General features: G+C 34.6%; 4 protein-coding genes across 7 annotated transcripts; all 4 read right to left on the bottom strand.

Annotated features, from left to right (window-relative positions):
* Positions 1-29,218: 29,218 nt before the first annotated feature.
* LOC141483214 (uncharacterized) lies at positions 29,219-30,600 on the bottom strand. The gene is made up of 3 exons (XM_074177676.1): positions 30,223-30,600; positions 29,942-30,163; positions 29,219-29,884 (listed from the first exon to the last, which is right to left on the bottom strand). Exons 1-3 carry the CDS (start codon positions 30,391-30,393, stop codon positions 29,237-29,239), a joined length of 1,041 nt encoding a protein of 346 aa, XP_074033777.1. The 5' UTR covers positions 30,394-30,600; the 3' UTR covers positions 29,219-29,236.
* Positions 30,601-162,397: 131,797 nt separating this feature from the next.
* Positions 162,398-513,413, bottom strand: Lar (tyrosine-protein phosphatase Lar). Of its 4 annotated transcripts, XM_074177677.1 has the most exons (17): positions 513,293-513,413; positions 339,173-339,369; positions 290,047-290,157; positions 270,501-270,776; positions 263,005-263,289; positions 248,997-249,097; positions 241,341-241,533; positions 235,022-235,309; positions 223,249-223,545; positions 195,250-195,389; positions 185,234-185,436; positions 184,819-184,952; positions 179,567-182,002; positions 172,379-172,950; positions 166,080-166,360; positions 165,639-165,774; positions 162,398-163,039 (listed from the first exon to the last, which is right to left on the bottom strand). In XM_074177677.1, exons 2-17 carry the CDS (start codon positions 339,231-339,233, stop codon positions 162,971-162,973), a joined length of 5,583 nt encoding a protein of 1,860 aa, XP_074033778.1. In that variant the 5' UTR covers positions 339,234-339,369; positions 513,293-513,413; the 3' UTR covers positions 162,398-162,970. The 4 variants fall into 4 exon arrangements, with proteins under 4 accessions (XP_074033778.1, XP_074033779.1, XP_074033780.1 ...); XM_074177678.1 differs by lacking the exon at positions 223,249-223,545; XM_074177679.1 differs by lacking the exons at positions 270,501-270,776; positions 290,047-290,157; positions 339,173-339,369; positions 513,293-513,413 and adding an exon at positions 263,961-264,239.
* LOC141483181 (uncharacterized) lies at positions 485,986-487,219 on the bottom strand. The gene is made up of 3 exons (XM_074177655.1): positions 486,972-487,219; positions 486,691-486,912; positions 485,986-486,633 (listed from the first exon to the last, which is right to left on the bottom strand). Exons 1-3 carry the CDS (start codon positions 487,140-487,142, stop codon positions 485,986-485,988), a joined length of 1,041 nt encoding a protein of 346 aa, XP_074033756.1. The 5' UTR covers positions 487,143-487,219.
* On the bottom strand, positions 513,285-539,572 carry LOC141483180 (tyrosine-protein phosphatase Lar-like). Its single transcript, XM_074177654.1, has 3 exons — positions 539,566-539,572; positions 535,986-536,117; positions 513,285-513,454 (listed from the first exon to the last, which is right to left on the bottom strand). The coding sequence occupies exons 1-3, from the start codon at positions 539,570-539,572 to the stop codon at positions 513,285-513,287; spliced, it is 309 nt and encodes a 102-aa protein (XP_074033755.1).
* Between the last annotated feature and the right edge of the window lie 37,144 nt (positions 539,573-576,716).

Here is a 576,716-nt window from a genome sequence, read left to right as displayed (position 1 = left end):
TGAAACTATACGAAATACGCCGGGAATATTTGAACGGGTGCGTAATTCCATGCGTAGAAGGGCGGAAGCCACTTCCAACAATTTTTATAATCAGTTTTGGTATTATTACTAATTAACAAATTTGTGCTATTCGTTTAGACTTACTGTCACAAAATAAAATAAAACTCGTTTTTGTGAAAAATTTATTTTTTTGCAGATTATGTTTTCAAATATTATTAGGGAATTGGTAATGCGTTATGAAGCAATTTTCAGATTCTTATTCATTTTAGAATTGATCTAATTTCTTAATTTGCTTTCTGTCGATTTTTATTTTTTTGAGTGAAAATCATGCGTCGGACAAAGAAATACCAAGAGATCCAATTTTCTCAAAAATAAATGAGGATTTCAAAAATGATTTTATTTTGAAAAGAAAGCATTGGCGTAGTACTTTTTCCCCAAAAATATTCAATGCGAAACCCGTAGGGATGCCACTGTTTGAAAAAATACAAATTTGTGTACATCAGAAAATGCGCCTTGAGGCATTGAACATATGTACCAAATATGCCAAAGATGTCTACAAAATTATCTCAGTTATTATTAAAAAACTGATTATTTTTGAAAACTTTGCCACCCTGTATCTCAAAAGTTAAGGCGTTTAGGACATACGTCCATAGGAAGTTTTTTTCTTAAAATGGGTCTAAGAATTACCTCCTTAAATATTAGCATGTGTTTAAGGAACACCCTGTATATTCCTAACGAACGCTCGTCGTGAAAGACCCTGTATAGTCTTTAAACCAAAAGTTTCCATTAACAAACAAAGAGCAATAGTTGAAGAATGAGATTATCCAAATATAATTGTAGTCAGATGGTTGACTCGATCTTCAAGGATTTCTTCTCAAACAACTCCATAAAATATTCCTTGACAATTATTACGAAACAAAACACTCGTAATTTTCAACAAGGCTCAATCAATTTATGGCAGTTGTGAAGTATACCTCTGATAGTTTTTTTACGATCCAGGTGGGTAGCACTAAACAAACAATAAATAATAATGCAAATGCAATTCAATTTATAAAAATATGTGGTAGGGCACAATTGAGGGACATTAATTTCCCATATATTTAAGAACGAAGATCTTTATTACTTTCCATCGATGGAAGTACATATTATACTGGTATAATAATTACATATAATCAATTGAAAGTATAAGGCGGAGTAAAGTTTTTGTAGAGACGAGACACACAGCATTTGTTCTTCCATTTAACCTTCATGGTCCTAAGAATAAACATTTATTATAAGACCAATTATATTACGGAATGCAAATGGATGAAAAATGATTTGCTCTTTTGAAAATGAAAGCTTCAGTTTTTTTTAATAAAAGAAATGATTCATTCAATTTATGTGTTACTAGTAATTTCCCGCGGCTTCGCGGGCAATTACTAGTAACACATAAACTTAGTAACAACTCATTTCAAACAAATACAACAATTTTTTTATCAATCCAAACCTTAAGGTTTCCAACTTCAAAGCTGGCGAAATTCAATACAATCTCTGAACCCCTATTTTTTCCCTTTGGGCGCGGACATTCCTGATTCCCTTTCTTGACGCTTATTTACGCTTTACAAAGAACCTACCTGCATATTTCAAGATTGTAGGTTCAGTAACTTCGGTTGTACGTTTATATAAGAGCGGGCAAAAGCTAGTTATTTATGTTTTTACTATAAAAATACAGTAACTGAAAAAATATAAGAACTGCACCAAGTAATGGATAGTTTCAAGAATGAAATTATGTTACTTACATTACTTAGACCACCCCTCCACCTCCGCCTATCGCCCCCCGTTGTCTTACAGTAGACGCAACGCGTAATGGCTTACTGCCTTGCGTCAACTTAATCTTATCGAGATAACTTTTAAACGATTTATCCAAATTACTTAGTGTAAACGACAAAATCTATAATGAATACTTGAAACACAATTGTATGAATTTTCATGAAAAATTGAGAGATATTCTTAAATGTGCATTGTTAAGAAAGTATCCAATTTAATTGAATTTATGGCTCAGTATTTTGCATGTAGTGGTTACCACGTAAGAGGTAACTACCCGGGAGAACTACTTCAGGTAAACAATCCTAAGGTACATTATCGGCATGTAAATCCAATGATAGCTCTTAATACATATCGTTATACTGCGACCGGAAAAACCGAAGAAACAATGCAGGAATGCATGTCATGATTATTTGAATTTAATTGATTTAAAGGGACCAAAAATCAATATCTTGACCCACAATAATGACAGTTTTATTAGTATCTCTGACAATTTCTTTCGAGGTCTTGATTATGTCAGCATAAGCATCTTCGACACATTTACAGAAAAACCCTTGTGACTGTTTCATTGAAGTTTTAATTATTTTTTTCTTGTTTTTCTCGTTACATAAAAATGTTTCTTGCCTAAATGGTATTTTCGTATGGCTTTCTGATTTTATTCCTTCTCCATATGCTTCGTGGAAATTTACAGAATTACGGCTAATACTTCCAGAAAATATTGACATAATGTTATCAGTCTGTACCTGTTGAAAATTTTTTGTAATATTTGTAAATCAGCTACATCTCTTTTTATTCGATATTCCCTTGAATCAATGTGTTGCTCTGTAGTTGCAAAAGAAACATTACAAAAATCTTCCGTTTCATTGCAAACTTCGACAAATATAGTCATTGTTGATACGAATTTTGTTAAATCACTTTCAGACAATCTACGACCATGTGTAAGTCCACCCTGAGTTTTTATGGATTTCATCAAAAATTCAATTTCAAACACCACGTATCTTCGAAACGAAGCATTTTCGAACACAAGTTCATATAGACTTTTTTTCTTAAAATTGTCTCAGGAATACGTTACTTGAATATTTTAACGTACTTATGTTACACCTTGTATATTGGGCAAAAAAACTAAAATTACATACATACAAGCAACAATTGGAAATTGAACTGTTAACAAGAAATGAAAATAAAAAGATTTCAAGCCAAGTTACTTCACGACCTTTCGATTGTTGGTATCCACACTCGTCTTCTGTTGATGATATCACCTGAAGTTATTTTGCTTAATATAATTGTTATTTTCTAGCTTATCTTTTTAATTTTCATAGATTCTTTCAGGGATTTTAAATCAATTCATATAATATTAGACAATGTCGTGCAAACTAATGAAATGCATGGATATACAGGATTTCTAGTTAATATGTATACCGGATTGTTAAAGTGAGACACCCGTCGTAGTCAGAAAAAGTTGTTTGTCATGCAAATATATCATCTCTGTGAAAACTTACAGATTTTGCATCACTTGGAATGATTTTTATGTTTTGCTTCTCATGAAAATACATCAGTTTTGTGGAGAGTTACAGTTTTGACAGTTGGTACACTGCAAAACCTACAGAACAACTTTTTTCACTTGGAATAACTTTCGTGTTTCTGTATAAAGTGGTTGATTATCTCCAATGAATTGCACTGAAAGAATTCCTCATGCCATTCCTGCTTCATCGAAGTTGTTGACGCTCTAAATAGTCCAGTCATTATAGTAAGTTCATCTCGGAATTCGAGATACCCAGCTGTAAGTCTGTAAATACTTGTATATTGACATCCTAAAAGTTGTCTCAAAACCTACATATGGTAGGATGTAAGCAACTATTAAATTTCAAGGTCAAAGGTCACAAAAATCGGTTTTTTGCGATTTTTTTGGAAATATCTCATTTCCTATGGGTTTTTTGCTATTTTTATTTATTATCAATATTGTAGAATACAAAATTCTCTACAAATTTTGTTAAAGAAAATTTTTTATACGGTGAACCGTTTTCGAGATAGAGGGCGGAGAGCACGCGGTCACAGCATCACTTCAGGTCAACCGGTGCCTCCGGTCGAAAACGCGCCATATATAGTTGATAAACTATCGATGAATCAATGATTATAAATATTTGTCAATTTTTATCAACTATTATATTATATTTTATCATTTTTTCTTAACTTTTCCACTTTTTATTCAGTATTAATTTATTTAACAACACTTACCTGCCCATGTAATTGCAGAATTGTTAATGAAAATATAGGAATTATATTTGAATTTTAACTTAATTAATATTTATAACTTCTTACATGATGAAAAAAAAAACAAATAAATTATGAATTAATATTTTTATTAAAAAATATCATTGAATACATTTATTTTTATTGAAAGTAAAGAAATGGAATAAAGGGTACAAAAACTACAATTTATAATTTTAATCATCTTCTTCCTCTTCATCGTCGTCTTCTGGCTGCTGGTAAATTTCAAACTGATCTTCATTTTCGTCTTCAACGACATTTGTCTCAAGTTCTTCCATGATTTCGGGGTCAAAGGTTCCATCTTCGTTAATGTCGCTCTGATATGGTAGAGCATTGAGACAAGCTTGCCCATTACATTGGCCACAAGCTAAAGAGCATTGCAAGCCCGCTTTGCTGCATCCGCATCGCGAACCACAACCACTCTTGCAGTTGCAGAAAATTGTATTTAGCAAATCTTCTGGAGCAGGTGGTAAAATTGTCATGATAGGCTCCAAAAAATCGTTTCGCATTGCCCATCAAATTTGAACTTGATAATATACACGGTTGAAATGTTGATGAGCAGCTGCACTTGTTGGTGGAATATTTGAAAGCTGCACAGGTTTATTAAGTTTTGTAGACTTGACGTAATGCATATAACGAAGATGATCAAGACTTTTCACAGATTTCGGAGCATTATAGACTGCCAATAAGGTTTGAGTTCCACTCTTTAATAATCTCTGGGCCGAACAATTTTCTTCCTCAAATGCTGCAGCTAGTCCATCCAAATTCGTCAGTTTCTCAAAAACTTTTAAAAATGATTTTTTTTCCTTTTTAAAAAGCGCAGAAGTTGTGTCACAGCCACTTAATGCGTGCAGAAATAAAATATGTTTTTTAGAATGAGGATAATTATCAAAACTTTCAGTCGAGTATATCTCCGTTTTTACATTACCTTTCCTAACTTTTTTAAAGAAAATTTCTTGTTCGTAAGACAGTGTACGCCCAATTAAAATGACAAGTAAATCAATATCTTGTCCTATTATAACTGCAGTTTTTTTAGACTTTGATTCTTCAATTGCAGTTTCAACAATAAGAACATCCGCATCATCTCTGGCTTGTTTAGTAGTAATATTTGCAGCTTGTAATTTTTCAATTAACATATTAATGAACTTATCTTTGTTATTTCGATTTGATAAGAATTTTTCTTGAGTAACTAGTACAACCATTGTTTCATCGAAACAAACTTCATACGTTTTTGAAAGTGCAGCAGGTCTTCTCTGCTGCTCCATAGCTTTTACGTTCTTACTCTAGTCTGAATATCCGTCAAATACAACAATTATTTTGGAACTGTAATGCCTTTGTAAATAATTCATGTATTTATCAAAAATAATAGAAAAAGTATCTTCTCTGCTCCATACAATATGAATAGATATAGATTTAATGCATAAAGAAAATGATAAAATATAATATAATAGTTAATAAAAATTGACAAATATTTATAATCATTGATTTATCGATAGTTCATCAACTATATATGGCGCGTTTTCGACCGGAGGCACCGGTTGACCTGAAGTGATGCTGTGACCGCGCGCTCTCCGCCCTCTATCTCGAAAACGGTTCACTGTATAAAAAATTTTTTCAAACAAAATTTGTAGAGAATTTTGTATTCTACAATACTGATAATAAATACAAATAGCAAAAAACCTATAGGAAATGAGATATTTCCAAAAAAAGCGCAAAAAAACGATTTTTGTGAACTTTGACCTTGAAATTTAATAGTTGCTTATACCCTACCATATGTAGGCTTTGAGACAACTTTTAGGGTGTCAATATACAAGTATTTACAGACTTACAGCTGAGTATCTCGAATTCCGAGATTCTTACCTAATTTAAGCTTAAATGACTGGATTAAAAACTCACAACTCCTGAGCGCCGCCATTTTACCAAGGTGGCTGACGACTTTCTGGTAATTTCCTGCGTTCGCGCACCGTTATTAAAATACACCCGCACTTTTTCACCCTCCCCGTTCACTAACTAAAACTCGACCCCGTCGATACCCATTGGGCAGGGACGACCCACCCACCCACCCTCGAAACCATGTGACAAAAGTATACCAAGAGCTCGGATGTAGGACACGGGCCGATGTCGCGAAAGAACTGTCGGGCTTGGACCTCAACGGCTTCTTCTAACATCACCTTGTTTTTGTTAAGTTTTTTTGTTCTTACCTACATATGGTGCTCGCAGCGGGGTGGAGCACAGGGACAATGAGGACCCTAATTGTATTGTGTGTGCCTGTGCATACATTATGCAAATCGGCGAACCAGTTTTCTTTCGCGAGGATCGCAGATCTTCAAGATGTACGTGTCGGTTTATCAAAGTATCATTGTTTATTTATTTTTTTTCTAATTGATTCGGACGTTACTTTATGAAGATCAATAGTAATTTCAAAAACTACACGGTACGATTTGATCTCCACAAACTTCATTTTTGAAACTCCCGAACTCTAAAATTATATTCACTGACAAAACTGCACAAACATAGTTATCCTATTAGACCGGTGAATTTTTCGTCACTGCACCGCTAGTGAAACTATCAGGACTATTCATATGATGCCTGGACAAAATTATTTTATTGTGAACCCTATTTTACTTGCATTCTATCTAGACCTACAATTTATTTTTCTACACCCGTACTCTAACAATACACTTATATGACCATAATCCGTTTCATAATGATATCCATTATGATACAGATTTTTCATAACGATACAGATTATCAACCAATAGAAACCCATAATTTTTCAATCAAGAATCCTGTTCCTTTGTCCTAGATTCTAACCTAAGTAACTAATTGCTTTATTTGTCAAAATCAATTTTCATATTACCTACCTAAATTATCAAAATGTCTGAAAACAGCGATATAGAAGGAATACCATCGACTCCAATATTTTTAAAAGATCAGATTAATTACAGTTGTTATATTCAATATAAATATAGTTAGAATCTTTATAGTTTTCATATATCCATGATAATACCATTAAGTTTGTGTTTTTTTAAAAATATGAGTTAATTACTGTAAATGTGTTCAATACAAATATAATATTTATAGTTTTTCATTATTTATCGGGTTTAGAAAAAATAGCGTATGCAACTCTCATGTAATGGGTATTAATACACTCGCATATACCATACAAAACTCGCCTTCGGCTCGTTTCGTATCCCGGTTAATGCTCGTTTCTTAATCACCATCATAACATGATCGTTGCATAATATACTATTGTATGTTTGTTTATACCTTTGTGAGTTTATTTGTATGCGTGTATATAATTCAACTACAATTATGACTTATAGTCTAATCAACTAGTTCCAAATCATTAAAAATAGAGATAAAGGTCCTGATAATATGAGCGATAGCTCATTCGATTCGGAATCACCTCTAGAAAAATGTTTTTGGAGGATTTTGGTGCAGGTAAAAAATTACAATTGTTATTAACAAAATAAGATTAAAAAAAAATAGTATTTAGTTTTTCGTTAATAACTCAAAAAATAATAGTATTTGAGCAATTTTCAAAGAAGCTCGTTAAAGAGAAGGAAATTTCCGATATAAAAGTCCACACTTCCGAAACTCTATCTCCATTATTTATAATTTTAATTTGACGTTGAAAATAGGGTTCCGCGCGGCTGTTATGGTCAACAAATGTATCATACAATTTTTTTTGTATAACGTTACTGTTGATAATAAAAAAAATTATAGGGTCCATAGGATTTGAACACACGATCTTTGGATTACAAGGTATATGTTACAACTACATACGCCAACTCACGTTATTTTAAGGAGGATTATTGGTTAGTCATGAAGGACTTTCTACAGTTGGACTGAATACTACTTCGTCATCGTCAGTAACTTCACAGGGATTTAATATTACCAATAGCACGAACTGAATGCGTGAACTCTTCTAAATGATTTTTTGGTAGGTGTTCTGAATGAAGTGTTTCTATCAAAGAGATTTTCAATAACGGTTGTACAAAAAATAATTTTTAAAGAATTTGATTTCTAGGTAGCCGTGGAAATACCAAGCTTATGACATTTTGGTGACTTTTATAAGTAATTGATAAATGGTTATTGACGGTGTTTCAAAAAATCGCCAAAAATGAATGCAAATATTGATTATTCAAACGAAGTTCTTATGAAATTATTTATTATACACGGACAGTGTGATCAAATCATTGCCAGAACTTGTAGAAAATTCAACCAAAAGTATCCTGAATTAACACCGATGAACGAGAGGAAGTTTGTAAGATTACAAAATAATTTCCTTAACTATGGCTCCATGTTAAAAGCGCCTTCAACATTACCAAAATCTGTAACTTCAAATGAGGACAATACTGTTAACGTTTTGGCATATTTTTATGCATATCCAGAAGCTTTCATTCGCAGTGCAGAAAAAGATTTAGGTGTATCACATGCTTCAGTACAACGAATTTTGAAAAATCACGGAATGCATCCGTATAAATTTACCAAAGTTCAAGCTCTAAAAGCAGAAGACTTCGAACGTAGAATGCATTTTTGTGAATCCCTTTTGATTCATACACAGGAAGATCGGGAATTTTTGTCAAAAATAATTTGGAGCGACGAATCAAAATTTACGAGGGATGGTATTTTCAATAGAAGGAATAAACATTTTTGTGCTGATCATAATCCTCATGTTAAAAAAGAAATGGGTTTTCAAGAAAAATTTGACCTGAATGTTTTCTGTATTCTGAAGAACAATAAAATTAGTTTTTTCATTTATGAAGACACACTGAATGCGGAGAGATATCTCCAAATATTAAGGTCGACTGTAACCGATTTTCTTGAAAATTTGCCTTTAGAGGAATATAGGAATTCGTGGTTTCAACTGGACGGAGCGCCAGCTCATTCCACCCAGGAAGTTTCCAGGAAACTTGGCGAACTCTTCGACGATCGTTGGTTTAGGCGTTTAGGGCCGTGGGATTGGCCACCAAGATCACCCAATCTCAAGCCACTTGACTTTTTTATGGGGTGTTTTAGTATAAAGGATATACAGTACTCCAGTTCCTACCAAACAAAAATTGCGACGGCGAATAGTGCGTAGGAAATTGAAAAAGCAACCACAAGTCGCGTACAAAAAAAACATTTTGAAGTGTTTAAAATGTAATGGACAACATTTTCAGCATTTATTGTGAAAATATGATATTTTGTTTAAAACTTTGTTATTTTGAATCATCCTATTCTGTTATTGTCTATACTTTCACATGTTTTAGCCCACAAAATCTTACTTTTTACCTAGAAATGACTGATTTTTAGTACAGTTGTTCCCTGGAAACTTTGAGCCATAGTTAAGGAAATTATTTTGTAACCTTACAAACTTCCTCTCGTTCATTAGTGTTGATTCAGGATACATTTGGTTGAATTTTTTACACGTTCTGACAATGATTTGATCACTTTGTTCATGTGTATAATAAATAATTTCATAAGAACTTCGTTTGAATAATCGATATTTGCATTCATTTTGGAAGATGATTCGAAACACCGTCGATAACTCTTTGTAAATTACTTATAAAAGTAACAGAACTGCTATAAGCTTGATAATTCCACTGCTACCTAAATCCAAATTCTAAAAAAAAATAATGTTTCTAGAAGAAGCGACTTTATTGAGAAAACTTGACGATTTAGGTATAGGGACATGATATATCATCTTGAAGCATTTTTCACCATCTTTCAATTTACCGTGTAATATACAGGGGGTTTCATTTGAAATAATTAACTTTTGACTACTTTTATGCACAATGGAAATAATAGTAATTTTAGCACGGCCTGTATGATATGGAGTCGATTTCTTGGTGTTATTTGAATATTTCGAGTTTGTCCGAACTATCATCAAAATATCAACTTTACATGAATTGAGAGTACTGATGTACTTAATTTCAATTAAGGCTATGTTTTGGACCATATTTAGCACAATTTATTTTTTATCTCGAAAACAGATAGAGATAGGTATAGGATATTATTAATAAAAAAGTATTAAAACACCAGAGCGATTCCAAAAATGTATTAATATACGGGGTGTTCAATGAAAAAAATAAAGTTGCTAGGACTTTTTGATGGAAGTGGCAACGCCGCAATGCTGAAAATATTTTATATCGATAGAACAGGTAAGGAAATGTGAGAGGTGGAATTTTCAGAAAAATCATGCTTTGCGTTTTCCAGAAACGTCCAACCTACCATCGACCGTGAGTCACGCTATATAGTGCATTTTTTTAACGTCCCCCCTTTTTGTGTTTTGAACGGATCAACTCAAAAAATTAAATATGGAATAATGAAATTAATGCATGAATACTTTATTTTACCGTGAAATTGACAGATGAAACTTTCAAGATGCCGACTGGGCGCCATCTGTGGACAAAAATTGAATGGAAAAAGGGATATTGTGATACATCATTTTGAAGCTCCTGACGAATACTTCACAACCCTAGAATATGAAGTCAATATCTTCAACTACTACAAAATGTGGGAGGGCTGTTCTTTCTTCAATGAAAAAATTGCAAAATTTTTATTTTCCGGTTTTTTTATGAACAACTTTCCTAAGCTGTATCGTTTTCTCGATGAAAGATAGATGGATATTTTTCAACCTTTCATTTATTGAATATCTCTATTATTTCTAATCAATATCGCAACTAATGTTTTTCTAGAAAAAAAATCGTCTCCCAATGCATAAAAACGTACTTATTAATTAACTACCCAACCACCAAAATTGTTTTATAATTTCATGGTGCTTCAACAGTTTTATTTTGTTGGTATTTTATAATCACTTCCAAAATGCTAATTGATTATATTACACGAGCCGTATATATAATACAGTTGTAGGCAATGAAAGTGTTTTATAAATTTGTCATAGAAACGTTTATAAAATAAAATTATAAATATGTTATAAAATAGTCACAGAAACTTTTTTACAACTAACTTATAAAACATATTCTCCTATAAAATCGAATTGTTTTGTAGAAGATTTACCTCACTTTTCTGTGAGGTTTTTATGCTCTTCATAAAACTATTTCAAGATTATTTTATAACTGCTTCCTGAAGTTTTAATTAAATTATTTTATTGGAATGCTTTCAAATACAATTTTGTTTTCATTGCCATATTGTCACTTTGATGATAATTTCCCAAGTATTTCATAGTATGGTGTATTTACTACAATTCCAAAACAATAAAATAACTGTTATAAAATCAAATTGCTTTCTCTAATATATATTTGCTATCGCTAAGAATAAAATGCATCACTTTAGAAGAACCAGCTGACATTGATTTTAGAGGTCGTGTAATGAAGTATAATTTGTCAAGTTTAATTTGACTAGCGTCCCAATAACTATAGGTCTAATAACGTCGTGTAATATTGGTCACTGGAAAAAAAATAAGAAAAGTGGTTCGTTTTAGACGAAGACCCACGTAACCTAGTGTTTCAGATTTGTTCTTGCTAAAAACAGGATTATTAATGATTAAGTGTTTCTTAATAGTTTTATAGGGGTAACATAGGAGCTAAAAGCCATTAAAATTCTTGCTATTGATACCAAATTATTTTATAGAACGACGCCATTTTAAAATGATAACGATTCGGAATACTGGCATTAGATGAGTTGAAAATATGAAATACTGCACATATAGTAATATTTGCAGATGAAAAGTACATAGATATTATAAGATTATATTATTTAGAACAAACTGAGTTGGTTTACAACAAAAAAATGAATACGTCAACAGAGTGAATTTTTGTATAATTGATGATTTTTTACAAAAATTTCAGCGAGTGGCGCGCTTGAATTTTACTAATAATAGGCTATATATTTGTCAATTAAATTTAATTCGCAGTTGAAATATCAATCTTTGAAAAAGCATAAACAATGTCTTCACCGGTATTATACGTACAAAAGATATGTGGCCCCAACCTTTCAGTTGGTGACATATCTATTATATTTTTCTAGTATCCAATACAAAGTCACTTCTTGCGCCTTCATTATATTTTATAACCCATTGAATAATTATTGAAAAAACTTTTGTAAAATTGTATTTCAAATATTTTATAATATTCTTTACGAAACTGTTGTTCAAGAGTGTTAGAAAAATTTTATAGTGACTGCCGAAATGTTTATAAAACTGTTTTGTAGTGTTTGCAAAAGGCGTTACAAAAAGACTATAATGTTTTATAGCTGTTTTATAAACACATTGAAACCATTTCTGGGAGAAATACAGTTTTATAATTTGTTTCTCCGAAACGTTTTCACAACCATTATAAAATATGAAATTGCTAGTTGGGTATTTATTTTTATGGACAATTTTTGGCATGCTGATGAATTATAAGTCTTCTCTAGTGACTCATCTCTCCAATAATGATGCAGTTCTCTTTATTGCCGTAACGGTCAATGTACATACCCCACATCAATCTCGAAAAGGTCGAAGTTATCTTTACGCAAAAAACCACCCTTCTAGAATCACACAAGAGTACAGCTGGTAGGACTAATTTATTTTTCGGTTGCAACAATAGGCTCCCAAATATAATTAAAAAAGTTTGCATATCAATCTTGAAAGAATAGTTGTTTCAGTTCAATGAAAAGGGGAGTAGCAAAAAAAAGACAAAGGCAGCCAGGCAGGTAAGGTTCTTGTCAGTTTCCCATCAGCATCCTTTCCGTATGCAGATTTCGATAAATGTTCTCTTGTAATTGATACCTTTGCAGTTCCGTGTATGCAAATAAGTTGCTATTGTATTAGTTGAGGATGTGATAGCTGAATTATACGAGGAAGTATTCCTGACGTATTTGTCAACGTTGCCTGGATCTTGTCTGGGAAAACGGTGTTTCAATTCCCTCCGATTATTCTGAATGATTACATTAGCTAAACAAAGGTAGCTTTCATTCTTGAAATGACTCAAACCAGTCGTGGATGAATGAAGAAAGAATAAATGATAACAAGTCCCTCCGGCGTGGTGGGAAATACGTATAAACTGATAGGCTTCAAAAATTACGAAACATGTGGTTTTTGACTTATGAATCGACCAATAGAAAATGGAATTGACAGCACCCTTCTCTCGTCGTTTCATTTGGATTCCAGGACATCGAATATGGAGGCACATTGTTAGCCTTTTTAAACTGTTCAGGGAATAGTTAGAAAATATGGAGCAACTAATAGATTCACCCCTGAATTTGGCTTGATGTTACGGCCTGAGATTTATTTGATGTTTCAAATCTCAAAAGTTGTTGGTCACAGAAAATAAGTGTTTTAAGTGCCCAGTTTGAAACCGTAGAAACTAGACACTGGTAGCTCAGTGGGACAGATGGATGGGTGGGTACGTTAAGCTCAGTGAAAAGACTAAGTTCAAACAAGGATAACTAATTAACATCCAGGTGGTTACAACTGAACCTCTGACTACGAACCCTATAGAAGATAGATCACTGTATTTTATTCCTTTTTCTTTATTCAAAAAGATGTAATGCCTGTGTTGTTGTGCGGGTTTTCTATGAGAATTTACAGTGTCAGCTACGTGATTTTCAGCCACTTTTAATCCCTCAGAAGAGGCAGGATACCAATCCAAAAATAGAAGAACATCTTCTCCTATTCCCAACACTAGTGAAAAACGAAATCTCAAACTATGTACAATGAGAAAAAGATCTCTGGCTTACTTTTGCCACCGAGCTGGACCTCTGCTGCTTTCCACAAAGTGGAAAAAGTCTTAGTGGGCAGCACAGCCGAAATCTCACCGGAAGATCCTCTTTTTTTGCATACTCTCCCATACAGCATAAATCACAGATCACCTCCTATATTGCGGGAGCCATTCGAACATACACTCAGTATATGATGTTAAACATCCCAAAATTATGAAAACAGCACCCAATATCGATGCAATACGATATTAATTGGATTTCTAACAAGAGTTTATTCCACATAATTCATGACAGTTCGAAATCGTTGTTTTGATTTGAAACTTCAATTCTTTGAATTTTGACATGCGTAGATTGAGCTACCGGAAGTAACCCTGATATTTCTGGAAAAGGGCACAACATAGCATAATGAGGAAGAAGTATCAACAATGTCATCGCAACGAAGAGGATAATTTTTAGCGACCTTAACACACATAAACCTCACCTATGATCAGTATATCAAAACAAAAAAAATATCTTGTCGACCCACAGTGAACTACGGTAACAATCGAGGAAAATGAACAAAAAGAAAAAAAAACTCAAGTAAATTGACAACATAAAACATCAATGATGAATGGCCCAATGAAACAATTCACTAAAGTACGTTGTCGCCGCGGTACTACCCAAAATTGTATTTTCTTGTTGTATTTTCCTAACGTCGAAAACGAACTGTAACAACATCTTCACCGGCAGCAGGATGTTGAATATCTTAATGAGGATCTAGAGGTGATTTCGAATTGCGGTGAAAGTAACCAGATTCAATTCAAAGCCACAAAAACTTAGGCATCAGTTTTCTCCAAAACTAAACCGAACCGGATACGAAAATGTCAGATCAAACAATTTCACTTTCTGCTTCGATAAGTTTGTTGGGGGTCAAAATGGACACCGATATGTCTTGGTACAATCATGTTGCTGGAATTGCAAAGGCTGCTTCTCAAAAGCTTGGAACACTGTTCTGATCCAGAAAACTGTTCATATCTCAGCAACTTTATGCTTTATAAACCTCAGTATTCCCACACTAGAATCCACAATGCCGGAAATTACTTTTCGACAGCGTCTAATCAGGCGAATTTTGAAACAGCTCAATATCAACAAGGCATGTGGTCCTAATGAAGTGCACCAGTCCCAATCAGCAAAGTTGTTTTATAATTCCATGGTGTTGCAACAGTTTTATTTTATTAGTATTTTATAGTTACTTCCAAAATGCTAATTGATTATATTAGATGATCGGTGAACACAATACAGTTGTAGACAATAAAAGTGTTTGAATTTAGGAATTTTAGGATACATCCAATAGTTGGTAATCGTGACATATTGTAATATTGGTAACGTGTTAGGTAAGGTACATGTCCACACTATTTAAAACGCAACTTGTCAATTTGTGGTAGTTACTTGAAAATGGCCTTATGAGCCGAAACCGGTCGTAACGAATAAATAAACACAGTAGAAACTAGACAAAAGTATTTTCTTTATTCTGTATTCAATAAAAGTGTTTTATAAATTTGTCATAGAAACGTTCATGAAATAAAATTAAAAAACTATTATGAAATAGTCAGGAAATTATTACAGGAACGTTTTTGCAACTAACTTGTAAAACTTATTTTCCTATAAAAGTAAATTGTTATGTAGCAGTTTCATAACATTTTTCTGCAAGATTTTTATGATAGTTATAAAACTATTTCAAGCTTATTTTATAACTGTTTCCTGTAGCTTTAATGAAATTATTTTATTGGAATGCTTTCAGATACTATTTTATTTTCATTACCATATTGTCACTTCAATGTTAGTTTCCCTACTATTTTATAGTATGGTATATTAACTACAATTCAAAAACACTAATATAACTGTTATAAAATCAAATTGCTTTTACTAATATATATATTTGCTGCCACCAAGAATAAAATGCAGCATTTAAGAACAACCAGCTGACATCGGTTCCTAATCACGACTTTGAAAAATTTTTCAAAATTTTAGTTATGTTTAGTAAGAATATTTTTGTTTAGTTATTCAAATGGGAGACCATCGATATCGAGGTGGAAATTAGTTCTCTAGCAACTTCTAAATACTTGATTTTTATTGAGTATAGGTACCCCATGAGTAAATTCAATATTTTTAATTCATCCTTAATTTTAGACAATATGGTATGCATATATATGTGTATATATATGTTATACTTTCAATTTGATAATAATTCCATTGTGTGAATACTGTAGTGGATTTTTCTGTTTGTATCCCGAATATATTAATAAAAATAAATAATAACTCAATGGCGGCCATTTTGAACATTTATTGGGGGGTATATAATAGTTTTAGATTCAGTTCGAAGTGCTTCAAATAGACGAAGAAATGGCTTGGTGTTTCATAAAAAAAACTTTCTGGAAGCTTCGAGTCACCCTGTATATTGGAAATACTAAAAAAACACTTAAAACAATCCCCCCTAACCTAGTGCTTCAATTTTTTTTGCGAAAAACAGGAAAAGGTTATTGTAATGGTTAAAACCCGTCGTTTAACCTTTATAATCGATGAAACTTTTTAGCCAAAACATCCCGACAGATAATATTTATCCAAACTGTGAGATATCCTTTATTCATACAAACACTTTTGTAGAAACCTACAGCTTTAAAAGTAGTCCGATCTGCCGCAATACCATCACTCCTAGAACTAAGTGTTTCTTAACAGTTTTATAGGGGTAACATAGTAGCTAAAATACGTTGAAATGCTTGCTACTGATACCAATTTATTTTATAGAACGACGCCTTTTTAAATGATAGCGATCCGGGATACTGAAATTAGATGAGTTGAAAATATGAAATACCGCACATATAGTGATATCTACAGCTGAAAAGTACATAAATATCATAACATTATATTATTTATAATAAAGTGAGTTAAGTTTCAGCTTCACATCCACCTGCAGTACCGAAACCAAACTGTAGTGGACGTAACATCGATCCTAGTTCGTCTTTAATCCTCATACAACCAAGTTTAGCTACCAATCGACGATAAAAGGTATCGACGGCAATCGGCCTTACTCCTCCATCCTTTTTCCGAAGAGCACACAGTGAAGCGCCAAAAAGTATAGGACAAATTTCTGAAGAAACCCTACCAGTAAAAATGAAGTTACATAATTTTGTAACAGAAGAAAGAAGTTTCTGTCCTGAATTTCCAGAGTTGTGATTAATGAGGTCTTGCATATGACTAGGGCGGAAAGAATCCAAACCACCAGCAGAACCAGAACGAAAAGATCTAATTGCCTCCGATACTTCATGTTCTGCAAATTGGAACACCGGAAACTCTGAAAAATCGTGTGGTAGTTGCGAATCCAGAGAATGTGTGGAGGAATCTGATCGAGGGTGTTTTGATCGGAGAACTGAAAGTGTGGATTCATCGTATTCGGCCAACGTATCACAACGTTTAAAAATTCAAATTTCACATCGATAATTTTCTGACTTTAACATATTGTAATAATATGTTTTTTTCAATATTAAATCGTTGTTTTTCCCGTCACAGAAAAAATTGTGTACTATATACGGGAAAAATATTAGATTTTAGCTCTCGGTTAATACTTTTTTCCCTTGTATGATAAATAACTACTTCCTTTCATTTTTATCATATTTCCTTCCTTTTCCAATGGGTTTCATCCTACAGTTTTTTTTTTGGTTTCAAAAATTATGGACCCTGTTCTATTGTACGTTGGGTTTACACCTGTCTTTGTGTAGCCAGCCATATAGGTACAATAATAATAATAATTTAAATGTATTTTGAATTCGAACTAGGAACGTCAATTTTTCACGACAAAAAATGTCTAGCCCTTCGTAGGAAACATCGCGCCGACAAGATCCTACCTCCACCGACCCGTCCGCGACCCAGCGTCCCATTCGCGACCCATATCAACCGAAAATCCTTTATGCTAATAACAAAAGTGTCATACTTACAAATGAGTTACTGTTCGCATTTCCGGCCAAGGACAATTCCTGATGAACGAGTCAAGGAAAAGAAAAGGCCATAATGCGGGATCGCCGTGTGAGCGCGCATAAATTAAAAGGTAACGTATGCAAATAGGGTTAATGTCTTGCGCGACGGGAGGCGCATGTGGATATGCAGATTAGGGTAATGCGCGCCCCTTGAGGGATGCTAAGGCCTGGATCGAGGTGTTCGCGGTCGGTGCGAAATGTTGCGATTTATTTCGGGTGTTAGAGGTGCGAGTACGGAATATTGTATAAGGAATTGTAATACATTCAAAATTGTCCTTGAGTAAGAATCTCAACTTAGTCTAATCAACAAGTTCAAGAACATGAAAAATAGAGATAAAGGTTCTAAAAATATGAACGATAGCTCATTCGATTCGGAATCACCTCTAGGAAAATGTTTTTGAAGGATTTTGGTGCAGGTAAAAAATTGCAATTGTTATGACCAAAATAAGATTAAAAAACAATGGTATTTAGTTTTTCGTTAATAACTCAAAAAATATTAATATTTAAGCAATTTTGGAAAGAGCTCGTTGAAGAGGAGGAAATTTACGATAAAAAAGTCTCGACTTCCGAAACTCTATCTCCATTATTTATAATTTTAATTTGACGCTGAAAATAGGGTTCCGCGCGGCTGTTACGGCACATGCGCGCTGTCGTCAAGAAGAGTTTATCAAAAAAATAATTTTTTTATAGCATAAAATGTCATTTTAAAAATTTGAAAAAAATCTAGTATCTTCTTAACACTTGAATGAATCGAGTCCCGTAGAAAAAAAGTTTTATCACCATTTTTCAAAAAGTTATTAAATTGTTAACTAACAAAATGTTTCCCAATCTCCGTTGGCATAAATAATGGGATGAAAGGTATAAATAATTGGCCTATAAATTTTAAACATCGTGGAGTACTTTTGATATATATACTCCATACGATCCTGTGATGAAAATTCATAAAAATTTATTAATTTGTTAATTTTGATTTTTTTCAACTATTGCGAAATGAAATCTCTGAAAATTGTTGATAATTTTTTTGTTTAATTGATATTGATGTTTTCACACTTAACAATGGCAGTTATTAACATAGAATATGAATTTTTACGTAATTTGTTTATTAATGTTTCTAGCAGAATATCTATTTTGTTGTCTAGAAATAATTATGATTTTATTTTCAATTTTTCCTAATTTCAATTTTTAATTGTTTGAAATCGATTTTTTTAAATTTTGATTGTTTAATCAATTAGTTAAGAAATAATTTTGGTTATAAAAATCATAATTTACAATTTTAATTAGTTTGTCAAAAAAATGTTTCATTCATTATTTAATTGTTTATTACTTTAACAATTCGTTATAAACAAATATTGACCAACGTTATATTTTTTCTGAAGTTTTCAAAAATATTGAATTTCTCTATTTGTTTAAAACAATGTAATAAACAAATTACATAAAAAAGTCATATCCTTTGTTAATAACTGCCATTGTTTAATGTTTAAAATCTGTTTTAAAAAAATGTGTTTTTCCGTTAATCAGACCGAAAACAGACATATCAATTGAAAAAAAAATTATCAACAATTTTCAGATATTTCATTTTGCAATAGTTATAAAAATCATAATTAACAAATTATTAAATTTTTATGAACTTTCATCGCAGAATCGTATGAAGTATATTAATTACATAATTATTATTATTATGACTAATGAACATTAATATGGAAAGTAAAATTAGAATAACTGCTGATATTGAAATGTTGAAGAGATTTTCAATATATTTGAAGTATCTGAGCTGACATTAACATTTAATTCTTGAAGTGAAGAGGACGATGCTGTATCGCTGGAGCTAGCTGCTGGGATTATTCTTTCAGCAATAACCTTTTTATAAGAAATAGATTGATCGATGTAACCCCCAGCAACTGTTACAGACTTCCATCCTTCGTGTTTCTTAATATCCGTTATATTTGCTCCTGATTCTGCTATACTATAACAATTTTCAATTGAAGGTGATTCATTAGCAACGTCGCACTTGAAGTGACCAACGGATAATCATCTTACCAACTCTGGTAAGGTAATTATGTAAAAATTGTTATAGTAGGTGACGCTACCTGGTGTCAATGGTAAAACTGAATACATTTTCTTATTATGCCTAATACAGTACTTCAAAAAAAAATTACAAAATAATTATTATGTTCCTTTTATATAGAAAGAGAACCACAAAGCAAAGAAATAATTACCTATGTTATGCTTATGAAGTTTCAGAATCCATTGACTCGTCCGAAGAGGACGAGTCAATGGATGGTTGAAAACAGTGTCTACCATCCCATTCAATCTCCACATTTTCTCTCCTTCCTTGATCACATGGGCTACAGCATTAGCCCAATCTTCTTTCCGTATCCGTTCCATTGCGAGTTCTAATAAACGTTGGATATCAGAAATTTTATGTCACGTTTTCACGAGCTACGTAACCCTTAATTTGAGCCCAGATTAATTATATCGGGTTTAACTCGCAATGGTAAGGAGGAAGTCTCAAAATGGTGATGCCTTCAGCACGAGCTATTGTATCCACCACATGCTGGCGATATCTGTCACGATGCTGTTTAATGACACCCATAAGCTCGGCCTTAACCATGTCATCGGAAAATGGAATTCCTTTTTGTCCTAACCAACTCTGCACGTCTGCTTTTCTAGTGGTCATAGTGGGCAGCTGTTCTACTAATCGGCTGTGATAAGAAGCGTTATCCATTACTATTACCGAATTTGGCTCGACTCGTGAAAGAAGGGATTCAAACCATTCTTCAAAGCGTTGGGCGACCATGTCTTCGTGATAATCCCCCGTTTTTTTGGATAAAAAATTAGTGCAGTATCGTCTAAAAAGCCACTCTAACTACCTATATGGGCGACAATTACTCGTAGCCCTTTGGTCCGCGTAACCCTATTGATACACCGTCCACAAATGCTTGACGATAACTAGTTACAGTAGTATCTTGCCATATCTTAGATACTGTGTGACCAGTATTCAGCCACGTTTCGTCCAGATTATAAATATTTTTGTGAGCTGAACGCATTTTTGTAATAGAGCGAAGATATCTTCGTTGCCTTGAGACTATATCTTCTCTTTCTATTGAAACAGATTCACGAGATCGTTTGGCATACCTATATAAATTTAAAATCTTTTTTCATTATTTTCCTTAACTTCTCTTAGCTCATTTTTGGATCATTAGATCATTATCCATTACCTTTGTCCTAATGGATTCCAGAGTCGGCGCTTTATTGTCAAAAAAGAAAGAATGAATGGTATAGCGTACTAAATTTTTCTGGAACTCGTCCAATTAAATTTTTTTTCTACCACGGCAATGTACTTTTGGAGCTTGCACAATCCCAGTCACATTTTTTTCACGTACAATGCGTTCAATTGTCGACACGGATGTTCCCGTTCAAAATGAACACTGGGCTACAGCTTCCACTGTACGGAATGTATTTTTTAAATTTTCATACACTCTACAAACAATCTGTTTTTCTTCTAACGACATAAACTTCCGCTTTCTTTGTACATTACTTGGACCTGCTACGGCATCCATCTTAATACTATAAAAATAATAAAATTCAATCATATTATTCAGCTATTTGTCAGTTGTTTACTTACCTCAAAAACTATTTTAAAGTTGATGTATCCGCAACACGTGTTTCGCTGCACAGTAGCTTTTTCGAGCGTGTTCACTAACAAACTACATACATTGTGATTTATATATACTCATTGAAATATTACTATCTATCTAGGAACTAATTAATGACAGTTATACCTGAGTTTAATGATTATGTTAACTAATTATCTCACAATGAAGTGTGATGAAAATCTATGCTAATGTATTTTGAAAAACAAGTATCGGCCAACTCTATCTTATATTTTAAAGTTAATAAATATAACAGTCTATTTGATGAGTATAATAAAATATATTTAATAAATACAAAACAAAGTCACCTTCACAAGAAACAGAACACACTACGCCTATGCAGCTAAGGACGCTTGATAATGAGGAAACCGAATGACTAGTTATGGCATTTTAAGGACGCAAATATAACAGACCTGCGAAGTGTTGATCAGTTTACCGATGTTTCAAAGTATTTAACGAACTGGTTCACCTATTCGCTCGTACATCCTGTCGATGTGCAGAAGCTATCTTGTTACGGGGGGCGAATTTTACGAAATCATCTTACTTTTCAATTATTCACAATGGCGATGCATAGACAATAAAAATGACCCCGGTAAGAATTTAGTTCTAACATTTAACATTGTTGCCGTTAGCTCTCAGAACAATTTGTATATGAGTTAACTTCAATTGAAAATTGTTATTTGATTATATTTTCAGATGACTGGTCATTAGTGAGGTACATGTGGGGATGTCCATTGGTCTGAGAACACCAAGTATCATAAGAAAAACAAATGAAATCTATAAAGTGATGGATGTAGCTGTTACTACGTGATAGGAGATCATCATGAGAAATGAAACTCTCTAGGTTTTTTCACCACTTGTATTTGTAACTAACGTTCCTGCAGTTTCGTCCTTTAGGGACATTTTCAAACTAATAAAATAAACTCGTCTGTCCAATTGATGACATAATCATTCCGTAAAAATTTATATTGAATATAGGATAAATAAAATAGATTTTTTATACAACTATCATCAAGAGTATTAAAAGATGATGTTTACAAAGTAGCGTGTGGAAAATATTTTTAACCCTAGTGTTGAAAGTATTTTCACACGCTCTTCTCGAACAAATAGCAATAAACAAAAAATACCTATTCACTTTTTCAAGAAGTTTAATTAGTAATAATGAATATAGATACACTTAAATTATGTTAGAAATATATTATATACATTAATTACATTATTATTATTCATGAACATTAATATGGAAAGTACAATTAGAACAACTGCTGATATTAACACCTTGCAATGTTGAAGAGCCTTGAAATATATTTGAACTATCTCAGTTAACAATTTCATAGGCATTAAAATTTAATTCTTGACGTGGGGAGGACGATGCTGTAACGCTGGGGCTAGCTGTTGAGATTATTCTTTCAGCAATAGCATTTTTACAAGAAATAAATTGATCGATGTAACCCTCAGCTACTGTTGTAGACTTCTCTCCCCCGTGCTTCTTAATATCTGTGCTCCTGATTCTGCTAGCAAAGAAGCAGAAGACCTTCTGAAACAGTGACCTGTATATTCCTTTGGTTCCGGGAGGTTCAGAAACCCAGCAACGGTAGAGGGTATTTTCCTAAAGGTGTTTATACCAACTGGGTTGGCACTGCATTTATAATTTGAGTATTTTAGAAAAAAAAACGTTGATGATTGCAACGTATTCATCAAAGTAGTCATAGTTTTCTTCCAACAATGCAAAAAGAACGACATATTTTCGTTTTAGTATTTGGAATTTGAACAATTAATGATTTATCCATTAATTTATTGTCTTCAATTAATAAATGGCACACCGGCAGGCTCCGAAAATATTCCGAAAATAGTAACAACTTTTATCATCAACAGAACAACAGAAATAAGTTCAAAAATCATCAACATGAATATGATACCCGAATCAAAGCGAGTATACCGAAAATGAACAAAGCTATTGGACAAAAGATCAATTACATATATTGGACCCAAATTATTCAATCTTGCTCCAGATCATGTAAAAACGGAATACCTATGTGTTTAAGTTATTCAAAATTTCATTGATCAAATGGCTCAAAAATGAAAATATAACATTACTATGAACAAATTCTACTGAATTAATGACTCAATTTTCATATATATTTTTCATCCCTACCTAGCATTTTGACTTTTATCGATTCGGAGTCACCTCTAGAAAAATGTCCGTATAAGTGAAAATGTATCAGAAAAGTTAAACTCCATGATGGGTTTGTTATGGATACATGAATTGATGACAATTAACCGAACTTGTTTTTTAAAATAAAGGGGATATCTGTCAAAAATAAGCAAATGGTTAAATTTATTCTAGTTGCATAAAATTTAGCATATGGATATAAAATTGCCGTAGACACAACTTTTTCAAGTAACTTTTTGTTAAATTCGATCTAGAAATGCACTTTTTCAATTTTTTTCAAAAAAAAAGTTGAATTTGACAAACACTGAACGTCAGTGGGTCGCAGTTGGCCGCATCATTTTAAGTTAAATTTAAAGCACAAACAAGTGCCGAAGTTAAACTTCATTGAAACTTTTCCCATATGGTGCGCACATCAATGGTGACACTGTATATAATACATTAGTAGCAGAATTCAATTATATCTATATTTCTTGTTCATAACAAAACATCCTTGAAAATTGAATAATTATGTATTGTTTATTGCGATTTGTTTTAACACTACTGTTAAAAACCTTTCTAACACACTACTTTGTAAACATCATCGTTTAATACTCTTGACAACCATTAAAAATGTCACTTTCAATTTATCCTATATTCAATATAAATTTTTACAAAATATTTTGGTCATCAATCGAACAAAAGAGTTTATTGTATTAGTTTGAAAATGTCCCTATAGGACGAAACTGCAGTAACGTTACTCACAAATACAAGTGGTGAAAAAACCTAGAGAGTTTCATTTCTCATTTTTCATGTTGATCTCCAAAAACGTAGGAATTTACAGGTTTTTTTGTTTTTCCCGTGATACTTGGACCAATGGACATACCCACATGTACCTCACTAATGACCAGTCATCTGCAAATATAATCAAACTACTAATAACCTATTATTACGTTCACCTCAAATACGCACTTCTGAAATGTAAAAGAAACGCCGACGAAAACAACGAACCGGTGCATTTTTTGACTTCTATAAATCCTCCGTTCAAAATATTATTCATTAGACTCCGAGGCAACCAAGTCTCTGGACGGCAGGTTCGTCTATTATAATGGGTGTTTCCGATAGATCAATTCTGTTTGTATTGACAGGCAGATGAATGCCCTTTAAACTACCTGTATTTTTTGTAAAGATTAATAGTGCCCATTATGTGCTACGAACGTACAGGTTATTGTGGCGTGAGGCCAACTTTTCTGCGATTTTAACACCAATCTTTTGTAAATCACACTTTCGAGTGTATTACCTGCTTTGTTGATCCTTATCCAATTTGTTACTGGGTGGGTATTATTCGGTTTATTGATTCTGAAAGTGCTATTGAATTCATAGGAGATGTAGGAACGGGACTGCTGTCAGGGAATTGATAGAACATGAAAACAAATTTAACCCGTAACCGCTATTCTCGGGTCCTGTGGACCAATGGGCAGGTTGATTCTTGTAAAAAAGTACTATTAGTCCAATCAACAAGTTCAAAAACATGAAATATAGAGATGAAGGTCCTAAAAATATGAGCGACAGCTCATTCGATTCGGAATCACCTCTATAGTCCGTTCATAATTTGTCGATAGCACAAAATGAGGGCCCAAGTCATAAAACGGTCGTAAAACTCGTAAAATCATAGGCGGAGGTTCCTGAGGTGTTTATTCATTAAATATAAAGCTTCAGTTTATATTCGAAACTTGCCTTGAAAGGGTGAAGTTGTTATGAACGAAAATAATTTTTGGTTTAGTACATTTTTTAATCGCATTTAATTTACGGCTCGTTGGTGTTTCGGCGTCTACGGCAGTAATTAACGTCTCTAATATTTATTTTGCGAATTTTGTGCAGTGCGTGAGTAACTTTTTTCATATTTCTACAAACATATACGTACCTTTCGTTCCTGCTTGTTTTGTTTGATTGCTTGCGATGGCTTCGTCATCATCATCAACATCATCAAGTTTTACACCGGTACTGTTGCGTACAGTCAGTAAGTCTGTCTATTCACCAAGAGAGAAGACTATTGTTTTGAACGTTCACGATGCTCTGGTTTCTCAGAATCCCACAAACACTGTTCAGAACATAATCAAGAGTTGTGCCAACATGACGGGCGTAGGGGAGTCAACAATATATAGGTTCCTATCAGAAAGAAAAAAAAAGGTATAGCTAACCCAAATACAAACGAATACTTGAAGAGGGGAGAAAACCTATTGAAATTGATGAATTTGCCAAAAATGGTATTCGAAGGAAAATTCACGAATTTTTTTACAAAAAAGAAATACCCAACTCAAACAAAATTTTACAAGAAGTTAGAGACGACCCGGATTCGCCTCATGTCGGACGAACCAAATTGTGGCAAGTTTTAAAAGAATTAAATTTCCGGTGGGAGAAATCAGACCGAAAATCACTTTTGATTGACCGGGAAGAGATAATATATTGGAGAAGAAAGTATATCTAAGATCTATACGAAAATTTCGGGCTGAAGGAAGGCCAATTTACTATCAGGACGAAACGTGGGTAAACGCAGGTCATACTCTCACAAAAATTTGGACAGATAAAAATATATCAAGCTCCAGGCAAGCCTTTATGGAAGATTGGTCTACTGGTATTTCCCCACCCTCTGGTAAAGGCAGTAGATTAATAGTTTCTCACATTGGCAGTGAAAAAGGATTTGCTAAGCATGGTTTGTTGGAATTTGAGTCCAAAAGCACAAAAGACTATCACGAGGAGATGACAGCTGATGTTTTCGAAGAGTATTTTGAGCAGATGATTGAACATATACCACCAAACTCAATTATAGTATTAGATAATGCACCTTATCATCCACGACTAGTTGAAAGACTTCCAACGACTGCGTGGAAGAAACAGGATATCATTGACTGGCTGCGGAATAAGTCCCTGCCTTACGAAGATGGAATGGTTAAAGCAGAACTTTTAAAAATTGCCCGGCAACACAAATCTAAGTTCAAGAAATACGTAGTTGACAAAATGGCGGAAAGACGAAACATCACAGTCCTTAGACTTCCACCCTACCACAGCGAATTAAATTCAATTGAACTCATTTGGGCACAAATGAAAAGCTATGTGGCTAGAAAAAATACGTCATATAAAATACAAGCTGTACGTGAATTGTTATATGAGTCTTTACAACATATTACAGAACAAAATTGGCGAGATGCAGTAAGACATGCAATAGAAGAAGAACAAAAAATGTGGGATCTTGACAATATAATTGATGCGACTGTAGAGACACAACCGCTAATTATCAACCTGCAAGACCACTCGGATTCCGAAGATGATCCTGTTTATTTTGAATTTGAATAGTTTTGTAAGTAATCGTAGTTTATATCATTTAAAAATAGGTATTAATTAAATAAATGTATCTTTTACAAATTGCAAGTAACTTATTATTTTTGAATAAAAAAAAGAATTTTTTTTAAAATAAAAATACAGTTTACAGTACCTACAGTTCAAGAATATTAATATATTCATTTATTTAAAGTAACTAATGTTTTAATCATATACTCTACGACACTGGTCACTCATTTCCACACAAAATACCTACATAATCGGATTAAAAGTTTTATAGCTGTATTGTATTTCTTCAGATACAAGGTGGGTTAGTCGAAAACATCTTAAACTGCCAGTTTTAGTTTGGTTTTTGTTATTATATCATATTAGCTGTCCTCTCTGTATTTCAGTTCTCTAATGAGGGTCAAACTTGCAGTGAGCTATCAACAAATTATGAACGGACTATAGAAAAATGTTTTTGAAGGTTTTTGGTGCAGGTAAATAATTGCAATTGTTATTAACAAAATAAGATTTTAAAAAAATAATATTTAGTTTTTCGTTAATAACTCAAGAAATATTATTATTTGAGCAATTTTGGAAAGAGCTCGTTAAAGAGGAGGAAATTTCCGATAAAAAAGTCCCAACTCCCGAAAAACTCTATCTCCATAGATGATGAAAATCGGATCACCGGGAAGTCTCTTCAGCTTTGCGGATGATACAGCCATTATGTACAAGGGAGAATCTTGGTCCGACCTGAAAATTGAGGCCCAAATTGACTTTCAAAAAATATGTGATTGGTTTAAATACAACAAATCAACATTAAATAGCGAAAAAACGTATTACTTACCGTTCACAATTTACTCCAACCATTTACCTAATCTAGGACCTTTGGAAATAGACAAAGATACGGTGATAGTGGAAAAAAATGAAACGAAATATCTCGGAATCATCATAGATAGGCACATGAGATGGGACTTGCATATTACCAGCGTAAATAATGAATTGAGAGGATTGCTAAGCAAATTCAGATATCTGGTCGGCTATTTGAACATGGAAAACCTCAAAATATTGTATTTTGCACTGGTCCAGGCTCAGCATCCTACGGCATCCTGAGATGGTTTGGAGTGGCAGAAAATAACTTGAGTAGTTTGAGTGTAATACAAAGGTGGATATTCAGAATAATATTTAAAAAAAACATGAGGTATTCATCGGATCTACTTTATTCCGAAAACTATATATTTGATATCAGACAAATAGTCTGCCAAAGAATATTAACTTCTATAAATAAAACCGAATTTCTCTCCAATCCATTGAGCATGCATATAATAAAAGAACTAAGATGAATTTTAAAAATGTTCCGTGCCGTGAAAAGCAACGTTCCGTAGAATTATTGGCTCCGAAAATATTTAATTTGCTACCAGATGAAATAGAAGTTATTAAAAATTATTTTTCTTTCAAGCGTCATGTAAAAACATGGATAAACAGAACTGGTAGAATAATATTCAACAATGTTATCAACCTGAAATTTTTGAAATAGCTTATGATTGCTTTTGCTGAATCGTTCCGATATTGTCACACTTATCCAATATAGACTTAGAAACACGGAATTGATACATTTACACTAATTTGACGCATTTACCTTATTGTGGCCCTTTACTCCATATGGACTTCCCACCTAGATTATGTTACAAATGTACTTCTCTGTATTTATATATATTTTCTTATACTTTCATGTATCACGCACAAGCATTTTTGCTTCAGTGATTAGTATGTTTGTTTTCAAAAATTGTTTTAATTCATAAACGTGTTGTAATTTGTGTTTTATCGAAAATAAACATTATTATTATTATTATTATTTATAATTTTGATTTGACGTTGAAAAGGGGGTTCCGCGCGGCTGTTACGGCATGCGCGTGCTGCCGCTAAAGAGAGTTTATCAAAAGAAATAATTTTTTTGTAACAAAATGTCATTTTGAAAATTTGAAAAAATGTAGTATCTTTTTAACACTTGAATGAATCGAGTCCCGTAGAAAAAAAAGTTTTATCACCATTTTTCAAAAAGTTATTCAATTTTTAACTAAGAAATTTTTTCCCAATCTCCGTTGGCATAAATAATAGGGTAAAAGGTATAAATAATTGGCTTATAAATTTTTAACTTCGTGAAGCCCATATATACTTCATACGATCCTGTGATAAAAGTTCATAAAAATTCATTAATTTGTTAATTATGATTTTTATTTCTGACCGGGATATTATAAGCTTATATCGTCATAGTTACGCTATCAATAAAGAGTCATAACTCCCTTGGGACATTATAGATTTTATAATTCCCTCTACCTTTCACAAGTAAAAATAAATAGAAATGAAAACTGAACCATATTTTATTTATTCACGTCATTACAAATAATAAATGTACAATTTTGAAATGTTCCCTGAAAATTACTTCCGCCACTGGAAACAATTTCTTCTTTTGTATGGCTGGAGCTTCTGTTCACTACAGTCGAGGTACCTGCCTCTTCTGATGACAAAGTAGACAACATACGCGCCGTTTTATTTCTCAATTCGATGCTATCCTCCAAATACCCCTCCGCCACCGTGGAACTTTTCCAACCTCCGTGTCTTTTTAAGTTAGTCATAGTTGCTCCTGCATTGGCTAGAGCAGTAGCAGAAGTGCGACGAAGGCAATGTCCCGTATAGGAAGATGAGTTTGGCAATCCTAAATACATTGCGATTTTGCTGGGGATTTTCCCAAACATGTTTTTTCCAATTGGCTGAGATGTACATTTATTTTGTCGGAAGCTCAAAAAAAATCGTTCAACACCTTTAGGACGCAAAGACATATAAAGTCTTAATAAAGTCAAAGCGGAGAACTCTTTTTCATCCACAACTATAAATTTCTTCGATACACCAGTTTTACTTTCCGGTACGTTCACTACCATAACGGAATCCCGGTCCTCTATATCCGATATCTTCATATTCAAAAGTTCCTGACTTCTGCATCCTCCAAAATAACCCATAATCAAAACAACCTATAACAAAAAAAAGGAAATAAATACACACAAAAAGGAAAATAAGAAAAAAATTACCTTATGCAATAAATGAATATCATTAGGAGCGTCCTTTAGGAATCTGATAACATCATTAGGAGATAAAACAGCAGACTTTTTCGGCTTATAACTCTTACTCTTCCGTTTCAAAAAAGCCTGTAGTTCATTGAACTTGGTGATATCTCGTTTCTCATGTATAGTCACCATCGATTTTAGCATTGACCATTTAGTCCATAAAGAATTCGGATTATACGTTTCTGACTGAAACGAATAAACACAATTACTACCAAATCTACCGAAAAACATAGAAAATTCCTTACCAGTTCTTGAAAATATGCCAGAAATACAGTTTCAGTGACATCTTTTGGCATAACATTTTTCCGTGTCAGCCAGTCCAGATATATCTTGTATTCTTTTTGGTATACGGCTTCACTTTTCGATGGAATTAATGATTCTCTTGCTTGTTCAGCTTTTTTCAAAATATCCTCCATTATATTTGGGGTAGAAAACACGTTTTCACCACAAACACAGCTTGATAACAAAGTTCTGTTTATAAACAAGTAACATAGCAACAACCTAGCAACAAGAAAACTCTACTATAATCAACGGTACCTGATTCAAATATACCGGGAAGGTAATGAATTGGTACATTTTTCCGTTTCAAAAATGAACAAAATTTTATTGAAATCGGTCAGAAATAAAATTATCTATGTACCACGGGAATTAATGAGCCTTAATAACCTCAGGTAATTAAGGCCCTCCTAATTCCCTTGATACATAAATAACTATTTTAACTATTGCAAAATGAAATATCTAAAAATTATTGATAATTTTTTTTTCAATTAATATTTAGCTATGTCTGTTTCCACATTAAACAATAGCAGTTATTAACATAGGATATGAATTTTTTACGTAATTTGTTTATTAAATTGTTTCAAACAAATAGAGAAATTCAATATTTTTGGTAAATTGTTTTGCTATTTTGTTGTGTAGAGATAGGTTATTATGATTTTTTTAAATTTTTCTAAATTTCAATTTTCAATTGTTTAAAATCGATTTTTTCATGATTCGATTTGTTACAAATAAATAATGACCAATGTTATATTTTTTTCTGATGCAGAAAAAAATTATAAAAATAGCTATATATAAAAAAGTGCCATGAATTTTTTTTATTTATTATAATACTTTTTTATGGCATTTAAAAAATATACTCTGTACAGTGGAAGCTGTAGCCCAGTGTTCATTTTTAACGGGAATATCCGTGTCGACAATTAAACCCATTGTACGTGAAAAAAGGTGACTGGGATTGTACAAGTTCCAAAAGTACATTGCCGTGGTAGAAAAAAAATTGAATTGGACGAGTACCAGAAAAATTTTGTACGCTATACCATTCATTCCTTCTTTTTTGAGAATAAAGCGCCAACCCTCGATTCCATTAGGACAAAGGTAATGGATAATGATGTCATTCCAAAAATGAGCAAAGAGAAGTTAAGGAAAATAGTGAAAGAAGATTTGAAATTTATATATGCCAAACGATCCCGTAAATCTGTCTCAATAAAAAGAGAAGATATAGTCTCATAGCGACGGAGATATCTTCGCTCTATTGGAGAAATGCGTTCTGCTCACAAAAAGATTCATTATCTGGACGAAACGTGGGTGAATGCTGGTCACACAGTATCTAAGATCTTGCAAGATACTACTGTAACTAGTTATCGTCAAACATTTGTGTACGGTTTATCAACAGGGTTACGCGGACCAAAGCATAAAGGGCAACGACTTATTGTCGCCCATATAGGTAGCGAGAGTGGCTTTTTAGACGATAGTGCACTACTTTTTTATCAAAAAAAACGGGGGATTATCACGAAGACATGGACGCTCAACGCTTTGAAGGATGGTTTAAATCCCTTCTTTCACGAGTCGAGCCAAATTCAGTAATAGTAATGGATAACGCTTCTTATCACAGCCGATTAGTAGAACACCTGCCAATTATGACCACCAGAAAAGCAAACATGCAGCGTTAGTTAGGACAAAAAGGAATTCCATTTTCCGAGGACATAGTTAAGGCCGAGCTTATGAGTGTCATTAAACAGCATCGTGACAGATATCGCCAGCATGTGGTGGATACAACAGCTCGTGCTGAAAGCATCACCATTTTGAGACTTCCTCCTCATCATTGCGAGTTGAACCCGATAGAATTAATCTGGGCTCAAATTAAGGGTTACGTAGCTCGTGAAAACGTGACATGAAAAATGTCTGATGTCCAACGTTTATTAGAACTCGCAATGGAACGGATATGGAAAGAAGATTGGGCTAATGCTGTAGCCCATGTGATCATGGAAAAAAAGAAAATATGGAGATTGGACGGTATGGTAGACACTGTTTTCGAACAAATAATAATAGATTCAAGTGTGACTGGGTATTCCTTTTCGGACGAGTCAATGGATTTTGAAACTTCATAAGCATAACATAGGTATTTATTTATTTGCTTTGTAGTTCTCTTTCTATATAAAAGGAACATAATAGTTATTTTGTAAATTTTTCTGTTTTTTTTGAAGTACTGTATTAGGCATAATAAGAAAGTGTAATCAGTTTTACCATTGACACCAGGTAGCGCCACCTACTATAACAATTTTTACATAATTACCTATGTGTTTAAATAAATAAAACTATTATTTTGGTACGCCTCTGCAGAGTTGGTAAGAGGCTTATTCGTTGGTCACTTCAAGTGCGACGTTGCTAATGAATCACCTTCAATTGAAAATTGTTATAGTATACAAGTGATTTCAAATTGTGGTGAAAATAACCGGGTCCAATTCAATTCCACAAAACTCCAGGCGTCGGTTTTCTCCAAAAAGATAAGTCTCCAAACTGGATATAATAATGTGAGGACGGACAATTCCGCTTTCAGCTTCGATACGTTTGTTGGTGATTGAAATGGAAACCAATATATCTTGGCACAACCATGTCGCTGGAATTACAAAGGCTGCTTCTCCAAAGCTTGGAACACTGTTCCGAACCAGAAATCTGTTGTCATCTCAGCAACTTTTGATGCTTCTCTGTATCTGTATCTGTAGAGTAGGGAGGGTGTGTGTAAGCCCACGCACTTAGGCCACATGTGACCCATTGTACATCCTCCCGAAGAGTTGTCCTCCTAGGTCATCGTCCATCCTGTCCTTTCTATGAAGGTGGACAGGTCTCTGGGAGACATCTCCTTTATATCGCCAGATGTAGGCCAAGACTCGCCGAACACACACTCTCTTATTGACGATAACTCCGGGCACTCGCACAGGACATGCCTGACAGCCTCAGCTTCCTGTTCACACATCCTGCATAGAGGTGTGTCCAGCAGCCTCATATTATGGAGGTTTTTCCTTAGTTGACAGTGACCAGTCTGAAATCCTACTGTTAGGCGTAGATTTTTCCAGGTCATTGCCAGATATTTCTTCGGCGCCAGCTTTCCAGGGTCACTCAAGGTGATCCTGGCAAGATTACATCCTTTGGTTTCGGTTTAAGGATTGAGCATGGGTGTAACACTTGACTAGTTCCGCAATTGTCGAAGTCATCAGGCCGCAGGTCCTAAAATTCTTAGTCCAGCCGTTTCCTTGCCTAAAAAGTAGGCAATGCGATTACCTTTACTCCTGTCGTGCCCTTTAACCCACCTCAGGATAATGTTATTATCTACCGAGGCTTTGGCTAAATCTTGGTGACCATCTAGTACTAGCCCTGAGGTTATACGTTGTCTGTTCAAGGCTAATAGGGCTTGTCTGCTGTCAGTGCAGATTGTTATGTATTTGCCAGAAATTCCTTTCTTGGTTAATTCTTTTGTGGCAATTGAGATATCAGCCAGTTCTGTTTGGACCACGCTGATATTTCTTTCCATTCCCCACTTCATTCTTATTTAGTGATCTGGAGTACACTTGGTTTTTGAGCCGTCTGTGTAAATCCGTATTGCATTTGTATCATCTGACTCTATGTTCTGCTTCATTAGTATTTTGTAGGGTTTATTAAACACAAATCTGGGTTCAATTGCAACGCTTGTTGCCTGCAGCAGAGGTTGCGCAGTAAGCGCTTCCCGTCACAGGCCCAGCCGTGCACAATCGTACCATGGCCATCAAGGCAACCTCCTCAACGTACAGATCCTGTGATGTTTAAACAAGCCATTCGCTGTATTTGGTATAATTTTTGGCTCCATACGTTAACACAGTGCAGTGCAGTGTAGATCCAGGTAACCACACGGGGTGAAAGACCCCATGCGCGTCCCACTGTCCTCCGACATTGCTCATAAGCCACGTATGCTCTTTTTGCTCTACTCTGTAGATGAGAATTCTATGTTAGCTTCCTGTTGAGGATAGTACCAAGGTATTTTACCTCTTCAGAGGAGTTGTTTGCTTTTGAAGATTTCGAGAGGTTTTAAACCCGTTAAACTTCTTTTTCTGGTGAAAAGGACCATGTCAGTCTTCTTGGGATTGATCGATAGTGAGTGCGCTTTATCGCACAGTGTGTTTACAAATTTGCCGGTAGGCAAGATAACTATGTCATCTGCGTATGCAATTGTGTAGAATACATTTTTGTTAAGGTGATTAATGAGGGTATCCTCCCTGTGGACATCCCCCCATGACCACTCCTTTCACTGTGATGTCTTCTACATTGATACTTATTGCTCTACTAGAGAGCATCTTGAGTATCCATTCTCCTACTACCAGGGGTACATTCCTGGAGTGTAGTTGCTGGGTAATTGTTGGAAAGGTTGTTTTATCAAACGTTCCCACGATATCTATGAAAATACCCAGAGTGGATTCTTTATTGTCCAATGATTTCTCGATTCTGCCAACCACATGGTGAAGGGCAGAATCAGTAGACCTTCCCGGAGTATATGCATGCTGATTTAGATGAAGTAGGTTGTGAACAAGTACTTCATCTCTTATGTACCGCTCACATAGCCTCTCCATGGCTTTTAAGAAAAACGATATGAGACTAATTGGTCAGAATGCTTTTGGTAGGGTGTAGTCCATCCTACCTGGTTTGGGTATAAATACTTCTCTCCACTTACTGGGAATATACCTCAGAACTAGAGAGACTCTGAATATTCCAACCAGGTGCGGCATAAGCGTGTCCAGTCCCCACTGAAGTAGAGCTGGTCTTATACCGTCAGGTCCTGGTGACTTGAAGGAGGAAAAGCCTGATATAGCCCATCTTATTTTGTCCTCATCAATTACTGTACTAGCATATTGCCAGTCATATTGTGAGGGTGTTATTGGTACATCCGTCCAGTTCCCCGTTCCAGGAAAGACAGAACCTGGGAAGTGAGTTTCCATAAGAATCTCAGCACTCTCCTGGAGATTGGCGGCTTTGTCGCCATTTTTCCTCGTCAGGATGCCGATACTCTTATGGTGGTCATTTGAGAGTGCCTTCTGTAGCCTAGAAGCTAGTGGGAAGCCTTCGGCTGCCTCACAATAGGCTCTCCAGGCTTCTCTTTGCTTTCGTCTGCAGATTTTTTTGAACTCTCTGAGGTTGGCTTGATATATACCCCAGTCCCCATTCTCGCTGTCTTCCTGAGGTGTTCCAATTCAGGGCACCACCATGTGTTGGTTGTGCCATCTGTTTGAACCATCCTCATCGGACAGGATTCCTTGTAGGCAGTGTCTATTTTGTTGTGGACAGATACCGTGTACCTTTCCAGTTCTTCATTGTTGCCAGGAGTCAGGACCTCTGTTTCCCGCAGAGCTCTTAAGAGCCGATTGTAGAGAGCTACATCCGTCCTCTTCGGGTCACAGGATTTTATAGTGATCCTGAGATCCTGGTTTACCGAATAGGTCAGCCAGCGGTTGTCTGACATTGAGATATGGTCCGAGCCTTGCCAGTCTTGGATTTTGTTTGATATTTTGGCTGTAGTAAGCGTGATATCTATTAATGTTCGGCTACGGGCGTTACTAAATGTCGGCTTCGTGCCTCTGTTCAAGATTGTTAGATCTCTCTGTATTATACAGTGTGTCCAAGATAAGGATCCTAAGCATGGGAATCTCAGTACCTGTTGGAGATAGAGCTTAGGTTGAATTAGGAAAAAGTTGTGTTCTTTAAAGCTTATTTACATGCCGTTTAGAAACTTGAAGAATTTTCATGGCCTGCTGAGATATTTGGGAAAAACGAGAATTTGACAATATCAATTTTATTTTTTTCTGACTGTATTTGAAAAGATATCAAAAAACGAATAACACTATTTCATTGGCACTTTTAAGGTACTACACGATGGTATTTTTAAATCTTATATCCGACGTTTCGTTTTCAATAAATCATCATCAACTTTATTTTTTTATATGACCCGAAACAAAAGTGCACCCTGTATCTGATTCCATTTTTTATTACGAATTCAACGATGTATCACATGCCATTGTTTTCTTCTTAGTTTAAAGAAAAATTACATTTTTTCCATTTTTAAAAAAAATTTTAAGTAGGCGTTGCAAACAAATGCTTTGACGTAAATACCTGTCACCGAGCCTATCAAATATTATTTAATTACACGATAAAATAGTAATTGTCGTGTTGTTAGCCTGTTTGTCTAGTTGTTGTTTTTAGAATTATTGTTACAGTTGTCGTTATTATTGTTTATTGTTGAATAGATAATATTGTGTTATTATCGTCGAATATGCCGGGTGAGCATTATAGCCATGAAGAAAAGTTTGACATGCTAACGTGCTACATTTTGTGCCACAAAAATACTGTAAATACAGCAGCAATGTATCTTAATACATATCCAGAAAGAAAGCAGCCATGTAAGTCCATTTTCTTAGAGCTGGCTCGAAATTTAAAAGAATATGGTTCATTTAAAAAGCCTGTTTTATCTCGAAAAAAGGAATCTTCAGAAGAAGCCCAAAATAATGTTTTACAAGCAGTTGTTGAGAACCCTGAAATATCAACTAGGCAAATCGAAAATAATGTAGAAGTAACCAAATCCACAGCTCAATTTATTTTGCGTAAAAATAGATATCACCCCTATAAATTTAGGATTTGCCAAGGACTTAAACCAGGGGATTTCGAACGGCGCCGAAATTTTTGCGAATGGTATACACGCGCGTGTGAAGAAGATTATAATTTCCCTTCAAAAATAATATGGTCCGACGAAAGTATGGTCACTAATAATGGTATCTTCAACCGCCGCAATACGCATTACTGGGCTCAGCAAAATCCGCGTGTTAAGAAAATATCAAGACATCAAGAACGTTTTGGGTTTAATATGTGGTGTGCAATTTTAGGAACTAAAATACTAGGTCCGTTTTTTTACTATAATTCTTTGACCGCCGAACGATACCATCATTTATTGCAAAACTATGTAGAAGACTGTTTAGATAATTTACCTCTGGCACAGGTAAATAACTGTTGGTTTCAACAAGACGGTGCTCCTGCACATAATTCTAGACAAGTTCGAGAGTATCTTTCGCAGCGATTTCCTGGAAGGTGGATTGGAACCTTTAGTGAAGTGTGTTGGCCAGCGCGATCCCCTGACTTTACTCCTCTGGACTTCTTCATATGGGGTTTTGTTAAAAACCGGGTTTACCAACATTCTTTTGAAACTGAACAGCAGTTACGAGAATATGTAACTGTCGCATTTAACAGTATTACACCAGATATGTTACGTGATGTTTTAAGTTCTACAGTTAGATCATACTTATGTTTGGAAAATAACGGAAACCTGTTTGAACACCTTCTTTAAATTAAATAAAAAATGCGTTAATTTCTTTGTTGTTTTCATTACTTTAAAAAAAATATTATTAACCTACTTAAAAATACATTTTAAAAATAGAAAAAATGCAATTTTCCCTTAAATTAAAAAGAAAACAATGGCATGTGATACATCGTTGAATTCGTAATAAAAAATGGAATCAGATACAGGGTGTACTTTTTTTTCGGGCTATTTAAAAAAATAAAGTTGATGATGGTTTTTTGAAAACGAAACGTCGGATATAAAAACTAAAAATACCATCGTGTAGTACCTTGAAAGTGCCAATGAAAAAGTGTTATTCGTTTTTTGATATCTTTTCAAATGAAGTCAGAAAAAAATAAAATTGATATTGTCAAAATCTCGTTTTTCCCAAATATCTCAGCAGGCCATGAAAATTCTTCAAGTTTCTAAACGGCATGTAAATAAGCTTTAAAGAACACAACTTTTTCCTAATTTAACCTAAGCTGTATCTCCAACAGGTACTGAGATTCCCATGCTTAGGATCCTTATCTTGGACACACTGTATATTCATATAGGGACTTACCTCGAGCGTTGATATCCTTGCTGCCCCAGCTCAAGTGGTGAGAGTTTGAGTCGCAACCCAATATGAGCTCCACTCTCTGGTTGAGACAGTGATCCACTTGTACCTCCATTTCTCTGGTCGGTGGTAGGGTGGCTGCATCTGAATGGTTCACCGATGCGAGTATCAACGCCAACGTTCCTAGGAACGTAGACAGCTGTCCTAGGTTGCTGATTGCTTGGTAAGCTGAATTTTGATGCTTCATAAACTCAGATCAGATCTTCTTGCCACCTTGATAGTCTGGAACATCGAAGGACGGTTGGAGATTAGTCTCTCTTTTATAGATACTCTCACTGCGGCTGCTCATCGATCAGATGTTCATCTAGCACCCCTCGAACTTCACTGTTTAAAAACTCTTTCATTTGGAGAACTGCCTTTTCGTGAAGTAAACTTCCTGGAAACGTCATTCCAAATGAATTTAATCTCCAGCGTGAATCGCTACTTTCACATAGGCACCGTTCTTAGAGCGCCTTAAAGATTTTCATGTAGTGCTTCTGTTTTGTCATCATATTTTGCCTAGCCTTTTGTTTATCATCGGTTTGAAAGAAATAGTCGTGCTCAAAATGTCAGTTATATCAAATTTAACAGGAAGTTATTTCAATTTTTTTCTGCTTTCATTTATATAAGTCGCTATAATTTTTCTGATTCAATTCAGTTTGTGTTCCTACAAAAGGAGTTCAACATAAAGTCAATTCGAATGATTCTATATATAGTACCTTACCAAGATCATCTAATTGAACCTTCGACGATCATACCATGAACTATAATTCAAAAACCGAATTACAGGACATCAAAAAAATCCAACAAGAAGTCCGACCCTCTCTTATACAAATTTCCGGTTTGGAGATTTAGTTTCAACTGCCTGCCCGTTTGGTGTCTTCTCACGGTATGTGCCATAATATAATAAGGACAGAACTATAATAGCTCTGCTTTTAATCATATGCAAGGACGTGCATACATTAACCATGCATTAACAGGAAGACAGTGGGACAACCCTTTCATGAAAACAAAAAAAAAATATAATTTTTTTGGTCTTGAATAAATAGTTCGGTATTTTGTTCCCATCGCAGCGAGCTTTGTAGTTGTCTAGTCGGAAAAAATACGTTTTTTGTGACGCAAGCGTTATTTATATCTGTAAAGTGGTTGATTTTTATCTCTACCCTCGATTGTATTTCACTCTTTAAATAAATTGTATATGCGTGTGTAAAAAAACCTCGTTGCCATCGAGACACGCAGGAAAGGGAAAGTTGGTTTTGGTATACGGGGTGAGTCGAAGTGAGATACCAGAAGTCATACTTTGAACTTTTTGTTATTACATTTGTGATTCTAAGTTCCTGATAGCTTGCTGGAGCTAGAAATGGAAAAAATTTGGCTGTTTTTATCAAAATGGACAAAATCGAGTATCGAGCTGTCATTATACACGAACACACTATTGCTGCTTTATGTGATCTAACAAAAGCATTCGATTGCGTCTCCCATTCTATTCTACTGAAAAAATTAGATGACTATGGCATAAGAGGAACCCCCCTGCCTCTTTTTTCTTCATATCTGACAAACAGATACCAATATGTATCCATTGACTCGAACAATGTATCCGACTTAAAACCAGTTACATGTGGAGTTCCCCAAGGCTCGGTTCTGGTGCCTCTTTTATTCATAATCTATATAAATGATCTCTTTTCCTTTATGTCACCCCATAATTGTTTTGCTTTCGCCGATGATACTACTCTTACGACATTAAACTGTCGAAATACACATTTCTTCTTTGTAAATTGAAAGATATAATCTCTCAACAGGCGCTATTATCTGCTTACTACGCTTTCTCCATTCCCACATATCATATGGAACAATTCTCTGGGGAAATAGTACTAACGCAAATAGGATATTTATGGTCCAAAAAAAGGACGTGAGGATATTATCTGGGGCTGGTTTCTTAGACTCCTGTAGACCTCATTTCTTTTCGATGAAAATAATGACAGTACCTTCTATTTATCTATATCAACTTTTGATAGATATTCATAAAAATCAATCAACATTAAACAGAAATTGTTATTTCCACGATCATGAGACTAGAGGATGTGATTTGTTGAGGGCCAGTAGATTCAGACTGAAAAAGTCTAGTAGAAACTCTATCGATGTCAACTTAGACAATATTCTACCTCCCCATGTCGAAAAGTTAAATCAATACTTGTTCAAAAAGTATCTGAATTTTTTTTTTGGGAAAGAAAGTTTTTGGCTTTCTACTACTCCATCTGATACAAAAAAAAGGGATGAGAGAATCTTCCAAAGAAAGGAAGGAAGTAATCAATTTGAAACTCTATAGATGAATGTGTAGATCATGCAAAGAAGTAACTTTCAGATACAAACTGAAAGAAAGTCCTCCTGAAACAGCTACTTTCATATGAACATTGAATTACACGAAAGAAAATATATCTTTCGAAACAAATACTTCTATATGAATACTGAATTATACAGAAGATACTTTTCTCTACTCAGTTTGTATTTCAAACATTTGTTGTAGAATAAGAATCAGATATCATTCACATGAGTTCTACTTTGAATGAATGATAACAAATTGCACTTACATGGAACACTGCCATCCTCACTGGTATACACCGATGTTTCGCCTTGAGACACTTGCCCTAAGGCTCTTCAGTACCAAATTGGATAACATTATAGAAAATACACACACTTCATTCATGAATTACGATTTTGAATGTCACGGAATTAGCTTGATCTGCTTATGTCATCGATGACATCGTAATGACATTCATTCACCTATTTGATTCAATCCCAGCCAAGAGGAATCTCATTTGAATTGAAGGGGTTATATTTTTAGGAGTGATCAATTTTTTGGGAAAGAAAGTTTTTGGCTTTCTACTACTCCATCTGATACAAAAAAAGGGATGAGAGAATCTTCCAAAGAAAGGAAGGAAGTAATCAATTTGAAACTCTATACATGAATGTGTAGATCATGCAAAGAAGTAACTTTCAGAAACAAACTGAAAGAAAGTCCTCCTGAAACAGCTACTCTCATATAAACATTGAATTACACGAAAGATATCTGAAATATCTATTGATTTTGAATTGTGTTTATTCTACTGACGAATATATAGCTGTCCTATCCGCAGAAACACAAATAAACGACGAAAAAGTATAATATTTATTCTTGGGTAATAATGTATGTGTACATGTGACTTTAAATTAAATCCTAAATCTTAAAATAAATCTTGAAATCTTAAAATCTTAAAATCTTAAAATCCATGACAACCGCGTAATTTCAATTGAAAATAGGCTTTTTCTCTGTTTTAATTGCCGATGAAGTCAAATTTCTGAGTTGCTAATAATATGCCATTTGGACAAGTGACTTTGTTTCTTTATATTTATTTTATGCTCTATCTCTCAATTTCCGCATAACTTTGATATTTTTCGTTATCCATGGTTGTTTTTTGTTTATGAAATTGAAAGATTTCGTTGGTGCATAGGCATCTACTGAACAAACAATGTGAGGTAATGGCATTTTTGAAGCGGAAAAATGAAAGTTATAGGCCCAAAAAATCATGAACTTTTACGTTCGAACGAGTTTGAATGAGGCGCCAGATGAAAAATATTTATTGATAAAAGTTGCTACTTTTTTTGGAATAAATGGAGCCTGCCAGCTGTGCCATTTATCAATAGAAGACATTAAATTACTGAATAAACCATTGATTGTTCAAATTCCAAATACAAAAACAAAAATGGGTCGTTCTTTTTGCATTGTTGGAAAAACATTGACTATTTCAATAAATACGTTGAAAATAATAGATGAATCAGAATTCTCCCACATGAAATATTGCCTGGATAAGAAACTACTGACGGTGAATATTAACAAAACGCATTACCTACCATTCTGTTTTAATGCAGCTGGAGCACCCCTGTTCGACCAATTAACAATAAAAACTGATACTCCTTTCCTGACAAGGAAATAAAATATTTAGGAATAATTCTAGACACCAATTTGAAATGGGACCTCCATATTAAATATACCGTCAATAAATTGAGAATCGTTCTATTCAAAACTTAAAACTTAGAGAACTCCTACCTCTAAAATATCTCAAAACTTCATACTACTCGCTTGTGGAAAGTCATATCCGCTATGGAATAGTAGTTTGGGGAGAAGCATTAAATAGTCTTATTTCTCAATTTGAAATTATGCAAAGGCGTTTTTTTGAATTAATATTCTCTAAAAATACAACTGTCGTATGTCTCTATTAGACATACGACAGTTGTATTTTTTGTGCTCAAGCACTAAATATCATACAAATAGACATACGACATCGCTTCTTTCACATTAGTACCACACCCGCCAAAGAGATCAATATACTACACCCCTAATGTTTAGGGTCGTTACACAAAGATCATTTATTTACTTTGCGCCTAAACTCTACAACCGAATTCCTGAAAATATAAAATCTATCTCAAATAGCATTCGCTTCAAAAAATAAATGAAAGAGTATATTCTTTGAAGTCAGAAACTTGAACTTCTACGTTTATTTGAGCAGATGGAAAAAAAACCATACGTACCTTTGCTGTATTGTCCACTTACAATTCTGTAATTCATATGTGCTCATATATGTATGTATATATGTGTATATATGGGCACTATCGTTTTGTTAATATATATCACATCTATTTTCAACAACATCCATATCGATTTCAACATGTTTTTATATATCATTACTAGTACGCGTATTTTACAATTGTGATTTTATACTTAATTGTCAATTTAGTTTTATGTTTGTATGATTTTATATTTAAATAATATTATATGTCAAAACTGACAATGTTTTATATTTATTCTGATATTTGTGATTTTATATTATTTTATGTGTTTTTAATTTCATATATTAAGTAGTTTATTTTCACATGCAAATCCCCTTTATATACAGGGTGTCCCTGGACTTCCTCTTTTCCTCTCGGGAATGTATAGATGGGGTCAAAATATCACCAGTACTTCATATAACTTTTTTTCCTAAAATCCTTCGTTACCAAGTAACGGGCCCTCGAATTTACAAAATGAAAAATGTTTTTCTTTGATAACTTTTCAAGTGAATATTCAAAATCATCCAAATTTTGGTAATTGACTAAACAAATGAATTTCTTCGATGAGCTATCATGCAGGAGTCAGTTATTTTGCTACAAAGTCAGGAACGGACTACCCCCGATGGTCCACACCCCAAAACTTTGAAATGACAGATATTTTTCAATATTTTTCAACAAATCAAGGTTACTTGGACAATTTTATGAATAAAAGTACTCGTGTGGAAAGTCGATCGGAGCAACGAGTCTTGATAAAAATGTAGTTTCACTCGACGACATCAAACCCGCTCGTCCACCATTATTTAAAATGAATAATTATCAAAGCAGAAATAATAATGATAACGTTAATTCAACAACATTTATCTTGAGATGTCTACCATTATTCGAAAATATTAGTTTTTAAGGAAAATGGAAATGATAGGTAAAATGTTCATAACGAATTTTTATAATGCAAACACGTTTAACTAACGAAACTCAAGAGCCTCAAGAGCATGGCTTCACAATGTAATGTTATTCTATTCAACAATGCATCTCTTGTGTGAATAGGTGTAGCGTAAACAAGGCTTTTTAGATGCCCCCACAGAAAGAAATCCAATGGATTTAAATCCGGAGACCGCGATGGCCATGAATATGGCCCACCTCTACCAATCCATCTATTGTGGAAAATATGGTTCAGATGGTCACGCACAATCAAACTAAAATGAGGAGGAGCGCCATCATGCATAAACCACATATCTCTTCGGGTTTGCAATGGAACATGTTCCAAAAGTCCATTCAAATCGTTCTGAATGAACTCCAAATAACGTTCTCCATTCAATCGGTCCTGTAGAACGAATGGTCCTATAAAATGTTTTCCTATGATACCAGCCCAAACATTCACGTTGAATTTCCGTTGGTGTTTGGTTTGCAATTTCCCATGGGAATTTTCTTCGGCCCATATATGGAGATTATGAGAGTTGATAACTCCATCTCTACTGAAACCTGCTTCATCAGTGAATAAAACTCGATTGATAAAAGTCATATCCTCTCTTTGCCTATCCATGAACCAATTGGCATATTCCAGTCGTGCTGGAAAATCTTGAGGTGTCATGGCATGTACCTTCTGGATGTGAAATGGGTGGAGCAGTTGTTCCCTAATTATTCTATGAATAGTGGACTTGGATGTATGGAACTGTTCTGATAGATTTCTGATGCTCATTGAAGGATCATCAGCGACGGCTTCCAAAATATTTTCCTCCAATACAACGGTACGTACAGTCCTAGGAGCGCCCTCACCACCTCGTTTTGGCAAAACTGTACCTACAATAATATCGAAATAAAACAACGTGCTCAAATTAATTATCAGTCATTACATACCTGTCTCCCTCAAGCTGCGATCGACACGCTCGAATGTTTCTCTTGACGGTACCGTTCGATTGGGAAAATGCTCGGAATACAGACGACGAGCTTCTGCAGCATTACAAAATGCTCGTCCATAAAATACATGCATATCTGCATATTCATTGAATGTAAACTGTTCGGCCATATCAAAAAAAATCAAAATATCCTATAGAATATTGACAATACAATGATAGTCATATGACAACGCACCACTCAACAAAACAAAATCGCATTCCAGTTTCTCATTTTTTATCAAAACTTTCTAAAAGGTTTTTTTGTCAACATCTGTGAAAGAAATGGAACATAATTATTCCCTGGATATTTTTCACCTGATCATGTGCAGCCGTTTTTGTAGTTCATTCGTTTGCTTTTTATTAGTATAGTAAATATTTTTTCCGATGTGCGTTTTTCAGCTAAATTTAGATTTGTGTTAAAGAATTTCTCCCATAAAATTATAATTATCAGTGAAACTCCTCAACAGTTTAGCTGTGAAGAAGAATTTGAAACATTCGAATGTTGAGTTTCATGAGATTCAGATAACTGATCAACACGAAACGTGATTATTCCACACGTATTATGTACATACAAAATATGGAATGAATTCGATATTTCATAGTAGAGTAGCTTGTTAGTTTAAAAACACCACGAATCTACAGAACTTGATATTTCTTTTGAAGAAATATCTGCTATCACAATTGTGACTTAAACTTCCATATAGATACTGTACTTTTTGTTTACGACTTCATTTCAGCATACTTTGTATTATTCCTGTTATAAATGTTGTTGAATTAACGTTATCATTATTATTTCTGCTTTGATAATTATTCATTTCAAATAATGGTGGACGAGCGGGTTTGATGTCGTCGAGTAGAACTACATTTTTATCAAGACTCGTTGCTCCGATCAACTTTCCACACGAGTACTTTCATTCATAAAATTGTCCAAGTAACCTTAATTTGTTGAAAAATATTGAAAAATATCTGTCATTTCAAAGTTTTGGGGTGTGGACCATCGGGGGTAGTCCGTTCCTGACTTTGTAGCAAAACAACTGACTCCTGCATGAAAGCTCATCGAAGGAATTCATTTGTTTAGTCAATTACCAAAATTTGGATGATTTTGAATATTCACTTGAAAAGTTATCAAAGAAAAACATTTTTCATTTTGTAACTTCGAGGGCCCGTAACTTGGTTACGAAGACTTTTAGGAAAAAAAGTTATATGAAGTACTGGTGATATTTTGACCCCATCTATACATTCCCGAGAGGAAAAGAGGAAGTCCAGGGACACCCTGTATAATTCATTCTCATACTTTAATATTTATCATATATTCATTTTTTTCCTTTTGATCTCCTTTTATACAAGTAACATTTGATGCTCCTGTGGTTCTTACAATGTTTATTCAACTGTATGTATTATTTCTTTTTGTGATTTGAATCTGAATAAACATTATTATTATTATTACGCCCTTCTGTTATCAATCATCTACGTTTTTTTCTGAAATATTCAAATTATCAATACAGTGCCAACCCAGTTGGTATATATGCGTTTGGGAAAATGCCCTCTACCATTGCTGAACTCTCTGAACCAATGGAATATACAGGTCACTGTTTCAGAAGGTCTTCTGCTTCTTTGCTAGCAGAATCAGGAGCAATTATAACAGATATTAAGAAGCACGGAGGATGGAAGTCTTCAACAGTAGCTGAGCGCTACATCAATAAATCTATTTCTTAAGAAAAGGCTATTGCTCCAGCGTTACAGCATAGTCCTCTTCACTTCATCAATTAAATATTAATGCCCATGAAACTGTCAACTTAGGTAGTTCAAATATACAGGGTGTTCCTTAAACACATGCTAATATTTGAGGAGGTAATTCTTAGACCCATTTTAAGGAAAAAACGTCCTATGGACGTATGTCCTAAACGCCTTAACTTTTGAGATACAGGGTGGCAAAGTTTTCAAAAATGATCAGTTTTTTAATAATAACTGAGATAATTTTGTAGACATCTTAGGCATATTTGGTACCTATGTTCCATGCCTCAAGGCGCATTTTCTGATGTACAATTTTCTCAATTTTCTCTGCCAGTGGGGTACGTACGAGTTTTGAAATGTATATTTTTGGCAAAAAAAATACTACGCCACTGCTTTATCTTGAATTAAAAATTATTTTTAAAATCTCCATACATTTTTGAACACATTTGATTTGCTGGGTTTTCTTTGTCCGACGCATGGTTTCCGCTCAAAAAATTAAAAATCGCTTTACTTAAGGATAAATCCCTTAAAAATCTGATGCGGTATCGTGCATCGACTGAAAGCAAACTAAGAGATCAGATTTGTTGCAAAATAATTGAGGATCTAAAAGGTATTTGTTTGTTTAAAGATTAAAAGCAGAAAAAACAGCGTACCCACCATAGCAATAAAAAACGAATTCTCTGTATGTATTCTGTATGTAGCTAATATTGATGTTGGTTTAAAGTAAGGTGTTGGTGTTAAAAACTGTCACAGCGCGTTTTGATTGATTTTGAAGTGTTATTGAAGTTATTTCGGTAGTCCGCTGTTTTTCTGAATATCAGTAAATATGGTAAATTATACGAATGCGGAAATGGCGCAAATGCATTACGTATATGGCCTAGCCGATGGTAAAGCAACAGAAGCCAGGCGCATTTATCAGGAAAGATATCCTAATCGTGCCTTACCAGATAGCCGAACCTTTTCAAATATTCATCGTCGACTTGGGGAAACTGGTAGTTTCAAGAAAGGGAATCCGGAAGGTAGACCTCGTGTAGTAAGAACTCCTGAAATTGAGGAAGCGGTGCTGCAAGAAATTGAGGAACATCCTGAGACGAGTACGAGGAAGATCGCTAGAACTCTGGATATTTGTCATCAAATTGTTTGGCGTATTTTGGTTGATTTTTTGTTATACCCATACCATATTTCAAGAGTGCAGGCATTACTTCCCAGAGATTTTCCACAGCGTGTGAACTTCAGTCAGTTGTATCTACAAAGTATTGCACTGAATCCGCAGTTTGAGACACAAATTTTGTTCACAGACGAAGCAATTTTTTCTCGGAATGCCATTCAAAATTTCCATAACAATCATGTGTGGGCTGAAAAAAATCCCCATGCAATAACCGAAACCCATTTCCAACACCAATTTTCGGTTAATGTATGGGCAGGAATTATAGGTGATCATCTAATAGGCCCATTTTTTCTACCAGGACGCCTTGATGGTCGTTCTTATTTACACTTTCTCGAAGAAGACTCACCTGGGTTATTGGAAGATGTGCCACTTGCGTTAAGGAATCGAATATGGTACATGAATATGTACAAACAATATACATTTCAAAACTCGTACGTACGCCACTGGCAGAGAAAATTGAGAAAATTGTACATCAGAAAATGCGCCTTGAGGCATGGAACATATGTACCAAATATGCCAAAGATGTCTACAAAATTATCTCAGTTATTATTAAAAAACTGATTATTTTTGAAAACTTTGCCACCCTGTATCTCAAAAGTTAAGGCGTTTAGGACATACGTCCATAGGAAGTTTTTTTCTTAAAATGGGTCTAAGAATTACCTCCTTGAATATTAGCATGTGTGTTAAGGAACACCCTGTATATCAAGGCTCTTCAACATTACAAGGTTTTGATATCTATCTATATATGTTCATAATAAAACTTCCTGGAACAACATTGACAACCATAAAAAATGTCACGTATAATGACAGTTGTACAAAAAAATATTTTTCCAAAAATTAAAATTCACCTTATTTTTTCAACAGACCCCGTATAATATGAAACACGTTTCAGAAAATATAAGCAAAAGATACTGATAACTAAGGAAAAATAATGGTAATAAAAACAGTAAATTGGACACCTACAAATCATTTGAAAAAAAAAGGATGTCAAAATAATCAACCTAGATCTTCAAGCTTTTCTAAAAAAGTTATCAACTAACATCAAATAATAATCAATCAAATGAAAAAGAACTTTGTGAGTGAACGTTTTATTTCAACTCTCTGTTATCCGTTCGCTCAAAATAGTTTATTTTTTAAATATAAACCAATTCATGTCAGTACTAATTTATATTTCGTACAGTATAGTCAAATTATTGGTTTTACACGAAGTAACTCCATAACGCGATGAGCGAGACATCTGTGAGGTGGCAGAGTTACCTTTGCAATAGTTTTGGATACTATTCCACAGATGGCGCGCCTAAAAAACAAATCTACCGTTTAATGATTACGGTACTAAAGCTTGCCATACACGGAATAATCAGAAAAGAAGACTTTGAATCACCTCTTACAGTGTAATTGTTTTCCAAGCAAAAAAACATTCATCGAAACTGTAGGAGTAAGAATATTGAAATCAACCAATCATGAGATTATTTCCACTAATAGAAATTTCAAACGGATTTTGAAAATTAAGGATTTCCGTGGAGATAATTGAGTCAAGACAACTTGAAGTAAGAAATTTTGTAAAAGGACTTGGTATGTATATTGACTAGGTTTGTTGTTTATGAAATATTCAGTGAATATTTATATATGACATATGGAAAGCACCGTATCGCACCTACATCGTAAATATTCAAACAAAACCAATTGTCACTATCATTTCATAGCAATTTGAATGCCAAATGAAAGAAGATTATGATTTACGACATACGTGATTACCAAATGGGGAATGTTATATTACCATTTCCCATTGTTTTCCATTTGATTATAGTTATTATGACTCCTGTCTCGATAGCTGTCCCAGTGAGGTAATTGATAAACATTAACTGCACCTTTCGCATTTACTCGGTAGTGACATCTATGGAGTGAAGGCGCAACTGTGCCTTTAGCTCCATTTATTTTCTCTTCGAAGGGTAATAATCGATATGAGGAGGTACCCTTTTTGTTATCTTTCTCTTGAATGACACTTCGGTTCGGAGGGTGAGGGCAAAATGGGGTTGAGGGAGGTCCGCGAGGGTTGGCCTATGACTCTCAAGAGTTTTATCAGTTCATTTTCAGAGCGTTCCTGAGGATGTTGGAGACAGAAAATAACATGTAGTTTTGAAGGGTCCTCGAGAAATGTCAGATAATTAACAGTAACAAGTCACAGTTTCCATTCGAAAGGAAAAGTTTTTGATTCTGAATTCTGAATTGTTGAACCTCAAAATGAAACCGAAGAATAAATTGAAAGGGGTATATTTTCAGGAGACATGAATTTTTGGGAAAGCCATAACCTTTCTTTTGCAGAAACCAAAGAAGTTTAGGACTAATTTTTACATATTAATAATCAAATCATTTCAATATCAATTTATTTTCAGGGTAAAATAGAATTTGTTGTATGAAATGAATGATTATTCTCAGTACAGTCTGAATGTCTAATTATAGGACAAATTCAGTGATGAAAACTGAATATTTTAATATATCATCGTTTCCGAGTTACAGTATATTATCCAAAGGGTCCATTTTTGAAAAGTTGCTGTAACTTTTTTCTGCCAAAAATTTCTGGTTTCTTTGAAAAAATTTCTGAAGCACTTTTTACGTAAAAGTCAATAGTATAAAAAACGTATTTTTTCTAATAATAATAATTTATTTATTTGTTTACAGCAATGCCTATTTTTTACTAAATAATTAACAGGTTCACACATATGTATTCAACAGTAATCCAAGCTAGGTTCAAGGAAATAATATATAAAATAAATAACAAAAATATCGTAAAAATGAGTTAATGAATTAAAATCTTTTAACAGTCTTTTTAAATGTTTCTAAAGAAGAATTAAAAAATTCTAAATCTACATTGTATGTATTTGCAAGTCTCAAAATTCTACCTACAGGTTTATTCCGGCCATAGTTGGTGCGACAAAAGTAAAGGTACTTTGAAGATTTCCGAATTTCTTCTTCTCCTTGAATTCACATTTGAAGTTATGAATTCGACCAGTTCCGGGGAATTGATGCTACCATTGATTATTTTATGAATTAGTGAAAGATCTGCTTCTAATCTTCTATGAGCCAGAGTATTCAAGTTAAGAATATCCAATATAATTTTATAGTCATATTCACCAATATGATATTCCAGATATCAAGAGCACCAAATTGTGGAATTGTATTCGATTATTGAATAATATATGATATTTATTGAAGTCAGAGATAATTTATCTGCAGATCTAAGAATGAAATCTAACATTTTTAGTGCTTTAGAAGTAATATTTGCAATATGGGGTTTAAATGACATTTTTCGGTCAAGAGTCATTCCTAAATCTCTGTTTGTGTTTGTTGTTTGCAGTTCTGATTGATTTATTTTATATGGCCGGTTAATGGGAAGTGAATTTTTGACATCTGTCTATTTTTAATTGTAGTCGATTTATGTTACATCAGCGAACAAAGTTAGATAAATCGTACTGCAATAATTCTGTATCAATTAAGTTATGAATAACTTTAAACATCATTAGGTCATCAGCAAACAAAAGAAATTCAGTATAAAGAATAACATCTTTCAAATCATTTACAAATAGGTTGAAAAGAAATGATTATATCATTTATTCATAAAGAGAGGGAGAGAGAGAATGTATAAGTACAGCAAATACATTTCTTTTTGCCTACATGATACCTACTCGATAAGTCAGCAAACACTTGTTTCGAGATAAAATTACCTTATTTAACTACATAAAAAAACATATTCAATCCAATACAAGAACATTACGAAAACAAGCATCACACTTGAAAAATATATATGGAAATCACAGTTTTATACAAAAAGCAAAGACAATAAAGAGAACTTCTAGACAGTGATTTTTTTTGCATAGATGATACATACTCGATAAGTGAGCAAACACCTGTTTCGAGATGTATAAGTACAGAATGTATAAGTACAGCAAATACATTTCTTTTTGCCTACATGATACCTACTCGATAAGTCAGCAAACACTTGTTTCGAGATAAAATTACCTTATTTAACTACATAAAAAAACATATTCAATCCAATACAAGAACATTACGAAAACAAGCATCACACTTGAAAAATATATATGGAAATCACAGTTTTATACAAAAAGCAAAGACAATAAAGAGAACTTCTATACAGTGATTTTTTTTGCATAGATGATACATACTCGATAAGTGAGCAAACACCTGTTTGGAGATAAAAGTACATTACTTAACTACCTAAGAAATATTCAGTCCAATACAAGATCACCACAAAAAACGCAATATGCTTAAAAATATATTTGGGAATAACAGAGTACTTAAAAAAAGCAAACACATCAATAAGAACATTTTAAAAGTACAAATATTTTGGAATAAGTAGTAGTAATCTGTTCAAAATCTGTTTTTCCGTTAACCAGCTGTCGCCCCCATACGAACGACAACTCTTAGAAGTTGAGAAACTTGTACGAGCTAAGGACTACCTAGGTCTTACCTTTTAACGTGTGATTCCAAACACGGTTGCAGAATCATCCCAGCTTCAACCAGATAAATTCTCTCGGGAAAAATATCTGATCTAGGCGGGAATCGAACCCACGGCCTTCCGATCGTGAGTCGGGCGCACTACCACCGCGGCCAATTCCACAACAAATGTAATAAAAATAAAAATTAAACCCGTGCATGAAGAATTGAAAAGGCGAGTATAAATAAAATTAAATGAACCAGTTTAAGAAATTTGGTTCGACGATCTCATTATATTTGGCTCTTCGTGTTTCTTATATGAATAGTTTTACCTTATTTTTAAACACGTTGAGGTTCATTATTTCTTTAACCTTCCCGGGTGGGGTACACCTGTACCACAGATACATATTTTTTGTTATAATTTCAAAATTAGCGCCGTCCTGTTTGGCTAATTTTATTTTGTGTCGTTTGGGGTACTGCAAATAGTATACGGTTCATGAAATCGGCAACGATTTGTCAAATTAACAATAAATAATTTATATTCGACTTGGGTACATTGGTAGAGTTGTCCTCGACATTATTGAAACACTTGGCTCTGGGTATGGCATAACTACAGATAATTTTTTAACAAGCTTACCACTGGCCGAAAAACAATTACAAAAAGGACTAAGCCTTTGTGGTATTTTGCGAAAAAATAAAGCATGTATTCCGAACGAGTTGTTACCGAAATCGCCCAAGCCCGTATATTCCAGCATGTTTGCTTTTACAAAAAACCATACTATGGTTTCTTATATTCCCAATAAAGGTAAATCGGTTATTCTACTATCAACTGAACATCATGATGTTGCTGTCGATATTTCTATCCTTAACACTTACATCTTATGGAGTATCAAGTACCCGGAAACAACTAGAGGAAAAGACGATAGACATTACTTTTTACTAGATCTAGGAGAAGCTTTAGTAAAAGGAAAAAATATCAGGCGATATAATGAGGGAGTACGATTAAGTAAGACATTGAAGCAGTACACGCAAGATGTCGTACCAGAGTTAGCGCCGTTGAAGATGCAAATAGAGGCAGCCTATGAAAGACCTTCAAGTGGACGTTGCTATTTATGTTGTCGAAATGAATATAGTAAATCAAGGCAATCAAGACTAGTTTTCGGTCCAAGAATGTATTTTTTATTTTTATTTTGTTTGATTTAATGACAAACATTATATTTATGTTCGATATACTTTTTAATGTAGTAAAATTGTGTGAATTTAAGATTTCAATTAATTTTCTTATAGTAAAAATTAAAAACACCAATTTGTTTCTCTGGGATACAAATGGACCCCACATGGGACTTCACGTAATTTTACCGACGTGGGAACACAAAGGTTAATATGGTCAGGAATAAAATTGAATGCCTGGGGTGCTATATAAGAAAATGATCGCTGACAAACAGATTTTCTCATCTGTGGAACAACATAATGGTTGGTGTCTGTGTCGGGTACCATAGTTATGCGTAGATGAATTGACGTGATTTTTTATATATTCTTTACATGCATCTTTCTTATAAAAAACATTGGCCAAATTTGACAAATTTTCAACGTCTAATAACGAATTTACTATACTTTTTTCCTGTTTCGGAAAATTCAGATGTTGTATCGCAACCGGAAAAACAATGCAGAAATGCAACAATATTTTTGAAGGATTCATGTTCAAAAGTATTAGACGTGAAAAATAGATCCTTTACTACATTTCCAGAAGCTGGTATTTCAAAACAGCAATTATTAGGCATCTACAAATATTATTTGAAGAAGAAAATTCTAAAATACCGATCATGAAATTATAAAACAACAACCAAAATTATTTGGCGCTCCGGGGCGACTTCATTGATTCCAGTGGTGCATTTGCTTTTTCAGCTGCAGGAAAACCCGGAAAAACCTGCAGAACCACATCAAACCAAAGTTTGATCTTTCTCTTGAAGATGATCTCTTGGAATACGTGTCTAGGTGTTAAAATAACGATTTGGTGTTGGGAAAAAATTCCAGTAATATTCATTAACTTATTTGTTTGTTAATTATAGTAGTATATTTCGATTTGCGATTTTTTCGTTTATCAATGTAACATGGAATCTTATGTTTTAGAGTAAATAAAGTGTAAATTTTGATAAGTAGCTCGAAATTGTACACAAAAAAATTGAATTCAAGTTTTTGTCGATTTTTGCATTTTCTGAGAACATTTAAAATAGTAATGTATATTTTTTACGCCATCAGAAAGTGGAGATTTCAACAAACAAAAAGCACACCGACTTTTTTAAAAAAGTGGAAATTTTGACGCGAGAATTATCGATTGAAAGTTGGGGGGCTTTTTTTGATATTAAGTGAAAATAAGGTGAAAAATCAAATATTTCAAATCAAATAAATTACAGTGTATTTGGAACATACAATGGTAAGTTTTCACCAAATTTCGCAGATAAGTTTTTTTTTTCAAAAGATAAAAATCAAAATCAAAAACTTGATTATTTTAATCGTTCATATATACAGTGTCACACACAAAGTCCGCATCAAATGGGATTTTTTTTGTTCATCTCTTTAGCCAAACCTCAACAAAGTTAGTGCTTTATGGCTAACTCATCTTTCCAACGCATTTTTATTACCAATTGCAATTCTAAATACAACTTATTTCGCAAAAATTTAAAACACCAGAAAAAATTATGCCAAAAATGATGCAAAGTTGATACAGTTTTTAAAAACAGATAAATATTTCACTTTATTTCTACTTTTTGCGAAATAGCTTGATACATAAGCATAATCAAAAAACAATATCAATGAAAAGTCAATAATTTATTCTTTACTGCACTTTTCAAACAGTTGAACTTTGATTTACTAATTACGAAAAATTACAACGCAATTAAACTAAGGGAAGGAATTATACGAAAGTAATTTCACATTTACTAAATATCTTTTATGAGGTATGAATGAACAAAATTACTTCAGAAATCAATTTAGATTTTGTTGCCTAGAAAACTAAACCGTAAAAAATTCTAACAAACATCTGTTGAAATAAAGTTATAATTTAATTTAAGAACACTAAATCTAATCGAAACATATGCCAAAACCATGTAAATACCAATAGAAATACAAAATAAAAAGTCACATTTCGGTGTGCCTTCCACCACGTTCAATGCAATCAATTGTCCTTTTCAAAACATCTTTAACTGCATTCTTTATACTACGGGGTTTCGTGCTTACAACACATTCTCGAATAACTGCCTCTAAATGGTTTATATCTCGAAAAGGTCTTTGCTTATACACCTTTTGTTTTAAGTAACCCCACAAGAAGAAATCTAGTGGGGTTATATCAGGAGATCTAGGCGGCCAAAAGTATTCCATATTGCGACTGATTACTTTGCCCCTAAATATTTCCAAAAGACGCTCTTTAACCACCCTTGTAGTATGAATAGGTGCATCATCACACTGATACCACACAACATTTCTTACTTGAAGGGGCATATTATCCAAAATTTCAGTTTGGTATTCACAAAGTGTAGGTAGTCCGCAGAATTTAAATTATGTCTAAAAAAGTATGGTCCTATAATTTGATCGTTCAATATGCCACACCATACATTCGTCTCAAACGAATATTGATCTCGACATTCGATTACGAAATGTAGGTTTTCTTTTGCCCACCACCTGCAGTTTTGCGAGCTCACAACGCCATTTGAAGAGAAGGTCGCTTCATCTGTCCATAAAATTCGATAAGGAAAATGATAATTTTCTTCTTTTTCCCCTTGAAACCAAAAAGAAAAATACAAGCGCATATCGAAGTCCCTTTCTTTTAATGTATTGATAAATTTCGGTTTATTAGGCGTAAATTTATTTTTGTGTAAAATACGTCGTACACTCTCTCGGTTAACATCTGTTCTATCTGCAATATCTTGAATACTTGTTTTTTTATGTTCTACGACATCCAAACATATTTCAAATTTCACTTCTTCAGTATGTCTAGAAGGCTGATGTGCTTTTCTAAAATTACTCTCAACCGAGCCAGTAGATTTAAACTTAGCTCTATTATTCTACTAACTGTTGACTGATGAATATTTCTTGCAGGATGTCTGGCATTGAAAATATCAGCTACTTGTCGGTGACCGGTATTCTCGCCGCATATTGAAACGATTTCAATTTTCTCTTGAAGATTCAGCATTTTTAACAACACACTAGACAACTAATAAACTATTTTAAATCTAAAACTGATAAACACTATTTTGAGTTATTCAACAAATGTCATATGACAATAAAATATTTTGCTTATTCAGTTCAGTTCAATTGTTTCCACAGTACCCTTAGTTTAATTTCGTTGTAATTTTTCGTAATTAGTAAATCAAAGTTTAACTGTTTGAAAAGTGCAGTAAAGAATAAATTATTGACTTTTCATTTGTATTGTTTTTTAATTATGCTTATGTATCAAGCTATTTCGCAAAAAGTAGAAATAAAGTGAAATATTTATCTGTTTTTAAAAACTGTATCAACTTTGCATCATTTTTGGCATAATTTTTTCTGGTGTTTTAAATTTTTGCGAAATAAGTTGTATTTAGAATTGCAATTGGTAATAAAAATGCGTTGGAAAGATAAGTTAGGCATAAAGCACTACCTTTGTTGAGGTTTGGCTAAATTTGAGAAATCGGCAAATGTCAAATTTTCGAAAAACTGTAAAAAAACTAAATTTGTACTAGAGAGCTAAAAATTGGTAGATGGGTAAAAAATGGAAAAACAATCATCTTTTCTCTTTACCGATTTTCGAAATTTCGAGCAATAACTGCTTTCCTGAACATTTTTTGGAAAAAATGTCAAATTTGACAGGGAAGAAAAATCACTTGATCGGTCATATGCATGTCATTTGGCATCATTTCTAAAGCACAACCTAATGGAGATATCAAAAGTTACTTGAAGAGATGAACAAAAAAAATCCCATTTGATGCGGACTTTATGTGTGACACTGTATCTTGAGGTTATGTAAAAAAATTGCAAATACAAAAGTTGTAGATCTTTTTCTTACCTACAACTTTGCCATTTAACTTTTTTCCATAGGATTTGTAGTTTTGCCGGAAATCGGGATGAATCATTAAAAACTCACCCTCTCCCATTTCTCGAACCCAGATCGCGCGTTATTATTTTATTTTTATCTCAAAAATGATCGACCCAAGTCTACTTGAGAACTTACAGTGTTGAAACAGCCCAGAATGGAAGGTTCTTCTTCGAGTACTATTTATTAGGGTTACTAGCGCCTTTTGTCTCAACTCAGAAGTGCGCAGCAGGCATCGAACCCCATCGGCAAAGGTGTGTGAAACGCAACTATTCTAATTAAATATTTTCCTAATCTGCATACCCGGGATCCCGTTTACCGTTATAAAAACAGTGGAAGGACGGTTATTGGTACATAGGTCGGGGCATCAGCATATGCAGATTCGTTCCGGGGATCATAGGCGGCAATGAACGCACGAGGAAACAACGGCCTTATTGTGCCTAGTTCCGAAACATCTGAACTACCTGCGTCGTATGCAAATCGAATTAACGTGAGCGCATACAGCGAGAATAATTACTAGCGTCCTTTTAAGGTTCCGTTTGTTCTTTGCTGGGTTATAGGGTGTTTCTCGCACTGCTGCGGAGGTCGGTGTACAGGGAAGGATCGACGGGACATTTTCAGAAGCATTTTTTCACCGAGAGTAATTCTGCAGAGAATCATTCAACTTTCATACTTAGTCCAGTCATTATAGTAAGTTCACCTCGGAATTCGAGATACCCAGCTGTAAGTCTGTAAATACTTGTATATTGACACCCTAAAAGTTGTCTCAAAACCTACATATGGTAGGGTGTAAGCAACTACTAAATTTCAAGGTCAAAGGTCACAAAAATCGGTTTTTTGCGCTTTTTTTGGAAATATCTCATTTCCTATGGGTTTTTTGCTATTTGTATTTATTATCAATATTGTAGAATACAAAATTCTCTACAAATTTTGTTTGAAAAAATTTTTTATACGGTGAACCGTTTTCGAGATAGAGGGCGGAGAGCGCGCGGTCACAGCATCACTTCAGGTCAACCGGTGCCTCCGGTCGAAAACGCGCCATATATAGTTGATGAACTATCGATAAATCAATGATTATAAATATTTGTCAATTTTTATAAACTATTATATTATATTTTATCATTTTTTTCCTAACTTATCCACTTTTTATTCAGTATTAATTTATTTAACAACACTAACCTGCCCATGTAATTGCAGAATTGTTAATGAAAATATAGGAATTATATTTGAATTTTAACCTAATTAATATTTATAACTTCTTACATGATGAAAAAAAACAAATAAATTATGAATTAATCTTTTTATTAAAAAATATCATTGAATACATTTATTTTTATTGAAAGTAAAGAAATAGAATAAAGGGTACAAAAACTACAATTTATAATTTGAATCATCTTCTTCCTCTTCATCGTCGTCTTCTGGCTGCTGGTAAATTTCAAACTGGTCTTCATTATCGTCTTCAACGACATTTGTCTCAAGTTCTTCCATGATTTCGGGGTCAAAGGTTCCATCTTCGTTAATGTCGCTCTGATATGGTAGAGCATTGAGACAAGCTTGCCCATTACATTGGCCACAAGCTAAAGAGCATTGCAAGCCCGCTTTCCTGCATTCGCATCGCGAACCACAACCACTCTTGCAGTTGCAGAAAATTGTATTTAGCAAATATTCTGGAGCAGGTGGTAAAATTGTCATGATAGGCTCCAGAAAATCGTTTCGCATTGCCCAACCCCATACCTGGGGTTCCAAATCATGTTCTAATCAAGTTTGAACTTGATAATATACACGGTTGAAATGTTGATGAGCAGCTGCACTTGTTGGTGGAATATTTGAAAGTGCACAGGTTTATTGAGTTTTGTAGACTTGACGTAATGCATATAACGAAGATGATCGAGACTTTTCCCAGATTTCGGAGCATTATAGACTGCCAATAAGGTTTGAGTTCCACTCTCTAATAATCTCTGGGCCGAACAATTTTCTTCTTCAAATGCTGCAGCTAGTTCATCCAAATTTGTCAGTTTCTCAAAAACTTTTAAAAATGATTTTTCCCCTTTTTAAAAAGCGCAGAAGTTGTGTCACAGCCACTTAATGCGTGCAGAAATAAAATATGTTTTTTAGAATGAGGATAATTATCAAAACTTTTAGTCGAGTATATCTCCGTTTTTACATTACCTTTCCCAACTTTTTTAAAGAAAATTTCTTGTTCGTAAGACAGTGTACGCCCAATTAAAATGACAAGTAAATCAATATCTCGTCCTATTATAACTGCAGTTTTATTAGACTTTGATTCTTCAATTGCAGTTTCAACAATAAGAACATCCGCATCATCTCTAGCTTGTTTAGTAGTAATATTTGCAGCTTGTAATTTTTCAATTAACATATTAATGAACTTATCTTTGTTATTTCGATTTGATAAGAATTTTTCTTGAGTAACTGGTACAACCATTGTTTCATCGAAACAAACTTCATACGTTTTTGAAAGTGCAGCAGGTCTTCTCTGCTGCTCCATAGCTTTTACGTTCTTACTGTAGTCTGAATATCCATCAAATACAACAATTATTTTGGAACTGTAATGCCTTTGTAAATAATTCATGTATTTATCAAAAATAATAGAAAAAGTATCTTCTCTGCTCCATACAATATGAATAGATATAGATTTAATGCATGAAGAAAATGATAAAATATAATACTAATAGTTAATAAAAATTGACAAATATTTATAATCATTGATTTATCGATAGTTCATCAACTACATATGGCGCGTTTTCGACCGGAGGCACCTGTTGACCTGAAGTGATGCTGTGACCGCGCGCTCTCCGCCCTCTATCTCGAAAACGGTTCACCGTATAAAAAATTTTTTCAAACAAAATTTGTAGAGAATTTTAATACAATATTGATAATAAATACAAATAGCAAAAAACCCATAGGAAATGAGATATTTCCAAAAAAAGCGCAAAAATCCGATTTTTGTGAACTTTGACCCTGAAATTTAATAGTTGCTTACACCCTACCATATGTAGGTTTTGAGACAACTTTTAGGGTGTCAATATACAAGTATTTACAGACTTACAGCTGGGTGTCTCGAATTCCGAGATTCTTACCTAATTTAAGCTTAAATGACTGGATTAACTCTCCTCAAATTCATCGCCAAAGCAGCTGGATAGTTGTTCAAACAACCGAGCTTTCCGTGCAAAGCCAAGGAGTTTTATATGGGAAAAGCTGTCAAATCCCTTTGAGTGATCAGTTGTATTTGTACCTGTACTTGAACTTGGAACTTTAACAATCTTCGCTTTACGAAGCCTGAAAGTTAGGCAGCAAGCCATGATGGTTAAACCTCTGAAGAAACTAGCCACTAGCGCCAGCGAAACGTCAGGAAGAAATTCCAAAAATCCACGGCTTTCCAACTCAAAAAACAATGACACTGAAAACCTCAGCGGCGAAAGTCTAAACCATTTTGTCAAATCCCTTTGAGATATAACAAAACAATCCACTACATTTCGTTCTTCATTGTGGGACTAGCAAAAATTCGGCGATGACATATGCATATCTTTGAAGGATAGTTCACTTGTTCCCATTTTGAGGTATCTCACAATTTTTTAGGGATATAACCTTCCATAATCTGAGAAATCAACGTAGTTAAATATATAGAGGATCTGCAGTAGTGTAATAAAGAGCAAACATGAAAGTTAATTCAGTTAACTAGTTTAGTGATCTAATCATTTTTCTAAAGACAGGTTGGTTGGATAACAGGATAAATTTTTCCTTAGAAAAAAACAATTGTTCTCCTGCCGGTGTTTTGAATTCAATTGAATTCTTCTTCAGGGCTCGAAAAATAGTTTTTTCGTGTTGATAATATTACTATTTTGAAAACCATCAGACATATCAGATACATATTAAAAAAAAATAAAAACATTGCAAAACAAACAAATTTCCGAGACAACAACAAAACATAACGACATGTAAGTTGATAATAATAATGATAACAATAATAATAATAATGACAACGTGTATAGCGTCATCCAATCGCTTTCTGAATCGGAATGAATGAATGAATGTTAGAATTATGTTGTATATTTTTTCATTGAGTGTAATTGAAAGGACTGTTATTATGGTTGGAAACGAAACATTTGTGAAAAGCAGATTAGTTAAGAAATCCGGCCGGTACAGTTCAAAGTTGGGACATGTGAATAAGATGTGATTTATATCCGCTAAAAAAAATTGTCGCATGAGCATAATGGACTCACATCAATGCCTATTTTGCCAGATCAATCTCTTTTTGAAGTTGTTGTATCTATACGAAAAAACTCTGATAGCACAAAATATAATGAAAAATCTGAATGTCTGGATGTTGATGTGGATGTCCCACAAGGTTCCGTCTTGGGACCCGTGTTGTTTATTTTGTACATCAATCAGATTGATTGCATTTTGAAAAGTTGTCATCACTCTGCCTATGCAGATGATTTATTTTTGGTATTGTCTTCACCTGACACTAATTTACTAAATGCTAATTGTAGTGATGTGATGAATAATATATCAAATTTTTTCAATAAACTTTCGTCATTTTTCAATACGGAGAAAACAGAGATGGTACGTTTCCACAATCGTCGCCAGCCAATACAAAATCTTGATTTTAGAGTAGATTAGACAATTTTGACGAACACTCAAGATTCTGTCAGATTTCTTGAGGTATATTTTTTCCTGAATTTTCCTGTTTTGAATCTTCGAAATGTTCTCAATGAGGCACAGCTACTAGCAATTTACTACACCCAAAGGCTTAGGTATGCTATATGTCTCTGGGGAAATTCCACCTCAGCATCGGATGTCTTCATCTGTCAAAAACGTATATTTCGATTGCGATTGGAATTGTATTATTTTCTTACTGAAGGATTTGATATTGGTGTATAAATCAGGGAGAAGCTGATTTTCTCCTTGCAATCTCAAATTCAGTTCGTTCATATGATTTGTCAAATCGACATAGAAGGCTAACTTCCACATCCATTCACTATTTTCTAAATCGGCAAAAGGGCGCTGCTTCTCATTTAAAAGAATTTCGATCTCTGCTCGAAGTTCCAAAAAGCGCTTAAGGACTTTTCCGCAACTAAGCCAGCGTACGGCAGTATAATATGGTAAATCATTTTCTCCAGTCTGTTGAATAAACTCGCGGAATTTTCGGTCATTCAGCCCAGTGGATCTGATGAAGTTAACAACTGATATGACTGGTTTTAGAACTTCAGACATATCCAAACATTTTCCGCACAAGGACTGTTGATGGATGATACAATGTGAGACTAATGGTTTTGAACCACCATCATTTTCTACAGCCTTTGACACAAGTGCAACCACTCCTTTATTTTTACCATACATATTTTTGCCTCCATCAGTTGTTATAGATTTCAAATTTCTCCATCGAATGTTCTTTTTATTAATGGCATTTTCAACTCCCTTAAAAATATCTGCCCCAGTTGTCGTGTCGTGAATACTATCAATATCAAGAAGTTCTTCATACACTTTATAGCTTTCATCTACTCCGCGAATAAAAATCAACACCTGAGCAGTATCTGACAGATCCGTTGACTCATCCAATGCTAGAGAAAACCATTTATGATGTCCATTTTTGTCAGACAGTTGAGATGATATATTTTCTGCGATGTCTTGCACCCTCCAAGCCACGGTGTTTGCTGACAAACTGACACTTTTAAATAAATTTACCTTTTCGGGGCATATTTCTTCGGCTACTGCAATCAAGCATTCTTTTATCATTTCTCTATCGGTGAATGGTTTGCCACGTTTTCCGATTTCAAGAGCCACACGAAAGCTGGCGCGAGTTGCAGACTCTTGTTCAGTATTCGCTTTGGTAAACAAAGATTGCTGCGATTTGAGTCTGCGTTTCAAAGCTTCAAATTTTTCCTTTCGCAAACTTCCTGTAAATCTGGAGTAACTTTGAAGATGTTTCGATTCATAGTGTCGTTTAATGTTATAGTCTTTGAGAACAGCTATGGTTTCATTACAAATTAAACATAGCGCCTTATTACTGGACTCAATCACAAAATACTGAAAGTTCCATTTTTCTTGGAACGTTCTGCATTCACTGTCGATTTTTCGCTTCTTTTCCATACTAACAAATCACACATAAAAACAATAAGTCAAATCAAAATACTTTTATTGACGGCTGTTACTTTATTTCACAATAGACAGTTTCGCTTCCTCCGCCTTTCATACGCAGACTAACTCGCAGTTGCGCCGCTAGCCTTTTTATATGCAATTATTACTGCCATCTCGAGATGATCGGAATACACTAGCTAGAACCAGAACTTTCTCGAACCAACGCGGTAATTCCAAATATTTAATTACGCCTAATGCCACCTAGCGGGTAGCTGAAAAAGATAGTACATAGTACCACTACTCGCCACTAGATGTCGTTAAGTGTCACAATACACAATAATATTTGAAATGCAAAAAAAGCGTAAGTTTGCTTAGGTCACGCACTTTGCGACTATCCTAGTCTAGAAATATAGTTAAGGGCAGAAATTGGCCCTTGGAACAAACTGAAAAAATCATTATGGCCCGAAGGCTTCAAAGTTTGGAGACATCCGAGTTAAACCGAGAACATAAGTTGAGATATTATTCGTGAGGTATGTGTATTGTTGTTGGGTTTGTGGTGATTGTGAAATTTGAATTGGTCCTTCGATTTTACCACATTCTGAGCCGTTTCTACAAAATGTTCAGGATAGGCGATTTCCTCCAAAACTGTTTTTATAATGGTTATATTATATTAATGATTTCAAACCATTTTCCGACTTAACCTAATATTTTTTATTTTTCTCCGGTTCAAAATGGACAGTATGTATCGAGGGCATTCCAACCCTGTTTGTCGCGTACCTCCAGGAAGGATTTTTAATTCGTCCTTGCACACATTTGCATATTAAATAGCGAAATTTGTGTAGCAACACTTTCCCAGGGAAGAGACCCTAGACGATAATAATATGCAAAATATGGATCGGGCCGTCGCATCATACTCAGATTCATATTAATGTTATGAATTTATATAAACAGAAGGGTAAAGGTGTGACTGACAAGATTTTCCGAAAGAATAGGTCCGGGATGTGTGTTTGTTTTTGCAGACAGTTTCAGCTTGAGTGTCGTTGTGGTGATGTGTGTGTGTGTGTGTGTGTGTGTTGAAAATTAACAACTCAGCATACCCAACTGGTGAGTATTCGTAGAAAAATTATACTACTCATTAATTTATTGCACGATCAGGGATACAAACTGAATAAAAAGAGTGCATTTCTTTACTATCCCCCCTTTTATTTTTTGAGCGGGTCAACTCAAAAAATTGAAATTTGGGATAATGAAATTAATGCATAAATACTTTATTTTGAAGTGAAATTGACAAATGAAACTTTCAAGATGGCGACTGGGCGCCATCTGGGAAAATCAAATTAAATGGAAAGGGGGGTCTTGTGAAACATCTTGAAGCTCCTGACAAATGCTTCACAACTCTAGAATATAATGTCAATATCTTCAACTACTACAAAATGGCGGAACTTTATTTAATTGCCTGAATATTTTGGCATTTAACTACATAATATAAGGTAATAAGTTTGAGGTCAGTTCAGAAGATACTCGAAATGGTTGCCTTAACATATAAACAACGTATCCGATATTTCACGCTGAACATTTTCGAAAACAGTAACGTCAATATCTCTATAAATATTTATTATTCTCTGCCGTATATCCAATATTGGAGCAGTTTCAGTTTCGAACACCTTCTGCCATGAAAAAAGTTCAAAGGTGTCAAATCTGGCGAGCGGACTGGCCATTCTGTAGAACATCGACGGCCAATCTAATGACCAAGAAAAGTACCCAACTAGCAATTTCGTATTTTATAATAGTTGCGGAAACGTTTCGGAGAAACAAATTATAAAACGACATTTCTCCCAGAAATGTTTTCAATGTGTTTATAAAACTGCTATAAATAGGAAATTGGCACCGTTTTATAAAACTTTATAGTTATTATCAATATTTTGTGTGGCCTTTTACAAACACTACAAAACAGTTTCATAAACATTTTGGCAGTTACTATAAAATTTATCTAACACTCTTAAAAAGTAGTTTTGTAAAGACTTCTATTACTGCACTTTTGCAACATATTTAAGCGATAATTATAATATAATCAGAAGACAGTTTTATAAAAGTTTTTTAGTAGTTCCAAGTAGGCGTTATGAAATATAATACAGCCGAAAACGATAACAATAAAATAAAAAAGTGTTAAAAATGTTTTCTTGAAGACGCAAGAAGTAATTTTGTATTGGACATTAGGAAAATATAATAGATATGTCAACAACTGAAAAGTAACAAATAGAAAGGTTGAAGTCATTTTAAAATTTCACTTTTGCACTCATAAAACTGTTAAAGACATTGTTTGTGTTTCGAAGATTGATATTTTTACTGCAAATGAAATTTCATTGACAAATATATAGCCTATTAATAACAAAATTTAAGCGCGCCACTCATTTATAAATGTTTTCGGTAAAATTATCAATTATACAAAAATTCACTCTGTCGACGTATTAATTTTCCAGTCGCAAACTCAACTCACTTTATTCTAAATACACACATCGGAAAAGTCTAGGGATATTTTTAAAAATGGCAATAATTTTTTTTAGATCACTTTAGGGAAAAAAGTGATTATTAAACGAATGTAACTTAAAACAAAATTTATTAAATGGTCAAAAATACTGAGTGCGTATATAAGCAAAACTAAAAAAAAATATGGCTCTTCTTTGGCACCCCGAAAAAAAATCATAATACAAAAAAAATTGGAATCAGTACAAATTATGGCCTCCACGCTGGTTTATTACGGCCCTACATCTATTGTGCATCGACAAAATGAGATTGTCAATGTCTTGTTGAGGTACATTTGCCCATTCAGCGATTAAAAGCTCTCTCAATTGAAACGTTGTGTGAATGTTCCTCATATGCGGAGTAATTCTTCGTTGAAGCATGTCCCACACATGCTCGATGGGATTCAGGTCCGGTGATTGTACTGGCCATGGCAATACATCAACTCCTTCGTTAGTGAGTCAGTCAGTCACTAGACGCGCGACATGTGGACGAGCAGTATCGTGCATTAGGTAGAAGTTTTCACCAACAGCACCAGCAAACGGACGGACGATAGGTAGAAGAATGGTGTCGAGGTACTGTCGAGTTGTGAGGGAGCGATTTGGAAAAACGAGATCGGTTCTGCCGCCTATCATGATTCCGCCCCATAGCATTACTGTACCACCTTTGTATGTGTGGACTTCCTGGACGTGTCTCAAACGTTCATTATTTCCAGGTCGTCTCCACAGTCTTACTCGACGAGAATCTGGATGAAATCCAAATCGGATTCGTCTGTAAACAAAACTGTGGCCCAATCATTTGCATCCCAGTTTTGATGTTCTTGACACCACTCTAATCTTCTACCGCGATTGCCTCTCGACAAAGGTGGACATCTAAGTGGTCTTCTTTTGTGGAGATCTGCTTCATGCAGTCGATTTCTGACAGTATCACGACCAATGGTTACCCGGTGCGTCTGCTGCAACACGTTAACCAACTCGGGTGCTGTGATTGTCGGTTGTCTTCTTGCGGTTAAGACCAAAAATCGGTCTTGAACTGCAGTTGTAGCGCGTCCTCGCCCTGCATGTTGTTCGTCTGGACTGCCAGTTTCACGGAAACGCCGCCACAATCGACTGATAACACTTTGGGAGACCCCCAAACGAAGAGCTACATCATTTTGTCGCATGCCACCTTGAAGAAGCCCTACAGCTCTATTCATCTCAGCCAATGGTAAGTGATGGCGTTCCATGTTAAAGCACAATATTTCCAGTTTAATTGCTGAGCAAGAACTGCATAGAATGTACAAACTCGACACTTTCAGATTATTCATTTTAGCCGAAAACCTACAGTTTGTAAAAAACTGGATAAAAGATTAGTTACCGTTTTTGCAGGCTTTGTTCAACCCATAGAAATCTACAGGGTGGTCGAGTGTACCAATTTAATCGAAATTAAACGACCTCATACATTTATTTTTATGATATTTAGTATGTTATAAAAATATCCCTAGACTTTTCCGATGTGTGTAATATAATGTTTAATATTTATGTACTTTTCAGCTGTAAATATCACTATATGTGCGGTATTTCAAATTTTCAACTCATCTAATTTCAGTATCCCGGATCGCTATCATTTAAAATGGCGTCGTTCTATAAAATAAATTGGTATCAGTAACAAGCATTTCAATGTATTTTAGCTACTATGTTACCCCTATAAAACTGTTAAGAAACACTTAGTTCTGGGAGTGATGATATTGCGGCAGGGTCAGACTACTTTTAAAGCTGTAGGTTTCTACAAAAGTGCTTGTATGAATAAAAGATTTCTCACATATAGTTTGGATAAATTATATCTGTCTGGATGTTTGGCTAAAAAGTTTCTTTCATCGATTATAAAGGCTAAACGACGGGTTTTAACAATTATAATAACCTTTTCCTGTTTTTCGCAAAAAAAATTGAAGCACTAGGTTAGGTGGGAAAAATCGCCGTTTATTGTAATCTTTCATCTGAACATTCATAGTTCAAGAAACAAAATAAGTGAACTTGATTCCTTATTACAGTCCCTTGAATATCCTGATGTAGTTTGTTTAACAAAAACTTGGTGTCAAGAAAATGAAATATTAGCTGTCAATGTCAATTGTTATACTCTTTCCGATTATTTTTGCCGTAACGATAAAGTTGGTGGAGGGGTAGCTATCTTTGTTAAAAATATTCACGATTATACAGTCTTAAACACTACCGTCGAAAAATCTCAAGGTACGTTTGAATATGCTGCTGTCGAAATAACCGCTCACAACTCCAAAATCCGCGGTAACTGTTTACAGACCTCCATTTTCCAATAGTCTATCATTCATACATAATATGGAACTATTTCTTGATACTCTGTTTGAAAAAAATGTTCAAACCTCTTGTATCATTTGTGGTGATTTTAATTTCAACTTCCATAAGAATTCCACTGATGGAAATACAAGTTATCTGCGTAATTTATTTGCCTTTTACGGATTGAATCAATGCATTTTCGACTACATCCAATATCTACATCCAATTTTTCTCAGATCATGCACTTCAATATATAGTTTTACCAATCACCTCTCCTACTGTAAAGATAACCAATTATTTTCTTAAAAGATCCTTCTGTGATCAAAACATTCACTTTTTGAATGCTCCATTGGCTCGTGAGGATTGGCTATCTATATACTCCAGCAACGGTAATGCTGATGAAAAATTCTCAATTTTTTATGACTCATTTCTCAACCTATTCGATAAAGCCTTTCCTCAGGAATTACATCCTGGACTATAATCAAACAGAGTACCGCATGTGATAAAAAAAAGCAAATTCTTGCCAAAATATGTTATTGATGAAAATGAATTTTCTGTAAACGAGTGTTTTGATATCTCCCAAACATTCAGCGATAATTTCTTGAATTCTGTCCAAAAATTAGTCAAAGAAACATCTCCTATTTTAATAAATAACTGTGACATCAACTCCAACTCACTTTTTTATATCTTCTGGATGAAACAGAACTACTCGAGATAGTGAAGTCGACTTCTAGTGACGTGGATGAAGTACCTTGCAACCTCTTGTTCAAGGTGGTTGAACATCTGATCGAACCCCTCGTTTACCTCAGTAATATCTCCTAAGTCGAAGGGATATTCCCTACTCGACTCAAACATGCAATAATAGTGCCTATCCATAAGAAACATGGCAGGCATTCGGTTTCCGATTAGAGAGGAATTGCGTTACTATCTGCATTTTCCAAAATATTCGAGAAAACTTATCAAAGAAGACTACTTTCTTTTTGCAAGAAGTATAAAATCATCCCACACTGTTAATATGGCTTCCAAATTGGCAAGTCCACTCAGGATGCCACGATGAATTTAGTCAAATGTCATTAAAATCAAAAAATAAATAGATAAGTACCTTTTGATCATTCCCATATTGATTTCAATTGAAGAGCCACCGGTAGACAGCTGTTTCAGCTGATTTTCATGGAATTATTTTCCAGCAGCTTGACTGCATTAACCTTTCTAGATTTCATATTATTTCTAGAAACATGTGGATTCGTTTTCCGATGGCATTTCAGGTTAGCTTCCCAAATTTCTGCTACCGCAGTTGTCGGTTGATTGTTCAAACCACCAACACTGACATAAAAACTTGGCAAGTTGACTTGGGTGTCACACCAATAGGTGGTTCCACTTATGTTTCGCTTACGTTTACGCAGCTATTTTTATCAAGTACTTTCTAGGTTTGTCATCATCTGGCACTCCTAAAACTGAACTGGTCATCCTGTTGTCTGTCTCTTTATACGGTCAGAGCGTCTTAACTCAGGTATTTCAGGTACTTTAAGTGAATTTGCCTGTATTTGTTCTGTATTGTGGAGCTTGTTTGTGTAGGCTCCACCATACCCGCAAGTTCAAACCATCCACCATCACACAAAATGGCTGCCTATAACGCATTCATATACAGGCTGATTCACGGTGGATGGCACATTAGACGTTTCTGGTGAACCAGACAACGGATCACTTTGGAAATTTAATGGAGGGCATATTCGGACATTCTCTAGCCAACTAAAATATTTTCGACAATGCGGTGTTGCCGATTCTATTAGAAAGCAGTAGCAACTTTGATTTTTCAAATGGAACACTCTGTATATAATATTATTTTTGGAATCTCCAACAATTGCTTGACAACTTTTCTCGATATTTCCCTATACCTATCTGTTACCGTTTTCGAAATAAAAATTAATTTCAATTTTTTTCTTCGAAAATCATTACTTCTAAAAATGCCGATATCTTTTAGTTAAGAAGTACTATGATATCGAAATTTGGTTTGGAGTTAGGTGATACTTGGACACTTCCCACACGTCAGCCTAATCTCCGTTACTTCAATACAGGGTGGTAAAAAAATACAGTTTTTTTGTTTGCTTGAAAAAGTTGCTGAAATTTGATTATTTTAAATGGAACACCCTGTATATTATTGAAAATTCGGAAAGCTGCTGAAATTTGCTTTCTTTCTATGTGTATCATACCTATACCTAACTAGTCAAGTTTCGGACTTATGAACATTTATTTGTGAAAATGTCCCTTCAGAATGGTATTTCCATTCGGTATTTGGTAAGCAGGCCATGATTACTATTTGACAGTAGCGTTGTGACATTCTCCTAATAATCATGGCCTGCTTACCAAATACCGAATGGAAATACCATTCTGAAGGGACATTTTCACAAATAAATGTTCATAAGTCCGAAACTTGACTAGTTAGGTATAGGTAAGATACACATTGAAAGAAAGCAAATTTCAGCAGCTTTCCGAATTTTCAATAATATACAGGGTGTTCCATTTAAAATAATCAAATTTCAGCAACTTTTTCAAGCAAACGAAAAAACTGTATTTTTTACCACCCTGTATTGAAGTAACGGAGATTAGGCTGACGTGTGGGAAGTCTCCAAGTATCACCTAACTCCAAACCAAATTTCGATATCATAGTACTTCTTAACTAAAAGATATCGGCATTTTTAGAAGTAATGATTTTCGAAGAAAAAAATTGAAATTAATTTTTATTTCGAAAACGGTAACATATAGGTATAGAGAAATATCAAGAAAAGTTATCGGGCAATTGTTGGAGATTCCAAAAATAATATTATATACAGAGTGTTCCATTTGAAAAATCAAAGTTGCTACTGCTTTCTAATAGAAGCGGCAACACCGCATTGTCGAAAATATTTTAGTTGGCTAGAGAATGTCCGAATATGCCCTCCATTAAATTTTCAAAGTGATCCGTTGTCTGGTTCACCAGAAACGTCTAATGTGCCATCCACCGTGAATCAGCCTGTATAGAAAGTTAAGGTTACCACTCAGCAATGAAGCCCGAAACAAAGAACGGAAAATCATATACCAAATAGCGAACGAAAACGGATACACCCAAAAGACAATAGATAAACTAGAAAACAGAATCAAACGAAAAATACAGAACAAGGATCAAGCCACCCCAACAGACAAAACAACACAACGATGGACAGCATTTACGTACGTAGGACACCAAACCAAAAAACTAACAAACATCTTCAAACCACTGAACATCAACATCACATACAAGCTGAACACGAAGATAACACGAAAAATAAACAACTATGAAAAAGAAGAAGACAAAGACCAAAACGGGATATACAGTATACAATGCTCGGACTGCAACAAGTTCTATATCGGCCAAACCAAGAAAAAACTGATCCAAAGGTACAATGAGCACAAAAAGGCATACATGAATCCAACAGTATATGAATCAAACCTTGCAACACACGCCATACAAAACAAACATAATTTCCTCCCACCAGAGAACATAAAACTAATAAAACAAATCAACAAGGGAAACCGCATGGGCATTTGGGAAAACTTGAACATCCATAAATTTAACAGTCATAAATCGCTTATCGAGGAACAAGTACAAATCAAAACACAACAAGACCTCACATTCAATATATTAAACAAAACACACAAAGAAGAGTACCTGATGCAGTGCAAATACAGGCAAATTTACCTAAAGTAGCTGAAATACCTGAGTTGAGACGCTCTGACCGTATAAAGAGGCAGACGACAGGATGACAAGTTCAGTTTGAGGAGTGCCTAGAAGATGACGGTACTACCAACTGTCGAAAGCGCTCGCAGATAATTAATAGAAGATATAAAGCTTCAAATCCTTTTTGTGAAATTCAATATTAAAATACTGAAAATAAAGGAAAATTAGTTGCATCATTCAATATATATATATATATATATATATATATATATATATATATATATATATATATATATATATATATATAAGAATATACTAAAAGAATATTTTTGGAAATGATACATATTAATAACGAAGACCATTCAATGAATAAACGAACTGATATTGATAGTCTTAGCAAAATTTACACGTACCTACTGAAATATGATAAAGAAAATAAAAAATCTAGTAATTCGAGTATCATTCAGAATTTTCCACTTGACATTGTCAGCCAAAATTTTTATCAAGTGTCATTATTTAATGTTTTTCTATCTGTTTTTGAACCATTTTATATTTTATTCTCACGTTAGTAAGTTCTCCATATTTATATATTTTTTACAAGATATATAATCTTATTATTGTAGTTGTCCTGACGAATATATATATATATATATATATATTCGTCAGGACAACTACAATAATAAGATTATATATCTTGTAAAAAATATATAAATATGGAGAACTTACTAACGTGAGAATAAAATATAAAATGGTTCAAAAACAGATAGAAAAACATTAAATAATGACACTTGATAAAAATTTTGGCTGACAATGTCAAGTGGGAAAATTCTGAATGATACTCGAATTACTAGATTTTTTATTTTCTTTATCATATTTCAGTAGGTACGTGTAAATTTTGCTAAGACTATCAATATCAGTTCGTTTATTCATTGAATGGTCTTCGTTATTAATATGTATCATTTCCAAAAATATTCTTTTAGTTGTATTGGTTTCTCTATCTAAAATATTTGGATTTTCAAAATTCATTTTATGATCCTCCGAATTAACATGTTCTGTTAATGCACAAGAATTAACATTTCGTCTACACTCGCTCTTATGGGAAGTGATGCGACTACTTAGAGGTCTAGGTGTTTGTCCTATATATGTTTTAGAACAATCCATACAAGAAATTTTGTATACTAAATTGGATTTTTATTTATTTGAAATTGGAGCTTTTAGTTTACTGTATAATTTAGATATAGAAGTGACATTTGTTTTAGATATTTTGAGGTTATTATTTCGGAATACATTAATTAATTTTGGTGTCAATTCTTGAATATATGGGAGTGATTTATATATGAATGAAGGTATAACGTTGTTATGTTCAACTTCTTCATTATTATTTTGAAAGTTTGTTCTTTCACAAAATAAAATTCTGTTTACTAAAGATGTTGTTTCACTTTTCACAAACCTACCGTTAAAAGTAGTGAAACAAACTTTGAACAAAAATTGGTCTAACATTGAAGAACATTGTGAATTAGACAAAATTACATTCATGAATATTTTAGATTTTATTTTTGATTCAACATATTTTATATTTGAAGACAAATTTTATAAACACATATTTGACGCACCTATGGGTTCCACCATTTCACCAATTTTATCGAGTTTTGTTTTAGATGAGCTTATTGATGAATGTATTCAAAAATTATCTTTCCGTATTCCATTCATCAAACGTTTTGTAGATGATTTGATTCTGACCATACCTGCAGATGGAAAAGAAGAAATTTTGAATGTATTTAATTCATATGATCTCAATATCCAATTCACTATTGAAGAGGAAATAAACAACTCAATTCCTTTCCTCGATATGAAGTTATTGAGATCAGAACAAAATATTATCATCACTGAATGGTACAGAAAACCAACATCAAGTAATAGATTTATTAATTACTTTTCCTATCATCCGAATGAAATGAAAATCAATTTAATAAAATCATTAAAAAACAGAATCATCAAAATTACCCATCCCGATTTACGAAACCAAAGTTTGTCTAATTTCAGTAAAATTCTGATCCAAAATTCTTATCCTAAATCTTTAGTAAACATAATTTTATTTTGTGAAAGAACAAACTTTCAAAATAATAATGAAGAAGTTGAACATAACAACGTTATACCTTCATTCATATATAAATCACTCCCATATATTCAAGAATTGACACCAAAATTAATTAATGTATTCCGAAATAATAACCTCAAAATATCTAAAACAAATGTCACTTCTATATCTAAATTATACAGTAAAGTAAAAGATCCAATTTCAAATAAACAAAAATCCAATTTAGTATACAAAATGTCTTGTATGGATTGTTCTAAAACATATATAGGACAAACTTCTAGACCTCTAAGTAGTCGCATCACTTCCCATAAGAGCGACTGTAGACGAAATGTTAATTCTTGTGCATTAACAGAACATGTTAATTCGGAGGATCATAAAATGAATTTTCAAAATCCAAATATTTTAGATAGAGAAACCAATAAAACTAAAAGAATATTTTTGGAAATGATACATATTAATAACGAAGAACATTCAATGAATAAACGAACTGATATTGATAGTCTTAGCAAAATTTACACGTACCTACTGAAATATGATAAAGAAAATAAAAGATCTAGTAATTCGAGTATCATTCAGAATTTTCCCACTTGACAGCCAAAATTTTTATCAACTGTCATTTATTAATGTTTTTCTATCTGTTTTTGAACCATTTTATATTTTATTCTCACGTTAGTAAGTTCTCCATATTTATATATTTTTTACAAGATATATAATCTTATTATTGTAGTTGTCCTGACGAAGGTGTGAAATATACCGAAAGCTTGACATATAACAAAGAGTTTTTTTTGTAACAGCCCAGCTATTGACTGCAACCTCACGAATTAAATCGATTTATAGTTAATCCAGTCACTAATTATTCTGTTATATATATATATATATATATATATATATATATATATATATATATATATATATATATATATATATATATATATATATATATATATATATTATATCGATTTGCGATTTTCATCATTGAGTTTGTCATAAAATGTGACCCTCAGACTCTGCCATCAGTTTTCTATCTAGTTCGAAATCAGGACTTTCTCATTAAAACTGTCCAATTTGGCCCACACTGTACAATTTATGTGAGAAATAAAGGCGATTATGATTATAATTGAAATAGTCAACCCTTCTACAAAGAATATCCCCAAAACATTGGTGTGATATCTAAAAATCTAACAATATTATTCAGTTCTCAAACTCTGTATATCTGCAATCAGAGACAGTACGCGATAAGGAAAGAAATATGATGTTATGCACCTTCTTATGAATATTATTACACCAGGTAAAAAATGATCCTTCCTACGATTATAAAAGACACAGAATAAGTGAAACAAACATTTACATAAGTCTTGTGTCGTGTTGCAGAAGCTTCAGACGGTGTTATGCAAATGCATTCAAAGAAATCATTGATGTGTGCCTGATGAGTATGAGATTATATTTTGTTTGGCTATGATAATGCGAAATGATTTCTCACGGAAAGGTGCTTGCAGTACAGTCGTTGGTTTCTTTCATTTGCATATACAAATGGTTGAGTTGGTTAGGCAAGTTTGCCTATCCCTTGAAAATGGGTTGTCACCTGAGAATTCCGTTTGCGTAAAAGATGAATTCTAATGTGACGAACAGAATAACTGAAAATGATGACATTGTTTGATCACGTCGAACAAGGAAACAGAATAATATTCTAGTTACATAAATAGTCCAGTCAACAATATCCAAAAAAAAGAAGTTTTGTAAAAGATGTTATTTATCTATGAACTATGCAGGTAGGTTCTTTGTAAAGCGTGAATAAGCATCACGAAAGAGAATCAGGAATTCCCAAGGGCGAAGAAAAAGGTTCAAAGTTTTGAAGTTGAAAACCTAAAGATTTGGGTGGATTAAAACATATTCAGTCATGGAACTTAATGTGACAAAAGAAATTCTACGCGAACGAAGCCACGGGCAATAACTAGTAGCCCAAAAACTGAAGTTATACGATCCATATTCCGGTAAACAACTTCGAAAAAATAAATGAAGGTTCAGTTGTTTACAGATATCTCAAAAATCGTAAAAACGTGATCCAAACACCTGGAAGAATGAAATCTGTTTAAAATCGGTTTAAAATCTGTTTAAAATCTGTTTTTCCGTTAATCAGCTGTCGCCCCCATACGAACGACAACTCTCAGAAGTTGAGAAACTTGTGCGAGCTAAGGACTAACGAGGTCTTATCTTTTAACGTGTGATTCCTAACACGATACTGAAAAACTTTTTTTTATTTTTCAACAGTTGGAAAAGATAAAATAGGACTTGCGCAATTTTCGTTTGGCATAATTTTTCAACAGAGATTACTGGAGTTATTTCTGAACATATACTTTGAAAGAATGTGTTGTTACAAGTATTTATAAAATTATTACAATGTGTTAAAACAACGATAAAAATAAAATAAATACAACAATAAAAATTAATTGGCGCTCCGGGGCGACTTCATTGATTCCAGTGGCGCATTTGCTTTTTCAGCTCCAGGAAAACCCGGAAAAACCTGCAGCACCACATCATCTGAAGATCTTGATCTAACAATGTCCTCTCTCTCAGAAAACAAAATGTAGGGTGTCTCCAGAGGCTCCAATAAATTCAATGCATCGCTAGAACACTTCGTTACACGACTATCGTCAAACTTAAACCACTCCGTTTATTCTTTGGCCAAGGCGTAATAATGACCACATTCAACGCCAGAACCACAGTGAACAATGACTGCATGAATATTATAACAGTGGTCTGCTAGGTTGAAATGTTCATCTATTTCGAACCTTCCAAAGAGTTTCTTGCTTCCGTTAGAGGTTGAGTCTTGTTTGAAAATCATCAGTGTTATTATTAGATTGACTGGTGCCTCAGCTATACTTGTTTCCTTATAACAGTCAGTTAGTTTGGCGCATGTGTGGCCCCTGTTGTTACAACCTTTTAAATGAATTATGAAATTTTCATTTTTTTTTTTTGGCTAAAAAAAATATCCTTTCAATTTCTTCATCACTCAGTACCTCAATATTTTTCAAACCAACAAATTATTAGGATCTCAATGACCACAGTATTTGTTAGTTTTTTGACACCTTAAAAGTTTTTGGCCCTTTGGTTGATTGTTTAGAACAAATATATCCAATAATGATACGTTTTAATGATTTAAGACAATGAATATCATCAAACTAAAACAAATTTTCAACAAATCGTGCATGAACCATTCCAAATGTTGCAAATGTAGTTGTAAACAATTCAATTATAGTCTATCCCTTCCCAATTGGAACGGCAATAAAAATAAGAGGACAGTCATAAACATTTCTTGGCTGTGGCCCTTAGTCGCTCAGATAACTAGTAAACGTGCTGTCAAATGTAGTTGAGGAATAAAGGCTTGGCTAGCTGGACTGGCTGAATACTAATTTTTTGTCCGTTTCACAATATTTCTTTATCAGTGCCGTGTGTTCGTGGGGTTAGGTGAGGTAGTGAATGGTTTTGCAAACTGATTTTTGAAAAAATTTTCTAGAGATTAATTACCCTAACACCAAACTGATATTTTTGAACTCAACGCGCGTTTCGCTAACAAGTTTGGCATTTTCAGGAGACGCAAATTGATACTGAATCAAAAAGACAAGGGTTAGCTGTTTATATACCTGAAGTTTTTTGGTCCGATGTGGACTTTGTTTGTTAAATGATGATTATCCTAATTGATTTTTCGGTAATTAATTATGATCATGGGGTGATCATTTGCTATGATTGTAAGAATAAGTAACTGAAAAACTACCACTAAAAAATAATCTGCCGACGCCTATGTCGAGGCGGGAATTCGGTCTCTGTGCTGTTCCAATTGGTATTGGAAATACTATACCTACTATTTGTTTAAAATGGTCTGTCACGAAACAATACAACAAACCAAATTCTACGCAGACGAAGCGGCGGGCAACAACTAGTAACTAATAATTCTTTTCTGTCAAAGCTAGTTTTTGAGTTTTTTTGCCGTGGTCTGCAGATTTTTTGTTTCGAACAAATTATCCAATAATAATATTTTTCAATGATTCGAACTAAAACAAATTCACAACAAATCATAAATGAAATTTTCCAAATGTGAAGAATGGGAACGAGCGGTGCTGGAAAATCTCAATACAGATGAGAATATCTTGGTATTACCTGCTGAAAAATGAAATGCCACCGTTGTGATAAGGAAATTAGCCTTATCACTCGATCCAGGGATATACAAAAAGCTCATTCAATACCCAACCTTCAAGATTTAAAAAAAAAATATTTTTTGTGAAATTATTTACATTTCATTAAGTATATTGTGTAGAAATCCTGTGAATGATATCTGATTCCATTCCACAACGAATGTGTGGAATACAAACTGAGTAGAGAAAAGTATTTTTTGTAATTCAGTGTTCATATAAAAGTATTTGTTTCGAAATAATTTTTCTTTCGTGTAATGTTTATATGAAAGTAGCTGTTTCAGGAAGGCTTTTTATTTCAGTTTGTGTCTGAAAGTTACTTCTTTGCATGATCTACACATCTATGTATAGAGTTAGGTACTTTTTTTGAAATTGATTACTTCCTTCCTTTCTTTAGAAGATTCCCACATACTTTTGTATAAAGATGGAGTAAGAGAAAGCCAAAAACTTTCACAAAAAGTTAATCACCCCCAAAAATATCACCCTTTCTATTTAAGGTAATTTTTGTGTATTGTAGATACAGTGGTATAGAAAATGGAATACTTTTTCATTGACAAAGTTTCTCATTGTCATTTTTTTCTCAGATATATACAGAGTCCATCTGTTTATTCATAACATCTGGAATTGTTTATAAGTCATGCGTCATTTTTACAACTTTTGCAAAATTTAGAGACTAAAAAATTGAAAATCTAGAAATATGTATGAATTCCTAAACCTAATTTGTACGATCATGATTGATTTAGAGATTGTCCTATATGGATACTGAGATAAATATTCAAATAGAATAAGTGTCATTTGTTTATAACTCTAAAAATGAATGCTGGTCAAGTCGAACCTCGTGTATCGAGAATCGAGATACATGCATTTGAAAAGTGAACTAGATGAAAGACACATATACAGGCTGATTCACGGTGGATGGCACATTAGACGTTTCTGGTGAACCAGACAACGGATTACTTTGAAAATTTAATGGAGGGCATATTCGGACATTCTCTAGCCAACTAAAATATTCTCGACAATGCGGTGTTGCCGCTTCTATTAGAAAGCAGTAGCAACTTTGATTTTTCAAATGGAACACTCTGTATATAATATTATTTTTGGAATCTCCAACAATTGCCCGACAACTTTTCTTGATATTTCCCTATACCTATCTGTTACCGTTTTCGAAATAAAAATTAATTTCAATTTTTTTCTTCGAAAATCATGACTTCTAAAAATGCCGATATCTTTTAGATAAGAAGTACTATGATATCGAAATTTGGTTTGGAGTAAGGTGATACTTGGACACTTCCCACACGTCAGCCTAATCTCCGTTACTTCAATACAGGGTGGTAAAAAAATACAGTTTGTTCGTTTGCTTGAAAAAGTTGCTGAAATTTGATTATTTTAAATGGAACACCCTGTATATTATTGAAAATTCGGAAAGCTGCTGAAATTTGCTTTCTTTCTATACCTATACCTAACTAGTCAAGTTTCGGACTTATGAACATTTATTTGTGAAAATGTCCCTTCAGAATGGTATTTCCATTCGGTATTTGGTAAGCAGGCCATGATTACTATTTGACAGTAGCGTTGTGACATTCTCCTAATAATATCGACATTTTCGTCACTTCAGAAGTTGCAAATACCTTCAAAACGATGGAACAAAACTATTCAAACGAAGTTCTTATGAATTTGTTTATTATTTTTGGACAGTGTGACAAAATTATCAGCAGAACATGTAGAAAGTTCAATGAAATGTATCCGAATCTACCGCCAATGAACCTCAAGAAATTTATACGAATTCAGAACAATTTCAATATGTTTGGATAAACTTTAAAAAAGCATCAAGAAACTTGAAATTGGAAATATTGATATGAATAATTATAAAAAAGTAAAACAATCATGTGGAATATTTCAAAATATGTTCGAATCGCTGGCCGTTCACTTCCAAGCACTTTAAAATGCGGGTGTTGACTGCTTTCGTGGTGGCAGATCTGATTTCATTGGGATCCAAATCTTCAAATGTTTGGGCAATCCTTTCTAACAATTCATCTCTCGAACGCACGGGTATTTTGTAAACTTTTTCTTTAAACATTCCCCACAAATAAAAATCTAATGGATTAAGATCGGGTGATCTCGCTGGCCAATTCCATGGTCCCAAGCGCCTCATCCACCGATCGTCAAATAGTCTATCCAGTTCTGCGCTCACTTCTGTTGTGCAATGTGCAGGAGCTCCGTCTAGTTGGTACCAACAGTTTCGATAATCTTCGAGTGGCAGATTATCCACGAAACTGTCTACAGTATTCTCCAAAATATTCAGGTAGCTTCTGGATGTTAATGACTCCTCGTATATCACGTACCTCAATTTGTTGTCCATCAACATGCAGAAGACATTAAAACTAAATTTTTCTTGAAATCCGGCTTCTTTTGTGACGTGAGGATTTTCACTGGACCAATAATGACGATTTTTTCTATTGAAAATCCCTTCTCTCGAAAATTTCGATTCATCAGTCCAAATAATTTCATTTAAAAAAAGTGGATCTTCTTGAATGCGTGTCAACAATATTTCACAAAATTCTACTCTCTGTTGAGGATCTTGAGGCTTCATTGCTTGAATTTTGGTGAATTTATAATCATGCATTTTATGTCTTCGCAAGATTTGGGTATTTTATACCCAAATCTTCTTCAGCACTTCTTATCGATGACTCGGGAAATGCGTGAAAATATGCTAAGACATTAATCTGGTTGTCTTCGAAAGTTACGGGTCGAGGCAAGTTTCTTGGTGCTTCTAAAGTTGATCCAAATGCATTGAAATTGTTCTGAATTCGTATAAATTTCTTGAGGTTCATTGGCGGTAGATTCGGATACATTTCATTGAACTTTCTACATGTTCTGCTGATAATTTTGTCACACTGTCCAAAAATAATAAACAAATTCATAAGAACTTCGTTTGAATAGTTTTGTTCCATCGTTTTGAAGGTATTTGCAACTTCTGAAGTGACGAAAATGTCGATATTATTAGGAGAATGTCACAACGCTACTGTCAAATAGTAATCATGGCCTGCTTACCAAATACCGAATGGAAATACCATTCTGAAGGGACATTTTCACAAATAAATGTTCATAAGTCCGAAACTTGACTAGTTAGGTATAGGTATGATATACATAGAAAGAAAGCAAATTTCAGCAGCTTTCCGAATTTTCAATAATTTACAGGGTGTTCCATTTAAAATAATCAAATTTCAGCAACTTTTTCAAGCAACCGAAAAAACTGTATTTTTTTACCACCCTGTATTGAAGTAACGGAGATTAGGATGACGTGTGGGAAGTGTCCAAGTATCACCTAACTCCAAACCAAATTTCGATATCATAGTACTTCTTAACTAAAAGATATCGGCATTTATAGAAGTCATGATTTTCGAAGAAAAAAATTGAAATTAATTTTTATTTCGAAAACGGTAACAGATAGGTATAGGGAAATATCAAGAAAAGTTGTCGGGCAATTGTTGGAGATTCCAAAAATAATATTATATACAGAGTATTCCATTTGAAAAATCAAAGTTGCTACTGCTTTCTAATAGAAGCGGCAACACCGCATTGTCGAAAATATTTTAGTTGGCTAGAGAATGTCCGAATATGCCCTCCATTAAATTTTCAAAGTGATTCGTTGTCTGGTTCACCAGAAACGTCTAATGTGCCATCCACCGTGTATCAGCCTGTATAACAGAAATCAGCATGGAAACTATTTCAAATTTTTCATCATATGCTTGTGTTAAAAAAACCTCGAAAAGTTCAAGTACTGAGAACCATATTCGAAATAAAAACAATCATGGCAATGGAATAGTGACTTGGGGTGGGTAAATTTGCAGGCACGGAGTGGACGTCATCCATTTTTCTATTGTTTGAAAAGCTACTAGGGGTGTATTCAGTATGCCATGAAACAACATGTTAAATCGATCATGATTACAGATGAGATACGTATTCCCGTGCTTCTGTTTGTTACAAAATGAAAGCTTATTATGCCGAAACCTATTTTAGACTTATATGTATGTTGACGATGATAATTGTGGAAAATATTCAACGAGTTGGTTTGAATATATTCATCTGTAGCATCCTCTATTAGGACTTCATTCTTTTGTAGGCATATTGAGGTCTTCAGTTGGGTTTCATGGAGTAAATTTAGGTATTTTTAGGTATGTCATGAACGCTTAAACTTTTAAAGTATCGGTAGACAAGTTAGGGAAGCATAAAATGAAAAAATTGAAAGTAATGAGAAAGAACGGAAAATTACAAGAAAAAAAAATGTTATTTAAACAATGTTTGCAAAATTTGAAGTATAGAAAAATCACAAAGTTTAGACCGTCATTGATTTAAAAATCAACATGGAGACTATATTGTTTTCCAGAATGATGCTTTACTATATCGTGTATCGAAAAAAGTATATTTCCAAGTGAGTCCATGGTGAACCTAGTTTTCCCAATCTTTGAGAAAGGCAGTGAAGATTCAATTGAAAATTACCGACCAATATCGATCGTCCCAATTTTCGGCAAACTATTCGAATTCATCATTCAACACTAATCAATTCGGATTTAGGAAATCATCTTCCACAATAAGTGTGGTAAAGAAAGTAATAGAAAACATAATAACTTGCTTCGAAAAAGAAGAACACACTATTGCTGCTTTATGTGATCTAACGAAAGCATTCCATTGAGTCTCTCATTCTATTCTATTGAAAAAATCAGATGACTATGGCATAAGAGGAACACCTCTGTCTCTTTGTTCTTCATATCTGACAAACAGATACCAATATATGTCAATTGACTCGAACAATGTGTCCGATTTAAAACCAGTTACATGTGGAGTTCCCCAAGGCTTGGTTCTGGGTCCTCTTTTATTCATAATCTACATGAATGATGTCATATCCATCATGTCACCTCATGATTGTTTTGCTTTCGCCATGTTACTACTCTTACGACACCCGGAAAAATCAAGGGTAATTTGGTGCGCGATATAAATCAAATTCAAAAAAATGCTGACATATGGTTCAAAACAGCTTACTACAATCTTTTCCATTCTCACATTTCATATGGAACAATTCTCTGGGGAAATAGTACTAAGGCAAATAGAATATTCATGTTGCAAAACAAGGCCGTATATATTATTCCAAAATTCATATTTTCAGTTGATTTTGAAAATTTAGAAACTATTTTCTTCACAGCGCCTGAAGGAAGTAAGTGATTAATTTTTCAGCAAGATTGTTTCTAGAAAAGACGACGAATTTATTGAAAATTTACTCATCCACTAAGCAAAATTCACTGAAAGAGTAGTTTTTTCCTATATTTGCCATGAAAGTAATGAAATAAAATCTTGAATGGTTTCAGTATTTTTCTCAAAATCACTTTTATATTTTTCCCACAATTTTTTTTATTTCAAAATAAGTAGGTATCCATATTTCACGCCATTTATTTATTCATTTACGGCATTGCCTACTTTTACAAAATAATTACCAAATTTACACATATACAGTGTGTCCAAGATAAGGATCCTAAGCATGGGAATCTCAGTACCTGTTGGAGATACAGCTTAGGTTAAATTAGGAACAAGTTGTGTTCTTTAAAGCTTATTTACATGCCGTTTAGAAACTTGGAGAATTTTCATGGCCTGCTGAGATATTTGGGAAAAACGAGAATTTGACAATATCAATTTTATTTTTTTCTGACTTTATTTGAAAATATATTAAAAAACGAATAACACTTTTTCATTGGCACTTTCAAGGTACTACACGATGGTATTTCTAGTTTTTATATCCGACGTTTCGTTTTCAAAAATCATCATCAACTTTATTTTTTTAAATAGCCCGAAAAAAAAGTACACCCTGTATCTGATTCCATTTTTTATTACGAATTCAACGATGTAACACATGCCATTGTTTTCTTTTTAGTTAAGGGGAAAATTGCATTTTTTCTATTTTCAAAATGTATTTTTAAGTAGGTTAATAATGATTATTTTTAAGAGATTAACGCATTTTTTATTTAATTCAAAGGAGGTGTTCAAACAGGTTTCCGTTATTTTCCAAACATAAGTATGATCTTCTAACTGTAGAACTTAAAACATCACGTAACATCTCTGGTGTAATACTGTTAAATGCGACAGTTACACATTCTCGTAACTGCTGTTCAGTTTCAAAAGAATGTTGGTAAACCCGGTTTTTAACAAAACCCCATATGAAGAAGTCCAGAGGAGTTAAGTCAGGGGATCGCGCTGGCCAAGACACTTCACTAAAGGTTCCAATCCACCTTCCAGGAAATCGCTGCGAAAGATACTCTCGAACTTGTCTAGAATTATGTGCAGGAGCACCGTCTTGTTGAAACCAACAGTTATTGACCTGTGCCAGAGGTAAATTATCTAAACAGTCTTCTACATAGTTTTGCAATAAATGATGGTATCGTTCGGCGGTTAAAGAATTATAGTAAAAAAACGGACCTAGTATTTTAGTTCCTGAAATTGCACACCACATATTGAACCCAAAACGTTCTTGATGTCTTGATATTTTCTTAACACGCGGATTTTGCTGAGCCCAGTAATGCGTATTGCGGCGGTTGAAGATACCATTATTAGTGACCATACTTTCGTCGGACCATATTATTTTTGAAGGGAAATTATAATCTTCTTCACACGCGCGTGTATACCATTCGCAAAAATTTCGGCGCCGTTCGAAATCCCCTGGTTTAAGTCCTTGTCAAATCCTAAATTTATAGGGGTGATATCTATTTTTACGCAAAATAAATTGAGCTGTGGATTTGGCTACTCCTACATTATTTTCGATTTGCCTAGTTGATATTTCAGGGTTCTCAACAACTGCTTGTAAAACATTATTTTGGGCTTTTTCTGAAGATTCCTTTTTTCGAGATAAAACAGGCTTTTTAAATGAACCATATTCTTTTAAATTTCGAACCAGCTCTAAGAAAATGGACTTACATGGCTGCTTCCTTTCTGGATATGTATTAAGATACATTGCTGCTGTATTTACAGTATTTTTGTGGCACGAAATGTAGCACGTTAGAATGTCACACTTTTCTTCATGGCTATAATGCTCACCCGGCATATTCGACGATAATAACACAATATTATCTATTCAACAATAAACAATAATAACGACAACAGTAACAATAACTCTAAAAACAACAACTCGACAAACAGGCTAACAACAACGACAATTACTATTTTATCGTGTAATTAAATAATATTTGACAGGCTCGGTGACAGGTATTTACGTCAAAGCATTTGTTTGCAACGACTACTTAAAGATTTTTTTTAAAATAGAAAAAATGTAATTTTCCTTTAAACTAAAAAGAAAACAATGGCATGTGATACATCGTTGAATTCGTAATAAAAAATGGAATCAGATACAGTGTGTACTTTTGTTTCGGGTCATATAAAAAAATAAAGTTGATGATGGTTTCTTGAAAACGAAACGTCGGATATAAAATCTAAAAATACCATCGTGTAGTACCTTAAAAGTGCCAATGAAAAAGTGTTATTCGTTTTTTGATATCTTTTCAAATAAAGTCAGAAAAAAATAAAATTAATATTGTCAAATTCTCGTTTTTCCCAAATATCTCAGCAGGCCATGAAAATTCTTCAAGTTTCTAAACATCATGTAAATAAGCTTTAAAGAACACAACTTTTTCCTGATTTAACCTAAGCTGTATCTCCAACAGGTACTGAGATTCCCATGCTTAGGATCCTTATCTTGGACACACTGTATACTATAACTATCAGCTAGATATAAGAAAAAATATAAAAAAAGAAAGTTAAAGATAAGACAATCAATCGTAATCTTTTCAGTCTTTCAAATGATTCCAAAGAAGTATTGAAAAGTTCTAAATCCAGATTGTAAATGTAAGTTTGTTTATATTTAAAGAAAAGTGTTTGCAAGTCTCAAAATTCTACCTAATAATTCATTCTGATCATAATTGGTATGATGAAAGGGTACTTTGCAGAGTTCTTTATTCCTTGTTCACTTTGGATTACCAGTTAAAGTTATAAGATCAACAAGTTCCAAGGAATTGATACTATAGTTCAAGTAAACAATATAGTGGAACCTACCTTCCAACAGCTCCCTTTAATAAGATAGTTAGGGAGCTAACTGATTTCGTTATTCAATAATCATTTCAGTTGTCAAGAACTATAATACTATTCGCATCCAAACTTGGGATCAATATGTTTTCAAATCATTTCTCAAAATTATTAGCTTCCATGTTTTTATTGTAGTCAACATTGCTGTCCTCAACTTTTTCCCACATGCTTTCAAAGAATTCGGAAACCATCCTTTACTTCCTCCGCAATGGACAATGATTAGTCGCGATCCTTTGTTTGCAGGCATGTTAGGCGTATACATACTCGAACCATCAGTCCACCCTTTCGTAACTGTGTCGTGAGTGTCATACCAAGTTTCGTCCAAATAGAAAATTTGCCGTTGTTCTTGTCTGTATTTAGTTATTTGTTCTAAGTATTTGTTACGCAATTCCACTATTCTTCTGCTTTCCATAACCGCTTGACGTTTGTTTATTATTTCAAATCTAAATCCTAGTTTCTTTATACAATTCTGAAGAGTTTTTTCACAGCAGCTCACGTTATGGCCGGAAGTATTCAATTTTTTCCTTATGATTTCAGTTGTAGGAATCTCATTGCTTTTGTAACAGTCCTATATTGATTTTTTCAGTGATTTTATTACATAAATATCTGAAGGTTTTGGTAATCCCTTATCAAATCGCATCTTGCGTTCATAAGGTTTCTTTTTGACTAGTTTACGTACAGCTGAGAAAGGAATTTCGGTCAAATCTAATCTTGCTTGTAATAGTTTGTCATCACCGTAACTGCCAATTCTTCGGTCCACGTGGAATAGTTCGCTGCCGGTTCATTTCTATGTATTGGTTTTTTTGTCCTTTGGGAGCGCCGACACCTTTAAGTATGCACAAGTCCGTTTACTTCGACTATACCATTGATTATTTGATGAATTGGTGTAGAAGAATGCACAATATAATTTTATAGTTATATTCACCAATATGATATCCCATTTTATATGCAGTATTGTTTTCAACACTCTCAATATCCACATTATATTAAGGGCACCAAATTGTGATGTTTTATTCCATTATTGATCTAATAATTGAGCAATATATGATTTTTAAGGAAGAGAGAGATAAATACTTTGCAGATTTAAAAGTGAAACCTAACATTTTTAGTGCTCCAGAGAGTAATATTTGCAATATTGGTTTTGAATAACAGTTTTGGTTCAAGAGTGATTTCTTTGATTGTATTTGTTGTATCCAGTTCCTTCTACGTCAGCTTCATGACTTTAGTTTCTTAAATTTTGTATAAAAATTAACTTCTTCCTCAACTCTTTTTGAATAGTGAACATAAATTCCCCAACTGATACTATCACTGCCCAATTCCTTTATGAAAATGGCCCCACCCTAAAGAACGCTGCTATTTTTCAACCTGGCTCAAGATAATCATCATTTCCTCCAGTTGCTACGGTTCCCAAATTAACGCTCCACAAAGACACTGTATAACTAATTAATAAAGATTGAAAAAAATGTTCCAACAATTTTCCAGACGCCTTCAGTTGTCTCATTACGTACAAAAAATCTTTGTCATTTTTTAGTGCACTTCAGTCACATATACAAAACCTTCGCGATCATCTAGCAAGGCGATATTTCTTTCTTTTACGCCTCATGGATCAGTTCGCAAATTGAAGGGGGAAACAACCCTCAAATATTATCGTTCCAAACTGAGAGCATTTATAAAATTTCTGGAGGAGAGACTTGTGCTATTAGAAATGGCTCTTCCGGTAAATTTGATCTACTAAGTTGAAATAAATCAAACAAACGACTTTTGATTAAGAAATTGAAATTCTCTGAATGAAACAAGTGGAAGGTTTTGCGTTCTCATTGGAATCATTTAAAATGTATTAATTTTCACAAATTATCATAGGTATGAGTATATTTTCAAAAAGTACGAATGTAACATTTTTCTCTGTCTGTTACATGATAAAATTTTAATAATATTGAATCAATATTTTGGAAAAAAACCTGTGTCGCGGTTTTTTTTATTGGTAAAGGGGATTATGCCAATTGCTATAGTACAGGGTCTTTCACGACGAGCGTTCGTTAGGAATATATGGAGAACGATTCAAAATAAAAACTTGAAATTTTGTGGCTGCGGTTTCACAGAACGGCCTTCTCAACTAAGAGATTTTCAACTTTCTGTCTCTTTACGTTATACCGGAAATTGAGGGCAACTTCCTTATTTCAAATGGAACACCCTGTATTTTATTACATTTTCGAATTTCTCAGCACATTTTAGGCCCACTTTGTATGATAATACCCAAATTTGTTAGTTTTCGAGATATTAGTTTTTTTCTGAAAAATTTGACAGTTACAGCACCACTCCATAAAAATCATAACTCATAGACAGTAACAGTTGAAAATGTGAAATTTCACAGGATCACACCTCAAGCATCAAGTCATGAACAAGTCCATCGAATTTTCGAAAATAATTTACAGGGTGGTTGAAATTTCCACCTTAAACATAATACCGAGAAAACTGATGAAACACGATTTTTTCAAATGGAAACCATACACTATTCTATTATTCTGAATACAAGAAATTGAAATTCTCTGAATGAAACAAGTGAAAGGTTTTGCGTTCTCATTGGAATCATTTAAAATGTATTAATTTTCACAAATTATCATAGGTATGAGTATTTTTTCAAAAAGTACGAATGTAACATTTTTCTCTGTCTGTTACATGATAAAATTTTAATAATATTGAATCAATATTTTGGAAAAAAACCTGTGTCGCGGTTTTTCTTATTGGTAAAGGGGATTATGCCAATTGCTATAGTACAGGGTCTTTCACGACGAGCGTTCGTTAGGAATATATGGAGAACGATTCAAAATAAAAACTTGAAATTTCGTGGCTGCGGTTTCACAGAACGGCCTTCTCAACTAAGAGATTTTCAACTTTCTGTCTCTTTACGTTATACCGGAAATTGAGGGCAACTTCCTTATTTCAAATGGAACACCCTGTATTTTATTACATTTTCGAATTTCTCAGCACATTTTAGGCCCACTTTGTATAACAGTGCCTTTACCCAAATGTGTCAGTTTTCGGGATATTAATTTTTTTTTGAAAAATTTGACAGTTATAGCACCACTCCATAAAAATCATAACTCATAGACAGTAACAGTTGAAAATGTGAAATTTCACAGGATCACACCTCAAGCATCAAGTCATGAACAAGTCCATCGAATTTTCGAAAATAATTTACAGGGTGGTTGAAATTTCCACCTTAAACATAATACCGAGAAAACTGATGAAACACGATTTTTTCAAATGGAAACCATACACTATTCTATTATTTCTGGATACTACGAAAAAAAAAGATATCAAATTCATGAAGAATGTCTTATACCTAAAATACACCTCTGGCAAGATTTTGGGAAATATTTGAAATGTAAATCATTCCAAGCAATACCCAACCAAGAAAGCTTCGAAAACAAATGAAGTTACAACAAATACGTCAAAATTTGATGCGATATGATTGACGTGTATTTCGTAGTTTTCTATTTGTGTGTAAAATATATCGTTTGGGATATTCTAATGAAGATACCCTGAATTTAATAATCATTTATTATTCTTATTTCTGGGAGATATAGTTTCATAATTTATTTCTTTCTTCAGCTATTTTGAAATATGAAGTTTCTAGTTGGGCAGCGTCTACCACCAAACAATCCAATCAGATTACACACCGGAAAATTCTTCATCCGATCCTAGCACCGTAATCCCACATTCTTCCCGAAAAGAAACCCCACTTCCTTTGTCCTCGCACACACGCATAAGCCATTATTCCGATATTGTTCCGTATAGCGAAAGTAAATTTAATCACGAAGACATTTCCATCAATCCATCTTTGCTGCTTCTTTCCTCCCTGATGGCTTTCTTTGCCATTTTCTCTCGTGTGAGAGCGCCAGGCCCGCACATCCATCTCTGCCTCCCCTTCCGCCCTCCGCGCGACGCTGCCGACGCCACCGACGTTGACTTAGGGGTCGAGAAGACGCGTGTATATATTGCGAATCCGCTGGGGCGTCACATGTGCCGTTGAAAGCTGCCATTATTTCTGGAACGAACGCAAATGGTGGAATCCGTTCGGAAGTGAGTTTGGTGTTATTTGTTTTTTCTTCGCATAATTCTGGAATGGGTTTTGAGTCTGGATTTTATTCAGTATCGCAGGGCGAAGGCGTAGCAACAACTCCTGCTAATGTTTATATTATGAGGAATGTTGCAGGATCATCAAAGAAAGACTTGGTGGCGAATACTCTGCATATTTGCAAAATATTGAACACAAATTAATAGATGACCCCTCAAAGTTCTGGGCATTTCTTCTCATTGATATGTTTATTGTTGAAGAACGGAATGCATAACTTCAGTAGAAGAAGAAGAATATATTTTTTGGGGAAGAAAGTTTTTGGCTTTCTACTACTCCATCTTGATACAAAAAAAAAGAAGGATGAGGGACTCTTCCAAAGAAAGGAAGGAAGTGACCCTATACATGGATGTGTAGATCATGCAAAGAAGTAACTTTCAGACACAAACTGAAAGAAAGTCCTCCTGAAACAGCTACTTTCATATAAACATTGAATTACACGAAAGAAAAAATTCTTTCGAAACAAATACTTCTATATGAACACTGAATTATACAGAAGATACTTTTCTCTACTCAGTTCGTATTTTAAACATTCTTTGTGGAATAAAAATCAGATATCATTCACATGAGTTCTACTTTAAATGAATGATAACAAATTGCACTTACATGGAACACTGCCATCCTCACTGATATACACCGATGTTTCGCCTTGAGACACTTGCCCTAAGGCTCTTCAGTGCCAAATTGGATAACATTATAGAAAATACACACACTTCATTCATGAATTACGATTTTTTAATGTCACGGAAGAGGCTTGATCTGCTTATGTCATCGATGGCATCGTAATGTCATTCATTCACCAATTTGATTTAATTCCAGCCAAGATGAATCTTATTTGAATTGAAATGGTTATATTTTTAGGAGTGATTCATTTTTGGGAAAGAAAGTTTTTGGCTTTCTACTACTCCATCTTGATACAAAAAAAAAGGATGAGAGAGTCTTCCAAAAATTAATTAATAAAAAATATAACCCCTTCAATTCAAGAATATATTATTATTGAAATAGGTTATTCTGATACACAATATTATATAAAACATATTACCTACATAGAAATTGAAAATAATTATATAAAATAACTTAAAATGTAGATATAGTTCAAAATTGAAAATAAAAATTTTTAGTTTGAAAAATCAAGACATATGCTATTAAAAATACATTACAATGTAGATGCAGCTTCAATTCAATGATAAAAAGCAGAAAACAACATACAAATACCATATTTATTAATATTATCTTACCAAGTATTATTCTATCTAGCATTATGGACGGATTTCAATAACTGTTTTTAAAAAATACTTAATGATGGACTAGATTTAGTTCAATTTGGTAACTCATTGTATGCATAAAACCCTTTGAAAAATAAAGAATTCATAGCACTTCTCCTATGTGTTCTGCATAAATGCAAATTATTATGATTTCTTGTGGCATATTTGTGCACTTCTGAATTCAAACTAACAAATTCAGAAAAATATGAAGGTGATAAGTTATTCAGAATTTTATATATAAATATCATAGTTAATTAATAAAACCGTAAAGAAACTGGTAGCCACCGCAAAGTTTGTAACTAATTCCAATTTCAGTGAATCTATTCACCAAGATATTTGATACATGACACAATTTCAATGTTTTCATTATCGATTTGTAGATTTATTTCATTTAAATCAAGGTTGTTCCATTTATATTTTGTTGCAATAATCATTCCTTTAGTTTTCATTATATTCAGTTTTAATTTATTACTCATTTACATACATTAAAGCGGCATTCATTTTATCAATAGCTTTATCTAAGCGTTTATAAACAAGTTTATGTCATTTGACTAGAAGATAAAAAGCAGAGGTCCTAAAATGCTTTCCTGAGGCATATCTATATGTATATCCAATTCCTATTTGACTTGAACTCTGACTTTTTGCTTTCTATGGGATGAATAGTCATTTACTCATTAGTAGGTTTCCAAAAGTAAATCATAAGACACAAAAAACACTAAAAATAAGAAACACGTAACAAGTAACAGAAGCATAAGTTCATCTTTGATGAAGTAAATGAGTTTATTTGATTTATACAAATAGAAGCGTTTCAATGAAAAATGCTTCTCTTCAAAGGAAAACAATTTATTTCTCCTACGGAGATATTTGAATACTATTCCAAGTTAACATATCATTCTTTCAAGAACCATAAAGAGTTTTGCTTCGAGATTAACTATGCTCAAACTAAAGAATGCATACTTACTTCTCTTGAGCTTATGTGATTATTTCTATTGAAATGTATGCAAAATCTTAGTGGAATATTTTTCTTTTTACTTGAAATAAGTGTTTATTCAGTCCATTTGAATTAATGATTCAAATTCAACTTGAGAGAATATATTTTTTAGTTTATGAAAATATCTCTTCATTCTTCAAGATTTCTTTATATCGAGATTATGTTCTTTACTTTGAGATTTTTATTTTTACTGTGTATGTACGCTCGAAGTCAGTAGTTGATGTCAACGTAACAAACTGATTTTAAATAAATCTTAGTTAGTGCTGATGAACACATTTGTTAGAAGGTATTTCTGTTGTAATTTAGTCACTTTTAATGACATTAAAATATCAAAAGAAGTTGATTTTCTTGGAACTATTTTAGATGAGAATCTCACCTGGAGAAGTCACATACAAAAAGTGTGCAGTAAACTCAATTCCGCTTATTATTCGATCAAACAGTTGAAACATTGTTTAGATAGGTTTGGTTTACTAAATGTTTATTTCGCGAATGCATACTCCCACACATCAGTTTCAACATAATGGCTTGGGGATGTGCGAAGGAATTTTTTAGAGTTTTCATCTCTCAGAAACGACTGATAAGATTGATATTCAACCTGGGGTACCAGGAAAGTTGTAGATCCGTTTTCAAAAGAGAACGCTTGTTGACTGCACACGCAATTTATATAATGAAATGTGTCATTTTGGTGCACAGGAACCTTGACACGGTCGTAATATTCGCCATGCTACTGATCTGATGATCCCCTCACATAATAGTGGTCATTTCAAAAAATCTTCATTATACAGGGTGTCCCTGGACTTCCTCTTTTCCTCTCGGAAATATATAGATGGGGTCAAAATATCACCAGTACTTCATATAACTTTTTTTCCTGAAATCCTTCGTTACCAAGTAACGGGCCCTCGAAGTTACAAAATGAAAAATGTTTTTCTTTGATAACTTTTCAAGTGAATATTCAAAATCATCCAAATTTTGGTAATTGACTAAACAAATGAATTCCTTCGATGAGCTTTCATGCAGGAGTCAGTTGTTTTGCTACAAAGTCAGGAACGGACTACCCCCGATGGTCCACACCCCAAAACTTTGAAATGTTATTCCCTGGATATTTTTCACCTGATCATGTGCAGCCGTTTTTGTAGTTCATTCGTTTGCTTTTTATTAGTATAGTAAATATTTTTTCCGATGTGCGTTTTTTCAGCTAAATTTAGATTCGTGTTAAAGAATTTCTCCCATAAAATTATAATTATCAGTGAAACTCCTCAACAGTTTAGCTGTGAAGAAGAATTTGAAACATTCGAATGTTGAGTTTCATGAGATTCAGATAACTGATCAACACGAAACGTGATTATTCCACACGTATTATGTACATACAAAATATGGAATGAATTCGATATTTCATAGTAGAGTAGCTTGTTAGTTTAAAAACACCACGAATCTACAGAACTTGATATTTCTTTTGAAAAAATATCTGCTATCACAATTGTGACTTAAACTTCCATATAGGTACTGTACTTTTTGTTTACGACTTCATTTTAGCATACTTTGTATTATTCCTGTTATAAATGTTGTTGAATTAACGTTATCATTATTATTTCTGCTTTGATAATTATTCATTTCAAATAATGGTGGACGAGCGGGTTTGATGTCGTCGAGTAGAACTACATTTTTATCAAGACTCGTTGCTCCGATCGACTTTCCACACGAGTACTTTTATTCATAAAATTGTCCAAGTAACCTTAATTTGTTGAAAAATATTGAAAAATATCTGTCATTTCAAAGTTTTGGGGTGTGGACCATCGGGGGTAGTCCGTTCCTGACTTTGAAGCAAAACAACTGACTCCTGCATAAAAGCTCATCGACGGAATTCATTTGTTTAGTCAATTACCAAAATTTGGATGATTTTGAATATTCACTTGAAAAGTTATCAAAGAAAAACATTTTTCATTTTGTAACTTCGAGGGCCCGTAACTTGGTTACGAAGACTTTTAGGAAAAAAAGTTATATGAAGTACTGGTGATATTTTGACCCCATCTATACATTCCCGAGAGGAAAAGAGGAAGTCCAGGGACACCCTGTATAATGCCATAAATTTTCATATCAGACTACCACTTTCTATAAAGAGGTTGAATTCTGCAAATTTGTTCAGTAAGAAAGTTAAAAACTTATTACTGGACAAATGTTACTACAGTCATAAGGAATATTTGGGGGATTCTTTTACAGTGGGAGTTGGCCATTTTTCGCTTGATGAAGGGTTTCCATATGTTGCGTAATTCTACGCTGGCTTGGCTGAATACGTTGTTAGACAACATGTAAGCGGCTTCTTTGAATTTTCTCCTAAACCAGTGTTTCTCCCTGTGTATGATCTCCGTTTGGAACCACTCGATGTTGTGTTGATGGATATGTTGCGTAGAAATACGCAACATATGGAAACCCATCATCAAGCGAAAAATGGCCAACTCCCGCCAAAACGGTCATCTCCCACGGAACCAGTGAAGCGGAAAATGGAAAGCGGAGATAAGTGAAAGTACTCGAACGACCTATAAATAGTCATCTCTCGGAGGAATCAGTCCAGTCATCACCCGAAGACGATTGTAGATACTAACAATCTAAACGTCGTGAACTAACATGACTTGAAATCTCTTCACTTTTTTATTTTTATTTTCTTTTTTTTTCTTTTTTCATTTCTTTATTTTTATTTATTCAATTGTTCTATTTTTACTTGTATTTTACTTCACTATTATTTCATTTCAGGTTTATTTTGGTTAATATAATTATTATTTTCAGCTATTCATTTTCAATTCTTCTTTTTTAGTTGTTTCAGGGATTTCAAATCATTTTATATAGTAGACAATGGAAGTCCGAACTAGTGAAATTCATCATGAAACATTGTCAATCACCTTCAAACAAATAAGATATATAATCCTTCTAATTTTTCACTTGCTGTTTTGCTTTAGTTTCAAAGTTCTGACTGGCGATTTTATCGTTTTTTGTATATGTGTATGAGAATATTTATTTGACTGCGGCAAGCAAAATTTTATTTATTTTTTTATTAGTATTTTATATGTCTATATGTACCTACACCTTTGTATATGCAAATATTAATTTTTATTTAAGCTTTGATTTCATAAGTTCATTCATAAGTGACATACTGTTCTTTGTAATTAATCATTGACCTACCATATATACGCTATGTATCACAAATGGTGAATAAATATTATTATTATTATTATTATTATAGGTCACCGTGAGACACCTCGAGGTTGCCACAGAGAGAGTGTGTTCGACGAGTCTTGGCCTAAATCAAATCAAAATGTACTTTATTGTCGAAGATGAAATCTCATTGACAAGGTGTTACTATTCTATTGTCGAAGATAAAATATTATTGTCAAAAGTGTTATTATTTTAAAGAATATAAATTATAATTGAATTGAAAGTAATATTTGAACATTTTGGGGTGAATAAGTAGTCATAAAGTAATAATATATATGTTACATATTGAAATAAATAATAATAATAATGAATATTCTCATGCAACACGTAAATGTAGGTATGAGAATATAAAAATTAAAAAAGCATATAAATATAAAAGTGAATGCATAGAAAATAACAGTAAGAAGTATCAACTTCGTAAACATTTTCAAGTATACAAAAAGTCACATAGTTTAAATACCAGTAGGTACTGAAACACAATAATTAAAATTAATTGTTTATATAATTTAATTTTCTGTATGAATAGAATTCGTCTATAGAATAAAAAGCCTTTAAAATCAGAAGCTTTTTTACAGACTTTCTAAATTTAGTGGTACATGCCTTTGATCTCAATTGGCAAGTGGTTAAACTTTTTTTTTCATTATACATATTTCTAATTCCTCTTTTTTGTGGTACAAACACCCTATCAAACATGTATTGGCAACACGTTCCCCAAAAACAGATACCGTACCTCAGATGGGAATCGATGAGAGCAAAGTACACATTTTTTGCCATATTAGTGCCCAATTAATTTGCTGATACTTTGACTGCAAAGCATCCTGATGAAATGTTTCTACATAGGTTATTTATGTGACCTTCAAAATCCAAATTTTTATCAATTTGTAATCCCAGGAATTTTGCTGACATTTTGTATTCTATCAATTGAGTACCCAGGTAGATATCTAGTGTGGAGCACTTGAGGGTGATGATGCTAGTTTTTGAGATATTAAATGACAAGAGATTAGGATCACACCAGTCTTTTATTTTTATAATATCCATGCTGATGAAATCATGCAGTTCCCTTTCATTCTTGCAATGCCAAAATAATGTAGTGTCATCAGCGAATTGGGTTATTTCGGCGGCCATATTAATGCGGGCTAGGTCGTTAATATATAACAAGAAGAGAATTGGGCCTAGAACCGATCTATGTGGAACGCCATAAGTAACTTTCCGGAGATGCAATATGTTGTCCGAGAGTTTGACTTTCTGAGTGAGTTCTGACAGGTATGATCTGAACCATTTCAAAGATATATTCCTAAAGCCATACACTTCTAGTTTTTGCAGCAGAATTTCATGATCCACGCAATCGAAAGCTTTTGAAAGTCGCAAAAAACTGTCGATGCCATTTCACGATTATTTAAATTGAGATACACGTTTTCCAGTATATGAAACATAGCATCTTCCGTGTTTTCGAAACTCTGAAACCCAAACTGACTACCACTTATAATATTATGTATTTTCACAAACATCATAATTCTTTGTTCAACAAGGTTTTCTATGATTTTATCAAGGGTAGGTAGCATAGAAGTAGGCCTAAAGTTGGCAGGATCGTTAGTGTCGCCTCCTTTGTGCAAAGTAATAACAATTGCTGTTTTTAAACATACCGGAAATACACCTAGATCTGCCGATATAAAGAAGATGTTTCCCAGTGACCTGTCCATCTTTTTGGAAAGGATAGGATGGACGATGACCAAGGAGGACAACTCCTCGGGAGGATGTACAATGGATTACATATGGCCTAAGTGCTGTGGATCTAGACTCACCCTCCCTCGAGATCTTGCTAATTTTTCGGCTCGCAAAAACGAGATCTCGCGAGATCGAGATTGAATTCCCTGCAGCCAATGTATCAGTTTGAAATTAAACATTCAATACTACAATGATCAATACTGAAGAGGGTAGATATGAACAATTCAAGTAATCGTTCGTTACGGATCACATGTCAATATTTGTAAATTTTCAAATCAATAATGACATTGCTCTTGATCGACACACATACATCAAGATCAAAACTTAGATGCTACATTAACAACGACACTGATTTATTGTGCAAAATCTGCGAATCTCTACGTATGCTCGCATTTTTCAATACCCTTTGTCCTTTGAAAGAGCAGCCAATACAGGCGCAGGCTGGAAAAGGCAGATTGATGGAACGTCTTCGTGATTAAATTTGTTTTTCGTTGTAGATGTCTCATTTTGCGGAGCCCTCAATCTCCGAGGATTTTTCAAACTGTTCAGTATTCAGCGGACCAACGTACTTTGAATGTGCTTTTCAGGTCAGGAAAACTGTCGTCTCACCTCTCTTTCTCCACATCGCTGTCAGTTATAGTCGCGTTGGTGTGATTTCTTGACAAATCAGTCATCATTCGTTATAGAAAACCGTCGCTCTAGTTTCAATCATGTTAATATTCGATAACATTATAGATATAGATATCACACTAGACGCTCTAGCTTCTTGTGAGATATATTGTCGATATCCATTTGTACGTGTCCTATAATTGCAACTTCAGCACCGTCATATCTCGATAATAGGTTACAACAATTTCTATTCTTTCTTCAGTAGAATAAACAGTGTTGGAACACAGTAAACAAGGATGACTGAATAATAATTCGTGAAGAACTGGCAGTGGCCAACTATCTACTTTTTGAACTGCGACAACTAGATTCAACAAAAACTATCAGTGCAGAAAAAACCAACATTGTCGTCCATTTCAAAACGTTCACTACTAATTTAATAAATTCTACAAATCTAGAAGACCTGCGACAAAGAATTGTTCGATTTCTGGTTCCGGACAAAGTCAATAATGTAAGGAAAGCTTTCGAAAGTAGACTGTATTATTATATGGAACTAGATGGAGGCTATTTTGAACACTTCATCCGTTGATTGTGTTGCCATTTATATTACTTTTGTTGATTTCCTCAATAAAATGAGCGACAGAGAATTTTCTGTTTTCTCTTAAATAAAACGTTCAATATTTAATTTGTCAATAACAAATGAATCAATTTCGAAAAAAAATACAGAAGTAATAGAGGTACAAAATACCTTTCAAGTGATATATCACTGGACCCCCCATGGCGTTAAAATAAATAGGGGGGGGAGTTTGCTGACCGCAGAGGGATGAAGTTTTGGGTATGATTTGCTCATCAGAATTACTCCCCCTAGAAATAAAAATTGACGTGTCCTTCGAAATTTTTCATTACACGTCCTTTTCTGACTTACAGGGGGGTCACGTTTTCGTGTGAACGCCCTGTATATGTTTCCTAGATTGACCAGAATAAACACAAATCATTATCATATGAATCAGTTGAGATCAGTTGAGACTGCTATTGCTAGACAATTCGAGTTTATTTACAATGAAATCGATAAGGGAAAGTACGTAGTTTCAATATTATTTGACTTGGCTAAGGCGTTTGATTCAGTAAATAGTGACATAATGGTTAGTAAGTTATATAACATTGGCATTAGAGGGTTCCTTCTGGAATGGATGAATTTTATGGAAGATAGGAAAATGGTAGTGACTGTGATTAATGCAGTATCTGATATTCAAGATATTATCCTTGGGGTACCACAGCGGTCCATTTTAGGCCCACTGCTTTTCTCTATCTATATAAATGATCTTCCGAAGTATATAGAACAAGGTTTCATTATCCTATTCGCAGATGACACTACCATAACAGTTTCCGGAAATACTGCGGAGGAGCTAGAAAACAACATTAATTCAGTCATGGATGACATGATTTCTTGGTGTGATAGAAATCAACTGAAACTGAACGAAAGTAAAACAGTACATTTAAGCTTCGCGTTAAGGAAAACAGTGAAACTCAACAGCATCCAACTCTCGGAAACAGACAAACTCCTTGGTATGTTTATAGATAAAACCTTGTCTTGGGAGCCCCATATCGATTATGTCTGCAAAAAATTGAATCAAGCGTTATTTGCAATACGACAGATCAAAGACGTGCTTAGTTTAGATGGTATCAGGACTGTTTACTATTCATTGACGTACTCACATATGGCTCAAAATGTATTAATGTGGGGTTCTTCTGTGGGGGCAAAACGTGTTTTTATTGTTCAAAAAAGAATAATTAGAATTATCTTTAATATTGCACCCAGGGATAGCTGTAGACCTGCTTTCTGCAAGAACAAGATTTTAACGTTACCTTGTATCTATATATATAAAGCTCTGCTCCATGTGAAAAATAATGTACCCAATCTGAGAGATGAATCAATAGTTCATAACTATGCACCACGAAATAGACATTTATTAACTATCCCAAAACATAAAACATCGACATTCAAGGAATCAATTGCATATAATGCCATAATATTATTCAATACTTTGCCTCAAGATATTAAAGATTTGTATATTATACCATTTGAAAAACAAATAAAGGAGCTATTAACTTAATAAGGGATATTATAGTGTAGAAGAATTCTTAGAACGGGATACACTGTTATCATGATTATTGCTTTCACTGCATTTCTTTCATCCTAGTTGAAGATAATATTACTTTATGTATATTTATGTAAGAGTATACATATATGTGTGTATGTGTGTTTGTGTTATTTTTTATATATGTATATAGTTAAGTACCTGTTTCAAGTGTCCGAGCTATGTTATACTGTGGACCGTTATTATTGTTTTATATAATTTTCATATTTTTATTTATGACATGTCTTATATCATGTATATGATCGAAAAGACGAATAAAGTTATTATTATTATTATAATCTCAAAAACGAAAACATTTTCAAAATTATTTATCTATCAATCTATTATGCAGTGTTCTCTGTAGGACTTCCCCATCTCTCTAGTTTCAAACATTCTCACACATAAAATATTACAGTCCCACAACACATTTACATTTGTCCATTAACATTCGTAATAATGTAACGCATGTTTACATACATTTTGATTCTCTCACTTCAATAGCCTGTCATCTGGAATTATCACTGAAAAATTCAAAAGGGTTATGACCATATTTTATCGAACGATTCTTACCTGAACGGTAAATAGAAGAGCGTCAAGCAATTATACCATCCCGACCCAACAATAACTTGGAAGTGGTTCAGTACTCGTAAGGGATGAGTAGGTTAGTCATTGATTTACAGTCGTTTTATGGTAATTTGCTGACTGACGCAATCCTCTGATGACTTATGTTTCCTCTTCCCAAGACAAAATATGCAGATCGATAGATGTGTGAAGGATTTCGCGCTACACTCTCCCTTCGCTTTCAATCTTCGATAGGAAATATGGGGATGTTGCCACCCTTTAAAGTGTGTTCAGCTGAAATATCAGTCTATCACACTTTCTCTGGAGGTTTGTGACCTGAAAATGGCAGTGGAGGTTTTCCAGTTTCAATTCTATATCTGGAAATATATTCAACAACATCAATTTAATGAACGGACTTTATGAAAATCAATTATAATATCCGTTGTGATGATTGAACTATTTTTACAAACATTATTTTTTAGAGTCGAGTTTCGCAAACACTGTAGCTTCCTACGTAGAAACTTATATGTCTTCACAGTAAAAAGAAAAATGTAAAATCACATCCATAATTATACTATGTACTACATGGATCAATAAGTCCCGAGACTAACCCAGAGATGGCGCTCTTAGTAAACCAGTAACCAAGTCGTTCTAGAGTACTAACCTTTGCTTGAAACGTGTCGAAATTTTAAGTCGATCGGACAGCTGAGTTATCGAGGTTAGAGTAAAGTCGTTTTGTAGTTTGTTTAAAAAATGGAAAAAACCGAGTTTCGTGTTCTGATAAAACATTGTTTTTTAATGGGTAAAAACACCGTGCAAGCGAAAGAATGGATTGAAAAATGTTACCCGGACTCTTGTCCATCAAAAGCAACGATTTGTCGGTGGTTTGCCGAGTTTAAACGTGGTCGTACCGACACAAATGACGCAGAACGCTCGGGTAGACCTGTGGAAGCTGTTACACCGGAAAATGTGAGTGAAGTGACAAAAATTGTAATGAAAGATCGTAAAGTGAAGCTCCGTGAGATTGCTGAGATGACACAGATATCATATGGAAGTGTATTTACTATCCTTCATGAAAAATTGAGCATGAAAAAGGTTTTTTCTAAGTGGGTGCCGCGATTGCTTTCGATGGAACAAAAACAGCAACGAGTCGATGATTCAGAAAGCTGTTTATCGCTATTTACTCGCAACAAAAAAGATTTCTTGCGTCGTTACGTGACCATGGACGAAACATGGATACATCACTACACTCCAGAGTCAAAGCGGCAGTCATCTGAGTGGCGCACAGCTGGCGAAAGCCGTCCGAAACGTCCGAAAACGCAGCAGTCAGCTGGCAAAGTGATGGCGTCAGTTTTTTGGGATGCGCATGGCGTGATTTTCATTGACTACCTCGAAAAAGGTAAATCGATCAACAGTGATTATTATATTGACTTACTGGTACGTTTGAAGGAGGAAATCGCAAAAAACCGACCGCACATGCAGAGAAAAAAAATTCTTTTTCACCAAGACAATGCACCTTGCCACAGGTCGATGAAAACAATGGCAAAATTAAACGAATTGGGCTTTGATCTGCTTCCCCACCCCCCATACTCACCAGATTTAGCCCCCAGTGACTACTGGCTCTTTGCTGATCTTAAAAAAATGCTCCAGGGAAAAAGATTTGGCTCAAATGAGGAGGTCATCGCTGAAACTGAAACTTATTTTGAAGCGAAAGATACATTTTTTTATAAACATGGTATTGAAAAATTGGAAAAGCGTTGGAACCATTGTATCACCCTAAAAGGAGATTATGTTGATGAATAAAAAAAAATTTTGTAAAAAAAATGTTGTTTTCATTGTTAGTCTCGGGACTTATTGATCCATGTGTTACTTTTACATAATACACACTTGATGTAAACTACATTACATGATAGTTTATGTGAATATAATCATTAAATTTGTAACACTTGTCGTGAAATTATTGAAATTTCAATGATGTGTGAATTTCACTGTATGAAAATACACAAAAAATGTAAATTTACTAATAAGATTTCATTGTATACTATAACAATTTTCAATTGAAGGTGATTCATTAGCAACGTCGCACTTGAAGTGACGAATAAGCCGCTTACCAACTCTGCAGAGGCGTACCAAAATAATATTTTTATTTATTCAAACACAGGTAATTACGTAAAAATTGTTATAGTAGGTAGCGCTACCTGTTGTCAATGGTAAAACTGATTACATTTTCTTATTATGCCTAATACAGTACTTCAAAAAAAATTACAAAATAATTAGTATGTTTCTTTTATATAGAAAGAGAACTACAAAGCAAAGAAATAATTACCTATGTTATGCTTATGAAGTTTCAGAATCCATTGAGTCGTCCTAAGAGGAATCCCCAGTCACACTTAAATCTATTATTATTTGGTCAAAAACAGTGAACACCGTTCCCTCCAATCTCCACACTTCCTTGATCACATGGGCTACAGTATTAGCCCAATTTTCTTTCCGTATCCGTTTTTTGACAGTAAACTTTTGGTACTTTTCATGAAAAAACCTAATTCCCACACCTTTTCCAAGTAAAAATGGTACCCCTCAACAACGCTGAAGGTGATCGTTTTCCAGATATTTACAATTTTCTAGATCGATGCATATTACTTAGTTTCTAGGGCGCTAAGTGAAGTTGTTGAGAACATTACAAAAACTAAGTATGTGGTGAATCTCGTCAGAATAAACAACTTCTTCCCATGTCAATCCAAATTAAAAAAATGTGTCAGGTTTAATTATTCAATTAGAAAGTGCTACATTTCGGAGTTTGTAAAAAAAAACAATTCGGGGAAGTTCTATGTTATTTATTAGGGAAATGAACATATAAACATTGAACGAAACAACTATTACAACAACTGTTCAAAGTGACGACCCCCAACGGTAATACAAGCTTCTGCTCTCCTCTTCAAAGAATTCTGCACCCGTTGAAAAATACCCGGAGTGTTTTTTATCGTTTCGCAGCAAGCTATGATGCGATCCCTCAACATTTCCTCGTTTCCAATGGGACTAACATGAACCAGTGATTTTAGGTGTCCCCAAAAGAAAAAATCGACGAGATTGAGGTCCGGTGACCTCGGGGGCCAATGCTCAGTGCCTCCTTTTCCTCTCCATCGTCGGGGATATGTTACGTCTAAAAAATGTAGTGCTATCACACTGAAATGAGCAGGAGCTCCATCGTGTATAAACCAAGAGTGATTTCGGAGACCAATAGGAACATCTTCCATAAGTTGGGGAAGCTCGTGTTCCAAAAAAAGTAGGTGAGCATCTCCATTCAAACGTAAGGGGAGAAAATAGGGTCCAATTAAATAATCCCCAATTATGCCTACCCATACATTAAAAAAGAATCAGTCTTGGAAATGAGTTTGCGTTATCGCATATGGGTTATCTTCTGCCCAGAAGTGTTTGTTATGGAAGTTCATGATACCATTTCTTGAAAAATTAGCCTCAATTGTGAAGAGGATTTTTGATAAAATTTCTGGATGTTGTTCGACTTTTCTTTGAAGTCATTGAGCAAATTCGATACGTGGTTGGAAAGCACGTAGCGTAAGTGCCTTGACACGCTGAATATGTTAGGAATGTAATTGCTGTTCCTTTAAAATTCTGTAAACTGTCATGTGACTCACATTTGAAGTTTGACTAAATTTTCTTGTACTTGTCTCTGGACGTTCAATAATTTCTTCGAGAACCGCCTCCTCCAATTTTACAGTTCTTGTAGTCCGTGGTCGTCCTACTGCCGAATCTGTTTCAAAGCTTCCTGATTCGGAAAGTCGCTGGAAAAGATTCGCAAATGTCGCTGCATAAGGAGTCACGCATTGGGGATACCTTTTCTGACAGATGCGTCTGACCTCGCTTGAATTTCCGTCAGCCAAGCCATATACAAAAACCATATCAGTCATTTCAGCATCCGTAAAGTCGGGCATGGTACCAAAAAATCACTTTATAAACTCCGAACTGTGAATTTGTCAATTAATAGTTAACAATTTGACAGCGAACTTCTATTTTTATAAACAAACTTTCATAGCCTACTCGATTTAATTAACTCAATTTGCAAGCGGCGAGTGACAAAAATTATTGAAATCAAATTTGGCTATAAAGTAATATGCATCGATATAGAAAATTGTACATATCTCCAAAAACAATCACCTCCAGCGTTGTTGAGGAGGTGTACCTTTTCTACTTGGAAAAGGTGTGGGAATTAGATTTTTTCATGAAAAGTACCAAGAGTTTACTGTTAAAAGAGTTAGGGCAATTTGAAATAAATAATGACAGCGTACGCAGCGTACGCAGACTCTAGATGTTACATGAAAATCAATACGAAATTATGATTTTCCACGTCAAGAAAACCCCGGGTACCGAATTTCGTGCAAATAACTTATTTTTTGCTGGAGTCATTTTCAAAAAGCGAAAAAAATATCAATTTCAACACCCCGTATCACCGAAACGAAGCATTTTCGGACACAAGTTCATATAGACTTTTTTTCTTAAAATTGTCTCAGGAATACGGCACTTGAATATTTCAACGTAATTATGTTACACCCTGTATAATACTCGACAAGGAGATAGCCACCTCGCAGTGCCTGTCGTCTCTAAAACAATATCCCAACGTTCATCATATTTCCTTAAACCCAGAGTGTACAATGCAGTTCCCAGTGAACTAAAAACAATCAACTCGCTAAGCCTATGCAAGAAAGAACTGAAAAATTGGATTTCAAATCTTCCTAGATCATTCTCCCATCAACTGATCGATATAAAGAATAATTTCATTTCCATTGTAGACTAAATTTTCTTCGATGGAGAAGTATCGATACTATAAATCTCAAATAGCTTCATTTATATATGTGTATGTGAGTATATGTATGTATGTTTATGTATACGGAAAAAGAGTTATTACAGACAAAAAATTTAAAATAATAAAAATAGTAGTCAAGCATTATGGAACACAATAAAAACATTGAATAAAAATCAAAATAATAAAGGAATAGATCAAATCATTGATGAAAACGGACATCTCACTGTTGATAAGGAAGAAATTTCTGACATTTTCAACAATTATTACATCAATGTCGGTGAAAATCTGGCTAGGCAGGTAATATTTCCAGAAAATTCTCCTCTGAGTAGATATTCTTCCCGTCATTCTATGTTTTTTCATCCAACAGATGAAAATGAAGTAATAAATCTCATCGATTCCCTCAAATCCAACAAAGCACCAGGAATTGATGGAATCAAATCAGAAACACTGAAGGAAATCAAAAATGAAATCGCAAGTCCGCTGACACAACTTATAAATAAAGTATTAATAGAGGGTCATTTTCCATCAATTTTCAAAGACAGCATTGTCCAGCCTCTCTTTAAAAAAGGCTGTAAAAAGAACCCAGGTAACTATCGCCCAATTTCTCTTATTAGTAATTTAGCAAAAATACTAGAAAAAGTCATAAAAATAAGAATGATGAAGTATATAGAAAAATATGATTTTATTTCAAATAGACAATTTGGGTTCCGAGATGGTAAATCTACGGAAGATGCAATCCACTTAGTTACAACCAAAATCTATGAAGAGTTGGATAAAGGCCATCCATCCCTATGTGTTTTTTAGATCTTGCAAAAGCTTTCGACACGGTCAATCATACGCAGTTGTTAGAAGTATTGCAAGATCTAGGATTTAGAGGAAAACCTTTTGAATTACTGAAAACTTACCTTCTAAATAGAAAACAATGTGTTAGAATAAACGAAACATTGAGTAAAAAATTAAAAATAAGATGTGGAGTACCACAAGGAACCGTACTCGGTCAAATACTTTTTATAATTTACATAAACTCTATACTCACCTTCAATAGCTTAGGTACGGTTTCCAGTTTCGCAGACGACACTGTCGTTATGTATGAGGATGATACTTGGGACGGGTTGAAAGAAAAAGCAGAAAAAGATATGGCAAATTTAATTAAATGTTTTGGACAAAAAGTACTTTCAATAAACTATGAAAAAACCTGTTTCGTTCCATTTTCTTGTTACGTCAGTGGCCTCCCGGACTACGATAAGTTACAAATTGATATAAGCTCGGATGAAACTATTACGATTAAAAGAGCCAATAATGCGAAATATCTGGGCATAATAGTGGATTGTCATCTTAGATGGGATAAACACCTGGTGCAAGTCTGTAAAACTCTACGTTCTCTCCTATACAGGTTCAAATTCTTTCAGCAAATACTGGATTTCAAATATCTCAAAATTCTTTATCAATCATTAGTGGAAACACGACTTACTTACGGTATTCTAGCTTGGGGGGCAGCAACGAATGCTCACTTGCAGAATCTTGAAGTAATACAAAAAAGATTTTTGAAAATTATATCATCCAAACCAATGAGGTATTCCTCCGACCTACTATTTGCAGAAACGGAAGTCTTTGATTTGCGTCAGCTTTATTACTATAAAATTGTGATAAGACAATTCAAAAACAGATTTAATCTCCCACTCATCAGCCATAACTACCAAACTCGTCTGAAAGCGAATAATTCTCTGAAAACGAAACCAGTCAGAAAGAAAATAGGACAGAGAAATCATTCTTTTTTATCTAGTAAATTTTATAACTTTTTGCCGACGGAAAACAAAGAAGTCTCAAACATATACTCCTTCAAAAAAAAGACTAAACATTATATTCTTTCTTAAGAACGTAAGGCTATCCATTCATTGTTTGAATATTAGAATATTCCATATATTTTATTTTGTTGATTATTGATGTTCGTTACCTATGTTATGATATTTATGTTTCAATAATTGTGTGTAAGGCTCATTAGCCTAATTTTATTAAATTGACTACAATTTTATTATGTCACAAACATTTTAGTGAATTATACATGATTTTATACATATAACTCTCATATAGAAATGCAACTGAGCCCTATTTTGAAGTGTACTAATTATTGTCAATATTTGGAATAAGTAAATCACCCACGCACAGGCACTGCCTTAGTGGATACTTGTTTATTCGAAATATCTCTGAATGAAAGTGCACTATTATTATATTATTGTATTTTATTTTAAGAAACTTATTATTATTTTGAGAATTTATTGAGAATAAACTTATTATTATTATTATTATTGATAGTTCGTCAACACGTATGCAACTTCATCTTTTATTATTTACTATCATTATTTTCTTTCACGACAAGCATATGTTTTTGCGGATTGTCACTTATATTTATTCATTTATATTTCATTTCAAGATAGAATACTATTTAAATTATGTACAAAAATATCATCAAAACCTTTTATCTACTTGCTCAAATTATTATGTATTACATAATCAACTCTGTCATTTGTTCTAGTGAATAAATATATTATTATTATTCTTATGATAGATTCTAATTGTTCAGATAGATTTTCAAAAAAAAAATGTCTTTTAGATATAGGACATCGTTTATACTATGTAGTTATTGTATAGATCTGTTTATCTGTTTAAAATCTGTTTTTCCGTTAACCAGTTGTCACACCCCTACGAACGACAACCCTCAGAAGTCGAAACTTGTGCGAGCTAAGGATTAACGAGGTCTTACCTTTTAACGTATGATTCCTAACACAAATAAATAAAGAGTTTTTTGTGGTGGAAAAAAACTTCTCTACTCTGATTAATTTCTCACGATGAAAGATTCCGATTGAAAACATAGGCTAGGGCAACCGTACTTTCCATTCGAAACGAAAGTTTTCCACACACAATCCAGGTGCAGTATTTGTTGTGTAGACTGTACAGCAACATCTCATTTTATTATAATATATTTTCTCCGGTGATTTGTGTGTTCGTTCCCGGCCCCTCGACTTAAGCCTCCCTCGCATTCTAGTTTGAATCGGGAATAATTTCTCATACATTTTCTCGGTTCCGCGTATACCCGTTCGACTTTATATTTCTTTTCGCTTCGTATATAGTCCAATGGAAATAGAAAATACTCCGGGAGGCTGGGAATGTATTAGCTTGGAAATAAATTTACTTCCAGCATGAGTTTTGTCTCGGTTCGTACACGGTACTCGCGAAGTAAGTAATATTTATTCAAAATCAAGAAAATGATCCTCAAACAGTCAATCAAGCGATGGATTCATCATAAGAAATATACAAAATGAATAGTCCAAATAAAAATAGAAATATCTATTGATAAATTAATACAGAATACCCCAAAAAAAGGTTACCCTCAAGTTTCATTAATTTTCAAACAGACATATTCCAACTTTTTCGAATACAACACCCTGTATTTTTTTAATTGTATGAAATGTTTCAACATTTCACTACATTTTTTATTAGAGGTATGCCATACGAAACACAGATGTTTTACAAATTATACCAAGTTTTAGTAACTGTAACCACACAAAGTGTATTTTCTTACGTTCACTTACTCAAATTTGTTTATCGAATATTCAAACTAATAATAATAATAATAATAAATTATTTCCCAAGAGGTAAAACATCAAATTGGAGTAGTCAAGTCTATAAAAAAAATACAAGGTAGATTCAACAATATCACATTCAGAGCTTTGGAATACAAAAGATTTGCTATAAAAAATATATAAAAACATATAAAAATAATTATACATATAAAAATGTAGGCAAAATATAACAGAAACATTAATGACAATATTCTTATGAGATATTTTCTGAAAAGAATTCATCTGTTGAATAAAAACATTTTGCAACAAGTAATTTTTTGAGTTTCTTTTTGAAAGTCAATAAAGAAGAACAGTTTTTCAAGTCATTTGGTAAATAATTTATTAAATGCACGTAAGCCATTATTAGCAGGAGAGCAGAAATGTACTCTATTTTTACAAATTGGTACATGGAAGTGATTTTGAGAACGATTATTTACTTTATGTATATCAGAATTCTTCACAAAAATATCTCTATTCTTGAAAATATAAAGACGTAATTCAAAAATATATAACGATGGAAGTGTTAAGATTTCATATTTGCTAAAAAAACTTTCACAGCTCTCGTTCATGATGCACCTGATGATTTTTTTGTGCAATTAAAATTTCCGTTCTCAAATTTTTCAGAAGATAGCACTGCGAGAATAAAGCGCTGATATCGCTGACTCGAACAATGTACTTTCCAATCGAGATGTTCATCAATGCATATTCCTAAAAACGTGACATGGGTGGCAGATTTCGAAACTGGTCATTTACAGTGAGATAGGGTTTTGTACCCGAATTCTCGTCAAACATATATTTACAAAATAATAGAGGCCAACAAAATTGCTAGAAAAATCAAAATTCTTCGTCGCTATATTCGGATGAGGTGGAATCATTATCGGGTTGAATAACGATCGGATTTATGGAAGTTTGCACATAATATTTGTTCTCTTCTTTTATAACGTGTTCTTCCACACATCACTATTACCTAGTTCATTCACCACTCGCCTTATATTGTCAAGCACTACAGCATTCAAAGTCGGTGACTGATTACATTTCCGCAAGCTTTCTTTCGTTGTGGCCCAAACCATTTCAATTGGATTGAACACACAATAGTATGGAGGCAAACGTAAGATAATATGACCACGTGTTTCACACTTCGAATCAATAATATATTCTTTTTTAAAATGACGTTGTTTTATGGTCACCAGTAATACCTTTTTCGTTGGAATCTTCTCAGGTATTTCCATGAAATCAACAATATCTGCTTTTTTGTGTATTGTAGTCAATAACCGAAAAGGACACGAAGCATTATCCATAACAATAATCGAGTTTGGAGGAATATTTGGGAGAAGCTGCTCACTGAACCAGGTTTCGAATAAAGCCGCAGTCATATCTTCGTGGTAATCAGCAGACGAATCTTTTATATTTTTGGCCGACAGAAGCAAAGCGTTAGGTACGAAACCGCTTTCATTCCCGGCATGCGTTTTCCCTTTGAAGAAGGTGTGTTTGGTTTCGTCAACCCAACCATATTTGACAACATCATGGGTGTCAAACCAAGTTTCGTCCAGGTAGATTATATGTCTGCTGGATTCTCGGTAGCGTTTCATTCGCCTGAAATATTCTTGTCGGAGTTGAACTATGCGTGTCGATTCCATTATGACCATCCGATTGTTCAATTTTTTATGTTTGAAACCACAAGACAATAAAACACCTCGTAGAGTTTCTAAAGATTTGTAATTGTAATCGGGATAGTCGAGTAATTTATACCAAATCATTTCCAAGGTTGGTACTTCATTTATTTGGTATATACCACACCTTTTGTAGCACCATCAACGTTTGCGAATTTTTCATTCCTTTGTTTTCATTTCATTGCATGGTCAACGACATTCCCTATTTCAATGACTCGAAGAACTGTCGAACGAGATAGTTTCGTTAACTCGCATATTCTATTCACAATAGCATTCTGTGAAGTGTGACAGTTTTCCTTCTTCAAGCAGTCACGAATATTTAAAATTACTTGCTCAACTTGAACATGTAAGTCCTTATTTTCAAATTCCGAATCCCTGTCGATTGACACAGATTCCTCACACGTAATATTATCATTTGTTTCAAAATGTCTCCAGAAAGCCATATTGATGAAAGTGCCCAAAAACACTAAGATTTTCACAAAAATCGGTTTAAACGATGACATTGGACCCTTTGGTGTAAAAGTTGAAAACTTTTTCTAGAGATCAATTTCCCTAACACCAAACTGATATTTTTGCACTCGACGCGTGTTTCGCTAACAAGGTTAGCATCTTCAGGAGAAGCGAATTGATACTGAATCTAAAGACAAGGGTTAGCTGTTTATACACCTAAAGTTTTTGGACCGATGTGGACTTTGTTTATTAAATGATGATTATCCTAATTGATTTTTCGGTAATTAACTAGTGGAACCACTACCTGCAAATTAATTTGTCCGCTTTTTAATCTATTGTTTTCAAATTAACTTGCAACGGAAAATCACCAGTTTGTTCGTTGCCTGAACCATCAACAGCGTTGGTCACTGAATGTTTGGGGTGGAATTCTCGGAAAAAGAGTCATCAGTCCGTATTTTTTGGATGGGCATTCCACTAGAAGAAAATATGTAAGATTTCGGCATGAGTTTTCGAATTTATTGGAGGAGGTTCCATAATGGAATAGACTTAGAATGTGGCTACAACAAGACGGTTCACCTATACATCATTTCAATGAAAAATGGATAGGTATATCAAATGGATTGTCTACCAAACTCCTCCAACATCTATAGAAGAAAAAAAATCAATCAATACAGTTTATTGTATGATTTTCACTCTAAAGGGTTTCACAAAAAACCGCGACACGTGTTTCGCTCTACAACAGCTTCCTCAAGCATAAACTGAGAGTTACTTATAAATTACAACCATTTCATATTCTAACCTATTACCTACTCGTCTGCCTAGGTAATGAATATACCTGAGATCAGGTATGAATTCATTTACTATATCAATGAATTTTTCGAAAGTATACCTGTAAATATACCTATTTTTTCCTGAAAATGAACAGATTCAATAATGGCGATTTACTCAATTCAGTTTGGATTGAATAAGATGTTGAGCGTTTTTGAATTTGTTCATTTCCTTACTCTCCAACAGGTTAAGTTTTGAACCTTTCTTAGTTTCAAACCTTGGAGGGGTTTGTATTCATGGTTGAACTCCTGTCCCTCTGAGATTAAATGACTGGCATATGTGGAATTTATTTTTCCATTCTGGAAACTATTTCCGTGTTCCTTCATGCGGGTTTTGAACGTTCTTCCAGTTTGACCTATATAAAACATCGGACATGACCCACATAATAATTTATAGACTCTCGATTTTCTGAAACTGAGCTTTTATCTTTATTATTGTTAATGAGCATGCCTAAGTTGTTGTTGGTTTTGAAAGCAATATTTATACCCCTGTTATGCAGAAAATCTGAAATATTTGTAGTGGATTGACCTAAGTAGTGTTACGTGCCGGTTTCCCGCCAAGTAACATTAGGTTATTTTATTCTATGTAAATACACTATCAGTTCAGATAGGCAGCCCACACTACAACTGCCATGTAGGGTTGGTTGTCTACCTTTGATAAGGAACATTTTATAGGAATTTATTATTATAAACAAATTTGGTACTCCAGAAAAGGAAGAAAAGTCAAAATACCTTCATTCATTTATATGAAGAGATGAAAATTATGAGTGTAGAGGGAAGGCCAATATGTTACAATTGTCAATACTTACTTGGCATTCCTGTTTTGATATTCAATTGGCGCATTTGGAAAAGTGAACAAAACCTAGATGTTGCCTTTGTCATAGGTGTCATTTGCTGCCGTTGTAGTTCGCAAGCCGGTCGAGAAAGATCCACTACCGAACTAGTCAGGTTTACTTCCTGGCGGTAAAATTTGATTCAGGCGAATTATAAAATAGCTGCAGCTGTGTTACGTAAAAGGTGACCGTTATGAACATCCAAACAATCACCTTGATCAATTATAGGAAGTCTAAAGGCAAGAAAGAGTGTTATATGAGGAATTTCAATGAATAGGCGGAAATAGATTATGACGAGAGGGGATAAAAAAGAAAAAGAGGAGGTTGGTTCGAGGAGACGAGGAAGAAACAAGAGGTCTTTCTTAATTTTGTTAACAATTTGGAGAATTTGTTGCATTCCAAAGTTTTTGGGTTTCGTAAGGGAAAGACTCGATAGTTCCGAGTACGAGTACAAGGAGTTTGCTGGTACGGGATCCCGACAAGAGGTCGGATTTGGTGTTTTGTCCTAGCCTCTCGAAACGGCCGCTTCAGACCACCAGCCGCCATTGTTAGATGTTGCATTTAAGTTGGACATCACGGAGACGCATGATAAGTTGCAGTAGCATTAATCATTTGATTTATTCTGGTGAGTCTGCTTCCTTTTGCTATGGTCAACTGTCTGTTCGTTCCTGTGAAACATATCAGGATAACAATCCACATATCTATACCAATACACGCTACTTGTTATCAGTGGTATACTGTTTATTTTTCTCTCTAAATCGTCCATGAAAATCTCTGCCAGAATAGGACATTCGGAGGAATACTGGGAAACATATTCTTTACATCGAATGAAATCAGTTTGGCATTATCAGGGGGTGTAATATCTTGAATTTCATTGATCAAATGGTATGAATTCCTCAAATTGAATTTTGATTTGAAATTGGTGTGGTTTTGAATAATTGCAATGAGTTTTTAGGAGCTGTGACGGAAGAAACTACCGGTCTTATCGAGTAGTTTGTGTAAGAATTTTTCCGTTTCATCCATGACACAATGAGTATTTTTCAAAATTTCCTTGAATTCTTTCTGATATAAATGGGTGGGGTCGTTTTTGAGGTAGCTGAGGTAGTAGCTTTCAACAGTATGATCCACAGACTGATAAATGTGTCCTTGTCAGAGGCAAATTTCAATAAAGAACTGACCATAATAAAATAAATAGCCGTCAACAATGATTACGATAGCAGTCTAATGTATTCCATATTATGAAAAAAGTTATATCAAATCAAATCAAAATGTACTTTATTGTCGAAAATGAAATCTCATTGACAAAGTGTTACTATTCTAAGAAATATAAGATACACAACTTGAAAGATATTGTCCGATGTTTTATATAGGTCAAACTGGAAGAACGTTCAAAGCCCGCATAAAGGAACACAAATATAGTTTTCAGAATGGATAAATAAATTCCACATATGCCAGTCAGTTAATCTCAGAGGGACATGAGTTCAAACATGGGCACAAAGCGCCCACGCTTTTTTCACAATAATACTAGTATTTTTTGTTCTTTATTGTTTCAATCTTATTTTCAAAAAAAAATATTTTCAACCAGTTCGATGTTTCTTGGTTTTTTTAAACTATATTTATATTTCATTTTTTTAGTTTCGTATGCCATAAAAGCGTGTTTTCCAATGAAGAAATACATGTAAAGTGAGTTCGAAAACAAATAAACAAACATACATACATGTAAGTGAAGCTAATAAAAGCGTGTTGAAATATTTTCTCAGGTAAATGCACCGCTCTCAAAGTGTCCCAATTCCTTTTTTTTTTCTCATATAAATTCAAACACGTGTCGCCCATTATTATGGAAAATGAAGCTTCTAAGAATTCGTTCATTAATGCATCAAAATATCTTCAAAATATAAAAATAATCGCACATCCCAATGGGGCGAATATCATCCCAATTAAAAGTAATTCCGATGAAAACCAAGTCGGCTCCAATCAGAAGGCGAACCTCTTCCCGAATTTTTCCCGGACTATTCCGCATTCTTGATCCTTTTCTCCGGAGAGCCGAGACTTATTGCCCCCGACCGAAACATCTTCACATCCGGCATCCGCATGCCTCTTTTATTCCACCCCCAACCCCTAACCCCCAACCCCAGCGAGCTTCTTATACGAGCACACATTACCATTTCCACTTTGATCTTAATAGAAGTGGTTCTGTTGGCGTGCATAACAACTCATATTCCACAACATGTTTGCTGGAAAATTGAAAATCCTCCAATTTCTTTTCTTCGCCGAGTCTCGCGGGAGGCCGGATGATATGATTTGAGGAGTCATGATAATTACTTTCGCGAAATACGACCCATATTTTGGGATTCAGAGGGAGTGACGCCTTCGGAAAATGCTCGGGAAAGTTTTGGAACGGATCCAAACTTCGGGTGTAATTGATATACACTGATTTGTGTTTGTTGATCGAACGGTCTGTGATATATACGATTTTTTTTTCAATCAATAGTGACCTATGGACTAGGATCCTATGATTTTCATGGGGGAAAATCCTTATAGTCAAGGATCTGAATTGGAAACGGCTTTCAACCATATGTTCAATCGGTGGAAAGTTAGTTGGGTAACAGGATCAACTTTTCTTGAAAAAACAATTGTTTTCTTTCTTATTAGTCAGTGCGATATGCTTGAAGATTGGCAGTAAACAAATCTATAGAAACGAACTTTAAACGTTCAAGCCGGTCTCGATATACCTACACAGTAGGTTTAATAGACTGACGCCTATCAGAAAACAACTAAACCCCTGACTAATTATTATTACCACAAAAGGCGTTGGATTATTTCCGACAGGCGTCAGTGCAGGAATCTTCACGGAAAATTTCCAGCATAATAATAATATTTATTTCCCATTTGTGATACATAGCGTATATATAGTAGATCAATGATTAATTACAGAGAATTCGTCACTTATTAGTACCTATGTATTATGTATGTATGTACTTTTTTTTCGAGAAGTTTCAATGAAGTTCAACTTTGGCACTTGGTTGTGCTTTGAATTTAACTTGAAATGATGCGGCCAACTGCGACCCACTGACGTTCAGTGTTTGTCAAATTCAAGTTTTTTTTAAAAAATTGAAAAAGTGCATTTCTAGATCGCATTTAACAAAAAGTTACTTGAAAAAGTTGTGTCTACGGCAATTTTATATCCATATGCCAAATTTTATGCAACTAGGATAAAGTTAACGCTTTGCTTATTTTTGACAGATATCTCGTTTATTTTAAAAAACAAGTTCGGTTAATTGTCATCAATTCGTGTACACATAACAAACTCATCATGGAGTTTAACTTTTCTGATATATTTTTACTTATACGGACATTTTTAGAGAGAAATTAAAAATTTGCTATAAAAATTTCAACATGACTGGTGCAAAGTTTCAATCACTCGGCTATTTTTTTGAACGAACCTTTGATTTCGAAAAAGTAGAGGCAACTAAAAAAGAAATGCAAATAATTTCGATAGAACTATTATTATTATTATAAATTTCAAACAACAATAATATTATAGAAAAAAAATTGGTACAAAAAATTACTTATTGATCTAAATAAGATTGTCAAACACTTATAACCTATGATGTGAAACTAGGTGTTCCACAAAGATCTATTCTGGGTCCATTGTTATTCTTGACTTTTATCAATGACTTGCCTGAATTCATATTAGATTGTCACATAATTATGTACGCTGACGATACTACAATCACTGTTTCTGGAAAAAACGAGAATGAATTATCAATGAAAATTAGTTTAGTTATTGACGAATTCAGTAGTTGGTGTCAACGTAACAAACTGATTTTAAATAAATCTAAGTCAGTGCTGATGAAAACATTTGTTAAGAGGGATTTCTGTTGTAGTTTATTCACTGTGAATGACATAAAAATATCAAAAGAAGTTGATTTTCTTGAAACTATTTTAGATGAGAATCTCACCTGAAGAAGTCACATACAAAAAGTGTGCAGTAAACTCAATTCCGCGTATTATTCGATCAAACAGTTGAAACATTGTTTAGATAGGTTTGGTTTACTAAATGTTTACTTTGCGAATGCATACTCCCACATTAGTTTCAACATAATGGCTTGGGGATGTGCAAAGGAATTTTCTAGAGTTTTCATCTCTCAAAAACGACTGATAAGATTGATATTCAACCTGAGGTACCAAGAAAGTTGTAGACCCGTTTTCAAAAGAGAACGCTTGTTGACTGCACCCGCAATTTATATAATGAAATGTGTCATTTTTGTGCACTGGAACCTTCACTTGTATATAACGAACTTGAGCATTCACGGTCGTGATACTCGCCATGCTACTGCTCTGAGGGTCCCTTCACATAAGAGTGATCATTTCAAAAAATCTCCATTATATAATGCCATAAATTTTTATAACAGACTGCCACTTTCCAAAAAGAGGCTGAATTCTTCAACTTTGTTCAGTAAGAAAGTTAAAAACTTATTACTGGACAAATGTTACTACAGTCATAAGGAATATTTAGAGGATTCTTTCACAGAAGAATAATAAGATATTTAATCGTTCTAATTTTTCACTTGCTGTTTTGCTTTAGTTTCAGTGTTCTGACTGGCGATTTTATCGTTTTTTTATATATGTGTATGTATGTATGTAAATATATAAATATAATATATATATATATATATATATATATATATATAACACAAGTTGCAAACTATTGGATATCAATTTCCGTAAAGGGTGAAACAACAAACTGCGCTACTGAAGCCATTTCATTGAAATCCTTAAAACGATTTTTTAAGTTATTCTTCAGGGTAGAAATTATTTCTACATGATATTTGTTGTCATAGGGTTCTAATGGATTTTGAGATATTTTTTCTGAAAGAATAGGAAAATGCTTGGCATAGCTGTTAATTGGGTTTTGTTCCCAAAACTCCAGCTTTTTGATAATTGCTTTTATATCAGAAATCATTTCCGCTAGTTCTTTGTCTCTCCCCTGAAGTTGCAAATTAAGTTCGTTTAATTTCTCCGTAATGTCCACGAGAAAACCAAAATCTCTAAGCCAGATTGAATTTTCTAGTTCCGGAGTCGGTTCATCGCGTTGTTTGAAAAATTGAACTATGCCAGATAGGACATCATTAAAACGTTACAGCACCCGTCCTCTACTTAACCATCGGACTTCAGAGTGAAGGAGTAGGTCCCCGTATTGACAGTCAACTTCATCGGCCAAGGTTCTGAATAATCTTCTTTGTAACGCTTGAGCTCTAATCTTGTTCACGATTTTTACCACCAGTTGCAGAAAGTTGCATAGATTTTATAGCTGAAACTATCTCGTCTTCATTTCTAAAGTTGGCAAATAACGAATCAGCAGCTTCTAAAAACGCCTGTTTTATCATTTCCCCGTCTTCATAAGGTTTCTTTTTTTGTGCAATTATCTGGGACACACGGTACGATGCTTCAGTTGCAGCCTTATTTTTGTCGACTGTTCTTAAAAATATTGATTGTTGTCCAATTAACTGCTTTTTTAACTGTTTCAGTTTCTCCTTTCTGGCGGCAGAATGTAGTAGGAATGATTTTTCAAAATTAGAATGTACAGTTTTATGATGTCTCTCAATATTTCCTTTTTCAGCAACGGACACCGAAGTATTACATAACAAACACACATTTTTATCTTTAACTTCTGTAAAAAAGTATTGTTCTTCCCATTCCGAATGAAAGTGGTATGTCTTTACCTTCTTACAACTGCTTGCCATAATATTATTTTTGTTGTTCTCTACTAACCCAACCGCTGGACGTTGGTTACGCGTTCAGTTTTAAACTAAGCGCAATGTCGCCGCGCCGTGCGTATTTATCCCGTTCAAAGCAATCCAGATCGTGCTCGAACCCTAACGCGCTGGTCCGGCTGGTCGGTTCTAGCCGATTCTAGCTTGATGGCGTCAGCGGCAGATCGCTCACCGCAACGTTGCCGCTGCTTATGTTTAATATTATGACAATTAGATTTTTTTGTGGAATTTTCGGAAGCTTCTCTGATTTTTGCAGTTTGTATTTTTTAAATTAAAATCGTTGAATTGCCTCCGCGAGCTACCGGTAGCTCGCGATCGACAGGTTGGCGACAACTGGCTTAGGTAGTTTAGCCTGGACTCACAATTTCCAGTTTTAGTTAGTTCTTTCCTTTTTTTTTCTAGTTTCTCTCTAGTTTTAATATTGAATTCATATGGTATATTATGCTTACCTGAATGCTTACAATTTCAATGAGAGGAGTCTACTGTAAAAGTCATTTACAATTTCATATTCAAATCGTTTTGAAAAACCTGATTTTAAAATTATCCTGTGACCGTTGGTTTATTTCCTCAAATCACAAATTATCCCCGACGGCGCATTTCCATTTTCTACGATCAAATCATCCTGGGTACGGAGCCGACGTGATTCAATCATCCATTTCCATTCATTAAATGGTAGAATTAGAAAAAACGAGCCTCCAGCTTGCGGTAATTGGAAACAAACAGACTGTCTTTCAATTAATGAACTGCTAACTGTCGCCGCTCTTCTAAAAGGCGATTTATCCAAACATTGTGACATCATCCCGTCGCGGAGATGAATCAAGATTGTAAAGCGGTGTTTTTTGTGGGTGGCCGTGCATATACCCGGCGATGCAGGGGTTGAAAAGCGGAGGAAAAGCGAGGACGATCGATAAAACACATCTCCGCCAAGATGGTGGAAACAAACAGTACAATACCTTTCTGAACTCATGCATATAAAAAATAATCTTTTTCAGACATTCGCTGCGAAGGAAAACGGTATTGGAGCGATGAAAGGTGGAATTACGTTTACCCAAGTGAAACTCGTTTTTTTTTCGATATTCAAGTCAGATTTTCAATTAATGGTTCCGAATAAGAAACTACAGAAATGATAGAGCTGTCAAAATTGAAAATTAATATTTCATCAAATGTATATTAATCGAATTCAGATTCCTTTACTAGCCTGTCTCCAATTTTGAGGAATGTTTCAATTTCCCGTTGAATATGATTGGTTGCGAATTTGCTAATTTTGGGTGGAAAAATGTCATTCTCAATATTTCAAAGGAGTCCCTTATTTTGTGTTTCAACAGTTTTCAATTTGGGCTAGAGAGTATACCCCAAGTTTAAATTTGAAAGTAAATGCGTCTAAAACAGTAACAAAATGCCCGTTGGACGTCTTCATTTACGAGAAAATGGAAATAATTAGGTTATTTGGTAATGGTGCTCTAAGTCACAGGCTCAAGAATTCAACAGAAGATATCCGCAACGGAATCGTATTCGATATGGAGCAGCAACCTCCGTGAATAAACTTTTTACTGAAACCGCAAGTGTATTGAAGAATCGTCCAGTTATTGACAATCCACATCGAAATCGAAGGTACAGTCGACGTATTGTGAACATTTAAAGTTAGTGGCACTCTCAAAAGCCAAAAAAACCAATACATAGAAATGAACAGGCTGAGAAATTGTTCACTGCAGAATTAGCGATTCGTATTGGATGAATTTTACTAACCGAGTTTTATGATTGGCTGAAGAGTCATAAAATGAAATTTGGAGTCTTGTTACGGTGACGAATAGAAATTGGGGAATGCTGGGATTGTTATCGCTGTCGTGTTAAGTTCAGGAACTGATCGCGATTTGAGTGTTGAAATTCGATATTGGTGCAGTTATGATTACTTGAAATTTCTGTTTGAAATATGGCGTCCTTGGACAAGTACTAATAATAATAACTAGTGTGACAACAACGCAGACTTTTTCCAGTGTAGTGATTCCAATAACAATAGTGAACAATGTGAAAAAGAGATACCAGTGAATAAGATTCGGATGCATTTGAATATTGAAACTCAGAGAGTATGTTTCAATGTATATAAGAATGCTTATAAGCATATAAACAGTAAGTTTGAGACCTTTCATGATAATTTTTATATTGTATCACCATTATACAAAGTTTTGTAGCTTTTCCTTGAAGATGATAATAAATTTTATCGAAATATTGGAATAACTTGTGTTATAAGAGTACACTTCCGTTCTGCTGATCACCCAAAGATATTTTCCAAGTTTTGGACTCGTGGTTCTTGCTCAAAATTTCAATTAGCCAATCTGAAAACAACACAAGTATTTTTTTCACATCTGAGAAAAACCTTCCACGCCGTTATTCACCAAAAATTTTTGGAAAAAATCATATAGGTACGATAAAAGTCGAGTAGTACAGATTGATGACCTGCACATATGAAGTAGGTATCTCAAGAGTAAGTTTTGGGACTAGTACTTTTCAATCTGTACAACAGTTTACTAGGTCTAGGTAAAAATCACAAAGAATTAGTTTGGTAAATGATACAGGAATTAATGAAGAAAAGAGAAATGGAACTTTCTATGTTTTTTACCACTTTTATTTATAAAAGTGGTAAAAAACAGAGAAAGTTCCAAATCATCTAAAAGAACAATTCGTTCAGGCCAGTCTCAAAACCCTACACCAGTGGACGCCAACCTGTCGATCGCGAGCTACCGATAACTCGCAGAGGCAATTCTGGTAGCTCTCACAACGATTTTGATTTAAAAAATACAAACTGCAAAAATCAGAGAAGCTTCCGAAAATTCCACAAAAAATCTAATTGTCATAATATTAAACATAAACAGCGGCAACGTTGCGGTGAGCGATCTGTCGCTGACGCCATCAAGCTAGAATCGGCTAGAACCGACCAGCCGGACCAGCGCGTTAGGGTTCGAGAACGATCTGGATTGCTTTGAACGGGATAAATACGCACGGCGCGGCGACACTGCGCTTAGTTTAAAACTGAACGCGTAACCAACGTCCAGCGGTTGGGTTAGTAGAGAACAACAAAAATAATATAATGGCAAGCAGTTGTAAGAAGGTAAAGACATACCACTTTCATTCGGAATGGGAAGAACAATACTTTTTTACAGAAGTTAAAGATAAAAATGTGTGTTTGTTATGTAATTCTTTGGTCTCCGTTGCTAAAAAATGAAATATTGAGTGATATCATAAAACTGTACATTCTAATTTTGAAAAATCATTCCCACTACATTCTGCCGCCAGAAAGGAGAAACTGAAACAGTTAAAAAAGCAGTTAATTGGACAACAATCAATATTTTTAAGAACAGTCGACAAAAATAAGGCTGCAACTGAAGCATCGTACCGTGTGTCCCAGATAATTGCACAAAAAAAGAAACTCTATGAAGACGGAGAAATGATAAAATAGGCGTTTTTAGAAGCTGCTGATTCGTTATTTTCCAACTTTAGAAATAAAGACGAGATACTTTCAGCTATAAAATCTAAGCAACTTTCTGCTAATACAGTGATGAGACGTGTAGAAGTAATGAGCAATGATATTTTTTTACAGTTAAGAACTGACTTGGATAACTGTGTTTATTTTTCACTTCAACTCGATGAATCAACAGATGTCGTTGACACTGCCCAGATGGCCGTGTTCGTCAGGATGGTTTTTAGTGATTTTACGATTAAAGAAGATCTTTTGAAGATCATTCCACTGAAAGGACACACTACTGGACATGAGTTGTTTTCTCATTTAAAAAATATTATTTCTTCCGAAAAAATTTCAATATCGAAAATGGTAGGCTTGACAACCGATGGCGCTCCAGCTATGGTGGGTTGTGATAAGGGTCTGGTGGCGTTATGTCGTAAAGATGAAACTATTCTGCAATTTCTCTGTTATCACTGCATTATAAATCAGCAAGCATTATGTGGAAATTTCCTGAAACTAAACAACGTTATGAAACTGGTGGTAAAAATTGTGAACAAGATTAGAGCTCAAGCGTTACAAAAAAGATTATTCAGAACCTCGGCCGATGAAGTTGACTGTCAATACGGGGACCTACTTCTTCACTCTGAAGTCCGATGGTTAAGTAGAGGACGGGTGCTGAAACGTTTTAATGATGTCCTATCTGGCATAGTTCAATTTTTCAAACAACGCGATGAACCGACTCCGGAACTAGAAAATTCAATATTGCTTAGAGATTTTGGTTTTCTCGTGGACATACAGAGAAATTAAACGAACTTAATTTGCAGCTTCAGGGGAGAGACAAAGAACTAGCGAAAATGATTTCTGATATAAAAGCATTTATCAAAAAGCTGGAGTTTAGAACCCTATGACAACAAATATCATGTAGAAATAATTTCTACCCTGAAGAATAACTTCAAAAATCGTTTTAAGGATTTCAATGAAATGGCTTTAGTAGCGCAGTTTGTTGTTTCACCCTTTATGGAAATTGATATCCAACAGTTTGCAACTTGTGTTATGCAGAACTTTGGCGAAGACATCGCTGCAACAGAAATGGAAGTCATTGAGTTTCAAAATGATTTAGCCTTAAAATCGTTATTCTCAAGTATTGAATGTATCTGGCCTATTGTAAGTAAAGACAAATATTCAGTTCTATGCCGTGTTGCCTTGAAAGTGAAAGCATTATTCAGTTCAACCTATTTGTGTGAATCTTCTTTTTCCAATATGAAGTTTATTAAGAACAAATATCACAATCGACTTACAGATGAACATTTGGATAATTGTATTCGAATGGCTGCATCAAATTATACTGCAAACATTAAAAAAATTATCGATGAGTCTGAGTGTCAGCCTTCTCATTGAACGTGCTTTTTTATTTTTCAATGTTCATGTTCATGATAGTGCGTTACTTTTTTGTTGTTATTATCAACTATTTTTAAATCATACGTGACATACCGTTGTGGCTGGATAAAAGTTTGTGTTTATTTTTCAAACACCTTCGTTTGATAGGAAGGAATGTAGCTATGAACAAGTACGTGCTAGTAATATTAGTTATTTTGTTATTAGTTTATTATTAGTACCTATGTATTATGTATTACCAGTTGAATAGTGAAATAAATACATATAATGATAAATTAACTGTGGATTATTTCATTTACGTTGCGTTACGTGGCTTCCGTGTGGGTAGCTCGCTGTTTATTCCAAAATTAACAAAGTAGCTCAACACATTGAAGAGGTTGGCGACCACTGCCCTACACAGTAGGTTAATGGACTGACACCTATCAGAAAACAACTACTCCCCTGGCTAATACCACGAAGGGCGTTGAATTATATCCGACAGGTGTCAGTGCAGGATTCTTCACAGAAGTTATTCCTGCATATGCTGTTGGCGATACAACTGCCGCAATAGATTTTCACCTATTGGAACACACTTGCAGACCGGTTTCGGGCTGTTTGGCCACTCGTCAGTGCAAGGTAGTGCAACATAAAGTCGATGATTTGAGATAATTGAAAATCAAATTCCGTCAGAGTATCATTCCTCGAACTAAGCTGAAGCATACAACAAACAACAGGTTTGTCGTCGCCCCATCTGTCTGTGAACGAGGTAACCAACTGCATATCCGAAATTTGCCCAATTCCTCGTATAATATTGCGGCAGTTGTATCGCCAACAGCATATGCAGGAATAACTTCTGTGAGGAATCCTGCACTGACACCTGTCGGATATAATCCAACGCCCTTCGTGGTATTAGCCAGGGAAGTAGTTGTTTTCTGATAGGCGTCAGTCCACTCAACCTACTGTGTAGGGTGTTGAGACTGGCTTGAACGAATTGTTCTTTTAGATGATTTGATTTATAGCCAGTCTTCAAGTATGCCCACTGACTATACGTGATAGAAAGTTCCATTTATCTTTTCTTCAATATGATTTCCTACCACGTAGTAACGGCTAGATCTATCAATTTATTGAAACAAGCAAGTACAGCTAGACAAGCCACGTACTACTTTAAACTAAAAATGAAGTACCATCAAGCATCGCAGAATTTATGGTTCAACCAAGAGTGCCTGAGAAGAAAAATTAACATCAGATAAAAGTGGTAAAAAACAAGTTTCATTTCTCTTTTCTTCATTATGATTTCCTACCACGTAGTAACGGCTATTTCCATCAATTTATTGATATAGGAATTCTCAATTTGAATTAAACAAATTATGTACATCTGCTCATAAAATCTATGTCGCCTCAACTGGGAAAAATCGATATAGAATTGGCATGTAAAATACCCAAGACAAAATCAATGAAATATATTAAGATAATCATCTTAATATGTATCCACAAATGAAATTTTCAACAGCAAAAATAAAAGGCATCCTTCCGAAATTTCACTTTCACTGAGACTGTCTATACAAGAGATTCATGAAAAACTTTATTTTTCTTTGATGCAAACTCTATCAGCCTATGGTATTTTAGGATGGGGTTGAAAAGCGGAGGAAAAGCAAGACTGATCGATAGAACACATCTCCGCCAAGATGGTGGAAACAAACAGTGCAATACCTATCTGAACTCATGCATACAAAAAATAATCTTTTTCCGACATTCGCTACAAAAGGGAACGGCATTAACGGGAGATAATGGCTGGAGTTACGTTTGCCCAAGTGAATATCTCTCCCTGCTTTCCCGTGGAGATAACTGGCACTGCGTGAGTCTATGAATATTACGGAAATGTACCGGGTGATCAACGGAATCCTTGTCTACACGACAACCAGACCCATTGTGATTTTCTGAAAAAGACGATTGGTTTAGTTGGTATAAATGTGAGGAGTTCAATTAACTTGAACTGTTCAAAAAATAGGATGACTGTTTAAATTTCGCGGGCTATGTAGGTACATTCGATAGGTGATTTTTGAAAGCACTGTTCTATAACACTGCGCACACATAAGTTCGTTGATTCTGAGTCTGTTAAAACATTGGAACAGCAGCGATACAGCAACATAGTACTAATAAAATATAAAACATATGGCTTCCAAGTACTCCATGTATATGGTGTATGAATGATGAATGTTATGACAGATAAGTGTAGTTTGTAATGTTGTTTGTTCGTTGATTCATGTTCATGATATTTTATTCATTTTTCCATTTCAATTGACATCACACACAGTTCATTGTTTCAGATTTTTCTGTCATACACAAGCTCTATGAACTTCAGTGGCTTGTCATGTTTATTTTTGCATTTCTTCTTGTTTATATGTATATGTATTCAATCTTGTGAAATAAACATTGTCATTATTATTATTATACTCCACATATATGCCAAAAAATCATAATTCAAAAACAGAAATCGACCTGTTTCAGAGTTTGTCTCCAAAATCGTCTATTCCCGAAAAAATTAATTTATTACATTTTGCCCCCCACTGTATACAGGGCTTTTCATGGAAAAGCTGGAAAACTATTCAACGGATCAACCTGAAAATTCCACAGTATGCATAAGTCAATATGACCTACACGCCTGAAATACTTCAGACGAAGCGGCGTTGTCGCTTCCACTATAAAGTAGCGGCTTCTTCGATTTTTCAAATGGAACACCCCGTATATAATATCATATTATTATTCATTATCACTTTGTCAACAAATTCATATACTATTTCCCTATACCTATCTATTACTGTTTAGAAGATATAAATTAATTTCGATATTTTTTTTACCAAACATGAACTTTTATAAATGCTGATAATCTTGAACTCTCTTGCACTAAAACGATCAAATTTGAAATGGAGTGGAGTGATACTATGAGGATCTTCACTCCGAGTCATATTTTCATTTGCCTCATACAGGGTCTTCAAAAAATGCAGATACTTTGATCTCATGAAAAAATGAGTGGAACTCAATTTTTTCAAATGGAACACCCTGTATATTTCAACATTTTTGAGATCTACATCCAATTTTAGATTAACTTTGGTTAGATAATACTATTTATATTTTGAACCGTTTTCGAGATAAACTGTTTCAAACGGAAATTGACATGGTTTCCTTGTTCATCACTCATTTTTGTAAAACAGATTTCGTTTGATGTTTCTCAATTAGTCACAGATAATACAATGAAAAGATAATTATTAAAATACTCCTCAACCATCGAATGAAACTTCTCTTCAAACAATAGTTTTATTAACGCTGAAACACGAACTGAAAATAATAAACCCATAAATTAATGACTTAATTTAATCGACAGTGTATTTCAGAATATGTTCAAAAACATCTCCACCTCTACTTAAACAAACATGTAATCTCGTCAAAAGATTGTCATGTGTAGCGCTTCTGATCAAGTCTGGAGTCAAACTATTGAAAGCAGTTGTAACTCTCGATTTCATATCTTCCATTGTTGTTATTGGAGTAGAGTAAACCATATTTTTAATGAAACCCCACACGAAATAATCTAATGGATTGCCATCTGGTGTTCTAGGAGGCCAACGAAAAGGTCCATTATTATCAATCCATATGTCTTCGAAGATTTCGGTTAAAGCTTCGCTGACTGAATGAGAATTATGGGGTGGAGCACCATCCATTTGGTACCATACACGTTGTCTTCCTGGTCTATTATTTAAAATCATTTGAATTCTATTCCTCAGTAAACCTTCATATTTTGATGCATTCACATTATCATCATAAAACTCGATATAAAAAATTGATTCATTCTTTATGGCACAAAATACATTGAATTGCCATCTTTCTTGAAAACCCCTTTGGCGGACAACATGGGGATTTTCTGGCGCCCAATAACGACTGTTGTGTCTATTGAAAACTCCATTTTTTGTGAACTTGGCCTCATCTGTCCATATGATATTGTCAAGGAAATGTTCATCCTCTTGAGTCTTGACAAGTAACCATTCAAAGAATTCCACTCTACGAGGTAAATCAGTCTCTTTAAAATGTTGGACACAGTAGAACTTATAGGGATGCCATTTATGCTTATTAAGAATTCGACAAATTGTCACGTAGGGTATACCTATGTCTCTTTCAGCCTAGTGCAGAGAAGCTTTTGGAAATGCATGAAAGTATCCCAAAACTGTTATACCATTGTCATCATCATCCACTTTAGTCTTTTTACGAATGATTTTAGGACGGAAGGTTCCATTCAACCTACAGTTTTTTAGTAGTCGATTTATCACATTATTATTCGGTTTCGGAAGTTGTGGATATCTTTCATGAAATACTCGGCATGTTCTACTTGCAATTCTATTGCACTCACCATAAATTATTAATAAATTCAAGAAATATTCATTACTGTAACCTAATCTTGACATTATTCTATTATAATTGGTAGCTATCACAATCAGTCAAAACCACCAACGAAAGTATGACGTTAAATAATTGGTTTATTTATTTTTCCAAAGCACATTATTAAAAAATATTAATGTGTACTGTTGTACGTTAGAGACCAATACCTGAATGTATACAAATTGTAACTTTTTCTAAGGTAGGTACATACCAATTTCGAATTGACTGATCTGAGACAGTTAAAAAACTGAATCAAAAAGAAATATTACTAAGTATAAAAAAAATGTTGAATATCCAAAATAAGTGATGAATTCAAAAAACGAGCAAGAAAACCACGTCAGTTTCCGTTTGAAACAGCTAATTAACGCTCATCATGGAAAGCCCTGTATACACTGACTAACTGAAAATTTAGTCATCCCTCTCATGATCCCATTCAATATGTTTTATATTACTACTACCATAGATTGAGAAAATATTCGTAGATGCTTATAACGATGAATTGTTTACTGCATTCCTTTTTTATAACGTTTATACTATTTAAAATTGTCGCCAAAAGTTTTTCTCGTAACTTTCATCAAGAAAACATAGTTGTATCCCGCTGTTGTAGCAGCAGTTGACAGTTCATGGAAGCAACGAACCAGGATAGACTCTGTTCGTTTCCAATTACTTGAAGCGACAAAATCCAAGATCCCGTTCCTCCTAATTTATTTCTAATTTGAATCGTATTTCTCATGTTGATGAATTAAAATGAATTGCTCGTGGAAATTGAGTTTTCTCAGAATTGCGGAAACATAGTGTTGGTCTTTGTGGATTCTTTGGGGACCTAGTATTACAAGTTACAAGAAGTGGAGTTACCGTTACAGTGTTGAAGTAACTGGGAGTCTAGTTGAGGTTACAGGTGTCGAATTGCAGTTACAGTTTTAGAGTTGGCAGATCAAGTTACAGTCACAAGTAAGTCATTTGAGTAACAGTTACAAGAAGGGACAACTTTTTATAATGTTACCTGGTACCTATCTTTATTGGCACAATTATAGTGTACGAACTGTCATAGTTACAGTGTTACCGTTACTGGAGATTGAGTTGCATTCACATGGGGCCAAGTTACAGTTACGGTGTTTGATTTACAGGAAGGTCAAGTTGAAGACACTGGAAGTCAAGTTAGAGGAAGCCAAGTTTTCATTCTAGATACGACTCCAGCAGTTACGGCATTGAGTTAAATCGAGACAGTTACAGGGGCTCACGTAACAGTTACAATGGAGTCGAAGTACATTTAGACGAGATCACGTTACAGTCACAAAAAAGTCAATTGAGTAACAGTTACAGGGAGGGGCAACTCATTATTATATCGCTTGGTAGATATCTTTATTGCCACAATTGTAATGTGCGAAGTGTCATAGTTACAGTTTTACCGTTACTGGGGGATTGAGTTACACTCACAGGGGTCCGAGTAATAGTTACTGTGTTAAAATTACAGAGGGTCAAGTTGAAGATACAGGAGGTCAAGTTATAGGGAACCAAGTTTTCGTTCTAGATAAGACTCCGGAAGTTACAGCAGTTAGTTGAATCAAGACAGTTACAGGAGCTCACGTCACAGTTACAGGGGGTTGAAGTACATTTAGAGGAGAGCTAGTTATAGTCACAAGTGAATAAATTGAGTAACAGTTACAGGGAGTGGCCTCTCTTCGTTATATCGCATGCTACATATTTTTGTTAGCAGTCTACAAATTGTTATAGTTAAAGTGTAACCGTTACAGGGGATTGAGTTACAAAGGGGCAAGTTACAGTTACTGTGTTGAAATTACAGGGGTGTCAAGTTGAAGACACACGAGGTCAAGTTATAGGGAACCAAGTGTTCATTCTAGACAAGACTCCAGCAGTTACAGCAGTTAGTTGAATCGAGACAGTTACAGGGACTCACGTCGCAGTTGCAGGGGGTTGAAAGTAGACCTAGTTACAGTCACAAGTGAATCAATTGAGTAACAGTTACAGGGAGTGACCACTCTTCCTTATATCGCATGGTACATATTTTTGTTAGCACCATTGTAGTGTACAAATTGTTATAGTTAAAGTGTAACCGTTACAGGGGATTGAGTTACAAAGGGGCAAGTTACAGTTACTGGGTTGAAATTACAGGGGTGTCAAGTTGAAGACACACGAGGTCAAGTTATAGGGAACCAAGTTTTCATTCTAGATAAGACTCCAGCAGTTACAGCAGTTAGTTCAATCGAGACAGTTACAGGGGCTCACGTCGCAGTTGCAGGGGGTTGAAAGTAGACCTAGTTACAGTCACAAGTGAATCAATTGAGTAACAGTTACAGGGAGTGACCACTCTTCCTTATATCGCATGGTACATATTTTTGTTAGCACCATTGTAGTGTACAAATTGTTATAGTTAAAGTGTAACCGTTACAGGGGATTGAGTTACAAAGGGGCAAGTTACAGTTACTGGGTTGAAATTACAGGGGTGTCAAGTTGAAGACACACGAGGTCAAGTTATAGGGAACCAAGTTTTCATTCTAGATAAGACTCCAGCAGTTACAGCAGTTAGTTCAATCGAGACAGTTACAGGGGCTCACGTCGCAGTTGCAGGGGGTTGAAAGTAGACCTAGTTACAGTCACAAGTGAATCAATTGAGTAACAGTTACAGGGAGTGACCACTCTTCCTTATATCGCATGGTACATATTTTTGTTAGCACCATTGTAGTGTACAAATTGTTATAGTTAAAGTGTAACCGTTACAGGGGATTGAGTTACAAAGGGGCAAGTTACAGTTACTGGGTTGAAATTACAGGGGTGTCAAGTTGAAGACACACGAGGTCAAGTTATAGGGAACCAAGTTTTCATTCTAGACAAGACTCCAGCAGTTACAGCAGTTAGTTAAATCGAGACAGTTACAGGGGCTCACGTAACAGTTGCAGGGGGTTGAAAGGAGACCTAGTTACAGTCACAAGTGAATCAATTGAGTAACAGTTACAGGGAGTGGCCACTCTTCGTTATATCGCATGGTACATATTTTTGTTAGCACCATTGTAGTGTACAAATTGTTATAGTTAAAGTGTAACCGTTACAGGGGATTGAGTTACAAAGGGGCAAGTTACAGTTACTGTATTGAAATTACAGGGGTGTCAAGTTGAAGACACACGAGGTCAAGTTATAGGGAACCAAGTTTTCATTCTAGACAAGACTCCAGCAGTTAGAGCAGTTAGTTCAATCGAGACAGTTACAGGGGCTCACGTAACAGTTGCAGGGGGTTGAAAAGAGATCTAGTTACAGTCATAAGTAAATCAATTGAGTAACAGTTACAGGGAGTGGCCACTCTTCGTTATATCGCATGGTACATATTTTTGTTAGCACCATTGTAGTGTACAAATTGTTATAGTTAAAGTGTAACCGTTACAGGGGATTGAGTTACAAAGGGGCAAGTTACAGTTACTGTGTTGAATTACAGGGGTGTCAAGTTGAAGACACACGAGGTCAAGTTATAGGGAACCAAGTTTTCATTCTAGACAAGACTCCAGCAGTTACAGCAGTTAGTTAAATCGAGACAGTTACAGGGGCTCACGTAACAGTTGCAGGGGGTTGAAAGGAGACCTAGTTACAGTCACAAGTGAATCAATTGAGTAACAGTTACAGGGAGTGACCACTCTTCCTTGTATCGCATGGTACATATTTTTGTTAGCACCATTGTAGTGTACAAATTGTTATAGTTAAAGTGTAACCGTTACAGGGGATTGAGTTACAAAGGGGCAAGTTACAGTTACTGTATTGAAATTACAGGGGTGTCAAGTTGAAGACACACGAGGTCAAGTTATAGGGAACCAAGTTTTCATTCTAGACAAGACTCCAGCAGTTAGAGCAGTTAGTTCAATCGAGACAGTTACAGGGGCTCACGTAACAGTTGCAGGGGGTTGAAAAGAGATCTAGTTACAGTCATAAGTAAATCAATTGAGTAACAGTTACAGGGAGTGGCCACTCTTCGTTATATCGCATGGTACATATTTTTGTTAGCACCATTGTAGTGTACAAATTGTTATAGTTAAAGTGTAACCGTTACAGGGGATTGAGTTACAAAGGGGCAAGTTACAGTTACTGTGTTGAATTACAGGGGTGTCAAGTTGAAGACACACGAGGTCAAGTTATAGGGAACCAAGTTTTCATTCTAGACAAGACTCCAGCAGTTACAGCAGTTAGTTCAATCAAGACAGTTACAGGGGCTCACGTCACAGTTGCAGGGGTTTGAAAGGAGACCTAGTTACAGTCACAAGTGAATCAATTGAGTAACAGTTACAGGGAGTGGCCACTCTTCCTTATATCGCATGGTACATATTTTTGTTAGCACCATTGTAGTGTACAAATTGTTATAGTTAAAGTGTAACCGTTACAGGGGATTGAGTTACAAAGGGGCAAGTTACAGTTACTGTGTTAAAATTACAAGGGTGTCAAGTTGGAGACACACGAGATCAAGTTACAGGGAACCAAGTTTTCATTCTAGACAAGACTCCAGCAGTTACAGCAGTTAGTTCAATCGAGACAGTTACAGGGGCTCACGTCACGGTTGCAGGGGATTGAAGTACATTCAAAGGAGAGCTAGTTACAGTCACAAGTGAATCAATTGAGTAATAGTTACAGGAAGGGGCCACTCTTCGTTATATCACTTTATACATATCTTTGTTAGCACCATTGTAGTGTACAAACTGTTACAGTTACAGAGTTATCGTTAGTGGGGATTGAGTTACATTCACAGGGGGCCAAGTTACAGTTACAGTGTTAGAATTGCAGAGGGTCAAGTTGAAGATACAGGAGGTCAAATTACAGGGAACCTAGTTTTCGTGCTAGATAAAACGCCAGCAGTTACATCAGTTATTTAAATGGAGACGGTTACTGGGGCTCAAGTCACAGTTACAGGGGGTCGAAGTTCATTTAGAGGAGAGCAAGTTAAAGTCACAAGTAGGTCAATTGGGTAAGAGTTACAGGGAAGGCAACTCATCAGTATATTACTTGGTACATATCTTTGTTGACACCAATGTAGTGTATGAACTGTCGTAGTTACAGTATTACGGTTACTGGGGTTTGAGTTACACTCACATGGAACCAAGTTACAGTTACAGTGTTATAATTACAGGAGGGTCAAGTTGATGATGCAGGAGGTCAAATTACAGGGTGCCAAGTTTTCGTTGTAGATAAAACTCCAGCAGTCACAGCAGTTACTTGACAGTTACAGAGGATCAAGTTACAGTTACAGGGGTCAAGGTACACTCAAGAAGGGAACATGTTACAGTTTCAAGTCAGGTGAGTAACAGTTACAGAGAAGGACAACCCTGTTTATATAAAAATCGTCACCGTTATAATTCAATTCAAATTAAGACGTTGACACGCTCATTGCGGCAATAGTAGTAGAATGATGAGAAAGAATAAAGTCTGTCGGGACAGGGGATAGATGAATTATTATTCAGACGGACACAGCGTTTGCAAAGAATAAAGTTTATTAATAACTCCAACAAAAAACATGGTTACGTTCTAAATATTGATCTGTTTTTCGGCAATGAACTCTCGTTTCAAGAGAAGAGGGCATTCCAATTATATGCGATGAGAAAATATAAAAATAAAAGAATTGAAATGAAAACCCAAGCAGATAAATATTTTGAACGCCTGCGCGATAAAAGAGTTATGAAAAGTTCATTTTGTAATAAAAATTCATGATACAAAATAAAAATCAATAACGAAATAAAATGTTTCTAAACTGAATAGTTGTAGAAAAAACCCTATACAAGTCAGTTAATCATGTCTCTCAAGGAAAAGCATTCACAGTCTGTATCTTCCAGCATTCTCATGGTATGTTTCAGGGAAGGATTCTCCCAGGAGCTTGTTACATTGAGAATTTCCAACAATAATCCTCTTAATGCCCTCACCCTTTCAATCAAACTTTTCCAAGCTGGATAAGCCAGACGGACTAGTGTAAGAAAAAATGTTTCCTGAAACAGCAAATTTCTTCGACCCAATACACTCTTTTCTAATTTGATTCCATTCAGGCTGTGCTCTCCTCAGATTGCTTTATTACTCGCCCATTAATAGAAGCGTCTTCCGCTTCTCTCCGGAGATGTACGTCTTGATTCTACAAATTTGGTTAATTACGCCTGCATCCACGGTCTTCAACAGGTGGTAATAAAACTTTTAACAGCCGATTGGGCTGAATGAATTTGGCCCTAATCAGTATTGATGTAGGAAGGGATTCGAATTGATTTATTTTTCGATGATTGCTTTGGTAAAGAAAACACGTCTCTCAGGAGCGTACTGTTGGAAATTAATTAGACCACGAACATGGTGCAAATATTCAATTATTTAAATATTAAAAAATTCATACTGGTGGTTGTAACCAAAAAATGATCTGATCAGTTTTGACATGATTCGAAAACAGCAACATTTAGATTGGCGCAATTTTATTTTTAGATATTTCTTTGATCATTCTATAAGTTATTTTTCTCAATGAAATAGAGAAACATTACATAATCTCAAAATGTGACAACAATTTACCCTTAAGTTTTGAAGAGGAAGGTAAACCCTTTGATTGCATTCACTTAGAAACTTGAGGACCTAAGTTTTTCTTAATCTTCCTCCACTTAAAGGTGGAAAAAGTGTCAAGTCCTTCTCATGGTTCGATAAAACTCCAAACGGCTTGTAAGCTCAGCTCGGGCGCGAATAAATGCGGCTCGGTTTGTGAAAGTCTCTGTGGTCAGCTCGTAATCCGGTCAATCTAGACATAGGAAGGTACATAAATTTACAACGAGCTGCAAACGCGTGTAATTGTTCAAAACATAGTTAAAAATGAGATTTTAAAATTCCGAATGATTGCGATGCCTGGAAAAAAATTTATTCGAGGTCAAAGTCAAAATTCTCGACGAAAATTGGTTTTTCGCGGTTTTCAGGAAAACGGTAAGTTTTATCGTAAAATAACTTCAGATAAAAATTGTAGATCATAAAATTTTCTACAAAAAAAGTTTCAATACTTTTTTTTCTTAGAGCCACCGTTTCTAAGATACGATGAGTCAAAAAGTTGTAAAAGTTGTAATCGTCATTATATGCACACGTTTCCACGCCACCTATGAGGTAATGTACTTAGCGCGTTTTTTTAACGTGGTTTCCCCAGTAGGCTTATTCCACATGTCTGTTGTGATTCTGTCAAATTGAAAACTTGCATAATAAAATTTATTAGGAAAAATTGGAAATTATAGAAGCGATTGAAATTAAAAACATGTAAAAATGTATTCATCTGAGTCATAACCTTCAAATACTTCTTCTTGTCGCTCTTTTTCTTGGTCTTCTTCTTCTTGATCTTCTTCTTCTTCTTGATGTTCATCCTGGGTGTAGGTAAACTTCGTCAAGAGTTATGTATCGCATGTTTTCTCGTTGGTATCAAATAAATCCTCCACTATTGGTGATTCAGCATTAGAGCATGACTGACCTTGATAATGTGCACATGCCAGAGAACACAACAGTCCAACTTTTCAACAACCACATTTAACGCTGCATCCCTTTTTACAGTTGCAAAAAATGGTGTTCAGCACTTTTTCCGGCGCAGGTGGAAGTAAAGCCTGTATAGGATCTAATGCATTCTCGACCAACTTCCAACCCCAGTCTTTTGGGTCTAGCTGATAACCAAGCCACACTTGAACTTGGTAATATAGCCGGAAAAAATGTTGATGAGCAGCAACTGAGATTAGAGGAAGACAAGCTAATTGCATCTGTTTCTTATTTTTAGTGTATTTTACGAAACATGCATATGGATACTTACCTAAGCAGGTGGTCAGATGAATGTAATAATAAAATATCATTTTAACAAGCTATATACTATACTATTAGGTATTGGTCCACCATCGTTATTCATAATATTATTATGTTTACTTATTTCTACACTCTCATAGGCATCTAGTTTCCTGTTGTTGTTAACTTGTCTAACTATTCTTAATAAACTGAAATCTATGGAATGGTTTTGTTGCAAAATATGATGGGCGACTGCTGATTTTTCAGGTCTTCCATATTTTAAGTGTGCTAAGTGTTTCTTATATCTTATTTAAATAGATCTTTTTGTCTGTCCATAATATTTTGCATCGCAGTCCTTACATTAAATATCGTAAATTCCAGACTCTTCCGAATTCTCGACTTTGTCTTTTGGATTTCCTAAAATGCTCTGTAGTGTATAACTTGTTTCAAAAACCACCTTCATACCTAGTTTCTTTAAAATCTTCCCAAAGTTCATCTTATATTGGTGGTATGGAACTAAGGTATATTTATCTTGGTTTTTGTCCTTTCTAAAAGTCGAGATTTCGTTCATTCTCAACCTAAACTTTTTTTTCCTTATTATGTCATCTACAATACCCCTCGAGAGACCGTTAGTGGTTGCTATTTCCTGTATTATGATAGTCGTATAGCCAGCTTACATTGTTGTATGCATGAGCATCTGTGATAAACTGAGATGAATCATTTACATAAAGATCAAAGTAAAGTGGTCCCAAAACCGACCCGTGTGGTATCCCCATTTGGATTCCATATGACTTGGATTTCATGTCACTGCACCACATCTAATTTCCTTCCTTTCGGTCTCATTGTTACTTTAAATTCATAATCAATAGAATTTGTAAACCAACCAGCTTTGATCAATAGTATATTCTGCAGTATGATTTTGAAAATTATTCCACATGAAAATTATTTTGTCTGCATGAAAAATAAATTTGTATGGATTTAATGTTCCACAGAATAGGATTTTAAATTATACTTATTAGAAGTAAGCTCTCCGTTTGTGTTTATTAACGCCTAATTAACGCCTAATTTTACCATGAGAATGGTAAAAATCTTAGATGTCGAGACCTAATAGAATGAGCAGCATAGCTCAACGTCACCCTGTACATAACAGAAATTATAGGCAGCCCAGCGGCATCTGTTCGACCTCTTTTAGACTTTCCAGTTTCGCCATCTACACATACTTTGTGAAAACTTCAATTGAAAAGAACACTGTAGTATTGATGTTGTGGGAGTAAAAAACTGGTGGCCATATTTGGTTTAGTATTTCTCAAAGCGGTCGTAATTACGGTTTGTTACCGAAGACTGTTTCAGCTAAACCTCACTATTTCAATAACTAGCCTTGGAGAGAGAGACTGCAACACTATCAGGGATCCTACGTTTTGAAAATCAAGTGAATATCGATACAAAAACAGTTTACCTCCTTCGTTATTGATAAAACATGTGTTTTTGTTAGAATTGAGTACCTAATTTCTATCTGTCCTCAATATTTCTTTCTCTTCCGGGAGAAATAATTATTAAGAGTATATAGTTGCTGGTTTACAGATGGATCAAAAACACCTTCAGGTTCTGGTGCAGGTGTTTTCAGTTGCAGACCCAGGACAGAGAAGCAACCTGCTTTGGAATCTATGCGACTGTATTTCAAGCGTAAATTTACGTTTTTGCGTAGAGATTGGAAGAAATCAACCTCATACAAATCAAATCAGTTTATTTCCAGAGACTCTGCAGCATGGAAAAAGTCAATCAAACTAAAATATAGAAATTCACAGTATAAATAATTATATATATATATATATATATATATATATATATATATATATATATATATATATATATATATATATATATATATATATATATATAGTGTGACCCAATTTTAATGGAAACACCCCCCTAAAATTTGAAGTTATAAACCGATTTAAATTTTTTTTTTGAAATGTCAAGTACTAAAAGGTCTACCTTGGGACAAAGTTTGAAATGTTTATTAAAGTTTCAGGGCAAACTACGATATTTTTTCTTAGTCGAAAATCGGGATTTTTCATTAGCGATTTTTTTATTGAAAAATCACTACGCCACTGGCTTCAGAGTGCCTCTAAACAGGTGTGACCAAAATTTCATGAAAAAATATTCATTATTAACAAAGCTATGACAACTCAAAAATTCGAAAACTCACACAGCTAACATTCACAAAAAACACCCTATATCAACAGATTAGACATGAGAATATTTTTTTTATGATTTCAACAATAAAGTGCCGCCAGATGAAAAAAAACAAATAGCGTAAATATTTTTAATGAAAATAACGGGATTACATTCAAGTTTTCACGCAAATTAACTAAAACTAAGAACTAATATTTCAATTTAAAACTTAGTTGCCATGGAAATGATATTACAGTTTGACACTTGTGAAAGATTTAAGTGTACTATTGTTAACAATATTCACCTTACAGTTCTTCGAATTATTTTGTGTCATGGCTGCAAGATTGAGCGTAAGAGAGAAAATTGAAATTGTACGCCTTTCGGGAGATGACGTTAGAAGTGCTATAGAGGTTTGTAGAGTATTTAATGAGAGACATCCAGATCGTCCTCGTATTAGCTGCGGTACGGTAAATAAAATAAATAAAATAAATATTCAAAGAAACTGGTGCAGTATCAAAAATGATGTTAAAAAGTAATCCTGTACAAAGACGAAACAGGAATGACAGGAATGATCAAATCATTTTAGATTATTTCGGAAATAATCCTTATGCCAGTATAAGGAATGCCACTTCAGATTTGAATATTTCTCGAGAAACTATTCGGAGATGTCTCAAGGCGAATAATATTAAACCTTTCAAGCCAACATTTTAGCACACACTTCAAGAAGGCGACGAAGCAAGACGCCTGGAATATTGTTTATGGGCCCAAGGGGAATATTTAAACAATAGAAATTTCCTAAAAAATATTTTATATACCGACGAAGCCACTTTCACTACAAATGGAGTAGTGTCATCACAGAATTGTCGCCATTGGGCAGCGGATAATCCTAACTGGGTAATGAACTGTAAAAGCCAGTATTCCCAAAAAATCAACGTCTGGTGTGGAATATTGAACGAATGAATTATTGGTCCTTTCTTTTTTGAGGAAAACATTAATGCGCAGAGGTTTCTAGAATTTTTAAACCCAGAGTTTTGGGATGCTATTCACGAGCTGCCAATCAATAAACGATCAAATTTAATTACCCAGTTAGATGGGTGTTCAGTTCATTATGCCAGAGCTGTGAGGCAATGGCCTAACGAACATTTTCCAAACCGATGGATAGGCCGTGGTAGTCCGTTTATAGAGTGGCCACCCAGATCTCCAGACCTCACAGTTTTGGACTTTTTTCTCTGGGGACTTCTCACACAAAAGGTTTACAAAAACCACTCAAGAGATAGAAATGAACTTTGTGCAAGAATTCGACAAGTATGTGCAGATATTAGCCCTCAAGAACTAAGGAACGTAATCAGAAACATTCGTAAGCGCTACGACACATGTATCGAAATACGTGGTGGATCAGTAGAGGCTACTAGAATATGAGTTAGAATTAATTGTTGCACTGAATCGAAACATTTCAATAATTAGTTATGTACGAATAAAAGGGAGAGAATAGGTCCTAGGACGCTACCCTGGGGAACACCGGTGGGAACGACACAGGTTCTAGAGTGGAAGGTCCCAGCCTCCAGTTTAACCCTCACAGTTTGCGTTCTGCAATCCAGATAAGATCTCAACCAATCCACGTTATAAAAACTACAATGAAAAAATGGAATAGAATCTAAGTTGATACTAAACGAATTCTAAATTAGTTCTGACTATGACTTGACCTCGCAGGGTCGTCCATTTATAATGTATAGACAGCGGTGTCAGCAGGAGACGATGGGAAATAACAAAAGTATCACGTTCTACTGACTCTGCTGACTCCAAAGTCTTGGAAGTCGTTATCTTTGGTAATCTGTTACCGGTGAGATCGTCCTACTCACGATATAACAAGTATGAAGGAATATAGAAGTATAGTGATTTGAGGTGCATATTGAGCAATAACATAGTATCATCTAATTGTGCCACTTTTTACAGAATCCACAGACATGTAACTACATTTCCTGTTTTCCACCTTGTGCAGTACGCCTTAAGTGTATCACAAATATTGCTTGAAAGTAGTTTTGCTCAGTGAATTTCGTCTGGGGGCACGAGAAGATAGACACACCTAATACTTCCACCAAGTTTCCAGAACTTTTCGCATATGAGTTACCGTCTTTTAACTTTGTACGAATACAGTTGAAGTAGGCGTGGGATTAAACTCCAGAAAAGAGTGTGGATATATATAGTTTCGAACAAATATATTCCTTTTGCTTCCTCAGCGATTTCAACGTGCGATTCCGAACATTAATCAATAAAAATTATTCAATGTACAGAGTGGACTAAATTGAACATTTATAAATGGAAAGTCCTGATTTCAAACTAGATAGATGTAAAGTGATGGCTGTGTCTAAGGATCAAATTGTATGACAAACAATGGTGAAAACAGAATATAGATATCTGTCATCGTTTTTGCGTTTGTGACAAATCACATCTATACTAAAACCAATAATGATTGAGAGTAGAAGTAAGCCCAGTTGACAGCAGATCGGGGGCGTGCTTATTAATTTTTGAGAGGGTTAAGAATTAAAGAAAAATTCTTAGTACAATTAGTTAAAATATTCATACACATTTTTTATTTATTTCATTAAAACTTTGCAATATCGTAATTTACCTAATCGTTGTAGTCATTAGGTGGGCCTTATGAAAACGGAGTAATAATCGTGGTAATTATAGTAGGTACCAAATAAATTAGCAATATTGATAAAAAACACAATATATATATATATATATATATATATATATATATATTTCACTATTGGGTTGCAGCAATTGATAAGTGAACTCTTTATAACTATTCTCAAGCTTTCGAGTAACTTAAACTCATCGTCAGGGGTACTAGAAAATACAAATTACAAATTTTTGATAATAGATTATAATATAAATGTAAATCTACAAATTTTCGTCTAATCTTCAACCTCAGATTCGTCACTGTTGCTACCGCTATCATCAAAGTGAATTATGATTGGTTCAATATTGTGTTCCGGTCGGTTGTCTACATCCCACATTTTTTGCTCCTCTTTTAAAACATGCTGCACGCATTTCTTCCAGTCTTCTGCAGAAACAGTTCGAATAGCTTCTTGTAGGTGATGTTGCACGTCCACTAATTTAAATGTTCTGTTTTCTCGTGCCACATATCATTTTACTTGCGCCCAGATTAATTCTATTGGGTTTAATTCGCAGTGGTATGGTGGTAACCTTAAAACTGTAATTCCACGACTTAACGCCATTTCATTCACTGCGAATTTTTTATATTTGTCTGTGTGTAATTTTGTTAGCTGAAGTAGTTCTGCCTTTAAACTATCTTTGTTATATTGGATGTTCTAATCAATTAACCATTCTTGAATTGCTGCTTTTTTCCTTGATTGTTTCGGTAATGGTTCTAAATGTCGACTATGGTATGGGACATTGTCCATGACGATGACAGACTCAGGTTCTACAAGTTGAATGATGCCTTCAAACCATTTTTCAAACACATCCGCATTCATCTCTTCATGATAGTCGCCTGTTTTCTTAGATTTAAATATTAATTCACCATTTGGTAAAAATCCACTGTCGCTTCCTATATGCGTAACTATCGGACGACTACCTTTTCCAGATGGCTGTTTTAACCCAACTGACAAACCTTCAATAAAGGCTTGTCGTGCACTGGTTATATTACCATCCTGCCATACTTTTTTGACCGTATGTCCTTGGTTAACCCATGTCTCGTCCATGAAGTACAATTTTTTTTTTGAGCTTCCGAAATTCGTCAATTTTTCTTAAATAGTTTCTTCTCCATGCTATTATTTCTTGACATTCAATGAGAATGATTTTCCTGTCAACTTTTCCGTACGTAAATTTCATTTCCTGTACAAGTTTCCTAAAAGTTTCTTTACCCATTTTTGGGACCAATTCATGATCGCTAAGTGCCTCCAGAACTGTTTGTAGTGTGGGCAGCTCATTTCTGAAAAAGAAACTGAATAGTTCTGCGTATACTGGTTTTGGCTTCTTCATCAACTGTGATTTTTTTTCGTCCGCTACTAGTTTTTGGCGTTTGTACGTCCCCATGAATTTCTGCTTTTCTTAGTATTTTGTAAATCGATGATTTTGGTACACCGGTATAATCAGAGCACATATCAACTAATTTATCTTTTGTAATTGTGGAACTTAATGATGTAGAAATGCCCGGTTGGTTATTCGGAGGTACACACGTAGAATTACAGCACATATGCACAAAGTCATCTTTTGGTGGCTGATGATCTCTTTCAAGACAGTGAATTACTCGCACAACAATTTGTTTTACTCTTACTGACCGAGACTCCGACCGTTTTACCTTTTTCGACGTGGAAGTCCCGACCATGTCTCCCATTTTTTGAGTAGTTTGAGAACGGTGTAGAAATATAATTATGTAACGCTTAAACACTTATTAGCAATATTATTTTCACCAATTGTTATCACAACACGTCGATTGCTGACTAACTTAACTGTAAAACGTACAATTCACGCTGTATAATTCACAAACCAATGATACGTTCATGGCTGCAAGTACATTAGTGAGGACTGCAACGATGAGATGGAAGTTACGGTAAAGTGACAAAGACAGAAATATCGTTGCGTACAGCGTTGCCACTAGTTGTAATAAATATCTAACACTATACAGAAAATAATGAATTTTAACTGATCAGTAAACAGGAAATGTATAAGTATTACTCATTACTAGCTCATTACTGATTTTTGTCATAAATAATACCTTTTAATCGTACTAGTATTGTGTATTATCTATAATTTTCCACAACCTACAACTCTACTGCTTACTATATTTTGATTCTGCTATAAACTGGTAACGTAAAATTTAGATATGACAACGCGCTTTACTCTCAATCATTATTGGTTTTACTATATTTCATTTATTTCCATTTTTGACTAGTATCGTTCCGCCATCTGGTGAATTTTCTCGGTAACTTAACCGCCGCAGTGAAGGCCGATTCCAGTTGTTTACCAGTTTTCTACCGTCCTCAATCATAAGTAGAGATGTCCCTCATGACCTCCGAGATACGCAACCAATATTTCATTTTGACGGGTTTTTTGCATTGGCAAAGTATTTCCAGGGTCAGGTTTTTCATGAACGACTGTCGAGATTCTTTTTCGTCTCTAGAGACCTGAGTGAGAACGGTTTTTGATGCGCCATATTTGCTCGACTGTTCGAAGATTCTTCTTGTTTGCTCTTTAAAGTGAACTTCGTTCTAAATTACCTTACTGTGGTCCTTAAGGACAAGATTCACCGTCGAGTCCCGTGCCTGTAATTTTTTTAGGTGGGTAATGGTTTTTAGTACTATAAACGATGTAACACGTGTGTGAAATTTTTATTAACTACTTTTAACTATTTTATTAAAACATTTGTAATTATTTTAGAACTAAGTCAACAACCAAATAAGTACTCTGTCTCCCCCTCGAACTGAAAATAGATTGTTTCGCACCTTATCCTGTGTCTCATTGGATCAGCAGCAACCCCTTTCAAAAAACCCTGAGATTGAACCCTTACACGTTACAGCATGTTTTTCGAAAATGTGCTTTTTGGAAAAGTCGCTTTAACTTTTTCCCTGTCAAAAATTTCTCATTTCTATGGACACATTTCCAAAGCACTTTTTTACCTAGAATTCAATGGTGTAAAAAACCTTTTTTTTTTCAAATGAGATATCAATAGTTACTGATGGAAAACTCTTTCAAAAATGTAGCACACTTGATGTTTTGCTGAACTGTCGCTTCCAATTCCTATGTAGAATTGGTTGGCGGTTCAAAAATGAGATCTTTCAACCTTCCCCAGAGGTAAAAGTCCGTAGGGGTTAGATCCGGTGGCCTGGCCAGCCAAGCGAAGCACCGTCTTGTTGTAAATATATTTTTCTGAGCTCTGTTAGAAGCAATTCATCAACAAGGGGTTCACTATTTTGCCTCAACATTTCTAAATACCTCTGAGATGTGAAAGGGCCGATAATACCACCCCTGAAAACACCTGCCCACATTCTTCATTCGAGCGAAATTCCTTACCGGTGAGCATTTTTTTGAGGTCTGCGAATAACCAGTAGTCGCTGGGAGGCAAATCTGGCGAATACGGTGGATGTGGGAGAATACACAAATAAAACAAACTATGCAAATGAAGTACCTTGGTGTTCATGTTGACAATAAATTGAAATAGGATACACATATCGACGAACAATTTGCCATTGAAACCGGAAATTGCGAAAAAAAAATTAGGACTCACATATTCTTAGCCGGATTGAATATTTAATAAATATATGGGGAACACGCTGTAAAACACATTTTCTTCAGAAGAACATTTCATAATAGACAGACTCAAAATTGCTTGTTTAGTGATCAATAAAAAAATTTAATCTAACCTCATGTTGATAAAAAATAAGGCAACATATTCTGTTTCGTCTTGATGCTGCAAGCTCTATAATGGGTAAAAAAGTAATAATCATGATTCTCTTTCTACCTTCAATAAAGTGCCCGATCAAATAAAAAACTGTGAAAATATCGTTAAATCCAAAAATTCCTTAAAAGAATTTATATTTGAGGAGAGAAACTATAGTCCGTTCATAATTTGTTGATAGCTCACTGCAAGTTTGACCCTCATTAGAGAACTGAAATACAGAGAGGACAGCTAATATGATATAATAACAAAAACCAAACTAAAACTGGCAGTTTAAGATGTTTTCGGACTAACCCACCTTGTATCTGAAGAAATACAATACAGCTATAAAACTTTTAATCCGATTATGTAGGTATTTTGAGTGGAAATGAGTGACCAGTGTCGTAGAGTATATGATAAAAACATTAGTTACTTTAAATAAATGAATATACTAATATTCTTAAACTGTAGGTACTGTAAACTGTATTTTTATTTTAAAAAAATTTCTTTATTTTATTCAAAAATAATAAGTTACTTGCAATTTGTAAAAGATACATTTATTTAATTAATACCTATTTTTAAATGATATAAACTACGATTACTTACAAAACTATTCAAATTCAAAATAAACAGGATCATCTTCGGAATCCGAGTCGTCTTGCAGGTTAATAATTAGCGGTTGTGTCTCTACAGTCGCATCAATTATATTGTCAAGATCCCACATTTTTTGTTCTTCTTCTATTGCATGTCTTACTGCATCTCGCCAATTTTGTTCTGTAATATGTTGTAAAGACTCATATAACAATTCACGTACAGCTTGTATTTTATATGACGTATTTTTTCTAGCCACATAGCTTTTCATTTGTGCCCAAATGAGTTCAATTGGATTTAATTCGCAGTGGTAGGGTGGAAGTCTAAGGACTGTGATGTTTCGTCTTTCCGCCATTTTGTCAACTACGTATTTCTTGAACTTAGATTTGTGTTGCCGGGCAATTTTTAAAAGTTCTGCTTTAACCATTCCATCTTCGTAAGGCAGGGACTTATTCCGCAGCCAGTCAATGATATCCTGTTTCTTCCACGCAGTCGTTGGAAGTCTTTCAACTAGTCGTGAATGATAAGGTGCATTATCTAATACTATAATTGAGTTTGGTGGTATATGTTCAATCATCTGCTCAAAATACTCTTCGAAAACATCAGCTGTCATCTCCTCGTGATAGTCTTTTGTGCTTTTGGATTCAAATTCCAACAAACCATGCTTAGCAAATCATTTTTCACTGCCAATGTGAGAAACTATTAATCTACTGCCTTTACCAGAGGGTGGGGAAATACCAGTAGACCAACCTTCCATAAAGGCTTGCCTGGAGCTTGATATATTTTTATCTGTCCAAATTTTTGTGAGAGTATGACCTGCGTTTACCCACGTTTCGTCCTGATAGTAAATTGGCCTTCCTTCAGCCCGAAATTTTCGTATAGATCTTAGATACTTTCTTCTCCAACATATTATCTCTTCTCGGTCAATCAAAAGTGATTTTCGGTCTGATTTCTCCCACCGGAAATTTAATTCTTTTAAAACTTGCCACAATTTGGTTTGTCCGACATGAGGCAAATCCGGGTCGTCTCTAACTTCTTGTAAAATTTTGTTTAAGTTGGGTATTTCTTTTTTGTAAAAAAATTCGTGAATTTTCCTTCGAATACCATTTTTGGCAAATTCATCAATTTCAATAGGTTTTCTCCCCCTCTTTAAGTATTCGTTTGTATTTGGGTTAGCTATACCTTTTTTTTCTTTCTGATAGGAACCTATATATTGTTGACTCCCCTACGCCCGTCATGTTGGCACAACTCTTGATTATGTTCTGAACAGTGTTTGTGGGATTCTGAGAAACCAGAGCATCGTGAACGTTCAAAACAATAGTCTTCTCTCTTGGTGAATAGACAGACTTACTGACTGTACGCAACAGTACCGGTGTAAAACTTGATGATGTTGATGATGATGACGAAGCCATCGCAAGCAATCAAACAAAACAAGCAGGAACGAAAGGTACGTATATGTTTGTAGGAATATGAAAAAAAGTTACTCACGCACTGCACAAAATTCGCAAAATAAATATTAGAGACGTTAATTACTGCCGTAGACGCCGAAACACCAACGAGCCGTAAATTAAATGCGATTAAAAAATGTACTAAACCAAAAATTATTTTCGTTCGTAACAACTTCACCCTTTCAAGGCAAGATTCGAATATAAACTGAAGCTTTATATTTAATGAATAAACACCTCAGGAACCTCCGCCTATGATTTTACGAGTTTTACGACCGTTTTATGACTTGGGCCCTCATTTTGTGCTATCGAAAAATTATGAACGGACTATAGGATAAATTAAGTACATTATTACCTATTGTGAAAAACCAATTTAATTTTTTTGTTTACTGATTTCTCAGTGTAAATGTCCTGAATTTGTATGACAAGATTTGTGAATAGATTTTCAACAAGAATAAGTCTGTCTGACTTGTTTACAGGGTGTTTCAAATTCGATCCTCACCATTGGGATTTCGGAAACTATGAGAGATACGAAGTTGGCTAAAAAAGTGAAGCATTGAGAGTTTATGACTTTATAGTTCGCAATTGTAGATCTTTATCAAACATATCTGCTCTATTTACTCTTTATGAAGCCTATGTAAGGTCAAAACTAGAATATAGCTCTGTTCTATGGTCTTCATTCTACAATTGCTTTGATACATCAATTGAAAAAGTTCAACGTCATTTCCTAAAGTTTATTTACTTCAATTCTTATGGTATCTACCCTGATAGAGGTATTCCATATGAATCTCTTACCATAACATTCAATATTGAAACTCTTGAATTACGCAGAAAACTTGCTGGAATAATTTTTCTGTATGAAATACTGCACAACAATGAGGATGCTATGGAGGTGTTATCTCTTATAAATTTCTGTGTGCCTCATTTTAGAACTGGAAGTACAAAAACTTTTTACAGCCGACTGGCCAGAACCAATTTGTATCTCAAATTATCTATCTTTAGCATTTGCAATGATTTCAATTTGATTTCGAATTTGTGTGATATCAATTTTGATTCCCTAGAATATATTGTTAACACTGCATCTCAGTATTTCATGGAGAATTTGTAATTTTCTGGTATATTTTTTTTATTTTATTTTATTATATTATAATTTTGTTTTTCATTTTCTCAAATTGTAACTTTGTAATTATAGAATCTATGTTGAGTAATAAAGGCTATTAGGCTTCAGACGGTGTCTCTACGACCACGTCTGAAGTCAGAAAACCAACGTTTAATTATTGTTTCTGATAATAATCCAGTCATTTAAGCTTAAATTAGTTAAGAATCACGGAATTCGAGATACCCAGCTGTGAGTCTGTAAATACTTGTATATTGACACCCTAAAAGTTGTCTCAAAACCTACATATGGTAGGGTGTAAGCAACTATTAAATTTCAAGGTCAAAGTTCACAAAAATCGTTTTTTTTGCGCTTTTTTTGGAAATATCTCATTTCCTATGGGTTTTTTGCTATTTGTATCTATTATCAATATTTTAGAATACAAAGTTCTCTACAAATTTTGTTTGAAAAAAAATTTTTATACGGTGAACCGTTTTCGAGATAGAGGGCGGAGAGCACGCGGTCACAGCATCACTTCAGGTCAACCGGTGCCTCCGGTCGAAAACGCGCCATATATAGTTGATAAACTATCGATGAAACAATGATTATAAATATTTGTCAATGTTTATTAACTATTATATTATATTTTATCATTTTCTTCATGCATTAAATCTATATCTATTCAATAATACTGATAACCGTTTACTAAAACGTTCATTATTGATGGCGGATTTCTTCTTCATCATGTTGTATGGAGCAGAGAAGATACTTTTTCTATTATTTTTGATAAATACATGAATTATTTACAAAGGCATTACAGTTCCAAAATAATTGTTGTATTTGACGGATATTCAGACTACAGTAAGAACGTAAAAGCTATGGAGCAGCAGAGAAGACCTGCTGCACTTTCAAAAACGTATGAAGTTTGTTTCGATGAAACAATGGTTGTACCAGTTACTGAAGAAAAATTCTTATCAAATCGAAATAACAAAGATAAGTTCATTAATATGTTAATTGAAAAATTACAAGCTACAAATATTACTACTAAACAAGCCAGAGATGATGCGGATGTTCTTATTGTTGAAACTGCAATTGAAGAATCAAAGTCTAAAAAAACTGCAGTTATAATAGGACAAGATATTGATTTACTTGTCATTTTAATTGGGCGTACACTGTCTTACGAACAAGAAATTTTCTTTAAAAAAGTTGGAAAAGGTAATGTAAAAACGGAGATATACTCGACTAAAAGTTTTGATAATTATCCTCATTCTAAAAAACATATTTTATTTCTGCACGCATTAAGTGGCTGTGACACAACTTCTGCGCTTTTTAAGAAGGGAAAAAATCATTTTTAAAAGTTTTTGAGAAACTGACAAATTTGGATGAACTAGCTGCAGCATTTGAGAAAGAAAATTGTTCGGCCCAGAGATTATTAGAGAGTGGAACTCAAACCTTATTGGCAGTCTATAATGCTCCGAAATCTGTGAAAAGTCTCGATCATCTTCGTTATATGCATTACGTCAAGTATACAAAACTTAATAAACCTGTGCAGCTTTCAAATATTCCACCAACAAGTGCAGCTGCTCATCAACATTTCAACCGTGTATATTATCAAGTTCAAACTTGGTTAGGACATGATTTGGAAGCCCAGGTATGGGGTTGGGCAATGCGAAACGATTTTCTGGAGCCTATCATGACAATTTTATCACCTGCTCCAGAAGATTTGCTAAATACAATTTTCTGCAACTGCAAGAGTGGTTGCGGTTCGCGATGCGGATGCAGGAAAGCGGACTTGCAATGCTCTTTAGCTTGTGGCCAATGTAATGGGCAAGCTTGTCTCAATGCTCTACCATATCAGAGCGACATCAACGAAGATGGAACCTTTGACCCCGAAATCATGGAAGAACTTGAGACAAATGTCGTTGAAGACGATAATGAAGACCAGTTTGAAATTTACCAGCAGCCAGAAGACGACGATGAAGAGGAAGAAGATGATTAAAATTATAAATTGTAGTTTTTGCACCCTTTATTCTATTTCTTTACTTTCAATAAAAATAAATGTATTCAATGATATTTTTTAATAAAAAGATTAATTCATAATTTATTTTTTTTTTCATCATGTAAGAAGTTATAAATATTAATTAGGTTGAAATTCGAATATAATTCCTATATTTTCATTAACAATTCTGCAATTACATGGGCAGGTAAGTGTTGTTAAATAAATTAATACTGAATAAAAAGTGGATAAGTTAGGAAAAAAATGATAAAATATAATATAATAGTTAATAAAAATTGACAAATATTTATAATCATTGATTTATCGATAGTTCATCAACTATACAGGCTGATTCACGGTGGATGGCACATTAGACGTTTCTGGTGAACCAGACAACGGATCACTTTGAAAATTTAATGGAGGGCATATTCGGACATTCTCTAGCCAACTAAAATATTTTCGACAATGCGGTGTTGCCGCTTCTATTAGAAAGCAGTAGCAACTTTGATTTTTCAAATGGAACACTCTTTATATAATATTATTTTTGGAATCTCCAACAATTGCCCGACAACTTTTCTTGATATTTCTCTATACCTATCTGTTACCGTTTTCGAAATAAAAATTAATTTCAATTTTTTTCTTCGAAAATCATGACTTCTAAAAATGCCGATATCTTTTAGTTAAGAAGTACTATGATATCGAAATTTGGTTTGGAGTTAGGTGATACTTGGACACTTCCCACACGTCAGCCTAATCTCCGTTACTTCAATACAGGGTGGTAAAAAAATACAGTTTTTTCGTTTGCTTGAAAAAGTTGCTGAAATTTGATTTTAAATGGAACACCCTGTATATTATTGAAAATTCGGAAAGCTGCTGAAATTTGCTTTCTTTCTATGTATATCATACCTATACCTAACTAGTCAAGTTTCGGACACTGATAACTACCCATGGATAGTTTTCACGGGTAGTTTTCACTTATGTCATGACATTGCTAAGCAACCAACACAATAAAGTTGTTTGACATTTCAGCAATTCAATTTATTTCGAAAATGTCACTTCCTCGCTTTGGTGTTCAAAATGATGCGGCAATTGACAAAATCATTGAAGAAAATACACCAAAAAATACTGTCAATAGTAAAAAATACACTTGGAAAATATTTATGGAGTTATATCATTATACGAATTGTTCTTTTAATAACTGTGTGTTCAATAAATAATTTTGTTCGAATTGCAAAAAATTTTCTCACGGAATATCCCTCGAACATTGATAAATAACTCATAATTTTATCACAACTTCCTCAAGCACGTTATTTTAGGTAACATCCCTCCGCCTTCGGCGTCGGGATGTTACCAAATAACGTGCTTTCGAAAACTGTGATAAAATTATTTCGTTAGTTATCAATGTCCTTGGGATATTATAGCTGAAAATGTCCCTTCAGAATGGTATTTCCATTCGGTATTTGGTAAGCAGGCCATGATTACTATTTGACAGTAGCGTTGTGACATTCTCCTAATAATATCGACATTTTCGTCACTTCAGAAGTTGCAAATACATTCAAAACGATGGAACAAAACTATTCAAACGAAGTTCTTATGAATTTGTTTATTATTTTTGGACAGTGTGACAAAATTATCAGCAGAACATGTAGAAAGTTCAATGAAATGTATCCGAATCTACCGCCAATGAACCTCAAGAAATTTATACGAATTCAGAACAATTTCAATGCATTTGGATCAACTTTAAAAGCACCAAGAAACTTGCCTCGACCCGTAACTTTCGAAGACAACCAGATTAATGTCTTAGCATATTTTCACGCATTTCCTGAGTCATCGATAAGAAGTGCTGAAGAAGATTTGGGTATAAAATATTCATCGGTTCAAAGAATCTTGCGAAGACATAAAATGCATGATTATAAATTCACCAAAATTCAAGCAATGAAGCCTCAAGATCCTCAACAGAGAGTAGAATTTTGTGAAATGTTGTTGACACGCATTCAAGAAGATCCACTTTTTTTAAATAAAATTATTTGGACTGATGAATCGAAATTTTCGAGAGAAGGGATTTTCAATAGAAAAAATCATCATTATTGGTCCAGTGAAAATCCTCACGTCACAAAAGAAGCCGGATTTCAAGAAAAATTTAGTTTTAATGTCTTCTGCATGTTGATGGACAACAAATTGAGGTACGTGATATACGAGGAGTCATTAACATCCAGAAGCTACCTGAATATTTTGGAGAATACTGTAGACAGTTTCGTGGATAATCTGCCACTCGAAGATTATCGAAACTGTTGGTACCAACTAGACGGAGCTCCTGCACATTGCACAAGAGAAGTGAGCGCAGAACTGGATAGATTATTTGACGATCGGTGGATGAGGCGCTTGGGACCATGGAATTGGCCAGCGAGATCACCCGATCTTAATCCATTAGATTTTTATTTGTGGGGAATGTTTAAAGAAAAAGTTTACAAAATACCCGTGCGTTCGAGAGATGAATTGTTAGAAAGGATTGCCCAAACATTTGAAGATTTGGATCCCAATGAAATCAAATCTGCCACCACGAAAGCAGTCAACACCCGCATTTTAAAGTGCTTGGAAGTGAACGGCCAGCGATTCGAACATATTTTGAAATATTCCACATGATTGTTTTACTTTTTTATAATTATTCATATCAATATTTCCAATTTCAAGTTTCTTGGTGCTTTTTTAAAGTTTATCCAAACATATTGAAATTGTTCTGAATTCGTATAAATTTCTTGAGGTTCATTGGCGGTAGATTCGGATACATTTCATTGAACTTTCTACATGTTCTGCTGATAATTTTGTCACACTGTCCAAAAATAATAAACAAATTCATAAGAACTTCGTTTGAATAGTTTTGTTCCATCGTTTTGAAGGTATTTGCAACTTCTGAAGTGACGAAAATGTCGATATTATTAGGAGAATGTCACAACGCTACTGTCAAATAGTAATCATGGCCTGCTTACCAAATACCGAATGGAAATACCATTCTGAAGGGACATTTTCACAAATAAATGTTCATAAGTCCGAAACTTGACTAGTTAGGTATAGGTATGATATACATAGAAAGAAAGCAAATTTCAGCTGCTTTCTGAATTTTCAATAATATACAGGATGTTCCATTTAAAATAATCAAATTTCAGCAACTTTTTCAAGCAAACGAAAAAACTGTATTTTTTTACCACCCTGTATTGAAGTAACGGAGATTAGGCTGACGTGTGGGAAGTGTCCAAGTATCACCTAACTCCAAACCAAATTTCGATATCATAGTACTTCTTAACTAAAAGATATCGGCATTTTTAGAAGTCATGATTTTCGAAGAAAAAAATTGAAATTAATTTTTATTTCGAAAACGGTAACAGATAGGTATAGGGAAATATCAAGAAAAGTTGTCGGGCAATTGTTGGAGATTCCAAAAATAATATTATATACAGAGTGTTCCATTTGAAAAATCAAAGTTGCTACTGCTTTCTAATAGAAGCGGCAACACCGCATTGTCGAAAATATTTTAGTTGGCTAGAGAATGTCCGAATATGCCCTCCATTAAATTTTCAAAGTGATCCGTTGTCTGGTTCACCAGAAACGTCTAATGTGCCATCCACCGTGAATCAGCCTGTATATGGCGCGTTTTCGACCGGAGGCACCGGTTGACCTGAAGTGATGCTGTGACCGCGCGCTCTCCGCCCTCTATCTCGAAAACGGTTCACCGTATAAAATTTTTTTCAACAAAATTTGTAGAGAATTTTGTATTCTACAATATTGATGATGAATACAAATAGCAAAAAACCCATAGGAAATGAGATATTTCCAAAAAAAGCGCAAAAAACCGATTTTTGTGACCTTTGACCTTGAAAGTTAATAGTTGCTCACACCCTACCATATGTAGGTTTTGAGACAACTTTTAGGGTGTCAATATACAAGTATTTACAGACTAACAGCTGGGTATCTCGAATTCCGAGATGAACTTACTATAATGACTGGACTATACGGAATTTCATGCAAATAACTTATTTTTTGGCAGAGTTATTTTCAAAAAGCGAACAAAAAAAATCAATTTCAACACCCCGTATCTCGGAAACGAATCATTTTCCGACACAAGTTCATGTAGACTTTTTTTCTCAAAACTGTCTCAGGAATACGTCACTTGAATATTTTAACGTACTTATGTTACGCCCTGTATGTTACATCAGTATCTTTCTCTCAAACCCAACAAAAAATACTGATGTAATACACTATTTGTCATCAACTAACAAAAGCTGAAATTACTCCATGCGTTTTTTGGGAAAAGGAAGGTCAAGAAATAATACATTCTGGAGTAGTAATAAAACAAAAGGGTATATTGACACAAAAAAATCATCCATTATAAAATCAAAATAGAAAAATACATCAAAATTACAGATTACATAAAGTCAATAGAAATCAAAATATCACAAATGATACAGTGTGTTTGCATTTCATTAATTGCAAAACAAAACTACTTTGTTCATTCATGTTGCCAACGGCTCAGCATTGAACAGACAAAAAAACTTTCTCATATCATAGACTGGTCTTAGCTCCGAGTCTGTTGCTATAAGGATTGTGCTACCTTCAAAATTGTATTGGACTATAAAATTTCACTACCAAAAAATCAATAATACACGAATACATTCCCTATTATGGTGTCATTCCTTTTCTTTGTTCCAGGGTCACCAACTGACAACAATTCAACATTCATGACCGACAACAAAGAACCTTACATCAACAGACTTCATCGGAAGATATAATATAGCTGAAGTCGGATTTTGTAGCTGCAGATTGTTAGGGCCTCAATTTGTTCAAAAACTTGGAAGGATGAAGACTTTGGAAATACAGAGATTCATTTAATTTGGTGTTTATTATATTTTTACTTTCTGACTCAATTTAGATAGTTAATCTATTGAAATAATAGGAATCTTTCAAAAAAAACTAGAAGCAAATAAAAATATTGAATTGAATTTTAATAAAATTTAATTTGGTATTTATTGTATTTTTACTTTCTGGCACAATTTTAACTATCTTTCGAAATAATAGAAATCTTTACAAAAAACTGGTAGCAAATAAAAATTATTAAATTGAATTTGAATAAAATTTAATTTGGTATTTATTATATCTTTACTTTCAGAATCAATTTTAACTTTCTTTTGAAATAATAGGAATATTTCCAAAAAAACTAGAAGCGAAAAAAATTATTAAATTGAATTTGAATAAAATTTGATTTGATATTTATTATATTTTTAATTTTTGACTCATTTATAACTATCTATTGAAATAATAGCAATCTTTCAAAAAAAACTAGAAGCAAATAAAAATATTGAATTAAATTTTATTAAAATTTAATTTGATATTTATTGTATTTTTACTTTCTGGCCCAATTTTAACTATCTTTTGAAATAATAGGATTCTTTACAAAAAGCTAGTAGCAAATAAAAATTATTAAATTAAATTTGAATAAAATTTAATTTGGTATTTATTATATCTTTACTTTCAGAATCAATTTTAACTTTCTTTTGAAATAATAGGAATATTTCCAAAAAAACTAGAAGCGAAAAAAATTATTAAATTGAATTTGAATAAAATTTGATTTGATATTTATTATATTTTTAATTTTTGACTCATTTATAACTATCTATTGAAATAATAGCAATCTTTCAAAAAAAACTAGAAGCAAATAAAAATATTGAATTAAATTTTATTAAAATTTAATTTGATATTTATTGTATTTTTACTTTCTGGCCCAATTTTAACTATCTTTTGAAATAATAGGATTCTTTACAAAAAGCTAGTAGCAAATAAAAATTATTAAATTAAATTTGAATAAAATTTAATTTGGTATTTATTATATCTTTACTTTCAGAATCAATTTTAACTTTCTTTTGAAATAATAGGAATATTTCCAAAAAAACTAGAAGCAAAAAAATTATTAAATTAAATTTGAATAAAATTTAATTTGATATTTACTATATTTTTAATTTTTGACTCATTTTTAACTATCTTTTGAAAGAATAGGAATCTTTTCCAAAGAAAAAAATAGAAGCAAATAAAAATTACTGAATTCAATTTTGATACAATTCAATTTGGTATTTATTATATTTTTACTTTCTGACTTAATTTTAACTATTTTTTGAAATAATAGGAATTTTTACAAAAAACTGGTAACAAATAAAAAAATTTTAAATTGAATTTTAATAAAATTTAATGTGGTATTTATTATATCTTTACTTTCAGAATCAATTTTAACTTTCTCTTCAAATGATAGGAATATTTCCAAGAAAACTAGAAGCGAAAAAAATTGTTGAATCAAATTTGAATAAAATTTAATTTGATTTTTAATTTTTGACTGATTTTTAAGTATCTTTTGAAAGAATAGGAATCTTTACAAAAAATAAATAAAATTACAAATAAAAATGATTAAATTTGCCCAAGCATACTAGTATATTTGAATAAAATTCAATTTGGTCTTTATTTATTTTTACTTTCTGACTCAATTTTAACTATATATTGAAATAATAGAAATCTTTAAAAAAAAACTAGAAGCAAATAAAAATTACTGAATTAAATTTTAATGCAATTCAATTTGGCATTTATTATATTTTTACTTTCTGACTTAATTTTAACTATCCTTTGAAATAATAGGAATCTTTACAAAAAACTGGTAGCAAATAAAAATTATTAAAATAAATTTGAATAAAATTGAATTTGATATTTATTATGTATATTTTTAATTTTTGACTGATTTTTAAGTATCTTTTGAAAGAATAGGAATCTTTACAAAAAATAAATAAAATTCAATTTGGTCTTTATTATATTTTTACTTTCTGACTCAATTTTAACTATCTATTGAAATAATAGGAATCTTTTCAAAAAAAAATTTAGAAGCAAATAAAAATTACTGAATTAAATTTTAATGCCATTCAATTTGGCATTTATTATATTTTTACTTTCCGACTTAATTTTAACTATCTTTTGAAATAATAGGAATCTTTACAAAAAAACTGGTAGCAAATAAAAATTATTAAAATAAATTTGAATAAAATTTAATTCGGTATTTATTATATTTTTACATTCAGAATCAATTTTAACTTTCTTTATAAATAATAGGAATATTTCCAAAAAAACTAGAAGCGAAAAAAATCATTAAATTAAATTTGAATAAAATTTAATTTGATATTTATTATATTTTTAATTTTTGACTCATTTTTAACTATCTTTTGAAAGAATAGGAATCTTTTCCAAAGAAAAAAATAGAAGCAAATAAAAATTACTGAATTCAATTTTAATACAATTCAATTTGGTATTTATTATATTTTTACTTTCTGACTTAATTTTAACTATTTTTTGAAATAATAGGAATTTTTACAAAAAACTGGTAACAAATAAAAAATTTTTAAATTGAATTTTAATAAAATTTAATGTGGTATTCATTATATCTTTACTTTCAGAATCAATTTTAACTTTCTCTTCAAATGATAGGAATATTTCCAAGAAAACTAGAAGCGAAAAAAATTGTTGAATCAAATTTGAATAAAATTTAATTTGATTTTTAATTTTTGACTGATTTTTAAGTATCTTTTGAAAGAATAGGAATCTTTACAAAAAATAAATAAAATTACAAATAAAAATGATTAAATTTGCCCAAGCATACTAGTATATTTGAATAAAATTCAATTTGGTCTTTATTTATTTTTACTTTCTGACTCAATTTTAACTATATATTGAAATAATAGGAATCTTTTCAAAAAAAAATTTAGAAGCAAATAAAAATTACTGAATTAAATTTTAATGCCATTCAATTTGGCATTTATTATATTTTTACTTTCCGACTTAATTTTAACTATCTTTTGAAATAATAGGAATCTTTACAAAAAAACTGGTAGCAAATAAAAATTATTAAAATAAATTTGAATAAAATTTAATTCGGTATTTATTATATTTTTACATTCAGAATCAATTTTAACTTTCTTTATAAATAATAGGAATATTTCCAAAAAAACTAGAAGCGAAAAAAATCATTAAATTAAATTTGAATAAAATTTAATTTGATATTTATTATATTTTTAATTTTTGACTCATTTTTAACTATCTTTTGAAAGAATAGGAATCTTTTCCAAAGAAAAAAATAGAAGCAAATAAAAATTACTGAATTCAATTTTAATACAATTCAATTTGGTATTTATTATATTTTTACTTTCTGACTTAATTTTAACTATTTTTTGAAATAATAGGAATTTTTACAAAAAACTGGTAACAAATAAAAAATTTTTAAATTGAATTTTAATAAAATTTAATGTGGTATTCATTATATCTTTACTTTCAGAATCAATTTTAACTTTCTCTTCAAATGATAGGAATATTTCCAAGAAAACTAGAAGCGAAAAAAATTGTTGAATCAAATTTGAATAAAATTTAATTTGATTTTTAATTTTTGACTGATTTTTAAGTATCTTTTGAAAGAATAGGAATCTTTACAAAAAATAAATAAAATTACAAATAAAAATGATTAAATTTGCCCAAGCATACTAGTATATTTGAATAAAATTCAATTTGGTCTTTATTTATTTTTACTTTCTGACTCAATTTTAACTATCTATTGAAATAATAGGAATCTTTTCAAAAAAAAATTTAGAAGCAAATAAAAATTACTGAATTAAATTTTAATGCAATTCAATTTGGCATTTATTATATTTTTACTTTCTGACTTAATTTTAACTATCTTTTGAAATAATAGGAATCTTTACAAAAAACTGGTAGCAAATAAAAATTATTAAAATAAATTTGAATAAAATTGAATTTGATATTTATTATAATTTTAATTTTTGACTGATTTTTAAGTATATTTTGAAAGAATAGGAATCTTTACAAAAAACAAATAAAATTACAAATAAAAATGATTAAATTTGCCCAAGAATACTAGTATATTCGAATAAAATTCAATTTGGTCTTTATTATATTTTTACTTTCTGACTCAATTTTAACTATCTATTGAAATAATAGGAATCTTTAAAAAAAAAAATAGAAGCAAATAAAAATTACTGAATTAAATTTTAATGCAATTCAATTTGGCATTTATTATCTCCAAAAAAATTTTTCTAGAGGTGATTCCGAATCGAATGAGCTATCGCTCTTATTTTTAGGACCTTTATCTCTATTTTTCATGTTTTTGAACTTGTTGATTAGACTCAACACAGAATTTCAAAGCGAGACCCGACACAAATCCATCAAAAGTTGTGAATTTTTCAAATTGTTCAGTAAGAAATAATCCAAAAGGCTGTATTTTCGTTGAACAATGATGTCTGAATCAAGTGTGAATAGCGTATATACTGACGGAACTTGGAGTTAATATATTGTAATTTTGGGCATTGTCATATCAGTCAAATTAATTAATTTTCTAGTCTTCACCGTCTTCGAATCAAGATCTGAGCTGAAAATACAAAATAAAATTGAACCGTATCAGTGGCACTGTACTTCAAGAGTTTGAAACCCAAGCAAGCAATATTTTTTCACCAAGTCGTTCGGTTCAACGGAAAATTTTACATTTCAACAGGCAAGGTACCACTATAATATATACATGTGTATTTATGTTTATTTTATTCTCATTTACTACAACTAAATAAAGTTTGGGAAAGTAGAAAACTAATATAATGATTTTTACAAGAAATGGCAGAAATGGAGTGAAAGAAATGAAGTGGAAGTGAAGAATTAGTTTGTTCGATAGGCAGAGGCTGTCTTCGGGATCAAAACGGCAGAGATAGGCGCAGAGATTCATCAAAAAGTGCATTATTTATAGAGCCCTTGGCACAGATATAATTACTTATTCTGTATTATGAAACCTCAAATAGTTCGGACTTCCATTTTATAATATGATTTTGAAATGATTCAAAATCTATGAGAGAATAAATAAGCAATGAAACGTGAAATGAAATTACAATAAAACGAATAAAATGATCAAGATGAAAGTGAGCAAAAAAAATTCAAAAATCAAAACAATTTAAACCATTTTCATCTTTTATCTTGATTATTTTGTTTTATTGATTTTATTGTATTTTCATTTCATTTTTTATTGCTTTTATTTCATTGATATTTTAGCTACTCATTATAATTTTATTCGTTCTTTCATGAATCTTGAATTATATTAGACAATAGAAGTCAGAACGTAAAGTTTGAAATATTTTAATTTTTTTTAGTTTTCAATTTTAATTATTTGCTCATTTTCATCTTTCATCTTGATAATTTTATTTTATTAATTTTATTGTATTTTCATTTCATTTTTTATTGCTTATATTTCATTGATATTTCAGCTACTCATTATAATTTTATTTGTTCTTTCATAAATTTTGAATTATATTAGACAATGGAAGTCAGAACGTAAAGTTTGAAACATTATTTTTTTAGTTTTCAATTTTAATTATTTGCTCATTTTGATCTTTCATCTTGATAATTTTATTGGAGCCTCTGGAGACACCCTACATTTTGTTTTGTAGGAGAGAGGACATTGTTAGATCAAGATCTTCAGATGATGTGGTGCTGCAGGTTTTTCCGGGTTTTTCTGCAGCTGAAAAAGCAAATGCGCCACTGGAATTGATGAAGTCGCCCCGGAGCGCCAATTAATTTTTATTGTTGTTTTTATTTAATTCTTATAGTTGTTTCAATAAAAGTTTTAATTTTATTTTATTTCCATTTCATTTTTAATTGCTCATATTTTATTGATATTTCAGCTCCTCATTATAATTCTATTTGATCTTTCATAGATTTCGAATTATATTAGACCATAGAATACCTAACATAGAGTTTGAAATATTTCAATTTTTTTTATTCTTTTAATTTTTTCATTTAATTTTTAAATTTTATTTATTTACTTATTTTTATCTTTTATTATTTTCCTTTCTTTTTACTTTGTGGTCATTTTCATCTTTTATCTTGATTTTTGTTCATTTAAGTTCCATTGCTAATATATTATTGATATTTTGACTATTTCAGTGGATAATTATTTGTAATTTGATTCAAATTGTTACTCATATTATTTTTATTATTATGAAACCTACTACAAAAAAATTTAATTATTACCGAAAAAAACATTGAAATCAATATTGTTTTGTTAAAATATAGAATTATAAATATAACAATAGTGATTTATCAGCCTGTTATTGAAAAACATTGAACATGAGAAATTATTATTTTTATTATGGAAACTGCAAAAAAATCAATTTATTACTGAAAAAAATTTAAAATTAATATTGTAGTGCCAGTATATAATAGAGAAGTTATGATTTTAATTGTTATTAAAAATGCAAAAAAAATAAAATTATTATTAAAAAAAAGATATAGAATTATGAACATAATAATAGTGAATTATTAGCCTACTATTGAAAAATGTTCAACGAAAGAAATTATTATTTTTATTATGGAAACTGAAAAAAAAATTTATTACTGAAAAAAGTTAAAAATTAATATTGTAGTGTCAATATATAAAATTATGAATATAATAATAGTGATTTATTAACCTACTATTGAATAACATTCAACAAGAGGAATTATTATTTTTATTATGGAAACTGCAAAAAAATTAATTTATTACTGAAAAAAATTTAAAATTAATATAGTTGTGTCAATATATAAAATTATTAATATAATAAAAGTAATGTATTGGCCTACTATTGCAAAACTCTCAATAAGAGAAGTTATGATTTTTATTGTTATTGAAAATGCAAAAAATTTAAATTATTATAAAAAAAAATTATTGGATACTGTCCTGTCAAGATATAAAATTATGAATATAATAATAGTGAATTATTAGCCTACTATTGAAAAACATTCAACAAGAGAAATTATTATTTTTATTATGGAAACTGCAAAAAAAAATTAATTTATTACTGAAAAAAATTTAAAATTTATATAGTAGTATCAATATATAAAATTATTGATATATTAAAAGTAATTTATTGGCCTACTATTGCAAAACTCTCAATAAGAGAAGTTATGATTTTTATTGTTATTGAAAATGCAAAAAAAATTAAAATTATTATTAAAAAAAAAATTTATTGGATACTGTCCTGTCAAGATATAAAATTATGAATATAATAATAGTGATTTATTAGCCTACTATTGAAAAACATTCAACAGGAGAAATTATTATTTTTATTATGGAAACTGCAAAAAAATTTAATTTATTACTAAAAAAAAATTTTAAATTTATATAGTAGTATCAATATATAAGATTATTAATATATTAAAAGTAATTTATTGGCCTACTATTGCAAAACTCTCAATAAGAGAAGTTATGATTTTTATTGTTATTGAAAATGCAAAAAAATTTAAATTATTATAAAAAAAAAATTTAATGGATACTGCCCTGTCAAGATATAAAATTATGAATATAATAATAGTGATTTATTAGCCCACTATTGAAAAATATTCAACAAGAGAAATTATTATTTTTATTATGGAAACTGCAAAAAAATTTAATTTATTGCTGGAAAAAAATTTAAAATTTATATAGTAGTATCAATATATAAAATTATTAATATAATAAAAGTAATTTATTGGCCTACTATAGCAAAACTCTCAAAAAGAGAAGTCATGATTTTTATTGTTATTGAAAATGCAAAAAAATTTAAATTATTATAAAAAAAAATTTAATGGATACTGTCCTGTCAAGATATAAAATTATGAATATAATAATAGTGATTTATTAGCCCACTATTGAAAAATATTCAACAAGAGAAATTATTATTTTTATTACTGAATCTGAAACAGTAAAACAAAAATGAATATTATTACCGAAAAAAAAAAAATCAACACTGTTGTGTCAAGACAAACTATAAATATAAAAATTGTAATTCATTACCCTAATATTTAAAATGGAAAACCTTGTGTTAAAAATACAAAGAAAATATCTTTTTGTCCAAGCGAAAAAAAAAAAAATCAAAGATGAAAGATGAAGTTTTCAAAGAAATTTTTTGTTACAACACTGGGATTCATTCTCTTTGAAAACAGGTTTATGACTTTTTGAAAACTTCTAACGATAAATCTAGTACCGGAATTGATCCCGAAGACGATCTAAAAAATGTCAACTAAACGAAGACGAAATTTCAAATTAGATTTTTCTTTTCGATGCGAAAGGATTCAATTTCAACATGGACTCCGAATACATATTAACCATTCATCTAGAACGAAAGACGTGAATCATATCTTTTTGTACAGGGAATTGCTAGTCGTTCGTCTGGTGTTCAAAATAAATATAAATTCTGACATTTCTTTTCCACATATACATTAGGCACATATTTTACACACATTTGCACACTAGATCTATGATTCACTATTCACTTGTTATGTTAATTCAATATAGCGCTAATATCCATTTTGGCAGTAAAAATATGCAATATGCATAAACGAGTTAGCTTATATTTTATGATACGCTTACGCTAACAATATCATGGTGGGCAGTTATTGTCTGCTCGTTTTCCCAAATGGAACATTACGCCATTTAATTAGTATAATGATCGAAGGATCCCAGGTATTCCAAAGCGGCACGGTAGCAGAACTGGTACTGATCCTGAAATTAAATATTCAAGTTAGTTAAAACAGTCATAAACAAGTCAATGAAAATATTCTCGGACAGTCAAGCATCTACATTGGTAGCAGATTGCCAAAAACGACCCTCCTCGACAGCAAGACTTAACAGATTGTGTCTCTGGTCTGGACTCCTGGCCATACTGACCTGGAACCATCGGACCAGAACCTGTCATTGGCATCGCTTCAGGCTTTGCCAAACAAAGATTGAACACCTGGATGGCAAGGAGATTCATGGACTTCTGGCAGAATCTTCCAGGATTGGCCCACCCCAGAGCGTTAATTCACCCTCTGAAGCTTGATAACAAACAGTTGTTGGACTGTAGTCTGACAATTTTCAACTGAAGGTAACTCTATACAAATTGAACTGAGAGCTAACAGCAACAATGTTAAATGTTACCGGGGTCATTTTTATTGTCTATGCATCGCCATTGTGAATAATTGAAAAGTAAGATGATTTCGTAAAATTCGCCCCCCGTAACAAGATAGCTTCTGCATATCGACAGGATGTACGAGCGAATAGGTGAACCAGTTCGTTAAATACTTTGAAACATCGGTAAACTGAACACTTCGCAGGTCTATTATATTTGCGTCCTTAAAATGCCATAACTAGTCATTCGGTTTCTTCATTATCAAGCGTCCTCATCTGCATAGGCGTAGTGTGTTCTGTTTCTTGTGAAGGTGACTTTGTTCTGTATTTATTAAATATATTTTATTATATTTATTAAATAGACTGTTATATTTATTAACTTTAAAATATGAGATAGAGTTGGCGGATACTTGTTTTCCAAAATACATTATCATAGATTTTCATCACATTCACACTTTATTGTGAGATAATTAGTTGCCTTGTCATTAAACTCAGGTATAAATGTTGGTTAAACTCAGGTATAACTGTCATTAATTAGTTCCTAGAATATTATTAGTTTCTAGGTAGACAGTAATATTTCAAAAAGTATATATAAATCACAATGTATGTAGAATTCAGTAACAAAAAAAAAAAAAAAAAAACTTTTTTTCCCAAAAGTTAAGGAAAATAATATATGCCAAACGACACCGTAAATCCGTCTTAATAGAAAGAGAAGATATAGTCTCATGGCGACGGAGATATATTCGCTCTATTGGAGGAATGCGTTCTGCTCACAAAAAGATTTATTATCTGGAAGAAACGTGGGTGAATGCTGGTCACACAGTATCTAAGATCTGGCAAGATACTACTGTAACTAGTTATCGTCAAGCATTTGTGGACGGTTTATCAACAGGGTTACGCGGACCGACGGGTAAAGAGCAACGACTAATTGTCGCCCATATAGGTAGCAAGGGTGGCTTTTTAGACGATAGTGCACTACTTCTTTATCCAAAAAAACGGGGGATTATCACGAAGACATGGACGCCCAACGCTTTGAAGGATGATTTGAATCCCTTCTTTCACAAGTCAAGCCAAATTCTGTAATAGTAATGGATAACGCTTCTTATCACAGCCGATTAGTAGAACAGCTGCCAATTATGACCACTAGAAAAGCAGATGTGCAGAGTTGGTTAGGACAAAAAGGAATTCCATTTTTCGAGGACATGGTTAAGGCCGAGCTTATGAGTGTCATTAAACAGCATCGTGACGGATATGGCCAGCATATGGTGGATACAATATCTCGTACTGAAGGCATCACCATTTTGAGACTTCCTCCTTACCATTGCGAGTTAAACCCGATAGAAATAATCGGGGCTCAAATTAAGGGTTACGTTGCTCTTGAAAACGTGACATAAAAAATGTCTGATGTCCAACGTTTATTAGAACTCGCAATGTTGATAGCATCAATGTCCTACGTATTTTTAATAATGTTGGTATGTTAATCTGATCGTTTGCATGATGTGGCATGATGTAAAGGTTGAAAGTGAAAAGAAAAAAAATGTAATCGAGCGCGTCAGATTTTCTAAGGGGGTGTTAAGTGCAACAATAAAAGCTCTCAATCAATAATCTGATGATTTCGATCTGACGCAAACTCGCGGCCATTATTATAATGTGCAAAAAAAAATTCGCCATTTTGGAATACTCAAGCGCGTCAGATTGAGATATATATGGTTCATCTTTATGTTTTAGATGTGCTGTCTCATAATCTGACGATTATCTAGAGGGATTCGCTTAATCTGACAAAAACAATATTTTTTTAAATTTTTTTTAATTCATTGAAATTAATTAATTGAAAAGCTCAGGGGATAGCATGCAAATAAATAAGTGTATGTTTTTTAAGTAGAATACTTGTATTTATATGAAAAATTTTTTTTAAATGCTCAAAAAAATTTAATGTTTTATAATCAATCGATTAATTAATGAAGAAAAGAGAAATTAAACTTTCTATGTTTTAACCACTTTTATTTGTAACTGACGTTACTGCAGTTTCGTCCTTTAAGGACATTTTCAAACTTATATATTGTATGAGTTTGTTGGGCTGTACTTCAGGAACCACCCTCATACAATAACTATGAAAATGATAAATAACGACCATTATTGTTATCAGAAGCAAATTGGGTTTATTTTCTAAAAGAGAAAGTGAGCTACTAAATTTCAGGCAACATAAACTCACCTCGGTTTGTACCATTGCCGGGCGCTGAGTTCGCAAAATTCTTGCTGTCTGGAACACATCTACAACACCTTCATACTGCATCCTCTCCAGTACTATACTCAAAGTGATGAATACACCAGTCCTTCCTACCCCAGCACTGCGAAAACATGGTAAAAACAATCAATAATCATTCTATTCCAAAATATATTAATATTGACTATGGAGTGCCACAAGGATCGGTTTTAGGACCCACTTTTTTCTTGTATGTATGAATAATTTACCGAGTGTGCACACTTTTGGAAAAATTACTTTATTTGCAGACGACACCACCATTTTATGGCATGCTAAAACTGTTGACGATTTGAATAATAAGATATTCATAGGCATAAATCAAATCTTGGGGCGATAATAATTAGTATGGGGTGTATGAAATAAATGCAATACAAAAACTTCTTCACTAACCTGCAGTGTACAGTGATGGGGCCATCCTGTCCAAACTGTTCCTTGGTCTTATGTACTTGGCCGATAAAGTCTATGAACCCTTCTCCGGATTTCGGTACTCCCTGTTCTGGCCAATCGGTAAACTGAAATTGCCTGATCGTTCGTGAGGATCCATCTCTGGCGTCGGTTACTTTGAACTCGCGTAGAATATACTGCGGCATATTGTACTCGGCGATGGGATCAACGACGAAACACTGGTATCTAACAGATCTCTCGCTCGGCCAATATTGATGGCACTTCTCCTTAAAAATAATTTCAGTCAAAATTGATAAACTTATGAAAAATTACGTTAATGTGAAGGTACGACTTCTTTTGTCGAACAAAAAAATTTCACACATATATTTTATTTACTGTTTTGTTTGCCGATTTAAATGTTCAATTTATTGTTATACACTGATTTTACTGCCCTGAATAAGCTCATCAGTGAGAAGCGGGAGCAGAGTTTTTATTTTTGTACTGAGAGACCTCGTTAATCCATTTTCCTGTACAATGTTTCAGTCGGTAACACAATATATGAGATTATTTATATTTATTTTTAAATATCAGAGAGATTTTTCAGAAGTCAATATCTCTAACTTCAAAACCTTCTTGGAAAATGAAGATTGGCATGATCTTTTAACTGAAACATGTCCCAATCCAGCATATGATATTTTTTACAGAACTATCTTGTACTATACTGAATTATCTTTTCCTGTGAGACGCATTGAATCGGGGGTCAATTTATGGCAAAATCATAGTACCGGATGAAATTATCAAACTGAAAGATTTGGTTACATTATATTCTCAATTAGCGAACGTTGACGCATCATATAGAGATATCAGCCAGCAATTAACAGAAAGATAAAGCAACAGTTGCAAGAAAATAGAAAAAAAAACAATCGATCTGAAGATTGCCAACTCAACTAATAAAACAAAAACCACATGGTAGTTGTTTAACCAAATAAAAAAGAAACCCAACCAAGTAACAGAAATTTCCTTGAAAGAGAACGGAACGGAATTATCCACTAGTGAAATGGTACTTATCTATTCATATACAGTGTCACACATAAAGTCCGCATCAAATGGGATTTTTTTTGTTCATCTCTTCAAGCAACTTTTGATATCTCCATTAGGTTGTGCTTTAAAAATGATGCCAAATGACATGCATATGACCGATCAAGTGATTTTTCTTCCCTGTCAAATTTGACATTTTTTCCAAAAAATGTTCAGAAAAGCAGTTATTGCTCGAAATTTCGAAAATCAGTAGAGAGAAAAGATGATTGTTTTTTCATACCAATTTTTAGCTCTCTAGTACAATTTTTTTTTTTTTACAGTTTTTCGAAAATTTAACATTTGCCGATTTCTCAAATTTAGCCAAACCTCAACAAAGTTAGTGCTTTATGCCTAACTTATCTTTCCAACGCATTTTTATTACCGATTGCAATTCTAAATACAACTTATTTCGCAAAAATTCAAAACACCAGAAAAAATTATGTCAAAAATGATGCAAAGTTGATACAGTTTTTAAAAACAGATAAATATTTCACTTTATTTCTACTTTTTGCGAAATAGCTTGATACATAAGCATAATTAAAAAACAATATCAATGAAAAGTCAATAATTTATTCTTTACTGCACTTTTCAAACAGTTAAACTTTGATTTACTAATTACGAAAAATTACAACGAAATTAAACTAAGGGTACTGTGGAAACAATTGAACTGAACTGAATAAGTAAAATATTTTATTGTCACATGACATTTGTTGAATAACTCAAAATAGTGTTTATCAGTTTCAGATTTGAAATTGTTTATTCGTTGTCTAGTGTGTTGTTAAAAATGCTGAATCTTCAAGAGAAAATTGAAATCGTTTTAATATGCGGCGAGAATACCGGTCACCGACAAGTAGCTGATATTTTCAATGCCAGACATCCTGCATGAAATATTCATCAGTCAACAGTTAGTAGGATAATAGCTAAGTTTAAATCTACTGGCTCGGTTGAGAGTAATTTTAGAAAAGCACATCAGCCTTCTAGAAGTGGAATTTGAAATATGTTTGGATGTCGTAGAACATAAAAAACAAGTATTCAAGATATTGCAGATAGAACAGATGTTAACCGAGAGAGTGTACGACGTATTTTACACAAAAATAAATTTACGCCTCATAAACCGAAATTTATCAATACATTAAAAGAAAGGGACTTCGATATGCGCTTGTATTTTTCTTTTTGGTTTCAAGGGGAAAAAGAAGAAAATTATCATTTTCCTTATCAAATTTTATGAACAGATGAAGCGACCTTCTCTTCAAATGGCGTTGTGAGCTCGCAAAACTGCAGGTGGTGGGCAAAAGAAAACCCACATTTCGCAATCGAATGTTGAGATCAATATTCGTTCAAGACGAATGTATGGTGTGGCATATTAAACGATCAAATTATAGGACCATACTTTTTTAGACATAATTTAAATTCTGCGGACTACCTACACTTTGTGAATACCGAACTATCTGAAGTTTTGGATAATATGCCCCTTCAAGTAAGAAATGTTGTGTGGTATCAGTGTGATGGTGCACCTATTCATACTACAATGTTGGTTAAAGAGCGTCTTTTGGAAATATTTAGGGGCGAAGTAATCAGTCGCACTATGGAACACTTTTGGCCGCCTAGATCTCCTGATATAACCCCACTAGATTTCTTCTTGTGGGGTTACTTAAAACAAAAGGTGTATAAGCAAAGACCTTTTCGAGATATAAACCATTCAGAGGCAGTTAATCGAGAATGTTTTGTAAGCACGAAACCCCATAGTATAAAGAATGCAGTTAAAGATGTTTTAAAAAGAACAATTGATTGCATTGAACGTGGTGGAAGGCACACCGAAATGTGACTTTTTATTTTGTATTTCTATTGGTATTTACATGGTTTAGGCATATGTTTCGATTTGATTTAGTGTTCTTAATTTAAATCATAACTTTATTTTAACAGATGTTTGTTAGAATTTTTTACGGTTTAGTTTTCTAGGCAACAAAATCTAAATTGATTTCTGAAGTAATTTTGTTCATTCATACCTCATAAAAGATATTTAGTAAATGTGAAATTACTTTCGTATAATTCCTCCCCTTAGTTTAATTGCGTTGTAATTTTTCGTAATTAATAAATCAAAGTTTAACTGTTTGAAAAGTGCAGTAAAGAATAAATTATTAACTTTTCATTGATATTGTTTTTTAATTATGCTTATGTATCAAACTATTTCGCAAAAAGTAGAAAAAAAGTGAAATATTCATCTGTTTTTAAAAACTGTATCAACTTTGCATAATTTTTGGCATAATTTTTTCTGGTGTTTTAAATTTTTGCGAAATAAGTTGTATTTAAAATTGCAATTGGTAATAAAAATGCGTTGAAAAGATAAGTTAGGCATAAAGCACTAACTTTGTTAAGGTTTGGCTAAATTTGAGAAATCGGCAAATGTCAAATTTTCGAAAAACTGTAAAAAAACTAAATTTGTACTAGAGAGCTAAAAATTGGTATATGGGTAAAAAAACCATCATCTTTTCTCTCTACCGATTTTCGAAATTTCGAGCAATAACTGCTTTTCTGAACATTTTTTGGAAAAAATGTCAAATTTGACAGGGAAGAAAAATCACTTGATCGGTCATATGCATGTCATTTGGCATCATTTTTAAAGCACAACCTAATGGAGATATCAAAAGTTGCTTGAAGAGACGAACAAAAAAAAATCACATTTGATGCGGACTTTATGTGTGACACTGTATCTTGAGGTTATGTAAAAAAATTGCAAATACAAAAGTTGTAGACTGACACTGTATATATATATATATATATATATATATATATATATATATATATATATATATATATATATATATATATGTTCTGTCCACGAATTTCCTCCTTTTGATTTATATCATACACACTCGTTAATATTTATATCTCTATATCTATATATATATATATATCAAAAATGGAACAATTCGTGGACACAACACTCCAAAAAAGGGGGCAAACCGCGGACACGTGTTTCTGTCCGCGGTTTGCGGAGTGTTGTGTCCACGAATTGTTCCATTTTTGATTTGTATCATGCACACTCGATAAAATCTCTCTCTCTCTCTCTCTCTCTCTCTCTCTATATATATATATATATATATATATATATATATATATATATATATATATATATATATATATAAATAGATAAGTATTCTTTAATCATTCCCATATCGATTTCAATTTAAGAGCCACCGGTATTATAAAACACGGTAATGGTTGACAACAGACCGACTTTTAATTTTCATAGATAATGAAAGTAGGTACATAAGTTTAAAATCATATATAATAGATGGCGTTACTCGGATGATATTTTGTTATAAGCAGATTTATTTATAACACTTTTTATAGTGTTCGGAGACATTGGTACCATGCAATATCTATATAATGGATTTTTTTCTTCTTCCATGATTATTACGCGATATTTAAACTGAAACACCTTGTTAACTATCAAACTAACTCTCAATGTAAACAATAAACTGACAGGACGTGCCCTATGACGTCACGCCTCAAGCGCGCGAGAAATAGGAGCGTTTGAACATGTCAAATTAAACCAATATTTTTAAGATTTTATGAAAAAATAGTTACTACTCTCACAGCTATGTTTTTTTTTTCTATATCAAAATGAAGTGAATATTGAATAAAAAAAAATAAAAAATTGTCTGCCTATTCCTTATTATACCTATTAATTTTACATGCTTCCGTGAGGTTACCCTATTATCTGAAGAAATAACACATGGATCAATAAGTCCCGAGACTAACAATGAAAACATTTTTTTTACAAATTTTTTTTTTATTCATCAACATAATCTCCTTTTAGGGTGATAGAATGGTTCCAACGCTTTTCCAATTTTTCAATACCATGTTTATAAAAAAATGTATCTTTCGCTTCAAAATAAGTTTCAGTTTCAGCGATGACCTCCTCATTTGAGCCAAATCTTTTTCCCTGGAGCATTTTTTAAGATCAGCAAAGAGCCAGTAGTCACTGGGGGCTAAATCTGGTGAGTATGGGGGGTGGGGAAGCAGATCAAAGCCCAATTCGTTTAATTTTGCCATTGTTTTCATCGACCTGTGGCAAGGTGCATTGTCTTGGTGAAAAAGGATTTTTTTTCTCTGCATGTGCGGTCGTTTTTTTGCGATTTCCTCCTTCAAACGTACCAGTAAGTCAATATAATAATCACTGTTGATCGATTTACCTTTTTCGAGGTAGTCAATGAAAATCACGCCATGCGCATCCCAAAAAACTGACGCCATCACTTTGCCAGCTGACTGCTGCGTTTTCGGACGTTTCGGACGGCTTTCGCCAGCTGTGCGCCACTCAGATGACTGCCGCTTTGACTCTGGAGTGTAGTGATGTATCCATGTTTCGTCCATGGTCACGTAACGACGCAAGAAATCTTTTTTGTTGCGAGTAAATAGCGATAAACAGCTTTCTGAATCATCGACTCGTTGCTGTTTTTGTTCCATCGAAAGCAATCGCGGCACCCACTTAGAAAAAACCTTTTTCATGCTCAATTTTTCATGAAGGATAGTAAATACACTTCCATATGATATCTGTGTCATCTCAGCAATCTCACGGAGCTTCACTTTACGATCTTTCATTACAATTTTTGTCACTTCACTCACATTTTCCGGTGTAACAGCTTCCACAGGTCTACCCGAGCGTTCTGCGTCATTTGTGTCGGTACGACCACGTTTAAACTCGGCAAACCACCGACAAATCGTTGCTTTTGATGGACAAGAGTCCGGGTAACATTTTTCAATCCATTCTTTCGCTTGCACGGTGTTTTTACCCATTAAAAAACAATGTTTTATCAGAACACGAAACTCGGTTTTTTCCATTTTTTAAACAAACTACAAAACGACTTTACTCTAACCTCGATAACTCAGCTGTTTCTGGTCCGATCGACTTAAAATTTCGACACGTTTCAAGCAAAGGTTAGTACTCTAGAAAGACGTGGTTACTGGTTTACTAAGAGCGCCATCTCTGGGTTAGTCTCGGGACTTATTGATCCATGTAGTAGCTATTTGTTGAGTTTTGTGCCTATTCAATTTCAAAGCATATTGAATGTGCTACATTCTTAAAAAAGGACAGAACATTTCAAAAATTTTGAATCAGAAATGGAGTTTATAGAGCCATGTCTCGCAATAGCTCACGTTGAAATAAAAAAGATGCACTTCAATGGCGGTCCAATCAGTATATGTAAAAAAAAAAAGGTACTCACCCTGCCCATCTCCTTGAGCTTGGTCAACATAACGACGATCGTCGAATTGTGCTCCCACAGCATCCTCCACAAGTCATCCGTAGTGTCCGACATGGGGCCTTGCGTGGCGATATAAGCCTTACGGTACCGATAGCCGTCGATAAAGCTGGCGTTGATATAATCCGACCCTTCGATGTTCCTCAAAGGAGTCAAACAGACTCTAGTGCTCTCAAAAGGCAAGATATGTACCAATCTATTCTTATGCTTATTACAAGGCAAATTTGCCGTAGCAAAACGTGAAGAATCAGTCTTAATGTTACTCAGTTTCTTGAATTCGTGCTCCATGCCCGATACGTTCTCGCCGGGCTCGAGCTGCATCAACTTCTGGATATGTGAGTGTAAGTTTCTAGCCGGTACTTGGGTCTGTCCGCAAATGAACGCCTCTAGCAGAGCGTCGTGGATGAATATGTACTGATCCTCGGTCTGAACCATGTAGTTTCTCTGCGCACGTAAACAGGTTACGTGGCCATATATGTCGACAGTCTTTTCGTGGCGAATCCTTTCCAGCATGGAGTCAATCACAATGAAGCAACCTAGAATCAGACGGCATGAAGAATATCTTGTGGGAAAGTTTGCCCATCCAACCATTATCAATCAATCAATCAAAATATGCTTTAATGTCGAAAAAACTCTTGTTTTGTTGAAAAAGTAGAAGAAACCATATACAGGGTGTTCCTTAAACACATGCTAATATTTAAGGAGGTAATTCTTAGACCCGTTTTAAGAAAAAAACTTCCTATGGACGTATGTCCTAGAAGCCTTAACTTTTGAGATAAAGGGTGGCAAAGTTTTCAAAAATAATCAGTTTTTTAATAATAACTGAGATAATTTTGTAGACATCTTTAGCATATTTGGTACATATTTTCCATGCCTCAAGGCGCATTTTCTGATGTACACAAATTTATATTTTTTCAAACAGTGGCATCCCTACGGGTTTCGCATTGGATATTTTTGGGGAAAAAGTACTACGCCAATGCTTTCTTTTCAAAATGAAATCATTTTTAAAATCCTCATTTATTTTTGAGAAAATTTGATCTCCTGGTATTTCTTTGTCCGACGCGTGATTTTCACTCAAAAAAATAAAAATCGACAGAAAGCAAATTAACAAATTAGATCAATTCTAAAATGAATGAGAATCTGAAAATTGCTTCATAACGCATTATCAATTCCCTAATAACATTTGAAAACATAATCTGCAAAAAAATAAATTTTTCACAAAAACGAGTTTTATTTTATTTTGTGACAGTAAGTCTAAACGAATAGCACAAATTTGTTCATTAGTAATAATACCAAAACTGATTATAAAAATTGTTGGAAGTGGCCACCTGCACTTAGTACGCATGCTTCCGCCCTTCTACGCATGGAATTACGCACCCGTTCAAATATTCCCGGCGTATTTCGTATAGTTTCACACGAGGCAACTATTCGCTCTCTTAAATCTTCTAAAGTATTAACGGGAGTTTTATACACAAGAGTTTTAAGGTGACCCCATAAAAAAAAATCTAAACTGTTGAGATCGGGAGATCTTGCTGGCCATTGCTGAGGTCCTCCGCGACCTATCCAACGATTAGGATAAACTGTATTTAAATGGTTTCGGACAATTACACTGAAATGAGCAGGGGCGCCATCGTGCATGTACCATATTCAATTCCTTAACGCAAGTGGCACATCTTCCAATAACCCAGGTAAGTCTTCTTCGAGAAAGTGTAAATAAGAACGACCATAAAGGCGTCCTGGTAGAAAAAATGGGCCTATTAGATGATCACCTATAATTCCTGCCCATACATTAACCGAAAATTGGTGTTGGAAATGGGTTTCGGTTATTGCATGGGAATTTTCTTCAGCCCACACAGGATTGTTATGGAAATTTTGAATGGCATTCCGAGAAAAATTTGCTTCGTCTGTGAACAAAATTTGTGTCTCAAACTGCGGATTCAGTGCAATACTTTGTAGATACAACTGACTGAAGTTCACACGCTGTGGAAAATCTCTGGGGAGTAATGCCTGCACTCTTGAAATATGGTATGGGTATAACAAAAAATCAACCAAAATACGCCAAACAATTTGATGACAAATATCCAGAGTTCTAGCGATCTTCCTCGTACTCGTCTCAGGATGTCCCTTTCTTGAAACTACCAGTTTCCCCAAGTCAACGATGAATATTTGAAAAGGTTCGGCTATCTGGTAAGGCACGATTAGGATATCTTTCCTGATAAATGCGCCTGGCTTCTGTTGCATTACCATCGGCAAGGCCATATACGTAATGCATTTGCGCCATTTCCGCATTCGTATAATTTACCATATTTACTGATATTCAGAAAAACAGCGGACTACCAAAATGACTTCAATAACACTTCAAAATCAATCAAAACGCGCTGTGACAGTTTTTAACACCAACACCTTACTTTAAACCAACATCAATATTAGCTACTGACGTTTGTACATACAGAGAATTCGTTTTTTATTGCTTTTAATCTTTAAAAGAAATCACATATCGACAAACTCCATATTTCCAAGAGGTGCAGTAAATAAATTCTGCTACACGTCATTTATTCCAGGATAACTAAATTTATGTTTTCAAAAATTATTAAGCGGTGCTGCGTTATGACGTAATTTTAATTGAGAACAGTGCATCTGACAACAAACAAATACCTTTTAGATCCTCAATTATTTTGCAACAAATCTGATCTCTTAGTTTGCTTTCAGTCGATGCACGATACCGCATCAGATTTTTAAGGAATTTATCCTTAAGTAAAGCGATTTTTAATTTTTTGAGCGAAAACCATGCGTCGGACAAAGAAAACCCAGCAAATCAAATGTGCTGAAAAATGTATGGAGATTTTAAAAATAATTTTTAATTCAAGATAAAACAGTGGCGTAGTATTTTTTTCGCCAAAAATATACATTTCAAAACTCGTACGTACGCCACTGGCAGAGAAAATTAAGAAAATTGTACATCAGGAAATGCGCCTTGAGGCATGGAACATATGTACCAAACATGCCAAAGATGTCTACAGAATTATCTCAGTTATTATTAAAAAACTTAATTATTTTTGAAAACTTTGCCACCCTGTATCTCAAAAATTAAGGCGTTTAGGACATACGTCCATAAGACGTTTTTTCCTTAAAATGGGTCTAAGAATTACTTCCTTAAATATTAGCATGTGTTTAAGGAACACCCTGTATAATACACTGGACAAATTTTGTAATGAGAAAGAAATTTCACTGAAGAATATTATATCAGCTGCTACGGATGACACGACGTCAAAAAGGCTTCATTCTAGATGTGCTCGCTGCGAAAAATTTGAGTGAGCGCCTCTCTCAATCACTGCAATATATCATCAAAGTAGTCAATAAAATCCGAAACAGCTCTTGTAATGACAGATTATTTAATCAGCTTTTTGTTGCTAATGATGAAGATTTCAACCGATTGCTATTTCACACGGAAGTGCGTTGGTTATCAAGAGGTTATCAAGATCTATTTGACTCTGTAATAGAGTTCTTGGAAAACAAAGACGAAGAATTGCACGACAACCTCATCACTTAAAGAATGATATTGCATAATTGACAGACCTGTATAAATTATTTAATGAAGTCAATCTCCAACTTCAAGTTGACTACTTTTAATTTGATTAAAATAAAAAATGTCATTGCTGCTTTTGTAGTCAAATTGCTCTTATACAAGAATAATATCGGCAGACGTGAGTTTCGCAATTTCCCTTACTTGTCAGCAGTATCCTTCAACAACGACGACTTGCTCGTTTACTGCCAACATTTGGAGAACCTCCACAGTGATGTCGCAGTACGATTCCAGGACATTTTGAAATTGGAAATACTGGACTGGGTGTTAGATCCTTTTTCAAATACCAACACAGTAGGATCAACCCAGCTGGAAGAAGAACTCATAAAACTGACGAACGAGGAAATCAAAATAAAATTGAAAAATTGATACCAAGAATTTTGGCTACAAAAGGCAATCCCGCAATTGTACCCTGGATTGTGGTCCATCGTTCAACGATTTTTTATAGCATTCCCATCATCGTATTTGTGTGAATGTGGTTTAGTGCTAACGTTGCTAACTAAAAAGAGAAATCGGTTGCAGATTACCGAACGCGGAGACTTACGGCCGTTTTTTAACAAACTTGTTGAAAATCATAAAATTCATCCTTCACAATAGATTAGTTTTAAAACTCAAATTGAAATGTTCGTTTTATTAACATGAATAAAAGTTTTCCTAATATTACAAAATGGTGTTTTACATTACCTTCACCAGAAAGTCTTATTTTCACATGACACACATAATTTATTAAAATAATGACTGCGATTGTGATTCTTGAGATGTAGTAAAGTAAAAAAAAATGGGGGGCGCTGGAAAATAGTCAATTCTAGAAGTGAGCGGTAGACAAAATAAGTTTGAGAACCTCTGGGTCTAGGATCTTTTTCTTGATCCTCTTGGTGAATGTTAATAAAGTCCATTGGGATGGGTTCATGTTAAGCTTTCACCCTTGGTCCATTATAATATTGCTGCATTGGCCTCTATCATATTTGCTCTGGACTAGGATGACTTGAGTCGTCTGATTATGGTCCAGGAGACATAGTAACTCGTCCAATCCAAAGTTCGTAACAGTGTGAATAAGATCTCTTGCTGAGAACAACCTTATGGTGCCTCTAGCTACAGAAGGGTAGGTAGATAGGTAAAATTGAAACCTCTGGTTTAAAATGAATCTAACGAAAACACTATAGCACCGTCTCTCGACGGAAAAACCTTAACCAATTTATCAGTCGCCAACACTTTCCCAGCCAAAAAAGCAGTTTTTGCTTTTTTTGAGCTGATTCCTCTTTTGCAGTCCACTGTTTGGACTTTATTTTTGTTTCGGGCATTCGGTGGTGTATCCAAGTTTCATCTACAGCAGGGGTCTCCAAACTTTGAAGCCTTCGGGCCATAATGATTTTTTCAGTTTGTTCCAAGGGCCAATTTCTGGCATTAGGCGTAATTAAATATTTGGAATTACCGCGTTGGTTCGAGAAAGTTCTGGTTCTAGCTAGTGTATTCCGATCACCTCGAGATGGCAGTAATAATTGCATATAAAAAGGCTAGCGGCGCAACTGCGAGTTAGTCTGCGTAGGAAAGGCGAAGGAAGCGAAACTGTCTATTGTGAAATAAAGTAACACCCGTCAATAAAAGTATTTTGATTTGACTTATTGTTTTTATGTGTGATTTGTTAGTATGGAAAAGAAGCGAAAAATCGACAGTGAATGCAGAACGTTACAAGAAAAATGGAACTTTCAGTACTGAACAAGAGTCTGCAACTCGCGCCTGCTTTAGTGTGGCTCCTGAAATCGAGAAACGTGGCAATCCATTCACCGACGGAGAAATGATAAAAGAATGCTTGATTGCAGTAGCCGAAGAAATATGCCCCGAAAAGGTAAATTTATTTAAAAGTGTCAGTTTGTCAGCAAACACCGTGGCTCGGAGGGTGCAAGACATCGCAGAAAATATATCATCTCAACTGTCTGACAAAAATGGACACCATGAGTGGTTGAGTCAACGGATGTGTCAGATACTGCTCAGGTGTTGATTTTTATTCGCGGAGTAGTTAAAAGCTATGAAGTGTATGAAGAACTTCTTGATATTGATAACTGGGGCAGATATTTTTAAGGGAGTTGAAAATGCCATTAATAAAAAGAACCTTCGATGGAGAAATTTGAAATCTATAACAACTGATGGAGACAAAAATATGTATGGTAAAAATAAAGGAGTGGTTGCACTTGTGTCAAAGGCTGTAGAAAATGATGGTGATTCAAAACCATTAGTCTTACACTGTATCATTCATCAACAGTCCTTGTGCGGAAAATGTTTGGATATGTCTGAGGTTCTAAAACCAGTCATATCAGTTGTTAACTTCATCAGATCCACTGGGCTGAATCACCGACAATTCTGCGAGTTTATTCAACAGATTGGAGCAAATGATTTACCATATCATACTGCTGTACGCTGGCTTAGTTGCGATAAAGTCCTTAAGCGCTTTTTTGAACTTCGAGCAGAGATCGAAATTTTTTTATTTAAATGAGAAGCAGCGCCTTTTTGCCGATTTAGAAAATAGTGAATGGATATGGAAGTTAGCTTTCTATGTCAATATGACAAATCATATGAACGAACTGAATTTGAGATTGCATGGAGAAAATCAGCTTCTCCCTGATTTATACACCAATATCAAATCCTTCAGGCAGAAAATAATACTATTTCAATCGCAATTACGTGAAAAATGTTTCACATATTTTGAAACATGTGAAATATTCAGCCACACTACAGACTGAATTTCCCGTCAATTTTGCAATCGAAACTTTGAGTGCTTTGAAGATAAATTTTGATACTCGTTTTTCAGATTTTGATGTCATTGCAAATGAAATTAAGCTATTTCAAAATCCTGCTGATTCTGACATTGAAACCCTGGCTCCGGAAGCCCAAATGGAAATTATTGATTTACGGTGCAGTGATATGCTCAAGAACAAATATCAAAATTCATCTTTGTTGGAATTTTATAAGAGTCTTCCACTGGAACAATTTGATAACTTGCATAAATTTGCTCGTTGGTTGTTTTCTGTTTTTGGTACTACTTACTTGTGTGAGAAATCGTTTTCCAAGATGAAGTACACAAAGAATGTTTACAGATCTCAATTAACCGATGAGCATCTTAAATCTCTTTTGATAATTAGTACAAGTAAAATTGATCCACAACTACAAAGTATTGTCGGTGGAAAATCACAATTACATAAATCTCATTAGTGTTTTTTTTACTGTGATTCATTTCAATTATTTGTTAGTTATTAATATGCTTAAACTTAGGTGTTTTAGTTAAGTTTTCTTTGTCATCATTTCTGTCGTTAAGTTTTACCTTGCAAGTAAATAAAACCAAGTAATTATCATTCTGTGTTTTCTTCTTCAAGTTATCACAGCAATAGTAACAACAATTAGGTAATAATTGGCTGTCGCGGGCCAGATTGATGACACTGGCGGGCCGGATTTGGCCCGCGGGCCGTAGTTTGGAGACCCCTGATCTACAGCAATTAATCGGCGCCAAAACTTTGATTTATTGCGTCTAAACTACGTCAACTTGACAAAAATGAAATTATTCGTGAAAAACTCACCTGTTCTTCCAACGCCCGCCGAACAATGTACAATGATCGGTCCAGCATCCAAAGGATTCAAGCTGCGCACCCTCTTGAGGAACTGCAAAAACGGCGCGGGATGATCCGGGACTCCGTGGTCCGGCCACGCCGTGAACTGCAACTGCTTCAACTCCCTCTTCTCGGAATAACCCTCCTTCTGGAGCTGGAAAGTCCTTATGCAGTAAGTGGCCAGCTCCTGAACCTCCGAAATCGTAACCGACATGCTGCCGTACGTCTCCGTCCCGCGCGTTGGCCAGTACTGGTCGCACTTTATCCGGGTTCGTTCCTCCAGCTTCGTCATCATCACCAAAGTGTACGACCGCAGCTCCCAGCACATCCGCCAGAAGTCCGCGAAGGTTTCCTGGAGAGGGCCTTGCGTCGCGACGTACGCGTTGTGCTTCCGATACCCGTCGCAGTAGTTGGCGTTGATGTAGTCCGTCCCTAAGATCCCGCCCTCGCTAGGCAGGATCACCCTACTGTGGTCGTAGGCGATGACGTTAGCGTACCGGTTCTTCGGCTTGTTGACATCCATGTTCGAATGATCCCACGTGAACTGCTGACCAGGCTCGATACTCTCGTACTCCTGGGAAAACTTCAAGTTGTCGTTCGCCTTCAACCGCTCTATGTGGTTGGCCAGCTCGGATATGGGAATGGGAGGGTGCGATATCATAGCGGGAGTTTGGAAATTCAACCTCCGCATTTCCACGGGATCGCTGGGAGCGATACTAGCGTTGAGATCAGGCTGAATCAGGGGCCTGGTGACGGCGGTTTGGTCCGGGGTTTTGCAGGGCTGCCTGCGCTTCCTCAAAATGAACAGTATCACGAGAATCACGGAGAGGAGTAGCGCCGCGATGATGGGGCCGATTATCCACAACACTCCGGCTTCCTTCTTCTGAGAGCTAACCTTCACGTCGTTGTCGGATGTCGTGTTAGGGTTGGGTCTTAGTGGCGGATCTCCCGGAGGAACCTCCCGCATGTCCAGAGACAAGAACTCCGAGAAGGGACTGCTCGTGTAGAGATGCTTCTGAGGCGTGTCTACGACGGCCCTGACGAAAATCCTGTAACGCTTCCCGTGCTCCAACTTGTAGTTGACGTACCCGTCGTTGCTCTCCCCGGTCCCCAGGTGATAAGTGTAGGGAATGTTTCTCTGGGGAAACTTGGCCGCGATGTAGGGCAAACCGGGGTTCTCGGGTATCTTATCCACGTTCGAAATCAACTCGTCCGTCAAGAGCTGATCCGGGTTACGCTGCGTCGACATCTTGTTCTCGGGGACGACCACCAGGTAGTAGTGGCTGATGGGCCCGTACTCCTCCGAAGCTTGCGGCAGAATCACGTGGATTTCCTCGCCGTTCACTACCCCGTAGAAGTCCGGTTTGACCATCGGTTGGGGAGCCGCCATCTGAGTAGTCACGGTGATTTTGGTGGGAGGCCTGTAGGAACTGTCTGTCGGGATGGCGCTGACGTTCACGTTGTACGTAGTGAAAGGCGAGAGCTCGTTGATTGTGTGGGATCTCGCGGCGGAGTCCAGCCTGATCTCCACTTTGGGGATGATTTGGGTTTGGGTGATTCCCTGCGAATCGACGAACTCCTTCACCGCGTCGAAGGATATTTTGTATTTGATTGGATTCAGCCTTATGGGCGGGGACCACGACAAGGTCATCGAGTGTGTGGTAACCTCGTGCGCTCTTAAGTTCAGGGGAACGTCCTCCGGCTTGACTTTGACGGTTTCTTTCTCGGACAGCCTTCCGAGGCCATTCTTCATCCTAGCTGCCACGGCTATGGCGTATTGAGCATACTTTTCTAAGTTAACCAGGTCCGCAGATTCGGTCAGTCCTACGGTTTTCTGCTGCCACTCGTCCAAGTCTTCAACAGCTGTCATCGTGTAGAAAATCTTATAACCTATAACCTTCCCTCTGGACGGTACCGGCTCCCACCACACTTCCACACTGGAATCCGAGGTCGCGACCGCTTTAACCGACATGGGGGCTCTTCCTATGTCCCTTTCAGTCTGTATAGTGAACTTCTCGCTGGTTGGCCCTTCTCCTTGACTCGTGAAGGCTCTCACGTGGAAGACGTACTCGGTGTTTTCTTCCAAGTTAACGAACACCGCTTTCGTATGTGACACATTACGGACAGTGTTGCTGTGGTCGGACTTTTTGTGGAACTGGATTTCGTATTTGATTATTTGGCCGTTTCGGTGTTCGCGAAGTGGCGGACTCCAAGAAACGCACACGACGTCGGGTGTTTGGAAATGGTATGTTATGTTGGTCGGGGGGCCGGTAGGTTTACCTTCCGGTGTTGTCATGTATTTTATGGCTTCCTGACCGACTCCGATGTGATTCTGACCGGCGACCCTGAACTCGTAGTCGACTCCTCTTTCCAAATCGTTTATTCTATAACTTGTTACTTGCGTCCCTAAGATAAAATTGGGTTAGTAATATTATAGTACATCCAAAACAAGTATTAGTATCACCGGTTGCTGGGAAACGGGATAAATCTTTTCTTAAAAAAAAAATAATTGTGTTCTTGCCAACGTTTCAAATTTATTAGAAAAATACAGGGGTGAAACCCAAATATCATAAATTTCCATTTGTAGAAAGTTTATCTGATAAACTTAGAATGATACACAGCACCGAAGAAATTGAAGTGGCCATTTCAAATGAAAATACAGTTGAAAAGCATTTTTTTCCCGAAACAAAAAACAAAAATTCCACGAGAAATACAATCCAGTATAGTGTACAAATTGAACTGTGGAATCTATCACAAATGATATGTTGGTCAAACCGGACGGTATCTTAAAACACGAGTTTCAGAACACATGCGAGACTAACAAACTGAATTTAAAAACCCCACAGCTCTCGTTTAACATGAAAAACAATATGGACACATTGTTGATTTTGATCATCCGAATATTCTAGATGTTCAACCATATTTATCCAAAAGACTTTTGAGCAAAATGATACATATCCTCAAATGCGATAGTGTTATAGTATTTCCAATACCAATTGGAACAGCACAGCGAAGGAATTCCCGCCTCGACATAGGCGTCGGCATATTATTTTTCAGTGGTTGTTTTTCAGTTACTTATTCTTACAATCATAGCAATTGATCACCCCATGAAAAAGTTATCCCAACTGATTTTTTCCACCATGGGTAATTATGAAAAACTTCGAAATTTAAGGTAGTTGATTTCCGAGTCGAAAACTCTGAAATACAATGAAAACACAAATAATCACACCGAATTCTCCTCAAACATATATTTACAAAATAATAGAGGCCAACAAAATTGCTAGAAAAATCAAAATTCTTCTTCGCTATATTCGGATGAGGTGGAATCATCATCGGGTTGAATAACGATCGGATTTATGGAACTTTGCACATAATATTTGTTCTCTTCTTTCATAACGTGGACCACACAGTTCTTCCACACATCACTATTACCTACTTCCTTCACCACTCGCCTTATATTGCCAAGCAGTTAGCATTCAAAGTCGGTGACTGATTACATTTCCGCAAGCTTTCTTTTATTGTGGCCCAAACCATTTCAATTGGATTGAACACACAATAGTATGGAGGCAAACGTAAGAGAATGACCACGTGTCCACTTTTCAATCTATTGTTGACAAATTAATTTGCAGGTAGTGGTTCCACTAGTTAATTACCGAAAAATCGATTAGGATAATCATTATTCAACAAACAAAGTCCACATCGGACCAAAAAACTTCAGGTATATAAACAGCTAACCCTTGTCTTTAGATTCAGTATCAATTTGCTACTCCTGAAGATGCTAAACTTGTTAGCGAAACGCGCGTCGAGTGCAAAAATATCAGTTTGGTGTTAGGGTGATTGATCTCTAGAAAAAGTTTTCAAAAATCGGTTTGCAAAACCACTCACTACCTCACCTAACCCCACGAACACACGGCACTGATGAAGAAATATTGTGAAACGGACAAAAAATTAGTATTCAGCCAGTCCAGCTAGCCGAGCCTTCATTCCTCAACTACATTCGATAGCACGTGTACTAACTATCTGGGCGACTGGGGGCCACAGGCCAGAAATGTTTATGACTGTACCAGGGACGCTTTGAACATAGAAGCACTGGTAGTATATACATTTCCCGTTTGCCAGGCAGTGATTATGAACGCCCCTCGTAGCGCTCTTATTTTTATTGCCGTTCCAATTGGGAATGGATAGACTATACCATGACATTGACTGTATACATATAATCGGGTGTAAACCTGTTTGGAATGCAGTTTAAATAAAATCTATCTATCTATCTATTTCAGAATTCATTTCCGACTGTCAATGAACAGTGTACTGTGTATAACCTACTTTCAGTGTAGCTTGTTTTGAAAATGTCTTCAAAGTGTTTTATTGTTTTATTATTTCAACATTGTTCTGTTTTTGACTTATCAATCCAATGTTAATCGGTGTATGATCGATAAATGTCTACCTATCTAAAGTCTATCCAAATCCAAGATAGAGTAAAACAAAACAAAACCGAAGCGTGATGTTCACGTGATCGCCCAGTGTCAGATGGAAAGGGCAGCGTTCATTGGTGAATTCGCCTTCTTGGTGAAGAGTTCGGTACCAGCACAGGGTTGTAATCAGTCGTTTGCGTGTTTGTGTGGCGAGCGTTATAGTATATTGTTTAAAATTGTTTTCCAAGATGTCCAGTACAGACACTACTGATGAAGAGACAAATTCATCCAGTTGAATAATTTTGATTAATATTCCTTTTGATTTTACATAAAATAAAAATTATCAATAAAGAAATAATTACGTCTCTTTTCATATAATGCTTGAGTGCGCTGTGAAAAATCCAATGAAAATATTTTTATATTACACATATCATCTGCATTTTTGCATCTGCAAAACTTGCGCATTTCACTCGTTATTATAAAAAAGTTTTCCTAAGTATGATATAGCATTTGCGATCAACAAGACGTTGGTTCTGAATACGACCCTGGCCAATTCTTGGGATTTTCAATATCACGTGCGTAGGGCATGTCAATGTTTACATCCACTCTATCTTGGATTTGAATTTGCTTTATCTATCTCTCATTTGTTTGTTGAACAAGGAACACCCAGTGTATTTCTATTTCCAGCTAGTTTCAAAACACCCCGTACAAGTATTTTCCACTCTGCCACTCTCACTATGAAGAACATGCTACCTACATTTTTGTTAGGTTATGAAAAGAGGTGTGTCGGTATTAAGATGTGAATATTACCTTTGAGAGGAACGTCCTTCAGTAACTGGTCCTTCACTCCATACCTCAAACGATAACCCTTGAGTTCCCCGTATGTCTGAGAAGGTCTCGACCACTCCAATTCAATTGTTATTATTGGTTCTCGTTCAATGACCCTAAAAAAACGTAACATTTCGATTCGACTTTCTTATTAGTCAGTGGACTATACTTGAACACTGGTAGTAAACAAATCTAAAGAAATCAACTTTAAACGTTCGGATATAATCCAACGTCCTTCGTGGTATTAGCCAGGGGAGTAGCTGTTTTCTGGTAGGCGTCAGTCCATTCAACCTACTGTGTACGTATATCCGAGACTAGCTTGAACGTTTAGAGGTTATTTCTTTAGATTTATTTCGAATCGATGTTCAGTTGGACCTTTGCTTCGTTGGATGCTCACTTTAAATTTAACGAGGGTCTATTAGGAACACCCCCCGGTGTTCTAACATTAACAGGCGCGCTCCTATCTCCATCTCCTTTTCTGGTAAGGGCCGCAACTTGTACAGAATACAGGGTATCAGGTTGTAGACTCGAAACATTGAGTTCCAAAAGCGAGTCGCCGAGAATGTCGTATTTCATGGGTTCGTTGAAGAAGCTCTTGCCCTGCAAATACAGACTATCGTGATAAACATTTCATCAACTACATTTCTGAATAATTTTATTTGATTCATTTATGAAAGGAAATATAATGATCTACCAAAATACATATAAAAAAAAAATCTATTTAATAACACCTCAATTTATAGTACACTTACTCCCTTTCCCTTTCCACACCTTCCCTATACCTTACACAAAATTCTATTATTTTCAATAGCAATAAGTTATTTATTCAACCACCTTCCCATTAATTTAAGGCGAATATATATTGAAGAGAAATTCAGAAAGAAAGTAAAAGAATTCCTTGCTGGGAGGCCTATTATAGTGTGGAAGAATTCTACCAAGGCTCTATAGAATAATTGGCATGTAGCTTTGTGTAAACAAGTTATTGAAACCAACACGAAATGGCTATCAATATCGAAATGGCTATCAATATCGAAATGGCCAATAAGATGTTCAGATCTTGAGTAATAAAGCATATTTTGATTGGTTTGAAATTAAAAAACAACAACAACAAAAATTAATTGGCGCTCCGGGGTAACTCGATTGATTCCAGTGACACATTTGCTTTTTCAGCTGCAGGAAAATCCGGAAAAACCTGCAGCACCACATCATCTGAAGATCTTGATCTGCCGATGTCCTCTCTTTCATAAAACAAAATGTAGGGTATCTCCAGAGGCTCCAATAAATTCAATACATCGCCAGAACACTTAGTAACACGACTATCGTCAAACTTAAAACCAATCCGTTTCGCCTTTGACCAATACGTAATAAAATAATGATAAAAAACTTTTAATAAAACAAGCTTTCATTTAATTGCCCTAAAAAGATCATAATAAAATTTTAAATCACATTAACCACCTTCATTTATGGCTTTACAGAATTGAAATTATAATCTCTACATATTCAGTCAGATAAAATTTAAATCAAGAAACATTCTGACAGATCAACTAGGTACTGCAATAAATTTCAAACCCGATAAATCCTATGTGTGCAAATTAAAAAAGAACACTTTGAAGGTACCCAATTAATAAACTAAACACACATACAATTTCAATTTCACTCAGAAATGCCACAATTTTTAAACACCAAATTACACAAGTCATGGTATGCCTCTTGTATCTGTTGGTCACATTGCATGATGGACCCTCTTACTCTGGGAACTTAAAGGGTGGTACATAATATTTTTTTACAATGCAAATAAATATGAGTTCTAACAACCTACCACACCATTTAATGTCTTCTTTTCAGAGTCGGCAAGTAGGTATTTAAAGGTAAAAGCTCGATTTTTTTTAGAAATATATTTTTTATTGAAGCCAACCCTGGATGTGGCATCTATTTCATGGTGGGCCTACCAACTGTCCATCATAAGCGAATGCGAATACAAAATTTCGTGTACCTACTATTTACCGCTGAGAAGATCTCTCGCACGGAGCCGATCCTGGCAGCAGCATCAGTTCACGTTTATGATTAACATGCATTGTCATCGGTTCTGGACCAGCATGCAAAATTTCAGGTCAATCGGATACCGGAAAGTGGGTCAAATCAAACTTGCAAGATTTGTTAACATATACAGGCTGATTCACGGTGGATGGCACATTAGACGTTTCTGGTGAACCAGACAACGGATCACTTTGAAAATTTAATGGAGGGCATATTCGGACATTCTCTAGCCAACTAAAATATTTTCGACAATGCGGTGTTGCCGCTTCTATTAGAAAGCAGTAGCAACTTTGATTTTTCAAACGGAACACTCTGTATATAATATTATTTTTGGAATCTCCAACAATTGCCCGACAACTTTTCTTGATATTTCCCTATACCTATCTGTTACCGTTTTCGAAATAAAAATAAATTTCAATTTTTTTCTTCGAAAATCATGACTTCTAAAAATGCCGATATCATTTAGTTAAGAAGTACTATGATATCGAAATTTGGTTTGGAGTTAGGTGATACTTGGACACTTCCCACACGTCAGCCTAATCTCCGTTACTTCAATACAGGGTGGTAAAAAAATACAGTTTTTTCGTTTGCTTGAAAAAGTTGCTGAAATTTGATTATTTTAAATGGAACACCCTGTATATTATTGAAAATTCGGAAAGCTGCTGAAATTTGCTTTCTTTCTATGTATATCATACCTATACCTAACTAGTCAAGTTTCGGACTTATGAACATTTATTTGTGAAAATGTCCCTTCAGAATGGTATTTCCATTCGGTATTTGGTAAGCAGGCCATGATTACTATTTGACAGTAGCGTTGTGACATTCTCCTAATAATATCGACATTTTCGTCACTTCAGAAGTTGCAAATACCTTCAAAACGATGGAACAAAACTATTCAAACGAAGTTCTTATGAATTTGTTTATTATTTTTGGACAGTGTGACAAAATCATCGGCAGAACATGTAGAAAGTTCAATGAAATGTATCCGAATCTACCGCCAATGAACCTCAAGAAATTTATACGAATTCAGAACAATTTCAATGCATTTGGAACAACTTTAAAAGCACCAAGAAACTTGCCTCGACCCGTAACTATCGAAGACAACCAGATTTATGTCTTAGCATATTTTCACGCATTTCCCGAGTCATCGATAAGAAGTGCTGAAGAAGATTTGGGTATAAAATATTCATCGGTTCAAAGAATCTTGCGAAGACATAAAATGCATGATTATAAATTCACCAAAATTCAAGCAATGAAGCCTCAAGATCCTCAACAGAGAGTAGAATTTTGTGAAATGTTGTTGACACGCATTCAAGAAGATCCGCTTTTTTTAAATAAAATTATTTGGACTGTTGAATCGAAATTTTCGAGAGAAGGGATTTTCAATAGAAAAAATCGTCATTATTGGTCCAGTGAAAATCCTCACGTCACAAAAGAAGCCGGATTTCAAGAAAAATTTAGTTTTAATGTCTTCTGCATGTTGATGGACAACAAATTGAGGTACGTGATATACGAGGAGTCATTAACATCCAGAAGCTACCTGAATATTTTGGAGAATACTGTAGACAGTTTCGTGGATAATCTGCCACTCGAAGATTATCGAAACTGTTGGTACCAACTAGACGGAGCTCCTGCACATTGCACAAGAGAAGTGAGCGCAGAACTGGATAGACTATTTGACGATCGGTGGATGAGGCGCTTGGGACCATGGAATTGGCCAGCGAGATCACCCGATCTTAATCCATTAGATTTTTATTTGTGGGGAATGTTTAAAGAAATAGTTTACAAAATACCCGTGCGTTCGAGAGATGAATTGTTAGAAAGGATTGCCCAAACATTTGAAGATTTGGATCCCAATGAAATCAGATCTGCCACCACGAAAGCAGTCAACACCCGCATTTTAAAGTGCTTGGAAGTGAACGGCCAGCGATTCGAACATATTTTGAAATATTCCACATGATTGTTTTACTTTTTTATAATTATTCATATCAATATTTCCAATTTCAAGTTTCTTGGTCCTTTTTTAAAGTTTATCCAAACATATTGAAATTGTTCTGAATTCGTATAAATTTCTTGAGGTTCATTGGCGGTAGATTCGGATACATTTCATTGAACTTTCTACATGTTCTGCTGATAATTTTGTCACACTGTCCAAAAATAATAAACAAATTCATAAGAACTGAATAGTTTTGTTCCATCGTTTTGAAGGTATTTGCAACTTCTGAAGTGACGAAAATGTCGATATTATTAGGAGAATGTCACAACGCTACTGTCAAATAGTAATCATGGCCTGCTTACCAAATACCGAATGGAAATACCATTCTGAAGGGACATTTTCACAAATAAATGTTCATAAGTCCGAAACTTGACTAGTTAGGTATAGGTATGATATACATAGAAAGAAAGCAAATTTCAGCAGCTTTCCGAATTTTCAATAATATACAGGGTGTTCCATTTAAAATAATCAAATTTCAGCAACTTTTTCAAGCAAACGAAAAAAACTGTATTTTTTTACCACCCTGTATTGAAGTAACGGAGATTAGGCTGACGTGTGGGAAGTGCCCAAGTATCACCTAACTCCAAACCAAATTTCGATATCATAGTACTTCTTAACTAAAAGATATCGGCATTTTTAGAAGTCATGATTTTCAAAGAAAAAAATTGAAATTAATTTTTATTTCGAAAACGGTAACAGATAGGTATAGGGAAATATCAAGAAAAGTTGTCAGGCAATTGTTGGAGATTCCAAAAATGATATTATATACTGAGTGTTCCATTTGAAAAATCAAAGTTGCTACTGCTTTCTAATAGAAGCGGCAACACCGCATTGTCGAAAATATTTTAGTTGGCTAGAGAATGTCCGAATATGCCCTCCATTAAATTTTCAAAGTGATCCGTTGTCTGGTTCACCAGAAACGTCTAATGTGCCATCCACCGTGAATCAGCCTGTATACAAGTCAAGTTAAATAAAAGATTTTAATAATGACCAGATTCAAAGCCAGAACCACAGTGAACAATGACTGCATGAAGATTATCATAGTGGTCTGCTAGATTGAAGTGTTCATCTATTCCTTCTTAAGAGTTTGGTGCTTCTGTCAAAGGTTGAGTCATGTTTGATGATCATCAGTGTTATTATTAGATTGACTGGTGCCTCCGCTATACTTGTTTTCTTATAACAGTCAGTTAGTTTGGCGCATGTTTGGCAATACAGCTTTGCACGGACTGGTTTTGCAACCTGGCCAGTTTATTGGTCCATTGTTTCCAATCCATTTTCTTGGGAATATTGTGTATTATAGGGAGGAGCGCCGTCCTGTTGAAAATGTTGTATTTCATGGCGGATATTTAGCGGCAATTCCTCTAAGTAGCCATCGAATTCAATGAATAGAAAATGAAGATATATTTCACTATTAAAATGATCATCGTAAAGGAAAGGGCCAAGAGCTATTTATATGTCTTAACCACTTCGCAAATCGTACTCTCCTTCCGTAATCCCTTTCATTGAGGTGATGAACTTTGCGTATCCTGCAGCATTTATTTGTTTTTTCAAAATAGTTCTGGTGGATTTTACAGAAATCGCCATTTCGTGGGTAATTTCTCGTAAAAAACAATCTTGATTAGCATAATTATGCAACAATCGAATTTTGACCAAAAACGTGATATTTTCGTTACTTCCAGGATAACGGCAATACAAAAATTTCCAAATCGAAAAAGTACGAATTTTCATTGTGTTAAGGTATCTACAAGTCGAATTTATTGTGTTTTCTGAATTATATTTTGAAGAAATTGAAACAATTTACAAAAGAAGTAACGACAGGACCGCAATTTAATATTGTTGTCACTGATGATGGTAGTTCTTTCAAATGAGACGTTAAAAATATCAAATTTGATATACCCTTTTTGTTTTCCCCGTATAATTCGAGAAGGGCGAGAGTCCCCGTAAATTTTCTTCGACCATTGTAACGTTCCCGATGAGAGTTACCTCCTTTATCATTTAATCGTCTTCGTATCTGTTACGGTTTAGAATATAGCAATGTTACTACATGATAAAAGAAACATCCTGTATATTATATTGAGCCAAAGAGGATTTGGATATCTCCCCCACTGAATACTGCTGATTTATCTGTTTGTTTTTATCTAAAATGTCTTGGATGTTTCTTTTTTTCACTACCCATCGACCTCTTTGTGGTTCCTATGTAAACTCTGGAAACATGGAAGAGGCAAACTGAAACAGTTATTGCAGAATCATTTAGTTCACCCTGGAGATGGAAAAAGACGAAGGAATAGCTTTCTTGAAGTACTGGCAGTAGCGGAACAAGCGCTCAGTAAGGGAAACCCATCAAATCATCTTCGGAGGAATTGAGTTGTTAGCATCAGCCGAGAGATATCAAAGTCGATAGAAATTTTAGCCAGAATGAAGATAGCAACAGCCCAGGCCCCTCTACCCTCATCATTTTCTACTGAGTCTCCCACCAACTTGTTCAGAATATAAATATAACTTTTGATTGAGGACACAACAGTCCGCTTTTAACATCCGAAATGGATGCTCCTCTGAAGAAACTAGCCATGCGTGCTAGCAAAACGTTAGGAAGAAATTCCGCTTCAAGACGGTCCTAAAAAAACCCGACAGCTAGCTTATTCAAATGTGTTCTCGATTAGATATTATATTCCTATTCTGCACAAGGTGGTTGGGGCGAAGCGACGACGTAGTAGATAATGACGGTGGTCGGAGCACCTGAGAGGGGGGCCGTGGTGCTATCTTCTTTCTGGTTAGAATTGGGTTCCATATTGGGTTGAACTTTGGTGGTTCTTCCTTCCTATTAAAATGCTCTGTCTGATTATATCGCCTCCCGTACTAACCGACCATAATATCCTTTTCTGGTGCTAGTATCTCAACTCATCCAAAAAGGATTTGATGGTCTTCCTTACTAAGTGCTTGTTTCGCTATTACCAATACTCGTCCTTATTGAGATGTTCACGATAGCTATTCTCCAGGGTGGATTGAATGACGTTCCACTTATTCAGGTAGTTTCTTCCACGTTTCCAGAGTATACAGGGTTTCCCTGGACTTCCTCTTTTCCTCTCGGGAATGTATAGATGGGGTCAAAATATCACCAGTACTTCATATAACTTTTTTTCCTAAAAGTCTTCGTAACCAAGTTACGGGCCCTCGAAGTTACAAAATGAAAAATGTTTTTCTTTGATAACTTTTCAAATGAATATTCAAAATCATCCAAATTTTGGTAATTGACTAAACAAATGAATTCCGTCGATGAGCTTTCATGCAGGAGTCAGTTGTTTTGCTACAAAGTCAGGAACGGACTACCCCCGATGGTCCACACCCCAAAACTTTGAAATGACAGATATTTTTCAATATTTTTCAACAAAATAAGGTTACTTGGACAATTTTATGAATAAAAGTACTCGTGTGGAAAGTCGATCGGAGCAACGAGTCTTGATAAAAATGTAGTTTCACTCGACGACATCAAACCCGCTCGTCCACCATTATTTGAAATGAATAATTATCAAAGCAGAAATAATAATGATAACGTTAATTCAACAACATTTATCCTGAGATGTCTACCATTATTCGAAAATATTAGTTTTTAAGGAAAATGGAAATGATAGGTAAAATGTTCATAACGAATTTTTATAATGCAAACACGTTTAACTAACGAAACTCAAGAGCCTCAAGAGCAAACAGAAATGAAAAATCCGCTACAGAAACTGCTCGATATGACCACCTTCTCTCTCTATACATTTTCTTAGTCTGCGAAGACACCCTCTCTTTACTTGAAATAGCATGCCAGGGTCGTTTCGTATGGCTTCACAATGTAATGTTATTCTATTCAACAATGCATCTCTTGTGTGAATAGGTGTAGCGTAAACAAGGCTTTTTAGATGCCCCCACAGAAAGAAATCCAATGGATTTAAATCCGGAGACCGCGATGGCCATGAATATGGCCCATCTCTACCAATCCATCTATTGTGGAAAATATGGTTCAGATGGTCACGCACAATCAAACTAAAATGAGGAGGAGCGCCATCATGCATAAACTACATATCTCTTCGGGTTTGCAATGGAACATGTTCCAAAAGTCCATTCAAATCGTTCTGAATGAACTCCAAATAACGTTCTCCATTCAATCGGTCCTGTAGAACGAATGGTCCTATAAGATGGTTTCCTATGATACCAGCCCAAACATTCACGTTGAATTTCCGTTGGTGTTTGGTTTGCAATATCCCATGGGGATTTTCTTCGGCCCATATATAGAGATTATGAGAGTTGATAACTCCATCTCTACTGAAACCTGCTTCATCAGTGAATAAAACTCGATTAATAAAAGTCATATCCTCTCTTTGCCTATCCATGAACCAATTGGCATATTCCAGTCGTGCTGGAAAATCTTGAGGTGTCATGGCATGTACCTTCTGGATGTGAAATGGGTGGAGCAGTTGTTCCCTAATTATTCTATGAATAGTGGACTTGGATGTATGGAACTGTTCTGATAGATTTCTGATGCTCATTGAAGGATCATCAGCGACGGCTTCCAAAATATTTTCCTCCAATACAACGGTTACAGTCCTAGGAGCGCCCTCACCACCTCGTTTTGGCAAAACTGTACCTACAATAATATCGAAATAAAACAACGTGCTCAAATTAATTATCAATTATTACATACCTGTCTCCCTCAAGCTGCGATCGACACGCTCGAATGTTTCTCTTGACGGTACCGTTCGATTGGGAAAATGCTCGGAATACAGACGACGAGCTTCTGCAGCATTACAAAATGCTCGTCCATAAAATACATGCATATCTGCATATTCATTGAATGTAAACTGTTCGGCCATATCAAAAAAATTCAAAATATCCTATAGAATATTGACAATACAATGATAGTTATATGACAACGCACCACTCAACAAAACAAAATCGCATTCCAGTTTCTCATTTTTTATCAAAACTTTCTAAAAGGTTTTTTTGTCAACATCTGTGAAAGAAATGGAACATAATTATTCCCTGGATATTTTTCACCTGATCATGTGCAGCCGTTTTTGTAGTTCATTCGTTTGCTTTTTATTAGTATAGTAAATATTTTTTCCGATGTGCGTTTTTTCAGCTAAATTTAGATTCGTGTTAAAGAATTTCTCCCCTAAAATTATAATTATCAGTGAAACTCCTCAACAGTTTAGCTGTGAAGAAGAATTTGAAACATTCGAATGTTGAGTTTCATGAGATTCAGATAACTGATCAACACGAAACGTGATTATTCCACACGTATTATGTACATACAAAATATGGAATGAATTCGATATTTCATGGTAGAGTATCTTGTTAGTTTAAAAATACCACGAATCTACAGAACTTGATATTTCTTTTGAAAAAATATCTGCTATCACAATTGTGACTTAAACTTCCATATAGGTACTGTACTTTTTGTTTACGACTTCATTTTAGCATACTTTGTATTATTCCTGTTATAAATGTTGTTGAATTAACGTTATCATTATTATTTCTGCTTTGATAATTATTCATTTCAAATAATGGTGGACGAGCGGGTTTGATGTCGTCGAGTAGAACTACATTTTTATCAAGACTCGTTGCTCCGATCGACTTTCCACACGAGTACTTTTATTCATAAAATTGTCCAAGTAACCTTATTTTGTTGAAAAATATTGAAAAATATCTGTCATTTCAAAGTTTTGGGGTGTGGACCATCGGGGGTAGTCCGTTCCTGACTTTGTAGCAAAACAACTGACTCCTGCATGAAAGCTCATCGACGGAATTCATTTGTTTAGTCAATTACCAAAATTTGGATGATTTTGAATATTCACTTGAAAAGTTATCAAAGAAAAACATTTTTCATTTTGTAACTTCGAGGGCCCGTAACTTGGTTACGAAAACTTTTAGGAAAAAAAGTTATATGAAGTACTGGTGATATTTTGACCCCATCTATACATTCCCGAGAGGAAAAGAGGAAGTCCAGGGACACCCTGTATATAGGAATTACAAAGAATCGTCAGAGGAATTTCAGATTGAGACAAACAGACAAGTCAGCAGCAGCAGCACATGCAATTAGCAAGGAAGATTATCAAATTCTGTTTGGCGAAGTTTAGTTACTAGCCCCAGCCGAAGGAACATTAGATATTTCCAATAGGAAAGAAAAAATGCTAAATAAAATTCGACCCAAAATGGAATCCAATCTCCGCCAGAACGAAGATTGCACACAGCATAGATCTCCATACCACCGTCAAAACTTACTGTAGATCTAAGACCAACATACAAACATGATTATCAAACTCTATTTTGGACTGTACAGTTAATTGTAAAGACAATCTAGTTGTGCGACAAAGGCAAAGAACAAAAAATGTACTAACCTCTTCTTTCGTTTCCTGCACATGGACATGATAACCAAGAATAATTCCGTTACGATCCCTGGCTAGCGGGGGTTTCCAATTGACCTTGATTGTCGTAGAATTTATAGGAGTCACTTTAACGTCTTGCGGATCTCCAGGTACTGTACCAAGAGAAAAACAAAATCAATGAATGGTACTGCTGTATAATTGTTTCATGCAAGCACATCACACGTTTGTTCAATTTTTTAATTGTGTTTTTGTAAAAAACCAATGGAAAACCTGAAACATTTGAATACCAACACACGAAAAATCGTCATATAGTTACCTCATCCCTCTTTGAAAACAGGAAAAGGACAATTTAGTAAAACCTAGGTAAAAAAATCTAGCTACTGGTTCACCACAAAAATATGTACTTCCACAGCTGCTTTATCAATAAAACTCGTTGACAAATGAGCATTCCAATTTCCATAATGTGATGACAGTAATGTTCATTTACCAAAAAAGCACAAAACCGTCTAAGAAAATGCCTATAAGTACTACTACCACAAAACAAAGACAAAATAGTACTCACTTCGTACAACTGAAGGACCATGTACAGCAAACATATTAGAGAAAAATTGTTGATGTAATAATTGCTATTGCTGACAAAATTCAAAAATATACTCCACTACAAAAATGCTTGGAGGTTCAAAAATATTTTCAAAAAAAAAAACTCACACACATGTACTGATTCAAAATCGTAAAATTTGAGGATAAAAACAAAAAAATCTTTGTCTGGTAATAAAAAATAAATACCGCTTATATTCCTTACCAAGAAAATTATAGTCATCGGATTTATAAGCCACAATTGAAGTTGAAATGCATTTTCATTATTGAATTTGAGGTTATGATGTGCGTTTTGAAAAATAATATAATTTTTCACATAAGAGGTGGATGTTATATTCAACATTTTATGGAAAACTCACTTCTGAACTGATGTATTGATTCCCGAGACAATTCAGTTATTATGAGCACGTACGCGATTGATCAGAAAACATGCACAATATCATATTATACAGTGCGTTTCTTTAATGTCCCCCCCCCTTTCATTTTTTTGAACGGATCAACTCAAAAAATTGAAATTTGGGTTAATGAAATGAATGCATGATGAAATTGACAGATGAAACTTTCAAGATGGCGTGACACATCTTTTTGGAACTCCTGACAAATGCTTCACAACCCTAGAATATAATGTCAATATCTTCAGCTACTACAAAATGGCGGAACTTTCAATAATTGCCTGAATAAATTGGACATTTAACTACATAATATGAGGTGATAAGCTTGAGGTCAGTTCAGAAGATGCTCGAAATGGTTGCCTTGAACTTCTTATCACATGAACAGCATATCCGATATTTCACGCCGAACATTTTCGAGCACAGTAACGTTAATATGTCTATCAATATTTATTATTCTCTGCCGTATATCCAATATTGAAGCAGGTTCAGTTTCATACACCTTTTGCTTCAAATAGCCTCATAAAAAAAGTTCATAGGTGTCAAATCTGGCGAGCAGGCTGGCCATTCTGTAGGACCTCGACGGCCAATCCAACGACCGGGAAAAGTAGTATACAAATAGTTTCTTACTTATCTGGAGTAATGTGGTGGTGCTCCATCTTGTTGGAATACAATATCCATATCGAATTCATTAGGATTCGCTTCGACGATTTCAGTGATGAGAGGGTCAACAGTAGTTTCCAGCATATTCAAATACAGTTCCCCTGTTGAATTCTGGTCAATAAATAGAGGTCCTACAATATGGTTTTCCAATATTCCTGCCCAAACGTTAATTTTTTCTGCATATTGGGTATGTGTTTCCCGGAAAACGTGAGGGTTGGTGTCACTCCAATAGCGGCTATTTTGTCTGTGAACATTGCCGTTAAAAAAAAATGCATTCGTCACATAAACAAATATTGTGGAGATAGGTAGGATGCCTTGCAATGGTTTCCATCATGATTTTGCAGAATTCTGTTCTTCGCTCAGGGTCATCTTCAGGGTCATCTTAATTTTGTATGGATAATACCTTTTCCTCTTCAAAAGTATCCACACAGTAGAGGGAGACACCTCACAAACATTCGCGACGGAATAAGTAGACTGTTCAGGATTTACTACCATCTCACTAATTATAATCGTAAACTACATTTTTCTTATTAGGGTCTCGTGTAGGCCAGTTCATTTTTTTATAGTGAGATTTTCTATCCCGACTGTCCCACAGACACAAAAAACAACAGTACTTGGTGAACCCTAATTGCATTCCTAGGAGTATAGCAATGACTTTCAGATCACCACAGATGTGCCACTTGTGTTGTTCATATTTGATTGATTGGAGAAGTGTTTTCATATTTATATACGTTTCCTTCATGTGAACTGCATGACCTATAGGAATAGAGGGTACCTGATTTCCATTATGCAGAAGTACAGCTTTTAAGCTTAGTTTTGAAGAGTCTATAAACAGTCTCCATTCAGATGGAGTGTGATCCAAATTCAAGCAGTCCATCAAACCATTAACATCAGAACAAACTACGAGGTTTTCTTTTTTCTCAAAAAAAGGAAGCAAATCTTTTTGACGCTGTCTGTACTGAGATATTTTCACATCATGTTTTAGAAGATTCCACTGTTGTAGTCTTGACCCTAACAGCTCAGCCTTTTCCTTAGACAAGCGAAGATCTCTTATAAGGTCACTCAACTCTGCTTGACTAATTCTGTGCGGATCACTAGACCTATCGCTTACCTCAAAATCAGGGTCATAGGATGTAGAAGGATGGGTTGCTCCTTCTAAACAGTCTTCATCACCTTCCTCTAAAATTTCATAGTTTTGGGGTGGAGAAAGGACTGGCAAATTGTCTGTGTGTGGTACAGGCCGAAGAGCAGATGGGAGATTAGGGTATTTAACCGTTCCTCTTTTCTTCATAGATAAACCTTGCTTAATGGGAGGAGTTAAGCAGAAATAACAGTCGTCTGTATGATTGGTAGGCTCACGCCAAACCATAGGTACTGCAAATGCCATTGCCCGGTTTTTATTTTTCAGCCACTCTCGCAATATGACGGAACAAGAATTACAACATATATGAGGAGCCCATGATTTATCTTGGTCCCCAACTTTCACACCAAAATAATGTTCATAGGCTGTCTTAACGATAGGTGTCATTTTACGTTTCTGAGCCTTAAATGTTATTTCACCACATATATAGCAAAAGCTATCGACAGAATTCACACACTTTCGAGGCATTTCAGATCAGCACTTAAATTAATTTAAAAATCAACTTCACACGATAATTTCAATAGCAACCACGTGCGTACAATTGACAAACTCACATAGGTTATGTTTACTACTTATGAACAGCTGATGAGAGGGGTGTTATGTAAACAAACATGTGTACCAACTGTTGGTGATGAAATATTTCATTTGTTGAAAACTCAATATACATATATATAATATAATGATACTATATCTTGAAAACAAGAGCTAATATATAATTTTTATGGTCACTTTCGGTTTTAACACGTGGAAATGCATTAAAATCATCTAATTTCAACCCCGAAACAAAAACTTTGTTGTGTTGTGTTATTTGCACTTGCTCTTCTTCCGGAATGGACGAATGATCTCAGGGCTTTTTTTATGTACACTACCGGTAGTTGTGAATTTGGATACAAGTTTCCTTGAATATTTTGTACAGATAGGACGATTCGGAAAACTTTCATTGAAAATCCTTTCGGTCTCGTGAAAGTTACGCGTCGCACCGTAAATAAAAATTGCTTCAAATTTTTCTTCCAATGGACGAGAAGTGACCATTTTAGAGATTTTGTCGTAGTACTAGTAAAACCGAAAACTAAATGAGAATATTCTAACTGAACAATGATGTTCATTGCCGTACTGACATTTTTTGTCCATTTTATAAAGAAAAAATAACTTGACAAACCTTATCGGGTTGTTGGAATTGCCATATGGCAGATAAAATAGAATATTTCTAGAAATATCGATAATAATGTGTTGGTCTTCAGGAAATCATTAAATGTTCCGCCATTTTGTAGTAGGTGAAGATATTGACTTAATATTCTAGACTTGTGAAGTATTCGTCAGGAGCTTCAAATTGATGTGTCACAAGACCCCCCTTTCCATTCAATTTTTTTTCCCAGATGGCGCCCAGTCGCCATCTTGAAAGTTTCATTTGTCAGTTTCACTTTAAAATAAAGTATTCATGCATTGATTTCATTACCCCAAATTTCAATTTTTTGAGTTGACCCGTTCAAAAAATAAAAGGGGGGAGCATTAAAGAAATGCACTGTATATTCCTTTACACGCTGAAGACAATGGTTAGATAATAATTATGCTAATCAATGGATTGAAAGAAGAGATCCTATTGAATGGCCTCCTAGATCCCCGGACCTATCTCCTCTGATTTCTTGTTCTAGGGCCATCTAAAATCTGTTGTTTTTAACACGCAACGTGACTCAATAGAGCAACTGAAGAAAAAAATAGTCCAATGTAGTTTAGAAGTTTGAAAATAGACTCTATCATTGTCTTGGATAGAATGGAAGTCATTTTGCACATTTTTTAAATTAATAACAGAAAATAAAATTTTACATTAAATGAATGGTGTTTTATTTAATAAATGAAAAACTACTACATCGAATGTAGCTTTGTAGAGTACCACTGAAGAGCATTTCGTAAGAGCTTTTAGATAAAGTATCACAAATAGTGGGTTGCCATTTAAGACTATAAAGTTGGGGTGGCGGGGAGGAGGGGGTAAGTGAAAACAAATTAGCTATTACATCATTTTGTTTGTGATTTTTGCAAAATCCTAGATAATGGTCATATGCAACTCATATTCACTAGATGAAAATCAGGGATTCAATTCTAACTGTCTAACTGGACTTATAAACCCCAATAATGTTTGATGTTCACAGAAATGCCGTCAACTTTTGTTGAATATAACATCCAGATTGTGATAACATGCTTTACAAGCTGTATCAACGACAGGTGGGTGGATGAAAGCTGCTTCCCGATCGGAGAAACAAAAAAATGTTTTGGGAAAAATTTGTAGAGATTATTTGAAGCTATGATTCAATAATTAATACTTATGTTTTTTCAAATAGAACCCACGGGATATTTTCACTCGATTGAAATTCTTGGGCAAGGTGCTTCTTAAAAATATAGGGTTGTTTGGGTTTATACCGGCTTGTTCAGAAGTTGTAGTGAAATTTATGCCAAATGGTATGAGGAAACTTTTAAAACAATGTCCAAATGTCTATTCCGTCTTCATAAGTTTACCGAACAGCGTCTTTTATATATCGGGGTAAACAAAACTCGGGAAACTTTGTTCTCAGTTTTTTCAAATGGAACATTTTGTACATGTGGCCATCCCAGAATAGTTCACACTATGAGGTTTCAGAAAATATAGGAAGGAAAGTATGAGGAAGTCGTTAAATAGAAGCAATAAGACAATAGGACAATGGACAAAACAAGCAACAAAACGGAAACAAACAATTTTAAAACGCACAACTTTACAATAGACGTTTCAACAATCTTCCATTTTGAGCTATACATAATTCCACCACCAAGATTTAGACAAAGCCTCGATAGATAATAACGTTATCCTGAGGTGGGTTAAAGGGCACGACAGGAGTAAAGGTACTCGCATTGTCGACTCATTAGCCAAGGAAGCGGCTGGACTAAGAATTTTAGGACCCGGTGCACCTTCTCCAATCCTATTTTTCACGTCTTCTGGTGTCGCTGATTTCTCTCGATAGACCTCTCCTTCAACATATCCCCTTAGATAAAATTCTAGGTCTGGGGATCGTGTTGGCCAGTGAACGGGCCCATTTTTTTCAATCCATTTATTCCTTACCCGATTTTTGGGGTAGGCACGCCATCATGTTGGTAATATAGCATATACCTTGTGTCAATCGGTACATCCTCCAACGAATTTAGTGATTCATTTCGGAGAAAATCTCTATAAAATCGTTCATGCTCGGTCGTGGGAGATTGTTACCGCACACCAACATTTTGATGCCGCTGGATCTGAAGATCGTTTCCAACATGCTTCTCTGAAATTTCCAGTCCAGCCTGTCAAGCCCAGAGGCTAATCTCGGGATTGCTAAGTCTACGAGATTCTGGTCGAGCATCGTGTCCCCCAGTCTGCTAAGACTCCTCCAGACATCTTTATAGGACGGTTTCTTCCGAGAATGCTTTTTGATCACCAAGTAGGAACTGTTTCTCTGACCGTAGCACCGTAGCACTTCGCCGACTTCCGGAGATTCTGTTCTCGTAATGTCTGGAGCTGACCGATTTTCTTGTTGAATACCACAGCGATACCCCTGGACATTTGGAGATCCTTTGCTCTGGCTCTGTTGCAGGATTGTTTTGCAGCCTCAAACTCCAGGGCGCTTGCTAGTGCATCCACGAGATGTTTGGAATGAGCTAGTGTCAAGACCTGCCTCGTTTCTTGGTCGCGCGAAGTCCGCCCAAGAATACCCGAACTGCTAACCGCACTATTACATTTTCAGGTGTAGCAGGATATGCCAGACGAACAAATGAAGCAATGTCGGCTTTAAATTCCTGTAGAGCTTCTCCTGATTTCTGGCAGCTGTTCTTCAGCTGTGAATGGTGAACGTGCTCTAGGTGGGCCTGTCCATACCGTAGCTCAAGATGGTTTATAAGTTGGTCATAGTCTTCCTGTTCTTGGGCCGTGAGGGTTTGGAAAATAGTCATTGCTTCTCCATGCAACGCCAGTGTTAATACTACCGCCTTTTCTTCTGCATTCCCTCTCTGGCCGCAGCTTCGAATTGTCGGCGGTAATTTGCCCAGGGAGTTTTTCCGTCGAACTGGAGAGCTTTCCTGGTTCAGAACTGACTTTGACATCTTTCAGTTCCGGAATTGAGTTTTCGGTAACAGTTTCTGTGGTGTGGACAGAATTAACGATTTAGTTTTGCAACTTGCTAATTGTTTCCTTCATCTTGCTGATTTCTGCCTCGAATCCGCCTTTGATTTCATCGTCTATTTTTTTTTCATTCTCTTAATTTCTGCCCCGATTTCATCTTTGATCCCCTCTTTGATTTCCTCATTTCCTTCCTGATTTTGTATTATCTCTGTCTCGATGGTTCCTATCCTTTTTTCGAGTAGACTCGCCACACAACAAAGTTCTTTCTTTAAGCCTTCTGCATTTTCTAGAAGTTCTTCCTTCAAACTATTCGAATTCTCTAGAAATTTATCTTCCTAGCGTTTCGAATTTTCCAGAAGCTTCTCTTCCAGGCACTTCGAATTTTCCAGAAGTTCATCTTTCAGCGATTTGGTATTCTCATCGAGTTTGCTCATTATTGAACTCAAATCACCCCCCAGAAACTTCGAATAAATGTTTCGGGATCTTCTCCTGACTCGGTCAAGTTATCCCACAGTCTGATTCCTTTCCAGAACAATCTAGCTCCCTCTCTTCCAATTCTCGCTTGAATTCGGCGACTTTCAAGTCCACTAGGCGCACTTTCTTCGAACACATTTTCCATGAAACGGTATATGTCCACTTATTTCAATCGAGTAGACTTTCACAAGTCTACTTTTCGCGAGAATGGTCTATCAGTTCCGTAGCCCGGCACTGTCAACTTCGCGAAACACAACGAATCATTTGTCCACCAAGCGCTCACAGATTAATTTTACAAATCCACTTCTGATCACCACTTGTGACGAATTAAAGAATTAACTGTCTAAAACAAATTTATTTCCAACAATATTTCACTAATCATAAACTAATTTATTTATTACAACACAACTAATGCTTAATTTATTTCCACCATTTGAATTTCTTGTTTAGCCGCTCGATTCACTTTCTGCACTGCCCTCTTGGGTCGGAAAGACGGGCTTATATCGGTAACGGTCTTTTCAAGAATTCTGTAGTCGGTTCGGCACTAGAATTTTACCGGCGACTACCGACTGCGTTCTTTCGCATTGATGTCATGTGTTTGTTCCATGAGTCGGCCGGCGTACTGGTCAGGGGCGGCTTCAGAATGAATATGTGAACGAAGAAAATTGTCAAATTTAGAACGATACCATGATATCTTTTCAAAAAATCATGCTATCGTAAAAATGTACCCCTTTCAATTTAAACCAGATTCCTATGGCTGGGATTAAGTCAAATGAATGTCATCGATGACATGAGTAGATTCCACCACTCTGAGGATGACGGTGTTCCACATAAGTGAAATTTTATCTCTTATAAACTGTGTACCGATTCTGTGAAAGTTACTTCTTTGAGAGATCTACACAATAATTCATTATTGAATCGGCAAATAAGTGAACAAATTTCATTGTGGAATATTGAGTCGTAAATTATTTGTACAGTTTGTCAATAATAGGAAAAAGTTTCAAAATCACAATTTGAGACCGACTTAGCTGTGCGCAGAAGACAGGAGCCCAGTCAGTCGAATTTGTCTGTTGTGAAGTGAGCATCGCGGGTTAACCGAGTGTACAGTCCAAGCAGAAATAAAGCGTAAAGGGTACAATTGGAGTATTGTAACTTAACCAGGATGGAGTTTAAATCAAACCTAAATCGTAAAGTGCTGATAAGTCAAATGAGGGAAGTTATAGCCAATGTAATTTTTTATGCAACGAGACGCGGCAGAAAATAAACCTATAAAGGACTTATAACTATGCTGGTTCCTACGGAAGCTTGAGAAAAGTTATGCGTGACATGGGATTTCGTTGGAGGAAAACGAAAAATAGTCGAAAATTATTAATGGAAAAGCGAGAAGCGAGAAGAAAGGCCATAATTTTCATGGACGAAACCTATATTCATTCCTCGCATACCCACATAAAAACCTGGAATGACAACGCTAGTGAAGGTTCACATACACCAGTATCAAAAGGGCAAAGACTAATAATAGGCAGTGAAAATGGTTTTGTGAAAAATGCTAATTTGAGATTTAGATCAAATACGAAGTCAGCTGATTATCATAACGAGATGAACTTCGCGAATTATATAAAATGGCTACAGGAGATGCTTATTCAGAGTATACCACCAAAGGGTGTCTTAGTGAAAGACAATGCGCAGGTAAATAAGTCTCCTACTTCATGTAATAGAAAGATTGAAATGATGGAATGGCTAAGGCAACGAAAAATACCTTTTAAAGAAGATATGTTAAAAATGTATTTGTATAGTCTAATTAAAATTCATAAACCGCGATATAAAATGTACAAAACTGATGAAATTATGAGCGTCTACGGGCATACCACCCTGATTTAAATCCTATAGAGTTAGTGTGGGCGTCTTTAAAGCAATATGTTGCACAAAGAAATGTAGATTTTTAGCTTAAAGACCGTGGAAAGATTATGCGATGAATTTTTTAGTACGTTTTCTGAAACTGAGTGGAAAAAACGATGTGAGCATGCTCAAAGTTTTGAACAGTTTTTCATGGAAAAGGAACCAACATTAGATTTCATGGTAGACGACATGATAATCAACTTGCAAGAAGATAGTAACACTGAACCAGATTAATATCAGTTCAGACCTTAGCGAAGATTCATCCTTCGAAGAATAAGATGAAATTTTTTTTTATTTAAATTTTTGCGTTTTTATAATTTTATAATTTTTTGCTTTGTATTGTTAGAAATTTTTCGCCGTATTTTGCGTTTAATTCAAGTATGAAAAATATACATATTTAAAAGTAAAATGAAAGCAACCTTCTAATTCAAAGCAAGTTTTATTTATAGTCCGGTCAAATTCGACTAAAAAATAAGAGTGAAGGTACATAAATTTACAACAAGTTGCAAATGCGTGTAATTGTTTAAAACATAGTTAAAAATAGGATGTTGAAATTCCGAATGATTGCGATGCCTGGAAAAAAAATTATTCGAGGTCAAAGGTGAAAAATCTCGAAAAAAATTGTTTTTTCGCGATTTTCAGGAAAACGGTGAGTTTTATCATAAAATAACCTCAGATAAAAATTGTAGATCATAGAATTCTCTACAAAAAATATATCAGTACTTTTTTTTCTTAGAGCCACCGTTTCTGAGATACGACGAGTCAAAAAGTTGTAAAAGTTGTAATCGTCATTATATGCACACGTTTCCACGCCACCTAATTGGCCCCCCACCCTTTATCGTTGTTTGATGACCTCGGGTTGCGTAAAACACAGAAGTCTGCCATTTACGATTGTTTCCAACAGGTCAATATTGAAATTAACAATACTAATACGACAAACATCATTGGCGGTGGATACTTACTACCACGTGTTGTGTGGCATAGTGAAGAAACATTTAGCATTATTTTAGATAAATACGTTCAGTATGTACGTAGCCATTTTGGTACCAGAATTACGGTCGTATTTGATGGCTATGATGATTGCACGAGAAATATTAAAGCTGCAGAATAACGTCGTCGAACTTTAGCAACATCTTCATCTTCCGATATTCTATTTGATGAACTTATGACAGTTCCTACCAGTCAACAGAAATTTCTTGCAAATACTCACAACAAATCTCGGTTCATTTCAATATTGAAAGATGAGTTTATTGGCGAAAATATATTGGTTAAACAGGCTAATAACGATGCCGACGTACTGATTATTGAAACAGCTATAGATCAATTTGATTTGACAAATACAACTATTGTTGTTGGTGAAGATGTAGACTTACTCGTACTTCTTACTGTTCTAACTCCACCTGAAAAAACTATTTTCTTTCTAAAGCCAGGAAAAGCTCAAAGTCTCATCGAAATATATTCGTCAAAAAGTTTATCTACTTTTGCAAAGAGTCAAAATCATGTACTATTTTTACACACAATAACTGGCTGTGATACGACGTCTGCATTTTACAGGAGGGGTAAAGCAACAGTCTTTAAAATGTTTGAAAAACAAGATTTAGTTCAATGTGCTGAAGTTTTTAAAAAAAGTAATTCGACTCAACAAGAAATTATCACCAACGGGATTCAGTTTCTTCTTTCTATGTACAAAGCTCCGAAAAAAACCACCTACTTAGATAAGTATCGATATGCATGTTTCGTAAGAACACTAAAAATGAGAAACAGGTGCAATTAGCTTGTCTTCCTCCAACCTCAGTTGCTGCTCATCAACATCTTTTCCGGGTATATTACCAAGTTCAAGTGTGGCTTGGTTATCAGCTAGACCCAAAAGACTGGGGTTGGAAGTTGGTCGACAATGCATTAGATCCTATTCAGGCTTTACTTTCACCTGCGCCGGAAAAACTGCTGAACACAATTTTTTGCAACTGTAAAAAGGGATGCAGCGCTAAATGTGGTTGTAAAAAAGTTAGACTGTTGTGTTCTCTGGCATGGACACATTGTCAAGGCCAGTCATGTTCTAATGCTGAATCACCAATAGTAGGCTTGTCAACCCAGGATGCCATCCTTTCTCTACATAATCATGTATTATCAAACTTCGACAACGGTGAAAAATCACTTAGTGTTCTTTTCGACTTGACAAGGGCGTTTGATACCATACATCATGGTCTTCTTCTTGATAAACTGTTTGACGTGGGCGTCCGTGGTCCAAGTCTGAAATGGATTGAAACCTATTTAACTGGTCGTACACAGGTTGTTAAAGTTAGGCTTCAGACTGGGTCATTTGTCTCTGAATCTCGAAACGTTGTTACAGGTGTGCCCCAAGGTAGTGTTTTGGGGCCTACACTATTTATTTTATTTGTTAATGACCTTTCAAAAATTAATCATCCACAGTGCTCTATACAATTTGCTGATGACACATCTTTTACTGTCAGTGGTTCGGAATGTGAAACATTGTCAGTAAGAGCAAATGATGCTGTATCCAACATGCAAAATTATTGTTTTAAAAATGGCTTGATTCTAAATAATCTTAAAACCAACACCATTCTCTTTACAATTCAGGAAACTGATTGTAGTGTATTGGTTAGGTCTGAGATTAAAAGTTTTTATTGATTCCCAACTCAATTGGAATCATCATGTTGATTTCATACTGAAGAAATTAGCGACACACTGTTTCGTTATATGGAATCTGCGTAATTTTGTGTCTATTGAAATTCTTAAAAGTTACTATTATGCATATGTTTACTCTGCCCTCAATTACTGTATTATTTGTTTTGGCAACTGCAATAGAATCAGTGACTTATTAATTTTCCAGAAAAAGATTATTAGAACAATTTGTTTTAAAAAACCACTCGATTCCTGTAAACCACTTTTTGCAAAGTTGAATATATTAACTGTTACTTGCATGTATATTCTTAATTGCGTAATCTACGTTAAATCAAATTGCTCCAAGTTTCAGAACAGAGATGATACATGTCTTCTTTCAAGCTTCACCCTGAGAAAAAACTATAACATTTTAATTCCTAGTCATAAGTTAGCCAAGGTCACTAATGGACCTCATATCATGTCAATAAAACTGTACAATAAGCTCCCAATATCCATTAAAAAAATAACTAGTGTAAAGCTCTTTAAACAAAAAGTTCGGAAACTATTATGTGAAAAGGTATTTTATTCGCTTGATGAATTTTTTCAGTCTGATTTGGAATTTTAAATTTTAATTTTTGTATCCCTTTTATGGTCTAAATGTTATATAGTATATCTTATAATTATGTTGTTTTATGATTGTGACCTCATTGTAATTGTACTGAGTAATGTGACTTTTTCCATGCCTTCCCTAGGTCTACGGAAATAAAGATTTTTTGATTTTGAATAGTGGAGGATTCATTCGATACCAACGAGGAAACATGCGATACATCACTCTTGACGCAGTTTACCTACACCCAGGATGAACATCAAGAAGAAGAAGAAGAAGACCAAGAAGAAGAACGACAAGAAGAAGTATTTGAAGGTTATGACTCAGATGAATAAATTTTTACATTTTTTTAATTTCAATCGCTTTTATAATTTCCAACACTTCCTAATATATTTTATTATGCAAGTTTTCAATTTGACAGAATCACAACAGACATGTGGAATAGGCCTACTGGGGAAACCACGTAAAAAAAAATGCGCTAAATACACTACCTCATAGATGGCGTGAAAACGTGTGCATATAATGACGATTACAACTTTTACAACTTTTTGACTCGTCGTATCTCAGAAATGGTGGCTCTAAGAAAAAAAAGTATCGATACATTTTTTGTAGAGAATTTCATGATCTACAATTTTTATCAGAGGTTATTTTATGATAAAACTTGCCGTTTTCCTGAAAATCGAGAAAAACCAATTTTTTTTGAGATTTTTGACCTTTGACCTTGAATAAATTTTTTTCCAGGCATCGCAATCATTCGGAATTTCAAAATCTTATTTTTTACCATGTTTTGAACAATTAAACGCATTTGCAGCTTGTTGTAAATTTATGTACCTTCCAATGTCTAGATGGACCGGATCACTATTAATTCCAAACATTTCTCCGATTGATGGTCCAACCATTATTCATAATTTTCTAACTCAAAAGAATACTAATTCCATAATTAAACAAGTTAGCTTCATAGCCCTCATTTCCTGATGACCAAAATTATTTTGAATTCAATAATGAGAAGGACCAAGAGTGGGGACTTTGTACGTAGGTTTCACAGTTTATTCAGGGGACTGTACATCTACAATAAACAGAGACAACTTTAATCGCAAATATGTGCATCTTTGTTCCTCAGAATGCTTTCTTGCTCTTCGTCACGCGCAGGCCTATTCTTGACAAACTGTAACTTGTAATTTATACATTTCAAGTATCAAATGAGACAGTATTATAGAGCGCCCCCTACAATTTGCTAACAGGAATTTGTTAATAACACGTACGCTGGCCTGGTATATTATTGTGAAGGTTGTTTTTGTCCACATTTCATTAAAACGTTCAAAATGATTCTGAACACATAAGAATGGGGCAAACAATTGATACTCTTTAGGAGAACAGGAATAAATAGGTTTCACCAAGTTTTTGAATAAAGAAGGCATGCAGCAACGACCCGAAGTAAACCTGATCTCTTTTCCCTATGCATATCAACTTTAGATGGCATCATTTTCAAATCGCAACATGCTGAAACAACAACGTGTCCAACGTACTACATAAACTACATATTATTAGTATTGGTATTCAAATGTAATTGAGACCTATAAATGCCAAATGTTTACTGTAGGCTTCTTCAACAATTCTAAAAACTAATAACTATTTTGTCGTCAGAAATGTGGTGAAAGCAACTGCTAATCACTATAAAACGTTGATTGCAGTAACATTCTCGTTTGTTGATTGAATGATGTAGTTTTGGTGAATTGAAAACTTTGCTAACTTTGCTTTGTTGAAGTAGTTCATTAAAATTTGAAGAGGTTACCGGTGTGTTGCACAAAAAATGAGTTAGTGACGACCAGTGATGGTGTACATCGAAACATTTCATTCAAAAAAGTTCGGTAGATATCTCAATTGATCGATAGTTTCAAAAACACCATCGTTAATTTATATTTCACCACTTTGTTCTTTCGTTTGATCACCGAAAGCCCGACAGTTTTGGAAATCGTAAAAACCTCCACAATCTCACACGTCCACACTCAAAATTGTGCAAGTGTAGCATCATACACAATAAAAATGTGATATAAATGTGCCATATCGATTGTGCATTTCACCTACTGTGAGTGAGGTGTTCGGTTACAGATACAAGGGTATTGGGTAATGGAAATCGGGAATCAGAAACGTGGATGACGGTTCATAACCCTACTTTTTTCAGTATTACCGGATGGACGGTATAACTAAAAAAAAAGCAGTTACTTCTTTGTCGACGATTTGAGAGGAACTGAAGCTGTTAAATTGGTTGAGAACGTCTTTTGGACTGGCAGTTTGCCTACTTAAAGACCAATTTTATGAATAGAAACCGTCTAGTACTCGTTAAATGAATGCGTCTGTAGGTTTGCTCTGGTTTTAATATCCGAAAATGTTTGGAAACTGCGCAAGACTTGATGCGTTAGAACAGGGGTCTCCAAACTTTGAAGCCTTCGGGCCATAATGATTTTTTCAGTTTGTTCCAAGGGCCAATTTCTGCCCTTAACTATATTTTAGACTAGGATAGTCGCAAAGTGCGTGACCTAAGCAAACTCACGCTTTTTTTGCATTTCAATTATTATTGTTTATTGTGACACTTAACGACATCGAGTGGCGAGTAGTGGTACTACGTACTATCTTTTTCAGCTACCCGCTAGGTGGCATTAGGCGTAATTAAATATTTGGAATTACCGCGTTAGTTCGAGAAAGTTCTGGTTCTAGCTAGTGTATTCCGATCACCTCGAGATGGCAGTAATAATTGCATATAAAAAGGCTAGCGGCGCAACTGCGAGTTAGTCTGCGTAGGAAAGGCGAAGGAAGCGAAACTGTCTATTGTGAAATAAAGTAACACCCGTCAGTAAAAGTATTTTGATTTGACTTATTGTTTTTACGTGTGATTTGTTAGTATGGAAAAGAAGCGAAAAATCGACAGTGAATGCAGAACGTTCCAAGAAAAATGGAACTTTCAGTATTTTGTGATTGAGTCCAGTAATAAGGCGCTTTGTTTAATTTGTAATGACACCATAGCTGTTCTTAAAGACTATGACATTAAACGACACTATGAATCGAAACATTTTCAAAGTTACTCCAAGTATACAGGAAGTTTGCAGAAGTAAAAATTTGAAGCTTTGAAACGCGGACTCAAATCGCAGCAATCTTTGTTTACCAAAGCGAATACTGAACAAGAGTCTGCAACTCGCGCCAGCTTTCGTGTGGCTCTTGAAATCGGAAAACGTGGCAAACCATTCGCCGATGGAGAAATGATAAAAGAATGCTTGATTGCAGTAGCCGAAGAAATATGCCCTGAAAAGGTAAATTTATTTAAAAGTGTCAGTTTTTCAGCAAACACCGTGGCTCGGAGGGTGCAAGACATCGCAGAAAATATATAATCTCAACTGTCTGACAAAAATGGACATTATGAGTGGTTTTCTGTAGCATTGGATGAGTCAACTGATGTGTCAGATACTGCTCAGGTGTTGATTTTTATTCGCGGAGTAGATAAAAGCTATGAAGTATATGAAGAACTTCTTGATATTGAAAGTATTCACGGCACGACAACTGGGGCAGATATTTTTAAGGGAGTTGAAAATGCCATTAATAAAAAGAACCTTCGATGGAGAAATTTCAAATCTATAACAACTGATGGAGGCAAAAATATGTATGGTAAAAATAAAGGAGTGGTTGCACTTGTGTCAAAGGCTGTAGAAAATGATGGTGGTTCAAAACCATTAGTCTTACATTGTATCATTCATCAACAGTCCTTGTGCGGAAAATGTTTGGATATGTCTGAAGTTCTAAAACCAGTCATATCAGATGTTAACTTCATCAGACCCACTGGGCTGAATCACCGACAATTCCGCGAGTTTATTCAACAGATTGGAGAAAATGATTTAACATATCATACTGCCGTACGCTGGCTTAGTTGCGGAAAAGTCCTTAAGCGCTTTTTTGAACTTCGAACAGAGATCGAAATTTTTTTAAATGAGAAGCAGCGCCCTTTTGCCGATTTAGAAAATAGTGAATGGATGTGGAAGTTAGCCTTCTATGTCGATTTGACAAATCATATGAACGAACTGAATTTGAGATTGCAAGAAGAAAATCAGCTTCTCCCTGATTTATACACCAATATCAAATCCTCCAGGCAGAAAATAATACTATTTCACTCGCAATTACGTAAAAAATGTTTCACACATTTTGAAACATGTAAAATATTCAGCCACACTACAGAGACTGAATTTCCCGTCAATTTTGCAATTGAAACTTTGAGTGCTTTGAAGATAAATTTTGATACTCGTTTTTCAAATTTTGATGTCATTGCGAATGAAATTGAGCTTTTTCAAAATCCTTTTGATTCTGACTTCGAAACCCTGGCTCCGGAAGTCCAAATGGAAATTATTGATTTACGGTGCAGTGATATGCTTAAGAACAAATATCAAAATTCATCTCTGTTGGAATTCTATAAGAGTCTTCCACTGGAACAGTTTGATGATTTGCATAAATTTGCTCGTGGGTTGTTTTCTGTTTTTGGTACTACTTACTTGTGTGAGAAAACGTTTTCCAAGAATGAAGTACACAAAGAATGTTTACAGATCTCAATCAACAGATGAGCATCTTAAATCTCTTTTGATAATTGGTAAAAGTAAAATAGATCCACAACTACAAAGTATTGTCGGTGGAAAATCACAATTACATAAATCTCACTAGTGTTTTTGTTTTACTGTGATTCATTTCAATTATTTGTTAGTTATTAATATGCTTGAACTTTGATACTCAAGTCAAGTTTTCTTTGTCATCATTTCTGTCGTTAAGTTTTACCTTGCAAGTAAATAAAACCGAGTAATTATCATTCTGTGTTTTCTTCTTCAACTTATCACAGCAATAGTAACAACAATTAGGTAATCATTGGCTGTCGCGGGCCAGATTGATGACAGTAAATCATTGGCTGTCGCGAGCCGGATTGATGACACTGGCGGGCCGGATTTGGCCCGCGGGCCGTAGTTTGGAGACCCCTGCGTTAAAACAAAAAATCTCAAACCGTCCAAAATAGTCTCGGACACTTGGTTAAACCAGAACGCATTTTGAGGGAATCACTGTGCCTCCTATCGTATATACAGTGCATTTCTTTAATGCCCCCTCCACCTTTTAGTTTTTGAACGGGTCAACTCAAAAAATTTAAATTTCGGATTGATTTTATATATATATATATATATATATATATATATATATATATATATATATATATATATATATATATAATCTAGAAAGGTTAATGCAGTCAAGCTGCTGGAAAATAATTCCATGAAAATCAAAAAATAAATAGATAAGTACTCTTTGATCATTCCCATATTGATTTCAATTTAAGAGCCACCGGTATACAGCTGTTTCAGCCTATTGGGCATCGGCAGTACCGGACAGGCGGTCCTCGATTGAAGACAAAATGAGAAAAAGCCAAGAAAGTACTTGATCAAGTACTTGATCGCCTGCCCGGTACTGACGATGCCCAATAGGCTGAAACAGCTGTATACCGGTGGCTCTTAAATTGAAATCAATATGGGAATGATCAAAGAGTACTTATCTATTTATTATATATATATATATATATATATATATATATATATATATATATATATATATATATATATATATATATATATATATATATATATATATATATATATATTACAATGTAGGTTTTCACGGATGGTAGAATATGATGTGTTGTTTTTCCGGGTGTTCATCCGTTATGTACTATTCGATAGTCGACGTTTCGCCATCATCTCAGATGGCATTATCAAGACGAGTTACTGCTTCGCTTCGAGAGGTGTAACTGATGTCAGGTTCTTCTTGTGGTGTTTTTATATGGTTTCGCTTGCGTAAGTTGTATGGATTTGTTACCTGTTTTTCTACCTGAGGGTTGTTGATGGTTTTTGGTAGTTCTCCTACCTGTTTTTTTTATCTGAGGGTTGTTAATGGCTTCTGGCGGTTCTCCTACCTGCGATGGTTCATTATCAATTTGTGGTTGTCTTTGGTGGTTGTTTTTAATTATTGTTTTCCAAATCCTTGGGATGTTTAGTGAGTCATCCCTTTTGTTGATGAGGCCTTGCTTTTCAATTTCGATAGCTTCCCTGATTTGTCGTATTCTTGGGTTTTGCACCTGTGCTATCTGTTTTGTGGACTCAAAATTAATCTTGTGACCTGTTTGTAGATGGTGTTGAAAGAGGGCAGAGGAGGTTTGTTTTGTTCTTATCGAGTTTTTGTGCTCCTGGGTTCTGGCAGATATACGTCTGTTGGTCTGACCGATATATTGTTGTCCACAGTCCTCGCATGTGATGCTGTATACTCCTTGGTTTTCTGGGGAAATTCTCTCTTTCGGTCTGGGCAGCCAACTGGATATCGTTTTGTGTGGTTTGTAGGTTGTCCGAATGTTTTTACGTCTTAGTATTCTCCCGATTTTGTCGGTCACACCTTTGATATAAGGTAGTGTCGCAGATTGTCTGTCGTGTGGAGAGTCTTCTGTCGATCTAGTGGATGTTTTGTTGGTTCTTCTTTGTCTGTCGATGGCCTTTTGAATGATCTTTGGTCCGTAGCCATTTTGTCGCAGAGCCTTTGTTGTCTCCCCCAATTCTGTTGCCCTGTTTGTTGGTTCTGTGTATATATATATATATATATATATATATATATATATATATATATATATATATATATATATATATATATATATATATATATATATATATATATATATATATTAATTTCGGGTAATGAAATTATTGCATGAATAGTTTATTTTGAAGTGAAACTGACAGATGAAGTTTCCAAGATGGCGACTGGGAAAAGAAATTAATTTTTTTCCCAGATTGCGCCCAGTCACCATCTTGAAAGTTTTATCTGTCAATTTCACTTCAAAATGAAGTATTCATTTTGAAATGAAATTTTCGAGCTGACCCGTTCAAAAATAAAAGGGGGGGACATTAAAGAAATGAAATGCACTTTATTTAACTTACGTACCATATTATATCCTTGATGTATCCAAAATAGTGAGTGAATTATTAATATTATTATTATTACTGACAATTCATATCGGATGATAATGATTTTTTTTACAGGGAGATACTTCAATTCTCATCAATTTTGTCATGATGCTAGTAATATATAGGACGGTCATGACTGTTATATCTCTATGATGAATCCTAAAGGATAGATTGATGATAATGATAATTGTTTCAATTTTCAAGTGGAATATCTCATCAAAGACTAAAGAAACAAAATAAAATGTATACATTTACCACAAACTAAAAGTAAATATCAAATATCAATCTCAATCCGCATAAATATAGCTTCAAAACATTCAAAACGGCGACAGCAAGTAATTCCAGCTTTCTGTCAAGTCCATCCAAACTGTAATACCAAAAAATAATACGTAGGGCACTGGAAGAAAATAAAATTATTCATTGTTGGATGGACACGGAAGGTAAACATGCCGGTGTTCTCTAAAATACCAGAATAGGTGCTCAAAAAACTAAAATATAGAAAAATGGTGCCGGTTGTGACTTAAAAAAATGTGCCATTGCAATGCAACTTGTGCGAGTGGAAATTAAAAAGCAATCATTACATGTGAACGTGAGTAGCTAAACAGTAACAACAATAAACAAAATAATACACAACTATTAAATTTTAAAGATACCGAAAAAACATTTAAAAAATTTCAAAACCTTTATACTGCTCCTGCAAACGCTTTTGTAATGGTAAAATCATGGATGAACCAGTCTAAATACCGAAGGAACTCAGTTAAAAAAAATATACAATATCATACCTGACTAATATTAGATAAAAATCCATTATTACGTATTCAAAAAACACACTTCAATGTGAAACTTCCACTTCGCTATACGATATCATCTTTGGGCGTCCCAAAATGCTATACAATAGTATATTTGGGTGTCCCAAGATGCTAATGTATAGCAGCACGTGTTTCACTACACAATAGCATACTTGGGTGTCCGAAAATGCTATACAATACTACTTTGTATAGCGGTATGTGTTACGCAATACAATAGCATATTTGGGCGCCCGAGAATAATATTGTATAGCGGCACGTCTTTCACTATACATTAACATCTTTGAGCATCCTGAAATGCTATACAATAGCATATCAAGGTTTCCGAAGATGCTACTGAATGTAGGCACGTGTTTTGCTATACGTTTTCTCTTTGAGCGTCCGAAAATGCTAAACAATAGCATCTTTGGATGTCCCAAGATGCTACTGTATAGCAGCACGTGTTTCACTATACAATAGCATATTTGGGCGTCCGAAAATGCTATACAATATCACTTTGGGTACCCGAAGATGCTACTGTATGGCGGTATGTGTTTCGCTATACAGTAGCATATTTGGGCGCCAAAAAACGGTAAACAATATCACTTTGGGTACCCGAAGATGCTACTATATGGCGGTATGTTTCGCTATACAATAGCATATTTGGGCGCCAAAAGTTGCTATTGTATAGTGGTACGTGTTTCACTATACATTAACATCGTTGGGCGGCCGAAAATACTATACAATAGCATATCAGGGCGTCTCTACTCTATAGAGGCAAGTGTTTCGCTATACAAGCTTATTTGGGCGTCCGACGATGCTATTGTATAAAGGTACGTATTTCACTATACATTAACATTATATTTAGGCGGCCGAAAATGCTATACAATAGCATATAGAGGCACGTGTTTCACTATACAATAGCATCTTTGTACGCCCGGCCATGCTATACAATAGCATCTTTGGATGTCCCAAGATGCTACTGTATATCAGCACGTATTTCACTATACAATAGCATATTTGGGCGCCCGGAAATGCTATATGGGTGTCCGAAGATGCTACTGTTTGGCAGTATGTGTTTCGCTATGCAATAGCATATTTGGGCCCCTGAAGATGCTTTTGTATAGAGGCACGTGTTTTGCTATACAATTGCATATTTAGTCGTCCGAGGGTGTTATTGTATAGTAGTATGTGTTTCACTATACATTATAATGTATACATCAACATGTATAAATACTATACAAAATCATATCAGATCCTCTGAAGATGCTACTGTATAGAGGAACGTGTTTCGCTATACAATAACATCTTTAGGCGTCAGAAAATACTATAACAATAGCATCTTTGGTTGTCCCAAGGTTATACTATACAATAGCATATTTGGGCGCCCGAAGATGCTATTGTATAGACTTACGTGTTTCGCTATACAATAGTATCTTTGGTCGTCCAAGAGTGTTATTGTATAGTAGCACGTGTTTCACTATACATTAACATCTTTGAGCGGCCGAAAATACTATACAATAGCATATCAGGACCTGTGAAGATGCTACTGTATAGAGGCACGTGTTTCGCTATACAATAACATCTTTGGGCGTCAGAAAATACTATAGCAATAGCATCTTTGGGTGTCCCAATGTTTCACTATACAATAGCAAATTTGGACGTGAGAAAATGCTATACAATAACACATTAGGTGTCCGAAGTTGCTACTGAATAGCGGTATGCGTTTCGTTATACAATAGCATATTTGGGCGCCCGAAGATACTATTGTATAGAGGCACGTGTTTCACTATACATCAACATCTTTGGGCGGCCGAAAATGCTATATAATAGCATATTAGGGCGTCCAAAATCCTACTGTATATAGGCACGTGTTTCGCTATACAATAGCATCTTTGGACGTCCGAAGATGCTATTGTATAGAGGCTATAAAATATAATCTTTGTCGAAACACGTGTCGAGGTTTTGTAAACTTTCAAGTGGAAATCCCACATCAAAATGTGTTTTTTGAATATGTGATATAATAACTATTTTTGAGGAATTCTCTTAGCGAATTTGGACTGGTTCAAACCGAATATGTGAGGAAACTCCTCCAAAAAATGTTGGGAGAGCTGCAAAAACCACAAAAAATGTATTCAAAAAACTTATCCATTCTTGGTAAGCTGCAATGGTTAAAAAATGTATATAAGTCACACATACCACTGTGGATATGTCAAAAAGGTTCTACGAGAAAATAAATAAACAAACCAAACGCTTAACAGACAAATTCCATTGGTAAATGAATCAAAATAACAGGAATAAAAAAGGGACACAAGGAAACATAATATAATTCGAATTTAAAAAACTATTTTGGACGAAATATTAACGATAACATGCAATAAATATCATTACAATATAGAGCTTGTTGTTTCAACACATTTATCCTGACAGAAGGTATATAAACATGAAATATGAAAGAGGCCTATAAAATTCAAATACATAAATTGTCTCAAATGTCGATATGTTGTAAACCAGAGTCAAATTGATTGTATGGAAATAAACAAAGTCGATGGTAGCAAGTTCCAACGGATCAATTTTTATCGAGTTCATCTTAATAATATTAATGAGTGATACATACATTTTTAAGATGACAGCACGGGTTTTCTAATTAAAAATATAACAACAAACTTTGGGTCTTTAAATGTAATTTGAAAGTTACTTCATACTAATAAACCAAACCCGATCGTAACAAATAATGAACTTAGTGGAAATTATTCTATATTCAATATGAATTATAGTTATTATAGCTAACTGACAGTTCTGTTTTTATTTTATTTTTCATATATAGATTCACAAATTATATTATGTAAGTACATATTTATAAATGCCACTGTTACTCCCTATTCTGTGATTGGGTTCATCATGTAGAATAGTGTATGAAATAAACAAATAAATAAACATTTCACCGTTTCACAATCACCAGCGAAATTTTATGGAGCTCAAAAAATGCCCCCTCTCGGCGTAGCATCGCCTTGTCACGGTAATGCGGGGCACTGCAGTGATTGACCTCCTTTCTCTAGCTACTCGTGGGACTCTTATGGACAGAATAAACCTAAAATGATTTCTACAGAGGAGGTGGATGTCGAGATTACGACTCCAACTGACCTCCCTGTAAATTTAGATCAAGAGCGAGAGCTTCTCAAGCTTCTCAAGAGGAAGATTAATCTTCCTCTTGAAGATGACCACTTGGTGATCGAAACGTGTGTCGAGGTGTTGAAATAACGGTTTGGTGTGATATTCATTAATAAACAGTGCCTCACAAGTACACATTAGCTGTTTCAAAGAAACATGAACAAAAAACAGAGTTTGAGGTTATCAATAACACTCAACGTCCTATCTTGTTGGTTCTGGGAGCTTCTTGAGGTTTAGAGACCTCGAAAAACGTCATAGAAGCCCCAAAGATGTTGATACCCATAAAGATATAATTTATCTATCCTACAAGTGCCTTGTAATCATGAGATAAATTGACCCATGACATGATGTAGCTGAATTATGAACTATGAAAGCATGATAAGCACCTAATCAAATTTGAGTGTTGGCGAACTTTTTCAATTGTCACAATAGACGATCTTTGATAGCTTTCAACACAAGTTTTCTACCTGATCACTTCAGGTTTTGAGTCGATTAGCTGAGAAACCATCAGTTGATGTTAGAGTTAGGTTTTTGAGTATTGTTTTGATTGGGGCTTAGTCTTGTATATATAGTGGAACTCCACTGAAGTCTAGGTCAATTGTAGACGTGGGTTTGCTTGCTCAGAATTGTTACCAACTAACTGACACTTATTGGTAAGATGAGAAGCAAATAGTTGAAGTGGTAAATCCCTGATACTTTGGTGCTCAAATTTTTGGAACACCATCAAAAGCTTTCAACAATGTTTTTTCAATGTGGACAAAGGAAATGACCTGCAATAACTTTAATGAGACCAAGAGAAAAAAATACTCCCTTAGTCAATGTGGACAAAGGAAATGATTTGCAATAACTTTAATATAAATAAATACCAAGAGAAAAAAGAGAACCTCTATAGTCAATGTGGACAAAGGAAATGACCTGCAATAACTTTGATGAGACCAAGAGGAAAAATAGCCCCTTAGTCAATGTGAACAAAGGAAATGATTTGCAATAACTTTAATATAAATAGATACCAAGAGAAAAAAGAGAACCTCTATAGTCAATGTGGACAAAGGAAATGACCTGCAATAACTTTGATGATACCAAGAGGAAAAATAGCCCTTAGTCAATGTGGACAAAGGAAATGATTTGCAATAACTTTAATATAAATAAATACCAAGAGAAAAAAGAGAACCTCTATAGTCAATGTGGACAAAGGAAATGACCTGCAATAACTTTGATGAGACCAAGAGGAAAAATAGCCCCTTAGTCAATGTGAACAAAGGAAATGATTTGCAATAACTTTAATATAAATAGATACCAAGAGAAAAAAGAGAACCTCTATAGTCAATGTGGACAAAGGAAATGACCTGCAATAACTTTGATGAGACCAAGAGGAAAAATAGCCCCTTAGTCAATGTGAACAAAGGAAATGATTTGCAATAACTTTAATATAAATAAATACCAAGAGAAAAAAGAGAACCTCTATAGTCAATGTGGACAAAGGAAATGACCTGCAATAACTTTGATGAGACCAAGAGGAAAAATAGCCCCTTAGTCAATGTGAACAAAGGAAATGATTTGCAATAACTTTAATATAAATAGATACCAAGAGAAAAAAGAGAACCTCTATAGTCAATGTGGACAAAGGAAATGACCTGCAATAACTTTGATGAGACCAAGAGGAAAAATAGCCCCTTAGTCAATGTGAACAAAGGAAATGATTTGCAATAACTTCAATATAAATAGATACCAAGAGAAAAAAGAGAACCTCTATAGTCAATGTGGACAAAGGAAATGACCTGCAATAACTTTGATGAAACCAAGAGGAAAAATAGCCCCTTAGTCAATGTGAACAAAGGAAATGATTTGCAATAGCTTCAATATAAATAGATACCAAGAGAAAAAAAAAAACCTCTATAGTCAATGTGGACAAAGGAAATGACCTGCAATAACTTTGATGAGACCAAGAGGAAAAATAGCCCCTTAGTCAATGTGAACAAAGGAAATGATTTGCAATAACTTTAATATAAATAAATACCAAGAGAAAAAAGAGAACCTCTATAGTCAATGTGGACAAAGGAAATGATTTGCAATAACTTTAATATAAATAAATACCAAGAGAAAAAAGAGAACCTCTATAGTCAATGTGGACAAAGGAAATGACCTGCAATAACTTTGATGAGACCAAGAGGAAAAATAGCCCCTTAGTCAATGTGGACAAAGGAAATGATTTGCAATAACTTTAATATAAATAGATACCAAGAGAAAAAAAGAGAACCTCTATAGTCAATGTGGACAAAAGAAATGACCTGCAATAACTTTGATGAGACCAAGAGGAAAAATAGCCCCTTAGTCAATGTGGACAAAGGAAATGATTTGCAATAACTTTAATATAAATAAATACCAAGAGAAAAAAGAGAACCTCTATAGTCAATGTGGACAAAGGAAATGACCTGCAATAACTTTGATGAGACCAAGAGGAAAAATAGCCCCTTAGTCAATGTGAACAAAGGAAATGATTTGCAATAACTTTAATATAAATAGATACCAAGAGAAAAAAGAGAACCTCTATAGTCAATGTGGACAAAGGAAATGACCTGCAATAACTTTGATGAGACCAAGAGGAAAAATAGCCCCTTAGTCAATGTGAACAAAGGAAATGATTTGCAATAACTTCAATATAAATAGATACCAAGAGAAAAAAGAGAACCTCTATAGTCAATGTGGACAAAGGAAATGACCTGCAATAACTTTGATGAAACCAAGAGGAAAAATAGCCCCTTAGTCAATGTGAACAAAGGAAATGATTTGCAATAACTTCAATATAAATAGATACCAAGAGAAAAAAGAGAACCTCTATAGTCAATGTGGACAAAGGAAATGACCTGCAATAACTTTGATGAGACCAAGAGGAAAAATAGCCCCTTAGTCAATGTGGACAAAGGAAATGATTTGCAATAACTTTAATATAAATAAATACCAAGAGAAAAAAGAGAACCTCTATAGTCAATGTGGACAAAGGAAATGACCTGCAATAACTTTGATGAGACCAAGAGGAAAAATAGCCCCTTAGTCAATGTGAACAAAGGAAATGATTTGCAATAACTTTAATATAAATAGATACCAAGAGAAAAAAGAGAACCTCTATAGTCAATGTGGACAAAGGAAATGACCTGCAATAACTTTGATGAGACCAAGAGGAAAAAGAGAACCTCTATAGTCAATGTGGACAAAGGAAATGACCTGCAATAACTTTGATGAGACCAAGAGGAAAAATAGCCCCTTAGTCAATGTGAACAAAGGAAATGATTTGCAATAACTTTAATATAAATAGATACCAAGAGAAAAAAGAGAACCTCTATAGTCAATGTGGACAAAGGAAATGACCTGCAATAACTTTGATGAGACCAAGAGGAAAAATAGCCCCTTAGTCAATGTGGACAAAGGAAATGATTTGCAATAACTTTAATATAAATAAATACCAAGAGAAAAAAGAGAACTTCTATAGTCAATGTGGACAAAGGAAATGACCTGCAATAACTTTGGTGAGACCAAGAGGAAAAATAGCCCCTTAGTCAATGTGAACAAAGGAAATGATTTGCAATAACTTTAATATAAATAAATACCAAGAGAAAAAAGAGAACCTCTATAGTCAATGTGGACAAAGGAAATGACCTGCAATAACTTTGATGAGACCAAGAGGAAAAATAGCCCCTTAGTCAATGTGAACAAAGGAAATGATTTGCAATAACATTAATATAAATAGACACCAAGAGAAAAAAGAGAACCTCTATAGTCAATGTGGACAAAGGAAATGACCTGCAATAACTTTGATGAGACCAAGAGGAAAAATAGCCCCTTAGTCAATGTGAACAAAGGAAATGATTTGCAATAACTTTAATATAAATAGATACCAAGAGAAAAAAGAGAACCTCTTTAGTCAATGTGGACAAAAGAAATTATCTGCTATAATTTTAATATAAATAAAGACAAAGATAAAAAGAAATACCTCTTTAGTCCAATGTGGACAACGGAAATTATCTGTAATAATTTTAATATAGAGACCAAAATAGTATATATAAATAACCTAATGTTGGTACGGGCTGCTAGAGACTTCTGATATCAGTGAATTGAACTCGTTTCTGGACAGAAAGTTGTCTTCGAATTTGAACTGTTTCTTCCATCGTCAGAAAACTTTTTCCATACACAATAATCAAGTATAGAGGGTTATTTTTCGTGCCACAAATTATCTAAATATAGCATATTGTTATCAATAAATTAGTTATCGGTATGACAATTTACCAAACTGAAATATACCTCAATTTTGGGTTTACAACATATCGATCTTGAAAAATGCGTTTAAATTAGGGACATCTTATCATTTACTATTTTGTCCAAAACTTTTCTACACTGAGTGAATTTACGTTCGACTTTCACTTCCAGTTATCCCGGCAGCTGATCGAAAATGAACAACAGTTAAAATATATTGTTCATCCATAATTATTTTCACTTAAATAATGACGGTAATAAATGACAACGTACCATCTTCGTGAGTTCGCACCGTGATGGGATAAGAGCTCGGACCATCTCCGACTGAAGTGCCAGCCAAGACCCATATTCTATAAGTCGTCCATCTTTTAAGTTCATCGAGTACTAATTCTGTACCATTAAATTTGACGACAGAAGCCTCGCTGTCTGATCTATCTGATTCCACAAATTGCAGCTTGTAGTAAATAATATTTCCGTTGCTGCGATTTGCCGGCGGGGGATCCCACGTCACTCGGATGGCAGTTGGACTTACCGCCTCGCCAATAACGTTGCTGGGCGGACCATTCGGTACTACGGTGGCGTTTAGCGTTAAAATAAGCCAAGCTTACACTTCGAGTGGATATTAAACATTACACTACTACCTCATCGGTAAAATAAAAAAGTTAAAGGAACGTATAACGAAAGGTGCTCTGATGTCTTGCAATTGGTTGGGGGGTGCTGCTTCCCGATCGTCTTTTCAAGAATGTTCCATATAAATTCATTTCGAAATCAAAATAGAGTCAAAAAATTATCGTATGTCAGTAGATCACCAACACCGATTCTGGGACACCGGCCAATGAGAGCGCGGTATAGTTTGGTGTTGCGCAGTTACGCTTTGCGCAGTTACGCTTTGCGCAGTATTGCTTGGTTCGGCGTACTATCTACCATTATCCGGTCAAATTAGACTAAAAAATAAGCATGAAGGTACATAAATTTACAACAAGCTGCAAATGCGTGTAATTGTTCAAAACATAGTTAAAAATAAGATTTTAAAATTCCGAATGATTGCGATGCCTGGAAAAAAATTTATTCGAGGTCAAAGGTCAAAAATCTCGAAAAAATTGGTTTTTCGCGATTTTCAGGAAAACGGTGAGTTTGATCATAAAAGAACCTCTGATAAAAATTGTAGATCATTAAATTCTCTACAAGAAATGTATCAATACTTTTTTTTCTTAGAGCCACCGTTTCTGAGATACGACGAGTCAAAAAGTTGTAAAACTTGTAATCGTCATTATATGCCACGAACTTATGACAGTTCCTACCAGTCAACAGAAATTTCTTGCAAATACTGACAACGAATCTCGGTTCATTTCAATGTTGAAGGATAAGTTTATTGGCGAAAATATATTGGTTAAACAGGCTAATAACGATGCCGACGTACTGATTACACAACACAACAAAAAAATATTTTTTGAATGTTTCCTACACTAAATTAGTCAATTTGTACTAATTTTGGGGTGATAAAAACGAAAATAACAATGAAAAATTTTTATTAGCTCTGGTTTTTGAGATACACAGTACTTAATCTTAAAGAGTAGTTATACTATAGGTGAAAAGTGAAAGTACATAAAACAATATTGTTATGTTTCTTTTAGAATATTTTAAGTACAAAATTAATAAAAAAACATTATTCTTAGTGTTATTTGTCAAATAAAAGAAGTTTGTACCACCAAATTTCAATTAAGTCCATCCGATTCATTGTAAGATCGCTGTCGTTTAGCTTGTCTTTTATAAAACACTTCTGGAGCATCCCTACACACAGACCAGCAGTAGTCTGCAAGCATTGCTTCATTCCAACGGCCCTGATATCTCTGTTCCATTAAGGCAATGTCTTGATGGAATCTTTCTCCATGTTCGTCACTCACAGCTCCACAGTTTTGTGGGAAGAAATTAAGATGAGAGTGAAGAAAATGAATTTTTAAGGACATGTTGCATCCAAGTTGGTGGTAAGCTTGAAGAAGCTCTTTAACCAATGCGTTGAAATTATCATCTCTTTTGTTACCTAAAAACCCATGTACAACCCCCTTAAAGGCTTCCCAGGCTCTTTTTTCATTTCCTGTTAAAATCATGTCAAAAGCAGGATCATTTACGATTTCACGGATTTGAGGCCCAATAAAGATGCCTTCCTTGACTTTAGCATCACTCAACCTGGGAAACTTTGCTCTCAAGTACTTAAAAGCTTGTCCTTCCTGGTCCATGGCCTTCACAAAGTTTTTCATTAGTCCCAACTTAATATGTAATGGGGGAAGGAGAACATCCTTAGGATCTACAAGAGGCTCGTAAACTACATTTTTCTCATTAGGGTTTAGGTCTCGTGTAGGCCAGTTCATTTTTTTATAGTGAGATTTTCTATCCCGACTGTCCCACAGACACAAAAAACAACAGTACTTGGTGAACCCTAATTGCATTCCTAGGAGTATAGCAATGACTTTCAGATCACCACAGATGTGCCACTTGTGTTGTTCATATTTGATTGATTGGAGAAGTGTTTTCATATTTATATACGTTTCCTTCATGTGAACTGCATGACCTATAGGAATAGAGGGTAGCTGATTTCCATTATGCAGAAGTACAGCTTTTAAGCTTAGTTTTGAAGAGTCTATAAACAGTCTCCATTCAGATGGAGTGTGATCCAAATTCAAGCAATCCATCAAACCATTAACATCAGAACAAACTACGAGGTTTTCTTTTTTCTCAAAAAAAGGAAGCAAATCTTTTTGACGCTGTCTGTACTGAGATATTTTCACATCATGTTTTAGAAGATTCCACTGTTGTAGTCTTGACCCTAACAGCTCAGCCTTTTCCTTAGACAAGCGAAGATCTCTTATAAGGTCACTCAACTCTGCTTGACTAATTCTGTGCGGATCACTAGACCTATCGCTTACCTCAAAATCAGGGTCATAGGATGTAGAAGGATGGGTTGCTCCTTCTAAACAGTCTTCATCACCTTCCTCTAAAATTTCATAGTTTTGGGGTGGAGAAGGGACTGGCAAATTGTCTGAGTGTGGTACAGGCCGAAGAGCAGATGGGAGATTAGGGTATTTAACCGTTCCTCTTTTCTTCATAGATAAACCTTGCTTAATGGGAGAAGTTAAGCAGAAATAACAGTCGTCTGTATGATTGGTAGGCTCACGCCAAACCATAGGTACTGCAAAAGCCATTGCCCGGTTTTTATTTTTCAGCCACTCTCGCAATATGACGGAACAAGAATTACAACATATATGAGGAGCCCATGATTTATCTTGGTCCCCAACTTTCACACCAAAATAATGTTCATAGGCTGTCTTAACGATAGGTGTCATTTTACGTTTCTGAGCCTCAATAATTATTGAAACAGCTATAGAGCAATTTAATTTGACAAATACAACTATTGTTGTTGGTGAAGATGTAGACTTACTCGTACTTCTTACTGCTCGAACTCCACCTAAAAAAGCTATTTTCTTTCTAAAGCCAGGAAAAGCTCAAAGTCAAACCGAAATATATTCGTCAAAAAGTTTATCTACTTTTGCAAAGAGTCAAAATCATTTACTATTTTTACACGCAATAACTGGCTGTGATACGACGTCTGCATTTTACAGGAGGGGTAAAGCATCAGTCTGTAAAATGTTCCAAAAACAAAATTTAGTTCAATGTGCTGAAGTTTTCAAAAAAACTAATTCGACTCAACAAGAAATTATCACCAACAGGATTCAGTTTCTTCTTTCTATGTACAAAGCTCCGAAAAAAACCACCTGCTTAGATAAGTATCGATATGCATGTTTCGTAAAAAACACTAAAAATAAGAAACAGGTGCAATTAGCTTGTCTTCCTCCAACCTCAGTTGCTGCTCATCAACATCTTTTTCGGGTATATTACCAAGTTCAAGTGTGGCTTGGTTATCAGCTAGACCCAAAAGACTGGGGTTGGAAGTTGGTCGACAATGCATTAGATCCTATTCAGGCTTTACTTCCACCTGCGCCGGAAAAACTGCTGAACACAATTCAACTGTAAAAAGGGATGCAGCGCTAATGCTGAATCACCAATAGTGGAGGATTCATTTGATACCAACGAGGAAACATGCGAAACATCACTCTTGACGCAGTTTACGTACACCCAAGATGAACATCAAGAAGAAGACGATCAAGAAGAAGAAGACCAAGAAGAAGAACGACAAGCAGAAGTATTCGAAGGTTATGACTCAGATGAATACATTTTTACATTTTTTTAATTTAAACCCTTCCTAATATATTTTATTGTGCAAGTTTTCAATTTGACAGAATCACAACAGACATGTGGAATAGGCCTACTGGGGAAACCATGTTAAAAAAAAACGCGCTAAGTACATTACCTCATAGGTGACGTGGAAACGTGTGCATGTAATGACGATTACAACTTTTACTCATCCTTCTTTTTTTGTATCAAGATGGAGTAGTAGAAAGCCAAAAACTTTCTTAACCAAAAACTTTTACAACTTTATGACTCGTCTTATCTCAGAAACGGTGGCTCTAAGAAAAAAAAGTATTTTTACATTTTTTGTAGAGAATTGTATGATCTACAATTTTTATCCGAGGTTATTTTATGATAAAACTTACCGTTTTCTTGAAAATCGCCAATTTTTTTCGAGATTTTTGACCGTTGACCTCGAATAATTTTTTTTTCAGGCATCGCAATCACTCGGAATTTTAAAATCTTATTTTTAACTATGTTTTGAACAATTACACGCGTTTGCAGTAAATTTATGTACCTTCCAATGTCTAGATTGACCGGATTATCAGTTTCGTTTCAGACAACGATTCGAGGGAAACTGATACATAATATGCCGAATCAAGCCATAGTGCGCAAACCGTAACTGCGCAACACCAAACTATACCGCGTTCTCATTGGCTGGTGTCACAGAATCGGTGTTGGTGGTCTACTTATACTATCACCACATGTTAAAAATTATAGAATTCAACTAAACTGTTTCAATAATGCAGGACTCTTAGACAAGAGAGATAGAATTTCCTACTGGATCTTTGACTTATGCTGGAGAACAACCCCGGAAAAATTCTAACAAATCTGGGTAAAGCTTTTGCCATACTCCTCGGAAACGACTTGACCTATTTTTATGAAATTTTATATGTATACTAGGTAGGTTTGAAAATAAGTTGTGATCTATTTTTTACACCCCTAAGTGATAAGGGTGCCTTATCACTTAGATATGTATATACGTGGCATACATATGCATATAATGACAATTACAACTTTTACAACTTTTTGACTCGTCGTATCTCAGAAACGGTGGCTCTAAGAAAAAAAAGTATTGATACATTTTTTGTAGAGAATTTTATGATCTACAAATTTTATCTGAGGTTATTTTATGATAAAACGTACCGTTTTCCTGAAAATCGCGAAAAAACAAATTTTTTTCGAGATTTTTGACCTTTGGCCTCGAATAAATTTTTTTCCAGGCATCGCAATCATTCGTAATTTTAAAATCTTATTTTCAACTATGTTTTGAACAATTACACGCGTTTGCAGCTTGTTGTAAATTTATGCACCTTCCAATGTCTAGATTGACCGGATTAGAAGCAACTATGAAAACTGATAAAATTGAGAAATTTCAAAGTACTTCTCAAAATATTTTGATAATAATATCATTGAATTTGCATAATCTCATTACTCCATATAGGTACGTTGATAAATTCTCTCTATTTATATTGCTTCAATGAGGATTATCCGGCGAGTTGACATCAGACGAATATTAAGTTGACAAAAACCTGACGTAATGACATGATTTGATCGTTATATATCAGAAGCACCCCCCACATCAATTGCAATATATTTGTGCAGTGCTCTCAACGAATTAATATCCACTGACAACTAATTCAACATGCAAAAATGCAAAAATTACATTAATATTTCACACACACACTCGCAAATACTCGGCACACATTCCAAAACATGGTTAGTTTAAAAACTTACACACTTCTTTGACAGGTGACGGTTGTTCATTTAGAAAACTTGTAATTCATAAGAGTGAAACGATTTTTTATTGATATTTGGCACCTCAACCGCTTAGCATAAATAAACTAGTTGAAAGTTTTTTCGGGTTCTTCTGAAACGGGTGAAATATCATTGATTCTGAAAATATACAACTCGGAAAGAATATTTCGTAATCAGATTTAGTAACACATCTTTAATAGAACAGTAAAAATAATATAAACGTTGAACATCGGAAATCTGAAAAAGTAGGATTTAGAACAATAATCAGATCGTACTGATTTTTGAAGTTCTACTCCTTTTTGGCGCGTTAGGGAAAATAATGAGAGTGAATATTAACGATGCGCGCGCACGCCGTCACGAAAAACCGACACCCTAAAGTTGGGTTCTTCTTCTTCTTTAATTTATATGGCCGTTGTTTCTCAGTCGAGCACATTTGGCCAGACTCCTCCTGTCCATAGTGAACAGAAGCTTCGACAGAGGGCGCAGCTATCTTGCTCAAAGTTGGTTTCCATAAATCAGCAGTAGTTTTCATTAAATCCTACTTACTTCAACGCGAACAGTTTGTATTTTATAACGGCTATGATTCCTTTTATTACAATTCTTCATCTGGAATACCTCAGGGGTCGATTCTCGGACCACTTCTGTTCTTATTATTTATTAATGACCTCAGTAATTATGTCGATTGTAATAAGTTATTTTTTGCAAATGATTTGAAAACATATTTACCTGTCGAAACTATCAAAGACTGTAATACATTGCAATGACAGTTAGAAAATAAACAGACTTGGTGTAAAGTTATGGTCTCCATTCTACAATTGCTAATACATCAATTGAAAAAGTTTAACATCGTTTCCTAAAGTTTATTTACTTCAAATCTTATGGTATCTACCCTGATAGAGGTATTCCATATGAATCTCTTACCATAACATTCAATATTGAAAGTCTTGAATTACGCAGAAAACTTGCTGGAATAATTTTTCTGTATGAAATACTGCACAACAATGAGGATGCTATGGAGGTGTTATCTTTCATAAATTTGTGTGCCTCATTTTAGAACTAGAATTACAAAAACTTTTTACAGACGACTAGCCAGAACCAATTTGTATCTTAAGTCACCTGTCTTTAGCATTTGCAATAATCTCAATTTAATATCAAATTTGTATGATATCAATTTTGATTCCCTAGAATATATTGTTGACCCTGCATCTCAGTATTTCATGGACAATTTTTATTTTTCTGGTATATTTTTTTTTATTTTATTTTATTTTATTATATTATAATTTGAATTGAAGGGGTTATATTTTTAGGAGTGATTAATTTTTGGGAAAGAAAGTTTTTGGCTTTCTACTACTCCATCTTGATACAAAAAAAAGGATGAGGGAATCTTCCAAAGAAAAGAAGGAAGTAATCTCATTCGAAACAAATACTTCTATATGAACACTTTTTTTTTTTTGGAGTAGTAGAAAGCCAAAAACTTAGGAAGAGGAATGAAATACTCTGAAAGAATTCCGATTTTCAATTATGGAATATCATTGACTTTAGATCGATGATGGCCACGCTTTTTTTTTTTTTTATTGAGTAGTAGACAGCCAAAAACTTTCTCTCCCAAAAAAATATATTATAATATTCATTAATTTTTTCAAATTGTAACTTTGTAATTATAAGGATTGATATTACTTTTTTTCAACATACTTAGCTAACCCTGTAACTGGTTTTAACTGTTGAGTAATAAAGGCTATTATTATTGTTATTATTATTATTATTCAAAGCAACGCTGCCATCCTAAGTTTTCAACGATTATTCGAATTTTCTTTAATTACTATTAACCGCAGTATCAAACTTGTGAATCCCCCAGTTTCGGACTTCAGCCCACCTGACCTTAGTAGAGCAAAGGTCAGTTGTCTAAACAAATGAACTTTAAATGTTCAAGCCCGTCTCGAATATACCTACACAGTAGGTTGAATGGACTGACGCCTATCAGAAAACAACTACTCCCCTGGCTAATACCACGAAGGGCGTTGGATTATATTCGACAGGCGTCAGCGCAGGAATCTTCACAAAAAATTTCCTGCATATGCAATGGGGAATGTTCCTCAATTTGGGTTATTACAGCAAATGCAAGTTTGAACAAAATAAAGTTGAGTTTATTTCACGAGTTTAAATTTTTAAAGGGTTATGTTTCTAATTCACATATTGGCAACATCACCTATATCATGATGAAATAATTTATACGTACCTAGATATTCTACTTTGAAAAAGGAAAATTTTCTTTATAAATCAACAATTAAGGCAAAATATAAATTATAGTTCAATAACACCTCCACAAGCCACATAAACAACAGTTGTTTTGTTATTTATTTATATAGAGGAAGATAGGTTAGGTGCACAACATGTCATATGTCACAGAATGTCTTGGAACTTGCAACATAAGTAAACAGAACAGGCAGACTGGCAGTAAACAGTAATAAGAAAGTTTTTTTCCTTATTCAGAAGAATCGGGCACATTTCGAATATGCAGTTGGTTAGTACCTTGTTCACTAGATGGAGTGACATTTTGTTGTTCGCTCCAACTTAGGAAGAGGAATGAAATACTCTGAAAGAATTCCTATTTTCAATTATGGAATATCATTGACTTTAGATCGATCATGGCCACTTCTTTGTGAGTGTTCCTTCTTTTGTGATTGAAATTTTCAGACGTTCGTCTGAATATTTGATTTTTTTCCTTCCCTTTATACGATTCAATTCTGGAATAGGTAATTTTCAGTGAGGAATGCATTCGCAATGAGTAACTAAAATGTTACATCAAATCAGAACACATCTCTGTTTTTGGGTTACGTGGAAGAATATTTTTGAGGGTGTTCAACACTTTACAAAAATAAACTTCGCCCTTTATTTTCATTGATATTTAGGATAGTTATCAGTATTTTTGATATATTTTTTTTGTATATATTCATTTGAAAGTAATGAAGACGATTATTATTATTATTATCTTGCACTGATGAGTGGCTAATGAGCCCGAAACCATTATGCAAGTGTGCCCATTCCAAAATTGAAGGTCAACTCATTCAGTTGTATTGCCAATTGCATATGCAGGACATTTTCTGTGAAGATTCCTGCACTGACGCCTGTTGGATATAATCCAACGCCCTTCGTGGTATTAGCCAGGGGAGTAGTTGTTTTCTGATAGGCGTCAGTCCATTCAACCTACTGTGTTCATTACTTTAGATTTGTTTATTGCCAGTCTTTAAGCATAACCCACTGACTAATAAGAAATAAATATAGTTTAAAAAAACTAAAAAACACGCTTTTGAAGAACATCGAACTAAAAAGTTGAAAATATTTTTTTTTAATAAGCTTAAAACAATAACGAACGAAAAATACTAGTATTATTTTTAAAAAAGCGACGGGCGCTTGATATATCTACAAAAATATGGCCTGAGAAAACTATTTAAAAAAATTATTCTGATTCAGGGTATTTCATAGACCCTACCCACTCTTTAAGGAGATCACTCGCAAATTGTGCCTCAGGGGTCAACTAAAAAAATTGAAATTTGGGATGATACTTTATTTTCAAGTGAAGTTGACAGATGAAACTTTCAAGTTGGCGACTGGGCTATTAATGATGAGAGGCATCACTAAAATCGTCGAAGCGAATCCTAATCAATTCGATATGGATATTGTATTCCAACAAGATGGAGCACCACCACATTACTCCAGATTATTTGGATATTACTTTTCCCCGTCGTTGGGTTGGTTGTCGAGATCCTACAGAATGGCCTGCTTGCTCGCCAGATTTGACACCTTTGGACTTTTTTATGGGACTATTTGGAGCAAAAGGTGTACGAAACTGAACCTGCTTCAATATTGGATATGCTGCAGAGAATAATGAATATTTGTGGAGATATTGACGTTACCGTGTTCGAAAATGTTATGCGTGAAATATCGGATAGGCTGTTCATATGTCAAGAAGTTCAAGGCAACCATTTCGAGCATCTTCTGAACTGACCTCAAGCTCATTACTTCATATTATGTAGGTAAATGTCAATGTTAATGAATTGAAGAGGTTTTTGTATTGAAGTGTATAATTTTTAAAATTCTTGCAAAGCGCTTTCGACTTTCGTCATCATCAGTGCTCACCTGAAAGTAAGTGATCTAGTTGAAATGGGAATTTAGTGATAATTGAAGTTGTAAAATTTTGTAGGGTTAAGGTTGTTAAGGTTAAAGTTCAGTCAATGTTTTTTTTTTTTTTTTTTTTTTTTTTTTTAATTAAAAGTTCCGCCATTTTGTAGTAGTTGAAGATATTGACATTATATTCTAGGGTTGTGAAGCATTTGTCAGGAGCGTCAAAATGATGTGTCACAAGACCCCCCTTTCCATTTAATTTTTTTCCCAGATGGCGCCCAGTCGCCATCTTGAAAGTTTAATCCGTCAATTTCACCTCAAAATAAAGTATTCTCAATTTCATTATCCCACATTTCAATTTTTTGAGTTGACCCATTCAAAAAATAAAAGGGGTGGGGACATTAAAGAAATGCACTGTATGGGGGGGGGGCGTCCATAAATTACGTGAGGTGTTTAAGGGGGGGAGGGGGTCGAGTCAAATCTCATCTAACCTTACTTTGGAGAGAGGGGGGTCCCGGCGAATATCACGCAATTTTTTTTCTGATTGAAACAAAAAAAATTATACTAATTTGGTCCATTTAATCCAGATTGTACATGCTTGAGATTGGCTAGATCAGAACGAAGTTGAAGGAGCAGATGATTTTACTGAAAATCATATGGACATGTTGGTTCCAATAGTCTCCTTTGAGACCGCGCATGATTCTCCATCGACTGAATAAGAGTAGATATTCTTTTTTTAACCACAGTAGTTACGATTTGAATTGAAGGGGTAATATTTTTTAGGAGTGATTAATTTTTGGGAAAGAAAGTTTTTGGCTTTCTACTACTCCATCTTGAAAAAAAAAAAACCGGATGAGCGAGTTTTCCAAAGAAAGGAAGGAAGTAACTCCATACATGGATGTGTAGATCATGCAAAGAAGTAACTTTCAGACACAAACTGGAAGAAAGTCCTCCTGAAACAGCTACTTTCATATAAACATTGAATTATACGAAAGAAAAAATTCTTTCGAAACAAATACTTCTATATGAACACTGAATTATACAGAAGATACTTTTCTCTACTCAGTTTGTATATCATTCACATGAGTTCTACTTTAAATGAATGGTAACAAATTGCACTTACATGGAACACTGTCATCCTCACTGGTATACACCGATATATTACGATTCAAGTATTCTATTCTTAAATATTTATTACACTTATAATTAAATTCTCAGCAATATTGATTACTAGCACTACTACAAATAAAAGCACGAAGCAATTTTTTTTTTTTTACAATAACCATCCAACGTGTTTACGTAAGAAACCCAAATTTTGAAAAATCTCACGTGAGATTGGGGAGGGGGTTGAGAAAAATCTCACGACATCTCACCAGGGGGGGAGAGAGGGACAGAAAATTAAAAAAACACCTCACATAATTTATGGACGCCCCCATATGAATAGCGCAGATTAAATTTTGTTTTCATGATTATTAACGAAATATTCACACACGAGCACTGCATGCATAACATTTAGGTTAAGTTGTTAAACAGTGCAGGCTGAACTCCAGTCTTTCATCGTCTATTGCTTTTTTTCACATAATTTTGTCTTTGTTCTTGTACGTGTATTATCGAATAATACAGTCCACTTATCGTTTTCATTACGAGAGACGTCTTAGGCATAACTACGTTTCATGTATCAAATTTTATGAAAACATGGCTTCTCACAATTATTTATGAATAGACAGTTTTCACAGCCAAAACCCTCAATGATATTTCACAAGCACTCAGTAGAACCCTTGCTCAAAAATTTATTTCTAGACATCGTCGCAATATTTTCCATTGTTTCACATGATCCACTAGACCCTACCTACATGTTAGTATAAAACGTGTATGTGATATATCTCACAGATACCGCCAATCGAGACCTGATGAGTCTTACCATATTGCTTGGTCCTGACCGGTATGGGGGGCGTCGTGGCTCCTTCGCCTCTCTGCGACCTGGCGGCCAACCAGACGTAGTAAAGAGTGTTCGGGTAGAGACCCGTCAAGGTGTAGCTTTCAGATATTGGGATACGCCTGTGGTGCTTCTCCTTGGCGTAGGTGTCGTTCCAGTAAAGTTCGTAGCTCACTATGTTCTCACCCGAATGGGTGGGTTTGGTCCACTGTAGCGTTACTGAACTTTCGCCAATATCTGATGTTCGTAAGTTACTCGGTTGGCTAGGCACACCTGCAAATTGGAATAATGATTATCAAAATATTTATTCACATTGTAATATCCACCAAGATTGTAGTTCGCTTTTATTGCAAGGGCATCTTTAGCAAGATTTCTGTCCTTTTTATACCGGGTGTCAACGAATCTATTAGACAAGTCATAACTTCTAGACTATTAGGTGTATCAAAACGAGATTTGGTACAGATAAATGGTATGTGGAGAGGAGAGTTTTCACTTTCCGGTCACTTCCGGTTTCAGCGGAAATGGCTTCGGTTCTGAATTTTTAAATGGAACACCCTGTATATTGTAACATTTTTGGATTTCTGAGACAATTCTGGATCAGAAACTGACATTTCCGGAAGTTTTTCAGCCTACTTGATTTTTTCAGAGTCACTTTTAAAATTGCATCTAGGTGGCCATGATCGGACGTAAACTAATCTATGGACCTCAGGTGATATCAGAAAATTGCAATAGCGGAGTTTTAGTGACTAGTGTGTTGAATATGAATGAGACAAGTTTACAAAATAACATTTTCGTGTCTAACTATTATTTTTCAAATGGCGACCATTTTTTGACAAGCACTTTCCGAAAAAAGGATTTTTTGACAAATCTAACGATACTAATTTATTTGCGATTGGATTACAAATAAGAACATAAATTAAATATTACTGAGGAAAATACTCGATACAAATTCATTTACTTTTGTCAAGGGTGCCATGGATAGGAATGATGCATAATATTTTGCGGTTATTTCCATCAAGTCCACTTTGGAGAACAAAACGCTCACCTAGGTTATGACAGTGACATAAGCTTTATGAGCAGAAAGTAGAAGTTTCTCTCGATTTTCGTTAATTTTAGTTTAATTTTTCGTCGAAATAATGTATACTCAAAGTGAAAAAGTGGATATGTTGTTATTGTTTGGAGAATGCCACAGAAATTCAAGGAAAGCTGCTGAGTTGTATGCTCAGAGATATCCCAATCGGCAACACCCATCTCATCAGTATTTTCCCTATGTTGAGAGTCGTTTTAGGCAAGAGGGAAATCGAGACGCAGAACAGAGGTTTGTCATAAATGAGGAGACTGAGATTAACGTTCTTGCTATGGTAGAAGTTGACAAAACGGTTTCTTTAAGAGAAATTAGTAGAGAAATGCAGATAAGTCACGAATCAGCAAGAAAAATACTGAAAAAGCACGGATATCGAGCATTTAAATATCAGTTACATCAACATTTGTATGCTGACGACGGCAATAGAAGAGTAGTATTTTGTGATTGGTTGCTTCAAAATCATAGAGTTAACCCAAATTTTATCAACTACATTCTATTTTCCGACGAATCACGGTTTACAAATAATGGCATGTTTAATAAGCAGAATTGTCGGTACTGGGCCCAACAAAATCAACATGCAATGAGAGAGGGCAATTTTCAAGAAAGGTTTGGCGTCAATGTCTGGGCTGGTATCGTTGGAAACAGAATAATTGGTCCAATATTGTTTCAAGGTCAGTTAACAGGGGTTAGATACTTGGGTTTTCTTCAAAATGAAATCGAGGATCATCTTAATGATATGCCTTTAGAAGTTTTACGGCAAATTTACTTCCAGCAAGATGGAGCACCACCCCATAATAGCAGAGACGTACTTGATTTTTTAATAGAGCATTTTAATAATAGAGTTATTGCAACCAACGGTCCAGTACGGTGGCCTGCCCGCTCACCGGATCTGACTGTGTTAGATTTCTTCATTTGGGGATATGTAAAAGAAAGGGTCTACTATGCAACAGCCCCAGCCACTCTCGAAATCTTAGAAGAAAGGATTCAACAGGCATTTAGAAGTATATCGCCTCAAATGTTACAAAACGTGTTGAGAGAAACAATTGAACGAGCTGAAATGTGTCTTGAACAAGGAGGGATGCACTTCGAAAATTTACTATAGTGGAATTTTCAAGAACTTAGGATATTGCAAAAAATCTAAGTGCATCGCTGAAATTATTAGTTGAATTTGTTAAATTTGTTGATCCAATCGCAAATAAATTAGTAACGTTAGATTCGTCAAAAAATCCTTTTTTCGGAAATTGCTTGTCAAAAAATGGTCGCCATTTGAAAAATAATAGTTAGACACGAAAATGTTATTTTGTAAACTTGTCTCATTCATATTCAACACACTAGTCACTAAAACTCCGCTATTGCAATTTTCTGATATCACCTGAGGTCCATAGATTAGTTTACGTCCGATCATGGCCACCTAGATGCAATTTTAAAAGTGACTCTGAAAAAATCAAGTAGGCTGAAAAACTTCCGGAAATGTCAGTTTCTGATCCAGAATTGTCTCAGAAATCCAAAAATGTTACAATATACAGGGTGTTCCATTTAAAAATTCAGAACCGGAGCCATTTCCGCTGAAACCGGAAGTGACCGGAAAGTGAAAAATATGTGAAAACATTCCTCTCCACATACCATTCAACTATACCAAATCTCATTTCAATTCTCCTAATAGTCTAGAAATTATGACTTGTCTAATAGATTCGTTGACACCCGGTAGATTTTTTCCTTCCTAATTTCGTAAGGTAAGCGATTATACAACTTTTTACTTTCATAAATTAAAGAATACTTTGTCTGACTTGTTTTTGGAACAGAAAGATGTATTTTATTTTTTGTTACTTGCCGGGCAGCGGCGGCTCGTCAGAGGAGGCAAGGGAGGCTTGGCCTCCCCATAAAATTTGAGGCTATTCATCGTAATACATTAAAAGAAATTGACAAATAATTATGATAATTTTTGTTCCTAAAAATGCTTGGGTATCATTACTTTACCAATAATTCTCAATATAAATACATAATGTGCCCGAAAAAACACTATCACTCACTACATAGTACGTACTACACTGTAACCTGCATCAACAAACCTCAAACGCACCGCCCACGAATGAATAACGAAGAAACCATCAACCCGAAATAATAAATGCCATACGTTGATACGTTGCAAGCGAGCCAAGCCTCCGGCCGCTTTAAAAAACACAAGCGCCGCGAGACCGATCCAGCCAGCGACATACGCCCCGATTTCTAATTTTAGTTGCAGAAATTATAGCGTTAGAGGAGGCTAGCCTCCAGTTGGTCTTCGTTAGTGTACGACTGCGTTTGTTTTTGATTTAATTATTCGGATGGGATGCCGTGACGGACCGGGACTGAAAAATATTTCGGTAAATCGTTTTAGTGTTTCTTGATAATATTTGTTATTTGTGTATAAAACAGGCAGTATTGTATTATAGCAGTGCTTTTTGGTAATATTTTTAATGAGTTTTTAAAGTGTTTGCTTTCAATTTCAAGATGTTTTCAGGTTTTCACTTTTAGGTAAGTTTTTTTTTCCATTTATTCTGGAGTTCCAACCATATTATGTTTTTTGTAAATCAGGCAAACAGTTTCCAGTATGAAAATACAAGTAACAGTGAGAATTTTCTCTCTCAAAAATAATGGTCTGCATGACTCACGCACTCCCACCTTGCATAAGTATCTAACCGCTCACTTTTGCAAAACAAACACTGAATGAAAAAGTTGTTTACTGCAAAATCCCCAAAAGGCAACTCCATATCCCAGGTGGGACTCAATCAGTGAATGATATACCATTTTTGTTGTGGATCAACTCGGGTCATTTGAAACTATTTGACCATTCAAGTATAAATTGTTAAAATTGCAGCTGAAGGTGAGTAGGTTTGTTTTTTTACTATTAAAGCACAAGTAGTTTGCGTCACATCATTCTTTCAAAACTTATAAATCACTAGAGATAGTTTCTTTCATATTAGAAGTATTTTTTCCATGCCAAAGGAGCGTGTTGTCATCCGCAAAGATCGTGAAAATTCCTTGAATTGGGAGAGTAACAAGATCATTTACATAAATGAGGAAAAGAACCGGGCCCAGTACTGATCCTTGTGGAACGCCCCGTAAAATATCCTTAGTGTGTGATAGTTTTTCGTTTGATCTTACCAACTATTTTCTATCACTTAAGTAAGACCTGAACCAGTCATTACACACTCCTCTCAAGCCATAGTAGTTCAACTTTTGCTAAAGAAGTTCATGAATTACACAATCAAAAGCTTTGGAGAAGTCGCAGGCTACTGCAGGTACGACCTCACCATTGTTGAGATGTGTGTAGATATGTTCAAGAAAGGAAAAGATTGCATCATTTGTGCCTTGTCTTCTGAAAGCCAAATTTACAGTTGGTTAATATATTGTATTTATAAAGAAAATCCCTTTTTTTCACCAAGTTTTCTATGATTTTTGAGAGTGCAGAATGCACAGTTGAAACAGTTTTAATCTTCCTCTTTGAAGATGATCACTTGGTGATCGAAACACGTGTCGAGATGTTAAAAATAACGATTTCAAAGAGGAAGATGATCACTTGGTGATCGAAACACGTGTCGAGGTGTTAAAAATAACGATTTCAAAGAGGAAGATTAAAACAGTTGAAACAGTTTTAATATTCCTCTTTGAAGATGATCACTTGGTGATCGAAACACGTGTCGAGGTGTTAAAAATAACGATTTCAAAGAGGACGATCAAAACAGTTGAAACAGTTTTAATCTTTCTCTTTGAAGATGATCACTTGGTGATCGAAACACGTGTCGAGGTGTTAAAAATAACGATTTCAAAGAGGAAGATCAAAACAGTTGAAACAGTTTTAATCTTCCTCTTTGAAGATGATCACTTGGTGATCGAAACACGTGTCGAGGTGTTAAAAATAACGATTTCAAAGAGGAAGATCAAAACAGTTGAAACAGTTTTAATCTTCCTCTTTGAAGATGATCACTTGGTGATCGAAACACGTGTCAAGGTGTTAAAAATAACGATTTCAAAGAGGAAGATCAAAACAGTTGAAACAGTTTTAATCTTCCTCTTTGAAGATGATCACTTGGTGATCGAAACACGTGTCGAGGTGTTAAAAATAACGATTTCAAAGAGGAAGATCAAAACAGTTGAAACAGTTTTAATCTTCCTCTTTGAAGATGATCACTTGGTGATCGAAACACGTGTCGAGGTGTTAAAAATAACGATTTCAAAGAGGACGATCAAAACAGTTGAAACAGTTTTAATCTTTCTCTTTGAAGATGATCACTTGGTGATCGAAACACGTGTCGAGGTGTTAAAAATAACGATTTCAAAGAGGAAGATCAAAACAGTTGAAACAGTTTTAATCTTCCTCTTTGAAGATGATCACTTGGTGATCGAAACACGTGTCGAGGTGTTAAAAATAACGATTTCAAAGAGGAAGATTAAAACAGTTGAAACAGTTTTAATCTTCCTCTTTGAAGATGATCACTTGGTGATCGAAACACGTGTCGAGGTGTTAAAAATAACGATTTCAAAGAGGAAGATCAAAACAGTTGAAACAGTTTTAATATTCCTCTTTGAAGATGATCACTTGGTGATCGAAACACGTGTCGAGGTGTTAAAAATAACGATTTCAAAGAGGAAGATCAAAACAGTTGAAACAGTTTTAATCTTCCTCTTTGAAGATGATCACTTGGTGATCGAAACACGTGTCGAGGTGTTAAAAATAACGATTTCAAAGAGGAAGATCAAAACAGTTGAAACAGTTTTAATATTCCTCTTTGAAGATGATCACTTGGTGATCGAAACACGTGTCGAGGTGTTAAAAATAACGATTTCAAAGAGGAAGATCAAAACAGTTGAAACAGTTTTAATCTTCCTCTTTGAAGATGATCACTTGGTGATCGAAACACGTGTCGGGGTGTTAAAAATAACGATTTGGTGTTGGGAAAAAACTCCAGTAATATTCATTACTACACCAAAGGTTCCAAACAGTGCATCATAAAAATTAAAATTACTATAAAAGCATGACACAGAATTTCTTAAGTCAGTATTTTGACGTCTGAAGATGCTATCTTATAGCGAAACACGTGTTGCAGTTTTGTAAATTTTCAAGTGAAAATCACACATTGAAGTGTATTTTTTAAATATGATATTATTTCAGATTTCAATATATTAAACATGGGGTTACTGCTAGATAATAAACACACAATCAAATGAATAAATACAAACCTTGTTGAGTTTTAACGTGAACCGGGGCACTCAAAGGGCCAGGGCCAACAGAGGTATAAGCCTGAACACGAATCGTGTAGATAGTGTGAGGTGTCAGCTCACTGATTGTTGTCAACTGATTGTTATCAACCACTTGGGATTCCCACTGAGCCATTGGTTGCTGAGCATTCGTAGTATAATACACTTTGTATCCCTGAAACCAAAAATAAAATTACCAAATCTTAGCAAGGTTATATAAAGTGTGCACCATATGGGAAACTTTTTTTTCGAGAAATTTCAATGAAGTTTAACTTCGGCACTTGTTTGTGCTTCAAATTTAACTTGAAATGATGCGGCCAACTGCGACCCACTGACGTTCAGTGTTTGTCAAATTCAACTTTTTTTTTTTTAATTGAAAAAGTGCATTTCTAGATCGAATTTAACAAAAAGTTACGTGAAAAAGTTGTGTCTACGGCAATTTTATATCCATATGCCAAATTTCATCATGGAGTTCAACTTTTCTGATGAATTTTTACTTATACGGACATTTTTAGAGAGAAATTAAAAATTTGCTATAAAAATTTTAACATGACTGGTGCAAAGTTTCAATCACTTGGCTATTTTCTTAAACAAACCTTTGATTTCGAAAAAGCAGAGGCAACTAAAAAAAAATGTAAATAATTTCGATAGAACTATTATTATTATTATAAATTTAAAACAACAATAAAATTATAGAAAACACAAATGGGTACAAAAAATTACTTATTGATCTAAATGAGGTTGTCAAACACTTATAGCCTACATTTCAGTACGTCGTCCTCCACGTTCAATACAAATTATGCTCCTTCTACTGACATCTGTAACTGCATTTTTAATGAATCGTGAATTTATATTTGCACAGCACTCGCGAATGGTATTTTCCAGATGTTGTATGTCAGTGAATGGTCTACTTCGGTACACTTTTTGTTTCAAGTAACCCCACAAGAAAAAGTCTAAAGGCGTCAAGTTGGGTGATCTGGGTGGCCAATAATGTTCCCAGTTACGTCCAATAACTTTGCCTCTGAACATTTGTTGGAGGGACTGTTTTACAGCAACCGTGTGATGTATTGGTGCGCCATCAAGCTGATACCATAGGTCGTATTTAATATTCAAAGGCATATTATCTAAAACTTCACTAACCTCATTAAAAATTAAAAAGGTTGAGATAACCGACGGATGATAAATTTTCCCTAACGAAAAATGGCCCAATTATTTGGTCGTTAAGTATCCCACACCATACATTAGTTTTAAAGGAATACTGATCACCACATTCAATTGTGAAATTGGGATTTTCTTGGGCCGACCATCGGCAATTTTGAGAACTTAACGTTCCATTTGAAGAGAGCGTTGCCTCATCTGTCCATAAAATTTTATAAGGAAACTTTACATTTTTTTCTCTCTTTCCTTGAAACCAGAATGAAAACCCAAAACGGACATCAAAATCTCGTTCTTTTAATGTGTTGATACATTTTGGCTTGTAAGGCCAAAATTTATTCTTTAATAAAAATCTTTTAACACTTCTCTCCTGTAATCGGTATTTTTTATAATATCGGTTATGCTCATTTGCCCGTTTTCAATAACTTTTAAACAAATGTTAAGTTGGGCCTCCTCATCATATTTACTTGGAGTGTGCTTTTTCTTAAATTGATTTGCTACGGATCCTGTTTCTCTGAATTTCGACATTATCCTTGACACAGTAGCATGTTGAACATTTTTTCCTGGATGCCGTTCATTAAAAATATTAGCTACTTGCCGGTATGGTGTATTCTCAGCACATATTAAAACTATTTCTATTCTTTCCTGAAGAGACAACATTATTGCAACAGTAACTGTTAAAAATTTGACAAGTAAATCAACAACTTGACACTACCATAGCATGCATTTTGTTTGTCAAGACCTACTTAAAAATTTTATTCAACGTGATTAAGCATCCTTACCGCCCTAGTTTGTGTTTATAAATAATATGTAAATACTGAGTATTGAAATTTTAATGTAATTTCAACTCTAGTAATTTTATTAATACTCATTGCAGTTTTTGAGTTGTGTCTGCTTTTTCAAAATTGAAGGTACTGACGTTTGTTTAAGAAAATAGACAAGTGATTGAAACTTTGCACCAGTCATGTTAAAATTTTTATAGCAAAATTTTAATTTCTCTCTAAAAATGTCCGTATAAGTAAAAATGTATCAGAAAAGTTAAACTCCATGATGAGTTTGTTATGTATACATGAATTTATGACAATTAACCGAACTTGTTTTTTAAAATAAAGGGGACATTTATTGAAAATAAGCAAAACGTTAACTTTATCCTAGTTGCATAAGATTTGTCATATGGAAATAAAATTGCCGTAGACACAACTTTTTCAAGTAACTTTTTGTTAAATTCGATCTAGAACTGCACTTCTTCAATTTTTTTCATAAAAAAAAAAGTTGAATTTGACAAACACTGAACGTCAGTGGGTCGCAGTTGGCCGCATCATTTTAAGTTGAATTTAAAGCACAAACAATTGCCGAAGTTGAACTTCTTTGAAACTTTTCGAAAAAAATGCACTAGAAATGCACTTTTCAATAAAAAAAAAAGTTGAATTTGACAAACACTGAACGTCAGTGGGTCGCAGTTGGCCGCATCATTTTAGGTTAAATTTAAAGCACAAACAATTGCCGAAGTTAAACTTCTTTGAAACTTTTCGAAAAAAATGCACTAGAAATGCACTTTTCAATAAAAAAAAAGTTGAATTTGACAAACACTGAACGTCAGTGGGTCGCAGTTGGCCGCATCATTTTAAGTTAAATTTAAAGCACAAACAATTGCCGAAGTTAAACTTCTTTGAAACTTTTCGAAAAAAATACACTAGAAATGCACTTTTTCAATAAAAAAAAAGTTGAATTTGACAAACACTGAACGTCAGTGGGTCGCAGTTGGCCGCATCATTTTAAGTTAAATTTAAAGCACAAACAAGTGCCGAAGTTAAACTTCATTGAAACTTTTCGAAAAAAATACACTAGAAATGCACTTTTTCAATAAAAAAAAAAAGTTGAATTTGACAAACACTGAACGTCAGTGGGTCGCAGTTGGCCGCATCATTTTAAGTTAAATTTAAAGCACAAACAATTGCCGAAGTTAGACTTCATTGAAACTTTTCGAAAAAAATGCACTAGAAATGCACTTTTTCAATAAAAAAAAAAGTTGAATTTGACAAACTCTGAACGTCAGTGGGTCGCAGTTGGCCGCATCATTTTAAGTTAAATTTAAAGCACAAACAAGTGCCGAAGTTAAACCTCATTGAAACTTTTCGAAAAAAATGCACTAGAAATGCACTAGAAATGCACTTTTTCAATAAAAAAAAAGTTAAATTTGACAAACACTGAACGTCAGTGGGTCGCAGTTGGCCGCATCATTTTAAGTTAAATTTAAAGCACAAACAATTGCCGAAGTTAAACTTCTTTGAAACTTTTCGAAAAAAATGCACTAGAAATGCACTTTTCAATAAAAAAAAAAGTTGAATTTGACAAACACTGAACGTCAGTGGGTCGCAGTTGGCCGCATCATTTTAAGTTAAATTTAAAGCACAAACAAGTGCCGAAGTTAAACTTCATTGCAACTTTTCGAAAAAAATGCACTAGAAATGCACTAGAAATGCACTTTTTCAATAAAAAAAAAGTTAAATTTGACAAACACTGAACGTCAGTGGGTCGCAGTTGGCCGCATCATTTTAAGTTAAATTTAAAGCACAAACAAGTGCCGAAGTTAAACCTCATTGAAACTTTTCGAAAAAAATGCACTAGAAATGCACTTTTTCAATAAAAAAAAAGTTAAATTTGACAAACACTGAACGTCAGTGGGTCGCAGTTGGCCGCATCATTTTAAGTTAAATTTAAAGCACAAACAATTGCCGAAGTTAAACTTCTTTGAAACTTTTCGAAAAAAATGCACTAGAAATGCACTTTTCAATAAAAAAAAAAGTTGAATTTGACAAACACTGAACGTCAGTGGGTCGCAGTTGGCCGCATCATTTTAAGTTAAATTTAAAGCACAAACAATTGCCGAAGTTAGACTTCATTGAAACTTTTCGAAAAAAATGCACTAGAAATGCACTTTTTCAATAAAAAAAAAAGTTGAATTTGACAAACTCTGAACGTCAGTGGGTCGCAGTTGGCCGCATCATTTTAAGTTAAATTTAAAGCACAAACAAGTGCCGAAGTTAAACCTCATTGAAACTTTTCGAAAAAAATGCACTAGAAATGCACTAGAAATGCACTTTTTCAATAAAAAAAAAGTTAAATTTGACAAACACTGAACGTCAGTGGGTCGCAGTTGGCCGCATCATTTTAAGTTAAATTTAAAGCACAAACAATTGCCGAAGTTAAACTTCTTTGAAACTTTTCGAAAAAAATGCACTAGAAATGCACTTTTCAATAAAAAAAAAAGTTGAATTTGACAAACACTGAACGTCAGTGGGTCGCAGTTGGCCGCATCATTTTAAGTTAAATTTAAAGCACAAACAAGTGCCGAAGTTAAACTTCATTGCAACTTTTCGAAAAAAATGCACTAGAAATGCACTAGAAATGCACTTTTTCAATAAAAAAAAAGTTAAATTTGACAAACACTGAACGTCAGTGGGTCGCAGTTGGCCGCATCATTTTAAGTTAAATTTAAAGCACAAACAAGTGCCGAAGTTAAACCTCATTGAAACTTTTCGAAAAAAATGCACTAGAAATGCACTAGAAATGCACTTTTTCAATAAAAAAAAAGTTAAATTTGACAAACACTGAACGTCAGTGGGTCGCAGTTGGCCGCATCATTTTAAGTTAAATTTAAAGCACAAACAATTGCCGAAGTTAAACTTCTTTGAAACTTTTCGAAAAAATGCACTACAAATGCACTTTTCAATAAAAAAAAAAGTTGAATTTGACAAACACTGAACGTCAGTGGGTCGCAGTTGGCCGCATCATTTTAAGTTAAATTTAAAGCACAAACAAGTGCCGAAGTTAAACTTCATTGCAACTTTTCGAAAAAAATACACTAGAAATGCACTTTTTCAATAAAAAAAAAAAGTTGAATTTGACAAACACTGAACGTCAGTGAGTCGCAGTTGGCCGCATCATTTTAAGTTAAATTTAAAGCACAAACAAGTGCCGAAGTTAAACTTCATTGAAACTTTTCGAAAAAAATGCACTAGAAATGCACTTTTTCAATAAAAAAAAAAAAAGTTGAATTTGACAAACACTGAACGTCAGTGGGTCGCAGTTGGCCGCATCATTTTAAGTTAAATTTAAAGCACAAACAAGTGCCGAAGTTAAACCTCATTGAAACTTTTCGAAAAAAATGCACTAGAAATGCACTAGAAATGCACTTTTTCAATAAAAAAAAAGTTAAATTTGACAAACACTGAACGTCAGTGGGTCGCAGTTGGCCGCATCATTTTAAGTTAAATTTAAAGCACAAACAATTGCCGAAGTTAAACTTCTTTGAAACTTTTCGAAAAAAATGCACTAGAAATGCACTTTTCAATAAAAAAAAAAGTTGAATTTGACAAACACTGAACGTCAGTGGGTCGCAGTTGGCCGCATCATTTTAAGTTAAATTTAAAGCACAAACAAGTGCCGAAGTTAAACTTCATTGCAACTTTTCGAAAAAAATACACTAGAAATGCACTTTTTCAATAAAAAAAAAAAAGTTGAATTTGACAAACACTGAACGTCAGTGAGTCGCAGTTGGCCGCATCATTTTAAGTTAAATTTAAAGCACAAACAAGTGCCGAAGTTAAACTTCATTGAAACTTTTCGAAAAAAATGCACTAGAAATGCACTTTTTCAATAAAAAAAAAAAAAGTTGAATTTGACAAACACTGAACGTCAGTGGGTCGCAGTTGGCCGCATCATTTTAAGTTAAATTTAAAGCACAAACAAGTGCCGAAGTTAAACCTCATTGAAACTTTTCGAAAAAAATGCACTAGAAATGCACTAGAAATGCACTTTTTCAATAAAAAAAAAGTTAAATTTGACAAACACTGAACGTCAGTGGGTCGCAGTTGGCCGCATCATTTTAAGTTAAATTTAAAGCACAAACAATTGCCGAAGTTAAACTTCTTTGAAACTTTTCGAAAAAAATGCACTAGAAATGCACTTTTCAATAAAAAAAAAAGTTGAATTTGACAAACACTGAACGTCAGTGGGTCGCAGTTGGCCGCATCATTTTAAGTTAAATTTAAAGCACAAACAAGTGCCGAAGTTAAACTTCATTGCAACTTTTCGAAAAAAATACACTAGAAATGCACTTTTTCAATAAAAAAAAAAAAGTTGAATTTGACAAACACTGAACGTCAGTGAGTCGCAGTTGGCCGCATCATTTTAAGTTAAATTTAAAGCACAAACAAGTGCCGAAGTTAAACTTCATTGAAACTTTTCGAAAAAAATGCACCAGAAATGCACTTTTTCAATAAAAAAAAAAAAGTTGAATTTGACAAACACTGAACGTCAGTGGGTCGCAGTTGGCCGCATCATTTTAAGTTAAATTTAAAGCACAAACAAGTGCCGAAGTTAAACCTCATTGAAACTTTTCGAAAAAAATGCACTAGAAATGCACTTTTTCAATAAAAAAAAAAGTTGAATTTGACAAACTCTGAACGTCAGTGGGTCGCAGTTGGCCGCGCCATTTTAAGTTGAATTTAAAGCACAAACAAGTGCCGAAGTTAAACTTCATTGAAACTTTTCGAAAAAAATGCACTAGAAATGCACTTTTTCTTAAAAAAAAAAAGTTGAATTTGACAAACACTGAACGTCAGTGGGTCGCAGTTGGCCGCATCATTTTAAGTTAAATTTAAAGCACAAACAAGTGCCGAAGTTAAACTTCTTTGAAACTTTTCGAAAAAAATGCACTAGAAATGTACTTTTTCAATAAAAAAAAAAGTTGAATTTGACAAACACTGAACGTCAGTGGGTCGCAGTTGGCCGCATCATTTTAAGTTAAATTTAAAGCACAAACAAGTGCCGAAGTTAAACTTCATTGAAACTTTTCGAAAAAAATGCACTAGAAATGCACTTTTTCAATAAAAAAAAAAGTTGAATTTGACAAACTCTGAACGTCCGTGGGTCGCAGTTGGCCGCATCATTTTAAGTTAAATTTAAAGCACAAACAATTGCCGAAGTTAAACTTCATTGAAACTTTTCGAAGAAAATGCACTAGAAATGCACTTTTTCAATAAAAAAAAAAAAGTTGAATTTGACAAACTCTGAACGTCAGTGGGTCGCAGTTGGCCGCATTATTTCAAGTTAAATTTAAAGCACAAACAATTGCCGAAGTTAAACTTCATTGAGAGTTTTCGAAAAAAAGTTTCCTATATGGTGCGCACTTTAATGGTGACACTGTATACATATCTTTTATATCCTCCATTTTAACATAGTTTGTGCCCATGCACCATTTTTATTTTTATTCAATTTGGTAGGTATTGCATCTTTTAAAGTATTTACCACTCAAGCTTTGTCTACAAGATTATGTCTTATGATAATAAAGTATATTATCATTATTATTATTAGAACATCTGTCAGGTCAATTGCCTCACTCTTATTCAATAATAACGATAACCATCACTTTAGTAAATACTAAACTTTCTGATATTTTTTTCAAAATGATATACTCACAGTTACTTGTCCGTTTGGAGTTTCCGGCTCGTCCCATTGTATAACCATAGTACTTGAACTCAAGGGTCTAACTTGAACATTTCTAGGAGCCGTTCCAGGTTCTGCAGAAAAATAATAAATGTTATCATTTCAGATACTCATCATGCATTCTGATAACATTCAATTACATTGAGGTACGCAAAAATGAGTTTCAAGTCAAATTAAGTTCATCCAAAATAGTCAGAATAACTTATTTGTTGAATATTGAAATATTCTTGGCTTTACAGAAAATAATTTAGTACTTATTCATTTCTACTATGAGTAAGAAACTAAAAAAGCGCTTATGGAGTAATCTCATGAGCACAGCAGTAAATATGAAGAAGAGCCCTCACTCTCAAGCACTTGTTGACTCATTCATCTTTAACTTTCTTAAATTATTAAAAATGAAGAACTTTGGCTGAACCACCCAACAATATTTTGTTGTTGATTACTTAGTAAATTTACTTTCAATATGTTAGTCTGCCTGACTTAGATTTTGTCAGTCAAAATTTCACATCTATACAAAACTAAATGTTCAACTTACTGGCACCTCCATAATATAAGTAGGCTGGAAATTAAATTGGGAGTTACTTCGATTATTCCTGCTTATATGGCAAATATTTGTGCAAGATATACATTCATGGAAAAAGAACAAAAAAAAAAAATTACTAAACATACCAAAAGAAAGAAAAAATAAGTAATCATCTCTGAAATTATTACACAATGGAATAAAGATTGCTTTACTTATTGTACAGTTTCAGCTGTTTAGCATGTTAGGTTTGTTGTTTAGAGGCATAAAGGTGTTTTGCGCGAGAACGACCTTCAACAAGGCAAACCGTACAAAACTACCATTAAGAGAGTCATAGTTACGACCGCACCGGGGGGCCTGGGGGGCCGGTTAGGCCCCCCAGACGCACCCTGGCGTTGGATGCGATCGGGTGTGGAGGGGTGGATTTTCGGGAAATCCTTGCGGGTACCGCCCCTCACCCCACACCAACAGGATTTCGCAGGGCTTCCTCCCGCTCACCGAACCCGGAGTTGCCTCCTTACATCTACTTAGTGTGGCTAACCAAGAGACAGGACCATCGGCAGCGTTCGACCGAACGTTCGTACAAGTTAACTAAGCTCTTCTTTCGCCAGAGAGTGCTCGCGTCGCACACCTGCCCCCGCCAACCATGCCAAATCAATTGAGAATATGGTCCCGGAAGTGGCCGGTCGGGGTCCTAAGCTCGGATACTAGTAGCTCCGTCCAACCGGGGTCCGACACCTCAAGCGTCTGCCTTGGTGCCCTCCAAGACTAGACTCGGATACTAGAGCCCGGAAGGACCGCCAGCCCCGACACCTCGAACGCTCGGATCCGTACAGAAGCAGGCGAGGATCACGGAACAGCATAAGCCGTCCAGTGCCTCAATATGGGGCTGCAATGCACCCATGAATGGATTACCGCAACCCTGTATCCCTTTACCCGCTAGCGGAGCCGCTGCCCCTAAGAGGCCAACGCCAGTTGGAGATGAGGCTCACTAGCCTCCAGCCGCGAGCGGGCACTCACCTCCTCCCTAGAACTCATCATGTTTCCAACGTTTGATGAGTAACCGTCGAGGACTCTCTCGAGCATCCTCTACCACACATCATATGTCGAAGATGTCGCGCCCATTACCCGTGTAGGTGCGGGATAGGGCGGTTCATCAACAACTTTTGGGTGTACGCCGTGTGGTCTGCACCGCATACCCTTACGTTACCCCGAGGGGCACTCATGTTAGGAAAGTTAGCTTTCCAGCGTTGGATGAGTAACCGCCGAGGGCTCTTGCGAGACACCTCTCCCACACATCTAGCTTGAAACCGGCCAACGCCTGTTACCCGCAGGTGCAGGATTGGGTGGTTGACCGATAACTTTACTGGGTGAGTGCCGTGTGGTCTGCACCGGGGGACTGTCAAACACCCATAGGAGAGAGACAGTGATCCCCCGCCACTCACCCCGTTTAGCATGTTAGGTTTGTTGTTTAGAGGCATAAAGGTGTTTTGCGCGAGAACGACCTTTAACAAGGCAAACCGTACACTACAAGGAGACTGGGGTATATATCAAACCAACCTCAGAGAGTTCAAAGAAGTGTGCAGACAAAAACAAAGAGAAGCCTGGAAAACCTACTGTGAGGCAGTCGAAGACTTCCCACTAGCTTCTCAAATGACCACCATAAGAGTATCGGCATCCTGACGAGGGATAATGGCGACAAAGCCGCCAACTTCCAAGAGAGTGCTGAGAGTCTTATGGAAACTCACTTCCCAGGTTCTGTCTTTCCTGGAACGACGAACTGGACGAAAGTTCCAATAACACCCTCACAATACGACTGGCAATCTGCTAGTGCAGTAATTGACGAGGACAAGATAACGTTTGTTTGAAGGTGATTGACAATTCCTCTGAGAGATGACTATTTATAGGTCGTTCGAGTACTTTCACTTATCCCCGCTTTCCATTTTCCGCTTCACTGGTTCCGTGGGAGATGACCGTTTTGGCGAGAGTTGGCCATTTTTCGCTTGATGATGGGTTTCTATATGTTGCGTATTTCTACGCTAGCTTGGCTGAATACGTTGTTGGACAACATGTATGCGGCTTCCTTGAATTTTCACCTAAACCAATGTTCCTCTCTGTGCAAGATATCGGCTTGGAACCACTCGATGTTGTGTTGATGGGTCCAAACATGGTCTGCTATTCCTGATTTGCTGGTTTCCCCTCGCTGTGTGTGCTCGGCAATACGAACATTCAATGGCCTGTTAGTTTCACCAATATAGGATTTTCCGCACTCACAGGGGATCCGGTAAATGCAACTCTTGGAATCGCAGTCCGCGTTTGTTGGCCTGGTTTTCGTGAGGCTGCTACGGATAGTGTTACCGGATCTGAAGCAGGTTCTGATGTTGTACTTGGAACCAATTTTTCTCATCCTCTCCGATAATCCTCTGATGTGCAAGCAATGGTTGTGACGGCTTCTCTTCCTTGCTAGGCTCCTGCTGTCTTCTAGCCAAAGTCTTTTCTACCATCGCCTTTGAAGTAGCCATTCCGTTGAAGATCATTTTTGATGATGTCTAGTTCCTTCTCTAGACCTTCCTTCGTATTACAAAGCCCAAAAGCACGGTCTAATAGAGTCTTAATGATTCCTCTTTTACTCGATTGATGGTGGTTGGATTCTTGGTTCAGATACTGTCCCGTATGAGTGGTATACAGATGTTTCCCACTTAGTGTCGGTCCTCTTCACCAAGGGACCGAGGACCGACTCTAAGTGGGAAACATCTGTATACCGAAAACCCACTCATACGGGACAGTATCTGAACCACGAATCCAACCACCATCAATCGACTAAAAGAGGAATCACCAAGACTCTATTAGACCGTGCTTTTGGACTCTGTAATACAAAGGAAGGTCTCGAGAAGGAACTAGACATCATCAAAAATGATCTTCAACGGAATGGCTACTCCAAAGCGATGGTAGAAAAGACTTTGGCTAGAAGACAGCAGGAGCCTCGCAAGGAAGAGAAGCCGTCACAACCAGTGCTTGCACTTCCCTACATAAGAGGATTATCGGAGAGGATAAGAAGAATTGGTTCCAAGTACAATATCAGAACCTGCTTCAGATCCGGTAACACTATCCGTAGCAGCCTCAAGAAAACCAGGCCACCAAACGCGGACTGCGATTCCAAGAATTGCACCTGTGAGTGCGGAAAATCCTATATTGGTGAAACTAAGAGGCCATTGAATGTTCGTATTGCCGAGCACAAGAAACACACACAGCGAGGGGAAACCAGCAAATCAGGAATAGCAGACCATGTTTGGACCCATCACAACAACATCGAGTAGTTCCAAGCCGAGATCTTGCACAGAGAGGAACATTGGTTTAGGAGAAAATTCAAGGAAACCGCATACATGTTGTCCAACAACGTATTCAGCCAAGCTAGCGTAGAGATACGCAACATATGGAAACCCATCATCAAGCGAAAAATGGCCAACTCTCGCAAAACGGTCATCTCCCACGGAATCAGTGAAGCGGAAAATGGAAAGCGGGGATAAGTGAAAGTACTCGAACGATCTATTAATAGTCGTCTCTCGGAGGAATCAGTCCAGTCATCACCCGAAGACGATTGTAGATACTAACAATCGAAACGTCGTGAACTAACGTGACTTGGAATCTCTACACTTTTTATTTTTATTTTCTTTTTTCATTTCTTTATTTTTATTTATTCAATTGTTCTATTTTAACTTGTATTTTATTTCACTATTATTTCATTTCAGGTTTATTTTGGTTAATATAATTGTTATTTTCAGCTATTCATTTTTGATTATTCTTTTTTAGTTGTTTCAGGGATTTCAAATCGTTTTATATAGTAGACAATGGAAGTCCGAACTAGTGAAATTCATCATGAAACATTGTCAATCACCTTCAAACAAACCAAGAAGGTAGTTATCGTAAGCTATTTTTTAGTTATAATTAGCTGATTTGCATAGCATTTTTTGAAATTCCTGTAGACTTTCATGTCTAGCGGATCTTTAGTGCTGTCACTTATTATTTTGATGCTCCTTAGTATGTTCCTAAGCTCTCTAAGCTTGTTGTTAAACCAGACTACTGGCTGTGCCTTGTTAAAAGCACCGGCTTTCTTGGGTGGGAGGGTAGTTTCTATGAGATTTTGAAAGGAAGTTATTATATAGGAAGCAAGGAATTCAGTATCGAAACAGTGTCCAAAAATGCCCCAGTTTAGTTGAGATAGTCTGTCTTTAAAGACAGTCAGTCCGGAATCTGTAATTTTCCTGTAGGTGTTTATTACTTCGTGCTTGAATTTGCTATCAATAACAATAAATTGACCAGTATAATCTGAGAGGCATGGTTCCAGTATGCCCGTAGTGAGTGGTGAGTAGACAGAAGAAAATTCATTAAATTCATTGTTAGGGAGAGAGAGAGAATATGGTTGCTTATCGTATTTTGTATTTCTTATTATTATTCGAGTTCCTATAAAGTTTTCAGTTTGTTATACTTCCCAGAGCTCTCGATAACCAACTAACATCTTTTCAAGCACTTCGATGGCTTTCCCATCAGGAATTGAATTGAATTGAATAAGTCATCACTGAGATATTACAGTTTGAAGTACACTCGCCAAACAGGGCCAAACTTTTAAAACTACCCACTAGCATGAAATTTCATTTGATTAATTTTCACAAAAATAATTTCAAATCTGGAAGTAACTAGAAATATACATCTTCCCCAGAGATGATTTATGGTTTAGAAATATGTCACAAGATAGTCGAATTGTAAATGAATAAATGAATAGAACTTTATATAATTGATACTTACGTTAAAGCATCAGTCCATGTGATTTAGTTTTGTGTTTCCGAGTTAGTGTAGAAAAAAGAAAAAATAATTAGTAAGAAAGATTACCCAAAACTCCTTTTGATGAATAATTTTAAAATACAATACAATATATTGGTGGAACAATGATTGATTATTAAAATTTTCTTTATAGTCTAATCAACAAGTTTAAAAACATGAAAATGAACTCTATTTTTTTCATGTTTTTGAACTTGTTTATTAGACTAAAATATGCAATTATGAAATGTAGACTTTAAAATGTTGCAGTTTTATGTTTTAGTATTTCTAATATAGAACTCCTTGATGGTTAGTTATGTTAGGTTAGATCCAAAGTGAGTGGGTCCATTCTACCCTCCACCGCAACCCGCAAGGGTTTATTGTGGCTCACACCTATTTCACACTCGACCAAATAAACCCAGCTTCTCAACGAAGCTGATTAGTTTGTATAGTGAGTGGTCTTTCGGGTCAGATGGCAAGAGTAAGCTCTGCTGAACACTGAAAACCTGATTCGGTCCCCAGCGGGGCAGGCACAAAGTATGTGCTCTGCTGTTTCATCATTTTACAGACAGAGGCGACACACACATCCAGGTGTTCAATGTTTGTGTGGCAGAGCCTTAGACGATGCCAAAGACAGGCTGGTGCGGTGAAGCTGCTTGCAGCACCCTCCTTTGCAAGGGAGTCAGCAACCTCATTGCCTTCCACGCCAGTATAACAAGGAATCCAAACCAGATACAGTAGAATAGAATAGGAGAGGAGGAGAGTCGTTTTTACCGATTTGCTACCAATTTAGACGTTGCTTAAAGAAAAATCTAGTGGCGTAAGATCTGGAGATTTTGGGGGGCACTCTATCATTCTGCGTCTACCAATCCACCTCATAGAGAAACAGTTAATTAGGAAGTCGAGAACATCTCGTGCATATTGCCTGTTGCAACCATATGCTTTAATGATAATATGCTTTATTGCCCAAAGAACCTTCAAGAACCAGCAAATCTTGTTCAGTCACTATACAACTATACAGCGTGACTCACGGTCGATGGTAGGTTAGACGTTTCTGGAAAACGCAAAGCATGATTTTTCTGAACCTTTCACCTCTCACATTTCCTTACCTGTTCTATCGATCTAAAATATTTTCAGCATTGCGGCGTTGCCACTTCCATCAAAAATTCCTAGTAACTTTATTTTTTTTTAATGGAACACCCCGTATATTAATACATTTTTAGAATCGCTCTGATATTTTAATACTTTTTTGTTGATAATGACCTATACCTATCTCTATCTGTTTTAAATATAAAAATTAAATTGTGCTAAATATGGTCTAAAACATAGCCTTAATTGAAATTAAGTACATCAGTACTCTCAATTCATGAAAAGTTGATATTTTGATGATAGTTTGGACAAACTCGAAATATTCAAATAACACCAAGAAATCGATTCCATATCATACAGGGAGTGCTAAAATTACTATTATTTCCATTGTGCATAAAAGTGGTCAAAAGTTCATTTTTCAAATGAAACCCCCTGTATATTACTCGGTAAATTGAAAGATGGTGAAAAATGCTTCAAGATGATATATCATGTCCCTATACCTAAATCGTCAAGTTTTCTCAATAAAGTCGCTTCTTCTGGAAACACTATTTTTTTTTAGAATTTAGATTCAGGTAGCAGTGAATTTATCAAGCTTATAGCAGTTTGGTTACTTTTATAAGTAATCGATAAATGATTATTGACGGTGTTTCAAAAAATTGCCAAAAATGAATGCAAATATTGATTATTCAAACAAAGTTCTTATGAAATTATTTATTATACACGGACAGTGTGATCAAATCATTGCCAGAACTTGTAGAAAATTCAACCAAATGTATCCTGAATTAACACCAATGAACGAGAGGAAGTTTGTAAGATTACAAAATAATTTCCTTAACTATGGCTCCATGTTAAAAGCGCCTTCAACATTACCAAAACCTGTTACTTCAAATGAGGACAATACTGTTAACGTTTTGGCATATTTTTATGCATATCCAGAAGCTTCCATTAGCAGTGCAGAAAAAAGATTTAGGTGTATCACATGCTTCAGTATGACGAATTTTGAAAAATCATGGAATGCATCCGTATAAATTTACCAAAGTTCAAGCTCTAAAAGCAGAAGACTTCGAACGTAGAATGCATTTTTGTGAATCCCTTTTGATTCATACACAGGAAGATCGGGAATTTTTGTCAAAAATAATTTGGAGCGACGAATCAAAATTTACGAGAGATGGTTACCAAAGAAATGGGTTTTCAAGAAAAATTTGACCTGAATGTTTTCTGTATTCTGAAGAACAATAAAATTAGCTTTTTTATTTATGAAGACACACTGAATGCAGAGAGATATTTCCAAATAATAAGGACGACTGTAGCCGATTTTCTTGAAAATTTGCCTTTGGAGGAATATAGGAATTCGTGGTTTCAACTGGACGGAGCGCCAGCTCATTCCACCCAGGAAGTTTCCAGGAAACTTGACGAACTCTTCGACGATCGTTGGTTTAGGCGTTTAGGGCCGTGGGATTGGCCACTGAGATTACCCGATCTCACGCCACTTGACTTTTTTTATGAGGTGTGTTAAAAGAAAGGGTATACAGTACTCCAGTGCCTACCAAAGAAGAATTGCGACGGCGAATAGTGCGGAGTATTGAAGATCTGGATCCCCAGGAAATTGAAAAAGCAACCACAAGTCGCGTACAAAAAACATTTTCAGCATTTATTGTGAAAATGTGATATTTTGTTTACAATTTTGTTATTTTGAATCATCCTATTCTGTTATTGTCTGTACTTTCACATGTTTTAGCCTACAAAATCTTACTTTTTACCTAGAAATGACTGATTTTTGGTACAGTTGTTCCCTGGAAACTTTGAGCCATAGTTAAGGAAATTATTTTGTAACCTTACAAACTTCCTCTCGTTCATTGGTGTTAATTCAGGATACATTTGGTTGAATTTTTTACACGTTCTGACGATGATTTGATCACTTTGTTCATGTGTATAATAAATAATTTCACAAGAACTTCGTTTGAATAATCGATATTTGCATTCATTTTGGAAGATGATTCGAAACACCGTCGATAACTTTTTGTAAATTACTTATAAACGTAACCGAACTGCTATAAGCTTGATAATTCCACTGCAACCTAAATAAAATTCTAAAAAAAAACTAATGTTTCTAGAAGAAGCGACTTTATTGAGGAAACTTGACGATTTAGGTAAAGGGACATGATATATCATCTTGAAGCATTTTTCACCATCTTTCAATTTACCGAGTAATATACAGGGGGTTTCATTTGAAAAAATGAACTTTTGACTACTTTTATGCACAATGGAAATAATAGTAATTTTAGCACGCCCTGTATGATATGGAGTCGATTTGTTGGTGTTATTTGAATATTTCGAGTTTGTCCAAACTATCATCAAAATATCAACTTTTCATGAATTGAGAGTACTGATGTACTTAATTTCAATAAAGGCTATGTTTTGGACCATATTTAGCACAATTTATTTTTTATCTCGAAAACAGATAGAGATAGGAATAGGACATTATTAACAAAAGAGTATTAAAATACTAGAGCGATTCCAAAAATGTATTAATATACAGGGTGTTCCATTTAAAAAAATAAAGTTGCTAGGACTTTTTGATGGAAACGCAACGCCGCAATGCTGAAAATATTTTAGATCGATAGAACAGGTAAGGAAATGTGAGAGGTGAAATTTTCAGAAAAATCATGCTTGGTGTTTTCCAGAAACGTCTAACCTACCATCGACCGTGAGTCACGCTGTATACACACACATATATATATATATATACACATCGGAAAAGTCTAGGAATATTTTTTAAATGGCAATAATTTTTTTTTAGATCGCTTTAGGGAAAAAAAAGTTGACGGGTGATTATTAAACGAATGTAACTTACAACAAAATTTATTAAATGGTCAAAAATACTGAGTGCGCATATAAGCAAAACTAAAAAAAACATGGCTCTTCTTTGGCACCCCGAAAACAAATCATAATACAAAAAAAATTGGAATCAGTACAAAGTATGGCCTCCACGCTAGTTTATTACGGCCCTACATCTATCGTTCATCGACAAAATGAGATTGTCAATGTCTTGTTGAGGTACATTTGCCCATTCAGCGATTAAAAGCTCTCTCAACTGAAACGTTGTGTGAATGTTCCCCATATGCGGAGTAATTCTTCGTTGAAGCATATCCCACACATGCTCGATGGGATTCAGGTCCGGTGATTGTGCTGGCCATGGCAATACATCAACTCCTTCGTTGGTGAGCCAGTCAGTCACTAGACGCGCGACATGTGGACGAGCATTATCGTGCATTAGGTGAAAGTTTTCACCAACAGCACCAGCAAACGGACGGACTATAGGTAGAATGGTGTCGAGGTACTGTCGAGCTGTGAGGGAGCGATTTGGAAAAACGAGATCGGTTCTGCCGCCGATCATGATTCCGCCCCATAGCATTACTGTACCACCTCTGTATGTGTGGACTTCCTGGACGTGTCTCAAACGTTCATTATTTCCAGGTCGTCTCCACAGTCTCACTCGACGAGAATCTGGATGAAATCCAAATCTGGATTCGTCTGTAAACAAAACTGTGGCCCAATCATTCGCATCCCAGTTTTGATGTTCTTGACACCACTCTAATCTTCTACCGCGATTGCCTCTCGACAAAGGTGAACATCTAAGTGGCCTTTTTTGTGGAGATCTGCTTCATGCAGTCGATTTTTGACAGAATCACGACCAATGGTTACCTGGTGCGTCTGCTGCAGCACGTTAACCAACTCAGGTGCTGTGATTGTCGGTTGTCTTCTTGCGGTTAAGACCAAAAATCGGTCTTAAACTGCAGTTGTAGCGCGTCCTCGCCCTGGATGTTGTTCGGCTGGACTGCCAGTTTCACGGAAATGCCACCACAATCGACTGATAACACTTTGGGAGACCCCCAAACGAAGAGCTACATCATTTTGTCGCATGCCACCTTGAAGAAGCCCTACAGCTCTATTCATCTCAGCGAATGGTAAGTGATGGCGTTCCATGTTAAAGCACAATATTTCCAGTTTAATTGCTGAGCAAGAACTGCATAGAATGTACAAACTCAACACTTTCAGATTATTCATTGTAGCCGAAAACCTACAGTTTGTAAAAAACTTGATAAAAGATTAGTTACCGTTTTTGCAGGCTTTGTTCAACCCATAGAAATCTACAGGGTGGTCGAGTGTACCAATTTAATCGAAATTAAACGACCTCATGCATTTATTTTTATGATATTTAGTATGTTATAAAAATATCCCTAGACTTTTCCGATGTGTATATATATATATATATACAGAGTGACCCATTTGAAAGCGGGCCACCTCTCTAAAACTGTTATTTATTATCCGATTCAGAAGTTTTTTTTTTCAATAGATAGAGCGTCAATAGTTCTATTAGAGTGCTGTGAAGTCGAAATATAAATAAAATTTTCAAGGCCTACTTCGAATTTTTTTCAAGGTCAAAAATCCAAAAAACATACTAGCGATTTTTTTATATGAAATTTGACGACGCCACTGGATTTTTGATGCTTTCAAATGGTTGTGACTGAAATTTCAAGATAAAATAATGTTTTTTAACAGAAATATGGCATAAGTAAAATATACCAATCACTGTCAAAATAATTCAAATAGTTGTATATTAAATAACAATTTTGTAAATAATATGGTTTGAAATACTTCTTCAGAACATAACAACTTTATGTGCGATATAGTTATCTTTATTAGCACACTGCAGTTTGTTGTCAAAGAATAGAAATACACATCTTTATATCATAATATAATTATCAATATTAAAACCATAAATGAACCACTACAAAAGAATGTATTAACATGACAATGCCCACACATTAAATTTTGGACTGTTCCACCAAATCTCCATTCAATTCGATACATTTATCATATCGTTTTCTAATGTTAACCAAAACATTCAATAATTGATTTGGGGTGATATCTCTGCAAGCCTGTCTTATTCTTTCACGCAGTTCCTCTTTGCTCGTTGGGCGAGTTTTGTATACTTTTTCCTTAACGGTGCCCCATAAAAAAAATCAAGTGGAGTCAAGTCCGGGGATCTGGGGGAAACTCAATCAGTGAACTATTTCGCCCTATCCACCGATTAGGAAAATTTTCTTCCAGCCAATCTCTAACAATCCTGCTATTGTGGATGGAACAGCCATCTAATTGAAATAGAATATGGGCCTCTTCTGCTAGTGGAAGTTCATCCATAGCGTTGGAAAACTCGTTTTTCAAAAAATTCAAAAAAATTTGACCATTCAAATTGTTTTCAAAAAAAAAGGGGCCAATTATTCTGGTATGTAATATTCCGCACCAAACATTTATTTTTTGGGAGTACTGTCTTCTGCAATTTATTATCCAATGTGGATTTTCTTCCGTCCAGTACCTTGAATTTTGAGAATTAACTGTTCCATTGGTTGTGAATGTTGCCTCGTCACTGAACAAAATTTTTTTCAGAAAATTCCTGTTATTTAGATATTCTCCTTGAGCCCATAAACTATACTCCATCCTCTTTTCATTATCGCCTTCTTCTAAGGTGTGAAGAAACTTTGGTTTAAAGGGCTTCATATTATTATATTTCCTAAGATTTCTCCTTATTGTTTCACGCGGTAAGTTGATGTCCAAACTTGCAATTCTCACACTTGTTTTCGGATTATTATTAAAATAATTTCGAATTCGTTCAGAATTATTTCGTCTCTGCCTTTGTACAGTATTAATATTCTTCAGGATATGTTTACTAACAGCTCCATACTGATTGAAAATTTTGTTTACTCTTCCAACTGTAGCTCTGCTAATATTTCGACGCTCCGGATGCATGTTATTGAAAATTCTACATACTTCCCTTTCGGATCTGTCGTTGTTACCACGAAGTTTTACTATTTCAATTTTCTCCTGCAAAGTCAAATTATCTGCCATACTTCTTTATTAGTGTAGGTACTTGAAGAGTTATAAACTTCACTATTAATACTGACAAATTTGTGTCTTTTCGTCTTTTATTTTAATGACTTGTCATCTCCACGGCAACTTAACTTTCAAAGCCTTCTAATAAAAATAATATTTTCGAAATGTGGCATCCCAAACATGTTTGAATGAAACCAAGATATGTAGATATTCGGAATAACTGACAACCACCAAAGAGGAACTGCGTGAAAGAATAAGACCAGGCTTGCATAAATGTTACCCCAAACCAATGATCGAATTTTGATCGAATCTTATGATTAGTTAGCATTAGAAAATGGTAGAATAAACTTATCGAATTAAATCGGAAATTAGTTACAAAGTACGGATATTAATGTCTGGGCACTCTCATCTCAATCCATTTTTTTGTTGTAGTTCATTTATTTCATCAGTATTGGTTATTATTGATTATTGAATATTGATTACTATTTGATGTAAAGATGTATATTTCATTTCTCTGATGACAAAAAAACTGCAGTGTTTTGATGGACATAACTATCTTCTATACTTTATGGAGTTCTGTTTGAAAGAAACATAATTTGACACCATTTTGAATAACTGCTGTTTACAAGCTCGACTGCTAACGACGTGAAAGAGCATTTTAAACGATATTATTAATAATATTGTGATTTAATATGACGACAATTCGAAATATTTAGATAAAGTGATAAAAATTTTACTTATGCTATATTTCTGTTAAAAAAACATATTTTATCTTGAAATTTCAGTCACAACCATTTGAAAGCATCACAAATCCAGTGGCGTCGTCAAATTTCATATAAAAAAATCGCTAGTATGTTTTTTGGATTTTTGACCTTGAAAAAAATTCGAAGTAGGCCTTGAAAATTTTATTTATATTTCGACTTCACAGCACTCTAATAGAACTATTGACGCTCTATCTATTGAAAAAAAAAACTTCTGAATCGGATAATAAATAACAGTTTTAGAGAGGTGGCCCGCTTTCAAATGGGTCACTCTGTATATATATATATATATATATATATATATATATATATATATATATATATATATATATATATGCCATCCAGGTGTTCAATCTTTGTTTGGCAGAGTCTAAAGCGATGCCACTGACAGGTTCCTGGTCCGATGAAGCCGTTTGCAGCACCCTCTTTTGCAAGAGAGTCAACAGCCCCACCTTCCACGCCAGTATGGCTAAAAATCCAGACCAGAGAAAGTCTGCTAGGTCTTTCTATCTGCTACTACAACTATCTGCTATTAATATTTCCTTCAACTGGAGGATCCAGTCCTCTCTACCCGGGAACAGTACTTCATAAGGCAGTTCGTAGTTGACAGTTGGAGATGTAAAAGTCCCGGTTACAGGAGACGAAAATCAAACTTTTCATCTCAGTGTGTGGAAAGCTATTTTTTTTAAGATTTTTTTTGTCGAATCCGGCGAATACTTATCTGAAATTGCGTATCATACACTGATTACTTATTTAGAACTTTGATGGCGGCAACGAACATGGCCCCCATTCACAACTTCTACAAACTCAACTTGACGTCAAGGAATCCTATTTTCTTTGACTCATCTGCATTATGTGACATTAATAAAAGGTAGTGAATAAAAAACCATACACGACCTACCTGTTTCACCAGTGGTAACTGCCGCGGGGGCACTCGGAGGACCCCTTCCAATGTTATTGACCGCGATGACATACATTTCATATTCTGTGTAAGGGCTGAGATTCCTAACGGAGTAGTACATGGTGATGATGCCACTGATTTCACTGTAAGCCTGGTTGGCGTATTTCGGCTTGAACTGGATAACATAGTACTGCAACTCTTCTGGCCCATTGTACGACCACGTTAGTCGGACCGAAGTTGCGGTTATCTCGGAGATCTTGACGTTAGTTGGTGGCCCCGGTAAAGCTGAAAAATATCAGATGAAATTTATATTTTAGCAAAAATACTCACATTTTGAGTTGTGTCTGCTTTATCTCAAATGGAATCACACGTTAAAAAGTAAGACCTCGTTAGTCCTGTGCTCGCACAAGTTTCAACTTATTCACTTTCATTGATATAATCAGTACCCCTGTACAGTTCAAAATTATGCAGCAGAACTCTTTGGGAATTTAGTTGGCAAATATAAAGTTTTGAACAAGAACCACAAGTCAATTTATATTCAAATTGAAAGGAGGCTTTAGGAGGAACTGTTTTCTGAGGAAGAAATACTTTTTGCTTTCTACTTCTCTATTTTCATCTAGAAGTAACTTTCAGATACAAACTGGAAATACTTTTGAAACAACAACAAATCACTGTTTTCCAAACATTTTTTACGGAATTGAGTCTGATATAATTTATAAGAATGCTACACAATATATGTATATAAAAGAGTTATGCCATGAAATTTCACTTACATGGAACACCTGAATATGTTTTTTCGACCTATATTTAATTTTAAAAAATAGTACTGTGGAATACTAGAAAGATTAGTCTCAAATACCCACAATTTATACTTCTCTGAAATTAGGACAAAAATAATGCTGCAAACAGTAAAACCGCTTAATTTCATTCTATAGACATCAAATTTCATAACATACTTAAGCCAAATATCAACGGTAGTTGGAATATGATGATGAGAAGTAACATGATGGTATCTGCTGAAAGTTCGACTACCCCAATCCAGAACGGAGGATGATAAACTCACATCACCAGAAAGTTTCGTACTATTCGGAACTTCAATGTAATTTAACATTATAACTCATTACAGAAAAAACTAAGACCAAAACTGTTTTGGTCAGTCACTCATTGTTTATTGTTTATTTCTTTTGGGAAACTATTTTTAGGGTTTGGCAACAAGTATCAAAAATCAAAATAACAGGCGGTGTTGTCAAGTTGACAATAGAATAATAGATAACTGAGGCTGACGTTTCCACAGAACTCTCAATTACATCTTAGTGTCTAGAACGAGCTATGAGTTCAGTGGGTGCCTTTATTTTGAGGAACTTTGATCCAAATTTGAGCAGTAAGGACTGATCAATGCTTTAGATTCATGCAGCATCAACTTTCATCTTTCCTATCACTAAGATAGGTGAACTATTGGACAGCTCCAAGCCACAAAACAGGTTGGCGTTCTGTGACGAATACTTCAATTTTCATTTTGACTCTGGAAAGTCAACTATTATTAGTGAAAGTGTAAATTGATTTTTCATTATTGCTTCTTCTGAGGGCGAACAATTCAAAATTATATATCAATTTCACAGGCACTTAAATAGCTGTTTAATTGTTACACTGTCGTCTTGATCTCTCGCCCTCCAGCGCCCTCTGACAACCTCGTCGATTCACCCCTTAGAGTAATAATAAGACATAAAGTTGCCATGCCTATACCAATACAATACATGTATTTTAAAATGGCTATCGTACTATCCTTTTCTGTACAACTTATGATCGTGGGGGGGTGGCGGGAAATGATAGGTTATGGAGAGTTTGTGAAGTAAGTTGGACCATAAAACAGTGGCGGTTGGTTTAGTTGATAATCGGAGGGATATTATATATTTATGAAATAAATCATTTCAGGTGAAAATGTATTCTGTTCAAATAGCTTCTACAGGAAATCTGATTTATTATTAATCATTATGGAAATGAGGCCAGTTTTTCTACCACCTTCTAGATTTTCATTTATGTATAGCTTTATAATGAAGCGCGTGGTTTACTGGGGTAAATTAAATTAGAAATCATAAATATTTATAATTACGATTGAGGTTTGATATTATTATAAGTCACACAAAGAATATGATTTCCGTTTTGGTTTTCTTCCTTTGAACGAGGCTCTCAAGTTGCATATATAGACAATATTCAATAAGAAATGACGGTTGTCATTTTTCTAACCTTTTTTTGGTTGTGGAAGGCAAATAATGAAATAATATAAACTTAGTTTCAAAAACTTTATTTATAAGAATAAGATCAAAAAAATGATCATTAAAAACATCAAAAATATCCCCTTTCATATTGTCGGTCCACAAAGACCCCTAGCTATCAATTTTGAATGAAATCACATAATAATATCGAACCTCAATCATAATTATGAATATTCATGATTTCTAATTGAAAATTCTTTATATCGAACCTTACAAACCGTACCGCTTTTGTTTGTCAAATATGAGAATGAATCACAAATTTCTTGATCTGATTTTATGAAGTGAAGTTCATTACTTTTGAAATTAACATTCATCATTGTTATGAATTTAGTTCATTTGAAATAATTTAATTTCAACCCAGTAAACCATGCGCTTTATTATTAAGCCATACATGAATAAAAATATAGTAGGTGGTAGAAAAACTGGCCCCATTTCCATAATCATTAACAATAAATTAGATTTTCTGTAGGAACTATTTGAACAGAATACATTTTCACCTGAAATGATTTATTTTATAAATATACAATATTCCTCGGATTATCAACTAAACCAACCGCCACTGTTTTATGATCCAACTTACTTCTCGTAAACAAACAAAGTTATGCTGCCTTCAATGTAAGGATGGAAAAGGCCCCTCTATTGTCTTTTGTTACTCTGAGGAAAATACTGTTTGTAAACCATGATTCGGTGCCATATTCTGAATTATGTTTACTCCTGTTGAAACGTATAACGTTGCATAAAGTCCCCAAGGAGAAGACAATTTGTGAAATATTCAAAAAACAAAATGAACCATGAAGAAACTTACAATAAAAAGAAAAATGTGCGTTTCAGTATTGATCAAAGGCTAATTTGAGTTTGTGAATCAAAATATGAAAATAAAATATGTACGTATGATTTCTCAAAAAATGAAACGAAGTTTCTGTCTTACTATGGGCCGATCTATATTGGCCAATCTATCTATGATGATAGGCGCGTTTGGTTCCCACTAATAAGCGAACTTTCATGCTTAAGTCAGATGTCAGTGTGATCACAATTCACATCTGCACCACGAACAGCGATATTAACGGTACCTAGCGTTCTTTTTGAAAAGCAGTAAACGAGTAAGCCGTATCGACGGATAGATTCGCATGGAAATTCTAAACGATTGGGTCGCTACACTAGTGTATAAGCATTTTACGCATAAATTATAGACTTATTTCTCGCAACTAGAAAAATCATTCTATAAAGTTCTATGACAAAATACGTCACTGAAGAAATAGTCATCACGATATACATTTACCTCTTTCATTTTCACAGGTTATGATCGGTGATCTGAAAATTTCTTTAAGATATTGAAATATTCATTGTTTGAATTATTCATTATGATATTCATTTTCTTAAATATAAAAAGTAACTCTTCGTAATGACTAGTAGATCTGAAAATCATGGTGTTTTGAACCAGTGCTTCGCAAAATGCTATCCTGAAGAGACATTTGACCAGTGCCTCAGTTCTGGCAAATCCAAAAGAAAAGGGCTAGTTTATACTTGGCATGGATGCATATCGACATGGAATATCTGTAGAACTGTCTGCGTCATTAGTAAAGAGCTCCTCGCTGCGGTTGGTCACTACCACTCCTTTGTATATGACCGTAAAATCTTTACCAGGTCAGACCACTAAGCACTTCGCTGGCGCTTCCAGAAGGACACGTAGCCAGGTGCGGCTCAAAAAGTTACCTTCTAATTTTAAAATTCGCCAACGGAAAGCAATGAGTCACAGAAACGCAGATAGCCTCTCAGGGATAGTATGCTTGAAATCCGCTTTCCAACTTTGTCAATGCTAGGAGGAAGAGAATACCCACTTGAAGTTGAATGATTTTATGGTATCCTGAAGATGATAAAAGTGCAGTAATTATACTTGTTTTTTTTACATAAATATGTAATGAGGCACTTGCTTTTACCGAAGGTTAGCCGTGAGAAAGACAGATCAAAAGGGAGAGAACTCCTGTTCCTTCAATCTGACAGATGACAGATCAAACCAAATGACAATTATGAAGAAGAGATGATAAAATCTCATAAAATAACGGGTGATTTTTTAAGAGGTATAGGATTTGATTTTCAAAACAACACAAAAAATTTGAAAAAATGTGTGAAATATTTATTAGAATCGACAGAACTATCATGTTTGAAGATTATTTTATGCAAATGTTGTCCGTGGCTTCGCTTTAGATGGCCCATGCGTAAGGTCCATTTTGGCACACTCTCTCTAACATATCGACCGGTATTTCACGTATAAATTCTTCAATATTGGCTTCCACAGCGTCAGTCGTTGCTGGTTTATCCCTGTAGACTTGAGCCTTAACATGACCCCACAATAAATAATCCAAAGGCGTTAAATCACACGATCTAGGCGGCCAATTGACGGGCCTCAAACGTTCTTCATTCGTAAGTCGATTCATGGTTACATTATAGACCAAATTGAACAAGTTTGACAATGACACAAGACACGATTCACGGCCTGATCTGTCGAACACAGTGTTGCCAAAACAATACCAGCAAAAAATCACCCATTACGTTGTGAGGAGAGTTCAGATAGGTTGATATTATGAATAATTTGACGTTCAGAGGGATCGAACACTCATAATCATACAGGGTCTGAGATATTTTTCAATTATTTTCGATGAGTGGAGATAATATTGGAGTTTTTCTTTTCAAGTTATGAAGTTAAATAGGACAGTTGAAACGCATTTGTCAACCAATTCGTTTTATTCGGCTCTTCTACAATAAACAACGATAAAAACCAAAAGAAACTTATCAAACGATTGAAAGACAAGGACGGTTTTTATTTGAAAGCCGACAAAGGTAACAAAGTAGTAATTCTGGATAAATCGGACTACTACGAAAGGGTCAATACTCTCATTACTAACGGACCGTATGCGAAATTGTCCAGGAACCCGTTACCAAAGATGAGTGTCGAAGTAAAAGACGTCCTCAAGAAATGCGGCAACATACTTACGCCTCAACTGAAACGGAAGTTACAAGTTTCCAACCCAACGGTGTCGAAACTATATTGCCTCCCAATATTCACAAACCGGGAAAATCAATGCGCCCCATCGTGTCAGCTATTGGAGCTCCTATCTACTAAATAGCAAAGTGGTTCACTAAGGAATTTGAAACCTTGTGTATTGCGGAACTAGGTTTTAGTATAAAAAACTCTTTAGAGTTCATACAACATACAAAAAAACATTGTTCTGCAAGAAGGTGAGATTTTGGTTTCTTTTGACGTTAGTTCCTTATTTCCTAGCGTCCCAATTCCACAGACCTTGGAATACCTCAGGGAATTACTAGAGAAAAATAATTTCAATAATAACAAAATCGATGAATTCGTTTCTTTAACTAATTTGTGTTTGAAACAAAATCGGTTCCAGGGTAGAAGGTTGCTTTTATGAACAACAGGAAGGAACGGCCATGGGAAATCCCTTGTCCCCCTACCTGGCAGACCTGTTCATGAGCAGATTCGAAATGGAAACCAAAGAAAAGTCAAAGTATTTTCCTAGGATTTGGCTAAGGTATGTGGATGATATTTTCGCGATATTCGATATCAAAAAACCGAATATTGACGACTTTGTTTCCTTTTTAAATAATATATGTCCATCAACAAAATTCACGTATGAGTTAGAAAATAAGAGAAAACTACCATTTCTTGACGTTTTGGTAATGAGGAGCCAATATGGAGAGTTATAATACGATATGTTTAGGAAAGAAACAAGCACGTACATGTATATTTCTGATAGTTCACATCACTGTGGACAGCACAAACGTGCTGGGTTGAATTTTTTGGAGCATCGTCTTTTGACTGACCCTCTAACAAATGATAGGCTCACTAAAGAAAAACGTACAATGCAGGAAATAGCAGCCACTAACGGTTTTTCGAGGGGTATTGTAGATGACATAATAAGGAAGAAGAAGTTTAGGTTAAGAATGAACGAAATCTCGACTTTCAGAAAGGACAAAAACTAAGATAAATACATCTCAGTTCCATACCATCAATATACAAGGAACTTTGGAAAGATTTTCAAGAAACTAGGTATGAAGGTGGTTTTTAAAACAAGCCATACACTACAGAGCCTTTTGGGAAGTCCAAAAGACAAAGTCGAGAATTCGGAAAAGTCTGGAATTTACGAAATTGAATGTAAGGACTGCGATGCAAAATATTGTAGACAGAAAAAAAGATCTATTGAAGTGAGATATAAGGAACACATAGCACACTTAAAATATGGAAGACCTGAAAAATCAGCAGTCGCCCATCATATTTTGTAACAAAACCATTCCATAGACTTCAGTTCATTAAGATTAGTTAGACAAGTTAACAACAACAGGCAACTAGATACCTATAAGAGTGTAGAAATAAGTAAACATAATAATAATATGAATAACGATGACGGACCAATACCAAATATCATATTATATAGTATATAGCTTGTTAAAATAATATTGTTGGGTTTATTTATTACTACATAAGGACACATTGTAAATATATTTAGGTAGGCAATATTAAGAAATTGATTTTTATATGGCTGAAAATTGTTTTATATATACCTAAAACATTTACCCATTACGTAAGAACATATTGTAAAATAATAGATAAGGCTAATTGCACTACTCACAACGGACATTACACAGCATATTGCAGACACCTATAAAGTGGCACGTGTCATGAATACAACGATTCACACGTGTTCCCAATTTCGCCAAAATCACTTGTGAGCAATGAGGCATATGTCCTCTTTTTTGAACAGGAGGGAACGAAGCAGCACCTTTGATGTGATTTTTTTTTCTTATTTCCTTTTTTTTATAATCTTAGTCCTTTGAATTGATTTGTATTTCATGATTGTTCCAAATTTCATTATTTATTGTTGAAAAAAAAATAGGGTTGTATACCTGTATGGTTTACCCGTATGATATATCTGTATAGCATAAATAACTTTAGTTTCGCGAAGTTTCCAGTTTTATCTTCCTCTTGAAGATGATCACTTGGTGCTCGAAACACGTGTCGAGGTGTTAAAAATAACGATTTGGTGTTGGGAAAAAACTCCAGTAATATTCACTTCTACAATGATTACCAAACTGAAAATATGAGCGCTCTAACATACTGTATCTTGGAATGAATAGCGTTGAAAGTATATTATTCCATTTCCGAATTTCGAGAAAATTTTCTTATCGACCCTGAAAGCAAATGGTACTTACATTGCACTTTGACCCTGGCAGGTGCCTCGATAACCCCCAGGGCGCTGGCGGCGATACAAGTATAGTTGGCGGATTCCTGAATGTTGGTCAACTCCAAGGTGTTTTTGCCGATGGGGAGTTTATCTTCGGGGGTGAGTTCCTGTGTTAACCCTTTACGCCACTTGACGAAAGGCATCGGGGATCCGACCGCAACGCACGTGAGATTCAAATCGTCTCCAAGTTTTACCTCGTTCACTGTTGGTGGTGGTATCGAGAACTGTGGCGGAACACGGCGAACTGAAATGAAAGTGGATTTTAGACAGTGTGTAGATATGAAAACATTTTTGATAAACAGTGGTATATTGCTTCAATTTGTAAAATTATGATTTTCTTTTGGTCCCTTGGAAGCTGTCTGACTCGTCCAAAAACACTGCAGCCTCTTCGGCTTATTGCATTTTATTCTCCCATCTTTTCATGACACCGATTCCATCAGTCTCTTTTCCTGTAATAGTTTGTACAGGTTCCGTGTTGAATGTTCGTCATATTCTTCTGGACGTTATTTTGTACGTCCATATACAGAGCTTTTCATGATGAGCGTTAATTAGTTTCTGACAAACTATTTAACGGATCAACCTGAAAATTTCACAGTATGCATAAATCAATATGACCTACACGCCTAAAATATTTCAAACGAAGCGGCGTTGTCGCTTCTACTATAAAGTAGCGGCTTCTTTGATTTTTCAAATGGAACACCCCGTATATAATATCATATTATGATTCATTATCACTTTGTCAACAAATTCATATACTATTTCCCTATACCTATCTATTACCGTTTAGAAGATATAAATTAATTTCGATATTTTTTTTTACCAAACATGAACTTTTATAAATGCTGATAATCTTGAACTCTCTCGCACTAAAACGATCAAATAGTGGAGTGATACTATGAGGATCTTCACTCCGAGTCATATTTTCATTTGCCTCAAACAGGGTCTTCAAAAAATGCAGATACTTTGATCTCACGAAAAAATGAGTGAAACTCAACTTTCTTAAATGGAATACCCTGTATATTTCAACATTTTTGAGCTCTACATCCAATTTTAGATTAACTTTGTTCAGATAATACTATTTCTATTTTGAACCGTTTTCGAGATAAACTGTTTCAAACGGAAACTGACGTGGTTTTCTTGCTCGTTTTTTGAATTCATCACTTATTTTGGATATTCAACATTTTTTTTATACTTAGTAATATTTCTTTTTGATCCAGTTTTTTAACTGTCTCAGATCAGTCAATTCGAAATTGGTATGTACCTACCTTAGAAAAAGTTACAATTTGTTTACATTGAGGTATTGGTCTCTAACGTACAACAGTACACATTAATATTTTTTAATAACGTCATACTTTCGTTGGTGGTTTTGACTGATTGTGATTTAATGATAGATATCCACAACTTCCGAAGCCGAATAATAATGTGATAAATCGACTACTAAAAACTGTAGGTTGAATGGAACCTTCCGTCCAAAAATCATTGGTAAGAAGACTAAAATGGATGATGATGACAATGGTATAACAGTTTTGGGATACTTTCATGTATTTCCAAATGCTTCTCTGCACGAGGCTGAAAGGGAGATAGGTATACCCTACGTGACAATTTGTCGAATTCTTAATGAGCATAAATGACATCCCTATAAGTTCTACTGTGTCCAACATTTGAAAGAGACTGATTCACCTCGTAGAGTGGAATTCTTTGAATGGTTACTTGTCAAGACTCAAGAGGATGAACATTTTCTTGACAATTTCATATGGACAGATGACGCCAAGTTCACAAAAAATGGAGTTTTCAATAGACACAACAATCATTATTGGGCGCCAGAAAATCCCCAGGTTGTCCGCCAAAAGGGTTTTCAAGAAAGATGGCAAATCAATGTATTTTGTGTCATAAAGAATGAGTCAATTTTTTATATCGAGTTTTATGATGATAATTTGAATGCATCAAAATATGAAGATTTACTGAGGAATTGAATTCAAATGATTTTAAATAATAGACCAGGAATAGAACGTGTATGGTACCAAATGGATGCTGCTCCACCCCATAATTCTCATTCAGTCAGCGAAGCTTTAACCGAAATCTTCGAAGACAGATGGATTGGTAATAATGGATCTTTTCGTTGGCCTCCTAGAACACCAGATGGCAATCCATTAGATTATTTCGTGTGGGGTTTTATTAAAAATATGGTTTACACTACTCCAATAACAACAATGGAAGATATGAAATCGAGAGTTACAACTGCTTTCAATAGTTTGACTCCAGACTTGATCAGAAGCGCTACACATGACAATCTTTTGAAGAGATTATATGTTTGTTTAAGTAGAGGTGGAGATGTGTTTGAACATATTCTGAAATACACTGACGATTAAATTAACTCATTAATTTATGGATTTATTATTTTCAGTTCGTGTTTCAGCGTTAATAAAACTATTGTTTGAAGAGAAGTTTCATTCCATGGTTGAGGAGTATTTTAATAATTATCTTTTCATTGTATTATCTGTGACTAATTGAGAAACATCAAACGAAATCTGTTTTACAAAAATGAGTGATGAACAAGGAAACCAAGTCAATTTCCGTTTGAAACAGTTTATCTGTTCAAAACGGTTCAAAATAGAAATAGTACTACCTAAACAAAGGTAATCTTAAATTGAATGGAGAGCTCAAAAATATTGAAATATACAGGGTGTTTTATTTGAAAAAATTGAGTTCCACTCATTTTTTCATGAGATCAAAGTATCTGCTTTTTTTGAAGACCCTGTATGAGGCAAATAAAAATATAACTCGGAGTGAAGATCCTCATAGTATCACTCCACTCCATTTCAAATTTGATCGTTTTAGTGAAAGAGAGTTCAAGATTATCAGCATTTAAAAAAATTCATGTTTGGTAAAAAAAATATCGAAATTAATTTATATCTTCTAAACGGTAATAGATAGGTATAGGGAAATAGTATATGAATTTGTTGACAAAGTGATAATGAATCATAATATGATATTATATATGGGGTGTTCCATTTGAAAAATCAAAGAAGCCGCTACTTTATAGTAGAAGCGACAACGCCGCTTCGTTTGAAATATTTTAGGCGTGTAGGTCGTATCGACTTATGCATACTGTGAAATTTTCAGGTTGATCCGTTAAATAGTTTGTCAGAAACGGCTCATTAACGCTCATCATGAAAAGCCCTCTATAAGTAATCAGAAATGATTATTGAATAACGAAATTAGTTAGCTCCCTAACTATATTATTAAAGGGGAACTGTTATGTTGTACTATATTGCACTTACTTGAACTCTAAATACTATGACATGCGAATAGTGGTGAAGAAACTACACGATAATATAAAAAACCACACCATAATAACAGTCACCTACATACATGTTTTTTTAATGCAATGTTCTGTAACCGTTAGCATTCGTGTCCATATTCGGTAAATAAATATCAGATATCATAAAGATCGACCGAGTATGACAATAAATTAATTCCAGCTCTCTGGATCGAATCATGTATTCCGGACGGCAGATATCAAAAGATTTATAACGTAAATCTGAGAAAGATAACCTTATGAATTATTCCGCCGGTGTACGGCCGGATCTCGGGAAAATATTGACAGAAGTAGATGCGAAAGTAATTGTTTATCGACTTGCGGTATCGAAGATGATGAATGGGGAGCGATTCTTGACGCAAATATCTGGAAAGTTGGACGAGAACTTCTCGAATCATCGGTGCAAATGTGATTACCTACATTCTTGGTTTCGTCAAAAAAAAGAGTGTGTGTTTGTGTTTACTTTTGTACGCACGTAAGAAATTATACTTAGTTTTTTGCAAATTATTCCTCGCTGTGATTGATTCGATTATTCCTTTGAGTTTATTCGTGTATTGATACGCTTTTCGTCTACGAGTGATGTCTGAAAAATGCTGCTGGATCTCTATATAGCTGTGTATGGGGAATTGTATAGTCGAAGTAAACGATATTGTGCACATTTAAAGTTTTATGATTGGCTGAAGGGCCATAAAATTGAATTTTGATTTATGTTACGGCGACGAATAGAAATCGGGAATGCGGGGATGGTTATTGCCGTCGTGTTCAGTTCAGGAACTGATCGCGATTTGAGTGTTGAGTGTTGAGTGAAGTTTCGAATTACTTAATCGGCGTTTTTTTGCAATATTTCATCGTCGATTAAAGAACAATGAAAAAGTTTTTGAGAAGAGGAGAACTAAAAAACTGAAGATACAGAAGTTGGCGTTTCAGCTACTTTGAGGTAAATCCAAATAATTCCATCAGAGATTTATCTAGAGAAATAGCTGTTAAATCATTTATTATTAAACGAATTCTGGAGAAACATAAGATTTCTCCTTATAAGTTAAGACCAGTGCAAACACTGGTTTATAAATGAAGGCACAAAAGATCCAAAGTTCTATAGAAATATTATATGGAGCGATGAGGCTAATTTTTCAAATTGTGCGATGTATAATAGAAATAATTTTCATTACTGGAGTGGACATACTCCATTTCCAGTGTGTTCAATTTAGAGACAAAATTATCGGTCCATTTTTCTACAATGGTTCTTTGAACGGACCCCGTTACATTGATTTATTAACAAAAGTGTTGAAAGAATTTTTTGATGATCTTGATCAGATGATCTATTTTCAGCAGGATGGAACATTAGCACACAATTTCAGTGGCGTAAAAAGAATGTTGCGAGACTTTTTCGGAAACAGATGGATTCCTACAAATAGTCCTGTTAAGTGGCCCCCCTCGTTCACAAGACATGACACCTCTAGATTTTTTTTGTGGATTTCTGAAAAATGAGGTGTACAAAATTGAACATGATAATGAAGATGAATGGATCTATAATTGATAGAATTGATGGCTGAATTGTGTTGAAAGCGACACGTAGGATCAAGAGAAGGGCCCAAATATGTGTTCGACAAGAAGGCGGTGTTTTTAAATATTTACTCGATATTTTATAGCTCTTTATTCGTCAAAACAAAGACATTATTAATTTGTACTAGTGAAAGAAATAAATATTTCCACATTTTCACCTTCGGGAAGAAATGTGATATGAGCTTTGTTGTTAGGAATGTTATTACGAATCGAAATGCATGATAAAATTTTGGGTAAAAAAATATCATTTTATGAAATATTTTGAAAACGTGACTGTCAATTTTCTGTTTGTTTTCGGCATCGAGAAGGCCATGAAAAACGCTACTTGTTTGCTCATTTAACCGAAATCATAGCATCAATAATAACGGAGTTTGCAATGGTGCAACTCAATTTGGAACACCCTGTACATACTAAATTTCAAGAACGAATAAATATAGTTTTGGAAAACTAAAAAGCACGCTTTTAAAGAACATCGAACTGAAAAAAACAATTCAGTCTTGATGTTTTGATTTGAAGTTTCATTCTGAATATTAATGGACTTGGAATATTTTTTCAGTGAATAATTATTTTTCAAATCAATCTTTTGATTTGATATGTATGTCAAGCACCTTAATTATAATTTTTCGATTTTTTGAAATATTTAAGTAACTGAATTTTTCAGGAGTACAATTTACGATAACGTTTTCATTGTTGAAATCCATATTCTGGTTTGCTTCCAAATAATCGAATTAGATTTTAAAATGTATCTTTCGTTTCGTTCAAAACTTCTTTCCGTACTACATCAGGGGTAATTGAAAATATTCAATTATCTAACTATTTCATCTGTAGTACAGAATTTCGCTAACACACAAGGAGCTGACGTACAGCGCCATCTGCCCGCGTATAGATAAAGCAATAATGTCGATAGTTAAGTACAGCGCCATCTGCCCGCGAATAGATCAAGAAATATCAAGAAGGTTACCTACAGCGCCACCTGCCCGCGAATAGATTAAGAAATTTTTGTTTGAAGGTGGTTGACAATGTTTCGTGGTGTATTTCATCAGTTCGGACTTCCATTGTTCAATATAATATAAATTGGTTTGATAAACCTGAAAAAAATCAGAAAGATCAAACGAAAACGAATAACTGAAATTACAAGATTTCAAACCAAGTTATGTCACGTTTCAATTATTAGTATCCACAATCGTCTTCAAGTGATAACTGATATCACTTGGTTTGAAATCTTTTAATTTTAATTTTTTCATTTTTTGTTAATAATATTTTTCATTTTTTCAATTTTTTTCAGCTTTTATTAATATTTCAATTTTTATTTGTTTGGTTGGTGTTGTATGTTATTTCTTTGTAATTTCAGTTTTTTGTTTAATAAAATTGTTATTTTCGGTTAATTTTTTTGATTTTTTTCAGGGTTATCAAGTTAATTCATATTAAATTAGACAATGGAAGTTCGAACTGATGAAATATAGATCAAGCAATAATGTCGATAATTCTGTTAATACATATCTCGAGATTGGGAGTTTCAAATAAACAAACATACATACAAAATAAATACCTACAGGTGAAGCTAATACAAAGCGTGTAATAAAAATGGAATATGTCAAAATAATAATTTTGTAGAAAATATGAAGTGATTTATTACCATCAAGTAAGGTAGAAAGTATCACTCTAGGACAACACCATATTCGTGAAAGCATATTGATTTAATATATCATTTTGGGACTCGTTTCATATCTGCCGGTATATATTTCGAGGAATTCATTCAAATTAAGTTCAGTGGGGACACATAAACATAAACTGATTATTTCATGAACAAAGTTGATATACAGAAGGAACCTCCCGTGGTGAGAAAGTTAACGCTGTAGAGATAATGTGATATATAGTCGCCGTGATACTACATAAATCCATTAAAATAACAACTGAAGGGACATTCTGCAATGTTTGCCCATCCATTGTTATTATCAGCATTAGCTTGATTCGATAAATCCATATACAGCGTACAGTGGAAACAATGTCATAACAGAACATACATCTAAATGTGGCTGTGGCAGAAACAGATCATTATGTAGTCCATCAGTGAATCGATCGTCGATGTACAGGTGTGTAGAATTATACCGTAACGAATTCATAGATTACATCAATCTCATCTTTTGCTGATTGAATCAACTTTCATTATAAACTGAAAAACCTAGATGTCTCAAAGGGAGCGGGTCCTGACGGAATTTCGCCAGTATTGTTAAGGAATTGATGTCACAGTTTTTGACTTCCCTTTAAAATACTCTTTCAAAGATCATTTGATACAGAGATGTTTCTAGGTGTTTGGAAAAAATCTTTCCTTTCTCCAGTATTCAAAAGTGGAAACAGAAATGATATTCAGAATTACAGGGGTATCTCGAAAATTTCTTGTATTCCCAAAGTATTTGAATCTTTAATTACGGATGAAATATTTAATAATTTCAAACACGTCATAATAGACAAACAACATCGAAAAGCATATCAAAATGTTGATAAAGCGTGCATACTCTAACATGAAGTTGATTTACGGAAACCGACATCTTTTTCCAATGAACATAAAAAAATACTCTGTGAAACACTAGTTTTGTCATTATTCAATTACGTGGATGCTCTGTATGGACCTAATTTAATTGTTCAATTTAAAAGCAAAATACAGAAAGTTCAGAATTCATGTCTACGTCTGATTTTTTGAGTACGAAGACGGCAAAGAATTTCGCATAAACTAGAGGAAATTAGATGGCTCAATATGGAGAACAGAAGGAAGCTACATTTTGCTAATATATGTCATAGCGTTATTGTCAAAAGCCAGGGTATCTTTATCGCACTAGTATACACAACATAAATATTAGAAGTAGAGGATTATTGAGTGTTCCTTCTTTTGTGGCTGAAATTTTCAGACGCTCGTTTAGTTATCAAGTATATAGCCTCTACAACTCAATTCCTTCAGAACTTAAAAGCCATAGCGTTAAAAAATTCAAAGATCAATTTCTTCATTGTCAGAAATAAATACTTCATTTATGAAACTTCACATAAAATAATTCATTACGTACGTTGAAATAATATTAAATTTTTGTTTCTCCTTCCTTTTCTACGATTCAATTCTGGAAAAGATAATCTTCAGTGAGGAATGCATTCGCAATGAGTAACTAAAATGTTACATTAAATTAGAACACATCTCTGTTTTTGGGTTAAGTGGAAGAATATTTTTGATGGTGTTCAACACTTTACAAAAATAAACTTCGCCCTTTATTTTCATTGATATTTAGGATAGTTGTCTGTATTTTTTATCTATTTTTTTGTATATATTTATTTGAAAGTCATAAAGACGATTAGTATTATTATTATTATTCTACTGCCACCAATTTGGCTGTCTACCGAAACTTCATCACAAATAAGCTTGAGCAAGGGCTCCAAGTTGATGTTATCTACACGGACCTTGCTAAAGCCTTCGATTCAGTTTGTCATGAACTATTAATTTTAAAACTAAATAATCTTGGAATAACGGGCAGATACTCCGGTAGAAAGCAGAATGTGAGGATAGCTGACAGTGTGTCAGAAACAATTCATGTGACTTCAGGGATTCCGCAAGGTACGCACATTAGGTCTATATTATTTCTACTCTTTATTAATTATGTTAAATCAGTGTTCAAACACTGAGATATCTCTCTGTATTCAGAAGACCTTAAGTTTTTCAAAACAGTGCGATCTACCAATGATATTGAATGTATTCAGAATGACCTGGATAGGTTTTGTACCTACTGTGAAACTAATTGTTCAAAAGGTAACGTTAAGAAATGTAATGTGCTGAGATTTTATAGAATAAGGCAGCCTGTCATTGGAAACTACTCCATTATTAATGTACCTCTTCAAACTGTCAAAAACTTATGCCATTTGGGAATTAATTTCGATAATGATCTAAGCTTTATTGATCATGCCAATAATATATGTAATAAAGCATTCAGAATGCTCGGATTCATCAAAAGGAATATCCGCCATATTACAGAATATGATGTTATAAATTTATTATACTTTTCACTGGTTCGGAGTATTTTGGAATATAATAGTTTTATTTGATGTCCTCTTATGCTTGTCATAGATACTTGAAAAAGTGCAAAATCGCTTCACTAAATATATAATTTGGAAACTTGGCCTACCCTACTTTGGATTCAACTCGCAAATGAGGTTGCCTGTATTAGATTTATTATCACATGAGGATAGACGTAAACTTGCAATGATTCTATTCCTTCATAAAATAATAAACTTCCACTACATTTGTTCAGCTGTTTTAGATGACCTTTGCCTTTCTGTTAATTCAAGAACCTTAAGAAGTAATCACATTTTTTCATTTGGGTTGCGATTCTACAAGACTAACTATGGTTCGTTGGCAATAAGTTGTAGGCTTTAGAAAAAATTCAATACATACTTTTCAGAACTTAATCTTTTTTATTTGTCACATTTAAAATTCAAAAAAATGGCAGCGATTGTTCATTAAACTTCTGAATAGTGGTTTATTATTTCTTTTAATGTTCATAACTTATTTTAGTGTTTGTACATGTCTTATTTTTCAATTTGAACTTCCTTGGCTTGCCATTTTGATTTTATTACAATTATATAATGTATGGAAGAGAAAGTTTTTGGCTTTCTACTATTTCATCCTGATACGAAAAAAGAGATGAGGGAATCTTCCAAAAAAAGGAAGGAAGTAATCAATTTGAAAATAAGTAACTCTATACATGGATGTGTAGATCATGCAAAGAAGTAACATTCAGACACTAACTGAAAGAAAGTCCTCCTGAAACAGCTACTTTCATATAAACATTGAATTACCTTTGACAACCGCATTGAATTATGTTCAAGTTATTGGATAAAAATCTCACCGAGTTTGGTTCGTTTGAAAAGCCAATGAAAAAAAAAGGAGACAGAATCAACAATTGAAATTTGGTAAATGAGGTGTAGATGAGGTAAATTAGACATTTTGTCGTTTTCAATGAAAATAGAACTTTGAACAAATAGCTAACTGAAATGTAAAGACAAAAGTAAATCACAGCAAATGCTCAAAATAATGGCTTTGTTTATGATAACACAACTGTGCCCTTCTTCAATCTTCCAAACTCTCTTACAATTCTGTGTTTAAGGTCCTCAATATTTCAATATTCTCTCCGACCATAAACTCTATTTTTCAGTGTACCCCATAAAAATGTATCCATAACACTTAAGCCTGGAGACCTTGCTGGCCACATCATCAACTCCTTAATATTATTTCGGAGTAAATTTGACTGTAGATTTCTCCGAGTTCATGTTTATATGCAAATTATTCATTTTTTTTGCAAAGGATACAATGTTTAACATACCTCATTTAGCAAATTTTCTTTAGTTTCCTGGTCAACTCTGTCTCCTAATTTTTTCCTCGGCTTTTCAAATGAACCAAACTCGATGAGATTTTTGATCCAATAACTTGAACATAGTTCGATGTGGTTGTCTTCTTTCGGGATACAAGTTTAAATACATTTCCGATGTTCTAACACTGTTCACATCGTATTTGTAATAAATTTGTATAAGTGTACCGAATTGAAAGTCAAATTTAGAAACATCAAAGTCAAAGCCTATTATGATAAAAATATTTTTTTTTCAATACCTCCAATTTTTCGAAAAAAAAAATGATAACTTATGATACATCATTGAAAAGGTAAAATCTGGTTCTATTCAAAACAGAAAGAATCCAATGTGGCGTCGGAGAAAACACCATTATGTAACAGGGAAGAAGTAGCAATTCATTTTCGAATTCTTCGAAAAATAAAGCCAGAAAAAATATGAAACTATTTTCAGAAATTTCTGTTTTTTCCGGATATCTCCGGAAGTTTCAGAACTTCCTCAACGGCATATTGTTAGTCCGGTAAATGCGTAACTTTTATCCCATTTAACCCTGTATAATTGTTATTTTCAGTCATTAATAATTTCATTTTCAATTGTATTGTATTTCATCTTTATATCATCTTTATATCTTGTTAGACAATGGAAGTCCGAACTAATGAAACTATCACTCAGCTCATGAGTACATTTGAAGCTGTCGATGTCATCATTATGAAAACCTGCAGACCACGATCAAAAAACCAAAAAAGTAGCTTTGACGTATTCTTTGATTCGATGGCTTTTTTATGTACATGTCCTGGAGTCTGAAACAAGCAGTGCTCGTCAATATCGTTAATGATCGATGAAACGACAATATCACTACTACAGGACAATTCAACAGAAACGAGTTTAGAAATATGTTCTAGAAAGCTAGGAACGGAAGTACTTAGCAAACTGAAAAATAACACGAAATAAAAAAAGAGATTATTGAGAAGTAGACCGGTTAACTTGCACTCGTTTTTCATCAGGATAACGTTGAAATCCAATTCAATCCGACCTAATTCCGTTTCCATGGCGCACTAGCTAGTACTTCAGAACGAAATCATCCGCCAAAACTTCGTATAAAGCCAATTATGAACTTGTTCTGCAATTGCTCCATAACGACAATGACGGGCGGATGTATATAGAAATGGAACGGACACGAATATGGTTTGCTACAGGTTCGATTTTTTGTGTAATTAGTCAGGAAAATGATTTTTTGGAAGAACGTTGAAAATGTTTTATAATGACTTTTTTTCGGATTGTGAAAATTCATATGATATTGTTATAAAAATTCGTAAAACAGCACCTACCCGCTGAAGAATACGTATCGAAAAGGATATAAATGGAATAAACTATTCATAACGACTAATAACTTCTCGGAAAATGCAGAAGATCTGAAAAAACTTTTGATCTGACAATTCTTGTTTGAAAATCTGACAAATCATATTTAATTTTTTTTAAATCAAAACAGCCAATACTGGGTGCTCCAAACTACGAAACTTCAATACACCCCCACCTTTTGAGTCAAAATGGAACAAGGCTCAAAACTCGAATTTGAAAATATGAATAGGTCAGTCTGCTGGGTGGATGAACTATTCTACCAGATCTTGTTTGGGTTTCTGCAGGTTCAACTTTCCTCTGAACTTTCTTTTCCCTTCTCCCTTATTTTCTGTCACTTCTGAATTTAAGATTCAATATGTATGATTATACAACAAAAGTAGAATGAACTGTTTTGTGTGTGCTCCTAAAAAAGTGTAGAAATTCGGTAAAACAAGTGCAACAACATATATGAAAGTTATAGCACAGCTGTATACGAATACAAAATGCACCCTGAGATGAAAACTGTTTGTATTACATTCGTCATTCAGTAGTAATTAGAGTTTGAATCATCTGGACTTGCTGATATATTGGACAGGTACACTGAAAACAATACTTTTTTTGTTACTCATCCGCCGATAAAAATTTACTCCTGTTGAGGAGATCTCACACGGTGAAAATTAAACTCGAATGTCAATGATGAATGAAGCAATAAAAAAGGCTATAGAGGAGAGTTCTAGACGAATACTGGAAGAAATTCAATCAGCCAGAAATGATATGGAGGGCGCTATAGATTCCATCGAGAAGAAATGAATGAATAAGATTTATGAGCAGACTTTGAAGATTAAACAGCTCGAACAAGAGAATAAAAAGCTCGAGACTGAAATCGAAAATCTGGACAGAACATGACGCAAACGAAATATAGTCATCTTAGGAATGAAAAAAACCTTCAACAGAGATCTCTACAGACTTCATCTGTTCGGAAATTGGAAAGCTGATTGAGGTGAATATAGAAAGAAGAGACGTTCCTGATTTCTATCTTCTCGGAAAATCAAGATCAGCTTCATTGAAAATAGAACTAATCTCGTATGCAAAAAAAAACATAAATTCTCGGCAACGGAAATAAACTAAAAGAAATCCCAATTGTCGTTTCTGAGGATTCAACCCCAGCACAGCGAAACGAATACAAAAATCTCAGAAATTATCGATTGAAATTGGAGAAGTCAGGAAAGTACAATAGCTGCGTTATTAAAGGAAACAAATTAGTAATCGATGGAAAAAAGTTTCCTCTCGAAGAAGCTTTGAATTTTGAGGACGACGAGGAAGAATGAAAATTAACACAAGAAGGAAAAGAAGAAGCGACTTCAAACAGAAAACCGTATAAATAAAGAAAAGTAAAAAATACTTTTGATTGTATATCTCGATCTGGATAGCACTTTATAAAATCTATTTTCTTGTATTCTTCAATTCATCTAATATAATAATAAACTTTGTTATCTCTTGATTTGCTCATTGAAATTTCATTGACAATGTTTGATTGCGGACATATTGACGTGATATCCTAGTAGATTCCTAGTACTGGTAGTAGGTTGTTTTTCAATCAAATTAAGTACTGCTTCCTTAAGCTGTGGTGTCGTGATTCTCGATGGCGACCACAATCCTGCGTTCTTTTGTCGAATGAACCATACTCTCGTAATCGCTGATGAAGTCGAGCAAATCTTCTATGTGAAGGATGCTATCCATTAGTATTAATTCAATTTCGAAAATTCACAAACTGACAGCGACATACCAATTTAATTGTCACTATCACTAATAGCGACCTACTAGGCCGGTCGATAGCCAAGCGGTTCGGCATGGGTGCTTTGTTCACTCACTCGAATTGACTGCCGTGTTGGTCGGTGGTTCAAGCCCTAGTCTGAACGATCGATCTTCACTTGCTATCGTCCAACCCGTGTTAGGAATCACACGTTAAAAGGTAAGACCTCGTTAATCCTTAGCTCGCACAAGTTTCGACTTCTGAGGGTTGTCGTTCGTAGAGGTGCGACAGCTGGTTAACGGAAAAACAGATTTTAAACAGACAGATAGATTAGTTTCGTATTTTCGAATTAGGGACGATGTATTTCTGTAGTTGTTCGTAAAATAATATTTTGCTGCGAACTGGTTTATTTTGGACAAAAAACACAAGATACATTTTTTGTTTAGAATGAAACAGGCTATAGGAAATACATTTTTTTATGGTAAACACATAATTAGACAAAAAGTTACATAGGAAATATTGTATATTGTATAGTTTTTTGGAAGATTCTTGCAAATATGCTGGAACGGGGAGAAGGCAACAAGAAAAAAAACCTTTTCCTTTTAAGACAAGTTGAAGAGTTTATTGGCGCACTTTTTCAGTATGACGACGTGCACTTCATCAGGGCCAGACGCCTTATTGATATTGTGTTTCAAAATTCGCTTGACTAGACCCTATCGTTAAGTGATTTGATAACGCAAATTGTTCGGCCTAGTAGATTATCTTTTACCATGGCTGTTGTTGCAATTAAACCATCCGCTTGTGTTAGTGGTGGAATTGTGGATTTTGTGACATTTTGATCAACAGATTCAGCTACCGAACAGAAAGATCTAGACCTTCGTGGTATCAGTCAAAGAAGTAGTTGTTTTCTGATAGGTATCAGTCCGTTAACCTACAGTGTAGGTAATTTTAGACTGATCTGGACGAATTATTCTTTTGAATAATTTATTAGTTTCCGTACAGTAAAAATATATGAACTGTAACCATTGGATCCAAACTGAATCGTTACTAATTAATTTTGGCAACGAAGCATATATTTGAAATAATGTGCGAATGAGTATAGCCATACAATTTCGACGAAGGAACAACATGCTAATAATTGGTGAAGGCGCGCCAATGCATTTTGGCGAAAGAATCGACATACGAATTAATGGCGAAAGAACTAGCTGTTATAATTTTGGCGAAGGAGCCACCATTACAGAAAATGGCGAAAGAACTCGCTGTTATAATTTTGGCGAAGGAGCCAATATTACAGAAAATGGCGAAAGAACTCACCGTTACAATTTTGGCGAAGGAACCCGCAGTTTAAATATTGGCGAAAGAACTCGTTGTTATAATTTTGGCGAAGGAGCATTTATTTTAAATATTGGCGAAAGAACTCGTTGGTATAATTTTGGCGAAGGAGCATTTATTTTAAATAATGGCGAAAGAACTTGTTTATGTAAGACTACTCAAATAATCGAATTTCGTCAGAATAAATAGTTTCAAAATAATAAAGGATTGCACGAGTATATTGGAGTGAAATGAAGGAAAAAAAGAATTGAAAAAATAGATTGGGATATTTATGCATTATTCATCAATATGCAAAAAACTGATGAGTAAAATCATGTATCAATTTTTTTCGAAAAAATGAAATTTCAGTACTTTCAAGTGATTGAAAGTTGCATAATTATAAAATAAACAGTCCAGAAGTTCTGCTAGATTTTTGTCAAAGACATCTATTCAAGCAACTCAGTTTAATAAAAACATTACGAATTGGTTTTTCATTCTTTATTTCATTTGATTTTTGAATTCCTCTATGGGTAGAATTGGAAATTCTAGAGTGAAATGAATGAAATGAAAACAGCTCTCTCACAACAGAACAAAAATACTGTCACTCGACGCGTGTTTCACTAATTCAGTTGCATCATCAAGAAACGAGCAAAATTACGCCATTTTCTTATGTAGGCCATTGTTTCAGAAGTTGTCTATAATAAAGAAGTTGAAAATAATTAAAGAATGGCTTTCACATCTGGCGTCAACGATTTGGTTGATTTCCGGGTTTTGCCATGGTTTTCTTCCGTTATTTTCACCAAACGTTTCAATTGCAACTATGGCAGTCATCTTCAGTGGCGTGGTCGAAGCACTCTTCTTGACGTTTCAACTGAGTTTCAGTTAACCACGTCACTGAAGATGACTGCCGTAGTTGTAGTCGAAACGTTTGGAGATCATAACAGGAGAAGACCACGGCAAAATCCGGAAGCTAATCAAAACAATAACAAATAATGTTGAAATTTCGAGTGAATGGAGACGATCCAAATAACGCTTCCGCCGTTATTTGGATTGCGTACGCCTTCGCCAAAATTTGAAACAACGAGAGGTTTCGCAATTATTTGGATCGTACACTCCTTCGCCAAAATTACGACAACCGGCGTGTTCGCAATTATTCGAACAGTAGCCGCCTTCGCCAAAATTGCGACAACATTCGCGTTCGCCATTAATTGAATCGTGTGCGCCTTCACCAAAATTCTGTCGGTACGGTCTTTCGCCATTATTTCAAATATATAATCTTTCTTTTTCTGATTGATTCGGCCGTTACTTGAAGAAGATCTGTAGTAATTTCAAAACCTCACCATTTAATCTTCACAAACTTTATTTTGAAAAATATATCACATGTTTCGCTAGCACAGTAGCTCTTTCAAATGATAAATCACTTGAAACATGTGATATATTATATTTTTCAAAATAAAGTTTGTGAAGATCAAATCGTGAGGTGTAGTTTTTCAAAAAAATACAACCTCTCGCCAAAAATACATCAACATGCTCTTTCGCCATTATTTTAAATATATACCCCTTCCTCTAAATTGATTAGAAACGATAACATTTTTGATTCAATGGTCAGGATTCAAGTACCTACATTAAGAAGATTACAATCATGATCGAAAGGAACTAGACTCTCAATTGCATATTCTATTTTGTAATGAATTTTGTGATAGTAAGGAATCACACGTTAAAAGGTGAGACCTCGTTAGTCCTTAGCTCGCACAAGTTTCAACTTTTGAGAGTTGTCGTTCGTAGGGATGCGGGTGCGACAGCTGGTTAACGAAAAAACAGATTTAAAACAGATTTTTATTTCACATAGTTGCTTCCAAAAATTTTCATTTCATATTAAGATGAAATTAAAATACGTAATACATTTTAATTTTGGTAGATTCCATGCGAATATAATTTTTGTATTTTTCTCTAAGACGCAACTTGAAAAATTTTCTTAATTATTCTGACTCAGTTCGTTGAGCTGAATTATAAAATACGTATAGCTCGAAAGTTTACATCTGTGGCTTTTGCACCTCTGATTTTTTTTAAATTTTTCATCTTTCAGTATTTTCTGTTCATAGAAAGATAGATAGATAATGATAGATAATTTACTTCACCACGTTACATAATAAAATGTTTGTAGCAAGTCAGAAAATAGCATGAAAGTGAATCGTTAAACAATCAAACTATAATGAAAATAAACGAGAAACACAAATACAAAAATATAAAAATAAAAATTGAGTATGTATGTTGACATTAACGGAAAAACATATTTTAAGACAGATTTTTAAAACAGATTATAAATATTTAAAATGATTCACGTCCATAACTATGGAAAATAGACCAAATTGTACATTTATATATTTCATACATTCATAGTTTTTATTTTTGAATGCTATAAAATATGTCAAAAATGTTTCTAAAATCTTTAGAAAATACTCGACTTTTAGTATAAATTGATGATTTGCTCAAAACACATAATGTACTCGAGAAATATATAGATACAATTAGATTCTGTTACGAATGTATTATATAAATTAATTGAATTATCAACCAATGGCAACTCCCCACACCGTGGGGTAAGTGATCATTGGGTCCGAGAATCATGTGTCCTGAGCAAGCGCAGTGAGCCAAGAATGACAGCCTTCATTCCACCAAGGACTCCAATAATCAGAACAACCATCTTCACAGAGTGATCTGGATAGAGTCTGCGGAGGTCGAAGAGAAAATCTCAATATTTTATCCGTTTTTCCTCCTTTTTTCTGACGATATTTGTCTCGCCAGGAGCTGAAAACTCCACGACAAATATCGTTTTGGTCTGGTGGTCGAGAAGGACCACATCAGGCTTATTAGCTTGTATGAGCCTGAGGGTGGGGAATAGTTCCAATAAATTCGGGACTTCTCGTTCCCCGCAACGGATTCAATATCTCCCGGAGCAAGAACTTCAAATAAGACTTTAAAAGAGAATGTGTGAGCTGTAAACAATACTGTTTGTAGGTAACCAGGTTATTTACAGTGGACGTGTCAGGTGACACGGCCATAAAATAGTTAACTGACAAGAGATGTCAAAATGTGTTCTTACAGAAATATTAAATTTATCTATTTAATCATAAAAACAGAACAGTTGTAAAAAAATCTTGTATGACATTTGTATTGAAAGTAAGTTTTATTTTGTTCGTGAAATCGCTACGCTTGTTTCGCAAACTTTTTCACTCACAAAATAAAACCTTACTTTCAACACTCATATCATGAATAGCTATTCTCTTCATTCTGGGATATATTATACAGGGGTGCGTAAAAGTCCGGAATAAAATTAATGTCTTTTTAACCAGTATTTTAGGAAAAAACCGCTGAAACACGTCAGTTGATTTCACGTTGTACGCATTTTTTGGCAATAAAATGATTTTTTTTCAACCCCTTAGCTACAACCCTCCCCAACTTTTTTTTCAAATGCAAACCTATGTCGTGTATGGGCTCATTGGAAAGCTTGTAAAAATGGATTCTGACCATACCCTTTTTTTTGTGGTTACAACGAAATGAGTAAATACTTTTTTTGAAAAGTTACAAATACCTAACTTAGTGATATCTACGGGCGAATTAACGTAACAGATGCTGAAATTGGCCTCCACCCTCCACTTGGAAGGCTCTTAAGCGATGGTAAAACCCGTCTACGGAGTTCCGAATGGCCTCAGCCGCTATGTTATGTGATTCCACTCTAATTCTGCTTTTTAGATCTTCAATATTAGCCGGCCTATTTTGATAAACCTTGTCTCTCATATATCCCCAATAAAAATAATCTAATGGCGTTAAGTCTGGGGATCTTGGCGGCCATTCAATTGTACCACGTCGTCCAATCCAGCGTCCGGCAAATATGTCATCGAGATATTCTCTGACATTGATACCAAAATGTGGGGGAGCGCCGTCCTGTTGGAACCAAAGTGTTACAGTGGGGATATCTGGATCTGCTTTGTTGGGAAACATAACAGCTAAAGCAGGGACTAATTCAAAGCGTAAGCAGTCTGAGTAGCGTGCAGCTGTAAGGTTTTCCTCAAAAAAGTATGGCCCTAATATTCTGTTGTTGATGATGCCTGCCCATATATTTACTTTCTGCGTACGAGCTTCGCATATCCAGTGTGGGTTTTCCTGAATCCAGAATCGATAGTTGTGCCTGTTAATTACTCCATGTAAATAAAAAGTAGCTTCGTCACATCGCCTCATTTTTTCCTCACAAAATTGCAAACGCATGTCATAGTCATCTTCCAAGAGCTCTTGGACAAGACATATCTTATATGGGTGGTATTTTTCTCCCAATCGTACGTCTAGACACAGGATTGTTTTGGACTAATGAAACCGTTGACAAATGTGGACATTCCTGCAGAGATACGGCAATGTCCAATTTTTGATCTACGTCTAAAACATGTGGCCGGCCACTTCTGGGCAAGTCCTTCACTGTTCCATGCACATACGTGCAATTTAAGTGCAATTCAATATTGCACATGAACAATTGATCTTTCGAAAGTTTGTCAAAGGAAAGTTCAAATTTTTGGGTGATGAAGCATATTTTAATTTGATGTGAATTGAATCAGGTATATTCTGAAAATGAATTTGTGGTTTTCCAAATGAAATATTTAGATGGTACTAGATAAGAAAAAAAAAATCAACCTTTCAAAACGAGGATCTATCAAAAGTAATCCAAATAAGAAACTATTCGCTACCTCACCGTATCGATCTGATTGTGTCCTACAATTTGGAATGTCGATACAAATAAACTCGTGTACACGGTTTCGTGTAATTGAAAGTGAATCAAGGAAATTAAGATACGCTTACCTTTAACATAGAGAAGTGAGTGTTTTGAATAATCAGTTCCAATCGAATTTTCCGCCACGCACTCGTACTTGCCGTGGTCTTTTTCTTCGCTGGAGAGAATCTGAAGATCACCTGAAAAAAATATATTCAATGTTACTGAAAATCGTCGAAATTGGTTGATAATGGCGGTTCATTGGTGAAATTTGTAGAAGAGGTCATGGATGACTTCTTTTACATATCGACCCTTTCAAAAATTATTGAAAGATTGGTGAGAAAAAACTAATGTCCTTCTTATCGATGAATAATGTGCTATCTAGCCTCAAGTTCGGCTTTCAAAGTTCGAAAAATACCACAGATGCCATTTTCTCCTTTCTAGAAAATGTATACTCTAGCACAGTGGTCGCCAACCTCTTCAATGTGTTGAGCTACTTTGTTAATTTTGGAATAAACAGCGAGCTACTTACACGGAAGCCACGTAACGCAACGTAAATGAAATAATCCACAGTTAATTTATCATTATATGTATTTATTTAACTATTTAACTGGTAATACATAATACATAGGCACTAATAATAAACTAATAACAAAATAACTAATATTACTAGTACGTACTTGTTCATAGCTACATTCCTACCTAACAAACGAAGGTGTTTGAAAAATAAATACAAACTTTTATCCAGCCACAACGGCATGTCACGTATGATTTAAAAATAGTTAATGATAACAACAAAAAAGTAACGCGGGCTTGATATAAATATCTATCGCTATCAGTCTCAGATTTGAACGAAAAACCAAATTAACTTGATAAAAATAGTGAGTGAAAGTATACTGAAACCATTCAGCTGATAATTCCAATACTGTAAGTCGAAATTCTTATTCTGTGGAATTGAAACATCACCTAACTCGCAACATAACCTATATCCACCTCACCGTCAAATACGAACCGAGATCGAAAACCGCTTGCTCGCTTCTTATAGGCGACAGGGCCGGACTAAGAACTCGATGAAGTTCGTGTCGAACCAACGATAACATGAGCAATTTTAGAGAGGAGGTTTCTGACTACAGGAACCTCCAACAACAATCTAACTCAGAGAACACACTACCAAGACCCTCCTACTCATCAGCAGTGACCCTACAACAAATAAATAAATTTCCAAAACGAGAGCAGGCAATTATTTTCACCGCAACGGAAGGCGCTAAAATTCAGGAATATATTCTCGCCCTTGGGCAACGGATTAGTCCAAAAAATATCTTATTTGCCTCGAAAATATCAAACAACCGAATATGTATTTACCTGGCAAATACCTCTATAGTTGATGATTTCTTAAACACCAATGGATACATAATAGTACAAGAAGAAATTCTCAGAGCTAGAAGACTTATAACCCCGTCAGAACGAATTATCATCTCAAATGTTTGCCCTAGTATTCCCCACAATGCTCTAGAACAAAAACTCACACAAGCAGGACTTAAATTAGTTTCTCCCATAACCTTCCTAAGAATTAATATGTCTGACCCCCAATATTCCCATGTATTTAGTTTTCGGCGACAGGTATACATTTCCCCACCTGAAGATGTCACAATACCTGAAACCCTGATAATAGAAAATGATGATACATCCTACCGTATATTTTTATCAAAAGATAATATAACTTGCTATAACTGCAAACGAGACGGCCATATTGCCTCCCAATGCCCGGAACTACAAACTTCAAGTGAGCATGGCCCCCAAACCACATCCTCATCTGAAGCCCCACAAACTGAACCAGAAACCGAAACAAGTACGTCGCAACCTTATCAACCTAACCCTCCAGAAGTGCCTCAACCAAGTAAAACATCTAAGAAAACCACAAAAACTCTACCAGAAACAATATCTCACAAAAGAAATATTTCAGAAACACTGAGCCCACCAGTCGATCTCAAACAAAATGAAGAAATTTCATTTGATAGTTTCCGTACACCTGAAAATAAAACGTTAAAAAAACATAGACTCAGCGCTTCAAGGGAACACTTAGCATCATCAATTGAAGAACAACTGCTACCATCCAAAGGACTTATTGAAAACGGCACAGATAAATTTGTATTGAATTACAACCAGTTGAAAGACTTCCTAGAAAATGTTTATGGAAATAGCGACCCACTGAGTGTCGCCAAAGAATACACAGAAGACATACACGGTCTAATAATTATGCTATCTAAAGTTTATCCATTTTTCACCGAACGCGGAATCAAAACTAGATGTTCAAAATTACAAAAAAAACTTCTGAAACAACTAGCAGAAGAAACACCAAAATCAGCCGCGTCTGACACGGAAAGCGAGGAATCATCTCTAGGAAACTAATCCAAATAATCCTTTTTAATAAGCGCACAAATGTTCTCTATTCTGCAATGGAATCTAAACGGGCTCTACACTCAATTAGAAATGCTAAAAATCTTATTAGCAGAACACAACCCATCAATACTGTGCCTTCAAGAAACTCATTTAAAGAATGAAAACTCATACTCAATTAATAATTACAATGTGTACACCAAAAATCGTGAACACGGGGAAAGAGCAAGCGGAGGAGTTGCAATATATACAAAAAAGTCACTGAATGTAGAACAAATCCCTCTTACATCGGATATTGAAGCTATAGCAGTAAAAATACGGGGAAGAAAAGATCTCAACATCTGTAATATCTACCTACCGCCAAGCAAAGAAATTGAAAACACAAATTTAGTAGAACTTTTACAACAAATTCCAAAACCTAGAATTATCATCGGAGACTTCAATGCTCACAACATTCTATGGGGGTGCACTTCAACAAACACCAAAGGCCGCATATTGAAGAAAGTCATAGAAGATGAAAACTTAATAATTCTCAATAATGGTGAAATAACGAGATTGAACCCCTCAGGAAATTCAAGCGTATTGGATCTTAGTATTTGTGATCCTCAATTGATATCACAATACGCTTTTGAAGTCCTATCCTTTTCCTATGGAAGTGATCACTTTCCCATTAAAATAACTGACATAGACGGCAACCATGAAGCTCAGATAGTAACTCCTAAATGGCGTTTGAAAACCGCGAACTGGGACCTTTTTTCAGCCACCATTGAAGAGAAAATAAAAAATTTTCAAATATCAGAAAATATCGACGAGTCTGTAAAAACTTTCACTAGCATCATCACAGAGGCAGCATATAAGTCAATTGGGAAAACGAAAACATTGAGAAACAAGATAGCAGTACCATGGTGGAACCAGGAATGTGATATCGCTATAAAAACAACTAAAAATGCTCTGAGTAGATTCAAAAGACACAAATCTACAGAAAACTGGATTAAATTTAAAGAACTGAGGGCAAAGTCTAGATGGGTAACAAAGAAAAGTAAAAGAGAGTCCTGGACTAAATACGTTTCGTCTATAAATAGCCAAACTCCAATTACCAGTATATGGAATAAAATTAATCGCATCAAGGGAACAAACTATAACTACGGAATAAATGCACTCGAATATGAAGGCAGATACATTTTAGATCCAGTAGAAATTACAGAGATTATGGCAGAAACTTACAAGAATAACTCAAGCAATACTCATTTCACTGAAACATTTCTAAGCAGAAAAAAAGAAGAGGAATCTTCGTTTCACTTCAATGAATCAAGTGAAACACAAAAAGATCCCCTCGACGAAGAAATAAAAATGGAAGAACTTGAGGACGCTCTGAACAACACCAAGAATTCCAGCCCTGGACCTGATGACATACCTTTCATATTTCTCTGTAAGCTTCCTTCTACAGCAAAGCAAACCCTTCTGGCAATATTTAACAGAATATGGACTAAAAGATGTTTTCCAGCAAAATGGAAAGAGGCTATAGTAATACCAATTCCTAAACCAGGGAAAACAAAAACCTTAGCAAAATCATATAGACCGATATCTCTAACATGCACAATGTGCAAACTTATTGAAAAAATCATAAACAAGAGACTGTTATGGCATCTGGAAAGTAACGGACACCTATCATGCTATCAAAGCGGATTTCGTCAGGGCAGATCGACATTAGATAACCTTGTAGGCCTAGAGAGCTACGTACATGAAGGTATGGCAAACAAACAGAAGTGTATTGCAGTATTTTTCGACATCAAAAGAGCTTATGACATGGTATGGAAACACTATATAATTCGACAGCTTATATCGAAAGGAGTGAATGGACATCTACTTAGCTTTATTAAAAATTTCTTGGCGGATAGATGTTTCAGAGTGAGAAACAAAGGAGAATTATCACAACTGAAAATACAAGAAAACGGAGTCCCACAAGGATCAGTAATTAGCGTAACATTATTCCTTCTGGCCATAAACGAGGTGACAACACACATAAGCCAACCTATAAAAGTGAGTCTCTTTGCTGATGATCTAGTAATTTATTTGAAAGGAAACGATGTAACAACCATTCAATCTAGCTTACAGAAGACCATAAACGAAATAGAAAACTGGTTATTTATCACTGGATTTCAAATAAATACAGATAAAACTAAATGTATAGTTTTTACAAAGAAAAAAACAACGAAACCTACATTACAATTGCTGGGAAATAGCATAGAGACAGTGGAAAAAATAAGGTATTTAGGAATGAATATTGATGATAGGCTCACCTGGGAATATCACATCAAAGAACTCATAACAAAGTCTCAAAATGGTCTTAACCTCCTGAAAGTACTTTCAAACCATCATTGGGGTTCCGACAATAAGCTTTTACTCCTACTATACAGGGCTCTTGTGAGATCGAGGATAGATTACGGCTCTGTAGCATATGATTCGGCAAGTAAGAGATTGTTAAAACTACTTGATTCAATCCACAATTCAGCGCTCCGTACCGTACTAGGAGCACATCGCACCTCCCCAATCCCAAGTATTTACTGTGAGGTAGGAGAACCCCCATTGCAGTTGAGACGTCAATACCTTAGCCTTTCGTTTGCAGCAACTATTGCCTCGCACAAACAACATCCTACAGAGAAATATGTATTTTCGAATAGATACAAAACCCTTTTTTCGAGTCGAAACAAAATAGCTATTCCATTCTATGAACGCCTAAATAACCTCCCAATAACCCATAAAATCAACTTTTCAAAAATTTGTCAAACACACCTCTCAATCAGTCCTCCTTGGTTAATATCTAAGCCAAACCTCGACTTATCTCTGCAGAGGTTTCAAAAAACCAACACTCCTGCCAATATTATCTCCCAGACATTCCAGATTCTTCTCTCCCGCTTTCCTGATCATAATAAATTCTATACCGACGCATCTAAGACAAAAGACAAAGTTGGAGCGGCCTTCGTTCATCGAAACGAATCCCAGAAATTTTTCCTGCCAAAAAATTCCAGCATTTTCAGTGGCGAAACTCTCGCTATACTTCAAACTGTCAAACATATATCCACTCTAGAAACAGAAAAATCTCTCATCATCACCGACTCACTAAGTGCCATCAAAGGCATTCAACAAATATACAGTAAAAACCCAACCATACTAGATATTAAAGAAATTCTACACCAACTTACAATATCAAACAAAGAAGTCGTCATAGTATGGGTGCCGTCACATGTGGGTATCTCAGGGAACGAAAATGCAGATAGAGCGGCTAGAGAAGCAGTAAATGAGTGGGTCAAACCAGTCGAGCATCGCTTGTGGATTGGAGATGTGAAATCCAATATCAAAGCTCAAATGAAAGAGCAATGGCAAAATGAGTGGCAACGTAAATTATCGAAACTCAAAGAAATAAAAAATTCTGTGGAACCGTGGAGGAATCTTCCGGCGAAAAGAAGCCATCAAGTAATTATATCAAGATTAAGAATAGGGCATACTAGATATACTCACGACCATATTTTCAAAAAAGAACCAGAAAAAATGTGCGTAAACTGTACGGTGCCAGTAAGCGTTAGGCACATACTAGTAGAGTGTCCCGCATATGATGACATCCGTAGAAAATATAAATTGGAGCCCAACCTGAAAACCCTATTAGAAAACCGTTCGGATATTTCTGACTTAATAGCATTTCTGACTGAAACTCATCTAATAGACAAAATATGAAAATGGAATTATTGTTACGTAGCGTTAAAACAATCACTATATGTAAATTGAAATTGTAATGTTGATTGCTAATGACCCTGCGTGGTCGATGCAATATTTTTCTTTAAATAAAAAAAAAAAAAAAAAAGTAACGCACTATCATGAACATAAACATTGAAAAATAAAAAAGCACGTTCAATGAGAAGGCTGACACTCAGACTCATCGATAATTTTTTTAATGTTTGCAGTATAATTTGATGCAGCCATTCGAAAACAATTATCCAAACACTCATCTGTAAGTCGATTGCGATTTTTGTTCTTAATAAACTTCATATTGAAAAAAGAAGATTCACACAAATAGGTTGAACTGAATAATGCTTTCACTTTCAAGACAACACGGCATAGAACTGAATATTTGTCTTTACTTACAATAGGCCAGATACATTCAGTACTTGAGACTAACGATTTTAAGGCTAAATCATTTTGAAACTCAATGACTTCCATTTCTGTTGCAGCGATGTCTTCGCCAAAGTTCTGCATAACACAAGTTGCAAACTGTTGGATATCAATTTCCATAAAAGGTGAAACAACAAACTGCGCTACTAAAGCGATTTCATTGAAACCCTTAAAACGATTTTTGAAGTTATTCTTCAGGGTAGAAATTATTTCTACATGATATTTGTTGTCATAGGGTTCTAATGGATTTTGAGATATTTTTTCTGAAAGAATAGGAAAATGCTTGGCATCGCTGTTAATTCGGTTTTGTTCCCAAAATTTCAGCTCTTTAATAAATGCTTTTATATCAGAAATAATTTCCGCTAGTTCTTTGTCTCTCCCCTGAAGCTGCAAATTAAGTTCGTTTAATTTCTCTGTAATGTCCACGAGAAAACCAAAATCTCTAAGCCAGATTGAATTTTTTAGTTCCGGAGTCGGTTCATCGCGTTGTTTGAAAAATTGAACTATGCCAGATAGGACATCATTAAAACGTTTCAGCACCCGTCCTCTACTTAACCATCGGACTTCAGAGTGAAGGAGTAGGTCCCCGTATTGACAGTCAACTTCATCGGCCAAGGTTCTGAATAATCTTCTTTGTAACGCTTGTCTAATCTTGTTCACAATTTTTACCACCAGTTTCATAACGTTGTTTAGTTTCAGGAAATTTCCACATAATGCTTGCTGATGGATAATGCAGTGGTAACAGAGAAATTGCGGAAAAGTTTCATCTTTACGACATAAAGCCACCAGACCCTTATCACAACCCACCATAGCTGGAGCGCCATCGGTTGTCAAGCCTACCATTTTTGATATTGGAATTTTCTCGGAAGAAATAATATTTTTTAAATGAGAAAACAACTCATGTCCAGTAGTGTGTCCTTTCAGTGGAATGAACTTCAAAAGATCTTCTTTGATCGTAAAATCACTAAAAACCATCCTGACGAACACGGTCATCTGGGCAGTGTCAACGACATCTGTTGATTCATCCAGTTGAAGTGAAAAATAAACACAGTTATCTAAGTTAGTTCTTAACTGTAAAAAAATATCATTGCTCATTACTTCTACACGTCTCATCACTGTATTAGCAGAAAGTTGCATAGATTTTATAGCTGAAACTATCTCGTCTTTATTTCTAAAGTTGGCAAATAACGAATCAGCAGCTTCTAAAAACGCCTGTTTCATCATTTCCCCGTCTTCATAAGGTTTCTTTTTTTGGGCAATTATCTTTGACACACGGTACGATGCTTCAGTTGCAGCCTTATTTTTGTCGACTGTTCTTAAAAATATTGATTGTTGTCCAATTAACTGCTTTTTTAACTGTTTCAGTTTCTCCTTTCTGGCGGCAGGATGTAGTGGGAATGATTTTTCAAAATTAGAATGTACAGTTTCATGATGTCTCTCAATATTTCCTTTTTTAGCAACGGAGACCGAAGTATTACATAACAAACACACATTTTTAACTTTAACTTCTGTAAAAAAGTATTGTTCTTTCCATTCCGAATGAAAGTGGTATGTCTTTACGTTCTTACAACTGCTTGCCATAATATTATTTTTGTTGTTCTCTACTAACCCAACCTCTGGACGTTGGTTACGCGTTCAGTTTTAAACTAAGCGCAATGTCGCCGCGCCGTGCGTATTTATCCCGTTCAAAGCGATCCAGATCGTTCTCGAACACTAACGCGCTGGTCCGGCTGGTCGGTTCTAACCGATTCTAGCTTGATGGCGTCAGCGGCAGATCGCTCACCGCAACGTTGCCGCTGTTTATATTCAATATTATGACAATTAGATTTTTTGTGGAATTTTCGGAAGCTTCTCTGATTTTTGCAGTTTGTATTTTTTAAATTAACATCGTTGTGAGAGCTACCAGAATTGCCTCCGCGAGCTACCGGTAGCTCACGATCGACAGGTTGGCGACCACTGATTTACAGTGAGATCGGGTTTTGTATAAATTTTTTGACGATTGTGAAACCTAAGATATTATGTCCTTTCAAACGATAGATCACAAGCCTATACTTCCTATTTAAAAAATTGGGGGTTGTTACTGTCATTCGACGAGGGTTGAAGGTAGCAGTAGCATTTTTCCGTTGAAGTATGCCAAATTATAATTTTGACGTGTTTCGGGATTTTATTCAAATATGTACCGTACCCGAAGTAATGAATTTATTCCATTTGACTTTTACACACTGTAAATCTATCTATCTATCTTTTTATCGGATCCATTCACCACCCCTGGGACCGATCTGAAATCTAATCTCCGTACAACCGACGCTAATCCAGGACAACCGACGTATATTCTCACCTTCGCATTACCCAAAAAGAAAACAACGAGATTAGCGCATTAACAAATTCCGGCTTCGTATCGCACATTCAACGTGAAACGCGTGGCAATAACGATAGTCATACGGAGGAGGGAAAACCTCAACTGCCGGCGACTCCGAACCGCAAAGGACCCGAGGGAGCCGCAAAGAGGCCTTCTTACATCACCTGAAAATGTGAAGAAGAGCTCTCGGAGACCCGACTCTCGATGATGGGATGTGCGGACCGAGGTGTGCATATGAAATTCTCTGATTTCCAGGGGTTGCCTTTGGATTGATTTTCTTGAAGGAAGAAGGTTTCTGTGACAACTGGAACATTTGAAGAATTTGTACTGATCTTAGTTACTATTTTGCGGAACAATTGCGGAAAAATACTTCGAATACTCCACTTGCCAGTTTCGAGAATAGTTGGAATGAATATTGTTTCAATAATGATAGTAATAATGACGTCTATTTGACAAGTAACACGTCAGCCAAACTTTGGCGATGAACTCACGAGTGACAGAAACTCCACAGTAGACGTGTAACTTAGTGTAAAAGACAAAGTTTATCTATATTGAATACTTTGAACGGTAATTGTATCAATTTTTATACGAATTTGACAGATACTATAACGTGTTCAAATTACAAATTCGGCTATCGTCCACCAGATGGCCTACCCTTCATTAACAAGACTTCTTTTGTGGTAGAACTCTGTTGTTTAGCATGTACCTCAATTATCTTGGCCTAATGATCGATCGACAAATGAAATGAGATTCACACGTATTACATCTAACTGAAAAATTACGAGAATCTTTGTTTCGTTTCAAACTATTGAAACAATGGCTCGAAATTCCCTATATTACTACTGTATATTATGGTTTGGTTCAATCGCAACTCTATTATGGTATTATAGGTTGGGGAGGTATTACGGATACCCACGTAAAGAAAAAAATACATTTTTAGCTCCTAGATGCCAAAAATTGGTTGGTCAAAGACACTGTAATTATCTTGGCCCAAAGATCTACTAATTAATCAATAAAATAAATTCAAATTCAGAAAGAACTGAAAAATTAGCTCAGAAATTCTGATCGAACTCTTGTTTCATCAAATTATTAACCAGCACACTTTCTAAAAAATGAAACCCCCTGTAGAATGAACTCAATAAAAAATACTTAATTTCAATACCATCATGTCCTTATGTGTTTCATATTATGTATACAGAGTGGTCCAACGAAAAGTATGCACCTTGCTTTTCTCCTTTTTTTGTAACTTAACGCAAAAATGCTTAGACAGGTCAATTTTGCTTTTGAGGGGGACACATTTTAAATGTACTTTTCTACCTGTGCCTTCAACCCCCTAGCGAGGGTGAGTAACAACCCTAAAATTTTAAATGGAAAGTGGGGTCGAGCGATATATCATTTGAAAGGGCACAAAATTATCTTTCCAATGATACCTAATTTGTTGTATTTTACTCAAACATGTAGGTATTATGAAGAAAAACAACTAAAACCCAGTACTTTGAAATGTGTAATTGACTTAGTAGAATCCTACTTCAGCAAGTGCTGAAAATGTGACACATTTGTTTCCATACAATAATACAGATTAATACATTTTGTGTTACACTTCTGTACTCTGCTGTAATTCGTTGGCGAAGATCTTCTATGGACTCGGGCTGCGTAGCAAAACATTTATTTTTCAAGTGTCCCCGAAGGAAAAAGTCTAAAGGCGATAAATCAGGTGACCTGGCAGGCCATTTGATGGGGCTTCTCCTTCCAATCCACCGTCCAGAAAACCGGTCATCTAAAAACTCTCTTACCGGAGCAACATGTGAGGAGGTGCTCCATCTTGCTGGAAATGAAGCCGATCATCATTATGATTTTGGTCATTTTCAATTATTTCTGTTATGAGAGGATCAATTGTATCTTCAAGCATGTTCAAGTAGACCTCAACAGTTAAATTTCCAGGAATAAAAAGTGGCCCTACGATATGACTACCTAATATGCCACACCAGACATTGATTTTTTGAGGGTACTGGGTATGGACCTCTCGGAATGAGTGTGGGTTACTGTCATCCCAGTAACGGCAATTATACCTATTCACAGCTCCATTCAAAAAAAATGTACTCTCATCGGAAAAGCACGTGTTGAATGATAGGTGCGGTTCATCGATTAGTAGCTGGCTCAGTTGTTCACAAAATTGCAGCCTTCTATCAGGATCATCTTCATTGAGTTCCTGTACTGATTTAATTTGGTACAGATGAAATTTATAGGCTTTTAATATCCGTATTATGGACGAACGGGAGACACCTGAGGCTGCAGCAAGCTGACGGGTACTTTGAGTATGATCCAATTCAACATGTCCCAAAACAGCGACTTCCACTGCTTCATTTCTGATCGGTTTCCGTGGCTGGTGTTTCACATTACAGACAGATCCGGTATCGACAAACTTTTGGACTAACTTGGCAACGTACGAATCATTCACATTTTTCCCGGGATGACTGTTATTAAAGAGGCAAGCAGTAAGTCTAGCATAACTATTATGTTTTTTTTTATTCCGCATCAACCCTTTGGGTCATTAGCGGTGGAGTTGATAAATAACATTTATAACTTCCTAATTAAATATGAAGTGTGTAAAAATGGAATGATTTTTTTACTATTACTATAGTCTAACATTTCTTTCAAATTAGGAATAAAGTTTAACAATTTCAACTCGTTCAGGAATGGAATAAACCATTTTTACAGTAAACTTGAAATAATTTCAAAAGCAACCGAACTGAATCAATGAACGTTTGCCTAAATTCTTTTTGAACACTTATTCGCCGTTGTTATTTGCACCAAAAAACGCAAGAGAGAAATTGAGGAATGTAGTAGTGATAAAAATGCCGGTTTTTCTGCATTTTCATCAACACCAAAAATATCGACTAAATGTTCTTGCTTTTTTTATAACTATTCAAGTAAATACAACAAATTAGGTGTCATTGGAAAGAGAATATTGTGCCCTTTCAAATGATATATCACTCGACCCCACTTTCCATTTAAAATTTTAGGGTTGTTACTCACCCTCGCTAGGGGGTTGAAGGCACAGGTAGAAAAATACATCTGAAATGTGTCCCCCTTAAAAGCAAAATTGACCTATCCGAGCATTTTTGCGTTAAGTTACAAAAAAAGGAGAAAAGCAAGGTGCATACTTTTCGTTGGACCACTCGATATAGTTTTTCAATTCATTATGCTAATTCATTTTCATCAGTATCTATTCATTGTATTGTAATCAATTCATTATAGTTAACAGTTTATATCTATTCATTGTATAGAATACTCTTGCATACATATTTTTTAATTTAGTTATACTTTAGAATTTGGCAATATCACGCACAAGAAACATTTTTTCGAAAACGTTGCTTCTGTGTTGCTATTATTATTATACCGTAGTTTGCGCTGGTTAGGCCGTATCTCCCGAAGCCCCGATACATTCGGGAGGGCGCGCCAGCATTATCAACCAACGACCACTCCCCACACCGTGGGGTAAGTGCTCATTGTGACCGAGAATCATGTGCCCTGAGCAAGCGCAGTGAGCCAAGAATGACGGCCTTCTGCATCTGTCCGGCTAAGATTTCTGCCTTAGTGCGGCAGGCCGGTATGATTTTAAGATTCGAGAGTAGAGAGGACATTATTCCACCAAGGACTTCAATAATCAGAACAACCATCTGCAGAGTTCGAAGAGAAAATCTTGGTATTTTACCCGTTACTCCTCCTCTTTTCGGACGATATTCGTCTCGCCAGGAACTGAAAACTCCACGACAAATATCGTCTTGCTCTGGTGGTCGAGAAGGACTACATCAGGCTTATTAGCTTGTATGAGCCTGAGGGTGGGAAACGAATAATAATGATAATAACTTTTCACAACGTATACAGATTAGAGTACAATTAAAACAAAATTTGTGAACAAAGTAGTTTGGCGATAAGAGCAAAGCTCTTGTTTCGCAAGAAGTTATAAAGAATATGTAAGTACATAAATATTTGTATAAAAATATGTATGGCCTTCATGGAGTAGAAACTACAAAACATTTCATTGAATTTTGTGAATTTGGTGTTATAGTTGAGCAAATTATATTTCGGCTTGAGGTAAAATAGGCCGATTAAATACTAGACAAACAGAAAGTAAGAAAAATAGATAAAACCTTGGACAAATATTACACGTTCAATAAAAATGAAATATTAATGTACGAATAGATAAAATCTTAGGCAATGTGGATAAAATTATGCTACTTAAAATACAGTATGATACAACTTAGGGATAAATTTGACAGAGACTAACTTATTTCACTCTAACAGACTTTTTTAAAAGTGTCTATCTTTTTTGAGAATGTGTTTTCTTATTTGTTTTTTGAATATTGGTTTGTAATAAGAATTTTTTATTTTGTGAGGTACGGTGTTATATAATTTAGTTGCCATGAAAGAATATGCTCTTTGTGAAATTGACCTTTTAACAGTAGGATATGTTGGTTGGTCGCGATGTCGTGTGTTATAGTCGTGGTTTCGTGATGATGCTTTATTTTTGCTGAAATGATACTTAACGTTTGTACAATAGTAATATAATTTTCTCATATCCATAACTTCACCCTCTTTATACAAGAGATCTGACGAGAAACGTGAATGTCTAGACATGATCCACTTCATGAATCTCCTTTGTAATACCTCTAACGGATTCAGGTGTACACGCAGAGCTGATCCCCTTGCTGTTATACCATATCTCAAATAGCTCTCTACTAGGGAACTATATAATTAATTAAGTTTTATGTGAGTTAATTAATTTTTCAAGGAACGGAGGTTGTGAAGCATTGTTTGCAGTTTTTTCATTGTATATTTTATATGAGAGTCCCACCTTAAGTTTCTATCTATGTAGACGCCCAAGTATTTGATTTCTTTCAGGGAATCTATTTTTATTGTTTTTCCTTGTTCGCAGACATCAAGAGTTTCAAATGGACAATCATTGGATAGATTGCAGCTAAAAGAAAGAAAATTAGTTTTTTCCAGATTCACTGTCAGGAGCCTTTGATCAAACCATTTTTTGAGCAAGTGGAAATCTGTTTCTACGTTTTTTTTTCAAATCAAGCCAAGTGTCTGCCTCATAGAATATCGCAGTATCGTCTGCGTATCCAATTATTTTCCCAACGCTGTCCAAATTGAAAAATTCTTTTAGATATTAATTGAAAAGCAGAGGACCCAGTACTGTACCTTGTGGGACTCCACATTCTATTTGTTTTTGATTGCTAATTATATCTGCAATTCGCACAACTTGCATTCTATTTCGAAGATAGCTTTGGCAGTTCCCTCTGATACCATTATTTTCTAAAGTTTGTAGGAGTAGTTGATGATCGACAGTATCGAAAGCCTTCGTTAGGTCTATAAATAGACATAAAGAAGGTTTTCCTTTCTCCAAGGATTTATGTATCAATTTTGTCAGTTCAAGAATCGTGTCTTCGGTTGAGGTTTTTTCTTATAAGAGCATTTTCTCTAAATAAAATTTTATTTTCTCCTAGACCGAATTCATTTTTTATTGAAAGATAGAGATAATTATAGTTTCCACAATAAATTATAATATAAAAAATACCAAAATAGGCACCAGTAGGTATTAAAAGCTTCTATAAGTGACAGCCACTTTCTGATTTCAACAATTGTTGAATTCCGAAACGTCTTTGCTTTCTGTAATCACTTCAGAAATGTTTTCATGTTATTCATTGGGAACAAATTGAATATACCCTATTCAGCTTGAAATTATTTGACAGATTTCCTTTAGGAATGTAAGAAATAGGTAGAAATATTACCAAACTCACTAGAGATGGAATATGAATTTCCAAAAACGTGAAAACAGTGAATGCTGTTATTGAAATAGCGAATCATATTCCTTTAAGTATGTTTGTATGATCATGAGTTACATTTTGTCAATGAAACATTTTATATTTTCCTTTGATCCTCTAATAATACTAACACGATACTTTGAATTCCTATAACGGTTCCAAAATTATTATTTTGAAAGGCAATTTTTCTGTATAGACTTCTGTCCACTTCAAAGGAATTTCAGATATGTCTTTTGAATCGATTATTTATTTCTGATCAAACAATGTTTAAGCACATGTTAACTTGCTAGGAATCGTATGTTGAATAATAAGACCTTAGACAACTTAAAAATTTTGAAGGTTGTGATTCGTATGCAAACAACAATTGGGTTCGTTAACGGAATAAACCCACTTAAACAATGTTTTATTCAACATTTTTTTTGGATTAAGTAGCTGCTGTTTTCATATTTTTACCTTTGTATATATTTGAAATAGTGGCTAAGGATGATGTGCTGATTTCTTCTTTCGTTTCAGAATCAAAGTGATGTTCCGGCAATTGTGGATAAACAAAAGCAGAATGCAGAACTTGATCGACGATAGTGATTTGTGTAAAATTACTAATAAATTAATTCATTTTCTTGTCTGAGTTGTAATGTTGTTTATAGGCTTCGATTTCATTTTATTTGTTAATTTGCAATTTGTCAAGAATATGTCCCTTTTTTATATATGTTTTCTGATTGAATATTTATTTATGTTATTTAATAACTCTATAATATAACTCTATAGCTCTATAGTATAACTCTCAAAAGTGTGCGGTTGGAATATGATATTTAAGCAAAGATTAGCAAAGAAAATTTAGTTCTCTACTACGTTTTGTTGTTTATTTTTTTCAGGATAATATTTATGCTTTGCAATTGCTTCAAATAAACCAATCATAATATGTAATGTATTATTTAGTTTATTTCCTTACCACTTACAGCTGTTCATATTACAGATGAGATACTTTGGATTCAAGTAACTGAATACATCCAAATGAGAGGGACAGTTTATAAACAGAAGCATAAGTTCATCTTCGATGAAGTAAATGAGTTTATTTGATTTATGCAAATAGAAGCGTTTCAATGAAAAATGCTTCCCTTCAAAGGAAAACAATTGATTTCTCGTACGGAGACATTTAAATAATGTTCCAAGTAAACATATCATTCTTTCGAAAACCAAAAAGAGTTTTGCTTCGAGATTAATTTTGCACAGACTAAAGAATGTATACTTACTTCTCATGAGCTGATGTGATTATTTCTATCGAAATGTATGCACAATCTTGGTGGAATATTTTTTTTACTTCAAAGAAGCGCTTATTCAAATTCAACTTGAGAGAATATGTTTCTCAGTTTATAAAAATATTTCTTCATGAATATAGGAGAGCAAGATTTCTTTAAATCGAGATAATGTTCTTCGCTTTGAGATTTTTATTTTTACTGTGTAGTTGTGAAAAAAGCCTGGGCGCTTTGTGCCATATTTTTTGTATATCATGTGCCCACGCTTTTTTCACAATGATATTAGTTCTTCAAAAGGTTGTTTCTTTAGTTTTTTAAACTATATTCATTCTTGATCCATTGTTTTGAAAATAACAAAAGTAGTGTCACCTTCAGCATAATAACTCACAAACTCATGAGTAGAATATTTATAATATTAGTAATTTACAGAATTAAATAAAAACAACAATAAAAATTAATTGGCACTCCGGGGCGACTTCATTGATTCCAGTGGCGTATTTGCTTTTTTAGCTGCAGGAAAACCCGGAAAAACCTGCAGCACCACATCATCTGAAGATCTTGCTCTAACAATGTCCTCTCTCATAAAACAAAATGTAGGGTGTCTCCAGAGGCTCCAATAAATTCAATGCATCACCAGAACACTTCGTGACACGACTATCGCCAAACTTAAACCAGTCCGTTTCTTCTTTGACCAAGGCGTAATAATGACTAAATTCAACGCCAGAACCACAGTGAACAATGACTGCATGAATATTATAATAGTGGTCTGCTAGGTTGAAATGTTCATCTATTTCGAACCTTCTAAAGAGTTTCTAGTTTCCGTTAGAGGTTGAGGTTTGAAAATCATCAGTGTTATTATTAGATTGACTGGAGCCTCAGCTAGACTTGTTTCCTTATAACAGTCAGTTAGTTTGGCGCATGTTTGCCAATACAGTCGATCATCACTTGTTAAAAATTCCATTTTCAGATGATTTAACAATGAGCTTTGCACGGACTGGTTATTAGTCGTATTAGGAAAAGCTAGATGAAGTTCCAGAAATTCACATAAGTTTTCAGTACTTCTTGAACATTTACCACAAAGTAAACCAGTGAGGATTTTTCCAGCAAAAGATTTAAAAACACAACACGAAATGGGTTGTACGGAATCATTCAGTCCAGAGCGGTCAGGAATATTGATTTTGCTATTGTTTTGCTCACGAAGATTATTCAACAAGAACCCCAATAATTCGGAACAATCCTCTGGTTGTCCTAACGAGTATCTAGTGGACTTCAAAGACCCCAGGAAATCGGTTGGAGGGAAAGATGATACCTTCTTACGAAACTGCAGCTGCATGAACAGTTGTTTGAGTTTGATGAATAAGCAGGAAACATTCCCGTTCTCGTTCATCATTAAAACTTCGTTCTCGAAATTCTTCGTCATGGACAACACTTGTGAAATGCTATTCATGTAGCAAGTGTTTCCTAAATTATCCAATCCAATTTTCTTCTCTAGATTTTCAGGACAACTATCTACTGATTCGTAAGGAAGAACATGTTTCACAGAATCTCCATAAGAACCATTTCTCAAGCTGCGATCGATCCTTCCAAGTGAAGAAGGGTTTCGTAGAGGGATCGATTCGGCTCTTGCTTCAAGAAGCTCTGCCACTGAAAGGGAAGTAGAATATCATGAAATCTCAACGACTTTCTTTTGAAGGCGGTGAATGCCATAAATCTAGGCCCCAGACCATTCAGCCCATCTTCTTCCCATCTTCTTCCCAGCTATACGTCACTGGTTATATCCTCCAAGGCTTGTGTATATTCCAGGACCGGAAGAGTATTCCCGAACGGGGTCATGATAGTGAAATTTTCACCCAACCATAATGGCTCTGTCATTTTTCCTTTCAATATTTCGCTGTACTTGCCCGTAAAGTGCTTGTTTGTGAGAAATCCCAAAGTGGCCAAGTTTCCGAGTGCCGACGTGTTCCTGCTGAAGTTCCCTCGGGATCATTAGGTTGGTGTCGGGACTATCAGGTTTCCTCCAGTGTCTGACAATCGTTATTATCACGCGGTCTACATTATGCATGCGATACGGCGACGGAATTTGTTAATGCGGTAACAGTGTTAACTTTTGTCTTCTTAATCTTTCGGGAAAGTCGGGAAATCCAAGTGAAATGTACCTCGGAGCGTGAAATGGAAACAGCCGTCGCTTCGGTTCATACGAGTGAGATTTGCAAACAGGATGTGGGGGAGAATTTCCTCTGGTGAAGTGACGTTCTTGAATGCAAGTTATTAAATAATGTTTCTCCTCAGTTTGTACGTTCTTGAATCTCATTATTTACCTCATTATATTTTGGAAAAAGAACGGAGATAATTGCGGGTTTCTTCAGAAAAACAATGTGGAAATGGCATTCATACCACATGCCAGGTTATCTAATTTCCTCCTCAATAATTATAAAAATAATAATTTTATTAGTCTCAAGAAACACACAGTTTTCAGACACGTCAATACAATTTCTAAAATAGGTTTGAGAGGATAAGATTCGTCAATATAGTTTCTTAAAAATGCTTGTAGATAAATTAGAGTTACAAAAAAATACAAGTTGACAAGATAAAATTCCAATCGTATAAAAATCGACTTAAATGTAAAGCCATGAGCTTTACAAATTATAAATCACATATCTATAGTCCGTTCATAATTTGTAGATAGCACAAAATGAGGGCCCAAGTCATAAAACGGTCGTAAAACTCGTAAAATCATAGGCGGAGGTTCCCGAGGTGTTTATTCATTAAATATAAAGCTTCAGTTTATATTCGAAACTTGCCTTGAAAGGGTGAAGTTGTTACGAACGAAAATAATTTTTGGTTTAGTACATTTTTTAATCGCATTTAATTTACGGCTCGTTGGTGTTTCGGCGTCTACGGCAGTAATTAACGTCTCTAATATTTATTTTGCGAATTTTGTGCAGTGCGTGAGTAACTTTTTTTCATATTCCTACAAACATATACGTACCTTTCGTTCCTGCTTGTTTTGTTTGATTGCTTGCGATGGCTTCGTCATCATCATCAACATCATCAAGTTTTACACCGGTACTGTTGCGTACAGTCAGTAAGTCTGTCTATTCACCAAGAGAGAAGACTATTGTTTTGAACGTTCACGATGCTCTGGTTTCTCAGAATCCCACAAACACTGTTCAGAACATAATCAAGAGTTGTGCCAACATGACGGGCGTAGGGGAGTCAACAATATATAGGTTCCTATCAGAAAGAAAAAAAAGGTATAGCTAACCCAAATACAAACGAATACTTAAAGAGGGGGAGAAAACCTATTGAAATTGATGAATTTGCCAAAAATGGTATTCGAAGGAAAATTCACGAATTTTTTTACAAAAAAGAAATACCCAACTTAAACAAAATTTTACAAGAAGTTAGAGACGACCCGGATTTGCCTCATGTCGGACGAACCAAATTGTGGCAAGTTTTAAAAGAATTAAATTTCCGGTGGGAGAAATCAGACCGAAAATCACTTTTGATTGACCGGGAAGAGATAATATGTTGGAGAAGAAAGTATCTAAGATCTATACGAAAATTTCGGGCTGAAGGAAGGCCAATTTACTATCAGGACAAAACGTGGGTAAACGCAGGTCATACTCTCACAAAAATTTGGACAGATAAAAATATATCAAGCTCCAGGCAAGCCTTTATGGAAGGTTGGTCTACTGGTATTTCCCCACCCTCTGGTAAAGGCAGTAGATTAATAGTTTCTCACATTGGCAGTGAAAAAGGATTTGCTAAGCATGGTTTGTTGGAATTTGAATCCAAAAGCACAAAAGACTATCACGAGGAGATGACAGCTGATGTTTTCGAAGAGTATTTTGAGCAGATGATTGAACATATACCACCAAACTCAATTATAGTATTAGATAATGCACCTTATCATTCACGACTAGTTGAAAGACTTCCAACGACTGCGTGGAAGAAACAGGATATCATTGACTGGCTGCGGAATAAGTCCCTGCCTTACGAAGATGGAATGGTTAAAGCAGAACTTTTAAAAATTGCCCGGCAACACAAATCTAAGTTCAAGAAATACGTAGTTGACAAAATGGCGGAAAGACGAAACATCACAGCCCTAGACTTCCACCCTACCACTGCGAATTAAATCCAATTGAACTCATTTGGGCACAAATGAAAAGCTATGTGGCTAGAAAAAATACGTCATATAAAATACAAGCTGTACGTGAATTGTTATATGAGTCTTTACAACATATTACAGAACAAAATTGGCGAGATGCAGTAAGACATGCAATATAAGAAGAAGAACAAAAAATGTGGGATCTTGACAATATAATTGATGCGACTGTAGAGACACAAATTATTAACCTGCAAGACGACTCGGATTCCGAAGATGATCCTGTTTATTTTGAATTTGAATAGTTTTGTAAGTAATCGTAGTTTATATCATTTAAAAATAGGTATTAATTAAATAAATGTATCTTTTACAAATTGCAAGTAACTTATTATTTTTGAATAAAATAAAGAATTTTTTTTTAAATAAAAATACAGTTTATAGTACCTTCAGTTTGAGAATATTAATATATTTATTTATTTAAAGTAACTAATGTTTTAATCATATACTCTCCGACACTGGTCACTCATTTCCACTCAAAATACCTACATAATCGGATTAAAAGTTTTATAGCTGTATTGTATTTCTTCAGATACAAGGTGGGTTAGTCGAAAACATCTTAAACTGCCAGTTATAGTTTGGTTTTTGTTATTATATCATATTAGCTGTCCTCTCTGTATTTCAGTTCTCTAATGAGGGTCAAACTTGCAGTGAGCTATCAACAAATTATGAACGGACTATAACATATTATATATACATATATATTCAAAGTTGAGTAAAAATTCGGGAGGTGACCACAAAAGTGTCTCTTTCTTCTTGAATAACTTTGAAAAATTTATCAATTTCATATAAACGATGTTTGGTTAATATTTACTTCAATAAGTTTTTGAATCTTCTGAATGGCAAGTTACCAAATTCGACGGATAAAGCATTGTATAGCGTAATTCCTATATTATCTGTTCTTTTCAACCTATTAGCAGTAGGAACAAGGTTAGATTTATTTCTTGTATCATGTTGGTGTATATCCTTGTGAGCAACTTTATTCATCAAGTTTTGTTGAACAAGGAGCAAATTTTCATAGACCATAACGGAGTATAGGGTCATTATTTTAAGTTTGGCAAATATTGGTCGACACTTTCCATCATAACTGGCAGAGATTATGCTTCTCACTGCAGATTTTTGAATGACAAATATTCTATTAAGATGTACCTTTGATGCATTATTCCAATTGAGTATACCATACCTAAGGACTGAATGAAAAAGTGAATGATATGTTGCAAGTGCCATACTTTGATTTACTATTTTTTTTAATTATTCTGATAGCAAAAACTGTCTTGCTGAGTTTACTACACATGCTCTTTATATGATCTATCCATTTCAGGTTTGAATCTATTTGTACTCCCAAAAATTTGATAGAATTTTTCTTATCTCGATTTAAGCAAATTGTTTCAAAAGTTAGAGTTTCTGTTTTTTGTTCATTGAGAAGCAAGTCATTTGGTGTGAACCATGATCGTGCTTTCTCTATTATGCCAGTATGGATCATATGAGGATCATCTATTTTATCTATTTTCATACCAATCAGCGCTAGCAAAAAATCTAACTTGCTTCGAGTGTTTGGTGAGCCGGTGTAGCAGCAATATAAGGATTATCGTTCAAAAATCTCCTAGGGTTCCTTACCCAACTGCCGTATAAATTGATTTTTTCCCTGTTGTTACAAGGAAATTGATAATGCAGCTCTGCAGGATATTGTCAAATATGGAAAATAATCATGAAATAACTCAAATTCATTCAAGCGAGTACATAAATTGAAAGATCTTCCAACCTCAACTTCAATATTCTGAAACAAAACACTCAGTATTCAAAATTCCATCTTTTAATATTCCAAGTTCATAGACATCGAAATTGATACGATCACAGGTTATAGAAATATAAAACAATCTCCAAATACACAAACTATCTAGTGATCTTCTCTTTGATCCTGCTTGGTGGCAGCATAATATAAATTTTTCGTGATTTATTGCATTTTTGATTAACATTTGAGTGTGACTTTATTCCTAAGGTATTTCTCCCGTTTCGTTACAATAAATATCTAATTAATTTTTTTTTTATTTCAAAAATAACCGCATCAACCGCGAAGGGTTATTAGCGGAGGAACAATTAGGTATAATTATATTTTATGTAATATGTGAATAGATTTCAAAAACGTTACTGAAGAGTTCTAGTTACCTACGTCTAGGGCAGAATTGGGATCACTGGAAAGTCTTGCTTCTTGTCTTTCATATTCAAAAACTGGGCCCTCCAGGATAACGTGTTTCACACTGTTGATTACACCACAAATATTACACTCCGCAGCATATTAGTTTTTAAATGAGTTGTATTATCATTTGGATGAACGATGAATGGGTGAAACAGCGAATAAAATCCTCTTGTTAATATGCCAAGCGAGTACTGAGTTGCGATAATATGATCTTCGATGAGCAGTAGTTTCGAATGATCCCATTGACCTTGGAACAAAGTGGAACAAAGTTGATTTGTTCATCAATATTTCAAATAATCACTACTACTGAACTATTTGGTTCAAACCCTCAAATAACGAATCATACATGTAGATGTATAACACTTTGTATCCACTACATTCTTCATGCTGATAAAAACAATTATTGTCGACTGGAAATCGCATTGTGCTCTCTTAAGACACTGTTGTAACATGTGTATCCTCAAAGCGTATCATCCCGGCGTGTGTTGCAGCCAAATGAACATGAGTCGGTGTTAATTAAGGAGCTCTTTACTGTAAAGCCTTCTCAAATGTTGAGTGAAGCGCAATCAATTTAATTTGAGAGAACGGAGCTATGGGCAGGCCTGCCACAGGGTAGTGCTCTACATGACTAGGAGTCGATAGAGCGGTGTGGGTAGAGGATTGAACATTTTGAGGTCCTCCTTTGTCCGTCGAGTGACCAGGAAGAGGCCGTTGTACAGGGTGTTGTCTGTGTATATCGCTGAGAAACAATTTAATTTCAATAAAGTGATGGATGTAGTCGTTACTACGTGGTAGGAAATTATAATGAAGAAAAGAGAAATGGAACTTTCTATGTTTTTTACCGCTTTTATTTGTAACTAACTTTACTGCAGTTTTGTCCTATACGGACATTTTCAAACTTATACAATAAAGTTTATTGCAGTAACGTTACTGCAATAAACAAATAAAAGTGGTAAAAAACATAGAAAAGTTCCATTTCTTTTTTCTTCAATTTAATGTCAGTTGCTAAAATTTTTATGCTGTAGCAATTGAAAAGAACTCTAACTTCTTTGCCATAAATGAATCACTAACCAATCACTCGTGAACACTATTTATTAGTAAACTTTGTGACATTTCATTTTACCTCTTGTCATTTTACGTTATTTGCGGGACAATCTGAACACAAAAGCACCCTTTTTGCCAATTCTGAATCGTAGAAAAAGTTTGTTAACAACTATCTCTCTGCCCTCATTACCGGCAGCTGATTAACGGAAAAACAGATTTTATGTATTTATGGTCCGGAGGTTCTGTTATTCGTTTATGAACTCGGAAGGAGAATAGGCCAAGCAACGAAAGATCACCGTTCTACCTATTCTTTGATAGAAATAATCAGTATTGCTCTTCAACGTGATAATGCTGCTTCGATCCTTGAAACTATTCCTCTTCCACATATTTTTGATGAGATCATGCATTGCCCTCATTTCAGTACGAAACTAAGATCTCTTCTAAACAAGCTGAGATATGTGTATATTCATCAGTCTCCTATAAAAGTTAATTCGCAAGTGATTGATCCAATTTCTTCTTTTTGAGTGAGTTTTCAGTGAGTGACATTTCTATCTTCATCTCAGCACTAGATGTCGAAATATTGAAAGACAAATGTGCTTCTGCAGTTGAACAAATATCAGATTTTTTCAATTAGCATGATTCATTTTTTAATTCGATTAAAACAAATATTATGCGTTTCCATAATAAACGAAAAAGACAGAAGACTTCAGTTTCAGTGCTGATAATGTGACATACTCAAAATCGAATGAAAGTGTTGAATTCCTGGGTATTTTTGGGAAAGAAAGTTTTTGGCTTTCTACTACTCCATCTGATACAAAAAAATGGATGAGAGAATCTTCCAAAGAAAGGGAGGATTAATCACTCATGTGAATGATATCTGATTCTTATTCCTCCACAAATGTTCGATATACAAACTGAATAGAGAAAAGTATCTTCTGTATAATTCAGTGTTCATATAGAAGTATTTGTTTCGAAAGAATTTTTTTCTTTCGTGTAATTCAATGTTTATATGAAAGTAGCTGTTTCAGGAGGACTTTCTTTCAGTTTGTGTCTGAAAGTTACTTCTTTGCATGATCTACACATCCATGTATAGAGTTACTTATTTTTAAATTGATTAATCCTTCCTTTCTTTGGAAGATTCTCTCATCCATTTTTTTGTATCAGATGGAGTAGTAGAAAGCCAAAAACTTTCTTTCCCAAAAACATTAATCACTCCTAAAATTATAACCCTTCCAAATCCTGGGTATTCTTCTTGACGAAAACTTGAACTGGAATGCTCATTGCCAACATCTAATTTCTAAGGTTAACTCAATAAAATTTCAATTCATGAATCTGCTGACAGTTTTAACTACCACTCAACTAATGAGCATTGCAAGTGTCTAAAGGAGAGAATCTTGCAGACAAATTTTCAAAAATCATCACATCTTGACACTTATATCAGTTTATACAGGGTGATTCAAAAGTACTTTGACAAACTTCAGGAGGTGATTCCTCACAATATTCTAATATGAATTGTCCAAATAAATAAATGTCCGGAAACGATTCGTTTCCAAGATACAGGATGTTGGAGTTTTATTTTTATTTTCGTTTTTTTCAAATAACTTTTGAAATACTGAACTTAATTGAACGAAACTTGGTAATAGGAGGTTTTTGAGGTGTCGAATTCGAACTTGATGTTCTTATTGCTCTTACTCGTAGGGGGCGCCACCTACACGTCTTTCTCTTTTTTAAAGATTCATAACTTTTTTGGGCGTATTTCTAGCACATTTTTCAGTAAAAAAATCGATTCCTCTATCGTATCTACGTAAATAAGCTACCCTTGTTACTAGTCGCTGTAAGCAACCGTTTTCTAAATATTTAGACTTGAAAACTTCAAGTCGATTATTTGATAATCGATGCATGTTGAAGTTATTACGAATATTTTGCATTTTTCACAAGAATGATTTGGAAATAAATTTGACGTTTGTGAGTAGTTTTGGTAATTACATATTGTGTGACAGTTAGACGTTTTGTTGAAGTTTCCGTAAGTAGAAGTAGAAAACATTTATTTTGAAAAATGGATTATTTAAACAATAATGCTCATTTAGCCGATATGCATTTCGTTTATGACCTTGCGGATGGCAATGAGCGCGAAGCAAGACGTATTTACCAGGAGCGATTTCCTAATCGAGTACTGCCTTCAGCTCCAACATTTGCTAGTCTCCACCGTCGTTTGGCAGAAACAGGTAGCTTCAAGAGGGCAACTGATATTATTGGAAGACCACGAGCAGTCCGAACCCCAGAATTGGAAGAAGCTTTTTTGAACGCTCTCGAGGAGAATTCAGAAACAAGCACAAGAGTAATTGCTGAAGCTGTCAATTCTACTCAGTCCACAGTTTGGAGAATTATCCACGATCAACAGTTTTATCCATACCATATTCAAAGGGTACAAGCTCATTTGCCACGAGACTTTCCCCAACGCATTACTATATGTCAATGGTTGTTGAGAAAATTGGCTGGAAATCCTCAATATTTAAGATATGTACTCTTCACGGACGAGGCAAACTTCTCCCGAAATGCTATCACAAACTTTCATAACAACCATGTTTGGGCTCTCGAAAATCCGCACGCAGTTAGTGAAAGGCATTATCAGTATCAATTTTCTGTAAATGTATGGGCGGCAATAATTGATAATTACTTGATAGGTCCTTTCTTTCTTCCGCTCCGACTGAATGGCGCAACTTACAGACACTTTTTAGAAAATGAATTGCCGGGACTACTTCTGAATGTACCATTAGAAATTCGTATCCGCATGTGGTTTATGCATGATGGGGCTCCGGCCCATTTTGGCGTTGTAGCCAGGGAATTCCTCAACACAGTCTATCCAAATCGATGGATCGGTAGGGGTGTAGAAGAACCTAACCAGGCGTAGGCACCAAGGTTCCCAGATCTAAACCCGATAGATTTTTATTTTTGGGAACATTTGAATTCACTAGTTTATAAGACTCCAGTAGTGAACGAGGAAGATCTAAGAAACCGAATAGTAGACGCCTGTGAAACAATAAGAAACACAGCAATAATTTTTGAGCGGGTACGAGATTCAATGACTAGACGACTGACTGCCTGTATCTTCGCTGAAAGTGGACACTTCCAACAATTTATTTGAATACAATTTACTTTCGTTTATTTCAGTTTATTCTACATTTTCAAAATTTCCTGACATAAAATGTTGACATTTCTTGCAAATTTTATTAAAACAAATACTGATTATGCACCCTTGATACAAAAATAACTATTTCGCTTAAGGATGTCATAAAGGAACGTACCCAACAGTAATGACCTCTTCAAACGAGTAAAACGTCAAAATTCATTTCCAAAGCATTCTTGTGAAAAAAGCAAAATATTCGTAATAACTTCAACATGCATCGATTATCAAATGATCGACTTGAAGTTTTCAAGTCCAAATATTTAGAAAACGGTTGCTTACAGCGACTAGTAACAAGGGTAGCTTATTTACGTAGATATGATAGAAAAATCGATTTTTCTACTGAAAAATGTGCTAGAAGTACGCCCAAAAAAGTTATGAATCTTTAGAAAAGAAAAAGACGTGTAGGTGGCGCCCCCTAAGAGTAAGAGCAATAAGAACATCAGGTTCGAAGTCGACACCTCAAAAACCTCCTATTACCAAGTTTCGTTCGATTAAGTTCAGTATTTCGAAAGTTATTTGAAAAAAACGAAAATAAAAATAAAACTTCAACACCCTGTATCTTGGAAACGAAGCGTTTCCGGAAATTTATTTATTTGGACAATTCATATTAGAATATTGTGAGGAATCGCCTCCTGAAGTTTGTCAAAGCACTTTTGAATCACCCTGTATATCTGAAATATGCATTTACATATTCAAAAACAAAACACATTCTAAAATGTATTAAAATGTTCATCAGCCTGACACTAGAACAAAAAATAGATTTCATGTGCCATGCAAGACTAAGAGTGACTTCATTTGCACCAGAATACATTGGAATACAAATATTCGACAAACTGCCCGATCATTTAAGGGAAGAACATAATTTTGTGATGAAGAGTTTTTTAATTGAACAATGTTTTCAAAATCAAAATCAAAATCAAAAAATCTTTATTTCCGTAGACCTAGGGAAGGCATGGAAAAAGTCACATTACTCAGTACAATTACAATGAGGTCACAATCATAAAACAACATAATTATAAGATATACTATATAACATTTAGACCATAAAAGGGATACAAAAATTAAAATTTAAAATTCCAAATCAGACTGAAAAAATTCATCAAGCGAATAAAATACCTTTTCACATAATAGTTTCCGAACTTTTTGTTTAAAGAGCTTTACACTAGTTATTTTTTTAATGGATATTGGGAGCTTGTTGTACAGTTTTATTGACATGATATGAGGTCCATTAGTGACCTTGGCTAACTTATGACTAGGAATTAAAATGTTATAGTTTTTTCTCAGGGTGAAGCTCGAAAGAAGACATGTATCATCTCTGTTCTGAAACTTGGAGCAATTTGATTTAACGTAGATTACGCAATTAAGAATATACATGCAAGTAACAGTTAATATATTCAACTTTGCAAAAAGTGGTTCACAGGAATCGAGTGGTTTTTTAAAACGAATTGTTCTAATAATCTTTTTCTGGAAAATTAATAAGTCACTGGTTCTATTGCAGTTGCCAAAACAAATAATACAGTAATTGAGGGCAGAGTAAATAAATGCATAATAGTAACTTTTAAGAATTTCAATAGACACAAAATTACGCAGATTCCATATAACGAAACAGTGTGTCGCTAATTTCTTCAGTATGAAATCAACATGATGATTCCAATTGAGTTGGGAATCAATAAAAACTCCTAAAAAATTTTTATAGCTTACCTGTTCAATACTTTTAATCTCAGACCTAACCAATACACTACAATCAGTTTCCTGAATTGTAAAGAGAATGGTGTTGGTTTTAAGATTATTTAGAATCAAGCCATTTTTAGAACAATAATTTTGCATGTTGGATACAGCATCATTTGCTCTTACTGACAATGTTTCACATTCCGAACCACTGACAGTAAAAGATGTGTCATCAGCAAATTGTATAGAGCACTGTGGATGATTAATTTTTGAAAGGTCATTAACAAATAAACTTGGACCACGGACGCCCATGTCAAACAGTTTATCAAGAAGAAGACCATGATGTATGGTATCAAACGCCCGTGTCAAGTCGAAAAGAACACTAAGTGATTTTTCACCTTTGTCGAAGTTTGATAATACATGATTATGTAGAGAAAGGATGGCATCCTGGGTTGACAAGCCTACTTGAAACCCATATTGGGTTTCAAGGGTTTCAATATTGTATTTATTTGAAAAGGACACAAGTCTGTTTTGATATGATTTTTCAAATATTTTCGAAAATGGAGATAGTAAAGCAATACCTCTATAGTTCGACATTACATGCTTATCGCTTTTTTTATGGACTGGGACGACCATTGCTTGCTTAAGCCGAGAAGGAAAAATACCTTCAGAGAAAGATAAATTGATTAGATAAATCAGAGGTTCCATTATTTTTATTCATTGAATGAATTTTCAGATTAGATAAGTAGGATATTTTAGTTTGAAGGTGATGTTTTCTACTTGTATGTTTCTTATTCTCTCACTTTATTTTTACTTCTTTTATTGACTATTCCTATACAATGTACATTGTCTACATGGAAAAAAAGTATTATACAACACAACAAAGTTTTTGTTTCGGGGTTGAAATTAGATGATTTTAATGTATTTCCACGTGTTAAAACCAAAAGTGACCATAAAAATTATATATTAGCTCTTGTTTTCAAGATATAGTATCATTATATTATATATATGTATATTGAGTTTTCAACAAATGAAATATTTCATCACCAACAGTTGGTACACATGTTTGTTTACATAACACCCCTCTCATCAGCTGTTCTTAAGTAGTAAACATAACCTATGTGAGTTTGTCAATTGTACGCACGTGGTTGCTATTGAAATTATTGTGTGAAGTAGATTTTTAAATTAATTTAAGTGCTGATCTGAAATGCCTCGAAAGTGTGTGAATTATGTCGATAGCTTTTGCTATATATGTGGTGAAATAACATTTAAGGCTCAGAAACGTAAAATGACACCTATCGTTAAGACAGCCTATGAACATTATTTTGGTGTGAAAGTTGGGGACCAAGATAAATCATGGGCTCCTCATATATGTTGTAATTCTTGTTCCGTCATATTGCGAGAGTGGCTGAAAAATAAAAACCGGGCAATGGCTTTTGCAGTACCTATGGTTTGGCGTGAGCCTACCAATCATACAGACGACTGTTATTTCTGCTTAACTCCTCCCATTAAGCAAGGTTTATCTATGAAGAAAAGAGGAACGGTTAAATACCCTAATCTCCCATCTGCTTTTCGGCCTGTACCCTTCTCCACCCCAAAACTATGAAATTTTAGAGGAAGGTGATGAAGACTGTTTAGAAGGAGCAACCCATCCTTCTACATCCTATGACCCTGATTTTGAGGTAAGCGATAGGTCTAGTGATCCGCACAGAATTAGTCAAGCAGAGTTGAGTGACCTTATAAGAGATCTTCGCTTGTCTAAGGAAAAGGCTGAGCTGTTAGGGTCAAGACTACAACAGTGGAATCTTCTAAAACATGATGTGTAAATATCTCAGTACAGACAGCGTCAAAAAGATTTGCTTCCTTTTTTTGAGACAAAAGAAAACCTCGTAGTTTGTTCTGATGTTAATGGTTTGATGGACTGCTTGAATTTGGATCACACTCCATCTGAATGGAGACTGTTTATAGACTCTTCAAAACTAAGCTTAAAAGCTGTACTTCTGCATAATGGAAATCAGCTACCCTCTATTCCTATAGGTCATGCAGTTCACATGAAGGAAACGTATATAAATATGAAAACACTTCTCCAATCAATCAAATATGAACAACACAAGTGGCACATCTGTGGTGATCTGAAAGTCATTGCTATACTCCTAGGAATGCAATTAGGGTTCACCAAGTATTGTTGTTTTTTGTGTCTGTGGGACAGTCGGGATAGAAAATCTCACTATAAAAAAATGAACTGGCCTACACGAGACCTAAACCCTAATGAGAAAAATGTAGTTTACGAGCCTCTTGTAGATCCTAAGGATGTTCTCCTTCCCCCATTACTTATTAAGTTGGGACTAATGAAATACTTTGTGAAGGCCATGGACCAGGAAAGACAAGCTTTTAAGTACTTGAGAGCAAAGTTTCCCAGGTTGAGTGATGCTAAAGTCAAGGAAGGCATCTTTATTGGGCCTCAAATCCGTGAAATCGTAAATGATCCTGCTTTTGACATGATTTTAACAGGAAATGAAAAAAGAGCCTGGAAAGCCTTTAAGGGGGTTGTACATGGGTTTTTAGGTAACAAAAGAGATGATAACTTCACAGCATTGGTAAAAGAGCTTCTTCAAGCTTACCACCAACTTGGATGCAACATGTCCTTAAAAATTCATTTTCTTCATTCTCATCTTAATTTCTTCCCACAAAACTGTGGAGCTGTGAGTGACGAACATGGAGAAAGATTCCATCAAGACATTGCCTTAATGGAACAGAGATATCAGGGCCGTTGGAATGAAGCAATGCTTGCAGACTACTGCTGGTCTGTGTGTAGGGATGCTCCAGAAGTGTTTTATAAAAGACAAGCTAAACGACAGCGATCTTACAATGAATCGGATGGACTTAATTGAAATTTGGTGGTACAAACTTCTTTCATTTGTCAAAACACTAAGAATAATGTTTTTTTTTTATTAATTTTGTACTTGAAATATTCTAAAAAAAAACATAACAATATTGTTTTATGTACTTTCACTTTTCACGTATAGTGTAACTACTCTTTAAGATTAAGTACTGTGTATCTCAAAAACCAGAGCTAATAAAAATTTTTCATTGTTATTTTCGTTTTTATCACCCCAAAATTAGTAGAAATTGACTAATTTAGTGTAGGAAACATTCAAAAAATATTTTTTTGTTGTGTTGTGATAATTATCAGATGAAAATGTGAACCACCGCTTGATAAAGTTGATGCAATTCTATTTTCTTTTTAGATAACTGGTAATGAAGGCGAGAAAATAATATTCAGCACCGTTAAAATAATAGACTCTCGACAAACTCTCAAATTTTCGAGGATTCCTCTAACCGCTCAGTATTATCTGTGTGCTGCTCCACAACTCCACTAATAACAAACCATAAGTGTTATTGGACGCCATCATGGAAGTGATCAATAAAAATGTTTACACAATTTTGTTATTTCCGTGCGTTCGGACAGTTTTAGAGTAAGATAACATCGAGTAAACAAGCCTGTATGTGTAGGTTGCGGAATAGATAACATGGAAGGTGATGGGATCAGGCCCTATATTTCGGGTTTTGTAATTTGAAATCCCGGCTATCCAGAACGGATATTGGTGCTAAATTTTGTGATGGTGGCATCTGATTGTTCGCTGTAATGTTCAACAGGATTTAACGTTCGACTCCATTTCTTTTTGTACGTCTGTCCATTTGAAAGTAAATGCACTGGGTGTATAAATAAAGTGTTCGTGGTCCACGGAGTGGAACTTTCTGTACAGGGTGAATCTCAAATGGAGTCATCAACAATTTGGTGATTACTTGTCATATTTTATGGAAAAAAGTTTATATGAACAAGTGCTGAGTTGCTTCGTTACCGAGTGAGAGGGAGTCATAGTTTCACTGAAAATGTTGTTCTTTCATTGAAAACTCAGCAGTCAGAAACGGACGTTTAGTCGAAAATTTCAAAGAATACGTCAATTTTCATTTCTAGGGGGACTGATTCTGATATGGAAATCATACCTGAAACATGGGGGCTTGAGTGGTACATCATTTGAAAGGTCTTTTGTCCCTCTAATACTTTTGTGATTATTTTTCGAACTTGGTAATTCATTGTTGGGAAATTAAATGTTGAACGTTTTATCTAAGAAAAAAAATTCGCTGTCGTTCATTTTAATTACGAAATCAACAACAAATAATATCAGTGGTAACAAAATCAACGGATAAATTGTTCAAAGTGACCTCCACCTACTCGAAAGCGTTCCGTACATCATTCAAGATGTCCGGAGTCAGTAATCAGCATTCCTGAACAATTTTCAGGCGCAGGTCTTCTAGATTTGTAGGCTTAGTAGAGTGCACTTGCGACTTCAGGTGTCCCCACAGGAAAAGTCCATCGGTGTGAGATCAGGTGATCTAGCTGGCCACTACACTGGACCCCTTTTGCAAGCGCAATGAAAAATGTTCGTCCAAAAACTGTCCCACCCGAAAATCAAAATGTAGTGGTGCAACATCCTGCTGGAATGTTATTTAATTTTCTACTAAATTGTCATCACTTTCTTAAATTTGTGTAATCATAGGATCTACATAATCTTGTAATATATTTAAGTATGTGTCTCCATTGAGATTACTTTCAATAAAGAATGGTCCAACAATATGATTAGCAAGAATGCCGGCCCAGACATTCAATTTTTGTGGAGTTTGTGGATGTGTCACCAAACGAAGATTTACATCGCCCGAGTAACGATAATTATGTCTATTCACTTCACCATTCAAAATGAAAGAACTTTCGTCTGGAAAACATGTATTGTATAATAGGTTTGGGTTATTAGTTTTCATTTTATTTAGTTTCAATTTATTTGCTATGAGGTACTCATTTACATCTTTTAATGTGGTATTCATTTCATCAATAGCTTTATCTAAGCTTGTATCGTAGCATGCAAATAGTGTATCGTCTGCAAATAAATTCATAAAATCAACATTTATAAACAAGTTTATGTCATTTAAGTACAAGATAAAAAGCAGAGGTCCTAAAACGCTACCCTGAGGCACACCTATATCCAATTCCTGTGAGATATTATTTTAAACTCTGACTTTTTGCTTTCTATGGGATAAATAGTCAGATAACCATTGGTAAACATCACCATCAATGCCATAACCTCTTAATTTTATTAGAAGAATATTACGATCAATTGTTTCAAACGCCCTGTTCAGATCAAGAAAAACAGCTACTACAAATTTATTGTTATCAACTTCTTTTTTGAATTTAGATAAAGTTAGTTGTAATGCTTATTCACATGAATACTTTTTACGAAATCCAGATTGATTATTTATTAAAATTTCATTTTTTTCAACATGATCAAGTATCTGCTTATAAACAACTAGTTGAAAAACTTATTCTATTGATGGTAATGTATTTATAGGTCTATATTCACTGGCCTTGATTGTATTGAATCTAAGATCTCATGAACATTGTTTTCGTTGTCTAAGGAGTTAATAATTAGGCGTAATTCATTCATTGTTAATATGTGAATATGCGAATTTCCAATCTTGAACATCATCTATACTATCAACAATTTGCTGAATACTAGTAGTGAAGTAGTAGTTGAATTCGTTTACTATTTCAGTTTTATTATTTACAATATACACCTGGTTTGTTAAGTTAAATTCTGTACAGCTCGGAAATGTTTGGCAATTCATGTTTTTTAGCTTTTTTAATGTTTTCCACATCAGTTGAGAGTTATTTTTATACATAGGTATCTACTCTATCGAAGAAGTATTGTTTTTTTCTTTTTTAATAAATTCACTACTTCATTTCTCTGTTTCTTTAATTCTTTCCATTTGACATTTTTATTCACCCCTATGGTTTCTATAAAATCCTTATATATTTGATCACGTTGTTTTATTTTATTATGAATTTCGTTGTCAAACCATGGAATGTTACTTTTATAGTGGCAGACTTGAATTGGTGCAACTTTATCGATAACTGATTGACAGTTATTAAGTAAATTGGAATATATGGCACTAACATCTGTTGAATTCAAATCCCAATCACATGAAATTAAATCTAGTTTTATTTTATCCAAATTTCGCTCACTAAGTTTCTATAATTTTTGATAAAAGTGCTTCCAGTTCATTTGTTATTTTTGAGACAAATAGATATCAACGATTGGTCACTTATTTTGGGAGTAGGATGGACAAAACAGTTTGCACAATTATTATTAGTTAGTACATAATCAATAAGAGTTTCACTGTTATTAGTAATTCTGGTAGGATTCAGTACTAGTTGATCAATTCCATATTGCAAAAACATAGATTGGATTTTTTTCGCATAAAAACTGTTATTCAAAAAATCTAAATTAAAATCTCCTACAAAAATGCAACGCACAGTAATACTTTACAACTATCACATGCAAATAACTGACCATTATGAATTTTTTTATTGCACTTTTTACTATATACACTAATAATGCTTGATAGTACACTTGAAAGTAAACTTCTACAGTTTATTAACACACTTTCATTGTTCTAACTAGGAGCGCGTGAGAGACGTCTGTTCTCTTCGGCGGCCATTGGTATTCAACATTTAATTTCTCAATAACGAATGTACCAATTTCAGGAAAAATCACAGAGGTGATAGAGGAACAACAGACCTTCTAAATGATTTATCACTCGACCCCCCATGCCATTGAAAAACATAGGAGGGGTAGTTGCTGACCGCAGGGGAGTGACATTTCGGGTATGGTTTCCATATCATAATTAGTCCTCTAGAAATGAAAATTGATGTGTTTTTTGAAATTTTCGATTACACGACCGTTTCTAACTTACAGGGGGGGTCAAGTATTCGTTGGAACTCCCTGTATGTACCTGACTACCTGTGTTGTGGAAAGTCCATAGCGTTAGTCTACATATGAACCTTGTCAGGGTTATGAAACGAGTTACATAATTACTCCCCAGAAAGAGAACAGTGGACGAGAGCCATTATAATGCACTGCACGACCATTATCACAGGCATTGTTAGCATGTGCATGTGTTTATCATAAATTCAAAACGAGCGTGTCCAAGACACTAATATATCACATTAAATATTGATTATGCTAGATAATTGAATCCCAGGAAAATTCTCCAGGTTTGAACCTACTTTCTTTGAACCCTGAACATCACTCAATATTCTTCAGACTCAGTTTCTTATCGATCCTCTAGATGGCGACTTCGTAAGGAAAAATGTCCTCAGTAAATATTTCTAATCACGTTCTTTTTTTTTTCGAATCAAGTACGACTTAGTCTTTACAAATTGATTATGTACAAAAAATATCATGTTTTCAAATTTCACTTGACCTTACAACCGAATTGACTTGAGCAATATTGAAGAACCTATTGGAAAGGCATATTAGGGACGTACTTTTGACGTCTAAAAATCTTGAAACTTTCATCCTTTTGAAGTTGTCCCAAAAATCAACCTCGGAAACTCGATCCAAATAGTTTTTGGGAAGGTTTTGGCTTGCAACTTCTTCATCTTTATACACTAGAATCCACAATGACGGAAATTAAAAATTAACTAAAAATTAGCGTAAGAAACAAATGAAAGAGTTCCGAATACATTCTAACTGAGCAGTGACGTACAACAATTTGTTACTATTAACAATATTACTTATTACAATTACAATTACTTATTACAATGATTACTTAATTGTTGTAACTTTTGCTGTGATAAGTTGAAGAAGAAAACACAGAATGATAATCACTCGGTTTTATTTACTTGCAAGGTAAAACTTAACGACAGAAATAATGACAAAGGAAACTCAACTTAAGTATCTAAGTTTAAGCATATTAATAACTAACAAATAATTGAAATGAATCACAGTAAAACAAAAACACTATTGAGATTTATGTAATTGTGATTTTCCACCGACAATACTTTGTAGTTGTGGATCAATTTTACTTGTACCAATTATCAAAAGAGATTTAAGATGCTCATGAGATCTGTAAACATTCTTTGTGTACTTCATCTTGAAAAACGTTTTTCAACACAAGTAAGTAGTACCAAAAACAGAAAACAACCCACGAGCAAATTTATGCAAATTATCAAATTGTTCCAGTGGAAGACTCTTATAAAAGTCCAACAAAGATGAATTTTGATATTTGTTCTCAAGTATATCACTGCACCGTAAATCAAAAATTTCCATTTGGACTTCCGGAGTCAGGGTTTCAATGTCAGAATCAAAAGGATTTTGAAAAAGCTTAATTTCATTCGCAATGACATCAAAATCTGAAAAACGACTATCAAAATTTATCTTCAAAGCACTCAAAGTTTCGATTGCAAAATTGACGGGAAATTCAGTCTCTGTAGTGTTGCTGAATATTTCACATGTTTGGAAATGTGTGAAACATTTTTTACGTAATTGCGATTGAAATAATATTATTTTCTGCCTGATGGATTTGATATTGGTGTATAAATCGGGGAGAAGCTGATTTTCTCCTTGCAATCTCAAATTCAGTTCGTTCATATGATTTGTCAAATTGACAGAGACCATTTTTTAGATAGGCAAAAAGGCGCTGCTTCTCATTTACAAAAAAATCAATTTTTGCTCCAAGTTCAAAAAAGCGCTTAAGGACTTTTCCTCAACTGAGCCGGCGTACGGCAGTATGATATGATAAATAATTTTCTCCAATCTGTTGAATAAACTCGCGGAATTGTCGGTAATTCAGCCCAGTGGATCTGATGAAGTTAACAAATGATATGACTGGTTTTAGAACTTCAGACATATCCAAACATTTTCCGCACAAGGACTGTTGATGAATGATACAATGTAAGACTGATGGTTTTGAACCACCATCATTTTTTACAGCCTTTGACACAAGTGCAACCACCCCTTTATTTTTACTATACATATTTTTGCCTCCATCAGTTGTTATAGATTTCAAATTTCTCCATCGAAGGTTCTTTTTATTAATGGCAGTTTCAACTCCCTTAAAAATATCTGCCCCAGTTGTCGTACCGTGAATACTATCAATATCAAGAAGTTCTTCATACACTTCATACCTTTCATCTACTCCGCGAATAAAAATCAACACCTGAGCAGTATCTAACACATCCGTTGACTCATCCATTGCTAGAGAAAACCACTCATGATGTCCATTTTTGTTAGACAGTTGAGATGATATATTTTCTGCGATGTCTTGCACCCTCCGAGCCACGGTGTTTGCTGACAAACTGACACTTTTAAATAAATTTACCTTTTCGGGGCATATTTCTTCGGCTACTGCAATCAAGCATTCTTTTATCATTTCTCCATCGGCGAATGGTTTGCCACGTTTTCCGATTTCAAGAGCCACACGAAAGCTGGCGCGTGTTGCAGACTCTTGTTCAGTATTCGCTTTGGTAAACAAAGATTGCTGCGATTTCAGTCCGCGTTTCAAAGCTTCAAATTTTTCCTTCCGCAAACTTCCTGTATACTTGGAGTAACTTTGAAGATGTTTCGATTCATAGTGTCGTTTAATGTTATAGTCTTCATTATGTCACTATGGTTTCATTACGAATTAAACATAGCGCCTTATTACTGGACTCAATCTCAAAATACTGAAAGAACCATTTTTCTTGGAACGTTCTGCATTCACTGTCGATTTTTCGCTTCTATTCCATACTAACAAATCACACATAAAAACAATAAGTCAAATCAAAATACTTTTATTGACGGGTGTTACTTTATTTCACAATAGACAGTTTCGCTTCCCTCGCCTTTCCTACGCAGACTAACTCGCAGTTGCGCCGCTAGCCTTTTTATATGCAATTATTACTGCCATCTCGAGGTGATCGGAATACACTAGCTAGAACCAGAACTTTCTCGAACCAACGCGGTAATTCCAAATATTTAATTACGCCTAATGCCACCTAGCGGGTAGCTGGAAAAGATAGTACATAGTACCACTACTCACCACTAGATATCGTTAAGTGTCACAATACACAATAATCATTGAAATGCAAAAAAAGCGTAAGTTTGCTTAGGTCACGCACTTTGCGACTATCCTAGTCTAGAAATATAGTTGAGGGCAGAAATTGGCCCTTGGAACAAACTGAAAAAATCATTATGGCCCGAAGGCTTCAAAGTTTCGAGACCCCTGGTTTAGAGAATTACAAGATCTTTCAAACGATGTGCGACTCGCCCCTATTTCCTATTAAAATTCCAAGGGTTGTTCACCCCTCTGCTTCAGGGTGGAAATGACAACGCTGTAAATGGGGAAAAATAACCCCCTCCCAAAAAAAATCGACCTGTCTGAGCGGTTTTTCGGATTTGCACGATTAGTACCCAAAAACTCCATTTCAAATTTTCGATGGCTCTCCTTGTATATGTTGGCTATGACTGGTGAAAGTGGAGATCCCAATGGCAGTCGCTCATCTCGTGTAGAAAATTCGTCCTTCATTTAGAAATAACAGTTTCGTACACAGTATCCTAGTAATTACATAATTACTTATATCGGTTAATCGAGTAAATCGAGCAAGCCTATTCACATCATCATTCGGTATATCTCAAACACCGCTGAAGTTGGAACAATACCCAGCTGTTGTTCCGAAATCCAAAGTTTCCAAAAAGTTGGCAGTTAAGCAGTAAATTACTCTAAGAACCGTTAAAAACTCAACCCAGTTGAACTTAATTCCATTGTATTCCGGTAATCTGCGATCTTATATGGTTGGACCTTGTTGATAGATTACCAACATCATTGAATGTAAATGGGAATTTCAATTTTCCCCAGTAACCAGGGCTGAATAAATTTGAATTTTCCTGCCTCTGGAAGAGGAATATACTTCTCGTACTGTTTTCGTACAAGACGGCAGTTGCTCTGAATTTTAAATCGATGCACACGCGGAAGGCATGTTTTTTGTAGAGATTTGTTTTCGTGAATGATTCAACTAATGCTCGATCGTGTTTGTGCAACGGAGAAAGGCAATGCATTGTTTCGAATCAACCTGATATTTCAACGACGGTTTATTCATCAGGCTGATGTAAATACAGGGTGTTTATTTTAAACTGTAATACCTAGCGGAAGCTATGTATGTTAATATACATTCTAGCTTCGGGAAGAGACAAATTTCTTCATTTCAGAATTTTTCGAACGCCGGATCTGTCTCTCCTACAATGTAAAATTATAGTCCAACCGAAACGATAAGATATAGAGTGTCGGTTATACTGTGGCAAAGTTGCGTATTTCAGAGACCTATTCAATGATGTAAAAAAATCCAATAGATGCTCTTTTGATTCTGGAGATATACAGGAAAAACCAAAAATCACAAATCATTTTTCGCCTATATCTTCTTTGTTCGCAGATATATTAAAAATTTGTCAACATTTTGCTATTGGCCCTTGATGTGGGCTATCAGAATTTGTCTATGAATCTTTTATATAGGGTGTCATCTGACTTGGGCCACCCCCATAGTTGAATTTCTGAATACGGACCTGTATTTTTTGTTGTAGTTTCTGTTTCATCAACGTTCACTTCATACTGAGAAATCAAATTAAATGGTATATTTCGGGATGTTTCCGTAATATTCGATTATAATTGTGTGAATTATTCCTTTTTAAATGATGGCTCTGGAAATTAGTTGACTGAGTTGAATAAAAACACAATAGCAACTTTCACGTCTTCCTATGTACCGTAGAGTTTTTCGATTTTTTTTTTCAATTTTTAGGCACCTATTCATATTTTTTCCATTGCTCTGAGCGTTTTCTACAATGAACTTCGAATAAGAAAACCTTTTATGATTATCTGAAACATATCTACATCAAAAATATATAATTGTAATGAAAATATAAATGAAGTAATTTATACAGAGTGTTCCTTAAACACATGCTAATATTTGAGGAGGTAATTCTTAGACCCATTTTAAGGAAAAAACGTCCTATGGACTTATGTCCTAAACGCCTTAACTTTTGAGATACAGGGTGGCTAAGTTTTCAAAAATAATCAGTTTTTTAATAATAACTGAGATAATTTTGTAGACATCTTTGACATATTTGGTACATATGTTCCATGCCTCAAGGCGCATTTTCTGATGTACAATTTTCCTAATTTTCTCTGCCAGTGGCGTACGTACGAGTTTTGAAATGTATATTTTTGTCGAAAAAATACTACGCCACTGCTTTATCTTAAATTAAAAATTATTTTAAAAATCTTCATACATTTTTGAGCACATTTGATTTGCTGGGTTTTTTTTGTCCGACGTATGGTTTTCGCTCAAAAAATTAAAAATCGCTTTACTTAAGGATAACTTCCTTAAAAATCTGATGCGGTATCGTGCATCGACTGAAAGCAAACTAAGAGATCAGATTTGTTGCAAAATAATTGAGGATCTAAAAGGTATTTGTTTGTTGTCAGATGCACCGTTCTCAATTAAAATTACGTCATAACGCAGCACCGCTTAATAATTTTTGAAAACATAAATTTAGTTATCCTGGAATAAATGACGTGTAGCAGAATTTATTTACTGCACCTCTTGGAAATATGGAGTTTGTCGATATGTGATTTCTTTTAAAGATTAAAAGCAGAAAAAACAGCGTACCCACCATAGCAATAAAAAACGAATTCTCTGTATGTACTCTGTATGTAGCTAATATTGATGTTGGTTTAAAGTAAGGTGTTGGTGTTAAAAACTGTCACAGCGCATTTTGATTGATTTTGAAGTGTTATTGAAGTTATTTTGGTAGTCCGCTGTTTTTCTGAATATCAGTAAATATGGTAAATTATACGGATGCGGAAATGGCGCAAATGCATTACGTATATGGCCTTGCCGATGGTAATGCAACAGAAGCCAGGCGCATTTATCAGGAAAGATATCCTAATCGTGCCTTACCAGATAGCCGAACCTTTTCAAATATTCATCGTCGACTTGGGGAAACTGGTAGTTTCAAGGAAGGGACTCCGGAAGGTAGACCTCGTGTGGTAAGAACTCCTGAAATTGAGGAAGCGGTGCTGCAAGAAATTGAGGAACATCCTGAGATGAGTACGAGGATCAAATTGTTAGGCGTATTTTGGTTGATTTTTTGTTATACCCATACCATATTTCAAGAGTGCAGGCATTACTCCCAGAGATTTTCCACAGCGTGTGAACTTCAGTCAGTGGTATCTACAAAGTATTGCACTAAATCCGCAGTTTGAGACACAAATTTTGTTCACAGACGAAGCAAATTTTTCTCGGATTGCCATTTAAAATTTCCATAACAATCATGTGTGGGCTGAAGAAAATCCCCATGCAATAACCAAACCCATTTCCAACACCAATTTTCGGTTAATGTATGGGCAGGAATTATAGGTGATCATCTAATAGGCCCATTTTTTCTACCAGGACGCCTTGATGGTCGTTCTTATCTACACTTGCTCGAAGAAGACTTACCTGGGTTATTGGAAGATGTGCCACTTGCGTTAAGGAATCGAATATGGTACATGCACGATGGCGCTCCTGCTCATTTCAGTGTAATTGTCCGAAACCATTCAAATACAGTTTATTCTAATCGTTGGATAGGTCGCGGAGGACCTCAGCAATGGCCAGCAAGATCCCCCGATCTCAACGGTTTAGATTTTTTTTATGGGGTCACCTTAAAACTCTTGTGTATAAAACTCCTGGTGATACTTTAGAAGATTTAAGAGAGCGAATAGTTGCCTCGTGTGAAACTATACGAAATACGCCGGGAATATTTGAACGGGTGCGTAATTCCATGCGTAGAAGGGCGGAAGCATGCATACTAAGTGCAGGTGGCCACTTCCAACAATTTTTATAATCAGTTTTGGTATTATTACTAATTAACAAATGTGTGCTATTCGTTTAGACTTACTGTCACAAAATAAAATAAAACTCGTTTTTGAAAAATTTATTTTTTTGCAGATTATGTTTTCAAATATTATTAGGGAATTGGTAATGCGTTATGAAGCAATTTTCAGATTCCCATCCATTTTAGAATTGATCTAATTTCTAATTTGCTTTCTGTCGATTTTTATTTTTTTGAGTGAAAATCATGCGTCGGACAGAGAAATACCAGGAGATCAAATTTTCTCAAAAATAAATGAGGATTTCAAAAATGATTTCATTTTGAAAAGAAAGCATTGGCGTAGTATTTTTTTCCCAAAAATATTCAATGCGAAATCCGTAGGAATGCCACTGTTTGAAAAAATACAAATTTGTGTACATCAGAAAATGCGCCTTGAGGCATGGGACATATGTACCAAATATGCCAAAGATGTCTACAAAATTACCTCAGTTATTATTAAAAAACTGATTATTTTTGAAAACTTTGCCACCCTGTATCTCAAAAGTTAAGGCGTTTAGGACATACGTCCATAGGAAGATTTTTTCTTAAAATGGGTCTAAGAATTACCTCCTTAAATATTAGCATGTGTTTAAGGAACACCCTGTATACACAAAAAAATTGATGGCGCAATGAATGTTTGAAGTGGAGTCCATCCATTACTTCACACCAAGTCTGCATATTTTCTACTGTCGTTGCAATGTCTTCGATAGTTTCGACAGGTAAATATATAAACACTATTCATCGAATAAATTGATGGATGTAGCCTTTACTACGTGGTAAGAGATCATAATGAGAAGAGAAATGAAAATTTATATGTTTTTTACCACTTCTGGATGGCACATTCCGTAGTCACTAGATAGAGGAATCATATATTCACCGTAACTTCAAATCCCGCAGGAATGGCAAATCGAAATGTCATGAAATTTCTCTCTCATTAACATCTCCTGTCAGCGAACATGCTGAAAAACATCAAAAGTCCATTACACTACATAACCGATTCATACTCATACAAAATGGATCAACTCCAGAAATAGCAGAGCAATGAAATTCACCTGCAGCATCATGCTACTCGGAATATTCCGGGCAAGATCAGATTATTGATGGATATCAGACCGGGCAGGAGTACAAATATTTGTGATGTGAGGATCTCAAGAGATACAAGCGAACGCGTAAATCTATAATTGTCTCCATTAGTTTCCCAAGCGAATCGCTACATACATCAAACTACCACAGTGGTGGCGAAGGTCAATTCGAATCGGGACATGTATAGTCGAAGTAACCTGTATTGTGAATAGTTGAAGCTATCGGCATCTCAAAGGCCTTTGTAGTGATTCCAATAGCGATGGTGAAAAATGCGAAAAAGAGATACCAATGAATAAGATTCGGATGCATTTGAATATTGAAACACACAGAGTATGTTTCAATGTATATAAGAATCTACATCTCAAGTTTGGTTTCTAGGGAAACAAACTATTACAAGCAACAACAGATTTGACCAAAATTCCTTTCTCAACTGTACGTATAAGGGTCAAAAACAAACCTTATGAACGCAAGACGCGATGTGATACAAGATTACCACAACTTTCAGATGTTCATCTAATAAAATCATTGAGAACAACAATATAAGACTGTTACAAAAGCAATGAGATTCCTACAACTAAAATCATAAGGGAGAAATTGAATACTTCCGGCCATAACGTGAGCTGCTGTGACGAAACTCTTCAGAATTGGATGAAGAAACTAGAATTTAGATTAAAAATAATGAAAAAACGTCAAGCAGTTACGGAAAGCCGAAGAATAGTGGAATTGCGTAACAAATACTTTGAACGAATAACTGAATATAGACAAGAACAACGGCAAATTTTCTATTTGGACGAAACTTTGTATGACACTCACGACACAGTAACGAAAGGGTGGACTGATGGTTCAAGAATGTGTACGCCTAACATGCCTGCGAACAAAGGGTCGCGACTAATCATTGTTCATTGCGGAGGAAGTGAAGGATGGGTTCCGAATTAATTGAAATTATGTGGAAAAAAAGTTGAGGACAGCAATGTTGACTATCATTAAAACGTGGAAGCCAATATTTTTGAGGAATGGTTTCAAAATACATTGATCCCAAATTTGGATGCGAATAGTGTGATAGTTATTGACAACGCTTCCTATCTTTCGCGACAGCTCATCAAAGTACCGAATGAAAATTCGAGGAAAGATGAAATACAAAGTTTTTTAAAACAATTTGTATTTTGAAGATAACTATACCAAAAACCAACTACTTGAAGTTTTACAGACAAAAACATTTGAAAAAGTGTATACCCTTGAGAGTATTGCTGAAAAGTATGGACACACCATATTGAGACTTCCCCCCTATTTTTGTGTTTTCAATCCCATCAAGTTGATTTGGAAAAAATTAGATACATATATATATATATGTATATATATATATATATATATATATATATATATATATATATATATATATATATATATATATATATATATATATATATATATATATATATACATATATATATATATATACATATATATATATATATATACATATATATACATATATATATATATACATATATATATATATATATATATATACATATATATATATATATACATATATATATATATATATATACATATATATACATATATATATATATACATATATATATATATATATATATATATATATATATATATATATATATATATATATATATATATATATATATATATATATACACACACTTTGGAAAAGTCTAGGGATATTTTTATAACATACTAAATATCATAAAAATAACTGCATGAGGTCGTTTCATTTCGATTAAATTGGTACACTCGACCACTCTGTAGATATTTCTATGGGTTGAACAAAGCCTGCAAAAACGGTAACTAATCTTTTATCAAGTTTTTTACAAACTGTAGGTTTTCGGCTAAAATGAATAATCTGAAAGTGTCGAGTTTGTACATTCTATGCAGTTCTTGCTCAGCAATCAAACTGGAAATATTGTGCTTCAACATGGAACGCCATCACTTACCATTGGCTGAGATGAATAGAGCTGTAGGGCTTCTTCAAGGTGGCATGCGACAAAATGATGTAGCTCTTCGTTTGGGGGTCTCCCAAAGTGTCATCAGTCGATTGTGGCGGCGTTTCCGTGAAACTGGCAGTCCAGCCGAACAACATCCAGGCCGAGGACGCGCTACAACTGCAGTTCAAGACCGATTTTTGGTCTTAACCGCAAGAAGACAACCGACAATCACAGCACCTGAGTTGGTTAACGTGTTGCAGCAGACGCATCAGGTAACCATTGGTCGTGATACTGTCAGAAATCGACTGCATGAAGCAGATCACAACAGAAGGCCACTTAGATGTCCACCTTTGTCGAGAGGCAATCGCGGTAGAAGATTAGAGTGGTGTCAAGAACATCAAAACTGGGATGCAAATGATTGGGCCACAGTTTTGTTTACAGACGAATCCAGATTTGGATTTCATCCAAATCTGGATTCTCGTCGAGTAAGACTGTGGAGACGACCTGGAAATAATGAACGATTGAGACACGTCCAGGAAGTCCACACATACAGAGGTGGTACAGTAATGCTATGGGGCGGAATCATGATCGGCGGCAGAACCGATCTCGTTCTTCCAAATCGCTCCCTCACAGCTCGACAGTACCTCGACACCATTCTTCTACCTATCGTCCGTCCGTTTGCTGGTGCTGTTGGTGAAAACTTCCACCTAATGCACGATAATGCTCGTCCACATGTCGCGCGTCTAGTGACTGACTGGCTCACCAACGAAGGAGTTGATGTATTGCCATGGCCAGCACAATCACCGGACCTGAATCCCATCGAGCATGTGTGGGACATGCTTCAACGAAGAATTACTCCGCATATGGGGAACATTCACACAAAGTTTCAATTGAGAGAGCTTTTAATCGCTGAATGGGCAAATGTACCTCAACAAGACATTGACAATCTCATTTTGTCGATGCACGATGGATGTAGGGCCGTAATAAACCAGCGTGGAGGCCATACTTTGTACTGATTCCAATTTTTTTTGTATTATGATTTTTTTTCGGGGTGCCAAAGAAGAGCCATATTTTTTTTAGTTTTGCTTATATGCGCACTCAGTATTTTTGACCATTTAATGAATTTTGTTGTAAGTTATATTCGTTTAATAATCACCCGTCAACTTTTTTTTTCCCTAAAGCGATCTAAAAAAAAATTATTGCCATTTTTAAAAATATCCCTAGACTTTTCCGATGTAGTCAAGGTCAATGATGAAAACTCGTTGCTAGTTTGTCAAGCTTTCGGAAATGTTTATTTCCTTCTTCAGGACAACTGAAAAGATGATTGTAAAAGTATATGTATAAAACGTTACAGATATAACTTACTCAACATGAGATTAATATAAAAAATTAGCAGCAAATCGAAACGAAAAATATTTTGAAAATTAATTTTGACATGAATCAATAAATGACAAGTATTTGTTGATAACATGATGATGAAAATAATAATTTGTTTTACATCAGTTACATACTGGATGAATCAGCATTACTATTTCTTCTTCGATTATCATTATCTAATTTAAACAAATAAGTATAAATTTGACCGAGACCATTCAAGTCAGTTCTTTTATTCATGGATTTTATTTCTTCATTTATGTGTATCATTTCTAGAAATGCAACTTCAAGATACCATCTGATTAATTCATAGATTCAGTTATTAAATATCCTCTCATCTCCATCTCTCATCTGCCACTTTAGAGTTGCTTTTAAGACGGACCTGTATATGATTATTGTTTACGCTAGGGTTATAAATGAATGTTAATAAGTGTTTACTAAGGTGAAAATATTTTACAAGAATTCAGGCACATATTTTTTTATATTTATATTTAGAATTAAATCATTCCTTTTTTTATATTCAAATTATTATTTGAAAATTTAATTTTTATTTGATTTGTACTTTTATATTTTATACTCACACGAGTATAAATTGTTCTGGAAATAAGTATTTTTGATTTTATATACGCTAATACTCAAATTTTACTTTTATAGTCTTCTATGATTCACCTATATTTGTATTTTTTTTTTTCGCTAGGTTAAGTTGAAAAGCAGCCTAGGCTGATACTTCACCTTTTCATTGACTCTTAATTATTGTTCTAAATTTTTGTATTTCATTTTTTATATTATGTCGATGAATAACGACGATCATTATTGCTATTCTTTGTGTTGGATCTTTTCTAGGTTTACTATTTCTAGGAACGTGTATTGTTTTGTTTAATATATTGAATGTTAGGTCTTGTTGTGTTTTGATTTACATTTGTTCCTTCATAACTCATTTATGACTGGTTGAATTTATGGATCTTTAAGTTTTCCCAAGCATATAGTTATTGTGATTCTTATATGATCAGAAATGATTATTTAATAACAAAATTAGTTAGCTACCTGTCTATATTATTAAAGGCGAACTGTTGGAAGGCAGGTTGCACTATATCGTTTACAGGTCTTTCAACAGGGGCTTTAGAACTTCAACAATTGATGACGGCCATTTTGTTGAAGCTTCATCTGTCAAATCAGTTGACATTTATTCAGTCTGCTTTGCCAAATCACCATGGACGTGTATAGAATTCAACAACACGCGCAAATAATGAAAGTGTGTTATCAAAATGGGTGTTCTGTTCGAGCAACGTACCGCGCGCTCCGGCCATTTTACAGTCGTCATAATTGTCCTACCGAGAGGACCATTCGCAATGTGGTTGATAAACATGGGTCCACTGGTCCAGTAAACGATCGACCAACACCCTTACGCTGACGAAACACAAGATTTACCAAAAATATCGCCGCTGTCTGTGAGAGTGAGCAGGAGAATCCGAGGCAGTTGATTTCGCGTCGCTCACAAGAACTTGGTCTTTCGCAGACCACAACTTCGCATATTTTGCGTCGTGATTTGTTACTGCATCCGTAGAAAATTCATATGATCCAGAAACAAAAGTTTCCATACAGTAGAAGGAGACACCTCACAAACATTCGCGACGGAATAAGTAGACTGTTCAGGATTTACTGCCATCTCACCAATTATTTGCACTTGCTCTTCTTCCGGAATGGACGAATGACCTGAGGGCTTTTTGTTATGTACACTACCGGTAGTTGTGAATTTGGATACAAGTTTCCTTGAATATTTTCTACAGAGAGGACAAATCGGAAAACGTTCATTGAAAATCCTTTTGGTCTCGTGAAAGTTACGCGTCGCACCGTAAATCAAAATTGCTTAATTTTTTTTTCCAATGGACGAGAATTTACTGTTTTAGAGATTGTTGACGTGGTACCTTTCTACTAGTAAAACCGAAAACTAAATGAGAATATTCTAAGTGAACAATGACGTTCATTGTCGTACTGACATTTTTTGTCGTTTTTATAAACAAAAAATAACTTAACAAACCTTTACGGGTTGTTGGAATTGCCATATGCCAGACAAAAAGGAATATTACTAGGAACATCGATATTAATGTGTTTGTCTTCAGGAAATTATTAAATATTTCGCCATTTTGTAGTAGGTGAAGATATTGATTTCATTTTCTAAGTTTCTGAAGAATTCGTCAGGAGCTTCAAAATGATTTATCACAAGTCCCCCTTTTTCATTTAATTTTTATTCCCATTTCGAAAGTTTCGTCTATAAGTTCCACTTCAAAATATAGTATTCATGGATTAATTTCATTATCGCAAATTTCCTTTTTTTTGAGTTGACTCGTTCAAAAAATAAATGGTGGGGGGACATTGAAAAAATGCACTGTAAAGTTGGCAATGGCATAATTCTGAGATTTTCAAAATATTCTCGACAGTAATTCCTGTATCCAATATTAACAAACACTCTCAATGCCACCTTTTGCATCCTAAATATTTGAATGGAATGACATGAATTTCCCCAAAGTTGTACACCAAAACCAATATGGGAGTACAAGTTTTCAACTCACTTCGAACTGACTGAATATCAAATCAAGTCGACACATATTATTCACATGACAACATTTTTCAAACCAGGAATTCATGCCCAACTGACACATGGCCCCAAGCCATGATTGACCGAAAAGTTAACGGTCACAAACAGGAAATTGTTTAGGAAAATATGCAGAGAACATTCATTACCTGGCATGTCGTCCCTGATGGAGTATCTGGAGCGGGGGCTGCTGATATTGATGGGCAGCATATTTTTCAGCCAAGTTATTTTCGGCGACGGGGTCCCGATGGCTTCGCATTTCAGGACGGCGTTGTGGCCGATTTCGACGACTTTATTAGTTATCGGCGACTGAGTGATTTGCGGAAATCCGGGGGAAGTTTATCGGCTGAAACAAACAAAGTATTTTCGTTTAGGTATGATGGAGCAGAATTCCGTGATGGAAAATAAGTTTTATTGTGTTGTTCTATAAGTGCACTGAAAAATTCAATATTTATTCATTTAGTTATTTATTTATTTGTAATACAATACTCTATAGAATATATATAGGATATAATAATAACAATAATAACACAACACAACAAAGTTTTTGTTTCGGGGTTGAAATTAGATGATTTTAATGTATTTCCACGTGTTAAAACCGAAAGTAACCATAAAAATTATATATTAGCTCTTGTTTTCAAGATATAGTATCATTATATTATAAGAGATCTTCGCTTGTCTAAGGAAAAGGCTGAGCTGTTAGGGTCAAGACTACAACAGTGGAATCTTCTAAAACATGATGTGAAAATATCTCAGTACAGACAGCGTCAAAAAGATTTGCTTTCTTTTTTTTTGAGAAAAAAGAAAACCTCGTAGTTTGTTCTGATGTTAATGGTTTGATGGACTGCTTGAATTTGGATCACACTCCATCTGAATGGAGACTGTTTATAGACTCTTCAAAACTAAGCTTAAAAGCTGTACTTCTGCATAATGGAAATCAGCTACCCTCTATTCCTATAGGTCATGCAGTTCACATGAAGGAAACGTATATAAATATGAAAACACTTCTCCAATCAATCAAATATGAACAACACAAGTGGCACATCTGTGGTGATCTGAAAGTTATTGCTATACTCCTAGGAATGCAATTAGGGTTCACCAAGTACTGTTGTTTTTTGTGTCTGTGGGACAGTCGGGATAGAAAATCTCACTATAAAAAAATGAACTGGCCTACACGAGACCTAAACCCTAATGAGAAAAATGTAGTTTACGAGCCTCTTGTAGATCCTAAGGATGTTCTCCTTCCCCCATTACGTATTAAGTTGGGACTAATGAAAAACTTTGTGAAGGCCATGGACCAGAAAGGACAAGCTTTTAAGTACTTGAGAGCAAAGTTTCCCAGGTTGAGTGATGCTAAAGTCAAGGAAGGCATCTTTATTGGGCCTCAAATCTGTGAAATCGTAAATGATCCTGCTTTTGGCATGATTTTAACAAGAAATGTAAAAAGAGCCTGGGAAGCCTTTAAGGGGGTTGTACATGGGTTTTTAGGTAACAAAAGAGATGATAACTTCACAGCATTGGTTAAAGAGCTTCTTCAAGCTTACCACCAACTTGGATGCAACATGTCCTTAAAAATTCATTTTCTTCACTCTCATCTTAATTTCTTCCCACAAAACTGTGGAGCTGTGAGTGACGAACATGGAGAAAGATTCCATCAAGACATTGCCTTAATGGAACAGAGATATCAGGGCCGTTGGAATGAAGCAATGCTTGCAGACTACTGCTGGTCTGTGTGTAGGGATGCTCCAGAAGTGTTTTATAAAAAACAAGCTAAACGACAGCGATCTTACAATGAATCGGACGGACTTAATTGAAATTTGGTGGTACAAACTTCTTTTATTTATCAAAACACTAAGAATAATGTTTTTTTTTATTAATTTTGTACTTAAAATATTCTAAAAGAAACATAACAATATTGTTTTATGTACTTTCACTTTCCACGTATAGTATAACTACTCTTTAAGATTAAGTACTGTGTATCTCAAAAACCAGAGCTAATAAAAATTTTTCATTGTTATTTTCGTTTTTATCACCCCAAAATTAGTAGAAATTGACTAATTTAGTGTAGGAAACATTCAAAAAATATTTTTTTGTTGTGTTGTGTAATGATAATAATATTTATTTGACTACGTTACATAATACAATATGTTTGTAGCAAGTCATGTTTGGCTTTACATTTGAAATTACAAGTTAAAATTTACACAACAATCACATATGTAAAACCTTTGAGAATCAAAAAGAAGTAGTGACTTTTATGTTACTACAAAAATGTGTTCTGAAGTCACCGACAGAATAGAAGCAATGCCTCAACAAATAATTTTTCAGTTTTCTCTTGTATGTGTTCAGACTGAGTTCTTTGAAATCTTGGGGCAAAATATTGTACAGAGAGTAATCTATGGAATTTTTTCGCGAAAAGTGAAGACGAAATCGATTTAATCTAATGTGGTGAGCGTTTCGTGTGTTATGTTCGTGGCATTGTGTGACATTGTTTCGCCAAGGACGGTTTCTTCTTATGAATTTCAATCAAGACGTGATATAGAATTAAAATTGGCAATGGCATAATTCTGAATTTTTTGAAATATTGACATGAATTTCCCCAAAGTTGTTCCCCATTAACTGATATGTGAGTGAAACAGTGAAAAGTATGAGGTTTTTAATATATTTGCACTAGTGATGTACTTCAATTGGCGAAGAACAAATAGAGAACCCGAGAGTTTTCTCTTCAGTTGAGAAATATGTACAGACCAGTTGAGTCTATTATCTAATGTTATGCCCAGAAATTCAAATTTATCAGTTTCACAATTAGAGATAATTTGATTATTAGCAGAAATTCGGATGTATTCTGTTTTCTGACAATTTAGTTTCAGTTTTCGGCAACATATGTTTGCACAAGTCATTCACATAAATGACAAATAAGAGCGGGTCCAAAACAGACCCTTGCGGGACACTATGCTTAATAGTTTGAAAGTTTGATAAGGTATCGTTGAGCATTACTGCTTGTTGACGATTAGTAAGATATGTTCTTATTAAGTGAAGCGGAATGCCTCTAACTCCGTAATAGTTTAATTTTTCCAATGGAATTGCATCAATCACGCCAGACACGACGTCGTACACTGCATCTATTGTTGAGCGCGACTTTCTGAAACTATATCAGTGAAACAATATCAGTGAAATGAGATGGAGACTGAATAATATACAATGGTTCCCAACTCTTTCCTATCTCACAGTTAAGGAAGGATTCTCCTACTTTTTGGAATCTATTGAATGGTGTTTTGAAGTCTCCTGTCCAAAGAAAATTGTCAAAGCGAAAAAGTTAAATAATCGTTGGATAACCAATGATCTAGTCGAAGAGGGAAAATATTTGAGAGAAATGTTCCATGTCTTAACTAGTTTTCAAGTAATTGACTAGCTAAGCATGTCTAATTATAAAAATAGACTTAAAGAGTATAAAAAAAACATTAGGCATAGTAAATTAGACTACTTTTCCGCAAAAATTAGTAATGCTACCAATAAAACTAGGGAAACGTGGAATATAATGAACAATCAGCTTGGCAAACGTGGGTTTTCCTGTGCTGATAGTAACATCAACCTGAAACTTGAATCCAAAACCATTGGAAAGCCTTTAGAAGTGGCTGAAGCATTTGCTGAGCATTTTTCAAAAGCCACCGAATCTCTCATAAATAATCACTTAGGACTAAACTTATCACTGCCTTGCACTACAAGTACTAAGCTTAATATTCTCTATCCATACGAAGACAGTCCGATAACTAAACGTGAGATACATGATACCCTAAAATTAATGAAAAATAAAAAGTCATCAGGCGTTGATGATCTATCTATGACTGCTATTAAGAGCATAATAGATGCTATAATCGACCCACTCAATTATCTTTTCAATCAATCATTCATCCAAGGATATTTTCCTGATGAATTCAAAAAAGCTCTAATTTTACCGTTGTTTAAAAAAGGTAGTAGAGACGAAATAGATAACTACAGACAAATTTCTCTGCTTTGTGAACTTTCCAAAATATATGAGAAATTAGTGGCTAGCAGAATTATCAGCTATCTGGAAAGTAATACCCTGCTATCAAACTGCCAACACGGTTTTGGGAAAAATCATTCTATTGAAACAGCTAGCTATTGTTTTCTCAGTCATATTTATGAAAAACTTGATAAAAATGATTTTATTATCAGTGTGTTTTTTGGCCTGTCAAAAGCATTTGACACGGTATCAACTAATTTTGTGTTACCAAATTAAGTGTGCTTGGTTTGCCTAATAACATAGTACTATGGTTTAAGTCTTACTTGAGTGGTCGTTGCATAATTGTAAAGCAAATAAATTCAATGTCTAATGAACGCGAGGTTAGATTGGGGGTTCCCCAAGGCTCTGTTCTTGGTCCCCTATTGTTTTTAATTGTTGTCAATGATCTGTTGGAATATATGAGTGATTGCTATTTAACTATGTTCGCTGACGACACCACCATTACAGTCGCTGGACCTACTACAGATGATTTGCTAACAAGAGTTAGACTGATTATAGACCAGTTTACAAGCTGGTGTGATCGTAATCGTCTAGTTCTGAATACCTCAAAGTTGGTATCGATGAGATTTTATAATAGAATTAAGGGTACCATAAGTGAATTAGCTCAGTGCGATAATATCAATATCAATGCAGCAAACGAAGTTGAAGGAACAATTTTGGATGAAACATTAAGTTGGGATTAACACATCGATAGTGTCTGTAAAAAACTAAATAAAGCATATTTTGCGATCAAGCAAATGAAAAACTGTGTTGACCAACAAGGTCTATTGGCAATTTATTTCGCTATGGCTTATTCCCATATTTCACTCAATATAATGTCTTGGGGTTCTGGCAGAGATTTTAATAGGATATTTGTAGCACAAAAACGTATTGTATGATTGATTTTCAATATGGAATATAGAGATAGCTGTAAATCGATATTTGTCAGAATGCAACTATTATCGGCACCATCAATTTATCTGTTCAAATGTGTTAATTTTGCGAGAAAAAATCTGTCCACTTTTGCAACCAATGCATCATCCCACAATCATAACACGCGGCATGGTAGCTTATTGAGAATACCAGCCCACACCACATCTAAATTTAAAAACTCTCCCCAGTATAGTGCTATTACGTTTTATAATAAACTACCCAACTTTTTAAAAAACTCCAAATCAGACAATATTTTTTATAAAAGAACTAAGAAATTTTTTATTGAAAAATGTTTTTATAATGTACAAGAGTATCTGGATGGCAACTTCAGCTGAGTTTTATTTTGTTTAGTATACCAACAAACTCTCATTGAGATTTTAAACTTTATATCTTACTTACTTGCTATATTTTAAATGTATATGTTTAGTATAAATAGTACCTGTTGACATACCATATGTACATATTGTACCTCAGTGGCTAAATAAAATCATTATTATTGTGAATTGCTGAAAAATTTATCATTTTGAAAGTAGGCATAGAGCTGAATCTTAATTATAATTTCAACCACTTTACCGAATATTGAAATAATACTTATTGGTCTGTAGTTATCGATGGCTTTTTCATCACCGTTTTTTAAAAAGGGGCACTACTTTAGAAGACTTGAAGATATCTGGAAAGATACCAGTACAAAAAATTAAATTGATCAGTACAGTTAGAGGTTGGATTATTATAGACGAGATTTCCTTTAGTATTCGACTATTGAGTTCATGGGTATCTGAACATTTGGTGTCCTCCAGTGAATTAATCGCTTCCAAAACTTCTATATCATGCACGGGTCGGAAGAAAAATGAATTACACGGAGCAGGAAATTTTTTAAAACTTAAAAGCGCCTCGTTTGCAACATACGAGAGAGAATCAATGATATTATCAGCAATGTTACTGAAAAAGTTGTTCATCTCATCAGATGATGATAGTTCGATTGTTGGTTTTAACTCGAATTTATTTCTCTCGAAATTTATTATTTTCCAGCAAGCTTCAGATTTATTATTGGACGAAGAGAAGTATTCATCATACGCCATTTTTTTAGCGGATATCAGTTTATTACCATATTCTTTTTTGACCTGTTTGTACGCTGTGAAACCATTTGGGGTCTTTGTTATGTCTGCTATTTGTTTGAAGCTGTGCATATTATTTCTTAACAATCTCAGATCATCTGAAAACCTTTGAACCAGTGATTTGTTCACTTTTCGTTTACATTTTTTCAGAAGAAAATGTTTTAATGTGAGAGTGTTATATTTGCCAATTAATATCACATAAGTCATTTTTAAGCCTAGTTATACCGTTAGCTGATATATGTCTTTTGTATTCATGATAATTTTCATGTGGTTTATTCATAAGATTGATTTTGGCTAACTGGCCTCTATGGTCAGATAAACAGGGTTCATTGACTACTCTATAGGATATAGCAGGAAATAACAGAGTATAATAAATACATCACAAACACGTGACTGTAAAGTCTACAAACACTAAAAACAACACAAACAAGTGACTATAAAGACTACACATTTTATATTTATAATAGGTAACAAAACAATTATTTTAGGAAGTGGGATTTTATATCTGACAATTTGCAACTAAACAAATCTAAATTATCGCTAAAAGAGTTTGTCGCTTTACACATGGTATGGATCGGATAATTCTCCAGAACATTTGTGTGAGATGTTTTTTATATAGAAAGTACTCAGGTGTCTGGAACAGATTCTAGCAATGCAAATATTACACTTTTCCAGTAATGTTGAGCAGTCAACTATGCTTCAGCATACATCTCCAGAGGGGTTAGACTAGTAATTAATTCCATTTTCGCGGTTGGTGTTGTCAGAATAGAATAGAAATGTATTTATACTGAACAACAAACAGAATGGTTTCCACTTACATGATGTACAGTTTTTTAAAAGTTCCTTACATATAGTATTCATTGAGTATCATTGATACAGTTAAAATCGATATAAAACAGTAAATAATAAAATGGCTCGAGTCTGGTTGAGATATGTTGATATGGAACCATGGGAATATACTGAACTAGACGCCTTCCTGAAACACATCAACAGCGTGAGACTTTCCATCAATTTCACAATGGAGAAGGAAATCCACAACGAATTGCCATTCTTAGACGTTTTGATGAAGAGGACCGACACTAAATGGGAAACATCTGTATACCGAAAACCCACTCATACGGGACAGTATCTGAACCACGAATCCAACCACCATTAATCGACTGAAAGAGAAATCATCAAGACTCTATTAGACTGTGCTTTTGGGCTCTGTAATACGAAGGAAGGTCTCGAGAAGGAACTAGACATCATCAAAAATGATCTTCAACGGCATGGCTACTCCAAAGCGATGGTAGAAAAGACTTTGGCTAGAAGACAGCAGGAACCTCGCAAGGAAGAGAAGCCGTTACAACCAGTGCTTGCACTTCCCTATATCAGAGGATTATCGGAGAGGATAAGAAGAATTGGATCCAAGTACAACATCAGAACCTGCTTCAGATCCGGTAACACTATCCGTAGCAGCCTCACGAACACCAGGCCACCAAACGCGGACTGCGATTCCAAGAATTGCATTTATTGGATACCCTGTGAGTGCGGAAAATCCTATATTGGTGAAACTAAGAGGCCATTGAATGTCCGCATTGTCGAGCACAAGAAACACACACAGCGAGGGGAAACCAGCAAATCAGGAATTTCTATAAAATGTATTTATTTTTCAACATAATCTTCTTGCAGCTCTATGCCGTTTGCCCAGTGAAGTTAAATGAGTCCGATACCGTTCATTGAAGGTTGAAACCGTTGAAGAATTGTTTCGGAGTTTTTAGGGAACAAGAAAGTAGAAAATTACGAAACACTTGTAGAAGAACTACTTGAAAACTACTGCAGAATGAGATGTCGCATGTCTTCCAAAATCCATTTCTTGCACTCCCATTTGAAATTGTTCCACCAAGACATACTGACAATGGAACAACGTTACCAAGGCAGATGGGATACAGCAATGATGAGGATTATTGTTGGTTCCTTATGAGGGAAAACGACGAAACATATAAACGAAAGTCAACATTTGCAAAAAGGTTATGCACGAAAGAATACATTTGAATGTTTTTTCATGTGTATTGTAAATAAAGTCTGTTATACTCAAAATATATTGTATTTTTCTTGTTTTGATCTTATATTTCCTTATAATATGTGTTAAGGAAGAATTTCTTGTAGTACATCATTCCAATATGCAGTCAGATGTCGAGGATTTGTAAATATCAGTGGATGCTGACAATGGGGAAAGATTACACAACTTTAAAAAAAAATTGTGTTGCCCTGGATACTTTTGCAAATTTTTATGTTTTCGAGTGCCTAAATCACGAATATATTTATGAAAGTACTGAATGTGCTCTATTTTCTATGATTTTTACGTATCTTGTATTTTTAATAATAATCGGCTTGTTAGTAAAAAAAATTTATTTTCACAGTCATGATTAGGCTTCTGCGTAACTTCATTGTGCGTACAAACATCACGTGATCCCCACTTCTCGGGCTCCTTGCTCTGCAAAACAGCTGAGAACTCAGTTATTTGATAATATTGAAGTACTAACACGGAAATCTGGATAAGTTGTTATATGTTAATATTTTGTTTCAATTGTTGAGTGTCCGTTCTGATATATTTATCTTGTCTTTTTAAACATGAGTTTGTCACGAAGGAAGTGCAAATATAGTAGTGATTTATTCTGTTATATTCGTGGTATTTATATATCCAAAAAAACAAAAAAGAAATATCACAGACTTTGTTAAGGAAACGTATGCTGAATATTTCGGTTTTAAAATGGACAAATTAGATAAATCATGGGTTCCTAATAAAGTTTGTAAGTCTTGCGTTGAGTCTTTGCCGTTGTGGAAAAAAGGAGAACGTTCTGGATTAGACTTTGGTATTCCTATGATCTTGATGGAGCCTAATAATCATTTCGATGATTGTTACTTTTGCGTAGTAGATGCTAAAGGTTTTAATCGAAATCAAACGTGGATATATCCAGACATACAGTCTAAAAAATGTCCTGTTTTACACAGTGAAAATCTCCCTTGGCCCATTTACATTTCAAAAGTGATTCGTATGCCCTCAGAAACAATGATGTTGCCAAATTCACAGAAATTGAGTCAGTCTACCAGTGGAAGTTAATGGGAGGGTGAAACATCTACGCCAAAGTTGTTTTCTCAAAATGAACTCAGTGATTCAATACGTGATCTAAATTTATCAAAACAAGGATCAGAACTGTTAGCTTCAAGATTGAAAGAAAAAAATTTATTGGCACCGACAGTTACAATTACAGAGTACAGAACGCGAGAAAGTGAGCTATTACAATTTTTTACTGAAATTGAAGGATTGGTATACTGTAATAACATTGCGAAACTGCTTCTGGACATGGGTTGTAAAGAATACAAACCTACTGAGTGGCGTCTTTTTATTGATAGCTGTAAAAAGAGTTTAAAATGCGTCTTACTGCATAATGGAAATGAATTTGCATCAATTCCAGTTGCTCATTCTACAAAACTCAAAGAAGAATATGAAAATGTCAAATTAGTTTTAGAAAAAATCAATTACTCGGAGCATCAATGGTCGATCTGTGTGGATTTAAAAATGGTTAATTTTTTACTTGGTCAACAAAGTGGATACACGAAATACCCTTGCTTCATTTGTATGTGGGACAGTAGAGCAAAGCAACGTCATTGGAAACAAGATGTTTGGCCTGAAAGAAATTCTTCAACTGTCTAATGTAATAAGAGAGCCGTTGGTGAGCAGAGACAAAATCATACTTCCACCATTGCATATTAAGTTAGGAATGATAAAGCAATTCGTAAAAGCTTTGGACAAGGAAGGAGATTGTTTTAAATATATATGTAGAAAATTTCCAGAACTTAGCATGGAAAAGTTGAAAGGTGGAATGTTTGATAGTCCTCAAATACGGCAATTGATGAAAGACACTGATTTTATTGAAGTTATGACTGTTCCGGAAAGTAAAGCTTGGGAAAGTTTTGTGTTGGTAGTCGAAAATTTCCTAGGTAACCATAAAGCACCAAATTATGAAGAAATTGTACAAAATATAGGCTGATTCACGGTGGATGGCACATTAGACGTTTCTGGTGAACCAGACAACGGATCACTTTGAAAATTTAATGGAGGGCATATTCGGACATTCTCTAGCCAACTAAAAATGCGTGAAAATATGCTAAGACATTAATCTGGTTGTCTTCGAAAGTTACGGGTCGAGGCAAGTTTCTTGGTGCTTTTAAAGTTGATCCAAATGCATTGAAATTGTTCTGAATTCGTATAAATTTCTTGAGGTTCATTGGCGGTAGATTCGGATACATTTCATTGAACTTTCTACATGTTCTGCTGATAATTTTGTCACACTGTCCAAAAATAATAAACAAATTCATAAGAACTTCGTTTGAATAGTTTTGTTCCATCGTTTTGAAGGTATTTGCAACTTCTGAAGTGACGAAAATGTCGATATTATTAGGAGAATGTCACAACGCTACTGTCAAATAGTAATCATGGCCTGCTTACCAAATACCGAATGGAAATACCATTCTGAAGGGACATTTTCACAAATAAATGTTCATAAGTCCGAAACTTGACTAGTTAGGTATAGGTATGATATACATAGAAAGAAAGCAAATTTCAGCAGCTTTCCGAATTTTCAATAATATACAGGGTGTTCCATTTAAAATAATCAAATTTCAGCAACTTTTTCAAGCAAACGAAAAAACTGTATTTTTTTACCACCCTGTATTGAAGTAACGGAGATTAGGCTGACGTGTGGGAAGTGTCCAAGTATCACCTAACTTCAAACCAAATTTCGATATCATAGTACTTCTTAACTAAAAGATATCGGCATTTTTAGAAGTCATGATTTTCGAAGAAAAAAATTGAAATTAATTTTTATTTCGAAAACGGTAACAGATAGGTATAGGAGAATATCAAGAAAAGTTGTCGGGCAATTGTTGGAGATTCCAAAAATAATATTATATACAGAGTGTTCCATTTGAAAAATCAAAGTTGCTACTGCTTTCCAATAAAAGCGGCAACACCGCATTGTCGAAAATATTTTAGTTGGCTAGAGAATGTCCGAATATGCCCTCCATTAAATTTTCAAAGTGATCCGTTGTCTGGTTCACCAGAAACGTCTAATGTGCCATCCACCGTGAATCAGCCTGTATACTGACAAACTTTCAGATTCTAGGAGCAAATATGAGTATCAAGTTACACTATCTTCGCAACTATTTGGATAAATTTCCAGATAATTTAGGAAATTATAGTGAGGAGCAGGGAGAGCGGTTCCACCAGGATCTAAAAGTGATAGAAGAAAGATATCAGGGTCGATGGGATTGTCACATGATGGCCGATTACTGCTGGTCTTTAAAAAGATATTGTCCTGTGAAAAATTATTGAAGAAAAGCTCTTAAAAGGCGTTTCATGGAAATATAACATGTTTTAGAAATTTCCCTCTCTATTTACTTCAAAGTATCATATTTTTTTCCAAATAAAACTGAGATTATAAATTTGATATATGTTCTTTTCTTGAACTCATGCAATTCAATGATAATACAAATTTAAATGATAGGATCTTAGACCTTGTATTTTGTAACAAAATAGGTATCAAAGGTAAAACTCATTGTGCTGATCCTGATTTTGCTGATTTTGAATTTCATATACTCAAATATTTGTTCAAAAAATCAAGCATTCAATTGAACTTCAACATAGCTCCTTATTATAGAATGAATTTGGATTTTGGGCAAATAAATTGGGTCCTTTGTTTCATGGATACAGTAGTTGAAATATTCTATAAAAAAATAAATGATGTGATAAAAAGAAATGTACCCACATATAAACTCAAAAGAAAGTTTCCAACTTACTTCATGATGGATACTATACACACTATAAATGAAAAAAATAAAGTACACAAAAGAGAAAGGGTTCAAATTCCACGATAAAATGAAACAATCACAGTACCACAAGCATTGATTGCTCGCAATCATTTGCAGAAGAAGAGAAACACCGTTTCCACTTTCCGCCGACACATCCCATCCGTCGAAAAGTTTCAGATTTACAAGGATGCATTCAAGCATATAGTGGCTGGTAATTCCCGTGAAGTTCAAATATTAGGGATGTAATGAGCTCACGAGACACAAAGCAACCGCGTAATTCTGTAATTGGTTCTATTAGTTTCTAAACTGTATCATAAATCAATTCGTGGGTAATGTTAATACCTTCAAACTTAGTAGGGAATTGGCGTAACGGCGTAATATTGATCGTTTAATGAGTTATTCTAGCATAATGAGTTATTATCGCGGTGTTATTGACTATAATAGTTCTGAAGTTGAGGCTGATTCGTGTGTGAACAAGAGATTGGATACAATGCGCAATAAAATAGCTGAGTTGCTACTACGTTAACGCTGGAAACAATTTTGATAAATGCAGGTCGAGTGTTGGAGTTAGTTTATTTTCTTGAGGGCTTTGACTCACACAAGCGCAGATTACGAACTTAAGCTTCAAAGCTCCTCTAGTATGCATTTTTAGTAGATTTCAGTTGGAAAACGACCTGTCGCACGTTTAAACACATTCATTTTATAGAACACTTAAATTGTATGTTCCATTTGCGCTACTACCTGGGCTACCACCATAGATGGTGCTAGTCTCGTTGCATTCACCGTTTTTTGAGTTAATACTAACCTTCAAAAAAAATATTTTGAAATTTCATGATATTCCACTCATTTAAGTTAGTGTTCTGAGAGTGACACTACTTTTGTTATTTTCAAAATAATGGAAATGAAATGATATGAAATGAAATGCTATATTCAAATAGGATACACCCTAATATAAAGTAATGATAATAATGTTAACATTGATAGACATATAAACACAATAATGGAAAAAAGATCTACTGATATTTGTTAATGAGTAGTCTTACCTACGACAATTGAAAATACAAAATAAAAATAATAACACATGATAATTTGGTATCACCTTAATGGTCTCTTGAATGGTCTAATAGATTTCTTTTGAACAGAATAAGACTGTTAGAAGACTTTACATCTTCAGGTAGACTGTTATACTTAAATAATCCTGTAAAAATTAATGTTTTACTGTTGAACGTTTTTGTTTGATTATTTACATACAAATTATCTCTTAATCTAGTGTTATAGTGACGAATTTGTTTATAAAAAATTACAAATTTGTCAAAATATGAAGTCATCGTTGAATATGTAAAGCCTACTTTCTATAATCAGTCTAGAGTATTTAACATCAAAGATATATGGGTACTCCTGTCACATTTTATTTAAATCACTTGGGTATGAAAGAGTGGGGCAATATTCGAAATGTGGTTGTATAATAGTTTATATACTGATGGATGTAGCCGTTACTACGTGGTAGGAAATCATAATAAAGAAAAGAGAAATGAAATTTTCTATGTTTTTTACAACTTTTATGTGGTAAAAGTGGTAAAAAATGTTTATTACCACTTTTATGTGGTAAAAGTAGTAAAAAACATAGAAAGTTTCATTTCTCCTTTCTTTAGACTTATATACAGTTATTCGTGATTGCATAGTTAAGTGATATGAAACTGTTGTGAAAAATATAATTTCTTCAAATTTTTTTTCTGTATGTAAGTGAAATGGTTATTCATTGATAGATGCTTGTCCAACAAGAATCCTAGATATTTGAATTCAGTAATGAGCTTAATTTTGTCATTTTCTATTTTTATTTCAATTTGATTCAAATCTCATTCTCTGTAATTAAACGGTGTAGTAAGTATCATAGCCTTCGTTTTGTTGACATTTTTTTTTTCAGTGCAGGTGGTAAATTTTATTAAATTTTATTATATTTTCAATTTTGAATAATAAATAATGAAACTCGAAACAATCATGAAATAGAATAGAATAGAATAGAATATTTATTTACCAATATTTGATACAATAGTGTATATTTGGTACGTCACTTAAATATCACACACAAATAATATCACAAATGTCACAAATAAATGTAGAGTCATGTAACAAAATGAATAAAAACTGTATACTTGTCAATTTCACAAAAAAAAACAGGTGTATATGAGACAAAACAAAATATTTGTCAGGTGTATATGGGATAAAACAAAATACTCACACTACACAAAAAGTTTACACAATGAGGAAATAATTTAGATTCCTCATTCCTCCTATTTTCCCTTTGACAGGTCATTTATTTCTATTTATAAACTCATCTATACTATAAAAAGCATTCAGCATCAAATATTTTTTTATTTCATTTTTAAATGAAGATAACGTTATTTCTTTCATAGGCTGAGGAACACAGTTATACAAAATAATACAGTTATAATATAGAGAGTTTTTGAATGCAGCTGTTTTATGCCCAGGTATCGACAATAATTTTTTATGTCGTGTATCGTACATGTGCCTTTCCGCATAGGTATTGAAAGAAAGTATATTAGTTTTCGCGTACACCAGACATTTATAGATGTAAATGCTAGGTACCGTAAAAATATTATTATTTATAAAAGTTTCTGAGCAACAAAGACGCGCTGTAAATGACTCGATCGTCCCCAGGTTAATATATTCAATGAAATATGTGAATAAGCTAATGCGTAGTACACACTTACAAGACCCTGTTTGGCAATTGTGTCTTTAAGCTGTAAAATGGCAAAATGAGCTTTATTAAGCAGCTTGCAGACGTGGTCAATGTGTGGTTCCCATGTTAACTTGCTGTCTATAAAGGTGCCAAGGAACTTAGTTGTTTCAGATAGAGCAAAATTACAGCCAGGTGTTAATGGCCTCCTAAGGTTAAAGTTCATAAAAACCGTTTTCCCATGGTTTAAAATAAGTTTATTTCTTTGACACCACGCATACACTTCGTCAAGCGTTACCTGAGTTTTGTGGTAAAGTTCCTCCTCAGTAACACCCGACACAGTAACAGTGGTATCGTCAGCATACAAAGTGGTGGCACCATATTGAATATGATTTGGTAAATCATTAACATAAATTAAAAAGAGTAGTGGGCCTAAAATAGAGCCTTGTGGAACACCGAGAGTTACTTCATGCATGTCTGATTGGCATTCATTACATTTAACAATTAGTTTTCTATTTTCCATGTAGGAATTGATATAGCTTAGGAGACATCCTCTTATTCCGATATTATATAATTTTTTAGACAGTATGTTCCTGTCCACTGAATCAAAAGCTTTCGATAGGTCAAAAAATAGAGTTAAAACAATCAATTCAAAGAACTAAGATTTAGCTTCAATTTATTAGTTTCTGAATATGTAGCAATATTATTCAATGCTTTATTCATTTTTTAAATAGCTTTATCTATATCTGTATCACTAACCGATACTAGGGCATCATCAGCAAAACAATTTCATAATCACATTTACTACATTTGCTAATATCATTAATGTAAATTGAGAACAGCAATGGCCCTGAAGTACTTCCCTGCGGAACCCCGTCATCTACGATTATTGCTGTTGAGACAAACTTATTAATTTTGGTTACCTGCTTTCTTTCTGTAAGGTAATCACTGATCCAAACAATTACTTTTTCTTTGATGATATATTTTTTGAGAGTTTAATTAATATTTTATGGCTGACCGTTTCAAACGCACCTTTAAGATCTAAAAATAAGGCTACATGCCTTTACACATTTTATCTTTCCATTCAGTAACTGTAAGCTGAATTGCGAATTCCCGTGAATGTCTGGATCTAAAACCAAATTGGTTTGTGAAAAGTATGTTTTTTTTAATTAAATATTCCAACAGTTGTTGATATACAGCCCAAGGTAAAGTGTTAATTGGCCGATATTCAGCAGATATTTTTGTGCTTTGAACTTTTTTGATAGGCGTAACTGTACTGGTTTTTAGATCATCTGGAAAACTAGTATTTTGTAACGAGGTGTTCACAAAATGACCCACACATGTCCAATTACTTCAAAACTACTTTTTATAATTTAGCTCGATACTGCATCTACTTGTGATCCTTTGTTTGCTAAATTGGATGCAATTACTTTCAATTCTTGGAAACTTAGTATTTTAAAATCACTGAAACCCTCTTCATCAACGTAGTCGATGTGACAGGTAAATCCATTATCTTCAATATCAGAAATAATGTCTGTGATACTATTTACAGTAGTTTCAGTACAGAACTGAAACCTCTTCGAAACAAGCCGAGATATGTGGATATTCATCAGTCTCCTCTCAAGGTTAATTCACTAGTGATTGATCCACCTTCTTCTTTTTCAGTGCGGTCAGTGGACTCAGGTCATTCTTGCCCCCAAAAAATGAGTTGCAGTCCTCGTAGAACTGGTTCCCTTTCAGTGGAAGAGCTTCATGAAGCAAGAGCCAAATCGATCCCTCTACGAAACCCTTCTTCACTTGGAAGGATCGATCGCAGCTTGAGAAATGGTTCTTATGGAGATTCTGTGAAACATGTTCTTTCTTACGAATCAGTAGATATTTGTCCTGAAAATCTAGAGAAGAAACTTGGGTTGGATAATTTAGGAAATACTTGCTACATGATTAGCATTTTACAAGTGTTGTTCATGACGAAGAATTTCAAGAACGAAGTTTTAATGATAAACGAGAACGGGAATGTTTTCTACTTATTCATCAAACACCTGTTCATGCAGCTGCAGTTTCGTAAGAAGGTATCATCTTTCCCTCCAACCGATTTCCTGGAGTCTTTGAAGTCCACTAGATACTCGTTAGGACAACAAGAGGATTGTTGCAAATTCTTGGGCTTCCTGTTGAATACTCTTCGTGAGCAAAACAATAGCAAAATCAATACTCCTTACCGCTCTGGACTGAATGATTCCGTACTACCCATCTCGTCTTGTGTTTGTAAATCTTTTGCTGGAAAAGTCCTCACTTGTTTGCTTTGTGGTAAATGTTCAAGAAGTACCGAAAACTTAGAATTTCTGGAACTTCATCTAGCTTTTCCTAATACGACTAATAACCAGTCCGTGCTGAAAATGGAATTTTTAACAGGTGATAATCGACTGTATTGTCAAACATGCGCCAAACTAACTGACTGTTATAAGGAAACAAGTATAGCTGAGGCTCCAGTCAATCTAATAATAACACTGATGATTTTCAAACAAGACTCAACCTCTAACGGAAGCAAGGTACTCTTTGGAAGGTTCGAAATAGATGAACATTTCAATCCAGCAAACCACTATTATAATATTCATGCAGTCATTGTTCACTGTGGTTCTGGCGTTGAATTTGGTCATTATTACGCCTTAGTCAAAGACTAAATGGACTGGTTTAAGTTTGACGATAGTCGTGTCACGAAGTGTTCTGGCGATGCATTGAATTTATTGGAGCCTCTGGAGACACCCTACATTCTGTTTTATAAGAGAGAGGACATTGTTGGATCAAGATCTTCAGATGATGGGGTGCTGCAGGTTTTTGCGGGGTTCCCTGCAGCTGAAAAAGCAAATGCGCCACTGGAATCAATGAGCGTCAATTAGTTTTTATTGTTGTTTTTATTTTATTCTTATCGTTGTTTTATTTTCTAAAATAAAATATATCCCCAGTCTATATTCTATTTACGAAAAATGAATCAAAATAATTAGCTAATTCCTGTTTTTCTGTAATGATAACATTTTGATTATTTTTTTCAAATTGAATACTATTAGCAAAATAATTAGTGAACTGTTCTGGATTGATTAATTTTTTTAGAGTTTTCCACATTGAACGTGGGTTATGTTGTTGCTGTCAATCTGATTAACATAAAATTGACTTTTGTTCATTATTATTATATTAACGACAGCATTCCGTTTATTTTTATAATAATGCCAAATAACATCATTTCATGTTTTAATTTTACACTGCTTCTTGATGGGGAAAAATACCGTTCAAGCGAAGCAATGGCTTCAAAAGTGTTATTTGGGCTCCGCTCCATCAGAAACAATAATTAAACTTTGGTTTACTGACTTTTAACATGTCCGTAGAGACACTGATGATGCAGAACGCAGTGGACGTCCAAATGAGGCAGTAACACCAGAGTCCACTGTTGACCAACAAGAACGTCTTGATGAATCTGAGCATTATTTGGCCATGTTTGAATTTCTGCATCGATATGTAACAATGGATGGAATATGGATCCATCACCCCACTCCGGAATCAAAACAATTGTCATCTGAGTTGGAAACAACTAGTTCACCTCATCAACTATCTTGAGAAGATAAATACCATCAACAGTAAATATTATATAGCGTTACTTGAGTGTTTGTAGGCCGAGATTACAAAGAAACGACCGCATATGGCAAAGACAAAAAAATTGAAGTGGTAACAAATAATTCTCTTTAATTCATTATGATTTCCTACCAAGTAATGACGACTACATCCATCACGATACTGTGAACTGTGGAAACGTAAGCAGATTTCAGCCTCCGAAACGTTAAGGTAAGTATAACTACAGCGTGACTCACGGTCGATGGTAGGTTAGACGTTTCTGGAAAACGCAAAGCATGATTTTTCTGAAAATTCCACTGGTCACATTTCCTTACCTATTCTATCGATCTAAGATATTTTCAGCATTGCGGCGTTGCCACTTCCATCAAAAAGTCCTAGCAACTTTATTTTTTTAAATGGAACACCCCGTATATTAATACATTTTTGAAATCGCTCTGGTGTTTTGATACTGTGTTGTTAATGATGTCCTATACCTATCTCTATCTGTTTTCGAGATAAAAAATAAATTGTGCTAAATATAGTCCAAAACATAGCCTTAATTGAAATTAAGTAGGTTCATCAGTACTCTCAATTCATGAAAAGTTGATATTTTGATGATAGTTTGGACAAACTCCAACTAACACTAAACACTAACACTAACACTAAACTAAACTAACACCAACAAATCGACTCCATATCATACAGGGCGTGCTGTAATTACTATTATTTCCATTGTGCATAAAAGTAGTCAAAAGTTCATTTTCTCAAATGAAACCCCTGTATATTACTCGGTGAATTGAAAGATGGTGAAAAATGCTTCAAGACGATGTATCATTTCCCTATACCTAAATCGTTTTCTTAATAAAGTCGCTTCTTCTAGAAACATTATTTTTTTTTAGAATTTGCAGTGGAATTATCAAGCTTATAGCAGTTCGGTTACTTTTATAAGTAATTTACAAAGAGTTATCGACGATGTTTCGAATCATCTTCCAAAATGAATGCAAATATCGATTATTCAAATGAAGTTCTTATGAAATTACTCATTATACACATGAACAAAGTGATCAAATCATTGTCAGAACGTGTAGAAAATTCAACCAAATGTATCCTGAATTAACACCAATGAACGAGAGGAAGTTTGTAAGGTTACAAAATAATTTCCTTAACTATGGCTCAAAGTTTCCAGGGAACAACTGTACCAAAAATCAGTCATTTCTAGGTAAAAATAAGATTTTGTGGGCTAAAACATGTGAAAGTACAGACAATAACAGAACAAGATGATTCAAAATAACAAAATTGTAAACAAAATATCACATTTTCACAATAAATGCTGAAAATGTTGTCCATCACATTCTTAACACTTTAAAATGTTTTTTTGTACGCGACTTGTGGTTGCTTTTTCAATTTCCTGGGGATCCAGATCTTCAATACTCCGCACTATTCGCCGTCGCAATTCTTCTTTGGTAGGCACTGGAGTACTGAATACCCTTTCTTTCAAAACACCCCATAGAATAAGTCAAGTGGCGTGAAATCGGGTGATCTCGGTGGCCAATCCCACGGCCCTAAACGCCTAAACCAACGATCGTCGAAGAGTTCGTCAAGTTTCCTGGAATCTTCCTGGGTGGAATGGGCTGGCGCTCCGTCCAGTTGAAACCACGAATTCCTATATTCCTCTAAAAGCAAATTTTCAAGAAAATCCGTTACAGTCGTCCTTAATATTTGGAGATATCTCTCAGCATTCAGTGTGTCTTCATAAATAAAAAAGCTAATTTTATTGTTCTTCAGAATACAGAAAACATTCAGGTCACAATTTTCTAGAAAACCCATTTCTTTTGTAACATGAGGATTATGATCAGCCCAAAAATGTTTATTCCTTCTATTGAAAATACCCGATCTTCCTGTGTATGAATCAAAAGGGATTCACAAAAATGCATTCTACGTTCGAAGTCTTCTGCTTTTAGAGCCATAACTTTGGTAAATTTATACGGATGCATTCCGTGATTTTTCAAAATTCGTTGTACTGAAGCATGTGATACACCTAAATCTTTTTCTGCACTGCGAATGGAAGATTCTGGATATGCATAAAAATATGCCAAAACGTTAACAGTATTGTCCTCATTTGAAGTTACAGGTTTTGGTAATGTTGAAGGCGCTTTCAACATGGAGCCATAGTTAAGGAAATTATTTTGTAACCTTACAAACTTCCTCTCGTTCATTGGTGTTAATTCAGGATACATTTGATTGAATTTTCTACACGTTCTGACAATGATTTGATCACTTTGTTCATGTGTATAATGAATAATTTCATAAGAACTTCGTTTGAATAATCGATATTTGCATTCATTTTGGAAGATGATCGGAAACATCGTCGATAACTCTTTGTAAATTACTTAATAAAGTAACCGAACTGCTATAAGTTTGATAATTCCGCTGCTACCTAAATCCAAATTCTAAAAAAAATAATGTTCCTAGAAGAAGCGACTTTATTGAGAAAACTTGACGATTCAGGTATAGGGACATGATATATCATCTTGAAGCATTTTTCACCATCTTTCAATTTACCGAGTAATATACAGGGGGTTTCATTCGAAAAAATGAACTTTCGACTACTTTTACGCACAATGGAAATAATAGTAATTTTAGCACGCCCTATATGATATGGAGTCGATTTCTTGGTGTTATTTGAATATTTTGAGTTTGTCCAAACCATCATCGAAGTATTAACTTTTCATGAATTGAGAGTACTGATATACTTAATTTCAATTAAGGCTATGTTTTGGAGCATATTTAGCACAATTTATTTTTTATCTCGAAAACAGATAGAGATAGGTATAGGATATCATCAACAAAAAAGTATTAAAGTAATAAAGCGATTCCAAAAATGTATTAATATACGGGGTGTTCCATTTGAAAAAATATAATTGCTAGGACTTTTTGATAGAAGTGGCAACGCCGCAATGCTGAAAATATTTTAGATCGATAGAACAGGTAAGGAAATGTGAAAGGTGAAATTTTCAGAAAAATCATGCTTTGCATTTTCCAGAAACGTCTAACCTACCATCGACCGTGAGTCACGCTGTATAATTTGTTAGCTCTTTTTTTTTATAGGCGAAATTATTGAATACAAATTACTGATAAATGAAACATTTTTCTGTGTGAAAAATACTTTGAATTTACGGGTTAAACAAAAGAAGTTGCTCTTTCTTCACATCACAATTTACATGTTTTGTGGAAGATGAAAATATCCCGATGGGGTGGATGAAAATCGAGTTGATGCTTCAGTTTCAGTTTCAAGCCGGGGTTGCTAGCCAAAGACTTCAAGAAAAATTGTACTTGTATGCTTGATTGACAAATCAAAACTGAAAATTAATATCTAACTATCTATCAACTATTTCAGGACGTAGTGTAGAAAGAAAATGGCATGGCAACGCTACATTTTTCGAATATTATCAATTTTTCAGAACGGTTGATGTTGAAAAAATTTCGTAACAAAACCACTGTTCACATTTCTGTTTTACACTCCTTATACTCTTTTCAAACGTGAACGAAAATTTACAGCCAAAATTTGTCCTTTAACAATCAGATAAATAATATAGAGGAGAAGTCCCTAGATAGTTTCCTAAGGAACCCTACGTTATTGAAAAGTTTAGATGAGAACGAGCTCCCCTGTTATCTATTATTCAAATATTTACATATCCATTTGTGAAGTTGGAAAAAGTTCTGTAACTGGAAAATGCCCCTACGGATGTACAAGAGGGTGTTCAAATACATATTCAGTCCAACAGGAAAGTGACAAAAAACGCAACAATTGATATGCTGTGTATATCAGCCATATTTTGTGATGGGACAGAATTTTGTTACGGAAGGAATTAACAAATACAGTTTTTGGGTAGAAAGTATTTTTCTTAACCATGTTATAACATTTGTATACACTTATGTTGTTTATGCAAACTTCTTATTTTCGGCAAAATAAGAGTTTATTTTACTTTTTTGTTTTTAGTCAAAAACAAAACTGAAAATGTGAATGGTAACTATATAAAACAATAAACAATCCCAGTTTCAATACTAGATGTGAAATTAATTCACAACATATATAACAAACCTTTTATAGTCTATTTCAAAAGAGTGTAGAGTAATAAAATCTCATTAAGTATTCAAAAGCGCTACAGGGTGATCCGTCAATAAATTCTGTCACTTTCCTAGTCCGCATTGCAAAATTATGTCGTTTCATAAAGAGCAGGTAGGTATCACCCTGTTTTAAGGGATTTGTCCATTGTTATCGACGGATAAATACTGAGCCAGAGGCGCGCTAGTGGGATAATTGCCAAAAGAATATGCATTCATAAAAATTATATTAAAGGAAATAAAAATTTAATACAGCAGAACAGTGTTATTAAAAAAATATAAAATGTAACAATAAAATATATACGAACCGAAATCGGGAAATACTCACAAACACACACGAACGAACTTTACGTATTGAAACACTTGTGGGGACTTTAAATCAATTTATTCACAAAAACGACAAGAACTTTACTGGATACGTTATTACAATTTGACACTTGAACAATACTAAAACTGTGAACTTCCCTTAACGTTTAACAACACTCTATTTATACCCTAATTGAATGTTCTAGAGATTACTAGGTACAATTTTCGAGAACCTTCCGAGAAAATAATTATTCAGACTACCCTTAATTCTAAACCCTAACCTAAGCAAAAGTGTCACTGTCACTGATACACTGGTCTCTGTCCAGATTGCTTATCCCGCTACAGTATATTTACAATTCAATTAAGTTATTCTACATCAGTATAGTCTTCATCCGAAGAACTGTCATCATCCCCTGGTGTTATAATTATAGGGTCAACCACCTGATCGACCAAGTTGTCCAGTTCCCACATTTTATCTTCCTCTTTTAAAACATGCTGGATTGCTTTTTGCCAGTTTTCTGATGTGATTTCCATAATGGCTTGATCAAACAATACCTTGACATCTTTCATTTTAAATGTGGTATTGTGCCTTGCAACATATCCTTTAACTTGTGCCCATATAAGTTCTATAGGATTTAATTCGCAATGATATGGCGGTAGGCGCAGCACAGTTACTTTATACTTTTCTGCTACATCTTCTACGGCATAGTTTTACTATGGCTAGTAGTTCCTTCTTTACTGAATTCGTCTCAAACTGAATACCTTTTTTTGACAGCCAGTTAATAATTTCTTGCTTTCTCCAAGCTGAAGTTGGTACCTTCTCTAAGCGCCTTGAATGGTAGCTTGCATTATCCATAACCACGACCGAATCAGCTGAAAGAAATTTTAACATTTCCCCGAAGTAGTCTTCGAAGACATCCGAATTCATGTCCTCATGATAATCTCCCGTCCGGCACGACTCAAAGCTTAACAAACCTTCTTTTAAAAATCCGTCTTCGCTTCCAATGTGAGCAATTATAAGCCTCTTCCCATTTCCCGAAGGCACTTCAATACCCGTCGAAAGGCCTTCTATGAAAGCTTGGCGAGAACTTGTTATATTTTTATCTTGCCACATTTTTTTGACTATATAACCTTCGTTTATCCACGTCTCATCAAGATAAAAAATTTTCTTTTGCTCTCTGCGGTACTGCTTTATAGTTGTCAAATATTTTCGTCTCCAGCAAACAATTTCATCACTTTCCAGTAATAGTGCCTTTCGATTGTGCTTTTCCCAGGCAAAATTCATACTTTTTAAAGTTTTCCATAAAAGTTTTCTGGATATCAAAGGAATATCGTTATCTTGGCTTATCTCGATAAATATTTTTTCAAGAGTGGGTATTTCCTTTTTAAAATAAAACGAATGAACTTTTCTTCGAATGTCACATTTGGTGTCTTCATCTAAGATTTTTATTGGTCTTCCTGATTTTTTCTTGCATGGACTTACCTGGCCTGATATCTTTCTTTCTCGCAATAATTTAAAAATCGTGGACTGTCCAATTCCAGTCATTCGGGCACATCGCTCAACACTTTCTTGCACAGACAAACTAGGGTGATCGTGTTTTATGCAATCATATACATTTAAAATTATAACTTTTTCGCAAACAGATAGCGGAGAATTTTTTACACTTCTTTTCTTTGGAGTAAATGTCCCCATTTTATAACTTTTTCACTATTTCTATATCACAATATCACTGTACGTTTAATTGGTGTCGTAACAATTACTATTACAACTTGAATGTTTAAGACACCATTACAATATATTTAAACCCTTTTTCTTAATTACCTGGGTTTAATAGGTATTGCATGATTGGTGGGCAGGGTCAAAAAGGGATTATTATAATGACATGGCACCTCGGAACTAAGTGTTAACCTTTTTTTGAGAAATCATGCTCAAGTATATGAACCCAAATTGCATATTAAATAAGTTTACAAGAACCACTAAAATTAATCTTAATCTTTTTTTAAGAAATTTTACTTACCTAAATACATGTAGGTACTTAGTTTTAGACCAAATTACTTCCCAAAAATGGCCTTTTATTATTATCTATGTCTGTAATTTTTAATTTACTTCAATTATTAAGTTTAATAATCCTAAGATTTGCCTACGCCCATGGACGACAACGAAATTCAGGCAAATTTTATGACACTTCATGATTTATTACTCTACACTCTTTTGAAATAGACTATAGTGTTTAAATTATCTTTTAAAACTAATTAATACAGTATATTGTAAGATTTTCACTAGGAAAGGTTTTATAAAAACGCTTTCTTGAGCGTAAACTGAAAGCTACTCCTAAATTACAACTATTTTATGCTATAACAAATTACCCACTCGTATGTTTACTTTCTAATGAATGAATCTACATGAAAAGGTCAGATATGATTTCATCAACTATATGAATAAATTCAATTTTTTGGAAAGTACCTAACTTTTCTTGCCTGGAAATAATGGCGAATTATTCAGTCCATTTTCATCGTGCATGAGATATTGAGAGTTTTCGAATTTGTTTATTTCCATACTCTCCAACAGGTTAAGTTTCTTCTGGAAATGGAGGAATTTGTATTTATGGTTGAACTCATGTCCCTCTGTGATAAACTGATCGCGATTTGAGTGTTGAAATTCGACATTGGTGCAGTTATGATCATTTAAAATTTTTGTTATCCATGCGGGATGCGGTACAATGAAATCGTAGTGTAAAGTGTGTGCCAAAATGTGCTCCCAACAAGTCCAAATTGCTCGTGAATTAAGTGGCTATAAAACTTGAAAGTCAGTTCCTTGTATTGCTGAAGACTCAGCGGAACCATTCAGAATCTTCCCGTTCGAATATCTTGTGAGATGTAAGAGCCAGACTTATTTATGCGTGTTTCAAATTATTTCCTGATTCTGATTCTCATTCAAAACCACGTATAAAAACTTCGCAGCTCATCAGTGGCACTTTTCAACTCCTGAATATAAAACACCACCTTCTGTCTTTATATCGAAAATTCAATTAACACTTCACACACATAGTTATGACTAAGGAAGTATGTTTAAGTGATTTTCTCGCTGAATAAAAGAAAGTCACTGTCCAAAATTCTGAGATAAAAAGGCAAAATGATGAAATTAAGACTGAAATTTTGAGATTGAGGAAAGTTCATGAAGGTATAAAAATAACAATATTCTCATCCACGGATTAGGAGAAAATAATAACGAAAACACCTTCGTGTTTTTATACGATTTTATTCATAATAAGCTCAACATCGAAATTGAAGAATCTCACGTCAGAAACATCTTTCGTATTGGTTACTTACTATTATACTCGAAATGGCTCTGTCTTGGTCATTTCCAAACACAACTCGGCACTTTTTACTCGTAGTTTTTCCTATATTTCCACTAATCTGTATAATAAGTTACCCAGTGACTTCAGACTTTACACGATAATGACATTTAAAAAACGCTTGAAACTTCTTCTTAAATCCTGGTAATTGGTGCTCTGTATGTCGATGTTTGCATAACCTTTATTATTATTCAATTTAATCAAGCTTTTATTATTGTGTTTATTATTGTATTGGTTGATTTATCTTCTATTCTATACTTGTTATTATTATAGTTTTTTATTGTATACTTTTGTAAGGTTGATTTGGAAAACAGCTTATGCTGATAATCCGCCTGTTCATCTACTTTATTTTTGATGAATAAAGTCGATTTTTTATTATTATTATTTCAAATGTGGCGTCCTTGGACAAGTCCTAATAGTATTAACGAGTATGACAACAACGCAGACTTTTTCCAGCGTAGTAATTTCAATAACGATGGTGAGCAAAAGAGATACCAGTGAGGAAGATTCGGATGCATTTGAATATTGAAATACAAAGAGTATGTTTCTATTTATATAAGAATTTACACCTCAAGTTTGGTTTAGAAGGAAACAAACTATTACAAGCAATATCAGATTTAACCGTAATTCCTTTCTCAACTGTCAACAATAGTCAGAAACAAACCTTAGGAACGCATGAAGATATTGGATACATTAGCGAAACCTTTAGATGTTCTTTTAATAAAATCATTGAAAAAAACAATATACGACTGTCACAAAAGCAATGAGATTCCTACAACTGAAATAATAATGAAGAAATTGAATATTTCCGACCATAACGTGAGCTGCTGTGACAAAACTCTTCAGAATTGGAAAATAAACTAGGTTTGAAATTTAAAATGATAAACAAACGTCAAACAGTTATGGAAAGCAGAAGAATAGTGGAATTGCCTAACAAATACTTAGAACAAATAACTTAATATACAGTGTGTTAATTTTAGAACTCACAATAGGCTATATCTCACGAACGAAAGCTGATATCGAAAAATGCTTGAAACTATTTCTAGGATAGTACGAGGAAACTGAAGTAACATGAAAGAGAACTCACCCCCCTCAACCCCCTAGGCCTAACCCACCAAAACACAAAAATTTAAATTGCAAACCCCTACTTGTGAAACATCATTGAAAAGACTATAAAAAATGCTATCCAATGGTATAAACAATAACTGTACAGTGTGAAACAATAATTGTGAAACTTTGGCTTGAATGGAATATTCAATGAGGTTTTTGTTGAACTACAAATTTATTAAAAATATCAATTGAGTAAATGTTCAAAGTGGGTTCCGTTGTTTTGTAAACAATAATACAGCCTATTGTCAAAGTCTGCACGAACTTTAATATCAGCCGGCTTACTATGACTTTTTTATTTGTAATGCTACCTCCCGGACTATTATTTTAAATGATAAGTGACCGTCGATACTTTTTTTGTTAAATAAAGACTTAATTTGCCGTTTTTGCAAAATAAGTTGGGAAGATCTGTTTTTTGGGTTCTGTCAGAGTCAATAATTTTTGGTTTGAGACTCTCAAATATTATTATTTTTCATTATTTGTACGATCTGTACTGTCATTCAGCTGTAGTTGTCACGATGGTTTACACGATGGCCTTCCAGAGCCAGTGTTATTTAAAAACAGCTCAAATATGACAGGCATCCGGACAAAAATGTAAGTCACGTGTACGTCCGCGATTCAGTTGGAAAGTTTAGAGAAACGAAATGAATGCAAAATAAAATAATGAATGCCCCAAGATTACTGAATGAAGCAACCCAAATTGAGGTCCTCGGAAATTTTGCAATGGACAGGACAGGACTTTCACATGAGTCGGTTAGAAAGGTGTTGAAATCACATAAGCAGCTTCAGTTAGGCACTGGTTGGATACTAATCATCCCAACAAATGGTTGGAAGGAGTGGTCCCATTGAGTAGCCACCGAGGTCACCAGACTTGGCGCCACCTGACTTTTCTCTGTGGGGTTACCTCAAGTCAGTTGTTTATAAAACTCAATCTGCGTCACTTGGGGAATTGCGAGAAAAAATTACGCAAGCATGTCGCGCCATTACTGGAACAAAATTTGACAAAGTTCGTGCAGAATTTGAAAATAGGCTGTATTATTGTTGTTGTAATATTGCTGTATTATACGGAAACCACTTTGAACATTTACTTAATTTACATTTTCAATAAATTTGCAGTTCAACAAAAACCTCATTAGATTTTCCATTTAAGCGAAAGTTTCACAATTATTGCTTTACCGTGTACAATTATTTATTATTCATACCATTGGAGAGCATTTTTATAGTATTTCCAATGATGTATCACAAGTAGGGGTTTGCGATTTGAACTTTTTTTGATGGGTGTGAGTTCTCTTTCATGTCAATTGAGTTCCCCCTTACTATCCTAGAAACGGTTTCAAGCATTTTTCGATATCAGCTTTTGTTCGTGAGATATAACCCATTGTAAGTTTTGAAATTGACACATTGTAGACAAGAACAACGGCAAATTTTCTATTTGGACGAAACTTGGTATGACACTCATGACACGGTTAGGAAATTGTGGGCTGGTGGTTCGAGAATGTGTACGCCTGACATGCCTGCAAACAAAGAATCGCGACTGATAATTGTGCATTGCGGAGGAAGTAAAGTATGGGTTCCGAAATCTTTGAAATTTTGTGGAAAAGAATTTGAGGACTGCAATGTTGACTATCATAAGAACATGGATATCTTCTATTGATTATCTGCGAGCTCTTTCGACAGTTGGTAGTACTGTCATCTTCTAGGCACTCCTCAAAGTTTGAGGAGTGCCTATTAAAACTGTTTCTATTCTTTCCTGAAGAAATAACATTATTACAACAATAACTGTTGAAAATTTGACAAGTAAATCAACAACTTAACACTACCATAGCATGCATTTTGTAAATTTTAATGTAATTTCAACTCTAGTAATTTTATTGATACTTATTGCAGTTTTTGAGTTGTGTCTGCTTTTTCAAAATTGATACTAACCAAACTTATTTTTTAAAATAAAGGGGATATCTGCCAAAAATGAGCAAAACGTCAATTTTATCCTACTTTCATAAAATTTGGCATATGGATATGGAATTGCCGTAGAACCAACTTTTTCAAGTAACTTTTTGTTAAATTCGATCTAGAAATGCACTTTTTTCAATTAAAAAAAAATTTGACAAATACTGAACGTCAGTGGGTCGCAGTTGTTCAACGCCTCATTTTAAGTTAAATTTAAAGCAGAAACAAGTGCTGAAGTTAAACTTCATTGAAACTTTTCGAATATATATATATATATATATATATATATATATATATATATATATATATATATATATATATATATATATATATATATATTATATAGTTATTGTGATTCTTATATAATCAGAAATGATTATTGAATAACGAAATTAGTTAGCTCTCTAACTATATCATTAAAGGGGAGCTGTTGAAGTGGAATTGGAAGTAGAATGACTAACTTCCAATTCCACTGAGGATATCTTCCACTTGATTAAGTCAGTCAATTTAAGTCTGCGGTTTTTCTGGTCGATTCATCTGAAGCGGAAAATCTGAATGAAATGTCGAAACCCGTCCCAAAAATAATCAGATGTGTTTCACTTCCCTGGAATTTCCGTTGAAAGTTTTGATGAAATTTCATGTCGCTAATTCGAAAGCATGCACTTTCCATCAATTATTCAAAGACTTTCATACGACGTCATTTCCATTCGTTTGAAAGTTGCTGTCAACTAATAAAACAATTAAGGCAACTCCGACAGAATTAAAAATTATAAACGAAATTAAAATCGCTGAAATTTTTAATGAGTTTCTGAATAATGAATTAGCGCCGCATATCATAATCAGCGGATGATCGCAGTAATTCAATTAGCCAATAGAAAATTTGAGTCAGTCTTTCGTGACATCCTTTGAATTGTTTTTTCATTTAGCGAAGCTACGAGATCTGCAAGCTGAGCGAACGGAAACAAAGCTGCTGCTAATTATAGAATCTGACGAATTAACAGCCTTATTGTTCGTGATGGAGACAATGGAAGTAGCTGTTTCTCTGTATGCACTGCTTCGAATCGAGGAAAACTAGCAATGTGTAGGTCGGCGGTATGCCACTGTTTCCGTCAAATTTGCCGCTGTGGAGGTGGCACTTTTGCAACAAATGCAATATTGCTTTTGGTTCTATGAATGACTAGTTGTTTCTCTCTGGTTCGACTGCGTAAATTTGGTTTTCCACATTGAGTTTCGTGACAGACAGATTAGATAATTTAGGAAACACTTGCAACATGAATAGCATTTTACAAGTGTTGTCCATGACGAAGAATTTCAAGAACGAGGTTTTAATGATGAACGAGAACGGAAATGTTTCCTACTTATTCACCAAACTCAAACGCCTGTTCAGGCAGCTGCGGTTTCGTAAGAATGTACCATCTTTCCCTCCAACCAATTTCCTGGAGTCTTTGAAGTCCACTGGATGCTCATTGGGGCAACAAGAAGATTGTTCCAACTTCTTGGGGAGAGAATTGTTAATGCTCTCGACAGGAAAAAATGTGTCATGGGCCTTTTCATAGATTTCTCACGTGCTTTTGATTGTGTGTACCATGAACTGTTACTATCTAAGCTTTATAGATCAGGTGTAAGAGGGTTAGCACATGATTTGGTGAGATCTTATCTTATAAGCAGGAGGCAAGAAGTGAGAATTGGTCATTGTACAGGCGATGATTCTGATATGAAGCAGGGAGTTCCGCAGGGTTCGAATTTAGCCTCTTTTTTTCTTGTTATTAGCTAATGATCTGAGTACGTTCATCAGTGAAACAAACTCTGTATTCGTTACAAGTTATGCTGATGATACAAATATTTTGATTGTTGGAGACAACATGGAGGCAGGCCCTCCATAAAACTGCTGAGGATATATATGATAAAATCATATTGTGGGCTGAAAAAAACAATTTGAAACTCAACAAACCTAAAACTAACACCATATTGTTCAGCAAACGTGGTCGAACGGATTCGAATGTGATACTATATGAAAATAGTGAAAAATCTATTAGTCCTGTACATAGTAAAAAGTATTTCTTTGAAAGAAGATCATAGGTTCATTAGTTCCATTGAATAGTCTATCCGATGGATATTTTATATCTTTATTGAATATAATTTTAAAAAGGCGCTTTTGAACAATGATTAATTTTTCGAGGTGAGACTTACTTAAACCTCCCATTCCATACACAATATGTGGTTCCACTAACGCCTGATATATCGTTCTCATTGCTTTGAAGTCTAGAATATATTTAACATTTTTGAGTTTAGAAATTGAAAACTGTATTTTCTTAGTGATGTATTCGATTTGTTTATTCCATTTCAGGTTATTGTCTATCATAAAACCAAGGTATTTGATCTTATTACAGCTCCCTATTGAGATGTCTTCAGTGATTTGTAGGCTATCATAAGAAGGAGTACTTCTCTTATCAACATGTACGGGTACAAAAAATGTTTTTTAAAGTCTATAGTTGAAAAAGGCTTGAATATTACGGATATCGCTTTCTGCTTGAATTTGAAGTGATAGCCAGTCTTCATGACTGTAGAAAATTGCAGTATCATCCGCATAAGTAATAATTTGACCACTCGTGTTTATTCTGAATAGATCATTCAAATATATATTGAACAGAAGTGGTCCCAAAACAGTTCCTTGGGGTACACCACATTCATTTCTTTGAAAATTGCTCCTTATCATCTTCAGTTAAACACATTGAAATCTATTGGAAAGATAACTTACGAATAATTTTGAGGCCACTACCCTTATGCCGATGTTTTCCAAGCATTCCAGAAGCAAGTCATGACTGACCGTATTGAAAGGTTTATGAATACACATAGAGAGGGTTTTCCTGTATCTAAGGCATTATACATCTTTGTTGTAAGGGCGAGCATTGCATCTTGGGTTGATACTCCTTCTTTGAACCCGTATTGGTTGGCGGAGTTGATTTTTTTATTAAGATATTTGGTAAGTCTTATTTTGATGATTTTTTCCAGTATTTTAGTAATAGCGGTTATAAATGAGATTGGTCTGTAGTTTATGACATCCTCCCTATTACCTGTTTTAAAAATTGGTTTGATTTTTTTTTTGAAGATGCTTCGGAAATGTCCTTGCTGAAGGAACTTATTGAATATGTGAGACAGTGGTTTTTCGATCATCGGTGATATTAATTTTATTGTTTATGCTTTCATTCCATCATTCTGCTTTTATTCCATAAAAGAGGACCCTGAGTTCATGAATAAACTCAGGCTCTTGTATCTTGTATCTTGATTAGAAACCATTCGCAGAATTCCACTCGTGCAGGTAAGTCGTGAGGTTTCAGATTTTGAACCTAGTGATATTTAAAGGGACGCCACTTATGTTTGATTGAAATCCGGTATTGAAATGAATGATGGTAATGTTGAGATATCAAAAATCGAGATGGCTAATAATTTCAATGCCCTTTTTTCCCCTATGAAGTGTCATGATGAGATAGACATTAAATTTATGGAAAATAATGTTCCCATCTGCCGAAACTCCTTTTTTATGCATCCCATTAGTGAATTTGACATAATTGATTTGATAAAAACACTAAAAAACTCGGGTGCAAGTGGTTATGATGAGATTTCAAACAAGCTCCTGAAAAAATGTGCTCATGAGTTATCATATGGAATGTTTCCTGACAAACTGAAAATTGCTAATGTAGTACCAATTTATAAAAAAGGTGATGAAAATTTGTATGAAAATTATAGGGGCATTAGTTTGCTTTCTAGTGTATCAAAAGTTTTTGAGTTGAATATCAAAAATCAATTAATTTCCTTTTTCTCTATGAATAACATTCTCTCATCAAATCAACATGGATTCACAAGGAATAAGAGTACAGAAACAGCTCTATGTGATTTCAGTGAGCACATTATAAATGCTCTTGATTGCAAATTGCACATTTGTGGTTTATTTATAGATTTATTTTTTATAGATTATTTATAGATTTATAGATATGGCGTGAGAGGGACTGCTCACAAGTTAATTAAATCATATCTGCATGGCAGAATTCAACGAGTGATTGTTGACGACACTGTGAGTGAACCACGTAAAATAGAGCAAGGTGTCCCTCAAGGATCTATACTTGGACCACTTTTCTTCATCATTTTTGCGAATGACTTGTTTCACTATTTTCAACAACTTTCATCAGTACACGTGGTAACATATGCGGATGATACAAATTTCCTTTTGACAGAGAAAGACTTGGCAACTCTATCAGATATTACTGAAAAGGTATACCAGCAAATTATAACATCGGCAAGTAAAAATCACCTGAAAATCAATATAACTAAAACTGTGCTGATGAAATTTACTATGGTTACAAATGAGTCCGAGATTTTCAGTATATATGAGGATGATGATTTTCATGTAGAATCCTCTAAAGAAACTAAATTATTAGGCATCACAGTTGATTACAGACTCACCTGGACACCACATATCGACTCACTTTGTGAAAACTACGTAAAATTGTTATGCGTTAAGATTCTTGTCTAACTACTGTAATGCTGAAATCTTGCTGAGTCTGTACTATGCCACTATTCATTGTCATTTGCGATACGGGATTTTGAATTGGAGTACGAGATCGTCCGTGGAAAGGATTTTTATATTACAAAAGTCGGCAGTCCGAATAATTGCTAAACTGGGATGGAGAGAGTCATGCAGGAGCTCTTTCAAAAACCTGAAACTTCTTACGATTTTTGGGAAAGAAAGTTTTTTGCTTTCTACTACTCCAGCTGATACAAAAAAATGGATGAGAGAATCTTCCAAAGAAAGGAAGGAAGTAATCAATTTGAAAATAAGTAACTCTATACATGGATGTGTAGATCATGCAAAGAAGTAACTTTCAGACACAAACTGAAAGAAAGTCCTCCTGAAACAGCTACTTTCATATAAACATTGAATTACACGAAAGAAAAAAATTCTTTCGAAACAAATACTTCTATATAAACACTGAATTATACAGAAGATACTTTTCTCTATTCAGTTTGTATATCGAACATTTGTTGAGGAATAAGAATCAGGTATCATTCACATGAGTTCTACTTTGAATGAATGGAAATAAATTGTACTCACATGGAACACTGTCACCCTAACTGGCATACACGTGTTTCGCCTTAAGACACTTGCCCTAAGGTTCTTCAGTACCAAATTGGATTGGTTTATAATAACAAATCAAGTTTTTTATCGAACAAGCAAACTCATGATTATCCAACTCGCTCTGGAAATTTGCTAATACCTCGATCACATCGAACAGCCCTCTACCAGAAAAGACATCTTTATCTCGGAACGAAAATTTTCAACAAATTAGACGTAAATATAAAGGCAGCCCCTAATATAAATATTTTTAAATCTAGATTGAAAAATTTTTCAATCGATAAAAATTGCTACTCCTTGGATGAATTTCATCGATGATTTTATTCCTCTCCATGTTATTTTGTGTTTCTTTTTCATTTGGCAAATCATTTGTGAATGTAAATCGTTTTTTTCTTTTTGTAAGCTGACGTTTTCCTTGTTATTGTATATTGGAAGATATGTTTTTACATCTTTTTTTCCATTGTACCTTTCATCAAGTGAAATATTTGATAATAAATAAATAAATAAATAAATTGACGAACATGAAATTCTAAGTTACTTTTCTGCGTCTTTCAACGAATTTTCTGGATAGGCCTCATTGTTTACGAGTGGTTCTTTTTGTTGATAACAAACGAAAAAGATCCGAAATCACGGCAAGTCTTCTCGGAATATTTTTATTGGGTCTGTGTAGATTTCTGCAAAAACACGACATGTTCTGTCCATTATCTTATTGCATTTACCATAAATGATTATTAAAATCAGGAAATCTTCATAAGAATACCCCAAACGAGACATTTTGCACACAAATAGAAAACTACGAAATTCACGTCAATTATATCGCATCAAATTTTGACATATTTGTTGTAACTTCATTTGTTTTCAGAGCTTTCTTGGTTTGGTATTGCTTCGAATGATTCACATTTCAAATATTTCCCAAAATCTTGCCAGAGGTGTATTTTAGGTATAAGACATTCTTCATGAATTTGATATCTTTTTTTTTGTAGTATCTAAAAATAATGGTATAGTGTAAGGTTTCTATTTGAAAAATCGTGTTTCATCAGTTTTCTCGATGTTATGTTTTAGGTGGAAATTTCGACCACCCTGTGAATTATTATCGAAAATTCGAAGGACCTATTCATGACTTGATACTCAACATGTGATTATGTGAAATTTCACATTTTCAACTGTTACTGTCTATGAGTTATGATTTTTTTCGGTTTTTATTTTGAATCGCTCTCCATAGATTCCTGACGAACGCTCGTCGTGAAATACCCTGTATATTCACATTTATATTCCACCTACCACACTTTCTGATTGTGTATACTCTGTATACTATTTCGAATGTACTCAGTTCGATGATTTTTTCAACAGTGAAGTAATTTTTCCACTCAAATAAATTAATTGCTTCTAAAAATTGTCAGATACGCGACAGACTTCTTGATGAAACAAAAAAAACTCGGCTGAAAACTCTCCTTGACTACTGAAAATACATCATGAGACGAACATTACGAAGAAAAAGACTTATGCGGTTTATTCAGTAAGAACCAACTGAGGATATTTTCGAAACGCTGAAGTGCTATTCAAGAGATTAAAAAGTCCAAGCTACAAAACATCGAATGCTTTATCCAATACAGGAAGGAATATTCGAAACAAATGTATACTGAATCTCAGTGAGGTTGCTCTTGTTGTGGCAAAATATCTTTCACAGACTTTTCCGTGGAGGCTCGGTTGTTTCTGTTCAATTTCATTGATTTGAACTGTTGATTGGAACTGTGAATGAAAAACAATTTCATGGTGGATACGATAATGTACGTCTTAAGGCATAGGCCTGAGTTATGTAGACAATAATCCTCCACTGTTTACGTATTTACTTTCTAGACCATTCCTTAGGTACTTAAGATAACGATAGACCAATGTTTTGTAAATAGCTTTGACAGTATAAAAGCGCACATTTCATGTATAGTATTTCCAATACCAATTGGAACAGCACAGAGAAGGAATTCCCGCCTCGACATAGGCGTCGGCGTATTACTTTTCAGTGGTAGCTTTTCAGTTACTTATTTTTACAATCAAAGCAATTGATCACCTCATAAAAAAGTTATCTCAACTGAATTTTTCCACTATGGGTAATTATGAAAAACTTCGGAATTTAAGATAGTTGATTTCCGAGTCGAAAACTCGAAAATACAATGAAAACACAAATGATCACACCGAATTCACGTCAAACATATATTTACAAAATAATAGAGGCCAACAAAATTGTTAGAAAAATCAAAATTCTTCTTCGCTATATTCGGATGAGGTGGAATCATCATCAGGTTGAATAACAATCGGATTTATGAAACTCTGCACATAATATTTGTTCTCTTCTTTTATAACGTGGGCCACACAGTTCTTCCACACATCACTATTCATTCACCACTCGCCTTATATTGTCGAGCACCACAGCATAAAAAGTCGGTGACTGATTACATTTCCGCAAGCTTTCTTTCATTGTGTCCCAAACCATTTCAATTGGATTGAACAAACAATAGTATGGAGACAAACGTAAGAGAATACGACCACGTGTTTCACACATCGAATCAGTAATATACTCTTTTTTGAAATAACGTTGTTTTATGGTCGCCAGTAATATCTTTTTCGTTTAAATCTTTTCGGGTATTTCCATGTCATGACTTCGCATGAAATCAACAATATCTGCTTTTTTGTGTTATTGTTTGGTATTGTAGTCAATAACCGAGAATTATACGAAGCGTTATCCATAACAATAACCGAGTTTGGAGGAATATTTGGGAGAAGCTGCTCACTGAATCAGGTTTCGAATAAAGCCGCAGTCATATCTTCGTGGTAATCAGCAGACGAATATTTTCAGCCGACAGAAGCAAAGCGTTAGGTACGAAACCACATTTATTCCCGGCATGCAAAACTATAACACGTTTTCCCCTTGAAGAAGGTGTGTTCAAAGCACAATACTTAGTTTCGTCTACCCAGCCATATTTGACAACATCATGGGTGTCAAACCCAGTTTCGTCGAGGTAGATTTTATGTCTGCTGGATTCTCGGTAGCTTTTCATTTGCCTCAAATATTCTTGTCGGAGCTGAACAATGCGTGTCGATTCCATTATGACAATCCGATTGTTCAATTTTTCATATTTGAAACCACAAGACAATAAGACACCTCGTAGAGCTTCTAAAGATTTGTAATTGTAATCGGGATAGTCGAGTAACTTATACCAAATCATTTCCAAGGTTGGTACTTCATTTTTTTGGTGTATACCATAAATTGTTCGCTGAATCACATCTTTTGTAGCACCATCAACGTTTGCGAATTTTCTATTCCTTTATTTTCGTTTCATTGCATGGTTTGTCAGCTTTTCACTCTATTGTTAACAAATCAATTTGCAGGTAGTGGTTACACTAGTTAATTAATAAAATATCAATTAGGATAATCATTATTTAATAAACAAAGTCCACATCGGACCAAAAACTTTATGTATATAAACAGCTAACCCTTGTCTTTAGATTCAGTATCAGTTTGCTTCTCCTGAAGATGCTAACCTTGTTAGCGAAACGCGCGTCGAGTGCAAAAATATCAGTTTGGTGTTAGGATAATTGATCTCTAGAAGAAGTTTTCAAAAATTGGTTCGCAAAACCACTCACTACCTCACCTAACCCCACGAAGACACGGCACTGATAAAGAAATATTGTGAAACGGACAAAAAATTAGTATTCAGCCAGTCCAGCTAGCCGAGCCTTCATTCTTCAACTACATTCGATAGCACGTTTAGTAACTATCTGGGCGACTAGGGACCACAGGCAAGAAATGTTTATGACTGCACCAGGGAAGCTTTGAACATAAGAACACTGGTAGTATATATATTTCCCATTTGCCGGGCAGTGATTATGAACACCCCTCGTAGTGCTCTTATTTTTATTGCCGTTCCAATTGGGAATGGATAGACTATACACATAAGGCTAGTCTTAATAAAAATTTTACTCTGTCAAGATCATTGTAATCACTAGTACTCAAGTTGTTAAATAAATAGTTTTTTAAAACAAAGTTCCTTCGAGAAGACTCGTAATTCCCTCACGTTTCAAAAATTTTTATTATTTCTGCATTTCCTTTATGCAAAATAAAAATACTAAAACTAAACTAAGAAACGCGCTTTTAAAAAGTTTAAAATATCTTTTTTTAGTTCGATGTTATTTAAAATTGTGTTTTTTAAACTGAAAAAGTGGTTTGAAATGTTACAAAATACACATATCTCAAAAATTGCTCCCAGAGAGAATCAATTTTTGAGCTCAACACACTGGGAATAAGTATTGGTCGGTATTTGTCAATCAATAAGGGATCATTTCTTTTCAAGAGAGGAACAACTTTTCCTACTTTCAAAATATCTGGGAAAATGTCGTCTTCCACAGATTTGTTGACGATATATGTAAGTGGTTCACATATATACTCAGAAATGGCTTTGATTATTTTTGTCGAGAGACAGTCCATGCCAGTGGAATTTTTATTTTTGAGTACGAGAATAACATTGTAAACTTTCGATGGATTAACAGGGTTAGAATGAAAACTATTCAAATTACCGACAAGATCAATAGTCCCCGGAAGGTTGCCATCTTTGAAATATTGTTTCAAACTATTTGGCGTTTCAGATGAATAATGTTTGGCGAATTCGTTGGCTATAATGGATTTATCTCCTATCAATGTATGTCCAATGTTCATTTCTTGAGAATATTGTTTATTTCCATTTCCAGTTAGTTCACTCATAGTTTTCCACATTTGTTTTTTTTTGACCTTGTATACTCTGTTCTGTAGTATATGTAAAAGGCCTCACAAAATATCAATAAAGACTATAATGTTTCATAAAACGGTGCCAATTTCCTATTAAAATCTGTTTAAAAACACATTGAATACATTTCTGGGGGAAATACCGTTTTATAATTTGTTCATTTGAAACGTCCCCTCAACTATTATGAAATATAAAACTGCTACTTGAGTATAGTAGCAAATTATGTAATATCTTGAACCACTCATCTAATGTCGACTAAAACAAAGTATCTACAAGACTTCTGATTTTCCATCCTATCATACTTTTAAATATGGTACCCGTTTCCTGTGTTCATATGACACGCCACTGCAGTCATCCGAGGCAAATTTTCAAAGCAGAATTAAGAGTTGGGAAGGGCTTTTGACTAGCGGAAATGCATTAGAGTATACCTCTAATTCCACCGAATAATTCGAATTATCTGATATGTCAGTGTTATTTTCAGTAACTCGTTTAGCGGTGACATATCCCCTGAAAGAGGATTTCGTTGCTGAGTTAATTTCATTTTGCGTTCGCTCTATTTGTGAACGCTTTATATGCCGTTTGATGGATTCATTTTTATACGAAGTTAAAATCAACGACGGAAGATAAGCGTATAACAATAATAATTGGCAGTGAAGTCCAGACGGGACGAGCAGATTTTGCAAATTGTGTGCAGATAACATTAGAAAAATAAATATAATTTAAAAAACTGAGAAACACGCTTTTAAAGAACATTAAAATGAAAAGTTAAAAATGTTTTTTTTGAGTAAGCTTAAAACAGTTAGAAATACAAAAGACTTCGCAAAAGCTTCAACATTGAAATTACTTTATTTCACTTTTGTTCTATCTATAGTCCGTTCATAATTTGTTGATAGCTCACTGCAAGTTTGACCCTCATTAGAGAACTGAAATACAGAGAGGACAGCTAATATGATATAATAACAAAAACCAAACTAAAACTGGCAGTTTAAGATGTTTTCGACTAACCCACCTTGTATCTGAAGAAATACAATACAGCTATAAAACTTTTAATCCGATTATGTAGGTATTTTGAGTGGAAATGAGTGACCAGTGTCGTAGAGTATATGATTAAAACATTAGTTACTTTAAATAAATAAATATATTAATATTCTTAAACTGTAGGTACTGTAAACTGTATTTTTATTTAAAAAAAATTCTTTATTTTATTCAAAAATAATAAGTTACTTGCAATTTGTAAAAGATACATTTATTTAATTAATACCTATTTTTAAATGATATAAACTACGATTACTTACAAAACTATTCAAATTCAAAATAAACAGGATCATCTTCGGAATCCGAGTCGTCTTGCAGGTTAATAATTAGCGGTTGTGTCTCTACAGTCGCATCAATTATATTATCAAGATCCCACATTTTTTGTTCTTCTTCTATTGCATGTCTTACTGCATCTCGCCAATTTCGTTCTGTAATATGTTGTAAAGACTCATATAACAATTCTCGTACAGCTTGTATTTTATATGACGTATTTTTTCTAGCCACATAGCTTTTCATTTGTGCCCAAATGAGTTTAATTGGATTTAATTCGCAGTGGTAGGATGGAAGTCTAAGGACTGTGATGTTTCGTCTTTCCGCCATTTTGTCAACTACGTATTTCTTGAACTTAGATTTGTGTTGCTGGGCAATTTTAAAAAGTTCTGCTTTAACCATTCCATCTTCGTAAGGCAGGGACTTATTCCGCAGCCAGTCAATGATATCCTGTTTCTTCCACGCAGTCGTTGGAAGTCTTTCAACTAGTCGTGAATGATAAGGTGCATTATCTAATACTATAATTGAGTTTGGTGGTATATGTTCAATCATCTGATCAAAATACTCTTCGAAAACATCAGCTGTCATCTCCTCGTGATAGTCTTTTGTGTTTTTGGATTCAAATTCCACCAAACCATGCTTAGCAAATCCTTTTTCACTGCCAATGTGAGAAACTATTAATCTACTGCCTTTACCAGAGGGTGGGGAAATACCAGTAGACCAACCTTCCATAAAGGCTTGCCTGGAGCTTGATATATTTTTATCTGTCCAAATTTTTGTGAGAGTATGACCTGCGTTTACCCACGTTTCGTCCTGATAGTAAATTGGCCTTCCTTCGGCCCGAAATTTTCGTATAGATCTTAGATACTTTCTTCTCCAACATATTATCTCTTCCCGGTCAATCAAAAGTGATTTTCGGTCTGATTTCTCCCACCGGAAATATAATTCTTTTAAAACTGGCCACAATTTGGTTCGTCCGACATGAGGCAAATCCGGGTCGTTTCTAACTTCTTGTAAAATTTTGTTTAAGTTGGGTATTTCTTTTTTGTAAAAAAATTCGTGAATTTTCCTTCGAATACAATTTTTGGCAAATTCATCAATTTCAATAGGTTTTCTCCCCCTCTTTAAGTATTCGTTTGTATTTGGGTTAGCTATACCTTTTTTTTGTCTTTCTGATAGGAACCTATATATTGTTGACTCCCCTACGCCCGTCATGTTGGCACAACTCTTGATTATGTTCTGAACAGTGTTTGTGGGATTCTGAGAAACCAGAGCATCGTGAACGTTCAAAACAATAGTCTTCTCTCTTGGTGAATAGACAGACTTACTGACTGTACGCAACAGTACCGGTGTGAAACTTGATGATGTTGATGATGATGACGAAGCCATCGCAAGCAATCAAACAAAACTATAGGATGAAATATGCATCTGTCGTGTGGAGGTCATAAACAATATCATCACCCGCTCTCAACTGTTACATTTGTTGAATTTTTGGGTTCCTAGACGGTCATCTAGGAATAGGGTCACATTTTATCTCAACACTCCGCGTACAAATATAATGAGGAAATCTTCAATTGATACAATGTGCGATACCTCTAATTCTGATAGTCATATCCTAGATATATTCAACAGCCGGATTATACAAATCAAAAGACATTTTTTAGCTAACTGACAGTTCTGTTTTTACTCCTTATTCTGTAATTGGGTTCATCCTGTGGAATAGTTTATGAAATAAATAAATAAATAAATATTGAAGAGGTTGTTGATTGTCGAGCGACCTTTCATAAAACCATGTTGATGGTTTTATGAAAGGTCGCTCGACAGGATAGCAGGATATAACCTGCTATAGATAAGGATTTCGAACCATAAATTGATCGATGTAGCCGTTACTACGTGGTAGGAAATCATAATGAAGAAAAGAGAAATGATACTTTCTATGTTTTTTACCACTTCCATTTGTAACTAACGTTAATGCAGTTTCGTCCTATAAGGAAACTTATACAATAAACTCAAAACACAAAACTCACGTAAAACAGTCTCTGTTTTTGTGCGAGCTCAGCGGTTTAGTTTTTGAGCACTCAACAGACGTGTTGAATATGGAAGGCTATTAACTTAGATCACTTCCTCTATACTTAATTTTTGTTTGGATAACCGACATGCTGCCACTACAACCTTCATTCAAAATGAGCCGTTCATACAGCTCATTCTGCTGAAGATGCGAATATTATACTAACGAATTCACCATTTATAATACTCAAATTTCGCTCTGCTCAATTTATGCGTTTGATTAAAAATTGTAGTACCAGTATCAAACATTTCATAATGTTTCGTCCGTTATTGCTGGGGTAATTGCAATAAGCTTGCAATACATTTTACGAATTATTAAAATCAGGATGATTATATAATATATTCTGGAATATAAATCAGTCCAAACTAGAGTAGGGTTATTTGGTCAGATTACAGTCAATATTTGCGACCAATTGCACATTTAATTTCCTCTACTCCAGTGTTTTACGATATATTTACATGATGGCAAATGATTTCATTTTAATAAAATCAACACAAATGATGAGTAAATTGTTGATGATTATGTGGGGAATCTATTTATATTGCACTATTAATTATTTAATTTTCTAATGAGAGTGTATTCATATCCTGAATGATTAATCAACTGTTGAAGCAGGTGAACGTTATCGTTAAAAACTATCGCTGCCACAGATATAACATCTATGTTTGAATTCTTAATATGGACGGGCTTTTTTACCACGCGTGGTATTAGCCGGGGAAGTAGTTTGTTTTTCGACAGACGTTTACCACACTCTACTATATAGGTAGTTGGGAGAGGTTATCATTTCAAAATTTATTTGGATATATTCATTTCCTCATGTATAATTTTACTTTTCAGTGAGTATGTATTCTCTTTATATTGTACAAAAAAACTTGCAGCACTATCAGCTAGCTTTTAAGTCTCGTTGTGTTACGTTCCAAATGAATGTAAATCCGTTCGTATAGTGTAGTATGAGGATAAGAAAAACAGAAAAAAAAAGAATGGAACAAATCAAGAAGAATTAAAACAGAAAGAGAAAATAAAAATTAAAACAAGAAGAAAAAAATGTGTATATACAGTGTGACCCATTTTTAATGGAAACAACCCCCTAAAATTTGAAGTTGAAAACCGATTTTAATAATTTTTTTTTGAAATGTCAAGTACTAAATGGTATACCTTGGGACAAAATTTGAAATGTTCATTAAAGTTTCAGGGCATACTACGATATTTTTTCTTAATCGAAAATCGGAATTTTTTATTAGCGAATTTTCTATTGACTCACTACGCCACTGGATTCAGAGTGCCTAAACAGGTGTGACCAAAATTTCATGAAAATATATTCATTATTAACAAAGTTATGACAACTCAAAAGTTCGAAAACTCACACAGCTAACAGTCACAAAAAACACCCTATATCAACAGATATAGCCATGAGAATATTTTTTTATGATTTCAATAATAAAGTGCCGCCAGATGAAAGAAAAAAACCGAATAGCGTAAATATTTTTAATGGAAATAACGGAATTACATTCAAGTTTTCACGCAAATTAACTAAAACTAAGACCTTATATTTCAATTCAAATCTTAGTTGTCATGGAAATGATATTACAGTTTGACACTTGTGAAAGATTTAAGTGTACTATTGTCAACAATATTCACCTTACAGTTCTTCGAATTATTTTGTGTCATGGCTGCAAGATTGAGCGTAAGAGAGAAAATTGAAATTGTACGCCTTTCGGGAGATGACGTTAGAAGTGCTAGAGAGGTTTGTAGAGTATTTAATGAGAGACATCCAGATCGTCCTCGTATTAGCTGCGGTACGGTAAATAAAATAAATAAAATATTCAATGAAACTGGTGCAGTATCAAAAATGATGTTAAAAAGTAATCCTGTACAAAAACGAAACAGGAATGACAGGAATGATCAAATAATTTCAGATTATTTCGGAAATAATCCTAATGCAAGTATAAGGAATGCCACTTTATATTTGAATATTCCACGAGAAACTATTCGGAGATGTCTCAAGGCGAAGAATATTAAACCTTTCAAGCCAAAATTTCAACACACACTTCAAGAAGGCGACGAAGCAAGACGCCTGGAATATTGTTTATGGGCCCAAGGGGAATATTTAAACAATAGAAATTTCCTAAAAAATATTTTATATATCAACGAAGCCACTTTCACTACAAATGGAGTAGTGTCATCACAGAATTGTCGCTATTGGGCAGCGGATAATCATAACTGGGTAATAAATTGTAAAAGGCAGTATTCCCAAAAAATCAACGTCTGGTGTGGGATATTAAACGAACGAATTATTGGTCCTTTCTTTTTTGAGGAAAACATTAACCCGCAGAGGTTTCTAGAATTTTTAAAGACAGAGTTTTGGGATGCTATTCACGAGCTGCTAATCAATGAACGATAAAATTTAATTGTCCAGTTACATAGGTGTTCAGTTCATTATGCCAGAGCTGTGAGGCAATGGCTCAACGAACATTTTCCAAACCGATGGATAGGCCGTGGTAGTCCGTTTATAGAGTGGCCACCCAGATCTCCAGACCTCACAGTTTTGGACTTTTTTCTCTGGGGACTTCCCACATGAAAGGTTAACAAAAACCGCTTACGAGATAGAAATGAACTTTATGCAAGAATTTGACAGGCATGTGCAGATATTAGCCCTCAAGAACTAAGGAACGTAATCAGAAACATTCGTAAGCGCTACGACACATGTATCGAAATACGTGGTGGATTAGTAACTACTAGATTAGGCTACTAGAATATGAGTTAGAATTAATTGTTGCACTGAATCGGAACATTTCAATAATTAGTTATTAGTTACGTTTATTAAAATTTTTTGCTTCATTGTTAGTTGAATTGTGTGAATGTAATTCCATTATTTTCATTAAAAATATTTACGCTATTTGTTTTTTTTTTTCATCTGGCGGCACTTAATTGTTGAAATCATAAAAAAAATTATATATTGTGACTGTTAGGTATGTGAGTTTTCGAATTTTTGAGTTGTCATAACTTTGTTAATAATTAATATTTTTTCATGAAATTTTGGTCACACTCTGAATCCAGTGGCGTAGTGATTTTTTCAATAGAAAAATCGCTAATAAAAAATCCCGATTTTCGACTAAGAAAAAATATCGTAGTATACCCTGAAACTTTAATAAACATTTCAAATTCTGTCCCAAGGTAGACCTTTTAGTACTTGACATTAAAAAAAAATTATTAAAATCGATTCACAACTTCAAATTTTAGGGGGGTGTTTTCATTAAAAATGGGTCACACTGTATGTAAATTATCAGATAACTTACATAGAACAAGAAATTATAAAAAAAAAGTTATAAAAAAAGGAAAATAAGAAAAAATATTAAAAATGAAACAGTAAGAGAAAAAGAGAAAAAAAATATATTATGATTAACCAAATACTAACTTTAAGAGCTAAGGAAAAATGTATCGAAAATCTTGAAAATATCAAAATATTGTAGAAAGTTTACATGTTGAAATAGACCGGCGAATTGTTTATTCCAACGCCATTCGATCTCATCATACACACACATTTCACAATTTTCATCCAGGCATTTCACTGCTTTATTAAATGAATTCCGCAGGTGGCAAAAAAAGTAAAATGGAATTCACGACCAACTTTTTGTAATGTCCAAACAAAATAGTTTTTTGTACAACTGTCACTAAAAGTGACATTTTTGATGGTTGTCAAGAATATTAAAAGATGGTGTTTACCAAGTAGCGTGTTAAAAATATTTTTAACACTGAAACTATTTTTAACACGATTTTTTCGACCAAATAGCAATAACGACACAACATAATTATTCAATTTTCAAGAATGTTCCATTATGAACAGTAGATATAGATAAAATTGAATTTTAATACAAAGGTATTGTATACATCAATTGCATCATTATTTATGAACATTAACATAAAAAGTACAATTAGAACAACTGCTGATATCAATACCTTGCGATGTTGAGAAGCCTTGTAATATATTTGAACTATCTGAGTTTTATGAGAAATAGATTTATGTAAAACCCTCAGCTACTGTTGTAGACTTCCATCCTCCGTGCTTCTTAATATCCGTTATATTTGCTAGCAAAGAAGCAGAAGACCCTCTGAAACAATGACCTCTATATTTTTTTGGTACCAGAAGGTTCAGAAACTCAGCAATGGTAGAGGGCATTTTCCCAAACGTGTTCATACCAGCTGGGTTGACACTGCGTTTATAACTTGAGTATTTCACACAAAAACGTTAATGTTTGATAGTAGAAGGGCGTAATTCAACGTATTTATTAAAATAGTTATTGTTTTTTCAACAATGCAAATAGAACGACCTATTTTCGTTTTTGTATTTGGAATTTGAACAATCAATGCTTCATCCATTGATTTAATGTCTTCTATCATAAGTGGCACAGCTCTTCACGCAAAAAAGTTGCAATTTTTATTTTTCATCTGGTGGCTAAGAAGACGGTTTCGTTGAAATTTCCTTTGACGTTTTTAAGTCTACACCAGCTAAGAATATAGAAAATGCGATGTCGTACTGCTGAGCCGATTTTTTTGGTAAGAATTCAACTGAAGCTCTTTCTGCAGCCTCTCCAATATCGTCAGGAACACACAATTTCTCACTATTGTTCTTCGCAGCAAATGCGATAACGTGAAAATAGTTAAGTGAAGAGATGTAAAAATCTGTTGTTATAAAAATATTAAATTTATCTATTTTATTATGAAAACAGAACATTTGTATGATATTTGTGTTGAAAGTAAGTTTTATTTTGTTCGTGAAATTGCTCAACTCGCTACGCTCGTTTCGAAAACTTTTTCACTTACAAAAAAAACCTCACTTTCAACACTCATATCATAAACAGCTATTGCGTACTTCATTGTCTTCATAGAGTATTAAGTATAATTACCCGAAATAACGTATAATACTTCAAAAAGTGTGTTTTTTGGTATTTGCATCTCTATTTTTGCGTATTTTTATGAGAGTATATGTCAAATGAATTTTGAATAGCTGATTAATTTGGGTTGTCATGATCAGAAAACACAGACCTATCCTTCAACGACACGTAGTGGAATTTTTGTTTCACCATTTAAAAATAACAACGATAGAAACCGTGCAAAAATCCCTCATATTTTTCCGAAAATTCAATAATTGCACATGGAATTGAATTGCCTTCGGCTGGCTTTGTTTTGTATGATAATTCGGCAGAGTCAGATCCGGGTTTGGATATCCGTTGGAAAGTCGTTAAATCAACATCCAGTCACATTTTCGACGTGTGTGATGTTTGTATAAGATATTGAATATCCACTTTTACTTGGTAGAATTGAAACAATTGATAATCTTCCCTCTGTTCCAGAATTATGATTTTATTCAATTCTGAACGAAATGAGTTATGTAGGTACATACCATATCGGTTCAATGTTTCATTTTTTGGGGGAATATGGACAGCTGGACCCTCATGCGCATAACGCGGCTTACAAACTAGCAGTCGGCCTGCCTCTTTTTTTCGACGAATTTGTACCCATTAGACACAAGCATCCTGCAACTTCAAGCCGAAATTGCCATAGGTTCAGAATTTCAGATGATTTTCCTTCCTTTTGGTGTAATAAACTTTCACTGAGAAGGAAAGCATTCATTATCGCCATATCCACTAAATGTGTCAAGAGAAGGACCCAAATATGTGTTCAAAACGAAGGAGGTGTTTTGAATATTTGCTCGATATTTTATAGCTCTTCATTCTCCAAAACAAAGAATTTTTTTTAACAGTGAAAGAAATAAATATCTCCACATAAGTCGCTCATTTTCAACTTTTGGAAGAAAGGTGATAGGAGCTTTTTGTTGAGAATGTTATTACAAATCGAAATGCTTGATGAAGTATAGAGTGTTCCATTTGAAAAAAATATCATTTCATGAAATATGGTTCGCCTATTCAACCAAATTCGTTTCATAAATAATAACGGAGTTGGCAATGTATGTATATATGTTTATATATTCATATAGATATGTTATTTTGTTTACATTGCATTTATATTGTATATAACCGATGTTTTTCAGAAAATGCGACTTTCAAAATTTTTATTTTTATATTTATGGTAGGACTCTAGATATTTTTATTAATCTACTAGCTTATATTCTGATTTCATGCACTATGTATTTTCTTCCTCAAAATGTTCACTAAAGCTTTGTCAATAAAAGCTTTTCTTTGGACAATAAAGCATATTGATTATTATTATTAATAATGGTACCGGCTCAATTTGGAACAATATTTGTTAATTTCAGAAATCTGAATCTTCTGACCATTTGGTATATATGTTTTGGAATTGTGTAATTTTGTTTTCAAAATTAGAAGTAGATTCAATAACCTGCAAGTGTCACTGCGACAACTCAAACATAGAAATTCATTTGAAAAACATCTCAAGCAGAGCTACACTGAAAAATTCTTGTATTTTTCAAATCGTAATTATTTACATTTATATAGGTATCTAGATTGGAGGTTTTTGATTCCAATTCTCATATTTCAGTCTTATATCAACTAGAGTACAAATGCTTCATCAAAATGAATGTAACTATATATTTTCAACTATAATAGACGTGGAATATTAGATGAAAATATCAAAAGAAATACAAAAATAATAGCTTTCGACTGGTGGAAACATTATATTATTCAACAAATGTTTCATCAAGTTAAAAGGCATCATCAAGATTATTATTATTAGTGAATACAAGGTAGAATTATAGCCATTCAGATAAGGACAGTCTATTTCGATAAATTTATGGAAGTTGCCTAACGAACGATTATTTAACTATGAAGTATATTATTTGGAGTAGAGTTTTACCTGATTCAACAAAAAGTAGATTATTCAAAAGAGATATACTAACTTCATTCTGAACCATCATCAAGTTTTCGTTCAATATATCAATCAGTTTGAGGTTGTTTCAGAGGTTTTGTTGATTGAATGTCATGTGTTTCATAAATTTTCATCAAAAATTCTCGTTAATTGAATTTTTGTGAAGAATCCGTTAAGAAACGACTTTTATTGTGAACATTTTTGTTTTTTTACCGTAAGGGTAGTTTACAACATACCCTTTTATGAAATGTGATATAAATTTGACTGTTTCTATAAATTGATAAACATACAAGGTGGGTGGTTGATTGTGCCTGTGAGTGATATAAAATGATTTGAAATCCTTGAAAAAATCAATACAATTGAAAATGGAAATGATTAGCTGAAAATAGCAATTATATTGAGCAAAAAAAACTTAAATGAAATTACAGTGAGATAAAATAACAAAAATTGAACAATTGAACAGAAAAATAAGTAAAAATCATGAGTTCCCATATGTTGCGTATCTCTACGCTAGCTTGGCTGAATACCTTGTTGGAAACATACTTATATGCGGCAGGTAATAGCAGCCACTAACGGTTTCTCGAGGGGTATTGTAGATGACATAATAGGAATAGGAATAATAGGAATAGGATTTTCAAGGAACTAGGTATGATGGTGGCTTTTAAATCCAGTCATACACTACAGAGCCTTTTGGGAAGTCCAAAAGACAAAGTCGAGAATTCGGAAAAGTCTGGAATTTACGAAATTGAATGTAAGGACTGCGATGCAAAATATTATGGATAGACAAAAAGATCTATCAAAGTAAGATATAAGGAACACATAGCACACTTAAAATATGGAAGACCTGAAAAATCAGCAGTCGCCCATCATATTTGGCAACAAAACCATTCCATAGACCTCAGTTCATTAAGATTATTAACAACAACAGGCAACGTGATTTCCAACCACGTATCGAATTTGCTTAATGGCTTCAAAGAAGAGTTGAACAACATTCGCAAATTTTATTGAAAACCCTCTTCACAGATGAGGCTAATTTTTCAAGAAATGGTGTCATGAACTTCCATAACAACCATATCTGGGCGGAAGATAACCAACATGCGATAGCGCAAACTCATTTCCAAGACAGATTCTCTTTTAATGTATGGGTAGGCATAATTGGGGATAATTTAATTGGGTCCTATGTTAGAATGGAGATGCTTACCTACATTTTTTGGAACACGAGCTTCCCCAACTTATGGATGATATTCCCATTGGTCTCCGAAATCACTTTTGGTACAATAGAGCTCCTGCTCATTTTAATGTGACAGCAAGGAATTTTTTAGACGTAGCATATCCCCAACGCTAGATAGGAAGAGGAGGCCTGAGCATTGGCCCTCGAGGTCACCGGACCTCAATCCCGTCGATTTTCATTTTTGGGGACACCTAAAATCACTAGTTTATGCTAGCACCATTCAAAACTAGGAAATGTTGAGGGATCGCATCATAGCTTGCTGCGAAACGATAAGAAACACTCCTGGCATTTTTCAACGGGTGCGGAATTCTTTAATGAGGAGAGCAGAAGCTTGTATTACTGTTGGGGGTCGTCACTTTGAAAAGTTGTTGTAATAGTTGTTTCATTCAATTTTTATACATTTATTTTCCATAGTACTTCTCCGAATCGTTTTTTTTTTACAAACTCCGAAATGTAGCACTTTCTAATTGAACCTGACATTTTTTTTTTAATTTGGATTGAATAAGCAGTTCGATAATGCTCGGTTTAGAAGAAGTCTCTACGGGTATACTAACTAAAATTGCAAAAAACTTACGACAAAAACCTACCATGTTTTGAAAAATTTCAACAATCTGTATTTCGAAAACGTATCATTCTTCGTTAAACATTTTATTGGAAAAAGTTGTTTATTTTGACGAGATACTTAGTTTTTGTAATGTTCTCAGCAACTTCACTTAGCGCCCTAGAAACTAAGTAATATGCATCGATATAGAAAATTGTAAATATCTCGAAAACGATCACCTCCAGCGTCGTTGTGGATGTTTTTACTTGGAAAAGGTGTGAGAATTATATTTTTTCATGAAAAGTACCAAAAGTTCACTGTCAAAAAAGTTAGGGCAATTTGAAATAAATAATGAGAGCGTACGCAGCGCCTTCTAGATGTTACATGAAAATTAATACGAAATTATTATTTCCCACGTCAAAAAAACGCCGGGTACCGAATTTCGTGCAAAAAACTAATTTTTGCAAGAATTATTTTCAAAAAGCGAACAAAAAAATTCAATTTCAACACACCGTATCTCCGAAACGAAGCATTTTCGGACACAAGTTCATATAGACTTTTTTCTTAAAATTATCTCAGAAATACGTCACTTGAATATTTCGACGTACTTATGTTACACACTGTATATAGAATGAAATTACAGTAACGAATATATCCTCACAGCTCTATAAACAATTGTCGAATGAATATAAATCGTTCAATCTACAGAAATCCAAAAAAATATTGAAAATCAAATTTAAAGGAAATTCCGACTGATAATCTTGAAAATGTTTTGCCAAAAAAATTATCCTATCAAATTTGTCTATTCCTAGTCATGTGTGTCGAAATAACCAATGAAACCACACACTGATACCCATGGATAGTTTTCACGGGTAGTTATCACTTATGTCATGACATTGCTAAGCAACCAACACAATAAAGTTGTTTGACATTTCAGTAATTCAATTTATTTCGAAAATGTCACTTCCTCGCTTTGGTGTTCAAAATGATGCGGCAATTGACAAAATCATTGAAGAAAATACACCAAAAAATACTGTCAATAGTAAAAAGTAAACTTGGAAAATATTTATGGAGTTTTGTGACGCCAGAAAATATGAATTGGATGGAAATCGTACTCTCGAAGAGCTTGCATTAATACTCAAGGATTGGGCGATTAATATGAGAAAGAAGGATAGCACAGAGTTTAAGGAGGCTACTGTTAAAACCGTATGGAATATAACAAGCAAATTATTACAAGAAAAGTATTACAAGGAGTATAATATCATGCTAGACCCCTTTAAAAGTGTTGCATTCAAACAAGCGCGGAATGCACGCGACGCAGCACGAAGAAATTTACAAACAGATCCCACTAAACGCAAAACAAGCTCAGTACCATTAACTTCAAATGAAATGAGTAAAATTATAAACTTTTGGGATGAAAATACCCCTATAGGACTCCTACGCAAATTTTATCACATAGCAGCGGTGGAATTGGCTTGGAGAGGTGGTGAAGGTGCTGCTTGCTTAGTTGATTATTTTCATATCGAAATGGACAACAATGGATCTCCAACTAATAGGATAGAATATAATCCAATTTTCAGTAAAACCTGCCAAGGGGGTTCAAAGAACTGCGCCTCTAGCAAATGGTTAGTTCAAAATAGTGATAACAATGCTTGTCCTGTCAGATTATTCATTAAATTATTATCAAAACGAGGCACAAATATCAAGACAAATAGACTATTTTTAAGGCCAAATCGTCACTGGAAGACAGGAAGCGATAACTGGTATGACAATATGCCTCTGGGTAGAAATATAATCAACGGATGGACGAAATCTTCTGCTGAAGCAATTGGCTTGGATACGAAACAGAGGAAAATAACCAATCACTCTAATAGAGCAACTGCAGTCAGTCAACTAGCTAAGAGTGGAGTTCAAGAACAGCAATTGTTGAAAATTACTGGGCACAATAATGGAAATTCCATAAAACCTTATTTGAATATTGATCAGGAACATCATAACCAAATAATCAATAGTATGCGTGGAAACACCTATGCAGTAACCGAGGCAAATACAGCAAGATCAACGGAATATCATTATACGAATTGTTCTTTTAATAACTGTGTGTTCAATAAATAATTTTGTTCGAATTGCAAAAAATTTTCTCACCGAATATCCCTCGAACATTGATAAATAACTCATAATTTTATCACAACTTCCTCAAGCACGTTATTTTAGGTAACATCCCTCCGCCTTCGGCGTCGGGATGTTACCAAATAACGTGCTTTCGAAAACTGTGATAAAATTATTTCGTTAGTTATCAATGTCCTTGGCATACTATAGCTGATAACCACATACATCTGTTCGATCTGTAAGCTTGAGAAACAGCTCAGGCTGAACCCCTGCCAGTTCATCATTTATTGAAATATTATCTTACTATCAATGCTATGTATTTCATTGTATATTATGATAAATAAAGTCGATATGTTATAATAGACGAAAATCTGTAGATACCTTTTACTTATTTTCGACCCTTTTCACAAACACAACACGACAAACTAACTTCTTGCGACAAAGTCTACGCCCCTGGCCAAAAAAGACAACATCTACATCTCTGTGGGTTGTAGCAACCATTTCTGCTAGTGTCATGTTGATGAACTATTATATTATCACAATGGCTAATCACGGACCTATTGTATTAATGTCTTTGTTCTCTCACTTAACGTAATATTTCTTCAATGGTTTTCGCCTGATACATCGCCTTATTTATCAAGCTCAAATATTAAACACGATTTATGCCGAGCGCGGCAATTTGAATAAATTTTCGATAAATTTCATTGGGATGGCGCGCAATCATGCACTTTCTCTATTAGACCCCGCCACAAAAACATTTTTGGAGCTGACCGGCCTTCCAGCTTTGTTGATAGTAATGGAAAACACAATGGACCTGTGAATGGATTTGAAAGATTTCTTATTGGACGCTGTCACGGAAAGTAAAAAAAGGCGATTTCAATGGAAATCAAATTTAGGTAAATAATTTTCCTTTCTCAGTGGAAGGTTCATTATGAGCGCTTTTCAGTTTATGGTTGAACAATTTATTTCGAAAAATATACACGGTATAGAGCGATGTGGGTCGGTTATGATGTTTATTGGTTTTCAACTATCATTTTCTTCATTTATAGTCTATTTCAAAAGAGTGTAGAGTAATAAATCATGAAGTGTCATAAAATTTGCCTGAATTTCGTTGTCGTCCATGGGCGTAGGCAAATCTTAGGATTATTAAACTTAATAATTAAAGTAAATTAAAAATTACAGACATAGATAATAATAAAAGGCCATTTTTGGGAAGTAATTTGGTCTAAAACTAAGTACCTACATGTATTTAGGTAAGTAAAATTTCTTAAAAAAAGATTAAGATTAATTTTAGTGGTTCTTGTAAACTTATTTAATATGCAATTTGGGTTCATATACTTGAGCATGATTTCTCAAAAAAGGGTTAACACTTAGTTCCGAGGTGCCATGTCATTATAATAATCCCTTTTTGACCCTGCCCACCAATCATGCAATACCTATTAAACCCAGGTAATTAAGAAAAAGGGTTTAAATATATTGTAATGGTGTCTTGAACATTCGAGTTATAATAGTAATTGTTACTACACCAATTAAACGTACAGTGATATTGTGATATAGAAATAGTGAAAAAGTTATAAAATGGGGACATTTACTCCAAAGAAAAGAAGTGTAAAAAATTCTCCGCTATCTGTTTGCGAAAAAGTTATAATTTTAAATGTATATGATTGCATAAAACACGATCACCCTAGTTTGTCTGTGCAAGAAAGTGTTGAGCGATGTGCCCGAATGACTGGAATTGGACAGTCCACGATTTTTAAATTATTGCGAGAAAGAAAGATATCAGGCCAGGTAAGTCCATGCAAGAGAAAATCAGGAAGACCAATAAAAATCTTAGATGAAGACACCAAATGTGACATTCGAAGAAAAGTTCATTCGTTTTATTTTAAAAAGGAAATACCCACTCTTGAAAAAATATTCATCGAGATAAGCCAAGATAACGATATTCCTTTGATATCCAGAAAACTTTTATGGAAAACTTTAAAAAGTATGAATTTTGCCTGGGAAAAGCACAATCGAAAGGCACTATTACTGGAAAGTGATGAAATTGTTTGCTGGAGACGAAAATATTTGACAACTATAAAGCAGTACCGCAGAGAGCAAAAGAAAATTTTTTATCTTGATGAGACGTGGATAAACGAAGGTTATATAGTCAAAAAAATGTGGCAAGATAAAAATATAACAAGTTCTCGCCAAGCTTTCATAGAAGGCCTTTCGACGGGTATTAAAGTGCCTTCGGGAAAAGGGAAGAGGCTTATAATTGCTCACATTGGAAGCGAAGACGGATTTTTAAAAGAAGGTTTGTTAAGCTTTGAGTCGTGCCGGACGGGAGATTATCATGAGGACATGAATTCGGATGTCTTCGAAGACTACTTCGGGGAAATGTTAAAATTTCTTTCAGCTGATTCGGTCGTGGTTATGGATAATGCAAGCAACCATTCAAGGCGCTTAGAGAAGGTACCAACTTCAGCTTGGAGAAAGCAAGAAATTATTAACTGGCTGTCAAATAAAGGTATTCAGTTTGAGACGAATTCAGTAAAGAAGGAACTACTAGCCATAGTAAAACAACATAATTCTCGCTTCTTGAAATATGCCGTAGAAGATGTAGCAGAAAAGTATAAAGTAACTGTGCTGCGCCTACCGCCATATCATTGCGAATTAAATCCTATAGAACTTATATGGGCACAAGTTAAAGGATATGTTGCAAGGCACAATACCACATTTAAAATGAAAGATGTCAAGGTATTGTTTGATCAAGCCATTATGGAAATCACATCAGAAAACTGGCAAAAAGCAATCCAGCATGTTTTAAAAGAGGAAGATAAAATGTGGGAACTGGACAACTTGGTCGATCAGGTGGTTGACCCTATAATTATAACACCAGGGGATGATGACAGTTCTTCGGATGAAGACTATACTGATGTAGAATAATTTAATTGAATTGTAAATATACTGTAGCGGGATAAGCAATCTGGACAGAGACCAGTGTATCAGTGACAGTGACACTTTTGCTTAGGTTAGGGTTTAGAATTAAGGGTAGTCTGAATAATTATTTTCTCGGAAGGTTCTCGAAAATTGTACCTAGTAATCTCTAGAACATTCAATTAGGGTATAAATAGAGTGTTGTTAAACGTTAAGGGAAGTTCACAGTTTTAGTATTGTCCAAGTGTCAAATTGTAATAACGTATCCAGTAAAGTTCTTGTCGTTTTTGTGAATAAATTGATTTAAAGTCCCCACAAGTGTTTCAATACGTAAAGTTCGTTCGTGTGTGTTTGTGAGTATTTCACGATTTCGGTTCGTATATATTTTATTGTTACATTTTATATTTTTTTAATAACACTGTTCTGCTGTATTAAATTTTTATTTCCTTTAATATAATTTTTATGAATGCATATTCTTTTGGCAATTATCCCACTAGCGCGCCTCTGGCTCAGTATTTATCCGTCGATAACAATGGACAAATCCCTTAAAACAGGGTGATACCTACCTGCTCTTTATGAAACGACATAATTTTGCAATGCGGACTAGGGAAGTGACAGAATTTATTGACGGATCACCCTGTAGCGCTTTTGAATACTTAATGAGATTTTATTACTCTACACTCTTTTGAAATAGACTATAGACGGTTAGCTTTTTTTTGAGAACGAAACATAAGTACTACAAGAAAATCTTTAAGGCGCTCTCAGAGGTTGCACGTAATGTTTCGCGTCTCCAATCAGGCGGATGGCTTTTTTCTGGATGAAATACAGCAACAGTATGTTTTGGGGGCAGAGCTCCATACTTGAGAACAATAGTTGCTAATTAGTTGCCAAAACAACGATTTTGCCGATCCCTAGAAATCACAAATAATGCTATCGTGATATAAAGGTAACTCAATAAATTATATACTTTTCCTTTGATCTTTACAGAAGATTCAGTTACTATTCAAAGCAAAAAACTGAAAGTTCGATAATTAATTGGAACATCCCCCCAATACAACTACGGGAATAGGAAAATTCACAACTATACCTCTGCTGAATTCTTCTGCGTAGATTAACCGATAATCCGATAAATAACCTTCCGTCAACTACAGGAAAAACCATTCATTTTCATACGCAGATCTGGGCCGTATAGTTTCCGCGTGAAATTTCAACAATCACCATCCATATATTCGTATTGTGATATACGATATGAGTTTCATACTTCAACGAAGTTTCTAAGGAGAATCATTTATCAAAGTGTATCATAAATCGGTATTTGTTCGTGACACCAGCACTTTTTACCTCTCGACACTCTTTTCTAATTAATTAAATACGACAACAGTCTTACGCAACATGGAAAGATCAGCTTTCCAACTATGTAGTTGGGGGTATGATGGATACTTCTCATGGCACTTTGAAGGGGAAAACTGTTTGAATGATCGGGAGTGCGATTTGTCATTTTGAGGGGGATCATTAAGTTATTTCAAAACTTTCAAAAGTCTACTTTAGACAGTTTTTCAACACGCTTTTATCAGCTTCACTCGTATGTTTGTTTGTATCCGACTCCTTTGGACTCGATTTTGTGTTATTATTTGTGTTTTCATTGTATTTTAGAGTTTTCGACTCGGAAATCAACTACCTTAAATTTCAAAGTTTTTCATAATTACTCATAGTGAAAAAATTCAGTTGAGATAATTATTTCATGGGGTGATCAATTGCTATGATTGTAAGAATGAGTATCTGAAAAACTACCACTGAAAAATAATATGCCGACGGCTATGTCGAGGCGGGAATTCTTTCTCTGTGCCGTTCCAATTGGTATTGGAAATAATAAAACTAGTAAACCGAATTCAGGTACTCAATCAAGCCAAGTACTTTTATTATTACCTAAACGGGTGCTATAGAAGGGCCTATGTAATCAACCATTGTTATACTAAAACCAATAATGATTGAGAGTAGAAGTAAGCCCAGTTGACAGCAAATCGGGGGCGTGCTTATTAATTTTTGAGAGGGTTAGGAATGAAAGAAAAATTCTTAGTACAATTAGTTGAAATATTCATACACATTTTTTATTTATTTCATTAAAACTTTGCAATATCGTAATTTACCTAATCGTTGTAGTCATTAGGTGGGCCTTATGAAAACGGAGTAATAATCGTGGTAATTATAGTAGGTACCGAATAAATTAACAATATTAATAAAAAACACAATATATATATATATATATATATATATATATATATATATATATATATATATATATATATATATATATATATATATATATATACTCTTTATAACTATTCTCAAGCTTTCGAGTAACTTAAACTCATCGTCAGGGGTACTAGAAAATACAAATTACAAATTTTTGATAATAGAATATAATATAAATGTAAATGTACAAATTTTCGTCTAATCTTCAACCTCAGATTCGTCACTGTTGCTACCGCTATCATCAAAGTGAATTATGATGGGTTTAATATTGTGTTCAATACGGTTGTCTACGTCCCATATTTTTTGCTCCTCTTTTAAAACATGCTGCATGCATTTCTTCCAGTCTTCTGCAGAAACAGTTCGAATAGCTTCTTGTAGGTGATGTTGCACGTCCACTAATTTAAATGTTCTGTTTTCTCGTGCCACATATCCTTTTACTTGCGCCCAGATTGATTCTATTGGGTTTAATTCGCAGTGGTATGGTGGTAACCTTAAAACTGTAATTCCACGACTTAACGCCATTTCATCCACTGTGAATTTTTTATATTTGTCTGTATGTAATTTTGTTAACTGAAGTAGTTCTGCCTTTAAACTATCTTTGTTATATTGGATATTCTTATTAATTAACCATTCTTGAATTGCTGCTTTTTTCCATTATTGTTTCGGTAATGGTTCTAAATGTCGACTATGGTATGGGGCATTGTCCATGACGATGACAGACCCAGGTTCCACAAGTTGAATGATGCCTTCAAACCATTTTTCAAACACCTTCGCATTCATCTCTTCATGATAGTCGCCTGTTTTCTTAGATTTAAATATTAATTCACCATTTGGTAAAAATCCACTGTCGCTTCCTATATGCGTAACTATCAGACGACTACCTTTTCCAGATGGCTGTTTTAACCCAACTGACAAACCTTCAATAAAGGCTTGTCGTGCACTTGTTATATTACCATCCTGCCATACTTTTTTGGCCGTATGTCCTTGGTTAACCCATGTCTCGTCCATGAAGTACAATTTTTTTTTGAGCTTCCGAAATTCGTCAATTTTTCTTAGATAGTTTCTTCTCCATGCTATTATTTCTTGACGTTCAATGAGAATGTTTTTCCTGTCAACTTTTCCGTACGTAAATTTCATTTCGTGTACAAGTTTCCTAAAAGTTTATTTACCCATTTTTGGGACCAATTCATGATCGCTAAGTGCCTCTAGAACTGTTTGTAGTGTGGGCAGCTCATTTCTGAAAAAAAAACTGTGAATAGTTCTGCGTATACTGGTTTTGGCTTCTTCATCAACTGTGATTTTTTTTCGTCCGCTACTAGTTTTTGGCGTTTGTACGTCCCCATGAATTTCTGCTTCTCTTAGTATTTTGTAAATCGATGATTTTGGTACACCGGTATAATCAGAGCACATATCAACTAATTTATCTTTTGTAATTGTGGAACTTAATGATGTAGAAATGCCCGGTTGGTTATTCGGAGGTACACACGTAGAATTACAACACAAAGTCATCTTTTGGTGGCTGATGATCTCTTTCAAGACAGTGAAATACTCGCAGTACAATTTGTTTTTCTCTTACTGACCGAGACTCCGACCGTTTTACCTTTTTCGACGTGGAAGGCCCGACCATGTCTCCCATTTTTTGAGTAGTTTGAGAACGGTGTAGAAATATAATTATGTAACGCTTAAACACTTATTAGCACTATTATTTCCACCAATTGTTATCACAACACGTCGATTGCTAACTAACTTAACTGTAAAACGTACAATTCACGCTGTATAATTCACAAACCAATGATACGCTCATGGCTGCAAGTACATTAATGAGGACTGCAACGATGAGATGGAAGTAACGGTAAAGTGACAAAGACAGAAATATCGTTGCGTACAGCGTTGCCACTAGTTGTAATAAATACCCAACACTATACAGAAAATAATGAATTTTAACTGATCAGTAATCAGGAAATGTTTAAGTATTACTCATTACAAGCTCATTACTGATTTTTGTCATAAATAATACCTTTTAATCGTACTAGTATTGTGTATTATTTATAATTTGCCACAACCTACAACTCTACTGCTTACTATATTTTGATTCTGCTATAAACTGTTAACGTAAAATTTAGATATGACAACGCGCTTTACTCTCAATTATTATTGGTTTTACTATAGTTCAATGTATAAGTTTGAAAATGTTCAACTGCAGTAACATTAGTTTTAAATAAAACTGGTAAAAACAAAGAAAGTTTCAATTTTTTTTTCTTGTACGTTTTGTATTTTCTCAGGACTTTAAGAAATATTATCTTGGAATAATTATTTCTCAGTCAGTTTTTCTCGAAATATATTATTGCTTTTTTTCATAATTTTATCAATTATATATCGATATTAAACTTGTTCAAATATTCTTCTGAACGCTCAGAATTTTGAATTCGAATTCAACAACGTTTTTGGGACGAATTATAAAAAAAACAGAAATTTCACTTTTGAGTAGAATGTCAAATCACAAAGCAACTCAAATACAACATTCTGTATTTGACAGCTCATTGAAACCGTATCTACCCAAGCATTGAAGTGTCGAGGAAAAGTCCAGACTATGGATTCTTGTAAAAACTACCAGAGTTATAGATTCAAACACAGAATTTCTACGTTTCTCAAACGTGAAAATCTGGAAATGCATAAAAATGGTAGATGTGCGTCATAAATCCAAATGTCAGTTATTATACCAGCCATTAACGAGTGCATAGCAGACACATTAATATCTCGAACCTTAAGTGAAAAATTATGTACCCATATATAAAAAAATTATATGTTTATATTTCAGAACGGTTTTTATGGGATGAATAATATGACTCCATTATGGAAGCTCTCAGAATCCCTGGAAAGTATTTCCGAGGTATCTTCTCCACAGCACTTAGCTCAATCAGTTTATTGCGAAAAGAGAGAAAGGAAGAAAATGTTTTTTCGTGATGCATCATTTCAGTTATTACTGAAACGATTCTTGCAGGTGAGAAGTTTATCGCTGCAGACGAATATTTTTTAAATGGATCCATTAAGAGAAACATCTATTCAACATTCAGAAAGTTGCAGAGAGTATAGAGAGTGTTTGATTTTTAGAATTTCGAAAAAATTATTCCATATGTTTTCAATATTTTTATTCAGTCATATTCGAGTAGGTTTTCCTTTTAATATATTTATTTTGGTAACCATCAAATTCAAGAGTGTTTTGTCTCGCTCTGTTTGGCCATCTGAACCTAACATCGCTGAAGTAAAAGAAATATTGACTGAAAATCGTCGTTGTAGGGTGAGAGATAAAGCGACGGAGCTCCACCACATCGCAGGAGAATCTGCGCAGAGATTTCCTCAATACAAGTATGTCAGGAATGTGGATAGGAAATTATGGTCCTATTGAATGGTCCCCACGTTCACCGGACCTTTCTCTTCTAGATTTTTCGTTGTGTGGCTTCATAAAAGATCCAGTATTCAGAACAAATTTTGAAAATATTGAGTGCCTGCATCGCTATCACATCGCTATTTTAGAGAACTGCCACGAGCACACTATTTCTATAGCAAGTATTTGTTTAAGAAATGATGAAAGACAATTTGAACATTTGATGTGATATCGCGTGGGACGGTAACTTAAAAAATGTAACGTGAGACATTCCGTTATGGTGTTCATTTTCTATTATTTATCATTTCGTTACATTTTCTTTCGCAACTGTCTTTTTTTCAATGTGATGTAAGAACAATACTATTAACTATGTGTTACAACAATAGTTTGATATTTGATTTCTTATTGAATAAAAAAAGTTGAATGATATTAATGATGTGGTTTCGAGAAGAAACGTCAAGAAATATATATGTTGTGATATGTCAACGAATTTGTAATTATAGTGACTACGTAAATGTATAAAAAAATATACAGGTCCGTATTTAAAAAACATGTATTGATGATGGAATTCAATGAACGAAACGTTGTATTGGAAAATGAGTTCACCCAGATTTATAAGCACATAAAATAAAGCAAAAAGTTTATTTGTCATTTTTTGATATTATTGAAAATGGAGGCGGTAGAGCAAAAAAATTAAATCTGTCATTTTCAGTTTTTTGCAAATATTTCAGACACCGCTGATGATTTTATAGATCTACAAATACCAGTGTGTTGCATCCCTGAATAGGCAACTTTTGTTCCAATTAACCGTCCTTATACGACCTACCGTTTTCGAGATAGCAATAGTGGTATCAGCTAAAAAAACGGCCTGTATATACAGCGTGACTCACGGTCGATGGTAGGTTAGACGTTTCTGGAAAACGCAAAGCATGATTTTTCTGAAAATTTCATCTCTCACATTTCCTTACCTGTTCTATCGATCTAAAATATTCTCAGCATTGCGGCGTTGCCCCTTCTATCAAATAGTGGAACACCCCGTATATTAATACATTTTTGGAACCGCTCCAGTATTTCAATACTTTTTTGTTGATGATATCCTATACCTATCTCTATCTGTTTTCGAGATAAAAAATAAATTGTGCTAAATATGGTCCAAAACATAGCCTTAATTGAAATTAAGTACATCAGTACTCTCAATTCATGAAAAGTTGATATTTTGACGATAGTTTGAACAAATTCGAAATATTCAGATAACACCAAGAAATCGACTCCATATCATACAGGGCGTGCTAAAATTACTATTATTTCCATTGTGCATAAAAGTAGTCAAAAGATCATTTTTTCAAATGAAACCCTCTGTATATTACTCGATAAATTGAAAGATAGTGAAAAATGCTTCAGGATGATATACATGTCCCTATGCCTAAATCGTCAAGTTTTCTCAATAAAGCCGTTTTTGTGGAAAACTAGTTATTCACGTTTTACCTACAATTGTTGAAAGTGGCATTTTATTTTGTGAGTGGGGATTATTGCAAAACGAGCGTCAGCAAGTGGAGCAAACTCACGAGCAAAATAAAATCACTTTCAACAAATGTATCATACAAATTTTTTTGTATACTGCTGATAATAAAAAAAATTATAGGGTCCATGGGATTTGAACACACGATCTTTGGATTACAAGGCATATGCTACAACTACATACGCCAACTCACGTTATTTCAAGGAGGATTATTGGTTAGTCATGAAGGACTTTCTACAGTTGGACTGAATACTACTTCGTCATCGTCAGTAACTTCACAGGGATTTAATATTACCAATAGCACGAACTGCATGTGTGAATTTTTCTAAATGATTTTTTGGTAGGTGTTCTGATTGAAGTGTTTCTATCAAAGAGATTTTCAATAACAGTTGTACAAAAAATAATTTTTAAAGAATTTGATTTATAGGTAGCCGTGGAAATATCAAGCTTATGACAGTTTGGTGCCTTTTATAAGTAATTGATAAATGGTTATTGACGGTGTTTCAAAAAATCGCCAAAAATGAATGCAAATATTGATTATTCAAACGAAGTTCTTATGAAATTATTTTTTATACACGGACAGTGTGATCAAATCATTGCCAGAACTTGTAGAAAATTCAACCAAATGTATCCTGAATTAACACCAATGAACGAGAGGAAGTTTGTAAGATTAGAAAATAATTTCCTAAACTATGGCTCCATGTTAAAAGCGCCTTCAACATTACTAAAACCTGTTAATTTAAATGAGGACAATACTGTTAACGTTTTGGCATATTTTTATGCATATCCAGAAGCTTCCATTCGCAGTGCAGAAAAAGACTTAGGTGTATCACATGCTTCAGTACAACGAATTTTGAAAAATCACGGAATGCATCCGTATAAATTTACCAAAGTTCAAGCTCTGAAAGCAGAAGACTTCGAACGTAGAATGCATTTTTGTGAATCCCTTTTGATTCATACACAGGAAGATCGGGAATTTTTGTCAAATATAATTTGGAGCGACGAATCAAAATTTACGAGGGATGGTATTTTCAATAGAAGGAATAAACAATTCTGGGCTGATCATAATCCTCATGTTACGAAAGGAATGGGTTTTCAAAAAAAATTCTGAAAAAAAATAATGTTTCTAGAAGAAGCGACTTTATTGAGGAAACTTGACGATTTAGGTATAGGGACATGATATCATCTTGAAGCATTTTCCACCATCTTTCAATTTACCATGTAATATACAGGGGGTTTCATTTGAAAAAATGAACTTTTGACTACTTTTATGCACAATGGAAATAATAGTATTTTAGCACGACCTGTATGATATGGAGTCGATTTCTTGGTGTTATTTGAATATTTCGAGTTTGTCCAAACTATCATCAAAATATCAACATTTCATTAATTGAGAGTACTGATGTACTTAATTTCAATTAAGGCTATGTTTTGGACCATATTTAGCACAATTCATTTTTTATCTCGTAAACAGATAGACATAGGTATAGGACATTTCCAACAGAAAAATATTAAAATACCAGAGCAATTTCAAAAATGAATTAATATACGGGGTGTTCTATTTAAAAAAATAAAGTTGCTAGGACTTTTTGATGGAAGTGGCAACGCCGCAATTCTGAAAATATTTTAGATCGATAGAACAGGTGAGGAAATGTGAGAGGTGAAATTTTCAGAAAAATCATGCTTTGCGTTTTCCAGAAACGTCTAACCTACCATCGACCGTGAGTCACGCTGTATATATTTCATTCGTAAAGTGAACAAGAACGAAGCTCCAAGTTGGGAGGCAATAAAACACAGCTTTCAGGGAAAATCGCAGACTTCTGAAATATAACAAAATGCACTCCTGCAATGTGGTAAGTACTTACTATGTATTTATTTGAAAGCTAGTTTCTCCAATTAATTATGCATCACTTAAGGGCCCTCATGAATATGCAAGTGGCCTGGAATAGTTCTTACATCTTCAATTCCAGAAAATGGCTATGTTTAGTTGTCTGAAAGGTAAATTATGTTTCGGGTTCACAGCAAATTTTCTGACCTGACTATATTCTACCGGTTAATTGTGCTTAAAAGCAAGGAGGCGCTTTTAATTCATGACGGTGGAATATTCAAAATTTCAATTGTCATATTTCCTCGAAGTTTTAAAAGCTTTCTTGGAAATTCGGTGCGAAGTTACTCATTTTTTTGGACACTTGAATGCTTTTATATTAATCAAAAAGAAAACAAAGCCTAACGAAGTGTAGGACGGCGAAGCTTTTCCCGACATATTTCCTTACAATTAATTATGAAATGGACATTTTCAGGAAAATATAATGCGACTGTGAGACTCATTTCTATGGATTTTTTCGAAACAGGTCTGGAAAATGAGGAGTTTCACAATGAAAATGTTCCTGAACATATTTCGCACTTTCACTTTCCCAAAATTTGTTTCACAACTGGAATGAAGTTGTGAAACAAATTTTTCTGAATGCAGTGCCAACCCCAATTAGTATAAACACATTTGGGAAAATCCCCTCTACCATTGCTGAGTTTCTGAATCTCCCGGAACCAAAGGAATATACAGGTCACTGTTTCAGAAGGTCTTCTGCTTCTTTGCTAGCAGAATCAAGAGCAAATACAACGGATATTAGGATGCACGAAAATTCAACGTACGAAATAGTCAGGCATGAAGTTCTTCACGGCTCTGTATTGGGTCCTCTGTTGTTTATAATATATGTGAACGATATATTCCATCAATTTTCCTCTAAATATTGCATTTGTTTTGCTGATGATACGACGATCATCAATCAGCATAAAAACATTCAGAAGTTGCATGCATTATCTGAGGAATCTGGCAAAGAGGCTGAGAAGTGGTTTGCATCAAACAATTTGAAACTGAATATCGAGAAATCTCAAAGTATTACGTTTAAAATACACGTTGATGAATCAGAAAAGGTTAGAACAAAAGTTTTAGGTATCATTTTAGATGACACCCTCTCATGGTCAGCTCATATTGAGCAACTCTGCAAAAATCTTTCCAGCCAGGCATTTCTCCTGAGGCAATTGAAAAAATGTCTGAGCGGCCATGTTGTCAAAATGGCACACCATTCTTTGTTTCACTACCACTTGAGCTATGGCATACTATTGTGGGAAAACTCTACTCAGTTAGAACGAGTTTTTCGCCTCCAAAAGAGGGCAATGAGAATTTTAGATGGTGCTCCCTTTAGAGAAACGTGCAGACCACTGTTTAAAAAATATAGGATATTGACCCTACCTTGTTTGTTTATTTATGAATCAGTCATTGAGATTCACAAAACGATAAATAAATATATGGCACACTCTGATGTGCATAATTATCCAACGCGAAATGCAAATCAGTTAAAACATCCTCGTTACAGACTTACTGTTTCATCTCGCAACTCTCTGGGCTTGAGTCTTTACAACAAACTCCATACTGATATCAAAAATTCCAATCTTTATCATTTCAAACGTGAAGTGAAAAATATCTTATTAGAGCATAGTTTCTATGAAGTGAAAGAATATTTGCAAGCACCACTTCTCACGTTTATCAACACAATTAATCTCTTTGTTTGTTAGTGAATTACGTTAGGCTTTTTCCTACTTTTACTACATTAAACTTGATCAAAAATAGTCATTTTGTAAATTTTAAATTTTATACATTGAATTATTTATATACACTTTTTGTATGACCTGCTACAAATGTAATGTAACGTAGTCAAATAAACTAACTTACTAACTTACTTATGAGTTTAATTGAATTGAATTGAATCATATCTAGTTAACAGAAAACAATTCGTCGAACATAACATAAGACAGTTATACAACAGTTACATACAGTTATATGTGTTGTAAATTAACATTTACAATACATATAAGGAATATGAATGCTGATGCAAATAGGATGCTAGGATACATTTACAGAAATGGCAAAAACTTCAAAAGTATTGCCACGTTAATGAAGAGTGAGAATAAAAGATGTGCTAAATTGCTTCCTTGAGGGGCACCACTGTTAGCAAGAAATTAGAACGACTTGTGACACCTATAATCTACAAATAGGATACGTTCAGTTAAGTATGAGCGGAAAAGCTTCAAGAGTTGAGAGTCGAATCCATATTGGTGAAGTTTATTGATAAGAATATTATGATCCAGCTTGTCAAACGCCTTCGAAAAATCTGTGTAGACAGTATCTACTTGTAGGTTATTATCAAATGCTTTTCTTGCTGATTGTGTGGAGCTCATTGAGTTACTTAGTTATTGTTGATCTTTTCCAAAAGAAACCGTGTTGATGGTTTGACATTAAATTCTTAACATCAGGAAAGATTCTGTTGTACCAGCACATCTCAAAAGCCTTTGCAACGTTGGATAATATGTTGATTGAAACAAAATTGTGTTTGAAAGCATTCCAACAAAATGATTTCAATAAAGCTACAGGGAGCAGTTATAAAATAAGCTTGAAAAAGTTTTATAAAGATCATACAAACCTCACAGAAAAGTGCTATGAAACTGTTACAAAACAATTTACTTTTATATGAAAATACGTTTTATAAGTCACTTGTTGAAATGTATTCGCGATAAATTCGTGACTATTTCATAACGGTATTCCAATTTCATTTTATAAATGTTTCTACGACAAATTTATAAAACACTTTTTTTCTGTGACGTGAAGAAAGTTTGACGTTTTATCTCTGATGACGGGTGACAAAATGTCACTTTTTATGGAATTATATCTGTGGGCTATGAAAACACTATTTTTTGTTATTCAAGCTTTCGGAAATATATTCGTTTTTTCTTTATCAGGCATTATCTACAAAATAAAGATCATGCGAATATTATACAGTGATAGATATGTTACAAAAGACTTACTAAAGTTAGTATAAAATATGAAAAAAGGCATATAAATCCAAACATAAAAACTAAAATTCAAATGCAAAATTTGACGTTGAAAATTTTGTGTTACAGCACCAGAGAAAATGTGATTATTGTTATATTTGCACATACAGTGAGATTTAAATGTAAGTGTAAGTGAAAAATTATTAGTGAGATGATATTGAATTCATTTGTTCAATTTTATTGATCAAAAGTGAGTCTTTTGTAACATATCTATTACTCTATAATATTCGCATGATCTTTATTTTGTAAATATTCTTGATAAAGGTAAAAAAATATATTTCCGAAAGCTTGAATAACAAAAAATAGTGTTTCCATAGCCCGCAGATATTGACTGAAATACCCAACTCAAAAATAATCCATAGTACAGTACACACATATATATGTATTTGATTGATGCAAATAATTTTTCTTTATTTTGAGTATTTCAATATTGAATTTTACAAAAAGGATTTGAAGCTTTATATCTTCTATTAATTATCTGCGAGCGCTTTCGACAGTTAGTAGTACTGTCATCATCTGGCTCTTCTCAAAGAGAGTGCGCATATAATCAAAACTAAAAAAAAAATATGGCTCTTCTTTGGCACCCCGAAAAAAAATCATAATACAAAAAAAATTGGAAGCAGTACAAAGTATGGCCTCCACGCTGGTTTATTACGGCCCTACATCTATCGTGCATCGACGAAATGAGATTGTCAATGTCTTGTTGAGGTACATTTGCCCATTCAGCGATTAAAAGCTTTCTCAATTGAAACGTTGCGTGAATGTTCCCCATATGCGGAGTAATTCTTCGTTGAAGCATGTCCCACACATGCTCGATGGGATTCAGGTCCGGTGATTGTGCTGGCCATGGCAATACATCAACTCCTTCGTTGGTGAGCCAGTTAGTCACTAGACGCGCGACATGTGGACGAGCATTATCGTGCATTAGGTGAAAGTTTTCACCAACAGCACCAGCAAACGGACGGACGATAGGTAGAAGAATGATGTCGAGGTACTGTCGAGCTGTGAGGGAGCGATTTGGATAAACGAGATCGGTTCTGCCGCCGATCATGATTCCGCCCCATAGCATTACTGTACCACCTCTGTATGTGTGGACTTCCTGGACGTGTCTCAAACGTTCATTATTTCCAGGTCGTCTCCACAGTCTTACTCGACGAGAATCTGGATGAAATCCAAATCTGGATTCGTCTGTAAACAAAACTGTGGCCCAATCATTTGCATCCCAGTTTTGATGTTCTTGACACCACTCTAATCTTCTACCGCGATTGCCTCTCGACAAAGGTGGACATCTAAGTGGCCTTCTGTTGTGGAAATCTGCTTCATGCAGTCGATTTCTGACAGTATCACGACCAATGGTTACCTGGTGCGTCTGCTGCAACATGTTAACCAACTCAGGTTCTGTGATTGTCGGTTGTCTTCTTGCGGTTAAGACCAAAAATCGGTCTTGAACTGCAGTTGTAGCGCGTCCTCGCCCTGGATGTTGTTCGGCTGGACTGCCAGTTTCACGGAAATGCCACCACAATCGACTGATAACACTTTGGGAGACCCCCAAATGAAGAGCTACATCATTTTGTCGCATGCCACCTTGAAGAAACTCTATTCATCTCAGCCAATGGTAAGTGATGGCGTTCCATGTTAAAGCACAATATTTCCAGTTTAATTGCTGAGCAAGAACTGCATAGAATGTACAAACTCGACACTTTCAGATTATTCATTTTAGCCGAAAACCTACAGTTTGTAAAAAACTTGATAAAAGATTAGTTACCGTTTTTGCAGGCTTTGTTCAACCCATAGAAATCTACAGGGTGGTCGAGTGTACCAATTTAATCGAAATTAAACGACCTCATGCATTTATTTTTGTGATATTCGTACTGTCATCTTCTAGGCACTCCTCAAACTTTGTATAATGAATACCTATTATTGTATATTATAATAATTGATAACTGAGTAGAGAAAAGTATCTTCTGTGTAATTCAGTGTTCATATAGAAGTATTTGTTTCGAAAGAATTTTTTTCTTTTGTGTAATTCAATGTTTATATGAAAGTAGCTGTTTCACGAGGACTTTCTTTCAGTTTGTGTCTGAAAGTTACTTTTTTGCATGATCTAGACATCCATGTATAGTGTTACTTATTTTCAAATTGATTACTTCCTTCCTTTCTTTGGAAGATTCCCTCATCCCTTTTTTTGTATCAAGATGGAGTAGTAGAAAGCCAAAAACATTTTTTCCCAAAAATGAATCACTTCTAAAAATATAACCCCTTCAATACAAATAACTATTATTGTTTACAACTGTATCATGGTCATAGCTTGTCTACCAACAAAATAAGACTGTTGCAGCACCATAAAATTCCGCTGGTTTCATTCCTTTCCATAATTGATATTTTCAGCCATTCATTTCAATTGTATTTGTTCTTTCGGAAATTTCAAACCATATTAGAATCATATCAGACAATGGAAGTCCGAACTAGTAAAACTCAACATGATTATATCTCTATTAGATCAGCGGTAAACCCTAACCTAATAGATCATTCCAGTCCTAAACCAACAACATTAATTTCCCATATTCCGCATCCGCTTTGCTTTCTGTATGGAAATCAGTTCTAAATAAAAATATAGTTTCAATTATGGCTGAAATAAAATATGAATTCACTTCAGCAAATATTGTACCACGGATATTAACGGCTCTCCTGGAGGCTATTCAAAATTCATGATTTGCAAAGATTCGAGGATCTGGAAAATATTGCCGATATATTCGGCGTGTATGAGAGTAAACGATGGTTGGAATGAACATGTTTTTAACAAAAATTTCAGAATGCGTGTTTCTGTTCGACTCAGAATCGTGGTCCTTTTCGACCAAATTTTTGTCAACGAACTTACATTTCCCCGGATGAACCAGTCTCCGCATTGATGAAACCCATATACCATATTTTTCCAATATTACACGAGCTTTTCAAGGCCGACACGATTCTGTCGATTAACTTTTAGTTCACACGAAACCTACGTTATTGAGCAATGACACGAAAGCGCCCGACTCGATAAAATCTTGAGTAATTTTATTCAATTCTGTTTCGCTCGTAGTATTGCAGTAGAGGGAATTTTATTCACAACCATGTTTGTATAGATGACGTTTTGAATGACAATCTTTGAGAATCTGTTGATGGTTCAAAAAATTTGCATGAAATTTTGTGTAAATAATAACAGAAACCTTGCAGTAAGAGAAGCATCCATCGAGAAACATCATCAGTCACTTCAAAACTGAATAATGAAGTCGAGTACGTTTTCTTGTTAGTATTTATATACAGTGCGTTCCATTTGAAACGATCCACCCCGAAATAACTTCTAGTATAATTGTTTCGCCTCATCAGATGCTTCTAATGAACAGATTTCAACAATGTAGAATACATTTTGGTCTGAAACTCATAGTTAGGAAGCTGAAAATCATTTGAGTTGTAAACTAGCCCCCCTGAATCAACTTATGTATATTGTCGATATGGGAGTGATACGATTCCTCATTTATACCATCGAGTTCATACCCTACGACCTCAAAAAACTGATGACGACATCATAGGATCCTTTTGTCGATGATGATTTGACTAGTGATAAATATTCGGATATGTTGTTGAATCGAATAATACCGTGCAGCGATAGGGCAATTGAGAAGGATATAAATTCCTTCAAATACGAAATTAGTCCAGTCATTATAGTAAGTTCACCTCGGAATTCGAGATACCCAGCTGTAAGTCTGTAAATACTTGTATATTGACACCCTAAAAGTTGTCTCAAAACCTACATATGGTAGGGTGTAAGCAACTATTAAATTTCGAGGTGAAAGTTCACAAAAATCGGTTTTTTGCGCTTTTTTTGGAAATATCTCATTTCCTATGGGTTTTTTGCTATTTGTATTCGTTATCAATATTGTAGAATACCAAATTCTCTACAAATTTTGTTAAAAATTTTTTTTATAGGGTGAACCGTTTTCGAGATAGAGGGCGGAGAGCGCGCGGTCACAGCATCACTTCAGGTCAACCGGTGCCTCCGGTCGAAAACGTGCCATATATAGTTGATGAACTATCGATAAATCAATGATTATAAATATTTGTCAATTTTTATTAACTATTATATTATATTTTATCATTTTTTTCCTAACTTATCCACTTTTTATTCAGTATTAATTTGTTTAACAACACTTACCTGCCCATGCACCTGGAATGTTAATGAAAATATAGAAATTATGTTTCAGTTTTAACCTAATTAATATTTATAACTTCTTACATGATGAAAAAAAAACAAATAAATTATGAGTTAATCTTTTTATTAAAAAATATCATTGAATACATTTATTTTTATTGAAAGTAAAGAAATGGAATAAAGGGTATAAAAACTACAATTTATAATTTTAATCATCTTCTTCCTCTTCATCGTCGTCTTCTGGCTGCAGGTAAATTTCAAACTGGTCTTCATTATCGTCTTCAACGACATTTGTCTCAAGTTCTTCCATGATTTCGGGGTCAAAGGTTCCATCTTCGTTAATGTCGCTCTGATATGGTAGAGCATTGAGACAAGCTTGCCCATTACATTGGCCACAAGCTGAAGAGCATTGCAAGCCCGCTTTCCTGCATCCGCATCGGGAACCGCAACCACTCTTGCAGTTGCAGAAAATTGTATTTAGCAAATCTTCTGGAGCAGGTAGTAAAATTATCATGATAGGCTCCAGAAAATCGTTTCGCATTGCCCAACCCCATACCTGGGGTTCCAAATCATGTTCTAATCAAGTTTGAACTTGATAATATACACGGTTGTAATGTTGATGAGCAGCTGCACTTGTTGGTGGAATATTTGAAAGCTGCACAGGTTTATTAAGTTTTGTAGACTTGACGTAATGCATATAACGAAGATGATCGAGACTTTTCATAGATTTCGGAGCATTATAGACTGCCAATAAGGTTTGAGTTCCACTCTCTAATAATCTCTGGGCCGAACAATTTTCTTCCTCAAATGCTGCAGCTAGTTCATCCAAATTTGTCAGTTTCTCAAAAACTTTTAAAAATGATTTTTTTCCCTTTTCAAAAAGCGCAGAAGTTGTGTCACAGCCACTTAATGCGTGCAGAAATAAAATATGTTTTTTAGAATGAGGATAATTATTAAAACTTTTAGTCGAGTATATCTCCGTTTTTACATTACCTTTCCCAACTTTTTTAAAGAAAATTTCTTGTTCGTAAGACAGTATACGCCCAATTAAAATGACAAGACTTTGATTCTTCAATTGCAGTTTCAACAATAAGAACATCCGCATCATCTCTGGCTTGTTTAGTAGTAATATTTGCAGCTTGTAATTTTTCAATTAACATATTAATGAGCTTATCTTTGTTATTTCGATTTGATAAGAATTTTTCTTGAGTAACTGGTACAACCATTGTTTCATAGAAACAAACTTCATACGTTTTTGAAAGTGCAGCAGGTCTTCTTTGCTGCTCCATAGCTTTTACGTTCTTACTGTAGTCTGAATATCTGTCAAATACAACAATTATTATGGAACTGTAACATTTGTAAATAATTATTAACACTAAATTATTTTCTATTTAAAATATCGTTAGTGTAAATGGGAATGTAATTATATTATGATTTAAGTTTTTCTCTTAATTATTTTTTAATTTTAGAAAACGGTTATCAGTATTATTGAATAGATATAGATTTAATGCATGAAGAAAATGATAAAATATAATATAATAGTTAATAAAAATTGACAAATATTTATAATCATTGATTTATCGATAGTTCATCAACTACATATGGCGCGTTTTCGACCGGAGGCACCGGTTGACCTGAAGTGATGCTGTGAACGCGTGCTCTTCGCCCTCTATCTCGAAAACGGTTCACCGTATAAAAAATTTTTTTAAACAAAATTTGTAGAGAATTCTGTATCCTATAATATTGATAGTAAATACAAATAGCAAAAAACCCATAGGAAATGAGATATTTCCAAAAAAAGCGAAGAAAATCGATTTTTGTGACCTTTGACCTTGAAATTTAATAGTTGCTTACACCCTACCATATGTAGGTTTTGAGACAACTTCTAGGATGTCAATATACAAGTATTTACAGACTTACAGCTGGGTATCTCGAATTCCGAGATTCTTACCTAATTTAAGCTTAAATGACTGGATTAAATAGTTTTTCAGCAGGATGGTGACCTCCTCATTATGCAGCTCCAGTGCGACAATTTTTGGATGATCATTTTCCTGGTCGCTGGATTGCCAAAAGAGATCCTACAGAATGGCCACCAATGTCTCCAAGTCTCACTCTGGTAGATTTCTTTACATGGGGTCATTCGAAGTCTAAAGTGAAGAAAAAGATCTTTTGCATAAACAACGAAGAGGAGCGGACCAAGAACAGATCCCTGGGGAACTCCACTTGTGACTTGTCTGTGCGAAGAAAAAGAGTGGCCCACTTCGACCGAGAAAGTTCTATCTGTCATGTCATCTGTACTACCAGTACTAGAAAGATTGCTTTCCAGCTAAATGTTGATCATATGACGGTATTTCGAATTTTAAAGAAACAACCTTCACCATCTGCAACGAGTACAGACACTGTTACCGCGAGACTTTCCGGACCGTCTTGAATTTTACAATTGGATGCTGGAAATGATTAGAAGAATAGAAAGAATAGAATAGAATAGAATATTTATTTACCAATATTTGATACAATAGTGTATATTTGGCACGTCACTTAAATATCACACACAAATAAATATCACAAATGTCACAAATAAATGTAGAGTCATGTAACAAAATGAATAAAAACTGAATCATCACATTTACACACATGAACATATTTACAAATATGATTGTATAATATAACTTATACTTGTCAATTTCACAAAAAAACAGGTGTATATGAGACAAAACAAAATATTTGTCAGGTGTATATGGAATAAAACAAAATACTTACACTACACAAAAAGTTTACACAATGAGGAAATAATTTAGATTCCTCATTCCTCCTATTTTCCCTTTGACAGGTCATTCAATTCTATTTATAAACTCATCTATACTATAAAAAGCATTCAGCATCAAATATTTTTTTATTTCATTTTTAAATGAAGATAACGTCATTTCTTTCATAGGCTGAGGAACACAGTTATACAAAATAATACAGTTATAGTATAGAGAGTTTTTGAATGCAGCTGTTTTATGCCCAGGTATCGACAATAATTTTTTATGTCGTGTATCGTACATGTGCCTTTCCGCAGAGGTATTGAAAGAGAGTATATTAGTTTGTGACTTTCTGAACACGATAGAATCCACAGACGAATGTAGTTTTTCTCGGGACAAGATTATTAATTTTCATAATTACCACATATGAACTGATGAAAACCCTCACGCTATTGTCGAAACTAACCACCAAGAACAGTTTTCTCTTAACGTGTGGCTCGGAGTTATTGGGGATGATTTAATTGGGCCTCATTTTCTACCTCCACGATCAAATGGTGAGGCATACGTTCAATTTTTAAGAGAAGTGCATCCAGTACTGCAGGAGGAAGTTCCTTTGGGCGTCAGAAGGGATATTTTTTTTATGAATGATGGTGTTCCCGCCCATTTTAGTCAGGTAGCACATCAGCATTCAACTGAAACATATGCAAATCAGTGGATAGGTCGAGGAGGACCACAGAAATGGCCCGCTCGATCCCCGGATCTCAGTCCTCTCGATTTCTCTATTTGGGGCCATTTACAGCATTTGGTTTATCGTACTCCTGTTCGCGATGTAGAGGACTTAAGAAACCGCATCATCGATGCGTGCAGGATAATCAGAGAGACTCCAGGAATATTTAAGCGAATACGCCCACGTCTAGACGCATGCGTAATGTCTGAAGGTAGACATATTGAACATTTACTAAGATTTCTACATGTTGTGTGTTTTGTTATTGATAAATTAGTTTTGTTTATGACCCTTCAATCGTTTAATGCAGGTACTAACTACAAAATAAAAATAAATCCACTTCGCATTTATGACGATGTATCTCTGTAGTTCTTCGTAAAATAATTCTTTGTTGCAAACTGGTTTATTTTGGGCAAAAAACCCAAGAGACATTTTTTGTTTAGAATGAAACAGGCTATCGGAAATAAATTTTTAAATGGTAAACAAATAATAAGACAAAAAGTTTCGTTGGAAATACATTTTAGGGGTTGCGTTTTCCACCCCTTACAACCATGGGGTAAACTAAATAAATTACTGGCTAAGTGTCTTTTTGGTAGTACAAAACGTCAGGTTACTTTCAATATTGTAACTTTTTCAGTGCTTGTGAAAAAAACTGTTATACAAATTTTATGTACCCCCTTTAAGGGGCAGTATCTCAACAAGGGATGCTCCAATAAAATTACTTTATACGAAAGATCCTATCTTTTTTTTTGATGAGGAATCACCTCCTCAAATATTTTACACTTATTCAGTTACACCCTGTATTTACACTCAATTCTTTGTGCTGGACAAATATGTGGTCTAAGCATGATTTCGAAGTTCCGTTAATTCTAGTATACTCATTTATAGCTGATCTGAATCCATATACATTTTGAATATTCAAATAAGATATAGCATCATCATTATTTTCATCCTTCATGTTTATATTTATATCTGCATGTATATGTTTATATTTATATACAGTGTGACCCATTTTTAATGGAAACACCCCCCTGAAATTTGAAGTTGTGAACCGATTTTAATAATTTTTTTTTGAAATATCAAGTACTGAAAGGTCTACCTTGGGAAAAAATTTGAAATGTTTATTGATATTATTATTGATATTTTTTCTTAGTCAAAAATCGGGATTTTTTATTAGCGATTTTTTTTATTGAAAAAACCACTACGCCACTGGATTCAGAGTGCCTCTAAACAGGTGTGACCAAAATTTTATGAAAAAATACTCATTATTACCAAAGTTATGACAACTCAAAAATTCGAAAACTCACACAGCTAACAGTCACAAAAAACACCCTATATCAACAGATATAGCCATGAGAATATTTTTTTTATGATTTCAACAATAAAGTGCCGCCAGATGAAAAAAAAAACAAATAGCGTAAATATTTTTAATGAAAATAACGGAATTACATTCAAGTTTTCTCGCAAATTAACTAAAACTAAGACCTAATATTTCAATTTGAATCTTAGTTGCCATGGAAATGATATTACAGTTTGACACTTCTGAAAGATTTAAGTGTACTATTGTCAACAATATTCACCTTACAGTTCTTCGAATTATTTTGTGTCATGGCTGCAAGATTGAGCGTAAGAGAGAAAATTGAAATTGTACGCCTTTCGGGAGATGACGTTAGAAGCGCTAGAGAGGTTTGTAGAGTATTTAATGAGAGACATCCAGATCGTTCTCGTATTAGCTGCGTTACGGTAAATAAAATAAATAAAATATTCAATGCAACTGGTGCAGTATCAAAAATGATGTTAAAAAGTAACCCTGTACAAAGACGAAACAGGAATGACAGGAATGATCAAATCATTTTAGATTATTTCGGAAATAATCCTAATGCCAATATAAGGAATGCCACTTTAGATTTGAATATTCCACGAGAAACTATTCGGAGATGTCTCAAGGCGAAGAATATTAAACCTTTCAAGCCAAAATTTTTACACACACTTCAAGAAGGCGATGAAGCAAGACGCCTGGAATATTTTTTATGGGCCCAAGGGGAATATTTAAACAATAGAAATTTCCTAAAATATATTTTATATACCGACGAAGCCACTTCCACTACAAATGGAGTAGTGTCATCACATAATTGTCGCTATTGGGCAGCGGATAATTCCTAACTGTGTAATAAACTGTAAAAGCCAGTATTCTCAAAAAATCAACGTCTGGTGTGGGATATTGAACGAACGAATTATTGGTCCTTTCTTTTTTGAGGAAAACATTAATGGGCAGAGGTTTCTAGAATTTTTAAACTAGGGATGCTATTCACGAGCTGCCATTCAATGAACGATCAAATTTACTTGTCCAGTTAGATGGGTGTTCAGTTCATTATGCCAGAGCTGTGAGGCAATGGCTTAACGAACATTTTCCAAACCGATGGATAGACCGTGGTAGTCCGTTTATAGAGTGGCCACCCAGATCTCCAGACCTCACAGTTTTGAACTTTTTTCTCTGGGGACTTCTCACACAAAAGGTTTACAAAAACCGCTCAAGAGATAGAAATGAACTTTGTGCAAGAATTCGACAGGTATGTGCAGATATTAGCCCTCAAGAACTAAGGAACGTAATCAGAAACATTCGTAAGCGCTACGACACATGTATCGAAATACGTGGTGGATTAGTAGAGGCTACTAGAATATGAGTTAGAATTAATTGTTGCACTGAATCGAAACATTTCAATAATTAGTTATTAGTTACGTTTATTAAAATTTTTTGCTTCATTGTTAGTTGAATTGTGTGAATGTAATTCCGTTATTTTCATTAAAAATATTTACGCTATTTGTTTGTTTTTTCATCTGACGGCACTTCATTGTTGAAATCATAAAAAATGATATATTGTGACTGTTAGGTGTGTGAGTTTTCGAATTTTCGAGTTGTCATAACTTTGGTAATAATGAATATTTTTTCATGAAATTTTGGTCACACCTATTTAGAGGCACTCTGAATCCAGTGGCGTAGTTATTTCTTCAATGAAAAAATCGCTAATAAAAAATCCTGATTTTCGACTAAGTAAAAATATCGTAGTATGCCCTGAAACTTTAATAAACATTTCAAATTTTGTCCCAAGGTAGACCTTTTGGTACTTGACATGTGAAAAAAAATTTTTAAAATCGATTTACAACTTCAAATTTTAAGGAGGTTTTTCCATTAAAAATGGGTCACACTGTAGGGTATAAAATTAGTTTTTCGTAAGAAATTACCTTGTGTAGTTTCTTACGTGTCCAATTTGGCCCACTTTACACAAATCACACCCTCGCTACCGACAGTGCTTGGAACTCCACTAACGCGTTACCTGAATGCCCCCTGCGTGGATAACGATCTTGTTATCACCCAGTACAGCACAGCAGTCATCTCCGCTCCATCACGCGGGTTGCGAACGCGTGAAAGTCTATAGAAATTCCGAAACGAGTCGTAAATAATATATTTTCTTTGGCATATCCCATCCATGCGAGCGCCGTATTTCACTGTCGTATATTTTCCATCTTTTTATTATTCTCGAAGGTGAGCGCCGCATGCTATCATTTAAAAAGTTACTTATATATCTGATATATCGCCGAAAGTGTTTCACTTTACATTCATAAGTGGGGTGCCTGCACTATTTCATATCTGCTACCTACATCTGACGTTTGCGCCGCGTGTTACGTTTCAAAATACCATCTTTCATTCCATTCTTTCGGCATTTACATTCCGGCACGGCTTTCATATTTTTTAGAGCGCGCGATCTTTCATAACGCTCTAAAGCTGGAAAAGATTCTCCGAAATTTGAAAGTTAACTTTCCTCAAGTGAACATTAGGCGGAATATCATTTTTCAAAGGTCCTTTCGTCGCTGATATGCACTCGCTGTAATGTCCTGTCATAAATGAAATGTTTTGTTCGTGCTTCTACAACATGCATATGAATGAGAGTTCTGTCAATGGGGCTCTATGCAGGCTCTTTACTTATCTGTTTGCTTTCCGAAACACGGTTCGTGGATGGGAACTTTTCCGCTTGTGTAATTACTGGGGAGGCAGTGCATTTTACGAGTTATTCGGATGTGAATTATTCGGGAGGGGCAGGGAGCTGTCGAGCTTCTGATATTTCCTCGGTAATACGAACCTCATTAAAAATGATAGGTGAATCTATGCTACAAACTCATCATACAGTGCCTTCCATTTGAAACGAGCCACCTTGAATAACTTTTGGTACAATGATTTGCAGGAAAAATAAAAGACACGTCAACAATAGTATACAGGGGGACACAATTTGACATATTCACATTGCAAACCAGAAAAAGCAACAACCCACTTATTTGGTGAAGAAACTCCTTCCCAGACATCAGAAACATTCAAGAAACCTTAGATTTAATATTAATTTTTACATTACGAATCATAACAGCACCAACTATCAAATCAACACAGCTTTTTTTCTCAATTTGAATGTTGAACAGCATAAAACTGATAACTAATGAACAGCACTATAACACAAGACAGAAACAAATTACTTACTTGCTTCCTCCAGCTTCAAAGTCTATTGGGCAGAAGAATTTAAAATTTTTGGGGCCGAAACTCTAGGGGCGCCTTCTAGTCTGGATTACATGTACTCGATTTAGCTCTTTTTGGTGACATTTTTTAGCCCTGTCCAAAAATTACGACCAAGGTGTCATTCGATTCGTATTTTTGCCTAGAAAGTTTAAGGGAAGGTCCGAAAACGCGCCGATAAAAATTACAAAAGTTATAAACAATTAAGTGAAAAAAAATGGGGCTTTAGTTTTTTCTTAATATCTCGGAAAATTTTCAAAATTTTGGAAATTTGAAAAAAGATTTGAAAAGATCAATGAATTTGCGTAAAAAAAGTCTCGACTCACGAAACTGTATCTCGATTATTTATTATTTTTACAGAGCCCTGGAAATAGAGTCAAAACCGGGTAGTCTGGCTTTTGCGCGCCTTTCGTCACTCTGACATAATAACAAAAAAAAATGATTTGAACATATTAAATGTAGATATTAAGGGATGAAAAAATTCATGTGATGTTGGAATACATCAATAAATAATAATCCTCAGTCAAAAAATTTTTATCCCAATTTTAACGCTAAATATAAATTTGTTAATTAATAACTTTTTCTGAATTGAAAGTTAATATAAAAATCCCTATAATAATAATCCCTATAATAATTTTTCCTTTGGTGAAGTTACCCTCAATAGGCAAAAAAATAGATTACCGTTGGCAAAATAAAAAAAATTTTTATTTTCTATTTTTTTAATAACAATTGAAAATTATAATTTTATAAAAAATACATTACAACTTTTTTTTTTAATTTTCCATCGTTTCAATGTCTCATGGCTGAAAACTAATTAATAATGTATTTTTTAAATTTTTTACAGCTATTGTTAATAAATTTATTATAAACAAATACATTGTTTATAAGTAATTCGAAAAAAAATTTCTATTCCTATTATTTATTCAATTATTGATCGTTATTTATTGAAAAAAAAATTTTAGTCTTTTCAACATAAACTTCGTGTCATGTAACAATAAATAATAAGGATTTTATAAGAAATGAAATAAATTGAAAAAAACACATAGTTACTTTCATTATAGAACAAAGTATTGAAAAAAAAAATAAATTTTTTTTTTAAATAAACAATTAAAAAAAGATTCAAAAAAAAGGTTTTTCAAAACCTTAAGGAACAATAGAATTTATGATTGAAAAAAAAACGGTTCCTTAATTTTAATATTAAGTTGCACAAAACGATTGTTAATTAACAAACGCATTTTTTAGCAACAAAGAAATTTTTTTTAAGAAACATTTTTTTTCTAAAAATCATGTTTTTTTTCAATTAACAACAATAGCTGTAAAAAAATAAAAAATAAATTATTAATTAGTTCTTAGCCATGAGATATTGAAATAAGAAATTAGAAAAAAAAAAAATTGTAATGTATTTTTCATAAAATTAAAATTTTCAATTGTCAATAAGAAAATAGAAAATAACAATTTTTCATTTTGGCAACGGTAATCTATTTTTTTGCCTATCAAGGATAACTTCACCAAAGGAAAGAAATGCCAGGGTTTTAGTTTAATAATTATAGGGATTTTTATATTAACTTTCAATTCAGAAAAGATTACCAATTAACAAATTTATAATTAACGTTAAAATAGGGATAAAAATTTTTTTGACCGCGGATTATTGTTTATTGATGTATCCCAACATTACATGATTTTTTCATTCCTTAATATTTACATTTAATATGTTTAAATCATTTTTTTTGTTTTTATGTCAGAGTGACGAAAGCCGCGCGGAAGCCATACTACCCGCTTTTGGCTCTATTTTCAGGGCTCTGTAAAAATCATAAATAATCGAGATACAGTTTCGGGAGTCAGGACTTTTTTTACGCAAATTCGTTGATCTTTTCAAATCTTTTTTCAAATTTCCAAAATTTTGAAAATTTTCCGAGATATTAAGTAAAAACTAAAGCCCCATTTTATCCCCTTTTATCGGCGCGTTTTCGGACCTTTCGACGAATCGAATGACACCTTGGTCGTAATTTTTGGACAGGGCTGACAAATGTTACAAAAAAAGTACATGTGAACTAGACTATTCCGCAATATATCACAGAAATCAATAATATCGAACAATTCGAAAATAAGTTGAAAGGTTATATCAAATCGACCTCGAGGGTTGATATACATTTACAAATCGAAAACCCCTTCATGATATAGTACTTCGGTCAACAGTAAAGTCCCTTCTTATTATAAACCCATTCCACGATATATATTTTCTGAGCTATATTGCTTTGCCCATGCATGTGTTAATATGTGAAAATTACTCTATGAAACACTAGTTATATTTTACATTTTTACCTCAAGTGTACGTTTTTCTTGTATTTTTTAATGTATTTTTTTTAAATTTATTTTTATGCATCACTTCTAGAGATTTGAAATAATACTTATGTATCATATCTACTATTTATACTTATTACCCTGCATATTCTCAACCTATACAAGATTTTGATATCTTACAGGTTTCCCCACTTTGTTGTACATTATTTAAGTTAGCTTGCGATACTTCTATGTTGTAACGGTTTGTTTTGTGCAATAAAAAAAAATATTACTCAGGGTGGCTCGTTTTGAATGGAACGCCCCGTATAAAATGATTTGAAATCCCTTCAGCTGCAGCTCCTCCAGCTGCAGTACCATCCTTTATTTCGAGACTGAGATGAATTAGACTGATGTCAAAGGACACCGAAGTAAACGTGCCCCCAATAATCAAATCGGAATGCAACCCACAACTGCTCGATCCTCGGTTGTGTTCGCCTCTGCAAACGCATTTCAATCAGCTTGTATTTTTAATGAAGGCTCCCGCCTCCCAGATAAGTCGGCAATCAACATTGTGCTCCAGCAAGAACTAATTTGGCTCCTCTCGCCGAGACAACCTATTTATTTTCGCAAAGATAATAGAACAATTGTTGCAGTCGACAACCACGTGTTCAAGATAAACCACATCTCTCAAGTAATTTATAGAAAGAGTAATTTATATTCTGATTTCAAGTGAGGAACACTAAAGAAGACGTATTTATTGCCAGAAGTGGAACATTCCGGAGTTGAAATGTTCAGTGTGCGTTCCGGATTTTATCGTATTTTGCGGAGTAACGTTATGCCGGAGTAATTTGCGTCGCTGAAAGCATCTGAAACATTTATGAGCTCTAATACTGTCGATCCGTTATTAAAAATTAATTGTTAGGCATTCCCGATTATGGATCTCAGTGACAGGCATGGATGGGGGTGATATAATTAGGTCGTTTATTAACAGGGATATAATGAATGCATCTACTAAATTGATTGGATCAAGATATTTCTTTGTGAAATTGTGGCATGAGCTGAAATATTTGACATCAGTTTCAAGGCTGATCTGAAATCAACATTCAGAAAAATGAAAAGAAATATGGAGGTAGTACTGTTGCTGGTTAGATGTACCTGGGAGAAGACATGAGGACTGACACCACAAATTATATTTAGCCTCTACATCATGGTGGTTGACCTCTCTCTCTCTATCTAGAGTAGCGAGGGTGACTGTAGGCCCACAGCACTTAATTTTATTTATCAACTACAAGAATAGTCAGAATTATCAGGCCTAAGAATATCTGAGAGCAAGACAAACTGTATTCATTTCACGAAAAGACCCAAAGAAAATTTGCCTGAATTACAACTCAACAATAAAGATATTGAGTACGTCAAACATACAAAATTTCTGGGTATGATATTCGATCAAAAACCCAACTGGAATGAGCACATTACATACCTTGAAATGACTTGTCAGAGCGGTCTAAACATAATGAAAACTATTGCATCTAGATCATACATACAAACAAACATACATACATGCAGGTGAAGCTAATTAAAGCGTGTAAAAATCTCACATATTTGGCTATCACAGTAGCTTTTTTGTAGCGAATAACTTGTTTGTTATTCAGATGAAAATCCAGTTTTGTAAGGCACAATTGAAACCAATGTTATCAAAATACAAACGTTTCGTCGGTGGTACTGAATATAGAATAGATAGGTTCATATTCATGAAAAAAACTTCAATTTTTTTGAGAAATAAATTCGAGGAGTGTTTAGGTAACACGACAAGAGTGGAAGAAATGAAGAGAATTTTCATTATTGAGATGCATGCTTCAACTATGAGAGATGTATGTCATGTCCATTCAATAAGTGAAATTTCTCAAAGCCTCATGCTTCTCAATTCGGTAATTATTTCGATCTACAATGACCTTGTCGTTCTCCAGACCTGACACTGCTAGGTTTCCATATAAAAACATATGTACGATGATTTATTCAAGAGAAACTCATTCTGCCATGGCTATCTTACAAGGAATGCTATTGCATTGAGTTCCATAGTAGGTTGAGAACATTTGAGATGAGTCTGCTGTTAGACTGGAAGCAATTTCGTGTTTGGTGACATTCAAAAAAGTAAAGAACGCATATTTTCTGCACATTGAATGGACCACATGTACACTACTGACAATTGTTTCCAAATATGGTATATTACCAAATATGGAGCTCAGTTAAGAATATTTCGAATGTGTAGACCATTATAACGTAATTCTCAAACAGTCACATATTATAAATCGATGTAGTTTTCGAAATACGTCCCACTAGCCCTCTTCAAAAATCATCCTGCTAGAGTGTTTCTCGTAAATAGTTATTCGTCTGTCAAAAAATAAACAATATACACATAGAGGTACCAGGTATATATTTCTGATTATATACACAGCACTCTATAAGATGAATTCACACACAAACACGTTTAACGATAATGGAATAAGCACCGTACTTTGTTTAGGTATGTTCACTACAAGTTGATTGTTAAGTGCATGTGACAGGGGGACGGGATAATTGTTATAAACTCTATAACCATTCTAGTGAATTTAACTTTGAACTACGAGTGAATACTTGCTACTTCATTACTTTCATGCTGATGTGGGTTTTCAACGTTTCCGACTTCAAGATTTGTTAGTTGTTAAGATGAATTAGTGTAGTAACAAGCTCTACAAAGTTAATGACTTATTGAAATTTTTCAATTTATCTGTATAGAACAGCGATTGTCATCGCCTTCACTGATTCAGACTATGGAACACTCTGTATATAATATTATTTTTGGAATCTCCAACAATTGCCCGACAACTTTTCTTGATATTTCCCTATACCTATCTGTTACCGTTTTCGAAATAACAATGAATTTCAATTTTTTTCTTCGAAAATCATGACTCCTAAAAATGCCGATATCTTTTAGTTAAGAAGTACTATGATATCGAAATTTGTTTTGGAGTTAGGTGATACTTGGACACTTCCCACACGTCAGCCTAATCTCCGTTACTTCAATACAGGGTGGTAAAAAAATACAGTTTTTTCGTTTGCTTGAAAAAGTTGCTGAAATTTGATTATTTTAAATGGAACACCCTGTATATTACTAAAAATTCGGAAAGCTGCTGAAATTTGCTTTCTTTCTATGTATATCATACCTATACCTAACTAGTCAAGTTTCGGACTTATGAACATTTATTTGTGAAAATGTCCCTTCAGAATGGTATTTCCATTCGGTATTTGGTAAGCAGGCCATGATTACTATTTGACAGTAGCGTTGTGACATTCTCCTAATAATATCGACATTTTCGTCACTTCAGAAGTTGCAAATACCTTCAAAACGATGGAACAAAACTATTCAAACGAAGTTCTTATGAATTTGTTTATTATTTTTGGACAGTGTGACAAAATTATCAGCAGAACATGTAGAAAGTTCAATGAAATGTATCCGAATCTACCGCCAATGAACCTCAAGAAATTTATACGAATTCAGAACAATTTCAATGCATTTAGATCAACTTTTAAAGCACCAAGAAACTTGCCTCGACCCGTAACTTTCGAAGACAACCAGATTAATGTCTTAGCATATTTTCACGCATTTCCCGAGTCATCGATAAGAAGTGCTGAAGAAGATTTGGGTATAAAATATTCATCGGTTCAAAGAATCTTGCGAAGACATAAAATGCATGATTATAAATTCACCAAAATTCAAGCAATGAAGCCTCAAGATCCTCAACAGAGAGTAGAATTTTGTGAAATGTTGTTGACACGCATTCAAGAAGATCCACTTTTTTTAAATAAAGTTATTTGGACTGATGAATCGAAATTTTCAAGAGAAGGGATTTTTAATAGAAAAAATCGTCATTATTGGTCCAGTGAAAACCCTCACGTCACAAAAGAAGCCGGATTTCAAGAAAAATTTAGTTTTAATATCTTCTGCATGTTGATGGACAACAAATTGAGGTACGTGATATACGAGGAGTCATTAACATCCAGAAGCTACCTGAATATTTTGGAGAATACTGTAGACAGTTTCGTGGATAATCTGCCACTCGAAGATTATCGAAACTGTTGGTACCAACTAGACGGAGCTCCTGCACATTGCACAAGAGAAGTGAGCGCAGAACTGGATAGACTATTTGACGATCGGTGGATGAGGCGCTTGGGACCATGGAATTGGCCAGCGAGATCACCCGATCTTAATCCATTAGATTTTTATTTGTGGGGAATGTTTAAAGAAAAAGTTTACAAAATACCCGTGCGTTCGAGAGATGAATTGTTAGAAAGGATTGCCCAAACATTTGAAGATTTGGATCCCAATGAAATCAGATCTGCCACCACGAAAGCAGTCAACACCCGCATTTTAAAGTGCTTGGAAGTGAACGGCCGGCGATTCGAACATATTTTGAAATATTCCACATGATTGTTTTACTTTTTTATAATTATTCATATCAATATTTCCAATTTCAAGTTTCTTGGTGCTTTTTTATAGTTTATCCAAACATATTGAAATTGTTTTGAATTCGTATAAATTTCTTGAGGTTCATTGGCGGTAGATTCGGATACATTTCATTGAACTTTCTACATGTTTTGCTGATAATTTTGTCACACTGTCCAAAAATAATAAACAAATTCATAAGAACTTCATTTGAATAGTTTTGTTCCATCGTTTTGAAGGTATTTGCAACTTCTGAAGTGACAAAAATGTCGATATTATTAGGAGAATGTCACAACGCTACTGTCAAATAGTAATCATGGCCTGCTTACCAAATACCGAATGGAAATACCATTCTGAAGGGACATTTTCACAAATAAATGTTGATAAGTCCGAAACTTGACTAGTTAGGTATAGGTATGATATACATAGAAAGAAAGCAAATTTCAGCAGCTTTCCGAATTTTTAGTGGGCTGACGTGTGGGAAGTGTCCAAGTATCACCTAACTCCAAAACAAATTTCGATATCATAGTACTTCTTAACTAAAAGATATCGGCATTTTTAGAAGTCATGATTTTCGAAGAAAAAAATTGAAATTAATTTTTATTTCGAAAACGGTAACAGACAGGTATAGGGAAATATCAAGAAAAGTTGTCGGGCAATTATTGGAGATTCCAAAAATAATATAATATACAGAGTGTTTCATTTGAAAAATCAAAGTTGCTACTGCTTTCTAATAGAAGCGGCAACACCGCATTGTCGAAAATATTTTAGTTGGCTAGAGAATGTCCGAATATGCCCTCCATTAAATTTTCAAAGTGATTCGTTGTCTGGTTCACCAGAAACGTCTAATGTGCCATCCACCGTGAATCAGCCTGTATAGTCGTCTCAAGCAAATAGCACTGCAATTCACCTACAAAATCATTAAGATATGTCTACCCTCTAATCCGCTTGAGAACGCCGCTAACGAGCCATTAAAATAGGGATATGCGACAAAGAACGCAAAAACACCGACAAAGAATGCCAAAATACTGCCAAAGGAACCGCTCGATGTTTTTTCTGATATTGCGTTTAAGATAATATTAATAGGCGTTGAACTGGGGGTATTATTTTCCATTGATATATTCTGTATGATGAGAAGATAATTAAAATATGGTGAACACTAATTTTGTTTTGATATTTTATTTATTTTTGCTATAGCTTTTTATTATTTAGAATTGTTACCTTCTACAAATCTATAAAATAATCAGAATATTAAATTTACAAATGAATACAAATGTAGAAAGGGCAAAAAGTTACTGCATCTGATAAATTAGCTTTTTTGGAAAAAAAATCGAATTTGTCATTAACTTGAATTTAAAAAATTTGCATACTGAAAGAAATATGTATCATCTGGTGACGTTTCGAAGACTCTATCCATTTTCTTTATCCAACCTATTTGAGTGATTCTTTACTGGATGAATCAGTTTCATTGTGATTGATGACAACTGGAATAATTTTTCTGATAATGAGTCTATGCGATCATCCAGATCCCACATCTCTGCTTCAGTTATAATTGTTTTGTGGATACATTTTTCCCAAGCTTTTTGGTCGACTATTTCCAGTACACTGTATTGGTATTTCTTTACATCACACAGCTTGAAGGTCTTATTATTCCTTGCGATGAATCCTTTAACTTGAGCCCAAACCAACTCTATTGGACCAATTCACAGGGATAAGGCGGCAACCGAAGAACCGACATTCCTTTAGTCTTCGCCATCTCATCGGTGACATACCTGACAAATTTTAACTTATGACGCTTAGCCAAGTTGTGGAGGTTTGCTTTCAACATGGTCGATTCAAAAGGAATAGCTTTCATTTGTAACCACTCTGTAATATCTGCTTTCTTCCAACACGATGTCGGTAGCTTCTCGACTCATCTACTGTGGTAACTTACGTTATCCATTACTATGGATAGTAATAATAAACGGAAGTTTGATGATAATCCCCATTTTTCTTCGATTCAAACACCATCAATCCATCTTTCACGAATCCTTTACTGCTACCTATGCGAGTGATGATAAGACGAAGACATTTTCCAACTGGAATTTTCAAACCAGTGGACCAACCTTCCATAAAGGCTTGTCTTTCACTTTTGATGAATGCCAAACCTTCGAAACGATATGACCCTCATTGACCCATGTTTTATCCAAATAAAAAATAGATTTACCTAGTGCTCTGGCTTTCTTTCTTTCTATTGAATAGTTTCATTTCCATTCTACAATCTCAAATTTTTCTATTAACGTGCTCTTTCTATCTTGCGTTCCAGAAGTGAAATTCACCAATGGATACTTTCGGCTCGAAAAAATTGTTGTTTTCCTTGAGTTCCTTGAGAATTCTAAAAATTGACACCGGTACAATTCGCGCATTTTTGCACTACTTCCTCCTTACTTTTCATTTCGGGCGGATGTTGTATTCTTAAAGAATTATATACATTCATTACAATTGTTTTTTCATTTATATTCAATGGTGACAATTTCGGACGCTTCATGATTCTCGGACAACTAGCTTCCATGTTGTACAGCTGTTTATTCAATTCGCTCTCGAAGTAAACTGAAGAATATCACGAATAACCCCGCAAATAAATGATGTTTTTCAAGAATAAATATTGTATTTTCGTCGTATAAATTCATTTATTCAATTCGTTAAGAGTAAATAATTTGAATGCGGTACGCCTATGGCATCGGAAAACGAATCCACATGGTTCTAGAAATGATATGAAATCTAGAAAGGTTAAGGCAGTCAAGCCACTGGAAAATAATTTCATGAAAATCAAAAAATAAATAGATAAGTAGGTACTTTTTGATCATTCCTATATTGATTTCAATTTGAAAGCCACCGGTGGACAGCTGTTTCAGCCTATTGGGCATCGTCAGTACCGGGCAGGCGGTACTGACGGTATCTTCTCTAAATTATCTGCGAGCGCTTTCGACCCTTCAAACTGAACTGGTCACCCTGTTGTCTGCCTCTTTATACGGTCAGAGCGTCTTAACTCAGGTATATCAGGTACTTTAGGTAAAGTACCTGTTATTACTCTCCTCTTTTTGAAAAGTCGAAGATTTACGAAGTGCAGGGACTTGCATTTTCTAATTATCTTGTCAACTATATCTGGGTTAAAACCGTTTCCTTCAGCTACGGGTATACAACCTCAGGTAACAAATTTTAGTATATAAGGATTAACCAGACTAAACTAGGTATCATCTTTCTTCTCCTGAGGATGCTAACTTTGTAGGCGAAACGCGTGTCGAGTGCAAAAATATCAGTTTGGTGTTAGGGCAATTGATCTCGAAAAATGTTATTCAGATTTGTCTCATGCTAAAGATTCCAGTCTGCCTTTCAAACTCGCTATATCTATAGTTTTTTGAACTATATTAATTTTCTGTTTCATCGCCACAAAAAGCAACACTTTCCTGTGCTTACCCACAAAAATTAATGATGAACTTGCCACATAGAATGTTTTAAGGAATTGTTGATATTGAATATAATTTTTCCGTACATACTGTTATGAATTGGAAACATAGTTTTCTCCAGCATCAGTCTAGTCTTCTGAGGAGTTCAAAATCATTTCTGAATTTCACTTACGAAAGAAATAACAGATACCTTGAATACGAATACTTTGACAAGCAATAAAGCTATTCATTCTTATATGATACAGTTTGTACCAATGTTTTCCGTGACGTAATATGTTCTGAAAAAACTCTCTGAAACATTTTTCCAGCAGGAAACTCGAAATATTTCATTCTTTCGCAGATATGTTTGTCTTGCGACTCACATGGAAATTGAATAACCATCCAGGAAAAATATTCGAAGCATGTATCCATAAAAGCTCCGGAAAGATCCAGCCTATTCCGCCACTGACAAATGCATTCTTGGAGTTTTGAAGAGTTATTGTTCACTGCAGAGAATAATTTTGAAACTTTTTCAATAGACACGAAATATTAGGGAAAAATGATAACTCGACTTCCTGCGCCATTTGTATTAATGGCAGGAAAAATGCAAAATCAGGATCACAATTAAGTTGGGAAGGAACAATGCTCATTCTTTCACAGCTTCCGTCTGAAAATGGAATTCGAATATAAAATTCGTTGTGCACGTCGGGTTTGTAACATAATGGTGAATCCAGAATTGTTACCAAATGGAAGGAGAGAGAAATAGCAAGATTGGAAACTACGGACGCTAAAATTGTATGTAACTCACAAAATATGTTTTTGACTCCGAAAGTACAGAATATACAGGGTGTTGATTAAGTATGTACCATAAATTTAACAGACGAATCTTCAGGTAATTGTAAGACGAAATGTTCGTATGAATATGGGTCCGCAAATTCTTCGTTCTCAAGATACAGGGTGTTGAAATAAAAAAAAAATTATTCGTAAATATCCTAAATATTCTACACCTAATTTTGTTGTGATTTGGCAATGGTATTTATAACATTGAGGAGCTGATTCAGCCCGAACGTGATTCAGTGAGTCCAGTGGCGTCCCGAGCGGGATTTGAACGAATATTTTTGACATAAAAATGTACGCCACTGACTTATGTGCAATTTTTATAATTTCTTTGAAATGAACAATTAGAAATACAACTTTTTTATCTCATGGATTTCTTTCCTATCTTGCTTAGTTTTTAAGAAAAAAAAGTCGACCTAATTGCATATCCCTGGACCTCACAAGGAATAATATGAGGAATTAAATGTTTCTTTTGGAAATTATTATTTTTACAATCATGATGACAAAAGAAATGAAAATTTCTATGTTTTTTACCACTTTTAAAATGTGGTTTTATTCCTGGGAATTTAACTGGTGAGGTCTACCTAAACATGCTTGAAGATACAATTGATCCTCTTACAACACAAATGATTGAAAATGACCAAAAGCATAATGATGATCGGCTTCATTTCCAGCAAGATGGAGCACCTCCTCACTATGTTGCTCCGGTAAGAGAGTTTTTAGATGACCGGTTTCCTGGACGGTGGATTGGAAGGAGAGGCCCCATCGAATGGCCTGCCAGGTCACCTGATTCATCGCCTTCAGACTTTGAAAAATAAATGTTTTGCTACGCAGCCCGAGTCCATAGAAGATCTTCGCCAACGAATTACAGCAGAGTGCAGAAGTATAACACCTGGTATGCTACAGAATGTTAGGAATACATTTGAACAAAATCTGTATTATTGTATGGAAGCAAATGGGTCACATTTTCAGCACTTGCTGAAGTAGGATTCTACTAAGTCAATTACACATTTCAAAGTACTGGGTTATAGTTGTTTTTTTTATAATACCTACATGTTTGAGTGAAATACAACAAATTAGGTATCATTGGAAAGATAATTGTGTGCCCTTTCAAATGATATATCACTTGACCCCAGTTTCCATTTAAAATTTTGGGGTTGTTACTCACCCTCGCTAGGGGGTTGAAGGCACAGGTGGAAAAATACATCTCAAATGTGTCCCCCTCAAAAGCAAAATTGACCTGTCCGAGCATTTTTGCGTTAAGTTACAAAAAAGGAGAAAAGCAAGGTGCATACTTTTCGTTGGACCACTCTGTATATATGTTGGCTATGACTGGTGAAAGTGGCGATCCCATGGGCAGTCCCTGAAGTGAACAGATTCACTTCAGTCCCCAAATCAGAAACAGTACCTCTAGTAGGTGATTTACTCAGATTAAAGCTTGTGGATGAAGACATCATAACACAAATTTTAACTTTACTCAATTTTTGTCTCTCACAAGATTTCTCCGTCTTCAACGAAAAATTTTACAGACAACCTGAAGGTTTAGCAATGGGTAGTTGCCTATCCCCATTTTGGCAGATTTGTTCATGAATCACTTAGAAGTTAACCATATAATGAATGACAATAACAGTGAAATCTTACATTGGTTCAGGTATGTAGATGATTGTCTTGTTTTCATTAAAGGCAACTCTGACATAGCTAACACTCTTTTAAACGAAATCAACTCAATTCACTCCAATATCGATTTTACACTTGAGCTTGAATCAGACAACAAATTAAATTTCTTAAACTTGACCATGAGTAAATCAGATAGATTGGAATATAGTATCTACAGGAAACCCACACAAAGTTGTCATGTCATACTTTATTTTTCTAATCACCCTCACCAACATAAAATGGAAGCCTTCTATTGCTACATTCATAGACTGCTTGATGTCCCACTTACACATAGAAATTATAATATTGAGCTCAATATCGTCGAACAGATTGCTTACAACAATGGCTATGACCCTAATATCATCACAAATTCAATTCATAAGGTCAAGAACAAAAGAGAACAAAAGCTCACTTATCCCATTATTGAAGAAGCTTCTAAATATATTTCATTACCTTTTTTAAATGGAACCATTCCCCAGAAAGTCTCTAGTCTAATTAGCAATACATTTAAAGTTGCTAAAATTTCCTTCAAGAGTTCAAATAATCTGAGTAAACATCCAGTTAACTCAAAAGATAAAATCAATAAGTTGTAAAAAAGTGGAATCTTCAAACTTAATTGCAATGATTGTGAGGCCTCATACATTGGAAGGACTTGTAGACTTTCGAAAGTTCGAATAAATGAGCACCTGAATAAACCAGACAAATATATCATATATTCCTTTACATAGACGAATAAATTAATCATTTCAAAAATCAACATTTCTCAAAATCCTAATTGAATGTCTCTTTGCTCACTTTGGATAACTTACGTACTTGGTCACTAAATATATCATTTGTCAAACCAAATGTGTTCTATAATAGTTGAAAACTTTGTGTCAATGTCAAATTTTCACTTCCTTTTCCTCTACGTACTCGGCACGTTGGGGTGGTTTCCTTTAAAAATGATTTTAAAAATATTCACATTTTGTGCAAATGTTTGCTTATTGTGATGTTCATGTTCATGTCCACTCAGAGTGGTTTTTACAAAAGTTGTTGTAACTTAAGACAGCAGGATCTTCTTGTATATACTTGAGTAGTGAGTAATTCTACAATATTAAGAGAATTCAAAGTTCAATCTAAAATTGAAATAAATATCATTGAATATTAATTACTTGCAGGTATTGCACTGATGATGGCCTAACAGCCGAAAGAGCTTTGCAATTTACAAATGAAAACTTTACACGAAATACGATTCCTTTCCTGATTTATCAGTCACGTGTATGCAGTTTTAACAAATCTCACCAACACAAACAATCGAAACTTCGTGAAGTAACTTTATTTGGAATCTTTTTAATTTTTTTTCCCATTAAATTTTTGATATACTACTTATTTTTATTCCCTTTTACTCTGTGGTAATTTTCATCTCTTTTCCCGATTATTTTATTCGTTTCATTGTAATTCAATTTCACGTTTTGTTGCTTGAAATTAGTGATATTTCAGATACACATTTCAATTTCTTTTGTTCTTTTAGATACTTAAAATCATATTAGATTCATATTAGACGATGGAAGTCTGATGGAATGTATTCAATTGCGAAAAACATTTTTTGAAGTAAATTGTTCACAAAAATTCTTTTTTTTTTTGTAAGACTCGTTTAAATTTTTAATTAGTGTAATATTTCCCATTCCCCGGCATCCCGAAAATTCCAGTAATATGTCGCTTCAAACATCATGTTCGAAATGAAGCCCAACTAAGCGAAATCAGTAATGTAAAGTGGAAAAAAACAATCTCTTCTGTCAATCCAATCAGGGATTTTCCCTCCCGGGCATTATTCTCGTTAAAAATGAATTAAAAAACAATTGAGGAGATGAAAAAGCCCAATTAGAGAAATACAGGAGGTGAATCAAAGTAATTGTTCCAGATTCATACTGGCAGAATTGAGACCGTCTTACTTCATTGTGAGATCTATCAAAGAACTTGAGCATTCTTCAACCTATCGCTCATTAATTAGAAAAGAAGAGTGAACAATCATTTTTACTCAGGTGATAGTTAGTTTTTTCATTCCTATTCTGATTCCATTAGTAATTTGGTCATTCATAGAAGTATACAGGGTGTTCCACTATACGATACGGAACTCCGGAGGGAGATTCGTTAGATGGTTTCAATAATAAATATAGTTTGAAAAACTAAATAACGCGCTTTTGAAGAACATCGAAGTAAAGATTTGAAAATATTTCTTTGAATTTTAGTTCGATGTTCTTCAAAAGCGTGTTTTTTAGTTTTTTAAACTATATTCATTTTTCACTTTCTAGTCCAATTTATTGTCAAAAATATTTTTTTAAGTTCTAGTCACTAGTATTATAAATCTCTAACAGACGGCGAACGAATGTAAAATTCTTCTCAAACAACATAATAAAGTTTAAGGTCTTAAATTCAATAGTAAAACTGAGATGCAGTAAGGCTTCAACAGAGAGCGGACAGTTGTAAAATTTGTTTACAAGTAAAGAGGAAATTTGCAGTAATAATTCCAGAAAAACGGAAATTTCACAACACTAACAATTACCGACATCAAACTTTTCCCCTTCTTCATAAATTGGCCGAACTTTAGATAATTTCCATAGATCTGGGATGGTACTAGTTTTGATGCAGGTATTTATGAACTTAATGACTTCTATTGCTCTATTGCGGAGGACTTGACGAAAAATATAAAAGCAGCCGGTGACCCCTTAGACTATGTGAATATTCAAATTACGAACACCTTTATATTATATGATACAAATATTACCGAACTGCATGAAACATTATTTTCCATTAGAAATAAAATCTCCACAGGCTCAGATGAAATCTCTATGAAAATTCTAGAATATATTCCGATAAGAATACTGGATATATTAGTTGGTCTAATCACAACACAACAAAGTTTTTGTTTCGGGGTTGAAATTAGATGATTTTAATGTATTTCCACGTGTTAAAACCGAAAGTGACCATAAAAATTATATATTAGCTCTTGTTTTCAAGATATAGTATCATTATATTATATATATGTATATTGAGTTTTCAACAAATGAAATATTTCATCACTAACAGTTGGTACACATGTTTGTTTACATAACACCCCTCTCATCAGCTGTTCTTAAGTAGTAAACATAACCTATGTGAGTTTGTCAATTGTACGCACGTGGTTGCTATTGAAATTATCGTGTGAAGTAGATTTTTAAATTAATTTAAGTGCTGATCTGAAATGCCTCGAAAGTGTGTGAATTCTGTCGATAGCTTTTGCTATATATGTGGTGAAATAACATTTAAGGCTCAGAAACGTAAAATGACACCTATCGTTAAGACAGCCTATGAACATTATTTTGGTGTGAAAGTTAGTGACCAAGATAAATCATGGGCTCCTCATATATGTTGTAATTCTTGTTCCGTCATATTGCGAGAGTGGCTGAGAAATAAAAACCGGGCAATGGCTTTTGCAGTACCTATGGTTTGGCGTGAGCCTACCAATCATACAGACGACTGTTATTTCTGCTTAACTCCTCCCATTAAGCAAGGTTTATCTATGAAGAAAAGAGGAACGGTTAAATACCCTAATCTCCCATCTGCTCTTCGGCCTGTACCACACTCAGACAATTTGCCAGTCCCTTCTCCACCCCAAAACTATGAAATTTAAAGGAAGGTGATGAAGACTGTTTAGAAGGAGCAACCCATCCTTCTACATCCTATGACCCTGATTTTGAGGTAAGCGATAGGTCTAGTGATCCGCACAGAATTAGTCAAGCAGAGTTGAGTGACCTTATAAGAGATCTTCGCTTGTCTAAGGAAAAGGCTGAGCTGTTAGGGTCAAGACTACAACAGTGGAATCTTCTAAAACATGATGTGAAAATATCTCAGTACAGACAGCGTCAAAAAGATTTGCTTCCTTTTTTTGAGAAAAAAGAAAACCTCGTAGTTTGTTCTGATGTTAATGGTTTGATGGACTGCTTGAATTTGGATCACACTCCATCTGAATGGAGACTGTTTATAGACTCTTCAAAACTAAGCTTAAAAGCTGTACTTCTGCATAATGGAAATCAGCTACCCTCTATTCCTATAGGTCATGCAGTTCACATGAAGGAAACGTATATAAATATGAAAACACTTCTCCAATCAATCAAATATGAACAACACAAGTGGCACATCTGTGGTGATCTGAAAGTCATTGCTATACTCCTAGGAATGCAATTAGGGTTCACCAAGTACTGTTGTTTTTTGTGTCTGTGGGACAGTCGGGATAGAAAATCCCACTATAAAAAATGAACTGGCCTACACGAGACCTAAACCCTAATGAGAAAAATGTAGTTTACGAGCCTCTTGTAGATCCTAAGGATGTTCTCCTTCCCCCATTACATATTAAGTTGGGACTAATGAAAAACTTTGTGAAGGCCATGGACCAGGAAGGACAAGCTTTTAAGTACTTGAGAGCAAAGTTTCCCAGGTTGAGTGATGCTAAAGTCAAGGAAGGCATCTTTATTGGGCCTCAAATCCGTTAAATCGTAAATGATCCTGCTTTTGACATGATTTTAAAAGGAAATGAAAAAAGAGCCTGGGAAGCCTTTAAGGGGGTTGTACATAGGTTTTTAGGTAACAAAAGAGATGATAACTTCACAGCATTGGTTAAAGAGCTTCTTCAAGCTTACCACCAACTTGGATGCAACATGTCCTTAAAAATTCATTTTCTTCACTCTCATCTTAATTTCTTCCCACAAAACTGTGGAGCTGTGAGTGACGAACATGGAGAAAGATTCCATCAAGACACTGCCTTAATGGAACAGAGATATCAGGGCCGTTGGAATGAAGCAATGCTTGCAGACTACTGCTGGTCTGTGTGTAGGGATGCTCCAGAAGTGTTTTATAAATGACAAGCTAAACGACAGCGATCTTACAATGAATCGGATGGACTTAATTGAAATTTGGTGGTACAAACTTCTTTTATTTGTCAAAACACTAAGAATAATGTTTTTTTTTATTAATTTTGTACTTAAAATATTCTAAAAGAAACATAACAATATTGTTTTATGTACTTTCACTTTTCACGTATAGTATAACTACTCTTTAAGATTAAGTACTGTGTATCTCAAAAACCAGAGCTAATAAAAATTTTTCATTGTTATTTTCGTTTTTATCACCCCAAAATTAGTGGAAATTGACTAATTTAGTGTAGGAAACATTCAAAAAATATTTTTTTGTTGTGTTGTGAATTCATTTAGAGAAGGAACTTTCCAGTTCTTTTGAAGAAGTCGATTGTGTTAGCACTGCCAAAGGGAGAAGTCATCAATGGTCCATCAAGCCTTCGTCCAATTTCTCTAATCTCTGCAATGGCTAAATTGATAGAAAAACTAGTCAAAACAAGACTCTTTTGCTTTCTGAATGAAAACAAAATAATAAGTGATCGCCAGTTTGGTTTCCAAAAGCAGAAAAACACTTCCGATGCCATATTTTCATTTCTTTACAATGTTTATTTCAACATAAATGACAAAGAAACAGTGGCTGCGGTCTTCTGTGATACAGCCAAAGCATTTGATTGTGTGAATCATAAAATTCTTCTACGGAAACTCAGTAGATACGGCATAACTGGAATAAGCCTTCAGTGGTTTGGGTCATTCTTAGCAGATCGCACCCAGATGGTCAAAACCACTTCATACTCAAATGAAGGCATCCCACAAGGTTCGGTACTGGGCCCACTTTTATTCCTAATTTACATTAATGACCTATCGTCTATAAACATCTAAGGAAATTTTACTTTATTTGCTGATGATACTACAATTTTATGGCATGCTCCTAACAACCATACGTTGTATGAAGTTGTTGAGAATGATATCACGAAAGTGAAACACTGGTTTGACTCAAATCTCTTGAGCTTGAATTTATCAAAAACAAAAATAGTGCCCTATCGTTGCCAGATTCCAGCCGTACATCTGAATGATATTCAAATTGACAACGAACCAACTTCTAATTTCATTGGCTTGTTCATTGACAATAATTTAAAATTCAACAAACATGTAGATACTTTGAAATAGAAGCTCTCCTCTGGAGAATAACTGCATTTGAGCTCGGATCTGCAGAAGCTAGAATGGTTTATCATTCCCTTTTTGAACCACACCTCCGTTATGGTATTTGCTTTTGGGGTGTGTGTTCTACCACATGTCTTCAATCAGTATTACTCATACAAAAACGTGCAATACGATACATATGCAAAGCCAAGCCTAGAGACTCTTGTCGGCCTCTTTCTGCCTCTAACAGAATCGTAACTGTGGTCTCCTCATTTATATATGAGACAATCTGCCTTCTCTTCAGAAATAGATTATTGTTTAACAACTTGGACGCGCCAATGTATCAAACCAGGCAAAGATTCAGCTTTAAATTACCGCTGCCTTCTCCGACCCTAGTTGAAGATTCCATTAATTACAACGGTCTCAAAATGTTCTTTCCTCAAGCTTTGAGAAGCATAATAAAGCAGACAATAAAGTATATTTGATTGAATTGAATATTAATATTGTCGAAGGACGAGCCTAATCCTGAAATATGTGAGTCACATTGTGGGACAGGACGAAACCCAAATGATCAGGACGAAACCCAGATAATCTATCGAGGAGAGAATGTCTGTCTCCATCTTCAAACAAAAGTGTTTGCCATGAACCGATCATAAATAATTCAAAGAACACGATCCAAAATCCGCTGGAAATTCGACTGCCTTTCTATGTTACCAAATAATGATGAATTCGTCATGAGCATATACGGCCGTTCTTGAAAACTTCGCTTGGAAGAACACCACCCGACACTTCAAAGTGATGATTATTTATAATGGATAACGCTTCTTCCGGTTGACAGCGCGTCAGACTGACGAAAGTTCATATTTAAATCAAGTCGGGTTCTGCAGTTCGGCTTAAATTTAATCAGATCGATAGTTCCAGATATTCATCAGGTCACTTGCCTCATTGAATTGTTAATTACTTCTCCGGAACGAGAGACATTACTCTGAGGATATTGAGAAATTCAGATGCTGTAGAATCGGAGATGAATTTGGATAAGATACTTCTGGCGTGTGAATTGAAATGAAAGATCGAAATATATTTCTTTCTGTGACGGGAAAAAAGTTTGACATTTCATCTCTGATGACAGATAACAAAATGTCACTCTTCATGAAATTACTTTTTTTCCCCGGGGAAAAAGTGAGTACGTTCACGAATATATATATATATATATATATATATATATATATATATATATATATATATATATATATATATATATATATATATACAGGCTGATTCACGGTGGATGGCACATTAGAAGTTTCTGGTGAACCAGACAACGGATCACTTTGAAAATTCAATGGAGGACATATTCCGACATTCTCTAGTCAACTAAAATATTTTCGACAATGCGGTATTGCCGCTTCTATTAGAAAGCAGTAGCAACTTTGATTTTTTAAATGGAACACTCTGTATATAATATTATTTTTGAAATCTCCAACAATTGCCCGACAACTTTTCTTGATATTTCCCTATACCTATCTGTTACCGTTTTCGAAATAAAAATTAATTTCAATTTTTTTCTTCGAAAATCATGACTTCTAAAAATGCCGATATCTTTTAGTTAAGAAGTACTATGATATCGAAATTTGGTTTAGAGTTAGGTGATACTTGGACACTTCCCACACGTCAGCCTAATCTCCGTTACTTCAATACAGGGTGGTAAAAAAATACAGTTTTTTCGTTTGCTTGAAAAAGTTGCTGAAATTTGATTATTTTAAATAGAACACCCCGTATATTATTAAAAATTCGGAAAGCTGCTGAAATTTGCTTTCTTTCTATGTATATCATACCTATACCTAACTAGTCAAGTTTCGGACTTATGAACATTTATTTGTGAAAATGTCCCTTCAGAATGGTATTTCCATTCGGTATTTGGTAAGCAGGCCATGATTACTATTTGACAGTAGCGTTGTGACATTCTCCTAATAATATCGACATTTTCGTCACTTCAGAAGTTGCAAATACCTTCAAAACGATGGAACAAAACTATTCAAACGAAGTTCTTATGAATTTGTTTATTATTTTTGGACAGTGTGACAAAATTATCAGCAGAACATGTAGAAAGTTCAATGAAATGTATCCGAATCTACCGCCAATGAACCTCAAGAAATTTATACGAATTCAGAACAATTTCAATATGTTTGGATAAACTTTAAAAAAGCACCAAGAAACTTGAAATTGGAAATATTGATATGAATAATTATAAAAAAGTAAAACAATCATGTGGAATATTTCAAAATATGTTCGAATCGCTGGCCGTTCACTTCCAAGCACTTTAAAATGCGGGTGTTGACTGCTTTCGTGGTGGCAGATCTGATTTCATTGGGATCCAAATCTTCAAATGTTTGGGAAATCCTTTTTAACAATTCATCTCTCGAACGCACGGGTATTTTGTAAACTTTTTCTTTAAACACTCCCCAGAAATAAACATCTAATGGATTAAGATCGGGTGATCTCGCTGGCCAATTCCATGGTCCCAAGCGCCTCATCCACCGATCGTCAAATAGTCTATCCAGTTCTGCGCTCACTTCTCTTGTGCAATGTGCAGGAGCTCCGTCTAGTTGGTACCAACAGTTTCGATAATCTTCGAGTGGCAGATTATCCACGAAACTGTCTACAGTATTCTCCAAAATATTCAGATAGCTTCTGGATGTTAATGACTCCTCGTATATCACGTACCTCAATTTGTTGTCCGTCAACATGCAGAAGACATTAAAACTAAATTTTTCTTGAAATCCGGCTTCTTTTGTGACGTGAGGATTTTCACTGGACCAATAATGACGATTTTTTCTATTGAAAATCCCTTCTCTCGAAAATTTCGATTCATCAGTCAAAATGATTTTATTTAAAAAAAGTGGATCTTCTTGAATGCGTGTCAACAACATTTCACAAAATTCTACTCTCTGTTGAGGATCTTGAGGCTTCATTGCTTGAATTTTGGTGAATTTATAATCATGCATTTTATGTCTTCGCAAGATTCTTTGAACCGATGAATATTTTATACCCAATTCTTCTTCAGCACTTCTTATCGATGACTCGGGAAATGCGTGAAAATATGCTGAGACATTAATCTGGTTGTCTTCGAAAGTTACGGGTCGAGGCAAGTTTCTTGGTGCTTTTAAAGTTGATCGAAATGCATTGAAATTGTTCTGAATTCGTATAAATATCTTGAGGTTCATTGGCGGTAGATTCGGATACATTTCATTGAACTTTCTACATGTTCTGCTGATAATTTTGTCACACTGTCCAAAAATAATAAACAAATTCATAAGAACTTCGTTTGAATAGTTTTGTTCCATCGTTTTGAAGGTATTTGCAACTTCTGAAGTGACGAAAATGTCGATATTATTAGGAGAATGTCACAACGCTACTGTCAAATAGTAATCATGGCCTGCTTGCCAAATACCGAATGGAAATACCATTCTGAAGGGACATTTTCACAAATAAATGTTCATAAGTCCGAAACTTGACTAGTTAGGTATAGGTATGATATGCATAGAAAGGAAGCAAATTTCAGCAGCTTTCCGAATTTTCAATAATATACAGGGTGTTCCGTTTGAAATAATCAAATTTCAGCAACTTTTTCAAGCAAACGAAAAAACTGTATTTTTTACCACCCTGTATTGAAGTAACGGAGATTAGGCTGACGTGTGGGAAGTGTCCAAGTATCACCTAACTCCAAACCAAATTTCGATATCATAGTACTTCTTAACTAAAAGATATCGGCATTCTTAGAAGTCATGATTTTCGAAGAAAAAAATTGAAATTAATTTTTATTTCGAAAACGGTAACAGATAGGTATAGGAAAATATCAAGAAAAGTTATCGGGCAATTATTGGAGATTCCAAAAGTAATATTATATACAGAGTGTTCCATTTGAAAAATCAAAGTTGCTACTGCTTTCTAATAGAAGCGGCAATACCGCATTGTCGAAAATATTTTAGTTGGCTAGAGAATGTCCGAATATGCCCTCCATTGAATTTTCAAAGTGATCCGTTGTCTGGTTCACCAGAAACGTCTAATGTGCCATCCACCGTGAATCAGCCTTATATATATATATATATATATGTATATGTATATATATGTACATGTATTGAAGTTCACGGACTTGGCGGAAAACAAATACAAAAGAGTGGAAAATTTCAAGATTTGTGTATCAAATTGATATCTGTTATGAAAAATCGGAAAAGACATAATAAACTAATTGTAAATATTTCAGAATGATGGAAAATTCAAAAATTATTGTTATAGACTATTTCCTTAGATACGGACATCAAGTGATGCTTTTGAAAAATATTTATATTTAGACATAAGTAAGGTTAACTATTTTTGTACATAATTGTTAAGTGAAAATGTATCTAAATTCAAGAGCAAATATGAAAATCATAGAATAGATTGAAAATTTGTAGTTATAAAAATTGAGAGGTGGTAACTGAGGAAAGTTCAACTTTTGTGTCAACAAGAGGATTCTTCTGGAGGCGACGAAGGTGAACGCCACGAAAATTTTTGTCTCCAGAAATTTGAAAAATATTTTAAAGGAAACTTATAAATTGTATATAATTGTATCGAGTATTAATAAGTTAAAGTAAATTCAGTGAAAACTAAGCTGATAAACCAAATTCCAATCCGATTTCCAAGATCCAGCTCCGAAGTTAAGAAAACTCACACCACACACCAACATTGGAGGAAAACCAAGTATTTACCGATTCCACTTCAAATAAAATATATGCATATATAAAAGAAATTGTCCAGGAATAAAATAACAGAACAATCAAATCGAACTTTGAATCCAGAAATTTCTGTTGCAAATCAAATAAATCACAGTGACCCTGGATAATCAACTGACATTTTACAGACAAAGAGTGCGTTCCGATATCCACACTAAATTAGTTCGGTGTAGGTTTAGAAATTTTTTAGAAGTAGTAATTTTCTCGTTTGGTAATTTATATATTTTTGAATTCAAAATTTTTTCACATCCATTATTAAAATTGTTCTACATTTACTGAAATCAGCCATAGTGATTTTGATAGTTTTTTTGTAAACACAAGATCTATCTATATACAGGGTGTCCGTGGACTTCCTCTTTTCCTCTTGGGAATGTATAGATGGGGTCAAAATATCACCAGTACTTCATATAACTTTTTTTCCTAAAATCCTTCGTTACCAAGTAACGGGCCCTCGAAGTTACAAAATGAAAAATGTTTTTCTTTGATAACTTTTCAAGTGAATATTCAAAATCATCCAAATTTTGGTAATTGACTAAACAAATGAATTCCTTCGATGAGCTTTCATGCAGGAGTCAGTTGTTTTGCTACAAAGTCAGGAACGGACTACCCCCGATGGTCCACAACCCAAAACTTTGAAATGACAGATATTTTTCAATATTTTTCAACAAATTAAGGTTTTTTGGACAATTTTATGAATAAAAGTACTCGTGTGGAAAGTCGAGCGGAGCAACGAGTCTTGATAAAAATGTAGTTTCACTCGACGACATCAAACCCGCTCGTCCACCATTATTTGAAATGAATAATTATCAAAGCAGAAATAATAATGATAACGTTAATTCAACAACATTTATCCTGAGATGTCTACCATTATTCGAAAATATTAGTTTTTTAGGAAAATGGAAATGATAGGTAAAATGTTCATAACGAATTTTTATAATGCAAACACGTTTAACTAACGAAACTCAAGAGCCTCAAGAGCAAACAGAAATGAAAAATCCGCTACAGAAACTACTCGATATGACCACCTTCTCTCTCTATACATTTTCTTAGTCTGCGAAGACACCCTCTCTGTACTTGAAATAGCATTCCAGGGTCGTTTCGTATGGCTTCACAATGTAATGTTATTCTATTCAACAATGCATCTCTTGTGTGAATAGGTGTAGCGTAAACAAGGCTTTTTAGATGCCTCCACAGAAAGAAATCCAATGGATTTGAATCCGGAGACCGCGATGGCCATGAATATGGCCCACCTCTACCAATCCATCTATTGTGGAAAATATGGTTCAGATGGTCACGCACAATCAAACTAAAATGAGGAGGAGCGCCATCATGCATAAACCACATATCTCTTCGGGTTTGCAATGGAACATGTTCCAAAAGTCCATTCAAATCGTTCTGAATGAACTCCAAATAACGTTCTCCATTCAATCGGTTCTGTAGAACGAATGGTCCTATAAGATGGTTTCCTATGATACCAGCCCAAACATTCACGTTGAATTTCCGTTGGTGTTTGGTTTGCAATATCCCATGGGGATTTTCTTCGGCCCATATATGGAGATTATGAGAGTTGATAACTCCATCTCTACTGAAACCTGCTTCATCAGTGAATAAAACTCGATTAATAAAAGTCATATCCTCTCTTTGCCTATCCATGAACCAATTGGCATATTCCAGTCGTGCTGGAAAATCTTGAGGTGTCATGGCATGTACCTTCTGGATGTGAAATGGGTGGAGCAGTTGTTCCCTAATTATTCTATGAATAGTGGACTTGGATGTATGGAACTGTTCTGATAGATTTCTGATGCTCATTGAAGGATCATCAGCGACGGCTTACAAAATATTTTCTCCAATACAACGGTACGTACAGTTCTAGGAGCGCCCTCACCACCTCGTTTTGGCAAAACTGTACCTACAATAATATCGAAATAAAACAACGTGCTCAAATTAATTATCAATTATTACATACCTGTCTCCCTCAAGCTGCGATCGACACGCTCGAATGTTTCTCTTGACGGTACCGTTCGATTGGGAAAATGCTCGGAATACAGACGACGAGCTTCTGCAGCATTACAAAATGCTCGTCCATAAAATACATGCATATCTGCATATTCATTGAATGTAAACTGTTCGGCCATATCAAAAAAATTCAAAATATCCTATAGAATATTGACAATACAATGATAGTCATATGACAACGCACCACTCAACAAAACAAAATCGCATTCCAGTTTCTCATTTTTTATCAAAACTTTCTAAAAGGTTTTTTTGTCAACATCTGTGAAAGAAATGGAACATAATTATTCCTTGGATATTTTTCACCTGATCATGTGCAGCCGTTTTTGTAGTTCATTCTGATGTGCGTTTTTTCAGCTAAATTTAGATTCGTGTTAAAGAATTTCTCCCATAAAATTATAATTATCAGTGAAACTCCCCAACAGTTTAGCTGTGAAGAAGAATTTGAAACATTCGAATGTTGAGTTTCATGAGATTCAGATAACTGATCAACACGAAACGTGATTATTCCACACGTATTATGTACATACAAAATATGGAATGAATTCGATATTTCATAGTAGAGTAGCTTGTTAGTTTAAAAACACCACGAATCTACAGAACTTTATATTTCTTTTGAAAAAATATCTGCTATCACAATTGTGACTTAAACTTCCATATAGGTACTGTACTTTTTGTTTACGACTTCATTTAAGCATACTTTGTATTATTCATGTTATAAATGTTGTTGAATTAACGTTATCATTATTATTTCTGCTTTGATAATTATTCATTTCAAATAATGGTGGACGAGCGGGTTTGATGTCGTCGAGTAGAACTACATTTTTATCAAGACTTGTTGCTCCGATCGACTTTCCACACGAGTACTTTTATTCATAAAATTGTCCAAGTAACCTTATTTTGTTGAAAAATATTGAAAAATATCTGTCATTTCAAAGTTTTGGGGTGTGGACCATCGGGGATAGTCCGTTCCTGACTTTATAGCAAAACAACTGAGTCCTGCATGAAAGCTCATCGACGGAATTCATTTGTTTAGTCAATTACCAAAATTTGGATGATTTTGAATATTCACTTGAAAAGTTATCAAAGAAAAACATTTTTCATTTTGTAACTTCGAGGGCCCGTAACTTGGTTACGAAGACTTTTAGGAAAAAAAGTTATATGAAGTACTGGTGATATTTTGACCCCATCTATACATTCCCGAGAGGAAAAGAGGAAGTCCAGGGACACCCTGTATATTGAACACCCCCTATATTGCTCCTCATCGGAGCACTATAGATTCATAGCTCCAATTTTATATAGTCCCGAATTTATTACATGTGTTCCCCATCGTTCCTGATCCAACACTCGGCCGATTGGAACATCCAATATTCGGAGTGAATAAGGCAATAAACATGGGCGAGGTCTATTAAAAATTCATTTGGTCTACCGGTTATATATACAGCCGTTTTAATACCCTCCAAGTGGCAAGAGCAAAGATGGTTTCAGGGTCGGGCCATAAAAGAAAATTTCCGCATTTCGGAATATGTTGTTTGTATTACAAGGAAAAAACTAACAGCGCCACTCTAGTTTACTGCTACGACGAGTAATAGTAGCCCAGTAATATTCCGAAAAGGGAAATGTAATTTTTTTCTTGTAGAGGCCAGTGAAAATTTGGGTTTATGGCTCGACATCGAACTGAGATTCACGAAACATGTCAATCACGTATATGTATAAGTCTATCCAAGAGTTGAAACAAAATCTTCAATCATGGTGAAATTACATTGCTGTAAACATAAAATGCACCGAAATTGTATCTCCTCAGTTTTCTCGGGTGCTGTCCCACACTGCATTAAAGATTTTCCGAGAAATTACGCTTTCAAAAGCCAGTTGCTTCTATTATTTCCTTTTCTTTCCCGATTCAACATCTGAATCATGAAAGTTGTTTGTTGAAAGCTCATTCGGAGGTAATCCTGATGTCTGAAAATAGTTTTTTTGTTATTTCAGTTATTGTGATTTGGATTTTCTGTTTCGCTTATGAAGTGAGTAAATAGACAAACGCGATTCAACTTACGAGCATTTGAATGAAGTACGAAAGAAAAAGGTAACTCACAGATTAAGGCGATTTCATGTTTTAATTTTTGAGAAAGATGCAGAAAAAACTGGATCATATTAAAAATACTTCGTAGTTTATCACTAGGTGAAATGAAAAAACATTTTCAACTGGGGTAGATTGGTGAACAATTCCACTATTGGATTTAAAACAGGAACTCCTCCCAAACACCAGAACTGCAACACTATTCTCAACGCGCATTTCACCAATCATGCACCTGTTGTATCTTTCAGTTTCATTATTGTAAATGAATACTCTATTCGAATTATTCATTACATCAAATTACCTAACTATAGTTCATCCCAGGAATATTTTTCCCTCAAACATTAGAATAATCATTTTAATGGAATACATTTTTCATTTTACTGCCACTGTTCTAGAAAATTGACTTCTGTTACTGGTGTGTTAACTAGAGCCCATAAAATTCAGAGTGATTATTCTGTAAAAGATTACTTTAGAATAGAATAGAATATAATAGAAATTTATTTATACTGAACAACAAACAGAATGGTTTCCACTTACATTGTGTACAGTTTTTTCAAAAGTTCCTTACATAAAGTATTCATTGAATATCATTGATACAGTAAAAATCGATATAAAATATTACAAAATAAAACAGTGAATAATAAAATGGTCGTAAAAAGATTCAGACACGTTTGAGCATTCGGAGAAGTTGTCCCTCTGTAATCTAATATATAAAAATGGATGTTTGTTGGTTGTTTGATGCCAGAAAATCCTCATTGAACCTTCCTGGATATAGTTTCATACGTCGGTTTGTCAAAAAATCATAAGTTTCAGACGTCTTCATGAGCATAAGTATCCGTACAAAGTGCGATTTCTTCAAGAATAGTAGAAGTATAATATTGTGATACGATGGAGGAACTCTGCAACGTAATTTTTTGTTTGACTATAGTCCGTTCATAATTTGTCGATAGCACAAAATGAGGGCCCAAGTCATAAAACGGTCGTAAAACTCGTAAAATCATAGGCGGAGGTTCCTGAGGTGTTTATTCATTAAATATAAAGCTTCAGTTTATATTCGAAACTTGTCTTGAAAGGGTGAAGTTGTTACGAACGAAAATAATTTTTGGTTTAGTACATTTTTTAATCGCATTTAATTTACGGCTCGTTGGTGTTTCGGCGTCTACGGCAGTAATTAACGTCTCTAATATTTACTTTGCGAATTTTGTGCAGTGCGTGAGTAACTTTTTTTCATATTCCTACAAACATATACGTACCTTTCGTTCCTGCTTGTTTTGTTTGATTGCTTGCGATGGCTTCGTCATCATCATCAACATCATCAAGTTTTACACCGGTACTGTTGCGTACAGTCAGTAAGTCTGTCTATTCACCAAGAGAGAAGACTATTGTTTTGAACGTTCACAATGCTCTGGTTTCTCAGAATCCCACAAACACTGTTCAGAACATAATCAAGAGTTGTGCCAACATGACAAGCGTAGGGGAGTCAACAATATATAGGTTCCTATCAGAAAGAAAAAAAAAAAAGGGATAGCTAACCCAAATACAAACGAATACTTAAAGAGGGGGAGAAAACCTATTGAAATTGATGAATTTGCCAAAAATGGTATTCGAAGGAAAATTCACGAATTTTTTTACAAAAAAGAAAGTTAGAGACGACCCGGATTTGCCTCATGTCGGACGAACCAAATTGTGGCAAGTTTTAAAAGAATTAAATTTCCGGTGGGAGAAACCAGACCGAAAATCACTTTTGATTGACCGGGAAGAGATAATATGTTGGAGAAGAAAGTATCTAAGATCTATACGAAAATTTCGGGCTGAAGGAAGGCCAATTTACTATCAGGACGAAACGTGGGTAAACGCAGGTCATACTCTCACAAAAATTTGGACAGATAAAAATATATCAAGCTACAGGCAAGCCTTTATGGAAGGTTGGTCTACTGTTATTTTCCTACCCTCTGGTAAAGGCAGTAGATTAATAGTTTCTCACATTGGCAGTGAAAAAAATTTGCTAAGCATGGTTTGTTGGAATTTGAATCCAAAAGCACAAAAGACTATCACGAGGAGATGACAGCTGATGTTTTCGAAGAGTATTTTGAGCAGATGATTGAACATATACCACCAAACTCAATTATAGTATTAGATAATGCACCTTATCATTCACGACTAGTTGAAAGACTTCCAACGACTGCGTGGAAGAAACAGGATATCATTGACTGGCTGCGGAATAAGTCCCTGCCTTACGAAGATGGAATGGTTAAAGCAGAACTTTTAAAAATTGCCCGGCAACACAAATCTAAGTTCAAGAAATACGTAGTTGACAAAATGGCGGAAAGACGAAACATCACAGTCCTTAGACTTCCACCCTACCACTGCGAATTAAATCCAATTGAACTCATTTGGGCACAAATGAAAAGCTATGTGGCTAGAAAAAATACGTCATATAAAATACAAGCTGTACGTGAATTGTTATATGAGTCTTTACAACATATTACAGAACAAAATTGGCGAGATGCAGTAAGACATGCAATAGAAGAAGAACAAAAAATATGGGATCTTGACAATATAATTGATGCGACTGTAGAGACACAACCGCTAATTATTAACCTGCAAGACGACTCGGATTCCGAAGATGATCCTGTTTATTTTGAATTTGAATAGTTTTGTAAGTAATCGTAGTTTATATCATTTAAAAATAGGTATTAATTAAATAAATGTATCTTTTACAAATTGCAAGTAACTTATTATTTTTGAATAAAATAAAGAAATTTTTTTAAAATAAAAATACAGTTTACAGTACCTACAGTTTAAGAATATTAATATATTTATTTATTTAAAGTAACTAATGTTTTAATCATATACTCTACGACACTGGTCACTCATTTCCACTCAAAATACCTACATAATCGAATTAAAAGTTTTATAGCTGTATTGTATTTCTTCAGATACAAGGTGGGTTAGTCGAAAACATCTTAAACTGCCAGTTTTAGTTTGGTTTTTGTTTTTATATTATATTAGCTGTCCTCTCTGTATTTCACTTCTCTAATGAGGGCCAAACTTGCAGTGAGCTATCAACAAATTATGAACGGACTATAGAAATATTATTTTCCTTGAAGAGGCAACATTTTGTTCAGATGGTATCGTTAATAAAAAAAAATCTATCAATGAGCATTTGATGATGAAAGTGTTCACATATCATTCCTAGAAGACTAATGCGTGAGCTGGTGAAGTTAAAAACGGTTCAAGATATGAAAAAAAAAATCAAAAAAGTTTTATAGAATTTAATCTCCTACAAAATTTATAACAGATGCAAGTAGCACAAAAACTATAGGAAACGAGATATTTGCAATGAATGATGAAAAATCGAAATTTCCGATCTTTGATCTTGGAATATCTGTAGTTGCGCCACAACCTACGTTAAGTATATTTCGAAACAAAATTGGAGGGGTCGTAATGAAGGTTTGTACAACTTTATAGCTGACTATCTCTCATTTATCATTTAACTGTTCCTGGACAAGGTTAGGTTAAGTCCAAAGTGAGTGGGTCTAGTCGATCCTCCGTCGCAACCCGCAAGAGTTTATTGTGGCTCACACCTATATTCTTCTTCGGTAATATTAGATTCTTCTTCTTCAATTAGCTCTATTACCTTCTTATCAGATTTTGGAAAATTATTTTGACTCCTGATGCGTTGTTTCAATTTTCCCCAAATCAACTCGATGGGATTGGAAACACAAAAATAGGGGGGAAGTCTCAGTATGGCGTGTCCATACTTTTCAGCAATACTCTCAAGGGAATACACTATTACGAAGGTTTTTGTCTGTAAAACTTCAAGTAGGTAGTTGGTTTTTGGTACAGTTATCTTCAAAATACAAATTGCTACCCATTATGAAACTTTGTATTTCATCTTTCCCCGAATTTTTATTCGGTACTTTGATGAGCTGTCGCGAATGATAGAAAGCGTTGTCAAAAACTATTACACTATTCGCATCCAAATCTGGGATCAATGCTTTTTCAAACCATTCCTCGAAAATATAAGCTTCCATGTTCTTATGATAGTCAACATTGCAGTGCTCAAGTTTTTTTCCACATAATTTCAAAGAATTCGGAAACCATCCTTTACTTCCTCCGCAATGCACAATGATTATTCGCGATCCATTGTTTGCAGGCATGTTAGGCGTACACATTCTCGAACCATCAGTCCACCCTTTCGTAATTGAGGGCGCCGGCACTTTAACTATGCACAATACCAGTTACTTCGACTATATAACTATAGCATCAGCACTTCTACGTTGGAACAATATCAAAATCATTCAATATCAAACTGCAAGATGGGCATTTTTTCTTCACAATAGTTTATGACAGCTGACAATGAGGAATCATCAATTTTGATTCAGTTCATCGGTTTCGAATCAGAGAGAAATATGTCACACTTTAGGGGATCGTTTTCGCTGCACAAAGAACACGTTATAATAGTTAGCATTGTGATGAAAATTGTGCTCCATTATAGGATTGCCTACATCCAAGATTTCAATGGGGAAAATATGAGTTGTTCACTACAGTAATAAGGTTTTTTATGTTCATCCTTGTCCGGCTTGTGATATATTTTTCACAAGAGAATTTCGTTCGTAATGACAAAACGCATTTTCATTTTCAATAAAAAAATATTTCATCACTGAAGACTCGTCTCCGAATGAGAAATATTTCTAGTTGGAATATTGAACTTTTTTACACAATAGCTCAGCGAATGACGATATGAAACTGAGTGGAATAGATGAAAAAGAAAAAGGATCAGTATGTTTGAACCTATCTATGGTATTATTGGCAAGTTTACATAAATAATGTTTCCAAGAGAATCAATATTAGTTTTTACGCATTGGTACTACTTAAAACGTTTATGAATGAAGAGCATTTGTTGAACATTTACTATGTGATGGTTTATTCAGTACTATCTTACAATGTCCTTTTGTCCTGTAGACCCGTTTTAAGGGGAAAGAAAAATTTCAACGCTATCATCTATATACATTTATAATTGTCTGCTTTTTGTAAAAAAGGAGTCGGAGTTTGAAACTAATTCAAAGTGTCATAATCAGCCAACAAGAAATGGAAATCTAAAAAAATTTGCATCAGTATGTCGCTTGTAGTGTTTTGTATAGTACCTGTTTTATTTTATAGGTATATGTTTATTTATTTACATTTATATAGTTATTTATTGTTATTTTTATTATTGATATGTCTAATATCATAATGATCTGAAAGATGAATAAATACAACAACAACAATTAAACTGCAGCAACATCGTACAAGATTTTTTCAATCTCTCTAGCAGAGCTATTCAGTTGTCTGCCTCCAAATATAAAGTTTATCCCATCAATGTCTACTTTCAAACGAATAGTCAAAAAATACCTTCTAGAGGGATGTTTTCATTCTATAAGTGACTTCCAAATAATTGTGATCAATGTACTGATATCTCTATGTTATTTATTAACTCCGTATTATACATCTACATATTTTTTTTACTAGACGTTTCCTATATCATTGTTAAATGATCATTTCAAAGGAATAGAAAAATTACTATCATCATTATTATTATTATTATTCATTAATATACATTATGAGATTTTTGTGAAACAATTCACAAAAGCACAATACAACGGTTGTATATAATATACATTAGTCAAAAGTATATCACTTGATATACGACAACAATACCTTAATAACTTTTTAATAATAATAATAATATTTGAATTGAAGGGGTTATATTTTTTAGGAGTGATTAATTTTTGGAAAGAAAGTTTTTAGCTTTCTACTACTCCATCTTGATACAAAAAAAAAGAAGGATGAGGGAGTCTTCCAAAGAAAGGAAGGAAGGAACTCCATACATGGATGTGTAGATCATGATCTACACATAGTAGAAAGCCAAAAACTTTCTTTCCCAAAAAAATATTGATATGTATTCACCCTTTGGAATAATACAGTGAGTAATACAACGAATTGAATAGATTCATTGGAAGAGATTAGACTTACAAAAAGGAGAATTCCACTTGTTTGTGAGGGAGAAATAATTTTTCACATATAGACAGTGGGCAAACTTGAAGACTGGCTATGAATCAAATTATCTAAAAGAACAATTCATTCAGGCCAGTCTCAACTCCCTACACTGTAGGTTGATGTATATAATCCAACGTTCTTCGAGGTATTAGCCAAGGGAGTAGTTGGGTGTCAGTTCAAGCTTTCATTATGATTTCAATTCTGTAAAGTCATGAATGAATGTAGTTAATGTGATTTGAAATTTTATTTTGATCTTTTTAGGGCACTTAACCCTTTCACTGGCATTTGTCTAAAAAAATGCCGTAAAATTATTTCAATAGATTCACCCATTTAATAGAGGATCAACAATCATATTTCAGTTAAAAAACATTTACCCCCTCCCATCAGTTTTTAGGACATGTACCTCCAGAATGACAAATCCAGTTTACGCATTTAAACTGAAATACTGTTTTTATTGTAAAGAAAGATTTTATTGTACAGAACAGTTGGAAATTGAGTCTATGAAATTTTTTGAAACAGTTTCTGACTTAGCACTTATTACAGTGAAAATGTATTCTTTCCTTGCACCCTTCCAATTTACATCTTGAGTTATATTTGTTTGTATCATATTCCGCAATATGTTGATATCCATCATATCTAGAATCCTTCAGAGGTCTTGACTCATATCTGTTTCTTCAAGATATATTTTCAAGGTCATCATTGGGAAGTTCCGTTTAAGGTTAGCTCCTTTTTGGGGGTGTTTTAGTAAGTATGAGATGTTCAGCCACAGACTAACGGAAGGTTAGTAAATCTAGGATCTTTTGTTGTGGAAGACCCAAATTTGAAGCTTCATTTTTATATTCCAACCATGAGTTTGCTGATGCCAGATATATTGCGTGGAAAATGAGCCTTATTGTCCATTTTCTTGATCGAACGTAAGAGCGGTAGATTCTCAACAAAAAATCATGTTTGTCCACACCTCCCGTACTGCTTTTGTACCTCCTCACTGCTTCTGGCCTAGGCACTTCACTGAGATCTTGCACAGAGAGGAACATTGGTTCAGGAGAAAATTCAAGGAAGCCGCATACATGTTGTCCAACAACGTATTCAGCCAAGCCAGCGTAGAAATACGCAACATATGAAAACCTATCGTCAAGCGAAAAATGGCCAATTTCCGCCAGACGGTCATCTCCCACTGAACCAGTGAAGCGGAAAATGGAAAGCGGGGATAAGTGAAAGTACTCGAACGACCTATAAATAGTCATCTCTCGGAGGAATCAGTCCAGTCATCACCCGAAGACGATTGTAGATACTAACAATCGAAACGTCGTGAACTAACGTGACTTGGAATCTCTCAACTTTTTCTTTTCTTTTCTCATTTCTTTATTTTTATTTATTTTCGTTCAATTGTTCTATTTTACTTGTATTTCATTTCACTATTATTTCATTTCAAGTTTATTTTGCTCAATATAATTGTTATTTTCAGCTATTCATTCTTAATTCTTCATTTTTAGTTGTTTCAGGGATTTCAAATCATATATAGTAGACAATGGAAGTCCGAACTAGTGAAATCAAAACTATATTTATTCGTTAATTTAACGTGTAAATTGTTAAAATACTAATCGACTCCATATTCTTCGTGAAAAACAGACTGGACAGGTAGAAAACGATCCGTCATGAGCACTCTGTCATTAAAAACACACGATTCAGAGTATCACATAGTAGAGTAATAGCTGAAAGCATAGAGATTACAAACCAAAAACATGAAACATCCTCATTTTCTATTCTCGCAATCTGTCACAGTGTTTTCTTTTGTTCGGAGCCCTTTATCCCTATATTTGCGACATGCATTTCGGCTATGAGCACTCTATTTTGCCCAACGTGTTTAGAAGAGATGATGGAAGAACTCCGAAAACCAATTATTGCGCCACCATCTCTTGTTACGTATTTGCGACATGCATCTTGGCTTTTAGCTACAAAGCTGGATTTTCCAATTTATCTGCAGTTATGAAGCTCTTTCATCATTGTTAATACCGACAAATATTGCTTTATTCAACTGTATATCATCCAGCAACTAGATTCTTCACTAGTCATATTGTTGTGATCACTGTTCAGCTTCATCGTTGCTGCAAAGGATTTTAAGAGATATGATGGAATTGGCCGATACTTGATGAAAGTCCATAACTAACGTATTCAAAAAATACTTTATTATGAGATTTGCACTGAGAAGTTTCACAAAAACGCAACACAATGGCTTCTTCGGGCGTATTTTTACTGATCTATAAATTTCTAAACATTTTACAAGACTGAGTTTCAGACTTTTCTCTTCTAAATGTATCACGTCGTAATTATGATTGAACTCATGTCCTTCTACATAAATATTGTTTGCAAATGTGGAGGCAGCTACAGGAAGCTGTAGCTCCGTGGTGACGTTGGTATATCCAAGAAATTCTAGGTCTCCTAATTGAAACCACAAATGTGCGGTAGGCTCCTGTTGGTGACTCCGTTCGTTTTTGCTGTTTTCTCGTTTTTGGCAACCAAGTGTTGCCCATCTCTGCACTTGGCTACACCGCGCTGATGAAGCCAATTGTCAGAAACACGTGTCCGCGGTTTGCCAATAATTTTACTTGAGTGCTGTTTCGACTAAGCCTTTCCTTTGGCATTATTTTCCAGCGGCTTCCTTGATTTTATATCATGTGGATTCGTTTCTCGGTGGCATTCGTGGAGTTGGGAATATAATATTGATAGCATAAGCAAAAAAGTGAACACAGGTTACTATGCTATATTGCAATTAAAAAATATGTACAACACCAATCAACTCATTATGCTCTAATCTACTGCAACAAATCCTATAACATTAACATCTGGGGATGTTCCAATAACTCAGTAACTAGAAAAGGAGACCTCATCAGAATTGCTGCACATAGCTCATCATTCTATGAAAAAAGCACCTCATATAGAGGAATGAAGTTTTTCAATCATCTTCCCGTAAACCTGCGAGAGTAAAATTGAAAGTAGGTACAGTGTGTCTCACTTCTTATGGAAACACCCCCGTATCTTCCGTAATATTCGAGGTAGAACGATGAAACTCTCAGGACTGATGCAAATGCTCAAAATGCACCTACCACCTGAATGGGGTTGGCCAAAGTGACATACACTGTCCGCCACTCGCGATGGAACACCCCATTTTTACGGTAAAACATATTAGGGGGCAAAATAGGCTCAAAATTCCTTCAGATACATGTCAGGACTACCAACTCACTACGATTACACTTTTTCCTGAAAAAATTTCAGTCCTGAAAAATCCGAATTTGTTTCACTTCTCAAGGAAACACTCCCGTATCTTCCGTAATAATTGAAGTAGATTTTTTTTTTGGTTTTGACATCAAAACATGAACGAAATTGTTCAAGAGAAACTCGACTTCTGTTTTCACATAAATAATTTAATTTTTATTTTGTTGTCAGGAAAGTTATTCCTTCTCAATAAGAGAGAAAATGGTAATTTCGTAAGAGGAACGGAAACATGTAATCAGTGAGGTTTTAGGAAGGTCAATGTTAGTTCATATTCTCATTTTCCCATTATTTAAAAAAAAACAAGGATATGTTGTGGCGAAAAATGTTATGTAGTTCAAAATTCTTTCGAAGTACTACTTTCAAAATCACATTTTCAATTAAAAAACAAAACAATCAATTTTCAGGAAAAAAGTGTATTCGTAGTAAGTTGGTAGTCCTGATCATGAATCTGAAGGAATTTTGAGCCTATTTTGCCCCCTAATATGTTTTACCGTAAAAATGGGGTGTTCCATCGCGAGTGGCGGACAGTGTATATCACTTTGGCCAACCCCATTCAAGTGGTAGGTGTATTTTGAGTATTTCCATCAGTTCTGAGAGTTTCATCGTTCTACCTCGAATATTACGGAAGATACGGGGGTGTTTCCATAAGAAGTGAGACATATTCGAAGTTTTCAGGACTGAAATTTTTTCAGGAAAAAAGTGTATTCGTAGTAAGTTGGTAGTCCTGATCATGAATCTGAAGGAATTTTGAGCCTATTTTGCCCCCTAATATGTTTCACCGTAAAAATGGGGTGTTCCATCGCGAGTGGCGGACAGTGTATATAACTTTGGCCAACCCCATTCAGGTAGTAGGTGCATTTTGAGCATTTGCATCAGTCCTGAGAGCTTCATCGTTCTACCTCGAATATTACGGAAGATACGGGGGTGTTTTCCTGAGAAGTGAGACACACTGTATATTTGCAAGACAAATGTTACTATAGTATCAAAGAATTTCTTGATGCAAAATGAAAATGCGAACTCATTATACCTCAGTCCCTATACGGAGACTGAACTATATAGCCTTTTACAAAAAAATTCTTCCGGCTTTGATGAGGTCCCAATGTTCGTTTTGAGAAAATGTCTACCATTCTTGGTGAGGCCATTGGTCTATTTGGTGAATTTATCCTTCACCACTGGATCATTTCCCGACCCTCTCAAAATGGGAAAAATGATTCCAATCCATAAAAAAAATTGTTGCCAATCCTTGGAAAATTACAGACCCGTGACAATCCTATCTTGCTTTTCGAAGATTTTTGAATACGCCTTCTTCAATGGAATGATACCGTTCTGTGATAATAATAACGTCTTTGCCAGAAATCAACATGGATTTTTAAATAAGAAATCATCCATAACAGCAATACATTCATCCTATAACGAAATAATCAAATGCCTCGATGCAGGAGAGTGCCCTGTTGGGATATTTTGTGATCCCAGCAGAGCATTCGACTGTGTAGATCATCAAATTCTAAAGGATAAACTGTACAAGTATGGCATACGTGGTCTTCCGCTGTCTTGGTTATTGGATTACCTCTCTCATAGAAAATAGTTTGTAGATGTTAATAAAATGAGATCTGATATAATTTCTACGGACCTTGGGGTGCCACAAGGATCCATATTAGGCCCAATACTATTTCTGTTTTATATACATGATTTGGCAAACTCAATAACGGAAGAAACAGTAATAATGTACGCTGATGACACTTCTATTATCGTCTCGGATAGGTCTGATTCTGACCTGGAAGAGAAATGTGCTGAAGTTTTTCGAAACTTAAATTCATGGTTTGCGGCAAATTCATGAATGTTGATAAAACTGTTCTGATCCGTTTCCATAACAGACAGAAATATTATACACCAATCAGTTTCGAAATTAATGAGAGGGGAGATTCTGTAACGACAGGCATCGAAAGTACCAAATTCCTGAGACTTCATATCGACCAATGCTTAGGCTGGCATAATCATTGTGAATTTTTAATGAAGAAGTTGAATTCGATAACATTTCAGCTCAGAAATTTGAGACAAGTGTTGAATATTAGTCAGTTGCTGACGCTGTATTATGCTCAAGTTGAGTCCAGACTCAAATATGGCCTATGTTTCTGGGAATTATCGTCACATTGGAATGAGGTATTCCTAGTGCAAAAAAAATACTGAGAACCATAACAGGATTGTCAACTAGGGATGCCTGCAAAAATGTGTTCGTTAATTTTAATATTCTAACATTGCCTTGTTTGTTTATATTTGAACTGTGTTTACATGTTTTTAAAAATGACAATGAAATCTATCTGATGGATAGATGTATCCGCAATGTGGATACTCGTCAAAATAATAATTTGTTTGTACCATATGTCAGAACAAAGCTGGCTTATAACTCACCAAATCTGATGGCTCCCCGAATATTCAACCATTTGCCAGTGAATATGAAGGAGAGCAGGTCTCAAGCCGAATTCAAATATCGCTTGAAATATTTTTTATGTTCTCATAGTTTTTATACTATTGAAGAGTACATGGCCCATTAGTTTGTAAGTAGTACCTAAGATTTTATCACTGATGGCTCCTACACAATGTATATTTGTCAACAGGAAATAAATTAAAAAAAAATATCATGCTGTATGTGATCTGTAAGGATTGAATAAAGATTATTATTATTATTTACTTATGATGCACTGTTTGGTGTTGGGAAAAACTCCAGTAATATTCATTATTATTATTAATATATATGTAAGAATATATATTTTCATCGTTTGTTTGAAGGTGATTGACAATGTTTCGTGATGAATTTCACTAGTTCGGACTTCCATTGTCTACTATATAAAATGATTTGAAATCCCTGAAACAAGTAAAAAAGAATAATTAAAAAAGAATAGTTGAAAATAACAATTATATTAAGCAACAATAAACCTGAAATGAAATGATAATGAAATATTAAAAATATAATAATTGAATAAATAAATATTAAAGGAATGAAAAAAGAAAATAATAAAAAAATAAAAAAGTGTAGAGATTCCAAGTCACGTTAGTTCACGACGTTTCGATTGTTGGTATCTACAATCGTCTTCGGGTGATGACTGGACTGATTCCTCCGAGAGATGACTATTTTATAGGTCGTTGAAATACTTTCACTTTCTCTACTTTCCATTTTCCGCTTCACTGATTCCGTGAGAGATGACCGTTTTGGCGGGAGTTGGTCATTTTTCGTTTGATGATGGGTTTCCATATGTTTCGTATATCTACGCTGGCCTGGCTGAATACGTTATTGGACAACATGTATGCGGCTTCCTTAAATTTTCTCCTGAACCAATGTTCCTCTCTGTGCAAGATCTCAGCTTGGGACCACTCGATGTTGTGTTGATGGGTCCAAACATGGTCTGCTATTCCTGATTTGCTGGTTTCTCCTCGCTGTGTGTGCTTTATGTGCTCGGCAATGCGAACATTCAATGGCCTCTTAGTTTCACCAATATAGGATTTTCCGCACTCACAGGGTATCCGGTAAATGCAATTCTTGGAATCGCAGTCCGCGTTTGTTGGCCTGGTTTTCGTGAGGCTGCTACGGATAGTGTTACCGGATCTGAAACATGTTCTAATGTTGTACTTGGAACCAATTCTTCTTATCCTCTCCGATAATCCTCTGATGTAGGGAAGTGCAAGCACTGGTTGTGACGGCTTCTTTTCCTTGCGAGGCTCCTGCTGTCTTTTAGCCAAAGTCTTTTCTACCATCGCTTTGGAGTATCCATTCCGCTGAAGATCATTTTTGATGATGTCTAGTTCCTTCTCGAGACCTTCCTTTGTATTACAGAGCCCAAAAGCACGGTCTAATAAAGTCTTGATGATTCCTCTTTTTGTCGATTGATGGTGGTTGGATTCGTGGTTCAGATACTGTCCCGTATGAGTGGGTTTTCGGTTTATAGATGTTTCCCACTTAGTGTCGGTCATCTTCACCAAAACGTCTAAGAATGGCAATTCATTGTGGATTTCCTTCTCCATTGTGAAAGTGATGGAAGGTCTCACGCTGTTGATGTGTTTCAGAAAGGCGTCTAGTTCAGTATTCCCATGGTTCCATATATTTCACTACCATTTCATTTCAGGTTTATTGTTGCTTAATATAATTGTTATTTTCAACTATTCTTTTTCAATTATTCTTTTTTACTTGTTTCAGGGATTTCAAATCATTTTATATAGTAGACAATGGAAGTCCGAACTAGTGAAATATATTTTCATCAACAATAGTAAATACATTGTCACATTATAAATTGAATTAAATCAACATGCAAAAATACAAACCATCTAATCGAAAATACATATGTATAAATAAAAAGATACATAAAGAAGTCATACATAAAAATATAGTATATTTCCATAAAGTAATCCTTCAATCGTCTTTTGAATATATTTATCGAAACATTATCCATAATTTCTTGTGGGAGATCATTGAAACAATCTACTCCTTCATGAAATAAAGAATTTTTCTTTCTTATTAGTCATTGGGCTATGCTACAAGCCTGGCAATAAACAAACCTAAAGAAATTAACTTTATACATTCTAGCCAGTCTCGATGTAACTACACAGTAGGTTCAATGGACTGACGCCTATCAGAAAACAACTACTCCCCTAGCTAATACCACGAAGGGCGTTGGATTATATCCGACAGGCGTCAGTGCAGGAATCTTCACAGAAAATGTCCTGCATATGCAATTGGCAATACAACTGAAAGAGTCAACCTTCAATTTTGCAAGGGGCACACTTGCAGACCGGTTTCGGGCTCATTAGCCACTCGTCAGTGCAAGATAGTGGCCATCATCGACCTCAAGTCAATGATATTCCACAATTGAAAATCGGAATTCTTTCAGAGTATTTCATTCCTCTTCCGAAGTTGAAGCGAACATCACAAAATGTCACTTGACATGGGCAGAACTATTAGGTGGGAAATTATTATCCCAAGTTCACCAAAAAGCATACATTTTTTGAAAGTTTTCTTTGTCCATGTTTTTGTTCGTGTTGTGTCTTTTTTTGAATAATAGAAGAAAATATTACTAAAAAAAATGTGAGTTACATAAGTATTTAATACTCTCAAATTAAAGTGTATTTGTTTCAAATAGTATTGATATTCAGCCACAGTGTACGTGAAATTAAGGAAAAATAATTCGACGTTTGAATTTGTACATTTTATATTCAGTTTTTCTCTGTTGAATTATTACTGAGAAAGGTAATATTTGATATACAGGCTGATTCACGGTGGATGGCACATTAGACGTTTCTGGTGAACCAGACAACGGATCACTTTGAAAATTTAATGGAGGGCATATTCGGACATTCTCTAGCCAACTAGAATATTTTCGACAATGCGGTGTTGCCGCTTCTATTAGAAAGCAGTAGCAACTTTGCTACTACCATTTTTCAAATGGAACACTCTGTATATAATATTATTTTTGGAATCTCTAACAATTGCCCGACAACTTTTCTTGATATTTCCCTATACCTATCTGTTACCGTTTTCGAAATAAAAATTAATTTCAATTTTTTTCTTCGAAAATCATGACTTCTAAAAATGCCGATATCTTTTAGTTAAGAAGTACTATGATATCGAAATTTGGTTTGGAGTTAGGTGATACTTGGACACTTTCCACACGTCAGCCTAATCTCCGTTACTTCAATACAGGGTGGTAAAAAAATACAGTTTTTTCGTTTGCTTGAAAAAGTTGCTGAAATTTGATTATTTTAAATGGAACACCCTGTATATTATTGAAAATTCGGAAAGCTGCTGAAATTTGCTTTCTTTCTATGTATATCATACCTATACCTAACTAGTCAAGTTTCGGACTTATGAACATTTATTTGTGAAAATGTCCCTTCAGAATGGTATTTCCATTCGGTATTTGGTAAGCAGACCATGATTACTATTTGACAGTAGCGTTGTGACATTCTCGTAATAATATCGACATTTTCGTCACTTCAGAAGTTGCAAATACCTTCAAAACGATGAAACAAAACTATTCAAACGAAGTTCTTATGAATTTGTTTATTATTTTTGAACAGTGTGACAAAATTATCAGCAGAACATGTAGAAAGTTCAATGAAATGTATCCGAATCTACCGCCAATGAACCTCAAGAAATTTATACGAATTCAGAACAATTTCAATGCATTTGGATCAACTTTAAAAGCACCAAGAAACTTGCCTCGACCCGTAACTTTCGAAGACAACCAGATTAATGTCTTCGCATATTTTCACGCATTTCCCGAGTCATCGATAAGAAGTGCTGAAGAAGATTTGGGTATAAAATATTCATCGGTTCAAAGAATCTTGCGAAGACATAAAATGCATGATTATAAATTCACCAAAATTCAAGCAATGAAGCCTCAAGATCCTCAACAGAGAGTAGAATTTTGTGAAATGTTGTTGACACGCATTCAAGAAGATCCACTTTTTTTAAATAAAATTATTTTGACTGATGAATCGAAATTTTCGAGAGAAGGGATTTTCAATAGAAAAAATCGTCATTATTGGTCCAGTGAAAATCCTCACGTCACAAAAAAAGCCGGATTTCAAAAAAAATTTAGTTTCAATGTCTTCTGCATGTTGATGGACAACAAATTGAGGTACGTGATATACGAGGAGTCATTAACATCCAGAAGCTACCTGAATATTTTGGAGAATACTGTAGACAGTTTCGTGGATAATCTGCCACTCGAAGATTATCGAAACTGTTGGTACCAACTAGACGGAGCTCCTGCACATTGCACAAGAGAAGTGAGCGCAGAACTGGATAGACTATTTGACGATCGGTGGATGAGGCGTTTGGGACCATGGAATTGGCCAGCGAGATCACCCGATCTTAATCCATTAGATTTTTATTTGTGGGGAATGTTTAAAGAAAAAGTTTACAAAATACCCGTGCGTTCGAGAGATGAATTGTTAGAAAGGATTGCCCAAACATTTGAAGATTTGGATCCCAATGAAATCAGATCTGCCACCACGAAAGCAGTCAACACCCGCATTTTAAAGTGCTTGGAAGTGAACGGCCAGCGATTCGAACATATTTTGAAACATTCCACATGATTGTTTTACTTTTTTATAATTATTCATATCAATATTTCCAATTTCAAGTTTCTTGGTGCTTTTTTAAAGTTTATCCAAACATATTGAAATTGTTCTGAATTCGTATAAATTTCTTGAGGTTCATTGGCGGTAGATTTGGATACATTTCATTGAACTTTCTACATGTTCTGCTGATAATTTTGTCACACTGTCCAAAAATAATAAACAAATTCATAAGAACTTCGTTTGAATAGTTTTGTTCCATCGTTTTGAAGGTATTTGCAACTTCTGAAGTGACGAAAATGTCGATATTATTAGGAGAATGTCACAACGCTACTGTCAAATAGTAATCATGGCCTGCTTACCAAATACCGAATGGAAATACCATTCTGAAGGGACATTTTCACAAATAAATGTTCATAAGTCCGAAACTTGACTAGTTAGGTATAGGTATGATATACATAGAAAGAAAGCAAATTTCAGCAGCTTTCCGAATTTTTAATAATATACAGGGTGTTCCATTCAAAATAATCAAATTTCAGCAACTTTTTCAAGCAAACGAAAAAACTGTATTTTTTTACCACCCTGTATTGAAGTAACGGAGATTAGGCTGACGTTTGGGAAGTGTCCAAGTATCACCTAACTCCAAACCAAATTTCGATATCATAGTACTTCTTAACTAAAAGATATCGGCATTTTTAGAAGTCATGATTTTCGAAGAAAAAAATTGAAATTAATTTTTATTTCGAAAACGGTAACAGATAGGTATAGGGAAATATCAAGTAAAGTTGTTGGGCAATTGTTGGAGATTCCAAAAATAATATTATATACAGAGTGTTCCATTTGAAAAATCAAAGTTGCTACTGCTTTCTAATAGAAGCGGCAACACCGCATTGTCGAAAATATTTTAGTTGGCAATGCCCTCCATTGAATTTTCAAAGTGATCCGTTGTCTGGTTCACTAATGTGCCATCCACCGTGAATCAGCCTGTATATGCCCGTCAATATATGAATTGTGAGAAAAAATATAATTTTACGTATCTGATACTTGGCTGGGCTGAAATTACAGGCATATATTCGTTTTGTGTGTTTTTTGCAGTGTCACTGTGCAATTTTAGTCCCACGTAATATAGTCAATATGTGGCATTCGAAAAAATTGTCATATGAGCAGTTGGAAAAGCTGATGAATGAAAAAGATATTATCAGTGATAATATGGCTATTGATTCTGAATGTGAGGGAGATTCGGTTGGAGAAGATAATCCCTCCGAAGCTCGACGAAAAGTTCAACTCTCACGTTAAAACAAGACCAGCAATTTCCTAGTGACCCCAATCAAGAATCTGAACATGTATTATTTCATACAAGCAGCTCAGATTTGGTTCCAGGCCCCTTTCTAGAAATATTAAATATGCCATTTACATCTACACAACCAGTTTTTCACGCAACCAAAGAAAGCAGACAGTCACCTATTCCTGATGGCATGAAAACTATGCAGATTTTCTAACGTAGGCGATCATCTGCCAACAACGATTGAAAATAATAGAAGCTGCGCTCAGTGTAGCACTAAATCCAAAGAAAAACGAAGCAACATTATTTGCTCAACCTGTAATGTCGGTCTGTGTGAAAATTGTTTTACCCCATTCCATAAGTCGTAGTTCACCTTAGTCTAGTACTTTACTTCCATTATAAGTTTTACTTGAACTATTTCAAACTTCTATGTGAAAATAAGGATTCGGTTTAGTATTTGGTAAACATATTATACTTTTAAAATAAAAAAAACACCCAAAAAATGTCACAAAACATCCATTTCACACTGATGGCTTCTCAATCAAAATTATTGAAAAGAATTTCTGTTCAAAAAAATTGTATCCAACTCTGATACACACATCGTAAAAGTCTAGGGATATTTTTAAAAATGGCAATAATTTTTTTTAGATCGCTTTAGGGAAAAAAAGTTGACGGGTGATTATTAAACGAATGTAACTTTCAACAAAATTTATTAAATGGTCAAAAATACTGAGTGCGCATATAAGCAAAACTGAAAAAAAATATGGCTCTTCTTTGGCACCCCGAAAAAAAATCATAATACGAAAAAATTGGAATCAGTACAAAGTATGGCCTCCACGCTGGTTTATTACGGCCCTACATCTATCGTGCATCGACAAAATGAGATTGCCAATGTCTTGTTGAGGTACATTTGCCCATTCAGCGATTAAAAGCTCTCTCAATTGAAACGTTGTGTGAATGTTCCCCATATGCGGAGTAATTCTTCGTTGAAGCATGTCCCACACATGCTCGATGGGATTCAGGTCCGGTGATTGTGCTGGCCATGGCAATACATCAACTCCTTCGTTGGTGAGCCAGTCAGTCACTAGACGCGCGACATGTGGACGAGCATTATCGTGCATTAGGTGGAAGTTTTCACCAACAGCACTAGCAAACGGACGGACGATAGGTAGAATAATGGTGTCGAGGTACTGTCGAGCTGTGAGGGAGCGATTTGGAAAAACGAAGTCGGTTCTGCCGCCGATCATGATTCCGCCCCATAGCATTACTGTACCACCTCTGAATGTGTGGACTTCCTGGACGTGTCTCAAACGTTTATTATTTCCAGGTCGTCTCCACAGTCTTACTAGACGAGAATCTGGATGAAATCCAAATCTGGATTCGTCTGTAAACAAAACTGTGGCCCAATCATTTGCATCCCAGTTTTGATGTTCTTGACACCACTCTAATCTTCTACCGCGATTGCCTCTCGACAAAAGTGGACATTTAAGTGGCCTTCTGTTGTGGAGATCTGCTTCATGCAGTCGATTTCTGACAGTATCACGACCAATGGTAACCTGGTGCGTCTGCTGCAACACGTTAACCAACTCAGGTGCTGTGATTGTCGGTTGTCTTCTCGCGGTTAAGACCAAAAATCGGTCTTGAACTGCAGTTGTAGCGCGTCCTCGCCCTGGATGTTGTTCGGCTGGACTGCCAGTTTCACGAAAACGCCGCCACAATCGACTGATAACACTTTGGGAGACCCCCAAACGAAGAGCTATATCATTTTGTCGCATGCCACCTTGAAGAAGCCCTACAGCTCTATTCATCTCAGCCAATGGTAAGTGATGGCGTTCCATGTTGAAGCACAATATTTCCAGTTTAATTGCTGAGCAAGAACTGCATAGAATGTACAAACTCGACACTTTCAGATTATTCATTTTAGCCGAAAACCTACAGTTTGTAAAAAACTTGATAAAAGATTAGTTACCGTTTTTGCAGGCTTTATTCAACCCATAGAAATCTACAGGGTGGTCGAGTGTACCAATTTAATCGAAATTAAACGACCTCATGCATTTATTTTTATGGTATTTAGTATGTTACAAAAATATCCCTAGACTTTTCCGATGTGTGTATTTCCCCACGTTTGAAATTTATTTACGTCTGCACTGAATTAGTATTGTTGTAACATCCGGTATAACCATAGATAGTTATCTTTGCAAAATATTATACCCATAGGTTCTCCACAAATCCACAATTTCACAAGCAAATGAACTTCAAAACCGGGAAATATCTGGACCATTTCGCAAACGCGAGCTGATATGTGTGCCATGAAGCAGGATTGCAGGCGGAGGCTCCGTAAAATCCACTACGCCGTCCGACTTCGAATTGGTCCACTGTATCCCCGTATCCACTTTGCTTTCAGGCCACGTGACCGCTTGATACCACAAAGCTTATTTACCGACAAAATGCTGGGATGCCCGCTGTCCATATCATCTTATTTATTCTTCGACGTCCTTAATCCGATCAAAGGCCGGACCTCGACTTATGTCGTGCTGGCGTTTTATTTTCGGAATTAAAACTTGTGTTTTTTCTCCGATTTGCGCGATTCTCAGATGGACGCCGTTTGGGTTTGTATTTTGTTCGGATTCGAGTCGGATATTCGAGGTCTGTTGAAAAATAAAGTGAATGTTCAATCGATTCGCAGTTTCTCAACATGTGAGGTGTTTTCTGGCTCTCATGTGTTCAGAAAGTATTCGTCTGTAATTCAAAAACATTCATTTATTTATTTGTTCATTTACGGTAATGCCTATTTTTTACAAAATAATCAACAACAATAATAACAGTAATCTAAGCTAGGTTTAAGGAAAAAATACACAGGTCTGCAAAAAAAACTTTTTAAAAAATTGTTTTGATTTCGTTAACTGATCTTTATGTAGTTTCTTGCGCTGATTTCAAAAATGACATTTGTTTTTATCTATCACGTAAGGTTTGCCTACAAAATAAGGATGTAATAATTGAAAAAGTACAAAAAAAAACGAGGAATTGTCGATTTATTTATATTATTTTAACATGAAGTTAAAGCAAAAAAAAACAATGCTACATAGCTTAACTAAGCATAATAGTGATACACAAGTGTTTGCAAAGTTATTGTTTGCAAAGTCTTTGTATAAACATTTTCTTTTTCCAATTGGGAATGGATAGACAATAATTGCTATAACCACAAAAATATATTTTCTTACGTTCCCTTCTCAAATTAGTTTTTCGAATATTCAAACTAATCACGAGTACATTAGCCTTTTTCATACCATCTAGTGATAGTTATCAGCGGTTTCAACGGTAAGAAATGCGTAAGAAACCTAAAGAATATTTATACTGCTTTTTTCTTTAAAAACAAAGTTATCCATGACTCGATATTTTTCAATAATGCCATGTGTTGGAGTTTCTCTCGCGTGTAGATTCAGTCATTTCTATTATGAATTATATATTGGAAGATATGGTGCAAATGGTATATACTTTGGAGGAAAGTGACGAAAACTGTTTCGTTGCATCTTGGATTTACAAACAGAAGTTCACAAAAGAAGATGGAAGATGGAAGGGCATTTCAGGCTGTAAAAAAAGTTTTGAAAGAACTGGTAATGGCAGACTCGAGAAGTTCGAACGAGGGGCTTAGAAAAGATCAATCAGGAAAATGATTTTTACGACTTCATGTTATTTTCTGATGAAGCGACTTTTCATAAAAATTGAACTGAGAATTGGCATAACATTGGCATTATTATGCAACGGAAAACCGCCATTTTATTCGTTGTCTCAACCATTAACAGCGTTTGTCACTGAATGTTTGGGGTGGAATTCTCGGGAAAAAAATTATCGTTCTGTATTTTTGGGCGGATCACTGAAAGAAAATATGTAAGTTTGAAGGTGATTGACAATGTTTCGTGATGAATTTCACTAGTTCAGACTTCCATTGTCTACTATATAAAATGATTTGAAATCCCTGAAACGAGTAAAAAAGAACCGATCATCAGCTCCAGAGATTAGGCTACTCAAAACTTGTCTAGATTTTTACTTCCCTTAATACAACCATTACAAGGAAAAACATCGTCTTCTGTGAAGAATTCAAGGCATTTTGTCGAACTACTAGGGTCAATTGAGGTTACACAGGAAGATCAACTAATTAGTTTCGACGTGGAAAGCCTTTACACCAACGTTCCGGTCGAAGAAGCACTCCAAATCATACAGAGAAAGCTATCCGAAGACGGGAACCTGAAAGAGAGAACGAATCTACCTATAGAAGTAATTATGGAATTACTAGGATGCTGTGTACGAAACTGTTATTTCCAACTGAAGGACGAATTCTTTACACAAGATGAAGGACTGCCAATGGGATCGCCACTTTCACCAGTCATAGCCAACATATATATGGAGTGGTTTGAAACTCTGGCCATTGAAGAAGCCCACAAGGAACCTCGAGTCTGGTTGAGATATGTTGACGACACCTTCATAATATGAAACCATGGGAATATTGAACTAGACGCCTTTCTGAAACACATCAACAGCGTGAGACCTTCCATCACTTTTACAATGGAGAAGGAAATCCACAATGAATTGCCATTCTTAGACGTTTTGGTGAAGAGGACCGACACTAAGTGGGAATCATCAAGACTCTATTAGACCGTGCTTTTGGGCTCTGTAATACAAAAGAAGGTCTCGAGAAGGAACTAGACATCATCAAAAATGATCTTCATCGGAATGGATACTTCAAAGCGATGGTAGAAAAGACTTTGGCTGAAAGACAGCAGGAGCCTCGCAAGGAAGAGAAGCCGTCACAACCAGTGCTTGCACTTCCCTACATCAGAGGATTATCGGAGAGGATAAGAAGAATTGGTTCCAAGTACCACATTAGAACCTGTTTCAGATCCGGTAACACTATCCGTAGCAGCCTCACGAAAACCAGGCCCCCAAACGCGGACTGCGATTCCAAGAATTGCATTTACCGGATACCCTGTGAGTGCGGAAAATCCTATATTGGTGAAACTAAGAGGCCATTGAATGTTCGCATTGCCGAGCACAAGAAGCATACACAGCGAGGAGAAACCAGCAAATCAGGAATAGCAGACCATGTTTGGACCCATCAACACAACATCGAGTGGTCCCAAGCTGAGATCTTGCACAGAAAGAAACATTGGTTCAGGAGAAAATTCAAGGAAGCCGCATACATGTTGTCCAACAACGTATTCAGCCAGGCCAGCGTAGATATACGAAACATATGGAAACCCATCAAACGAAAAATGACCAACTCCCGCCAAAACGGTCATCTCTCACGGAATCAGTGAAGCGGAAAATGGAAAGTAGAGAAAGTGAAAGTATTTCAGCGACCTATAAAATAGTCATCTCTCGGAGGAATCAGTCCAGTCATCACCCGAAGACGATTGTAGATACCAACAATCGAAACGTCGTGAACTAACGTGACTTGGAATCTCTACACTTTTTATTTTTTTATTATTTTTTTCTTTTTTCATTCCTTTAATTTTTATTTATTCAATTATTATATTTTTACTTGTAGGTTATTTCACTATCATTTCATTTCAGGTTTATTGTTGCTTAATATAATTGTTATTTTCAACTATCCTTTTTAATTATTCTTTTTTACTTGTTTCAGGGATTTCAGATCATTTTATATAGTAGACAATGGAAGTCCGAACTAGTGAAATTCAAAATATGTAAGATTTCTGCGGTATGAGTTTTCAAATTTATTGGATGGGGTCCATGACCATGATTAAAATTCGTAGCAACACACTTGCCAAGCAAACAATCATCCTGTATTTGATATTCTAGTAGTCTTTAATTCAAAGAAGTTATTCATTCATGTATTGCGGACATATTAGATCAATATTTTTTGGCTTGTTTGGCTTTTGATATTCGTCAAATGAATCATGGAGTGGACTTAAAACTGTTTCGGTTATATAGATTCCCTTTTGTTGGATTCTTAATACTCCAAATAGAAACTCTCTTTATTTATCTCCGTTTTCGTTGCTGTAGAACACATGTGACATACCGTACTTAGTTATGATTTAGGTTGATATAGGAATCCCTGGCGGCCAACTAATTAAAATTTATGTTCTCCAAAATGAACCTAATGCAGAAGTGTCCAGGGAGGGGCTGTGAATTTTGAGAAGCTAAAATAGTGTTTGTATCGTACTACACAGTACTTTCATTAGTTCGGAACCTCCTCTATCTGATATGATATAAATTGATTTGAAATATCTAAAACAATCTATAAAATATTAAAAAGATTAGCTGGAAAATAACAATTATATCAAGCAAAACAACTGAAATTACAATGAAATAAGATACAAGCAACAATCAAAACATTGAACCATGAACACGAGATGAAAATTAAAAATCATTAACAAGATAATGGAAATTGAAAATTAAAAGATTTCAAGCCAAGGTACTTCACGACACTTCGATTGTTACTATCCACAATCATATCCGAGTGATAACTGAAAACTCTCTTCCCTCTCTCAACTCGGTTTTAGCTGAAGCTGACCGTTAAACGAAAGTTGGTCGTTTTTCGCTTGATTATACGTTTCCATATGTTGCGTATCTCTATGCAAGCTTAGCTAAAAAAATGCGTTGTTGAACATGTATGGGGCTTCTTTGAATTTCCTCCTAGACCAGTGTTCCTCCTTATGGATGATTTCTTCAGCTTGAGCCCATTTGACGTTATGTTGATGACTCCAAACATGCTGCTATTCCTGATTTGCTGGTTCCTCATCGTTGTGTGTGTTTTTTGTGCTCGGCAATGCGAATTTTCAATGGCCTCTTAGTTTTATCGATGTATGATTCTCCGCAATCGCGCAGGGTATCCGGTAAATGCAATTCTTGGAATCGCAGTCCGCGTTTGGTGGCCTAGTTTTCATGAGGCTGCTACGGATAGTGTTTCCAGATCTGAAGCAGGTTATGATGTTATACCTGGACCCAATCCTTCGTATTCTTTTCGATAATCCTCTGATGTAGGAAAGTAGAAGTACTGATTGTGGAGGCTTCTCTTCCTTGTGGAGCTCTTGCTGTCTTCTAGCTAAAGCCTGTTTTGCCATCACTCTGGAGTAACCATTTCGTTGAAGGTCGTTTTTGATGATGCCTAGCTCCCTTTCGAGACCTTCTTTTGTATTACAGTGCCCGAAGGCACGGTTTAGTAGAGTATTGATGATTCCTCTCTTGGTCGATTGATGGTGGTTGAATTTCTGGTTCAGATACTGTCCTGTGAGTGAGTTTTTCGATATACAAATGTTTTCCATTCAGTGTCGGTCCTCTTCACCAATACGTCTAAGAAAGGCAATTCGTTGTGGACTTCCTTTTCTATTGTGAAAGTGATTGAAGGACTTACGTTGTTGATGTGCTTCAGGAAAGTGTCTAGTTCTGCATTCCCGTGGTTCCATAATATGAAGGTGTCGTCTACGTATCTCAACCAGAATTCATCCTTCAGTTGGAAGTAGCAGTTTCGTACACAGCATCCTAGTAATTCCATGATTACTTGTATCGGTGAGTTTGCTCTATCTTTCAGGTCCTCATCTTCGAATAGCTTTTTCTGTATGATTTGAAGTGCTTCTTCGACAGAAACGTTGGTGTAGAGTCTTTCCACGTCGAAAATAATCAGTCGATTTCCCCTAGTAGTTCAACGAAATGCCTTGAATTTCTCACAAAGGATGATGTTTTACCTTGCAATGGTTTAATTATTGGTAGTGAAAACCTGGACAAGCTCTGAGTGGCTGAAACTCTGGAGCTAATGATCGGTCTGAGCGGAACATCCTTTTTGTGGATATTGGGTACTCTATACAAGTGAGGGGGTTTACTGTGGTGCGGTGTTAGCGACGATCTCTCTTTTTTCGAAAAATAGACTTGATGTCTGGTACAACTTCCTTTCAATTGATGCAGTAAGGTCTCTTACGACTTCCTTGTATTTTTCTTTCTGAAGCACCTCTTCGATCTTCTGTTCGTAGAGATCAGTATCCATCACAACAGTAGCGTTTCCCTTATCTGCTGGTAAGATCTTGATGATGTTGTCTCTACGTAGCCCGTTCAGGGCTCTTCGTTCTTCATTGCTGAAGTTAGAAATTGGAACTGGTTCTCGATCCAGCTGTTCTCTGATTTTCCATCTGAATTCTTCTGCCTTGATCTGATCCATAAGGGAACTGGTGGATTCTCCTGCAGTTATTATTTCCAAAGTGGGCACAGATGTTGGTGCAATGGCGAAGTTCAGATCTTTCCTCAACAGAGATTCCTCTATATCCGTGAGCGGGCGGGAACTCATGTTGATGACGTTGGTGGCTTCATACTTGTCCTATTCTCGTTCTGCATTTGGGCATTGTTTCCCCACCAACTTTCCCCACTTCCTGTTGTGGATATTCTCCATGTCCTGTCGAGTCTTCAGACACGTGCTGTCAATCTTGGCAAAGATTGGTCCATGATCCTCTTCCAAGGTCTCTCTTCTTATTTCCTCAAATCGTTCTGTGGCATCCTGCATCAAAGTTGACCTCTTCCAACGGTGGTGATTAATTAATTAACAATGGCCTGTTAGTTTCACCGATGTATGATTCTCCGCACTTGCAGGGTATCCGGTGAATGCAATTCCTGGTATCGCATTCCTCGTTTAGTGGCCTGGTTTTCGTGAGCTGCAACGGATAGTGTATCCGAATCTGAAGCAGGTTCTGATGTTATACTTGGACTCAATTCTTCTTAATCTTTCTGACAATCCTCTGATGTAGGGAAGCACAAGTACTGGTTGTGGCGGCTTCTCTTCCTTGTGAGGCTCTTGTTGTCTTCAAGCCGAAGTCTGTTCCACCATCAGTCTGGAGTGTCCATTCCGTTGAAGGTAATTTTTGATGATGCCTAGTTCCTTTCCGAAACCTTCCTTTGTATTACAGAGCCCGAAGGCACGGTCTACTAGAGTCTTGATGATTCCTCTCTTAGTCGATTGACTCCAGTCTTTCCGCACACGATTCAATAGCGTAAATTTCCGCTTGAAATACAGTCGCATAGGTTTCTATGCAGGTTCACATCCCTGTCCTGGGTCTGCGACTGAAAACACCTGCACTAGAACCTGGAGGTATGTTTGACCCATCTGTGAACCAACAACTATCCGCTCTTACTATTTCCTTCTCCCGAAGGATCCAGTCCTGTCTACTAGGGGACCGTGCTTATTAGTAGTTGATAGTTGAAGGCATAAAGTCAAAGGTCATTTCCAGAATGCTGTGTCTTCGTGTCAACCAGCAGTCTGTTGTACTCTGCATTAAATTGATTTGTACAATCAGCAATGTGCACGAGTTCATATACAGTCCATCTAGCGTCTCTCTCCAGAAGAATATAGAGAGAAGGTAGATACAGAAGGATCTCTATAGCTGCTGATCGTGTTGTACTGATGACGCCACTGATGGCCAGACAAGCCTGTCTCTGTGAGCCAGAGAACTTCGCCTGAGCCATTTTCTGCAAAGCCTTCCGCCTCCAGGCAATCGGTCTGACAATCATCAGATAAATCCAATGGTTTTGTTTGGGACCTAAACTCCAAATTTTAGAACATAGGGACAATGCCCAGATATTCTTTCTTTCTTCTGTTCCATTGAAATCATTCCTGTATTTGTGAATTTATACATACTTTACATACTCTTGGATATAAATGAGTTTTCTTTATCAGTTCGGTACCCCCCGGATATTGCTGAAGGTTCTCTGGGGCCCTTAACTGACCTCAAACCCTGTCTGAATGTTTTTGTTGGCCTAAATATTGGTTACATGTCGTGTTTCTCTAATACTCTCCCAGTCCGGTTTGTAACATTTTTAACATAGGGAAGGGAAGCTTTTTTTTTGTCCAGCCAAGCTGGGCTTACTATGGTGTTTTCTCTCCTGTATCGTATGGTCCGCTTGATTCTTTCTTTTCTGTACTTATTCTTTTTGAAGACATTTTTCAGGTGATTTCGTTCGTTAGGAAAGCTCTCAGGTTCACAAATACACCTCTAAATATAAAACTTCAAACAGTTCAGTATTCTCTGGATTCATTAGAGAACTAATAAGTCCGATTCGGTATTCTCAAACTCAAATATAAAGAAACAATTACAATTTCGAAGCACTCAAAGGAACATCGGGAATCGGTGTCAGAGATGGAATTATTTACCCAAAAAATACAAAGCATTTTTTGCTTCTCGATCGTCTTTGGTTCGCGAAGTGTAATAAATTCGAAATAAATTGTTGGCCCGTTCCACATTTTCGGTTCAGGTAGAAACTGGTGCACCATACAACCAAAAATAAAATTATGGGACACAAAGGAAAACCAGCGCTAGGCTAATCAAATGCGAATTCAAAGAACATGGAGGTAATAACGTTCTTAAGTGGTGGAATTACGTCTTTCGTTGAGGTATGAAATGGGTTTGCGGGAAGTTGTCTTTACAAAAATCATCAAGAACTTTCACGTATGTTTATATTGTTACAATATAATAATACAGGGTCTTTCACGACGAGCGTTTGTTAGGAGTATATGAAGAACGATTCAAAATAAAAACTTGAAATTTTGTGGTAGGGGGTTCAACAAAATCGCCTTCTCAACTGAAATATTTTCAACTTCCGGTCGTTTTTCAGTTATACCGTTAACAAATTCATGAAGAATGTCCTATACCTAAAATACACCCCTGGCAAGATATATCCGATTTTGGGAAATATTTGAAACCAAGAAAGCTTTGAAAATAAATGAACTGATATTAACTCTCTCGTTGGTAAAAGGTGACTCAACATGAAAATGGATGGATTGAAATGAAATAATATCAAAGAGATGAGTTAAATCTTTGTTTATTGATATTAAATACAGTAATTTTATTTTGTTCATGTTTTTTGAGGTTATATTTTACTTTAATTTTAGAATTCAACTCAATTTCTTCGAATTCAAATAATATTGTGGTTTATTTCAACAGATGTTCAAAGACATTGCTGTTTTGTTCTAAACAAGAATATATTTATTTTTGCATACCACTATTTGTAGCTTCGTGTATAGAGACAGGAATCAAATTATTGAAAGCTCTCAGAACCCTTCGTTTCATGTTTTCTTTATTACAGGATCCGCATTGACATTTTCTTTGATATATCCCCATATGAAGAAGTCCAGTGGCGTCAGGTCTGGAGAGCGAGGAGGAAATTTAAATGGCCCATTGTAGCAAAGCCGCTGACCTTCGAACATCCCATTCAACATTCCAGAAACGGTATCAGTACTATGTGCAGGGGCTCCATCCATCTGATACCATAACTTGAAACGGTATTGTTCCTAAGTGAATGCGAATGTCTATCGCTATTCAAATTTTCTTCATGAAGATATAAATATAAAATTCGATCTTCCTTTATAGCGTAAAGAAGATTAAAACTCCATGAATCCTGGAAGTTGCGCTGGCGAACGAGCTTTGGATTTTCTGCCCAAAAATGTCTATTAAGGCGGGTGTACATACCATTCTTGGCAAATTTGGCTTCATCTGTCCATATCATGTTCTTCATGAACTGTATCTTGATAAGAAACCATTCACAGATTTCCACTCGTGCAGGTAAGTCGTGAGATTTCAGATTTTGAACCTGGTGATATGTGAAGGGACGCCACTTATGTTTGATTAAAATCCCGTTTATTGACGAACATGAAATTCTAAGTGACTTTTCTACGTCTTTCAACGAATTTTTTTGGTAGGCTGTGAAGTAGCCTGTGGTTTTTTTTTGTAGATGACGAAAAAGATTAGAAATCACGGTAGTTACTTAGAAGTCTTCTCAGAATATTTTTATTCTGCATAGCTTACGGATGTATATGGTAATGTGAAAGAAGAAGTCATTTATATGAATGATGAACAACAGAGGTCTCAAAACGGAGCCCTGTAGTACTCCTGCTTCGATTGGCAAAAGTTCTATTTTTACCAAGTTCAACGCATTGTTTATGATTGTTCAAGTGAGAGCTGAAGAGGGAAAACGCAACTCCTCTGATTTCGTATTCATTCAGTTTCATCAGTAGATTGTGGTGAGAAACATAGTCAAACGCTTTGCTCAAATAGCACACTATGACCGAGCTATGCTGTTTTTGTTCAAAATCATCAAGTATGCTCTTGTATAGTAGAACGAGATTTTTCAAAGCCGTATTGATCCGTGTTAAGGAGATTGTTAACATAAGTAGAGATATAGTCGTTTTTTAAGAATAATTTCAAAAATTTTGACAAATATAGGGACTATGGAGATGGGTCGATGATTTTCAAGGAGGTTTATATCGTCCTTTTTGAAAATTGGAATGATCTTACTGATTTTAAATTTATCTGGAAAAGTACCTTCTCTTATACATGCATTGATGAAGCATGTGAGTGGTTTCGATCAAAAAAGAACTCGTTTTTTTTATTATTCTACTATTCAGGGTATAGACTGGTTGGAAAGGTCAACCAGGGTGATGTCAACCTTAGCATACAATTTTGTGAAACTATGAGCAAACATCATAGGTAGGAGTGCACTTTTTTCTATCACATATGTTGGAAATCATTGAAAACCATATCAGAGGATGATTTTAATACGACAATAACACACATCATGAAAACCAACTACGATATCTTCAAAAAACAGTTGTGATTTCAATAAGATGTGGTACCACTCCAATTTGCAGACCCAGTAAGAGATTGGTTAGATATGTGTATATCTATAGAATGGCCTGCCTGGTCTCCAGATTCACTTCCATTGATTTTTTTATAGGGCCACTTGGGGAGTAGAATCTAGCTAATTTGTTAGAGTCTCTCGAAGCTTTGAAACGGAAAGATGAATGAAATCTGTTAATACTTGAGCTTTTGGTATCTGTGAATAGAAATGTTTTGTTTAAGAAAGATACCTACCTGAAAAAATACCTACCTGAAAAAATGAAAAAGTTGCGTTTTCATTACCCCGTTTGAAATCAATAAAGTTTTGCACCTGGGAAATCTAGTTGGGAAGTTCTTGGCAAAAAATACGAGTTTCATATAATCTAGTTCACGTTGTATCTCCAAAAATGTGTTTCCCATTTGGTTGTGCATAAATAACTCCACAATTGCTCGAGTGGTAATGGATGGACTAATCCATTTGATTCCGATATCACTACGTTCGTGTTTAAATATTGAATTCGCATGTCCATTATGGATATATATTGGTTGCTGAGTATTTAGAATCAATCCACGTAATTGCAACTTATCTATTGATTGTCAAATTCACTACTCGTTTTCGTACACTACACATTATCTCAAGCGTTTTATATCTATCCTCTTCAGTGAACACACCATAAATCTGTTTTGAAAAAATGCATCAAGTGTATCGGTATGTACTTTCTCGATTCGATAGACTACGAGTATATTTTCATTTGAAAAGAAATCATTCCAGAAATTTCCAATTTGATGCACATAGTGGGCCAAATTGGACACTTTTGAAAGGAAACCCTCTGTTTTCCAACTAGATAGATGAAAACTGATGAATGTGTCTAAAAATCAAATTTTATGATAATCTCAATGGTGAAAACAGCATATCGATATCTATCATCGTTTCTGAGTCACAGCATGTTTTTCAAAAATATGCATTGTCAAAAAATTGCTGTATTTTTTTCCTGTCAAAAATTTTTGGTTTCTGTGAAAAAATTTCCAAAGCAATTTTCTATGTGGAATCAAATGGTGTAATAAACTTATTTTTTCAAATGAGTTATCAATAGTTATTGATGGAAAACTATGTTTTTAATAGAACAACCTTTATGTTGCTGCGTATTTCTATAGAACATGAGACTGAATTTCCAAAAATGTAGCAGACTCAACTTTAAAGTTTAAAGTTACAGCTTTAAGATTTTTTTACGTAGACTTTGAAACGCAAACTTTGATTAAATAGGCTTAGGACGATGCAGCGATGAAACAGAATACAAATCTCCACTGATATAGTTCAAGTAAACGATATAGTGCAACCTAACTACCAACAGCTCCCCTTCAATAATATAATTAGGAAGCTAACTAATTTATTTCGTGAGTGGGAAAGTAGGGATGCAAATAACAGGCTTCTGATAATTCCTTTTCCATTTTCTTTGTTTCATTAACACTGTCGTCATTTAAATCAATAATGAATTCATTTTCACCATTAATATGGAAGTGTCCATATAGTCCATATAGTGTCCATATAGTCTCTCTCAACTAAAACTAATTTTCTAATCCTTTTCTGTCATTCTTCTACGATGATATTGGATATTTCTTCTTTAATCAGCTCTCTTACCTTCTATCAAATTTTGGAAAATAATTTTAACGCCTGATGCTTTATTTAAATTTTCCCCAAATCAGCGCAGTATGGTGTGTCAACACTTTTCAGCAATACTCTCAGGGATATACAATTTTTCAAATGTTTTTGTCTGTAACAAGCAGTTGATTTTTGGTATTGTAATCTTCAGAATACCAATTGTTATCCATTAAAAAACTTTGTATTTCCTCTTTCCTCGAATGTTTATTCGGTACTTTGATGAGCTTTCGTGAATGACAGGAAGCGTTATCAAGAACCATTACACTATTCGCATCTGGGATCAATGCATTTTCAAACCATTCCTCGAAAATATTAGCTTCCATGTTCTTATGATAGTCAACATTGTAGTTCTCAATTTTTTTTTTCACATAATTTCAAAGAATTCGGAACCCATCCTCTACTTCATCCGCAATGCACAATGATCAGTGTGATCCTTGGTTTGCAGGCATGTTAGGCGTACACATTCTCGAACCATCAGTCCACCCTTTCGTAACTGTGTCGTGAGTGTCATACCAAGTTCCATCCAAATAGAAAATTTGCCGTTGTTCTTGTCTATATTTAGTTATTTGTATTGTTGTTATTTAGATAGATAGTTAAATAGATATATTTATTTGACAACTTTACACTTGAATGTTTGTTGCAAGTCAGTTAAAATATACATAGAAGAGAGAAAAACCTAGTCACAAGTTGTAAATATTGAATCATAAATTGTGAATAACATGAAAGATTATTTTGACCATTATAAAAATCAGTGTAAAATTTTTGAAAGTGTCAAAAAACAAATATTATGTATAAACATGAGCTTCACATATCAGATGAAATAAAATCAAATGTAAATCCACATAATTGAAGTACTTAAATAACCCTGAGTACTATAAAACAGTTTTCTAGGAGAATAGTTCTGACTCTGTTTTTGAAGGAGCTTTGTTTGAGCACTTTGAAGGAATTAGAAAGATGATTGTAGAGATTGATATTCAATGAATTTTCAATAGACTTTGTGAGTTTGTATCGAGACTGTATGAACAGATCTGCATTTCTTGTAGCATGATGATGAATATCCTGATGCTGCGAATAGTTTGATTTATTTCTAAGGATTTCAAGTAATTGACTATATATGAATACCCATGGTAGTGGTAGTATACCCATTTTTTTGAAAAGCGGCTTACAGTGATCTCTATAATTGGCATTCATCAATATTCTGACTGCTTTTTTCTGAAGTCTGAAAATTTTAATGGAGTGAGAGGAATTACCCCACAAAATTATGCCATAATTCATATGTGAGTGGAACAAAGCAAAATATGAACTTCTCTTTCTTTTTTCTTTACTATATTGTTTTTTTAATGATTTTATTAGATGAACATCTAAAGGTTTTGGTAATCTTGTATCACATCGCGTCTTGCGTTCATAAGGTTTGTTTTTGACTATTTTACGTACAGTTGAGAAAGGAATTTCGGTCAAATTTGATGCTGCTTGTAATAATAGTTTGTTTCCGTCGAAACCAAACTTGAGATTTAAATTCTTATATACATTGAAAAATACTCTCTGTTTCAATATTCAAATGCATCGGAATCTTATTCACTGGTATTCTTTTTTCGCATTATTTACAATCGTTTTTGGAATCACCACACTGGAAAAAGTCTGCGTTGTTATCACACTTGTTATTACTATCAGTATTTGTCCAAGGACGCCACATTTTGAACATATAACAACAATTTTAAGTAATAATAACTGCACCAATATCAAATTTCAACACTCAAATCGCGATCAGTTCCTGATCTGAACATTGATGAAACGACGGCGATAACCATCCCCACATTCCCGAATTGCATGGATATCCATTCTCACATTCCTCGATTTCTATTCCTCACTGTAACATGACTTCAAATTTAATTTTATGACTCTTCACACAATCACTCGAATAATTGTTTTTATGCCCTAGTATAATTGTAATATGGAACTAACTATACTCCTGATTCGTTCAGTGTTATGGGACAATATTCTCAGGAACACATTTCTATTTCTATTATTGTTAGAAGAATTTTTATACTATTTTAATATTTTTTATATACCATTTTTACCTTTTTGGACTTCTATTTATATTAGGATTTCCTATTTTCAAATAAATGAATAAAAATAAAAAATGAAACTCGTTTAGTAAAAATCATCCAATACGAACCGCCAATTCTACAGTGCACGTAGACGAGTTTGCAGCCGGTTCATTTCTATGTATTGGTTTTTTTGGCCTTCAAGAGTGCCGCCAATTTTGAGTGTGCACAATATCGTTTACTCCGACTATACCTCATGTAGATTTTATTCAGCCCAAACATGGCTATTGTGGAAATTCCTTATAGCATTTCTTGATGAACTGGAAATTGTTTATAACTTCTGCAATGTTTTCGAGACCCTCTTGAAATTTCAAAAAAAGTTGCTGGAGGTCATTCCCAATGGAATGAGCCCTGGATCATAATTTTCGGTGCCCTTGGACGGAAGTTTCAAAAAAAGCATCTTGTGACCCAGATTATGTGCGATATTGATGATAGTTCTTCAAGTCATATTTTAAAATGTATTCACAGTAAAACCTTCCAACTGTTACCTTCTTCACTTTTCTTCTTGTAATATCTTCTACTTCTATTCAGTTTATTTAAGCTGTAGCTTTTACCTAATATTCATATATTCATGTACTAAAATGAGAAGTTGAAAAAAAAAATTACAAAATTGAAGAAACTAAAAGTTAAACTTTCTCTCGGTTATCTTAAAGGCGCGACTTTGTTCCATCCTTTACATAAAAGAGGACGTATGCTTCTCCACTCACAAGCGACTTTGGTGAAATTGGTGACACGTGTGAATCGTTGTATTTGTGCCACGCGCTAGTATACGGGTGTCTGCAGTATGCTGTATAATGTCCTCTGTTAGTAGTCCCACTGTGATTTAAAAGTGCATATAGATTATAACAAGTAGCCACATTTTCTCCTGCAAAATTGTCCATATCCAATCCTTCTAGAGGAAATTCGATGATATCATTCAATTTGCCTCTACTTTCCGTTGGAGAGAATCTTTTTAAATGTATTACTAAAATATACGGAAACTTGTGGATTGATAGGGACTTTATGCATTTTCTCCTTTCCTTGCATTTCGAACACGTCGGTTTTTCAATTCCATCCAAAGTTTCTTCTCTTGTAAAATAATCTAAGCATTGCCACAAACTCAATTGGTCGGTTCTTTGTGGTATGGAGAGAGACAAATCCCAGAAAGGATCAAATGTTACTGAAGAGTATCCACAGTGTGTGCATTTCATCGTGGATTTCAATTGGCCAACGAAATTATCTACAATCTTAGAGTTATGCATCCTCAAATATGTGAGTCATGACTCTTGTGCATTTTCGCTGTCGCTCAATTTTTCGTCAATCTCCGTTAAGATTGGTTTAGGTTTCTCATTAATTATATTAACCTCTTCATGTAATCCTTCTAAAAGATAACGGAGAAACTCCTGGGCGTCTTGATGGGAATTACCTATGAATCGAGGAGCAAAACTTTGAATCTGATTTTTTATGGAGGCTGTATCTACTACTTTATCAAATGAATCTTCTGACCACAACTCCTTGATGACTTCTGCAAACGATTTTATTAAAGCACCCTTCATACTAGAAATACTAGTATTGATATCTTTCATGAATTCATCCTTTTTCAAATATTCCAATAACCATCTCGTATTTGATAAACATTGAATTACGCTGTTCATGAAACAGGTGTTACCAATATTTTTTAAACCATTCAACCCAAAGGTTTTGACTGAAGAATTTATCACTGAACAATCCGAAATATCTTTGAAACCCATTTGAGAATTTTGCTGAGAGAAAGTATTTTTTCCATTTGCTTTTATTTTAATTTCATGAAGTGGTTTCTTATTACCTCTCTTTTCTTTATAAAATTGGTTTTCAGGAAACAAGTAAATTTCATCAAGTTTTTTGGAATCAGGGAGAGTATCGAAAAACGAAGCTGCATTTTCTCTTTGGATGGCAATACTAATTTTCTGTATGAGAAAAGATGTGGCTCTTGATTCGTGGGTTTCATAGGTTACCTTTTTTCCAATTTCATTGATGAAAGATAAGGCTTCAGGGCCAAAAACACCAAAGGTTTCAATAGCTATTGGGCGAAAGATATAATTATTTCCCAAATTCTGATATTTCCGTAGTTTGGAACTTTCTCGTAAAGAAGCAGCAGCACCGGCTTTCGCAGAAGTAGCAGGAAGATGGCAAGTTGCTAATGTATCTACACAAGTAAAGTCCCAAACAATAGATTTACCATTTTTCCATGGAACAAGTGTCATACCATCCGGCCGTTTTCCGTCGTCTCGACTTGTGCCTATGGGTTCTAAAATCGCAGGAATTTTTGCTGAAGTTAAAGCCCTTTTGATTAGATCATTAATTGCATAGTGGCGAGATAAACGACCAGCGCTAAAACGGCAGCTCAACCCATGAGTACCCGATTCATCCACAAATGCACCACATTTACAAAAGTGTTGAACACACAGTGGTGTACCAAGTCGAAATCCGATGGCAAGTCTGAAAGAGTCGTCATCTAATAGAGTCCCAAGTGATGCTATAGGAACAGCATTTAACCAAGCACCAGATTCTTTCACAGTTACTGCGAGAAGACGAGCCTTATTTTTTGAAGTGTCAGAAGCTGTCTTCAGTAAAATACTAGTTGCTTGATCTAGTAATGGTTTATCCCATGCCCTCTGCTTTTTCATGTCTTCAATTTTCATTGTTTGGCCAGTTCTAGATTCCCAAAGAGATTTTCCTCGATCAAAAACACAATCAGATATTGGCTTTGGGTATTGTAAGATAATTTCTATCAGATCGGAAACACTGCAAAATGAGGACAGAAATGATGGCAAAGCGAGTGAAGTGGCTGAACGAATTCCTAATCCTCCTCTAGAAACTGGAAGTGATGCCTGTAACCAAGTTTCGTCTTCGATACGGTTATTAGTAATGAGTTCCAGCATCCTTCTTAATTCGTCATCGATATTTTGTAATCCCTGTTCGTCATGCCAAGTAGGGCTGCACCTCAAAATATACGATAATTTTGGAATGGCTAATGAATTCTTCAATAAATGGAATGCGACATGTGTTGGTAAAATAGATAAACGTCCTGACATGACACGAAGTGATTGTAATTAGCTGTAGCTAATTTTTTTTATAAGTAAAAATTTTTGCATATATTTTTTATGAACACCTCTGTACATTTCCTGTAATTGGATGAATGCCTGTAGGAAATAAAGTGATATCTAATGTAATTAGCTCTTGCAGTGGAATAAGTATCCCTCAATTTTTCAATGCAGTTGCTGTTACTCAACCTCCAAAAAAGCTTGCTTATTTCATTAAATATTTCTGTGCACATGAAAATTTATTCCTGAATGGTGGAAATTAACTTTTATTTCAATGTCTTTCTACAAGGACCACATCATAACCTTTTTGAATAATTCTGTATATACCGTAATCTCCCAAGAGAATTCTGAAATGATTTATATTTCATTCTGACAGAGTGCTTATAATATATCAACAATTGTATTTCAGCATACTGTCATTCGAGAAACTCGTCTCAAAGAAATAAAGCTGTTTCTTAATTTAGTGAATCCTCTGCAGTGGAAGCCCCATATTGACACTTCGTCGAAATTCAAATTTAATTAAACTTTCGTTTCCCCAAGGATACACAGTCTCGGAAAAATCCTAATGAAATCATACAAAATGATTTGAAGTTCACCGCATCGTTGCTACTCCCGCAGACTTTCTTCTAAAAATATTTCATTTGAATTTGTTGTGAATTTAAGTTTTCTTTTCAATATTTTACGACTCCTCGTCATTTGTAAGTATCACATTTGATCTATTTCTAACTAAATGAAAAAGCAACAAACATTCACGTAGCAAAAATCGTTATTCCCCAAATAAGGTTGAGCCAAGTCGTAACGGAGAAACCTCGTTACTTCTTTTTAGCGTAATCCCTCTCGGTAGCATACATTTTAAAATTTTCCGTTGGCAAAGAAACCCAAGCGGAAAGAAAATTGTTTTTCTACGAAGTCGCCCATTTCCCACATACGAACCGAATCGATAGGAAATGCGAAAAAGTTGACTACCGGAATGTCTCTGCGTATCCCCCATTTAGGAGATCGGTTGCCCTTTTACAACCCTCATTCCGACAAATATTTACTATGTGTTCAGATTTTTATCCGAAAAGGTGATATTAAATTCAGACTAGTTGGAAGTAACTGAGTTCGGTGCACTGAAGACACTCACGTTCCTGATTTACGTTACTTTGTTCGCCGATCTACCCGAGAACTTTTCGAAGCTTCAGATAGTAGAAGCTGAAATGATAGTTAGTTATAAAGTAACATCAACGTGAACTATTCAGTTCACTTTGATTTCACTGAGTTTCTGAGTAACAGCATTTTTTCGAAAATGTGCATTTTCAAAAAGTTACTGCGACTTTTTTACTGTCAGAAATTTCTTGTTTCTATGAACACATTTACGTAGGATATAATGGTGTGAAAAACTCATGTTTTCAAAAGGGATATCAATAATTTTTGATGGAAAACCATTTTTCAATGAAACATTCTGTATATTTCTGCATATTTCAATAGAACTCTAAATAACCTTTTCAAAAATGTACCACACTTGATTTTTTGCTAGAGTCATCTTTGAAATACGGAGCTTTTAGGTTTTTTCATGTAGACTTTGAGAAGTGCACTTTGATCAAGTATGTTTTGAACGATGCGGCGATGAAACAGAATGCAAATCTTTACTGAAAGCTGTCAAATTTTCATTTGAGCGATAAACAAATTTTTCAAGTAATGGTTTTTGTTCAATTTTCCAACACATTCGCAACGAAGTATGGGAATAATGAAAAGATGGGATATGACAGTCTATTTTATACATTGAAAAATGTATAGCTCTAAAAATTGTACATCATTTTGACAATTATAACATCTTCACAGATGGTTGAGACACTGTAATGGCGATACTAGATCTTAGCAACAAAATAACAACAACTTTTGAAAAACTAGAGTATACAGAAATAACTTTTATTTCTGACCCGGATATTATAAGCTTATATCGTCATAGTTACGCTATCAATAAAGAGGGTCACAACTCCCTTGGGACATTATAGATTTTATAATTCCCTCTACCTTTCACAAGTAAAAATAAATAGAAATGAAAACTGAACCATATTTTATTTATTCACGTCATTGCAAATAATTAATGTACAATTTCGAAATGTTCCCTGAAAATTACTTCCGCCACTGGAAACAATTTCTTCTTTTGTATGGCTGGAGCTTCTGTTCACTACAGTCGAGGTACCTGCCTCTTCTGATGACAAAGTAGACAACATACGCGCCGTTTTATTTCTCAATTCGATGCTATCCTCCAAATACCCCTCCGCCACCGTGGAACTTTTCCAACCTCCGTGTCTTTTTAAGTTAGTCATAGTTGCTCCTGCATTGGCTAGAGCAGTAGCAGAAGTGCGACGAAGGCAATGTCCCGTATAGGAAGATGAGTTTGGCAATCCTAAATACATTGCGATTTTGCTGGGGATTTTCCCAAACATGTTTTTTCCAATTGGCTGAGATGTACATTCATTTTGTCGGAAGCTCAAAAAAAATCGTTCAATACCTTTAGGACGCAAAGACATATAAAGTCTTAATAAAGGCAAAGCGGAGAACTCTTTTTCATCCACAACTGTAAATTTCTTCGATACACCAGTTTTACTTTCCGGTACGTTCACTACCATAACGGAATCCCGGTCCTCTATATCCGATATCTTCATATTCAAAAGTTCCTGGCTTCTGCATCCTCCAAAATAACCCATAATCAAAACAACCTATAACAAAAAAAAGGAAATAAATACACACAAAAAGAAAAATAAGAAAAAAATTACCTTATGCAATAAATGAATATCATTAGGAGCGTCCTTTAGGAATCTGATAACATCTTTAGGAGATAAAACAGCAGACTTTTTCGGCTTATAACTCTTACTCTTCTGTTTCAAAAAAGCCTGTAGTTCATTGAACTTGGTGATATCTCGTTTCTCATGTATAGTCACCATCGATTTTAGCATTGACCATTTAGTCCATAAAGAATTCGGACTATACGTTTCTGACTGAAACGATTAAACACAATTACTACCAAATCTACAGAAAAACATAGAAAATTCCTTACCAGTTCTTGAAAATATGCCAGAAATACAGTTTCAGTGACATCTTTTGGCATAACATTTTTCCGTGTCAGCCAGTCCAGATATATCTTGTATTCTTTTTGGTATACGGCTTCACTTTTCGATAGAATTAATGATTCTCTTGCTTGTTCAGCTTTTTTCAAAATATCCTCCATTATATTTGATGTAGAAAACACGTTTTCACCGCAAACACAGCTTGATAACAAAGTTCTGTTTATAAACAAGTAACATAGCAATAACCTAGCAACAAGAAAACTCTACTATAATCAACGGAACCTGATTCAAATATACCGGGAAGGTAATGAATTGGTACATTTTTCCGTTTCAAAAATGAACAAAATTTTATTGAAATCGGTCAGAAATAAAATTATCTATGTACCACGGGAATTAATGAGCCTTAATAACCTCAGGCAGTTGCTGTCCCTCGGGCCAGAGGCCCTCGGGACGCAAACTTTGCCATCGGTAATTAAGGCCCTCCTAATTCCCTTGATACATAAATAACTATTTGTGACCGAAGCAAAGCATTTCTTATTAGTCAGTGGGCATTTGATTGTGTATCACATGAAATTCTCTTGAATAAATTAAACTGAATAATTTTTATAACAACAGTATAAAGTCGATCAACTCATACTTAGAAAATCGATTTTGAACTGTGAAAGTGGGCAATTCTCTATCAACAAGAAAAAATTAGAACTGGTGTACCGCAAGAATCTATTCTGGGACCTCTATTATTCATAATTTTCATTAATGACGTACCATATCGAAAGAACCCGATATATATTTTATATGCAGACGATACTACAATCCAAACAAATGCTAAAACTCTAGATGAGGTACTTACATTATCCTCTGAAGCACAGTCACAAGCTGAAAGGTGGTTCAATGCAAACGAATTATATCTGAATAAAAACAAAACCCAAAATATGGTATTCACCCTAAGAAATACGGAAAATTACTCAAATTCACAAAGTAGTGTAAAATTTTTGGGAATTCATTTTGACAGTGAGTTAAATGGGATCATCACATAAATGAACTTCCAAAAGAAACTCATGAGAAATCTATTTTCACTATGAATCCTCTCCAGAAAAGTTTCAAAAGCAATTCTTCGAACAGCATATTTTTCCTTGTATGAATCCATTATTTCTTATGGTATTGTCTTCCTTTACTTTGATGATACAACAAGAAACGTCAACTACAATCTTGCTGGTTGAAGAGGAATATTACGATTCAAATTTTGTAATTGTTGCTGTTAAAGAAACGTTTCAGAACTATCATGATTTTGATGAATAAAAACAACATGTCGTTTTTCGATCAGTCGATCAGTCGATTCAGATTTTCTCTTTTTTGCCACTAATAAAGTAATGCAGACCTTCAAAACGTGACCAGTCCTGTTGCAGAAATTGACAGTTATCAGTATCAGACTTTCAAAGTCCTACATGGAAAAACCTAAAAGCTCTGTGTTTTAAAGATGGCTCTAGCAAAACATCAAGTGTGATATATTTTTGGAAAGCTAATTTCAAATTCTATTGTAATATTCAGGAATATTCAGGAAAACTGTTTACTTTCTATTTGTAAAAAATTTTCTAAGATTATACTGTTGGGGGTTTTAACATAAATTTTCTCAAACCGTCTACGAATCTTCATAAGTGAAGGAGCATTTTCAGGTAAATTTAAAATCAGTAATGTCATTCCAGTTTTGAAGAAAGGTGACAAGAATATCATTGAAAATCATCGACCCACCTCTATTGCGCCGATATTTGGTAAACTTTCTGAAATGTTACTCAAAAACAGGTTATATTTCTATTTTGAAAAACACAATCTCTTGAATCCTGATCAGTATGGTTTCCGTAAGTCTTGCTCTACTGTACAAGCAGTTGTTCGTGTGGTGAAAAACATTGTCGACGGCTTTGAGAATGGTCAGCATAGCGCTGTAACTCTTGAGTAAGGCATTCGACTGTGTCTCTCACCACTTAATACTTCATAAAATGAATGAATATGGGGTTAGAGGCATGGCTCTCTTCCTTGTCACAACGTATTTACAAAATCGAAAGCAATTTTTTGACCTAGGAGACAATAGAACGTCTACTTTAGAGCCTATAGTAAACGGTGTTTCGCAAGGATCTGTGCTGAAACCTCTTCTACTTATAATATTTATAAATGACCTTTTCTTCCAAGTTCTGCCCCATGAATGTGTTGTTTATGCCGATGACACATATATTGTCTGCTCAGACAAAAATTGCAAAAATTTATTGGAAAATCTTGCTGAAATTCAAGCTGAAAAATAGTTCAATGCGAATCTTCTCAAACGTAATACGGGAAAAACCCAGATACTGATATTTCCTTCCAATAACATGTTTCTGGAAAAAAAAACAGCCCAAGTACTTGGTATAACTTTGGATGACTCCCTTAATTGGACATGTCATATTGTTGAATTAACACAAAATTATCCAAATATCTGTTTCTGTTGAGGCAATTAAGAAAATTTGTTTTTATTGACACTCTTCTCGCTGTCTACTATGCCTTTTTCCACTCGTTCATTAGCAACGGGACACTTCTTTGGGGTAATTCTACTTATGCTGGAAAGATATTTGTTACACAAAAAAAGCAACAAGGATAATTTCTAATGTGGAATATCGGGACACATGTCGTCCATTTTTCAAAAAATTGGGAATCATGACTTTCCATCGATTTTTATTTTTCAGTCACTGCTGGAGGTTCATAAAATTAAGGGCACTCTTTTAATTAACTTCCACTTTCATAAATATGAAACAAGTGGTGGTAATCTTATACGACATGCTGAATTCAATCTACAGAAATCTTCCAAGATTTTATCACAGACACGTTTTGAAAAGGGCATAAAAACATTTCTCGTTGATGAAGGCATTTTTAGTATAGATTAATACAGGCTGATTCACGGTGGATGGCACATTAGACGTTTCTGGTGAACCAGACAACGGATCACTTCGAAAATTTAATGGAGGGCATATTCGGACATTCTCTAGCCAACTATGATATTTTCGACAATGCGGTGTTGACGCTTCTATTAGAAAGCAGTAGCAACTTTGATTTTTCAAATGGAACACTCTGTATATAATATTATTTTTGGAATCTCCAACAATTGCCCGACAACTTTTCTTGATATTTCCCTATATCTATCTGTTACCGTTTTCGAAATAAAAATTAATTTCAATTTTTTTCTTCGAAAATCATGACTTCTAAAAATGCCGATATCTTTTAGTTAAGAAGTACTATGATATCGAAATTTGGTTGGAGTTAGGTGATACTTGGACACTTCCCACACGTCAGCCTAATTTCCGTTACTTCAATACAGGGTGGTAAAAAAATACAGTTTTTTCGTTTGCTTGAAAAAGTTGCTGAAATTTGATTATTTTAAATGGAACACCCTGTATATTATTGAAAATTCGGAAAGCTGCTGAAATTTGCTTTCTTTCTATGTATATCATACCTATACCTAACTAGTCAAGTTTCGGACTTATGAACATTTATTTGTGAAAATGTCCCTTCAGAATGGTATTTCCATTCGGTATTTGGTAAGCAGGCCATGATTACTATTTGACAGTAGCGTTGTGACATTCTCCTAATAATATCGACATTTTCGTCACTTCAGAAGTTGCAAATACCTTCAAAACGATGGAACAAAACTATTCAAACGAAGTTCTTATGAATTTGTTTATTATTTTTAGACAGTGTGACAAAATTATCAGCAGAACATGTAGAAAGTTCAATGAAATGTATCCGAATCTACCGCCAATGAACCTCAAGAAATTTATACGAATTCAGAACAATTTCAATGCATTTGGATCAACTATAAAAGCACCAAGAAACTTGCCTCGACCCGTAACTTTCGAAGACAACCAGATTAATGTCTTAGCATATTTTCACGCATTTCCCGAGTCATCGATAAGAAGTGCTGAAGAAGATTTGGGTATAAAATATTCATCGGTTCAAAGAATCTTGCGAAGACATAAAATGCATGATTATAAATTCACCAAAATTCAAGCAATGACGCCTCAAGATCCTCAACAGAGAGTACAATTTTGTGAAATGTTGTTGACACGCATTCAAGAAGATCCACTTTTTTTAAATACAATTATTTGGACTGATGAATCGAAATTTTCGAGAGAAGGGATTTTCAATAGAAAAATCCGTCATTATTGGTCCAGTGAAAATCCTCACATCACAAAAGAAGCCGGATTTCAAGAAAAATTTAGTTTTAATGTCTTCTGCATGTTGATGGACAACAAATTGAGGTACGTGGTATACGAGGAGTCATTAACATCCAGAAGCTACCTGAATATTTTGGAGAATACTGTAGACAGTTTCGTGGATAATCTGCCACTCGAAGATTATCGAAACTGTTGGTACCAACTAGACGGAGCTCCTGCACATTGCACAAGAGAAGTGAGCGCAGAACTGGATAGACTATTTGACGATCGGTGGATGAGGCGCTTGGGACCATGGAATTGGCCAGCGAGATTACCCGATCTTAATCCATTAGATTTTTATTTGTGGGGAATGTTTAAAGAAAAAGTTTACAAAATACCCGTGCGTTCGCGAGATGAATTTTTAGAAAGGATTGCCCAAACATTTGAAGATTTGGGTCCCAATGAAATCAGATCTGCCACCACTAAAGCAGTCAACACCCGCATTTTAAAGTGCTTGGAAATGAACGGCCAGCGATTCGAACATATTTTGAAATATTCCACATGATTGTTTTACTTTTTTATAATTATTCATATCAATATTTCCAATTTCAAGTTTCTTGGTGCTTTTTTAAAGTTTATCCAAACATATTGAAATTGTTCTGAATTCGTATAAATTTCTTGAGGTTCATTGGCGGTAGATTCGGATACATTTCATTGAACTTTCTACATGTTCTGCTGATAATTTTGTCACACTGTCCAAAAATAATAAACAAATTTATAAGAACTTCGTTTGAATAGTTTTGTTCCATCGTTCTGAAGGTATTTGCAACTTCTGAAGTGACGAAAATGTCGATATTATTAGGAGAATGTCACAACGCTACTGTCAAATAGTAATCATGGCCTGCTTACCAAATACCGAATGGAAATACCATTCTGAAGGGACATTTTCACAAATAAATGTTCAAGTCCGAAACTTGACTAGTTAGGTATAGGTATGATATACATAGAAAGAGAGCAAATTTCAGCAGCTTTCCGAATTTTCAATAATATACAGGGTGTTCCATTTAAAATAATCAAATTTCAGCAACTTTTTCAAGCAAACGAAAAAACTGTATTTTTTACCACCCTGTATTGAAGTAACGGAGATTAGGCTGACGTGTGGGAAGTGTCCAAGTATCACCTAACTCCAAACCAAATTTCGATATCATAGTACTTCTTAACTAAAAGATATCGGCATTTTTAGAAGTCATGATTTTCGAAGAAAAAAATTGAAATTAATTTTTATTTCGAAAACGGTAACAGATAGGTATAGGGAAATATCAAGAAAAGTTGTCGGGCAATTGTTGGAGATTCCAAAAATAATATTATATACAGAGTGTTCCATTTGAAAAATCAAAGTTGCTACTGCTTTCTAATAGAAGCGGCAACACCGCATTGTCGAAAATATCATAGTTGGCTAGAGAATGTCCGAATATGCCCTCCATCAGCCTGTATATGACTGCTTCCATGGTAATGCCCAGATTTATCTTTTAAACGAAAATGCGTGTAATAATATCTTTGAAAAATGTTATTGTATTTTGTTATACAGTGCTGCTTGTAATAATGTATTTTAAAAATTATTGTACCCCTTTTGGGTGCCTTGTTTTTTCGTTATATTGTAGTGTTAATGTTTTTATTTCATTCAGGTGTTATTCAATTTTAAATGTTTGATTCATTACCTGGCTTGCTACAAATGTTTTATACATATACGTAGTATATGTTGTGGAATTGGCCGATCGGAAGATCGTGAGTCGGCCAAAAACGAGTCTAATAAACTCACCGTGCCTACAAAAATAACTACTCTAATCGAGAATGCATTGTCTTCATCACATATTTTCCGAACTATCAAATCAAAACTCTTTCCCCAATGCAAATCAGTATAACCTGAATAAACTCCTTCGGATGAATAATGTCCCTAAATGAATGGACCGCGCCGAAATTCATCCCGCCTACGAAAATAATAGTTACAGATTTAATTGTCAGGGAACAATGTGATTTATTGCCAGAATTAAGCACCTTTATTTTGCGAATTCGTGTATCCTCTGTCACGTTCCAAACAATATGATCCCTTTTGCCGCATGGATGAATTCGACGGGGAAATTATTCAATGCGGAGGTTATATTTCCGATCACTAATTAAAATGTTTTGGATTGGTATGCCGATTATGTCACACGAAGAGATGCAAATTCTTGTGTGAATTCCAAAAGTCTTTAGTTAAAGTTATGATACAGGTTGTTGTTAGACGATGATAATTTGAGATATTTAAAACTTTGATTTTTTCCGTTTCTAACAATGCTCACTACATGAGAACTATGATTTTTTGTGGGCTATTAATTCTAGAAAAAACTCATCATTATCATTATTCATCCAATAATTCATTTCATTAGACTTCCCAGGTCTGATATATGTTGTTTATTGACCTTCTCTTCTCATAACCAAGGCTAGTAGAGCAAAGTATCAATGTAGAATACATCACAGTGGGAGGACTAGTCATGAGGGTATTTCCACAGGGAAAATTCCAACGAAGATGAATTTTGATATTTGTTCTCAAGCATATCACTGCACCGTAAATCAATAATTTCCATTTGGACTTCCGGAGCCAGGGTTTCAATGTCAGAATCAAAAGGATTTTGAAAAAGCTTAATTTCATTCGCAATGACATCAAAATCTGAAAAACGAGTATCAAAATTTATCTTCAAAGCACTCAAAGTTTCGATTGCAAAATTGACGGGAAATTCAGTCTCTGTAGTGTGGCCGAATATTTCACATGTTTCAAAATGTGTGAAACATTTTTTTCGTAATTGCGATTGAAATAGTATTATTTTCTGCCTGAAGGATTTGATATTGGTGTATAAATCAGGGAGAAGCCGATTTTCTCCTTGCAATCTCAAATTCAGTTCGTTCATATGATTTGTCAAATCACTTCCACATCCATTCACTATTTTCTAAATCGGCAAAAGGGCGCTGCTTCTCATTTAAAACAATTTCGATCTCTGCTCGAAGTTCAAAAAAGCGCTTAAGGACTTTTCCGCAACTAAGCCAGCAGTATGATATGGTAAATCATTTTCTCCAATCTATTGAATAAACTCGCGGAATTGTCGATGATTTAGGCCAGTGGATCTGATGAAGTTAATAACTGATATGACTGGTTTTAGAACTTCAAACATATCCAAACATTTTCCGCACAAGGACTGTTGATGAATGATACAATGAAAGACTGATGGTTTTGAACCACCATCATTTTCTACAGCCTTTGACACAAGTGCAACCACTCCTTTATTTTTACCATACATATTTTTGCCTCCATCAGTTGTTACAGATTTCAAATTTCTACATCGAAGGTTCTTTTCATTAATGGCATTTTCAACTCCCTTAAAAATATCTGCCCCAGTTGTCGTGCCGTGAATACTTACTATCAATATCAAGAAGTTCTTCATACACTTCATAGCTTTTATCTACTCCGCGAATAAAAATCAACACCTGAGCAGTATCTGACACATCCGTTGACTCATCCAATGCTAGAGAAAACCACTCATGATGTCCATTTTTGTCAGACACTTGAGATGATATATTTTCTGCGATGTCTTGCACCCTCCGAGCCACGGTGTTGGCTGACAAACTGACACTTTTAAATAAATTTACCTTTTCGGGGCATATTCCTTCGGCTACTGCAATCAAGCATTCTTTTATCATTTCTCCATCGGTGAATGGTTTGCCACGTTTTCCGATTTCAAGAGCCACACGAAAGCTGGCGCGAGTTGCAGACTCTTGTTCAGTATTCGCTTTGGTAAACAAAGATTGCTGCGATTTGAGTCCGCGTTTCAAAGCTTCAAATTTTTCCTTTCGCAAACTTCCTGTATACTTGGAGTAACTTTGAAGATGTTTCGATTCATAGTGTCGTTTAATGTTATAGTCTTTGAGAACAGCTATGGTTCCATTACAAATTAAACATAGCGCCTTATTACTGGACTCAATCACAAAATACTGAAAGTTCCATTTTACTTGGAACGTTCTGCAATAACTGTCGATTTTTCGCTTATTTTCCATACCAACAAATCACACATAAAAACAATAAGTCAAATCAAAATACTTTTATTGACGGGTGTTACTTTATTTCACAATAGACAGTTTCGCTTCCTTCGCCTTTCCTACGCAGACTAACTCGCAGTTGCGCCGTTAGCCTTTTTATATGCAATTATTACTGCCATCTCGAGGTGATCGGAATACACTAGCTAGAACCAGAACTTTCTCGAACCAACGCGGTAATTCCAAACATTTAATTACGCCTAACGCCACCTGGCGGGTAGCTGAAAAAGATAGTACATAGTACCACTACTCGCCACCAGATGTCGATAAAGTGTCACAATAATTGAAATGCAAAAAAGCGTAAGTTTGCTCAGGACACGCACTTTGCGACTATCCTAGTCTAGAAATATAATTAAGGGCAGAAATTGGTCCTTGCAACAAACTGAAAAAATCATTTTGGCCCGAAGGCTTCAAAGTTTGGAGACCTCTGGGTTAAGGCAAAGCGAGGGAGCGTATATTCGAAATAATGACGAAATAACATGTTTGGCGAAGGATGATATATTTGTAATTGTGGCGAAAGAACAATACGTGAAATTTTGGCAAAGGGGCACACTTTTAAAGTGATGGTGAACCATAATGTAGATGCCATTTTGGCGAATGTGCTATATTTGAAATAATGGCGAAAGAAATAGTTGACACACAAAACCTATGACCAAGACTCACCTTCGAGGCCAAAATCTCCTGAACGAAATTTCGCAAACCAAGAACAGTGCGTTCGAACTGTCAAGTCCAGCAACGCATTTGTGGTTCAGCATAGCACCTCTGATGAGACCTCTGACCTGTCGAAACATCCCAAATGCGTTCTGTTTGGGATCTTCTTTCCAATCGTAAGTAATGACGAAGATAAAATTGAGGTTATTTGATTGAAATCTGTGATTCGGATGAAATTGCAGCAGTTGAGGTATCTTTTCACGAGTAACATCAAGCTACGAGTCGAAAAACGTGACATAATTAATTATGAAAAAACTTTTCTACGCACAACTCCCGCCATATATATTTTGCACGAACGAAAACCTCTCATTCGTCTCCATCAAGTCACAAATCCCGACGATTGCACACACGTTCCGAATGACGCAATTATTCAACTTAGCTCCTGCCACCGAAACTCAGCCGAATATCCGTACATTGGGATTCGGACAACCCAAAGGCACATTCATTCTAATCTAGTGTTGTGCCGAATAAAGAGCGTTATATATTACCCTAAAATGATAAGTTACTGGGTACTCACCAGAGAACGGAACGAAACTTTTCACGCATTCAGCACGTTACAGATTTTGGAAGATTTAATAGGTGTGGGAAACTGCTTGTGTATTGTATTTCTCTGATACTATAAATAATGTACTAGTATTACGAGATTACTCGGGGATTGAAGTCAAAAACTGGCCAGATACTGAATTGTGTATTTCAAAGCGACTATCGCGTTTTTGCATTAACGGAAACCTGGCTCGACTCATCCATCACTAATTTAGAATTATTTCCGGATAGCTTTAACACATATAGAATGGATCGCAATTTTGAACGCACTTCCTTAACAAGAGGTGGAGGTGTCCTTATTGGAGTACATAAAGACTTTATTTCTTCAGAAATTAATCTATCGGATTCTAACTTTCCCACGCTCAAACTGATTGACACAGGGCTTTTCATGATGAGCGTTAATTAGCCGTTTCAGGCGAACTATTCAACGGATCTACCTGAAAATTTCACAGTATGCCTAAGTCAATATGACCTACACGCCTAAAATATTTTAGACGAAGCGGCGTTGTCGCTTCTACTATAGAGTAGCGGCTTCTTTGATTTTTCAAATGGAACACCCCATATATAATATCATATTATGATTCATTATCACTTTGTCAACAAATTCATATACTATTTCCCTATACCATTACCGTTTACAAGATATAAATTAATTTCGATATTTTTTTTACCAAATATGAACTTTTATAAATGCTGATAATTTTGAACTCTCTTGCACTAAAACGATCAAATTTGAAATGGAGTGGAGTGATACTATGAGGATCTTCACTCCGAGTCATATTTTCATTTGCCTCGTACAGGGTCTTCAAAAAATGCAGATACTTTGATCCCATGAAAAAATGAGTAGAACTCAATTTTTTCAAATGGAACACCCTGTATATTTCAACATTTTTGAGCTCTACATCCAATTTTAGATTAACTTTATTCAGATAATACTATTTCTATTTTGAACCGTTTTCGAGATAAACTGTTTCAAACGGAAATTGACATGGTTTCCTTGTCCATCACTCATTTTTGTAAAACAGCTTTCGTTTGATGTTTCTCAATCAGTCACAGATAATACAATGAAAAAATAATTATTAAAATAATCCTCAACCATCGAATGAAACTTCTCTCCAAACAATAGTTTTATTAACGCTGAAACACGAACTGAAAATAATAAACCCATAAATTAATGAGTTAATTTAATCGTCAGTGTATTTCAGAATATGTTCAAACACATCTCCACCTCTACTTAAACAAACATGTAATCTCTTCAAAAGATTGTCATGTGTAGCGCTTCTGATCAAGTCTGGAGTCAAACTATTGAAAGCAGTTGTAACTCTCGATTTCATATCTTCCATTGTTGTTATTGGAGTAGAGTAAACCATATTTCTAATGAAACCCCACACCAAATAATCTAATGGATTGCCATCTGGTGTTCTAGGAGGCCAACGAAAATGTCCATTATTACCAATCCATCTGTCTTCGAAGATTTCTGTTAAATCTTCGCTGACTGAATGAGAATTATGGGGTGGAGCACCATCCATTTGGTACCATACACGTTCTCTTCCTGGTCTATTATTTGAAATCATTTGAATTCCATTCCTCAGTAAATCTTCATATTTTGATGCATTCAAATTATCAACATAAAACTCGATATAAAAAATTGATTCATTATTTATGGCACAAAATACATTTAATTGCCATCTTTCTTGAAAACCCCTTTGGCGAATAACATGGGGATTTTCTGGCGCCCAATAACGACTGTTGTGTCTATTGAAAACTCCATTTTTTGTGAACTTGGCCTCATCTGTCCATATGATATTGTCAAGGAAATATTCATCCTCATGAGTCTTGACAAGTAACCATTCAAAGAATTCCACTCTACGAGGAAAATCAGTCTCTTTCAAATGTTGGACACAGTAGAACTTATAGGGATGCCATTCATGCTTATTAAGAATTCGACAAACTGTCACGAAGGGCATACCTATCTCCCTTTCAGCCTCGTGCAGAGAAGCATTTGGAAATGCATGAAAGTATCCCAAAACTGTTATACCATTGTCATATCATCATCCACTTTAGTCTTCTTACGAATGATTTTTGGACGGAAGGTTCCATTCAACCTACAGTTTTTTAGTAGTCGATTTATCACATTATTATTCGGCTTCGGAAGTTGTGGATATCTTTCATGAAATACTCGGCATGTTCTACTTGCAATTCTATTGCACTCGCCATAAATTATTAATAAATTCAAGAAATCTTCATTACTGTAACCTAATCTAGACATTATTCTATAATTGGTAGCTATCACAATCAATCAAAACCACCAACGAAAGTCCGACGTTGAATAATTGGTTTATTTATTTTTTCAAAGCACACTATTAAAAAATAGTGTACTGTTGTACGTTAGAGACCAATACCTCAATGTATACAAATTGTAACTTTTTCTAAGGTAGGTACATACCAATTTCGAATTGACTGATCTGAAACAGTTAAAAAACTGGATCGAAAAGAAATATTACTAAGTATGAAAAAAAATGTTGAATATCCAAAATAAGTGATGAATTCAAAAAAACGAGCAAGAAAACCACGTCAGTTTCCGTTTGAAACAGTTTATCTCGAAAACGGTTCAAAATAGAAATAGTATTATCTGAACAAAGTTAATCTAAAATTGGATGTAGAGCTCAAAAATGTTGAAATATACAGGGTGTTCCATTTGAAAAAATTGAGTTCCACCCATTTTTTCATGAGATCAAAATATCTGCATTTTTGAAGACCCTGTATGAGGCAAATAAAAATATGACTCGGAGTGAAGATCCTCATAGTATCACTCCACTTCATTTCAAATTTGATCGTTTTAGTGCAAGAGAGTTCATATCAGCATTTATAAAAGTTCATGTTTGGTAAAAAAATACATGTAACAAAGGAAGGGAGATAAATTTATTGGAAGCGTTGGAAATAAATAAATTGTACATGGACTTCAAGTTTATAACGTTCAACGACCAACTAGATCTATGCAGCTCGCCCCTTTTGAATTTAGGAATTTTAGGATCCATCCAATAGTTGGTAATCGTGACATATTGTAATATTGGTAACGTGTTAGGTAAGGTACATGTCCACACTATTTAAAACGCAACTTGTCAATTTGTGGTAGTTACTTGAAAATGGCCTTATGTGCCGAAACCGGTCGTAACGAATAAATAAACACAGTAGAAACTAGACAAAAGTATTTTCTTTATTCTATATTCAACATGAATTTCTACAAAATAAATAAGTCATCAATCGAACGAAGTATAATTGAATTGAATTGTTGCTCTGTGCAACATTAAATTGTAGGCTGCTAATTTATGACTGTCTGGATAGACAGAATCGCTATACAAACATCACCATCCCAAGCGATTCTTTCCATCAAGACAGTCATAAATTAGCAGCCTACAATTCGGTGTTGCACAGAGCATTCGCACTGCCTTTGTCTGCTAACAATCTAGCTAGGGAAATTGATATAATAACACAGATAGGTCATAATAATGATTTCAACGCAGATACTATCCAGAAGTTAGTCAGGAAACAAAGCCGAAAATTCACTTGCAGATTAATATATCCTCAGGTTAAACAACCAGAAATCAAGAAATGGGTAACTCTTACTTATTTTAGAAGAAGAAAAGAGATAATCGCGGGTTTCTTTAGAAAAACTAATGTGTTTAGACTTATTATCACTTCTTCCCACCAGTCTCGACGGTTCCGTCAATCTATTTTTGAGCTCCTCGATAGAAACAACAGCAGGAATTTATTTTTATTGAAATTCAAGGCTTTCGCGTCAAATCAACCAGTATACAGAAAACGCCACAGTTAACATCTACACAACAGTTACTCCTGCAACAAAGTTTTAATGATTTTAAAAAGAAGTTCTGAATTTATCATGGAAACAGACTGCGGGAAATAGCCTTCAGCCGGGCGTCGAAGCAATATTTCTGATAGCTCGAATCGAAAAGTTAAAACAATAATACTTCGGATGGAAAGTTTTATTCCGGAAACATTCCGGCCAACTGTACTTCCTTCTGAATATGTAGTGTACTTCCATTGCGATGGAATTCGCACATCCGATGAATTCCATCTGAGACCAGACGAGCTAATCTTATTGTCTACCTTTTTCAGAATTTGAGCACGTTTCTTTTCTCGTCCGCGTTCTGTTAGCTTATATTACATTCATAATCTGTATATTAATATATTGTTCCCGTCTCCTTTTCTGAACAGTCTCCCGACGTTTTGTCTTATTTCATGGAGAGGTTGCTTGATGAAATAATTAATCAAGTTAACAATTTGCATGGAATATAAATGGTTTTCCTGGGGGTTGAATGCAGAAGCAGGTAGATGGATATGCCAGCGAAATTCATAATCAAGACCAGTGCGGGTTTTACAATTTTGTTGTGCAGCGTCTGGAGAGATTACGCTTGGCGGAGAAAAAAATACTCACGTCCAGAGGGATTCTGAAATGAGGAGAATATGAAAACTTTGCTGTAATACCAATTCGAGGAATGAATTCGGAAAGAGAAATGTTTTGATAATAATAATAAGAATAAATTCATTGTTTCAATAACAAAATTATCTACATGGGTCTACGTTCGTATGTTTTTCACGAAATGTAACCAAACGAGTCAGAGACACCCATTGAGAACTCTAGAGTTGCGCATGGCTTACTTACAGTATAGACGGTATAACAGTATGAAGTTTAATAGTCAACTTTCAGGGTCAATAACTGTAGCTTAAATAAAAATTTGTAATGAAGTAATGAGTACGAATAGAGTAATTTATGTGTCAAGGACGTAAAATAGGCTTATAGGCAAAATATAATAGCTATTCATGATATGAGTGTTGAAGGTAAGGTTTTATTTTGTGAGTGAAAAAGTTTGCGAAACAAGCGTAGCGAGTTGAGCAATTTCATGAACAAAGTAAAACTTACTTTTAACACAAATTTTTTTGTACAACACATTTTGACATGTCTTGTCAGTTAACTATTTCCATGTTATCGCATTTGCTGTGAAGTGGCCGTGTCAGTTGTTGCCGAATCATCTGTTTACCAATGAACAGTATTGTTTACAGCTCACGCGTTTTATTTGAACAATAGTGAGGAATTGTGTGTTCCTGAAGATATTGACGAGGCTGCAAAAGGAGTATCAATTGAATTCTTGTCAAAAAAAATTGTTCAGTTCGACATCGCATATTCAAATTTTTAAGCTAGTGTAGACTTAAAAACGTTGAAGGAAATTTCAGCGAAACCGTGTTCTTAGCCTATTTAGAAGAGAAATAAAAATTATAGAACCCGTCAACTTTGTGGAGCAAGTTTTCAATGAAGAAGTCGAGTGCGCTATTTGAAAATGGTGTTATTACAAGCAAATATTGCAAGCATTCTTGAAGCGAAAAAATGGAAGATATAGGCCCAAAAAATCAAAAACTCCTACGTTTGAACAAGTCCAGAGGTTTATAAATGAGGCGTCAGGTGAAAAATATTTGATAATGGAAGTTGCTAATATTTTCTGAATATATGGAGCCTGCCAGCGTGGAGGGCTGTGCTATTTATTAATAGAAAACATTAAACCAATTGATAAATCATTGGTTGTTCAAAATTCAAATACAGAAACAAAAATATGTTGTTCTTTTTCCATTGTTTCAAAAAAAAATTACGCCCTTCTGTTATCAATCATCAAAGTTTTTTTTTCTGAAATACTCAAATTATAAATGTAGTGCCAATCCAGTTGGAATAAACCATTTGGGAAAATGCCCTCTACCATTGATGAATTTCTGAACCTCCCGAAATCAAAGGTCTCTGTTTCAGAAGGTCTTCTGCTTCTCTGCTAGCAGAATCAGGAGCAAACAAAACGGATATTGAAAAGCACGGAGGATGGGAGTCTACAAAAGTAGCTGAGGGCTACAACTATCAATCTATTTCTAATAAAAATGCTACTCCACTCCCTGCAGTCAAGAGATTCTCCTTACGCTTCATTTTGCGTATTTTAACTCTCACCTCAGGTATAGGATATTGAACTGGGGCACAAGCTCCTCTGTGGATCGAGTGTTCATGATACAGAAGTATGCATTAAGGATCATTGCTAGGATTTAGGGAGTTCTGTAGGGGAGCATTTCAGAATTTAAAAATATTAACAGTTGCAGGAATATACATACTTGAGGCGTGTACATATGTATACCGCAATAAAAACAAATTGGCTGCCAACGACTCTCACATGACAAAGACAAAGACAAGACAATTTATTTTCCACTGAATGTTACAATACACGTACCATACATTATGGAAATCGTCACTAATAAGTAGGTTATAATAATATTACAATTTCACTTTTTGGTCATAAAATAAAATAAATTAATATAAATAAATAGGTACATGTACACACTTTGAAAATTAATAAATGAAATATAAGTTTATCAATACTAATTAGGATTATTTATTAAAAATTTGAATCAAAAGACTATTGTTTCATATGGTCCGAGTCAAAATTGTCATTCAAAAACTCCTGAACTGAATAATAGCATTTCTGTACTAAAAACTTTTTTAGATAATTTTTAAATAAACTTGTGCTGAGTTCTCTAAATTTCTTAATTTCACATATTTTATTGTAGCATTTGATTCCTATATAATTGGGATTCTCCTGTCCGATTGATAATCTAGAGAAACATAAATTGATGGTGTCCTTCTGCCGCGTATTATGATTGTGAACATCCTTTCCTGTTTTGAGAGAGTTATGTTTATTTATGATGTGAACAATTATTGAGTAAATGTACAAGCTTGGTAATGACATAATACCCAGCTCAACAAAGTGGTTTTTACAAGATGTTTTGCTAGATAAATTCAGCATGCACCTTATAATTTTTTTTTGAGTGATAAATAATTGACCACTATTATGGGCTTTTCCCCAGAAAATCAGACCATATGACAGGCATGACTGAATAAGGCCAAAATATAGTAGTTTCAGTACTTCCATTGACACTGTGTTACGCAAGTTTCTAATAATGAAGCAATATGAGCTCAGTTTTGAGGATGTATGTTCAACATGATCGTTCCATGTGAGTTTTTGATCCAAGTGGACCCCTAAAAATTTTGTACAGGTCGAGTTTTCTAATGATGTTTCTTCAGTTTCAAGTAGTATGCTCTGGTTCACAGTGGCATTTTTTGTATTGAAGTAAACAGCTATTGACTTGTCTATATTCAGAGATATGTTATTATTACCACACCATTGGGTTATGTTTTTGATAGATTCGTCAGCTTTGTCCTGTATTTCCCCCCTTGAGTGTCCAGTGATGATTAAATTAGTGTCATCTGCATAAATAATTGGATAGCTTGTTTTATTTACCTCCATGGGTAGATCAGTTATAAATATATTGAATAAAGTTGGTGACAAACATGATCCTTGAGGAGTGCCTATTCTAGTTTCAATCACATGCACATTTGACACCCAGCCAACATCAAACTGCTCTCTACCAAAAAAGTTTCGACTAGCAGGGATGTAAAGTGTATAACAAACTTCCCGACGACATTAAAGTTTCAGGAAATGTTCATATTTTCAAGAGAAATGTCAGGCAACTCTTATTGTCAAAAAACTGCTACACTGTTGAGAAGTTTCAACCGTAACATTATTTCCATATTTAATACCCACCTTTTTTATTTATAAAAACGTAAAATTAGGAACTAATATATTTTATATTTATACTTATACTATTTTTAGTAATTGTTTGTGACGTAGATGTCCTATATATTTAATTATTCTAGTCATTTCATATGTATATACATTTTCTTATATCATTTGTCTACTTTTGTAGACAAATTTTGCTTTCGTCAATTTGCTGAGGAGAACATAATGCTCTATTTGATAGAAGGCTTTTTGAAAGTCTAAATAAACAACATCGACTTGTTTTTGCTTGTCCAGTTACGTACAGAGATATTGATTTAAACATACAAGATTTGTCATACATGATTTTTGTTGTACGAAACCATGCTGAGTAGGAGAAATAACTTTTTTGAATATAGGAGTACATAACATTTTGCACACATATCTCGAAGAGTTTTCTTTTTATTTTTGCGTCAGTTAAAGGAAACCAAGAGTGAACCCTTCTTGCCGGGATTAGTAAGAATGAAAATTACGATATTTCTTTCAGCCATAACAACCACGCGTATAGGCTAAATAACAATCAATTTCAGAGGCATAAAAAAAGAGTAGACGCGAAGAGTGAGGATCGTTTCGTGCGGATGCCCTACGAAAACCGGATAGAAAGAACAACGATAATAAAGGAAACAAAAACAATTATGTTCAGTAAAATAAATATAAACTGATATTAGACTTCCTTTATACGATTCGCCTTCCACTTTATCTACTACGGTAGCCGCTTAATAAAATAAAATTGTGCGTATATTGAATCCCTGAGGCCATATACGTTTTATCATATCGCCGATTTTCTCGGATCTGACAACTCGTTTTCGGCAACATTAGAAGAAACAGAAATCATTCAATATTTACCAATATTCTCCAGTATTGAACTTAAGAGAAACAATTTCTCTGCAAAAACATATAAATGTATATCTGACAAAAGTTAAATATTTGTAAACAAGATTGAAACCTTTTGCAAAAGAAGACTGACTCAATTCAACAATCAACAATGAGAAAACAACGGAAGTGGTGATTATCTTGCAAAAGATCATTATCATTATTGAACAATAATTTCAATAATTTCCATTCCTCAGAAAGGGGGAGAGAAAGCAATCTTCCAGTAGTTACGCGCTGTAGAATAACAGGTGGAATTCCTCAGTACTAGTTAATTTCCTTGACGCATTCCTAAGATTTTCCGAGAAATTTTCTTAGTTGATTAATACTTGTCTTCGGTTCGGAAGTGACAAATTCCAAATGAACTCAGTTGTTGCAGTGTAAATTGATGCAGTAATGACGAAAGTTAGGGAATTCAGTACCGAGATATAAAAACAGATTTAACTGATCATTCTGAAGTAACTTTAACAATTTTCAGGTGGAATTGAAGCGTTGGGACTTTTGAGATTTGTAGCTTGATCGTAGTTCATTGATCGAAAATTCAGGAACTGAGCTTATCGACATACTTTCGTTAAATTTCTACTGAGTTTATTATTTGTCACGACCGGTTTCTTGGACCATTTTCAAGTAACTGATACATTTTGTCAAGACGAGCCCTCAAATATAAAATGATACTGTCAGATAGCAGTGATGTTAGCGGAATTATCATTACCAATACTACAACAATAAATCATCATCTTCAATAGTACATCACCATTACCAACTATTGATCCCCAAAAATCTACTTGTGAATTTGTTTAGCTAGTAGTGGATCCTCAACTTGCTATCAAAATCCACAGATTTCAAAGTGGAAAGCTGCATGGTTCTAGTTGATCATTGAAGGTTTTAAAATTGGAGTTTTTATATAATTTATTCATTTCCAATGCTCCCAACTAATGCATCTCAATTCCTTTATTGCACGTATGGGGAATTTTCACGCCCTTTTCATTTATTTTGTGGTTTATTTCTTGTAGATATCCATATATAAGGCGTTTCAACGAAAACTTGACCCCCCCCCCCCCCTGTCAACTTTTATTTCTATGGAGAACTAATTCTAATATGGAAATCATATCAGACACTACACCCCCTGCTGTCAGCAACTACTTCCCCATTTTTTTCAATGGCATGGGGAGTCGAGTGATACACCATATAAAAAGTTTTTTTCCCTCTATTATCTCTGTAATTTTTTTCGAAATTGAATCATTCTTTATTGAGAAATTGAATATTGAACGTTTTATTTAAGAATAAAATATTACTGGAGTTTTTTCCCAACACCAAATCGTTATTTTTAACACCTCGACACGTGTTTCGATCACCAAGTGATCATCTTCAAAGAAGATGATTAAAACTAAGAACTAGTGCGAGGTAATCCTATTTATGCTATAAAGGTAACCCATACAGGTAAATCATCCAGGCGTACCAACCATACAGATATACCAACCTAAATTGATTTTACAATTTTGCCTTATCTATTATTTTACATATATGTAATGTTTATATAAAACAATTTTCAGCTATATAAAATCAATTTCACAATATTGGGTATCCAAATTTATTTTTGCAATGTGTCCTTATGTAGTAATCAGTAAACCCAACAACGTTATTTTATTTTATTTTAACAAGCTATATAGTGTGCTCTTTGGTATAGGTCCGTCATCGTTATTCATAATATTATTGTGTTTACTTATTTCTACACTCTTATAGGTATCTAGTTGCCTGTTGTTGTTAACTTGTCTAACTAATCTTAATGAAGTGAAGTCTATGGAATGGTTTTGTTGCAAAATATGATGGGCGACTGCTGATTTTTCAGGTCTTCCACATTTTAAGTGTGCTATGTGTTCCTTACATCTTACTTCAACGGATCTTTTTGTCTGTCCATAATATTTTGCAAAGCAGTCCTTACATTCAATTTCGTAAATTCCAGACTTTTCCGAATTCTCGACTTTGTCTTTTGGACTTCTCAAAAGGCTCTGTAGTGTATGACTTGTTTTAAAAACCACCTTCATACCTAGTTCCTTGAAAATCTTTCCAAGGTTCCTTGTATATTGGTGGTATGGAACTGAGATGTATTTATCTTGGTTTTTGTTCTTTCTGAAAGTCAACATTTCGTTCATTCTTAACCTAAACTTCTTTTTCCTTATTTGTCATCTACAAAACCCCTCGGGAAACCGTTAGTGGCTGTTATTTCCTGTATTGTACGTCTTTTTTTTGTGAACCTATCATGTGTGGGAAAGTCAAAAGACGATGCACTAAAAAATTCAACCTAGCACGATTTTTTGGTATCGAATATCGCGAAAATATCATCCACATACCTTAGCCAAATCCCAGGAAAATACTTCGACTTTTTTTTGGTTTCCATTTGAACATATATTCCATTTACAATATATGAACATATATTGTAAAATAATAGATAAGGCAAAATTGTAAAATTAATTTAGGATGGTATACCTGTATGGTTGGTACGCCTGGATGGTTTACCTGTATGGGTTACCTTTATAGCATAAATAGGGTTAGCTCGCATCAGTTTCTAGTACACAAAAACAACACAACACAGATCCCAACACACAACAAAACACACAAACATACAACACACTTAGCCTGAAGAGGCATTAGCTTATAGCAGGGCCCCACACAAACATACCCAACAAATGAAGTGTAATTAACCAAAAAATTTGAATAAACGATTTTCATTCATTTCATTAGTTTCTAGTTTTGATCTTCTTCTTTGAAGATGATCACTTGGTGATCGAAACACGTGTCGAGGTGTTAAAAATAACGATTTGGTGTTGGGTAAAAACTCCAGTAATATTTATTACTACACCAAAGGTTCCAAACAGAGCATCATAAGAATAAAATAACTTTTCAAACAAGCCTACCTGAATACAAAATGTCAATTACGAATTGAAATTATCGCGACAAGCTTCTTTCATAATTTCAATTCTGTAAAGTCAGAAATGAAGGTGATTCATATGATTTAAAATTTTATTTTGATCTTTTTAGGGCATTTCAATAAAAGCTTGTTTTGAAAGTTATTTCATCATCATTTCATTTTATATTTTATAGTTTCAATCGATAGTTATCGATCAATACGAAAGTACATCTATAAAACGGAGAGTCCTTCAACAGAAAAACTCAAAGAACTGGGAAAACTATTATTAGGATAAACTATGTTCTATAGACGTCAATTTCTCGCTGAACACCCCAGAAAACTGAAGATTGTCTGATAGATTGTCGATTATCCATTTGTACATGTCCTAAAACTGCAACTTCAACTCCGTCATTTCTGACAGAACGGGCTACTTCATGTTTTCTGTTGTGAACAGAACTTGAAAGTCGAAACTCATCCATAAACGTTTTAACGTTTTGATGGCTCACGTTGTGGTCTGGATGATTCGTATTATAAATTCTTGCAGCAGCCTTAGCACATTCATTATTTCGAAAATAGGTTACAACAATTTATATTATTCCTTCTGTAGAATGAACCAAGTTGGGACACAGTGAACAAGGATGACTGAATAATAATTGATAAAGAAGTGACAGTGGCCATCTACTTTTTGAACTGCGACAACTAGATTCAACAAAAACTATCAGTGCAGAAAAAAGTAGCAGTGTCGTCCATTTCGAAACGTTTACCACTAATTGAATGAATTCTACAAATCTAGGAGACCAGTGACAGAGAATTGTTCGGGAATGCCGATTTTTGACTCCGTTTTCGAAAGTAGACTATATTATTGTATGGAAATAGATGGTGGTAATTTTGAACACTTCATCCGTTGATTGTGTTTCCATTGATATTACTCAATTAAATGAGCGATAGGGAATTTTCTGTTTTGTCTCAAATAAAATGTTTAACATTTAATTTCTCAATAACCAATTTCGAAAAAAATCATAAAAGTAGTAGATCCCCCATGTCATTGGAAAAATAAGAGAGATTGTTACTGCCGCATGGAGATGAAGTTTCGGGTATGATTTCCACATCAGAATAAGTCCCCCTAGGAATAAAAATTCAGGTGTTCAATGAAATTCCCGATTACACATTTGTTTCTGACTTAGAGTGGCGATCAAATTTCGGTTGAACGCTGTTCATAACTTAGTCCGAAATTACCGATGATAAGCTCTGGATTCTGCAACTTCCAGTCTCTCAGCGAACTTCAACAGCCGTTGTAATAGCGACACAATATTTGCGAGAATTTTATTGTTATAGAAACATACTTGTTTGCGAGTGAACACTGACATTCGTATCAGGTCTGTTTCGTTTTTGGCGCGGGTGTAGATGTCACCTCAACTGCTAGTCAGTGAGCGCGAATATACAAAATGAAATAGGAAAAAGAACTTTCAATTACTCACAATATGTTTATACTAAAACTAAAAAATAAACAAAAATTAAGAATTCAAGTTGTCCTTATGCTAATCGTGAACAAACGCCCTGTATAGCCGAGTTTTTATCTGATAATACACACTGTCGATATCTCATGTTGAAATTCCTGCCTGCTACTCAACGCCACTCCGTCAGAAAAAACTGGAGTCAAATTCTGGTGGGTATAATTTCGAGTGAAACTACTATCTTGATGTGATAATTGGCACTGATAATATGAAAAAGAAAGAAAAACTGCCAACTGAATTTTTGAAATATTCTCATTACTAAAAAAGTATTTAACTCACTTTGTACGGCTAAAATAGTCCAGCTCTTTGACACTTTTGGCACAACTTTCAACCCATTCGTAATGTACTCATACAATCCTTCATTTTATGAAACTTCTATTCTGACGAAATTCGAGTATTTGAAAAGTCTTGATTATATGTTTTGTGCATCCACTTGTTCTTTCGCCATTATTGCAGATATACACCCCTTCGCCAAAATTACATCCACAGTTCTTTCGCCAGAAATTCAATTCCATTCCTCCGCCAAATTTTCAAATGCAAACCTTCACCAAAAATTCGAATATATGACCTTCGCCAAATTGTACACGCAGACACCTCCGCCACATTTTAAACTGCAGTCCTTCGCCAAATTTTATGCGCCGTTCTTTCGTCAGAAACTCACATGCATGCCCATTCGCCATAATTGTAAATATAATTTTTCGTCAAAATTTTGAAATATCCCTCCACCAAATCCGTAGCTGCTTGTTCTGGCGTTAATGTCTCCGCCTTCGCCAAATTAGAAAAATCTCTTGTTATTTTGAAATACACTCCTTTGCCGAAATTGTTCCTTTATGCTCTCATGGTTATTTCAAAACTATGTTCCTTCGCCAAATTGTATTGACATTTTCTAATTATTTCAAATATATGCTGCTTCGCCTTCAATCAGCACGATTCCCTTTGGATCCAATGTTCAGGACTTGGGTACCTATATTTTTTTCTGAATATATGGAACATATAAGGTGTGATTCGAAATGTCTCCACTGTACGGAAACAAACAATGCAAAATGAGAAAAGAAACACGTGTTTACGCCTGAAGAAGCCATTGTATGGAGAAATACATGTTGCGTTTTTGTAAAACTGTTCAGTGAAAATCTCATAAAGAAGTGTTTTTTTAATACATTTCAAGAACTCAAGAAGGACTGGACCAATTTTTATGATTTTTGTGTTTTTGAATTTATCTTCATCGGAGATAAGATAATACAGCTGCCGAACTGAGTCACGGCCAGTGAGAAGCCCCTTCCTCGAGATGTGCAGCAGATGTGTGAAAATCTGTCATCAGTCTGTTAGTTTATTATTCGTACTACGTAAAATTGCGAACAAAAGATTCTATTACTTTTTTCCTAATATTTTTTTGTCACCGACCTAAACTTTACGCAGATACAATTTTTTTCATCGGCCATGACTCAGTCCGGTAGCTGTAAGTATTGAAATACGATATTTCATCAGTGAAAAAATAATAATAATGAAAAAACTTCAAAATGGCTGTACTGATTCTGATTATTTTCGTTTTTTGAATTTGTCTTCATCGGGAATAGGGTAATGAGTAATGAAATATGATATTTCATCATTGAAAATTGTAATAACAAAAGAGGCAAAATATCAGTGATAATAGTGACGTGTTATAATGGAACACAATTAAAAGCTTACATGTACTTGACAGGCTGCAACTCTTATAACCAATTCATATTTATTTCATTATACAGTGTGTTAAAGCCAAAAGGAATAAATGCATTATTTTCGTTACTGTACTTATGTAAAAAAAACTAAAATACGTCAAATTTATCGAGTAGACAACCATTCACAACATTCAAGGTCAGCCATACATATTGAAAAAAATAAAATGAATCCCTTTAAAATGATACCTACTCATGAGCGCATGAAAGGCGATTTTGATAGAAAAACTTATTTTTGTGAGCAACTGATGGACAAGTTGGATAACAATACGTTATGGTTTCAGCAGGATGGAGAACCACCACTTTACCAAGTTAATGTCCGGCAATACCTCGATACAACATTTCCCAATCCGTGGATAGGAAGGCTAAGATCGATTTAATGGCCAGTACAATCACCTGATCTTTCATCATCAGATTTAATTTTAAGGAGATATGTAAAGAACATTGTGTGCCAAACTAAACCTTTCGATTTAAATGATTTGAAATAACGAATAACCTCGCGATTAGGTCGATCATGCCTGATATGTTAAATAATGTTAAAAGACAGTTTTATTTGAGATTGCGGTTAACATCTTGAACATCTATTTCGTTAACATCCAAAGTTCTTTTACGTATTCTACATTTCATCACGTTTTGCATTACATTTTAGTTTTTGAGAGTATTTTATTGCATTTCGGTAACCACATGATTTTATTGCGATCACAACTTTGAATGAAGAATGAATAGACCTTTCAAACGATATATCACACACCTATACTCCCTATTTAAAAAATTGGGGGTTATACCCGTCAATCGAAAGGGGTTGAACATTTTCACGTTGAAGAATGTAAAATTATAATTTACATTTGACGTGTTCCGGGATTATTTTTATCATGTACAGTAAACGAAATAATGAATTTATTCTATTTGGCTTTCAAACACTGTATACCAATACCATTAATTTTATTATACAAATGGTATCAAAAAATTTTATGGTAGCTTTATTCCTAGTCGCCTGGAAGGCGACTATATTGAATAATAAAATCAGATTTCATCAAGAAAATAGTTTGAAGTCCAACTATCACAGCTTAAAAAACAATGAAGTGAATCATTGATAGTCATTATGAAAATTTCATTCAACCATATCAGAAATGAAGTGGAAGTTCATAAAACATTCCAAATGGAAATGCTATTATTTGGAAGTGAATATTTCATATCACAGTTATACTGGAAATATTCAGCTTCGATTTTCCGTTACGGTGTTGACTTTTATGTGCCATCATACACCCTTCTCGGTGTCATTTTTCGAATTAAAAATGTTATGGAAATGATCGCTTCACATAAAACAATCCGCTCTAAAATCTTTATAGATCATGGAGAGAAGATCAAAATTGACGACCTTATAAACATTAAAGGTGAACCTTCTCATATTGACCTGCTCGTAAAATCCACTGAATTGAAAACAATGGATTTTATGTGTGGTCACTCCGGTTTTGTATATAAAATCTGGGGAGTTGTGATTGAAGTTATATTGAGTTGGGGTACTTTCCGTTTTATAAGTTCATTTTCGTTCTCTGTGTATTAAATTCTGGAAAATAAACTGTGCCTAGATTGGATTTGTGAATTATTGAACAAATAAACTCAGATATGATCAGTTAAATCTGATTCAATACATGCAGTAGAAGACTCATTTCTTACACAGGATGAACAATTATGAAAATCAGCAAACACTATTATGTAATGAACATCTCATCTGCTAATGCTTGAAGACTGGCAGTGAAAAAATCTAAAGAAATGAACTTTAAACGTTCAAGCCAGTCTCAAATTACTTCCAGTATCTTGAACATATTTTCCAGGTGCCTTCATTAGAATCTTCCATTTTTTCAATATGTTTTCTCCATGTTTTCTCCAACCATTGCCAGGCTTATTTTCTGCATCCAGCATCTCATTTCATCCAGCTGTAGTAGAAAGTAACTTTTTCTAACCCTGTTTTGTTTCAAATTCCTAAATCACATTCTTCTGAACACAATAAATGGTTGAAGTGTTCTCTATACCAGGGAAATCACAGAAACTACTGTCTAATTTTGATGCACATTGATATAAAAAAATCACATACCCTCAAATACCACCAACGTGGCTTCCGAACTTACTGCATCTCCAACACCATTTTCTGCTACACACTCGTAGTTGGCATCATCTCTACTCGGTTTCACGGGTTCTATCCTGAGTAACGAAGCACCGTCTGGAAATTCTTTCACTTGATACCGTGTTTGAGAACCTGCAAAAAAACAATGTTGTGATTATTTTACCCAAAAAATTAGATAGATACATATATATCCTGTCTACAGAATTCAGATATTACAATAATACGGGAATAGCATCAATCGAATACAAAAATAATGAAAAAAGTATGAAAATTGTGAATAAATATGGTTAAAAGAACTAAAAAACACGCTTTTAAAAAACATCGAACTAAAAAGTTAAAAATATTATTTTTAAATAAGCTCAAAACAATAATAAATGAAAAATACTGGTATTATTGTAAAAAAAAACGACAGGTGCTTGATATACAAAAAATATGGCACAAAGCGCCCACGCTTTTTTTACAATAATAGTTACTGTTTTAAACTTATTAAAAAAAATTATTTTTAACTTTTCAGTTAGACGTTCTTTAAATGCGTGTTTTTTATTTTCAATTTTTCAGTTGCGTATGCTATAATAGCGTGTTTTTAGTCTTTTTAAACTATATTTATTCCATTAGAACTTTGTGATCAATCAGCCGTATATTGTTTAGAAAAATGACTATTGATATTTTCCGATTCCGGAGAAGGAGCCTGAAAATCAGCTACCAAGCCCAGATAAGGCAGCAGGTGCGCGTGTTAATAAAAAAATACTTTTTTCAAATAAAAAAATACATGTAAAGTGAGTTTGAATTATATCAAGGAGGTTACATATAGCGCCATGTATCCGCGAATAGATCAAGCAATAATATCGATGATTCTGTCAAATACATATCCCGATTCAAACGGGAATAAGTATGAAATGAAAAAGAGAGCTACCAACAAACAAACTGATAGACAAACATACATACAGGTAAAGCTAATGAAAGCATGTAAAAAACAACATTGAAATTGGAAAAACAACCCAAGTAATCAAGACGGTCGTTCTTCAGATAGCTCATTGGCTTTTAGACTACAAAAAAAATAACACTCTATATATGAATTTCTCAATTGGTGGATCACATCATTGTTTAAAAACATAAGGAAATTGTCCTTCCTTATCGTGAAACAAAATTTCTGGAATGATTTACTTTTAAAACTTAGAAGACCTGAAAAAAACGAACCAAATCACGTAACTCTAACTTTTTGAAAAAGATTTCACTAGTTCTCTAGTTTGTGTGTCCTATACGTAGTCTTGTATCCTAGGCATTGGGATGTATTTTAGCTCCTTAATTTTTGATGATGCAACTAATTTTCCTTCATTTTGAGTATTTCAATATTAAATTCTACAAAAAGGATTTGAAGCTTTATACCTTCTATTAATTATCTGCGAGCGCTTTCGACAGTTGGTAGTACTTGTCATCTTCTAGGCACTCCTCAAACTGAACTTGTCATCCTATCGTCTGCCTCTTTATACGGTTAGAGCGTCTTAACTCAGGTATTTCAGGTACTTTAGGTAAAATTGCCTGTATTTGTACTGCACCAGGTACTCTTCTTTGTGTTAGATCTTCTCTAGGATTGTGTATGGTTTTGTTTAATATATTGAATGTTAGATCTTGTTGTGTTTTGATTTGTACTTGTTCCTCGATAAGTGTTTTATGACTGTTAAATTTATGGATGTTCAAGTTTTCCCAAATGTCCATGTGCTTTCCCTTGTTGACTTGTTTTATGAGTTTTATGTTCTCTGGTGGAGGGAAATGATGTTATATGTATATATATATATATATATATATATATATATATATATATATATATATATATATATATATATATATTCAATTCGTGAGGTTGCAGTCAATAGCTGGGCTGTTTCAAAGACAACTCTTTGTTATATGTCAAGCTTTCGGTATATTTCACACCTTCGTCAGGATAATAACGTGAGAATAAAATATAAAAAGGTTCAAAAACAGATAGAATATAGAATAGAAAGAATAGATATATTTTATTCCCACGTTATTGTCCTGACGAAGGTGTGAAATATACCGAAAGCTTGACATATAACAAATAGTTTTCTCTGTAACAGCTCAGCTATTGACTGCAACCTCACGAATTGAACCGATTTATAGTTAATCCAATCACTAATTATTCTGTTATATATATGATGGCATTGTGTCAAGGATCTGGTATAGGTGTTGCTTTATTATTGTAGGATCAGTATCATATTTGTTGTATTGCTGCAAGGATGTATTTATTTTCGGGATATTTATTGTCCATGGTGGGGGCGACAGAATGTTATGGGGATAGCATTTTTGTTTACTGATGTTGTATTCAGCCTGATATCTGTTTATCCTTTCATAGAAGGGGGGATCAAGGTTTCTCATTCACTTATAAGTAGATATGAAACGATCTGGGAAGCAGTAACTATGGAAGGTCACTTTTGATGATGCCTAGTTCCTTCTCCTTACAAAGCCCAAAAGCACGGTCAAGTGGAGTCTTGATGATACCTTTCTATAGTCGATTGATGGATTTCTGGTTCAGATACTGTCCCGTGTGATTGGGTTTTCGATATACAGATGTTTCCCATTCAGTGTCGGTCTCTTCACTTAGACGTATTGGTTTAGGCCAGGACTTTTTACCCCATGTGAAATAGCAACACGCCCATTCTGTGACAGTCAGGATCCACTAACTGTATTCAGTCATATTTTTCTTGTACATTGTCCCTAGCAAAAGCTCTATAGTTTTTTGGGAACAGTAAAATACGGTGATTATAGAAAAATGGTGTTTTATGTATTAACCAAAACATGACATTAATCATTCGGGTAGGATTACTCTCGAGCAATAATACTCCAAACAATTCATTAATAACAATGTTGTTGGACAACATATTTCATTCTGAAAATAATGAAAATCAAATCCACACAACTTCCAATGATGAACAAAAAATAATAGACCCTATCAATTTTCACATGTATGCCCGTATTTCTCCCTCCCCCCTCTGCAAAACTGGAATTGAAAAATAATTAAATAGATACGGGTTGTTCGACGGGTACATACACCTGACAGTGTACCGAAATATCTATAGTTTTACGATAGAAATTCAATTTTGAATTGAATGCGAATACATATGCAGATGAAAATAATGCATTTTCCGCATCTACGCCAATTTCATATTTGAATATTCCGGCAATATCGGTTTGACAAAGTTTTAGTGAGTTTGTACGGGACCATTAGTTTTTTTCAATTCACTGGAATTAATGCATGTGAACGAACTGATAACTTTCCTCCATTGAATCATCCATTGAATTATCCATTGAATCAAAGTTTGAAAAAATGATCACCTCAGTTTATGATATACAGGGCTGTTCAAATTCGTTTCTGTACATGGGGATCTCGTAAAAGATAAGAGATACAGTGTCGGTTAATTCGTAGCAAAGTTGCGTATTTCAGAGACCTATTCAATGATGTGAAAAAATTGAATATAGCTTTTTGGTTCTGGAGATATACAGGAAAAACCAAAAAATCCCAAATTATATTTTTGCCTATATCTTCTTTATTCGCAGACATATTGAAAATCTGTCCACATTTTGCTATTGACACTTTATGTGGGCTATCAGAATATGTCCATGAATCTTTTATATAAGGTGTCATCTAACTTGGGCCACTCCCATCTTTGAATACGGACCTGTATTTTTGTTGTATTTTTTGGATCGTAGACGTTCACTTCATACTGAGAAATTGAATTTTATTTTATATATCGGGATGTTTCGGTAATATTTGATTATAATTGGGTGAATTATTCTCTTTTAAATTACGGCTGAGTTGAATTAAAAAACAATAGCAACTTTCACGTATCGCTATGTACCGTAGAGTTTTCCGAGGGATTTTTTTTCATTTCTAGGTACCGATTCATATTTTTTCATATTTCCATTGCTTTGAGAGTTTTTTACAATTAACTTAGAATAAGAAAACCTGAAAGGAAAAGTATAATTGTAATGAAAATTTTTTGCCAAAAAAATTATCCTATCAAATTTGTCTATTTCTAGTCATGTGTGTCGAGATAACCAATGAAACCATCATTACACTGATAACTACCCATGGATAGTTTTCACGGGTAGTTATCACTTATGTCATGACATTGCTAAGCAACCAACACAATAAAGTTGTTTGACATTTCAGTAATTCAATTTATTTCGAAAATGTCACTTCCTCGCTTTGGTGTTCAAAATGATGCGGCAATTGACAAAATCATTGAAGAAAATACACCAAAAAATACTGTCAATAGTAAAGAATATACTTGGAAAATATTTATGGAGTTTTGTGACGCCAGAAAATATGAATTGGATGGAAATCGTACTCTCGAAGAGCTTGCATTAATACTCAAGGATTGGGCGATTAATATGAGAAAAAAGGATAGCACAGAGTTTAAGGAGGCTACTGTTAAAACCGTATGGAATATAACAAGCAAATTATTACAAGAAAAGTATTACAAGGAGTATAATATCATGCTAGACCCCTTTAAAAGTGTTGCATTCAAACAAGCGCGGAATGCACGCGACGCAGCACGAAGAAATTTACAAACAAGCTCAGTACCATTAACTTCAAATGAAATAAGTAAAATTATAAACTTTTGGGATGAAAATACCCCTATAGGACTCCTACGCAAATTTTATCACATAGCAGCGGTGGAATTGGCTTGGAGAGGTGGTGAAGGTGCTGCTTGCTTAGTTGATTATTTTCATTTTCTGATTGATTCGGCCGTTACTTGATGAAGATCCATAGTAATTTCACAAACTACACTTAAACGATTTGATCTCCACTAACTTTATTGAAAATAATCATAACATGTTTCGCTAAAACATTAGCTTTTTCAAATGATTAATACATCCAAGCATCCTTACATTCATATTTATATACTACAGGTAACCACAATCGAGACTACCTGTAAGAAATTACCTGAATCTCTACATCACATACCTGCTCGATTATGCTTACCTAAAGCAAATTGCCTACCATCTACATCAATAATAATTCTTTATGGGTTTTTAAGAAAACAAGTTCAATAATGGTGATCTATTCAAATCTAATTGGTCATTCATTAGAATATTTGAATTTTTAAGTTTATTAATTTCCATTGCTTCTAAATGATTCAGTTTGAAACCTTTATTTTCAATGTGCAAAATTTCGAATTCTTCATTAAAGATGTGATTTTCTTCTAGAAGATGATTTGAATACGTTGAATTTGTTTTCTTGTTTACATAGCTCTTATGATGTTCCTGGATTCGATTCCTAAATGTCCTGCCAGTTTGACCAATATATACCTTAGGGCACGTTCCACACTTTAATTTATATACCCCTGATTTCTCGAATTTAGATGTCTTATCTTTATTATTTTTAACTAGCTTTCCCAACGTATTACTTGTTCTATATGCAATTTTAATATCTCTATTTCTCAAAAATGAAGCCACTTTTTCCGTTGGTTGTCCAAAATAGGTTAAAGCTCTATAATTTTGATTATCTACCTTATCAATGGGAAAAACGTCTCGCATCGCTACACAAAAGCGATGCGAGACGTTTTTCCCATTGATAAGGTAGATAATCAAAATTATAGAGCTTTAACCTATTTTGGACAACCAACGGAAAAAGTGGCTTCATTTTTGAGAAATAGAGATATTAAAATTGCATATAGAACAAGTAATACGTTGGGAAAGCTAGTTAAAAATAATAAAGATAAGACATCTAAATTCGAGAAATCAGGGGTATATAAATTAAAGTGTGGAACGTGCCCTAAGGTATATATTGGTCAAACTGGCAGGACATTTAGGAATCGAATCCAGGAACATCATAAGAGCTATGTAAACAAGAAAACAAATTCAACGTATTCAAATCATCTTCTAGAAGAAAATCACATCTTTAATGAAGAATTCGAAATTTTGCACATTGAAAATAAAGGTTTCAAACTGAATCATTTAGAAGCAATGGAAATTAATAAACTTAAAAATTCAAATATTCTAATGAATGACCAATTAGATTTGAATAGATCACCATTATTGAACTTGTTTTCTTAAAAACCCATAAAGAATTATTATTGATGTAGATGGTAGGCAATTTGCTTTAGGTAAGCATAATCGAGCAGGTATGTGATGTAGAGATTCAGGTAATTTCTTACAGGTAGTCTCGATTGTGGTTACCTGTAGTATATAAATATGAATGTAAGGATGCTTGGATGTATTAATCATTTGAAAAAGCTAATGTTTTAGCGAAACATGTTATGATTATTTTCAATAAAGTTAGTGGAGATCAAATCGTTTAAGTGTAGTTTGTGAGATTATTTTCATATCGAAAAGGACAACAATGGATCTCCAACTAATAGGATAGAATATAATCCAATTTTCAGTAAAACCTGCCAAGGGGGTTCAAAGAACTGCGCCTCTAGCAAATGGTTAGTTCAAAATAGTGATAACAATGCTTGTCCTGTCAGATTATTCATTAAATTATTATCAAAACGAGGCACAAATATCAAGACAAATAGACTATTTTTAAGGCCAAATCGTCACTGGAAGACAGGAAGCGATAACTGGTATGACAATATGCCTTTGGGTAGAAATATAATCAACGGATGGACGAAATCTTCTGCTGAAGCAATTGGCTTGGATACGAAACAGAGGAAAATAACCAATCACTCTAATAGAGCAACTGCAGTCAGTCAACTAGCTAAGAGTGGAGTTCAAGAACAGCAATTGTTGAAAATTACTGGGCACAATAATGGAAATTCCATAAAACCTTATTTGAATATTGATCAGGAACATCATAACCAAATAATCAATAGTATGCGTGGAAACACCTATGCAGTAACCGAGGCAAATACAGCAAGATCAACGGAATATCATTATACGAATTGTTCTTTTAATAACTGTGTGTTCAATAAATAATTTTGTTCGAATTGCAAAAAATTTTCTCACCGAATATCCCTCGAACATTGATAAATAACTCATAATTTTATCACAACTTCCTCAAGCACGTTATTTTAGGTAACATCCCTCCGCCTTCGGCGTCGGGATATTACCAAATAACGTGCTTTCGAAAACTGTGATAAAATTATTTCATTAGTTATCAATGTCCTTGGGATATTATAGCTGAAAATTGAAATGAAGTGATTTATATACACAAAAAAATAATGGCGCAATAAATGTTCGAATTGGAGTCATTACATTTCGAAACAAATAATGGACCTATAAGATGGTCTGCAAGATCACCAGATCTTACTATTTTGGAGTATTTTCTATGGGGAACATTGAAAAATAGGATTTACGCTGGCGGAGAGATAGAAAATGTGGAAGACTCGAGATTGAGGATTTCGAATGAAATCGCAACAAAGCAGCAAATAAGTGTATTGAGGGCAATGAATAATATGAATAACCGAATTCAAAAATGTCTCGAAATGGAACGACTCCAAATTGAACATTTATTGCGCCAATAATTTTTTTTTATATAAATTACTTCATTTCAATTTTCATTACAATTATGGTATACGTGAGTTGCTATTGTTTTTTCATTCAACTCAGTCAACCAATTTCCAGGGCCATAATTTAAAAGGGAATAATTCATACAATTAAAATCGAATATTACCCACAAATCCCGAAATATAAAATTGAATTTAATTTCTCAGTATAAAGTTCAACAAAACAAAAAAAAAATTATAATCAAAATCAATTTTGAAATTTACAATGGGCTATATCTCACGAACGGAAGCTGATATCGAAAAATGCTTGAAACCGTTTCCAGGATAGTAAGGGGGAACTAAAGTGACATGAAAGAGAACTCACCCCCATCAACTCCCTAGGCCATACCCACCAAAACTCAAAAAGTTTAAATTACAAACTCCTATTTGTGATACATCATTGAAAAGACTATTTAATAGTCATTTCAATGATGATATTTAATAAGGTTTTTGTTGAACAGCAAATTTATTGAAAATGTCAATTAAGTAAATGTTCAAAGTGGGTTCTGTTGTTTTATAAACAATAATACAGCCTATTTTCAAATTCTGCACGAATTTTGGCAAATGTTGTTCTAGTAATGGTGAGACATGCTTGCGTAATTCTTTCTCGCAATTCCCCAAGTGACGCAGATTGAGTTTTATAAACAACTGACTTGAGGTGACCCCACAGAGAAAAGTCAGGTGGCGCCAAGTCTGGTGACCTCGGTGGCTACTCAATGGGACCTCTCTTTCCACTCCATTTGTTCGGGTAATCGGTATCCAACCAGTGACTAACTGGAGCTGCATAGTGAGGAAGTGCTCCATCTTGTTGGAAGTGCAGCAAATCTTCGTCTACAGCTAGGTTGCCTTGGTCGTCCCCTTGGTTCTTTAATTCATGCACAATTAAAGGTTCGATGGTGTTTTCCAGCATATCAAAATAAATGTCGCCACTTAAATTGCATGGTATGAACAAGGGACCAATTATAATTGATCGCCTAATATTCCTGACAAAACATTCAGTTTTTCAGGATATTGAGTGTGACCTTCTCTGAATTGATGCGGGTTCGCATCACTCCAAAACCGACAGTTTTGTTTATTTACATTACTATTCAGCATAAAAGTACATTCATCGGTGAAACAAATAATTTTTAACATTCTCGGTTCAAGGCAAATTTTTTCAGTCATGAGTTCACAAAACTCAATTCGTCGGTCTGGATCATCATCACCTAGTTCTTGAAGAATTTGTGTTTTTATACGGATGAAACTTATGTAATTTCAACACCTTTCTAACCGACTCATGTGAAGGTCCCGTCACTGCAGATATTCGACGTGTTGATGCAGTAGGCTCCATTGCAAAATTTCCAAGGACCTCAATTTGGGTTGCTTCATTCAGTGTTCTTGGGGCATTCCTTTTTTTATTTTGCACTGATCCCGTTTCTCTAAACTTTTCAACAAAATCGCGGACGTACACTTGACTCACATTTTTGTCCGGATGTCTTTCATGATGATGAAAACTAATGACATTTAAAAGTCTCAAACAAACCAAAAATTATTGACTCTGACAAAACCCAAAAAACAGATCTTTCCAACTTGTTTTGCAAAAACGGCAAATTAAGTTTTTATGCAACAAAAAAGTATCGAACTTTTACTTGATTGACATTTTTAATAAATTTGTAGTTCAACAAAAACCTCATTAAATATTACATTTCAGTCAAAGTTTCACAATTATTGCTTCACCTTGTACAATTATTATTTATAGCATTTTTATAGTCTTTTCAATGATGTATCAGAAGTAGGGGTTTGGTGGGTGGGGCCTAGGGGGTTGATGGGGGTGACTTCTTGTTCATGTCACTTTAGTTCCCCCTCACTATCCTAGAAACAGTGTCAAGCATTTTTCGATATCAGCTTTCGTTCGTGAGGTATAGCCCATTGTTAGTTTTAAAATTGACACACTGTACAATAAACGGTATTATTGAGTTTTCAAAATTTTGCATACTGAGTGTAAAGAGTAACTTCTCTTTAAAAAATACGTTTAAGCGGCCTAGTTGTTCATAAAAATGAGTTGAAGTGTGTCTTCTCAAATACAGACGAGCATTCTATTATCATTAGAGAGTACTTGTTTCCTCCCACTATGTACGAGTATACATACTATTTTCCTCTCATAAATACTCATTTATCGACCCAACAAAATTTATCAAACACGCTCATCTGTAAAACCAAATTGGTCCTTCGCAAAGATTGCATGTTTCACGTGATTTGTCGGTTCAAAAAGTGATACTTTATATTATACGATTATAATTATAGGTCTATTTCATAATTAAATTCGTTGGTTTTTGGAAGTATATTCAGTAATGGATTGTTATTCAGCACGAAAAATGAAATCTATACATCTTAATTATGTGTTTTCAAGAGGGTGATAATCAAGACTGGGACCATTTACTTAATATATGTGCTGTTTACTGGGAAGGTTGATAAACCATTCTGATTATTGAGTGAAAAAATATGAAATTGCATAATTTTCAATGGAATGTTGAATGTCTTTGTATTATAATAATATTAATAATGATAATAAATGGGCTTTATTTATAGACATACATTGTTCATGAAGAAGAAGTACATACAAAAATCAATGAAAGGAGCTGTTTTACAATTTAACCAAGGGGATAGCATGTATTATATAGAAAAATAAAAGTAATTACCTAGTATATACTGGTAAGTGAGTAGTTCATGAATCTTCGGAAACTAAGGAAAAAACAAAGGTTATAAATTCTTGAGTAAATATTAAAAATCTGATTTGAAAGGGTTATATTTTTAGGAGTGATTAATTTTTTTGGGAAAGAAAGTTTTTGGCTTTCTACTACTTCATCTGATACAAAAAAATGGATGAGAGAATCTTCCAAAGAAAGGAAGGATTAATCAATTTGAAAATAAGTAACTCTATACATGGATGTGTAGATCATGCAAAGAAGTAACTTTCAGACACAAACTGAAAGAAAGTCCTCCTGAAACAGCTACTTTCATATAAACATTGAATTACACGAAAGAAAAAAATTCTTTCGAAACAAATACTTCTATAGGAACACTGAATTATACAGAAAATACTTTTCTCTATTCAGTTTGTATATCAAACATTTGTGGAGGAATAAGAATCAGATGTCATTCACATGAGTTCTACTTTGAATGAATGGTAATAAATTGTACTCACATGGAACACTGTCACTCTAACTGGTATACACGTGTTTTTTTTATTTTTCTATATAATACATGCTATCCCCTTGGTTAAATTGTAAAACAGCTCCTTTCATTGATTTTTGTATCTACTTCTTCTTCATGAACAATGTATGTCTATAAATAAAGCCCATTTATTATCATTATTAATATTATTATAATACAAAGACATTCATTTCTTTGGAAGATTCTCTCATCCATTTTTTTGTATCAGATGGAGTAGTAGAAAATTAAAAATCTATTTAGCTTAAATAAGGTAAAATATATAGCAAAGCATAAACAAAAGTGATACAAAGGGAAAACCATATGAACAAGGCATAACATGAATATATTATCTATCCAGAAGACTTCAGATATATTTCCAACTTTCTCTTGAAATTATATATGGAGTAGGGTCTAAATTCACTGGGCGGAGCGTTACATTGTTTGATAGAGTTATAAATAAAACTACGAGAAAAGCAGCCTGTCAAGTGTTTTAGAATAATAAAAGAGTGACGGTTTCGTGTCCTCGAATCATTCTGAGATTTGAAAGTTTTATATCTTTCATAAATATAATTTGGCTTTTTGTTAATGAGAAATTTATGCGTATTGACGAGTAGGTGAAACTGCCAGGTTTCAGCAATCGGTAACCAACCTGACTCCTCGAACTTGTGGGATATATGATCGAATTTTCTCACACCATAAGAAAGACGAATGCAATTGTTTTCTATTTTTTGTAAGCGATTTACATCAGTTTGTATCAAAGCAGGCCCATGGATTATATCGCAATATGCTAATCTAGACAATATGAGGGTTTCGCAAAGTTTCAACTTCAATTTGGAAGTCACAATATCTCTACTTTGATAGAGTTGACGTACGAGCTACGACAAAGTGAATTTATATTTTGTGAAATCTCAGATCAGCATCTAGCCACAAACCCAAGTTCTTGCTTTCTGTAATTATTCGTAGTAAGTCTTGTCCAAGTTGGATTTCAATTCTTCCATCAATTTCCCATCTTATATTGAAGCTTCACTTTAAAAATACAGTGATAAAAAAATCCATCTGCACTGAATATTGAACAGCTTCGAGAATTAAATTATGTTACCTATAAAGAAATTCGCAAAACTAACACATCTGTCAAAAATGTCTGCCCTCACGCGTCTGCCCACGATTTCGGCGATGGCGCATCATTGCTTAGCCCGCTCTTGACCACCACACATCGTCCCCCGTTGTCTTACAGTAGACGCGATGCGTAATGGCTTACTACATTGCGTCAAAGTATTCTTATCGTGATAATTTTCAAACGATTAATCCCAGTTACTCAGTGTGAATGACAAAATTTATCTATATTGAATACTCAAAACGAGAATTCTATCAAATCGAATTCGAATTGTGAAAAAATATCAAATTTAATTGATCATTTACAAAAAAAACTTCAAAAAGAGACTAAAGACCTATTAACTTATCTAGTCTTGTCTGTTCCCGACCTTGGCATTACAAAAAGGAATTTTTTACAACAGTTGCATACATTTTCTGATCTCGTCATTATAGTATCACTGTTAACTCGACTTCTTTGTTATTTTTCAATTATTGCTATTTCCAGGTTGAGTTGAAAAACAGCTGAAAGTTGTTTTCTTTTTCCTCTTCTTGTTTGTTTCAATTGAACTTTTATGGTAAATAAAGACGTGTTATTATTATAGTATTATTATTGTATTTATGGCTCAGTATTTCGCAGTAAAGATTTCGAAATATTCGTTAAAGCTATGATTTTCTTCTGAAAAATAATTTGAATATGTTGAACTTGTTTTCTCATTAACATAGCTCATCTGATGCTTTTGGATACGATTTCTAAATGTTCTGCAAGTTTGACCAATATATACTTTGCGACACGTTCCACATGGTTCGTGGAGATCAAATCTTCAGGGGTAGTTTGTGGAAATGAGAGTATCGTTTCCCGTCTTCAAGTAAAAAATGCATTACAAAAGTACCTCTCAAAAACGAATATACAAAGCAATTTTTCTCAAGTACAGATAAATAATATTGTACAGACGTGAAATGTTTAGGAATCATAACAGGAGTGCTACGATGGTAGTAAGAATGTTTTTGAACATTTCTTGAATTAATAATGGAAAATAAACTTTCAATTTAAATTAGTAGTAAGTGGTTGATTGCTTTACTTTACCATTCACCAAATGCGTGTCATAGCAAATTTTTAGATAAATTCGAAGAGTGGTGTTAAGATTATCTAACAATCAACAGAAAATTTATTTTCATAGGTGATGTAAATATAGATTTCTTGGGGAATGGATTCTATAGCAAAAAAATCAAAAATATTATTACAGCTTATTGATTTGAACAACTCGTTGATGAGCTAACAGGAATAACTTCAACTAGTTCTTCTCTAATTGATTATGTGCTATCAAATCAAAATAATGTGAAAGTTTGTATACATCATGAACCAGTAATTACAGATCACTTTATAATAACCTTAAATTTACACAACAAAGATCGAATAGTGAGTAATACATTTTGTACGCGAAGACTAAATGATGACGTTTTACATAAAATAAATTTGAAACAAATTCAATGAGATTTTGTAAACGGGTCTAATGATATGAATGAAACACAGGGTGTAACTAAATAAGTGCAAAACATTTAAGGAGGTGATTCTTCATCGAAAAAAAGATAGGATCTTTCATATAAAGAAATATCATTAGAGCATCCCTTGTTAAGATACAGCCCCTTACAGGGGGAGTACATAAAATTTGTATAACCATTTTTTTCACAAGCACTAAAAAAGTTACAATATTGAAATCAACCTGATGTTTTGTACTACCAAAAAGACAGCCAGAAATTTATTCGGTTCACCCCATGGTTGTAAGGGGTGGAAACGCAACCCCTAAAATTTATTTCCAATGTAACTTTTTGTCTTATTGTTTGTTTACCATTTATATATTTATTTCCGATAGTCTGTTTCATTCTAAACAAAAAATGTCATTTGGGTTTGTTGCTCAAAATGAACCAGTTCGCAGCAAACAATTATTTTACGAACAACTACAGAGATACATCGTCATACATGCGAAAATACGAAACTAATCTATCTAGTCGGTCGCCATCAGTGATAGTGACAATCAAATTGGTATGACGCTATCAGTTTGTGAATTTTCGAAATTGAATTAATACTGATTGTGGGTTGTTGTTCTGTTCTTAATTTGTTACTTTAATAATTCACTTGTTATTAAAATGGCATACACAAATAAGGAAATGGCTGATATGCATTACGTTTACGATCTGTCGCATGGGAATGGGTTAGAAGCTTCTAGAAGATATGCTGAAATGTATCCTCAACGGCAGCATCCTTCACATAGAATATTTGCTCGACTTCATTAACGATTACGAGAATATGGTTCATTCGATCAAAGAACGCAGGATTGTGGTTGCCATCGAGAAGTACGAACACCACAGCTTGAGGAAGCAGTACTTAATTTGATTGAAGAACAACCTACTACCAGTACTAGAAATATTGCTTTCCAGCTAAATGTTGATCATATGACGGTATTTCGAATTTTAAAGGAACAACTCTTATACCCTTACCATCTACAACGAGTACAGGCACTGTTACCGTGAGACTTTCCGAACCGTCTTGAATTTTGCAATTGGATGCTGGAAATGATTAGAAGAAATTGTGACTTTCTGAAGACGATAGAATTAACAGACGAATGTAGTTTTTCTCGGGACAAGATTATTGATTTGCATAATCACCACATATGGGCTGATGAAAACCCTCACGCTATTGTCGAAACTAAACATCAAGAACAGTTTTCTCTTAACGTGTGGCTCGGAGTTATTGGGGATGATTCAATTGGGCCTCATTTTCTACCTCCTTGATTAAATGGTGAGACATACGTTCAATTTTTAAGAGAAGTGCATCCAGTACTTCTGGGGGAAGTTCCTTTGGGCGTCAGAAGGGATATGTTTTTTATGCATGTCAGCACGTCAGCATTTAACTGAAACATATGCAAATCAGTGAATAGGTCGTGGAGGACCACAGATGGCCCGCTCGATCCCAGTATCTCAATCCTCTCGATGTCTCTATTTGGGGCCATTTACAGCATTTGGTTTATCGTACTCCTGTTCGCGATGTAGAGGAATTAAAAAACCGCATCATCGATGCATGCAGGGTAATCAGAGCGACTCCAGGAATATTTGAGCGAATACGTGGCTCAATGCGCCGACGTCTAGACGCAGGCGTAATGTCTGAAGTTAGACATATTGAACATTTACTATGATTTCTACATGTTGTGTGTTTTGTTATTAATAAATTAGTTTTGTTTATTACCCTTTAATCGTTCAATGCAGGTACTAACTACAAAATAACAATAAATCCAGTTGGCATTTATGACGATCCATCTCTGTAGTTGTTCGTAAAATAATTTTTTGCTGCGAACTGGTTCATTTTGGGCAACAAACCCAAATGACATTTTTTGTTTAGAATGAAACAGGCTATCGGAAATAAATTTTTAAATGGTGAACAAATAATAAGACAAAAAGTTACATTGGAAATAAATTTTAGGGGTTGCGTTTTCCACCCCTTACAACCATGGAGTAAACCAAATAAATTTCTGGCTAAGTGTGTTTTTGGTAGTACAAAACGTCAGGTTAATTTCAATATTGTAACTTTTGTAGTGCTTGTGAAAAAAATTGTTATACAAGATTTATGTACCCCCTTCAAGGGGCAGTATCTAAACAAGGGATGCTCCAATGAAATCTCTTTATATGGAATGGGGAATCACCTCCTTAAATGTTTTACACTTATTCAGTTACACCCTGTGCTATTTGAACGTATTTTATTGGTACAAGAATTTTTATACTATTTTAATATTTTTTATATACCATTTTTACCTTTTTGGACTTGTATTTATATTAAGACTCCCTATTTCCAAATAAATAAATGATAATAATAAAATTATGGGGTTGCATTTAAACAATATGAAATTGAGGTGGCGATTTCGTATATTCTATTTGTTTGCTCAAATATAGCCATTGTGAGTTTTCAAATTGTCACCCTGTATTCGTGAATCAAGAGGATTTTCCATACCAAAATCCCTACATACGAAATGTTCAGCTTCACACATTACATTGTTGAAAGTCTTTTTGCGGAGATGGACGTTGACAACAAAGTGGAAACATGTCCTCGCGGATACTACAAATGGGGGCAGAGATCAAGACGTCCTGAATGTGTTATTCAATAGGAAGGACATTCGGTTCCCGACATTTTCCTGTCATCCTCCCCGGTGCTCTACAACGAACCATCCGGAGAATGAAATCGGTCCTTCGACCCAGATTGCCGTGCTTTGTGTAATTTACTCGTTCATATAATGTTTGTTGAACAGCTTTCCTCGACAAGCAATAATGGCCGTTGTTGACCGCCGGAATCCCTGATACCTCGTGGTTTGCTCGCATAAAATCCCTGCATGGGTAATTAGCGCTTTTAGATATGAAATTGCATGCAATAAAAGGAATTTGTTGGGATTTTCGATTCAATTATGTCCTGTATTTAAATTGAACGGCGGACATTATGAATTTCCATATATGGGTGGGCTTTACAGAGTAATTTCTTCAAGGGAGCTCTTCGGAGATGCTGGAGTTATGCAGGAAAATTCATAATGCCCCGGAGAGCAGTGACTGCATTGAATTTAAATCGCGATGGAACGTTCCAAAGAAAAAGGCAAGAAGTCGTTTCCACAAGAATATCGTACTGAAGGTAGAAAAGCTCGTGGAAAAATTAAATTCAATTCGATTCAGTTTATCAAATTTGTTGATAACAATACATATATTTTGGTAACCGCTATACAGGGTGTTTCAAATTCGACTGGGATCTAGGAAACTATGAGAGATTCGAACATGGGGAGACGCAACAAATATTAACAGGGTCTTTGTTGCTCAGAAACGAATAATTCGTATGCTTCACAATCTACGTCATACTGATTCATGTAGGCCTGTTTTCAAGCGAAGGAAGATATCAACAGTACCTTCTCTCTATATTTATAACTGCCTGCTCCTTGTGAAAAAATGCGTACTGAATTGGCTGAAAATAAGACCTGATTTCCCCGTTTTCCCGGAAAATGTAATTTGAACAGATGAAGGCACTTTTACGAATTGTGGGATATTCACCCGAAATAACGAACACATTTGGAGCATAAACAACCCCTGGCAGTTCCGAGAAATTTGACCTCAAGTGCGATTTTGTATTGACGTGTTAGTAGGAATTTACAAAAATAGAATTTTGGGCCAACATTGATTTGACGGACTTCTGAATGGAGAAACCTGTCACCAGTTTTTAATGTCGATTTTGGAAGACTATTTGGATGATCTACTTTTGGCTAACTATAACAACATCTGGTTTCAACATCATGGTGCTCCACCGCACACTACGAGACGAATATCTAATTACCTGACTGAAGTGTTTGGTGATAAATGGAAAGGGAATATTAGAGAGAACATTGTTAGAGAGTTCGGAAGATTGAGGAGGAGGAAAATTATTCGTGCAGTGAAAAATATTCGAAAAAGGGCACAGTTGTGTTGTCATAAACAAGGCCAGCATTTTTAGCATTTGCTGTGATTTACTTTTGTCTTTACATTTCAGTTAATTGTTGTTTGTTCGGAGATCTATTTTCGTTGAAAAAGACACAATGTCTAATTTACCTCATACACACCTCATTTGTCAAATTTTCTTCAGTTTCCTGGTCCATTGTGTTTCCGTAGTTTTTCATTGGCTTTTCAAACGAACCAAACTAGATAAGATTTTGATTCAATAACTTGAACATTGTTAGATGTGGCTGTCGTCTTTCGCGATACAAGTTAAAATACATTTCCGATGTTCTAACACTCTTTCTATCGTATTTGTTATAAATTTGTATCATATCTCGTTTTTCTTCATTAGTGAAAGCCATATTTCGCCAAAAATTCAATAACTTGTATAATAACATAATGTCATTGAGTGTAACAAATTGAAAGTCAAATTTAGAAAGCCAAAGCCTTTTATGATAAGAATTAATTATTTTCAATATCTCCAATTTTTTTTTGAGAAGGTGAAATTTGGTTCTATTCAAAACAGAAAGAATCCAATGACGGAAGACGAAAAATCGGATAGCAAATTTGAAAACATTGTTATGTAACAGGGAAAAAGTGGAAATGTGGAAGTGCAATTCATTTTCGAATCCTTCGAAAAATAAAGCCAGAAAAAATAAAAACCATTTTCCAAAATTTATGTTTTTCCAGATATCTCCGGATATACTCAGAATTTCAAAACTTTCTCAACGGCGTACTGTTAGTCAGGTGAATTCGCAACTTTGCTCCAATTTAACCTTTATCGTATCTCTCATAGTTTCCGAGATCTCAATGGCGAGGATGGAATTTGAAACACCCTGTATAGAGGCATCTGGTTGTATTGATGCTTGTAATATAACAACTGTAATATAACAAATTACACAACTATGGTGGTAACCACGGTCAATTTTTTTGAAGAATGAAATCATTTTCAAAGTTTTTGGTGCAATTATTTTTATTTTTTGTTAACACCGAAAATTACTCAAAGTTGTACAGTATTGTAACAAGAACTTAATATTCAATATCAAATCACAAAACATCAAAATGAAATAGATATTTTGGAACAAACTCATTAATTTCCTGGAGATTTTTTTGTCCAAAATAAGTGTTTTCAGTTAAATCTCCAGAAAATCAATAAATTTTTTCCGAAATATCTATTTTATTTTGATGTTTTGTGATTTGATATTATTGAATATCCAGTTCTTGTTATTATACTGTATAATTTTGAGTAATTTCCGGTGTTGACAAAAAATAGAAATAGTTTTGCTCTTAAAACTTTGAAAATCAATTTACTTTTCAAAAAAATTGGCCTTGGTTAACACCATACTAAGAAAGTTAGAATATGCAATGTCGTACTGCTGAGTCAATTTTTTTGGCTCAGAAAGAAAAATTATAGTAGAAGCAGAAGATGAAATGCGTGAGGTGCAAATAAATAGCGGGGTTCCGCAGGGATCTGTATTGGGCCCAACCCTGTGGAACGTCCTGTATAACGATCTCCTACGGATTGAACTGCCGGAGGGAGCCACACTAATAGGATTTGCTGACGATCTAGCTCTGGCAATTACGGCAAAAAACGAAAACGTAATGATGAACATAGCAAACACAGGAATACGAAGAATAACAAATTGGATGCTGAGAAACCTGCTGGAAATAGGCCCTCAAAAAACTGAAGCAGTGCTACTGACAACCAAAACGAAACTATCCCCCATCTACTTCTATGTCGAAAAAGTGTCGATAACAATGAGCAGGGCTGTAAAGTATTTAGGTATATGTGTAGACACAAAACTTACTTTTGCGAAACATGTAAACAAAACCATAGAGACAGCGGAAAAAACAATGACTGCCCTCTCTTGTCTTCTACCAAATGTGGGGGGACCCAGAGCATCGAAGAGGAAACTATATGCAAGTGTAGTTCACTCAATGCTGCAGCCTCTGCAATACCGTGAGGAACACCAGCAAAAGAACTTTAAATGTGACTTTAAATGAAACCAGTGAGCTGTAAACAATACTGTTTGTTTTGGCAACCAGGTGGTTCGGCGTCGTCTGACACGGCCACTGCATAGCAAATGCGATAATATGAAAATAGTCAACTGACAAGAGATGTCAAAATGTAGTCCGGTCAAATTAGATTAAAAATAAGAGTGAGGGCACATAAATTTACAAGCTGCAAATGCGTGTAATTGTTCAAAACATAGTGTAAAATAAGATTTTGAAGTTCCGAATGATTGCGATACCTGGAAAAAAGTTATTCGAGGTCAAAGATCAAAAATCAAACTGTCAGTTTGAGGAGTGCCAGATGATGACAGTACTACAAACTGTCGAAAGCGCTCGCAGATAATTAATAGAAGATATAAAGCTTCCGCATTCGTAAAATTTACCATATTTACTGATATTCAGAAAAACAGCGGACTACCAAAATAACTTCAATAACACTTCAAAATCAATCAAAACGCGCTGTGACAGTTTTTAACACCAACACCTTACTTTAAACCAACATCAATATTAGCTACTGACGTTTGTACAGACAGATAATTCGTTTTTTATTGCTATGGTGGGTACGCTGTTTTTTCTGCTTTTAATCTTTAAAAGAAATCACATATCGACAAACTCCATATTTCCAAGAGGTGCAGTAAATAAATTCTGCTACACGTCATTCATTCCAGGATAACTAAATTTATGTTTTCAAAAATTATTAAGCGGTGCTGCGTTATGACGTAATTTTAATTGAGAACAGTGCATCTGACAACAAACAAATACCTTTTAGATCCTCAATTATTTCGCAACAAATCCTTGATCAATTTTATGTAAAAACCAAATAAACATTCACTATGAAAAAACCAGTAGTTTTCGAGAAAAATTGAGTTGAACTGATAGGTGCATTCTCATATGGGAATATTAATAATCGAGTAAAATAATCGAAATTCCAAAACCGAAATTATTTGAACTCTTTCATCATTCTACCATTCATTGTGTGCTTGAAAAATTATTCACTTCGGCAACATATTGCGGATTTTCTACCATTTTACCAACTTTTTTTGCAGATATGTTGTGAGCCCGCAGACCTACTGAATGGCCTTACCTCGAGATTTATTTTTTAATAAAATGTTCCATCCAAACGATTTTCAAAGACAATTACGAATAGTTGGCAAAACTGAACTCAGAATGTTTTATCGAATTATCTTCTCTCACTGGGTAAAAATCCAAGTTTTATCGATTAACCAAAATACTGTTTTTCATTTTCTTATTAATCAATGTTCTTCAAAATATTTACGATTCTACAAAGAGAAGTGTGATTTCACGAATGGGAAAGACAGGATAATTGTGAACAAAAAATTATTTTCCCAAAATCCAGAATAATGGTGTTATTTTAGGATTATTGGAGCCTAACTCAGTCGAGATTCCGAATGATCGCAAATTTTATTTGGGGTCACTTTTTTTCAGATCACAAAGTCACTCGAAGATCTGAGAACAATGAAAACATTTCAATAATGAAATCTATTGACAAGCACGAAAATAAGCCTCAAGAGTTATGATTTGTCATTACAATATGCTGAACATAACAAAAATTGGTACGATGATAGAAAACCCACAATAATTACCATCACTTGCAAGCGCTAAATTAATGGTAAAATCATAAAAGAGTTCAAATAATTTTGGTTTTGGAATTTCGATTATTTTGATCGATTATTCCCATATAAGAATGCACGTATCAGTTCAACTCAATTTTTCTCGAAAACTACTGGTTTTTTCATAGTAAATGTTCATTTGGTTTTTACGTAAAATTGATCAAGGAATTCAAAAAAAAGACGGTTGTGGATATAAAGTCAGTGGCGTAAAAAATAAGGGGGGAAATATAAGCTATTACCGCGCTGGAACGCCACTGGCTACTGATACTGAAGCAAACATACCACTGGAGGAAGCACATTCTAGCTCGTAATCGATTTGCTGAGTTTCATTAATTTATTCCTTTTAGTCCGGGAGCTACGACGAAAAGGGTCTTTTTATTTTGCAACTTCAACACCCTGTATTTCTGAAACGGCTCATTTCCGGACACACATGTCCTACCTCATTTTTCATCATTTCATATATATATATATATATATATATATATATATATATATATATATATATATATATATATATATATATGATGTGTTGTTTTTCCGGGTGTTCATCCGTTGTGTACTATTCGATAGTCGACGTTTCGCCATCATCTCAGATGGCATTATCAAGACGAATTACTGCTTCGCTTCGAGAGGTGTAACTGATGTTAGGTTCTTCTTGTGGTGTTTTTATATGGTTTCGCTTGCGTAAGTTGTATGGATTTGTTACCTGTTTTTCTACCTGAGGGTTGTTAATGGCTTCTGGCGGTTCTCCTACCTGCGATGGTTCATTATCAATTTGTGGTTGTCTTTGGTGGTTGTTTTTAATTATTGTTTTCCAAATCCTTGGGATGTTTAGTGAGTCATCCCTTTTGTTGATGAGGCCTTGCTTTTCGATTTCGATAGCTTCCCTGATTTGTCGAATTCTTGGGTTTTGCACCTGTGCTATCTGTTTTGTGGACTCAAAATTAATCTTGTGACCTGTTTGTAGATGGTGTTGAAAGAGGGCAGAGGAGGTTTGTTTTGTTCTTATCGAGTTTTTGTGCTCCTGGGTTCTGGCAGATATACATCTGTTGGTCTGACCGATATATTGTTGTCCACAGTCCTCGCATGTGATGCTATATACTCCTTGGTTTTCTAGGGAAATTCTCTCTTTCGGTCTGGGCAGCCAACTGGATATCGTTTTGTGCGGTTTGTAGGTTGTCCGAATGTTTTTACGTCTTAGTATTCTCCGTCGTCGACTATCGAATAGTACACAACGGATGAACACCCGGAAAAACAACACATCATATTCTACCATCCGTGAAAACCTACATTGTAATTCATATATATATATATATATATATATATATATATATATATATATATATATATATATCTGAATGTTAGATTAGTATTTATATTTTTAAATCTTTTATTGTAACCTAGTACTAAGGAACTGACTTGCAATAAATGTATCTTTGTACATAATGTAGTAAAATAAACATCTATCTATCTATCTAATGTGTTTTTATAGAAATATTAAATTCATCTATTTCATTATGAAAACAGGACAATTGTACAAAAAACATTGTAGCATATTTGTGTTGAAAGTGAGTAACTTTCAACACTCATATCATAAATAGCTATTATATTCCCACGCCTCAAAATTTTTCTCACACATTGAAAACAGGTAATCCAATTTTTCAATATTTCAAAACACCGTCGGTTACAATACAAACGCAATCAACTATGAAAGCATACTGTAGTACTCACTTGAGACCTTTTTCCCGTTCTTCTTCCACTGAATGACAGGTGTAGGATCGCCCTGCGCCGCACAATAAAAAGCAGCAATACCACCGGCCCGAACGTGCAAGTTTCTCGGTTTCACTTTAATTTCAGGTGGATCTGAAAAAGAAAAGAGTGAGTTACTACATTTTCCGACGCCGTACCTGAAAATTGTATCGCGTTTATTGCTATGAAATGCGGGTAAATTTATCTGCTCTTGTCGGAGTATGTTGCTCATTTTATGTGGTATGCACTCTGTTCAATGTAATCCACATCGACACCTCCAGCGGTTTTATTGGAAACTTAAAAGCGTGAGTCGCTGTCTAGAAGCATTTCAGAGACACTCTCAGTGTATCAACACTCAGAACATCTCTCAGAATTTGGTAATGAATCATAATGGAAAGGTATCAGTTGCAGGAAACAGGATATGTGCAATTTGTAATGAGAGAAGATTCAAAATATCCCTCGTTGAAGAAATCATGAAAGACGCTTTTGCTACACATCATTCACCTCTGAGTCTCTTCTGAATAACACAGGCCAACAAAAAAAATGTTTTTGAAACCTTTGTTTACTTTAATGGCTGGGTTTTTATTGATTTTTGTGTACTAAATACAAATCTGGTCTTTGTTCTTTTGTATCCCCCACAGTTTTTCATAAATTTACTTTTTTTATACAGAGCTAAAATTCGTTTCTGTACATGGGGATCTCGTAAACGATAAGAGACAGAGTGTCAGTTAAATTGTGGCAAAGATGTGTATTTCAGATGCCTATTCAATGATGTGAAAAAATAGAATGTAGCTCTTTTGGTTCTGGAGATATACAGAAAAAAACAAAAAATCCCATATTATTTTTTTGCCTATATCTTCTTTATTCGCAGATATATTGGAAATCAGTCATAACTCGAAAAACAAGAAGTTAATAAGCTACCTTAACCTAATTTACGCCATCCAACCAATAGGGCACGACGTAGATTTGCCGGTCCCAGAACTTCCAGATGATGAATTCCGTCCAAAATGAAATGTTTTCTGATGTTCTGCCAGATATAGATGGGCAAGATGATGAAGAGTTCCAATACAAATACAGGACCTAAACTGTTTACCCAAATTGAGCTTAACGACTTAATTAGAGATCTTGAGATAACAAGAAAAGAAAAAGCTGAATTACTTGGTTCTAGACTAAAAAAAAAAGAACTTGCTGTCGTAGGAACTAGCATATATGTTTTAGGAAGAGAGAGCAGCAGTCTTCGAAATTTTGCGAACAGGAAGGTGATTTAGTATACTGCTCAGACATTCCAGGTGTGATCAAAGAGTTTGGTGTTGAATACAAAAAAGAAGACTGGAGGCTGTTTATTGATTCTTCCAAAACTAGTTTAAAAGCTGTTTTATTACACAATAGTAACACTTATGCATCTATACCTGTTAGCCATTCTGTACATATGAAAGAGACCTATGAAAACCTAGAAATAGTGTTGAATAAAACTGGCTAGTCGACTCATAGTTGGATGATATGTGGTGACTTGGAAGTAAAATGCATGGTTCTTGGTCAGCAAGGCCGTTTTACTAAATTTCCATGTTTTTTGTGTGAATGGGACAGTAGAGCAAGAGATCAACATTGGTGCTGAAAGAACTGACCTGTGAGGGAGTCTTTAAAACTCGGCGAGAAGAACATCCTCCGCAAAAACCTTGTATATCGTAGAAACATTCTCTTACCACCTCTACATATAAAGTTGGGCCTCATGAAATAGTTCGTAAAGGCATTGCCTAAGGATGAACCTTGTTTCAAGTATCTCTGTCAGAAGTCGTCTTTGTATGATCCGACATTCGAAAAATGATGTTTGACGTGAATTTTGAAACCACAATGACCATACATGAGAAAGAAACATGGGTATCATTCAAGCAAGTTGTTAAAAATTCTTAGGAAATGCAAAAGACCCAGAATATCGTACCATTGTAGCTAACATGTTGAAGAATTTTAAGAAACTAGGATGTTTGATGAGCCTGAAAGTCCACTTCTTGAACAGTCATCAACATGATGAGAGCCTACTGTTGGTCACTTTACCGTAAGCTCAACGCAGGAAAAGCTGCACAAGAAACTTCAAAGAAAAAAGAGAAAGGAAGTATAAACCAGCACAGACTACAGTTCGAACATTTAAAATAAAGTCATGTTTTCATTACTGGTTTACTTTTCCATTGTTAAATTCATCATCAGAAAAAATTATAAAATAATTAATTAATTTATACTTTTATTAGATATCAATAAAAAAAAATTTCTAAGGGCACATCTTTCAAATTCTGCCCGTTAGACCCCAAGTATCATACCTTTTCGGAATCAGCTCGTTACGAATTATCTAAAACTGACACCAAATACAGGGTGTTGCTTAAAAAAATACCGATGGCGTCATCACATTAATATGGATCACCCTGTATAATGAAATTTTGTTGTAAAATGTAGAATGATAAAATTAAAAAATGACGTGTTTCAGGTTTCTAAGAAACGACCTTTGGTTTTGGAAATATCGAATTTATTTCAAACTTTGCGGACACACTGTATGTAGATGATGAAGAATATTGAAAAAGTGAAAGATTGAAACAATACACGAAAGTTGTTTGATGAACATCAAAAATTTGAATACAACTTTTGGGGCTCCATTCAATTTCAGATACTAATATTTGGGATATTCAATAACTACTGGGTAAAAGTTGGAAAAAGACTAATTTTTATGTTTTACAAGGGACTAAATATTAACTGATTTTGAGTGAAAATTCGTTGTATTTTGGCCCAAGATAGATGAAACATTTTGGTCCTATGAGTTTTTCAGTCCTAAGGTTGAACCAAAAAAGAAGATTTCAAGATTATTTTCAACTAATCAGGTATTTTCAAAACGTGGAGTACATTTTTCAGTAAACAAATACCATTAAAATGACAATGAGAACGAATATAAGTCTATTATGAAATGGAATCAGTTGGAGTAATTACTTGATTTTGAGAACAAGAGTGTAATTTTGGGAACAAGATTGTTTTTCAAATAAAAATCTATCCAAATTATCAATAGCTATCAGTAGCTATCAGTCAATCTATACTTACGTGTTAGATACTGAATATATGGAAAATCCGAATAATTTCCTGAAATTAACGAGAAAATTGTTAAGTTTTCACAATCGAATTGAGAACCCAGGATGTCTCTCGAGTTTAGAAAAGCATGTGAAATCATTTCATTCGTATAATAAAAATGCTGGAAAAAAATTAATGGAATGGGCCTGAAATTTTCAATATTTCTCACCTTTCCAGACCCAAATAATTTAGAAAAATGGCGGTTTTCTATGAAGGAGTTATATTTAATCTCCAGAGGCACCACAATGATTTTTTGTGGTTTAACGGCGTCAATTACAAGGTCATTAGCATTCTCATTATTAGTTCAAAACTGGTTTTAATCTTCCTCGTTGAAGATGATCACTTGGTGATCGAAACACGTGTCGAGGTGTTAAAAATAACGATTTGGTGTTGGGAAAAAACTCCAGTAATATTTAAACACATTCATATCGATATTTCTAGAAATATTTCTTTTTACCTGCCATATGGTAATTCCAAAAACCCCATAAGATTTGTTAAGTTATTTTTTGTTTATAAAAATGTCAGTACGACAATGAACATCATTGTTCAGTTAGAATATTCTCATTTAGTTTTCGGTTTTATCAGTAGAAAGATACCCCATCAACATTCTCTAAAATGGTCAATTTTCATCCATTGGAAGGAAAAATTGAAGCGATTTTTATATACGAGACCAAAAAGATTTTCAGTGAACGAATCGTCATATCTGTAGAAAATTTTTGAGGGAACTTGTATCCATATTCACAACTGCCGGTGTCAATAATAATAATAATATTTATTCATCCATGTTGCATACAAAATATAATTAACAACTTAAAGGTAATGATGGATCAATTGCAAATCCACTGAGAGTTTAACCCTATGTGTGGTTAAATCAAGAAATACAAAAAATAAAATAATGTTATATATTACACACGTGAAACAATTTGTTGTAATAGCTAAAAAAAGAATATAATAAAGTATCAATCACATAGATTCCCTCATTGATAGACAAAATCAAAGGTTACAAAAAAGTTAAGAAACAAACAACCACATACAGATCATGGAAGTTCATACTGGTTTGTGAGGATAACAAATATCAAAGTTTTACACATAATACTATGGTATTGATAAACTGAGAAGATACAAATATTGACTAAATTAATAATATGAAATATATAAAATACAATAATATAGGTTCAGGTAATATAATTTCATGATTTACAACTGTTTATCTTTTGTATGTTATTGAATCAAATTAAATTATTTATTTATTTATTTATTTATTTATTTGCCTAGTACTATAGTCATGGGTAAGTGTCACTAACTGATTCTTGTGTTTATGTTGTCTTATGTTACAGTTTTTGTAATACAACTGTCTTACATTTAGTAATCCCGATTCTTTATAAAGTGTATCACTTCATAAAGACGGCGCATGAATACGGCGTACAATTCTTCTCAAACAACATAATAAAGTTTGAGCATTGCTTTGAGGTCTTAGTAAGTCTCCAACAGAGGGCGGATAGTTGTAAAATTTGTTTCGAAGTAAAGAGAAAATTTGCAGTAATAATTTCAAAAAACAATCAAAACATGTTTTGATTTGAAATTTCATTCAAAATATTAATGGACTAAAAATATTTTTTCAGTGAATAATTTCATTTTTCAAATCAATCATTTGATTTGATATGTATGTCAAGCACCTTTATTCTAATTTTTCGATTTTTTTGAAATATTTGAGTAACTGAATTTTTTAGGTGTACAATTTACGATAAAGTTTTCATTGTTGAAATTCATATTCTGGTTTGCTTCCAAATAATCGAATTAGATTTTAAAATTTATCTTTAACTACTTTTTCACCCCAAAATGCTGAAGTGACCAAATGTTCAAATATCACTTTCAATTTGTATAACTTATATTCTTTAAAATAATAACACTTTGACAATAATATTTCATCTTCAACAATATCTTTTAAGTTGTGAATCTTATATTTCTTAGAATAGTAACACTTTGTCAATGAGATTTCATCTTCAACAATAAAGTACATTTTGATTTGATTTGATTTGATTGCAATAATTGATAGTTACGTACAGCGCCATCTGTTCGCAAATACATCAAGCAATACGTGATAATTACGTACAGAGCCATCTGCCCACGAATAGATCAAGAAATATCAATTAGGTTATGAACAGCGCCATCTGCCCGTGAATAGATCAAGCAATAATGCCGATAATTCTGCCAATACAGATCCCGATCTTGAGAGTTACACACAAACATGCTTACAAACAATCATACATACATAAATACATACAGGTGGAGCTAATATAAAGCGTGTAAAAAGGTGAGAAATGAGTTTTATCTATGTTGATAGTTAGAAGCTTGTTGCCAAATAACGATTCTATTAGGAAAACATCTGATTCTACATCTTCTTACAAAGTAGTGTACATAACAAAAAGCCCCCCGTTCATCCGTCCATTCCGGAAGATCGGCAAGTGCAAATAATTGGTGAGATGGTAGTTAATCCTGAAGAGTCTACTTATTCCGTCGCGAATGTTTGTGAGGTGACTCCTTCTACTGTGTGGAGACTTTTGAAAAGGAATAAGTATCATTATTACGAAATTGAAACGGTACATTAATTAACTGAAGATGACCCTGCGAAATCATGACGGAAATCATTGCAAGGCATCCTACGTATTTCCACAATATTTGTTTTAGTGACGAATGTACACTTTTTTAAACGGTTCATAGACAAAATTGCCGTTTCGTCAGTTTTGAAGTTAGAAACCTGAAGTTTTGGGCTCATAAAAAAATTTTGTTACTGTTTGTTTGAAATGGTCCGTCACGAAACAAATTCTACGCAGGCGCAACTGCGGACAACAACTAGAATATTCATATTTCAACACTCAAGTTTCATCTATTACGTTGTTGGATCAACCTGTCAAACTGTATACGAAATGTTTGAATTAATAAATACCACTACTGCAATATACCGCAGCTTCATCAAATTTTATATTGCGTGACAAAACAAAAAATGCATCACAAAGTTCATGAAATTGTTGGGAATGAGACGGGCGATACAGGTATCCGTCTAATCCCGTCGATGAAATATTATCAAATTTATTTTCCTTTACTTCACTACTGTTGCAGTGACACTCGGAATTTACGGCCTCAATTAAATCGGAAAGAGTAATGAGAACGGCGATAAATCTAGCAATATTAACTCACTTTCATTTCTCTGTTTTATGATCGTCACACAAAAACACAATCGGTATGGGTACGTCAAGCAATATTGCAACAATAAAAGCTCAATTGAAATTCCGCCGCGGCATAATTTATACCTCAGACAATTCGCTAGGAACAACAGACATTATTTTCTTTTGTCAAAACTTGGAAGTAAAGGTAGTTAACGAAATTATGCCTGAAGCTCTAAGCGGAATTGAAGTGTTCCGAATGCGGTAATGATGTCAGATTTGAGTCAACAATAGGTTGTTGTTGATTCGAAAATACCTGAAGAGACTATGGTTTTTCAGAGGTGTCAGAGGAAAAGCGAGGACAGTTTTGATGTTAACCAGCTTTTGAAACAGAATGTTATAGAATGGAATGCCTTATTTGTGCAGTTGAGCATTGAGATTTACACGAGATGAACATAATTGAAAATTGTGCTACAACTAAGCTACAATTGGCAATATTGAATGGCATCAACAAAAAAAAAAAGATTGCCAGAGCTGCAAGAGCTAAGCCGGGTGTGACTAGTAACAAGAATCGATCGTTCCCCTCATTAGTTTCCTAGCTCGCGAGTGATATGTCAAAATGTCTGAACAAGAAGCAGTTTCCGCATCGGCCGAAGAACAGAAGCCAGAATCCGCGACAGAGAAGAAAGAAGTCAAGAAAAACGGCACAGAAAGTGCCAAAACTGTTGCGGAAAGCGGAAAAGAGACCCCGAAGGAAATGAGGGCTGTGGTTTTGACGGTATTCTGACTGCCTATGGAGGGGAAGTTTTGATTCGAGTTAAGGCTTGTGACTTGAACTTCCAAGACCTCATGGTACGTCAGGGTGTCATTGACTTACCCCCGAAATGCCCCTTTATTCTTGGATTCGAATGTGCCGGAGAAGTTGAACAAATCGGAGAAGGAGTAGAAAATTTGGCAGTGGGAGATCAAGTGGTCGCTCTATCGGAATATAGAGCTTGGGCTGAGCTGGTTTTTGTTACTCAGTACTCGCTAAATATGTCTAAAAACTACCCAAAAACATTTCTTACCTGGACGCTGTTACCAAAACCATGAATACACTGTAACCTACATTCTTCTGTTCAAAATTTCGAGTCTGTGTAAAGGAAAGTCCATTCTGGTGCAATACATTGGTAGTCCTACAAATCCTACTCCTACTAATATTATAAATGCCTGAAGTTTGGAAGGATGGATGAATATAATACCTTTTTAGGCGTGACAAAGTAAAACAGGTAAATGATACCAATACCAATAAATATATACCAACTTACATTACGTAAAACGTAAAGTTACTTGAGCTCTATCAAGCTAGCGTGGCAAATCCAGAAAAATTGCAAAAAATACATCGATTTGTAGCTAAATAGTTACTAATTAGTTGCCGAAACAACGATTTTGCTGCCCGTGCCGATCCCTAGAAATCGCAAATAATGCTGTCGTGATATAAACAAGGTATTATTTACTTTCTATTTCATCAAACGTATGAATTGTGAAAAATAAAGTTATTCAGGAGTTAACATGTAAACAGTGAGCACCTAGTGATTGACTGACACCCTTATATTGATGTACAACCGAAGCTACTGAACCTAGAATCTTGAAATATGCAGGTAGGTTCTTTGTATAGCGTAACGAAGCATCAAGAAATGGAATTCGTAATTTCCACCCCACAAGGGAGAAAAATAGGAGTTCAAAGATTGTATTGATTTCCATCAGTTCTGAAGTTGGAAACCTGAAGTTTTGGGTTAGTAAAAAAATATTGTAACTATTTGTTTGACATGATCTGTCGCAAAACTTGATGTGACAAATCAACTTCTACGTAGGTGAAGCCGTGCGCAAAAAAGTAGTAATTCATATTTTTACTTTAAAATTACAGTAACTGAAAACATATATGTCAACTGCATTAGGTAATGAATTGGTTCGAAAATCGAATTTTGTTACCTATAAAGAAGTTTTCAAAACTAAGACAACTGTCAACGACGTCTGCCCTCACCAAACCATTATTTTCAATCCCTTGACACGTGTTTATATTACCAAGTGATCATCTTCTAGAGAAAAATTATTTTTTAGTTGTGTTTCAGTATGTGTTGCTATTAAAGCGCGTTATCTCAGATGTTTCAAATTATTATTATTTATATTTCTGTAGATTGACTACAGGTCATGCGTTTCCTCAAATGTAGAATATACTCAACAATTCGATAGCATTTATTGGTCTTTGATCTTGTATTACACTGCTGTTCAATTATGTAAGTATTTTCAAAATGTTTTTTATTTAGATAGTACTGATTTTGTAAAATGTTTGTCTGAGTTTTCAAATGAAATATTTTCTGAGTAAAACTTTTGATGGAAATCTGAAAGGTTTCTTGAAAATTATTTTTATTGCATATTTATGAATGGATTCGACTGACTTTATTGATTTTTCATATGCACCACCCCAGGCAATATTGCAGGTCATAATATTGAAAAATAATGCATGATAAAACATAATTAGTGTTTTTACTTCCAATATATTTTTCAGAATTGTGAACCTATAAAGATATTTTCTTAATTTGTTTGTCATTCAAGTGAATGTTTTTTCCACTTCAGGCAACAATCTGTATAAATTCCTAAATATTTTATTTCTGGGGTTCTGTTTAATTTAAGTATGGAAACACATATAATCAGGTAAACCACCTTCTGAATAAATAAATAGATAGATAAATTTCAAAATATTTTCTACAGCTTATGAGTTTCGTTTCTACTTTCAAACTTTATCTCTCTTTCTCTTTCCCTGTTTCAGGGATAATCTCAAATTGGATTCGAATCATGTTTTGTTACTTATGTTTTATTTTTCAGTTTGTGTTGCAATTGAAGCGTTTTTTTTTCGGATTTTTTGAACTATTATTTATATTACTGTAGATCTACGAGTCATAATTGTAAATATGGAAAACACATGTAAGTAGGTTATCTACCTTCTGAATAAATGAATAAATAGATGAATTTTCTACTCTCATACTTTCTGTCTCTCTCTCTTTCCCTTTTCCTCTTTCGAAGCTAGTAAAGTCAGAAAAATACAATATTTCGAATATCACTAGTCACGACTTCCATTGTCTAATATTGAAATCCCTGAAACAACTAAAAAAGAAGAATTGAAAATAAATAGCTGGTAATAATGATTATATTAAGCAAAAAAAAGCTGAAATGAAATAATAGTGAAATAAAATGCAAGTAAAAATAAAACAATTGAAAAAAAAAATGAAAATAAAGAAATACAAAATGAAAATAAAGATGAACATAAAAAAGTTAAGAGATTTCAAACCAAGTTAGTTCACGACGTTTCGATTGTTAGTATCCACAATCGTCTTCAGGTGAGGATACTAACAATCGAAACGTCGTGAGCTAATTTGGCTTTATTTTCATTTTGTATTTCTTTATTTTTATTTCTGTTCAATTGTTTTATTTTACTTGTATTTTATTTCACTATTATTTAATTTCATCGTTTTTTTGCTTAATATAATTGTTATTTACAGCTATTTATTTTTAATTCTTCTTTTTTTGTTGTTTCAAGGATTTCAAATCGTTTTATATAGTAGACAATGGAAGTCCAAACTAGTGAAATTCATCATGAAACATTGTCAATCACCTTCAAACAATACAATATTTTGTAGTCCTGGAACTCAAAAATAGCGAACCAGAAATCATTGTTTGTTTGCAGTTTGATGCATTCAATCGTATATAAATGAACCGCATTAGGTTGAATTAATTTTGTGAAAGGATCACAGTACCACACTCCGTAGGATTGCGTAATTATAGACTGCCATTCAACAATGTTATTTTTAGTAACCAATCATTCATTATCAAACGACTAATTATACAATTACGTTTGCAACACCGGTCCTAATTATTCACTCCAAAAACATTGTAGCGGCATATATCACGTGTAGCTAGCTAGCAATACATCAGTGAATTTCGTCAATTAAAATAATTGCACCGGCCGCTGAAAATAACCTCACGGGCATTTGTTCGAGTTCAACAACAAAGTAATCAAACATTCGAATACACCAGCAGTGATGTAATACTGGAAGAATTGCGTTGGATTTCGGACATTGTACGTAGATATAGAATGCATAGGTGAAGTCGAAGTAACCGGTATTGTGCATACTTGAAGTATCGGCGCTCTCGAAGGCCAAAAGAGCCAATACAGAGAAATAAAGCCGCTGCCAACTAGTCCATGTGGACTGAACAATTGGCTGAAGAGTCATAAAATAAAATTTTGAAGTCTTACGGTGACGAATATAATGCGAACCGTCGTGTTGTCAATGTTCAGTTAAGGAACTGATCGCGATTTGAGTATTGAAATTCGATATTGGTGCAGTTATAATTACCTAAAATGTTTGTTCTTTGTTTAAAATGTGGCGTCCTTGGACATGTACTAATAGTAATAACGAGTGTGATAACAACGTAGACTTTTTCCTGTGTAGTGATTCTAATAGCGATGGTGAACAGCGCGAAAAAGAAATACTAATGAATAAGATTGGGATGCATATGAATATTGAAACACAGAGAATATGTTTCAACGTATATGAGAATCTACATCTCAAGTTTGGTTTCGAGGGAAACAAACTATTACAAGCAACATCTGATTTGACCAAAATTCCTATCTCAACTGTACGTAAAATAGTGGAAAATAAACCTTATGAACGCAAGAAGCGATGTGATAGGGGATTATCAAAACCTTTAGACGTTCATGTAAAAAATCATTGAAAAAACCAATGTACGACTGTTACAAAAGCAATGAGATTTCTTCAACTGAAATCATAAGAAAAAAAATTGAATACTTCCGGCTATAACGTGAGCTGCTGTGACAAAACTCTTCAGGATTGGATAAAGAAAGTAGGATTTATATTTGAAATAATAAACAAACGTCAAGCAGTTATGGAAAGCATAAGAACAGTGGAATTGCGTAACAAATACTTAGAACAAAATAACTAACTATAGACAAGAACAACGGCAAATTCTCTATTGGACGGAACTTGGTATGACGTTCACAACATAATTACAAGAAGGGTGGACTGATGGTTCGAGAATGTGTACGCATAACATGCCTGCAAAGAAAGGATCGCGACTAATCATTGTGCATTGCGGAGGAAGTGAAGGATGGGTTTCGAATTCCTTGTAATTAAGTGTAAAAAAAAATTGAGGACTGCAATGTTGACTATCATAAGAACACGGAAGCTAATATTTTCGAATAATGGTTTGAAAACACATTGATCTCAAATTTCGATGCGAATAGTGTGTTCTTGACAACGCATCCTATTATTCCTATCATAAAAGTACCGAATGGAAATTCTTGGAAAGATGAAATACAAAGTTTTTTAATAGATATCAATTTGTATTTTGAAAATTACTATATCAAAAACCAACTACTTGAACTTTTACAAACAAAAACATTTGTAAAAGTGTATGCCCTTGAGAGTATTGCTGAAAAGTATGGACACACCATACTGAGACTTCCACCCCATTATTGTGTGTTCAATCCCATCGAGTTGATTTGGGGAAATCATCAGGCGTGAAAATGATTTTACAAAATTTGATAACAAGGTATTAGAGCTAATTAAAAAAGAAGTATTCAATATTACCGAAGAAGATTGGCAGATAAGGATTAAAAAAGTAATTTTAGTTGAAAAAAGACTATATAGAGATTGGACACTTCCATATTGATGGTGGAAATGAATTCATTATTGATTTCAATGACGACAGTGATAGTGAAACAAAGAATAGGGAAGGGGAATCATCAGATGCTTTTGAAAAAAGTTAGTGAAGTGTTTTTGAAGCGATCAATTGTTTATACGAGAGTAAGTAGTATTCAGAAGTATTTTCAATTATCACCCTGTTATTTGAATCCCTACTTTCCCACTCACCTACATAAACGAAATATTTATTATATATATATATATATATATATATAAATCAAAAAGGGAAAAATTTGTGGACAGAACACTCAAAAAATGGAGGCAAACCGCGGACACGTGTTTCTGGCTATCGGCCTCATCAGCAATTGCAGCCAATTGCAAAGATGGACAACAACTGGTTACCAAAAATGAAAAATTTCACATATGCATGGTGTCACCAACAGGAACTAACCGCACATTTGTCGTTTCAATTAGAAGACCTAGCATTCCGAATAGCCAGAAACACGTGTCCGCGGTTTGCCTCCATTTTTTGAGTGTTCAGCCTATTGGGCATCGTCAGTACCGGGCAGGCGGTCCTCGATTGAAAACAAAATGAGAAAAACCAAGAAAGTACTTGATAAAAATAGCTGCGTAAACGCAAGCGAAACATGTTTCGCGTAAACGCAAGCGAAACATGTTTCGCTTGCGAAACGGTTGATAAAAATTTTTGGCTGACAATATCAAGTGGGAAAATTCTGAATGATATTCGAATCACTAGATTTTTAATTTTCTTTATCATATTTCAGTAGATACGTGTAAATTATGCTGAGACTATTAATATCAGTTCGTTTATTCATTGAATGTTCTTCGTTACTGATATGTATCATTTTCTAAAATATTCTTTTAGTTGCATTGGTTTCTCTATCTAAAATATTTGGGTTTTCAAAATTTATTTTATGATCCTCCGAATTAACATGTTCTGTTAATGCACAAGAATTAACATTTCGCCTACAGTCTCTCTTATGGGAAGTGATGCGACTACTTAGAGGTCTAGATGTTTTTCCTATATATGTTTTAGAACAATCCATAGAAGAAATTTTCACTTCAAACTCATAAGTTCTTACTGTTGTCGGGGATGCAAACTCCTAGAGGGATGCATCATTTCTCGGATCCTTACGTCGAGTTGATACAGCTCCTCCCGAGTCCAATTCATTACTCCAAAGGAGTAGAATAAGATTGGAACGGCAAGCATATTTGTTGCAGCAACTTTGATCTTCTCTGACAGTTCCGATGACCAGATCTGTCGAAGTTTGTGCTGATACTTGTCGCGGAGAGAGTTATTCATTGCTGTTACCTCTTGTGACTGGCGTTGTTTCAGCCCGAGGTAAGTATACATCTCTCCGGCATTCAATCTACGAGCTGCACATCCTCTCCGTAGTCCCCGCATCGTCCTCTTTTGAGACGAACCATTGCACATTTGTCTATCCCGAATTTCATACCGATAGCATGCGTGTACTCTTCTGTACTCCGTTCTGAGCGCAACGGATAATGATAATAGTGAGATGCAGAAGAGAAGGGGACTGAGGAAATCCCTCTGAAATACATCCCCTTCTGGAAGTGACCACCCTGTTTAGACTCTGGCTTGACCTGATGTTATGGTGAAGCTATTTCGCCAAAGTGGTATCAGTTGTTCAATGCATCTCACTATTTTGTTGTGTACAGCAAGGCATGTGAGCAAATGCAAGATGAGCTCATGCGAAAGTGTATCAAATGCCTTGCGTTAACCGATCCAGGACATAGAGAAGTCACGCTCATATTGCATCGAGTCCTGTGTTACACATCTATCGATGAGCAGGTTCTCTTTACATCCAGCGACTCCTCTCTTCTAACTTGAAACCTTTTGCAAAAGAAGACTGACTCAATGCAACAATTAACAATGAGAAAACAACAGAAGAAGTGATTATCTTGCAGGAACTGAGCTTATCGACATACTTTCGTCCAATTTCTACTGAGTTTATTATTTGTCACGACCGGTTTCTGTTTCTTGGACCATTCTCAAGTAACTGATACATTTTGTCAAGACGAGCCCTCAAATATAAAATGATACTGTCAGATAGCAGTGATGTTAGCGGAACTATCATTACCAAAGCTACAATAATAAAACGCTGCTACTCGACGCCACTCCGTCAGAAAAAACTCGAGTCAAATTCTGGTGGGTATAATTTCGAGTGGAACTATCATCTTGATCTGATGATTGACACTGCTAATGTGAAAAAAAAAAAGAAAAACTCCCTACTGAATTTTTGAAATATTCTCATTACTAAAAAATTACTCAACTCAGTTTATACGGCTAAAATAGTCCAGCTTTTTGACACTTTTGCACAACTTCCAACCCATTCGTGATATACTCATACAATCCTTCATTTTATGAAACTTCTATTCTGTCGAAATTCGAGTACTTATTTGAAAAGTCTTAATACATGTTTTGTGCATCTACTTTTCTTTCGCCATTATTTCAGATATGCATCCCTTCGCCAAAATTACATCTACAGTTCTTCCGCCAGAAATTCAATTCCATGCATCCGCCAAAATTTTAAATACGTACCTTCGTCAGAAATTTAAATATAAAACCCTTCGCCAAATTATACGCAAAGCACCTTCGCCATATTTTGAAATGCAATCCTTCGTCAAAATTTTAAGTGCAGTTCTTTCGCCAGAAACCCAACTGTATGCTCGTTCGCCATAATTGCAAATATAGTTTTCGTAAAAGTTTGTATATACCCCTTCACCAAAACTTAGACTATTTGTTCTGTCATTAATGTCGTCGCCTTCGCCAAATTAGGAAACATGGTCTCGTCATTATTTTGAGTATACACTCCTTTGCCGAAATTGTTTCTTCATACTCTCATGGTATGACATTTTCTAATTATTTCAAATATATGCTGCTTCGCTCAAATCAATCACCACGATTCACTTTGGATCCAATATTCAGGACTTGGGTACCTATGTTTTTTTCTGAATATGTGGAAAATATAAGGCGTGATTCTAAATGTCTTCACTGTACGTAAACAAACAATGCAAAATGAGAAATGAAACACGTGTTTACGCCTGAAGAAGCCATTGTATGGAGAAATACATGTTGCTTTTTTGTAAAACTGTTCGCTGAAAATCTCACAATAAAGTGTTTTTTGTATACTTTATAACAATATCCCTCTTTTTGCACGCCCCTGGAAGATTTCCACCTTGGCGAAACTTCATCCAGCACTCTTGTCAAAACATAATACCTCCTAAAATGCCTTTTAGCTCTCGAAGGAGAAGAGACAAAGATAAGAATGTACAACGGAGCTCTAATGGTAGCTGGAAAATTGCCGGTGATGGGTCGGTGTGGAATGGCGTTGACTCCGTTTGCTGGTCTAGCGTAAATGAAAAACTTCACGGGAAAGCCAGTGTCGTTTACTGTAACATTTTCAAGGCGCAATTTTCAACTGATATATTTCATTAAATACTAAATACCAGGGTTCGCCTTCAAGAGGACCAGGAAATTGAAACTTTTGATATCATCATCATCATGAATTTCTCCCTCGCGAGGTTTGGTGATCCATATAATATTTTCAAATGCATATCGGTTGAGAAAGGTATCAAAAATTCTTCGTAGATGAACGATTCAATTCTCGCCAACGTTTCGGACATATTGCAAATTAATATAGTATCAACTATTATTTTCGTTTGTTTTCATACGTATGTTACTGAAGTTTGTTTTCACAACTCCAAACCGTTATTTTTGACACCTCGACACGTGTTTCGATCACAAAATGATCATCTTCAAGAGGAAGCTAGTTTGATCTTCGTCTTGATAATGATCACTTGGTGACCGAAACACGAAACACAAACAAATACGTATGTTGACTAAATACGAAGGCTAAATAGCCAGAAAAACGTGTCTGCGGTTTCCTCACTTTCATATGAGTGCTTGTTCTAAAAATTTTTCCTCATTGATAATACCATGTTCACTCAATATCCATCTCTCATGTTTGATTTATCTTGGACCCAGATGTCACGCAGGTTGCTATAGCTGAACCCGTGACTAATTTGGGAGTTATTCCTTTATCTCTATTTTTCATGTTTTTGAACTTGTTGATTGGACTAATACCCTGAAGTTGCTAGATTCCATCCAGAAAAGACCCATTCGCCTGATTGGAGATCCCAACATCACGTGCAACCTCGATAGCCTACAACAGGGGTCTCCAAACTACGGCCCGCGGGCCAAATCCGGCCGCCAGTGTCATCAATCCGGCCCGCGACAGCCAATGATTACCTAATTGTTGTTACTATTGCTGTGATAAGTTGAAGAAGAAAACACAGAATGATAATTACTCGGTTTTATTTACTTGCAAGGTGAAACTTAACGACAGAAATGATGACAAAGAAAACTTTAGTTAAGTATCTAAGTTTGAGCATATTAATAACTAACAAATAATGGAAATGAATCACAGTAAAACAAAAACACTAATGAGATTTATGTAGTTTTGATTTTCCACCGATAATACTTTGTATTGTGGATCAATTTTACTTGTACCAATTATCAAAAGAGATTTAAGATGCTCATCGGTTAATTGAGATCTGTAAACATTATTTGTGTACTTCATCTTGGAAAACGTTTTCTCACACAAGTAAGTAGTACCAAAAACAGAAAACAACACACGAGCAAATTTATGCAAATTATCAAATTGTTCCAGTGTAAGACTCTTATAAAATTCCAACAAAGATGAATTTTGATATTTGTTCTTAAGCATATCACTGCACCGTAAATCAATAATTTCCATTTGGACTTCCGGAGCCAGTGTTTCAATGTCAGAATCAAAAGGATTTTGAAAAAGCTTAATTTCATTCGCAATGACATCAAAATCTGAAAATATATCAAAATTTATCTCCAAAGCACTCAAAGTTTCGATTGCAAAATTGACGGGAAATTCAGTCTCTGTAGTGTGGCTAAATATTTCACATGTTTCAAAATGTGTGAAACATTTTTTACATATTTGCGATTGAAATAGTATTATTTTCTGCCTGAAGGATTTGATATTGGTGTATAAATCAGGGAGAAGCTGATTTTCTCCTTGCAATCTCAAATTCAGTTCGTTCATATGATTTGTCAAATCGACATAGAAGGCTAACTTCCACATCCATTCACTATTTTTTAAATTGGCAAAAGGGCGCTGCTTCCCATTTGAAAAAATTTCGATCTTTGCTCGAAGTTCAAAAAAGAGCTTAAGGACTTTTCCGCAACCAAGCCAGCGTATGGCAGTATGATATGGTGAATCAATTTCTCCAGTCTGTTGAATAAACTCGCAGAATTGTTGGTGATTCAGCCCAGTGGATCTGATGAAGTTAACAACTGATATGACTGGTTTTAGAACTTCAGACATATCCAAACATTTTCCGCACAAGGACTGTTGATGAATGATACAATGTAAGACTAATGGTTTTGAACCACCATCATTTTCTACAGCTTTTGACACAAGTGCAACCACTCCTTTATTTTTACCATACATATTTTTGCCTCCATCAGTTGTTATAAATTTCAAATTTCTCCATCGAAGGTTCTTTTTATTAATGGCATTTTCAACTCCCTCAAAAATATCTGCCCCAGTTGTCGTGCCGTGAATACTATCAATATCAAGAAGTTCTTCATACACTTCATAGCTTTTATCTACTCCGCAAATAAAAATCAACACCTGAGCAGTATCTGACACATCCGTTGACTCATCCAATGCTAGAGAAAACCACTCATGATGTCCATTTTTGTCAGACAGTTGAGATGATATATTTTCTGCGAAGACTTGCACCCTCCGAGCCACGGTGTTTGCTAACAAACTGACACTTTTTTAATAAATTTACCTTTTCGGGGCATTATTCCTCGGCTACTGCAATCAAGCATTTTTTTATCATTTTTCCATCGGTGAATGGTTTGCCACGTTTTCCGATTTCAAGAGCCACACGAAAGCCGGCGCGAGTTGCAGACTCTTGTTCAGTATTCGCTTTGGTAAACAAAGATTGCTGCGATTTGAGTCCGCGTTTGAAGATGTTTCGATTCATAGTGTCGTTTAATGTTATAGTCTTTGAGAACAGCTATGGTTTTATTACAAATTAAACATAGCGCCTTATTACTGGACTCAATCACAAAATACTGAAAGTTCCATTTTTCTTGGAACGTTCTGCATTCACTGTCGATTTTTCGCTTCTTTTCCATACTAACAAATCACACATGAAAACAATAAATCAAATTAAAATACTTTTATTGACGGGTGTTATTTTATTGCACAATAGACAGTTTCGCTTCCTTCGCCTTTCCTACGCAGACTAACTCGCAGTTGCGCCCCTAGCCTTTTTATATGCAATTATTACTGCCATCTCAAGGTGATCGGAATACACTAGCTAGAACCAGAACTTTCTCGAACCAACGCGGTAATTCCAAATATTTAATTACGCCCAATGCCACCTAGCGGGTAGCTGAAAAAGATAGTACATAGTACCACTACTCGCCACTAGATGTCGTTAAGTGTCACAATACAAAATGATAATTGAAATGCAAAAAAAACGTAAGTTTGCTTAGGTCACGCACTTTGCGACTATCCTAGTCTAGGAATATAGTTAAGGGCAGAAATTGGCCCTTGGAACAAACTGAAAAAATCATTCTGGCCCGAAGGCTTCAAAGTTTGGAGACCCCTGGCCTAGAACATCGAAGAAATGTTGGAGATTTGTCTCTCTTCTATAGATACTTTCACGGGAAGTGTTCAAGTGACGACTGCTCATCGTTTTGATGTTCAACTCAGTACACCTCGATCTACACTGTTTGAGAACTCTCTCATCTGGAGTACTGCGTTTATGTGGAATAAACTTTCGGAGAAAGTTTTTCTAAATGGATTCAATCTCCAGCGATTCAAATCCAATGAGAATTGCTACTTTGTCTTAAAAAAATTGTATAGCAAAACCCGTGTTGAGTTTTTGTGAAACTAATCAGTGAAAATCATACAGTGAAGTGTTTTTTGAATAAGAACTGTTTCTATGTACGATATATTTGACGTATAAAATATTATCCAGGATTAGAAGCACTAGGATGAAATAAACCAACTCACAAAAAGTTAACATCTGAAACTAATCATCCCAAACACTCGGACTCCGAATCCGGTCAAGAATCGCTGACGTGAAACATTAATAAATTATAAAAAGTGCGATACTTAAAGCTTCCGCCACGTCTTCAGGAGAATGCTAATGTAACACCAAAAGCGCAAGCTGAACAGCGCTATTCTGTAAGACATACGGGTGCATAAATTTGAAAGGAAAGAGTATACACCTTATAAAGTTTGTGTACTTTGGATTATGAATTTCACAGTTCATGGGCAATGGAAAAGGAATTCCAGGAGTGAAGTTTCGAACGGCGAAGTATTAGGAAAGTTCTACTAGAACACGTTCAGCAGAAAATTTCTCCTTGCTGCACTTCCACTGCTAAGCATTTCTCTACATCGCTGATTCATGGGATTGAGCCTTATTCTTTTTTTTTATTACATTTGTAATATTTCTGAAAGGCAGACGAAACTTCGTCAGGATATGCAGGAAAACTTGGTCAAAATTTGTTTCGGATGGAATAAAAATTCATTGAACATTATTTTCTCTCCGAATGGTGAAGTTGTCGAAGTGAGATGAGAATGATTCAGTTTGAATAACTTTCTGTTTTATTTTCATAACAAAATACTACAGAAATAAAGTTCTTTGAACACATTTTAGATGATTCATTTGAAGGTGATTGACAATGTTTCATGATGAATTTCCTTAGTTCGAACTTCCAGTGTCTGATATATAGAATTATATGAAGTCCCTGATAGAACTAATGGAAGAATTAAAAATTAATAGCTGGGAATAATAATTGTGGTAAGCAAGAAAAACCTGAAATGAAATGATAGTGAAATAAAATACAACTCAAATAGAAAAATTGAACAGTAAAAAATTAAGACAAATTATCTGAGAACAATTCGTTCAGGCCAGTATCAACTCCCTAGACAGTGGGTTAATGGACTGACAACTACTCCCCTGGCTAATACCACGAAGGGCATTGCATTATATCCGACAGGTGTCAGTGCAGGATTCTTCACAGAAGTTATTCCTGCATTTTGGCGATACAACTGCCGCAATAGATTTTCAATTATTAGAACACACTTGCAGGCCGGTTTCGGGCTGTTTGGCCACTCGTCAGTGCAAGGTAGTGTATATCATCAACATGAAGTCGTAGATTTCCGATAATTGAAAATCAAATTCCGTCAGAGTATCATTCCTTGAACTAAGCTGAAGCATACAACAAACAACAGGTTTGTCATCGCCCCATCTGTCTGTGAACGAGGTAACCAACTGCATATCCGAAATTTGCCCAATTACTCGTATAAGGAAAGACACTGACTATTTGTGAAATCATTTGACATCATTTAACAAAAAAGTCCACATCGGACCAAAAAACTTTAGGTATATAAACAGCTAACCCTTGTCTTTACATTCAGTATCGATTTGCTTTTCCTGAAGATGCTAACCTTGTTAGCGAAACGCGCGTCGAAGGCAAAAATATCAACGTTTGTTTGAAACACATCAACAGCGTGAGACCTTCCATCAATTTCACAATGGAGAAGGAAATCCACAACGAATTGCCATTCTTAGACGTTTTGGTGAAGAGGACCGACACTAAGTGGGAAACATCTGTATACCGAAAACCCACTCATACGGGACAGTATCTGAACCACGAATCCAACCACAATCAATCGACTGAAAGAGGAATCATCAAGACTCTATTAGACCGTGCTTTTGGGCTCTGTAATACAAAGGAAGATCTCGAGAAGGAACTAGACATCATCAAAAATGATCTTCAGCGAAATGGATACTCCAAAGCGATGGTAGAAAAGACTTTGGCTAGAAGACAGCAGGAGCCTCGCAAGGAATAGAAGACGTTACAATCAGTGCTTGCACTTCCCTACATCAGAGGATTATCGGAGAGGATAAGAAGAATTGGTTCCAAGTACAACATCAGAACCTGCTTCAGATCCGGTAACACTATCCGTAGCAGCCTCACGAAAACCAAGCCACCAAACGCGGACTGCGATTCCAAGAATTGCATTTACCGGATACCTACCCTGTGAGTGCGGCAAATCCTATATTGGTGAAACTAAGAGGCCATTGAATGTTCGTATTGCCGAGCACAAGAAACAAACACAGCGAGGGGAAACCGGCAAATCAGGATTAGCAGACCATGTTTGGACACATCAACACAACATTGAGTGGTCCCAAGCTGAGATTTTGCACAGAGAGGAACATTGGTTCGGGAGAAAATTCAAGGAAGTCGCATACATGTTGTCCAACAACGTATTCAGCCAAGCCAGCGTAGAAATACGCAACATATGGAAACCCATCATCAAGCGAAAAATGGCCAACTCCCGCCAAAACGGTCATCTCCCACGGAACCAGTGAAGCGGAAAATGGAAAACGGGTGAAAGTACTCGAACGACCTATAAATAGTCATCTCTCGGAGGAATCAGTACAGTCATCACCCGAAGACGATTGTAGATACTAACAATCGAAACGTCGTGAACTAACGTGACTTGGAATCTCTTCACTTTTTATTTTTATTTTCTTTTTTCATTGCTTTATTTTTATTTATTCAATTGTTTTATTTTTACTTGTATTTTATTTCACTTTTATTTCATTTCAGGTTCATTTTGGTTAATATAATTGTTATTTTCAGCTATTCATTTTCAATTCTTCTTTTTCAGTTGTTTCAGGGACTTCAAAACATTTTATATAGTAGACAATGGAAGCCCGAACTAGTGAAATTCAGCAAAAATATCAGTTTGGTGTTAGGGAAATTGATCTCTAAAAACAGTTTTCAACTTTTACACCAAAGGTTCCAATCTCATCGTTTAAACCGATTTTTGTGAAAATCTTAGTGTTTTTGGGTACTTTCTTCAATATGGCTTTCTAGAGACCTTTTGAAACAAATGATAACATTACGTGTGAGGAATCTGAGTCAATCGACAGGGATCCGGAATTTGAAAATAAGGACTTACATGTTCAAGTTCAGCGAGTAATTTTAAATATTCATGAATGCTTGAAGAAGGAAAACTGTCACACTTCACAGAATGCTATTGCGAATAGAAAATGCGAGTTGACGAAACTATCTCGTTCGACAGTTCTTCGAGTCTTCAAAATAGGGGACGTCATTGACCATGCAATGAAACGAAAACAAAGGAATAAAAAATTTGCAAACGTTGATGGTGCTACAAAAGATGTGATTCGGCGAACAATTTATAGTATATACCAAAAAAATTAAGTACCAACCTTGGAAATGATTTGGTATAAATTATTCGACTATCCTGATTACAATTAGAAATCTTTAGAAACTCTACGAGGTGTCTAATTGTCTTGTGGTTTCAAATATAGAAAAATTGAACAATCGGATGGTCATAATGGAATCGACACACATTGTTCAACTCCGACGAGAATATTTGAGGCGAATGAAAAGCTACCGAGAATCCAGCAGACATATAATCTACCTCGACGAAACTTGGTTTGACACCCATGATGTTGTCAAATATGGCTGGGAAGACGAAACCAAGTATTGTGCTTTGAACACACCTTCTTCAAGGGGAAAACGTGTTATAATTTTGCTTGCCGGGAATGAAAGTGGTTTCGTACCTAACGCTTTGCTTCTGTCTGACAAAAATATAAAAGATTCGTCTGCTGATTACCACGAAGATATGACTGCGGCTTTATTCGAAACCTGGTTAAGTGAACAGCTTTTTCCAAATATTCCTCCAAACTCAGTTATTGTTATGGATAACACTTCGTATCATTCTCGGTTATTCACTAAAATATCAAACAATAACACAAAAAAAAACAGATATTGTTGATTTTATGCGAAATCATGACATGGAAATACCCGAAAAGATTCCAACGAAAAAGATGTTACTGGCGACCATAAAACAACGTACTTTCAAAAAAGAGTATATTATTGATTTCGATGTGTGAAAGACGTGGTCATATTCTCTTACGTTTGCCTTCATACTATTGTGTGTTCAATACAATTGAAATGGTTTGGGCCACAATGAAAGAAAGTTTGCAGAAATGTAATCAGTCAGCGACTTTGAATACTGAATGCTGTTTGAAAATCTGTTTAAAATCTGTTTTTCCGTTAATCAGCTGTCGCTCCCATACGAACGACAACTCTCAAAAGTTGAGAACTTGTGCGAGCTAAGGACTAACGAGGTCTTACCTTTCAACGTGTGATTCCTAACACGGTTAGGAATCACACGCTGATAATATAAGGCGAGTGGCGAATAAAGTAGGTGTGGCAGAACTGTGTGGCCCACGTTATAAAAGAAGAGAACAAATATTATGTGCAAAGTTCCAAAAATCCGATCGTCATTCAACTCGATGATGATTCTACCTCATCATATATGTTTGACGAGAATTCGGTGTGATTATTTGTGTTTTCATTGTAATTCGACTCGGAAATCAACTACCTTAAATTTCGAAGTTTTTCATAATTACCCATGGTGGAAAAATTCAGTTGAGATAACTTTTTCATGGGGTGATCAATTGCTATGATTGTAAGAATAAATAACTGAAAAACTACCACTGAAAAATAACATAGGCCGACGCCTATGTGGGAAGCGGGAATTCCTTCTCTGTGCTGTTCCAATTGGTAATGGAAATACTATACTTCTGGGACCACCCTCTAAACCTGGTTATTGAGCAACTTATCAATCATCAAGTCCATCTGATTGAATCCAGCGGAGTTTTCGTTTCTGAAGTTATCAGATTGTTCAGAAATTCTGAATTATCTGAATTCACTGGAGTAGAAAACTCTATCTTCATAAGAACCAATTTCATTACTGTATATTGATGCACTCGAATAAATCTCATCGTTACTTTCGTATGTCTCTGTACTTCCAGAGGCAATCATGAAGCTCGTTATAGAGTCTACGATTCCATGTAAACACTCTGATACTCTATAACAAATTATCTGAAAATACATCTGAAGAACTTTCTTGTATAGATTTTATCAGTTATCCCAAGGCGAACAGCGAGCTCGCCTCGTCAAAAATAAAAGCCTTCAAAAATCCACGGAGACAGTAATCACTCTAGTTGTTGTCAAAACCCATCCGAGATCCTCTTCGAGAAATCAGATCTCGTTATTCTATATCTAAACGCTATTGCATTACCCGTAAAGCAAACCTAATTTAATTCCGCGTAAAGCCCGAGAAGCAATATTAACTTTGTACGGAGGATATCGTCTTTGCTTTGGTGCAATATGTTGCGAATCCGTGAGAGATCTAATTAAAAATAACAGTTTTTCCACATCATACAAGGCGTAATGCGCAGAACGATACCTCGGGGAAATTATTTGTCATAGGGACCATTCCATCGGAAATTGCTCGTGAAGCAATTCCGTTTTCCATTTCTTCCTGATTTTTCCACAACTTTTTTGAGTGCACGATATATTCAGTGCGTGTTATAATTCTTCTCATTGAATTGTGCTTCATAGCTGCATGATCACATCGGATATTATTGTACATGGTGTTTATTGAACGAGCGGCAAAATTTCATGTGACTATTACTTGAAATTTTCTAAGAATAATTAGTGTTTTGATTATTTTTGATACGGAGCGAAAAAAATTTCGACAATAGCAACTTATTACCAAAAAGTACATGTAATGCCTACCCTCAACCATAAATGGTAGGCATTTTATCATTTACTAACGTCCAAGAACGTTAATAAATTCATCGATAAACTATATTTAATTTTATATGGCATTTTTGAGGATCATACACCCAAATTCAAAAATTTTAGTCATGTTCATCCTAAATTGTTTTTTTCTGATATCATAAAGAACATTGAACAGAAGGCTAAATTCAGAAAAAATCAGGAAATATAGACGTGAAGAAGATAGATTTGAATTCCAACGTTCGCGTGCTTTGATTAAAAGCCAAATGAAAACCGCACATGATAACAATCTTGTAAACATACAAACAATGTTGTCTAGAGATCCTAGCAGATGCTGGTCATATATTTACTATAAGAATAACAGCACAAGAATACCAGGATCAGTAACCTACTCAGGAAACAAACTACAGAATCCTCAAGATATTGTTGATGCCTTCAGTAATTTTTTCAGTGAGGTGTATTTAGAATCTGGCACACTTTTGAGCAAAGTTGGTACAGTACATATTCATTTTCACCCCATTCAATGAAATGAGGTTATATCTGCAACCATAAAATTAAAGAACAAACCGACATCAGGCCCAGATATGATCTCATCATTTTTGTTAAAGGATTGTGCAAGAGCATTAACAAAACCTTTAATTTTTAATTCATGTCTGATATCTGAAATATTCCCAGATATTTGGAAATTAGCTATAGTATGTCCTGTATATAAAAGTGGTGAAAAATCATATATAGAGAATAACAGATCCATATCTATTTTATGTATGTTTTCTAAAATTTTTGAGATTATTGTTACTAAGCGTTCTACTGTTACAAATCTAGTCATTATTACTCAATTTATTTCCGAAGCATTAGATAACAATGGCAAAGTTGATGTTATATACATGGATTTCTCTAAAGCATTTGATAAAATTGATCATGGTATCTTGCTCAATAAACTGATGAGTTTTGGTTTCTCAAATACTGCCTGTCAGCTGATGCAATCCTATCTGACGTGTAGAAAACAACTCGTGTCCTATAACGGTTATAAATCTAGAACATATATAGCTTCGTCTGGTGTGCCTCAGAGCTCCAACCTAGATCCTCTTTTGTTTTTATTGTTTATTAATGACTTATGTGAAAGTTTAGCTTGTGAGCGAAGGGCAAATTGAATTTCCGCTTGCTGACGTCTTGATTCTTTGTTTTTTGTTTCCGACATATTTTGACTTCTGCTAACTTTGGACTTCGAGAATTCGAATATACCGGATAAGACATTTCAGAAGTTTTGCTCATATTCGTTCTCGGCAGTCTGGTTTCACTTCTTACAGTTATGGAACTACCAGATTTCGAAAGCACTGGACAAGACTTGACTTGAGAAGCTAGTTTCTGACTTTCAGACTTCTCCCTGAGAAATTTTTCGGGCATATAACCATAGATTAGTTCTGTTGGCAGCAAAGGATCATTTGTTAATTGTTAATCTTACCTTAAATGTATAAGATATCTTTATACCAGGCCGAATAGCCGATTTTTGATCATTTTTGAAATTCGGTTTTCAGAGAGTCCAAAAACAATACTTTATTTATTTTCTTATCTTAGCAACTAATACGAATAAACGTCAATATAAATTAGTCCAGGAATTCAGACAGAAACAACTCTTTCCGATTTTTCCATGTTGGCCCTCCGTACTTTGGACACCTAGAATAAGTGATATTGCACCCATTATAGCGATATTATCTCGACATTTGTTAGTGAAACATTAAGCACCATTAATATTTCTGTTTAAATATTGAACTCTCCAATAGGTACATATAGTAATTGTGAACTATTTGAAAACTTCCATTTGTAATTGGCTGCGTCAGTATTTTCTCTAGATTTATTGTTGAGCGGTATATTTACCTATAATGAAGCTACTATACTGTTATGTCATTTATATTACTTTTCATAGATAGTTCATTTGATGTCAATCTGATTCACAGGTGGAAACAAACATTGTCGAATTCCCATTTGAACGGTATCTATTGATCCAATAACAAGTACTTTGTCAATAAAATCTAAAACCCAAGCTGATGTAATTCATCTCTCTGAGTTGAGCTGTTAGTTCTCATTTTTTTTTCAATATATGTAGTTTCATGAGCCTTCAGGAATGATTGATTGATGAGATTGAAAATCAATGTTGCACTAAGAAATGAGGTATAGTCAATCCTTGCACTTGGATTTACTGTACTGATGTCGACAGTAGTTATATGTATACATCACAGGGTTGCCTAGTTGAGTGATTTCATAATAATAATAATGAATCTTTATTTGCGGAACGTTCTGCAGTCACTGTCGATTTTTTGCTTCTTTTCCATACTAATAAATCACAAATTAAAACAATAACTCAAATCAATATACTTTTATTGACGGGTGTTACTTTATTTCACAATAGACAGTTTCGCTTCCTTCGCCTTTCCTACGCAGACTAACTCGCAGTTGCGCCGCTAGCCTTTTTATATGCAATTATTACTGCCATCTCGAGGTGATCAGAATACACTAACTAGAACCAGAACTTTCTCGAACCAACGCGGTTATTCCAAATATTTAATTACGCCTAATGCCACCTAGCGGGTAGCTGAAAAAGATAGTACATAGTATCACTACTCGCCACTAGATGTCGTTAAGTGTCACAATACACAATAATAATTGAAATGCAAAAAAAAACGTAAGTTTGCTTAGGTCACGCATTTTGCGACTATCCTAGTCTAGAAGTATAGTTAAGGGCAGAAATTGGCCCTGGGAACAAACTGAAAAAATCATTATGGCCCGAAGGATTCAAAGTTTGGAGACCCCTGAGTTAGACAAACGAACCGAATGATCATGAAATCTTTCGTTTGCGACCCGTTTGCGATTCAGAAATAGGGTGGACTTGGTGAAGTATTATAAATCTTCTGATAGCTGTTGTGGCAAATGATAAAGAAATCAAAAAATCTGGTTTTAGTACTCTGTTAACGTTATGCATTCATAATGAGCATTTATTAGTTACGCTATTAGGAAACAGAGTATAGTAAGTCACATATAATGTGGTTATGTTTTTGTGAAACGTCTGGGTATATGAATATACAGTGTGTCCAAGATAAGGATCGTAAGCATGGGAATCTCAGTACCTGTTGGAGATACAGCTTAGGTTAAATTAGGAAAAACTTGTGTTCTTTAAAGCTTATTTACATGCCGTTTAGAAACTTGAAGAATTTTCATGGCCTGCTGAGATATTTGGGAAAAACGAGAATTTGACAATATCAATTTTATTTTTTTGTGACTTTATTTGAAAAGATATCAAAAAACGAATAATACTTTTCCATTGGTACTTTCAAGGTACTACACGATGGTATCTTTAGATTTTATATCAGACGTTTTGTTTTCAAGAAACCATCATCAACTTTATTTTTTTATATGACCCGAAACAAAAGTACACCCTGTTTCTGATTCCATTTTTTATTACGAATTCAACGATGTGTCACATGCCATTGTTTTCTTTTTAGTTCAAAGGAAAATTACATTTTTTCTATTTTTAAAAAAATCTTTAAGTAGGCGTTGCAAACAAATGCTTTGACGTAAAAACTGTCACCGAGCCTGTCAAATATTATTTAATTACACGATAAAATAGTAATTGTCGTTGTTGTTAGCCTGTTTGTCGAGTTGTTGTTTTTAGAGTTATTGTTACTGTTGTCGTTATTATTGTTTATTGTTGAATAGATAATATTGTGTTATTATCGTCGAATATGCCGGGTGAGCATTATAGCCATGAAGAAAAGTTTGACATGCTAACGTGTTACATTTTGTGCCACAAAAATACTGTAAATACAGCAGCAATGTATCTTAATACATATCCAGAAAGAAAGCAGCCATGTAAGTCCATTTTCTTAGAGCTGGCTCGAAATTTAAAAGAATATGGTTCATTTAAAAAGCCTGTTTTATCTCGAAAAAAGGAATCTTCAGAAGAAGCCCAAAATAATGTTTTACAAGCAGTTGTTGAGAACCCTGAAATATCAACTAGGCAAATCGAAAATAATGTAGGAGTAGCCAAATCCACAGCTCAATTTATTTTGCGTAAAAAAAGATATCACCCCTATAAATTTAGGATTTGCCAAGGACTTAAACCAGGGGATTTCGAACGGCGCCGAAATTTTTGCGAATGGTATACACGCGCGTGTGGAGAAGATTATAATTTCCCTTCAAAAATAATATGGTCCGACGAAAGTATGGTCACTAATAATGGTATCTTCAACCGCCGCAATACGCATTACTGGGCTCAGCAAAATCCGCGTGTTAAGAAAATATCAAGGCATCAAGAACGTTTTGGGTTTAATATGTGGTGTGCAATTTTAGGAACTAAAATACTAGGTCCGTTTTTTTACTATAAATCTTTGACCGCCGAACGATACCATCATTTATTGCAAAGCTATGTAGAAGACTGTTTAGATGATTAACCTCTGGCACAGGTCAATAACTGTTGGTTTCAACAAGACGGTGCTCCTGCACATAATTCTAGACAAGTTCGAGAGTATCTTCCGCAGCGATTTCCTGGAAGGTGGATTGGAACCTTTAGTGAAGTGTCTAGGCCAGCGCGATCCCCTGACTTAACTCCTCTGGACTTCTTCATGTGGGGTTTTGTTAAAAACCGGGTTTACCAACATTCTTTTGAAACTGAACAGCAGTTACGAGAATGTGTAACTGTCGCATTTAACAGTATTACACCAGAGATGTTACGTGATGTTTTAAGTTCTACAGTTGGAAGATCATACTTATGTTTGGAAAATAACGGAAACCTGTTTGAACACCTCTTTTGAATTAAATAAAAAATGCGTTTATTTCTTTGTTGTTTTCATTACTTTAAAAAAATCATTATTAACTTACTTAAAAATACATTTTAAAAATAGAAAAAATGCAATTTTCCCTTAAACTAAAAAGAAAACAATGGCATGTGTTACATCGTTGAATTTGTAATAAAAAATGGAATCAGATACAGGGTGTACTTTTTTTTCGGGCTATTTAAAAAACTAAAGTTGATGATGGTTTTTTGAAAACGAAACGTCGGATATAAAAACTAAAAATACCATCGTGTAGTACTTTGAAAGTGCCAATGAAAAAGTGTTATTCGTTTTTTGATATCTTTTCAAATAAAGTCAGAAAAAAATAAAATTGATATTGTCAAATTCTCGTTTTTCCCAAATATCTCAGCAGGCCATGAAAATTCTTCAAGTTTCTAAACGGCATGTAAATAACCTTTAAAGAACACAACTTTTTCCTAATTTAACCTAAGCTGTATCTCCAACAGGTACTGAGATTCCCATGCTTAGGATCCTTATCTTGGACACACTGTATATTTATATATTTCTCTTTTTTCATTTCGAATGAAAATGAACAGTACGAGTAGTTTTGCCTTTCAGTCCCAACGTCCTTCACCTCATCACTCCTCCATTGTGCTCCGAAAAACTTGGGGATTATGAGAAAAATTAGCTACTGACGACTCCCATGAAAATAATGAACCACTTCAACAAGAAAAATAGAGAAGCTGTGCATTCAAAGCAGCGGTTTCACGTGGCATTTCGGAATTCTGCTCGCATCCACATTAATCTACACTAATGTATGCCATGAAGAGGCTCCCTCTCTGCGTACTTCATCATTACACCGAGCTATGGGCGTAATATTATTTGAGTTGGTACAGGGTCTGCTATATGGTTGTTGTGGAACATAACCACTATACAGGGTGTTTTCCTGGAACTTCAGTGGGCCATTCGTTAGGTCGTTTAAAAAAAAAGTTCTCATGAACATATGTCCAAGGTGAAAAAACAGTATTTATGAAATATCATAAATATCCTTACACCGATTTCGTTGAAATTTGCTACAGTTATTTGAAGTAATAAGGCGCTGTGGGATAAGAGGAAATACTTATAAAATCTTAAAAAATTATTCATCAGGTCGCGAACAAAATGTTAACAAAGGTGGTACTCTCAGTGATCCTATGAGTGTTACATGTGGCGTACCTCAAGGAACAGTACTGGGTTCTCTTCTATTTATAATCGATATGAACAACATTCCACACCTTGATACCGAGGGAAAAATAATAGGTTTTGCAGATGACACTGCAATATTATATGACTGTGATACTTCCAGTTCCGTTTAAGAGAAAAAGAAATCACTTCTAAACATGGAAAACATAAAATAAAAACCAGAAGCAAAAAATAAACAACTTCGAACTTGAAGTGAATGAGCAAAATGTCCACCTGCTGATTAAATACACGACTGCAATCGATTTCTCATTGATTGTCTTGCACGTCCAAAAGTATCTGGAGTATTCCTTATGACATTGCAATTGTCAAAATGTTTTCAAAAACTCTTTGAAACAAAGAAACCCTCTTATCTTTTCGAAAAAAATCCTTCAGAACTGACGTAAACCATCTTAACTTGAGATTCAGGACACAATACCACAATATTAAACTTCTCTATTTCGCTGATCTTTCACTTATCTAACCTCTATTGCCTACTCATATAATCGGATTTCCATTGAAAATAAACCTCTGCCATTAGGAAGCTTCAACCGAAAGATAGAAAATATCTCCTTACAATAAATAGATTCAAGCTATCGAATTATGTCGAAATCAATCAAGCTTTCTCCAACGTTTGTTTGAAGGTGATTGACAATGTTTCATGATGAATTTCACTAGTTCAGAGTTCCGTTGTCTGATATATAAAATGATTTGAAATCCTTGAGACACCTAAAAGAGAAGAACTGAAAAATGAATAGCTGAAAATAAAAATTATATTAAGCAAAAACCTGAAATTAAATAACAGTGAAGTAAAATACAAGTGAAAAAAGAACAATTGAACAAAAATCAAATGAAAATGAAGAAATGAGTACTTTCACTTATCCCCGCTTTCCATTTTCCGCTTCACTGGTTTAGTGGGAGATGACCGTTTTGGCGGGAGTTGGCCATTTTTCGCTTGATGATGAGTTTCCATATGTTGCGTACTTCTACGCTAGCTTGGCTGAATACGTTGTTGGACAACATGTATGCGACTTCCTTGAATTTTCTCCTGAACCAATTTTCCTCTCTGTGTATGATCTCAGCTTGGGACCACTCGATGTTGTGTTGATGGGTCCAAACATGGTCTGCTATTCCTGATTTGCTAGTTTCCCCTCGCTGTGTGTTTCTTGTGCTCGGCAATGCGAACATTCAATGGCCTCTTAGTTTCACCAATATAGGATTTTCCGCACTCAAAGGGTATCCGGTAAATACAATTCTTGGAATCGCAGTCCGCGTTTGGTGGCCTGGTTTTCGTGAGGCTGCTACGGATAGTGTTGCTGGATTTGAAACAGGTTCTGATGTTGTACTTGGAACCAATTCTTCTTATCCTCTCCGATAATCCTCTGATGTACGGAAGTGCAAGCACTGGTTGTGGCGGGTTCTCTTCCTTGCGAGGCTCCTGCTGTCTTTCAGCCAAATTTTTTGCTACCATCGCTTTGGAGTAGCCATTCCGTTGAAGATCATTTTTGATATAATACTCTGTATTGCTCTGTAATACAAAGGAAGTTCTCGAGAAGGAACACTAAAATGAGCTGGAACCCCGTCGTGCATAAACTACATGTTGCATCATACAAGTTCCGGCACTTAATCTAACAAAATAGGTAGCAGTAGTAGTAGTAGTTTATTATTCACCATCTTACATGTATTTATAAAAGCATATAATAAAAAAAATACCGAATAATATAAAGTCTATCCAAATCCAAGATAGAGTAAAACAAAACAAAACCGAAGCGTGATGTTCACGTGATTGCCCAGTGTCAGATGGAAAGGGCAGCGTTCATTGGTGAATTCACCTTCTTGGTACGAGTTCGGTACCAGCACAGGGTTGTAATCAGTCGTTTGCGTGTTTGTGTGGCATGCGTTATAGTATATTGTTTAAAATTGTTTTCCAAGATGTCCAGTACAGACACTGCTGATGACACTGTGAGCTATCCTCTGAGTCCAGCCAGGAAACGATCCATAAAAAGACATTTGAGTGTTGAGATGAAAGAAGTGATTTTAAATGTGTTCAAGAAAGAGATGGAAGAAATTGAGACATCGACTGTCGACGAAGTCATATCGAAAGTTTCCGATAAAATTGGACTGTGTTGCGCTTCGATTTACAATGTTTTACGGGAATATAAACAAAATCATACATTTTCCTAACGGAATACAAATCAGAATCGTCAAACCATCATAAAATCAATAGATGCTGATAAACATGCAATCAGGAGAAAAGTGCATGAGTACTTTTTCAGAAATGAAATACCCACGATAGACAAAGTACTCACAGAAATAAATGGAGATGTTTTGTTGCCAAGTTTTGAGCGCTCAACATTCCATAAAGTATTGAATCATTTGAATTTTGTATGGAAAAAACGAGGGCGCAATAGTTTATTATTGGATAAAGAGGAAATTGTGTTATGGAAGAGAGAGTATTTGACCAAAATTAAATATTATAGGGAACAACAGAGAACAATTTATTATATGGATGAAACCTGGGTTAATGCTGGTCATACTATCCCTAAAGTATGGGTCGATGAAACTGTTACCTCATCTAGGAGGGCCTTTCTAGATGGACTATCCACCGGATTAACAAATCCATCAGATAAACTTATTTATATTAAGACCTGCCTCAATCTCAATATATAAAAAGAAACCCTCGTATTTGTTTTATTTACCTACATACCTCTTCATAATTTCAGGTAAAGGAAAACGGCTTATTATTTGTCACATCGGCAATGAGCATGGGTTTGTTGCGGAAGGGCTGTGGTGTTTCGAGTCGAAGAAAACTTGAGATTATCACGAAGAAATGAACGGTGAATCTTTCGAACAGTGGTTTTCCAAAGTTCTACCCCATCTGGAAAATAATGCTGTGATTGTAATGGACAATGCACCTTATCATTCGCGACGGTTAGAGAAGATTCCGACAACGTCTTCAAAGAAGGTTGAAATCCAAAATTGGCTGCGATCAAAGAATATTAGCTTTGAAGACTCAATGCTAAAAGTACAGCTACTAAAAATTGTCAAGGAGCGCAAGCTTGAATACCAAAAATATATAGTCGATGAGATGGCAGCAGGTCAAAGCAAAATTGTCCTTACCTGCCTCCATACCACTGCGAGCTCAATCCCATCGAGTTAATATGGGCGGATGTGAAGAATTTTGTAGCTTAGCATAACACCACGTTCAAATTTGCAGATCTCAAAGTACTTTTTGATGAGGCTTTGAAAAGAGGCACAGCGGAGAAATAGGAGAAGTGTGTTCGGCATGTGATATCGGAAGTCGAGACATAGATGTGGAAACTTGATAAGATAATAGAGGCACAAATCGAGCCACTGATAATTCAGAGTGGTGAGGATGACACTACTGATGAAGAGACAAATTCATCCAGTTGAATAATTTTGATTAATATTCCTTTTGATTTTACATAAAATAAAAATTATCAATAAAGAAATAATTACGTCTCTTTTCATATAATGCTTGAGTGCGCTGTGAAAAATCCAATGGAAATCTTTTTGTATTACACATATTATCTGCATTTTTGCCGTTAAACTGCAAAACTTGTGCATTTCACTCGTTATTATTAAAAAGTTTTCCTAAGTATGATATAGCATTTGCGATCAGCAAGATGTTGGTTCTGAATACGACCCTGGCCAATTCTTGGGATTTTCAATATCACGTGCGTAGGGCATGTCAATGTTTATCTATCTTGGATTTGAATTTGCTTAAGATATAAGAAAATGTTCGCAGCAAAAAATTATTTTAGGAACAACTACAGAGATACATCGTCATATATGAAAATTTAGACAGAATTTGTTCATAGTAATGATATATTTCCATTTTTGAGCCATTTGATAATGGAAATTTTGAATAACTCAAACACATATTCCCTTTTTATATGATCTGCAGCAAGATTGAATAATTTGGGTCCCATATATTTATGTAATTGATCTTCGTCCAATAGCTTTGTTCAATTTCGGTATATCTAGGTTACTCGCTTTGAGTCGGGTTTCATATCCATGTTGATGATTTTTGATGTGAAATATAAATATTAATAAATGTTTAAAATCACGATATCTCAAACTCATCAGATCACAATATTGGAATTTTTGTGCCGATGGAAAACGAAAATTTAAATTATAGATAATTTTGAGAAATCGTTTCTGTAGTACCATACGCAGTTATACAGTTGTAATATAGACTCTACTCCACCCTAGATTTCGAGACATTAACACAGACTGAACTAACGAAAAATATATACTGCGCAAGTCATTGATACCCAGTATATTTTTAAATGTTCGAAAAACGTACAAAACGGCTCTGTCTTTTACAAAAATAGTCTATATGTATTTTCCACTTAGTATTATGGTAAATGATCTGCAAAGAAAATCAGGAAACGACAATGTTTCGAAGTTTTTTGTGGTGATAGCTGGTGAAGTTGAAATTGTGATTAAGCAGCTCAAAAACTACGAGGGTCCGATGAGAATTTCACTTAATTTTTTTCTGACAAAGCCGTTTCCGAACCGTGCAAGATAGGACTAGAAAACACTTATGTAAATATATCCTTCGAAATTAACAGACCATTCAGAGGTCGTATATTTTCTCACTTTCAATACACAGCTACTCACTTCCGATACGAGTATTCGATGAGCCAACTCACCTGGATCCAGTCCTCGATACTTCATAAATATCCGTGAGATATCCTCTCGAAATATGCCACGGAAAGTCGTACTTCCCGTATATATTATGCATCAGGCAATGGATATATGTTGGAAGCAGGGAAGCGTGACAACGGCAACATAGTGACGGACCCCTGCAGAGCCATATATCAATTAGGGCCGATTTCACGTAAAAATATCCTTCGGTACACGTTGTGGGCAGATGCGGCTGCTCTCTGCTTCATAGGTGATTTAATGTTATATGTTCCTGCAATTAGACTTTGGCTAATGGAAAATTCGACTGGGGGTGGAGTTCGGTGAGTGGAGTTCCACCACTGTCGAGGTGGTTTTCGAGAATGCTGATGACTGTTGACTTACAGCTTCTCAAATTTGTGAAGTGGTAACTTCTAATGAGAGCGTGAACTGCTTCGTTACGTAACGCATAACGACGCCGCTCTGTCTGGCTTCCCTTTCTCCCCATTGTAACCCACAATGCTAGGTGTATTGTCAAACATACTAATTTCCGAAAATATTCAATTTTATAAATTTATAGCCTCAGTGCACCGCACCGCAGTGCACCGCAATAAATCGTCTTTATTCATCTTTGGACACATATGTAAAGAGATAACAATAATAGGTATTCGACAAAGATAAGGTGGCGAAGTGTCACCCGTGGGTGTTTTTCAAGTTAACCATGGAAATACAATATTAATTTAAATTTTCTTAATTATCTTAGCCATAATATCTACGATGAGTATAATTCTATTACATCGTAGAATAATTTTGCTGTCTGAGATCTATCAAACTAATTAGTACCTTAAATACATAAAGTGATTGACTGGTCATTATCCGTTCTGTAGATGCAGAGTTCGACATTTGTTAATCATATTGAGCTGATAATAGGGATTTCAACTTTTTTTTGAAGTTCATCAGAGTATATGTACTGTAATCATGAGGAAGTTGATTATAGAACTTACAGGCGTTGTACGTGAAAGATCGCTGAAAAATGGAGGTTTTATGTTTGTACATTACCAGTACCCCGAGTTACGAGTGTTATAATCACTCAGATAACCTATTTTAATTAGTTTCTCATATAGATATGTTGGTGTTCTATATTTCAGTACTTTATAAGTCATATTTAATAGATGTAATTTTCTAATATCAAACAATTTCAGTTTTCGCATTTCCCGATATTTCTGACTTGGGTGCTCATATTTACGTATTCCAGGGGAAATTCTAATTCAAAAGTTCTGTACTTTTTGAAGTCGACAACTGTCAACACTTAGAAGAGCGGGTCCGTAAATGTAGTCACAGTAAGCTAGTTTCGATAATATGAAAGATCCACATACACGAATTTTCATAGCGGAACTCATGAATCGTCTACTTGGATAAAGTTGTTTGAGTGTATTATATGAACCTCGGCAAAGTTGATTGACATGTTTTGTGAACCTCACTTCATTGTCTAACCCAGTGGTCGCCAACCTGTCGATCGCGAGCTACCGGTAGCTCGCGGAGGTAATTCTGGTAGCTCTCACAACGATAATTTAAAAAATACAAACTGCAAAAATCAGAGAATCTTCCGAAAATTCCACAAAAAAATCTAATTGTCATAATATTAAACATAAACAGCGGCAACGTTGCAGTGAGCGATCTGTCGCTGACACCATCAAGCTAGAATCGGCTAGAACCGACCAGCCTGACCAGCGCGTTAGTGTTCGAGAACGATCTGGATTGCTTTGAACGGGAGAAATACGCACGGCGCGGCGACATTGCGCTTAGTTTAAAACTGAACGCGTAACCAACGTCCAGCGGTTGGGTTAGTAGAGAACAACAAAAATAATATTATGGCAAGCAGTTGTAAGTAGGTAAAGACATACCACTTTTATTCGGAATGGGAAGAACAATACTTTTTTACAAAAGTTAAAGATGAAAATGTGTGTTTGTTATGTAATACTTCGGTCTCCGTTGCTAAAAAAGGAAATATTGAGAGACATCATAAAACTGTACATTCTAATTTTGAAAAATCATTCCCACTACATTCTGCCGCCAGAAAGGAGGAACTGAAACAGTTAAAAAAGAAGTTAATTGGACAACAATCAATATTTTAAGGAACAGTCGACAAAAATATGGCTGTAACTGAACCATCGTACCGTGTGTCTCAGATGATTGCACAAAAAAAACCTTATGAAGACGGGGAAATGATAAAACAGGCGTTTTTAGAAGCTGCTGATTCGTTATTTGCCAACTTTAGAAATGAAGACGAGATAGTTTCAGCTATAAAATCTATGCAACTTTCTGCTAATACAGTGATGAGACGTGTAGAAGTAATGAGCAATGATATTTTTTTACAGTTAAGAACTGACTTAGATAACTGTGTTTATTTTTCACTTCAACTGGATGAATCAACAGATGTCGTTAACACTGCCCAGATGGCCGTGTTCGTCAGCATGGTTTTTAGTGATTTTACGATTAAAGAAGATCTTTTGAAGTTCATTCCACTGAAAGGTCACACTACTGGACATGAGTTGTTTTCCCATTCAAAAAATATTATTTCTTCCGAGAAAATTCCAATATCGAAAATGGTAGGCTTGACAACCGATGGCGCTCCAGCTATGGTGGGTTGTGATAAGGGTCTGGAGGCGTTATGTCGTAAAGATGAAACTTTTCCGCAATTTCTCTGTTACCACTGCATTATCCATCAGCAAGCATTATGTGGAAATTTCCTGAAACTAAACAATGTTATGAAACTGATAGTAAAAATTGTGAACAAGATTAGACAAGCGTTACAAAGAAGAATATTCAGAACCTTGGCCGATGAAGTTGACTGTCAATACGGGGACCTACTCCTTCACTCTGAAGTCTGATGGTTAAGTAGAGAACGGGTGCTGAAACGTTTTAATGATGTCCTATCTGGCATAGTTCCATTTTTCAAACAACGCGATGAACGACTCCGGAACTAGAAAATTCAATCTGGCTTAGATTTAAAAGCATTTATCAAAAAGCTGGAGTTTTGGAGTTTCAGAAAAAATATCTCAAAATCCATTAGAACCCTATGACAACAAATATCATGTAGAAATAATTTCTACCCTGAAGAATAACTTCAAAAATCGTTTTAAGGATTTCAATGAAATGGCTTTAGTAGCACAGTTTGTTGTTTCACCCTTTATGGAAATTGATATCCAACAGTTTGCAACTTGTGTTATGCAGAACTTTGGCGAAGACATCGCTGCAACAGAAATGGAAGTCATTGAGTTTCAAAATGATTTAGCCTTAAAATCGTTAGTCTCAAGTACTGAATGTATCTGGCCTATTGTAAGTAAAGACAAATATTCAGTTCTATGCCGTGTTGCCTTGAAAATGAAAGCATTATTCAGTTCAACCTATTTGTGTGAATCTTCTTTTTCCAATACGAAGTTTATTAAGAACAAATATCGCAATCGACTTACAGATGAACATTTGGATAATTGTATTCGAATGGCTGCATCAAATTATACTGCAAACATTAAAAAAGTTATCGATGAGTCTGAGTGTCAGCCTTTTCATTGAACGTGCTTTTTTATTTTTCAATGTTTATTTTCATGATAGTACGTTACTTTTTTGTTGTTATTGTTAACTATTTTTAAATCATACGTGACATGCCGTTGTGGCTGGATGAAAGTTTGTGTTTATTTTTCAAACACCTTCGTTTTATAGGTAGGAATGTAGCTATGAACAAGTACGTACTAGTAATATTAGTTATTTTGTTATTAGTTTATTATAAGTACCTATGTATTATGTATTACCAGTTAAGTAGTAAAATAAATACATATAATGATAAATTAACTGTGGATTATTTCATTTACGTTGCGTTACGTGGCTTCCGTGTGGGTAGCTCGCTGTTTATTCCAAAATTAACAAAGTAGCTCAACACATTGAAGAGGTTGGCGACCACTGGTCTAACCAGAGTCCGAGATTTTTTGTTTCATTCTTTATGGGAATTTTTCCCCACCCAAAATGATGTCGATTGAGGTACTGGCTAGATTACGTTAGAGCTTCGGTCCGAAAAACAATGCACTGGACTTACTCGCGTTCAACTTCAGATTATGTGCTGCAGATACATTTATCAAAGAATCCAGATCCGAATTTAAAGCAGCGGTAACATCGGGTATCACGAAACAATTTCGCTTCACAGAATTTATTTCGTCGAAATTCATTTTGTGGAACCTCTGGCGTAAAATCAGTCTATTAATATCTGATAGTAGTACCTATCGATAGAGGTACCTAGGAAGAGGAAGTGCGCCGAGGTATTGGTGCGCAGATTGTGTAAATAAAACATTGCGCGACGTTTTAACATGATGTATTATCATGAAAAACGGTCGCTATAAGCGGTTGGTCCCTTAAACCGGAGTCGCACTAAACGGTATATTTTCTCAATAATTAAATATGAAACTAAACTTGAGTAAACATTATCGTCGCTCTAAACCGATAGTCGTTATAAGCGGAGTCGTTATATAACTGCTTTTTAACTGTTAGATGAATATTTCTCAATCAGAGACAAAGATACCCCCGAAACCATTAAAAATTTCCAAGAAAACCGAGTGGTTTTATCTGATTTGATATCATTGACCTGATTATCTTCAGGTCAATGATATCAAATGTTTTCGATGAGTCGGATACAAGTGGTTCCACATATTTTTTTTTATCTAGCGAGTCGTAGATATATTTTAAAAAATTGTACCTTAACAGAAACCGTGTTGATATTTTGACAGTATTTGGAATTCGTATAAAAATGAGTCCATTTCATTATAAACACACCTTCCTAGCAATGATTCAGCAGAACACTGGAATTCTGTCTCTGAAGTAGGTAATGACAGAATTCGAAATATCCCACCAAATCTCTTTTCACTGACCATACACCGTTGATATCGTGACAGAGGCACAACTAATGGAAAAAATCTGTTCATTATTTTTTAATTCAGCCCGAAAAGCGTCCCTTTTCACATACCATATTTCAAGATCTTTTGTGAATTCTGACTGTGGATTATGTTACACGCGGAATAACCGTTCTCTTCCATTCAATTAGTGCGAAATATCAAAAGAAACCCTATATATTTTTTCACGTCCGACTCTAATTAAATTAATGAGCGTATGATGAAGTTCACCTTTGTTCGCATTTTGATGGAGTTTTTCATGTGTTTGCCGTGTACTTCTATGCAATTAAATTCCCTTTTTGAGAAGAACTGAATTCACTAACGCTGATGAGTTGTGTTTTGTCATTTCAAGAATCTAGTACTGGAAGATTCATGTTTGTATTGTGGCGCAGACACACCTAATGATGCTTT

This window comes from Leptinotarsa decemlineata, unplaced genomic scaffold (genome assembly GCF_025532065.1).
Source record: "Leptinotarsa decemlineata unplaced genomic scaffold, Ldec_3_MD MMD2_tig00003192_RagTag_RagTag, whole genome shotgun sequence".
Lineage (NCBI taxonomy): Eukaryota > Metazoa > Arthropoda > Insecta > Coleoptera > Chrysomelidae > Leptinotarsa > Leptinotarsa decemlineata.
Note: the sequence above shows the minus strand (reverse complement) of the source record. Positions and strands in the feature narration are given on the sequence as shown.

Coding starts and splice junctions, on each gene's coding strand:
- LOC141483214 (XM_074177676.1), bottom strand. CDS start 30,393: ATGGAGGATATTTTGAAAAAAGCTGAACAAGCAAGAGAATCATTAATT. Junction 30,164..30,222: donor TGGCATATTTTCAAGAACTG/GTAAGGAATTTT, acceptor TATTCGTTTCAG/TCAGAAACGTATAATCCGAA. Junction 29,885..29,941: donor ATATTCATTTATTGCATAAG/GTAATTTTTTTC, acceptor TTTTTGTTATAG/GTTGTTTTGATTATGGGTTA.
- Lar (XM_074177677.1), bottom strand. CDS start 339,233: ATGCTGCCCATCAATATCAGCAGCCCCCGCTCCAGATACTCCATCAGG. Junction 223,546..235,021: donor GGTCAGGACCAAGCAATATG/GTAAGACTCATC, acceptor ACGCCACCGTAG/TACCGAATGGTCCGCCCAGC. Junction 195,390..223,248: donor GGTGCGAACTCACGAAGATG/GTACGTTGTCAT, acceptor CTCTTGGTACAG/TACCTGGAGATCCGCAAGAC.
- LOC141483181 (XM_074177655.1), bottom strand. CDS start 487,142: ATGGAGGATATTTTGAAAAAAGCTGAACAAGCAAGAGAATCATTAATT. Junction 486,913..486,971: donor TGGCATATTTTCAAGAACTG/GTAAGGAATTTT, acceptor TAATCGTTTCAG/TCAGAAACGTATAGTCCGAA. Junction 486,634..486,690: donor ATATTCATTTATTGCATAAG/GTAATTTTTTTC, acceptor TTTTTGTTATAG/GTTGTTTTGATTATGGGTTA.
- LOC141483180 (XM_074177654.1), bottom strand. Junction 513,455..535,985: donor GAACGGGAAAAAGGTCTCAA/GTGAGTACTACA, acceptor GTTTTTTTGCAG/GTTCTCAAACACGGTATCAA.